Here is a 576,716-nt window from a genome sequence, read left to right on the forward strand (position 1 = left end):
GGAAGAAAAGACCGGACTTTATGATGCAGAGGTGACGAATAAAGGGAAAAGAATAAATAAGGCCCAGAATCAGGGTGCATGTATGGATGTGGAAGAAAAGACCAGACTTTATGATGCAGAGGTGACGAATAAAGGGAAAAGAATAAATAAGGCCCAGAATCAGGGTGCATGTATGGATGTGGAAGAAAAGACCAGAATTTATGAGAATGAAAAGGTTCAAGGTGAGCAGAGAAAAGGATCAATACTTAGTTCTAGTTTGGTGAAAGAAAAAAATATGGTTTTGTTTGCCTACACTTGTTTCTGCATAATTACAAAAGCACAGTATCGGTCGCAAATATCCATGAAGAGAAAGAATGGACAGAATCACAGCATGTGTAGGGCAGGGAAGACTGGGTGGTGTAAATCAATGAGATAACTGCATCCGTGGGAGAAGAGCTAACTGTGTGAGCATAGATCTGGAAGAGGTTAGAGAAGGTATGGAAGAATACCAATGAACTCTTGTGTCAAATGTGCAGTGCTGTGTATTTGATATTAGAACAAAGTAGATGGTGAGTCAGAATCCAAGAAATGGAACAAAACTGAAGGTAATTAGTAGACAAAGAAATGTAGGGGGAATAGTACAGAAATAGGATAAAGATAAAATAAATCATGGAGAGAAGTGTAGAAAGGGGAAAATATATGAAAAATGATATAAGGAGGACTTTTTATTGGTTTCCTCACAGGAGTGAGCTACTTAGGTAGGAGTGATCATTCCAGCCTTCAGTATCTTTTTTCTAGCAATTACTTGTTAATTGCATTCTTACTCATAATTTTACTGGAGGCTTTCAGTCTCCTAATCATTCTCAGATGAAGCATTGAATTTGTGATCTTTAAGAGCGTCTTTTAGTTTTTAAAAAGAAAATGTTTACATATTAGTCCAATATCCTATCCAATCAATACCTCCTAAACTAACAACCACCAATTACCCACCTTCTCTAGATTTTGCCCCTAACAGTCTCTTAACTATCACAAGTCTTCCTGTTCATTGCCCACCCAGTGGTCATCATCTTTTTCCTCCCTGTTGAGAGAAACATGATTCTGCAATGGGCAGAGATCTCATTTCAGGCAATGTAGGATCCTGATTTAGCCCCAGGGAATGAGTCATGATTGGTCTAGGTCATTTTCAATAATTTCATTTTCTTCCATTAGTGGTAATGTCCAGAAGTGGGATATGACCCAGTTTTGGTCAATGAAACATCAAGTGAACCTGGCATTTCCCTTTTAATTTCAAAAGGAGCATACAGGAGCTTTTCCCTTCCTGTTTGTAGAACTGATGAAAAGACATAACACCTGGAGATGTGGCAGCTATTTTGCAACCACGAGGCAACAAGTACAGCAGGATGGAAAGATAGAAAGAGTCAGTCTCCAGATGATCCCATGTGATAGCTGTAGGCCACTTCAGCAACTGCCAGCTACCAGATGTGTTAGATGGCTACTATTTAGCTAGATTTTCTGTTATTTGAACCCAAAAGTATTAGTCTGCCAATCACATCTAGACTGGACCATCAACTTATAAACTTCGCCATGCTTTTCAGGCCTTAAAAGAATACATTTGTTCGCTAGTTAAAGAAACTATTTAAATGAATCATCTCAAAACTAACATTTAAAGAAATAAAATAGCACGTTCGCTTGTTGCCATAGATCCAGACAGCTTAAACATAACAAATTGTCCTACCTATTTTCATGTGTTATCATTCTCTACTGGGAATATTAAAAAAGGATCTACAAGAAAATTAAAATGAGTAAATTGAAGTAAAAACCTACGTACATGAATAAATACAGATATTTAAAAATAACATTCCCACGTTGACTCCTAATGAATCATTTTATAATAATACATAAAGTCATGTCTTCTTCGAGAGCCAAAAGGTGATAAATATCTCTTGTTTTACCCAGGGAATAAATGGAGAGGTTAAGCGACCTGTTAGTGATTATTCAACTAGGCAATAATAAGCAGGACTAGAATATAATCCTTTCAGATCAAAGTGTTTCCGAAATTCTATCATACTGACTTCGAAAGGATACATAGAAGCACCATCATATTATTGAAATCTGTTCACCAGAAAGCAGGGACCAGACGTGGCCTTTTCTGAAATGCACCTGTTATCTTCAATTCTTCCCTCCTCTCGTTCTTTTCTTATGCATTATACCAATATTTCTTCTGCCATTTTTCTTTCTTACTTTCTATTTTATTTGTTTCCTCTGTTCTGATCACCTAAACTTTCCCTTCCCTCTCCTTCTGACTCCCCATTCTTACTCCACTTACTTCCATTTACTTGTATCTCCACTCTGCCACCGAATCCTGTTTCAAGTCACCTAGCCACTCACCCACTTTCTCCTCTGAACATAATAAACTCATAGGACTTTAGCAACTTGCATTACTTTCTTTGGTTGTTTCTATTATTTTTTGCCTGTTTTTCTAATATAGTCTATTTTCATTCCTAATCCTTTTTCTTATACATGCTTTTTAAAATACACACTCTAGGGGCGCCTGGGTGGCTCAGTGGGTTAAACGTCTGACTTCAGCTCAGGTCATGATCTCACAGTCTGTGAGTTCGAGCCCCATGTCGAGCTCTGTGCTGACAGCTAGGAGCCTGGAGCCTACTTCAGATTCTGTCTCTTTCTCTCTCTGACCCTCCCCACTTGTGCTCTCTCTCAAAAGTAAATAAATGAAAAAAAATTAAAAAAAATACACACTCTAAGTTTGTAATTATTATTTTATTCAGTATACCCTGCCATTTTCCAACTTTAGCAGAGCAGTAATACTCTTAACCACCTGTATCCAATGCCAAGGCTGACCCACAGATCTTTGCCAGACTTTGAAAATGCTGAGAAGTAGAGTGAAAATAAGCAAACAGAGTCAAAAGAGGTAAGAGCAATGAAGGAGAGAAATAAAAGAGAGGCGCAAATAAACAGCATCATATTCGACTATTTCAGAGATACATTGTTTGACACACAGAGAAGAAAACGGGCAAGCCTCCAGGTTGTTGGGATGGACTGCTGGAGGAAGGCACAGAGAACCCCAAAATTAAGCATCTGGCTTAATTTCAGAACCACATCTGAAAGAACTGGAGTCAAAGGTTAAAGATAAAAGAGATGTTTGTCAAGGTCTCTTCATTGTTGATCAATCTGTGTTGCCAAATAAGAGGGTTCTTTGTAGTGTCATTCATCCACTGTGTTTGACAGGGGGGAGGACATTGGACATGCCACAGGGAGAAGGAGAATATTATTTTGGTGGGAGTAACAGCTGACCTGAGCATATAACTTACATCCTTTACGAGGGAAGTCCAATGTTCCTAACTTTGTTGCAATTACAGGTTTTATTGGTTGTGATTCTGCGGTACAAACCTATCTTTTGGAAATGGAAGTAATGTCTTTGGCTGCCACCTTTCCATCTTCACCCCAGCACAGAATTTGTATACTTTATTGAAATGAACTCTACCTAGGGGTGCCTGGGTGGCTCAGTTAGTTGAGCGTCTGACTATTTTTTTTTTTTAGGCTTATTTTATTTATTTTTGAGAGACAGAGAGAGAAAGAGAGAACACAGGAAGGACAGAGAGAGAGGGAGAGAGAGAGAGACAATCCCACTAAGGCTCCATGCTGTCAGCGTGGAGCCCAATGTGGGGCTTGAACCCACAAACCGTGAGATCATGACCTGAGCTGAAATCAAGAGTCACATGCTTAACTGACTGATCCACCCAGGCATCCCGAGCGTCTGACTCTTGGTCTCAGCTAAGGTCTTGATCTGAGGGTTGTGAGTTTAAGCCCGTCATTGGGCTCCACACTGGGCATGGAGCCTACTTAAAAAAAACAAAACAGGGGCGCCTGGGTGGCTCAGTCGGTTAAGCGTCCGACTTCAGCTCAGGTCACGATCTCGCGGTCCTTGAGTTCGAGCCCCGCGTCGGGCTCTGGGCTGATGGCTCAGAGCCTGGAGCCTGCTTCCGATTCTGTGTCTCCCTCTCTCTCTGTCCCTCCCCCGTTCATGCTCTGTCTCTCTCTGTCTCAAAAATAAATAAACGTTAAAAAAAATTTTTTTTTAAATAATAAACAAAACAAAACAAAACACCTCTACCTAATAGTCAAAGTATTTTCTTATAAAAGAACTTGCTAAAATGATAGAAATAAAAACATATTGGTTTAAAATACAGTAAATTAAATATCCCATCTCTAGATTAATCAGGGAATGAAAAGAACTACTCTGAATATTTCTCATGACTGCCCCTGACCTTTGAGTCTTTATCGCTGAATACTTTTTGGTGTGTGGTTTGCTCACACACATGGAGTGTTTGGGAGTGGGGAGGGAAGAGGTGGGGAGGAATAAAAATTAATCTCTATAACTAAACATACAACCCATATTTCCATGGGCCACCCTTGGCTGGATCTAAAATTAAATTACTCTAAAATATGAGTAATCTGCTAATCTCGTAGGGATGCTATAACAAATTGCTACAAACGTGGTGTCTTAAAACAATAGAAATGTATTCTCTCACAGTCTGGATGCCAGCGGTCTGAAATCAAAGTGTTGGCAGGGCTGGTTCCTTCTGGAGTCTCTGGGGGAGAACCCATTCTGTGCCTCTCCTCCAGCTTCCGGTGGCTTCTGGCAACCTTTGACATTCCTTGGCCTATAGCTACATCACTCCAATCTCCTTCATCTTCACATGGCCTTCTTCCCCTGTGTCTTTTTGTGTGTCTGAATCTTCCTCTCCCTTCTCTTACAAAGACACCAGTTATTGGACTTAGGGCCCACCCTAAATCCGGGATGATTTCATTTTAGAGCCTTAGCTAAATTACATCTGCAAAGACACTCTTTCCAAATAAGGTCACATTCTGAGGTTCCGGATGTACATGAATTTGGGGGGATGCTATGCAACCCACTATAGGGTATAGCAACAATTTTTTAAACATGGCTCACCACAGATGAACAAACTTGCAAAATCTCTAATCCAGCCACCATTCCCAAGTCCTACTAGTCCAGTTTAATGGCGCCCCACCAGCTTATATCCAAAACATTCCGTGAAGGTTTCAAACGGACACCCAGGCTTCATACTACAGACATTTCCCACATGAACAGCATGGCCTCAATTATGATCATAATTGTCCCCCATGGTTCCATCATGGCTGCTCCTCTGCTCTAGTGAACGCCCGATGAAGAGGGCAAGAAGGAACCGTTCCTTCCTCGTGCCTATCAGAACCTTTCGAATGTCTCGAAACAGCAAGCCTATGTGCTTGTACTTTTTTTTTTTAATTTTTTTTTAACGTTTTTTTATTTATTTTTGAGACAGAGAGACACGGAGCATGAACGGGGGAGGGGCAGAGAGAGAGGGAGACACAGAATCAGAAGCAGGCTCCAGGCTCTGAGCCATCCCCCAGAGCCCGACGTGGGGCTGGAACTCACAGACCACGAGATCGTGACCTGAGCCGAAGTCGGACGCCCAACCGACTGAGCCACCCAGGCGCCCCTGTGCTTGTACTTTAAGTCAGTTAGAGCAGACCAACACCAGACTCAAATTCAAGCATTCTGGGTAAAAAGTTCTCTTGAGTTAACTACTGATAATTACTCCTCCCCACTCTCCTCTTCCCCACCTTTTACCTCCCCCTATCTCTGTAAACTCCTTCCCTTTCCAGTACATATACTTCTTTTTTTTTTTTTTAAAGAATATCTTTTTTTTTTTTTTTTCCCAACCTTTACTTATTTTTGAGAGACAGAGCATGACCAGGGGAGGGGCAGAGATAGAGGGAGACACAGAATCTGAAGCAGGCTCCAGGCTCTGAGCTGTCAGCACAGAGCCTGATGTGGAGCTCAAACCCAGGAACCACGAGCTTATGACCTGAGCTGAAGTCGACGCTTAACCTACTGAGCCACTCAGGCACCCCACGAGTGAACTATGTATTCTGATTTCTGAAGGTGGGGCTGCAGGGAAGGAGCCAAAACCTTAAGTGTCCCCTCATCATTTTTTATCTCCCTCAGCTCATTTGACACTTACAAAGACACTTTATTTATTCTATGCTCTCTGTTCTCTGGAAATGCCTAGATATGTACATGGATCAGGCCGAGTACTTCCATAAAAACATAGAAGCTTCACGGTAGATAAGTTTCTTAGTTCCCTTATCTTAGATAAGTTTCTTAGTTCTCTTCTCTTCCCAACAAAGAATATACAAGAATGTATCCCACTTGTTTATATTCAGGGAATATCTAGTTCCAAGATGACATAAATAAGATGGGTATGAGAGATCTACTAGCTGACTATTTTAAACTGAGTTCCATTACGTGTTAGCGTGTCCATGAGGTCTCCATGGGTCTGGAATATCCTCTTCAGGATACAGAAGAGACACATTACACATACAAAGAGCATGGGAATGCATACTATCATGCCATAGTCCTACACAAAAGAAGATACATTCTTTACATGTTTGAGTTGGATGTCCAGTTCTCTCTGGGGAGCTAATTCACATCGACCAAACAGCAAAGCATTGAGAAGCCAAAATGCCAATATACTAATTTAATCTGAAACATGTTAACTGCCAGGTAGACTGTAATGCTCACGTTGACTAGAATAACACCTTCTCAATAGAAATGCCACCCTGAGAAATAAAGGCAAAATTAGAGGATATCTAGTGAGTACTGAATGAAGATAAAAGACACTGAATGACATTCAGGCACACAGCAACTCCTCTACCTTGGGGTTATACATGCCTCTCAGATTTCTCAGTTGCTCCAGAGTGAGCTAAAGAAATCATGGAACATGTGTTTTGTCCAGCTCTCAATTTTCAATGTTCTTTATTATTATTTTTAACATTTGTTAATGTTTATTTATTCCTGAGAGAGAGAGAAGGAGACAGAATGCGAGCAGGGGAGGGACAGAGCAAGAGAGGGACACAGTATCTGAAACAAGCTCCAGGCTCTGAGCTGTCAGCACAGAGCCCAATGCAGGGCTCAAACTCATGAGCCATGAAATCATGACCTGAGCTCAAGTTGGACGCCCAACCGGCTGAGCCACCCAGGTGCCCCTCAATGTTCTTTATTATTATACAAAAGTTCCTGTGACTCAAATGGCACTTAGCATCAGAATTTCTGGCATTATTACATAACTCTATTTTTTTTTTTAATTTTTAGTAGACTTTTAAGATTCAGATTTCCCTGATGAGAATTTAGGAAGGTATTGTTATCTTACCTCTAGCATACTCTTATAACCCATCTTAGTGCGATGTCACATTTTTTTGGGGGGGGGGGATACCCTTTGCAAAAGGCTAAACTCATTCAATATTTGTGTAATTTAGTTCAGTCAGACTGAAAGGTAAGCACCTTCTTGGAATCTGCAGGCCTGTGTATTTACCACGTAAGGTCTCAGGTCTCAAGGACACCACGTGGTCTCCAGTAAACTCAAACCCTAGAAGGAACATGGTCATTTGGGACATGCAAAGGACTAATATTCAGGATATCTGGGTTCTGGTCTCAGCTCTGCCTCCAGGTACTTAAAATGTAGGAACCTCATGCCTGTTTCCTCATACTTAGGCATAGATAATTGGGACAGCTCATTTTCTAATCCCTCTGACTAGCATGCGTAGGTACTCATGCTCGTTGAATCAATGAATCATCTCAAATAGTTCTTTCAAGTCTAAAACTTCCGATAAAAACTTGGTGAATTAAAATCTAGATTGGTGAATGACTTTTTTACAAATTCGGGTTTTTTTGCTAACAGTAGTTTTCCATTTATTCCTTGTGTGAACATTCATTGCAAACTACGCATGTGTCAGGCAAAGTCCCTGACCATGAAGAATTGACTGCCGTTGATAATTTCAAGTTTTCCCCTCATTTTCCATATACTTCATACTGAACACTCTATCTCTACATATAACCTTCTATTTATTCTAATAATCTAACAGTCTCTCTTTATGACCAGCTCCTTTTCTACACGTCTCCCTTTCGTGATTGTCCCAAGATTGATTTCTCTATGGGACTCACTTGTTCGGAACTCTTTTTTTTTCTCAAGAAGCCTGCCTACTGCTTTGTAATCCCAGTTCAGAAGTCCAGGAAGAGCAGATTCTAACAGGAAAGCAGGAGCCTGAGTGAAGGATCCCAGTAGCTTTCCACTTACCTAATCCTGGACCGTGAATCGTGCGTATCTGCAATACCGGAAGGTCACCCTGACTTCTCCATCCTGGCGTTAGGTTGCTCCAAGAACTCAGAGTGACTCCCAGCTCTCCATCTTACACTGTCTGCAAATCCCCTACAGGGTGGTTGGGAAGGAATCCAGCCAAACATCCTGCAGCCACACATGTGTCTTAACTCATACTCCGGCCCCCGCAGCCTTTACAGGTCGCTGCCCTCACGCGGACCTCCCCGGACCACCCACAGGGCCCTCCCCTGAAGCCCTGAACATACCTCCCCGGCTCTCCCTCACCTCTCAGTCATGCCCGAACATGCGCAAACTGTGCTCCGCTTCTTTCCACCAATATCACGAAGGAGATTTTAAAGAGAAACATGATTTTAAATGTCATAACATTTTAAAACCGAGCGAGAACGAACCAACAAAGTGCGGCAGAAGCAGCAGCAACACACAGTAATGAGCACAAGAATGAAGAGGAGAGGCACAGGAGACTGAAGGGGCCGGCCGGATCTATCACAGGGAGAGGCGTGGGTTCTGAGTCGGCCTGATGACTACCATCTGAGACAGCAGAAGGTCTACACGCTCAGTGCCTTCCCTGGTCACAGTTAACCAAGACCCGAGAAGCCCCAAATCCCACATCACTTACTTCCTGTGCTTAGCAGTTTTCTCTGATCCAAACAATTGGCCTATCTGAGCATGCTGACCTTCTCTGTTCTGTATCTCAGGGTCAGGAGAAGGATTAATAACAGGTCTGGGGTGCAGTTTGGGAGTGGATCCACAGGGAGCCTAAGGGATCAGGCAAATTATGGCGGTGAGTTGACTGTCTCCAGTGGCCACTTTGGGCTCCCCTTCTTCCGCCCTGTTCGAGTACCTGTGTCCACCACGTACATCTGCTCTAGCTCAGGTGGGTGTGCACAACCAGCTCCTTCCCCAACCCAAAAAGGTAAATCATGGCTATAAGAAAACATGTGTTTGTTTTTTTTAAATATAACAATTGTTTCTTTATGTAATAATCTCTTGATCATTAGAATACTTTAATTTTATAGATGCCTTCACCCTAATATAGGTCTGCAGGATCACGTGAACTAGCGTTGGACCCTCTGAGCCCTGCCAGTTCTGTTTTAGAAACGTGTCACAAAGAGGCAATTGGGAAAACAAAGGTACAAATACAAGAGTTTTTATTACAGCATTTTATATATTTGCAAAATTTGATGAATAGACCAAATATCAATTGATTGATAAAATATTAAACATATATACAAGACACCGTGCAGTCATTAAAAGTACCTATATTCATGGATAAAGTCCCCTGTGATTCATTGTTAAATGCAAAAAGAAAGTCAAAAAGCAACATGCACGACCCCATTTATGATAAATATATACTGGTAGATGGTGGCACAGAGAAAGGTGCTAACCCAAATATTGAACACTCCTTGTCAGATTTCCAAAGTGAAATTTCAGGTGATTGCAAATTTTTCATTTCTATCTTGCTGTATTGTTTGAATTTTCTAGTGTAAGATAAATAGTTTTTTAGGACTAGGGGAAAACCTTAATGAGCTATTTTTATTTTGCAAACAGGAAAAGGAAGAGCCTATGGGCTTCCCAATCGGATAGAAGTAGGTTCACACCCTCACTCTCACTAGCTATGTGACCCTGGGCGTGTCATTTAACTATGACATGAGCCTCCTGCACTCCACCTGTGTAATTACACCTTCCTTACCACAGTGTTGCTTCAGGACAATATGACATAGTAGTGGTAAAATGCTTTGAAATGTTGTTCAATGTATCTTTCTCTTCTTTAACTCCTTTTTTATGCTGGAGCCCTCCTGCCACTAAAACTAGAGAGGAAAGCTGAGGCATGTCGCCTCAGGAAAGAGGAGACATAGGAGAAAATAGTGAGAAAAATACAGTGAAATCAGCGGTCACATTTTTGTGTTTGAATTCTAAAATAAATTATTGAAGTTTTTAGGAGACAACAGACTTGAAAAGCAAAGGACTATTTTAAAAATTTCATTGCATGCTTTTTTTTGTGCTTTGTGTTATGAGTATTACTTTTGAAATAAAATGCCTTTAATTTTAAAAGAGAATAGGTGATCTCAAACTTCCAAACAAATCTCCAAATAAGCCAAGTTCAATTATTTGTTATAGAGTGTAACACTTCATTCCTTTATTCAACAAATACTTTTTCCAGGCACACTTTTCTAGGCACTGAGAATGTAGGAGTGAGAAAAACAAACAAAAATTCATACTTAGTAAAATATGCAATACATTCTCTCTCTCTGTCTCTCTCCCTCTCTCTCTCTCTTTTTTTTTTTTTTTGCTTTGATTTCAACAAGAATTTATTGAAAACTTAGCACATAACCACCAGTGTTAGATTATACTAACAAAGTTTGTTAGGCAAGCCTTTTACAGTTGGTGACCTCTAAAATGTGATGAATCATTGGAAGCTCTTTTTTTAGTATTATTAATGTAGAACATTTTCTTTTTTGTTGAGATATAAATGACATACAACATTATATTAGTTTCCGGTGTACAATATAATGATTCAGTATATGCATATATTGCAAAATTATCACCACAATATGTCTAGGTAACATCCATCACCAAACATAGTGATGTTTCTTTTCTTATACTGATGACTTTTAAGATCTACTCTCTTAGCATACTTTCTTCTGATGCATACATTTGCAGAGGGGGAGGTGTAGAGTGGAGAGGATGTGAAGTAGGTGGAACTAATGTATTTCTGGTGGGTGACTCTAAATTGATTCAACTCCTGTGGAAGATAATTTGCTATTATACTGCACAGTGGAATATCTGGGTACTCTGTGACACAGAAATTCACTCCTAGGCATATTCCTAAGAGACATGCACACATGTATCATGCACACATATATCACGAGACTTATGCAAGGATACCTGTAGCAAAGATGTTCATAAGGGCAAAAAACTAGAAAACAACCCAAATGTTCATGAGCAGAAGAATGGATTAATAAACTCAAGCATTTTCAGACAATGATGCGAATAAATAACTACAGCAACATTCAATGTTATGGCTAAATCTCTGAAAGATAATTGTGGCAGATGGTATTTTTCAAAAGCTGGCCACAATGTATTCCAGTCTCAAATGTTCTTCCAGAAACTCATCACTCCCCTCTCCACAGTCGCCCAGGTCAACAGGTAGAGTTTCTGTTCCCTCCCTTTGGATTTGGGTGGGTCTTTATGACTGCTTCAACTCATACAAGACAGATGCTTGGTGACTCCTGAGGGAAGGTCATAAAAGCCAATATAATTTCTGGCTGGCCCTTGGATTGTTGAGCTGCCTTGTATGGGATCTGACAACCCTCATGCGACCAGACCCCATAGAAAGAAACGGAGAGAGGAGCCCAGAGAAGCTCCACTTGCTCTAGTCCCCAACATCTCTAGTCTTCCCAGCTCAGACACCAGAACTGTCTGGTGTCTCGGAGATGACCCCAGCTCTAGAAATTACATGGCTCCTAGCACATGGAACCAGAGCCTCCCAACCATGATTTTCTTGGACTCTTAATTCCAGACACGCTGGGAGATGTCCATTTGTGTCCATCAACTATAAATGATGGTTGTTTTACACCAAGTTTTGGAGTGATGCATAATACAGGGATAGATAACCAGGACAAGGACATTAGGTAAAAACAAAGAACAAATCCCAGGAAAGTTATTACAGTCTGATGTCATTTTCTTAGTGCTCAGAAATGAGTAAAACAAAACAATAAAAATTTATTTTAAAAATCATTGGAAAGAAATACAGTGTGTTCTAGATTTTTTACAAATGTTTTTATTTATTTTTGAGACAGGGACAGAGCATGAGCAGGGGAGGGGCAGAGAGAGAGGGAAACACAGAATCTGAATCAGGCTCCGAGCCGTCAGCACAGAGCCCGACACGGGGCTCGAACTCATGGACTGTGAGATCATGAACTGACCTGAAGTTGGACGCCCAACCAACTGAGCCACCCAGGTGCCCCAGTATGTTCTAGATTTTGATGTTAGTTTCTGATTTTATTGTGCTAGGATTAGAGAGTTACTTGTATTATGCCTACTTTTCAAATTCATGAAGGCTTTCTGTGTAGCATAATATGTGACCAGTTTTTATGAATACAACTTGAGCACTTGAATGTATATTTGTTATTTTCAAGATACAATATTTGACATTTACATCTGTATGTATATATTGGATCTACCCTACTTATTATAATACTCAAGTCTTATAGACACTTAATTTTGATTTGTGAGAAAGGAGAAATAAGGACTTATACTGCTACTATGTATCTGTCTATTTCTCATCAGATCTTTGGAAATTTCTGCCTTGCTTTGGGGGGGGGGGGAACACAAATATTCTAACTGTACCTCCACTGTGAATTATAAAAACCTTCTTGGGTGGCTGAGTCAGTTAAGTGAGTCGACTTCAGTTCAGGTCATGATCTCACGGTCTGTGGGTTTGAGCCCCGCGCCCGGCTCTGTGCTCTGTGCTGACCGATCAGAGCCTGGAGCCTGCTTCGGATTCTATGTCTCCGTCTCTCTCTGCCCCTCTCCCACTCACATTCTGTATGTCTGTCTCTCTCTCAAAAATAAATAAACAAGAAGTTAAAAAAAAGAAATTTTGTATCCCTAGACTACTGGAGCTTGTATAATTATAATCACATAATATCCCTAGTTTTCCATTTTTTAGGTAATATCTACTAACTTTCTATTATGAGCAATGATAAAATTAGCATGCTTGCTCTTTCTCTCCCCTCCTTCCTCTTTATCTCTACTGCCTTTTCCAATGTTTAATATTATGGCTACAAATGCTAATATTTCTATTACTTGATCTGTCAACTTTAAATGCTATCTCTTGATTCTCAACTGTTACAGATGAAGTAATCAGTAAACTTACACTAACTCCCATTCTACCACCCCCCTTTCCTCTCCAAAGTTTCATTACTTAGATAATTACTAACTGGTCATGGCATATAACGTATATCTGGTCAGTCACCAGGTTCCCTCACATTTGATTTCGTCTTTGCCTATAGTTAAACAGATTCTGTGCCCCCTGCTTACAGATCTGCCAGTCTCCAAAGGTATCCCCAGGGATTTCATTGGGACAATAGTCCCTGTGCTCCTGCATATTCAAACAGCCTGGACAGACTTTGGTCTTTATATCTGAAGGATAGTTTGGCTGGATATTTAAGCTTTGGCTGACATTTCCCACTAGGAGTACTGTATATGTGTTTAAAATACTAACAGTTCAATGCATGCTATTTTTCTGCTGGGAAAATTGGCTGTTCTTTTATATATTTTTCTTTCTTAGAATATCTTTTCATGATGCTATAGCACTTGGGCCTTTTGCTGGAGGTCATGAAGACTGGAAGGCTACACTGGGGGACCCTCCCAGCAGAAACTCTTCTCCTCCTGAACTAAGCACAGAGGTAGACTATGTTCTGCAGTTATGGCTCATCTGTGTGACTCCTTGTTTAGCCCTATGTCTTTTGCTTATCTGAACCAAGCGGATCAAGAGGGCCTCCACTATAGCCCTGCTCACCCCAGTTCCTGACCCATTCTTGTAAACCAGAGCCATAGTGTTTGTGCTTCAGTGAGAACCCCTAATCTTTGGGAGGTGGTCCAATCTGAGCTCTGGTATGCTCTGGGCTTCCTCTTTCTACTTCCTCCTATGGCTTTTGACCATTCTTACATAATTTTAAAGATAGTAGATTATATATATGTATTAGACAGTAGATTATATATACATGTGTATGTGTGTGTGCGCATGTGTGCGTGCACGTGACTGCATGTGTGTGTGTGTATAATTCATGAAAAAGTAAGCTTGCAAGGTTCATTTTTTCTTCCTTAGACTTTTGCCTATTTCCTAGGAGAAGAGGCAAAAAGCTGAATTATGCAACCTTTTTGTGTCAATATTGTGTCAGGTGTCAAAAGCACTTTTGGTTTGCAAGAACGGGACTTAACAAGAAAGAAAAGGATTTTTGGGTTCTAAAGATCCAGAGCTTATTTCACTCAGGGCATATATTTTTTTGATATTACACATTATACTGTAGAAAACTCAGAGAAGAATCAGATGGCTGGAATGAATTGATTTGGAGGAAACATGACTAGCTCACACAGAGGCCTCTGAGAAGTGCCCAGAAATCTGTCCTAGTTTGGAAACTAAATTCTGAGTAGAAATAGCAGCAGAAACCTTCTATTTGAGGGAGACTCTCAGAGAAGACAGGACTACAGTTTAAGTTCCCAAGCTCTGACTTGAGAAGATCTGTTCTGGAGCAGGGGTCTCCAACATACCACCTGCCAAATGGGAAAGAAACACTGAGGAAGTTATCTATGCAAATTGTTCCCATATGCAAAGACGTGGCACAAACAAGAGAGAAGCAAGAATGTGCAGACTCTGAGACTAGAGGCCACAGACATCAGTAACTGATGCCAGGGCACTACAGCAGAGATGACTCAGGTGAGCTACATGTCACTGGAGGCCAGCAAGTTCAGAAGGCATCGAACACCCCTCCCCAATGACAGGATAATGCAAAAGCAACAGCTTTCCTCCCAACACAGATTATCCCAAAAGAGAAGGAAGGAGAGAACATGAATTTAAAACTGACTGAATATTTAACTTGATTTGGCCAGACCTAAGTTGTAAGTGACTGACTCATCTTGAATTACTCAGATTCTGTTTTTGCCATCTCCAAAATGGGAGGTACAGACTGAGTTAATTTCACTTGTAGAGAAATAAACACTATTAGAATTTTATACACATAGGTTAGTGACTGCAAAATTTTAAATCTGCTGCATGTGGGGCCTTGCCTGAAATTCCAAGGAACACTCATGCAAGGCATACTTGCACCATGAACTAATTCAAACCTTAGATAAGAATGGGAGCAAGTCAGAACCATGATGCTATGAGAGAACTGTTTGCAGAAAGCCAAAGTGTGGAACCCCAAACTGTGATATTAATTTCACTGAGATGATATTGATAGTCAGCAGAGAAAAACAAGGGGAACGGCATAGGAAGTTATATTTAGGGCCATCAGCTCTGACTCTGAGATGCCAAAGAAATAAATCTCCTATTCTTGGAGGCCAATTCTAGGGGTACCAACTTCGGCCATAAAAGTGGCAGCGGCAGTGTATTTAAAGAGTTTGACTTTGGAAGATGAAACGAGATCCCATATTCATGCTGTGAGGAGAACCCACACCTTCCATTGGAGAAGGTAAATAGATCAGGGAGGACCTTGAGACTCTGCAGAGTAAAGAGCACCATGATGTTGTAAGAGCCAAGGACGGATCAATACCTATCATCTCTTTAGCCAGGCTGCCAGGACACAGTTTAATGGACAGTTACTATTCTTGGGATCCAGTGGACATCCCAGAAGATTTAGACTGGAATTCCATACATCATCTCCTCCAATCGTAAGCAAAGACATTTGCCTACCCTTAGTTATCCCAATTTCAAGCTGGCTCCTTCTGTAGTATAGTCTACCTAGGAGGGGAAAGTGAGCACAGAGAAATCTTTGGGAGAGCAGTGATGATCCTATAATAGAAACAAGTGACAACTTCACTCATGATCCACATGTAACTCCATAATCTCAGAAACTCTGGGAAGTAAGTTATGGGTAAACAAAATTTGAACAGGGACATAGCTATGATACTCTTGGACAAATATTTTTCCCCCTAGGGACGCAAATATTTATTAGGGGGATAAAAGAAAGAAGATAATGTTTTTGAAAATTAACCAATTCAGTTTATTTTTGCAGTCATTCTTAAGTTCTTAATGTTTTCAAGAGTCTATTTACTGAATAAATAATATTTATTGCTTCAGGAGGGGTTCAGATCCAATTTAGAACAACAACAAAGTCACCATTTCATTTTAGTTTGAAAGGAGAAGTTTAAAAATCCAGGGTAGGCAAGCAGGAAAGTAAATTGAAGGGTCATGTCTGCAAACCCAGGACAGTGGGCAAAGGTTCAGGGGGATTCTAGAACAAAAGGGCAATAGCTTGGCTTCCCCAGGTAAAGCCCATAACACTTTGAAAGTTTTAAACCCAACATTGACCCAAATGCTGTTAACTAACAAAGCTGAATACAGGTCTCTGAGCTCTTGAGTTTTTGACCTGAGTGTGGCGTTGAGTGTGAGGGTGGGGGCTTGCGCTGAGAGGACAAGTGTATTAAAGGAGACCACGTGTTTAGAACAAAGAAGATGAAGAAAGCATGGTCTGACAACCCGAGGCCATTGGAAGGGTATGAACTCAACAGTGTATGGGCCAGTAATTCAAGTTCAGGCATGACCAGCTATAAATTGCTGGACCGCGGGAGCACAGAGGATAACACCTGGATCAGATGACCTATACCCAGGCAGAAACGATATTTTTACCAGCCCCTCCTTGAAACCCTTTCTCACCAGGGTCTTAGTTCAACTCCTGGCTTCAAATAAAAATTGAGGGAGAATCACAAATTGATTTGAAACCTTAAATTGACCACAGTGAGTTCAGGAATTTACTAAGTAGACTGGAATTGACAATACAAAAATTTCCACCATCAAAGAGACTGGAAATTCTTAAGTAGTTTCAGTTATCATGGGGGGAAAAAGCATTTTCATCTTTAATACCCAGATTTTGTGACTCTGTGAAATTAAGCCCAATATATACATTAAGAGTAACAGGTATAGAGCAAACATGTAATAAATGACAGCTACTAATTACTCTTGTATTATTACATCTTTCCCATTTTTATCTGCACTTTATGCCTTGGTTTTATCAACTTGTATTCTTAAGAACCCTCCATAGGGGCGCCTGGGTGGCTCAGTCGGTTAAGCGTCCGACTTCGGCTCAGGTCACGATCTCGCGGTCGGTGAGTTCGAGCCCCGCGTTGGGCTCTGTGCTGACTGCTCAGAGCCTGGAGCCTGTTTCAGATTCTGTGTCTCCCTCTCTCTCTGACCCTCCCCCGTTCATGCTCTGTCTCTCTCTGTCTCAAAAATAAATAAACGTTAGAAAAAAAAAATTAAAAAAAAAAAAAAAGAACCCTCCATAAAAGCAAACATCTTTAAAATGTCCCGTTAGTTTATCAGGTGGCACAAAAGTACTGACAAATAAAATCTTTGGTTCTTAGGGAGGTAATACAAGTATGGGAATGTGGTGGAGTAAAAGACTGATGTTTGAGAAAGGAGCATTCTAGAAAAATTTATTTAGTTAATCATTTTGCCTGGAAAGGAAAACAAGCTTATCTGGCCCCAAGTCACACCTGAATTATTTGTAGTAGGATGGCATTTAAATAATTAATAATGAGAAACTTAGCTTAATATTCCTGCTAACCAGCCTGTATTGAGGAACCAAATTTTTAAAAATGGCTTGGGAAGTCCAGGATTAGAGTAAATGTGTTGGGTGGTCTTGCAAGCTATTTTCATCACATTGTAGGAGTCCAGTGGACTGCTTTTCTCTCCATTAAAGGACTGTACCAGAGCATCTATTTATATTCCAAAGTCAGGCCACCCTCTTTCTTGGAAAATACTGTCAAAAATGAAACACTCATCTATTATGAACTGCCTGTTTTTATTTCCTGGGGGTGTCACCACTCTTTACTTTGTATTTATTACCTTATCCTTTTCCTTTCAGCGTGCATTTTTATAGCATTGCAAATTAATTACAGATAATTTTTTATTCTTAATATTTTTGGTTGGTTCATTTTCTTAGCGTGTAAAGAGCTATCTTTGTTTTTCACGCCATTGCCATAATGAATCTAAGACTCGCCAGAGGTAGGTTACTTCTGTCAAATCTACTTCCCGAATCGTGTGTTTATAAGCTTCAATCATTTCCTGGTCAGGATTTCTCACTGTTTCCTTTGACTTTTTCCAACATTTGAGGATCCTTCTTAGTTTGGGGGAGCTTTGTCTATTGACCGTAAATGCCTAATCACATTTTATTTTTACCCAGTTGGAATTATAATTTTAAATGTAAATGGTGGTATGAAAATGCCCCAGAGTACCACTTTTTTCATGCTCTCAAGATCTAGTTTTTAGAGCTACTAATCTTCGGTCTTTGGTCTTCCCTCAGACCCTAAACTAAAGTCCCTATCTACACTTGTAAAATGCCTAAATGACTTTATATTCATATAACTGTGAATAGACTCATCACCTGTTATAGATCCTGAAATTAGTAATTGGGGACAAGCAGTACTATTTTATTATAACTGATTAATGATGCTACTAGGAATCTTGTTTTTTGATTCATAGAAACAAAGTTTTCTTGTTAAAAACGCCAATGCTCAATGTATGAGTGTTAGCCTTTTCATGCATGATGATATTTGGGTAGGAAGAATTCTTTCACCATATAGTAGAGAGGTATTCTTTGATTCATTTAATAATGAATTCAGTAGATAGTTCTGGAGTGCCAGCTATATTCCAGGCACTCTTCTAGGCATTGTGTGTACATTAGCAAATAAAACAGACAAAAAGATCTGTCCTTACTGAGATGACAACCTAGCTGGGGGGAGATGGAATGTAAAAAAATAAAAAATAAATAAATTATGTTAACTGTTGATGCTGATATATGAAGAAAAATAAACCAGGGAACAGATTTAGGACAATGTAGGGAAGAAGTTGCTATTTTTGAAAAGGTTTCAAAAGGGAAGTTCTGACTGACTGGGTGAGCAGACAACCAGGGGCGAGGACATGCACAGGTGTTGATCTAAGCGCCAACCCCTTAAAACAGAGGGAGTAGCAAGTGTATAGCTGTGGGGCAGGATGGCCTCGTGTGTTCAGGAGCAGCAAGGAGGCCAGAGTGGGTGAAAACTGGGAGGGAGAAGAGTGAGAGATGGGATGTGGAGAGGTAGCAGGTAACCTTGACACACTCTGGCAGTCTTTGCAAAGACTTTGCTTATAAAGAGTGAGTGGGACACCATTGTGGGAGCATTGAGCTGAGGAGGAAGGAGGTCAGATCTGACTTAGGTTTTAAGACATTCCTTCTGGACAGTATCCTGAGAAACGTCTGTAAGGAGGGGAAGATGGAAGTGGGGAGTCGATGCCGGAAGATTCTGCAATAATCCGGGTAAAAGAGGAAGAGTCGTACCAGGGGAGGTGGTGAGAGAATAGCAGACTCTGCATCTAATTTGAAAGTAGAGTTGATTGCACTTGCTGACTGACCACATGCCAACTCTGAGAAATGATACTAAGATTTTTACCCTAACAGTGAGGGGAAGGAAGTGATTGCTATTGACTGACATGGAGAAGATGAAAAGGAATAGATTTAGGGCTAGGGTCTGGGGTTCAGTTTTATGCAGTGTAATTTTAATTGTCCATATGCATATGAGTTTAGCTATAGAGTAGAATGTGGACTATATCAATCTAAAGTTAGGGGCCCCTTAATATACACATTTGAGAGCTATCAGGATATTAATAGCATCATTGATGGCATTTAAGCCAGAAGACCAGATGAGATCTCTAAGGGAGTAGGAGAGATAATTAGGAGATCCAACAGCGAACATAAGCACTCCAATACTGGAAAAAGGAGAGGGGAAAGAAAAGAATGAGAGAATATGGCGTTCTGGAAGGCAAGGGAAGAAAATGTTTCAAGGAGAAGACGGTGCTAAACTATCTCTTTATCAGTTAATATTAGTGTTAAACTTCACCTTCTTGACGTATCTGGACCAAGTTCTGCTGATAGGTCAAGATGATGAAGACTGAGCATTTGCCACTAGGTTTGTTTACACGCTCGATTTAATTTTTGTTGACCTTCACATACGTAGTTCGAGTAGAGTGGTAGGGATGAAACTGAATTGGACCCAAGAAAGTACAGGAGAAGTCAGAGTACAAAAAAACTAGAGAACTTCTTGGCAGACTTTCGTTATCATGAAGAATAGAGAAATGGGGCAGGAGCTGAAGGAGACTGTGTGGTCAGGAGAAAGATTTTTGAATTTTTCCTAAGACTTGGCAAATGTCAGGATGTTGTGTGCTGAACAATTGAGCAGAAAAGGAAAATCTGGTGATGCAGAATTGAGGAGACAATTATTGGAGCAGTCTATATGATGGGGTGAAAGATAAGGGGTGGAATGCTGGATGGAGGAGTTGCCTTTACATGGGAGAATCGACAGTCTATTCATGGCATCACGAAGGAAGGTGGAGCTGTAAGAAATGGGTAACTGGGGTGTGAAAACATACGTGGAAAATCCACTCTTGAGGGCTTCTTTTCTCTCATGAAAATAAAAAGCAAGGCTATCACTGGACAGTGAGGATGGAAGATGAGGTTTGGAAGTTTGAGGTGAGACAGGTATAAAAAAGTCACTGGGGGGCGTCTGGGTGGCTCAGTCAGTTAAGCGTCTGATTTCATCTCAGGTCATGATCTCAGGGTTCATGGGTTCAAGGTTCTGGATGGGCTCTGTGCTGACAGCTCAGAGCCTGGATCCTGCTTTGGATTCTGTGTCTCCCTCTTCTCTCTGCCCTTCCCTGCTCTTGCTCTGTGTCTCTCTCTCTCTCTCTCTCTCTCTCTCTCTCTCAAATAAATAAATAAATAAATAAGTAAACATTAAAAAAAAAAAAGGTCAATGGGGTCAGGATATGTCCCAAGATTGTTGGGCAGTACTTACACCCCAAAATAGCATTTGGGGACTCACATTCCTTGAGAAAAATATTCCCAGATTATCAAAAGATGTGTTTGAAAACTGGGTAATTAAATATTTGGGGGACCCATTCTATACTATGTTGACTCTGTCTTTTACAATCATAGTGTCAATTAACAGCTAAACAGCTGTTGAAAAAACAGCTGCTATAGCATCCTCTTCAAAGAAATGTCTACTGTTGTATAACCAAGTTTTTTCCAAATGTTTGAGAGCACAGAACTCTTAGGGCAGCAATACCTATTAGCCTCTTCCAGAACACTGTTCCATGGACTCCAGCTGGAAAATCACTGCCACAACTACAGCATCATCAAAGGCCATCACCAGTGCCCTGGAGAAGCTCTTGAAATCATCACTATTGCATTGACAAGGAGCAACAACCGAAACTACATGCACAACTTAAGACTCTAGGTAAATAGGAAAGAGCTCACTAATCTTTTTTTGAAGTTCCTCCTTCATGGGCCAGAATGGGGGTATAAAACACCTTCCATAATAATTCAGTCTAACGGGAAGAACAGTGTGCTAAGATCCAGGAACTCAAATCTGCCATGCACAGACTGGGAGATCCTGGCAAGTATCTACATTTCCACAAACAGGTTTCCTTCACCCATTGTGGGTACAGAATGCACAGTGATTAAGAGTACTTACCCGAAGGACATCTATGTAAAAGCAAATCTCAGCTTCATTTCCTACTAGCCTTGTCACCTTGGAAACAAGTTAACGTCTACGGATCTCAGTTTTCTTCTTTGTAAAATAGAGAAGATATCCCCTCCCTCACAGGCTATTGGGAGGAATAAATGAGATAAAACACATCAAGCACTTAGCACATTGATTTTTTACATGCGTACTGTAACACGAGAAGGCAGTAACTGATAGGGAGCACTTCTCTAAATTAAAAGTCCTCTGAAATTGTAAAGCAGCAGCATTGGTTCTCTATTAACGATGTGGCAAAAGAAATTAAGTTAAGAATGTTTTTAAAAGAGAATGCATAATACAGATAGATTTGGTTCTTAAAAGTACGAAGCTAACTCATTTCTCGTCACCAATATTCTTAATCTGTGTTCTCCCCGGGATTCTGACAACAGGCTACATCAGACCTGTATTCAACTCTTGCAGCATTATTGCAGAAAGAAATGACTTTTCTGTTGGGGATAATAATAGTAATAAAATAATATTATTTTAGATTTGTGGTTCAGCATTTCCTTTACAAGCAGGGATTGCTCCTAATGGGAAAATAAAGGTTACTAAAGGGTTAACTGACTTAGTAAAGGTCAACAACATGGCACAATCATTCCACTCACAGAGCAGGCAGGAAAGCCTGTTTCTGACATATTTATAACTATGGTTAAGATGTGCGTTTAATGTTCTTTTTTTATTCAAAGGTCTCTGACCATTTAAACCTTTCCTCCCTTTAACTTAGATGTGCTTTGCTAGCCATTAATGTCCTTTAAGCACCTGCTTTATGCTCACTCTAAGATAGGGCCCTACCAATTTTGAAAGAATTCTACCTTGACAAAATTCCAAAATAATGACACCATTTTTTAAAAAAACGAAACAAACATGTTTGAGTTACATAAAACTTTCCTTTAGATTTGAAATGTCAAAGAATTAACTTGCTTGCATATTGTAATAAGATAATGCTTAGACTTTGTGATGCTAAGAATAAGAAATACTTTTGCCTGTAGGTTTAAAATGTGCTTGAATATGTCTGCTCTTAACCTTGGAACCTGATCCAAGATGAGGTTCAGAAATAAGAACTAAAAACCTCAAGTCTAGGGTTTATTGCCAAATCCGTAGAGAGTTGTCTATCTCCTTTCTAACTTTGATGCTTCTAGATAAAATGGCAAAATATTTCTTTGCTGCTTGATTACATGTTAGTAAATAAAAGTGATATTTGTAAGTATTTTGGGGGTTAAATTATATAAATATTTTTATTAGTAAGAAGTGCGGGTCCCAGATGTAGATATGCACGAATGGACACAAGTCAATACACGTGCACAAAAAGAGATAGAATTACGTGTGGTGTGCGTCTAGATTTTCTCAGCAGACCCCACCATATGTTTCTTGTCTAGGGGGCTGCCCAGTGAACTCATGCATGTGGATAACAGTTCTAGCAGGCAAAAAGCCATATAAACAATGAGCATAACTCATAATGAAACAAAGAAGCATGCTAATAGCAAATTGTCAACCAAACTTTTTAATGAGTACTTTTGATAAATGAATAAATGATGTGTTAATATAATCATCCCGTTGAAAAATAATCAAATGTTTGATGGTGAAGGACCACATAGCATTTTGCCCTGTAAGAGGTGATAGTCACTTCCCCTCCTTGACTTTTGCCTGTATTGTAACCTCTCTGGAGTCGGCCAAGACAGTACCAAGCACAATGCCTGAGAAGCAGTGGTTAAGTTCTACGAAATATTTTATTTTGCCATTGCAATAGGAAAGAACTGCTTCTGGTTTCAGAACAATGAAAAAAAAATTAAACCCTTTAAAATTCAGGATTTGAATTCTTTGTCATTTTCTGTAATAACTAAAATGTGTACTTTCTGCGGAGGGTGGGGGAGGGAGGGGTAGTGTAACAAAGCTATAGAGTTTCATTCATGCAGGAACATTTTTATATGTTAAAAGTAAGCCTTATGCTTCACCTGATGTTTTCTCCTGAGAAAATACAGTCGCCCTGCTTAATTCAATGAGGAAAATATTTAATAATTGATGAGGATTTGTGGAGTTGAAAATTGTAAACAAGGCAGTATTTCAATACAACAGCTCTAAAATAACTAAATGGACTTCCTCTGTTGTATTTATTTACCCTTTCTATAGCACCTATCATCTTAATACTTAGGCATAAAAGTACCAGGCGTAATGTGAGGATGAAAATATTATGATTCCATCTAATTTTTCTCTCTCGGTAGTTAAAATATAGACAGTGTTCAGCCATACATTTATTTCCCCACGTTACGCTGCTTAGCTTCTGAGACTAAAGAATTCCTTATGTACGACAAATATGTAGTGATTGGTGTGAAAGAAATATGAGGGTGAGACACTGTATTTTAGTTCAAGAATCAGTAATTTGTGTAAATACAAATAATCTATGAATGTGTAGATATAGTAGCAATAGCCACTGGCCGTCAATTCAATTTTCTTTGCCTTGGTTTCATGCTCACTTTCAAAGACGCTCTCTCTCTCTCTCTCTCTTCTCATGAACTTCACAACAACCAGTTGAGTTCCTGAGACCCATTCGCCTGCTGGGTCTGCCGAGGTTATTCAGCCCTTTCACGCTAATGAGATACATGGAAATGATTTATAGCATAACAATTAATAACAGATTGTAAAAAATCCTTTTAAGTGTTGGTTTGAAGATAAAATGATCTTAAAGCATCAGATGCCTCAGAATCCTCGTCTTTGCTATGAGAAGCGTATTCCTTTTCAATGTTTAGTGAGTGCATACTCCATGACAGGGCTGCGGCAGCGAACACAAGATAAAACTCCTGTGCCCTTTGGAGCTCCCACTCTAGTGGAGGGAGGCTGCAGAGGGAGAGACAGAAGTAGGCAACAACAGTAAAGCAAAATATACAATATTAGGTGGTGGTAAGTGCTGTACAGAGAAAGTTGAAGCAGAAGGAGGATCAAGAGTACTGTGGGGCTTGCAGCTTGTAGCAGTTTGGTAAGGCCCACGCTGAGGAGGTAGAAACAATAGTTCAAAGGATTCTTGTGGAGAAAAAAAAAAAAAAGGAAACTGCAGTGTGATTTGAGCAGTGTGTAGCCCACAGTAAAGGGTTAATAAATGCCAGTTGGAACCAGAGGTAGTGATGTTGAGTACTGTTTTGAGGAAGGCTTTTGTTTGCTGTGTTCCTTCGTTTGCCATGGCCATTTGTATCTGAAATTAAGAATGGAAGTGTTATTTGGACATCACCTTAAAGATTCAAAAAGCTAATTTGTAAACTAGCTAAAAATACAGAACTGAAAGATCTAAGTCTTCCTGGGTAAGTTATGCACAGTTTGTCCCTGTCTTAAAGAGAGAGAGAGAGAGAGAGGAAAAGGAGGAGGAAGGGAGGAAGGAAAGAAGGAAAGTTCTTTAGTTAAGAGTCTTTTTTTTTTAAGAATAAAATTGTTTTAAGTCACACGGTTTAAGTTATTTGAACTTTATATTTATTCTAACTTGCAAGATAGGTCAATTAAAACAGATGTATGTCAAATCTAGGAAGTTACTAATCTTTGCTAATTGGGTTGACTAGATTCATTTTATTGAGCTAATGTATAAAAATTTTATACATTCCTCCAGATTATTTTCCTTTACAAACAGCCCTGTTATTCTAGTAGGTGTATTTTGATAGTAAACAATAAGTTATTTGCATTAAAGCAGCCAAGAAACTAACAAAGCTAATATAAAAGGAAAATGAGTAATTATAGGGTACCCACTATGTGTGGGTGTGGACTAAGCAATTTGGAAGTTGCTTTCATTTTTCCTTCAAAAATTTTTGAGGGAGGGCGCCTGGGAGGCTGGGTTGGTTGAACTTCCAGCTCTTGGTTTCAGCTCAGGTCAGGTCATGATCTCAGGGGTTGGTGAGATCCAGCCCCTGAGTTGGGCTGAGTGTTGACAGTGGGGAGCCTGCTTGGGATTCTCTCTCTCTTCCTTTCTCTCGGCTCCTCCCCCACTCATTCTCTCTAAATAAATAAATAAGTAAATAAATAAATATTAAAAAAAATTTTTTTGAGGACTTGGGTGTTGGGTGCTGACTGAAGCCCTGGGGAGACAACTGAAGAGTGGTCAGACACATTCTTGCCAAATCTAGAGCTTACAGCCTTCTAGGTGAAGGTATGTAACGACCTCATTTGTTCTTCACGTCCTTGTAAAAAAGGTGCCCTCCCAGTTGCACAGGGAGGAAAACTGCAAGCAAGAAAATGAGGCAAACCGTCAAGAGTCACTCAAGGGTCAGTGATGAGACCCAGAATCAGTTGAGGACTTCCGGTTCACAGGTGGAAACCCTTACACCGATGACTCAGTAATATTTGAGTGTGAAATACAAACGCAGTTGGTGTTTACCTTTCTAATTATGGCTTGTTTATTCAACTTTTAAAAATTAATGTTCATTTCTCGATGCACATCGATGGAGTAGAAAGATGAGCCATAACCAGACTATGCAACTGGGCGAAGCTAAGCTGGGATTCACGTTTTGCCTTAGGTAAATCACACATGGATTAATCTGAAATAACTACATTATGGTTTGTGCACTTCGATGACCTTTTAAAATCACATTGTGTGGAAAAGTTCATGTAAAGGAACATCGTCAAATCTTTTTTTTTCTAAGTTTATGAATTGATGTGTTTCCAATGATGGTGTCAATAACTCATAAGCTTAATGGCATGTTTTTCTTTTAGCTGTCTGCCACCAAGAAGTCCATAGAGAGCCTCAGCAACATAATGGTTTTCATCTTAGGACTAGAACATTCTAAACAGTTACATAGCAAAAAGGCACACACTGTCAGTTGACTGGCCCAAATTCCATCTGAGGTGCCCTAATCCACGTCTACTTTCCTGTGATTGATTTTCATGAGACCATGTGACCCAATAATGGCCAATGAAATATAAGCACATGGTAATGGTAGGTGAGGCTTCTGGAAAACTTTCTAAAAGGAACAGACTTGGCCTTAACTTTGAGATTTTTTTCCTTCTTCCTGCTGTGGTGAGAAAAAGAAATTATGCTTTAAGAAGGGGAGCAGGAAAACAAAATGAGCTTGGGGAGCAGGAAAACAAAATGAACTTGGAGTCTTGGGGCACCAAAGATCACCTGCACGGCCTCCAACTGTGGCTGCCTCCCTTTGGGCTTTTTGTTTTGTTGAAGGAGGGGTTGGGGAGGAGACAGGGCAAAAAATATATATCTTAAGCAGCCATTAGTTGGGTTTTCTGTTGTTTGCCAATTAAAGTAAAGCAATACTAATCAGTGCTGATCTTTAACTTCCTTTCCTATCTCCTTTCCCTGTATTTTCATTTCTTGTTCTTTTATTCCCAAGTTTCTGACTAGGTTTTAATTTTTTCTCTGTATTCTTTTTTATCAGTTCTCTAATATACCATTTTACTTTCAAATTTGATAGAATGGATTTTCTATTTCCGTGACTTCCAAATTTATCAAAACTGTAAACACGCTAATATTCCTGAATTCCATCCTTTTAAGACCCTTTTCTTTTTCCTTCTTATCAAGGCTTGAAATATGAGACAGAGCTTCCCATTTTCCTTCCCGTGCACCCCTTTCCCAAAATAACAAGTTGTTGCATTTTAGTTTGAATTTGTAATGTCTTTTGCAGCTGTTGTAACGTTCATTTCCTATTGTAGTCAGACTCATCTCAGCCAAGCTGTGGCAAGAGAAATTGATTCAGCCCCAGACTTCTACCCACTGTTGTCAAGTTCAATTTCTACGAATCAGGGAACTAAAATTCAAGCCATTCTTGTTTTCAATTTAAAGTTTTTTATTTCAGAGTACCACCCAGCTAACCAGAACACCACCCAGTTAGCCAGAATGCAGGGAAGATGGCACTCTCATATATTATGGTGTCCTGGTAAGTTGGTAGAATAATTTTGAAAAATAATCTGGTGAAATGTTTCTAGAACAGTAAAAACAAATTCATCATCTTTGCTTTGGTAACACAACATAGAGGACACTTCCGAAAAAAAAATTTTTTTAAAGAAGCTAAGACGTTCACTATAATGTAAGTGTGATTGCAAAAATTTGGAGAAAATCCTAATGTGGTGATAAGTTAAATAATAGCAATTCACTACTAGGAAAAATGATTATGAATACTTTGTCAAAATAAAAAATATGTCTAAAAAATTGCAATAAAATAAATCCCAGGTCAGAAAGACATAGTTATTCCTGTAAGAATAGGAGAGGGATATGACTGGGTTGACCAGAATGGGGGGCTTAGAGTATTGGAAATATTCTATAGTTAAGCCAAGAAAAGGCCACAGGAGCATACCTTAACCTACGTATGTTGTATATTACTTTACACACATGACATAGTTCATATTAAAAATAAAATTATCTTTTGAAGAAATTTTTAACCTCCACAAGGTCTTTCCCCACAGTCTTCTTAATGTTTCCTAACAGATATAACTTCATCCAGAGTATTATAATTGTACTTCATATTATAATTATTCATTGCTTTTATCTAAGCTCATCTTCATATACTTATAATAATACTGAGGCTAGTGTCTTGTATATAGTATGAAATTAAAGTATTCTGTAAACTATGTACACTGTAGATGAATTGAATTATTTCCATGGTGGTGTAATTTTTACTTATAAAAAATAAAAAGGCAAGGATAGCTATAGTTCAAATCTGATATGCCTCGATTTGCTATATTTAAAAAATGCAAACTATCTCTATTTACCACATTATATCTCCAACATTTGCAGTCTAAAAACTTGCAAAGTGCTATTTTTAAAAACAAATTTGCTATGAATTTTCCCTCTGGTTATGAAAAATTAAAATTTTATTTAATACAATTCCACTCAAAGGAGAGTGAAAAGTAGTATAATTGAATAAATATGAGAGGGACAATGCAATTAGGTAAATATGTTCCAAATTTGGTACATTTCTGTATGTAAAAACTTCTAATTTAAGGGAAAATTACTTGAGGAATGTTGCCTGGATCCATGTTCAAAAGGTGTTTGTCAACACATTTCAGAGTTTTGCTTATTATTTTTAATATGTGCACCCAAATGGAAACTCAGGTTTTCAGGTCTATGTTTTAATGTAGGTCATTCTAATTCTACTTATTTTTTAATTAGTTCAACAAACATTTCACTAATCACCCACTATGTGCAAAATAGTGTGAGGGGTAAAAGGAAGGCTAAATAAATGGCTAACTTACAGCCCTTTTCTCAGATGGTTACCTGTCTAGGGGAGCCAACAATATTTAATGAAAGCAGAAAAGTGTAAGTACCTAAAAAGTGAGGGAATTAACATTTGCTGGATGCCTACTTGGGCCAATATATTTCACACTGGCCCAAGTAAGGATCCAGTAAGTGTTAATCCTTCAAAGTATGGGAAATATTATTTACATGGGCAGAAAAAATGGAGAATCAGAAAGGCACTCTTTCCATTACGTTAACAGAAGCTTCAAGAACGGAAAGATAATTTTTTGATGAAGAGGTGGGATATGTAAAATGTGTGCAGGGCGTCATGGAATCATTTTGGGAAGATTCCAGAGCAGACAATGGGGGTGGGGGCACTGAGCCAACTAGTAAAGGCAGCCAGGATGGATGGCACATGGCAAGGTGTTCACCTGGGTAGAAGGTTACAAGTCTGAGATATATGAGAACCGAAGTGGGGCCCTTAAATGTCATGGTGTTGTATTGACACTAATTTGTGTCACTTTGGGTTTTTAACTATAGATGTGCCATAATTAAGGATTTGCTGGAGGCGAGGTGGAATGGAGCTGAGGGAAGGAGGCCAGAGGTTCAGAAGTGCAAGATGGGGAGGCGCGTGGTGGTAGCCCTGAAGGAGACTTGACTGCGCAGGACATTGGAAAAGAGGCAACATCCGAGGGAGTGATGATCAAGCTAGAAGGACCAAAAACCGTATTGACTGCAACAAAACAAAGTTATAAAATGTCATTTTCCTCTAATTGCCAGACGGCTCCTCACACAAATCAAAACATGCTGTTTACCATGTAATCACATAATATCACCAGCTGTTTGCATTCATAGTAAGTCCTCTTACATGCCTTTCTCAGACTTAAACAGGAAAATTCCCCTTTGCTGAACATTATTGCCAAAATAGAACACATGAAGAAAAAAAAGGGCATTGAAACCTAGCAATACATATTCACTTCTGGCCCTAGGACTGTATTTTAAAATATATGAAAGCTTTGGAAATCACTTTTATTTTCACTTTGAATCAGCTCTAATCTTTCAACACAGCTTTTACTTCTGAAAATGGACTCCCATTTTCCCCCATCCCTGCCTGGAATTACATTCGTGTTAAATCATCCATGCAATCTTTGGCATCACTAATCCTAAGGCTTAAGAACTTTAAATATACATAGATACTGAAGAGAGTCTTTACCTTAGAGAAATCAGGGTGTGGTGCAAGTAATACTCTTAATATTGTAAAAGAGTTTTCTACCACTGACACTAATTTTTCAAAATGTATCACCACTGGTGAAGTGGAAGTAAGATCTGACAAAAAGTTGCAGGTAGGTAACGTTTATTTTGACATTAGCAACTTAAAATCTCTAGTTGCAAGTTGTGCCTTATCACGTACATTGAACGAGATAGATGATCTGCTTTGGGGGGTGCTTGTGTGTGTTCTTCTCTTTTCTAGGATAAGATGTTAGGTAGAAGAATACCACGGTTAAGAAACTCCGAATACCGACCTCCATCCTCCTCGTTAATTCATTCTTCTTTTAGCATTTGCGACAGTGAACACTAAGTAAAATAGAAGTATATGAATTTGGGGAAATGAGTCATCTTTGACCCAAATTATCCTGGGTTTAAACAGAACTGAAATACGGTAAAAGATGGGATTTGAAAGATACTTTCAACACTTTTTTTTTTTTTTTTTAGAGTTTGTGTGTGTGTGTGTATGTATGTATGTATTTAAAGAGAGAGCAGAGATGGGCAGAGAGAGAGAGAATCGTAAGCAGGTTCCACACTGAGCCATCCAGGAGCCCCTCAACATTGACATTTTACGATTTTGTGATTTCAAATTTTTTTTTGTGTGGCCAGAATTATACATTCCTGGGGGGCCCCTGGGTGGCGCAGTCGCTTAAGCGTCCGACTTCAGCCAGGTCATGATCTCGCGGTCTGTGAGTTCGAGCCCCGCGTCAGGCTCTGGGCTGATGGCTCGGAGCCTGGAGCCTGTTTCCGATTCTGTGTCTCCCTCTCTCTCTGCCCCTCCCCTGTTCATGCTCTGTCTCTCTCTGTCCCAAAAATAAATAAAAAACGTTGAAAAAAAATTAAAAAAAAAAGAATTATACATTCCTGGTAAATTAATTTTGCCATGTTTACATTTCCTGATTTTTCATATTCTTGCACACACATGGAAGTGGAGGGTAAGGGACTACATGTAAAGATATGCACATATTTTTGCTAAGCTATGTATGCTATTTTCCTAACTTCTCTCCTTCTGTTCACACCTTAGTTTGTTTTACCCTAAGTTCTATACAGGGAATGAATTACATGAACTGAATTGGAAATGTATGCCTGTACACAAACACACACATTTACTCCAGTATCCTAACTCCCAGTGATGACCACCTTCTTCATTCTTTGGTTTTGATCTTCTGCTATCTCCTCCCTTGCCTCTTTATATCTGGAGAATTGCCTTAATCAAACATTTCTATCCTTTATCTGTCAACAATTATAAAAAAAAATCTGCAAATATTTTTTCCCAACTTGATGTAGTTCATTTTTTCAGCCACATTACCCAGAGTCTGGATATTAACCTTGACTTTCCCCTAATTTCCTTATCTCTCTGGAATGGAGTCTTGTACTTTTTCTATCTTTTGTCATTCTATTAACATGCCTGTGGCTGTTGCCAAAAGGAGGGAGTGCAGCTTGGAATGCTTCTACACGTGCAGAAAAGCGCTGGCTACAGAACATATTTATGGTCAGTCCGCTACTCAGCTCTGAGAAAGAGCTGTTAGTACAAGAAGTGCCACGATGACATAATTTCTTACAGCATCCTTCACTCTTACAGTTAAACTCACTTCCTTCACTCTCTGCCCCACCTACAGGGAAACTTCACAGTGTTTCTAGTAGAGGCAAGTTTTTCATTTAAACATTGTACATTTGTCAATGTTCTACCATTTTTCAAACTTGTCTTTTCATGTTTCATCCAGATGTAGTGCAGTGTAAAGGGCTGTTTAACCTGATTAGCCCAGGGGATGGGGTCCGGAGCCCCTTCCCCCCCACCCCCCAAAAGAGACTCCACCCTGCTACCGCCCTTCTGCGTGCCCGCCCCATTTTGCTCCAGGGTTCCTGATTCCTGCCCCACCCACGTCTTCAGCCGTGGGCATCCCTCGCCTTCCTGCTCTCCCCACAGCTTTCCTCTTCTCAGATGACTTCACTTAAGGAGTGGTCCACGATTTTAAGACACTGTTACACTTATCTCATTTGTTCTTCTCCGGAACCCTAAGAGCCGGGCAGATCCCTCCTCGCAGTCCTGTTGTATGTCTAAGAGTCTGGCCCACTGACTCATCCCGTGTGGACTGGAAGTGGGCTGCTGTCGACTCAGCGTCCAGGCGGGACCACCTTTCCCATCATTCCTCACGTAGAGTGTGGCAGGTGGCAGAGGCCACACCAGGCGGTACCCTGCCTTTGTTTCCATTAATAACGCACACCCGGCCTTTAGAAGTGTTTGGAAAATGCCACACAAAATGTAGAGCACGGCTTTTCCTGGCTAGAAGTCGTTCCTTTGCTCTCATTTCCTGTTTCTCGGCCTCTCCCTTGTTTCTCTTCCCACCCCACTTCATGCCACATTACTGCAAATCTTGCTCTCCCTAACATAAACTTCCCCTTCGCAGCCTTCCCACCGCCGGGGCGGTTTCCCGCGCGGGGCGGGCTCAGGGGCACCGCGCAGGGGTGCCTGCGGGCTCGGGAGCTCCAGCGCGCTCACCTAGGTTTGCAAGAAAAGTGGCGCACGCATCTCCACCGCTGACCGCAGCGCCCAACCAGCCCACCCTCGCACCCCGCCCGTCCGCTTCCGCCCCGTCTCCTCCCCGCCCCCGCCGACCCTCCGGCGCGGCGCTGACCCCGCGCCCTCCGAGCCGCGGCGGGAACGGCCGCCCCGCCGCTGCCTCCACTCTCCCGCCCCAGAATCCCGCGGATCCGCTCCCCCAGGCGCGAGGGCGGGGAGGGAGGGGCCGCAGGGGAGAGCAGCTAGGGCTCCGCTCCCGGTCGCCCGCTTCTCGTGCCTCCCTCCTGGGGCGCAGGGCCGGGGGCTGGACTCCCCTACGCCGCGGCTAGGAGCCCTCGGGGCCTCGGCGGGGGTCTGGAGCTCCAGCTTCCTACCCCTCCTGCAAGTTCGCCTGCTTTCCCGAATAACTAGCGCGGGCTGGCAACCCTTCTCCCGGGTTTCCCGAGCGAGGCATGCGTCTCCCCTGCCCCCATCCATCCCAAGGTGAAGCACTGGGAGGGAGGACGCCCCCGCTTCGCCCACAACGTGCGCTGCTCCTGAACCCAAACAATGATCCCTCTCCCTTCCTCGCCCAGCCCCCGGCCCGCCCCACCCCCGCGCGTACCCCGGCTCCGAGGGCACCGCCCGCCCGGCTGCCCCTGCTTTGGACCCCATTGTTGCCCGACCCGGGCGATGCCCGGCGCCCGGGGGCGGTCCCCGGGAGCCGCCGCGCCGCCGTGCCCGCAGCCTCGGCCGGCCGCTCGAGCCGGCTCCGCCCACACCTTTCCAAGTTAGCTGGCGGGCGAGCCGCGGGGACGGCTCGGGCGCCCGGCCCCCTCCCTGCACGCCCCCACCCGGGCCGGAGCGGGGAGGGGGCGGGGGGCCGGGCGGGCTGCGCGCTCGATTTGCCTCCGAATTCTCTCCCGAAGGCTGCCTTGCGCGCTCTGACACAAAAGAGGGGACTTTCTCGCGGCTCAGCGCGAGTCCTCGCCTGGCGAGTTGCAATCCGGGGGTTCCTCCCGCCGCGAGGCCCCGCGGGCCCCCCTCGGCCGGCGGCTCCCAAAGCTCCGTTGGCCATGTGTAGGTTATTTTGGGTGCCGCAGCAAGGTGGTGCAGGTGAAAGGGAAGCGCGGCCGAGGCCGGGGGGCGGGGGCAGGGGTGGGGCGGGGTGGGGCGGGGTGGAGGCTCCGCGGACCCACCCCCCAGCCCGGCGGCCCGGGCGGCGAGGCGAGGGCCGGGCAGTGGGTGTTGCCTTCTACCTCTGCGAGCGGGGAGGGGTTAGTTTCCCACAGGGGATTTCAACCATCACACTCAGAGCCCGCCTCCTAATCCTCGGGCGGAGCGGCTCGGGGGCCCCATTTTATGGCAATAAAGCGACTTAGCGCCTGCTGAGCGAGCCCCTCCCCGCCGCCGCCCCCGCCCTCGGCCCCACCCCGGGGCTCGCCCGCAGCGGCGGGGCTTTGTTTCTGGGGAGGAGGACCCGGAGCTCTTTTGTTTGGGGGTTTGGTGTTTTCACCCCCCCCACCTCACCTCACCCCACCCCACCCCACCCCCCACGCCTCTCCGGTTTCCTGAGCTGCGGGCTGCAAGGGAGGAGAAGCGGCGTCTTGCAACCCCCTCGGCTGGGCCCCGGGGTAATTCGATGCGGGCCTGGCGAGGCTCCCCACGCTAGACCGGGGCTCGCGTCTCGGCAGCCTCCACCCACCGGCCCACCCTACATTTAGCGCATCATGTGATCCGGGTAAGTCATTTGCAAGTACAACAGTTCCCTGGGTTGCCCCCCATTCATTTCCTGAGAACTGCAGAGAGCAGCTGAGAGGCTCTGCCTGTGCGTGTGCGAGTGTGCGTGTGAGTGTGCGCGGGTGACGCCGTGTGTGTGCGAGAGTGAGTGTGTGCGCGCGCGTGTGTGTGCGAGAGAGAGAGAGAGAGAGAAAGGGAGAGAGAGAGGGGGACTCTGTGTGAGGGAAAGAAAACAATTTCTCCTGCTCTGCAGCTTCTGTTCAGGTCTGTGCCGATTCCGTTTCTTATCAAAATAAACAACCCCCTCCTTTTTTTTTTTTTTTTTTTTGCCATCCCAAATCAGACCGTGTTCTCTTAACATGTTTTATTTTCCTTCTGTCATCTGCTCAAGTTAAATCATTTTGGTTGGTCTGTGTTCTTAAAGGGGGAAAGTGTTGGGAAGAGGGAGGGGGCCGAGGGAGGGCGATGCTATTGCAAAGCAAGTAGCGTCGGTCGGATATGTGAAGAAGAAAGAAGGAGGTTTCTCTCTCCACCCCCCCCCCCCCGCACCAATTTTTTTTTTTTTTTTTAAAGAACTTATCAAGTACCGTGAATTAAGCAAATGTTTTTCTACCCCTGGTGGAATTGTTGGTTGCAATGTTTGCCTGACGGTTGCCAAGGATGGGACATAAAACACCCGGGCTGAATCGGGGAGGCGGGGGTGGGGGGTTGTGGAAGTAGTTTGCCCCCAGGAAGAGAGCGAGTTCGGTGAATAGCTGCCGCACCGGGGCTGTGTGGGCTGTGGGTGTGCGCTGGAGAGAGTGGAGGGGAAGGGGTTAAGGCGGAGATGACACTGCTGGCATGAATAGTGGTCCTGGTGCTACATTCATTATTGTCTCTGGTCGTAATGATGTGTAACTGTCACTTGCTACAGTGCCTGGTCCGCGGAAGTAGCCAGGGGCTGGCCCGTGGCTGTTATTTTCAATTACGGGGGAGCCGGCCGGAGTTGACAAGGGGCAACTTTGCACGTCCACCCGAGCCGGGCAGCCCGCGGAGCTGGCCTGGGAGCCCTTTCTAGCCTCAGAAGCTCGCTCCCAGGACTCGGACTTGACCTCCGCGACATTAGTTGGTGTTCGTGTTAGATGCTCCCCTATGGGGAGAATCAATCCTGCTTTTGTTGGGTAGAGAGCTGCGTATTAGAACTTTGAAAAACTTTTATCTTTGGGGAAAAGGGTGGGGTGCACTCAACAGTTCTGTTTCGAAGTGCATTTGAGGCAAACCCTTGGAAAAAGTACCAATTCCTTTGTTATATGCCCTGCGGCTTCCCAGCCCCCCTTCACCCTGCGCTTCGAGTTTTGCATACTTTAATAGTAATACCCTTAATTCAGCTGATAAAAACTGTGTTGAGTTAAAGAGTGTTAGTACAACGGAATGTGTAATCTGGATAAACAGTTTGTATGGTTAATATCGTCAGCTCTCTAATTTAACAGTACAGATGGTTTAAGTATCGTTCTGTATGGATTGTTTTAAGCAATCCCACTGGCTAATAGAATTCTCGGCCGAGCACTGGGATATTTTATTGTAAATCAGCTTTAATATTCTCTGTTTCCCGGTCACACCAGGGAGGTGAGCAGGTCTATTTACATTTGGTGCCTGTGCATCCAGTGGCCTCAGTAGACATCTGTCAATCAAATAACGTCATTGTGCAAATCCACCTAGACGCCTCCAGGCCCTTTTCTTACTGGAGGAGAGAGTTGTTTAGATAAGTAAATGCTTTGAAATAAATTTGGTGTCTTTTAAAAGGGAGCCTCTTGTGATGGGAATAGGAGTGGTCACTCTGGAAGAGTGGGTGTATTCCATCATGTAACAAATGCTCTTTGGAATTGGCATTTAATAAAAACAGTGACTCCCCCCCCCCAAAAAAAAAAAAAAAAGCCTGGTTGTGCTGTTTGTAGACCTCATTCGCATTTTGTTTACATTCTTTAAAACCACGCAGAAATTGGTTGCGATAAAGGGGTATACTTTTAGGCTAGAGGATGTTTAACTGTGGAAGCCTAGTAGACATGGGATGGTGAAGGGCAAACATTTCAGTTGCATAAGTTGTATCTTTATCGCTGCAGCCTGGTCAATCGATTGGAGACTAGCTTGAGTATGGTAAGCTTCTTTGAGTTGGGGAGGGAGCAATTAGAGCATAGAAGTATTGGCAGAAATTTGTAATGCATTTAGGAGAGAAGTTTATTATTCTTGTCTTGTAATTCATAACTATTATGAAGTATACCGAAGCTGGTGAAATTTGGAAGTTTCAAATTTATGAACCAAAACCATGTAACTAATATAGTTGTGTCAGATACACAGAACATTCTTGAGGAATTTCTGTTTATTTTTGAGTTGCTTCAGTTATTTATCTATTACTTAGCGATGCATATTTAAAAGAAGCTTCGGTCAGCTAAACTTTATTTTGGAATGCTTTGTATTACTATTTATTGAATGAAAATTGTTGTGCCAGTGGGCCCTTAACATATATTTTTTTTTTTTCTCCAGAAAGTTCTTTTTCAGTAACTGAATGTCATTTGGGAGAAAACTGGTCCTGGTGTAGCATTTGAGACCTTGACCTTAGCAACTTTTGGCTGGTGGTTGTTTACTACAGCTGCAGCCTCTGTGTGTACAGAAAGGGAAGGGACTGCAAACACCAGTGTGCTCACTCTCCCCAGGCCAAGGGAAAAACAAATCAGGATGCGTGATGTTCATTCATTCCGAAGAGGGTGCATCAGGCATAGAATAGCAGTAGTGTTCTGGTCATTTAAAAATATATATGTTCCTCAGGGATTACTTCCCTGCCTCCTGTGAAAGGTAAACAAGCACTTGAACAGACTGAGTGAGTTTTAAATGTTCTATCATGAAGCAGGCTGTTATCAAGTGAATGAAATAATTTGGTCTTAACCATAGGTGTGGTTTTTTTTGTGTGTTTTGTTTTTTTCTTTTTCCTCTGCAAAGAGGACGTAAGTGCTTAGGCCTCTAGGCCTACACTGAGGGCATTTTGAACTCAAGCCAGTGTTGGTTAATCTAGAGTACTGAATCGTCTTACCAGTGAGGTGATATTGTTAAGCAGTTGCACATATGAAGGTCCTCGGTGTTTTCGCCATTGTACAAAATGGAAAGTGTGAAATTTCATATTTATGTGTGAATTTCATTAAGATAATCAATTAAATTGGGGGTGTCAAATGGTTTTCTTTACATTGTGAGAGAAACAGTCTTCTTAGTAACTGTAGATGATTTGTGTATTGATACAAACTAGTTGTATTCTACAAAACTAGAGGTGCAGACTTACTTGAAAAGTTATTTGTTTTGGATAAGGAAGTCTTCCCGCTTGTGCTTTCACGCTGATTAATGAGCAAGAACTAAAAATCTCAAAACTGCTTTATTTAACAGTTTTATTTAACACCCATGGTTATCTTTTTCCTTGTAGAAAACAGCTTTCATTTTTATAAATAATTTCTAAAATAGGTTGCGGTTGCTTGCCTTTATCATTTATGTTTTGAAAATGCTGTATGATAGTAGGGTGGTAATATCTGTATTTTTGCCCCCTGTTCACTTATTTTCTTTTATGTTTATTTTTCAGCTGACAAATTATGCACAGCTTTCAGTCTTTAGTATGTACAAGATGTAAGGGTAAAAATATTAAAATTAAATCACTGGCGACACCCTATAAACCACAGCCTTAACTCATCCACCACAACCACAGCTCCCAAAATCAAAACGCAAGTAAACAGATGGGCCTTGCCCTATGCCCAGGAGGTCAACAGCCCTGGGCTCTGTGAGATCTGCTGTATTTCCAGATCCCAAACCCGTTCAGGGAAATGTCTGACTTCAACAGGCCAGAATTCATTTTCAGGGCCTGGACCAGCCACACCCCATCTGATGTCAGCTTTTGAGTTCTTGTGGCTGAGAACACATGCTGTGGATTAAATGGTTACTTTCTCTATATATTCTCAGTAATTATGTTACAAAAGGATTTTTCGGTTTTGGGTGTTTATTGTCATAAAAGTGGCTACTTGAGTAGTCCTGTTGCTCCATAAAAATTTGTTTGGGTCTGGCAGTAGGCTACAGGATATTCACCCAGAGAATTCTGCTCTTGGCGTGGTCTTTCTTCCTGTCTTTTTCTCCAGTGAAAGTCATATACTTCTGTTGCTGTTTCGTGGTATATTTTTTTGATTATTAGCATAATTGGACTGGTCTGAAGAGTATTGCTTTTTAGGTACAGATGGGGTAGCAGGAAGCCTTTGCTGCTGTACTGCTGCATGGAAGGTGAGAGAAACCATTGGAGAGCTTTGGGATAGTTTTCTCCATCCCATCAGAGGTAATAGAAGCCCAGCTATTACAGTTTACTGGCCTAGACAGCCAGGAGTTGTGTTCCCAGTGCTACAGTCACAACACCTGTGGGTTTTTAGAATTATTCTGGGCGTGATGTATATGTGTATATCACATGTATGTGTGTTTGCTATTTTACGTATATTTTATGTATATATATGCATGTATATAGTATTTATGAACGTGAGTTTTTATATTCTGTATGTTGGTATATATCCCCCGGCACCCCTGACGCTACATATATTACGAGCAAGAATTACGGTAAAAAGTCCCCCTCCTCCCACTTGTATACAAAAGAAGGAAAACACACAGTTTGTTTTTTCCAAATCCTATGTTTAGTAATAATGTTCTCACTTGGTTTTGAGTTTAGGAAGCAAACTTAGAACGTGAAAACAGCCTTGCCCCAAAGAAAACAAACCAACATAACTAAATGAGAACCAAGATAAATGATTGTGAAAAAATGAAACAGCTAACTGTAAAGAAAATATTTATTCATTTCACAATCCGGTATCTGCTAAGATTATATATCCTGGAATCTGGACTGATTGAGGTGGCAGAGATATCACAATCTGAAGCCGGGTCTCTTGGTTACTAAAACTGGACGACCTTGGTTAAATTTCTTAACCTGAGTCTGTAAAATGGGAAAAATAATAGACATTTTACAGGGTTGTGGTGAGGGTAAAAGAAGATAGTGTGGGTACGAATCACTTTGTAAAACTAGAAAGTACTCGTGTGGCAACTGATTTGACAGGAAAACCACTCCCTCTCCATCCCCCACATCCCTACAAGGGATGAACTTTCCAGCCTCTCTAAGTGAGCATATAAATTACACTTATGGAGAAGGAATTTCCGAGTGTGGGTAGAAAACTTCTGGCAGTCAAAGGTCATGAATTCCATTCCTGTCTCACCAGAGATTTGCTCTGTGACCTTGAGAAAGTCATTCTTAAAAAGTTTCTCTGTAGCTGGTATGAAACTTTACCATTAACATTTGTATAATGCAGGTGAAGTATCTGAGCTTTTCAAAAGAATGTACATGAAAATACAGTTCCCATTTGATTTTACAGAGAACAGAAAGTGAAGATCAAGAGTGATTTCTTAGAGATTGTAAACCTCCTTCAGTGAGTCCACTAGTCATTAAAAATACCCTTATTTTTTTATAGAATCATTAATTTTGTGCTGTTATTCTATAATTTAGAACAGTCTTATTGAACTGCAAATCCCTAATTAAGCGAAGATTCTGTTGATTAAGCTATGTCTGATTTATGGCTTAAGCCAGAAATAAAGCGTCTTGGTTAGACTCAAACATTGTTGTAACACAATAAATGCACAGCCAAGAGAGGTAAATGATGGAGATATTACATGGATATCTGAAAATTTATTGAACATATTTTATTTATGCACACATTTTTTCTGCTGTGTACATTTCTTTACACACATACATTTGAGAAAATTAACAATATTAATTTACATAATTTCTCCCCAGCCACATTTTCTTCAGTTAAGAAACAAAAAAAAATATTTTTTCACGCTCTGTGTAAACACTATTCTTGGAAGAGCAAAGAAATTGACTCACACTAGCTCATCAATACAATTCATTTTAGACTCTTTCTGTGTCACACATACACCTTGCCTAACTCCTGTTCCTGTCACAACTATCACTGTAAACATCACTTCCTCTGGGATTCTTGCCATCCCTTACTTTGCAAAGTACTTGAATAAGAATACTGAATAAGAATAAGAATTCTGAATAAGAATATTCAGGGTTCCAGGCTGTGTTCTATGGCCCTATAGTACATGCTGTTTTTCTGGTGCAACTGCTTGTTGATTTGCGGGTCCCCTCCCAATAGTAAGCCCCTTGAGAGCAGGAAATGATTCTTCTTCATAGTTACTGTACTGGCTTCTCACCCGGTGCCTACCATAGTGACAGATCGCACAGTGCTAAAATACTTGTACAAGGAACGAATTAAGGAGTGCAATCTCTGTGACTAACCCTCCAGTAGCCCAGTGCCAGTATCATGGATTTTTCCTTCCTAAGTCTTTTGATCTCTCTCTAGCTAAGCATATTCAACTCTATTAGCCATTCTACAATTCACTACCTTTTCCTACCTTTTTTTTTTTTTTTTTTCTTTTTCTCTTTGCGAAATAAAGCTTTGTAGTGGAGTCAAAGGGTGCTGGATTGAAACCTCAGGCTACTCGGGTTTGGCTGTCTGACTGGACAAGTTAATTCTCCAAGTCTCCGTTTACGTATAAGTAAAAACAAAAACAAGAACAAATAATGTCAACATTGCAGAATAGTTTTGAACACTAAAATTGTGGTAATGTCCATGAAGTGTCAGGTGTATAGAACCTTGTACATATTTAGTGCTCAATAAATATTAGTCTGCTCTAGGATATTGGTGCCTCTCTCTTTCTCTGTCTCTTTTTTTTGTATTATAATTTTTAATTCCAGTTACTTAACATACAGTGTTGCATTAGTTTCAAGTGTATGATATAGTGATTCAACACTTCCATACATCACCCAGTGCTCATCAGGACAAGTGCCCTCCTTAATCCCTGTCACCTACTTAAACCATCCCCCCTCCACCCTCCCCTCTGGTAACTATCAATTTGTTCTCTACAATTAAAAGTTTGTTTCTTGACTTGTCTCGCTTTCTCTCATTTTTCCCCCATTGCTCATGTGTTTTGTTTCTTAAATTCTGCATATGAGTGAGATCATATGGTATTTGTCTTTCTCTGACGTATTTCGCTTATTTTACTCTTTAGCTGTATCCGTGTTGTGGCAAATGGCAAGATTTCATTCTTTTTTATGGCTGAGTAATATTCCATTATATATATATATATATACACACACACACACACACACACACACACACCACTTCTTTATCCATTCATCAGTCGATGGACACTTGGGCTGCTTCCATATCTTGGCTTTTGTAAATAATGCTGCTATTAGTATTCTTGTATTCTTTGGGTAAATACAAGTAGTGTGATTGCTGGATCACAAGGTAGTGCTCTTAAAAGCAGCCATTCAGAATGACTAGTAGCAGCAAAATAAAACAACTACTCTTTATTGTTCAGAAGTTAGGTACTGTGTTTTTCACATGTTAGTTTATTTGATATGTACTCTTTACTACACAGGTATGTATGGTTGACTTTCAAATAATTTACACTTTGAATACTATATGTGGAAACCCCTGAAGTACCTTCTATACACTGGATTTTGACTTAAGGATGGATTGCTTTATAGCAGTTGTGTGATGGTGCTCACTGCCCAGTAAGAGTTCCCCTCCCCCAATGACTTTGCTATTTTTGACAGTATTTTAAAAAATAATTTGAAAATTTGGGGCACATGGGTGGCTTATTCTTATTCTTATAAGCATCTGACTCTTGGTTTCGCCTCAGGTCATGATCTCACGGTTCATGAGTTCGAGCCCCACATGGGGCTCTGTGCTACTGGTGCAGAGTCTGCTTTGGGTTCTTTCTTTTTCCCCCTCTGCCCCTCTGCCCCTCTCCCTCTCTCTCTCTCCCTTTCCCTCTTTTGACTCTGAGAGTGGGTCTCCTTTTTTTAATTTTATTACTATTATTTAAAAATTTTTTTTAATGTTTATTTATTTTGAGGGAGAGAGAGACAAAGTGCGAGCAGGGGAGGAGCAGAGAGAGAGGGAGACAAATAATCTGAAGAAGGCTCCAGGCTCCAAGCTGTCAGCACAGAGCCCGACGCGGGGCTTGAACTCACAAACTGTGAGATCATGACTTCAGCCAAAGTTGGACGCTTAACCGACTGAGCCACCCAGGTGCCCCAAGAGTGGGTCTCCTTTAAAACATGAGTCTGGTCCCTTGACATATACAATTTTTTCAAGTTTTCAGAAGTGCATCACATATTAAAATATGGGATTCCTCTTTTTATTCATTAAGTATTTGTTGAGTACATATGTATGATATTACGGTTTCTATTTTATAGATGTAGGGGCTGATTTTAACCCAATTAATGCCAATAACCATGATCAATAGCCAGTTAGCTTTAGAGTAAATTTTTTTTTTTGATGTTTATTTATTTTGAGAGGGAGAGCAGGTGGGGGAGGGTGGCAGAGAGAGAGAGAGAGAGAGAGAGAATGAGAATCTCAAGCAGGCTCCATGCCCAGCGTGGAGCTTAACACGGGTCTCTATCTCACCACCCTGAGATCATGAGATCATGACCTGAGCCAAAATCAAGAGTCAAATGTTTGAGCCACCCAGGTATCTCTAAAGTAAAGATTTGAATGCTGGAAAGCCGTTGTGTTATGCCCTATTCCCTGTATTACTCTTAACTCCCTTCAGCAGTAAGTATGATAGTCCAGATTTAATCTTCTTGTAGAGTAGAGCAAAAAATGGGAGTATTAGATACTGTATTTACAGGCTGTTATTTTGTTTGTAGATACTGACCTACTGCACTTACTAGCATATTTACCTCAATACAGAAGCCAATTTTGTGATGGTTGATACATGTGCTAAAACAAATTGTGAGACCTAATCCAAAAAATTGCTTTAGAAGGCAACTGCTGTAGGGTATATCAAAGTGGCAGCAATAGACCAGTAACTTCTGGCCAGTATGCATTCTGTCATTTGATAAAGCTGTTACAGTCAGAGGCATCATACGAGTAACAAAAAAAACCATTATCTCTATAAAAAATGCCTTACCCATTTGACCTACACTTATTTAGCTCCTATCATGTAATCCGGAATCATGTATGGAAACGGATAGGGCATTATCATTGATTAGCTGAAAATCAAAGAGGGAAGGTGAGACTTATGTGGAAACTTACAATACAAAGTAAGTTGTGATACATGGACCAAGTTGCTTAAAATTCATGGGAAAAAATTCCTTGTATCTGGGAATGAAAGGTTTTAGGTTTTTAGTGGATATGGCAATAATTCTTCATGGAAAATGTTTACTTTTTATGGAAAAGAAAAAGCAAATCTGCAAGAATAAGAAAGCAAATTAAAAACATTATTTTGGCCACTGTGGTGGTTTCACACATCCTTTTCTGTTATCTTTTAGAGCTGATGGCTTTATGGTGTTTTGGCAAACTTTTATCATTTGCCATAACACGAGAATATTGTGATTCCCAAAATTAGATCCTGGGATGTACTTGGCTAGTAGGACGTGCAGTGTTATAATGAGTTTAGAGAAGGTTTATTTGGGCAAAACAAAATAATAATGTTGATCGGTTAATAAAATTTTAAAAATACACTTTATATGGGGGCGTCTGGGTGGCTCACTTGTTTAAGTGTCGGACTCTTGATTTTGGCACAGGTCATGATCTCAGGGTTCATGAGTTCAGGCCCCATGTCTGACTCTGTGCTCATAGGCAGAGGCCACTTGGGGGTTCTCTCTCTCTCTCTCTCTCTCTCTCTCTCTCTCTCTCTCTCTGCTTCTCCCCTGCTTGTTCTCTTTCTCTCAAAATAAAGAAATAAACTTAAAAAAATAAGTTAAAATAATGAAAAAAATATACTTTATGTGAGGCTGTGTAGTCAAATTTTTTTCATATTGCTAAATTTAAGCAATGACCAAAAACTTTGAATATAGGAATAAGAGGTTTTGTTTGTTTGTTTGTTTTTAACATAAGAATAATGGAAGGAAAAACTTGGAAACTGATCAGTTTTCCGATCAAGAAGGTCGGAGTCCATTGTAATTTATCAGAGGTGTTGCTTGAAGGCATATTTAGAAAGAAACTTTACATTAAAGTGGTTGGTTATTTAAAGTGACATCCTCTGGAATGTGCATTAGCTTTCTGCGTTAGGTATAAATACAGAACACTTAAAGAAACACAAAATATTTCATTTTGAGATAATACATAACCAGAAAGAAATTCACTCTTAATGAGTCTATAAAGAGCATTGATGGAATTCTTATTGTACGCTGAGCTCTCTATTGAATATATTGGGATTATACCAAGGCTCTAAGCTGAGGCAGTTGTTTTTATTTATAAATAGCTTGGTTAATAAGACACTTTAGAATACTTGAGAAGTATGGGATAGCAAAAAATATATATATATATATTATATTACATATATTATATATTATATATATATATATATATATATATATATATATATATATATATATATATATATGGTTAGTGCTTTTTGGTTAGTGCTTGGTGGTTTACAGAGTTGTTTTTTGATAATCTTATAAGGTAGATTGGACACATGTTATCATTTTATTCATGAGGATATTAAGGTCATCTGAAGGTAGAGTAACTAGAAGGTGGCCAAGTTGAAACTAGAACCTTGATTTCCAACACCAGTAAAATAATTTTTTCCATTTCATCTGATTGCTGTCTTCCTAAGTTTCATTTAGTTTAAGATAGTCTCCGTTGCTCAAAGGAGGTGCCAATGTCTAGTGTCTAGCTCATGTGAGATTCAGTGAATATTATTGGATGAATTCTTTTTCCTTCCAAAATGTACTTTAAAGGGGCATAACAAAAAACCCATAATGCTCAGAAAGATCAACTTAATTCTAGAAGACACTGTGCAAATAGAGGCATGAGTACTCTGAAGAAAATTAGGGAGGTGGTTCATCACTTACCATGTACCAGTGCTTGTGCTAGGTGCTGAGAATACAACAGTAAATAAAACCTGGGCTTTGTCTCAGGTATAAACAGATCAGGAGGAACCGGCACAACTAAACCCAAAGAGAGGGCCTTGCTCTAGTATATTTCGGTTTATTTTATTTTCATTTAGATCCTTAGTGTGCCTAAAAATAGTACCTAGATATTTTTAGATTTATGTTTTAGTTTCTTTTAAGTACTTTTTATCTTATCAGAAAATCTGTTTCCATTTAAGCATGTGATTGTCTTAGTTTTTTTTCCTTTTGAAAAAAATATTTTGCATTTATTGTACTTAAAATGTGTATGATACACTTAAACGCCATTATCTCATTTAATGCTTGTAACCAACCCAACGTTAGGTATTTATTTAAATTAATTTATTATTACTTTTATGACTTAGGTTTTCAAAGGACAACAGCTTAACATCTGTGTTCCCAGGGATAAGCTTTGTTTTGCAGAAACTCACTCATTGAGCAGTGTTTACAAATATATTCTCTCTCTAATAAAAGTATGTGTTTGAAAACTTCATTTTTTTCTTTCTTTCTTCCTTTCTTTTCCTTCTTATCTTCCTTCCTTTTTACTTAGCTCCCCTTGTAGCTAGCGGTAACATTCCATTCCCCCATAACCCATGTTATCGGGACTATGTGTCTTTTTTACTGTTCTCCATATTCTCAGTGTTATAAACACATTCACACAAGGTTTTTTGATCACTGATTATAAAAATGGGATTATATTTTGGAGACTATTATCTACTTTCAAAGGGAAATACTCCCACTCAACCGCTATAGCTCTACTCCATTTACAAAACAAAAACAACTGTTGCATGATACTCTAAAGTATGGTTATTTTATAGTCTAGTTAACCATTAATTTACTGATGGGCAATACTTTGTTTCTACCTTTTTCCACTAAAAGCAATATTGTAATACATATCTTTATAGCTATACTCTGACAGACCAATGCGATAGATTCCCAGGATGCAGTTATGTTCTGCTTCAAAATGTTGCCACATTGCTTTGAAGAAAAAGGCTGTAACAGTTCATGTTTTTACCAGTAATGTGGGCAAAACCCTTTCCTTGAAAGTCCATCAGCAATGGACTTTTCCAGTCTGATAGTTTTGTAGTAGTATCTCATTGTTACTTTAAATTAGTATTTCCTGACTGTTGGTGACCTTGAAGATCTCTTCCTATTTGTAGCTACATTGGAATTGTTTTCATGGCCCTTTCATACTTTTTGCTCATTTTTCTACTTGGTTGTTGTCCTGTGGGAGTTTATATATTATAGCTATTAACCATTGGTCTGGTACCTGCATTGCAAATATATTTTTTCAAAAACTGATCTTTTGGGGCACTTGGGTGGCTCAGTCGGTTAAATGTTCTGTTCTTGCTCTCAATTCATGTCTTGATCTCAGGTTCCTGAGTTCAAACCCTACATTGTGCTTCATTCTGGGTGTAGAGTCTACTTCAAAACAAAACAAACTGATCTTTTCTGTTTAAGAAGTATCTTTTGATGTGTAACATTTTTAAATTTTGTGTAATCATTCTGTCTGGTTAACTTTTTTTTTTTTTTTTTTTTTTTGAGAAAGAGAGAGAGGAAGAGGGAGAGACAGAGCATGAGCTGGGGAGGGGCAGAGAGAGAGGGAGACACAGAATCCAAAGCAGGCTTTAGCCTTTGAGCTGTCAGCACAGAGCCCCATGCAGGACTGGAAACCAAGAACTGTGAGATCATGACCTAAGCTGAAGTCTGATGCTTAACCGACTGAGCCACCCTGGTGCCCCTGGTTAACTTGTTTTTTTCAGTGTTTTCTCCATTGGTAAAACAGATGTGTAATCTACACTTAGATTGTATTTTTCTTTCCACTTTGATCTTATCTTTGATGAACTTGGAATTTGTAGTTATATGTGCTATAGGAGAGGGATCCACTTTTATTTACTTTCAGATACATAACTGGTATCAGCACCATTTTTAAAGTAATGTGTCCTTTTACAAGTAAATACAAATTTCCTAATTGTATTGTCTTATGTTCTAATATATCCTATAATACTAGATTTTTTTCCTTTTAAAACAGTAGAGTGCAAATCTAAGGAATATTTCATCCATTGTTCCAACTTCCCTGGGCAAAAGATACACAAAAACTCTGTTGTGAATCTAATTAGAATTGCATTAAGTTATATATACTCTGGGAACAATTAACATTTTATTTATTTATTTTTATTTTATTTATTTACTTATTTTTTATTAAGAATACTTTTATTTTTATTTTTATTTTTTTCAATATATGAAATTTATTGTCAAATTGGTTTCCATAACAGTTTAATACTTTTAGTGCAGAGTATCATCCCAATTCAAGAACGTGGATGTCCTTCTGTTTATATCATTTTTCATGTTTCAAAAAGATTTTAGTATTTTACTTGTAATAGTTGTTTCCTGTTTACTTGAATTTAGTTATAAGTAGTTTTATAGGCTTTTGGCTATTTTGTATTTATTGAGATGATATATGATTTTCTGTTTTAGTCTGTTAATTTAGTGAGTTAATTGTGTTTGATTTGTGTGTGTGTTGCTTGATTTTAAATGTTGTGTCAGCCTTTCATTCCTTGTATAAGTCTTACTTGTTCTTGATGTGTCATCTAATTATATATAGTTGTATTTGATTTTCTTATATTTTGTTAAGAAATAAAAAATATATAAGTTCATGGGACATGGTGGTCAGTACTATTTATTCTTTTTAGTTTCTCTATCTGATTTTGCTTTCAGGGTTATTCCTTACCTCCTAAAATAACTTGGGAAGTGTTTTATCATCTTCTGGGTTTTTTTTTTTTTTTTTTTTTTTCTTTTTTGGAATACTTTGTGTGGAATTATTTCTTCCTTAGATGTGTGGAAGAATTCACAAGAGGCTCCATCTGGTTTGGAGGGTTTTTTGTTTTGTTTTGTTTTTTGTTTTTTTCTTTCCTTTGTAGGAAGGTTTTAAACTATAAATTCAATTTATTTAGCACAGAGCTATTCAGATTATATATTCATTTGTGAATGAAACTTCTTAGTTTGTGTTTTGAAGGAATTTGGCTTTTTCATCTGAGTTACAGAATTTATTGGCATAAAGTTGTTTATATTGTCCTATTCTTTTAATGTTTTTAGGATCTACACTGACTACTTGTTATACCTGATGTTGGTGACTTGTGATTTTTCTCTTTTTGTCTTGATCGGTCTGGCCAGAGGTGTATTAATTTTTTTGATGTTCTGAAAGGGCCAGCTTTTGGTTTCATTATTTTTTTCTCCAACTTTTACTTTTTCTAATTCTTTATTATTTCCTTTCTTATGCTTGTCATGGGTTTAATTTGTTCTGTTTTTAGTTTTTTAAGATGGAAGCTTGAGACCTTTCTTCTTATATAAGCATATGATGTTATAAATTTTACTTTGAGCACTGCTCTTTTAAAGTTTAATTCAGTTCAAATACTTTCTGATTTCCATTGTGATTTCTTCTTTGACTTTAGATTGTTTAGAATTGTGTTTTTTAATATTTAGATACTTGGTGATCTCACAGATATCTTTCTGCTATTGGTTTCTAGTTTAATTCCATGGTTTTCAGAGTCTGTATGATTTTGATTCTTTAAAAGTTTTCTGAGATTCGTTTTATCACTCAGTATATGGGCTGTATCGGTAAATATTACATGTACACTTGAAAACAAGGTTTCCTGTCATTATGGGATAGAGCATTCTATGAATGTCAGGTTTATATTTTATAAATATGATTGAGCTAAGTTGGTTAATAATGTCTTCAAGTCTTTGTCAACTGATATTTTTCTCTCTTCTGTCAGTTATTGGGAAAGATGGGCTTAAGTATTTATTTATTTATTTTCCATATATGAAATTTGCCAAATTGGTTTCTGGCTTAAGTATTTAAAATACAATTGTGAATTAATCCAATTCTCTTTTCAGTTTTAGTACTTTTTGCTTTATGCATTTTGAAACCTTTGTTATTAGGTGCGTACATATTTAGTATTGTGTTTTCTTGGTGAATTGACCCCTGTAATATTACTCTTTTTCCTTTATAGACAACATATAATTCTATAAGTTATAATTGTACTATATGTATGTATATACACACACACACAATTATATGATATATCATGTAACATGTAATTGGGTGTGACTTTTTAATCCACTCTGTCTCCAACTTTTGTTTAGAATGATTTGTTAGCTTACATTAAACATTTTTATGTGATTGGTTTTCTATGTACTAACTTGCTGTTCATTTTGTATTTGTCTCACCTGTTTTTTGCTCTTATTTTTCCATTTCTAGCCTTTTTTGGGCTTGATTATTTTTTTAGTAGTCAATTTTATTTCCACTAATGGCTTATTAGTTATATTTCTTTGTTTTATATTTTTAGTGGTTATTTCCGGGTTTGCAATATACATCATGAATTTCTCACAGTCAAATGATATAATAGCACTTTCTGTATGATGTTAGAATATTACAACAGTATACTGCCTTTTTTTCTCTCCTGTTGATGCTATTTTCCTAATATATTTTAACTTGCACATATAATAAATCATATATTTCTTAGGTATTTGCTTTAAAGATTTAATTCCCTTTAATAGTGATTACAAATCAGAAGAGAATTTTTTTATATTTATGGATTTTTTTAAATATTTCAAAGGTTCTTTATTTCTTTGTTGTAAATTTCTATCTAATATCGTATTACTTTTGCCTAAATAAAATATTTCTTGAAATGTAGGTCTGCTGACAGTGACTTTTCACAGTTTTACTTATCTGAAAGAGTCTACTTGCCTTTGTTTCTGAAATATTTTAGCTGGGTTTGAATTTTAGTTTGACAGTTTTCTCCCCATTAGTTTCAAGATGTTGCTATATCATCCTCTAGCTTACATGGTTTCTGAAGAGATGTCCTTTGTCATTCTGGGTTTTGTTCCTCTATATGTAATGAATGTTTCTCTTTTTCTCTGGCCGCCTTCAGGATGGATATATATATATATATATATATATATATATATATATATAAATGTACATATATATATTTCTTAATTTTTTTTAATCTTTATTTATTTTTGAGACAGAGAGAGAGTGTGAGTGGGGGAGGAACAGAGAGAGGGAGACACAGAATCCAAAGCAGGCTTCAGGCTCCGAGCTGTCAGCACAGAGCCCAATGTGGGGCTCAAACTCACAAACCTTGAGATCATGACCTGAGCTGAAGTCGGACGCTTAACCAACTGAGCCACCCGGGTGCCCCAGGATATATATTTTTTAACTCTGGTCTTCATTGAAACCAAATGTGCGTAAGTATGTAGTCATTTGTGATCCTATTTTGGGGTTGTTTTAGCTTTTTTGATTTGTAGTTTATTGTCCCTTCTGATTTTTGATAGGTTTATTTCTGTTATCTTTTTGAGTATTTCTTCTGCCCCCTTTTCTCTCTTCTCTTTCTGGACTATTTTGACAAGTACAGTAGTCTACCTCATGTTGTCCCACAAGTCTTGGATCCTCTGTAGCGGCCACCCCCCATTCAGTTTTCAGTCTGAATAATTTCTATGGTCTAGCTTCACATTTACTAATTCTTCCTGTTGTGGTCAGTTTTTTGTAAACTCAGTGAAAGAATTCTTTGATAAAGCTAATTCTTTGATGAAGCTATTTCTTTAGCATTTTCATATCAGTTTTTAAAAATTTCCACCTATTTACTGAATTTCTTCATGTATGCATGCTGTTTGTCCTTATCTCTAGATTCTTTTACATTTAATCATAGCTATTTTAAAGTCTGTCTCTCCTTGATAGTTTCAACATCTCTGCCATCTTGGCATCTGATTATGTTGATAGCTTTATATCTTAACAATGTGTAACTTGCTTTGTTTTTGTGTCTTGTAACATTTGATTGACTCTATGACATTATGTATAAAAGAACAGCAGAGACTGAAGTAAATCATTATGCTAAGAAGCGGACATATCTCATATTCTGCAAGATACTAGTGTCTGTGCAGGGGGAGGATGAATCAGTTTGGTCAGTAGATGTGCTGAGTTTTTACTTGGTCTTTGCTCTTGAAGTCTCTAGTGATGTGATAGTTCAAGTTCCTTCAGGAATTCATTGCTTTTACCTTGACACTTCTGTGAGTCCTGGAATGTCAGAATTTTTCTTCTCTGTGTTCCTGCTATACCCTCAACTTTCGGTCAGCTCTGAACTCCAGTGTCATAGGAAACCTCCTTTTGTCCTTTTTCTCTATCCCAGCAGGTAGTCTGGGTGGAGGTGCAGATGGGTGGGAGGTGGGGAGGGGGGGGTCTCAGTTCTTTTACACCAACTTCAGCCTTAGGCAAGCCTGGTATACCTCAGTCTGAGTTGAGACTTTGAAAGCATGCCTGTACCTTCTTGTAGTGGCCAAATTGTGTTGTGTCAATGGCAGGCTTATGTTTGTGTGTGTTTTCTGTATACCAGTATGTCTGACTCCATTTTTGAATCATTTTAGAATTCTGGGCCTGAGTGAGTTTTCTGCCTTATCCCAGGAGTAGAGGAGTTTTACCTAGTGTTCAGTTCAGGGGCAAGTGTGTGTGAGTGCTCTTATCCAGCGGCTGCTTTTCTTTGAGCTTAGGGAAGGGGATAGTCAGAGAGTCTAGTCTCTCTTCCAGTGGCTTCACCTCCTTCTCTAGCTGTAGTCCATCTTTGCATGGAAGAAGCAGGAGTATTTACTGTCCTGGCTCCTGTGGCAGATGGCTTTTGCTTCAGTTGATAGTAGAGTCTGGGATGAGGCCAGTTTTTATCCTTGTGTCCCAGTGGTAGCGGATGTCTCCCTTTGTACCCCCTTTCAAGGCAGGGCTTTCTTAGGTCTGTTGTTACATTCTTTTGTCTTAGTACCTGGAGGAGACTTGCAAAAAGAGCAGGGTGATGACTGTGGAGCTTCTGTCCTTGCATCAGGGGCTTTCTGGAATACTAATTGACCGTGCTAGCCCATACTGAGCTTTTAGGAATTTGATAAAATTTTGGTCGCTTATATATATGTTTAAAAATTAGAAGAAAAAAATTTTTATTGCAATAAAAAACAACAAAAATACCATCTTAACTGTTTTTAAACCTACAGTTTAATAATGTCAATTCTATTCACATTGTGCGAAAGATCTCAACTTTTTCATCTTGCCAAACTGAAACTGTATACCCATTAAAAGCAACTCTATTTCTCACTCTCCTGAGTCCCTGACAGCCACCATTCTACTTTCTGTTTCTTACTTGCTTTTAGGACTGTTCATTTTTTTTTTTTTTTTTTTTCATTATTATGGCCAAAGGCAATAGCCTGTTTCTCTGTGAAAGGGGCTTGTTACCCACTGGAACCTATCACCTGGTTGCCTTGTGACTTTAAAAGTCTTTGGCCTCAGAAGCATGATTTTATAGGATATTTATCCTAAGTATTTTCCTTCTTCAGTTTACCTTAAATGTGCTTGATTTATTTCCTTTTTTTTTTTTTTTGGAATGCTTGTTGAATTTTATATAGGTATTTTTAAAACTCATCTGATAAATCATCTTTCTCATTTAGTTGACTGTTATAAAGCATTGTAAAAATTTATCTATTTTTGGGGCGAGTGCAAGTGGGGGAGAGGCAAGAGAGAGGGGGACAGAGAATCTAAAGCTGGCTCTGTGCTGACAGGCTGACAGCAGTGAACCTGATGTGGGGCTTGTAGTCACAAACCATGAGATCATGACCTGAGTCGAAGTCAAACGCCCAACCAACTGAGACACTCAGGTGCCCTTGTTATAAAGCATTTCATTAGAGGATTTATTAACATTGAACTGTCTTTGCATTAGGGGATCAAACCCTGATTTTTCATAATTTATTTTTGTATAAGTTTTCTTGATTCTGTTTGATAAATTAGAATGATACTTAGAATATACACATCTGTATTCACAAGTGGGATTGGTCTATAGTATTTTCTTTGCTATTGAATCATATTTTTATACAAATATTTTGGTGGAGGGTCACCTGGGTGGCTTAGTTGGTTAAGTGTCTGACTCTTGGTTATAGCCCAGGTCATGATCTCATGGTTTGTGGGTTTGAGACCTGCACCGGGCTCTGTGCTGACAGTGCAGAGCCTGCTTGGGATTCTCTCTCTCTACCTCCCTTCCTCCCTCTTTTTACTTAAAAAATAAATAAATATGTTGGTGGATACATAAATTGAGAAAATATTCATGTCTTTCCATGAGCTACATTTAAAACTGTTCCTTATAGGCTAGTATTAAGTGCGAACCATTAGGTCATGGTTTTTACTGGTTTTTTTTCGAGTGGCAGATATATATTATTTTTTCTAATTTCTTCTCTGTACTTGTCCATTACAGTTGTCATCTTCTTTTTTGGATTACGTTTTGGGTAATAAATTGCTCATGTGGTTTTTTTTTTTTTTTTTTTTTTAATTGATTGATTGACATATAACTGACATAACAGTTTAGTAGTTTTAGGTATACAACATATGATTTGCTGTATGCATATATTGCTAAATGATTAGCACAAGTTAACATCTATCACGACACAGCTACAATCGTTTCTCTTTCTTGTGATGACACTTTTAAGATTTACCGTCAGCAACTTTCAAATGCGATACATTATTGATAACTGTAGTCACCATGCTGTACATTGTATGCCCAGAACTTACTTGTCTTATAACTGCAAGTTTGTGCCTTTTGACCATCTTTATCCATGCCATCCACACCCAGCCCCTGGCAACCACCACTTTGTTTTCCATATCCATGATGTTCATGTCCGTCTCTACTCATTTGCTTCATAAGCTTTCAAATTTGTTGCCTTAGGATAGCATTTACTATTCCCTACTATGTAATTACATTTCTATCGTAAAGCTTATGTAACTTTTTAAACTCCTAATATTGTCTCTTTTTTAACTGTTTTTTTAAAAATGTTCTGTAAGTTTCTTTGCTATTTTATTATGCTTAAAAAAAAAAGCTTTTGAATTTTGCTTCATTTCTACTGCTTTTATTTTCTCTCATGACTTTTAGCTCATATTTTCTTAATTATTTGTCCTTTTTTTTTTTTTTTAACTTAGTTCTTTAAAAGGTAAATCTTGGGGCGCCTGGGTGGCTCAGTCGGTTAAGCCTCCGACTTCAGCTCAGGTCACGATCTCGCGGTCCTTGAGTTCGAGCCCCGCGTCGGGCTCTGGGCTGACAGCTCAGAGCCTGAAGCCTGCTTCCGATTCTGTGTCTCCCTCTCTCTCTGCCCCTCCCCCGTTCATGCTCTGTCTCTGTCTGTCTCAAAAATAAATAAACGTTAATTAAAAAAAAATAAAAAATTAAAAAAAATAAAAGGTAAATCTCCTTTTAACTATGAAGGCATTCAAGTTAGAAATACTGTTCTGACTAAACATCCTTTGCTATATTCTATGCTTTTTTTTTTTTTTTGGAAGAATTATTCTTTTCATTGTTTCTAATTTTTGTGATTTTTGTTGTAATTTTATTATAATTTAACTTATAATTTATAATTGATTTCTTCTTTGAATCAAGGATTTCTAGGACTATGTTTTAAAATTTCTGACTATTAACTATTTTTAGGTCTTCATCTTGTATTTATATTTAAATTTTGATTTATATTCAAAGACTTTGTTAAATAGTCTCATTTTAAAATAACTATATTTTTCTTTGTATCTATATGATTTGTTTTTAGAAATGTTTCATAGAGATTTGAATAAAAGTATTTTCTCAACTGAGGAATGTGATAACCCATTTTTCACCTGTTAAATTGAGTTTAACAGGTTGAAGTGAGTTGATTTGTTTTAGGTTATTTTAAGTTATAACATTTTTTTCAGTTAAATTGGATTAATTCGAAAGGTGGTGTATTAAGTTCTACATTCTGATCATGTTTTTGTATCTTCATTGGATTTTTAAAATTTATTTTTTATTATTTTAAATTATAAAATATAAGCAACATAAAATTTACCATCTCACCCATTCTTAGCGTACAATTAAGTAGTGTTAAGTATATTCACATTGTTGTGCTGTGCATCTCCAGAACTTACTCATCTGGCAAAACTGAAACTATATACTAATTACACTACTCCCACTACCTGCGCCCCCCCGCCTCCCCGGCAACCACCATGCTACTTTCTGTTTCTAGGAGTTTGACTATTTTAGATACCTCTTATAAGTAGAATCCTATGTTGTCTTTTTGTGACTGGCTTATTTTAGTTAGCATAATGTCTTCACAGTTTATTTATGTGCGAGCGTTTGTCCAGGTGTCCTTTTTTAAGGCTGTATAATGTTAAGTTGTATTTATACCACATGAACATGTGTGTACAAATGTCTTTTGAGTCTCTGCTTTAAATTCTTTTGGACACGTAACCAGAAGGGGAATTGCTGTATATTGTAATTCTGTGTTTAATTTTTTAGGAATTGCTATACTGTTTGCCGCAGCACCTGTACCATTTTGCATTTCCATCAGCAGGGCACAGGGGTTCCGATTTCTCTACATTCCTGCTAATACTTGCTATTTTCTGGAATTATTTTTTTTTCTTTTGATAATAGCCATTCTGATGGGTGTGAAGTGACGTCTCCTTGTGATTTTGGTTTGCATTTCCCTGATAATTAGTGATGGTGAGCATCCTTTCATTTGCTTATTGACCATTTGTATATTTTCTTTAGAGACATGTCTATTCATTTACTTTGCCCATTTTTAGTTTTGATTTTATTGTTGACTTTTAGAAGTTCTTTGTATATTCTGGATATTAACCCCTTATCAGATACGTGATTTGTAAATAGTTTTCTCCCATTCTGTGGGTTGCCTCTTCACTCTGTTGAGAGTGTCCTTTGAGGCACAAAAGCTGTTAATTTTGTTTTCGTCCTGTTTATCTGTTTTTTCTTTTGTTGCCCATACTGTTGGTATCATGTCCAAGATCTCATTGCCAAATCCATCGTCATGAAGCTTTTTACTTGTGTTTTGTTTTGAAAGTTTTGTTGTTTTATGTCTTCATTAAATTTTTTATAGCTTTGCTTGTATGTTTATTTGTGTATTGTTTGGTACATATACCTCCATGACATTTCTTAAAATTATTATTCTTTTTATTGAATGCCTTTAAAATGAAACTTATCCTATACTGATGTTCATATTGCCATCCCTGTTTTCTTTTTGAGGAAGAGTTTAACTATATTGGATTTTACTCTACCAATCTATTTATTCTGTCATTAGCTTTTCCTTTTTAATTTGTTTTGTCTTATAAAGTAGTGTTGTTGTTGTTTTTTTTCAGTATCTAGGGTTTTTTTAAACTCATTTTCCCTGCTTTTTAACAGTTACATGTAACATAACAACCATATACTTTTTCTCAGTTATGATTTTTTAGCTATTTTTCCTTCATAATTCCTTTTGTGAATTTAATCAAAGTGGATATTTATTTTCTTTTATTTCCTACATGACTCCTATCAATTTGGAGGATGCTCTGTGCTTTACCATTTGACTAATCAATAGTCCTTCCCCAGCTTCATGTTTATAGCCACTGTTAGCTCATACAGTGCTTTGTGTGAGAAGGAAAATGCACCATTTCCTTAAGACTACTCTGATTGACAAAAAATTGTTGTAGTATACTGCCATCCAGAACATTTTGCTAACAGATACACAAATCTCTGAGGTCTACAATGTGAAGGACTCCCTCTAAGATGTGATGCCCTTGGCTGGATATAACTTGCTGTGATAAGAGTAGGGAAAATAGATTTTTTACTACGTTTTATAGCAAGGTGACTGCCAATTTTCTTACTTTTTCTCTTTTGTGAGTTTTCATTATTTTGGTCCCCTGGTATGGTGAGGTATACTAGGGATGCTTTATTCTAAGAATATGAGCCTATGGATATTGTACTGCTGGCATTATTTCATAATTCTCTAGAGATTTCTGTGTTAATAGAAGTTCATTGGTTTCTTCAGTTAATAATATAAGCCTTGGGGTGCCTGGGTGGCTCAGTCGGTTGAACGTTCGACTCTAGATTTTGGCTCGGGTCACGAGTCCAGGACTGTAGGATCGAGCCCCATGTTGGGCTTGGCAGTGAGCATGGAGCCTGTTTAAAATTTTCTCTCTCTCCCTCTACCCCTCTCCCCTGCTTATACTCTCTCTCTCTCTCTCTTCAAAACAAAACAAACCTTGGGCAGAAAAATTATTTCAGTCCTAATTACAGCTTATAGATGTTTTGAACTTGTTATCTTAGTTTTTTTTAAATACATATGCTTTAGATAGCACACTTTTTTGATGTTTATTTTTAATTTTTGAGAGAGTGCACGTGAGTGTGAGTGGGGGAGGGGAGGAGAGAGAGGGAGACACAGAATCTGAAGCAGGCTCCAGGCTCTGCTGTCAGCAGAGAGCTCAATGCCAGGCTCGAACCCACAAACCACGAGATCATAACCAGAGCCGAAGTCAGACGCTTAACCGACTGAGCCATCCAGGCACCCCTTGTTGTCTTAGTTTTTAACCCTAATTTGAAAAGCACAGCAATCTTTGATCTCCATATTGTTAAAATATTTTCTGAAAAGTCTTACTATAAAATCATAAACTGTGTGCTCGGAACACTCACAGTCATGGAAATCAACTAATTTTCATTGAGTGTTTATAATGTGCCTAAGATTGTGTTTAGATCTTGCCTTAGTTTGCTTGGACTCTGGGTAGTTTAAACAACATAAATTTATTTTCTTACAGTTCTGAAGAGATCCAAGATCAGGATCAGTTCCTGGTGAGGACTTTCTTCTTGGCTTGCAGGTGGCTACCTTCTCACTGTGTTCCTATATGAAGGGGGGGGGGGGGGGGCGGAGAGAAAGGGAGGGGAGGGAGCTTTGGTATCTCTTCTTGTAATTAAAGCCCTATCTATGACCTCACAGGCCATATTTACAAATACAGTTGTTGCCTTGGAGGTTATACTTTCAACATAAACATTTTGGGCAGACAGACGTTCAGTCTATAGCAGATTCAGAGCCTAAGTTCTTGAAAAATAAGGCATTAAGTCTTAAGTTTACTGTAAGAGTGGGTTCTTAATAGTTTGACTTTGTGCCACAGTCATAAAATTACACATTCATGGCCATATGTAAAGAATTTAAAGAGATCAAAACCTCATCCAGAGAGCATCTTGAAGAATTACCACGTATTCAAGAGTATTGGTTTGTGGGGAAGGATATATAACCCTGGGCTTTTCTTCCTAGAAGTGAAGAAATGGTCTCCAAACATACGCTGTTGGGTACCATGTACAGTAATACTAAGGACTCAGCAAGAAAATGCTGTTCAAGCTTCTGGCTATGCCTCAGTGGCTGCTTTTCAAACAGAGCATTGGCAAAAATGGGGAGGGAATAAAGATTTTCTTTTCCCATTTTGGGGGGATAGGTTTTGTCTAGTATATGTTTATTTTATTTGGATCTAAAGCAATATGAGCATGTATTTACTGTATGTGCTTGGTAGTGGATTGAACAGTGGTTGTTAAGAAGAGATACCTCCCTGTCAATCTCACCAAGATCTGAATGTTATCTTTTTTGGAAAAAGGGTCTTTGCAGATGCAATTAAGTTAAGAACATTGAGATGAGATCGTCCTGGATTACCTGGGTGAGCCCTAAATCCAATGACAAGTATCCTTGTAGGGTCAGAAGAGAAGTCAGTATGAAGACTGAGGCAGAGTTTGGAGTAGTGTGGTCACAAGCCTAGGAACACCAAGGAATGCCAGCAGCCACCAGAAAAGCTGGAAGAGGCATGGATTCTCCCTTAGGGTCTTCTGAGAAAGTGATTTTTGGGATTCTCGCCTCCAGAGCTATGAGAGAGTGATTTCTGATTTTAGCTACCAAGTTTGTGGTAATTTGTTAGGGCAGCCACAGGGGACTAATCCCTACCCACTGTGAGGAATTCTTTCTGCCAAATGTGAGGGGTCCAGAATTGAGCAAGACAAGTCCTTGCTACCAGGAATGCAAACTTTTTTGAAAAGGAAACAAAAACATAATTTCATATTACAATAAATTGAATACTCTAATTTTGTATAGGATGTTCTGAAAGCATTGAAGGGTACAGCTACCTTGGTTTAGAAAGTTTGGAGGATTTTTGAGGAAGAGACTTTTGATCTGGGTTTGAATGAGGAGTAAGAGTGTACCTGGACAGAGGGGCTGGAGGGAGAAATGCGTATCAAAGGGTGTGCCCTGTTCCTTTAACCCCCCTGTGACGTGAGCTCCCCATCTCAAATCTTATTATCTTCAATTAGAGTAAAGCACATTGTCAATTTGAGGCTGCCTTATCTCATACTCTAGTAGTATGCCTCGGTGGTAAATAGAAAAGATAAAAAAAAAAAAAAATCACCCTCCATCCAGGCCCCATCACTTATTCTTCTGGCTCAGTATGAAATCAGTGGCCTACACATGAGGCCACGGGTATAAAGAGCTGCTTACTCTGTGATGGGGCAGGGGAAAGGGTTGGTAAGCTTCTGTATAAAGGGCCAGAAACTAAATATTTTATTTATTTATTTTTTGAAGTAAATATTTTAGACTGCTGTCTACATAGGGTGTCCAGGGCTGTGCATGTATATGTATATGTGTGTATATATATAAATTTTCAAAACACACATATATAAATTACAACTTTTTTAAATTTTTTTTTTTTCAACGTTTTTTTAAATTTATTTTTGGGACAGAGAGAGACAGAGCATGAACAGGGGAGGGGCAGAGAGAGAGGGAGACACAGAATCGGAAACAGGCTCCAGGCTCCGAGCCATCAGCCCAGAGCCTGACGCGGGGCTCGAACTCACGGACCACGAGATCGTGACCTGGCTGAAGTCGGACGCTTAACTGACTGCGCCACCCAGGCGCCCCTAAATTACAACTTTTTAAAAATATGTTCTACAACATACATATTTGTTGAATATGTATGTTGAAAAACTTTTCTTGGAGAGCAGGCCTTACAGAAACAGGTCCTGTGCTCTATGTGGCCTATAGGCCGCAGTCTGCTGACCCTTGTTCTGTGATATATTAAACTAGGGCTTTCTTTTTCTTTGTAAAGGAGAGTGAAATATTTCTGCTGTAAAGAAGAGATATAAATATGAACAACTTAAAATCTGAGCCAAGGTATTAGCGATTTAAATTTACGACTTTCTAACCTTAAACAAATATTGAACAAGCTTACAAATGGCCAGGAAATTTTCTTTAACATCTTAAGTTTTCTTTAACATCTTTGCCCCTTTAATAAATGGAACTTAAAAAGCATATTTCAAAGATTCAGAAGAAGAGGAAGCATGACATGTTAATGTTTCTCTAATAACACCACTTTCAAAGGCTACATTTCTAGTTTAGTAACTAATAACATTTTAAAAAGCCCATTTCTTTTTCATTAGCACAGATGTTTTCCTATGCGAGAGGTATTGTGTTTTGAAAGATGCTTTAACGACATTATGTTCTTTAGGATGTAATTGGACATTTTCGCTCGTCTTGTGAGGGAACTTTCTTTTTTAGGCTTTTTTTTCCTTCTTTTTTTCATTCATAGCTCCTGAAACTTCCCAAAGTGCTGTAGCTTCAGAAATTGCCAACAAATTATTTTAGGATTATTTTCAGTTCTCTTAAGGTAAGCTACTATAGGTATCTCAAAGATGACTTATTTTTAGTTCCTACAAAGCAGTTACAAATTAGGTGTTATAAAAAACTTTACTTTGAGCTTAAAATGAAAAGAATATTAAGGATATTTTCAAAAGATGTCTTACGGGTCAGACTTTCTTTCAGGCTATAGTACAGTTCTCATCTGTTCTTTTTTTTCCCCCACTGGGTACATACAGTTCAAGTGGATCAATAAAATTTGCTGAGGCAAAAGGTAATTCTGAATACAAATTGTATTCTGGAAGTCAATCTGAGATACAAAATTAGGATGCTTAGCAGTCGGTCTCTTGTGTTCCACGTGGTACTTGTATCTTATTTCTAGGTTACGAGCCACCGATTCCTTACCCTCCAACTGCTTGCTTTAGCTGCATCTCTCATCCCACTGACCTCCTTTCAGAGAAAGATCTCAAGTCATTTCAGTTTCATTCAGACCAACTGTGATATCGTTGGTGAAGTCTGGCAAAACAATTAGAATTTTTGCATTTGTTGAGTGGATTACAGAAACTGCAGTCCATCTCCTTGGCGTAGACTAGGCCATTAGGTTGTAACACGAGTTATTATTTGTTCCCATTCCCCAGTCTAGAGGAAGAGACCAAGCACATTGGATGACCTCTAGAGTTACGCTGTGATAAGAACTGTAGTCCTGGCCATAGAAGGAAAGTCATGGTAACTCCTAAGAATGCTCTGTGGAGGGATGGCCTATGAGCCACACCTTGATGGGTGGGTTGCTTTTGAATGGGTGGAGGGAGAGGAAAGGGCTGTCCAGGAACAGGAAGCAGCTTGAGCTCAGGGTGAGGCAGGAAGTGCTGGGTGTGTATAGGGCTGAGGTCCACTGTGGCTGATTGAACCCACAGAAATGCTTTCTTTGGAAATATACAATGCTTTCATAGATTTAAGCCAACAGAGAAACTTGAGAGACTTCACTTTAAAAATTTAGATTTCCAATTTCTTTTGAAAACTTTGAATATTTTATAACCATTGGTTGAAGCTTATTGTTATTCCTTGGTCCCACATTATTTTAATTACTATATTTTAGACATTTTAATGTGGATTAAAGTCTTCCCTCCCCCCCCTCCCCCCCCCCGCCGCCAAATGTCTTGGCTACTATGGCCACTTTATTCCATATCACTTTTTTTTTTAATGTTTATTTTATTTTAGAGCATGTGAGCAGGGGAGGGGCAGAGAGAAAGAGGGAGACAGAGGATCTGAAGCAGGCTCTGCACTGTTAGAGCAGAGCCCATTGTAGGGCTCAAATCCATGACCTGAGCTGAAGTCACTTAACTGACTGAGTCACCCAGGTGCCCCTGTCTTTTTTTTTTTTTTTTTTTTTAAGTTTATTTATTTTGAGAGAGAGGGAGGGAGAGAGCGAGCGAGCATGAGCTGGGGAGGAGAAGAGAGAGACAGGGACAAGGAGAATCCCAAACAGGCTGCACATTGTCCACGCAGAGCCTGAATCAGGGTTCCGTCTCACAGACCATGAGATTATGACCTGAGCTGAAATCAAGAGCTGGTGTTCAACCCACTGAGCCACCCAGGTACCCTAATTCCATAGGACTTTTATAATTATTATTATTATTATTTTTTTTAATGTTTTTTTTTTTAATTTATTTTTGGGACAGACAGAGACAGAGCATGAACAGGGGAGGGGCAGAGAGAGAGGGAGACACAGAATCGGAAACAGGCTCCAGGCTCCGAGCCATCAGCCCAGAGCCTGATGCGGGGCTCGAACTCACGGACCGCGAGATCGTGACCTGGCTGAAGTCGGACGCTTAACCGACTGCGCCACCCAGGTGCCCCTATAATTATTTTATTTTACTAGAAATATGGTATGTATTTATAGTTTACTTAAACTTTGTTTTATGTTGTTTTTCAGTAAAACATAGATTTGAGTTCTATAGATATTTTATATTTGTAGTTGCTATTGTGAATGTACCCTTCGACCTTTTTTAACTAGTCATTGTTGGCATGTTTTTGTAGGAAATCCCTATTGTTTGGATTGACATTTTTATTATGTTAAGGAAGTACCCTTTTCTGTTTTCACTAAGAATTATAATCAAGAATAGATTTCAAATTTTATCAAATGTTGGGCATCTTATAATATTCCTTTTTGACATGTTAGTGCTTTGGATCATAGTATGTGGCTTTTTAGTAGTAAATTAGTAAGCTTCACATGTTTTTCTGTGTTCTAGAGTAGTCAGAGCATCAGAATGATCTGTTAAAAGTAATTTTGAAATCTATCATCTGTTCTTTGAATATTGGGAAACTTGATGTCTGTATCTTTTTAAAATAAGTAATTATTTAGGTTTATTCCCCCCACTGCATCCCACATAGTCTGTTCTGTAGCATTGATCCATTCAGATTTCCTACTTCTTTTAAATCAATATTGATTGATATTCATGGTTACCTCTAAAATAATGTTGTAGTTGTTTTCAGATTTGTTAGCATAAATGTAAACATGTATTTAAAAAATTTCCATTTGGTGGTTAAAAGCAGTTCTTCATTTCATGATTTGTGTATTTTATATCCTTGAAAATTAGTTTATGTCTTACCATTTAAAAAATATTCAAGTTTAGTACTTCTGTTTTCTGTTGCATTTCCTAATTGGCTGTTTGAGTATGATTAGAGTTTAAATTTAGTTATTCTTTTTCTTTCTTTCTTTCTTTCTTTCTTTCTTTCTTTCTTTCTTTCTTTCTTTCTTTCTTTCTTTCTTTCTTTCGAGAGTGTGTGAGCCTGGAGGGACAGATGGGGGAGAGAGAGAGAGAGAGAGAGAGAGAATATGAATGAATGAATGCATGAATGAATGAATCTCAAGCAGGCTCCATCTCAAGACCCTGCAATCATGACCCGAGCCGAAATCGAGAGTCGGATGCTCAATGACTGAGCCACCCAGGTGCCCCTAGTTACTCATTTTTAGTTAAAACTGATACTTTCTGTGTTTTAGGGTTCACTGAAAATTGTTTGCACACAGTATATGAGTAGTTTAGATAAAATTGCCACATATATTTAAAAACAATGTATGAACTCAATGTAAAATTTGATGTAAAGGTGTTAACCTTAGTCTGTTGTTCTTAAAGAGTTCTCCTTGGCTTCTGGAAGAAAGATCATATGTAAGTGAACATTTAGAGTTTTTCAGTTGTAGAGCAGTCAGTAGGAATTCAGCAGCCATCTGATACCCTAATAGTTTTGAAAAAGTTGATCTACAGAGATTCTCAGGAAACCGGGGTGATGTAGACATAGGTTAAGTTATTGCTACTGTTCCAGGGCACAGTGCATGTACTCAAAGAGATGGGGGGACATACTTCAGAAGAATGTGGAAAGAGCCTTTTGATAGGATCATTACTGGATGAGTATGAAGTGTCTGTGCCATCACAGACATGTGGATGCATTTAGTTTCTGAGATGGCTGATGCTATAAGAAGTAAAGTGTTAAAAAAAGGCGGGGTGGGGAGGAACAAAATAGCACATGGAAGATTGAGCATTTTTATCGAATGGAAAGTAAAGGACTATAATGTAGAGTGGATAAGCCTAAAGTTTGTTTTATCAAGACAAATGATCTAACATATCTCATAACTAAGTATTTTTGTGAGAACAATTGCTTTTTCTCTTGAAACTTGTATAAAATGTATTTGTCTTGACTGTTTGTTGACCGGAATCTCAAGGCCTATATGTGGGCATTTCCACTTTGATGTCTTCTCTTTGCTCCTCAGCAACTCATGTTCTGACCAAGTGGATGCATCATTTTTCAGGTACAGGGCAAGTTTTAATGGCTTTACTGGGCTTTCCTTGATTTCTAGTGTCTGATAAGTGGTTTATTTCTCTAAGCTTTTTTTTTTTTTTTAATTCTTTAAATTGGTATACATACCTAGAGACCTCAGAGTTAAATAGGTAGAACATGAAATGATCTAAAAAGTGATGAATGAACATTCCTTTTTTATTTTTATCTCAATAGGGATTATTATCTTGAAATCCAACATATTTCTTTAACTTAGTGGTACTGTAATTACAAATTTTGATTGGAAAGTGTAGAGAAAAATTGCATAGAGACTCTTACCTGGAATATTTGCTCTTGGAAATGGAATCCTGAATACACATGTGTCCCATGTAGCCATCTTTAGCCTCTTTTCGTTCGAGTTGTTTTGAATTGGAACTAACTCCCTTGGCGAGGGTGTACTGTCCTAATATAGAAAAAGAATAAGAAAGTCTTTCTTGAATTGTTTGGCTTGGCTCTGTTAATATGGTCAGTGGAGAGATAGTTTGAGTTGCTACAACACCGTATTGTCTTTATAGAGAAAAATGCCTAACAATACTTGTGTTAGAGCAGATGTCTAATAATCATTTGCTTAGCATAATAAAATTATCTGTTTTCTAGACAGTTTTATTTTGTCGAATGTGACTTAATTTATGGTCTTCATAAACCAGTGAAAAATTCATAATTTATGTGAGCAGTTTTGTAAGTATGCCTTTATTTTAACTCCAGAAAATGTCATTGCTTATCAATAATGCGAATGTTTTGAAAAAATGTTGAAAAAATTTTTCAAATGTTGAAAGACATTTGAAAATTGAAAAAACAATTTATGTCTTGAAATGTAGTGTTGAGTAAAAGAAATGGGAATTTAATTATAAAGTGCCCTAAATTAGTCTCACTTTTATTATGTTAGAAAACTTTTCATTTCCTCTTCTAGTGAAGTGTATTAATCAAGACATCACCAATATTTAAATTAATAAGTGAACTTTTCAGATAATTAAATGAAAATTTTATGTTAAATATTTAAATGCAATTTTAATGTCTAAGATGTCCAATTAAAGAATTGATATAGTTGTTGAAATACCTGTATTATCAAAACAGTCTCAAATATCAGTTTAGATAGCTACTTGTTTAAGACTCTGCAAGCATTTCCTATATACAGGTAAAGCATAGATGAAGCCTTTAATAGCTAGTAAGCAGCAAATGTGATTATGAAATATAATTGACTATGAGTGCCTTGAGGACAGGGACAATGCTTTATAAATAGCCTTGAATTCTTAGCTACTGTGGTACAAGCTATATAGAGTAGGGGCTCAATCAAGTGTGTGAAATTCAATTATACCATTTCTTTTTAAAGCTGACAAGAAATTGCTATCTCATAACTACCTTAATTTTATTACAATAAGAGGTGATGCTGAGAGCATCAGTGTCTGGACTTGAGTTCCCCTCCCCACACACTGTCCTTACACATGATATGAAAGGCGTTTTCTCCCTCTCACTTTACAAAAGCCTTCTTCCTCCTCTCCTTGGGAGATAATTAGGCACAGTGTGTATTAGTTTTTATCCTTTTATTTTCAGTGCTTGAGTATTGAATTATTTGAACAAGCACTTCATCCTTTTATAGAAAAGGTCCTCCTTCAGAAGCTGTGTTTCTGTTAACATGTTCAGGTTGGAAGCCAAGTAATGCTGTCTCCTGCACTTGTGCCCTTGGTGAGAGAAGCCAAGAAGTCATCCTGTGTTTTCCATAGGAATCTATGAGTTTACTCTTTTGTCAAGGACCTTTTCCCTCTCCTCTCTACTTTTCCTTCCCCTTGCTGGCTTTCTCAGTACTTTTTTACTCTTTGCTTTGTGAATACATTTACAGTAATGTCAAATTATTCTACTCTGTATTGTATGATGCTTCCAATTAGACTATTTCAAATATGGTGGTGATGTGATTTTAGTGTTTTTGCTTCTTCCCATTTTCCCTTCATTAATCAGATTGATATTTTTCAAAAAAATTAACTAGTCTGGTAACGTTGGAGATAATTTGGGACAAAACTAAATTCTGTTTTGGAGATTTAAAATTCATTTAGTTGTAGTATTTCTAGAAAATACTTGAATTTTAAGAAGTCTGAAATGGCTAAGTAAGTTACTATTTTTTTTTTTTTTTTTTGGCAGTATATCTCCTGACCTTATGTTTAGACCATCGGAACTGCATAATTGTTACCAACTTTCTTAAGAGAGTTATGAATACAGTTATCCAGTAAACCTTGTATTTATTTAGTAAAAGAACAGGTGTCTTTGACCATCATTGAAACAGTCATTTCCTTATGCTGCATTTGGCCCTGGTGATGTACCAAATATAATGCTGACCCAGTCCACTGTGAACTATGCAGCTTATGGTCCAGTAGAAAAGACAGACATCCAACAAATAATTTCAGAAATTAATTAAATTAATAATATGGGTAAAGGGCTATTGAGGAAAAGTATACGGTGCCACTATGGAACCTATACAGAGCACAGCAGTGGTTCTAACCTACTTGAGTAATGTTTACTCATCAAGTTTAAAGTACAGGCATCTCTTCACCGTATTTCATCTCACAGTTTCCAATGTCTGTTAGTTTTGGTGATTCTCTTTTAAGTTGCTAGCCTATTGCTTCTTGAAATCTAATGAATTTAGGAGTCAGTAGATTTAATTAGGAAGACTGTGTGTGGTCATGAACTTCTACGCTGAATGAGGAAAATGTTTTCTTTACAGAATATTATTGACTCCAAAATTATATATTAGCTATCTCTAGCTATATTATATTTTCAGTCTGTGTGACGGGGAAAACGGTGATGCCATGAACAGAAATAAGGAAGCTGAGACAAATATAGGTGATCTGGAGACAACAGTAAAAGCCGTATCTGACTTGACCAAGAAAGTCGGGTCCTGATCACTCAAAACCTTAGGTATATAGATTCACTGAAACCACATGGTATTGAATAGCGTGTAATCTTTAGTGATTCAGAGGACATGCAAGTCAAGAAAGGTTGGTACCATATTCAGCTTTATGAATCTCAATTTATGTGAATGTGCAGAAATGTCAGGCTGTAAAGTTACGGTTGGGTAAATGTCGGATAACAGAACGTGAGTTTAATCATTCAGTGAATATCTCTACCTGTCCACAGAGGAATAATGATGTAGTACTCAAAACTCTCTGGAAACAAAATGTACAAATGAGTGAAATAATGTAACAAAAATATGTTCAACTGTGATGATTCACAAGCCCCCCAAAAATACCTCATTTGGGAATTTTCATTATGTGTATATGCTTCTCTATTTTTGAATGGTGTGTGTGTGTGTGTGTGTGTGTGTGTGTGTGTGTGTGTGTGTGTGTGTCTGCCTGCCTGCATGTGCGCACGTGTGTTTTAATAACTGGGTAAAATAATTTTGTGACCCAGTTTTGGAAGGGTAATTACCCCACTGGAAAAAATAGCTCTGGGTTTTAAAAAAAAACTTTCAAAAGTTTATTTTTGAAACAGAGAGAGAGAGAGAGAGAGAGAGAGAGAGAGAATGAAAACATGAGTGGGAGACACAAAATCTGAAGCAGGCTCCAGGCTCTGAACTGACCAGGGGCTCAAACCTATGAACCGTTGGGTCATGACCTGAGCCAAAGTTAGACACTTAACCGACTGAGCCACCCAGGCACCCTGCTCTGACTTTTCTTGTATTAAATTCACTTTTTAGGATCTATTGCAATGTTATGTTTTAGCTAACTCCATCTACTTCTAACAAAAGTTCTATCATTTGTCTTAAACTATTATGTAAACTGTGATGCTGTGATAAAGTAGGTCTCATTTTGTGACGATGAGTTATTTGTGTAATCATACTTTATTTGATAGTATCATAGTAGATCAAGCCTTTTGAAACTTGGCAGAATTGAATTATGGCTCATCAATACATATTCATAGTGGTTTTGAAATTGTCTCTTTCATTTCAAATCCTTTAAAGGAAAATGGAACATTTCCTTAATTTTGATTATTTATGTTTTTTCCTCAAAAAGATCCATAAAGTCAACACAAATAGCACATTATATCTTCACCAAATACCTCTAAATAAAAATGTGGACTTTGGGGGCGCCTGGGTGGCTCAGTCGGTTGGGTGGCTGACTTTGGCTCAGGTCATGATCTCGCGGTCCGTGAGTTCGAGCCCCGCGTTGGGCTCTATGCTGACAGCTCAGAGCCTGGAGCCTGTTTCAGATTCTCTGTCTCCCTCTCTCTGACCCTCCCCCGTTCATGGTCTGTCTCTCTCTGTCTCAAAAATAAATGTTAAAAAAAAAAATTAAAAAAAAAAGTGGACTTTGTTCTTCAGAATTCTCTGTGGGGTGTACTTAGGCTATTTAGGAGATTGTCTGCTTGTTAGTGACCGCTGATAGCCAGCATATCCCTGCTCCTGCTACATTCTGCTATTTTAGATTCAGAGTACCTTCGAATGGGCATTTTTCATGCTGCATTGTTGATATTTCTTAGCAGCTGGGTTAACGTCATTGAAATTGCAAATTTTTCAGATCAAATCGTTGTTTTAATTTGACACCATGAAGAAACCCTCAAACGACCAGCTAAAAGGATCTTCCTAGTTAATAATCTTAGAAAATTTAAAAAAAAAAAAGGAAAAAAAATCTTAAGTGAAATTTTGTTTTCAACATCTGGTGTGAAATTATACAGTGTCCTAGAAGTAGTTTTCCAATAGAATTTTTAGAAATAAAAATTTTTAAAATTATCTATTTAGAAATAATTTCAAATTTATAGTAAGTTGTATTATCAGTACAGTTGTTAGCATTTCACCAAGTTTGCTGCCTCATATGCCTCTGTCTCCCATTATCATTGGTGTCTTAATGAGACATTTGAGAGCAAACTCTGGACATGATGCCCATCATTCCTAAATTCTTTAGCGTATTTTTGCCCAAAAAAAGAACACTCATGCATAACTACCGTACATACGATGAGTTCCAAAGTCAGGAAGTCCACACTGATACAACACAGCCATCCAATCCACAGATTTCGTTCATATTTCACCAACTACCCCATTGCCTTTTCATTCTGGTGAGAAAGCCATCCAAGGACATTCACTGCAGTCAGTGGACATGTGTCTTCAGCTCCTCCAGTTGGGAATATTTCCTCAGTCACTTCGGTTTTTCATGTCTTTGACAGTTGTGTAGGATACAGGCCTTACATTTTATAGGATTATCCTGAGCCATTGATGGTGTTAGTTTTGATCATCTGGTCATGTTAGTGCCTGCGATTTCCCTTCCATAAAGGCACCATTTACCCTGTGTAATTGATTAGTGCTAAAATTATACCAGTATCCCTTTCCTCATCATAGTTCCATCCACCAGGCTTGTTTTCCATGAATGCTTTGCCTAATCAGCCACTGCAGTGATACTTGCCAAGTGGTGATTTTCATTTTGTGTCAGTTCTACTGGTAATGCGCTTTGTGGAAGAGCCTTCCCTTTTCCCTCACTGATTTATTTTTTCATGTATCGCAGATTCCTAGTTCTTTCAATGGGCTACGGTATGTTACTATCCTTACTTATTTTGATGCTCATGTATATTATCCCAGGCTTGGCAAATGGAAGTCTCTTCTAAGTAGCTCATGTGTCTTTTGGCCCATCCTCATCAATTTTTGAGTACTTCTTTATTTTGGGGCACAGTAGGTAGTGACAGTCTCACCTTGTGCTAGCCCCCTCTTTGTAATACATTATCTCTCTTCAGGCACCCCTTGTTCCTGTTAGTAGAGAATGGTACATAGAAAGTAAGACTGGGGTGGGTAGTTGTAAATAAATGGCTTCTGGCTTTTGCCTTCCCCTCTGTAAAACAAAACAAAACAAAACAAAAACAAAACAAAACAAAACAAAACAAAGGCACAAGTAAGTGGACCCACACAGTTGAAACCTGTATTGTTCAAAGGTCAGTTGTGCTTCTGATTTCAATCCAGCATTTCAGAGTTCTTTTTAGTCTTTGCCCTTTCTGTGTTTGTAAATACTGCTCCAGCGGTAAGAAGTCTAGGCTTAGCCTCAGCGTATGTTATTTATTTGCTTGATCATTTTACCAATTTCCCCAACCTCTCTCTCTGTCTTACTGCCTGATATCACCTCACCCTCCATTACTGGTGCCCTGTGTCCTTGGTCTCCAATGGTCAGCTGCCAGCATGCCTCTGTGCTGCTCCGTTCTGTCCCTCCCCTCTCCAGGACGTTGGAGCCACTGCGCATGCTCACCTGCACATGCCCTCCCCCTTCCCCCACAGCACTCCTTGTCCTCTAAAGCTGCCAGGCATAAATCAGTGTTTTGAGGTTGAATTTATACCATTGTATGCCGTTAACACTATTGTTAGAATGTGTGTATGTGTTTTGTTTTCAGTTTACATCCACCCTCAGCCCACCCCACGTACTCTGTCTGAGGCATCAGGCGAGGTATACTACAGAAGTGAAGAAGGTAGACACAGTCTCCATCCATATGGAACCATGACTGGGGGGTGAAACCATTGAATTACGGATGATGATAAATGTTATGGAAGTACATTGGAAGTGCTTCCCTAGTACCCCTGTACTTAATGTTATCTTTGTCCTCCAAGATTTACTGAATGAATTACTTGGTATTTGTGGTGTGAGTATATGTATATAGCTAGGTTCAAGGAGAGGCTGAGAGAGGTACAGAATCTCTGAGTATAAGGCCATTACTCTCATGTGATGGTCTCACATAGTCTTCCTCTTTTGGTCGGAGGGTACTAGCTCATGTTTCTGAATAAGGTGAGGTTCATATTGTATAAGTTTATATGCTTTTGGGGGTTGGTGTAGGGCAAAGAGATTTCTTTAAAACCATTTAGAGAATAAGAATTAGGAATATAAGTCCAACAGCAGAACATGAGTCATCAAAATAGCCTTTTCTGACATTCAGAAAGTAAACATGTTAATGAAACGTCGCTCATTTGTGTTGTATAACATGGCCTATGGCATGCAACATTATCATTTTAAAGATTTGAAAATATTAAGTGTTCTGTGTGAACTTGTTTACTTGTTTGCTTAAATACAAACCTTTTTATGTTTTGAATACAATTGCATAATAATAGTGCAGAACTATATAAACTGCCTAGGAAAGTATTTTCTAAAAAAATGTTAAGCAAGCAATGAAGACTCCTTGCATAAAATTTGAAAAACAAAGGTTACCAGAGTCTAATTTTTATGATGGCTCTTTCCTGTGATGTTAACTAAATAAATATCTGAGAAGTACACATTCCTGTCTTGTGTCAAAACCTACATATGAGGTTTGGTAAAGCCACTCATTATTCAGTCTGAGAACTTGAGGGCAGTAGGTCTGAAAGTCCCGGAAGCTTGAAGGAAGTTCAGAAATTGTCTGTCTTCTGAAGACAAAAGTAAAGTGACTTGTCCTAGGTCTTTGTAGAGTTTGAATGCAATAGTGCCAGGGTCCCAGATAGGAATATAGCTGTTGGGACGCCCAGTCAAAATCTGTATCCCAGGACTCAGTGCTTCTGGAGGTGGTGGTGGTGGTGGTTTAATAATCATGATTATAATGATGATTGTAATTATTATTATTTGATTGGGCTAGCAGTTTGTAACACCAAGCTGCTGCCAGGAGGTAAGCAATACTGACGGTAATTACCTGGATCATTTTTAGCACTTAATTAAAATGGGCCCAGTGTCCTCTCATTATCTGATTTCAAGATTCTGAGCAGTGAGTTCAGCATTAGCTGTGAGTGAGAAACTGAAAATCTGAATTACCTTTAGTGTTATGATTGAAATGGTTACATTCCTGGGACCAAGATTTCTGGGATTCTAGGAGGAGGTGAATGCCACAGAGAGAAATTTAGAGCTGAAGTGTCTAAATATCATTTGATAGTAGAAGCTAACTGAGGCTTATAAAATTTAGTTGAGCTGCTGGTTGCTTCCATTTCTTAGTTTCTTTCTTTATTGGGTTTATATGTGTCATGAAGGGAAGAGAATAGAAAATTGAGTTCTGAAAATCTGTGTGTAGGCCAACAGATGCACCTAGAAGTCAAAAGGAATATTTTTAAAAAGTACTTGGAGGAAGCAATTTGTGGAGTAGGGGCCTCAGTATGGAAAAATAATGAGTTGCTGCGTTAGAAAAAAGTTGCTTTGCAGACATTTAAATCCTAAAACACATGAATATATGTATAACATTTATATTTTAAAGTATGCTGTGTGGTTAAGTGTTTGTGAAAATACTGGAAACTTAAAAATGTGTTAAGAATGTTGGGATGTACTGTCTGAGTCTTGTTAGCTCAGCAGCATATGTAATATTCCGTCTTTGGGCCAAGGTTGTGATGCCTTAAACGTTACTGTGATTTAATAATAGTTTTTAGAAATTTGAAACTGTTTAAGCAGACTCTACACTCCCATTTACAACTCATACATGATGTGATTTTGTGCCCCAGTTTTCCTCCTGTTTTTGGTTGTTAACTAAAGGAAAAAGCCAGAGCGAGCTTTAGTATTACGGATCCAGCAAAGGGTATAGTACACACTAATCACATTCTCACCGTTAAAAGTTCGTCCACAGATGTTTGTAGAAGTGATACTTCATTGTATTTTCTGAAAATGCCAGGTATCCCTGGAACTCTGAGAGCTTGCCAAATTAATTTATACTAGTCATAAAATCCTTGAGAAAACACCTGTTTCACCATCTTTGAACATGGCTCTCGCAGACTCTTTAAGAGCTTTGAATTTGAACTCAGAAATGTCTGACTTGATGTTGCTTATGAATCCAGGTCTTTAACTTTTTTTTGCATCACCTTTCACATAATGAATTAAGCTTAAGGCCACAGACGGTGTCGGGCATTTCCTGAACTTGGTCATAAACCCCTTTCTAGTTTTTTAGAGTTCTCTGGGCAGAATTTTATTCTGTTTGCTCCTCCATCGTACCATTGGAGAAGAAGCAGGCTGAGAAGGTGGTGTTTTGGCTCCCTTCTTGTTTTGATTTTCAGTGATCCTGGAAGGTAATTTTTTCTTCTAATAAGTGGTAACCGCATGTGTGAGCCAAGGATAAAAGGAAAAATGACACTGGTAGAGTTTTCTTGCCGTAGGTATAACCTACTTAGTTTCCTAGGAAACAGAAACATGATTTACAAATACTGATTTGAAAAAGCTTGAAGGAAATCCCAGGCCATTGTTTCTGCCTTTAAAATAGTTTCTCTGAAGAGATCAAGTTAAATCATTGAATCTTGAATGATCACATTTTATTTAGAATGTATCTTGTATATTGAGAAATTCTCTAATTTGGATTGAGGTTCGTTATGGTTGCAATATTTGGTACCCATCTCTCATTTATCTGTGCTGGAGAAATCGGCGGGCAGTAGACTCTCCTCACCCACCTTTTGCTTTTCTGAGCCCTGTACTAAATGCCAATGAAATGATCCAAAGGAAGATAAACTTAATTTAAGATGCACCTAAGAGTTTAGTTAGAATGTTGAACTCTTATAGTCCATTTTGTGGAAAACTTTTGGAGTTGTTTGAATTCTGCTTCTTTCAGTATTACCAAATCAGATGGAGTCTTTAAGTTTTATAACTAAAAGGGGAAGAAGAGAGCCACCAGAAACAGCCTCTGAGCACTTGTCAGCAAATTAACGTAGCTAAGAGGAACTGCTCAGGATCTGTGTAAAAGTTGAGCCTCTTCAGACAAAAAAAGGCTCGCTCGTAACCTGATGAAAGATGGTAGGAATCTGGGTGGGGAAGCCTACCTTCAGGGGATCCCATGAAGGTGTAAGAGGTACAGGGTGCGTTTTTGTGTGTGTGGAACTGGGTGTCCTTGATGGCATCACAATACCATGCTGAAGAGAACTCAGCACACCCAGTGCTATCCTGGAATCTGATATGTGCCCTGGCAGAGGTCATTCTCAAAGTAACCAGTGTTCAAAATGGTAACCTCAAGTCACTAAGAATAGTTAGTTGTTTTCAGCACATTCTTTATAAGGAATTGGAAATATGTAATATAGTTTATAAGCATTTAAAAAATTACAATAAAAATTATAATACTTAAGTGTTCATTGTATCAAAAATTCAGCCATTTTCGAGGACTTATTCCTTGAAGATTCCAAATATTTGAGGTTTTACTAAATACAGTTTTATTGTCAGTAACCCCTGACATTTCTTCTTAAAATTTTTTAATTAAAATTTTTTTTGAATGTTTATCTTGAGAGAGTGAGAGAGTGTGTGCACACCCTAGAGGGGGAGGGACAGAGAGAGCGGGAGATACAGAATCCAAAGCAGGCTTCAGGCTCTGAGCTGTCAGCACAGAGCTGGATGCGGGGCTTGAACCCTTGGACTGCAAGATCATGACCTGAGCCGAAGTTGGAGGCTTAACAGACTGAGCCACCTGGGCACCTCTAACCCCTGACATTTCTAATCTGAAATCCCATGTGGGGTTTTGACTTACATCCCAAGAATCTGGGGGGGGGGGGGCGGGGAAAGGAAATGAATTGATCTTTTGTGCAACCTGGAGATTTGAAAAAATGTAAACTTTTCAGGCTGGAGAATATATGATTAGAGTCTATAAAATGCAGACCTGTTGATCATATCTCAGAAATCTGTATTAGAACTGAGTTCTCCCATGAAATCTGAACAATATTAAGTGTAAAACAAGTGAAAGAAATAATGCTGCATACAATGAGTAGAATAACTATAAAATATATTATGTATGTGAGGTGTTTTATATTGAAAAAATCATCAAAAATGCTTTAAAGATCTAGGCAAATCAATAGGACAATGAATATAAAAGCTTTTTTGGTTGTAGAAAAAAACATTTACTGAGTCCTTCCTATGTGACAGACATGGTGCTTCATCTGGGGGTTCCTGGCCCAATCCTTTTCCCTTAGACACACAATCTGGTGAGGAGATAACTTATGTATGTGATATACATGTGCTATATGAAGGAAGGCACGGAGTCCTTTGGAAGCCCATTGTGCTCAGATCATTTCTTCCCCTCCATGAAAGTTACGTGCATATGCTTTTAAAACCTATAGTTTTCTAAATATCTTCAGATTGTATATATTTAGTCGTAATAAAACTGTCCTTTTGCTTTCTCAAATGGTGAAGGATTAGAGGATAGATCATTTGAATGAACATGATTTTAAACTTTTCATGCTGTGTGTGTGTGCTTGTATGTGTGTATGACAGATATTTAGGAGTATAATGTGTGTGTGTGTATATATATATATATATATATATATATGAGATGTACTTAAAATATATAAAATTATATACATCAGAATCTATACTGATTTAAATTCTGGAACTGCGTACTTGTGTAACTTAAATCTAGAATATCTCTTAGCTGTTTTTTTTTTTCCTCATTGTTTTTCACTTACATACCTAATGAGGTCTGAAATATTTGGGATAGATTGTCCTTCCCCAAGGAGGGAAATAGATATGCACGTGTTTTTAGTGACTAACTTATGTTGAAATCAAAGTGGTTGAAATAGCGGATTGCTATTTAAGTCAGAGTAATGCACCTTACATTAATTTGTATTTTTATTTATTTTACATACCTAGAAAAATTGACCTGAGGAATAGTGTGTTCATTATAGGCCCTCTCACTATATGTAATTTTTAGAATCCATTCTTGACTACATTTTCTTTTTTGCATAGGATATATTCTGAAAAACCTTACAATTAGAACTTTATAGCTAGAATGCTCTTTAAAAACTAATTTCATCTAATTCCTTCAAGCTATTTACAAGCAAAGGACAATGACTATATCATGGTTATTCATAGTTTACAGAGTTAGTTTTTCATTGAATGGAACTCCAGCTTTGCCCAAATCTATGACTTCCATATTTTAATTTCTTTATTCTTTGTTTGATGTTATTTTGGGAACTAATGTCAGCAAAGGAAGCTAAAAAAGTTGCAGTGGAATCTCCATGAGATCTGGGACAGTTTTTAGATTTTTTTTTTTTTTTTTAATTTTTTTTTTCAACGTTTTTTATTTATTTTTGGGACAGAGAGAGACAGAGCACGAACGGGGAAGGGGCAGAGAGAGAGGGAGACACAGAATCGGAAACAGGCTCCAGGCTCCGAGCCATCAGCCCAGAGCCTGACGCGGGGCTCGAACTCACGGACCGCAAGATCGTGACCTGGCTGAAGTCGGACGCTTAACCGACTGCGCCACCCAGGCGCCCCAGTTTTTAGATTTTTGTAGATGTTTATTTCACTTATATAGATAAGTGGGAAGTAATTGTGAGAACTAAGAGACACCGCATATCATTTTTTCATGTAGATGGGAGAGGGAACAGGAGAGACCTGGTTTTGATGAGGAAAGAGCATGCACATAGGCAAAGTAAGTAAAATAACAGAGTATTTTGTGTTAAAGAAAAATGAGACAGAATGTGTTACCCAGAAATCACCTTTCTTTACCATGTTTTGGGTATATGCTTGCAATCTATCCCAAAAAGATGATTTTTGCCTCCTAAAGATGTTCATGGTGATTTTTTTTTTTAACAACTTCATTAGCGTGAATGAAACAACCACTACCTTTGCTACCACTATCCACTTTACTTTTTAGCAGGCGTTTAACTCAGGCTGGTTGGTGGTGGTAGGTTATGGAGCACTATTTTGTACTCCATGAGGGATCTAATGCAACTTTTCAAGTACAGCAGCAATGTGGTGAAAACAGTAATGCAAAAAACTTAACCCGAGGAGCATGCAGATTGGATATAATGGGGGAGAAACTCGAGTCCAAGAAACCAAGTAGAAAGTAAAAATTGTGGTCTGGCCTACAATAAGGGTGTTTGGGAATGCAAGCAGTAGATAGAATTAAGAGCATTTCCTGAAGAGTATTTTGAAGCCAGAGAACTACAAATATAGAGAAAGAGGGAGAGATTGGATGGTGAAGTTTCAGGGCTGGGTGATTTGGAGAATGATGATGCCATTCCCACAGGGTCATTGTGGGAGAGGTGATTTGGGGTTACATTCTGAGTTCAGTATTGCTTAAATATAAGCTGCTAGTGGGGCATCTGAGTGCATGTGTACTCAGTCATTGGGATTAGGGAACTGGAGCTCAGGTAAGATTTTTGATCTGGAAAAAGACTTTTGAGCACAAGAGTTCTGGGCAGAACTTTAAGACATGATTTCAGTACAGGGGTGAGGAAGATAGTTTGCCTTTATTCAGAAATAGCTATTTCAGCACTTGCTTCCAAGATTGTATTTCTGGTCCACTTATCCACTAGCATTTCCTAACTGTATGATTCAGGCAATTAAGATGTGTTTGATTATGAGTAAAGAAAATGAATTCAAATTGGCTTTAGTAATAAAAGGGGCTTTGGTTGCCTGATAAGAGAAAGTCCTGAGTTAGGTAGGTCTTCAGAATTAGTTTGGTTTAACATCTCAACAGTCTTTCTATCTCTCTGTGTCACCTTTAACTTCAGAGTGACTCCTGAAGTATACAGGAGTGAGAAGGAAGGTGTCTGTTGTTTTACTTGGAGAGTGAGAAGAAGTTGGCTTCTGGCAGCTCTCTTCAGAAGGTGAGGAAGCTTCTTTCTCAGGTGCCCCTGTGATAAAGATGCCATAATTCACCACGATTGAGGAATATTTTTCCATTCATACAGATCTTCTTTAATTTCTCTCAACATTGTTTTGTAGTTTTCAGAGTATAGGCTTTGTAATCCATTTGTTAAATGTATTCTCAAGTATTTCATTCTTTTTGATGCTATTGTAAATAGAGTTCCTTTTTAAATTGAGGTATAGTTGACACAACACTGTATTAGTTTCAGATGTACAACCTAACGATTCGATGTTTGTATATTTTCTAAAATGATCACCACAATGGCTAATTAACATTCCTTATCATACATAGTTACAGACTTTTGTTTTCCTTTGAAGGTAACTTTTAAGATTTACTTGGTTCGCAGTGTTAAATATGCAATATGGTATTATTTACTAGAGAGTAGAATTGTTTTCTTAATTTCATTTTTGGATTGTTTATGCAAGTGTATAGAAATGAAATTAATTTCTGTGTATTTATATTATACTCTGCAGTCTTTCTGAACTATTTATTCTAAGTTTTAACATGGGTTCTGTAAGAATTTCTGATACACAGGATCATGTATTTGTGAATAGAGTTAGTTTTACTTTTCCTTTTCCAATCTGAATGGCTTTTATTTTTTTTTCTTGCTTAATTGCCTTGGCTAGAACTTTTAGTATAGTGTTGAAGAAAAGTGAGAGTAGATATTCTTGTCACTTTTTGATCTTGGGGAAAGCTTCTGTTTTTTCACCATTAAGTGTGATATAATCTATGGTTTTTGGTAAATGGCCTTTCTCATATTGAACACATTCCCTTCCACTCCTACTTTGTTGGGTATTTATATCATGAAAGGGGATTGGCTTTTTCGGATGCTTTTACTGCATTTATTGATATGATCATGTGGTTTTTGTTTCTTAGTCTATTGACATGGCGCAATACATTAATTTTCACATATTAAACCAACATTGTATATGTGGGATAAATCTCACTTGGTCATGATATGTAATTCTTTTTATATGTTGCTGGATGTGGTTCCACTGGTGTTTTGTTGTGGATTTTTGTATCCATATTCATAAGTGATAACAGTATGTAGTTTTCTTGTCTTTTTTGCAAATAATTCATTTTTAAATGCCTCTGTTTGGATTAACAGTGGAATTTTCAACAGGTTATTGATATTTTTTATGGACTTATCAAAGTACACACTTATTAAATAACATGGCTATGAATTAACAGTCTACCATCATATTTTGAAGATATATATATATACACACATGTATATGTGTGTATATATATATACGTGTATATATATATATATATATACACACACATGTATATGTGTATACATATATACACACACACACACACACACACACACATATATATATTTAAGGATTGGGACAAGAACACAGTAACATCTGTTTTTACAGGGGAAATATAGAATCTATTTTATTTATGAACCTAGTGTGTTTTCCACTTTTTTTTGCGTGGGTGGAAGTGTTTATTGACTGTGTGAGTATGTGTGTGTGTGTGTGTGTGTGTGTGTGTGAGAGAGTGTGTGTGTTAATAGACTTATTTACCCCATCATATACTTGAAAAGCAATGGATATATTACAATATGAATAAAATAAAAATGAATTTTATGGAAATTAAACTTGGGTTTGTATTTAGAATTTTATTAACTTTTTTTGATAACTAAAGCATGAGAGTTTTACAAATGATAATTGCACAGTTGCACTAGAGGTGGTAGAATAACTTACTGCATATTATTTTTTAAGAACTTTGGACACAATACAGTTGTTTATAGCACAGTCTAAAAAATAAAGCCTATCTTGAAGCATCCTCATATGCATACAATTGAAGTTTGTATCTTTTTTTTTTTTTTAAATGTTTATTTATTTTTGAGAGAGACAGAGACAGGATGTGAGTGGGTTAGGGGCAGAGAGAGAGGGAGACGCAGAGTCTGAAGCAGGCTCCAGGCTCTGAGCTGTCAGCACAGAGCCCGACGCGGGACTCGAACCCATGAGCTGTGAGATCATGACCTGAGCCGAAGTCGGACGCTCAACTGACTGAGCCACCCAGGCGCCCCTGAAGTTTGTATCTTTAATCATAATTACTTGTAAGTGATTGTAACACTTCAAAGAACTTTCACGTTTGTTATCCTATTTGGTCATCATCAAAGCCTTTTAAAAAATAGGAAATACTCTGATTCTAATTTGTCAGACAAATTCCGTTGTTGAAAGACCTTGAGGTTGCAGATCTGTATAGTGATCTAGAATACCGGAAAGGTATTCGGAATCCCAGCCATATACTCTTTCTTATAAATCAAGTTAAGTCCATAAAAGTATCAGCTAAAGAACATATTCTGATTCTGAATGGCCCTCATCTTTTTCTCTTAGTCCTTTGGCATGCTAGAGTAGAAACAGCAGCCACCAGCATTTTCACTAGTGCAGGAGTCTCTGTGGTGGAGTACATTTCCCCAAAGGATGGTATTCTTAGTGGAGTTTCTGAACAGAAGGTTTGCCAGATACTAAGAGTTGTTTGCTCACCATCTTTCGTGGAGTTTTTAGTAGACCCCTTTCTGCTTAGGGTCCCGTGGTGTCGAGGGAGAGCAGGACCGTGCTTTTGTATCTGGTCTGTAGGATATCACTCCCTCCTATAATCATTCATCCTTGTGAAGTTTCTAAGAATACGGGGTATGCTGCTAAAACTACCCTGGATCATGCCCTCATTAGTGTTCTTGTTAAAAATGCACCTGGGTGTAGTAACAGGCAGTGCTTTCTTTTCTGCTCCTTTACTGTTTGTGCATTCAGCGGGGGCTTCCTGTAGAGCCCCCTTCTGTCTTCCTCTTCACGGTGTACTGGGAGCCACCAATTAATTCTGTAGTAGTGCCTTACATTACAGAGGTTTTCATTTGACGCTAACAGCTGAAGACCTTACTGCCTCTAATTTACAGATAAAAAACCCCTGAGGCTCAGGAACAACGTGACTAGAAGCTTAGAATGACGTGACCGGAAGAGGGTGGCATGAGCTGGTCTAGAAGCCTCACTTCTATCAGATAATAAGCTCCTTGAGAACAGGGAGTACATTTTAATCAGCAGTTCAGCTGCAGCACTTAGCATGTTTCTTGGCCTAGACGTGTGTTCAATAAATGTTGAGCCCCTGATCCCGGGCCGAGTGGTTGACCCCAACTCTGCTAGTGTGACATTGCTTATGCAGATGATTCTGAACGCTTACAGAAAGTTGAGGCTCTCCTAGGGCCCAGGGGCCTCAGCTACTTTCAGAAGTGAGAACATCCTCCCAGGACTTTTTTTTTAAACCACGTTGCTGTTCTGTCTCTGACCTGCGCAACTTCTGCAGTGGACCTGCGTCAACATTCACATCATGTGTGCTTGCTGTTTGCCAAGCTTCTGGTCCCGTGTGCTTCCGATGGCCGAATTCATGTGACTCCTGCTTCATGTCCGAACTCCCATCTTGGGCTGTGACCTACTCCTTGTCCAAGAAATCGTGTTGTCGGAAACTAACTCCACGTGACGTTATTGCCAAACAACATCCTAGTTCTTCTCCAGCATCCCCAGTGGCATGTAAGAAAAACGTGCTAGGCAGTTAAGTTTTGGAAGATACAAGGAGAAGTTGACATCTCTAGATTTACATCTTTAAAACAAAAATGCTGCTGATCATCAGTCAGCCTCTCCCTATGCCTAAAACATCAGTGATTTATTTAGCTCGGCATTTTAACAAAAATTGGCTTTTGAAATTTAAACCTCTTTTATATTTACCTCCGTATTAAAAACTGCATATAGCTTTCATAATTTTTAATGCGTAAAAATACAAAGCAGGCTGAAAGTAAGATTAGTTTAAAATCTACTTCAACTTTTCCCCATTGAGGGTAATCGTTTGCTCAGATTATGATTTTAGCAGGCACCAACAGTCTCTGTTTCCATACAGACACTTGGCTTTTGGCTTGGATGCTATATGATGGTGTAGTATTTTTCAGTGTGTGTTCCACTGACAACTTGCACCAGATTTACCAGAAGTATGTGTTAAAATGCAGATTCCTAGGCCTAATCCAAGGGGACTAAATCAGAACATTTGAAGGTGGAGCCCAGGAATTGGCATTTAAACAAGCCCCCTGTTGATTGTGCTGAATCCCAAAGTTAGAAGCCTGTGGGCCAGCTGAGGATCCAAGTCAAAGATCTTGGATTTAGTCCCTCCACCACTGAAGGCTCTTTGATATTTATACTTTGACCTTTGTAGCTGAAAATAGGAATGATGGTAACAGCTACCTCAAGGAGGTGTGAGGATTCGGGGAATTATATGTAATTAGTGCAGTGTCTGGGATATCACAAGCCCTCAAGAAATGCTGCTACTCAGGCTTGTTGTTACCAATACCGTTGCACCCAAATGATACAATAGCTACGAGGATTCGTGCTCCCTTCAAAATGAGGATAAGCTTGTTACCAGAAAGACCACTTCTGAGAGTTAAGAAGTCAGTGCCAGATGTTGGCAAATGATGGCCCACAGCCTGCTTTTATAAATAAAGTTTTATGGGTGCACAGCCACCACGTTTGTTTAAGTATCGTCTGTGACTGCTTTGGACTCTGCCTTACAAAGCCGAAGATACTTACTTTCTGGCGCTCAACAGAAGTTAGCTGACTCTTGCTCTGTTCTAATGTGGACTTTGGCGAAAGCTTCGACCATGTCAGTCTGTTGTGCAGAGGCAGTCAGGCATGGGTAATAAGAGAGAGTGCTGGGAACAGTGGCCAGCACCGGGTTCAGTGCTCCTGCCACGCCTGCTGCCTCAGATCCTTAAGAAAAGCCAGCCCTTCATTGTGCCTTTCTGCCACTGCCTTCTTGCTCCACCTAAAAATCAGTGATGGGGTCCTGTGCCATTTTCGTATCTGGGAAACCAGAAGGGTGAGTACTTTGGAGGCTCTCAGGACTGTGAGTTGTTATGGTCCCTACGAATAATAACACGGAAAGTAAAACAGCATATGGAGAACATCTAGACAAAACACAGTTGCATACCCTGGTGGGCTTCCTTACCATCGAGTTTGAATTCACACCATGCGCTAAAAATGTGTTATTGTTCATCTCCCATCACCTATGAATTAAAAGCCAAAACCAAACCACACCCAACACTCAGAATAGAAAAAAAAGTGACACAGAATTGTAGAAGCATCTTGTAAACAATCACAACCTAATTCTCTAAACCTGAAACTCTAACTGGAGATAAGATTGTTGAAATTTGTGGCTACATTTCACAAAATAAGCTAACCTCCTAGAACTTTTGTGAACAAACTTTGTATCGTGCCCAGGCATACAAGCAATGATTAATTTATGATGTTTTGATATTTCCCAACACTTTTTTTTAATGTTTATTTTTGAGAGAGAGAGGGAGCGAGAGAGAGCGCATGAGTGGGGAGGGACAGAGAGAGAGGGACACACAGAATCTGAAGCAGGCTCCAGGCTCCAAGCTGTCTGTGCAGAGCTGGACATGGGGCTTGAACTTGAGCTGTGAGATCATGACCTGAGCCAAAGTCAGACACTTAACTGACTAAGCCACCCAGGTGCCCCTTTCCAACACTTTTAATAGGAATATTTCACTTTCCCAAAGGTACTAGTTATATTCTTCTTGCATTAGGGTCTAATGTTGTCATGGGCTCTAGCTGAGAAAGAACCTCTGGACTATGGGTTTATATTCAACCATTAACATAATTTTGTATGGTCTTTGAGGCAGTGTATATAAGGTATCCCCATTTTTTCAGTAAAACCTTGGTTTGCAAGCATAATTCGTTTAGAAACATGCTTGTAATCCAAAGCGCTTGTGTATCAAAGTGAATTTCAAGAACCATTGGTTCAGTTGTGATCATGTGACGTTTGGCGTCACGTACTACTCACGCAAGACCTCACTCAGTGCAACACCTCGCTCGTTTATCAAGTTAAAATTTTTTAGAAATGTTTGCTCATCTTGCGGAACACTCGCAGAACGAGTTACTCGTATTCATGAAACTACAGTAGACATCTAATCGTCAGCCAAAATGTTGTGAGAGATCAAACAGAACACTATTCTGTGTTCTTTTGGGTTTGATTATAGGTGTTTTTCTATGTATTCTGCAGTGTTTTCTGTTTTTCTCTGCGTGTGTGTCTCATTCCTTCTTCACTTGGTCCCTTAACTCTATTCTTCCCCTTGTCCTGTTCCTTTAACGGGTACGTAGTGCGTCTCTTGGGTCCAGTATTTATGCAGTGTAACTAGCACAGTATCTGACATTTCTCTTTAAAAAATAAAAAAATTCCTGCCAAACAAAAATTTTTTATGTGCCCTTTGATTAATATTTTTATTAGCTTGCTGACTCTCTAATAAGAAAAAAAGTTCCCATCCCCTGTTTTCTTGGCTTCTTTGTGTTGCTGGCTCAGAGTGTTTTATTGTTTGATGGAGTAGATAAAATTCCCCTGATGTTTCCTACTCACTCTAAATTTGGAATACACCTACAGTATTCTTTTAGGCTTTATTGTTTCCTAAACCGTCTATTTAAATGCAGTCCTAAAGCTTAAACGGAACACTGTTATTGTGGCTAAAAATAATATGTGTAATGGAGCAGTAGATTTGACTTCATTACCGTCTTCATAACCATGCAAAAGCCACCGTTCCCACAAAGCACTCAGTAAGGTCTAGTGATTATTAAATTTTGCCAGTTCCATAGTAAATGTATAATGGGTTACTTGCAGTGATTTGTAAATGGAATGGTGGGAAGAGCTTGACCTTTAAAATTCAGTAGGGCCTTTCTGAAACCCTGATGTTTAGAGCAAAGGCAGAGGCATCCATAAGGACACTAGTCAAGGGGAAAGCTCTTGCCCATTACCGAACAGAATAGTATCTGATATACACTCCGTCTATAGCAGAAGGAGGAGCTTTTAGTGTATTATTTTATATTGAATGTCTGTGAACCTGAGACTGTAGCTCTTTTATAGGGAATGGTTGATTTGATGTTCTTATTTAATTTTCTTTTTATCATTTCTCAGAAAAAATTTTATATTCTAGAATTTAAAAAAAATATTTATTTTTGAGAGACAGAGAGAGAGAGAGAGAGAGACAGAGAGAGAGAAAGAGAGAAATAGAGTGTGAGCAGGGGAGGGGCAGAGAGAGAGGGAGACACAGAATCCAAAGGAGGCTTCAGGCTCTGAGCTGTTAGCACAGAGCCCGATGTGGACAGTGCTTGAACTCATGAACCTTAAGGTCATGACCTGATCTGAAGTCAGAGGCTTAACCAACTGAGCCACCCAGGTGTCCCATCCTAGAATTTTGTTTGCGTTTTTTGTTTTTGTTTTTGTTTTTGTTTTTTTTTTTGATTGTGAGACAAATAAGTTTCTCCAGGTTAACTGAATTTAAATTCTGTTTTTTTTTAATTGAAGTTTTTTTTAACATTTATTCATTTTTGAGAGTGAGAGAGACAGAGCATGAGCAGGGGAGGGGCAGAGAGAGAGGGAGACAGAGAATCTGAAGTGGGTTCCAGGCTCTGAGCTTTCAGCACAGGGCCGGACACGGGGCTTGAACTCACGGACTGCGAGATCATGACCTGAGCTGAAGTCGGACACTTAAGTGACTGAACCACACAGGTGCCCCCAAATTCTGTTTTAATAATGAACCTCACATACTTGCTCAATGACATTAAAGTAGATGATTTTGCCATTTGAATTATTCTGTTACACTTTTATGATCCTGTACTTATGTTCTTGCTTGTCCCCAGTCTAAAATTCCCATCTGCCACTTCTTCCTCACTATATTCCTTCTTCTAACTATTCCAACTCTCAAAACCTGATTCCTCGTTCATATGCCATCTGCTTAAAGAAGCTGTCCTGCTTTGCAAAGTCAAATGAATGAATTTGGGTTTTTTTAAAATCTTAATTTCTGTACTTATAGAGACACTTTGTCTAGACTTGTATTTCATAGTTATTTTGTTGGCTGTCAATGATAGGCGTTATGTATTAAGTTGAACCATATGAAATTACCATTATTCAATTGTTTTTGAGGTACAGACATGTCAAGTTCATATGTCTGAACCTAATACTCATATCAACATTAACTGCACATACCTCTGAAAATAAAGTATGGTCTGAGTTTATTAAAACACATTTTGGACTTGGTTTTATGTCTGTATCCTAGAGTACTTACAGAGTTTTGTACATAACAAATGTATTAAGGAATGTTTTTTGGAATGAAATCAGTTGGATTGTCTACATTACTGTTACTCTTTATGAGCTAACTAATAATTGCTTTAGAAATGATGCCTGTTCTCTGGGGCACACTGTTGTAAAACCAGGATATTAGAGGGGTGCCTGGGTGGCTCAGTCGTTGAGCATCTGGCTGTTGGTTTCAGCTCAGGTCATGATCTCCTGGTTCGTGGGTTCGATCCCCATGTCTGGCTCTGTGTAGGCATTGCAGAGTCTGCTTGGAATTCTCTCTCTCTCCCTCTCACTCTGCCCTTCTCCTGCTTGTGCTCTCTCTCTTTTTCTCAAAATAAATAAATAACACTTAAAATTTTTTCTAAAACCAAGATATTTGAGTCCACTGTGTGATTTCATCTATTACCCACTCATTTCAGTGGTCATATACCTGAAGTTAAACTTCTTGTCTGAAAGTCACTGTTCCTCATGTTTTAGTTGTACACTATATTGCCTTTGTCGAAACTTTTTTCTTTACTTGGTCTATACTTGCCTTATTTTGCTTTACTTATTGCAAAAGTAATACTTCTTTCATTTCTAATTTTCCCCTCTTAAAATTTTTTTATCAACTTACTTCTTGGTTTGAAGGACTGTCAGTGCCCCCCACCTTGGAAAATGTTCCCTGGCTTGCTTTGTTTTATCATGGGAAAAAAACCTTTCTTTTGAAGTTATATTTTGTGCTTGCTAAAGGTCCAGTTAAATCACAGGAGATAAAAGCTGTACTGACAACCTTGGACATTCCCTGTCCTTTGCCAGAAATAGCAAACTAGATACTCATCTTGTACAAAAATATGTGCATGTTCATCCTCACTTAAAAACATCTTGTCTTGGGTCATTCTTGCAGCAAGTGGGAGGAGTCTAAGCCCATAGTGTGGAATCTGGGGGTTACAGGACATGAGGTAGGACTGGAGGGGAGCAAAGTATGGTGCTGAACAAATGGAGAAAATGGTGCTTTTTCTTTATTGACAGACTTTTTAGTTTTCAATACCGTACAATCTTTTTCTTAGCTCCTTACAATACCATACAATTTCCTCAAGATAGGTTTTTTTTTTTTTTTTTTTAATCTCACTTAGGCTTTTTTCCTAACTGGAAGAAATTTTGCATGAGAAAATGAGATTTTGGAATTACAGAGGAAGTTCAATCTGTGAATATGTTGAAATATTTTATAGCATCACATAGAAAGATGTTTTTGTGAATTTCTTTTGTCCTTGAATTGATGACTTTGTAGTACACTACTTTAATTAGGTAGCATTTGTGATCAGCTCTCTTACAAGTTATGAGGCATGTATAGACATTTTTCACTTTTAGACTCCATTACTTGAGGTGTTTGAACATGAGACTATGGTCTATACAGTTAAAATTGGTAGTTTTAATAATTAAGGTGACTTATTTTCTGATAAGAGTGGAGTAGGGGAACAGGTTATTGTAAATCTATGGGAGGAGTCTTTTTATGCCTGTATGTAGTGATACATATATGTGTGTTTCTGCTGTTCCAATGAATAATTCATTAAAATGGACTAGATCTTACTGAGCATGGATTGTAAACTCAGGGGTAGAGATCAATGTATTCCCCATGCCTAGGATGTTGTCTTGCGTGTGACAAATCTGTAATTATTATCTGTTGAGTGAATGGTTGAATTGATAAAATATCTGTTTGTTGCCTAATACCATGTTTTGAGCTCCTAGGAACAGAGAAACAACATAACACTAAACATGGTCTTTAAGGTTGTAAATTAGAAGTAGAGACAAACATCAATGCATATTAATAGAGAGAATGATTAGTACTGAGATCTGTAGTGCTCAAAGTAATTTTTTAATAAAAAAGGAGATAGATGGAAGAGGCAACAATAGGGATAACGTCATTTTCTAAGTACCGGACACCTACTTTGTACCATTTATTGCACTAGGTGTTTTATAGGTATTATCTCAGTGCATCTTCGTGACAGATCTGATTATTATCCGTGTTAGTCCTCCATGTGATAATCGAGGTTCAGTATTATTCTCAAGATCACCTAGCAGTTAAGTGGCGGTGCTGGGTTGTAAGACTTCTGTCTGCCTCTTTAACAGTACTACTGCTTTATTGCTTTGCTAGTTTTCTGGAGCTGCCTGGACCAGGAGTGACCCAGGTTGGTAGTTGGGTACCAGAGGCCCTCTGGACACCTGTAGACCTAACAGAAGCCATTGAGCTCTTCCTAAACCAAAAATGTAACACAAATACTGCTGTCACTGGAGCTGGGCTCCACCCATTGGACTGGGTTCCGTGCTGGGAAGAGGGAATACTACGTAGAGACTTTAAGGGGCTTCCTTTGTCTCTTGCCCTCGTCAATATCAGTGTTAAAATCTACACACTTTTAGTGATATCTTCAAGCTGGCCAATTCCCACTATAGGCAGTATTTTATGTATACATATAAACAGTTGTTAAAAACAAAGTGTGGTATTAATCATGGCTGCCATTGTGTTTGAGTTGCTTATAATTAGAGAACTGGTATAATTGATAGATCTCTGCCAGCTGGTTCTAGATTTCTCACCTGGGGAACTTTTTACAAATACAGTTGACTCTTTTTTTTAATGTTTATTTTTGACAGAGAGAGAGAGAGAGAGCACATGCTCACGTGAGTGTGTGTGAGAGAGTAGGGGAGGGTGGGGGGAGGGTAGAGGATCTGAAGTGGGCTCTGTGCTGACAGCATCGAGACTGATGGGGGTTCGAACTCACAAACTGTGAGATCGGACACTTAACCGACTGAGCCACCAAGGCACCCCAATACTGTTGACCCTTGAACAACATTGGTTTGAACTGCACAGATCAACTTCTGCATGGAGGTTTTTTTTGATAAATACAGTGCAGTTCTGAAATGATTTAACATTTCTTTTTCTGTAGGTTACTCTGTTGTAAGAACAAACTATATAATATACATAACATACAAAGTATGTGTTCATTGACTATCTAAAATATGTTATTGGTAAGGCTTCCAGTCAGTAGTAGGCCATTAGTAGTAAAGTTTTTGTGTAGTCGGAAGATATACTTGGATTTTCAATTGCACGGGGAGTTGGCTCCCCTAACCCCTGGGTTGTTCAAGGGTCCTCAGCTTTAGTACCTTAGCCCAGTCTCCAGAAAATCTAAGTAGGTTTGTATGGGGGCTAAGGAAATCAGTCAACCTATTTATCTATTCAGATGATTCTTGATTTTTTTTTTAAGTTTATTTATTTTGAGAGAGAGAAAGAGAGGGAGAGGGAGAGAATGAATTCCTAAAAGGTTCCGCGCTGTCAGCACATAGCCTGATGCAGGACTTGAACTCACAAACTAGGATATCGTGACCTGAATCAAAATCAAGAGTCAGATGCTTAACTGACTGAGCCACACAGGGGCCCCAGATGATTCTTCTTTCAATTTTTTTTTTTCCATCTAGTGATTTTTAAGCATATAGGTCACATTCTCTCCTGTTTACTCCTCACACACTTTTTAACATCTCTGAAGACAGCTTAGTATTGTGTAATAGTTTAATAGACACAGTTTTTGTTTCTTGCATATAAGATAGTGGTACATATTACAACTGCTGGGAACTTCTAGTCAGTGATGGCTGGGCAGGTGATTTCTATAAGGGAAAATGGTCACCTAGAAAACATTCATTTAGGGATGCCCTTACGATTCCCAGTGTGTAAATGTTTTAATTTAACTAAAGAACAGAGAAGCTATTTCATTTCATTAATCAGTACATTCGAATCATTACACTGAATGATTATGCTTCATTTATTTTGTGTCAGAATGTTTTCCACACAATAATAGAGAATAAAAGTGCATCATTAATTATAGCTGAGCAGCTCACACATGTATGGGTATATATATTTCCATATCATCACACAATGAAGGAAATGTAATATAAGAAATAATTAATCCTTACCAACGAATTGAAGATTCAATTAAATAGTAGTATTAAATTCACGGTCATTTGTAATCATGCCTTGTAACAGTTTTAAGTAATGCTTGACAAAGTTTGTAGAAACATTCCCATTTGCTTGTGTCTTCCCCTTCTAAATGGAAAGCTTTTTTTTTTGTAAGAACATGGTTATCTTTTGGGGGCAACAGTTACTTGTTTTGGAGAAGAGTGTAACTTTTTTTTGGAAACAGAATTGATTCATTTGCAGAGCTTCACTGGGATGGGATTTCTGAAAGAGAAGGACTAATTACTGTAAAAAAGTTGCAATTCTATGCATGGAAATTTGGATTTGCTCCTCTCCTGTGAATAGGGACCCTTCCTGATAAGAACCTCTGTGTCATGTGCCCTTTTAGTTATCAGAACTTCAAAGCTGCTTAATAATGTTTCTTCTAGTTCTTTCCCTTCCCCCTGGCTGGCTGGGACTCTTGTTAAAAACCCACAAAACAAACTAACATACAAAATCTGCTTGCCGTACATAATTACAGTATCCTAAAAACCCTCTGTATCTTCCTAGGTCCAGAAGGGGCAAAAGGACTCCAGGCACCAGTCATTTCATTGGCTGCACTTATTTTCCAGAATAAAGTAGAGGACTTAATTTAGAGTTCAGTAACTTCTTTTTTTTTTTTTTAATTTTTTTTTTAATGTTTATTTATTTTTGAGACAGAGAGACAGAGCATGAACAAGGGAGGGGCAGAGAGAGAGGGAGACACAGAATCTGAAACAGGCTCCAGGCTCTGAGCTGTCCGCGCAGAGCCCGACGCGGGGCTTGAACTCACGGACCGTGAGATCATGACCTGAGCCGAAGTCGGATGCTTAACTGACTGAGCCACCCAGGTGCCCCTAGTTCAGTAACTTCTAAAGAGGCAAATATGTCTCTCCTTTATAGATGAAAATATGGAGACGGGAAAAATTTAAGCAGTTTAAGAGACGCTACAGGGAAAAGTGGGTGGAGAACAAAATTTTAGAGGTTCTTGGAACACGTCATAGACTCTCTGAACTTGGTGATCTCTCTTTTTGCAACAAAGCCAAAATAATTTCAACACTATTTTTTTAAACACCAAACAGTTTTCAAATGGTTTCTTAAACATTGCTTCAGCTTACTATTATAATGAATTTCTGACTTACAGTTTTTATAGCAATTTTATAGTTTGTCTAAGAATACTCACTTCACAAATGGTGGGGTCATATCTAGACCTTGGAGGCTTAAGACATTTAGGCCCAATTCATTTCCATCACATCACACTTAGTGATTCACTGATAATCACATTTTTTTTTTTTTTTTAGTTTATTTATTTTGAGGGAGGGAGGGAGGGACAGAGGGAGGGAGAGAGAGAGAGAGAGAGTGAGAGAGAGTGAGAGACGCACCGCAGGAGGGGCATAGAGAGAGAGAGAAAGAGAGAATCCCATGCAGGTTTTGCACAGTCAGTGCAGAGCTCAATGTGGGGCTTGAACTCACGAACCATGAGATAATGACCTGAGCCAAAATCAAGAGTTGGATGCTTAACAGGCCAAGCCACGCAGGTGTTCCACTTAATCACATCTTATCCCCTGCTCCCCAGTTATGACATCATTAATTGCAGTAATTTAATGTGACTTTTTATAATGTCACATTTTTGCTCCAGGCTGTGATTTTTTAAAAAAAATGTTTAATGTTTATTTTTGAGAGAGAGAGCGAGAACACGAGCATGGGAGGAGCAGAGAGAGAGGGAGACACAGAAACCGAAGCAGGCTCCAGGGTCTGGGCGGTCAGCACAGAGCCTGACACGGGGCTCGAACTCACAAACTATGAGATCATGACCTGAGAGCCAAAGTCACATGCTTAACCGACTGAGCCACCCAGGCGCCCCAGGCTGTGAGTTTTAAAAGCTGTTGAAGCCAAAATTCTTTCAGTATGGCTTGCACCCTTGATTTCAGGAGCATATGAAAAAGAAAATGAAATTTAACATTAAAAATGGATTTATACTAATAAGACAGCCACAGCCCATGTACAATTATGAAAAAACTCATTTCTAATTGAGAAGATAAGTCCACTTAAAAAATTTCTTTTGTATGTAGAACAACTTTATTGACATAGTTGGCATGCCGATTCAACCTATCTAAAGTGTACAATTCAGTAGTTTTTGGGACAGTCACAGAATTGTTCAGTGTCCCACCATCAGTTTTAGAACATAAAACCTACTTTTAAAAGTGGAGGTATTCAGGTATATCCTGGTTCTTTTCAATTTGGGCCTGTTATGAATAGAACTGCTTTTAAAAAGTATAGGTAATTGTAACAAAATAAGTAATCTTCAAATTAATGTCAGAATCATGTGTTTGAAAACTTTTAATTATATTGTAATTATTTCTCAGCTATTTAGAGACATTTTATGTCGGTGTGCTGAGCTGGGTATCTAAAGCTTTTTTGAAATTTTTGGTTGTATCAGTGTCTAGTGTTTCTCCATTCCTGTTTTTGGTCATGTTTGCTTAAACAAATGAGTTTCATATATTACTGTACAAGCTATAAACATACACATGGTTCTTAAATATAGGTTGCATTTTTGTTTTAGCTTGTCAAGTTCATAGTAGACCCTGGGCAGAAAACTTTATCATTATTTACGGAACAGTGGTTCTCATTATTTGTTGCAGATTAGAATCACATGAGTATTTAAAAATAGTAATACCTTTACCTCCTCCTTGACGATTGTAATTTAATTGGTAATTTAATCCCACACAGGACCCAGGTGCCAATAGCTGGCATATTTAAGTTTCCCACATAATTCTCATGTGTGGCCAGGATTAAAAACTTGTTTTAGATTCTTGTTTTCAAAACGTTTGCAGCAGGAGCCTGAAGCTTAATTTTTCTAAACTTGTTTACTTTTCATTTATCTGTCTCATATCTCAAGAAAAAGTTGATTAACTCAAAGCTGGATTAGAAAATGGGGGGAGGCCCTGACTGAGTCTCCAGCTAGCACCCTCTGAAGTTCATTTGCCACTTTGTTCATCTTTGTGTCCTCAGTTCCAGCAAATGCCTACTCTTCCCAAGTTCCTTACTTGCCTGCCTTCCTTTTCTTTCTTTCCTTTTCTTCCTTTCCTTCTTTCTTCGATGTTAAGTGCCTGCTGTCTGTTCCAGCACTGTTTTATATCCCGAGGACATAAACACAATTTGGAATCCTTCTTACATTTGAGTTGGCAAAAGATGCGTCATAAATATTTGTTGAATTGAATAGATTCACACCTGAGCCCTCTTGGCATACTGCTGTGCTGTGCCTCAAATCCTGTGTAGAAATTATGATTTTTTTGGTATTCCAGGAACATTCCAAGCATTGTCTGTCACTTCCTCATTTGTTTGTCTGCTTCCCTGTTACATTCAAGGACATCCCACATCTAGCCAGGCTTAAACCATCAGGATAAAGTTGGTTAGGACGTGTAATTCAGGTCTTCTATCTCCATGTATCCCAGACTCGCATGGAGACTCACAGACTCACCTACCAACAGCTGAGTTTTGGGTAATCTCAGAGTCAAGTTAGGTGATAAAGACCAGATGCTGTGACTTGTGGGTTGTAAGTCAGTGGAGGCTGTCCTGAGGACTTGAACAGCCTGACTACCAGGTCTTAGAACCCTGTCTTCTCTTCATCCCCATGGCATGTTTTATTTTCTGGGAGCAAGGTAGAAGGGGGACATGGTGTGATCCTCTACCAGTTTATAAATTCTCACTGGGTTGATTATCTCTCCTACGCTTGGATATTTCAGAGTTGACTTACCCCAGAAAAAGAATACTTACAGGTAGCAAAGTATCCACGCGAGCGCGCCTGCACTCATGCACCCCCTACCCCCATATTTAAGAATGAGAAAACAGTAGCAGAAGACACAGTATTTTGTTTTAGTTTTTAATCAGTGATTTTGTTTTTACTTATTTGTAGCTTTCGCAGCCTCTCAGCATGTAGAAAATACCTTCTGAATACGATTAAACAGGTATGTGGTGCTGGGTGATGAGTCTTGTGCTGCTGCTAATGGGAATGTAAAATGGGGGGGTGGGGAGAAAGATTGCAAAATTTAACAACACATTACTTCTTGTTGAGCCTTTGGTGCCACTCTTGGCATTATTAAAATATACATGAAGTACTGAATAAATGTTGACTAGAGTCATAGCATGCCCCGTGTTCTTAGGAAAATATTTTAAGAAATACATTCTGCCTTTAAAGCGAAGTAATGAAAGCTTAGGCATTGAGGTTTTTCCTTCACACTGCATTCCCTCCTGAATTCTTGCACTTTTTATTTGGGCTGTTTGACTTGTTTATTTCATTTTGCAAATAACACAGTCTCTGGACATGTGTGTATTTGTGTGTGCCTTTTCAAGGATTCGGTTTGTTTGAGAACTATAAGTATACCAAAGGAGCCTCTGTGGCCACCTTTAGAACAAAGCTTCCTAATTTCAGTGTCATTAAGTTAGCAGCTGGTGCAGCTGAATTCAAAGGCACATGCATGGTTATTGACTGTTTTCTCTGAAAACAGCCTGAACAAAGCATTTCCTTAAGCAATGTTGAGCAGGATTTGGAACTTCCTATGCCTCAGAAAAGTCTTAGAAAGGTTTATGGAATTGCAAAGGTCAACATTACTGCATGTGATTCACCTCTACCCCCAATCCATGGTATTTGACTCCTTTAAAAAAATCTTGTGTTTTAAAATCATATGGTCAGAATCCCTAAGCAAAGGAAAAAAAGAGAGAGAAAAAAATCCGGTTAAATCCAGTTATATCAGTTACTCTTAGATAATCCTTAGTAATGTCATAGGAGTGTGATAACACACATGCTAGTTAGTTTAAGAGCAAGAAAGTTTCAAAAGTTGTAGCTTGCACTATAGCATTGATAGGCTACTCTTACATATTGTTTGGTTTCTTGTATATAGTTAAGGAGTGTAATCTTTTATATAAATGTGTATTCTATGAGTATCTTGGAAATGGTAAAGATCAGGAGTTAGCAAGAATTCATGCATTTTTGGGGCGCCTGGGTGGCGCAGTCGGTTAAGCGTCCGACTTCAGCCAGGTCACGATCTCGCGGTCTGTGAGTTCGAGCCCCGCGTCAGGCTCTGGGCCGATGGCTCGGAGCCTAGAGCCTGCTTCGGATTCTGTGTCTCCCTCTCTCTCTGCCCCTCCCCCGTTCATGCTCTGTCTCTCTCTGTCCCAAAAATAAATAAAAAAAAAAAAAAACGTTGAAAAAAAAAATTTAAAAAAAAAAAAAAAGAATTCATGCATTTTTATCAAAGTGATCATGCTTTTATTTTTTATCATAATGTTTTCATTAATTTTCTTTGAAAATATTGACATATAATTGACATAACATGTTAATTTCAGGTGTACGACGTAATGATTCAGTGTTAGTATATATTGTGAAACGATCATCACAATAAGTATAGTTCACATCCATCACCACGTACAGTTAACACATTTGTTTTTCTTGTAATAAGAACTCGGAAGATATACTCTCTTAGCAACTTTTGAATATACAATACAGTATCTACCTTTCTTTTTTTTTCTTTCTCTCTTTCTTTCTTCTTCTTTCTTTCTTTCTGAAAAAGAGAGCAAGAGCATGAGCAGGGGAAGGGGAGAGAGAGAATCCCAGGTAGGCTCCATGCTGCCAGTGCAGAGCTTGATGGGGGGCTTGAGCTCACAAGTTGTGAGATCATGACCTGAGCTGAAACCACGAGTTGGATGTTCGACCAACTGAGCCATCCAGGTGCCCCTACAATACAGTATTTTATTTTTTTTTTATTAAAAAAAAATTTTTTTTTAATGTTTATTTATTTTTGAGACAGAGAGAGACAGAGCATGAGCAGGGGAGGGGCAGAGAGAAAGGGAGACACAGAATCTGAAACAGGCTCCAGGCTCTGAGCCGTTAGCACAGAGCCTGACGCGGGGCTCGAACTCACCGACTGTGAGATCATGACCTGAGCCGAAGTCGGACGCTTAACCGACTGAGCCACCCAGGCGCCCCAATACAGTATTTTAAACTATATTCACTGGCTGTACGTTACATCCGCAGGACATGTTTGTTTTATAATTGGAAATTTGTACCTTTTGACCACTTTTACCCATTTCTCCCACCGCCACACCCTACGTTGTGTTTTCAATGAACATCTGCCATATACCAGACTCTGTTAAGCGCTAATAGGTATAAAAGAAAGGCATGATAATATGCAAACACTTAAGTAATAGTAAAGATGGAATGTAATTTGGTGAGAAGTTAGGTGGCATGGATCTGCTTTCCTCTTATTTCCAGGTAAATTTGTATCTTCAGATAAAATTTCCTTTATAGAGAGAGAACTCAGGTTGAATTGAGAAGGCTGAACACTATTTCTGCATTTCCATAATGTAGTGTAAGTTTTTGTGGTAGATTGTTCAGTTCTAAGGGGAAGGGAAATTTGGGAGGTGCTATTTATTAGATTGACATTGTATTTTACATTCTTTTGTTTATACGTGAAGAGTTGCTCATATTTTTCCATCAGCACCAATTTAAAATCATTATACAGGGTCAGAGTCCTAGCCAGTCAGGGAGAGTCTTGTCTCTGATGACGCCATGACGTGGTTGCCCTTTTAACATAGCCCACTGACATCTTGATGTCTTAAACTACCACTTGTTTCTGTTGAGTCATTTTAGTTCACCATCCATTAAAAATAATTCTCGCACAGATTAATTTTATGTAGGTTTGCTACCTGCCATGTAAAGTAGTGATTTTTCCTTTTGTATGTGCATTTCTTTTTCTTTCTGGTTTTGATGAAATATACCCGAGTGTATCTCTGCCAGCATTAAATGGTATAAATTGTATTATAAATTCCCTGGAAATTAGGATCCTATAGATTATTTGGCTTATGTTTCTAGACCAAAACACTATATCATTTTCATATAGCTCTCCCACATCGTCATAATCATTAAATTGTTACGTAGGTGTCGTGTGTCTCCCTCTCTCTCTGCCCCTCCCCAGTTCATGCTCTGTCTCTCTCTGTCTCAAAAATAAATAAACATTAAAAAAAAATTTTAAAAAATAAAAAAAAAACATGCATTATTTAGTAAGGTCTGGTGGTTAATACTATGCAGAGCATCACAACTCTGTAAAGGTGTAATGCTGTATGTTTTAGTTTCAGTTCTATTTGGATAGTGTTTATGTTTTATTAATATATTTTTTAAATTTTTTTAATGTTTATATTTGAGAGAGAGAGGGAGGGTAGAGAGAGGGAGACCCAGAATCCGAAGCAGGCTCTGGGCTCCAAACTGTCAGCACAGAGTCCAACATGGGGCTCGAACTCATGAACTGTGAGATCATGACCTGAGCTGAAGTCAGACACTTAACCGACTGAGCCACCCAGGCTCCCCTGTTTTATTAACATTTTATGTGTTTCAAGAGTGTATTAGAAAAATATCTTTTTTGAGTTGTTCATAGTGACTTTTGGGTGCTAAGTTTATTAATAACTTGCCACCCATGATTCTATAAACATGTACACTGATAATTTTTCCATCATGAAATGACCTTGTGTTTTTCCATGAGGGAAATGTTCCAGACCCACTCCCAGAGTCTCAGGAGGTCCCCTGTATTGCCCACAGGGAGAGTTTTGAAACTTCACTGCCTTTCTCATTCCTTCTACCAAACAATGCCATTCTCACTGTCACCCGATTAATGTCTGTGTCCTGGAAACAATAGGTGTCTGTAGGTCAAGAACATCTCAGCTTCTCACTTGACCAGTTTGTAGCCCTGTCACTATCTAGTGCTATGCACCTCCTTCCCTCCTGCTTGCAGGCAGGTAAGTTTCTCTGGGTTAGGGGTGCCCTGACATCAGTGCTCTCAGAATCTGGTTACTTCCTGGCTTTTCTGAGGTCACTGCCATCACCATGTCTCCCATGTCTGTTTTCATCTCCATTGACTAAGCTCAGGCTTCTTTTGCTAGTAATCTCTTAACTGCTAAGTACAATAGTTTCATTGGTGATCTTATTTGACCTTGCTTTTGTTTTTGACATGGTTGGTTACTTCTTTAACTTCCCTTTCTGTATTATTTCCACGTTCCTGCTTGTTCCTTTTGGTTACTTGTTAGTCTCCTGTATTGGTTACTCCTTCTCTTTTTGGCCCCAAAGTTGGTATTTGGAAGTGTGTCATCTTTCTCTCTCCTTTCTTAGTGTGCCCATTTGTTTCTGCATCTTCAAATTTTATCCATATGTTCATGAGTCCTAGAAAGACACCTTCACCTCTGGACTACTAGACCTGGAAGGCCAACACCCTATTAAATATCTCCATCTGGATATATAATAGCATTTCAAAATCATCATATTCACAACTGTGCTCTTTATGTTTCTTCAGAAAGCTTTCATTTCCTATTTTTGTTAATACATTTTTCACTGTCAGCTGCTAAATTCCCAACCCTTGATTCTCAATTTTTTTTTATTAAAAAAAATGTTTTAAAATGTTTGCTTATTTTTGAGAGAGAGATAGAGCATGAGCAAGGGAAGGGTCAGAGAGAGAGGGGGAGACACAGAATCTGATGCAGGCTCCAGGCTCTGAGCTGTCAGCACAGAGCCTGACAAGGGGCTCAAACTCACCAACCATGGGATCATGACCTGGGCCAAAGTTGGCACTTACCCAATTGAGCCACCCAAGTGCCCCTTTAATTCTTCTTTTTTAATGTGTATTTATTGTTGAGAGAGAGAGAGAGAGAGAGAGAGAGGAGTACAAGTGGGGGAGAGGCAGAGAGAGAGGGAGGCACAGAATCCGAAGCAGGCTCCAGGCTCTGAGCTGTCAGCACAGAGCCTGATGTGGGGCTTGAACGCCTGTATTGTGAGATCATGACTTGAGCTGAAATTGGACGCTTAACGACTGAGCCACCCAAGCGCCCCAGATTCTCAATTTTTGACTTGTTTTCACTCACCCTTCTATCTGTCATCTGATTTTACCTCCTTAGTATTGTTCTGCTGTGATTTTATTTTTTTTTAATAGATTATTTTCATAGTCTCATAACTGGTATCTTTACTTCCATTCGTTTTCTAAACTGCTTAGAAAAGATGCTGGGCTGAAATACAAGTATGACTCTGTCATTCTTTTGTTTAAAATATAATGATTCCCTGTCATTTATGTCTGAAACTTAGATAACTTCGTACCTCACAGGACAGCTCCTGCCGTACCTTTCCAGCCTCTTCACAATTTGGGAACTTTGGTGTTAGGGGACCCCCAGCACTTTTTAGTGCTGCCCTGCTTTTGCACATGCGCTCTGTCAGAACGTGTCTTCCCACCTAATACATATCACTTGTACTCTCTCTCCTGGCCTCATCTAAAGTCTGTCTGATCCATTGAACTCACTCCATTGCTCTCTAGACTACGTTAGATTTTTTTTTTTTTTTTGACACTTAACATTTACTTATGATGCTTAGTATAATGGATTGTTATTATTTGTTAGCATTCCTTCTACCCCATTAAATTTTGGCTTTTTGGAGGGCCAAAACCTTTTTCTTTGTATTCACAGCCCCTGTTATAGTGCTTGGCACATAGTAGGCATACTAATAAATACAGTGGAAAGAAATAAATGAAAGAAATAAAGATCAATAGTTGGTCAGTTAGTCAAAAAAGTTGTAAGAGTAGAGGAGCATAAAAGTGATATACACATATCAAATATTTTATTCAGACATAAACTTGCAAATACATACTTTCTGACAAACCTTTGATACAAGGCCTCGACTTTTTCTCCCAGTGTGGATCCACAGATGTTTCTTACCAAAACCAAACCCATAGTGGATTGTCTATTTTTCCTGACTTTGAAGTAAAAACTTGGACACGCTCTTGCAGTTAATTATGATTAATTTTTCCCATTGTTGTACAATTATGAGGCCCATACCTTATTCAGTGCCAGTTTTTAAAAAATTGTATCTTTTATGAACTAATCTTTGGAAGTTTTCCAGGCATTCAAGTTGCTTTTTATAGAAACCCACAGGCATCTTTTCATCCTCCTATTTCATTTATTTAAGTAACGTGTCACTTAAGAAAATCACATTATGATAAGGTGTGACTGCGTACTCAGGTTTAGGATCCGTGCTATTCTTACTAGAAGTGCGGTTCAACTGATTGCGGGAGAGGTTCTCAGCCTGCTCAGGAAGGAGCCTGCTGGTTGGACTGCTCCTGGGGCGTCAGTCAGTGTGACTTAACAACGGGAATGGAGATCGTTGGTTCATCTGAACAGTTGAGTGGAAGTTGGTTAAAAACATTCTACCACATTTGTCAGAGTGATGCTAAAAAGATGCTTATGTCTGTTGGCATTTTTGTGACTAGAAAAGTTTAATGCAAACTTGCCTGCTTTCCTGTGCATTTTCTCATCCACGTCATTTATAAAAATGTTAAGATGAGACCCCTTTGAGCGCCCGTCTGCTTGGTGTCCTGCTTCTGTCTCTTGGTCATTTGTCTACCGCTTTAACCGCGGCAAAATGTGATTTTTAGAACTGGTCCTTGGTTTCTTCCAGTCTGTTGATTGCTCTCAAGTAGAGAGAGCGCTTGACCATCTTCTGTCATTAATTCCTGTTTGTTTTTTGTCCCTCAATACGTTGTTTTCTTCAGTATTTGGAAGGTCTTCGTTTTGACAGCTCTGTGGCTGGGCACCCTGTTAACATCCTTCTGTGGAGTGGCTGGTTGCAATTAAAATTTTATATTTGAGCCAATGGTTTACAAATTCCACCTTGAGTTTTTAATTCTGTGATCATGCCGATCAGATTTGTGTTACATCTAGTTTAATAGTTAGGTTTAGACTGTCCCTTAAGTTAATTACTGTTTGATTTAGTTCCGATTTGTTTTGAAATATACGTTGATATTTTCAGTATTAATACTTCTCCTAATAAAGACCACAGAAACAGTTACTCAGTCTCTCTCTTTTTCTCTCTCATCTAAAATATATGCTTCACAGAAAATCTTACTTTGTTTCCAAAGGTGTTATCTTTTTGAGCAACATTTTTTATTTGCTTTGGAGCGCTTTGAGAGGTTACTCACAAATTCCTTCTTGTCAAGCCTAATTAGCAGTTTGTCCTTGACCTGCTAATTTTTGAGGGTTTCCCTGTATTCCTTGATAGGGCTCATCCCAGATTGTGAAAAGCAGTTGGCTATTTATGTCCCCTCCGACCCTGGGCTTTAAACTTCCACGATGGCTTGGTCATTTTGGTCCATAGCAGATGTTTATCTCTGGCTCTGGCTTAGGGCTTTAAGATGGTCTTCAAAGTACTTATGGTTTATTTTCTTAAATCTGTGTGTTTCCTTTTTTTTTTTGCAATAATGTCCCATTTGTAAGGGTTAACTAGCAACCTGTTACAGCTGTCTTCCAAGACTGGGGTGATGGTTTTATCTGGTTTGGCAGGACTTTTTCCCAATGGGCAGCTGTTTTTGATGTTTTCAGTGATAGGTCAAACTCTCCTGCCTGAGACCCAGAGGTATATATTCAGATTGCATTACCATTTTCTTGGTGGTTTTTTTCCCCCCACTATGTTAACTAAAACTGTGAGACTATTATCTAAAATGATTATAAAAGGAATATCTCATAGTTTGACTCTACCGGCTCGCTCTTTATAATATGTATATGAGTTGGTAATGGCTAGATTTCATAATGAAGGGAAATTATTTATGGATGGAGAAAGCATACTAGACTATTAGAGCATGTAGCTTAAGAAAGCAAGTGTTCAAAATATTCACCATCTGCTTCAGTAGACTTTATTAGAATAACATAGTATGGTCTGAAACCCCCCCCAAAGGTGTCTCCATTTCCCCTTCATAGTCTCCTCTGCTAAGTATTTTCTCTGGGTCCACAGGCCTTACTAGACTGTGGATGTGCAGAGGCCACATCACCCACAATGCGCCTGCCTGCATCTTGCAGGACTTCCAGCCCCTTTTAAAATCTCCTCTGAGGGGCGGGTCCTCAGGGCTGCCTTCTGTGTACTGATGAATCTTTCCATCAGTTAGTTACCAGGAAGAATCTCTTGCATTTCAATCTGTATTTGGGTTACTAGTCTACTCTCAAAAATGAGGCATAATTCCTAAACAGGAAACATGCAGCTTGAAGAAAATAAACCATAGGTACTTTGAACACCATTTTTGAAGACCTTATCCATAGGTATTCAGGGCCATTTAATGTGTACTGATGAATCATTCCATCAGCTAGTTACCATGGAGCGTCTTCTCAATTTCAGTCTCTTGCTCACTTCATAAAACTTCTGAGAGAACTTCTCCATTGCTAATTCTAACTCCAGTAAGAATGCTAATTTTGTATATTTAGAAGGATCATTCAGAGTGCTCTGAATGGTCAACCCTTGAGCAGAAGAGGGAATGCCCCTTGAGGTCACACTCTGTAGCCAGGGTCCTAGGCAGTGTGCCTCAGGCACTTTCTCCACATCACTCCTACCCTGCTTTATGGTCTCAGAAAGTGGATATTTGTGCTGAAGCAAGGACACACAATACCGTTCTGAGTCTGGTGGCTGTGCATATCCACCCCCTTACCCGATAATATGGAGCACAGTACAACACAAACAGTTCTAAAATCCTCACCTTTGAGCCAAGAAACAGAAGTTTTCATGCAAATGGATACCAGAGGGGTCACCAGATTTCCACGTCATCATAAATACCTAGATATGTGTCATTTCCTGTGTAGTCCCTAGACACTGTGATGGAGGTAAATGAGAGTCCAGATAAATTGCTACATAATAGAAATATCAATAACTTTGAAATAGTCACGAGTGTCTTTCACATTTGAATTTCTCACTGAATAGTTTGAATATGAATGTGATTTATTATATATTTTAGTGTATGTGTGTATATACTAGGATGTAAGAATGTGCATATGAATTAGATACATGGTGGTATAGCGTGTGGGTATGTATATATATGCAGTAATACAAAATAGATTGATACGTATACGAATAAGTTGTATATATGAATCAAACAGTGCGGTGTACATATGTGTATATATGCGTGTTGTGTTTGCATGTGAATCAAACACAGGATGGTATAATGTATATGTGTGTATGAACTCAACACAGTGATACAATGTGGACGTGTGAATCAGACACAGTGTATGTGTGCATGTGTTTTTGTGTATGATTCAGATACATGGTAGTATGTGTGTGTGTGTGTGTGTGTGAGAGAGAGAGAGAGAGAGAGAGAGAGAGAGAGAGAGAGAGAGAAAGAGAGAAAGAATCAGACTCAGAGTAGTATAATTGGATAAGATGCAGGATGTGGAAAAAACCATATGGATTCCAAAATAACAACATCTATGTGAGTGCACAAATCGTGCAATCTTTCTAGACATCACTAGTAAAAACTGAGAGTTTTACTAGCTCTAACTAAGGTCCTTTATGGTTTTGAGACTTGATGGTTAGTGTCGTCACTGTCACAGACTACCTAGCCCATTCTATCACTGTGTGAATCATTATATCTGTAATGACATTTAGAGTTGACCTTTCAGCATTCCAAATCTCCATTGTATCTTTGTTTATTAGCCTCTGCAGGAGAAAGACATAATAACTCTAATTTCATGATTATTTCTCTGAACTATGCCCAAAAAGGTCCTGGTTTTTATAATTAAGGGAATCTAATGCTTCCTTGGCTATACTATCAAAATCAAATATTCTAAATCGTTGCATTAACATAAAGAAAAAATGGCAGCGATCGTGTGTCTTCTTGTTAAGGCTACGTGGCTATATAATACCTAACTAAAAAATCTTTGAGTGAGTGAAATCCGTGAGGGCAGTATTTGTCTTTGTTGGCTCTGGATAGTACTTGCCACATGCTGGATACTTAGCAGATATTTATGGAGTAAACAGATCATTGTAAATTGCATTTGAAAAATTCATTCTCATATATGTGCCCGTGTGTTCTCTCAAGATTGCTTTCTGATGTTTAGGTTGGGACTACTGGAGAGAGGTGATTTCCTGCCATCCTGTCTGCAAGAAGACAGTACCATGGAGATGCCGTTTGTGACAGACATAGAGGGATTGAGGGGCAGTGAGAGAAGAATGTTAGTGCCTTTCTCTCTTTTGGGAACAGTGATTGTACCCCTTTTAGAGGAACTATCTTAAACCAGTGAACCAAATTATTTCATTAGTTCTATGTCCATACAATCATATGGGGGCTTTTTCTCCAGGCATAAATCTTATGTCCATTGGGCACTGAAGCAGTTAATCTAAACGCTCTCTTTTGGAATCGAAGTGCAGTGTGGACGTAGCACTGAGTTATGTTGCCAGAACATCAGAAGGTCCTTTTTTTTTTTTTTTTTTTTTTCTATAGAATATTCTCTTACTAGCATGTGGTTACTCTAAAAGGAAGTGAAAAATTCTATAAGGGAAAATTATCAACATTATAAGAATATTTGGTGATCCCATGCAGAGCACCTCTTCTGTTGCATGAATGCCTTACACATTTTTCTTTCAATTTCAGAAACCATTGACACATTAATTATTAGGTGTAGTGGTAATTAATTTTTACTTTGATACTGTATGCCAGCTTTCTTGTGGCAAAGGAGCAAACATGAGAAATAATGCTTTAAAAGTCTGATTATCGGTTATCACAGACATTCTTCAGGAAGATATTTGGCCCTAAAATGAATGAAATGAGAACATGTTACATAAGGTTAGTATACCTAGCAGTTTTGATGTCCTTGAAGTTTAGCACAAAAAATGCTAATACAGACTGGGGTGCCCGATACTGGCTATAGGTTGGCTCTTTTAGTCAGGCCTCTTTGCAGGGTTTTGAAATTTTTGCATGAGGTTTGTACTGCACTTAACCTTACAAAGGAGGCTTCCTCTGGAGTCAAAATGAAACTGAATATTCATATTAGGGGTGGTGGGGAAAGAAAAAATGTCCTCCCGTTAGAAGCAGACTGCATGAGAGTTCTGCCAACTGGCCTGTTTGTGAGAACTAGTGAAGTCATCAGTGCAGAGCTATTTTAATACACTGACACGGTGCTTCAAGGCAGCTGGAGGTGCGGCACAGAGGAAGCTCTGAGAGAGAGGTTTGCAGAAGCAGAAAATTTTCCTGCTGACTGACAGCATCAGCATTTCACACCGGCTGGGACTCTGACATCTCTGGGAAGCGTGAGGGCGAGTGTAATGGCCCAGGCAGAAGGAGGGGAAGAGGAGTTTTAGTTATTACAGGTTATCCGAAGCAGTGTCTCAATATCAAGATGCCAAGACTGTCCCACAGAATGGGTTGCCATGGGTAAGGAGAACGGGATGGCAGAAAGCTGGAGATGAAATCTTTTGTTTATAGAGCGAGGTGGTTTCTTTTTCTTTTTTCGTTTACTTGAAAAGGTTGCAGATGCAAAGCCTGCCCTTTTGCTGATGCAATCCTGTAGGAGATTGAGCAAAGTAAAGGAAGTGGGATATATATATATATATATATATGTATAATTTATCAGTATCTTGAAAACAAATGGATTACTGTGTTGGACAGGCCCAAAGTGGGAGAATATCCTGTTAGGTTGCATTTTCAAACCCTTAAGAAAAAGATCTATCACTTGTGAAGAAAAAAGTTTTTAACCTGAAATGCATTTTAATTTTCGGATTTTGAACTCTGCTGTGTGGACCCTGTCATTCAAGATCCTTCAGAAAAGCATAAATGAGTATTTGATTAGAGAATCATCTACCGGATGCTATTTTAACCACTTCCGAAACCATCTAAAAGTGTACACAGAGCCTCATCCCTTTAGAGACTGAGAAAAAGTCCACATACATCAACCAAATGGAGGTAAATTCAGACATAATGAGATACTGAGTTTGAGGGTGAGAAATGAACTCTTTTTCAGCTTCACTGATGCAGGTATTTTCAACCCCCAAAGTAAGGTGTTCTCTGATTAGTAGCTTCTCCTACAACGGGGAGTGAATCAAAGCAGACACTCTTTAGCGTGAGGGCACTCAGGGGTCACGACTGTGAAAAGCTGCCATGATTCAACCCCAGTTGAGCAATGGGAAGCCAGAGACAGGAAGCTGCCTTGTTTATTAGAAGTAGGGTAACCACAGTCTCAGACAACTCAGGAAGATTCTGCTGGCACTTTCATTCTGAACAGCAGGCCCTGGTGCAAAAGAAAAAGAAACAGCCAAGGTATTTGGCATAGGTGTTTCTATATTGCTGACACATGAAGAGCTCCTGTGTACTTCTTAAAATTCTTAGCTTCACAGGCACAGCCCTTGACGTTTCTTATTCATTGTTAAAAGTTTAACAAAGCTCTCCTATAAAGTCAAGGTTCAAGACACCGCATGGCCTTCATTTATGCAATGTGAAATCCAAGTAACGTAACCTTTATTTAGGTGACTGCTTCCTTCAGACTATTCCAAAAGACTTTTATCCAGAGATTTCCATCATGTTTCAGCAGGAAGATCAAAACTGCCTTGGGATTCCTAGGAAGGTGGGGGAAGGGATTGCAAAGTAATTTTTTATTTGACAAAATTTGGGGCATCACTTGGAACTTTTGCCCTTACAGATGAAAAAACTGAGACCCAAAAGTGTCTTTCTCATCTGAAACCTCACAGCCTAGGAAGTATCTTGGAAATTAGATATATGAATCGAATTGCGGATTACTATATGTCCAATAGTAGACTTGCCATTTTGGGGGCAAATTAAGAAACAGTGCAGTGGGGTTAGATTAAGGCTCTCTGGGATGTAATTTATGCTTTCTCTGATACTTAGAAGGTACTTGAGGATTCATGAGATTTGGTGTCATTTTTAAATGTTGGGCTTGAAATCTATCTCACCCATTATTGCTGTGGGACCTTGGACAAGTGACTTAATGTCTGTGGGCCTCAGTTTCCTCATTTGTAGGGTAAACTTAATAATAGAACCTATCTAAAAGGATTGTTGTGATGTTTTGAAAGAATAGATCTTGCATACCTTAGCTTGGTGCCTGGTTTGTAGAAAGAGCAAAAGAAATGTAGACTTGTGATGACTAATATTGTTACTTTGTTGTTCAGTACTTCAAGGCCCTTGTTTGAAAGATGCATTTTCCTTTGTGTCCTCTACACAAGGGACCAAGGTCTAGATTTGGCCCGCTGCCCTCACCCCTGTGTCCTGGAAAGTTAGTTTCCCTTCTGGTGGACTGAAATAAATGCTCTGTAAGGAATAAAGATCGAGAAATTAAAACCTGTGAATAGAGATCAATGAACATTTCAGAGAGAGTAGATAATAGGACTAATAGCCCCGAGTTCATAGTGGCAGGTTTCATTCATGGTCATTTTGTATGTTCAGATTTCCTCTTTCCTTCTACATCTAACTCTGGGCTGTGTATGGATACACACATACTTTCATATATTTTTATATGTTGCTTTTAAGTGATCAAATTATGAGAAACATTCTTTTGTATCTGTTTTACAGATGAGAAAACTGAGGCTCTAAGAAACTTAAAATAAATTACATACAGTTAGGAGAGGTGGTTCAGTTGGTTAAGTGTCCGACTTGATTTTGGCTCAGATCATGATCTCATGGTTCGTGGGTTTGAGCCCCGCATCGAGCTCTGCGCAGACAGTTTGGAGCCCGCTCGGGACTCTCCCCCTCCTCTGTCTCTGCCCCTCCCCCACTCAGTCTCACTTGTGCTTTTTCTCACTCAAAATAAGTAATTAAACTTAAAAAAATTATGGAGGGTGAATTCATCCACTGTTTCATTTTTTTTTTTTTTTTTTTTTTTTTTAATTTTCTCCCTCCCTGTGTCCCCATATCTCCTCTCATTTCATTTCTTCCTCCTGAGTGTATATTCTTGGCTTTTTTCCTTTTTGCTCTTTGTCTTTCTCTTTTCCCTTTGCATGTTACCATTCCCCTCTTTTATTTTCCTGATTTCTCTGATGTATAGCAAAAATAACTTTGAAGACGTTGCTGTCTCTAATAATATTTGAATTCTTATGCTAGTCTTAAAAGCAGATGATATGTTTTCTCTCAGAGGTGTTGAATTAAGTTGCAGTTTGTAGCAAATGATGTAACTCGTCTCTCTTGTGTGTCCATGACTAGCTGATAGGAAAAGTAATTTGCTACTCCTCTTTAAGAGGTGGAGGCAAGTCATTGACACAGCTGGAAGATTGGCTTTTTCAGTGATAGATAATTCAACTTACACTGAGTGTTCTGGTTCTAAAAGACATCATAGTAGCCACCCTTTTGATTGTTTTGAATCTGTCTTTTTGGTACAAAACCTGCTGTAACCTGCTCTCTGAGAGTCCAGAGAAATTAGCCCATTTTCAGAAGTAATGGGAGGATGTCAGGGTTTTCTCTTGGTCTATGGGGATGGGGCGGAGACTGTGGACAGGAGGCCCCTGAGCTCTGCTTGTGTCTCACCGTCTCAAACTGGCTGTCCCTGTTGCACTTTGTACCTACCCATGCACACACACAGCCCCTTGCCCTGGCTTTTTTTTTTTTTTTTTTTTTTTTTAATTACAAAGACCATGTGGAATTACCTTTATGAAGACAAGGGAAATAGAAAAGTTAGATGTTCAGGAACAAAAAGCTTGAAATTGGGTCCTAGACCATGTTAGTAAAATTCCCTCGTCAGTTTTCAACAGCTTGGGCCTGGCAGCCCAGCATAGTGTGTAACCCTCTTTCTTGCTCTCCTCAATGGCTCCCAGCAACTTGAATAACTCTGAGCTCTTAAGTTATGCAGAGTATTACAACTTTTCTCTGGCTCTGATGACCAGACCCAGCTCTGGACCTCCTTTTGCTCATGTGAAGACCGTATTTTCTGAGTCTTCTGTTTCCTTCTTTACTGGGCCCCACAATGGCAGGGGAAGAATGCAGACTTCTGTTACACGGAGTTGAATTTCACTCCCCTTCCCTCCCAGAGGAGGCAGACATGGCTTCTCAATATTTTCCCACTCCTCTTTTACATGTAGAATTATAGCCAAAACAAATTACGGTCATCTTGGCTTTTTGGTTGACTAGATTTTTGGTGAGTTGGAGTTGACTGTAACTTTGAAAGAACATTTTTTAGTTTGACAATATAGCTGGGTAGCCCAGTTTTCTTTTTTGCAGATTACTTTTCTGATCCTATTTGTAGACCAAAGCATGGCAAATACTTGAACAACTTTCACTTCTGTCTGTGTAGGAAACTCTTCATGTTAAATAGGATTCTTCTACAGTCAAAGGGGTATACTGCATAATTTCACACCTAGTGCCATATAAGTTGGATTTCTTATTCATCACACACCATATGCAGTGTTATTAATCTTTACTGTAAGTAGAATGACAAGTGAGCAATAAAAGCCGGCCTTAAAAAAAAAAACACACACACACTACCAACAAACATACAAGAAAAAAACTCCCTGGCAGATGCTTCCGAAAGAAGTGACAGTCAGTGAAATGTGGGTTACATGTATGTTGCATAACTGATGCACTGATGTGTATGCTCAATATGGTCCTCGGTTTTCACTTCAGATCACAGTGTGGTCTCCGTTCTTTTCTCCTTCTCCCTCTCTGCTCTCCCTTCCTTCCTCCTCCGCACTTCCCACAGCTCTTAAATCCTATTCAAGCATCTTCTCTGGGTGGGAACCCCTGGACTCTTCTTCCTCTGCCCTCTTCCAGGCGGATGTTGCATTTGTCTGTCTGTGATCCCAGGCACACTCATCTTCGCTCAACGGGGTTGAGAATAGCCTTTGAAGGTGGTTGGCACTGCTCGAGCGAGATGGTTCCTGTTTCCTCTGCCTTTCTTGTACAACCCAGGGTGGCTCGTGGGGTTGTTTTGTCTGTTGTTATCCATGCCTGTTCTGCCAGCTGCACCTGGAACTTGTTCCCGGGCCTTACGCATGCAACCGTTTATCCTGGCCCTAGGGTTGGTGCTTTAGAGCTGTTGCCTCCTGGCCGCCTAGTGCCTAGAACAACTGTGTTTAGGGTAAATTGATGCTGTTGTTTTTCTTCCAACTGTCACCATTGCTTATCCATACCCTTCTCTGTTAAACGAAAAATATTCCGTGGACACGTCTTGACTGTTTCATGTGCTGAGGCTTGGCGAGCCCTGCCTACAGAGAAGTTAAGACCAGCCCAGAGGGAGAAGGGCTTTGTTGTATCAACCATGGGGAGTAGGTTAATGGGTGCTGATTATGCCCACAATTTGTTTCCATACTCTGGGGATGAGCATCATATGTTCACGGTGATACAGAAACCGGAGCTGCTGGGGTAAGCCTTGTTGCTTTCTACTGCATCTTGTAAAGAACCAGGAAATTACAATTTACAACTATCTTCAAATACTCTGATGGCAAGGCAAATGCCTTGCACTGATTTGTTATTGTAGCCCATCAGCAGAAGGCATCATTTTTTCTTCTCCTTTTAAATAAATTGTGTTGCAGCCAAGGTTTTGCTTTTTAAAGACATTTAAGTGAATGGAGTAGATTTGAGAAACTGATGTCTAAATTTCCAACTTTTGTGTTGCTAAGACTGCGAGGCATTTTGGTGAGAATGTACAGGGCAGAATTTGACTTACTAAAACTTCAGGTTAGCTTGCCTTTGGTAGTTTTTCTTAACATGATTTTTTCTGTCACTTTTAAAATATTTTTGTAATGTTGTCAATCGCTGGTATCCTGGGACTCGAGATGTTTTGTTCATTGTTGCCTATTCTGCTAAATGCTCTTGAGCAAGAAATTTAACTTTTGTCTTAACTTCCCTGTCCACAAGATGTTAGTTACTATGCTTATTCCCCACTTTTTCATAGGGATGTCAGGACGCTTTGGCACCATTGTCATGTGTAAATACAAAGTATAATATTTTAATGGAATTTTAATTTTCTTTAATGTCAAATCTTTGGTCACTGAATTTTAGTCAGGATAGATGTGCAGTGGAAATGTTTAAGCTCGTGAATCATATTTCTTAGTAAGATCGTAGACCTATTCCTTATGCTTTGAGAAATGGGGCAAAAGCAATTCTATCAAGAATGCTATCCAGTACTTGAATTCTATCAAGTACACTATCCAGTGAGTGAAAGCCCCTGATGTTAACGTATTCAGTAAAATATATGAGCACACTGATGTGTCCAGAATGACACGAATGGGGAGGCCACACAGCTGAGAGAAAATGTCTAGGCAGGGACACCTGGGCTCCGATCTTGACGCAGTCTCTCATTAGCTGTGTGCTCCTGGGTAAGTTAGGGGTTGTTTTCTTCTTTGTAAAATGAGTCGTTTGAGCTTGCTAATTCCAAAGTTCCCTTGTGCCATCTTAAAACCAAGTTTCTATTCCCTGCCCTTCCTTGCCAGCCTCTCCTGTCAGTGTCAGGTCTTGGGGCTGGGCCCACTGCAAAGGAGCTGATGCAGAGACGTCCGTGAGTGCCACACTCTGTGGGACGTATGTTGCCGGTGAAAAAGGAGTCCGGCTCCTGATGATGGTGCCTTTAGTGTTGTTGTTGTTGTTTTGTTTTGTTTTTTGAGAGAGAGAGAGCGAGCGAGCCAGTCGCATGTGCGTGTGCATGCTCGCAAACAGAGGAGAGGCAGAGAGAAAATCTTAAGCAGACTCCATACCCAGCTCGGAGCCTCATGACTGTGAGATCATGACCTGAGCCAAAATCAAGAGTTGGATGCTTAACCAACTGAGCCACCCAGGAACCCCTACCTTTAGTGTTCTTTTTTTTTTTTCAACGTTTATTTTATTTTTTGGGACAGAGAGAGACAGAGCATGAACGGGGGAGGGACAGAGAGAGAGGGAGACACAGAATCGGAAACAGGCTCCAGGCTCTGAGCCATCAGCCCAGAGCCCGACGCGGGGCTCGAACTCACGGACCGTGAGATCGTGACCTGGCTGAAGTCGGACGCTTAACCGACTGCGCCACCCAGGCGCCCCTAGTGTTCTTTAAATAATATTCTGTATCATGTATCCATTACTTTTGGCCAAAGTGTCTGGAAGCTTACATGATGACACTGAGGTAGTTGCTTTGACTTCTTTTTGTGAATTGTCCTAGCTGCTTTGAGTAGCCTAGTGGTTCTTAAATTTTGGAGTTAGGGGTCGACTTTATATGTTTTGTTTTTAACCCACTTTGGTCTAAGAATTTTGATACTGTGAGTAGTCTGAAATACCCCTTGAAGGTCTACTGGAGCAGTTTCAAATTCAGCATACTACCTTAATCATGTTTTATAGGATGGAATACATGGAAAATTTACTGGGATTGGAATTTTATTAAAAAAAATATGACTCACGTTACTTTTCTTACAACTAATAAAGAAACCTTTAAATGTGCATAGCAATATTCTGTACTCTTTAATCCCACAAAGTGAATTTATCTCGTTTCTCAATGAATATGAGTTTTTAGGTCCCATTTTACCCTTTACCCTGAGCAGAATGCAGACGTGCTACAAGAGTTTCTTTTTCCTCCACCTCATTTTCCCTCTCAACAATGTACTAACAGGACTTTAAGCAATATTTTTAGCATTTTTTTTTTGTTCAACGAGATTTATGTGATAATGTTAAGCTTTATAGCCATTCCTTTTACTTATGGAACATCTGTTGTGCTCAAGGTCCAGCATCCAGGTGTTTGACCTCCACTTTTTCTAAAGCATTGTCCTTGCTGTTACTGAAGCCAGTGGAGGCAGTATGTTGAGTGAGTAACAGCACCAACCTCTTACTTGGCTTGCTTGGCTTGTGGCTTTGAGCAGTCTTACCTTCTCTACCCTGGTAGGATTACTGAGAACATTAAATGAAATAGTTGAGAATTCTGTCTATTACAAGGAATATGGGGGCGCACAGGTGGCTCAGTTGGTTGCGCGTCCAGCTCTTGGTTTCAGCTCAGGTCACGATCGCACGCTTCGTGATCTCACGGTTCATGTTGGGCTTTGGCACAGACAGCGCAGAGCCTGCTTGGGATTCTCTTTCCCTTTCTCTCTGTCCCTCCACTGGACAAGCTTGCTCGCTTATTCTCTCTCTCTCTCAAGATAAATAAACCTTAAGAAATGTAAAATATTACAAGGAATATGTATTAAATATATTATCAAGTATGTTTTGACATAGTTTTTCACCACAAATGGCCGATGAAATTTTTTTCGCTATAAATATTTTATTTAATAGCTTATAGAAGATAGTAAGTGTACTTTGATACTTAATCTTTGATGCCTTAATTTAGGTGTTGCGGTTTATTTTAGCAGGTATCTGAACATGCTCATTATGAACATATGGCCAAAAAAACCAAAAAAAAGTCTAGATAATAGAGTTTCCTGATTGATGCAAGGGCTTTCTCCTGTTTAGGTGTAAGTTAATATACGTGAGCTTTCTTACTGATTGCTGGTATGGTGACGGTAGATGTAGAGTATAAGGCAGCCAGGGAAGACTCTGGAGGTTTTAGAGGGAAAGCAAGACTGTGGGTTGGCAGAGGTGATGAGAAAGGCCTAGAGCCAGGGAGTAGAGTATATTGGGTAGTTTATGAGGCAGAAGTGAGCAGAGTACATGCGAAGGAGAGAAAGCTAGTTGCCCTCCAACTTTTCATATGAGCCATAGTAATGGGAGAAATGGACAGGTACCAGGAGGGCTGACTTTATCTAGAGGGGGTGCATTTGATTCTGTTTAATTTATTTCTCATGGCTGTGATGTTCAAATAGCATTCACTTTAACACTTTGGAAACCGGAATAAGAACTTGCTTCAGGGGAAGAATTCTTCCTTTGAAATGTGTGTGATGTGATCTGGCCAAGATGGTGGAGTGTGGTGTTGGGCAGTGTAGATAGTCTGCTTCCTTGGAAGTTAACTTGATTCTCAGCTTTGATGGATGGACCCGTTGTTATTTCCTTTCCATGTATCAAAAAACTTATTTTCAGTACTAGTCTTCTCATGAGTGGGGCCAGTAGAAAAGCTTAAAAAAAAAAACTTAGAATAATTGATTAAAAAATGTAAATTCTTAGAATTACCCGATGGGAAGCAGGTGGGCAAACCATAAAAATGCGTATCTGCGGCACTATTTCCTAGAAAAACTTACACAGTATGTACCATGTTTCTGATATCGTTTAATCCTCACAATTACTCTGAGAAGTTACTGTATCTTCCTTTTTTTTTTTTTTTTTTTTTAAATACATAAGGAAACCGAGGCATTGAATGGTAAAATAATTCGTTTTGGGCCACACACTTAGAAGGTTTGAGAGCCAGACGTGGAATTCTTATCTTCTTATTCTACTTGTCTTTTCTTTTTACTTGACCTCACTTCTACTTCTTTCTACTTGATCCCAATTCTGTCTTTCTCTTTCTTTCTCTCTTTAGAGGTCTGTTTGGTGTGAGTGGTGATGGTGCTTTTGATCTTCTGATGATAGTGGACTCCATCCCACTCCTCAGTCCATGCTCCACCTCCCTTCCTGGTACCCTAAGGCTCTTCCCCTGTTTTGCTGTTTCACTTTCTTTTTCTCCCATCCCTCCCTCTGTTCCTCTCTTTTCTTCCCTGCTCCTCACCAGCAGCCAAGCGCACTCTCCCAGGTCCCTGAAATATGTCCCTTGATATGGAGGAGACCTTGTGGAGTTATCTGTGGTGTTTGTAAGTGTGTGTGTTTACTTTCTACAAGTGGTTTTATGCTATAAAACTCATTTCCTTTTCTTACAGTTCACCCAATTCTGTAAGTTCCATTTATGTTGCTATTAGTTCTCACTTCTGGGTAGTATTCTGTAACATCCACCTACCATAATTTATTTTTCCATTCCCTAGTGGAAACCTTGAATGCCTTTAAGTCCCAGTACTACAGTCTTGCCTGAAACATTTCCCAGAATGTGTCCTTAGGAAGAGTGAAGTTACCTGATCATAGAGGGCATAAACACACTTCATTTCATTAATTACTGCCATATTTTTATTTTTTCCACAATTGCTGTACTAGTTTAAATATCTACCAGCTGTCTGTAAAGTTTTCCCTTTCCCCAAATGACTGCCCAAACTTGTTATTATTCTCTTTTTTAATTGTCTTCATTCTGATCAGCATAAAGTAATATGTGGTATTTTGATGTGTATTTACTTCTAGTGAGTTTTCACTTCTCCCTCAGACTCTCTCCCTCATTAGAATATATCTTGCCTTTATTGAAATTCAGACCCTTATTAATTCTTACTTGAATGGTTGAAATGCCATTCTGACTGGAGTCTCTGCCTCTCACTTGCCAACTTCCCTGCTTGCTAAGATTCATCCTCTTAAAGTTGTCACATGGGTCCTCTGCTCAGAATCTCTAATGGGTTCTCATCCTCTGGTGTCAACTCTTCTTGTGTAAATTGCACGCCCCACCACACCATGTGGTTGGACTCAGTGTGTTCTCGGTCTTGACCCCCGTGGCTCCCTGTGACCCCTGATACGTATTAGGTCTCCTCACTCTTCATTACTCCACGTGGAATACCCTCCTGCTTCTATCAGAAATCTTCTTCGTTTTATCTTTTAGTTTTGATGTTCATCAAGATTTTGTATGCACATAGTTTACAAAGTCAAAATTGACCAACAGAGATTGTGAAGACAAAGCAGCAATTCTTTGCTTGCCCGCCCCCCCCCCCCCCCCCCCGCCACACTGTTTTTCCATCCTCTAAGGAAATTTTCTCAACTTGTACAGGTTCTTTTGATTTTTAAGCATTGTATCTCTAAATAACTTGTTTATATTGCTTTTTCTTTCTTTTATTTCCTTTAGCGTTAGCCTTATCTGTGGACCTCCCAGTGTGTAACATGTGGATTTAGCCCTTTTCATCTCCATTCCCCCAAGCACACAGCTTTCTTGTCTCTCCAATGTAGTTGACTCAGCCTTGATGAAATCAGTGTTAAATGTTTACCTAAGTATACCTCTAGAGGTGCTTCTCACACTTGTGCTATGATGATTACTTTTCCTTTCCTATAGATTTTATCCTCTGATTTTGTTTGCTGAGTTTTCTTTTCTTTCTTTCTTTCTTTTTTTTTTTTTCTTCAAGTTCATTTATTTATTTTGATAGGGAAGGTGCAAGTGGGGGAAGATAGAGAGGAGAGAGCGAGAATCCCTAGCAGTTTCCATGCTTCCAACGTGGAGCTTGACATGGGACTCCAACCCACAGACCTGAACAAGACGTCAGACGCTTAATCCACTGAGCCACCCAGGTGCTCCATGGTTGCTGAATTTTGAGCATTCTCATCCCTGCTTAATCCCCCAGTTGTCTGATACTTTTCTCTGTGCATTCAGAGTCACAGAAAGTTGTGTCAGATCCTTGGGGCGTTCAGCCCTACTCTGCCTTGTGCACAGCTCTTGGCCTGGGGTCCCACGACCATCCTTTCCTTTTTTTTGTGCCCTCTGTCTCCTAGCTTATGGTTCCTCCTTTGTTTGCTCCTTTCTTTACTATGCCTATCCTCCTGGGGAGCAAGATTGTAGGAGAGGTACATTTTTGACATCTAGCATGTTAAGAATATCTTTACCTTTGTACTTAATTGATAGTGTTGTCAGATCTGGGATTCAGGATTGAAAATAATTTTCCTTTGGGGTTCTGAGGGTATTCCATTATTCTGCCTTCTGTTTGGATGCCATTATGACCCCTAGTACCTTTGTTAATGGCCTTTTCTCCTCTGACTCTTGAGTTTTCTGTCTCTGAAAACTTGTAGAACAAGAACAAGGGTTCTTGTTCTAAATGTTCTGAATTTCTCAGTGATGTGCCTCTGCGTAGCCTCTTTTATTCAAGTTTTTCAGGGTACTCAGCTGGTCCTATCATTTTGTAAATGATAAAACATAAATCCTTGTTTTACAGATTTTTCCCCCAAATACAGAAATCTCTTTTTACCCAAATTCACTCATTTCCTGAGTTCAGATAAACAAGCATCTGCATTGGGACATGTCAGAGGATCCAGGGTACTGTTTCCTCCAAAGAGTTCCATCTCAAAATTTATTTTCATCACCTATTCAGTTCTTGAAGTAAGAGAAGGAAAATGGGGAGCAAGGGGGTCTGTGGCTGATGCCGTCCCCATCTCCATTTTCAGTTTTCTTTTTAACTCCCATATTCAGATGTTGGATATTATGGAATGATATTCCAATGTTTTTATTATTTTATTCCTATTTTCTTTTATTCTACTTTGTGATAGATGGTGTCTTCATAGTCTTCCCATCCTTTTATTTATTATCTCCCTTCTTTTACTATCATTTTTAATTTCTAAAACATTTTTTTGTTGTTTTGATTCTTAGAGTAATCTTTTCAAAATGACATCCTCTTCTTGGTTTCTGAATGCATTGATAATTGCTGTCATCTCTGGTTGGAGCACTCAGCAGATTCGTGGACACTCTCAGCAGAGTCACCGGCTGTGCTACCGACTTTTGAGCCCCTGTGGCAGGAAATATCTGTAGGCTTGATTCTAGGGCTAATTAGGTTCTCTATAGAACGACCTTCCAGACTCCTGCCAACAGGAATAGGCCAGGCATGAGGTTTGCAACCTGAACAAGAAGAAAACTGGACATCTCAACACACTGTTCCCTCTTTCACTGTGTTCTCTACAGGATTCCTTCATCCACGTGGTGTCCCTCATATCTCAGTAGAGGCCCCAGGTTTTACTCTATACAGAGAATAAACTGCTGGTCTTCTAGGATTAGGAAAGGTAGACATCTAACTGTGTTCACTAAGGTAGTATATCTGGAGATTAACTAATTTTTAGAGGGATTGCCAACCATTCTCCCTTGTTTTAGCTAAATTTTACCGCCATTTTTAGAGTCATATGGAGCTGACAGCTTCCCAGATTTTGGAAGGTTTTTTTGGATAAGTCATATTGCTTCTCGGTTTTCCTCACAATTGGCCTAACTGTATTCAGCTTTCTAGGGTCTGTTAAATCATTTACCTTTCTTCCATCTGTTTTTTTGCCTTTCCAATTCTTTTTTCCTGTTATTGACTCATCTCACATTCTATGCCTAAAGAAAAATCTATTACTTCTCATTTTATTTGAATTGGGAAGAGAGCGAAAGTCAATGTGTATAATCAGTCTGCTTTTTCTTTACCCAAAAGTCATATTCTTGTTGGCCATTTGAATTTCCCTTTCTGTCAATCATTTATCCATATGTTTTACCACTTTTTTCTATTGAGTTTCTTGTCTTCTTCTTTAGAGAATTTCTCTATATAGTCTAGATTTTAATCCTTACTGAATTTGTAACAACTTTGGGCCACATGATAAAGCTCTACTCCCACAATGTTAATTTTCTCACCTATGAAATCAGATATTAATATTGCTGAACTCTAAATGTGTGTCATTGTCGTGTGGGATTTCCAGAACATAAGTACTACAATGATTTGATGCCTTAACGTTTCTCTTTCTCCCTTTTTAAAAAATACAGTCATTGAAAGAATACCTACTATGTAGCCATAGGATTTATGTGAATTGTCTTGGTTGGAAATTATAGGACCCCAGCTGTGGCATAGACTGATTGTCCACACAATATCTATTCTTTCCTCTTTCTGTGATAAGAGTTTTTTTACTTGTGTGCCTGGCTGCCCAAAGTAAAGCCTTTGTATGTGGCCAGGTGAGTCCCAGCCAGTGAGATGTAAGTGGATGTAAGTAAGCATTCTCTAAGCCTCCGTCTCAAGTCACCCAGTGCACTCCCTTTGCTTCACCTCTTCATCCTTTCTTTATTTCTGTTGTGTGGAATGTCGATACAATGGCTGGAGGTTTAGCTGTCATAAACCACCACTGGGTGAGGTCAGACTCTGGGAATGGTGGTGGTTTCTATAGGACTTAGGGGAGCAGAATTGTGTTCCAGCTGTTGACTGCCTGACTTTGCATTCCGAACGCTAGAGACAGAACTACTCCAGTCATGCCCAAGCCACCGTCCTTTTAAGTATGCTGACACTCGCATCTGTATCCAACCTCAGCTGATACCCCAACTCAAGCTCGCTTAATTCAAAGCCAGTTTATTGTTTGTTGGCTCACGGGATGGGTTCATCCAAGAGGTGAAGGTGTTTTTAAGTACTGCATTAGGGAGCAATTGAAATGATGTCACCGGTACTCTGTTTCTGTATTCATTTTTCAGGTTTGTTGCTTCTGCTTTATTCTCAGATTATTAAAATGTGACAACAGTGTGGCTGCTGATCGAGTCCACTATAGACCTTTTATATTCTTAGAAAAAGAGCAAGCAGTTTTTTTGATGACAGCATTTGGCTTGGTCACCCATTCCCTAAATCAACCAAGGTGACCAGGGGGAGAATACTCGGTTGGGTTAGACCAGGGTCATATGCCCACTCCTGGCTTGGAGGGGAGGAGACATCCTTACCCAAACACGTGGACTCAGCGGAATTTCTCTGGGCTTAAGGAGAGCTGATTCTGAAAAGATACTGGGGAAAGACATATATGTCTGGTTGCATGAGATCCAAGTAAACTTCCTATAACTATGATTTTCAAAACCAATATGTATGTTAATTTCTGGTCCCCCCCCCCCCCCCCCCCGCCCTGTTTTTTAGCAGTTCTTTCCAAAGAAAGCAAAGAATGTTAAAATAACTTACAGGGGAATCAATGACAGTAAAGAGATAAAAAATAAAATTAATAGCTCTAGTGGCATAGCAAGGAAGTAGAAGTATTCTCTGCCTGTATAGAAACACAGTAGTAAGGCGAGGAGATGAAAGTAGCTGCGGTACAACAATCATCGTCATGTTTTCTGCACAGAGATTATTTCTGTTAGTGCTAAACATTCCTTGGTAGAGTGGTTACAGTGTATCTCTGCACGTGGTCTCAACTCTAGGCAAGAAGTGACCATCCTGACGTGATTCATTTCCAATTCGTAATTTCTTTTGGGTAACTTCTTTTTCTCCTGCCATCTGCTTTGAAGGACCCGCCCAGTGTCGTACCAGTCCCTAGTTTCTTTTTTCAGGTGGGAAACAAATCTCTAGTAGCCTTTTAAAATAAAATGCGATCGGTTGTTTCTTTTTGTAGCCTATGAACAAAGTACTTCCATAAACTTCTTTTGTACCTTTATTGAGATAAGGTATAAAAAAGTGTATATACTAATTTGATGACTTTGAATATATGCATCCGCCCATGATACCATCACCTTAATCATTGTAATAAACATATTCATCACCTCCGTGAGTTTGCGTCCCTCTGCTTTTTTACTCGTTTTGTAAGAACACTTAAAATGAAATCTACCCTTTCAACACATTTTTAATTGTATTGCTGACTGTACTGTAATGTTGTGCAGCATACCATATTGTACCACACCTTATTGTTAATTATATGCACTATGTTGTGCAGCAGATCTCTAGAACTTACTAACCTTGTGTATCTGTAACTATATCCATTGAACAACAGCTCCCCTTCCATAACTTATTTAAAAATTTAGCCTTGTTTAGAAGGTGGGGCAGGCGTTTTAAAAAATAAACTTTACTTTTTTTAAGGTTTGGATTTACAGAAAATTGTGAAGAAAGAATTTTCACACTCCCCATACCCAGTTCTTGCTATTACTAGTGTTTTACATTAGTATGGTATATTTATTACAGTTAGTGAACCAACAGTGATACGTTTTTATTAATCTGAAGTCTATACGTGATTCATATCTCTTCAGTTTTTATCCTTTGTCCCTTTTCTATCCCAGGATTCCATCCAGCATCCCATGCTACATATGGTGGTCACGTCTCTTTGGCTTCTTTTGGCTGTGACAGTTTGTCCGACTCTCTGTGTGTTTGATGACCTTGATAGTTTGAGAAGTACAGGCCAAATAGTTTGTAGAATGTTTCCAAGTGGTCTTTGATACCCTTCTAATGATTAGTCTGTGGTTACAGGTTTCAAGAGGAGGACCACAGAGATAAAGTGCCACTTTATCAAGAGGAGGACCACAGAGATAAAGTGCCACAGTGTCATTACATCAAATCAGTAGTACTGACTGTCAAAATGGCATCACTGTCAATGACCTTGATTACCTGCCTGAGATAGAGTCTGTCAGGGTTTTCCACTGTAAAGTTATTCCCTTTCCTTCTTCCTTACTGTTCTTTGAGTTTAAGGAGCCCCTATGCGTTCCTGACACTTAAGGAGTGGGGAATTCTGCTCTACTTTCTTGAGGATGAAGTATATACAAAAATTAGTTGGAATTCTTTATAGCTCATGACGTTTTCTTCTTATTTATCTATCTGTCTACACATTTATGTAAATATGGACTTGTGTATATTTATTTTATACTTTAGGTTATAATCTAATACTACTTTATTTTGTTGTTTAAATTGTTCTAGGTTTGGTCATTGGTAACTCTTAGTTGGCGTTTGTATCTCTTTGACAAACTGCCGTTATACTCCCTCCTTCTTTCCTCCCTCCCTCCCTCCCTCCCTCCCTTCATTCCTTCCTTTTCTTTCTTTTCCTACTTCTCTACACTCTAGCACTACAAAATGCTGCATAGTCATCTTGTATGTTTCCTGTCTCAGTCCTAGATCAGCCATTTCTTCAAGGAGCCCTGGTTCCTGTCATTGGAGAATGGTTTTAAAAATGAAGATCTGGCTGTTAGGTGTGCTTGCAGTTGATGAGATATTGTAAAGCAGGCATTTAGTTGTTCATTTTGTGGATACAGAATTAGAGATCCCAAATAGTACTGCTTGGTAGAGGCAGAGGGTAAAAGCATGTGTAGTCGGACTGTAGAATAAGAGGCCTTATTTCTGGGTGGTTTTCCTTTCATTCCTTTGCAGTTTGGGGACTGATAGGTTTTTCTCTTTCACTGATCTTTTTGTGAGGTAGTTTATTTTCCCCGGGCACTCTGATGAGTCATTTATCTGAGGGCAAAGTATAAGAAGGTTTTTTATTAATGTTTTGACTGGAGAAGTTATTCATTTATTGACCACATGGTTTTGTTTTTTTTTTTTTCATTTTGCCAAAAAGGCATAGAAATGAAATATGATCTGCTGAAAAGTATTGTGTATTGAATAAGAATGGATGCAGAATTCCTTATAAGATTGTCTATAAACATAGAACACTTAAGGAGTGTTTAATGGATATAGTGTTCTCCCACTCTCTTATTTCAGCCTGAACAGCTGTGAGGACTTGCCAAATTTATTATAACTAGATCCATTGCCCAGTTTTTACAATTTTAGTCTTTATTGAAGACATAAATATTGCCTTGAATAGAGAAATACAAACCTTCCTCAAGGAACTCTTCCTAAGAGAAAATCTAAACCCACAATGTCTTTGTACAGTATCTACTGCTTGTGTTTCTTTGCATTAATTAATTACTCAGTGCTCTTTAGATAAGGGAGCTGGGTAGCTTTTGCTAGTTGTCATGGTTGAGGACCAAGAAACTCATATAATTAGAATTTACTATATTTTAGTAAAGTATCAAGAATCACTGAAACCATCACGAAAACCAAGAGTGTACGTATGTACACACACACACACACACACACACACACACAGGTAAATTTACATTTTCCCAGCAGTAACTGCTCTGTGTTTATCGGGAAGTTGGAAGGATTTTTGTAGTTGTCTCTGTTTCATTGCTCCTGTGTCATCACAGAATGGCCCTCGATCAAGCTACTGTAAATTATCATTTCCTTGTCCTCCTTCCCCACACCCGTATTTAGCTATCGCTAAACATATTCTATTCTTTTGAAGCATTTGGGTGCATTAATTTTTGATGTTTGAAATGGTTTAATCTGTCAAAAAATGAGGGTCTTAATTTTATTTTCCTTCTGGCCATTAGTGGGATAATTAGAAAAGCTTGAGCAGCACTAGACCCTTATTTCATCCAATCTTTCAAGTTTATAGACTTAATGAAAAAATAATATTTCATGAAGGAAATCTCAGTTTAACCTTGTGGAGAGGTTTTTCATTCAATTAGTCAGACGTTACTTATCATGCATGGAATGGAATCTTATTTACCTTTCTTCCTTCTTTTGTTTTGTTTTTTTTTTTTAATTTGGATAATCTTGAGAAAGATCTTGACCAATCTTTGCTGCTTTCTTGAATCTCTGATTCGTATTTTACTCTTTTTCTTCTTACTGTGCCGTGTCTCCTGACATATCCATGTACTAGAAAGTCTTCCTGCCAGTGGAGATCATTGTGCTGTCTCAGGTTTAATTTGTGCCTCAGTTAATGCTTTGCTCATATTCATTTAAATGCTTTATGAGTTCCTGTTCTGTGAAGCACAGATCTTATCTGTTTGATTGAATGACACATCGCAAATATTTAATGTTACATATTTATGAGGTCCTTCTGAATTATTTTATTACTCTTTTGGACATACTTATCAGGTCTTCTTTAATTGATGTTAAGACTCAGCAATCCATTAAGTCTTTCAGTCAATTCAAGCTCTGGCTGGTAACTAGGATTCATAGAACCCTACCTCCAACATTGTTCAACATAGCTGAATCGAAACAGAGATCCTGTGCTGGGTTTGCTTCTTTTGAGCAGTCTTTGAGACTTCCTGACCTTTTGGTATCATTGTTACAGTAAAAACATGGAATATTGCCTGGCAGGGAGAGATGCTACCAGGTCAGTTCCATTTTCAGAATTGGGTCCTTAAGCTGCTAATTGCACGTGACAGCTTATCTATTAAGAATTAACCAGTAGATAATCTCATTCTAAATATTTAAGTAAGTTATGAATAAACCATTACGTTACAGAAAATAATAATAGCAAACGCTTACATAGCACTAACTTAGCACATACATGTTTTATATGAGGAAGATACAATGTTACAATCTTTATTTTGCATATAATGAAATTACAGTGCAGAAAATGTATATACCTTTCATATATTCATACAGTAACATGTGTGGAGGCATGATTGGACCAGGGCATTCTGACTCAAGGCTGAAAAACTACTGAACTACTGTTTTGCCCTGGGGACTTCCTACCTCACTTTTGGGATATGTATATACGTGTGTCACTCAGCGATCTGGGGAATTCTGTTACTGTATCATTGAATTTGGATCCTTTTTCATGAGGTTGAGCTTTGGATACTGGTGATTTTGATAATGAAGGTTGGGAAATCACAGTTGCCGTAATCAGCTGAACTACTGAAGTTCCTGTCCTCCTACTTATCAAAACGTTAGCCCCGTTTACATAGTGCTTGCATTTGAGAATAAGTCGGTATCTTAACATGAATATTCAAGGTCAGTTCCATTTGATACATGTTTATTTATTCTTCTGTGTACAGTGCCCCAGCTGAGGCACAGTACTCACAAAAGAGCAATTAAGATACATCCTTGACCTGGGTGTGACAAGGGCAATCTTACCCTTACATAAATAATTCCATAATAAATAGTTAGGCGAGGGAACAACACTGCAAGGCTTATGAATCATACAGAGCATACTGTGGGGGTTCATAGATTAGGTAGAGTTAGGTTTCTTTGAGGAGGTTGCTTTAGAGCTCAGTTGTAAAGATGAGATTTCTTTTAGATACCAGGTGGGAGGAACAGTGTGAGCAAAGGTGCTATAAGAAGGAAAGGTATGCCAGAGTAGTATGAGTATGTTTGTTGGGTAAGATGTGTACGTGGCAGGGAATAACATTCGAGATGCGGTTTGCGTTGTTTTAATTTTTTTAGTGTTTATTTTTGGGAGAGAGAGAGAAAGATTGAGCAAGCAAGCTGGGGAGGGGCAGAGAGAGGGAGACACAGAACTAGAAGCAGGTTCCGGGCTCCAAGCTGTCAGCACAGAGCCCGATGCGGGGCTCGAACCCATGAACCATGAGATCATGACCCAAGCAGAAGTCTTGCTTGGGTTAGATGTTTAACCGACCAAGCCACCCAGGCACCCCAAGATGCAGTTTGTGTCGTATTGCGGATTTTATTTAATGCCATTCTGGACGTGGTGGCAGTGCAAATAGAAAAGAAGGGCTCAATTTGAGAGTCATTTTCAGAACCTACAGGACTTGGCAACTCGCAAATGGGAAAGATCTGGGTGGAAGAGGAGGGGTCAAGGATGATGTCAAGCTTTCAAAAAAATTTTGGAGAGGGTGAAGGGAAATCAAAAGAGCAGGTTTTTGTTCTGGTCTGCTTTGCTGAGGCAAGGATTGTTAGATACTCGGCATGAACCGTTTTTGACTATCTCAGTCAGCTGTTAGAAACCTGGGTTGTATGACTTAATATTGTACGTAGTGTGTGTTTAGGCAGAGAGGGCAGCTCTCAAAGAAATTGTGGAGAAAACGCTTATTAATAACCATAGCTTTGTTATGTAGTGCAGTCAGTGTATCTAAATGAGGTACTCAGAGTGTCTCTTATTCATCGTAAGTGGTTTGAAAACAAGGGAGAGAAGTTGTAGGCATACTGATATTAGCACTGAGTTCATAGTACTGGAAATTGATTTTATTCCCGAAACTGTTCTTGCTTGGTAGGCTCCTGAGGTTCCGGAATCTGACCTGATCCAGGATTGTAGGCGTCCAGTGTATCTACTCAGGCATCAGTTGTTTCCAGGAGTGGTGGGTGGTACAGAGCATGGGGCCTACCTTTCCCTTTTCCTTGTAGGTGTTCTCCATGATGGCAGGAAGCTTGTCGACTCTGGATGACCTGTTGAATTTTTAGCATTTGGCACTATGCCTGGTACATGGTAGACTCAAAAAAAATTAAATAAGTAAATAATAAGTGAAGTGATGATAAGTTGTTCCCATAGTCTGCGACAGATTAAGTTTTCACAGACGTGATATTCTAATGGCTTTTTTTTTTTTTAAGGCAAAGTTTATATGAAGGTACCTATATGTCTGGTTTACCATTTATTTATTTTAATATATGAATTCTTTCGACCACAGTGTCTGTTTAGCACCACACTCAGGTTTTGACATTATTGAGTTTGGGTTTTGAACAAGCCACATACTACATTCTTTATATATCAATAGTGGTAAGGCACAATTTTATATTGAATTTCTGGACGGTAGGTTCTCTGTGAACGTTTTGGGGAATTACAGGGTGGTGCTGTGTGTAAACTGACAGTTTCACGTGTAGTATTTCCATCTTTGCCTCCTTCCTTAAGTCCAGTGATCATCCAAGCTAAGTCCAAAGATATATGTAGAATTTTCATCTTTATCTTAATGGTATTACGTTCTTGAAACCTAACGTTGGTCCTTTATTTTTTCATTTTTGCCTATTTCCAAAAGTAATATTTTTGTAATAAATCTTCAGTAAAGCTAAAGCCTAATAATAGCATTATTTTCTTATTTTTAAATTTTTTACAGAATTATGTTTTCTTATGTCACATTTTTCAGATACAACATTAGAAGTGTGGGGGAACCTCAGGATCTGATTACACCAACTTGGCAGAAAGATTGACAGATTTAAAGTAAAGTATTGAAATACCATTAATTCAGAATTAATCAGAATCAGAGAGAAAGTATCTCTTAAATAAAAGATCATATTAATTTAAAATGGAGTTGTCTGCTTTTACAAAACTTGTCCAGGGACACACATAACATAGAAAGTGAATCCATGGCTGTAGTTTGAAAAATAGTAACCTCTATTCCACGTGAATGTTCTTTCATTAGTTACAGATGTTTAAATTTTAGTATCAAGGGGCACTTGGGTGGCTCAGTCAGTTAAGCGTCCAACTCTTGATTTCAGCTCAGGCCACGAGCTCACGGTTCTGGCCCCAAGTCAGGCTCTGCACTGGGTGTGGAGCCTGCTTGAGATTCTCTCCTTTTCCCTCTGCCCCTCCCCTGCTTGTTCTCTCTCTTCCTCTTAAAAAAATAAAAATAAAAAATATCAAGCATTTTTTCTTCTCCTGGGAGGCTACCCTCCCTCAGTTCCACATGCTTTAAACTAAGCTGTAAATTTTCCTTGAACAATTTTAAAAACATCTCAAAGATGTATCTCAAAAAGGAATTGAAAAGAAACATTGAGGTTTTGAAGTCAAACACCACCCCCCTTCTTATGAAAGTATTTACCTTATTGTAACTGAACGTTCTTTGCTCTTAAGATAGAAATACCTTCAGGAAAAAACTTCTCTTAAGGGTTGAGATTTCTAATGATGTCAACCTTAATTAATATGACCATTTTATACTGATCATACGTAATCATTTATTTCATGAAGGGAACTGTGATTGGCAAATACATTTGCTTTCATGTCAAGCTTGACTATGATCTGGACCAATTACAGACCGTTATGTGTCTTCTTTATATGGAGCACCATTGTAACCTTCGCTTTCCTTTGTACACAACTTTCTTAGTGGATATCTGGGCTGTGAATTCCTAGAGATCAAGGAATATAATCATTTTAGTGTCTGTAGCTCCAGAATGTAGAGCAGTGCCAAGCAATAGTATATGCTTAATAAATGTTGGTTGAATGAATACATGCCTGACTAAATGTATGTATGTATGTATGTATGTATGTATGTATGTATGTATGTATAGCAAACAGTGTTTGCAACTGACAGGCTTTCTTCTCAAAAAATTTTATTTTTAAGTAATTATAAGTTCACAGGAATTCTCCCCCAATCCACCCCTACATACAGGGTGATCTCATATCTTTTCACCCGGTTTCCCCCACTGGTTGCATCTTGTGTGACTGTATTGTATCCGAGCCAAGATATTGGTACAACCTGCAGAGCTTATTAGACTCTGGCAGTTTTACATGCGCTTATTTATGTGTGCGTATGTGTATAGTTCGTGCAGTTTTGTCACAGGTATTCATGTAACCATCGCCACAGTCAAGGTACAGGATGGTTCCGTCTCTGTCAAGCTTGCTTGTGCTACCCTTTCATTGGCTACCCCTGCCCCCAACAGGTTTTTAATAGTGCTGACTTTGTGCCTTACATTTGCTTATGCCTTCACCATGGCCTAGAAGAGAATTATGTTTCCGTTCGGGGAAAAGAGAACAACAGGGATAGCATTCGTGACTATTCTCCAGTCCCTGGGTCATTCCTCACCCATGACTAGTTTACACATTTTCTGTTTTAAAGAAACATTACCTTAAAGTTGGCTTCTCCATAATTGTGAACTGTCAACATTATCATAATGTTGTTCTCCTTAGTTGAGACCTAGAGACCACGGGATCTATTCATTACCCGGAAAATGCAGGAGGTTGCAAAATGTAAATAGAATGCTAAAAATGGGGGTCTGCTGTGTTAACGAGTTAAATATTGGCAAGTGCGTCTTAGGAAATGATTTTAAGAGCAGAAGTTGATGCATTCTCATGTGCAATGAATTGGTGTGTCCCGTGGGTTTTAGCTGTGGCGACTGGATGTCTTGTGCGTAGTTGAGGGTCTAAGGATGAACGCATGCACTTGGCCTAGGGTTTCTGAATGGGACCTTATGTGTTGAGAGGAAATCCATTCCTTCAGGTGAATTAGCAGGTTGGGTCGCAGATATAACCACACATGTTTATGTAAGTATAAGGACACTATTGATATAGAAGAAGAAAAACAGATGCTTGTGGAAGTTTTTCTTTTAGGAAGTAGCTTGGGGTTTTGAAAATGAACATCTTTTACTCTCATGTCACAAAGATAAAAATAGACACCATGGCAAAATTGACATCTGGGCTACAAATTCATCGACGCGAGAGCTGTCTTGTCTTGGGAGAGAAGGCACTGTCTCTCCTCTTCCCTTAACCTCCTTACTCTTTCACATTTCGTTGTGCTGGAAGATCCCATAAGGGAAGTTTTTGGGGATTTCATCTTTGGGAGGGAAAGGGTCTTTCCCAGCTGTCTGCACTTAGCACTTTTCTTCCTTCATCGCCTCTCCTGCCCCACCCCGCAGCTCCTGCTGGGGCAGAAGCTAACACGAAAAACCTGTTTTGTTAAGAAAGGCCTCCAGGCGCCACTCCCCTGGTCTTGGGATAGGAAAAATATTGCCACCTCCTCAGGTTTAAAAACCTCCAGCCTACCTTGGGAACGCTGTGTTCCTGTTGGGCATGTTCTTGTGTTTGTGCCCCATGAGCGGATCTGGGAGCCTGCAGGTGGGTGTGGGGGCACCGGCTCTGGGGTAGTATCTGGCACGGCCTTTAAAAATAGCTTGTTTTCATTTTTTGGAACATAACCTCGTGTTCCAGTTTACTAAAATCAGTTTATTTAACTCTTACATTAGGCACCGTGGGAAGTTAAAAAAGCTTTTATCTTTGAAGAACTAACGGTCTCTTCAAAGGATTTATCTACAAGTGGGAGAAAAAGAGATTTGCCCATAATGCCAAATAATAGACCGTGGAGTATTTAAGTACTGACAGAATACATTGGCAACATGGTCTGAGTGCAATCTGTGAAGATTTAGAGAACGTGCATTTCGAGATGGTTCCTAAGGAGGTGATGCATGCTAGGCATTGAAGAAGGGAGCACTCAGGGAAGCTGGAGGTGGGGTTGGGCTGTGTGCTGGGGCAGCTAATATGTGCCCGCCTGGATGAGTGGCACGTATCCTGGGTTCAAGTTCTTCCACTTAGTAGATTTGTTAGTTCAGGTTGAGTCCCTTCCCTGACTGGAAAATCTCTGCCCTACACTAACTTGTGAATACTCAGTGTAATAATGTTTATAAAACAGCTCAGAAAACTGCAAACCCTGTACAGATTTGTGTCACTGTTCTTCGATTACCAGTTTTCGACATCAAATGTTTATATCTTTTGTATATAATTTGAAGCTGCAGAGCATCCGAAAGGATGCTGATATTTACATATTTTTAAGAGCATGAAATGATACAGAAATAACACCGTTCAGGGGCATCTGGGTGACTCACTTGGTTGAGCATCTGACTTCGGCTCAGGTCCTGATCTCGCAGTCTGTGAGTTCGAGCCCAGCATCAGGCTCTATGCTGGCAGCTCAGAGTCTGGAGCCTGCTTCTGGTTCTGACTCTCTCTCTCTGTCTGCCCCTCCCCTGCTTACACTCTGACTCTCTCTCTCTGTCTGCCCCTCCCCTGCTTACACTCTGTCCCTCTGTCTCTGTCTCTCTCAAAAATAAACATTAAAAAAAAAAAAAAAAAAAGGTAACACAATTCCGATCATTCTAGGATGAAATATATATTCCCTTTTCAGCCTATCCGGAATGAATTTTTAGAATGACCATGAGCCTCTTCAGCTTTTCTGAAACTGTGTAAGGAAGAGTGGTTACTTCCAAAGGAGGACTGTATGCCAGCTTTGTTTGGTTTCAATCTGACTTTCCATTTTTGTTAGAAAAATAAACACATGTACACAAACAAGACAAACTCCCCTTCCTCCCTTGAGCACCTATTCACGTGTCCTGCAGTGAGGATCAAAAATGGTCATCTCTGCTGTGGGTCAGGGAATCAAATTAACAAAATAAATGTATCTTTTCCAACTGAGGTCTGCTACAGAATAAAGGGGAAAATTCTGAGCGCTTTATAATAGGCACCTTGTGAGGCCATTTTCCCTGAGGAAGTAATTTGAGTACAGATGTAAAGTAAGCTGTGGGATAAATAGGCCTGGAAAGCAGAACAGAGGTAGATGGACTGGGATAAAAGTTAATTGCTAAAAATATGAAGCCAGCGTATATGATGTGCCTTTTTATAGTATTCTCCTCTGGAAGCTTAGATAAAGCCGCTTCTATATCATCCTTAATACAGTGGTTTGGCTCGGCATTATGCTTTGTCCAACCTGAGATATTTTCAGAAATAATACTGTAAGATTTCAAATACATCTCCCTAAATACTTTGCCTCATAAAAACTGAATCAGAGTAATATATAAAAGGTACTGAAATAAGATTTAGGTGAATACCTTTATAAATCTTGTATGGAGAAGAAATTTCTAAAAAGTGACACCAAATCCATAAATCGTAAATTAGAAATAGATATATTTGACTAAAACATTAAGCTCATCTGTATAATAAATATTTGGTAAATTTAAATGACAAGCTATTAACTGGGAAAAAAAACTTTGCAATATATGTGACAATGAAAATTGCATATATAAATTTTTTTTAATTTTTTTAAGTTTATTTATTTTGAGAGAGAGAGTGCAAGCGTGAGCAGGGAAGAGACAGAGAGGGAGAGAGAGAATCCCAAGCAGTCTCCACACTGACAGTGTGTATCCTGACATGGGGCTCCAACTTAGGAACAGTGACATCATGACCTGAGTTGGGATCAAGAATTGGACGCTTAACAGACTCAGCCAGCCAGGTACCCTGAAAATTTCAAAATTTTATTTTTTTTAAAGAAAAATCTTTTTTAATGTTTATTTTTGAGAGAGAGAGTAAGAGAGAGAACGAGCGCGTGCATGAGTGGGAGAAGGGCTGAGAGAGAAGGAGACACAGAATCTGAAGCAGGCTCCAGGCTCCGAGCTGGCAGCACAGAACCCGATGCGGGGCTTGAACTCACAAGTGGTGAGATCGTGACCTGAGCCGAAGTCAGACACTTAACCGACTGAGCCACCCAGGCGCCCCTTTGACAATTTCATATTTTTAAGGCAGAAACCTCTTAACGAGAATAAGGCAGCTGCCCCAGTATAAAGATGGGAAAAGACCTAAACAGGGATTTCACAAAAGAAGACATACAAATGGCCAGTAAACCAATGAATTGATGTTGAATCTTACCGGTAGTCCAGGAAGTACAAATTAGAACCATTTTTTTCTGCTGTTCGAATGCGTAAATTTAAGAGATGGCCTTTCCAGATGTTGGGGAGGCTATGGTAAATATGCATGTATGTGCACTTTTTTTTTTTTAATTTTTTTTTTTTAATGTTTATTTATTTTTGAGACAGGGAGAGACAGCATGAACGGGGGAGGGTCAGAGAGAGAGGGAGACACAGAATCCGAAACAGGCTCCAGGCTCTGAGCTGTCAGCACAGAGCCCGACGCGGGGCTCGAACTCACGGACCACGAGATCATGACCTGAGCCGAAGTCAGACGCTTAACCAACTGAGCCACCCAGGCGCCCCATGTATGTGCACTTTTGAAGCATGTTGTAAACTTCTACTTTCCTGTGGAAGTATATATAAACATTTAAAATGTGAGTAACCTTTGGACCAAAAGTTCTATTTCTAGGAATTTATTCCAAAACTATAATTATGAATATGTGCAAAGAATTGGCTACAGTTAACGTCCACAGAGTATTGTTGTCATTAAACATTGTGAAGCAAGCAAAATGTCCAATAAATAAATATGGTACATTGATAGAAGGAACACTGGTCTGCTGTTGAAAACAAAATCTTGGGGTACCTGGCTGGCTCAGTCAGCAAAGCATGTGACTCTTGATCGTGGGGTTGTAAGTTCAAGCCCCAGGTTGAGTGGAGAGTTTACTTAAAAAAAAAAAATACTGAATTTATTGACAGGCAAGCTTGTGAAGTATTTTCAGTTCAAGGAAGCAGATTACCAAATGGCATTAATATCAGGGATATACAGTTGATCCTTGAACAACATAGGTTTAGGGGCAGCAATGCCCTGTGCAATTGAAAATCCACATAATACTTTTGAGTCCCCCAAAACTTAACTGCTAATAGCATATTGTTGACTGGAAACCTTCCTGATAATATAAGCAGTCAATTAATACAAACTTTGTATGTTATACGTATTCTATACCTTATTCTTACACTAAAGTAAGCTAGAGAAAAGAAAATGTTATTAAGAGAATTGTGAGAGGAAACACATGTGTGGTACTGTATTTATTGAAAAGAAGTGTGTGTGTGTGTGTGTGTGTGTGTGTGTGTGTGTGTGTGTGTGTGTGTAAGTGGACCCATGCTGTCCAAACCCATATTGCTCAAGGGTCAACTGTGTAACAGCATTGAAAATCTGTACGTAGGATACTTTGCCAAGTGCTTTACATGGATTATCTCATTTAATAATCACAACATTGCTCTGAGTAAATAGTATTGGCCCCATTTTACAGGTGAGTAAACAGAAGCATCAGGAGGCTAAATACTGCAGGCCACACCAATAGGGAGAGTGGAGCCACGACTTAAGAGTAGCTGCTGGAATTTGTACTTTTGTATATGTGTATACATGTAAGAAAGGGCATATACCAAATATGGTAACGTTGCTTACTCTTTGCTACTACTATTTCAAGTGGTTTTAATTTTCTTATTTATACTTCTAGGCATTCTTTGAGGGTTTTAGAATATGCACATTGTATTTTTCCAATCAGAAAAAGAAGGCAAAACTTTTTTAATGTTTGCATTATACAAGAAATAGTAATTTTTAGAAGGGCTGGCAGTGCTAGTTTTATTTTGTGTCGTGCGTGTCAAGTTTTACTCAACGAAGAAGAGATAAGACAAATATTTGAATGGTTAGCATATATAGTTGGCACTTTTAGTAACAGGGCATTGCAGTCTAGGAAATTAGTAAATGATGTTTTCTGAGGCATTATTTAGGGTTGATACAAAAAGTTGAGTTTTTTTTTTTTTTTTTTTTTTACAATTTTTTTAATGTTTATTTTTGAGAGAGAGAGAGAGAGAGAGAGAGAGTCACAGAATCTGAAGCGGGTTCTAGGCTCTGAGCTGCCAGCACAGAGCCTGATGTGGGGCTCAAACTGACAAACTGTGAGATCGTGACCTGAGCCGAAGTTGGATGCTTAACTGACTGAGCCACCCAGGCGCACCACAAAAAGTTGAGTTTTAAAGAATAAAAACAATGGAACATTAAACACATATATTTAAAATTCAGATATTTTTTTGGAAAACCAAAAAAGAAAAAGCGTCCATATAAACGTAGTTCTATTTTTTATCAATAAGCTATCAAGTATTTACTGAATACCAAGAATTTCCAGGGATAAAGAAGTGTCAGATGCAGAATTAACAGTCTTGTTGTGGAAACAAAACTTCACACCTAGGTAATCCATATTTATGACAGTATAATCAGGAAGTAAATTATAAGCTTTGGTGAACATACTGAAGAAATAGGTCTGAGTTGGAAGGGTGGGGCTGTATATAAGATGGATAAGGTTGAACAATACTCAGGTGAAATATGTTGGGACATGGAGAAAGTAAGCATTGAGTTGACACTGAACACTGGATAGGTGGTAGCCGAGGGTGGCAAATGGCAGGATCCAGAATAGCCCAATGGGAACAGGCAGTTAGTTCAGTCATGGTCGGCTAGGAGTCATGGGCAGTACAGTCAGCTGGTGAAGCATTTCTGTAGAAAATTTGACAGATGAAAAAAGTTTGTTTCAAGACCTTCTCTAAGGCTTAATGATACTGGTTTTCCAAAAGTTTCTCTTCAGTTATATAGATACATTAAGGGAAAGTCCTTCACTCAAGAAGAGTCCATGTTGAACAGGTTTGAAAGTTCCTGTTACACATCACAGGGTTTTGTTTTTAGTTTTCAAACTGTATTTTTAAAATATATTAAAAGTGTTTTGTGGATTTTATGGAAGAAATAAGGAAACTGATCAGTTTGATTGGGGTTCTGCACACTTGTGAACAGAATTCTGATTAAGAAAGTCTGGTCTTGATGGACCCTTGGACATCATTTTGTTTGACTTCCCACCTCAGTAAGGAGATTACTTGGCTCATAATCCTCCCCAAAGGTGATCGATTATTTACAACTATTTGCCTGAAGTAATGACTAGAAAGAGGAAGATGAGGACTTGAGTTTGTTGCTTAGCCCAGCATTTAAAGTAGATTTTTTTAATCTGTGGAAATATGTGTATTTATAACTAAATAAAAAATTTCAAAGCGCACTTTTTTTTAAATAAGATTTGTGCTTATTGGAAAACAATCATGTGGAATACTAAATTACCAGTTAAGTAATTTAATCTTGAAAATGCTTTTTAAAAAATCTTCTGATCTTTTACTGCAACATGGAAGAACATATTTAAATCTCTTAAATTAATCGCCCAAATTGAATATTGCTTTTTTTTGTCAGTGACCTTATATGTATTTTAGTTACTTTTGTTAAGTAACATAAATGTCACCTGATTTTTTGGTATGACTGTAAAAATAGTACATACTAAGTAATATCGCTTATATTCTACTGATACTATTTTGCTATTTTATTGTTGTTTTAATGTTCTCTTTATAGATGAAAGAAAATTACATCCGTGACTCAACAGGTAGCATATTAAAGATCTATACAAAAAGTGATAAATTCTACCTTGGTAGAGGATCACATTTCTTTTACAGCAATGATTTAAATCAAACTGATTATTTTTATTAATGAATGTTTGTGTGCCTCACACAAGTAGATTATTACCAGTAACATATACACATTCTGTAAGTAAACTAAAAGAGACCTATGATTATTGTTTCTCATAAACCTAGAAAAAAGATTAATCCAGTTCTCTGTACTGGAGATCCCCCCTGTCAAACTGAATTTTATACTCTGCTTGATACTCAATATGCCGTGTATCGTAGGCACAACTGGTCATTTAGAACAAAGTAGAACACACCATGTCAATATTTTTTGAATGTTAGTTTAATGAACGAAGCCATTCAAACAAAAGAAATTCCAGGAATGAATTTTAAGTCACATACATTAGGAACTACAACAGCATCGCTAGACTGATTGAGTAAATAAGGAGAATTAGTTATGGAAGGCATTCTGCAGAAAGTGAGCAAGAATTTTGAGAGAGCATAAAGGTGGAGGTTGGTGGACCAGAGAAAGTTTCCCTCTGGAAGGAATGGCGGACTGTGGAGTCTATGAACACATGAAGACTTGAACTCTCCCTAATCCTTTGTAGTTCCAGGAGGTAGCATAGTGCCTTGTACATGTTGGTACTCAGTTCTTCCCTTTTTCTTCCTTTCCTCCTTCTTCTCCTTTTTATTAAATATAGTGCTTTCACATATTGAAAAGGTAGAAAGTAGATTTTAACAACTTAAAGTACAATATAGCAGTTCAAAATTTAATTTGGAATTGCGGAGAGTGAAGTTGAGTCCTGCCTTAATCACGTGCTTCTATCTCTGTGATGTTAGGTAAGATTTTTACCTTCAAATTATCGTTTGCTCATCTGTAAGGTGGTGTAACAAGAATACCTATATGCAAACTTGGGATTTTAATGAGACAAATCTTGCAAAAGCCTTTAGTACTGTGTTAGCTTAAATGTTGCCCCCAAAGAAAAGAGAGGTGGGGACTTGGGGGGGGGTGCTACTTTTGTGGTTTCCATTAACATGTAAATGTATTCTTGATGGTCTGCCCTAAGTTTCTAAGATGTGATGCTAAGTGGCTTGAATGTTATCTGTAGAATATGATTATTTTCTCTTTAGTTTATATGGATTGGAAGTGGGCCAGATAAAGGGAGGGGGTGGGAGGTGAGCAAATGACAGACAGGTTTTGTTCTCGAACAGTGGAGCTGTTTGGACTTTTTATCTCTTCCTCATGCAGGTGTTTTAAAATTTTGGTAAGGGCCATCTTTTTGTTGTTGTTGTTAAGGGCCATCTTAAGGGAGGGTAAGATATCCTTGTGCTAATGAAAGGAATTGGTATTTCACTGGACACAAAGATACAGAGTGGAAGCAGGTAGAGGAAATATGAGGCAATAATATGGCAGGGAAATCCTACAGTGCTGGGCAAGCACTGTCTACTACTCTCAATTCTTCTCCAGTGACTTCTTTTCAGAAGAAGTCACTTGTATGCTTTATCCCAAAGAAGCATCCCTTCGATCTTCAGTGGACTCCTGTTGGTAATCTCCTCTTTTGTTTTTGGTTTTCCAGTAAGCCCTCCAGCATCCTGGATAAAGCAAATGCACCCACTGTTCAGCCCTGCCTGGGGTTCATTCTAGTGCCAGGGTCCAGATCTCCGAGGGCATCAGTTTCTTTGGGTGATTCAAGACGAATAACGACTTAAAGCATTTAATGTAATATAAAAAGGTCTGTGGAGTTTTGCGGAGAAAATTCAGATCGATTTTTGAGAACGTACAGCATTCCAAATCACTTTGACCTCTCTGTGGATGACTCGGGGTCTATCTGCAGCACCTTCTTTCCTTTCCATGCTTTTCCACCCACTGCCTTTCCCGGTTGGCCTTGGTTGTGCATTTAAGTGTGGTCGAGAGCTAAGACTTGGTGAACCGTGCTTTTAGGAAATAGAGTTACAGAACTGAACTCATAGGGAACTGCATGTTTTACTTAGGAAGGGACCTATCTGCCCAGGAGATAGTTGGAAGGTGCTGCTAACATTGGAATGCAAGGCCCTTCCTAGAGGCTCAGACTCAGCTGGTGCATAGGTGAGACATGTGCATAGAAAACTACTTGGGAACAAATAGTAGGAAAGATACTGGGTACCCGAGATGCCCACATCCATGAATAGGTCTTCCTACATACTTATAAATCTCGAGTGGCTTCCACACTAAATAAAAAAATAAAAAGCATATCTGACCCAGTATATTCTGACCCAGAATTATTCATGACGTAGCTATGTCTGACCTAAGGGGAAATATGATCAGGAGACGTGCCTGTATTAATTTTATGATTTTGAAGATAAAGTTTCTATGTAGTTGGAAACACTTAATAGGAAACACATTGAAGATGATATAGATGACCAATCATGGTGAAATTTTCTTGTCCTCTATATAGTTAAGCAATTCTTCCATTGTAAGAGCTGATTAAAAATAAACTGAGGAAAGCAAATCTAGTGGGATTATATAAAGAAATATAAATAAAAGTCTTGGTTTCATGTGGTTTATAAGTTTTTTTTTTTATTATTATTTTTCTTTTCAGCTATGGAGAAAGTAAGCAAGAAAGGATCAGAACTTGGTTCAAGTCCCAGGTTCACCCTGTATTTTTGGTTGGATGTCCTCCATGTAACCTTGGACAAGTTTTATTTCCTATGGGACATTCAGTTTCCTCATCTAAAAAGTGCAGTTACTAAAAGCATCTAGTTAGTAGTCTTGTATGAAGTGGTAACTGGGTAAAACATCTAGCAAGGTGTCTGGAAATCAGTACTCAGGGAATGTTAACTACTACTAATGTTAGTGAAAATTGTGACTACTACTAATGTTAGTGAAAATCTATTATTGCGGGTTATTTCTCTAGAGTTCTGTAATTGGTCATGTAACTTATGTTCCTTTTAAAAAATTTTTGAGGGGTACCGGGGTGGCTTAGTCGATTAAGCATCTAACTCCTGATTGACTCAGGTGACTCAGTCATGATCATGACTCAGGTCATGATCTCACAGTTCATGGGTTCTGGCCCCACATGGGGCTCAGCACTGATAGCATGAAGCCTGCTTGGGATTCTTTCGTTCCCTCTCTCTGTGCCCCTCCCCAGCTCATGCTTGCTCTCTCTCTCAAAATAAATAAATAAAATTAAAAAAAAAATTGAAAATGTTCTCACTTTATTTTATATATATAAAATAAGCTCATATAATGATGTGATTCTCATATACGTTGTAATTTTCTGCAGCACCTAGCACAGTGCTTTCTAAATTCCTGTTAAGGTGAGGACTAATTGAACATTTTAAAATCTTGATGCATTTCTACGTAAGAACCATGTTTGTTGTATTATTTATCATATTAAGACAAATTCTATGAGTGACCTTATTAATCTTTATATTCTTTTCAATAAACGTTGCTATCTGAAATCGATTAATATATTATTTATTTTTTTATTACTTTTTAAAGTTTATTTTGAGAGAGAAAGAGAGAGAGCGTGTGTGCTCGCAAGCAGAGGAGGGGTAGAGAGAGAGAGAGACAGTGAGAGAGAGAGAGAGAAAGAGAATCCCAAGCAGGCACTGAGCTGTCAGTGTGGAGCTCAATGTGAGGCTTGATCTCATAACTGTGAGATAATGACCTGAGCTAAAATCAAGAGTCACATGCTTAACCAACTGAGCCACCAGGCACCCCTATTAATATTTAAAACTAACATTAGGAAATATGCTTACAAAAATTTATATTGTATCTCTAGTTTCTTAGGAAAACATTACAACGTTTTATCAGTAATGCAAATTAAGGTGGGGAAAAACTTTATGCAGAACACCACACTACACTTACTCAACAAATGTTTTCATATATTTTATTCTTCTTCATATGCAGGTCATTTTTACTTAATACTGCTTTTTTCCTATTTTTATTGATTGTAGCTTATAAATGGCACCATAATAGTCTTATTACATTGATTTACCATAATTGGCCATTTCCTTTTCATGAACTGGTTCTAGTTTTTAGGTTACAAATAGTGTTTCAATGAGCTTTTTACGCACAGTTTTTCCTTCCTTTTTTTTTTAAGGGAGGAAAGAGGATTAATTCAGGAATGTTACTAGTGTGTCAAAGACTGTCAACTATTTTGATTCTTGAAACATAAGTGCTTGTAAAAGGGTTCTGGGTAGTTGGTGTTGCCAGAGGCAACCTAGGAATAAGGTTGTTTCTATCACTTCCTATCAATGGATGTAATGGGCATTAGTTTTAAATTGGCTGATTTAATTGATTCCAAGTGATATCTCACTTTTTCTTATTTCTTTACAAGGGACAGATAAATTTTAAAGTCCTTGAAGTTTAAAAACAAAACAAAAACCAGCCTTTAAAAATTCATTTCCGGCTTATAGATCCAATTACTGATTGTTTGACTTAATGTAACGTTTACTTTAAATTCTTATTATCTAAAGCTCCAGTCACCAAATGAAGAATTGGAAACCGCTGTTTTGGTTTTATGGGCATTTAAAAATAGCCTTAGGGGATCTTTATCTTGAGTTTTACTATTAAAACCAAATATACAGAGTTTTTCTCCTTAGCTTGCTTTGCCTTTTACCCAAGATGTAGGAGGACAGATCTTAAGTATTTACCTCTCCTCTCAAGCTTCTCCCCTCCCCAGCCCCAAAGGGTGGACTTGGTAAATGAATGTACATAATGGAGTAAGGGAATTTCCTTGAGATGCATAATTAGATGGAGAAAAAGGGGGGTGAGGGTGGTAAAGAGGAGAGTGTGAGAGCTAAAGAGAGAAAAAAAAAAAAAGCACATTAGGGAGGAAGCCCTGAAAGTATGAAGGGAATAGATTTGCTTTGAGTTTCCATTGCCTTCAAACTTCTTGGCAAATTCCTCTGTTAGCTGCGAGAAAAGCTTTCCTTAGGTTTACTGATACACAGTTGATTTGTATTTTTGGTCAAACTAATTTTCCATCTCTTTGCCATTGCCCATTTCTTTGGTGGTTCTTGATTCCATTTTATTTTCAAGTAAAGCCCTGACTTGCTTGTTCTGTCTGCTCTGCTGTGGATGCAGTCTCAGCCCCCGTAGCTTCCCCTCCGTGTGAATTTGCACTTCGGTGTGGCACTGTTTCCTGTCAGAAACCCAAGGCAGGCCCCTGACATTTCTAGGTGGCGATTCACACAGGAAAGAACCTGACAAGTTTCACAGGGCACCTGACTTCATTGTGGGACAAGCTGATCGACATGGTGCACAAATGGGTCCCTCCTTTCTACACCGTTTGGCCTCCCGTGGGTCCTAATTTAAAAATTGCGTATCCCAGAAAACAAATGACAGAAGATTAGAATTGATGTTTAGATTTACCTGGATAGAAACCAGGGTGAATGATAGTGATATTTGCTTCCAGGTCAAGTGAACATAAAATTTACTGTTTCAGCCATTTTCTTTGTATGTGTTATTTATTTGGCAGGTTCCAGCTTTCCATATTGTGCAAAGCACTTTTCTAAATATTGGAAATTCAAAGATGAATAAGACCTGATACTTGTCCTCCAACAGCAAAAGTAGAGTTAAATCTGCGTATTTTCGTGTCTAACTTGGAAATATGTGCAAGTATATGTAAGTTACAGAGATGTAAACCATTCCTTCCCTATTTTATAAACACATCAACCTTTAAATCTCTCTTTATTTTTATTTTTTAATTGTGGTAAAATATACATGACATAAAATGGACCTTTTAGCCATTTTTAGTGTCTAAGGCGATTCTTATTCACTATGTAATTTAAGCTTCAAGGAGAATTATATGAAGTTTAATTTAAAAAAGCATGAAGCTAAAAAAGAAGTTGATTTGCAAATCTTTCACCTTTTTTTTTTTTTTTTTTTTTGGAATTAAAATAACTGGTTTTCTTTCCTCTTCCGCCTTTCTTTATTTTTTACACATATATTTTGGTAGTTGAACTGTTGCCAAGTTCCTTTAAACCTGTTTTTCCTCTAATGTCAAAATCATTTCTTCTTTTCCCTTAAAGTCTTAAAGATAGTTTTTTAAGCTGCGTTTGCAATCCATGTGTAATCATTTATAATAATTTTATAAAAATACAAATATGAAATTGACATTTGTCAAAATGTTTCATTTGACAGCTATTAATAAAGTCATGTTTTGAATAAGGGTACCCAAACTTCAGCTGTTTTACTGGGACCATTTTAGCAAATCTAAATTATTTAAGGGAGTCACATTTGCATTTTTCCAAATACTATTTTCTTTCCTATCATGGGGACTCTGGAAGACTGATTGTATGTGGCAGTAATCAAATTGGATGCTTGATGTGCATACTTGATGTCTTCATTTAACTGTTTATCTGTAGACATTTGTTTATCTCCTCACATCAGTCCAGTGCATTTCATTGCCTTATTCATTGCTTATTGATTGATGATATAATCTACATTATTTTGTAGTTATGACAATGACTGTTTATGAAAAGGCAGAGCATGAATTTGTGTGATTCTCAATTCCCTGGAGTATCTTTCATGCTCAGTATATGTTAGTAAATTATTAGGGGTTACATAACCACATGGCAATGAAATATCAGAACCTTTGCAGCTACTTAGACTATTCATGGATTTTTTTTTTTTAACCTATGAAGAAACTGAAATGTCCAACGTGTGTAATTTACTAATGTTTATAGCCTGTTAGTTGCGCAATTAAGAACCAACTTTGAAGCTATAGCAGTAGATGGGGCATCGGATGGATTTGGATCCTTCCTCTGGGTAGGTCAGCAGCACAGATTATTCTTCTTGGAAAATAGAAGTAGTTGGGATGGAATGACATTTGCATAAAGGCACTTCCTTTTGCTGTCTTTGAATTTGTTTTTTTAGACATATGGTTTCAGCTTACTCTAGTTATTAAACTGCTTTCAGCTTCTTTCCAAGTACCAGAGCCAAATTGAACGATTTCCTCACCTGTATTTTAAAACACTGCTGTCAAACTTAGCAAAGGCAAGCAATAGAGATGCCTTCTTGTGTTTTCAGTTTATTTGCATTTGCTCATGACTTCTAAGGTATTTTAAATTCCCAAAGGAGTTTACTTGCTTTTTAACTCTATTATATATATAAGTTGTTACCTGAAAGGGTCTGCAAGAGATCAAAGTAAATGTCAGCCTAGTAAACAGAAGAGATTTTTTTCTCTTCGAGCTATGTTATAAAGGGAGATTTCTTTCACCTTATTTATGCTGAGAACTTAATGTAGTTAGACACTGAGTTATTAAAGTTTGGGAAGAGTCAGGGAGGTGGGTGCTGTTTTGTGTAGAGTCTCAAATATTTGAAGTTTATTGAAGCTTAAATAATTTAATCTATAAAAATCTAATTACTTGGGCCTTTTACCAATTTCCTATGTTTTAAACTTTTTATTTTTCTTAATGTATTTTCATTCATAAAAACAAATTTGCCTAAAATAAATAATTTCATCTCTTTAAAGTAGTGTTTAAATGAATAGCACTAACTTGTTTATATTGCCAATTATTTTATAAGATACTTGTAAAGTCAAAGAAGATGAAATACATCTGGAGACCAAAAATTTCATTGGAAACTTTGTACTGCATGTATCGTCTACATGTTCACTCTCTCAAATGCCCATGTACTCTTCCTGCTGTAGACCAGCTGATTGCTGCTTTTATCACTGGGGCTGTTAGCATATCACAAAGAAATTTTTGAGTTTGACAAAATGATACGTGTATTCGTCTATTGCTTTGGTTATTGGGAAAACAAAAACATCTGTTGCATCTATAGCTAGTGAAAGACAATTAAATGTATAAACTATTAAATGGACACAAGGTGCTAAATCAAGGAGAGTTTACTATCTTGCTGGGTATTGGTTAGAATATGAAGTTGGAATTCAGGAAGTATTTTCTCTGAAATATGGTTGGTGATTGGGTATGAGTTTGTTAGAGATTGTTTATTCTACAAAGCACATTGCCTCTATAATGCCCCTTTCCCTTTACAATATAGTACTATGGTTATAATCCTATATATGACAGTGTATCTATTGGAAAATGCTTGGGTTTTTATATGAAAATTTTGGGGCATTGCTATAGCACTGACAGAAATATGAATATAAGAATTTCTAAACCACAGGGAACTTATTATTTTAAAAGCTGGACATTGGAAGAAGGGTTCCATTGCATTGGTGGTGATAAACTGTTAGGGCTTGAAATCTCTTTCTAGATCAGTCTCTTAGGGACACTCTTGACTCTGACTGTATTTTCTATACCCCTTTTATTTTCTTTGAGGTTCCTAGAAACTTGGCTAATCTACCTGCTCACTGTCAACAGCTGATGCTTCTTACCTATAGTTGCTATTTCCCCCCTCTTTTCCACTGTACTGGGTTGAACAGTGTCTCTCCGCCCAAAATTTATGTCCTTCTTGGAACATCAGAATGTGACCTTACTTGGAAATAGCGTTGTTGCAGATGTAATTAGTTAAGCTGATGTCATACTGGAGTAGGTTGAGCCCTTAATCCAATATGATTGGTGTCCTTAAAAGAGACATAGGCACATAGGGAGAACACCATGTAATGGTGGAGGCAAAGATTGAAGTGATGTGTCTTCAAACCAAGGAACGACAAGGATTTCTGGCAACACCATTAACTAAGATAAAAGCATGGAACACATTCTCCACTAGAGCCTTCAGGGAGAGCATGGCTCTAATTACACCTTGATTTTGCACTCAAGCCTCCGGAACTGTGAAAGAATAAGACACTGTGGTTATAAGCCACCTAACTTGTGGTACTTCCTTACAGCAGCCCCAGGAATCTCCTCCATCGGCCAATTAGAGGGAAAGTTCAGTCCTGAGTTTCTCTACTACAGGCTTGTTTTTGAAGCAAGTGTTGAATGAAGTAATTTTAATATGTGTTCCTTAAGGGTTAGTACTAGAAACAGTATAAAAGTTGAATGTAAAATAGGGAAGGTTATAATAGTTAAAGGAATTCCAAAAAAAAAAAAAAAGCTAATGATCAATAGATCAGAGAACATTGGTTTTTCAGTCTCAGCTTTAGTTTAGTATCAGGGAAAGTGTTTCCATTCCCTGGAGATTCTAATTTTGTTGCTTTAGGATGGGGTCTGGGCATTTGTATGTTTAAAAGCCTCTCAAGGGAACCTGGGAGTATACAGCTAAGGTTGAGAATTAGGCCTAGAGTAGTGGTTCTCAGTTCTGGCTCCACATTAGGATCACTTGGGTAGCTTTTAAAATTTTTTTTTTAAGTTTATTTTTGAGAGAGACAGAGATAGTGTGAGTGGGGCAGAGAGAGAGGGAGAGAGAGAGAATCCCAAGCAGGCTCCACGCCACCAGCACAGAGCCTGATGCAGGGCTCGAACTCACAAAACTGTGAGATCATGACCTGAGCTGAACCCAAGAGTTAGATGCCTAACCGACTGAGCCACCCAGGTGTCCTGGGTGGCTTTTAAAACCTGTGGCTACCTGAGTGCCAACCCCACAGATTCTCTTGTTATTATAGGTCAGGCATTCAGATGGCTCAGAAGGAGTTTCAGAAGCTCCTAGTGAATTCTAATGTGTAGTTGAAGTCAAGAAACATGGCTCTACAGGTCTTTATGTTCCACTGAATAGCAGGGATACTTAAGATTTAAGACTTTTTGAGGTTGTGTGTGTGTGTGTGTGTGTGTGTGTGTGTGTGTGTGTGTTTGCGTGCGCGCGTGCAGTGGATAGATTTAGATAAAGTTAGTTTCAACAGAACAGAGACAAATTCATGATCTGATTCTTCCTTCTTCACAATGCATGGCTTCCCTGAACATCTTCGAGAAAGAGGGGGCCAATGAGGTGTGTGGGGTTGGGTGTGTTGGGGGTTAGAGTTGTCACTAGTGGCTGTGTCTGAGTAGGGGTGGGGGTTGGTGTGCTTTTTAGATTTACGTTCTCCCTTTTTTTCTATGTACCATTCATTGTCTTTTCTACGACTGGGAAACCAGTCTTGGACCCAGCACATTAAGGAAACAAGAAAGAAAATGTAGAGTTGAAAAAAGTACAGAAGACGAGTGGATTCTACAAAGGGAGAAAACAATGGGAAAAATGTCATCTGGCAGAGGTGGGGATGCAGAGAGGTAGTGTAGCCAGGGGGTGGCTATTTAATTAGGAATGTGAGGACTACCCACCAATTTTGTAGAGAGGTGACTTAATGTGTGTATGTGGACATATGTATGTACGGATATTTATCTGGCTAGGGAATAATATTCTTTTGTATGTAGAAATGTGTGCGTACAGTAAGTTGTATTCTTTTTTCTGAAATTCTGTCTGCGGTGAATGTCACCATTATATTTTGTGATGGTTTCATGAAGGTGCGTTCCTCTTGGTCTTGCAATTCACTGTTTTTAACTTAGACTTGACATTTGGGTTGTGCTTCTAACGTTGACTGAGAGCTATGTGGTTGTTAATACTTCCAGAGCTTTCTAGCACTATTCCTTTGTGGCCATTTCTTATATAGTGCCCGCGTATTTAAAATATCTGTGAAGACATAAAAACACATCAGATTTAATATAGTTCTATTTCACACGGAAGGTTTGGAATGAATGCCACTGTGTTGACTTTTCATTTAGTGCTGGTTTCCTTGTCAAGTTTGCCTACTTCGCTAGCCTTCCTGTGATCATAACTATGTCCCTTTTTGTTTATTTGTTGGTTTCTAAACTTCACTACTCATCTGGCTGCTGCTGTTCAACTATTTTAGGCCTGTGGTCTGGCTAGTGCTGCCATTAAGGAGACGTCATTACTGGTGAAATTCTTAGAGGTTGGTTTCTATAATTTGCACTTGATGGCTGATTCTTAAACGTAAATAGCATTAGCTATCTAAAGTTCATGTCCTTTATGCACTTTTGCCTTATTGTTTTTAATTTTCATATGAAACCTTTGAGGTAGATGATAGCACTTATGTTTTATTGGTACAAGTCTGTCACTTGACATTGTAATTTGGAGATAAGCAATGGTGTACTGGTAAACAGTATCTGGAATAAAAGGCCCTGATTAGTCGCATGTGCTGATTTCCTTGATATAAATACACTGACCATGATGGATTTCAGGCTATAGAAGTGCACTTATGGGATTGTGTAGAGATGTCTACAGTAAGCTCTCACGTGCCTGTACTCACCAGCTCTAAGCTCTCTCACTGGATCCTTTTTTTTTTTTTTTTTTTTTTTTTAAGTTTATTATTTATTTGGGAGAGAGAGAGCGAGAGCGCATTTGAGTGGGGCAGGGGCAGAGAGAGACAGAGAGACAGAGAGTCCCATTGCGGGGCTCCGGCATGACGTGTTCCAAGATTAAGAGTTGGACACTTGGGGAACCTGGATGGCTCAGTCGGTCGAGCGCCCAACTTCGGCTCAGGTTGTGATCTCACAGTTCGTGGGTTCGAGCCCCACGTTGGGCTCTGTGCTGATAGCTCAGAGCCTGGATCCTGCTTCGGGTTGCCTCTCCTTCTCTCTCTGCCCCTCCCCCGCTCATGCTCAGTCTCTGTCTTTCAAAAATAAATAAACTTAAAAAAAAAAAATGTAAAACAAAGAAGAGTCAGACCCTTAACCGACTGAGCCACTGAGCCACCTAGGTGCACCTCTTTCTGGATCTTACACCAAAGCTAGTGTTGTTTCTATTATCCTTTCTTCTTTCTTCCTTCTTTCCCTCCTTGCCTTTTCTCCTTCCTTTTCCTCTCTTTCTCCCTCCTGACATCCCACCCCCCAACCCTAGTCATTTTACAGAGATCTCCTGTATCACTATCTCAAGAATACCATGTCCTGTTTGTAGCTTCTTCTACTAAAAGTTTCTTAGAGACATGGACTTACCATCAACTGTCAACTTTCAGGACCCTTATTTCCTCAGACTGGAGTAGAATTAATAGACTAGGAGTTATTATATTAAGTCATCTCTTTTTTATTCTTGATAAGAACAATGTGAGTATGCTACCAAGTCAAATACCTGATCATTCCAGATGTGAGTAGCAGTTTTATGAACTTATTAGTAACAAGTCAAAGTGAATTTACTCCTGACACTCAACTGATCTTTCTGAGTTTAATTCAAAACACTTTTTTCTTTTCATGCCTCCCTTTTCTCTGCATAGCCTTTCCCTGAAAGCACTTTTTCTCCGAGATAGGGATTGCTTGACACAGCTATGTAGTAGCAGACTTGGAAGGTGCTGGATCTTGATGGTAATGAAAACCCATGAGAATTGTCAGTCATCTTTCTTCACAATTGCGAAGGAAGTGGCAGGTGTTAAAATCTTTTTCCCATTCCATGTTTTGATGGAAAAGTCTAAACACTTGTCTAATCTCCTTCCCCTTCTCTATCTCTACCTGATTATAAATCTCAGAAACATGTGTCTTAGAAAGTTTTCATTTATCCTGCTTCTGGCTCTAACACTGACTTGCTTAAAAATTGGAGTGCATTCTAAATCATTGCATTCTGTCATGTGTCCTACCCGTGCGGAGACCTCCGGTGTGATGTATTAGGCATCCGTAACGTGCCGCTGCCTTTGTGGGATTTGTCCGGTAGTGATTAGGTACCCATCTTCTTTCGGGACGGGCTGAATGGGAGTAGAGTGCCTGCATCCATCACTGGCAGGGACTGCTTGCCTTTTTGTGTTACTTTGACTATATACAAGTTGCTTGAGCCCACAAGAACTGAGCAGTACAAAAGAAATGCTAAAATTTCTGAAATTTTCTTCTTGAAGTTTATGTATGCATGAAAAGATATTTTAGCCAACATAAATATGAGGTTTGTAAGGTCTTTTTTTACAACCAAATTCCATGTAAGAATGACCTTGTTTTAAAGGCAGGCTGTGTTTTTCTTTTCCATCATGTCAAACCCCAGTAAGACATGGCCACAGGTCATGGGATTTCCCACTCAACAGAATGTCATTTTATGTTTGATCCCCAAAGAGTTTGGAATTGTTGAGATTTTATGACTGCCTGACACTTGTGTTTAACGTGCAGGCCATGACACTGAGCAAGGAGAGCAGTTGGGCTTAGGGATCAGGGTGGAGTTTTTGTTACTTTTCCAGGGGAAGCAGAAAGAAAAGACCAGAGGGTTTCCACGTGGTTTGCAGTCCAGACAGTTTATTCTGATTTTGCTGAGGAAATAGTTAAAGGAATAGATTTTTATCTTCTTAAAATGTTAAAATTGGAAGCATTTTCCCCAAGAAAAAGAAATTTCCCAGAAAAGAGGAAATTTTATTTTGTAGTCTAATTACATGAAGAGATGCAAAGTTATATTGATCTGTTTCCTACTTTGATTTAAACATATAGATCTTTGATTACCGGGGATGTGTAAGTTAAAAAGACCTATTTTCCATAATTTCTTGATGGAGAAGTCTGATTTTCAACACCAAAAACCCAACTGCATTCTGTGATAGTTCTGTAGTAATTGTACTGATTTATGATGAATATATTTGTCATCTGAAGAGAGTTTAAAATGAAATGGAATTACTTCATAGCCAAAAACCTCTTTTCAGTCTGAAGCCTTCATACAGAGAGTTAATAGTATGGGAATAGAAATATATACACATTTCATGATTCTGTTAGATGAATAAAACATGCCTGACATTGGTTGGTTGTTGTCATTAGTAAAGAATAAAAACATGATGTGGCTTTTCACAGCAATAGGTCTTACTGAATGATCCGTTTTAAGACCAGGATGATGCCTAAATAGTGAATGTTAGAGAATTAAACATAATTTCCAATGAAACAGACAAAATACCTGGTAAAATCTACATTTCTGAATGTTTTGAACATTGACCCGTTCCCAAAGGAGGATTTGCCTTGTTGAAATTATATGTATGGATTTATTTTGTGTACCTTTTCAGCAGTGGTGAGCTCCCCCTTAGGGCATTTCTGCATATTAAGTCACTTTTGCAGGAGATAATTAGCCATGTATTATGCATAAGAAAGCAGCATAACCGGAGGAAGGGGGAGGAGAGAGAGGGGGATCCTGAAAAATTTCTAGTTAGTAAGGGTTTGAAAATGAAGAATTCATCCCGTAGCAACATTATTACTAATTTAAAATTGGTAAGAATCCTGTCAAAAGTTTGACTTATTGAGGATGTTGCCTTTATGTTTTTAATTAAAAAAAAAAAATGTAAAAGGCGATTATCCTAAGGACTTTTAAAGGCTTTCTTATGGCCTCAGTTATTCCAACCCTAATTTCTCACATTTTCCTGCCTTGGCATGTACTGCTAAATAATCCAGTGCCCCGTGCACCCGCTCTGGCTGTAGGAGAGCTGGCCACACCTCCTGGTGACAGCTCTGGGATTGTCTGCCTAGATGGTTTCCTACCTCTTCTTTTCTTCTCCTCTTAGGGTGGGCCATCTTCCATATGCTAGGGCTCTGCTTTTCCATGTCTTTCACTGGCTCTTTGGCCAGTTGCTTCCAACTCAGACCATTGGTTTGAGACGTATGTGTTTACGTGTAAATATAAATACATGTATGGGTGTATCAATTTTATCTCTTGTGACAATTACCAACTTATTTTAGGAAAACCTCTTCCCTTCTTTTTTTTTATTTGTAATAAAAAGATAATGACCCATTTCTGCTCTCCTATCACTTTTTATGGCAACGTTAGGCCTGTGTGTATATAGTCTATATTTAGCAAATAGATTAAAATAGAATTTCCCAGTAAAGAGAAGAGTTAGAAAATAAGATCAAGATGAGATTTCAGATAGAATCAAGTGACTAACTAGTCAGGATTTCAGATTTCTTGGAGTTGTGGGAGTCATCTGTGTTGACTTATTTTTTTTTTTAGGTTGAGGACCTTTATTTATTCATTTATTTTTAGTTCACCTTTTCACCGAAGCGCAGTTCACAAGCAGAAAAGTGCACATATCACAGGTGTACAAATGGATGACCTCCCACAAAGTGAATGTATACACCCAACAGCCACCAGAACAAGTCAGAGCCACTCCCACAAGAGTCAGCCACTATCTCTCTTTTGTCACCAAAGACCGTGTCTCTCAACCCCACACGAGTATAACGTGTACTCTTTGGAGTTAAGCCTCTTTCACTCAACATGTTTTCAAGATTTATCCATAGTGTTCTTTTGTTGCATTGCTTTATAATATTCCAGTGTGTGAATTTATCAAAAACTTCCACAGATTGACTTATCCATTTTACTGTTGGTGAACATTTTCTTGTTTCCAGTTTCAGCTGTTAGGGATATTCTTGTGAATGCTTTTTGGCACACATATGTGCATATTTCTGAGTGGCATATTCCTAGAAGTGGAATTGCTGAGTCTTAAGGAATGTATTTTCATTTTAGTAGATACTGCTGAGCGGTTTTCCTCAGTGTACCAATTTATTTTTTTAAAGGTTTTTTAAATTTATTGAGAGAGAGAGAGAGAGAGAGAGAGAGCGAGAGCCCGCGAGAAAGAGCACCAGTGGGGGAGGGGCAGAGAGAAGGAGACAGAGGATCTGAAGCTGGCTCTGCACTGACAGCAGCGAGCCTGATGTAGGACTCAAACTTACAAACGGCGAGATCATGACCCCAGCCAAATTTGGATGCTTAACTGATGGAGCCACCCATGTCCCCCAAGTGTACCAATTTAGATGTTGATCAACGGTATATGTAAGTTCCAGATGCCTGTATTCTTGCTATTACCCATATTTTCTTGCTGTTTTTCCCATTTTGATGGCTGTGTATTGGTGTTTCCTGGTGTCTTTAATTTACAGTTTCCTAACGATTAATGTTGATGCATATCTTTCCTATGTTGACGGCCATTTGGCTATCTTTTGGGACGAGTTTGTCTAAGCTTTTTTTTTTTTTTGTCCATTTGAAAAGAAAAACCCATCTTACGTGTCTCTTTCCTTTTTGTTCATTTCTAAAATTGAACCAGATTCCAAATCCACTATGATGTTTTGGGGAAAGGTGAGAATCATAGAAATGTTACTCAGATAGAAATGTGTGTTTGTTCGTTCATTAAACAAATGTTTTTTGTTTTTTTAAGTTTATTTGAGAAAGAGAGAGCGTGTGAGTGTACCAGAAGGAGCAGAAAGTGGGGAGAGCCCCCGGAGCTGATGTGAAGCTGAAGTCTCAGGGAACCATGAGATCATGACCTGAGCCGAAATCAAGAGTCTGACGTTTAACCGACTGAGCCAACCAGGCACCCTAAACAAATGTTTTTTAAACATCTCTTATGTTCTGTACCTTTACAGTGGTAAACAATGGTGTCTTCTTAAAGAGTTGGCAGTCTATTGGGGTATTAAGGCAAGTAAAAAAACATCAGGAGGACTTGGTGTTAACTGCTTTGATAGTTAGGAACAAGAAGAGAGTCCGGTGAGGAGCATCTGGGTGGCTCAGTCAGTTAAATGTCTGACTTCGGCTCAGGTCATGATCTTGTGGTTCGTGGGTTCAAGCCCCACATTGGACTCTGTGCTGACAGCCTGGAGCCTGCTTTGGATTCTGTATCTCCCTCTTTCTCTCTCTCTCTCTCTCTCTCTCTCTCTCTCTCTCTCTCTCTCTGTCTCTCTCAAAAATAAACAAACATTAAAAAAAAGAGAGAGAGAAGAGAGTCCAGTGAAAAAGCATAAGCAGGTGTGCATAATAGGCTCTCAGTTTAAGAAAAGACTTCCCATAAGAGAAGAAAGGGAGCCAGAACGTAAAGGAAAAGTAGGAGTTAGCCAGTTGAAAATTAGGATGGGGAGTTGTGTTTCGGGTGGAGGAAATAAAATCATGTTTGAGAGATAGCAGTGGCTGTGGAAATAAATATATGGGATAGGGGTGGGGGGCAGGGAGTGTTGTTTAAAAAGTCTTAAAGTGTTCTTTAATTTATTTAATTATTATTTACTGAGGACCTCTCATGTGCCAAGCCCATGCAAGTCACAAGGACAAAGGGTGGGTAAAATTGTTATCAACAATAATAATGATAATAACTAACATTTACTAATTGCTTCCTGTGTGCTGGGCATTGTGCTAAACACTTTACTTACATTTTTGCATTTCATTCCCGGAGCCATTCCAACATAGGCACTGTTATTATTCCTGTTTTATATTTGAGATAACTGGGTTCTAGGGAGGCTAAGCATCTTCAGTAAGCCCTAGAATGCCCCATGCCCCTTGAAAATGTAATCTAGTGGGAGCTTCAAGAAATTGCACAAAAAATTATACATACAAATTGTAATTGCATTGAGGGTTACAGCACCATTAAGTTATCATTAACAGTAAGAGTTGTAAGATATTGAAATAGATTATGAGAAGACTAAACATTTTTTATCATTGTTTAAAATTGTAGTTGGAGTGTCTGGGTGGCTCAGTTGGAGGAGCATGTGACCCTTGATCTTGGGGTTGTGAGTTCAAGCCCCATGTTGAGTGTAGAGATAAATAAAATTAAAAACAAAATTATAGGTATGTAATACTAGATATACTGTATGTGCTGTATTGATGCTATATACAAATTACTATATATAGAAATATTTCCATCAACTTATGATAATGCAAAGGCAATAAACTATAATACTTAGGAGCATAGATTTGGAGTGAAAATCCCTGGGTTTGATTCCTGACTCCACCGTTTATTGTTTAACGAACTATGGCAAACTCTTAGCCTCCCTGCTTCACTTGGAAAAGCATTGTCTTAAATCCCTACTATATTCATTTCAAAATTTAGTGGTCCTGTGAGGAAAAACATTCAAATTTGCTTTTGGTCTTTTCCCTGAAAGTTTCCATTGCTGAACACTACCAAAAAATCATTAGCAAACTGAAGCCTTATAAAGTACATTACTTTCGGGGCTGGAGAAAATTTTTGGTTTGAACTGAAGGCGCTGAAAATGGAAGGTTATAATTGAAATGTCAGCAAATATAACTTTAACAATTCCAGTCGATGCTACTAGAATATTAAATATACCTGTTAAATACATTTTTTCTTTTCAGTATATAAATTTTAATATGCATCCCATATCTCTCCAGCCATATTTCCTATATCAATAGTCTCCTGTGGCAACTTTATCTTTGAATACAAACTATTCTTGTTCAATATTTGAGTAGTGATAATGGGTTTTATTCTATAAATAACAGCCTTAGTACCCTAAACTACAGCCAGCATAACTTCACCATTTGTAAGAACTACAGTATTTTATATTCCAAATAGCAATTTTAATGTTTTATTCATTACTAGTAAACAAACGCAGAAGATATGAAGAAAACTATTTATTGGTGTAGGATGGGTGAATGTGCTGTTGTGTTAGTGGGGTGCCCTCTGTCCACTGGGCTGGCAGGCCTCAACTGCTGAAGTTCAGGCTTCCAGGAGCCTTCTAGAACATTTTGAGAATGCAAATTACATTTGAAGTAGCAATCTAAGCCGCCCAGGGCTGATTAAAAATTTCAAACTCTGGGGGTGCCTGGGTGCCTCATTCGGTTAAGTGTCTGACTTCAGCTGAGGTCATGATCTCGTTTGGGAGTTTGAGCCCCGCCTTGGGCTCTCTCCTGTCAGCCCAGAGCCTACTTCTGATCCTCTGTCTCCCTCTCTGCCTCTCCCCAGCTCATGCACACTCACTCTCTCAAAATAAATAATCTTAAAAGAAAAAAAAAATCCAGTTGAATTCATATAAGTTCTAAACATGTATATAAATATTGATAGTTATAACTACACCGTATGATATAATGTAGAAAAGATTGATATTCTTTTGAAAATAGGCTTTCAGGGGTGCCTGGGTGGCTTAGTCAGTTAAGCATCCGACTTTGGCTCAGGTCATTATCTCGCCGTCCGTGAGTTCAAGTCCCACATCGGGCTATGTGCCGACAGCTTAGACCCTGGAGCCTGCTTCAGATTCTGTGTCTCCCTCTCTCTCTGCCCCTCCCCCACTTGTGCGCGCGCGCGCGCTCTCTCTCTCTCTCTCTCTCTCTCTCTCAAAAAACGAATAAATGTTTAAAAAAAAAACAAAACTTCAAACTATGGAAGAATCCTTGAAAATCTCCTTTTATTCAGAGCCAGTGTAAGAGATTCTCATACCTCTCAGATGCTTGTCCAGTAGGTTACTTCTTAAACTTTACCTCAGAAGAGGAAAATAACCCCAGGTGTGTGGTTGAAAGTAGCCTGGCTCTAGTAGGAGATTTATTCTGATTCTCTTGTTTTACTTTAAATCGTATGGTTTTTGAACTGTATTCATCATACACTGTTTTAATACAAATTTTAAAAAATCTACAAGTAAAAATGATACAAGTAAATCTACAAGTAAAAATTCTGTAAGAAACACCATGTTTTATTATGTGAATTTCTGTTCTTGTTGGTTCACCATGGCAAAGACCCAGATAAATCTAGGGGCCCTCTAATTTGTAATTTCCTTGGCCTCCTAGGTGTTTTGAATCTGAAGGTCAAAACAGTACAACACATATCATAAACTGGCTGATGTGTGGCTGGGGTTGTTGTTTTGTCCGGTTTTTGTCAGTCCAGCAGTGCAGCCATTTTTTTTTTTTTTTAAACTAGGAAATTTCATAAATGGACACAGATTCTACATTTCATTTGAATGTAACTGTAGGGCAGAGGTCAGAAATTGAGTAGCAGTGGCCTTCTCCAGAGAGGACATCCTTCTGCCTCCCATTTCTATGCTTTTTCGAAAGGCCACACTCCTGTTTCAATCTCCTGGCTCTAGTTAGCATTTAGATTTGTAGCTCCCTCGATAAATTAGCCCAGAGCTTCCCACCTGGTATGCGGTGGCTTGGTCACGGGTATGCTGAGACACTGATTTTCTTTTTCCTTTTTTTTTTTATTTAAATTAAAAAAAATTTTTTTTAATGTTTTTATTTATTTTTGAGACCGAGAGAGACCGAGCATGAGCAGGGGAGGGGCAGCGAGAGAGGGAGACACAGAATCTGATGCAGGCTTCAGGCTCCTAGCTGTCAGCACAGAGCCTGACAGGGGGCTCAAACTCACGGACTGTGAGATCATGACCTGAGCTGAAGTCAGACGCTCAACCAACTGAGCCATCTAGGCGCCCCGACACTAATTTTCTCAGACAGTTGAGGATGACGTGAAAAGGTGTGGTAAGCACTGAATTTGCCTTTTTGGTAAACTTCACGCTTGGCCTGGCATCTCCAGGATGCCCTAGGTTGTGGGTTCAAGGAATGCTGTCACATGAGGGCCTCCCTCATGTTTATAGCAAGCTGTAGAGTACAGTCAACTCTTAAAGGCCTTCTGCAGACTTAGAAGAAAGAAGTCCTTGTGCCCTTTACCAGGTAGATCCCCTCCCTGAGGTCAAAGATGTATTCTTCAGTGAGTCAGTTTCTGCTGAGTATAGCCCTGCTTCTGTTGCCTGATGGGGATGGGTCTCAGATGGTGTTATGCTAACTCACAAAGTGCCACCCCCTGGACCCGAGCAGGGGAAGAGTATTTGGTGGAGATCTTGTGACTGAAAACATGGTCTCCATATGCAACTCTATGAAAAAAAGTTACAATATGTGATTGTTTTTTAGGTACTGTTACAGGTCTATAAAAGAGCTGGAAAGTTCATTAAATGTAGAATGAATTCTTCCACCAATTTATACATAATGAAAATCATAAACTCTATGATTCAAACTTGTTTACTCAGAAAAATGCCTGAGAAGAAACATGGAAGGAACAACAGTAAACACAGAACAGATGAAAATGTTATTGTCAGTAAGCTTGACATTTAGAAATTTAGGAGGATTGTTTGCCCTGAGTTTCCAAATGGTGCTGTAACTTAATATACTTGGCTGTGTTCAGTTTAATGATGTATATATTGTCCAATGCATTTCCCATCAGCAGTGAAGTGGATGTGTGATGCAGAATATGTTACATTTTATCTTATCAATTGAAATACAGCTATGTCTCAGGATATAACAGTGGATGCTAGGTTATATTTCTGGTCCTCTGGGAATCTTTTAGTTTTAATAGGCTATGAGGATTATGGAAAGCCCTTGACACTTGAGTGCAGGCATGGCTGTGTGTGAATGACTGTGCATTTGGAAGACACACACAATACTTTTGAGATCACTTTGCAGAGTTTTCAAAGAACTGAAGATTAATAATCTGGTGAGATAAAAATCAGGTACCAGCAAGCATCAAATACATTCTGCACAATTATAGCTCTCCAAGGGGCTCAAGATTGTGCTCAATCAACAGTACATGTTGTGATACATTTATATCCAGATACATTAAACACTAGATTAAACAAGAAAACATACCTTTTGGGAGTATAATGGACAAAGTAGACATGTCATTAAGGTCTATATAAAATATAATTAGAAGCCAGGAAAATTCCTAGTGTGTTGTGCAAGGCTTTGAAATGTGGGAACTTGACCAGTACTGTCCAATAGAATATAACACAAACTGCTTAAGTAAGTTTAGCATTCTTAATTGTGACATTAGAGAGTGAAAAGACACAGGTGAAATTAATTTTATTTTATTTACCCCAGTAGTTCCAGAATATTACCCTTTCAACATGTAATACATGTAAGATGATAAATGAAATATTTTAGTGTTTATTTTGTTTTGTAAAATATTTCCAAAATCTGGTGTGTATTTCATACTTACAGAACAGCTTAATTTGGACCAGCCACATTTCAGATGCTCAGTAGACAGACACACATGACTGGTGTAACCATTAAGCAGTTCTTGTCCTTTTGTTTCTATAGTACCGTGAACAGAGATTTTATACTATTTCCTTTTGTGGCAATTGTTTTTATTATTATGCTGAAATCTGCTTCCTGAAACCTAGAGTCCTTTATTTTTAACTAGACTAGGGATTTAGTTGGAATAAGGTGGAAGGAGGATAAGTCCTTGTTGATTCAGTGAATGAGTGATTAAAGTTCATAGCGAAAGAGATCAAGATGTGGATTTCCTAATAAGGGAATAAGACCAATGATATTAAAGAGGCAATAAAAGAGAGACTGTAGAAGTTATTGAAAATCAAAGTCTGACTAATTCTGGAATAGCTATAATATTAAGTAATTCAGTTTTTAAAAATAGAGCCAAATAATCTCCATAAACAGGAATTCTGGATGATGGATTTTCAGAATGAATTCTACTCGGTGAGTTTTAGTTTATTTGGATCATGTTATTATGAAAAATCGTAAACCCATCTTCTGTCACCTCTCTCTTTGTAGAGGAGAGTATGACATATTATTGTATGTTTTCTGGAAATCTGGTTGACTTTAGTAACTACTTAGAAAAAATTTTTTTTAATGTTTATTTTTGAGAGAGAGAGAGAGAGAGAGAGAGAGGGAGAGAGAGAGAGAGAGAGAGAGAGAGAGCGCGCGCGCGCGCGCGCGCGCGCAAGCGGGGGAGGGGTGGGGGGCGGGGAGAGACAGAATCCGAAGCAGGCTCTAGGCTCTGAGCTGCCAGCACACAACCTGATGTGGGACTTGAACCCATGAACCGCAAGATCATGACCTGAGCCGAAGTTGGACGCTCAACCGAGTCATCCAGGCATCCCATAGTTGTTGTTGTTGTTGTTCTTCTTCTTTTTTTTAATTGGCATGATTTAATAATATAGGATACCCAGAGAGGTTCATATGACTGCTTATGTGATCTCCTTTGGGCTCCAGCAGATTCTGTGGCTTAATAATATTACTTCTGTGTTTTAAAAACCAAAGTAGTATTTCTAAATTAAAAAAAAAAAAGGGTAATAACAACTAGTATTTTTCTCGAGTGCCTTCTATAAATTGCATTTCTTAGAATATCCAGACATGACAGATATCCTGCAAAGTGGGCATTAATATCAGCCCTTTTTGTGGTTGTGGAAAAACTGAGTTTTAGAGAGATGTGATTAGGCCATGGCCGTATAACTTGGAAATAGAAAAGGTAAGTTTTGAATTGAGGGCAGCACGGAGGCTAATTTGAGCATGAGGTGAATAAAGTGATTTAAGGAAGTCTAAGTGCCCCTGACAAACTCTGCAGTTAGTGTTCATGGTCCTACGAAAACAGGAGGGTTAACTTTCCAGTAACTTCTAGGCTTCTGGAACTGCAGGAGGGAGTGTTCCTGCATAAAATCTCAGAAAAATATTAAAGACCTACATTGAAGACCAAATGCATTGGAAAATGAGAACTCTGTTACACTTTAATTTGGATCCTGTAGTCCACAGAGCAGACATGGAGAAATGCTGCCCAAGGAGTAGCAGCCGGCAAGCCTCCCCCCTGTCAGTGGCTCCTGCTCAGACTGGAGAACACAAACAGCAGTCTCTTCAGTGGCTGCTTGATCCACAAAGTAATGCTGCAGTGACGATTTGTGCCCTTTGAGTGCTTGGTGGCATTCCTGAAATCTGGCCACATCTGTAACTGTATCAGTTTGTTCTGGCATAGCACGTCCATCGGGCTCACGGCTCAGAAGCTTCTGGGAAGAGGAGCTGTGTCATGAGGAAAAGAGTGTGGACTTTGGGATAAGACACGTGTGTTCAGATGCCGGATGTGCAGGTTGATAACCATAAAACTTCATTTCTTCACGTGAGAAGTGGAGGTTAATATCTTTTCTTCACAGTGAGGATCACCTAAGATAATGTGTGTAAAGCACCTGCTGCACCTCCTGGCACATACCTGATTTGTGGATTATAGTTTTACTGTGGAGGCACTATTGTAAATAATACACTTCTTTAAATATACAAGACAAAGTGGCAGATTGATTTCTGAGCTTTCATTTCTGGCTGTGGTAAAACTGTAGGGAAAGAAATTGTTTACAGTCCCAGATAGACTGCGTTATACTGCGGTGCTTTATGGAACTGTGCTTAGAAAAGAAATACTCCCTGCCCACCTTCAGGATTCTCCAAGGCCACTTCCAGATCGGTCACTACTGGTGTGTCCATAGGCTCAGCTTTAGCAATAGTGAAAATACTTCACTCTGTTGTCCCCTTTCGATCCCCTAAGAATTTCTCTTCAGAGTGCCATATAGTAAAGCTAAGTGGCTTGCTAAGTTACAGTTGACACATTATCCATTGTATTCCTGTAGCAGGTTTGGAGTGCCCAGGAGGGAGAAATTTGGCTAAATTTCTAAGTTCACCAATTCAAAGTTAGAACCCAAACTCTTTCAACCAGTATTCATTTATTCCAGTTCATAGCTTATGTCTTGTAGACTTGCACATTTATTTATTTATTTATTTATTTATTTATCTATCTATCTATCTATTTATTTATTTATTTATTTATGAGCGAGGGGGTAGACAGAATTTTAAGCAGGCTTCATGCCCAGTGAGGAGCCTGACAAGGGGCTCGATCTCATGACTGTGAGATCATGACCTGAGCCGAAATAATAGTTAATGGTAGTATTGCAGTACTATAAAGTTAAGGAAGAAGGATTGGATTGTTTTCTCCATCTAAGTTTAAAAAAAAAAAATGTTTATTTTTGAGAGCGGGTGATGGGCAGAGAGAGAGAGGGGTACAAAGGATCTGAAGTGGGGTCTGTACTGACAGCATGGAGCCTGATGCAGGGCTGGAACTCACAAACTGTGAGATCATGACCTGAGCCGAAGTCAGACACCCAACAGCTAATCCACCTAGGGACCCCTCCATCTAATTTGACATAAATGTTGAGTGGTCAGTTACAAGAATTCAGCATATTGCTATGAACAGCAGAAACTCCAAACAAAACACATCATATAATTTGCTTGCATTAAAAACTGCTGCTGGGTGTCAAGGTTATTCGAGAGAGTTGGAGTATCAGGTGTGTTTCTAATTGCTTGCCTTCCTGTGGCCAAGAATGCCTCATGTAGCTTCCCACTTGATAATTGGTCCGTGACAGCTCACTTGGGAATGACTATGCATACACTGGACAGCACTCAATAACTTGGATAATCTGACTTAAAATTACACATTGGTATGATCAACTTTTCTCATGTAGGAAAAAAATTTTAAGTTAGCTTTTATGAAATAAAATATGTGCAAAAATTATGTAAGTCATAGGGTTTGCCTCTGTAAATTTTCGTAGTTGGACACACTGATATACCTACTACCAACCATTACCAACCTCGAAGTCTCCCTTGTATCTCTTACTACCCTCCACATGCAACCACCATCAATTAGTTTTGCCTTTTTTGAATCTTATGTGAATGGAATCATACTTGCCCCATTGTAACTGGTTTTTAAGTGGATTAATTTTATTCCATATTGTGTTACGAATTTTATTTTTCATATTCATTACTTCTCCTTGCTATGTAATATATCATTATTTGAATATGCCACAATTTATTCATTCTGTTGTTGATGGACATTTGGGTTTTATATAGTTTTGGCTATTACACATAGGTCAGCTGTGATCTTCTCATAAATGTACTTTGTGAATGTATATACTTAATTATGTTGGGTATGTACCGAGGGATAGGTAGTGGAATTACTGGGTAATTAGATATGTAAATGTTCAGCTTTAGAAAAACTGATGGCTTTCTAATTAGGTATATAGTTTACCCTTAATATCAACAGTATATGAGAGTTTTATTTCTTCCGCATCATCACTAGAACTTGGTGCTGTCAGTTTTGTTAATTTTAGGCTTTCTGACGTGTTTGCAGTGGTATTTCATTGTGATTGAGTTTACATTTGCATGATGACCAAAGAGGTTGAGAATATTTTCATGTGTTTATTGGCCATTTTCATAGAGTCCTGTTTCAAATCGTTTGCTTATCTTTTCTATTGAGTTTTCTGTAATTTTTTATTGATCTGTAGAAATTCTTTATATATTCTGGATATTTTGTCAGATATATGTATTGCAAATATCTTCTCTGTGCCTGTTGCCTTTCCATTCTTTCTATAATGTATTTTGATGAAGAGAAGTTCTCGATTTTAATATTGTCCATTTTATTAGTCTATAATTTATGATTAGTGTTTTGGGTATCCTGTTTGAGGAATATCTGCCCCTCACAAGATTATGATTTTCTTCTCTACTTTTGTTTCTAGAAACTTTATTATTTTACCTTTCGTATTTGTATCTGCATTTACCTGGAATAGATTTTTGTGTATGTTGTGAGGTAGAGGTCAAAATTCACATTTTTTCCCAGCGTGGCATTCTGTTGACTGAGTACCATTTATTGACAAAGGCATCTTTTCCTAGTTGCAGGACAGTACCACCTTTATCTCAATTAAGTTTTCGGTGATGTGTGAGCTTACTGATCAGTTTATCTAGGCCTATATATTTCGAAAATATTTTAATTATTAGAACTTTATTATAAGTCAAGATATGAGAATATAAGTTCCCCAACTTTGTCTTTTTTCTTTAAGATCACCAAGGCTATTCTTATTTCTTTCCATGTTGACTTAAAATTTGGAATCTGGGGGCACCAGTTAAGTGACCGACTCTTGATTTTGGCTCAGGTCATAATCTCACGGTTTGTGGGATTGAGTCCTGCATGGGGCTCTGTGCTGAAAACGTGGAGGCTGCTTGGGATTCTCTCTCTCCCTGTCTCTCTGCTCCTCCCCCGTGCTCGCTCTCTCTCTCTTAATAAATATATAAACATTAAAAAAAGTAAAATTTGGAATCTGTTTCTACTGCGCACACACACACACACACACACACGAATATACACACAAATAGTAGATTCAATTTTTATTGAATCTACAGATCAATTGAAGGAGAATTTGCATTTTAATACTGAGTTTTCCCTCCCATGAACATGTTTATCCCTCCATGTGTTTAGGACTTCTTTAATGTCTCCCAATAATGTTTTGTTTTTTCAAGGTAGATGTTTTCAAGGTCTTTCATATTTTTAGTTGTTCAATTCTTTAATGTGGGAAATTTTGTTGGCTTTTAAATTTATAATTATAGGGTTTTGTTTTCTGGTGTATTGATTTTTGTGTATTGACTTTGCTAATAAATTCATGTGTTAAGATTAATTTTGTGATTGTAGATTCTTTGGATTTTCTGTTAGTACAGTCTTTCTGTGAATAATTATCCTGTGAATAATCACAATTTTACTTTTTCCTTTCATTATCTGTATTAAAAAATTATTTATTCTTTATGATACTGGCTGAAACCTACAACATAAGTTGTATTGACATAGTGGTAACAAATATCCTTTTTCTGATTTCAATGGGGGAAGAAAACTTTAACATTTCACCATTAAAGGTGATGTTTGTGGTAGGTTTTAAAATAGATACCCTTCAAGCACCTGGGTGGCTCCTTCAGTTGGGTGTCCGACTTTGGCTCAGGTCATGATCTCAGGTGAGATCATGGTTCTTGGGTTCAGGCCCTGCATCAAGCTCTCTGCTGTCAGCACAGAGCCTGCTTTAGAACCTCTGGCCCTCCCCTGCTTGTTCTCTCTTCCTCTCTTTCTCTCTCTTCCCCCTCAAAAAATAAATAAACATTAAAAAAAAATAGATACTCTTCAATTTAATGCAGTTTTCTTCTTTTTCTACAGTCTAAGGTTGATTGTTAAACAATGATTACCGTGTGTTCATTTTATCAAATGCTTTTTTGTGTTTATGTAAAGAGATGAGCCTGCTGAAGGAATTTGCCTGGAGGGAGTGATGAAACTCCTCCTAGAGGAAGGAGAAGAAACCTCAGCTTCTCTTGAAGGGTCGTGGTCATCAACAGAAATTTAGACACTGCAATTATAAATAACAAATTCTTGAGACCAGGAGTAACGTGATGAAATATTTTAAATATTCGTCTGTTTTGTAATGATTGGAAAGAGCAGAGGCTAGAGACAACATAGATTGACAATAATCCAGATTTGTTAATTTTTTTTTTTTTTCAACATTTTTTATTTATTTTTGGGACAGAGAGAGACAGAGCATGAACGGGGGAGGGGCAGAGAGAGAGGGAGACACAGAATCGGAAACAGGCTCCAGGCTCCGAGCCATCGGCCCAGAGCCTGACGCGGGGCTCGAACTCACGGGCCGCGAGATCGTGACCTGGCTGAAGTCGGACGCTTAACCGACTGCGCCACCCAGGCGCCCCAATCCAGATTTGTTAAATGAGGGCCTAAGGGAGCTGAGGTGGTGAAGGAAAATTACAGAAGTCAACTGGAAGATTCTGGTTTCGGAAAAAAATAAGCAGGATTGTTATTATATGTTGGTTAGAAAAGAAACTTAAAATTGATTCATAAACAAGGTCCTAGGGTCTGCATGTTAATGGTTTCACAAACTGCAATGGGAAACTGGGAAAAGGATTTGAAGGGGAGAAAGAATAATGACTTCCATATTGGGTGCTAGTAAGTGAGGCTTTCTGCCTGTGGTTAAGATGGTAAACCAATTGTGTGCGTAAGGGAGCTGTTTTGGCTGCAAATCTCTAGTGTCTCTCACCATTCCAGACATGATAAGAATATCTGGATAAAAATCCTAAGAACCTAAGTGTTTGTTAGATTATTCAGTGATACCTATGTGGGAAAAAGAGTCACATTTTGGTGGGAAATTAGGTGTAGAGATATTCATTTGGGAATAATAATTGAGTCTCTGGTCATTGAACTTCCTCAGAGATCAAACAAAGGAAAGTACATCATCTTAAAACCAGGGAGAATTTTGGAAGATAACTATGCTCTGTGTGTCATAAAGCATTTTGTGAACCTGAAAGTTGAAGCATATTGAAACTGGAGAGTTATGAGTGAAAATCAAAGAAATGCTATTATGGAAGTAAGCAATCAGCAAGCTTCAAGTTGAAGGAAATGAGTATGTTTCAGACAAAGATTGGCATCCAGAAAGGTCTCTTGTGTGACCCTTGTGTTCGTTTAGGTGAATGCCGGTTGAGTGCTGTTTGCAAATAGAGTTGAACTGCAGATTTGTGTGTGTACTTCATTTTAACCCTATTCTTGATTACTAGCAAGTTGTCATTTCCTTGGTTCTCACGAACAAAATGTAATTATTTTCATCCTCCATATCATGAGCTTTTGCAGAGATGAAGTAGGTGTCAAACCACAGCACCTGGTATCTCCTGTTCCCCAGATTTACCAGTGCTTTTTTAGCAGGCTCCGTGGTTTCTCAAATAGCAGCAGGCCGCCTCCAGCCTTTTTTTTAGTTTTAACATATATGATATGTGAGGGCTTTTTCATTTCTGAATCGCTAGTGATTGAAAAGAATATTTATTATATAAATGAGGGAATTAATAACAGTACATATGATTATGTAAGGACTTTATATTATATATTAATATAAAATTTATTTGTTATATTAATGGTATTTTAGAAAATGACCTGTTCAAAAACATGATTTATTTCTGCTTAGCTTTATGTATGAGCGTAAGCTTTTTGTTATTTGGTTAATTTATTGAGATTGTTCAGTATTAGGTTATGTTTAGTATCTTCAGAATCAGAAAAGAAACTAATGTATTTCGTTGCATTTAAGGACCTTGAGCTGATGGTAACATATTTAGCCAAGATTAGGATAAATTAATCTTTCAAATTAAGTATTTTAATAGCTGTTTGAGGTAGCAGACTCCGACACAGGTCAGAAATACTCCTTTGAAATGCATTTTCAGAGGGGGCTATTTTACATTGGATACATTTTCAAAAATACAGGTTATTTCTGATGTGAAAAGTTAAGTTTCTTTTGTATCTTTGCATATATTTAGGTATCTCTGGTGAGGAAGAGGAAGAAAGGATTTTCATTCCATTCAATAATCTTCGGTTTTATGTAGAAGAGTGTACAAAAATTCTAAAATCTTAAAATCTCCAAAAACTTAGATGAGTTAATGAAAGTGTTATTTTTTAATTAGGGGAAAAACCTTTGAAAACATTGGCTTTATTGGCGTATTGGGCAAGATTTAAAATGACAATCAGGGGCGCCTGGGTGGCGCAGTCAGTTAAGCATCCGACTTCAGCCAGGTCACGATCTCGCGGTCTGTGAGTTCGAGCCCCGCGTCAGGCTCTGGGCTGATGGCTCAGAGCCTGGAGCCTGTTTCCGATTCTGTGTCTCCCTCTCTCTCTGCCCCTCCCCCGTTCATGCTCTGTCTCTCTCTGTCCCAAAAATAAATAAAAAACGTTGAAAAAAAAAATTTTAAATGACAATCAGATTTGGAATATATTTTCCCTTTCTTTGATTGGAAAAGGCTTTGAGATTGTGCTTTTAATTCAGAAATACTCAATTTAATCTGTTTAAGAGGAAAATAGCAAAACTATCTTGTTTCAGTTGGCTTGCTTATTTATTTTCCACAAACAGAGATGCCATTGCATGCAGGATAATACCAAGTTTATAAGAACCATCATAGCATAATATTTAAAATTATGAAGACTAAATCTTAACTGCTTATTTTAAAATCCTGGATCTGCTGCTTAGTAAGCAGATTACTTAGCTTGTGTGTTACCACATCTGTAAAATGAGGACAATAATACCACATACCTCACAAGGGTGTGAGGAATATACAAATAGAGTAGTTAGAAGTTAGAACAGTTCCTAGCATGTGGAAATCAGTGTGTTTGCTGATGCTATAACCATTCTTTCTCCTCCACCTCCTCCTCTTTCTCTTCCTCTACTGAGAATTAATACCATTGTACTCAGAGAACAATTTGAATTCAGGTCTTTGGCCAGCAGCTTTCCCTCCTTGTATTTCCCAAGATGTAGTTAGCCACCTTTGGGAGTAAAGTTAGAGTATTTAAAGGACTGTCTTTGAAAAAATCAGAGGACTTTTTAAAGTTTTATTTATTTATTTTGAGAGAGAGAGAGAGAGCAAGAGAGGGGGAGAGAGCGTGTGCATATGCAAGTGGGGGAGGGGCAGAGGGAGATAGGGAGAGAATCCTAAGCAGGCTCTACACTGTCAGTGCAGAGCCTGATGTAGGGCTCGAACTCACATAGCATGAGATCATGACCTGAACTGAAGTCAGAAGCTTAACCGACTGAGCCACCTGGGTGCCCCAGATGTTTTTTTGAATGATACTGTATTTAAATTAAATACATTGCCCATGCATATTGGGGAAATACAGGTGAGCAGGGAACCTGCATACTCATGATAATTATTTGATAGTTGTTTCACTTGTGAACATTTCTTAAAAATTAGAATGGAGGTTAATCCATATATTATTTACTTATAGGGCTAATCCTGGTTTTAGTGTTTTAGTTTTATGTATGTCTCCAAATAGGTTTTAAGGCTGCACGTGGCCAACTTTTGTTTCGAGAGTATTTTTCAAAATGCTTTTGATACTCCTTGGCTGCTACACCATTATTTTTCAAAATCATTTAACTTTTCTGGAGTGTTTTTTTTATTTTTATTTATTTATTTATTTATTTATTTATTTATTTATTTTAATTTTTTTTTAAACATTTATTCATTTTTGAGACAGAGAGAGACAGAGCATGAACGGGGGAGGGGCAGAGAGAGAGGGAGACACAGAATCGGAAGCAGGCTCCAGGCTCTGAGCCATCAGCCCAGAGCCTGACGTGGAGCTCGAACTCACGGACCGCGAGATCGTGACCTGAGCTGAAGTCGGACGCTCAACCGACTGAGCCACCCAGGCGCCTCTGGAGTGTTTTTTTAAAAAGATAAACTGGGGCGCCTGGGTGGCTCGGTCGGTTAAGCGTCCGACTTTGGCTCAGGTCACGATCTCATGGTCCGTGAGTTCGAGCCCCACGTCGGGCTCTGTGCTGACAGCTCAGAACCTGGAGCCTGTTTCAGATTCTGTGTCTCCCTCTCTCTCTGCCCCTCCCCTGTTCATGCTCTGTCTCTCTGTCTCAAAAATAAATAAACGTTAAAAAAAAAAATTAAAAAAAATAAATAAAAAGATAAACTATGTAACTTACATCCATTTCAGGAATATTTCTCCAGTCAGAGTTTTTAACTAGTGCTTGGCTCTGTGTGTGTCTGCACACATGCACACACACGTGTGTTTACTCTCTGTGGGCATATTTTCATGGGTTCATAATTGAATAAATATTTTGAAATATTTTATTTATGAGTATTGGAGATGTTTAGAAATACCTTCAATCACAGAACATAACATTTTTCATGAGAAAAATCTTTGAGTCATTTCTTTTGTAGCATTATGTTCTTGAAATTGCTTTAGTGTTCCTGATTTAGCATACATCATATAATTCCCTTTACACTGTAAGACAGCCTCCCTGAGACACAAGAAGTCACACTTGCAGGATTGTTTTTATTATTTACTTGAAGTAAATCTTTCCAAATGACAGGCTTCTTTTCCATATCAGAGCCCCTCTTTAGGTAGCCTGGGCTGGCTCGTGTAAATACGCCAGTTTCTAGGATGTTCCTCCATAGGAGTGTCCCGAAACTCAGACTGAAATGTACTAATTCCCAGTACCTCCCCTTTTCCTGATATGTCTCTGCTTTCCCACTTTTCAAGACTCAACTTTGTTTTATCCTCTGTGAAGTCTCAGTGGGCTCCCTCAACTTCCCAGGATACATCGTTCTTTCCTCAAAGCTGCTGTGGGGTTCCTCAGGAGGTGACTTGATATAGATTAGAGAGTACGGACTTTGATCACAGTTATTTTTATTGTGAAACGTGGGAATTAAACCCTAGGTCCTATGCTTTATACATGAATTTATTAAATAATAAAAGCACCTAGTCAGTGTTAAACATATGGTAAATATTCAGTGGCTGGTAGCTATCATTGTTATAATTATTTTACTTATATTTGTCGCACCTTTGTTTTCTGGGAGCTCCTCTAAATCAGATATTGTGGCATACAGGCAATTTGTGGATGAATTAATAACGGAATTGTATTTATATATATGGTACATGTATGTTGTACATATATATATACAGTATACGTATATATATATATATATATATATATATATATATATATATATAGTAATAGAAATTACTATTAAAAGTCAGTGGACCTTCATCATCTGCTAGCAATTACTTGGATTAGATTTGTGTTGATTTCCAATTTCAGTATTTTTCAGGTTTTAAAGGAGTCTTTGAACCTTGTAAACAGCGATCAACCTAATATATCGTGTCATTCTCAACAAATAGTATTTTGATTTTCTGTTATTATTTAGTCATGAGAGAAGCATATGGTTATGCAGTCCATTTGATGGTTTACTAATTTGCTCATCATTGAGAAATACTAATTGATAATGTATTTATTATGACAGCTAGCTATCTGTGGTGGACCAGATTATGAGCTATATAGGGTAATGATTGTGATGTCTGAATGCACAAACTGGATTGATGAGTTCAGCTGGACAAAACTCTTGTTCAGTAAGGCACACGGCAAGACCTGTAAGACATTCATTAAAAATACCAAATAAATCCTCGTGTTTCTGTATCACTGTATCAAAATGTCAGTAGCACAGATCTATTAAGTTCTTTGATCCGTCTTTCACGTCCTGTTTTAAAATCTGCATATCTTAAATTCCTCTGGGTTCAGATATTTGGAGAGATTACACATAAAAGCACCCTAAAAATATCTCAAGTCTGATATTTTCTAATTATTGTTAAATATTTTGAGATTGCAAATTTCATTTAAATGTCAACTGTAATTAAATGTGTGCCATTTGTTTTTCTACTCAGGTTTTACAGTTTGATGGAATGTTTTCCCCCACAATTTAATAAATATTTGTTTTATTTCACATGAATTAATTCAAAACTGGATAAGAGCAACATATTTTAATCAACTATTGTTGTGATGGACTAGAAAATAAATGTACTCCCTAAGCAAACTGTTTACTATGCATTTGAATGGAATTTATCTTGCTTAGTATTGGCAAGTTAAACATAGAAGGCAATAATTAATAGGAAAACCAAATATGTATACTGCATACTAAATAAGGCAACTTATTTTTCTTGCCTCTGTCAGAGATCCTTAGTATCTAAAATTTGTAATGACCCCATAATATATATGCCTTGTTGTGGTCAGACAACACCCACTGAAGTGAAATAGTAGAGAAATTCTTAGGCTTGTGTGAATTATGCATTTTTAATTGGTACCAAATATGTGTTTATCATGATTTTCTTTTCATTTGTTTTCAAAATTGTCAACTTGCTTTTTTATGTATACATCACACAACCACATTATACTTACATAAAATGTTGGGAAGTGAACTGGCACCCTATTATTTCATTTCTCCCACCAGCCCCTTAAAAACTCCAGGGATTTTAGTATGTTTAGCATGATAGAAAGGATCCTGATAGAAAGGATTAAGAGAAGGTTGTCCGTGTTCTTCATATGGGAATGCAAATGTGTGTGGCCAAGTTCCTTTTGGCAGAGTGGAGTGTTCTCTGCCATGGTTTGATGTGCAAGTACAAATTGCACATGCTCATATTTGAGTTGCAGTCTAAATCACGTAAATTAGACATATGAAGACAAAATTTAATCATCTTGTCAGTCCTTTACAATACAAATCAGATTTTTGACTGTGCAGTCCCGATAAAATGACAATTACGCTTGAATATGAGCATAGCATAAATTACTTTTCAAACCATTCTATTGAGCACAATATATGTAAAAGAAATGCTTAATTCATTTGCTATGGTTACTTTCTTTTAAAGGTTTATTTGTTCTCTGCATAGAATGATGCGGTGTAGTGGAAGTCGAAAACAGATTGAAAGAGTAATTTCCATGTCAGTGTGCTTTTTGCTTTACCTCTTCCTTCTGAAAATGGGCTGTTTATTCAGTGAACTCTGTTCTTAAATGATTGCTCAAGCTTTGAGGCATACCTTCCTCCAAGTGGGACCTTAATTCTTAAAGTTTGCTCTTTCTGTATTGTCTGTTCTTGTTGATAGTGAAACATTCTTGGGCGGGGAGCATAATCAGAGAAACATAAAGCTGGAAGCAGAGAAGAACAATTTTTTTTTTTTTTTTTTTTTTTTGGGACAGAGAGAGACAGAGCATGAACGGGGAAGGGGCAGAGAGAGAGGGAGACACACAGAATTGGAAACAGGCTCCAGGCTCCGAGCCATCAGCCCAGAGCCTGACGCGGGGCTCGAACTCACAGACCGCGAGATCGTGACCTGGCTGAAGTCGGACGCTTAACCGACTGCGCCACCCAGGCGCCCCGAGAAGAACAATTTTAAAAGCGGAGCATTTTCAGTTGATTTCTATGTAACTAATAGAATTCCATAGGGATTATTATTGAATTTAGGTTATTAAGGACCTCAGATGCCCTTTCTCCTATTTCTATTAGCAGTTACATCATTGAACTCTCTTAATTGATGAATTGGAGACACTGTATTTTGAGAGCCTAGTGTGGAGATTCTGTCTCGTGTGTATTCCCGGGACCTTGCTGTAGCAAACGCACAACTGTGGTTGACAGTGGTATCGAGGAAGTGTAACTTGGATTCCAGTAGCTCATTGTTCCTTGACCATTGTTCATTGTTCCTTGACCATTGGGTGCTTGATTGTAAGTATGAGGGATAGGGATGGTATGGACATTTGTTGAGTAACTAGCTTGTGCCAGATTTTCTGGTGTATACATTGTATGCATTCTTGTTTCCAGTGTCCGTAGCCCCTGTCCCCTAAAAAAGGAGATTTTATGATATAACTTGAACAAATGAGGAACAGGGGCATAGGAAAGTTAAACAGCTTGCCCTAAGGCACATTTTTGCCAAGTGCTAGTGCTGGTGTTGGTTCTGTCTGGGTTCGTGTTTGGATCCTTTCCACGGCAGCACACAACCTTTCTCAGATGGAGTAGAGCATGCCGTTTATTCTCGTGAGATCCTGAAATTCTGGGTATAGAAGAGTTCTTGATGTCTGTGTATCGTCACTTGAATTGCCTGATGAGTCAAAGAACAGGGGTGGAACTTTGTGCTCAGGGAAGGGAGGTAACTGTAGAAAGTAGGTGTGTAATTGTAAAATATACCCAGGAAATAATCTACATTGAAGTTTTTTGTATTTTCTTTTTTAATTCATCAGGTCTTTGCTATGCTGCTCTTAATTTTCCATTAATAAACTTAATGGAAATTGGATTACTTATTATAGAAATAATGCTTTCTCTGTGGACTCCACCTATCCTAGTTGAGGTGATTTCTATCAAAAGTTTGAAAATGCATAAAGTGAGGTACAAAAAATAACGATCACTCTTTCATTACAAATCATGAAAATTTTATGTATTTCCTATGTAGATGTTATTTAGAAGGTAAAACCATATACCCCAAATGGAAAATAAAGAACTGTTTTCCTATTTGTGCTGAGAAGCATCTCTAAAATTGGATATTCATATAGACATAAATTGCTGACTCCTTACAGCCTATGTTAAAGAATATCTGAACACGAGTTTGCTTCCATATAGAAAACGATGTTTGTGCCACAGAAATCTGTGTGTCTTTTCTCAGCAGTAAGATGTCTCATGTTGTACAAGTTCAGAAGATACGGTAGATGTCACCTGTCACCTAGCAACAAGCTCCCTGCTTTGTGTCTTCAGCATCTCTTTTCATTTTAAGTCAAAATAGCTATGAAAACGTAGCACTTAGATTTGCATTTATCTCCAGAAATATTTAGATTAACCTTCAAATATTTTTAGTTCCCAAGATAACTCACTGCAGCAGATAAAACAGAAATAACTTTAAATGAAAAAAGGCAACTTATATATCAAAAACCTTGATGCACAGGAAGGCCAGGATGGATCGGTTACGTAATACCTTCAACTTAAATGCACCAAGCCTGCCTGTCGGGTTCCCTAATCGGCTTTCAAAGTTATGTGAATATGTATATAAACCTTATTACTTGACTTTTTTTTTTTTTTTTAATCAGCCCTTGAAAACACAAGATCACAGCTAATGAAGCAGTGATTTGTAAAACTGAATCTAGAAGACAGAATTCCAGATGGGATCGCAGTACCATTACCAGAATTCAATTTGCTTGAAACAGAGCAACTAAATTACCTTGGGGCAGAAAGTGAAATACCCTGACAAGTCAGGCGTCCATAAACACCTTGGAAACTTGTTTCTCTGTCTCTATTTAAAGATACGTAAAGGGATTTTCAGAGGAACTAGCAACAAGTGTACTTATGGGTCCTGAAGTATTTAGAATGTATTAAACACTAACCTTTTAAGATTGAGAACCTAATAGATCATTTAAGATGTGATGAAGAGCTAGCGGCCTGTTACTACTGGGTAATATAATGCCCGTACCCGGAGGTCATTCTGAAGTGTAACTCCTTTTTCATTAAGTTGGGTCGCATCCACTTTCATTCTGGCCGTTTCTGTTGTCCAGGGTCCTTCCTTTGAGTTACAAAGGAAGCTTAGAATTCCTTTTAGGAAATTTTAGGGGAGAAAACAAGAGTTAGAAAGTAACAATTTAGAAAATCATTCTCTTTTGCTACAGTTTGTCCAGACTCACCATTTATAGATGAATATTTACTAATACTATAGGCAGCAGTATTTGTTTTTAAAAGTAAATCTAAACTTTTTTTCCAAAATGTAATATTCTGTGTCTTTTCTTCTTTCTCATGTTTTTTTTTTTTTTTTGTATTGAAATAAGTTACCAGCTCTTTTCTGCTTCTTCACCCGACAATGGAGAATCATTTTTGAAGCTAGGAAAGTAAGGACCGAAACCATGTGTGATGAATTTTTGATGAGGACAGTGGCCTTTAAAACTTCTGTGCTTTGAGAAGACTTACTGGATATATTTACAAACCTATTTGGCAGAGTTAAAGTGATCTTTTAGTTGGGAAATTGATGAGATATTAACTGTTGTTGGAAATGTGCCATTTCCCCATTTTATATCATGGCTTGATTTTGAAAGGGTTTGGAGAACAACCCAAAGGCGCCTGAGCATGAGTAAAAGAGAGAGTCATCTGTCTATTTCGTGGTCTCAATTTTGGGAAATCCTGTTGTTTTCTTGTTTAATATCTGGGCCATTGACTGAAGAGCGGTATTTCTTACATGGATGACAACACAGATGGCTGTACAGACATTGCTTCAGTTGAGGTAGATGGGGTAGATAGAACAGGCTTTATGGTTGGCATTGCTTCTGCAGAGAAGGGAATGGCGGCTCAGAGCGGTTGAATGAATTGTTTCAGGTCAAATGGCCAGTGGATGACAGAGGTGACTATAGGGGTGTGAGGTGGGAGCTACAGTGCAAGAGATGAGCTTGCACACTCTTTGAGGAGCTTGGATTAAACAGAAAACTAAGCTTAGCATTATACCGGGATCTCCTCAGATTTCAAACATAGGTCTACGTGTAAGTTGTAGGGGGTTGCAGAGATAAACCACAAAGAGGCCTGCTGAGATGCGGAAATAAGGAGTTTTGTAAGGACCCTGACATTATCTAGCTAGTTACCTTGGGTGCAAAATTAATCTCTGATCGTCATTGTCGAATGGATCTGAAAATAGTCCATGTACTCAAGTCACAGAACTGCCTTTAGTACAAATTACATCACTGGGCTACTTTGTAAATCCGAAAATGCTGTCAAAATGTGGGATAGTGTGTTAAGTGTAGTTCACATAATTTACTGTTTCTTTGAGTCACCAGATTAATGTTAACTAAAAATACAAATTATATAATGAAGGCCCTGGTTACTTGGCTAAGAAAAATCCACATGATTGATAGAGGGGTTTACTTTATTTTTCTTCCATTAGTCATTATTACCCTCACTTGCTCACTTGACAGGCGTTTACCGATTCCCTGGAACGTGCCAGGGAGCGTGCTGTGTTTCAGGAAATAAAGTTGGGAATGGTGCTTTGTTAGCATGTGCTGCTTCTTCTGTTGGGAATATAAATTGGTATAGTCTACTTTAAAAAAGATAGTTTGAAAATTGGGGGGGGCAGTTTCTATTATTTTGATCCAGTAATTATACTTGTAGAAGTATATTCTAAGGCAGTAACGAAAGGTGCAGACTAGAGCAGCCATGCACAGGAGTGTAGGCTGAGGGTGCCTGGCTGAGGGGTGAGCGCTGGTGACAACCTACCCTGGGCTGTCCTTGCCAGGCCCTCCCTGCTGAAGAAAGCCTGTCCGTGTCCCAGAGTCCTTCTGTGTCTGCCCAGAGAGGGTGTCCTTTCTAGTTGCTTAAAGGCAACATCCAGTCTTGCGGAGGCCCCAGTGTTTGCAAGATACACGCAGGAGGATGTTTAAATGTTATCCGTAGCAGTGCGGAATCATAAATTATTAGACAAAAACTAGGGAGTAAGTTATCCCTACAGTGGAGTATTACGAATTTTGGATTGATCGTTAGTAAGGTGGGTATCCTGTGAAAATAGCCAGAGTATATATCAAAGTATGGGAAAACAAATTACAAAACTGGAATGTAAGATTGCAGCCAGTTTTTGACATACCTGATACCTTCTGCTAAGTTGGGACTGATCGAGTTAGATCTGTTTTGAAGACTAGAAAGAACAAGACGTGTTTGATAAGAATGTGGTGCTATGGATGACTTTTTAATTCTTTCCAGGGATACCATATTATGATTTCAAAATGTAAGATAGAAGAATTAGACACTCTGAATTTCAAGAGAATTTTTCTAGTTTGACACTGTAATGTTAAAGTATTGCATTTTTATTGCTTTTTAGTAGCATTTCTAGTAGTAAAAGCTGTAGTATATATGAGAAGATGCATTTTGAGACATGAGACATACATCTTTTTATATAAATATAAATATAAATATAAGCACACACACAGAAGTGGGGAGGAAGAGAGCGGACGGGGGGAGAGAAATTGATTGATTGATTTAAAACTGGAATAAAATTAAAGGCCAGTCCCCTTACAGACCAAGCCCATAGAGTTGTGCCACATTTCATTTAAGGCCCTATGAGTGAGTGAACCCCTTTTCTGTTCAAATGTATGGAATTACATGCAAAGGAAGCTTGGCCCAGGGCTACACTGATTACACACTGGCACGGAATGGGTGCAGGTAAGAACAGGAAGGCGTGGCCCCTCTTGAGTATAATTCCGAATGAAGAAAAAAAAAAGTCAACTATGCCTACTAAGCTGGCTTAATGGAATGCCAGTGAAAATTTGCCTCATGAAATGGAAATTCTGAAGCACGTTACATAATGCTCAGTGAAAATAAATAGGACTTTCAAGATACATCCAAGTGGCGCAAACGGTTTATTGTAATCAGAACCTTCTAATCCAGCGATACTGAATTATATTTGGTGAGATCCACATGATCCTGGGGGTATGGGGGCTTTTAAGAAGCAGCATGTGTCAGATCAGTTTTTAAAAAGTTACTTGGGTATTAACCAACATGAAAGCACCAGAAAGTATTCATGTTAATTATGCTGCATATTTATACCAACTGTAAAGAGGAAAAAAAAAAAAAAGATCATTTCCTCTGGAAAACAGCATTACTTTAGAAATCTCTTGATTGCTAAGAATAAGGGAGCAAAGTACTCCAGTGGGGAGTATTTGTGACTTCTTTCATATATTAAATTTGCTTTACACCAATTCCTGCCATTTTCTCCTCACCTTTCTGTCTCTGTTACCTCCCTTTCTTTTTCTTCCCTTCCTTTCTTATCTTTATCCAGATCTTCATTATCTTGTGCCCAGGATTTGTCATAGTTGGAGGTCCCGCTCCTATCCCCTCGTCTCTCCACTTTGCCCTTTACATGGCTGGTAAAGAGCAAGCAGAAGACAACTAAAGACAAAAATATTCTTCACTTATGTTTTCATGATGTCATTCACTAATCGAGAGTGTAAAGAATTGCAGAATAAGTGTTTCACCCCCAGTGGAAGGATGTCCTCAACATGTGGAACTTACTCTCATGATTTGTTTCTGTGTTCTTCTTGCAGGATCAATGTGACTCTGGAGACAAATGGATGAATGAATACCCATATGAAGAGGAAAACAATAAAGGTTGGTTGGTCACATTTTCTAACTCTGGTGAAAATCTTCTGTTGCACATTACTTTGGGGCAGTTATTCTCATTAGAGCACTTCTGCGTCTGTGTAGGAGACAGAGGTCAATACTCTGATCCATACATCTGTCTGTAAAGTGTAATTTTTAATTTTTAAACCCTTAAATATTAAGACCTTTGTAAGGAGGCAACCCTCTTTTGTGCAAGTGTGGCTGTCATCAGTTTCTAGGACTTAAGCTGGAATTAGAGAGTCAGTTTGTTGATGAATATTAAGAAATGGAGGACCACTGGATACAACTCCTCACTGGGACAGAGAAAAACCAAAGAAGCCAGAGTCTGTGTAACATACATTGGTTCCTATGAGCGTAATCCTGATACCAGCACCATGTGGCATAGTATTGATTGCTGTCAAATGTTGTCCTCTTGCCAGCCCGTCAGCTTTGCTCAGAGGAGGGGGATGATTAGGAAAGTCTTCTCACTTTGGTTCCTTATAGACAGGTGCCACACTAAACTAGAGGGGAAAGAAAAAAATCTTGTGAATTTCAACAGTAATCAACTGCTGGCCATCACTTTTGTGTGGCATTTATTTGAGCTTTTCTCAGACTTCATGCTAGTTATAATATAAAAATCATAGGTGATACAAAGAAAAGTACAGTATGTTCAACGATCTCCATTTTGTAAGGTTTTTATACTGAACAGGTTTGGTACACAGACATGTGTCTCATAACCCTTGGATAGCTGCACAACACCTGCAGTTTCATATTTTCCTTTCTCCACTGCTCCTGCTCTTGTCAAGTCTGTGTACATCATGCCATGTCTTTTTCTGCCAGCCCACCCTCACAGTTGCTTCCAAATGATTTTCCAGGTTATATGTTTCGTTTAATGTTCTCTTCTTCCCTCGTCCTTGCTAAAATTACTCCTTTCTAGTATTTGTATCTGGAAGATTTGCAGACACCTAGAGGGAGTATTGATTCACGGATGATACAAGGGAGACTTCTGGTTTTATGGTGATGTTCTTTTTCTTGACTCTAGTATTGCCTACATGGGAGAATTTACTTTGTGAGAATTAATCGTACTGTGTATTTATTTCTGTGTGGATCAGTGAGGTTCTGTTAAAGGGGCTCTGGGTGGTGGGGTGTGGAGGTCCAATCTGTAGTGCTTGTCAATTCCCATTGTGGTTGGTTTCAGTGATTTTAATAACCAGCCTGCAAGGATCCTTAAAATTTAACAGTTGGTACTCTTTTTTTAAAAAATGTTTTCTTAACATTTATTTATTTTTGAGAGACAGAGAGAGATAGAGCACAAGCAGGGGAGGAGCAGAGAGAGAGGGAGACACAGAATCCGAAGCAGGCTCCAGGCTCTGAGCTGTCAGCACAGAGCCCGACACGGGGCTCGAACTCACAGACCGTGAGATCATGCCCTGAGCTGAAGTCAGCTGCCTGACCAACTGAGCCACCCAGGCGCCCCTAACAATTGGTACTCTTGAGCTGGGCATCAACTAACACCAGCACCCCATTGATAATTCCATTCGTAAAGTTAATATTATGTGCTCCTTAAGACCAGTGGGGCAGAGGTAGTAAATTTAAATTGTCCTGTCTCATCCCTATGTAAACATGGAAACCTTCTTCACTCATTATCATGCCAGATGTATTTATCCCTTTTATATGATGTTGATATCCTATCACTTTATGTTTTCATTTGATGGTTATTAAATTTTTATGTTTGAATGGATCAGTATTAACTTTGTGAGTTTATACATTTTGACAGTGTCATTGTTCTGTAACTAATTTTATGACAACTAAAGATGATGGCAAAGAGAATCATTGTGTTGCTACTTACCCTGAGGATAAACTCTGAAAATATCATCTTGATTGACTATAACTTATGTGATTCATTCTAAATGATTGTGCCTCTTAGCTTATAAAAGTCTTATTCAAAAGTCTGTATAGGGGAGGGAGCAATGAGTATTTCACTTAATGTGTTTGTCACAAAGAATTCTTTTTTTTTTTTTTTTTTAAGTTTATTTATTTATTTTGAGAGAGACAGAATGCAAGCGAGGGAGGGGCAGGGAAAGAGGGAGAATCTCAAGCATGTTCTGAGCTGTCAGTGCAGAGCCTGTGCGGGGCTCAAACTCACAAAACTGTGAGATCATGACCTGAGATGAAATCAAGAGCCAGACAGACACTTGCCTACTAAGCCACCCAGGTGCCCCAAGGATTATTTTTTTCTTATTACTGTTTTTCATATTTTTGATCTGTATTTTCAGTTATAGATGCCTTAGAACGGAGAATACATTGGTGCTTCTTTTTAAGCCTGCTTAAATCGGATGCTGTTAGTTTTAACAAAGCCTGGGATTTGGGAGATTCTGGGAGAAAATTCTGGGAGAAAATTGCAGAGTTTGAAAATTTTTATATACTTTAGGTGTATTGACAAGGTCACTATTAAGAGGAAGTTTTAAAATGTCCGCTGTGGAAGAAACATCGCCACTGTCTAATAATTGAAAAGAGATTTGAATGTGGCTCTTAAAACTATATAGTACATTTCTGGTTTGCCAGTGGTGATAAAATCTTGCCAAGAGCCACAGAATATCATGTTGTGCCTTTCTGCCTAGGTTCTAATATTTAAATGGCCTAAATAGCATTTGCAGAATTCCTTTTGCGGCCACACCGAGAGTTTTATTTCCAGGAACAGATGAAGATCTTCTCTGTCCTTAGAAAATAGATATATTTGCATGAAGTTTTTTCCTTTACTCAGTTTTTAAGTTCCTTTATTCAGTTTCATTGCACTTGGTTTTGTCCCCTTACCGTCTGTCATTATTAAACTTCAAATAAATTCAGAAAAGATCTCATCCTCCATTATTTCCTGCTCACCAGTATTGGCATAAAATATGGTATATGTGCTCTTGAATGTATTTCAGCAGTTGCTGTCCTTGTGAATGAGGTGGCTTGTTTGTGGACCCATCTCCACAAACCTGGCACTGCTCCATTTGTTTTCCAGCCGCTTCAATATGTTTACCAAGTGCTTCTCAGCTGCTGGCGTAGAGCAGGTGTCCAAAACACTCATGCATATACGTTAGCCCAGCTCATCAGAGTTCACAGTAAAACTTTTGCTCTGTGCCTACCTCTGATGAACAGCTGCTTAAACCATCCAGCATTTGTAGTGGATGACTTTTACTTCTTATATTTGGAAACTGTGAGGACAATAGCAAGCTTTTCTGAGAAAGCTTTAATTTCCTACAAAAAAAAAAAACGTTTATAACGTAGTGATGGGCGTATGTAGCGTGGTTGTTTTAAATTTCTTTTCTGTGACGTTCCGAGGCTCTTTCCTCACACAGGATAGAAGAGATAGCAACAACCTAGTCTTTATTCCCTGTTGAACTAAGTAGGCATAGTTGCTCAGAAAGCTCCAGGTAATGTAAATGCAAACACGTGGTCAGCGCTGGGCTCCTCTACGTGTATGTAGAGTGGCTGCCTGGGCAATAAATGTGGAATAAAATAAACAAACAAAACAAAGAAAAACAAGTCTTGGCTCTGCAGTGATCTGTGTGTATGATCATGGACCAGTGACGTCTTTCTGAATTTTAATTTTCTCAACTGCATACTGGAACTAAGAACACGTGTCCTATGTCAAGAGTTGTTACAGGGGGTACCTAAGTATGACATATTCGTGAAAATGATTTAAAGGATAGAGTTGTAAATGTGAGTGTGATACTGATACTATAATTTCTGTAGCAGAAGACAGAGGTTCACAGCTTTGTTGTATGACATCGCACCACAAAGGCAAACATTTTCAGAACTGAAGTGCCCTCAAAGCTCACTAACTCTTAACGTGTGACTGGTGTGTGATCACCTTCTAGAAGAGTTGGTTGGTTACTTCAACCTCACATTGAGCACACTTTGGAATTTCCTACTGTATGAAGCAGTTAATCTATTTCTAGACATATATAATTATATTACAAGTTCTTCCTCTTATTTGAGCCAAATCAGTAGATTTGATAATGATCAAAACTATTAGGTATATCACATATTTATTAAAATATCATCCTGAATTGGGTCACTGTTTCATCAAATCCTTTCACCTTTGCATGTTTAATTTCTCTTATCTGGGAAATGAGAACAAAATGATATACAAGGATGGGAGAAATATCATGCAATTATTGAAGTAGAATAATGGCTTTATGATTTGAAAAGACCATGCATTGCTCATTTTTAAAACATTAAAGCAGGCAGAGCCCCATCATCTCCTTGCCTCATACCTTTTAACATATGGCGAACATTATTTACTTCTCTGTGTGCATATATACAAGTAAAAGTAAATACAAGAGTTGGTTTTACAAAAAATATAGTATTTATTCTTGGTCTTTCTAATGAGTTATTTTTTCAGTCTGCTTCTGATATAGTAGAAGAAATAGAAACTGAATTTATTTATTGTGTGTGTGTGTGTGTGTGTGTGTATATATATATATATATATATATATATATATATATATATATATAAAATTTATTGTCAAATTGGTTTCCATACAATACCCAGTGCTCATCCCAATAAATGCCCTGGATGGCCATCACCCACTTTCCCCTCTCCCCTCACCCCCCATCAACCCTCAGTTTGTTCTCAGTATTCAAGAGTCTCTTATGGTTTGCCTCCTTCCCTCTCTAACTTTTTTTTTTCCCCTTCCGCTCCCCCCTGGTCCTCTATTAAGTTTCTCAAGATTCACATAAGTGTAAAAACATGATATTTGTCTTTCTCTGCCTGATTTATTTCACTTAGCATAACACTCTACAGTTCCATCTACGTTGCTACAAATGGCCAGATTTCATTGCCAAGTAGTATTCCATTGTATATATAAACCACATCTTCTTTATCCATTTGTCAGTTGATGGACATTTAGGCTCTTTCCACAATTTGGCTATTGTTGAAAGTGGCCACTGTGTTTTGGCTATTGTTGAAATTTGGCTACTATAAACATTGGGGTACAAGTGCCCCTATGCATCAGCACTCCTGTATCCCTTGGGTAAATTCCTAGCAGTGCTATTGCTAGGTCATAGCATAGAACTATTTTTAATTTTTTTGAGGAACTTCCACACTATTTTCCAGAGTGACTGCACCATAGAAACTGAACCTAAACTGAAGGAACTTACTAATTTCAAAATAGTGTCCTTTCACCAATGTGATGCTATTACTTGACGAACTTTTTAAAAAAAATTTTATTGAGAGAGCGCACACACGCTTGCACAAGCAGGGGGAGGATTAGGGGCAGAGGGAGAGAGAATCTTAAGTAGGCTCCGTGCTCATACAGGACTTGATTCCATGCCCTGGGATCATGACCTGAGCCGAAATCAAGAGTCAGAAGCTTAATCAGCTGAGCCACCCAGGCACCTCTAGACTCTTAAATATAGAGAACAAACTGGTGTTTGCTGGAAGAAAGGTGGTTGGGGGGGGATGAGTGAAACAGATGACGGGGATTAAGAGGTACAAACTTCCAGTTATAAGTTAAGTCATGGAGATGAAAAGTACAGTGCAGGGAATATAGACAATAATATTGTAATAACATTATATAGCGACAGGTGTTAACTATGCTTATCACGGTGAGCACTGAGTAATGAATAGAATGGAATTGTCTGATCAATATGTTGTACACCTGAAACTAATATGTATGTCAGCTATGCTTCAATTAACAAAAAAGTTAAGGGGATAAAACCCCTTTCAGTTCTGGGTTTTTGTTTTTTTGTTTTTTTAAATGACTGAATTTAACTTTAAATAGCATCGTTTGACTTTTTGCTAGGAAAAAAATGGGAGAATTGATGACATTACTTTCTACACCCTTTTTCTCTCCTCTTGTTTGACTACCCTTTTAAGATTAAGGTTATTACCATTTATTTCTTTATTATTAGGGATTATGAACCATAATTATCAAAGCTATTTAGTCTTAATTCTTATTTTTCTCAGAAATATGGAAACATTTCTATCTGGCATTTGGTGTCACCGTGAAGACTGGAGCAAACTGACATCTTACTTGTTCTTGTTTTGGTTTTGTTCAGACGTCTATGGACTATTTTTAGTTTGCTAGAAAGTTCAGTAACTTCATCGATTTTGTCTTAGCTTTTATGATTCTGTGTTGGTTTTTCCTGGATCCTAACATTAAACTCTGAGAAACAGTCTCTTTTTATATCTTCAGATTTTTAAATTATATTTAAAATATATTTTCTTTTTGTTTTGTTCTCCTCTTTGGTAATCCTGAAAATACATAAAATGTTTCTCCTTGGTTTTTCATATCTGTAGTTTTCATCTTTAACTTTATATTAAAAAATATATATATGTGTGTGTGTGTGTGTTTATATATAGATAGATAGATAGATATTATAGCTTATTTATTTATTTTGAGAGAGAGAGAGGCAGGGAGGGGCAGAAAGAGAGAGGGAGAGAGAGAACCCCAAGCAGACTCTGCACAGTCAGTGCAGAGCCTGATGTGGGGTGCAATCCCCGAGACCATGACCTTGACCTGAGCCAAAATCAAGAGTGAGATGTTCAATTGACTGAGCCTCCTAGGCACCTCTTCATCTTTAACTTTTTGATTTCACTTACTGTGTTTTCCCAGGATCCTTTCTTTTTATAATGCATTTAAATTCTTCATTAATGTTCAGTTCCCGAGGTGGCTTTTTAAACAGCATCTCTATAGTATCATCTCTTAGCATTTTATAGCTATCAGCTGATTTTCATCTGTTTTAGTTGTATTTTATCATTCTAACCCTTGTACTTCTTCTTGAACATTTTTTTTTTTTTTTTTTTTTATTTCATGGAGTGTTATTTGTCCAAATTCTTCATCTGTTTCCTTGGGTAATTCCTCCTGTTGATGTTTGTCCTTCACTGGCTTTTTACTTATATTTCTCTTTTGCTTTTGACATTTGCTGCTTTTATGCACAGTTCCCTTGTGGCCTGTGGTCATTACCCATCTTTGAATGGGGCCAGTATTTGCTACTGTTGCAGGTAGTGTCATGGGCAAGGTCACCAATAGTTTGGGTATGAGCCAGAGGAGTCCAGATCTTTGACTTGACTTTGTTATTTCATATACTCTTTAAATAAAGCTGTCATTTCCAGAGTCGTCCCTGTTTCCATCATACAGTAAAGGACTCTTGAGATAAAGGCTCCTGACTGCCTTTCCATTTCAAGTGGACTCACTTCATGACCGAGCTGGACTTGGTGGAAAAAAAATAATGCTGTGTCTGTATATTTGCTCTTTTAGTACGACTGTCTCTACTTTCACTGGATAGGCTGTTCATAACTGTGATTTTTACCTTTAGGAAATTCTCTGTTTTGCTCGAGGTCTGAGGAGGTGTCTGTCAGTTCCCAGGAGCCTCCCAGATTTCACAGTCTTTGATAGCTGTGCTTTATTTGTCAGTCTCGGTTTCTGACTGTTTTTGCTCTCACAGAAGGTGGAGTTTCTTTTTTCATTTTTTCTAAATTTGCTTTAAAATTTTTCAGTGAGTGTTAAAGGAAGGGTATAAAAAATCCTTAACATTGCCGTTTCTAGTAAGAAATCATTTATTTTTTATTTTTATTTTTTTAATGTTTATTTATTTTTGAGAGAGAGAGAGAGACACACACACAATGAGTGGGAGAGGGGCAGAGAGAGAGGGAGACACAGAATCCGAAGCAGGCTCCAGGCTCCAAGCTGTCAGCACAGAGCCCAATGCGGGGTTTGAACCCGGGAACCATGAGATCATGACCTGAGCCGAAGCTGGCCGCTTAAATGACTGAGCCACCCAGGCGCCCCATCAGTAAGTAATAGTTAGATGCCGTAGAGTTTAAGAGCTTGGCTGTGTCCTCAAGCCTCCTGGTTTTTCACTGTGGCTGTGTCAGGGATTCACCTGGCTTCTATTCTTGATTGTCCTGTCTGTGATGTGGAAATGATGATGGTCATGCCTTCTCTGCAAACTGGTTGTGAAGGCTAAAGGAGAAAATTCTTGTGAGGGTTAAATGAGAAGGTTAAATGTGTTTGCATATTGCTTGGCAATTACTAAGTGCCCATTAAAATGGCTATTTTTATTATTTTAAGCCATGTTAATTGTATTTCGGAAAATTTGCTACTCAGGCCAGTATTTGTATATATTTTTTCCTTTGACTGAAGATCTGTTGGGATGTAGCAGCACACCTGGGGGGTACTGGGTGTCCTACTTAATATTGTCAGCTTCTGGTTTTGGGGTTTGACTGAGGACTTCCAAATTATTCCTCTCTGTTGATAAGGAATAGATACATTGGGCTTTTTCTTGGAGGAAATAAAATTCCTGAAGACATTGGATATGCTGTGGTGGTTGGTTCATGCATAGAATGCCAACACCTCCTCTCCTATTAATCAGGGTTCTCCAGAGAAACAGAACCAACAGGATGTGTATATATCCTGGATGATAGATATGATTTATTATAAGGAATTGATTCATGTGATTATGGAGACGGAGAAGTCCCATGATCTGCCATCCATAAGCTGGAGACCCTGGAAACCCAGTGTACAATTCCAGTCTGAGTCCAAGGACCTGAGAAGCAGGGGAGCCAACGGTATAAAAATCCAGGTCCAAAGACTGAAGGCTGATGTCCTTGCTTAAGTGTGCAAGGACTGGCTCGTCTCTTCCTTCACTTTTTGATCTCTCTGGGTCCTCAACCGATTGGGTGATACCCACCCACATTGGGGAGGGCAGGCTACTTACTAAGTTCACCGATTCAAACGCTGATCTCCTCCAGAAACACCCTTACAGACACACTAGAAATCATGTTTAACGTGGGCACCCTGTGGCCCAGTCAGGTTGAACAAAATTAATCATCACACCTATCCTGCAGTGTGATTAATCCAGCAGACCTATATTTAGCATTTATTATTTGCTAGACACGGGGCTGCACATTCAAATTAAATTTAGACTCTGACCTCAAGTCTTCGTCATCTCAGGGACAGGCAGAATAAGTTACTACAATTTGATGTGATTAATACTATAATATATCTCATGAAACAGAGTTGATGTGGGCCATGGATGGGTTTGCATATGAAGCGACGTTTGGCCTTGAATGACGGTGTCATGTTGACTGGAGGAAATAGGCGCAACCAAGAAGAAGTTACAATCTTATATTTAAAAAAAATTCACAGTAAATACGAAGTATATTTTCTTTTTTTTGGCTGAGCATAGAAGTGCCCTGTACAATTTCCTCTTGCAGTTCATGGTAAATGTGATATTCAGTGATGTCATTAAATATTTCGGCTAGAATCTGTTGGAGCTCATTTTTGTGTCCAAATAATTTTCTCTTTCCTTCTCCTCTGTCTCTCTCTTGCCTCATCTGCTTTCATGCTTTCACTTGCTCACACATTTTCATTCTCTGGACACTCGATTATAGTCATTCTTCTCAGCTTTATGTCATCCTATTTAGAGTACATTATCAAAGTCATTATATGATATATTTTACCAGAAAATTTCAAGAGTGATCATAAAAATGATATGAGCATCTTTTAAACATGACCATTTTAGTTAAGCAGTGTTGATTTAATGAGAACGTTATAGTATTAAAGCAACATAGCAATTGATTATTAAAAGCATTTATGGAAGTGTAATATCTATGTGGTTAATTTATATTATCAACATATGTACATTAAAAAAAAAAAAAGTAACCTCTTTTCCCTGCCCTAAGCTGATGTTAGCTAAGAATTAATTTCTCACTCTTCTCTAAAGGGACTTTTGTTTAATAAAATCATGAATAATTATTGACTCTACAATGAGTGCAGTTCTTTGTCTTATACATAATTTAGTCCGTCAGGATACCTTACAGCCTAATGGAAGTAGAACTCACAGAGATTCCAATTTGCAAGTCCATTGATTGTTAACATTCAACATGCTTTGTTTTCCTGAATTAGTTCTGGTACCAAATTCGGTATCAGTCATGGTTTGATCAGGGAAATGGGGGCATGGGAATGGTACAGAATATGGGATTTAGCATCTGGATTTGACCTCATCCAGTTGTAGCAACTAGTTAAGCATGATATATATGGTTGCTGTTGCTTCTGTATATTTGGTGATAGACCTGGAGTCTGCAGGGCAGGAAGGAAGGATGAGCAGGAGAGTGAGGGCACACTGGAGGATGAGCAGACCCCATGTAGATTCTTCACTGTGGACAAGCTTCCAACCTTGGGGATGCTGCAGACTGGAGGAGAAGCTGGCACCCCGCCCCGAGTTACACACATCATGGCCTGGTAATCAGATGAGCTGATGGAGAGATCTTGCGGGAGCTGCGGCAATATGGGCAGACTTGCCCTGGACCCGCAAGGTGCGGCAGCACACCAGCGACCGTGTGTGTGAGTTGTGCCTGCATCTGGAGCTCGGTATTGACCTTCTGCGTGTGAACTGGATGTGACTGCCGCTGCACTTCTCCCTTCTGTGTCTCAGCAGGCCGTCCTGATAACCCAGGGGCTGAGACATCGTGGGGGGAAGGCAGTGCTGGGAAGTGCCCTTCAAGCTCAGCTAAGTTGTGGCCATTCAGATCCGCTGTCTCCCATTGCTTCTCTCCCTTCTCACGTGCTGGTCTCCTTCCTCACCTGCCCTCCACCTGGAGATCATAGATCATACACCTTTTGAGTTCTGTACTCGTTGTGATCCTGCTGGTTCCGTCTGAGGACCTGAAGCCCTGTCCCTGGGATGCAGCCTTGTCATGGAGATGAAGGCCCACACAGAGAAGGCTCATCTGCTCTGGAAAACCATCTGCCCGGGCTCACTGTTCTCCAGATTCGCTCATCTGGTGAAAGAGTGCAGGATCAATTGTGGCCTTGTGTGGTCCTTGACACAGTTGTTAGTGTCACTAGGGGCTGAGACTCTGCTAGATTTTGGCCGTCCGTCTATAATGCGATAGACTGATTGGGCTCGGGCCAGGGCCCTGAGGCTGCAGGGAGCTGCAGTGGAGAGCGCAGGAAAGATAAAACATAGCACAAGAAAAAAGGGGCGGGGGGCTGGTTTATTTGTCTGCCTGGTAGAAACATGTGAGTTGTCTTGACATCGAGGGCTTACCCAGGTACCGAAGGTTGCGAGTGTGAGTGATATGAAAAGTTGGTATTCAGTGTATGAATGAAAAATACCAGGTACAGCGGTAGGTTAGAGGCTAGGTGGGGGGGCAGTAGCTGGCGGTCACCATGTCTGGGGACGGTTAATAAGGAGGCGGGCGTTAATTCAGACCAGGAGGCACTAATAATACAGGAGGGAGGGGCGCCTGGGTGACGCAGTCGGTTAAGCGTCCGACTTCAGCCAGGTCACGATCTCGCGGTCCGTGAGTTCGAGCCCCGCGTCAGGCTCTGGGCCGATGGCTCGGAGCCTGGAGCCTGTTTCCGATTCTGTGTCTCCCTCTCTCTCTGCCCCTCCCCCGTTCATGCTCTGTCTCTCTCTGTCCCAAAAATAAATAAAAAATGTTGAAAAAAAAAAATTAAAAAAAAAAAATACAGGAGGGAGATACAGTGTGGGTTGTTGGAGGGCAAAGGGCTGCAGCCTGTCATTTCCGAAGTACAGGCAAGCTGGTGGTGCCCCAGGCAGCTTCTCCGCCACAGAGCTGGCCTGGCAAGTGGTTTCCATCCCACCTGTCACCTCTCATATCCTGGTGAGATTTCCTGGAGGTCTGTGTTGAGCCCCAGCACAGGACTAGCAAATCCTGTACAATAAAGGAGCAGTTGATGAAGTGAGTGAAAGTAGAGAACTAGCCTCTGATTGGATTCAGAGAGAAAAAGAAAAGCTTTTGAAAACGACCTGCCTTAAATTCCTAGAACTTCATCTATAACCCTAGAAAGGCTCTGACTCTATTTTGCGACTTTGAGCGAATTCAGAAGTAGAATTCTAAACAGAGAATAAGAACGATTAGATTGCTGAAAAAAGTTCAGTTACTTGTGGGGATAGACCAGTTGATATATTTACACATGTATGCCGTGTGTGTGTGTGTGTGTGTGTGTGTGTGTGTGAGAGAGAGAGAGAGAGAGAGAGAGAGAGAGAGAGAGAGAAGGAGGGAGAGATTGATTCTAGTTTATGGGTAGACGCTTGCTAGATTTTTCTGAGTTTTAACTTAAAAATTTTAATTTAATCATTTGATTACTTTTACACTGAATTGCAAATGTAATTCCTATTTCTTAAACATCAGGATCCTATGAATGAAGATATTTTACCTGGTTATTTCCATTGTAGCCTCTGTTTTTTCCAGTGGCGACCACTTCTGGGGATTAATGTTGCCAAACTATAGATAGGAAGGACAGAAAATGTTACCTGTAGAATGTATCATATTTGTGCTTGGAAATTCCTTTCTTCCCCATCATACCCTCATCCTAAGATGGAGAAAGTGGTAGAAAGAGGTGGGAGTGTGGCTGCTGGCCAGATTTGTTATCGGTGACTGTGACAGCGTTTATCTTTCTCTGAAATGCTAAGGGACTTACGGACGGTTGCGCAGCAGTTAGTAGGAAGGCTGCATCAGTCTAAACTCTGTATTGTAACATTTATTTGTACATCATTTCTAAAAGTGCTGCTTAAAGTGAACGGCCCCAGTAGGGAGATGATTGTAGAGATGGTCCTTGTGAAGCTGTCTGCTTGGGAAGAAAAGAGACTGATTGCAGGTACAGGAAGGGAAGCAACACTTTTTTTTTTTTTTTCTTTTAGGCAATTAAATGACAGATTTACATTTCTAAGTTCTGGTTCCACACCAGGACTTGAATGCATCTTAAATGCTCACTTGTCTAACTGGATAATTACCACAGCCCCACCTTACCTCTCCTCTCTCCACACAGAGTTTGAAGAAAACTGGGATATCAGTCAGATATTTGCGGGTGGAGCTGGCATGCACTTTGGCAGTTGTGCAGCCCACTGCTGGCCAGTTGGGCGCACGTAATCCAGGGGAGGCAAAGAGGCAGAAAAGGCTATGAGATTTCTGTTGCGGCTAAGAGGGAGACAAACTCCTTTTCCCCGGTTCTAATCAATTATACAAAAGCTGTTTGTTTTTTGTTCTGCCGGAAACCATGCATGTGGTTGTAACGCAGGAATTTAATTATAGTGGAAAAGTCTCTAATGCTTTATGAGTGAGAAATTGAATCTCAACCGTACTTTGCCTTTAACTGTCGAATCGAGGTACAGCTAGAGCCCCAGCAGTTGCTCTTTCCACATTGAAATAATGTTGGCCGGGTGAGAGCAAGACCAGGTGGGAGGTGGGACCAGTGGGCTAGCTCATTGTCATTCTTCTGTTTTCTCAGTCTTGTTAAGTAGTCCAGGGTGGCATGGCTGTACTTCAAGGAGATGATAATATTGTGGGCATCAACAGCAGCTTCCTTTTAGCTTTTCTTCTTAAGTAATGCTGAAAATCTCAAACATATATCTTGGAAATGTAGAAATTTGGAGTTGGACAGTACTATAAGAATTATCTCATTCAACTGGATAATGCATAGGAGGAAAAAGATCAGTAAAAATGAAGTTACTTGCTCAAGGTTACCTAGCCCATTATGGACTGGGAGGTTTGGGAGAAAGAAACGCAGAAAGGGAACATGGTTATTTGCAATTCACAGGTTCAAAAATCCAGTTGAAGCAAGTACTTTTGCCCGTTTCTGAATTTAAAGCCAAAGGTACCAGGTACATATCTTTTTAGTGAACGTCTAAATAAACGGATGGGTGGAGTGTGCATGAGAACCGAAGAAAGAATGTGAGAAGGAACATGAGAATGGATTCTCTGATACTTTTTTCCTTCTTTGAAGAAAGTGTTAGAGTTGTGATCATGTGTGATGGAAGAGAAAGACAGAGGGGATCCTGAAAAATTGAGAAATGGGTCACACGAAACCTGAAACATGTCTCTAATTACGGTTGACTTTTCTAGTCAGTGGTGGCTGAGGAAAAGGTCTGGTTTACAGACTGGAAAATGGCAAGAGAAGGATTTTCGTAATCACACTGATGTTACGGTAGAGGTATTCTGAATTCACTGCTTAGGCTATGGTTAAATATAAAAATACAAAAATATTACTCCTCTGTACTAAATATATTTATGATTATTAATCTCTGCATTTGTGATAGCTCAATACTTTTATCTTGAGGCAGCTAGCAACATAGCCCATTTGTTGGATAATGCACCTTTTTTTCTTTTAGTTTGGTTAGTTGAGTGTTCTGAGGATTTCTCTTCTACCCTCTACTTCTTATGCTTTCAGTAAGTTTCAATTCTTGTGTTAAAACCATTGCTTGTGTTATAGGATGACTATATAGTCTTAATAAAGCAAATTCTAGCCAACTGTGTCAATTTTTTTCATAATCAGTGATTTTGAAAATTCTTATTTAATCACTTAGAATTTTTTCTAGTTGAAAAAGTAAGGATAGATACTTTCTTGAAGTTATTAAGTATTTGATAGATATAAAAGAATATACGTAATCGATATATTTTATAAGACATGTAACAAAGAGAAACCCAACTTGAGAAATAGAATGTTCCCTATGTTTAAAGACTCGTTTTAGTCTTAGACATGAACAATGATCCTGAATTTTGTACTATAATTTCTTTGCTTTTTATCAATTATTAAGTATATGTCGATGAGCTATATAGTATTTACTTTTGTTTGTTTTGGAACAGCGTGTAAGTAGTGACGTACTATTTATGTTGTTTTGTGATTTGCTTATGCTATGCAAAATTTTTGGTTTTGACAGTCATGCATGCATACTGGTGAGATTACTGATTTCCACAGCTGAAAAGAATTTTATCTTAAGCTTGCAAACCGAAGACATCAGTCTTTTCCTTAGTCAACCACACCTTCCAAACCTGGCTTATATGAAGCTAAAAGGCAAAAGTCTGGGAATTATCTTCATCCCTGGCTCTATTTCTAATATGAATGATACAGAAGCATTGTCAGTTGAAGAGTTTTGCACATTTCTAGGTCATGCCTATACCAGGGGCTTTACATGTATTTTGATAGGCCCACATCCTGGGTTTGGAAGGCAACTGTAAAAAGTGTAGCAAGTAGAGATGGCTGATTGCCCACCAAGGAAGGGAAAAGGAAGACTAGCTGGTGCCTTTCTTCCCTCCTTTCCTGGGTCTACCTTCAGTATTCCTGGATTGAGGAGAAATAATAACAGTGATGGAAACTTCGGCAGCAGCCTTGTTACACAGTTTTCCAAGGGTCCAAAATAATTTCGCTTTATACCTTGAGAAAATTTTAATTTCTTCTTCCTCCAGGATTTATAAATCCCTACAAAAATGTGTATATGCTGTATATTACATATATATGCGGTAAGTATATATATATATATATACATATATATATATATGTATGTATATACATACATACATACGTATATGTATATGTGTATATATATATATATTCTTACATGTACACCCAAAACACTAGGTTTTATTAGTTTCACCACATTTTAAGAAAAAATTATGAAAGCTTCAAATTTGAGTAAAGTGATTCTTTTTACTTCAAAAAAAAAAAAATAGGGGCGCCTGGGTGGCGCAGTCGGTTAAGCGTCCGACTTCAGCCAGGTCACGATCTCGCGGTCCGTGAGTTCGAGCCCCGCGTCAGGCTCTGGGCTGATGGCTCGGAGCCTGGAGCCTGTTTCCGATTCTGTGTCTCCCTCTCTCTCTGCCCCTCCCCCATTCATGCTCTGTCTCTCTCTGTCCCAAAAATAAATAAAAAACGTTGAAAAAAAAAAAAAAATATGTACCATACTTTATCCCTTCTCTAGCAGTAGGAATTTCTATTCTTTCCACCTTTTTGATACTCATTTTGTTACTTTTTTTTTTTTTTTTTTTAGAAAAAGTGTAGTTGACACACAAAGTGACATTAGGTTGAGGTGTACAACATAGTGATTCAATAACTCAGTATGTTATTGTTATGCTCACGACAAGTGCAGGCCCTGTATATTACTGTTGCAGTATCATGGACTGTATTCCTTGTGCTGTGTCTTTTATTCCTGTGACTTATTCCATAACTGGAAGCCAGTATCTCCCTCTCCCCTTCACCCATTTTGCCCATCCTGTCACCTCCCTGCTTCTGGCAACCATCAGTTTGTTCTCTACATCTATAGGTCTAATTCTGCTTTTTGTTTATTCTTTTTATCCCCGCATGTGAGTGAAGTCATAGGGTCTTTCTCAGTCTGAATTATTTCACTTAGTGTAGTACCCTCTAGGTCCATTCATGTTGTCTCAAATGGCAGGATCTCCTCCTTTTTATGGCAGCACAATTTTCCATTGTGTACGTATACCACATCTTATCCATTCATCTATCAATGGACACTTAGGTTGCTTGTGTATCTTTATTGTAAATAATGCTGCAGTAAACACAGGGGTTAGCCTACATCTTTTCGAATTAATGTTTTCATTTTCATTGGGTACATACTCAGTAGTGGAATTAATGCATCATATTGTATTTCTATTTTTAATTTTTTGAGGAACCTCCATACTGTTTTCCATGGTGGCAGTACCCACTCAAAGTCCCACTGACAGTACATGAAAGTTCTCTTTTCTCCAATTTATTGGTGTAAAGATCCTGTTAAATTTCCACAGCTGCCATAACAAAATAGCACAGACTGAGTGGCCTTAACAGAAATGTGTTTTCTTCTCTGGGGGCTAGAAGTCCCATATAAGGTGTGATGGAGTTGATTTCTCCTGAGGCCTTTTTTCTAGACTCATACTTGGCCGCCTTCTCCCTGGACTATTCATTGGATCTTTCCTTTATATACCTCTGTGTCGTAATGTCTCCTAAGGACATCAGTCGTGTTGCCTTAGGACTCACCCATTTTACCTCATTTTACATTAATTACCTCTTTAAAGGTTCTGTCTCCAAATACAGTCACATTGTGAGGTACTGTGACTTCACCATGAGAATTTTGGGGGGACACAACTAAGCCCCTAACAAGGATGTTCACAGTTGTCCATTAATTATACACACACACACACACACAAATTTTTTTTTAATGTTTACTTATTTTGAGAGTATGAGCAAGGGAGGAGCAGAGAGAAAGGAAGTCGTAGAATCCAAAGCAGGCTCCAGGCTCTGAGCTGTCAGCACAGAGCCGGATGCAGGGCTTGAACTCAAGAACTGTGAGATTATAACCTGAGCCGAAGTCAGATGCTTAACCAACTGAGCCACCCAGGTGCCCCATATATATATTACTAATAATACTAAAGTTTTATTTATTTTTGAGAGAGCATGAACAGGGTAGGGGCAGGGGGCGGGGAACAGAGATTCCAAAGGGGGCCCTGTGTTGACAGCAACAAGCCCCGTTTGGGGCTTAAACTCACAAACTGCAAGATCATGACCTGAGCTGAGATCGGATGCTCAATCTACTGAACCACCCAGGCACTCCCTATTATATTTTTAATCTTGTTTCTGTACTTTTATCTCCCTTTTCATTTTATTTATTTCACAATGATTATTTTTACTTTCTTCTTTTTTTATTTCCTTTGATAAGTCTTGCCAGGAATTTATCAGCTTTTGAAAGAGCTCCTTTTTATTTGTTGTTTCTTTCTATTGTGTTTTTGTTCTACAGTTTGTTAATTTTTTATTTGTTTTTATTTTTCTTAAAATTTCTCTGTGTTTATTCTCACATTCTTGTCTTACAGATTTAGTTGCTGAGCTAATTAATTTTCAACATTTTTATACTTGAGACATTTCAGTGTATAATTTCATTATATCATTTGGTCCTATTTATTTTCTGTATTCCATTCTAATTTCTTCTAGAATCATGAATTATTTAGAAGTTTGAATTTCTAAATGTACTCATAGTTATTTTTTAGTTACCAGTTACATAGTTATTTTTTTAGTGTTACTTCATTGTGTTGTATTTATAGCATGTTGTTTACTTGATCATAATTCTGTACGGTCTTGCTATATGGCCTCACTCAAGAATAGTTTTTTGTAAATGCTTTGTATGTGTTTGAAAAGAATGTATGTTTTCTTATTGTTGGGTACATCATTTTGTTTGTCCAGTAGATAAAGCTTTTTAATTATTTTGCTCAAAATCTCTCTGACCTTACTGATTTTTGCTTGGCTAATCTACCCATGAGTGAAAGATTCAGTTGAAATCTCTAATGAAAATCATGGCTCTGTCAGTTTCTTGTTATTTCTGTTTATTTTGGCTTTATGTATTTTGAACTATGTTAAGTAGGTGTGAATACTCATTTAGAATTGTAATATTCCTAGAAAACTGACCCTATGTCTCATTACGTAGTGATCTTTCTTTTTTTTTTTTTATAACCCATTTTGCCCGAATGCCTCTTTTGTTGGAATTTAATATACATACTCCAACCACTTAGTTACTTTTAGCGTTATAAGGACGTGATTCAGTTTTACTTTAAATGCCCACAGATTCTTTGAAAGATTGCAAGCAGGAAATTCACATGGTCAAGAGTTGTGAAAAAATAACATGGGCTTCTGTATGGGAAATGAATTCGAAAGTTGCAAAAAACGAGTCAGTGAGGCTGTTGTAGGGCAGCATGAGATGGTGGTGGCTTGGCTTGGAGTGGTCACACCTGAGATGGAGATAGAGCAAAGTTCTGTTTCATTGGAAGTCTTGAGGGCTATTGGTGAATGGGTGTGAAAGGCGATAGAATGTGTGAAGCTCCATTTTCTACCTTGAGCCACTGTTTCCTTGAAATGATCATTTACCAGTCTTGAAGTGATAGGCATGCTTCTAAGTTCGTACCTGTGGAATTTATTTATTTTTCTAAAGTATATTGATACTCTGAAACAGTTTTCATCCTTGCTGCTTTAGGGGGGATAAGCTTAACACCGTATGGGTATGCTGTGAAAGAGCTTTTCTAAACAGTCCTATCTGTAAACTTTCTTTCTTTTTTTTTTTTTAATGATTCACTGTGTGCCATGCACAGTGCCAGTTTTTCTGGTCTTCCAGCAGCGAATATGGTGAGAGTAGGATGTGATGGCACCGAGTTTAGTAGTAAATGCGGACCAACACAAAGGCATTTATCAATACAGAGTGAGAAGAGCTTTGTTGGTCAGAGAAGTATGTGGTTCTGTGACAGCACAGAGCAGGGGCACTTGACCTAGATTTACTCGGGTAATTATTGTGAAGACTTCCCAGTGAAAATAAAGCATGTGGTTCAACTCATTTACTGTGAAAACAGAAAAGAACTTTTGAAGAGGTTTACCGAAGAAATTGGCATGATCAGATTTGCATTTTAGTGAACTCCTGAGGGTATGATCAATGGGTTGAAGTGAGAAATAAGGGAAAACCACCAGATAAGGGCTGATGATGATGCCATCTTGAAGTTGGTCTAGGCTTGTCTGTGGGGATGGAGAAACTGGATGGACTTGAAGGAAATTTAGGAGATAAAGTCATGAAGATTTAGTTATTCAGTATATATGGTGTTGAAGAAAATAAGGCCATAAGAAATGATATAAAGGTGCAGCATGAGCCACTGGGGGCGGCGGGATGGTGCTACTAGGAAGACCCAGTTTGCAAAGTACAATGAGATCTTTTTAACCCATGAGATTGGAATTTCCTAGGAGATACCCAAGGGGATTTTCCAGCAGATGTATTTGAGCCTCTTGCTCAGGAGAGAGTTCCAGGATGGAAACTTAGGAAGTCGGGGCTATATTGATAGGCTCGAAGCTGTCAGAATAAGATTTCATTCTTTTTTATGACTGAGTAATATTCCATTGTATATTTATGCTACATCTTCTTTATCCATTTATCAATTGATAGACACTTGGGCTGTTTCTGTATCTTGGCTATTGTAACTAATGGCTGCTATAAACATCGGGTGCATGTATCCCTTTGAATTTGTGTTTTGGTATTCTTTCAGTAAATACCAAGTGCTATGATTGCTGTATCACAGCGTAGTTCCAATTTTAATTTCTTGAGGAACCTACAAACTGTTTTATACAGTGGCTGCACCAGTTTGCATTCCCACCAACAGTGCACAAGTGTTCCTTTTTCTCCACATCCTTGCCAAAACCTGTTGTTTCTTGTGTTGTTGATTTTAGCCATTCTGACAGATGTAGTTTTGATTTGCATTTCCCTGATGATAAGTGATGGTAAACATCTTTTCATGTGTGTGTTGGCCATCTGGATGTCTTCTTCAGAGAAATGTCTGTTTATGTTTTATACCCATTTTTTAATTGGATTATTTGGTTTTTTGGGGGGGCATAGAGTTTTTTATTTTCTTTATGTATTTTGGATACTAACCTTTTTTTTTCTTTTCTAATTTTTATTTAAATTCTAGTTAGTTAACATACAGTGCAATATTGGTTTCAGGAGTAGAATTCAGTGATTCATCACTTACGTATAACACCCAGTGCTCAACATAACAAGCATCCTCTTTATTTATTTTTTTTTTTAATTTTTTTTTACGTTTATTTATTTTTGAGACAGAGAGAGACAAAGCATGAACGGGGGAGGGTCAGAGAGAGAGAGAGAGACACAGAATCTGAAACAGGCTCCAGGCTCTGAGCTGTCAGCACAGAGCCCGACGCGGGGCTCGAACTCACGGACCGTGAGATCATGACCTGAGCCGAAGTCGGCCGCTTAACCGACTGAGCCACCCAGGCGCCCCACAAGCATCCTCTTTAATACCCATCACCCATTTAGCCCATCCACCATTCACCTCCCTCCATCAGTCCTCAGTTTGTTCTCTATCTTTAAGAGTCTCTTATGGTTTTTTCCCTCTCTCTTTTTTTCCCCCTCCCAAACATTAATCTGTTTTCTTAAATTCTACATGAGTGAAATCATATGGTATTTGTCTTTCTCTGACTGATTTCACTTAGCATAATACATTCTTTTAGCTCCATCCATGCCATTGCAAATGGCAAGATTTCATTTTGTTTGATGACTGAGTAATATTCTATTGTGTGTGTATGTGTGTGTATGTTTGTGTATTAGTTGCCGTGGCCAAGGTCAAAGAGGGTGCAGCTTATGTTCTCCCCTAGGATTTTGATGGTTTCCTGTCTCACATTTAGGTCTTTCATCCATTTTGAATTTATTTTTGTGTATAGTGCAAGAAAGTGATTCACTTTAATTCTTCTGTGTGTTGCTGCCCAGTTTTCCCAACACCAGTTGTTGAAGAGACTGTTTTCCATTGGATATTCTTTTCTGCTTTGTCAAAGATTAGTTGGCCATAGATTTGTGTGTCCATTTCTGAGTTTTCTGTTCTGTTCTATTGATCTATGTGTCTGTTGTTGCACCAGTACCATACTGTCTTGATGACTATAGCATTGTAATACAGCTCAGTGTCCAGAACTGTGATGCTTCCAGGTTTTGGTGTTTTTTGTTTTTTGTTTTGTTTTTTTTTTTTTCCTTTTTCAGGATTGCTTTGGCTTTTTGGGGTCTTTTTTGGTTCCATACAAATTTTACGATTGCTTGTTCTAGCTGTGTAAAAATGCTGGTGGTATTTTAATGTGGATTTTATTAAATATGTAGCTTGTTTTGGGTAGTATAGTCATTTTAACAATGTTTGTTCTTCCAATCCACGAGCATGGAATGCTTTTCCATTTCTTTGTGTGTGTGCTCTTCAGTTTCTTTCATAAGTATTCTATTGTTTTCAGCGTATAGATCTTTTACCTCTTTGGTTAAGTTTATTTCTAGTTGTCTGATTGTTTTTGGTGCAGTTGGAGATGGGATTGATTCCTTGATTTCTTTTTTCTGCTGCTTTGTTATTGGTGTATAGAAATGCGGCAGATTTCTGTGCATTGATTTTATATTCTGTGACTTTGCTAAATTTATATGGATACTAACCATTTGTCGGATATGTCATTTGCAAGTATGTTCTCCCATTCCGTAGTTGCCTTTTAGTTTTGTTGTTTCCTTCACTGTGCAGAAGCTTTTTATTTTGATATAGTCCCAATGATTTATTTTTGCTTTTGTTTCCCTTGCCTCCCACATCTAGAAAAAAGTTGCTACGGTCTGTGTCAAAGAGGTTACTGCCTATGTTCTCTAGGATTTTTACAGTTTCAGGTCTCACATTTAAGTCTTTAACCCATCTGAATTTATTTTTGTGTAGGGTGTGAGAAAGTGGTCCAGTTTCTTTCTTTTGCATATTGCTCTCCAGTTTAATGAAAATAAATTTTAGATATATTGTATTTATACTTGCCAGATTTCAAATATTAACCAAAAATTAAGGGTGAAAAATAGATAAACTTTTATCTTTTTAAATTTTCTGTATACATTTTTATTAGGATAAAGGAACTTCTGGAGTTACAAGGTTAGTATTATATACTGAATAGGTTAGTTGATTCAAATTTTAGATTTTTAGATGAAAATACTTGTTTCACTAATGGAAGAACTAATTTTTTTTAATGGGCATACAGTGAATTTCCAATAGAAAATTCAGTTCTTGAGTTTCAAGGTTTTCTTTTACTGAATGACAGAACAGTTAGCAAATTTATTGGTTATGTAGAACTCTCTACCTGGTCCTCTGGAGGAGAAGACCTGCACTGTGTTCTTAAAGTTCATTGAGTAATAAAGTAGCTAAAGATTTAAATTGGTTTGATGTACATCCTGGTTCTTTTCCATGAATTTTCATTGAGCTATTTCTTATAATTTATCTCCTGGTCAACTAGATTTCATTGTCAAGTGATTTTCAGAAAATATCATATCCTGCATTCCCTAAGATATTTTATACTTGAGCATATTAATTGACTACTTTTATACTCTAAGATCAGATTGATTTAATAAAACAATTGGATCGTACTTTTCTTCAGAAGTTTCTGGTAACTTAGTACCAAAGTAGTCTTTTTGCCACAACTTCTATATTAATGATTGTTTGGCTAGATTCCATTGAATATTTTGTCAAGGACTCATGGATGCTGTATTTCTTGACCTGTTGCTTGTCTAAATATGTTTCTTTTATATTTTAAAGATATTTTGCGTTCTTGTAAAATTCTCAGGTTCTCCTCAGATATCTATAGATTACTTCTTTGTCTTCTGGCATTGAGTATTCCTCACAGAACAAGGAGACTGGTCTGATTTCCCCCTTGTTAGTAAACTGCTCGTTTCTGCCTGAACACCTGTAGAGTTTTTTTTTTTTTTCTTTAGCTTGAAGTTCAGTGACCTAAGGACGTAACTTCTTTTGGATCGTTCTGTATCAATTTTTCCTGGAACACTGTCTGTTATTTCAATCTGTTCTTCCTTCATGTTAGGGAAAATTCATACTACTATTATTTGAAATATTTTTTCTAGCCAGTTTTTGGGTCCTTTTTACAGGATCAGCATTTTTCAGTTTGTTCTTTATGCCTCTTCTGTTTTCTCCATTAAGAAAAATGTATTTGTCTTCCTTTGTGTTCACTGGATTAATTAAACCTTTTTTTTCTACATCAGTATTTAAATTTTTTTAGCTATATCTCCTCATTTTTAAACATGTTTCCTTATTCCATTGCTGTTTTTCTTCTATTTATTAGTACTAAATTGATAATTTTTTGGTCTTCAGTACATTTGGATCACTCTGCAACACCTTTAAAATTTTTTTCTATTGTTTTGTCATTTCATCTTTGAGTCCTTTCCCACTAGTAATCATTTTTTGAAGTTCTCCCACCATGTGAAGCTTTTTGTTTTTAGGTTGTGTGTTCTTTAGGAATGAGAGCTTTTTTTTCTCCTTTGCATGCTTGTTTCCTTTCCTTCCTCTCTTTTCATTTTCTCCTTCTTTACTTCCATTTATCCTGTGATAGGTTTATACGTTTTATTTCCTCGTCCTGTTAGTAGATATTCTATTTGCTAGGATACAGTATTGGTTAATCTTTCTTCCCTTCTTTCTTATAGTTGAGACCTATCTGTTTTCACTTGGATTTTACTTTTTGCTTATTTTTGTTTTTTCGAGATGGGGAGAGTGAGAGCTAGAGCAAGTGAGAGAGTGAGAGAGTGAGCAGGGGAGAGGGGCAGAGGAAGAGAGAATCTTAAGCAGACTCCACACTCAGTGCAGAGCCCGATGAAGGGCTTAATCCCACAACCCTGGGATCGTGATCTCAGCCGAAATCAAGAGTCGGACCCTCAACGGGCTGAAACACCCAGGTGCCCCCTGGTTTTTACATTTTGAGAATTAGTTATTGTCGGTTCCATTTTGCTATCATTCAAGGTTAGCAGTGGCATGGGGCTTATTCTGGGGAAGTGGAGGAGGAAAGGGCTTGGCTGAATTGTCAAGGTGTATCAAAGTGTCCTCCCCCTTTTCGGCCATGTGTGGACAATGATGCCCTTTCAAAGGAGCACTCAGGGATAAAACCACCTTACAAAGGCATGCAAACTATTTCTGCACCTTTCAGCTGAGTGCCATGAAGCTACTCCTCAGGGAGCTTCGTGATATTTTGTTTCCTACTGTGGCTTCCCTCTTTAGACACATGAGCCCTGTTGTATAGATTCTAACATAATAAAGAACTGAAATTTTCTCCATAGGATCATTATTTTAAATATTTAAGGTTGTACTTCAGGGCCAGTAGGAACATCTTCTATGTTAAATAACAAGGCCATTTGACATATTTTCTGGAGCAAACCATATATGGAAATAGTAAACAGACTTTCCATTTCTCTTTTTTGTATATCTTTCCATCTCTCTTCCCGTTGCCAGCACAGAAGCACCTTCCTATAAAGTGTATATCATTTTAAGTGATCTCTCACTGGGCATCCAGATTTTCTGTTGTTCTTGATGTTTTTGTTTGAAAAGATGTAGTATTTGTGGGGCGCCTGGGTGGCTCGGTCGGTTAAGCGTCCGACTTCGGCTCAGGTCATGATCTCACGGTCCGTGGGTTCGAGCCCCGCGTCGGGCTCTGTGCTGACAGCTCAGAGCCTGGAGCCTGCTTCAGATCCTGTGTCTCCCTCTCTCTGTGACCCTCCCCCGTTCATGCTCTGTCTCTCTCTGCCTCAAAAATAAATAAACGTTAAAAAAAAAAAATTAAAAAAAAAAAAGATGTAGTATTTGTAAAATCCATGCATGAATTCATTGTGTCCAGTGCCTTGTAGAAACATACTCTTTACTTCTCTGTGTTTATCTCACACAAGGGGAATAATTCTTTTTTGTTACTGATATAAATCCACTTCTCACATGGGCAAAACATACACACTCGTCAGTGTCCTCCTGGTGATTCATTAAGTCTTTAGGGTGCAGAAGGGCAGTGGTGAGTCACACTAGGGCAGGATTTTAGCCAGGAGTGTGTCACCTTGGATCGATCTACCAGTTACTGGTTTCATTTATGTTTGAAGTTGCTCTACTGTAGCTGTGATTACTGTGGATTCCATCTGAGACATACAAGATGATAAAAGTAAACTGAAATTTATAAAGTTTACAAGTATCTCCAAATTAACCTTGATGTCCAGTGTATTATGTTATGTTTAAATGTTATTGGTGTTATACTTACTTCTTTTGAGACGGCAGTAGAATCTTAAGGAAATTGTCAGTTACAGGTGTCACAGACTGATTGTGTCTGAGGAACTACGTGTTCTAAATGATTATTATTAATCAATTGCACTGCTAATTTTATTGATTGGATTAATTATAGGGAGTCAGACTTTGAAGACTATTTTAAAGACATTCCATGATTCTTTAGTGGAACATTCACAGTGAAAATGTGTCAGGATAATGGGCAAAGTTTCATTTATTGTCAGCATTCCTTATCCTGATATGCTGAAAACTCACAATGTTTGAACAGGCTTAAAATTCTCATGCAATAATTATGTTATCTTTAACAGGTGGCTGTGATTTTATATACTCATGCATATTAACTTTTCTTTCCTTCTTTTTTCCAAAAGGTTTTTAAACCTTTTGGAAAGGTTTTTCCAAAACCTTTTTTTCAAAAGCATTTTAAGGTTTTCTTTGCCATTATAACTTAGCATTTATTTTCCTGAGAGTCTTTTTGTACCATTCTCTTTGATTTGGTAAACCTTCATTGATTGTGTAATATGAGAAATGGGATTGTTTAGCCAGTGTAATTGTGCAACCAGTTAATTTGTGAGTGGAAAACAAACTGGCAAACAAACAAAAACTTTTAAAATCTCTGTCAATTCAGGTAAAAAAAAATCTTTTAGCTTTGTTTTTTCATAGTTCCTCTTACTATCATGAATGCAGTATTTTCATTAGCATCAGTAGTTATACACAAGATCTGCTGGAAAAATGGTGGTGATGAAACCTGTCTAGCCACAGTTAATTAAGGAGTTTTCTTCTTTGAGCCTCAGGAGAAATATTCACCATGCATTTCTTAAAACATGGCCTTAAAGAAACCAGCTTCCTCCTTACAATTCAGTAACTTTTCTTGTCTTGAGGGATATCTTCACGGAGGTGGAACTAAACTTGAAAAGGGTGATGTAGCCCAGATAAATTATATATGCATTACATCGTTGCCTAAGAACAGGGGTCAATAGTTCTCTTGTCTGTTAGAGTATATAATTGTGCCTGCATTAGATGCTGGCAGCTTATCAGAGGCTCGGGCTGGCGTTTGGTCTCAGTTTATTTTATTAAGGAAGTGCATGTATTTGGATTTCATTATGTCTCTCCCCCAAATTATTAACTTCAGTATAAAACTCTTAAATGTGTTTGCAGTTGATTACTTATTAAAAGATTCCGGCAAGTGAAGGGTTTAATTTATAATGTTTAACTTCTTGACTCCTTGCTTGGCTGCATCTTTTTTTTTTTTTTTTGGCATCTATTTTTATTGATATATTAACATATTTCTTAAAATAGCCCAGTTTTTTTTATCCCTTGCCAAGTTCTGATAACTTTCTCATTTTGTGGTATTTATGCTTATAATATTTTACCATTTGCAGTCGGTATAAATTTAACTTTGAAAACCCTTAACAATTCTTTTGTTTTTTTAAGGGTACCCTCCCAGTTGATACTAACAATTTTTTTTTTTTTTGCAGCGTATATAATATTGTTTAAAAAACATTCTCTGCCCTTCTGCTACTTCCAGCCCTTGATGTAACCCACTGAAAATGGGTACTTTTGACAGCATCTGTACTGGGAAATGCTTTCCAAATTAAACATTTGTTAGAACACACAGTTTATTTGGATACATCTAAGATCCTAAATATTTGATTCAGCTGCCAGTATGTGTTTTATTGGCTAATGTTTCTAGAGTGTTTCCACATTTTTATAGGCTAGCGGCCAAGTTGTCCCAACAGTCTGGTGCCTCTTGGGGAGTTGAAGTGGTTGTGGACATGGGGAGGTGCTGGCACTAGGATGCTCCTGTGTGTAGTCCGTTGGCATGTTAGAACTCACAGAAGTTGACCCCTTCAACCTGGAAATGTATAGATGCTAATGAGCTTCCTTAGTCTGTCCAGAGTGACTTGAGGAAGCCCACTCAGATCCCCGGTGACATTGATTCAAGGAAATCAGAACTGTTAGAGCAACTTAGTCATGTTGGACCTAAGGTCATCGAGAAGTTTAGTACGACTGAGATCTAAAATATCATTATTGTACAAAGATATATTATGGTTAAAAAAATACTGTGTAGTGCTTATGGTTTATAAAGCACATTCTTCAGTGTCTTCTCATTTAATCAGTTAAAAAAATACTTGGGAGGTAGATGTGTTATATCTGTTTTACAGATAAGAAATCACACAAGCTGGAAATGCTGGTCTGTGGGTTTAAAGCCTCATCATTGAACTCTACCTTCTGTGTTCTCTCACGGTCCTACATGGGAAATAAGGCATGGCCGATGGAAGATGGACCGACCTCATGTGACACAAAATTGCACCAAATGTATATCAGATTAATGACCTAGGAACTCTGCTTGTGGTACCAGCATCAGAAGGTCAATCAGCAACAAGGATTTGCTGATCCTAACTAAGCACTATGGAATTATAAAGTTTTGATTAAATGAGATCTGAAACTACAAGTAGGTGTCTATACAATGAGAACAAAAAGTGGATAAGTGTAGATGCACATTTGCACATTGTCTACCAACAGGTAGACATAAGTATGTTTTCTGTGTGTGTGTGTATATGTGGCATTAAAAGGAAAAAGATTGGACGGTCGCCCTTTGAGGAAGATTTTGAGAATGGTGTATGTTAATTAACTGAGACCAGTTGCAAAGGCTTCTGTTCCTCAAATGCAGAGTGCTTTTTATAGATGTGCTTGGTGGCAAGCAATATGCTGGGGTCTGGGGGATACAAAGGTAACTAATACATAGGGTTCAGCCCTGAGGAAGAATTTATAATCTAGCAAACACAGTAGAGGAAATGACTCCTTCAGTTTGGCAAGGGGAGTGAGTTGTCTCTCCTTAGAATTCATGTGTTGAAACCCTAACCCCCCAGTGTGACAGTATTTGCAGGTGGGGCCATTAGGAGGTAATTAGATCATGAGGCTGGAACCCTGATGTTGAGATTAGTGCCCTTAGAAGAGACGTGAGAGATTTCTCTCCTCAAGTGACAACACAGCAAGAAGATGCCATCTGCAAGTAGAGAAGAGAGGCATCACCAGGAACTAAATAGACCAGCACCTTGATCTTGGACTTCTCAGCCTGCAAAATTGTGAGAAACCAATTTCTGTTGTTTATCCCACCCAGTGTATGGTATGTGGTATAGTAGCACGAGCTGATTAATATAGTAGAGACAGAGGAGTCTTCACAGACCCATGTTTGGATGAGGATTTGAAGGATGAGTAGGAGTTCTGCCACCAAATAAGGAGGAAAGGGGTATTCCTCCCCAGATAAACCAAGTGTGGGTATGCCCTAATGTGTACAAGGGAATGTGAAAGATTCTAGTGGTTGTATGTTGTTGAAGGGATTTGAGAGAGGTTAGAACCCAGTCTGCTGGCTTTTGACTTTTTTTTCTACTTTTCTATTTTCATATATTCAACTTAGTTTGGTCAGGATAAATTTTCATTATTTACAGCTGTTATCTAGGATATGCTTTAGAATCTCTGAGAAGATTGTATTCTGATCCTTTGTCAGTTTTGATCCATATTTCTTGGCCACTGCTATCCTTCCCTATCTCCCCCCGCGCCCCCAACACACACACACACACACACACACACACACACACACACACACACACACACACTGGGAATCCTAACTCAGCAGCAGCCCAGTATTTCCCTTGGATAAATATCCTCCAGCTCCGATATAACAGAAAAAAATTGAGAACAGCTGCCGTAAGCAATAGGAACACTTTTAAAAATTATATATATAAATGTAAATATGTATTGATGTATATATATATTAATTGTATGTTATAGTTGTATATAGAATTTATGTACAATACACATATTTTAATGTTTTATTATTTCTCCCATATATATATATGTATATATATATATATAATATAAACATAAATATGTATAGTAGGGAATATATATATAAAATGGGGAAAAAACATCAACCTTATGTGTTTTATAGCAATATAATTCATTGCTGATGTATATATAAGTTGGAAAGGAAATTGCTGGCAGCCGGGAAGCAGAGGGTATTCAATAGTCAGGAAGAGGTGATTACCCGATATAAGGCTGCAGCAGTGGAGATAACATGAGTGTAGAGAGAGATTTCAGAGGTGGCATCAATACTACGTTGCCACTGATCAAGAAGTAAAAAGGGTCAAAGGTGCTCCTAAATTTGTCATTTGGTGCAGGTTGATATCATTAACACGAGTAGAGAATAATGGAGAAGGAAAAGAAAGGAGGTTTTTGGAAGTATGAAGTGGGAAGAGAAATGAGGAAGTGAGGAGACTTCATAAACTTTCTTGGACACTTCTTAACTCCTAGAGATGCACGTAGAGGTTAGGATAGGGAGTAGGGACCTAGAACTCAGGAGGGAGATGTGAGCCAGAGGTAGATTATCTGTAGAGAGATGGAGTTACAGCAGTGGGTGTGACTTGGGTTTCTCCAGGAGGAAGGTGTACCTGGGAGAAGTGATGCAGCCTGAGGTGTCGCGCTCAGGTCCTAATGGTGATCCTGAACATGTGATGGATGCTCTAGGGGCTCCAGGAAAAATACAAGAAGAACAAGTCACCTCTTAGAGTTTACACCCAGAAATAGTCTTCCCATCTGTACTTGTTTTATGTTTTATTAAGTATTTTCACAAAACCATCTTTTAGAAAACTTCTGTCATCTAAACAAACAATAAAGCAAAGAACGTCTCAAATTAGAGTATTCATTTTGCAGTTAGGTTACTGACCGGCATAAGTGATGACATACACAGATTGTGTTCTTGGGGGCGGGGTTTGTGTGCAGAAATAGAGGCATGTCAGATAATTGTCTCCATTGAGAATATTTGGTAAAGTAGAGACATATAGGAGCATAGTAACATACCACCATTGAGGTCGTAGTTGTTCAGAAACCATGGCTATTTGGGATTCCACCAACGATTCGGAATTACACAGGTAAGACTTCTGAGAAAACAACTAGACGACACAAGGTATATTTACCTCACTTCTACAAGACTATGTTGCGTGCTCAAGTTTCTTACTACTTTCCATGCAAGTTTAGCTGGCTATTTTTTTAAATTAAATATATACAAAAATGAGAAACAGCACATTTGTAATCAGCATTTTACAAAGGACCTTAGACTTATCTGGTTGAATTTCCTCATCGTACTTAGGCCCAGAGATGCCAAGTGACATGTTCAAGGTAATTTAGCCAGAATAATAAGCTAAATCAACTTGACTGTTGGTCCAGCGTTCCTTCTATTCCACCATAGGGCAGAAGGAGCATCTATAAAAAGAACATGATGGCATGAAGAAGTAAAAGGCTGACAGACTATAAAATGCAGATACAAGGAGCACAACAGTGTATGCAGTATAGACACTTCAATGGGCCCTGAAGTTATCTCTGTATGCAGCATTGCATAGCCTTTGAGGTTCATAATTATTGGTCTGAGTCATCAAGAAAACGTTAACTTATGTCCGTTTCCGTGTATATGTATATATATTAGGAATATTTCCATCCCAAGTGGTTAGTACTTTTTCTTTTAAATTTGGAGTTAAAAGAGATAACCCCTTACCCATCCAGAAAACTAAACTCTCCAGAATACAACATTCCAAGAAGGCTGTATATGTGAGGCTTATTGATAAAGAAACAAACCTTTCTTGTGACCTGCTCACTCTTTCATTACGATGACGAGACTTAGATGTTTGTTGCACGGAATAATATGCCTTAATCGCTTCTCGGCCTTTTGGCTAAGATGAAGTGCAGAATAATATGCCTTAAAAGTTGCATGACCTTATTTAGAACCGAAGTCCTCGTGATGCTTACAGGAAGGAGTTGTCTGTGTCTTCTGCTGTGCTTGTAAAGCTGATGGCTTACGGCTCATTCTTGGGGGAAGGCATGAGAGCCTCAGGAGAATTTCTTTTTTCACTTTTGTCTTAGAACCAGGTCCCTTAAACTCTTATTCATATATTGTCCACCTCATTCTTCTGTCTTTGAACACCACCCTATTTGAGTTCTGTTATGTAACCGTGTATTCCAGTCTTGGCTGATTTCTTCATCTTGGCATTCCGTGGCTCTCTGCACTCATTCAAACCTTATTTTCTCAGTTTGGGTGGCTGGCACGACACTATTTAACCAGTGTTCTTGGTTCAGCCCACTTGGCTGTCAATCTCTGCACCTTCTATCCTTTTCATTAGGCCAGGAAACAAATTCTCAAGTCAAAAAGCATTTAACTATGGGCTAGGAAAATGTTACATTTGTATTCATAGGAAGTTATCAGAAAACAAAATTGGTAGGGTTTTTAAAGCAAAGGAACTTGTTAGAATTCAGCATTTTTACTTGTCTATAACCATATTGCCACATTATTTATAAAATCTCATCTATAAAACTTGCAGGTAAACACACACATAAAATTTAAATGGACACGCTCATTTTCTTTATCTCAGTTTGGGGTATTTAAGTGGCTGAAATTAGTTAGAATTTTTTATCAAGGTGGAAAAGACAGAAGTTGTTTGTATACTGTGGAATATTTACTAACATTTCACTGTGTTTCCCAAGTAAAGTTCTGGAAAATTGCTGGGCGTATAAATTGAGGGCTGTTGAGTTTCGGGGCTGCCGTGAGACCTTAGGGGTTACTTCCTCTTAAATAGGGTGAGAGATTGTGGAGGATTGGGGCAGTGTACGGAATTGACTCCCTTGTGTGTCACTGGGTGAAAATTGTATTTTGGCTCAATCCTTTTGCACGTGGCACTGCAAGAGGCCACAGAGGTTAGGACTGCATTCAAGCTATTCTCAGAGGAGACCTGGCTGCCCTTTGCTTACAAATCCCCAAGGAGAAGAGAGTCCATGACCTCCACTGGCTGCACATTTCAGGGCCTCACAATCGCAGTTGTAAGGAGTTCTTCCTCAAGCCCATCCCTAATCCTTCCTCTTTCAGTTTCTTTTCTCTGGCATTTTTTTTTTTTTTAACTTTTACAGATTTCCCCCCTATTCAATTTCTTTATCAAAACAGTACATACTTATTATGTGTTCATTAGACAAGTAACAGAAAACTTAATAAAAAGTCAGAGACAAGATAAGTAAAGCTACTATCGTCTTCATTACATCCAAAATAATGAGATAATTTGCGATATGCCATTTGTGTTTTGGTTTTTATACTGAAGGATGTATAGGGCCAACCTGTATGTGTCAGTGGATACACTTCTCTGTGTTTTGAAATGACCCTTCGTAGGATTTTATTTTATGGCTTGATAATTTATTTAACCACCCTCCGACTTTTGGATATTTAGGTTGCTTCCAAGCTTTAGTAATTACAAACAGCAGAGAAATAAATATTCTTTTGCACATCCTTAATTATTACCTTAGGATAAATTCCAAGAGTTAGAATTGCTGGAGCTAAAGGCCATGCGCATTTTATGGCTTTTAATATTTTTGGCCAAGTTGCTCTGTGGTTTATAGTCCCACCCACTAGAAGATGAGAGTGGCCTGCTCTTAATTAGTTTACATTGCAGCTGCATTGCAAGAACTTGGAAAAGAGAACTCAGTGGTATGAGATGCTCAGGTCCTAGCTTGAAGAGCATGCTATAATGGGGCTAAATAACCACCATCCTTTTCCTCTACGGGTGCCCCTTCCTGTCACCTCGTTGCTTACGGTTATAGTGGGAAGTTTTTGTGTATTTGGTCTTTTTTTAGAGAGGAGAAATGAATGGCGAAAAAAGGAAGGGGAATGTTGGATCATGTGTGTGAGTGTTCTCTGCATTCCCGGCCCAAGTGTGCAGCGGGATCATGAACAGCCATGTAGATTGAAGGCAGGGTCTCTGCATGGGTGATAACCGGCATTCCTATCTATCATCCCGGTCTGCAAACCTGATCAGTCTTTGTCTGTATGGGACTGTACAGAGGTAATCAGAGGCTGGAAGCCTTGCATCTGTTAGTTAGGAAAATCAAATTAGCACAATTTATAAATTTTGTGAAAGAATGGACAAGTGGGCTATCAAAAATAATTTGTGCTTATAAATATAGTATTTCCTGTGGCGACTTGATATAAACATATTCCCCTGAAGATTCTTCCATCTGAAGCAAATACATGAGAAATTTATTGTCTTAGAAAAATGTACTTATAATGGTGGTAGCACTTACCATTAGAGTATAAAGATACTGACAGTAACTTAGTTCACAGCACTGCTTTTCGTGGTTGTTTTGTTTGTAACCTAGTCATGTTGAGAGTATTAGATCCTAAGGCAAAGTCTTTGGACTGGCAAGTCACAGTGGTGTCCTGAGATGGGTTACAGGTGTGCCTGAGGTGTCCCATCACTTGAGCCTCCGGGATTGTCTGCAAGGCCAGCCTTGTCTGATGACCCCACTGTGTAGTAGAATCATTACCTGTTCTATAGATCCACAATGGAAAAACAGTTGGGAAACACTGCATATAGATCTGTTTTGGCCTTTGGCTTCCCTGAAATATTAAACTTCAGGTTCAGGTCAACGGTAATGTGTCTGAGCATCCTTTTGCTCCACCTCATATAGATTACTCTGATACTATTTTGGGAGAACTGAGACATCTAAAAAGTTTGGGGTATCTAGTAGAACTAGACCTACCTAAGGTTCTCATAGAGTGATTCTGAAATTCTAATACAGACTCCAGTGCTCTTTTGCCCTTGAAAAATACACCGAGGTAGGCTTGGTTTTGCACCTATGAACTGTACCATGAACAGAGATGCGCAGATAGCCGTCGCTAATAGCCATTGAGGAGCTTACTGTTGCGTGGACCTGCTTATTAATATTTGCGTTTCCTTGTAGACCGTGTTGCTCTGCATCCTTGGCTGCAGTTCACGTAGGTGTGAAAAAGTACCGAATACCTAGGCTTCCTCTTTAAAGTTACACCGTAGCACAGACCGTTTTCTCATTGTCTCAGCTTTGGGTGGAGGATTCTGAATGATACAAAATTAGACCTCAGATATTTGTCCTGGTAGTTTAGGAGGTGCTATCAGCGCTTTCGAGTTAGTTTCTCTATTTGTTGGCTTCCCTGGTAATAAATCGTAAAAGCAGGCCCATGAGTCGAGCCTCAGGCGCTGTTAACTGCTTACGTTCCTCTTTGTAATTGCACAGTGCTGGGTTTTTCCTCCCATATATCATGAAGTAGGGTGCTCCTTTTTGCCAACCCTCTTGGATCTTTGCACTTGTCAACCAGGGAACCAGATCTTAGCACTCAAGCTGTACGTGGTTTCTTACTTAAAAACTAATAGCCCGAAGAAGTGTAAATGTAGAATGCTGTAGCAGGTGATTACATTTAGACAGCTGTATTAGCATTGTATATTGCTTCTCTTTAACGTTTTCTGTCGAAATGTTAAAGGTGGCCCTATCCAGTATTTTGCATGAAAAAATTATCTATTGATGTTATTGCATCATATCAAGTACTAAATCATCAAAAGACTTTTCCATATAGAGAAATGGGATTATTTTGTTGAATACTTTTTAACTTAACGGATGGCTGGTAGAAGGAAAGTTTCCAAAAACATTGTTGAATGACTTCTGCTATTGTTTGGAAGTAGGAAGACTCACTACCTAAAACTGTTTTTTTGGTGTTCACATAATGCATTATAAAATTGGAAACAGATTGAAAAGTTAAGGTTAGTCAAGGCAGAGTGCTGTGACTCAAAACCTGCAATTGTTTTTCCCTTCAGACATTTTTCAGAGACATGCAAATCAAAGTCAGATAGGTACTTATAACAGATACAACTTATATATGAACATACACACACACACACACACACACATCCATATCCTTCTGATATCTTCTGGCATAAAAATAACTTTTATTGGGGCGCCTGGGTGGCGCAGTCGGTTAAGCGTCCGACTTCAGCCAGGTCACGATCTCGCGGTCCGTGAGTTCGAGCCCCGCGTCAGGCTCTGGGCTGATGGCTCGGAGCCTGGAGCCTGTTTCCGATTCTGTGTCTCCCTCTCTCTCTGCCCCTCCCCCGTTCATGCTCTGTCTCTCTCTGTCCCAAAAAATGAATAAAAAACGTTGAAAAAAAAAAAATAACTAACGAAAAATAACTTTTATTGCCTTATTTAGTTGTATTTTAATCTTAAATATAACAAGTACACTGGGTGACACTTTTCTTTATTGCCAGGAGAAAAATGATTAAATGCAGAATGATCTATTTGCCTGTATTTTAGATTATTAAACAATCCCTTCTACTGGTCTTGGCAAAATGTTCATAGTTAATGTTGGATAATAGAGTAACATTTGAGTCACTGTTTTAAGCATGTTTAAACAATATAATATAGTGTGGGAGACTCGTCTGTTTCTTCAAAACTCTCGGGCTAGCATCTTACTACTTTGGTGGTTTTATAGACTTGGCAATAATGGTTGTTTTCAGGAATCACCATTCTTGCATGTATCTAGATATTATTTCTGATGTCCTCTGAATAAAGTAAGCATGCATTCTTGAATTATCCATTTATTTTTTAACTGCTTTTTTGAGGCTACTCTAAAGAATATATTCTTGGGGCGCCTGGGTGGCGCAGTCGGTTAAGCGTCCGACTTCAGCCAGGTCACGATCTCGCGGTCCGTGAGTTCGAGCCCCGCGTCAGGCTCTGGGCTGATGGCTCGGAGCCTGGAGCCTGTTTCCGATTCTGTGTCTCCCTCTCTCTCTGCCCCTCCCCCGTTCATGCTCTGTCTCTCTCTGTCCCAAAAATAAATAAAAAACGTTGAAAAAAAAAAATTTAAAAAAAATAAAAAAAAAAAAAAAAAAAAAAAAAAAAAAAAAAAAAAAAAAAAAAAAAGAATATATTCTTGTTTTCAAATTTAAAACATGCAATTTGAGATTAAACTTAAACCAGAGAATTTTTTAAATTAGCTTTATTTTTAGAGCAGTTTCAGGCTTACAGCAAAACTGAGCAGAAAGTATGGAGAGTTCCTATGTCCCCCCTGTCTCCTCCACCCGTGCACAACCTCCCCTACTATTGACATCCTGCCCCACAGTGGGATATTTGTTAGGGTCAGTGAACCTATATTGATACATAAGTATCATTCAAAGTCCACAGTTTACAGTGCGGTTTACTTTTGGTGTTGTGTATTCTCTGGGTTTGGACAGATGTATAATGACATGTACCCACAATGTACTTTCATATAGAATAGTTCCACTGCCCTAGAATTCCTCTTTGCTCTTCAAGTTTATCCTGCAGTCTTCCTTCACCCCTAGAAACCATTCTTTTTTTTTTTTTTCTTTTTTTACTGTCTCCATAATTTTACCTTTTCTGGAATATTATGTAGTGGGGATCATGCCATATGTAGCCTTTTCAGATAGGCCTCTTCCACTTAGTGATATACGTTTATGTTGCATCCATGTCATTTCATGGCTTTATGGCTTATTTCTTTTTAACGTTGATTAATATTAAATTATTGAGATGTACTACAATTTATTCATTCACCTACTGAGTGACATCTTGGTTGCTCTCACATTTTGGCAGTTATGAATGAACACTATTATCAACATCCCTTTGTAGGTTTTTGTATGGACATCCATTTTCAGTTCATTTGGATAAATTTCAAGGAGTGTGATTACTGGGTCCTATAAGTAGTATGTTTACTTCTGTAAGAAAGTAGCTATACCATTTTGCATTCTGACCAGTAATGTATGAGAGTTCATGTCACTGTACATTGTTGTCAGTATCTGGTATTGTCAGTGTTTTAGATGTTGGCCATTCGAATAGATGTAGTGATCTTGTTCCAATTTGCAATTCTTTAAAAAAAATTTTTTTTTTAATGTTTACTTTTCAAGGAGAGAGAGACAGAGTGTGAGCGGTGGAGGGGCAGAGATAGAGGGAGACACAGAATCTGAAGCAGGCTCCAGGCTCTGGGCTGTGAGTACAGAGCCTGACGCGGGGCTCGAACTTACAAACTGTGAGATCATGGCCTGAGCCGAAGTTGGATGCCCAACCTACTGAGCCTCCTAGGCGCCCCAATTTGCAATTCTTTAATGACCATATGATACTGAACATCTTTTTATATGCTTTCTTGCCATCTGTTTATCTTCTTTGATGAAGTGTCTTTTAAGGTCTTTGGTCGATTTTTTAATCAGATTGCTTGTGTTCTTATTTTTGAATTTTAAAAGTTCCTTACATGTTTTGGTGCTTGATGCCCATACAAGTGGGGGTGGATCTTTTTTACTCTACTGATTCAAATGCAATCTCTTCTGGAAACACTCTCACAGACACATTTATGAATAATGTTTTACCTGCTATCTGGGCATGCTTTAGCTAAATCAAGATGATGTATAAAATTAGCCATCATAAATATTCTTTGTCAAGTTGAGAAACTTCCTCTCTAATCCTAGTTTATAGATGTGAATTGTATCCAGTTGGTTGATGGTGCTGTTGAATTCAATTCTGTCCTTGCTGATTTTCTGTCCACTGGATCTTTCTTTCTTTCTTTCTTTCTTTCTTTCTTTCTTTCTTTCTTTCTTTCTTTCTTTCTTTCTTTCTTTCTTTCTTTCTTTCTTTCTCTCTCTCTCTCTCTCTCTCTCTCTCTCTCTCTCTCTCTCTCTTTCTTTCTTTCTTTCTTTCTTTCTTTCTTTCTTTCTTTCTTTCTTTCTTTCTTTCTTTCCCTTTTCCCCCTTCCTTCCTTCCTTCCTTCCTTCCTTCCTTCCTTCCTTCCTTCCTTCCTTCCTTCCTTCCTTCCTAGAGTTTATTTATTTATTTTGAGAGAGACTGAGTGTGAGTTGGGGGCAGACAGAGAGAGAGAGAATCCCAAGCAGGCTCCACCCTGCCAGCATAGAGCCTGACTTGGGGCTTGAACTCATGAACTGAAAGATCATGACCCCAGCTGAAACCAAGAGTCGGATGCTCAACCCACTGCGCCACCCAGGTGCCCCTGTTCATTTCTGATAGAGGGGCCTTAAAGTCTACACCTGTAATAGTGGATTCACTTATTTCTCCTTGAAGTTTTACTTATGATTTTGCCTTATATATTGGGATGTTCTGTTGGTAGACACATACAGATTAAGGATTGTTTTGTCTTGGGGAGTAGTGACCCTTTTATCATTATGTAATATCTCTTTTTATCCCTAGTAGCTCTCCTTGCTTTAAAGTCTGATCTATTTGAAATAATAGATACCACTGCTTTCTTTAATTAGTGTATGATATATCTTTCTCCACCCCTTTACTTTTAACATATATGTGTCTTTATGTTTAAACTGGGTTTTCTGTAGGCAACATACAGCTTGGTCTTTTTTTTTTTTTTGATCCTCTCTGACAATTTCTGTCCTTTAGTTGGTATATTTAGATCATTAATATGTAAAGTGATTATGTACGTAGTTGGATTAAATCCACCATGTTGGTTACTACTTTGTATTGCCATTGTCGTGTTCTTTGTTCCCATTTTTTTCTTCCACATTTTTTCTAGTTTTTGTGGTCTTAATTGAACATTATATATAATTCTATTTTCTCTTCTTTCTTAGCATATTAGATTTCTTTTGAAGTTATTATAGTGGTTGCCCTAGAGTTTGCAATATACATTTACAACTAATCCAAGTCTACTTTTAAATAATATTATTCTGTTTCATGGGTAGCGTGAATGCCTTATAATATCAAAGGATGCCTAATTCCTACCTTCTGTTCCTTGTATTAGCCTATCCAAGGGATTGTTCATTTCTGTTACAGTGTTTTCTATGATCACTAGCATTTGTTTTTGAGTCTTTTTTTGTTTTTTAGAAGTTCCATTTCTCTGCTTATATTATCCATCCGTTCTTCATGTTGTCTGCCTTTTTTTTTTTATTTTTTTATTTTTATTTTTAACGTTTATTTATTTTTGAGACAGAGAGACAGACCATGAACAGGGGAGGAGCAGAGAGAGAGGGAGACACAGAATCGGAAGCAGGCTCCAGGCTCTGAGCCATCAGCCCAGAGCCCGACGCAGGGCTCGAACTCATGGACCATGAGATCCGAGATCGTGACCTGAGCTGAAGTCGGAGGCTTAACTGACTGAGCCACCCAGGCGCCCCTGTCTGCCTTTTTTATTAAAGCATATTAAACATAGTTTTGGGGCACCTGGGTGGCTTAGTCAGTTAACTGTTCAACTCTTGCTTTCTGCTCAGGTCATGATCTCACAGTCAGTGAGATCAAACCCTGCATTGGGCTCTGCACTGAGTGTGGAGCCTGCTTGGAATTCTCTCTCTCCTCCCTTCCCCCACCCACCCCTCCCCTGCCTCCCATCATCCCTCTCCTGCTTATGCATACACATGTTCTCTCTCCCTCAAAATAAATAAATAAACATTAAAAAAAATAAATCATAGTTTAAAATTTTCTGGTCTCATTACTTCAAACTTCCTGCGTATTTGACTCTGGTTCTGATGTCTGTTCACTCTCTTCAAATTGCCTTTTAGTATGCCTTGTAATTTGTTGTTGAAAGATAGACATGATATAAATGAACTGTAGTAAATAGGCTTTTAGTAATGGTGAGGTATAGGGAGAAAAGAAGTGTTCTGTAGTCCTATGGTTAGGTCTCAGTGTTTGGGTGAAACTGTGCCTCTTGACTATGAACTTCACCAGTGCTTCTCAGCTTCCACCCCCCACCCCTCTTCTATGAACAGAATGGTTGGAGGGGGCCGCAGTTGTGTATTTCCCTTCCTGCAGGTAGGTTAGGTGCTGATAAGACCCTAACAGGGGAGGCTCTGGTAAGGACTTATCCTAAGGGCAGGCCTTGTTAAGAAGAATTTGGTGCTCTGACATTTTTCAATTGAAACGAAGGGATAGTATGAAGGGACTTTTCTCACATTCACTGTAAGGACATGGTACAGCTCCTGGAGATAAGGCTCTCATAACTGCATTCCCTGGGAGTTTTTAACTCAGGCTGTCCACCCTGAGCCTCCAGTAACTCTTCCATTACAGTTCAGCTTTTCTTCCACATTCTTCCACTGTCCATCACTGGGTCCCGCAGATTTTGTTCAAGGGCTTTTTGCCCTGGTAAGGCGTGATTCTCTACATCCTTTTGTCTTTACAGTTTTTAGGGCAGCAATTGGCCTTATGACCTCACTTCTCCGATGGATCTAACAAAGTTGCAATTTTTGTTTATTTGGCTTTTTACTTGTTGTTACCACTGCTTGGTGACGTTAAACTGGTTATGTGGTGGCCTGGAAACCGAAAGTCCCTGAGGATACTTTTAGTTCTTCCAAAAATGCAACATTGAGAATCCAGTTCTTTTCCTCTTAACTCTCTAGGAATTTCCTCAAATAACAATTCCAGGATCGTTATGTAATCAGAGATCTGTACAACAAGCAGAGAGTGTAGTTGTTGGTGGTTATTATAAGATACTACACTTTGTTTCAAAATCTGATGAGTGGAAAGCTTTCTGTTCCTATACTTTTTCACACAAGAGCAGAAAAGATTGATATTTCAAAAGACTAAAATCTTTTAAAATTTACTCACTGCTGCTCTATGTAGTGAAAATAAATAAATAGAAGTATTTGGCCCATAACTGCTTTTTTCAGGATGCTAAATTCTTGGCACAAGATAATAGTATCATGTGTCCATTTTTCTATTGTGGAATTGCCTAGACCATAATTTGCAGACTGAATAGCAGTATAGCACAGATCTCTCTGCATAATGAAAATATTTGCAAACAATTGATAGCCCACGTGAAGCAATATAACAGGATTCAATGCCTCAATTACACATATAACTTAGACACTAACTTACTTTCAATTTCACTTACAAGTTTTTAGATTTGCAGTAGTTAAATGTTAGCTGTAGCACGAACGTACACATGAGTGACTATGCATATGTGTGTGTGCGTGCGCTTTCCTGGCTAGAGAAATGATGTGACACTTATATACTTTATGAGAGAATCTGAAGAAAAACATTGATTTCTCTCCTTTGGTTTCTCTCATCTGTTCTTCTTTTAATCTGTTTCTTTTTTATCTCAAAATTTGAACACTCATATATTTCTTTTAATTTTACAGAAATGTGAAATTCATAAAAAGTGAGAAAATTTGTCAAAGCAAAGATGAAAACTAACTCTCCATGCCCTTTCACCTGTAATGTTGAATGTGTATCCTTTTAGTTCTGTCAGTCTCCCTCCTCTTTTCTTTATCTCTCTTGCACTCTCTCTCTTGGTATGAGCTTTAGTTTTTTTTTCCAACGTTTTTTTTTTAATTTTTTTTTATTTATTTTTGGGACAGAGAGAGACAGAGCATGAACGGGGGAGGGGCAGAGAGAGAGGGAGACACAGAATCGGAAACAGGCTCCAGGCTCCGAGCCATCAGCCCAGAGCCTGGCGCGGGGCTCGAACTCACGGACCGCGAGATCGTGACCTGGCTGAAGTCGGACGCTTAACCGACTGCGCCACCCAGGCGCCCCGGTATGAGCTTTAGTTTTTTGTTTTTTTTAATTTTTTTTTTTCAACGTTTTTTATTTATTTTTGGACAGAGAGAGACACAGCATGAACGGGGGAGGGGCAGAGAGAGAGGGAGACACAGAATCGGAAACAGGCTCCAGGCTCCGAGCCATCAGCCCAGAGCCTGACGCGGGGCTCGAACTCACGGACCGCGAGATCGTGACCTGGCTGAAGTCGGACGCTTAACCGACTGCGCCACCCAGGCGCCCCGAGCTTTAGTTTTAAACATGGCAACATAGTCTTCCGTCATCCCTTTTTTCACTTACGATCGTCCACCAACTTCAAGACAAAAACCTACATATCATAAATTTAATGCATAAATATTCTTCAGTGGTTTGTGTATCCCATCATCCATTCAGCTAGTTTTACATTGTTTGGCATTTAGATGGATTCTTTTTGCTTTTTTGTTTAAATACCGTAAGCAGTTTGGTGTTATACACACTTACATATGTGCTTGTTTGGTGATTTTCTTAAAGAATATCATTTGCTTTCATTGTTTTTACAGAGATGCTCATAGGCCTTGATGTTTCTCATCTACTTGTGTGTTTTCAGCTTTTTACAGAGTTTAGTAAGCTTTTAGGTTAATGTTGAAATAGAAAATAGCTTTTTGTGGTATTTGAGGCTGTTGTTCCTATAATTTTTTAACATTCAAAAGGTGGTGATAGTTTACAGTGATCTGATCGTTAGGAATAAACCATGTACTTGTGAGCACGATAAACTTTACCTTGCTTTGCCCTTTTAAATCTAGCAGCAATATCTTTAATTTTAAAGATAGCGTTTATCTGACATTATGTTGAAAAATAATGCTTCTAAAATAAATCTTTGTATTTAAGTAATCATACTTGTTAATTATATATTTAAATATATTACATGATAAATATAGTACATAACCTCATACATATATATAACCACATATATGTAACTTATATATAGTACTTTACCTCTTTTATAAGTCACTTTTAATTCTTATGTACTAATAGCCTTATTTTATGACTTTTCCATTATTTAACTCTCTTCATGATGCAGTTGAATTTTCTAAGGGTTCCTTGTGGCCTTAGAATCCTGATATCTATGAAGAAAAGTAAAGTGTAAAACATGATCCAGTAAACCAGATATAGAGCTAAGAATTAAAGCTCTGTCTTCTAGATTCTTGTTGCAGGTTGCATTGCCATATTTGGGTAGTTACAGTTTCTTTGGGGATTTTTGAGGCTACTTGGGTTGGTTCTTACTGGCCATGTCTAAGAATGGGTCAGGAGAGCTTCCTAGAATTGCTATATTAATACTGAAATTCTCCAGGTTTCTTTCAGGCCCTTGTAGCTTGAACTAAAGAGCAGATTCATAGCTCCTTCCTGGGATCTTTGCATTTGTTTAGTGGGAAAATTAGAAAGGGTTTTGGAAGGAATTTAAACAAAATAATAAAACCATCTTAGAAAACGTTGCTAATTTCCCAGCAGGTGTGTTTTAAAGTAAACTATAGATATTCTTTATATCGGATATTACTTTCTTTTAATATTGCGGTAGTGTTTATATTATTGGGCAATAAAATTCAACATAAAATTAAGATTCTTTCCTAATGAGTTCATAATATCAGTAATTACAAAATAGTGCTTCTTAAGTAGGGGCACCTTCCTCCTCTCACCATCCCCCTCCCTTTGACATTTCCCCTCCCTTTGACATTTGGCAATTTCTGAGGACATTTTTGGTTGGTACAACCGTGAGAGAGTGAGAGAGTGCTACCAGGGTCCGGCGGTAGGAGGGAGGGAGGCTGCCGAACATTTTACAGTGCACAGGAGAGCCCCAACAACAAAGAAGTCTAAATGTCCATCTGGTCTGAATGTCCATCTCGCAGATGTTGAAAAGCCCTGGTCTAGAAGAATATTTGAGTGATGGCATTAGACTTCCTAAGCAGGGCATATTTACTCTCTTATATGCAACATTTATGTTAGCCATATTCAGTAGCAAGTAGCAGAAAAAGGTAATAGAAACTTCCTGGGTACAGTCAGTTATACAGGTTCAAAATTATACTGTTTCTATTTTTATGGGTCCAATTTATTAAGAGGCTGGCAGGATGTTCGAGGCCTGAGTAAATGCCATGCACTTCTGTAATTCCTTAATAAAAAACGTGTACTTCAGATTTCTGTTGAGTGTATTTTGTTTCTTTTTTGACTTCCATTGTGTTACATTTTAGAATTTGGAAAGTACCCATAAAAGGGGAAGAAAAATAGCCCTGGATTTAATTTATATACACATGCACACATACACATACCTTAGAGAAATTCTAAGATGGGATAAGGATGGTTGATAAAATGAGGAGGTACAGGGATGGGGGGAAGGACGTTGATGATGACGGCAGCATAGATAATGACATGAAGGTGTTAATATCACCGACTTCATACATTTTAAACTTTCAGCCATTTGCATTTATTGTATCTTCTCTGTAGTTCTTTTGTTTTCCCCCATATAATTTTGAAAGTTTTACACATTTCAAATTACAGGCCCCTCTGTAGGTATCTTCTCTAGTAACATACATGTGAGATATGTTGTGGTAGTAAATATTTTTCTTTAAAACAGTGTACTTCTGGGCAATCATGTGAAGGGGAACCAGAAAGAAAGGTTACTGTAGCACTGCATCAAATAACATTTGGTTGCTGGGAAGGGCTATCTGATGCTTTGTGGTTGTGTTTAGTAGTTAGAGATGTTAAATGCCCTCATTGGGGCGCCCAGGGAGAGGCAAGTTGTGACCTTATCTAATTGGTGCACGTCGTCAGTTTTAAACAGACAAAATAGTTCATTCTTGCCATTCTTCTGAGCAAATATATTTTAATTGTGTAGCTCAGTTGTCCTTCAGTTTCCATCATCAGTATTTTTAAATAAATTTACCATTTCCATTCTACTTTTATAATAACTATAGAGAGCATATACAGAAAACTGAACGGGTTCTGCAGAATCAAGCAAAAATCAGATTAGAACATCCATACTTAAAAGTAAGTTTGGAAAGTATGGGTAAGATAGTATTCCTATTACTACTACTAACTAAAATTAATTAATATAGCTATTACCATAAAAGACTTGTGCTGAAGCATTTTCTGTGATTATCTCACTGAATGAATCCTTAAAACAGTTCTGTGAAGCAGAAAGTTATCTGCATTTTACATATAAGAAAACTGAAACCATAAGAAGGTTAAACACCAAACAAGTGTGTTGAGTCTAACCCAGGAAGCGTATTCATTGAGCCCGTGTTCTAGGCAATATTCTGTTCTTATTCACACTTGTGTGCAATTATGAAAGCATCCAGAAAAAAAGCGTAGAAAGGAAGAGAGAGTGCTTTTCAAAGGTAAACGATCAGGTGGTGTGAATTCTTGGAGACGGTATTGGGATAAAATGAAAGTAGGTGTGTAATAGTATTGCCAATAACAATGTTGACTTAGGACAGGATTTGGATTAGACATCAATTTTAATTATTACACCTGAAGACATCATTTGGGAAATGTGGAAGAATCACAGTTAGAGGTGAATATACTTGGAAACTGACAGATTACGTTTTGAGTTGAGCCTATGCATTTGGCAGTCAGCCAGTAATGTCTTCACTGCATTCCCAGGATCCAGAGTATTGGGGCGGGGGTGCGGAAAATGGAGGAAATGCATGGCCACTTTGTGATATATGTGACATGACTGGCCAGACAATGCAAACTATTGTTGATACAATCTTTTAATAGCAATTACTTTTGCTGCATTTTTTTGACAACATGGCTAACACTGCATAGTGCTTTTACATGCTTTGACAATCTTTCTTGGATGAAATAACCTGTAAAATTCATTGTTTTCTACCGTTACTTTTTTGAAATGTGTTATGAACCAATATTGTGCCTAGAGTTTTCAAGTAATATTATATTTGGTACAAAATCTTAATAAATGTTTACAGTATAAAATAAAGGAGTGAATAGTAGATTCTTTGAGAAAAAGACAAAAGCTAGTTTACACATCTTTCTGGCCATGGAGGAGACTGCTAAGGTCAAGCTTTCTCTTTTTGTTTTCATTAGAATAGTCATAATAAAAAAAAAATTAACTTGGATTTTTAATCTCCCCAAAATTCTTTTACTTATTCCTAACTTCAGTACTGTTTCTTCAGGCTGTGCGGGAGACAAACACTCAACAAGCCCATGTTTTAATAAGATAGTCCATTTGAATTTGATAAGGAGCCTTTTGACATCATCGTAGACCAGGAAAGGTGGAAGTATAGGTCAATAGTCATTTCCCTTGTTTCCTGCAGAAAATAAATGACTCAATACTCGATAGTAATCTTACTTTTCTCTAGACACAGAAGACCAGTGTTGTTATTTCATTACATAATCCAGTCAGTGTTCTGGATGTGTTTTCATTATTATCCATGTGATTTTCATAAAGGGTAATGGCTGATGAATATATTAATGTACCGTCCTTTTAAACTTTCTTTGGCAAATATCTGGTTTTGTTTTTTGTTTTTGTTTTTTTAAGTTTCAGGAATCACAGAAGTCTGTAAAACTTTACAAATCCTGGAGACAGTGTTAGTAAAAGCGGAGTTAGTTCTTGTCTTGAATATATAGCTAATAAAATGATATATGTTTGCTTTATTTCAACCAAACCTGTGTTTCTAAGTTTGGATAAATCTGACTTTCTGTATCTCTTACAAGATCTGAACATAATCTGTTTAAGAGAAATCTTCCTCTGTGTGTAACAGATCTTGAGTATGCAAAAATGTTGAAATTAAATGATATACCCAAATATTCGTGTTTCCCAGAGTACAGTAGGTCCTTTAAGGGATATTGGAGGAATATATGATATGGTTGGCTTTTCCTATTGAATTTCCTGCCTTCACCTTCGTGAACAGTCTACAAAAATCAGCGCCATTCTTGACACTCCCTCTCCCTCTATTTTATCACCACACTCTCTCCTCCTCGTCAGTCATCAAAGGTGGTTCATTCTACCAATGAACTATTTCTCAAACATTTTTCCTCCTCTCTCTTCCCATTGCCATGGCCATCAGTCAAACCCTGACCACCTCTCCCCTGGGCTGCTGGGGTAGCCTGTGAACTGGCTCTTCTTTCTGCATCAAGTCCTGTATGTTTAAAAGGCATCTTCCAAATGAATTCTAGTGCTGTCTTTCTAAACACAAAGCTTAAACATATCGTGTTTTGCGTAATAAGACTTCACAACTCTCAGTCACATATTGCCCAAACACATTTCTTCGGGAGCTTTTCTGTCTTGTTCACTTAGGCCCCTAGTAGCTAGCATATGGTGGCATTAACGAAACACGTTGTAATGAATAAATGAAGATCCCATAACGTATAAGACCCCTTACCACCTGACCCAAAGTTACCTATCTGATCTCCTCTTGAGTTTCTCTTCCAATAAGCAGTATGTTCCAGCCACACCAAATGTTTACCATTCTTCCTACATGTGGGGCATTTTATAGCCCTAACATTGTGCTTGTCCTTTTCTTCTCATCTGTCAGGAATCAATGATCACCCAGGCAGTTAGACCCAGGGAATGAATTGACCTTATGTCTGCCTATAGTTATTGCTTCATTAGCCCAACAAATATTTACTGAGCACATACTATCTCTTAGACACAGTTATAAGTCTGGGGGTAGGGATACTGTTAATGAACAAAAAGATAAAGTCATGCTCTTTCTGGAACTTACATTCTAGTGTAATAGCAAATCAAGAATTTGTCAGGTGATGATGGATATAAAGATGGAATAGAAGACACAGGCCCAGACGAGAGAGCATTTTTTTTTAATGATTATTTTTGAGAGAGAGTGTGCTTGTGCATGTGAGTGGGGGGAGGGGCAGAGAGAGTGTGGGATAGAAGGCCCAAAGTGGGCTACATGCTGACAATAGAGAACCCAACATTTGACATGGTTAAAATGTAGTTGAGGGGAATTAGTACCAAATGGGATTGGGTAGTGGGTTTGAAGTACATTGGACAAATAATCAGAGGGACCTCCTGTAGGACAGGGTAAGGGCTTTGGACTGGTCTCAATACTCTGCCTTCAGTGTACCCCTAATCAGCCTGACTCTGCCTTGATGCTCCAGCCCTGATTCCAGCTTTTTGTTAGATCGGGAGCCTGAAGCGCACTAGCCAGAGTGGCTTTGGTGGCTCTGGGCTCATGCAGCTTTGCAGCTAATGTCTGACTACTCAGCAGTTGATGCGCTCTATCCCTGGTAGCAGTGGGAGGTAGACTTAGCCCCACCTTTAGACCACCTACCATCTCCGGCAGGTTCCCTCATCTCTCTGAACTTGTATTTTCTTGTCTAAAATGGACATAGTTTTTTTTTTTTTTTTAAAAAAAAGGCTGTTAGAGGAATAAATGGCTAGAATGTAACCCTGTAAAACTTTCTCTCTTGTGTTCACTGATAGACCCTAAATGCCAAAACCATGCCTTGTACTCAGTAAGTGTTTTCTGAGTGAATCCGGAAGTGTATGGTTGAACCGTGTGTAAAGCACATGAAACAGCACCCAGTACATAAATGCTCAGTGCACGGCAGCTGTTGTTATTATAGTTGTTCGTGTTTTTATTTTTAAAATTATGTTCCCTGTGATCATACTGTAGTTGTGTTGCAACTGTTTTTCCCATGTGTGGGGCTTGTCTACTGCAATGGCCATTCTGCCTGGGCTCATGGTACCTGCTTTCTGTGTCTATACATATGCCCAGGGAAGCAGGCTTGGGCTGGGCACATGCTTTCTAATTCCTGTTCGCTCTGTTCCCTAGCTCTGACCTCACAATTAGTTTCTGCTAGCCCTGGAGAGACTCTTGTTTCTGGCTTCCTTTTCCAGAACTGAACTCACTTCTCTCTCAGGTTTGTTTGTTTGTTTGTTTATTTATTTATTGAGATATCATTGACAAACAACATTCTATTAGTTCCAGGTATATAACATTAAGTGATTTGATGTTTGTATATATTGTGAAAAGATCACACAGTAGGTCTAGTTAGCATCGGTCATCTTACATAGCAAAAATTTTTTTTTCTTGTGATGAGAACTTTTAGCATCCATTGTCATAGCAGTCTTCAAATATGCAATGTTTATTAAATATAGTCACTCTGCTGTGTATTACATCTCTATGACTTACTTGTTTTATAACTGGAAGTTTGCACCTTTCGACCACCTTCCCCCACTACACACACATACATACTCTGCCTCTGGCAGCCACCAGTCTGTTCTTTGTATCTATGAGCTCATTTTTTTTTTTTTTTTTTAAGATTCTATGCATAAGCAAGATCGTTTGATATTTGCCTTTCTCTGACTTACTTCATTTGGCATAACATCCTCAAGGTTTATCTGTGTTGTTGCAAGTGGCAAGATTTCCTTCCTTTTTATGGCTGAGTAATTCTTTTATCTTTACATGACATCAAGACTACTTGTGCGCTCATCCTGATAGCCAAATACCTGCTCCTGCGCTTTAGATCTCCCTGCAATGTTAACACCTGTGTGGCTACACTGAAGTTTTGTCCCCCCCCCCCCCCCCGCCACACACACACACACACACACACACTCCTGGGGAGTTGCTGGTGGGTTGGCACTTCTCTTGCCATGATATTGTCCTGGATTTTTACCTGGTTTCTGTGCTTCCATCTTTGGCTTGCCCCTGTTATTTGCCACAGTGCCTCATGATTCACAGATGTGGCGTGGATGGAATGAAGTGACTTTGGCATAGCAGAGACCCTCACTGCATGTTTATGGAGAGATTTGGCTAACTCACAACCCCCAAGTGTGTGCAGTTCTTCAGAATTCGAATGACAAAAATAACATTCGACTACACTTTGTATTAATGCTGGGGTGGAGTGTTGTTTGGAATCTCAGTTGACATTTTTAAAATATCAGTGTGAACTGCATCATCGTGGTAATTTAACACTTTGCCAACAAAGGAAACCGCGTGATCCTTACTATCAGGAAAATATAAGTTGCTGCATGGCAAATACTGTTTTACCAGTCCTTATGAGAGACATAATGTGAGGTATTTATGGAAGGGTTTTGTTTATAAGAGTAAAGACAGATATTTTGGAGTAAGGTGTGTATGGATCATTGAAATCACTGAAGGGGATTTCAGCTGAGATTCCACTGGGTCTCTAGTTTAGCTCTTAGTTCTGCCAGTACGGTCATCAATGTGATGTCCTCTGCCCCATGCTACAAAGCAGTGGAAGATGAAAGGCTGGGACAGAATGGCAAAGTAGGTTTGAACTGATGTTTATTTTGTACCATTTGAGGTACTTTGATTGATTATGCATATGCCTGTACCAAATTGATTAGTCATTGTGAGGATATGTGAGCTTAGAAAAGTATACTTTTACACTTAACCTAAGTGATTATAAATTAAATGTGATGCCCAGCTCTCTCTTGAGTATCTGTCCAATGTAGGAGATGAAGTTCCTGTACCATGCAGGTACATGAAGCTCTTGCGAAAATATTGAATGAGCCACCAAGGGCATATGAATATTTTCAAAACACTGGGTAGCAGATGAGATTACCATAGATTTTTCTGGATGTTGAAATCAGGATGGGATTGACTCGCTAAATTAATTATGAGATATTTCTAGGATAGGATGTATAATCTCATAAAGCCAAGAAAATATGTTGAAAGTTTAAAGAAAGAAAAAAAAGGAAATAGCTTTGAAACCATGGTTTTATTTAACCTGTTACTGGTATTTCCCCAAATGTTGATTCTCATCAGTGACCAGAAGGTGTACATTCAGTTCACCTACTAAATCAACTCAATTCTGAGAGGAGCTGTGCACTGAGGTCCCAGAGCTCCTGAGGGAGAGATGGCGGGGGAGGGGGAGGAGGGGGCAAGGAGTAAGTATGGGGGAGGGCAGAAGAATTGGTTTGGAACAGAGGTATAATGCTCAATAATCTTGAGACCTTGGACAGTTTAACCTCCTTGTGTCTCAGATGCCTCATCTTCAGATAATACAGCCTTGACCTCTGCGGTTGCTGTAAGGACTAAATGAGTATCTCTTAGTACAAGGCGTCATCCTTAATAAATATGCAAATATTACGTTTTATTGTTATGTTTGGTACCAAGATAATAATAAAATGACTGTTTTTGTATGCTATGATGTGTTTTGTTGCATAGCGTTAGATATCTGAAACTGTTGGCTGAGTGTAATTCTAATTTCTTAGGTTTGTTGATCCTCACCTATAAAAAGCAAGAGGAATTCACTGATTCTCTAGTGTTTCAGCACAAGTTTGGGGTTGTGATAAAATAATTGCGTTTTCTCCAAAGAACCAGATGGCCCACAGTCAAGAGGAGGGAGAAGAAAAGACTTGCATTTTGGGAGGACGAGGGCAGATAGATTGTAGTAGTTGCCCTGGGAAAGCTACTTCCCCATTCTGTGATTGATTGATTGATTGATTGATTTAAATTTTTTTTTTTTAACGTTTATTTATTTTTGAGACAGAGAGAGAGCATGAACAGGGGAGGGGCAGAGAGAGAGGGAGACACAGAATCTGAAACAGGCTCCAGGCTCCGAGCCGTCAGCACAGAGCCCGACGTGGGGCTCGAACTCACGGGCCGTGAGATCATGACCTGAACCGAAGTCAGATGCTTAACCGACCAAGCCACCCAGGCGCCCCCCCATTCTGTGTTTTTATGAGATAATCATTGAGTATCGGTCCCAATTCCTGCACATTCCATTCAAAATATTTTGCGATGTTAGGATCACTGAAGTTTGTGCTTGTACTGGTTGAATTAGGAGAGCTGCCGTCAGCTGGACTTCTGTGTTGCAGATCTTACCTGGCAAACAGGAAGGTCCAGACACAGTTCTCATTCAGTGCACATGTAATTGGTCAACAACCAGCTAATAAATCTGATGGTAACTTTTGCTTTAATTAATAAAATGTACTCCTGCAAAACAAGTAATTTAAGTGTATACGCATACGTGTGTACCTGATAATATGCATATATACACACGTATATAAATTATATAGGGTTTTATAATATTAAAATGCTTATTACAACATAAATATAGGAAGAGTACCATGTTACTAAAATTGATGACTGTGTAATTTTATTTACCTCTTGGGAATCAGTTGAGCTATTGATTCCACAGCAAATGTGTTTTGATTAAGATCATGGCAAGATATGTTTGACAGCAATTTCAAATTATTAGAGTTTATTACATATTCAAAGTCTACAGTCAACTGAGATGGTATGTATCTGATTTTAGCTTAGATAAATCTATGATTTTGTTTCAGGTACTATATCCTCCATACTGTACAATTACCATGTGCCTTATAAAAACCCTACCCTTACTGGGCTGGTCTGGAATATGGTATGATGCTCAGTGTCTATGTTTATATTAAATAGGGTTAGAATCATGAATGTAGAGATTAATGTGCTTTATAAATATTTACAGTATTGCTTTCAGGCATATATACAGATTGAATCTGCACTAGTTGAGTTTAGTAGTTAATGATTGGTTTTTTAGTTGTGAACATTGTTTTTTAAGGTGTTTATTATGACTGTGGCAGTGGATGATCCTGGAAAATCACAGAAAGGGAATTATTTCCAGAGAAAGCTTAATTCCTTGAAAAACTTTCAGTAGGTTTTATTTTTCCACTTTTGAATGAAACTCAAATGTACATCCTGTCTTTAACACATGTAGAATTATTCAAGAATAACAATTAAAAAATCATGAAAATACAGTGATATTTAAATGTGCTAAATGGAACATGGGCCCAATCAGGTTTTCATGATTTATCAGTTTTTAACTTCAAAGACTCTGGTTAGCTTGCATTTTTTACACTAATGAGTTTATCACAGCCCGTGAGGAGCGTGGTGAAAGTATATCAGCTGTAAATTGGTACAAAGCACTAAAAGGGACATTAGCCTCTAATCAGATTCCAACAGTTCATTAAACCTGTCTTTCCAGAATCGCTCTTTGTCTTTTCCCTGCCTTTGCAAGGCATCTTCTTCCCTTTTCGTCTGGGCAAGACCTCCTCTGGGGTAGGAAGCAATATCAACTCATTCTTCATTTTCTACCAAGCAAACAGCCTAGGGGATGCTTTGTTAGGGTAGGTGTCTGGCCGCTGTGAAGGGCAGGGGTGTTGAGGGCTGGCCGGCTGCGGGAAGGCTCTCTTGAAACTGGGTGGTTGCAAGCCAAGCTGGCTGCTTCCAATCACGGAAGCAAGTGGCACATTAGGATTTGAGATCCATGCCTGATGTGTAAACAACTCACCAGCCTCCATGAAAGGATTTCAAGCTTGGAACAAATTAACTGAGCTTGCCAGGGATACCACAGTTCTCTCTGCTCTGAGCTATTAGGATGCAAAATGCCTACAAAATATGGATGAGTCAAAAGCACAAATTTAAAAAAATGTATCCTGCCAGTTTTAATAATACTGCACATTTCTAAGAAAAGAACCTGACAGTAATTTTTCTTCTTTTTATTACCTGATAGGCTAGGTAGCATGGAATTTTTAAATGCTCATTAGTTAGCTCAAGAGTAAATTTGCTTTTTCTTCCTGTTGATGTCTCAGAGCAAATATTTGTGATAAGAGGCCCTATAAATTTTATTTCTCCTTTTTTCTTAAACAAAAAGGAGTGGCAAGAAATAGAGATAATTAGAGCTTTACTATACTGCACTCTGTCGGTATTATTTGGTAATAAAAACATTTATGATTTGTCGAAGTGGGAGTTGTTTTTACTTAACTGTCTATTTGATAGAAAAGCAGCTATGTGAAGGGCAAAAACCTGCAGGTTTAGAAATGCTATTAACCTTTGTCATCATGTAGGCAAAATATTTGGAAACAGATCTCTTTTTCTTGTCATGAGACCACGTTAGTATCATGTGCTTATGTTCTGTGACTGAGTAAAGAAGCCATTCTAAAAACTCAAGTCTAGTCATTTTTGTTTCTTAGTTTGGACAGGATATGAAGGTAAAATTGACATTCTAACCATGTTTTAAAACATGATTTTGGCCTGAAGCAAGCACTGGTAAGTGTCTTTCTGACTCCCTTCATAGATTATTGACTTTAGAAAATCCCCAAAGCGGTGAAAATTAGTAGAAAATAACCTTGATTTAATCTGTTTGTAAATATTGTTTGAAATTCTGTTGAGTCACAATAGAAATAGGTTCTCCTTTAAAGAAGTGGCAAATTCAGCCAAACATACACCAAAACAGAAAACAAATTTATTTTCTGGTCACGACTTCAGCTTAAAAATTCATTCTGAATCCAAAATTTATATTAGTTGTTCTTGAAATAGATGTTTGGGGGTGGATATATAGAAATTTTCATTTGATCTGAATTGTCATATCACAATTTAGTGTCCAGAATTATATTATCTTGGTTTTTAAATTATGAAGACTTTGATAATAATATGAGAGCATCGTCATTATTTTTATTTATTTTCTCCTTTGTGGATTTATGCACAATATAACCTCCAGAACTCAGGAAGAAGGAAACTTGTCTTCTGTGTCCCTCCACTACTGCGAAAGTGTCATGAATTGTTCCAGCCCTATATATATTAATGTTAAGGTTTCTTTACTCCAGTTTATTATAGTCTGACCTCCAACCCAGAGGTCAGCGAATCAGACTGATTAATTCAACTTCTTGGTCATTATTTCAAATGATAGTTCAGAAAGGGGGCATAATTGGTTATACTGCTATTCTCATTTAATTATACTTCATTGTTAAAAAATTAGGTTAGCAGTACTAAACGTACTACAGTGAAGGAAGACTCTACCAGATGTCCTGTTTTGAATGCTGTATAACGGACTTTCCCTCTTTCTCTCTTTTTTATTCTCAGAATATCAACACCTTTGAGAACAGAATGTTAATGCTTGATGGGATGCCGTCAGTCAGAGTCAAAACAGAGCTTTTGGAATCTGAACAAGGGGTAAGTTTCAATGACGCCCCACCCTCTTCTCTTTATGATAGTGGCAGTCATTTACAGGGCATATCGAAGTTTGCAGAACGGTTCCGATTTGCACTTGCCTGGCTTTTCTCTCTTGAGTAAAAATCACCAGAGACTGATTCTCATCCATTTGCGACTCAAATATTCCTAACCTGGAGAAGATAACTTCCTAAAATCAGGAAAGCACAGTGACCTTGTAACAACCATATGGTTTTATTTAAATTAGTGCATGTTTTGAAAAGCTATTAAAAAATTCAGAGCAAAGAGGGAAGTATTAAAAAATAAGATGGGACTATAAACTCCATGTCAAAATGGCTTCTTTCTTTCTTGGGAAATTACAGAGTACAGGTATGAGAATGTTACTGTTTGTTGGATTGATTTCCCTTTTGACATTTGTATTTACCCTTTTAAACTTCATGAGGGTTAGAGGATAGTTGAGGAAATACAGGTCAGTGAGTTTGAAATGTGCACAACAGCAAAAAAAGGCTTACTTAAGAATACATAGCGAAATTGACAAATTAACTCATGGCTACTGAAAATATGAAGACTTAAGAACATATCTGTAAAAGGATGTGTGGGTGATTTTATCATTAACATTTGTAGCTTCACAAGTTAAAATTATAAGGGCAGTACGACTGCAGCATTGGCTGACCATGTTTTGTATTGAAGTGAGAAAGCATTGCTCCTGTGCCTGGGTACACACTGCCTACCTATGCTGCTAACCTACCACCGCTGAGACGGTACAGATGACCGCAAAAAGTACATAAATTAGATACTTGATCTTATTCGTATAGCTCTTATTCAAAAAAAGCAGAACATTGGCAATATTTTGTAAGTGAGCCATCAGAAGAAATTTCAAATATGAATAAAATTTCACTTATAAGAATCTGTGTGCATGTGGGACCCCATTCAAGGGGTTAGGATACTATTAAATGTTAAAAGGACTTGATAATGAGGAACTGAGGTCATGGATCCAGCTGGTAGCATGTAGAGGGTTTCTCCAATAACTTCCACATTCCTGAGCAATATAGGGCAGGGTGTATGGCATCCCAATGTATATTTCTCTTCCTCGCTGTAAGCCTGTGTCTGAAACAGACCCCCATCATGGGAGGGGATATCATTTCACCTTTATGTCCCATGTTCGTTGTAGTAGCTCCGCAATGAACTTGGTGGGGTATGTCAACCAATAACGCGCCTTCCCAGTTCTGTGTATGACATGACGACTCACCTGGGCTCATCCTAAAACTTAGGCAGTGGAGCATCGTGAAAGAAAGACTGTGTGGCAGCTGTTAACATCATTTGTTCATTGTAGACAAAGCTTCGGAAGAAGTCTTATGTTCACCTGGATTTTCTAGCCTGATTCATCAAGTTAAACTCTCTGTCCTCCCAGCCAAGTAGTTTTTACCTTTGCTGTTTACCCTAACACAGGAAGGATTTGTTTTATTTCTTTGGAATTTCTGTTTTCTTAATCTAGGTGCATGAACCAGTTTCATAAAATTTCCAAAACCCCCTCATGTAACACACCGCATAGACTGTAGCATCTCATTCACAGAGGATAACTTTTTTTCATTGTCGATGACAAAATGAAAAAGTGGCATATTGCACATTGTTGCTTTTTATTCCACAGTATATTCTTCAACTTGAATAGCGGTAAAGGTACTCAAGTCATGTGTGTTGGAGGAGGGCAGAAAAGTACAGAAGGCAGTCAGAGACCGCTAGTCAGAGCCACGAGGGTGCATTGTGGTCACTGGTTCTGGGAATGTTTGGTGACATCAGGATGTTTCTCTCTCCTTTATTATCAATTTATAGTTTTATGGTAAGTTTGAAAGATTGAGATGCACAAAAAACAAAAGCCAATAGTTCCAGAGGTTTTACAGTGTGAATAAGAACCTCAGGCCACATCATTTATGGAAAGTATTTCCTGCCCTTAAATAGAGACAGGAAAAATGGTAGGTTCATAGGTTTTACTTAATGCCTACTCATTAAAATCAATTTTTCCTTCTTGTGAATAGAGCTGATGTTAGTATTTTAACCCTAATTTAGATTATGTACATGGAAGGAAGGGAAAGAAAACCCTGATTTTAGTCTTTTCTTTAGTTTTGTATGTATTTCTTAAATATGTGGCAGATATAATTTCATTCTCTTTCACAGTAAAGCTTCAAGAGAAGCAGCCCACAGTGTTTAATGACCTAATTATTTATGGAAAACAATAATTTGTATTTACTCATTTGCAATACTGTACACCAGTTCTTCTGTAAAGTTAGAGTTAAATCTAGATTTTAGTGAACTTCACTCTTGGTCATTTTACTGGAGTTTTTAATTGGGGATAATGGGATGGGTAATATGCTGTATAATTTCAGAATCAGAACTCTTTTTAGATAAGGAATGTTAGTAGTCTAAAGATTTCTTTATTTCAATCTTACAGGATTCTTTATTTTTTTAACTTTTAAAAGTGTTTCATTTATTTTTGAGACAGAGAGAGACAGAGCATGAGTGGGGGAGGGGCAGAGAGAGAAAGAGGGAGACACAGAGTCAGAAGCAGGCTCTAGGCTCTGAGCTGTCAGCACAGAGCCAGACGCGGGCTTGAACCCGCAAACTGTGAGATCATAACCTGAGCTAAAGTTGGACGCTTAACTGACAGAGCCACCCAGGCGCCCCTCAGTCTTATAGGATTCTTTTCTCATTTACTGATAAAAGCTGGTTGAAGTTTGATTCTTTATAAGAAAATGTAAAACTTGGTGAAATTAAAATAATCACACGTGTGATTATCGGCTTCTGAAAAAAGATGAGCTGTTAGTTACAATGGACACAAAGTTAGAGGAAACAATCCCCGAATCACAACGATGAATAGAAAGCCTGAGCCGGATGCCAAGGATCGGATCCCATAATCACTCTGGAAAACCTACTTTTGAGGCTGTTTTTTAAGACATGACATTTAACATCTATCTCTTGGGGAAGAAAAGTTTAGTCTGCCATTCAGGCTCTAGGAGGCATCGCAAAGATACGCTACTTCACATGACATCCTGTTTCAGCGATTCACCACGAAGGCACGTATGCCCTTCTCCCCTTCTGGCTAAAAATAGTTCCTTAGGTCTTCCACTGTCAGCTGCTCTATACATCTCCCCCCACCCCTCCAAGGAATTCAGGACCCAATGACCACATTTCAGAGTGGGAAGACAGACTATGGACTGGGCCTAGGTCAGCCACTCTGCTTTCTCTCTTCTCTGAAAAGTTCTGGCTACCTTGCCTCATTCTCTTTAAGTGTGTGTGTTTTATAGTGTGCGGATGTGGTCAGATCTCTTCAGTCAGATTGTGAGCTCTTAGAGGACAAGAACTATTTCGCGTATTTTTCGGGTAGGCCCTGGCACATGGTGAGTGCCAAGGAAATCCATGCTTTACTTATCCGGGCATTATAACTGGCATGGGGAAGAACTACGAGACCAGTCAAGAGCTTGTTATAAACCTGCTCTGCCTACTTCATCCAGTTGTTGTGAACAACAACAACAAAATTGGAAATACTGGCAACATACATGCTCACTGGTGACATAGTCTTCACCTTGCAGCCACGTGCACTTGGATAGATAGAGGAGCATATTGACACCGACTGTCTGTGCCTTCCTTCTGTTTGGGATTCTAGGACTCCTGCATCCTTAGTTTTGTGACATCTGAGTAGATTATTATTGCAGGCTCTTGAAACGTGACTGCCGTGTTCTCCAGGCTTGTCGGTAATACAGCACACGCTGCTAAGCAGTCCATGGGAAGGGCATGTGCTCTTGTGATACACTTCAGGGGCACAGCAAGGAGTGTTGGAATGACTTTGACTGTGACCTTTGGTGCTTGTGTCCTGCTGTTACAAGAGCTTCCCGAATGCTGTCAGCCTTTGGATGTTCTAACATGTTACTAAGCAAAGGACTAAAGCAGGAAGAGGAGGACTGGAACGATTCCACCCAGAGATAAGGCAGTGGCAGAGAAAGGGTACTGCCTCAAAGACATAAAATGTGGTTTTGTTCCTGGCCTTGCAGCTTACTGGCTCGAATGGCATTGGGAAGTTACTTCTGATCTCTAGGCCTCTATGTCCTCATCTGTACAGTGGGGGCATTAGAAGCCTGCCCAGGATCCATCTGACATTGTCTGAGTCTGGTAACGGGCTAGGAGGGAGAGAGAGCATTTCCCATTATGAGTTGAACAGTTCTACTACAGTATACTGCCATTATAGGAAGCTACCCGTTTGTGGAAGTAGAAATACATAGACTTTAAAGACGGACAGACTGGAGTTCAGACGCTCAGTCAGCCGGGGGCCGGTGGTGTGGGTCCCGATTGGTCTCCATCCACCTGTTTCTCCTCTTCTGGGAAGTGAAGTGAATCACCCAGCCTCATGAGAGCCTGCCTGCATGTAGTGGGTGTTGAATAAATATTCTCCCTTTGAAGAAAAGCAGGAATAAAAAGGGCACCATTTCCTCAAATTTCAATAGTTGCCAATTCTCCTATCGTATTTAGTAGGGATTAAACATCTGAGTTAATTTATAATTTTAAAAGAACATTTAAGGGAAATCTCAAACTGGAACCCTTATTTTTTTATTTGAATTTTTATTTAAGCATATCTGGAGAAAAATTTCAAGATCTGATTAGATCATGTAAAAAAAAAAATGGAATAATGATGCCAGAAATCCATTAGTTTGCTAAGACAAAAAGATACCAAATTTTGGTGTGGCAGTGGTATTTGGCCACATTTTTTTAAAAAAGGAATTCTGAGTTTGTATACTTCAGAGATAACTTATTGATATATATACAGGTGAGATGATTGGTTGTCTGGGATTTGCTGCAAACGAAATGGGAGAGCAGAATGGATGGGGAGAAAGATAAGACTGGCCAAGATTCAGTCATTATTGAAGCCGCACAACAGGGGGCTCGTGTAACCATTCTGCCTGATTTTGTGTATGTTTGAAATTCTTGAAAGTAAATGTTTAAAAAGGAAAAGAAGCTCTCTAAATACAAATATAAAAATACATGGGAGCACAGGTGTCAGAGGGAGACATGAGGGAAACATGCCTCACTCAGTTAGCCTCACTGTTTTCTGAGTCTGAGGGGAAGGAGCTGACCTGAGTCCCTCACCAGCCACAGCAGTGCTAAAGCCTGTGGTTCCCCTCCCTTTTCCTTCCCTTGTAGAGGCCGGTGCAATTCTGACCTGCGCGCATGTAGGCAGAGTAGTGGCAAGAGTGGAGCAAAGAGAGAGAGAAAGACGTTCGGTGTTTTGCCAGTTTGAAGTACTCTAAGGGAGTCAGTGACTGGGCTGTAAAAAGACCCTGTGTGTTCCACTGGGGGACGAAGCCTAACACCTCTTTACGACGGGTGTGGAGTGGGGAAGGGTGCAGGTATGGCAGCAGACAGATTTAATTGTATTCTCCCTGGCTTCCTAACAAAAAAATGCCAGGCCAAAGATCCCTCTGAGCTCCCTAATTTTAGAGGCAGGACAGAAGGGAATAATGGCCCTTTTCCTAGCTTGCAGTAACTTTTGCAAACCATTCTGCAGGACATTCATAATGAGGTGGTGAAGGCATTTCTGTAACACAAAGAACTGACTAGTACCATGAAGTCAGCTATATTGAGTTTTTGCTTGATGTTTCTCATTATTCCTCATCATCCCAGTACAAGGAGCTTAGAGCTAGTCAGGGCTCAATAAATAGTGATTCAGATGCTATTTATTGTAAGTGAGAGCCAGTGCCAGACTGAAGAATATTGAGAATTTTGAGACAGGTGCTATTTTGGAAAAAACCTCAATCTTTAGGCTTAATAAAGAAATAGAGACAGGTGCAGGTATTGTAGCCAGACGTACCCATGGGCTAGGGAATGTTTAAGACAGGCAGTTACATGAACATTTAGTAGCTTTAGAGAAAAGGAAAAAAAAACAACAACCCAACAACAAAGCTTTTCTTTACCTCAGTAAAGTATTATGTTTAATTTAACATAAAAGGTTTAATATGTATCTGTGTGTAAAAGCTTAGTAAGACAGTGTTACTTTAATGACTTTATCAGAAGGAAAGAAAAGACATCATAAAAATGCCACTTGCGTTACCCTTTAACAGAGCCTCATTATTACCTCCCCTACTGGGGAACAGGAGCCACCATAGCTAGTAAATTGGTGGACTTATCTTAGACATATGAATTTGCTTATCATTTAATATTTTCTGATGACCCACTGCTTGAGATCTTTTGATCTGTAGTGAAATCTTTGCATGTCGCTACCTGGCTTCAAAGAAAAACATGCAGGAGCTGTCTTCTTGCTAATACAAGAAGACCATTAAAAAAAAAAAAAAACAGGAAAGAATCTCTGTGCTTGCAAAACCCATTTTAAGGAAAAGCTATCCTCCACTAAAGAAGCAGTGTTGGACTGATTTTAATAATGTCAGAATGGCCAATAAATGTATTAATAGAAAGAATTGAAAATCAATGAGCTGTGATGGTAATTACAGATAGTACCCAAGGGAAATATAGCAGGCAGACAAATCCTTTCCCTTGGGTCCTGCCCTGGGCAAAGCTATGAAGTTGATAATTCTGCCCTCCTTCTTTCCCATTAGCAATGTACTTTCTCCTTCAACTTAATTCTCCTCCACTCACAACCCAGACCCTCCCAACTCCCTCTGCTGTGATGGCTCATGCTACCCACAGATGACCCATTCTAACTGTAGTCTTCTTAATTGAGGAAAATGTAAAGTGCTATTCTCTCCAGGAGTTATTTGCATTTTTATAGGGTCAGTGCTTTGTAAAAAGGAACACTTCTTGAAGAGATTTCATGCTCTGAGTAATTTGGAAATTTTGATTTGGGGAAAATTAACCTCTCCAGAATATTTCAGTTTATGTTCTCCCTTGTGAACTAGTCTTTGTGGTAGAGTTGTTTGTTTGTTTGTTTGTTTGTTTGTTTGTTTGTTTTTTAAACAAAAAAAGGAAAATCTGGATCCTGAGGTAAGTGTTTCTCTTTACCTAGGTGTGTTTTCATGTGCTAACATTTGCATACTGATTCACTGTTTATAACTGTCAATATAGCTTATTTAACCCTTGGAGGACTTTTGCTTCTGACCATGAGGGATTAATTGCCATGGGAATTGACCTCTTACCATAAACAACTAGAAAACCAGACAAAAGGTATAAAATGTTTTTACATACTGAACAACAGGCAGATAAGGACTATGATCCTGGAGAGTAAGGCGGGAAAGGAGGGGAACTCTACTGGTGCATTAGCCTACAACCTAAGGGCAAAGCCGGAAGGAAGAGTCCAAATAGGGCCTAGCTGTCACTGTGTTAGGCAGGCAGTGATTGGGATTTGGGAGAGGTCAAGGCAAACTGGTTTTTGAGGGGAACAGTAATAGCGAGGGAGAAGTTGTACAGAGAGCTCTGGAGATCTTCAGAGTGGTCACCTTGAAAGGGTTTGCCTAAGTAATGATCTACCTATGTGTGCAGGAGGACAAGGAAAGAATAAGGAAGGCAACAAAGTGGAACAGTTCTTAGAGCTCACATACAGTTCACACATACCCAGAATGGAGAGACCCCTTCATACATGAGGCATTTGGTAGAGGTCTCAGAAGGGTCACAGGTTAGTCATGGGGCTCAGTTAGTCCCATGGTAGTCTGGTCAGGGGCTTGCCATGATGGACACGAGAAGCAAATCCTGAAAGGGTCCAACTGATCTGCAAGTTACACAGTTGTGCCGGAACAAAATCCAGCACTGTAGAGAAAGACACAATAAGCTATAGTCTTTGATAATGTAAAAGTTGCATCATCTGGCATTTGATGATAATTGATTGGATTGAACAGTTAGAGAAAAAGACTAAGAAAATGAACAAAGCCTTAGTGACCTATGGAGCAATCTTAAGTAGTCTAACGTATGTACAATTGAACCGTCAGGATGGGGAAGGTCAGAAAAATTATTTGAAGAAATAATGGCCAGGCTGTGATTGTATAGTGGTTAGTACTCGGTGTTGTGAAGAAATAATGGCTGGACATTATCCAAATGTGATGAAAACACATAGATCTAAGAAGTTCAGTTAGCCCCAAGCCGAAAAAACCACCCCAAAGCACAAAATAATCAAATTGCTGAGAACAGGTCTTGAAGAACAGTCTTAAAAGCAGCCAGTGGAGAAAAGGAGAATGTATCTGATTCTGATACAAAGGAGCAAAAGTCAGACTTCTTATCAGATACCATGCAAGACAGATGAAAGAATTTACTTAGGTAAAGGAAAAGGACACTAGATAAAAATCTGTATCTACACAAGGACATGAAGAGAACTCAAAATGGGAAGTATCTATGCAAATATAAAAGATAGAAAAAAAATAAGAAAATTATGCTAAGCGAACATAATAATACATTATGGAATTTATAACATAGGATGAAAATGAGTGATGACAGTAGCACAGAGACAGAGGGGCATGGAAGGAAGTAGACCATGGAATATGTGAAGAGGTGTATTATTAATTGAAGGTAGATGATGTTAATGTAAAGGTGTATGTTGTAAATCCTAGAGCAACCACACACATGCACGTACACACACACACACAATAAAACAACCAAATATAGTTAATAAACCAATGGTGAAAATGAACTGGAAACATTTTTAAAACTACTCAGTTTTATCTGAATGAAGGCAGCAAAGAGGAAGGATGAAAAAGGAACAGATAGGAGAAATAGAAAAAAAAAAAAAGAGCAGGTTGGTACCTTTATTTAATTTTTAACGTTTATTTATTTTTGAGAGAGAGAGACAGAGACAGAGACAGAGAGCGAGAATGGAAGGGGCAGAGTGAGAATCCCAAGCAGGCTCCGGGATCTGAGCTGTCAGCACAGCGCCCTATGTGGGACTTGAACTCACGAGCCGTGAGATCATGCATGAGCCGAGCCAAAGTTGGATGCTCAACCGATTGAGCCACCCAGGTGCCCCAGCAAGTTGGTACATTTAAACACAGTATGTTGATAATTCTGTGAAATGGAAAGAGTTTAAGCACTCCCTTTAAAAGATAGATTGTCAGCTGGGAAATAAAAGCAAGTCCTAACTACATGCTCTCTGTAAGATGTTCTCCTTAAATATAAAGATACAGGTACACTGGGCGTAAAATGATGCAGTCAAGAATAGTCAAAATCGTGAAATAGAAAAGAAAATGGTGGTTGTCAGGGGTTTGGTGGTCGGGGCTATGGGCTGCTGTCTAATGGTGTAGTGTTTCAGTTTTGCAAGATGAAAAAAAGATCTGTGACAGAGTAATGTGAATGTGGTTAACACTACTGAGCTGCACATATAAAAATGGTTGAGAGTGAATTTTATATTATGTGTTCATTACCTCACTTAAAAATAAGTTTAAAAACCTGCAGAACTGAAAAAAAAAAACAAAACCAAAAACCTGCAGCACAGATGATTCATAACTATACCAGAGAGCTTATATGGATCACTGAACTGAGTGGCTGAAAGAAGATGTTGGCAGCAATGTTTCAAATGGCCTCACATGGGATGTGACTCTTTTAAAAACATATTTGTTATAGCAGCAGCCGCTAGTGAGTAAATGGGCCTATTTTTACCTACAATGGCATACTTCTTAAATAAATGTTGGGTTTAATAACACCCTTCTTCTGACGCTGGAGGAAAAAGTTTTGTGTGAAACGTGAGGTCATTTGTGTGTAATTTGCCCTGCCTTAGTGATTGTGGGCCAGGCTTATCCTTCTGCAGATCAGACACTGGAATTCTTCTGTCTGATAACATTTTTATTATTAAAAAATTGAAATATGTGAAAAAAACCCTTTCAAGAAGAAAATGAAAGGCATGATCACGTTACCTTGAAATAACAGCCATTAATAGTTTAAAATATTTTCTTCCAGGAACGTGTAAGTCTCTACCAAACATTATCTTAAACAAAGTAAAAGCATAGAAAAAGATACGTATGTATAGACTAAGTCACAACAAAAACAAAACTGTGGTCCTGTATTAATATTAGACAAAATAGACTTCAGAAAAGGAATATAAATAACCAGGATAAAGTGGACCATTTCATAATGATATAGGAATCAATTTATTAAGAGGACATAACAGTTCTAAATGCTTTTGTGCCTTAGTAAGCCCTTGGGTATATGTAATATCATCCCCATTCCTAAGGAAAATTGCACAGATGCTGTGTGTCAGGATCATACCACCAGTAGTAACAGGGATGGAACTGGAGTCTTGTAAATCAGAATCTTGTCACTATTGCAAGCTGTCTCTGTGGCTCAGTTTTGATAGCTATTGTAACTAGGACATTGGAAATGATCTGATCTAAAATAACTCCCACCATAATATTAATGTTTAAGAAGGATTTAAGCAGATCTTACAGAAAATTTTAGTTCACGCCAATAAATGCAAATTTACCAAGAGAAATTCAGTGGCCATTCTAGTAGTCTACAGTAAGTATGAGCTCTCGGATGTCTCTTTTATCTTAATTTCACAGGATTAAAAAAATTTACTCCGTAACATGTTTTTATTTTAATATACAATAATGTTTGCGGGGCTCCTGGGTGGCTCAGTCGGTTGAGTGTCCGACTTCGGCTCAGGTCATGATCTCTTGGTCTGTGAGTTCGAGCCCCGCGTCGGGCTCTGTGCTGACAGCTCGGAGCCTGGAGCTTGCTTCGGATTCTGTGTCTCCCTCTCTCTCTGCCCCTCCCCCGCTCACACTCTGTCTCTCTCTCTCTCTCTGTCAAAAATAAATAAACATTAAAAAAAATTTATTGTACAGTAATGTTCGCAAGCACATAACAATAGGTTAAAATGTACAAAAATATTCCCTGGTTATCAGATGGGCAAAGTTTTATTTCACTGTGTTCCTGTCAGTTTCAGAAATCTGATTGAGCAGAGCTGACACCACATATCAGATTCACTTTCTAGAAAACTTCTCTGTCTCTGTCATAGTTTCTTAAGAACCCAGAATTTTATAAATATGTAACAACAGAAAGATGTCAAAGTCGCCTTTTTTTTTTTTTTTTTTTTTTTTTTTTAATTGCTTTACAAATTATGTCTTGCTACCAAGGTACATTCCAGCTGGTGGCAACTTTGATCAATTTAATATCTTCCTCCCTGGTCATGTCTCTGGCCTGTGGAAAAATGAATCTGTCTCTGATCCACTGGTCAGTCCTTTTTCTTGTCTGGAGGGAATATTATCAGATGATTTTCTTAGTAAAAATAACCTATGTCTCATCAGTCGTAAATGAACTCTGACGTTAAGATGACTGACTCCTGGTTCTTATGACCAATTCTGTTTCTGACTCTCAAACTTCAGTTTCATTGCTGTGGTTTTGTCCTAAATAATTATATATTTTTCAATAAAGCCAATAAGATGATGATTCATTCTTAAAGCCTATATTTGCTAAATAAGATAATCTTACTATTGTTTAAAATTAAGAGAAAGAATGTACTTATGTTCTTTTTTTTCGAAAACCTTAGTTGTATACTTTTTTCGTTTTCAGCTTGAAAGGAATTAGTACAATTGTAGGTTTAAAACCTCTGACCCTTTGTCTAAGTCAGCTGTAAGAAGGTAGAACAAGTCTCTTGGATCACTTCAGGTTTTATTATAAATGTCACATAAAGATGAATATTCAGAGGTGCCTGGGTGGCTCAGTCAGTGGAGCATCCAACTCTTGATTTTGACTCAGGTCATGATCCCAGGGTCGTGGGACTGAGCCCTGCATCAAGCTCCATGCTAAGTGTGGAGCCTGCTTGAGGTTCTTTCTCTCCCTCTCTTTTTCTCTCTTTCTCATTCTTGCTCCCCCTCAGTTTCTCTCCCCCACTCATGCACTCTCTCTGTCTCTCTCTCAAAAAATAAAAAATTTAAAAAGGATGAATATTCAGACATAGATCATCAATATATTAAATGTAGATCATCAGTATATTACTGTATTTACTAAAAAAACAAAGAAGCGAAGCATCTGAGGTGAAGTATTTTCTATGAACAGTGCAGTGGCTTCTGGCACATTTTAGGGACCTGACAGTTTGGACATTGTTTTTAGGCCCATACACTTGATCTTATCATGTACAAGATACATTTTCCCCATTAAATATTATACTCAATAAATTTTTTATTTTTTTTAATTTATTTTTGAGACAGAGACAGACCATGAATGGGGGAGGGTCAGAGAGAGAGGGAGACACAGAATTTGAAACAGGCTCCAGGCTCTGAGCTGTCAGCACAGAGCCCGACGCGGGACTCGAACTCACGCACCGCGAGATCGTGACCTGAGCCGAAGTCGGATGCTTAACCGACTGAGCCACCCAGGCGCCCCTAAATTTTTTTTTTTAAAGTAAGCTCTTGAAATTTTTTTTATGTAAGCTCTACCCCCATCCTGGGGCTTAAATTCATGACCCTGAGAGCCAGAGTCACATGCCAATTGAGCCAGCCAGGCGCCCAAGTAAAACCTTACTATTTTGTTGGAAATTTTAGTTTTTTACCTTAACTATTTTGCATGGGAAAATGATTTTCATATACATCATTATTAATATGATAAATGTCAATAATATGTCAAAACTCTTAACATCTATTGTTTTATCAAATCATAAGTTAGATATAAAGGCAGTTTTCTCTCTCTGTTCTCATTGCATGGCTGTCTGCTGTCATTTGTTCTCATATCCCTCCCACCAAATTATATTTGCCATAGTGGCTTCTGATTTCCACATTGACATTCCATATACACATATCAGTGGAGATTTTACCTTCATCTGTCCTCCTTGGATTATTCTGGGGGTATATGTTCACATTTATGTGCAAGATTTTGAACTACAAAAATATTTCTGAGAAGGATGTGAAACATCCTATATTTAGTCACAGGAAGGGATATAGAATTCAGCTAGAATAAACGAAATTGTATACATAATGTCTAACATAGTGCTCTATGTTAAGTAAGCAGTAAAAAGCAACTGCTCTAGGGGCACCTGGGTAGCTCAATGAAGCATTCAACTCTTGATTTTGGCTCAGTTCATGATCCCATGGCTGTGAGATCGAGCCCTGCTTTGGGCTCTAGGCTGGCTGTGGAGGCTGCTTGAGAGTCTCTCTCTCCTTCTCTCTCTGCCCCTCCTGTTCTTCCCTGCTCACTCTCTCTAAAAAAAACCAAAAAACAAAAAAACCCATGACTCCTCTTGCAATTGTTATTGTAGTCTGAATTTCTTCTTAATTTAATGATAAAAGATAATATTTTATATATGTAAATTAAGATGCATGCCTAGTAAATTTGCATAGATCTTGAAAAAAAGACAATATTAGTTATGCTCCAAAGCTACACTGTTTCATAAGACTCTATTATCAATTAAAAATCATACTGTCAATCCATATGTTTACACAATAAAAATAATATATGTTGATATTGTTCTTATATACCTGCCTTTATCAAATTCGCATTTAAAAGTAAGCACCTGGGTGATCAGTTGGTTAAGCATCCGACTTGATTTTGGCTCAGGTCATGATCTCACTGAGTTCTAGTCCTGCATTGGGCTCTGCTCCTCACTGTCAGATTCTCATTCATTCTCTCTCTCTCTCTCTCTCTCTCTCTCTCTCTCTCTCTCTCTCTCTCTCCTCTCTCTCCCTGTGTCTCTGACCCTCCCCTGCTTGCTCTCTCTCTCAAAAATAAATAAATAAACTTAAATAAGTGTCTTTAGTTATTTATTCTTGGTCTTAACTCAGTGATACTGTATCCCATTGTATATAGCTAACTGCCTAAACATAAAGAGCTAAAAACACTTGTTACTGTAGAAAAACACTTGAAATATTATTCAGAAACATACCTGGCCATGATAGTTAAAGGAATAATGGTTTAAAAATTGCTATTTTATAAAACAAAATGAAACTCTTTTCTAGTGAGTATTTATAAAGGATTTTATTTTAAATTTCTGTTTCCACAAAGATAGTTATATTGCCAGCATTCGAAAGTCTCCATTGTCTTGGAAAATGATCCTTACAAAAATAATAAGAGAACTAGGAGAGGCAAAAAGAGTATACGATATATAATGTGGCTAGTTTCTTAAATTAGTATCTTTTGCTTTTTTTATATAGGAAAAATGACGCATATTGTTATGCTATAACATTGTGAAATAGTGGGGGGGGGGGGAAGTCACCAAGTAATTGATATCCCTAGTTTTTGAATTACATAAATTATCGTCTTTATGCCCTGAAAAATGACTTGCTGTTTTAAGAGACCTGTGGCCTTTGTTAAAGGAGTAAATTGTTCCCAAATGAAGTGACGTTGTGCCTACATGATCTGACCCTGTTTTATGAAGCTGAAATTACTCACCAAGACTCAGCCCATTATCAGAATATGTATATTCTTTTGTGGTTGCTTGACATCTTTTGTTTATCATCTTGAATTTTTGCTAGCTTCCCCGTATTGTGATTCTAATCCCCCCGAAATAGTATCTTTAAAAACTAATAAAAACACCCCCTCCAGTGCTAGACTTTCTTAGAGCTAGGATATGGACCGGTGGCCGGTCAGTTGCCCCACCCACTGGAGGGATGCAGAAAGTAGTGCAGGGCCGCCTGATTATGGCAGGACTGCTCTTTGGTAAGTGCAGGGGCAGGGATGCCTGGCTGTTTGGAGGAGGCTGTGACAGACGTTCTGGCGTCAAACACTGGAAGACGGCAATAGTGGTATTTTCACTGGATGTGGCTTATGTGGTTTGGCTTTCCTCCGCCTGTATTGTTCCTTGCTACTGTAGGATTTAAGTATGGTTCTCTGACCTACCAAGAAGCTTTCTGGACTGATATTTAAAAATATACATATCTCCACTTAAACTAGTCAGAGTGTATTCTGTGGTTTACAACTGCTACAGTGAGGTATATACTCACTTTCCTGCTTTAAATATGCTGGGACTTAGCTCGGTAAGTCTCTGGTTAAGTGTGTGGACTCTGGAGCTACACTGGCTATATTTATGTTCTGGCTCTACCATTTTGTCTGTGACCTGGGCAAGCTACTTAATCTCTCTCTGTCTCAGTTTCCTTATCTATAAAATGGGGATGATAATAGTCCCTGCCTCATGGAGTTTCTGGGAAGATAAAAGAGTGAACATATGTAACAGTTTATTACCTGCTAGCTGTTGCTTCATCCTGATACCCTCTGTGTTCCTGTAGCTTATTTTGGTCGTGGTGCTGCCACACAACTCAGGACAGCATCTCCCTTCCATAAAGCATATTCCCATTGATCTCTCTCCTCTGCACTTGTATGTAATTAACCTGTAGTCACTACCCATCTCATGTAGCACTCAATTGAGTTCAAATTGCATTCTGCTTTCTTTTTTTTTAAGTTTATGTATTAATTTTGAGAGAGAGAGAGAGAGAGAGAGAGAGAGAGAGAGAGAGAACATGCAGGGAAGGGGCAGGGAGAGGGGGAGAGAGAGAGAATCCAAGAAGACTTTGTGCTGTCAGGGCAGAGCCCGAAGCAGGGCTCCATTTCCCAAACCATGAGATCATGACCTGAGCCGAAATTAAGAGTTGGACACTTACCAACTCTGCCACCCAGGTGCCCCTAACTATCTGATTTCAAGCACATTCATTTGTGAATTGCGTCTCAAACCCCTGGATGGGGATGTAGGTCGGCAATAGCCTAACTGAAGGAGCCCCACAGTTTATTTGGAAGATGATTCTAATATTAAATATCCCAATAGGACTAGCTGTGGGGGGTAGCATTTAAGGACACTTCTATATGTATGTGTCTGGTCATTAATATCCTCTCATCTAATGCCTTTGGTAATCCTACAGTACTCATCTCTACCAGTGAGGGCAGTTGTAATTAACAGTGGTTGAGTCACTTTTCCAAGATCACACTGCTTCTTATTGTCAGAACCAGCTGTGTTTGAACTAAAAAGAAAAAAAAAAAAGAAAGAAAAAAATAGATTTTTTTCTCGGATAGTAAGCTGCCAGTTAACAAATGCTAGAAATAGCCTAGGTGAAGGAATCATGGGAAATCACTGCTTTTTGCAAGTCTTGAAGAATCATTTAATTCTCATGTTTCATGAAAAATTTCTTGAAATAATACCATCCATTGATTAGTTGACTGAGTCTGATTTGGTTAATGTAGCCTTACGTTTATTGGCGTTGGAAATGTATTTTCTTCTGCCTTCTTCAGAGTTCATAGTCTGAAGAAAAGTGGTGGCAAAGTACTATTTTGCATCTGTAACTATCCCCTGCATAATTCAGAGTACTTTATTGTGTGGTATCATTTGAGGTGTGCAGAAATTTGGTGAGAAGATAGTAGTGACTACTGTGATCACCATTTTCTCATGTGAAAAATTGGCAACATGATAATGCAATCACTTGCCTGGAGTCCAGAGATAAACAGTGGCAGGCAGGCCTGGCTCTCACAACTGTTAGCATTGAGCTAAAGGGTTTAACTGTATGCATATTTCAAGTGCTTTTATATGTCCTATATACACTTTAGGATGTTCAGTAGAGCTATGGACAGGCAAGATCCCCAGAAATCGTCACGGACCTAAGTGATATATGTTACTGGGACCAGGAAGTGCTGACCTGATGATACAGATGGAAATAGAACTGAGTCTTGATGTAAGAGTTTGGAGAGCAGTTATAGAGAAGGCGCAAAAAGACAGTCTTGGTTAGGTAGAGATAGTGTGTAAGGACATTGATCGGTCTGGGGCTTATCCTTGTTTAAACGGCCATCCGAGAGCAGATTTTTCAGAGTAAAAGAGAGTATGATTCATCCTTTTGTTGGGACAGCAGAGCTCCATTACTTGTAATATAAAGGAATAATGTTGGCCTATCCTTTTTTTGGGGGGGTGGTGATCCATTGTCTCTGGGGCTGTCCTCACTCTGAGCTGACATATTGGTGTGTCTCCTTTTTTCTCCCGCCTTCTCATTTGTGCTCTTCCCCACTTCTTGCTGTGGCACTGAATTTTCAAGGCTGCTCAGCTGTTCCACAGTTCATTTAGATACATTTGGGACTATTGATATTTGTTCACATAAAAGCTGTGTTATAGTTAAGTGGTTAGACATTTGAGTTTCATGCTTCACACCCTTTCAGATTCTTTATGTCATTTCATTTATCTAATATGATTTCATTGTAATTCTGTGTAACGCTTTGGGAATAATCCGTGGGATTACTTTGGGCCCATTATTTTTATGGACCCGGAGAGTTATTTGAGTGCCGTTCTGTCATGTTCTCAGTTACAGTCTTAAAATGGTGCGTGAGTCTAGAGACACTCTTATTTTACTGAAATCATTCAGTACTGTAGATATGCAGTGAATTTAACCCGATTCTGCATAGCTACCACTACTTGGGTAATTCGAGCAGAGAAACAACATGTTCTTAAAAGTGAATCAATTGTTCTGTGTCTTCAATAAGTTAAAAGTGATTTCGTCTGATTAGTTTTGCAAAATAAGTTATCTTTGTATAACATCTTTTGTTCCTAGTTATTTGTTCACTCATTAAAATAAAAACTGAGCAAGGAGGGATATGGAACAGATATATACAAGACAGAACCCTGAAAGTATGAAGTTCTATGTATAATTCAAGTTTTAGGTTTTTACACTTTGTTATGCCCTCATGTGGCTTATCATTTAAAGCATTGGTCATGTGATACCTAAGTACCGTTTTAGGTCTTGTGAATATCCTTTGTGTGCTTCTGAGCATTTTCATGTGCATTATTATTTGATGTTTGTAATAAGTCAGTGAGGAGCTGGAATAGAACAAGTATTGTGAACGTCATTTTTCACACTGGAAAACTGAAAAATTAAGTTTTTACTCAGATGTAGTCTGGTTGGATAATTGTTTCTAAGGAATGGCCAGAGAATGCAGATGTTCTTGTTTGACCTTGATGATCAGATGGTGAACTAGGGGGAAGGTATTAATCACAGGACTTAGAAACCTGAGGTATGGAAAGCAGCACTTTTCCGAGTGTGATCTGCTGACCATGGCTGCAAAATCTCCTGGGCTCCTGCCTCAGACCTACCTAGTCAGAATCACTGGGAACATAGGGCACCTTGGTGGCTCAGTCGGTTAAGCATCCAACTTTAGCTCAGGTCATGATCTCGTGGTCAGTGAGTTCCAGTCCCGTGTGGGGCTCTGTGCTGACAGCTCAGAGCCTGGAGCCTGCTTCAGATTCCTTGCCTTCCTCTCTCTCTCTCTCTGCCCCTCCCCTGCTCACACTCTGTCTCTCTATCTCTCAGAAATAAGTAAACATTGAAAAGAATTAAAACAAAACAAAACAAAAATGGGATGGGATGTTCCCATCTCTGGGAACAGGAAAAAGCAACCGGGGTGCAAAGCAGATCCCCTAGGCAATCCCCATGCTTCCCGCATTTTTAGAACTGGTACAGAGTGAGGTAATATGGGCTGTGGTTCGGTAGGTTCCTTTTAACTATGATTTCCAAGGTGCCACCATCTAACCTGCAGAACCTCCCTTCTGTCAGGGAGTGATGGAAGTCCTCATGTGGTGGCTGTGACCCTGTGGGACAGTCAGCCCTGGCTGATGAGCTGGGCTCTTCAGGGGAGTGCGTGGCGATGCAGTCTGAAGACATCCTAGCAGTTGTTAGTACCGAAAGTTGATTAGTAGATGCATGTGAATTCTGAGTGACACATAATTCCTTTAAAACTCAGTGAGAGTTGTGAGGAAATTACACAAGAAGTAGGGTCAGTGTAATACGGATAGTACATGGGCCCACTTTCTGCAGCAGCCTTCGGATTCCTGTGGAGCCCAGTGAATTCCCATTGTCAGGTGCGGTATTGTATTTTCAAGTTCTAAGCCAATTACCATTGAATCGCGAGAAATGTACTTAACTCCACCTTTGAAGAAGTAGTTCACATTTTAGTCATTGACATTTTATTTTACCTCTTCTCTGCTAAGAGAGTGAATGACTCATTTAGAAGTTAAAAAATACTTGAACTGTTTAAAATATTGATGGTATAAGTGCCATAACTTAGAAGAGGAAGCATGAAAATTGGCATTTAAATGATGTCTCTAAAGATTCCACATCTTTTGTGCAGAATGAGAGTCGCTATAGGAGTAAAACGGTGGTGTCGTGTCGGGTTCCAAGTTCACCTCGGAAAGCATGGCAGCGGGGGCCGTGGGGTGGGGGGTGCATAGAAAGCCGCCCTGCAGAGGTGGGGGTCTGGAGGGTCATAGTCACTCTGCACTGTCCTGGCTAGTCAGGAGCCCTAGCATGTGATTCCTCTAGGGGAGTCTTTCCTAATTACCAAAGAGGTGCCTATTCTAATTTTTTTTTTTTTTTTTTCCCCAAGTTTGAACTGAAGGGTCTTTTGGGTTAGCTGAAGACTTCCACAACACCTGGGACGGTACATAAAGTAGGTTCTCAACAAATGCTGATTTCGTTTTAATTTACTCAGCCTGACTCGAAATCTGCGATTCTGTGTTTGTGTCTCTGTGACACAGTGTCATGGGCCTGCTCCATAACATCCTAATCGTGTCACCTCTGGCGTGGAGTGTGCCTCTCTCCTGACTGCATCCCACCCCCTTCCCTCCAACAAAACAGACGAACACATTTTAATATCTTTTTTTTTTTTTTTTTACATTATTTATTTTTGAGAGACAGAAAGAGACAGAGTACAAGTGGAGGAGGGGCAGAGAGAGAAGGAGACACAGAATCGAAAGCAGGCTGCAGGGCTCGGAGCTGTCAGCACAGAGCCCGACGCGGGGCTCGAACTCACAAATTGTGAGATCATGACCTGAGCCAAAGTCAGACGCTTAACTGACTGAGCCACCCAGGCGCCCCTAGACAAACACATTTTATAAGATCGGACAAGACTCCTGTCACCCCCTTCCTCTCTCTCACTACCCCCTTGTTTTCCAAAACCCAGTCTCTGATTTCTCGTGGTTTATCTGCCTTGGTCCTTCCTTGGCGATCAGAGATGTGCATATGTGAAAGTTGAATTATTGATTTAAAAATCAACTTAATTATCAACTTATTATTTCTGTTACTTCTAAATAATAGCCTAATTTGCTGTTTTACTTTGAATCTCTGGCAAGTGACTTTCTGTGTAGCCAGCATAAAACAGCCCTAACCCATGAACACCCTTTGGAGATAGGGGATAACTGATGGGCTGTCTCCCTTAGTATTATCAAGCCATGCTGAAGTTTTCTTGAGGCGAGAGTGATGCTGCTGCTGTCCGGATTTTTAGGAAAATTAAAATCATTGAGGAAAACCCTGGCAAGGCCCTTGCTCATCAAATGCCTTAGAGCTTTTTACACAGTAGTCTAGCTTCTTGATTTTACTGGTCTTTTCTATGGATACAGAGATGGTAACCTCATCTTCAGTCCTGTGGTATACTTGAAATACACAAGTAGTGATCGATTTTTACAACAGGAGGATATCTGTAGGGTTTCCAACACAGAACGTTAAAGAAAAAAAAAATGCAAACGCAACTTTGAACTTTACTTCATAGGTAAAAGCTTTCAGGCAAGGAAGGTCTGGTAAGAAACCATGAATTTGTGGCATATATAGAATATGAAGGTTTTATTCCTTGAAGGTGTTACCAGTTTAAATGGAAAGCAATGCAGTTGAAACTGGATAATAAATTCATTCAGTTACATGGACACTAGGTACCAAAAAGCAGCTCCATGCAATAGTCCAAATCTCTCAGATTCTTTGCACTCCTCAAAGCACAGGTCTTCCCTCTGGAAAAAAAAAACAAAACTTCATGCAGTTAAAAACATAATGCTATTTATTGGTCCTCCAGGCACATAATAGGAAGCCCACAGATTCTGAAGGTCCTCTTGTCTTTATAACTTGTGGGTGTGATAATAGAGGTTTTATATATATATAAGATATTATAATATAAATAATGTATAATATAATAATATACTTTATATATTATGTATATGTATATACATATACATAAATAAAAAAAAATATATATATATATATATTTTTTTTTTTGATCCTTCCTCTGTCCTGAGGGTATGATATAGAGGACAGCTGATACACTGAGAGACATGGTATCCAGAAAGTTTACCTGATGGGTTTGTAATATGTGTGTTATTTAGTCTCTAGGGGAGATACTTCTAAAGTCCTTGAGTTACTTTAAAACTTTTCGAACTAGGAGGCACCTGGGTGGCTCAGTTGGTTAAGCATCTGACTTTAGCTCAGGTCATGATCTCAAGGTTCATGAGTTCAGGCCCCACATCCACCTCTCTGCTATCAGCAGAGACCCCACTTCAGATCCCCTGTCTCCCCATCTCTCTCTGCCCTTCCCCCACTGTCTCTCTGCCCTTCCCCCACTCACTCTCTCTCTCTCTCTCTCTCTCTCCCAAAAATAAATAAAACATTAAAAAAAAAGAACATATCCAAAAAGAAGGTATATTTAAAAAAATAAAACTTTTCAAGCTAAAAACGTGAATTTGTTAGGCGATACTATTGAATTGACAGACCAGGTCAGAACAGTATTCATTAACAGATACTTGCAGTCTTTTAGCATATACGGTTATGTTTGAGTCTTGCAACATTTGTAGTTGAGGAAATTAAGTTCCAGAATGTGTGTAAGTGTCCATCTGACATTAAAAGTTAGGAACGTTCCTTCTAGTAGGTAATGAAAAAATGGCTATCTTAAGCATATTTTTCATAGGAATGATACGTATGAGTTAGGCAAACGTACTAATGTGGAAGTATTCTGAGCCTCTCTCCTTCTCTTGCCAGCGTCTTTCTTGTCGTGGGCTGCTGTCCCACTGAATCTAGACTCTGGGAGAGAGATGACTTTTTGAGGATGGTGGCAGGGGTGGAAGTGAAGATGCAGGAAATCTAGCATGTTCTAATTTGTTCTGGAGACGGTAGGGAACTGTTGCTCAATGAGAGAATAATTGATTTTGAAAGAGTGTGTGGGGATGGCAGTAGGGAGATGGAACCCAGGAACCGAAATAAGCTTTGGCAAGTTTGGGTGGGGAGGTAAAAAGTTTGGTGGGCGGGGAGGGATAGATCTGCCATGTTTCAGAGGTTGAAAATGGGGAAAAGGGCATTTTAGAATGTAGATTGTGCATTACAGTCACATTTTAATTTTTTGTTGAGAGACTTGACTAAGTACCTGAGTTATTCATTGAATGCTGGTCTGGAATTTTCCTTGAATAACACATTGCTATGCCTGGTCCGTAAGGCAGCTCACTTCCACGTGGGTGTCAGTGTATTTAAAAAAATAAATGTGTACATGTGTGCCTCACACACTACATATACACATATGTATATAGTTACACATATGTAATATAGGTTATATATACATGTAAATGTATACATATAAATATACGTGCCTATATTTGCATATATGTATATTCATAAAATGTATACATACATATTGTTATCTTATGCATAAATAAACTTGTAGTCACAAACACCAAGTACTTCTCACAGCATTTGCAGTGCCGTGTCGTTTAGAACAGGCTTTTTAAACTACTTTTCATTTTGCTGAATTTGAAAGGGAGAAGATGCCAGCAGTGTAGCCCCTGAAGGGAGATGAGGTGTATCTTGGCAGTGAAATTCCTCAGTGGAATCGGGAGTTTCTGGTGCTGCCGGCTGGATTTCCCTTCTGGCCACATCGTGAGGAAGCTTGGGGGGGAAAGATCTGTACGACATAAAAACTGATAGTAGCAATCAGCTCGGTGGTCTCTCAGATCAGGGTTTAGAATCCAAGGACATATCAAAGCCTGTTGGAGCGCATCCCTGATGAAGACAAGAACAGGTCTTCGGTGAGGAATGAAAGCGTTTGATTTTCAACATTGCAAATCCTTGGGGATTTATGGGAGTTAAATTGGGGAGTTATGTTGCTTTTCATGGCCTATGGATGACAATCCCCAGAATTATGGTTGCATTCAAATGGGATGTTAAGGATTAATTCATGACAGTATGGTGTATAGTGTTAATGACGTAGCTAGAAATTGAAGATGAGTAAAGCGCAACAGTAAAACAAACAGAATCATTTGGCCCATTAAGGCAAACTGCAGAATCATGCAGCCGATTTTAATTTTAGGGAATTTGAAATGTTGAAGGAATGTAGGCTTCTTAAAAAATAGGTTCATTTAGTTTATAACTACCTTGTTGTAGATTTAGGACGTAGAGAAAGGCAGCTTTCTTACCTATCTCAAGATCAGCAGGGTCAACCGAGAAAATCCAGGAAATCTGTGCAGCCTGGACACATCAGACCCATGAGTCACCATGGGGTAGTCAGTGTTAGGGCATCCTGAAACAGCCAGACAGAACTCTGTCATGGGATCAGCAGATATTCTGGAGTATTGATCCAGTTTGTGGATAATCATTCTAGAAATTTTCACGGTACTTCGTGAGTGGCTCTTTCTGCATTAGAATTCTTGATTCCTAATCTGTGGTTCCTCTTTCAACTTTGGGTTTTGATAACAGTGACCCTTTGGCCTCTGGGGGCCTCCTTCAACTTGGGCCGCTCTCCTGGGGCAGTTGCCGGGACTTCCCTTGGCTCTCCAAAGATCAGGGCGAGACCTGCTCCATGACTGACTACCAGTAGTTTGCTTAGAGGGCAGCCATTTAGCTTGGGGCATTTTGTGGGTGTTCTCCAGAAATCTGCTCGGTTCTTGAGAATAGTCCAATCGACCATCTATTCAGAGGCAATGGCGTGTTTCAGATCTTTAGGAGTTTGGCAGCACAACTCAAAATAGAGGAATTAAGAGTAAATCAAGCAGCATTAAAGAGTCTAATAGGAAGGAGTAGGGTTTAGAGCACATCAGTGGAAAACCTCAATAGCAATTAGGGTTCCCTTAACAATTGTGAGGTTCTGGCAGGAGAAACCCTGTGTCTAGCCAAACTCAGGATCAGGTGGTAGGAAATGAGTCCTTGTTGGATAATTCTTTAACTGGCAGTCTTTCTTTTTTTGGTTTTGATTGTTAAGTAGCTCTCTAAATGTTCTCTTTGTATTGGGTAAAGTGCTTGAATCTGAACAAGCTTGAGTCAAATGTAGTTCACATCACAGAGTCTGTGTTTATTTCTTTTGTTATCAAGTATTAAAATGCACCTAAAATTGTCCCACAGGAAGACTCGTGTCCAGTACAGAAGGCTGAGGTTAGACATGTGCCTTAGGTTGGTAGACATTTATGTAGTTCATATACATCACAGAGGGGAGAATGGAATTTTTCTAGAAGCAATTTAAGAGAGAGAGCAGCAGAAATAGTTGTAGACTGAATGTAGACATTCCAGTGATGGAATTTCAAGGTGGAAACATATTACCATGGAAACAAAAATTTGAGTAGGAGTAAGAAATAGGAAGAATTGCAGAGGGAAGTCTATTTGGAAAAATTGAAGGAAGGAAAAATAAGTTTTTAAGTTTAACTCATTTATAATTGTGTTTGCCAAGTGAGCATTCACATTTTACCCTTTTTGCTCTGTTTCGTGAGGGAAGTATATGTGCATATGTCTATTTTAACTGGTAACGAAACACTTAAAGATTAACTGCCCTTTAACTAGACAAGTTTTTTTTTAACCAGACTACACCCTTTAAGACTTAAATGGAGGTCAGGAATGCCTCTTCTTCATCTCCTGTTGTGCCTTCAGAGTGGAAGAGCTCAACAGATGTTCTTTGATTAGTATTTTTCATTCAATTTCATTTACAAAATGCTTTCTGAATACCTATGATGTGCCACGCATTGGCCTAGAAGCTTCAGGAACGCAAACCACAAAATACGTAATCTCTGATATGAAGAGAGTTTCACTCAGAAAACTGAATGAGATTGCAGCAGGGAGAGTAAGTAATATTAGCTAATGTGTATCGATGATTTATTCACTGGATTTAGCATTTTAGATACATTACTTTATTTATTTCTTCTGGCAAACCTAGAGGGTCCGATGTTGTCCTTTTCTTCCTAAAAGGAATTGAGCGTCAAAGATATGCCAACCATTGTGGTAACTACATGTTAATGGCGGAGTCTACCTGGTGCCCAGTATATACCAAAAGCCAGGCTCTTAAATACACCTCTGGGTTGGGGCGCCTGGGTGGCTCAGTCGGTTAAGCGTCCGACTTCGGCTCAGGTCATGATCTCGCGGTCCGTGAGTTCGAGCCCCGCGTTGGGCTCTGGGCTGATGGCTCAGAGCCTGGAGCATGCTTCCGATTCTGTGTCTCCCTCTCTCTCTGCCCCTCCCCCGTTCATGCTCTGTCTCTCTCTGTCTCAAAAATAAATAAAAAACATTAAAAAAAAATTAAAAAAAAATACACCTCTGGGTTGTCATCACATATGTGTGTGATGAGCAGTATTGGCTAGTACAAAAATATGGGTATTTAAAAATAAAAAGAGATTTCTTATTTTTAAAGTTTATTTTTTAGAGAGAGAAAGAGAGAGAGCATGAGCAGGGAGGTGCAGAGAGAGAGGGAGAGAGAGAATCCCAAGCAGGTTCCACACTTTCAGCAGCACAGAGCCTGACACAAGGCTTGATCTCACGAAGTGTGAGATCGTGACCCGAGCTGAAATTCAGAGTCGATGCTTAACAAACTGAGCCATCCAGGCGCCCCTCCAATGATAAGAGATTTCTGACTATGCAGTGATTATATCTGTTTTAGAATGATCTGGAAAAGCTTCAGAGTGGTGACGACTGATACAGACCTTGAAAGGGTGGGTGTAGGCATGAGAGGGAACATTGTAAGCTGAGGGAATAGCACCGGGGAGGTGTTGAGATGTAGTACTGTATTAAGTGTCTGTCTGTCTCCGAGTAAGAATGCTATATATTGAATATTTTAATAGCACTTATAAAATAATCATATTTCTAGCATATAAAGTGGATGCTAAGGAAACGGAGTTTTTTTTTTTTTTTTTTTTTTTTTTTTTTTTTTTTAAGGCATGACCAGTCAGACACGTGGTATGCATCCCATGCCGGACTTGCGTGGCATATTTTTGGTGATGCTTATTCAAATTTGGGCAGTAGTTAGTTACAGAGTTTTATTTAAAGACATGACTATTGTTTGACTTAGTTGGGTGCAGTAATAGCCCAGGGAATATCAGTGTACTTGTTCCTGCCTTCAGAATAATTCCTGACAACATTTTATTGCTTTGAAAATGTGTTTTATACCTGTTAACTGGGGACAGATGAAGTTAACAATTAAAACAGTTATATCATCGCAAGATCTCAAAGCCAGTCCTTATACCGCAGCCTAGAATGCTAATAGCAAGATACAGGTATCCTGATCCCTTTACCTTCCATTTCTTTGTTAAATATTAATACGTTAATTTAGCTTGTCACTAAAGCTTCTACTTCCTCACTCCTTACATCAAAGTTAAATGATAGTGACAGTGGTTAGGCTCCATTTACAAAGTAACTTGCACATTCGACCTAATTCATCATAATACTTCATAAATCATTCTTATTTAAATATTATGATTACTAGTTCATAAACAGAGAATAGGAGGCAAAGACATTGAGAGTGTTTATTTACATTGACCTTGTAAAGCATTATACCTAGAGTGCTATGTTCAACAGAAGGACATAAATTTCATTCACGATTTTTTTTTTTTTTTTTTTTTTTTTTACTTTTTTGGGTTTGGGGATCGTGAATGGTAAATACTTACAGAAGAGATGATCTCTTGTGGCTCTTTGCTATAGCCAGGTAGAGGTATTTACTAGATATTTGACAGCTCTGGTCCTTGTGGTCTGTGCCAGTTCTGGAATTCGATAGCTCTGTAGTTTAATTGGTTGTTATTTCTATGGTAATTCTAGCCATTAGGTTAAATTATTAACTTTTTAAAGCTCTTTTTGTGTAGGTAACAGATCTGCCCCAAATTGGAATACTGTTTATTTGCCTGTTTCACAGAGGATTTATGCTTCTTAATTATGGCAGCCAAATTGCTCCACAAACATCATCTAAATATCAATGTAGATCAACAAGAACAGATAAAACCGTAAAACTGTGTGCTTCAGGCGTAGCAGGAAGAAAGAATCCAACAAACTTCAAATTTTCTGTAAGCAGAAAGTTAAATGCCAGTTTCTAGAGAAGATATTTCTTAAGTTCCCCTCAAGCCTTTGTGGAGAACTGAGCTTTGGGAAAAATTATACGGAAGACAGAAGATGTAATTGAACTAAAACTCACCCCTCAACAGAGAAAATCAATCCTAAATTCAAATGTACTGAGTAGATCAGAGACTGACAGCAGGGAAAGGATTTGAAATGTGTGTGTGACCCTTCCAAGCAATCTTGGAAAGGCAACACGTCTGGGGAAGAGTGGGAGGCTGAGTATTTGTCCCTGAAGATGTCCGTGCGGAAGTCCCTGTGACGTGGGCGTGATAACTTGTTACCTGCAAAAGGGACCCTGCAGATGTGATTACTTCAAGGATCTTGAGATGGGGAGATGATGCTGGATTATCTGGGTGAGCCCTAGGTGAAATTACAAATGCTTTTCTGAGAGGGAGGCAGGATGAGATTTGACCACAGAGAAGGCAGTGTGAGGACACAGAACAGAGATTTCAATGATGTGGCCACGAGCCACGGAGACCAGTAGCCCCCAGGAGCTGGAAGAGAGTGAGAATAGATTCTCACCAGTAGCCTCCCCAGAAGGAGCCAGGCCTGCTGACACCTTGATTTTAATTACGTATGACTTATTTTGGACTTGGGGCTTCCAGAAGTATAAGAGAATACAAATTTCTATTGTTTCAATCCATTACATTTCTGGTGAGTTGTTCAATAGCATCAAAAGGAAACTAATACGGAGGGTAAAATTGGAAAATTACTGTTGGGAACTCTCTGGTGAAAGCATAAAGAAGCAAGAGAGGAATTTATGAGTCTGAAAGACATAAAAAGAATAAAAAGTAAATGGAAAACACACATCCCTGCTGCCCATCGTACCCCACGAATCGTGTACTAACGAGACTACATTTTGTTTTCTACACTAACCAAAGAGGGCACTATTAATCTCACAATGGAATCAACCAGTCCAAACTGTTACCCTTGCTCATGAAATGCAGTGATAAACTGTCTTTAGAACTATTCTAAGAAAATAAACTGAGAGTTCAAAATCTGTGGCCGATGAAAATTCCCCTCACGGTGCCAACCATAAAGCTGGAGAAAACTATAGCAACACTACAAACAATTATTTGGGACTGAGAATGGAGAAGAATACCCTTAGGCCACAATTTTAAATTTAAGAACAGAAATGGACTAAAAACAAGAAGAAGGGAAATACAATTTTATTTAACTTAGGAAAGAAAGGAAAAGTAGGTAAGCAATAAAGACTAAATTCCAAGATGTTCAAGGAGGGAGTGGATTTGAAGGGAAACTTAATAAGGGTCATTGAAGAAATGTAGGTAAGAGAAATGAAGTAAGACGAGGGTAAAACTGATTTTGCAGAAAGTTGTTGAAATAAAAGACAGGCAGGCAAAGAAGGTCTAGTTTATAGCTCTGTGGGGTCCTTGGAGAAGAAAAAAATGAATCCAAAAACACTTCCTTGAATTAAAAGAAGATCTGCAGGTACATGTTGGAAGAAGTTTCCACCTGAGAGAGGGATGAGAATTCTGTCCTGGTAACGATAGAAGGAACGGATTCTTCCATTCGTAGGTAGACTCAGAATGCTTCTTCCATTGGCCTGCCTGCTCATCAACAGCACAGACAGTCAAAAGCTGAATGAAATACAGACCAGGATTTGTAGATGATGATTAAAATCATGGCAAACCCAAGGAACAGCCTGGGTTCCTACATGTGGGCTCTGGATCTCAAGTGCTGCAGCAGTGGGGTTTTCCTAGAATTATACCCAAGGATGTTCTCGAAGGAAACCCTAAAATTATTGGCTAAATTCTAAGTTGATGGTTAAGTGATACATAGGAAGGAGGCAATGTGAAGAAAGGAAAGCACTTGAAAATGCAAGATAGAAGTTCAACGGGGCATCAAACCCCGTGAGCTGAATATTGTTTCGTCCTGGGCCTACCATGATGAGAAACGGTCACTGTGATTTAAGGGCTTGCAGCCTAGTGGAGAAGAGGGACGTGTGTCACAGAAGTGTGTGTTATGCTTGAGGAAAACGGGAGCTCAGCACAAAACCCAGCCTGGAAGGAGACGAAGGAAGGTTACATGAAGAAGATAACTCATGAGGTGAGTATTGAAAGATCAGTCAAAGAAGTAAGGAAGTAGGGGAAGGATATTCATGTGACAGAAGAGAGAAGGCACAGGGCCGCATACACCTTGGCATTGGAGGAGGAAGGTAAGACAATGAGGAAGAGCTAAAAGATTGAGTGAAGATAGAAATGTGTTGTATGAGTTAGTATATGGACTAGTTTTCTCCCGGGCTGCCTTAACAGATTACCACAAACTTTGTGTCTTGAAACAACAGTTGTTCTCTCACAACTCTGGAGTTTAGAAGTCCAAAATTAGAAGTGTTGGCAGGGCCATGCTCCCCCCAAAGCCTATATGAGAAAATCCTTCCTTACCTCTTTTAGCTTCTGCTGTTTGCCAGCATCCTTAGTGTTCCTTGGCAGAGGTATTACTTCAATCCGGGTCTCTGTCTTCTCCTTTTGTATGTCTGTCTGCGTCTCATTTTCTCTTTTAATGACACCAATCATACTGGGTTAAGGACCTGCCCTCCTCTAGTATGGACTTCGTTTCAACTAACTACATCTGAAAAGACCCTGTTTCCAAATAAAATCACAATCTGAGGTATCAGAGGTTAGGATTTCAACGTATCATTTTGAGGGACACAATTCAAGCCAAAACAGGATGTTTAAGTTTGTATTTTTCTCTTGGGATTTGCTTAAAGGATGACCACTCACTGGGAATCACCCTTGTGGCCTGATAAACCATGGTGAATTTTTAATGGCATATGGAAGAAAAATGAGCAAACTTCAACATAATGAACTGAGAAAAAGAACACTAGACATTAATAGCTTTAATAGCCCTTGTTAATTAAACAGTTAGTAGCATTTTTTTTGAGAGGCTATTTTAGAAACTACCTTTAGGGAGTTATTGTGAAGGAACAGTAAGCAGTTGGGCCTTCAGCCCAACTGAGGGCTGAAAACAAAACAGAACAAAAAAACAACACCCATCCCAGACACACCCTACCCTAAATCATTGTACCTCATAGAACTACAAAAGAAATCAAGTTTGGAGCAAACTGTAGGACTTCTGACATACAAACCAGAGTTTTATTTAAAAGGTTTTGTTTGCTTTGAAATAGGAGAGTTATAAGAACGAAAGCATGAACACAGTATACATTTCTGTGGTTCAAAGCATAGGGAATGCAAGTTTTGGTAGAGTGTTTGTACTGTGTCTCATTATCTGAATTTTTTTGTTGTTGTTTCTGTAATCCCTGAGATATTATATATATATATATATATATATATATATATATATATATATATATTTAACATTCTAGGTACACTTAAAAAACTAATTTTTCAATTAGAATAAATGAATGAACACCTTCCACTTTATATAGAAATTCATTACATATGCACTTTTTCAAGAACATTTCTATGAACTAAAAAAAACATTCTTTTGTAAGTGTTTCTCTGTTGCTGACTGTAGGAATGTGTTTGGCTGTTAATCTGCTGGGTGCCTGGGCAGTGTTGAGGCCTCGAATAGCATTTAATTGCATCTTCAAAGATTAGCTTGCAAGTTCACCAAATTTATATTATTAGACTGGGACCATTACTTCCTTCTTAACATCTTAAATTGGCCTTGGGAACAAAAGTTGAAATAGCTTCCTAATGTAACTTTTTCATTTTAATAAGCCAAGAGATTTGTGAAAAATTCTCATTCATTTATGTACCACCATTATCTTATCCTCTTCTTTCTTATTAACTATTATAAGGTTATTTTTTAAGAGTGAAGAGTTTTAATTCATTGCCATAAAGTTCAGTATTCCCATTAGCTAAAAATTTTGTGGCCAAGATTCAAATCGCCTTACTACAAGTAGCAGAAAAATCTGTAGCTATAGCTTATTAAATAATGTAACATTTGCGTTTTGATTACAGAATTTTGCCCAGTATATTTAGACATTTGTTTATTAGAGGACCTGAGGACCAAAAGGCAGGACTAGATCTACTTTTAGTTCTATTGAATGTTCTACCCTGCCATCAGAGGCAAATACATGGATTCCAAAAACTATAGAACGTCTTCATTGCTGTCAGTTCCTGCCAGTTGTGTTTGAAGAATAATAATAAATAGATTGTGTTGATGTGGGGCATGCTCAGTAGCTGGGTTGGCTGGAAGAGATCTGGAACAAATGAGGAATCAAATGCTTTGGGATTTAATACTAGCCACACACCTCACTAACATGACCTGTGTGAGCTCCTGATCCCCCTTTTATAACTGGAGTTGGTGGTTTCTGTTTTCATCACATTGCCAAGTCTTTGGATGCACCCAAAGAAATAAACTTTGAAATCTTTCAACTTAAAAATGTGCAAATTACAAAGAACTATACAAGTATAGGATGATGATATATAGAATATTGTGATGGAAAAGATTCTTGGAACAGTAGGTCAAGAAAATACCAAAAGGCTTTTGGAGCAAGCCATTTAAGAAAATCGTAAAAGAAACTTCCTTTAACTCATTTTTTAAAATTTATTTTATTTTATTGAGAGAGAGAGAGAACACAAGCGCATGAGTGGGGGAGGGGGCAGAGGGAGAGAGAGAGAATCTCAAGCAGGCTCCATGCTCAGCACAGAACCAGACATGGGGCTAGATCCAACGACCTTGGGATCATGACCTGAGCTGAATTGAAGAGTTGGGTGCCCAACTGACTAAGCCACTCAAGTGCCCCTAACTCATTTTAAGATAGGAAAATGGAGTCTGAGTGAGAGTAACCTCAAGTAGATGTATAGATAAACATCAGTATTCAAGTTTTTCTTTTTTTGTTGGGTTGTTTTTTTTTTTTTTTTTTTTGGACAGAAGTCAGTTCTGTGTGAGACATAACGGATGCTCACTGCATGCAGATTGATGATGAATGCCGGGCTGGATATCACAACTCAAAATTTCTTTCCCTTGTGCTGGAAATGCTGCATCTGTCCTGTTAGAGCAGCACACTTTACTTTGAGAAAATGGAATCTCTTCAGATACTACAAGTGGCCAGGATGGTAAGGGATTTGAAAATCATCCCATATAAACATAATTGAGGTAACAGAATATTTAGCTCACAGAGAAACAGACATACGAGAAGGTTCAACAGATTTTCATATTTTTGAAAGATTATTGTACATCTATTTTCTGCATATTTCATTATATGTAGTTCGGAAGGTAGTATAAGTGTGAACTTTGGAAGTTATAGGAAGTTGAGTTTGGCAACTATGAGGAAGCAAAAACCTGGTAACAAGTAGAATTGCTTGAACAACAAGATCCCCTTTCTGACAGGTGCTTTATGCTCTTTCATTGTGTTCAGAACAGAGTCTAGATGAACACTTTGTACAACTTTTACTTGAGATTCTTTGGTCTGGAAAGTTTGAAGGTGATCTTTTAAGTTTATCTCTGAATACTTTGTAATTCCATGAAAGATCTCACATGTAAGTCCTGGGTCTGCTGATCAAGGGCTTACTATTGGTCCATTTTCCCTTGCGCCGTGAGCTGTGTAGAAGTAAGCTTTGTGTGATCTCACTCTGTGGTCATGGCCACAGTGCTAGCACAGACTACTGCACCTGTGTTGCCATTCATTCATTTGTTCCTCCAGTGAATATTTTATTATGCTTCTACTATGTCCCAGACATTGTTTTAGGGAGTGAGGATAAAACAATGAAGTAAACAGTCCGTCATGAATTCAATTCTTGGGGAGTGAGGCAGACAGTGTAGATGTCAACAGCTAAATGTGTATCAGGTGGTGAGTGCTATAGAGAAAAATGAAAACACTGAAGGTAACTGAAGACTGATCAGGAGGGATGATTTGTAATAAGATGCATAGGCCTTTCTAGCAGGGAGATAGTGGCTCTAAGACCTGAAAGATGTGGAAAGAGGTGGTGGAGTCAGCCAAGCAGGTGTCTAGATGACATCAGTCCAGGCACGTGGGTAGCTAGTACAAAGGTCTGAAGGAGTGTGTTTTTATGTTGAAGTAAACACAGAACAGTAGAGAGGTACAGTGAAGAGGTCATTGTGTCTGAGGTAGAAAAGCCATAGTGAGAGAGGTATGGGAAGGGATGTGACCAGAGAGGTTGATGGTTGCTAGGAGAAAGGGAGGGGCCAGATACCATGGGTCGTTGTCATCATTTTGGCTTGCTTTCTTTGGGGAAGCCTTTGCAGAACTCCTGTTCACAGGGGAGAAAGAGGCATTGAATGGCCAGCCAAGTGTAAATGAAGAAGAGCCTTGGATTTGTGATGGGGAACCAGGTCTTTGCCATCCAGCACCCGGATGTCCTTCAGCACGTTCTTCTGGGTCTTGATGGTTTTTAATTTTAGGATTGAAATAGGTGACCTATAAAGATCTTTATGCTTTAAAAATTCCTTGAAGATCTGGGAAATAACCAAATAAAATATCTAAGAATGGAAAACACTGTTGAAATAAAATACGGAATAGAGAGGTTAAGAAGCAGATAAGTTGTAGCTAAAGAGGGAATTGGTGAATGGAAGAATATTTATAAAAATTACCTAGAAGGCAATACAGAGAGGAAAAGAAATGGGAATAGAAAACATTGGGTGATTGAATGTACGTGTTTTCAGACTTTGCAAAAGGGAGAGAACAGAGGTAATAAGGGAGAATCATGTTGGCTGAGAATTTGTAGAGCTGGCTAACCACCTGAACTTAAAGATTCAGGTTATACAAAGTATCCCAGGTAGGATAAAGAAAAATATGAAAATGGCAGTATTTGTCAAGAAAATCTGTGTGTGTGTGTGTGTGTGTGTGTGTGTGTGTGTGTGTGTGGCATTTTGGGACTAAAAACTGGAGTTGGTGACAGCAGCTAAGAGTTGGGTTGTCATAGTGTAGTAGGGTCACTTGAATTAATGGTATAATGATGAAAATGCAGTTAGTACACATTTTAAATCAAATTCCAATGTGATAAATAAATGATCTGATATGATGGTAAAAGAAAAAAACTGAAACAGTGACTTTCATTCTGGATCTTATGACTAGAGCAACTGAATTAAGAGAACCTGGGAAGTTGAGACGAAATAATTGTGGGGAAAAGAGATGCTTCATTTTGGATAAATCAAGTTCAGGGGGGTAGTGGCAGCATATGGAAATGAAAATTTCATGAAGAGGATGCATCTTTATAAACATTAAAATTTTTTTCTGGTGTTTAATCTGAAGAAAAATATATTACACAACCCCAAAGTTTGTTTCGTTACCTATCCAGAGTTTAAGATACTACTTTCAGTGGAGGGTTTCAGCGTGTTCTCTGTTTTCTGTATGTATTGCAACGATGCAGTGAAAAGGGGACAATACAGTGTAAGTTCAGCAACTGAATTAATTGTGAATTAAATACCTGGAATTAGAAGTTTCTTTTAAACAGAAATTAACAATGGCAAGAGTACAAAAACTAATACTTGTAGAAATTCTTGGACTTGGGCACAGATACTTTGGTTTTACTCCGCACTATGTATTTCTGAAGCTATTGTACTGTTACCTGCCCAGGTTACTAATTTAGCAATGGAACAGTTTACCATGATGGAAAGATATTTCAGCAGAGCCTCATGAAAATTTTAAAAAGCTTAGGACTGCCTCAGATTTCAGCTAGGTGAAAAAACAAAACCAACCAACCAACCAAACAAATAGAAACCCAAAGCCTTTTACTTGGACAGTAAAATAATAATTTGGAATTCAGAAGTGACTGAATAACGGAACGATGGAAAACTCCAGGTTAAATGTGAGTAATGATTATATTCCTTTTGAAGGGAGGGAAAAAAAAAAACCCTTCAGTATCTCTAAAATTGTGATATTTTTGTTCATAATATTGCATTACATAAGTATGTATTAAAAACAGGCGTAAAACCTTTATGTAATAGGTCTTGTATCACCATATAAATAAAACAGATAGGCAAATTAAATAAGATCAACATTTCAGAAATCTGTGAAATTCAAATTAATGTCACTTCTGTGATGGATGATGATTTTTTGCTGAATGTAAATCGCTGTCAACAAGAATGGCTCCTGACTGCTAAAGCACAGTTTGTTTTGAGTCTGACAATCCCGGGCTACTGAATTCTGTGTATTCCTGTTAATGCTCCTCAATTTGAACTAGTGGAAACCAGCATTATCACAACCATTATGGCTGTCATTTGGCCTGTGCTTGGTTCATAGACATCACTCTTCAGTTTGCCTCCATTCCTTTCCCACTGAATTAGGCCCTGGACGTGAAAATTGTATCTTAACGTGTTGCTAGTATAATGGTAAACACCAGGTACAACTCTAAATCACAGGACAACCCTGTAATAAAGTAATCCAGATTATAGTTAAAGTAATATTTAAGATCATCACTGAAATGAAGTGACAGAATTTTCTTAGAGATAGTTAGAATTTCTGACCTTATGCCATTTGTCCTCTTTGGACCCAGAATTCACAGGGAGGTCATAGAATGAAAATTAAACTGAGTGAATGATTAAAAAATACAAATGAGAAACTATCTTTCCTTTAGTTAGTGAGGTTGATAAAGTTAAATAGTGCCTTATTCTGTTCTCTCCAAAAAAATCCCTGCATTTCCTATACTGTATATCGAAAAATCCAAAGAAACAGGGTGCTTTAGAGATTTGGAGGAAATGATGGTTACGTTAATTAACTTGTACATCCCAGAAAACAAATTTGTGGCATTTGTGCTAGGAGGAAGTGTAAGGTAGTGGGTTTTAGTAATGATCCTTAATAGCTATAATTAATGTGTAGAACCTTTATGACTAGCAATTTTTCCCCCAAAGTCCATGGTTGAGCTTATTTTGTTTATTTCTGATCTATTGAGTCTGCTTTTATAGCTTTGTCTTTGTCCATAACTGCTGTCCAGAGGTTTGCTTGAAGGTTATTGATTGCATGTATTGTAATTGTCATTAGAAAATTCCTGGTTGTGGTCTTCCTTAATGTAGACCACTCCCTTATATTCTCTAGTATATCTTTAACTTGACTTTGTTATATACTGAGTCCAAGAGCAGTGGGACATTTTGAAACTTCTGGGGCATTAGCTTTTTCACATACCCAATTGTTGAAATCCAGTTGACCTACGTATTGGAGAATTGTAAGACTTGAAATGTGGATAGGAACTTGAAACTTAAATAATTACACAGTCCTATTCTTGAATTTCACTTTAGACACAAACCCTATTATTCTTCATAATAACATGAATATGCTAGAAAGATGGCCAGATTTTTATCCTTTCAGTGTACTTTCAAATATCATGTCAAATTTATCATTCCCTTTTATTTTCTTTGTACTGCTCTACTTAGAGACTTATCATGTATTTGTGGAATGCCATAATTAATACGACTCTAGACTCTGTGGTTAATTTTAGTGTTTATTGCCCATCTCTTGATGTGAAGATCACTTCATCACTCTCTCAGCATGTTCTGGCACACTCAAATGCCACACACAGCATCTCTTTTTAAAAAATGGTATTGCTTTAAAAATTAATGTAGCAATTAGACATTGGCCAAGTGAGAGACTATCTTCTTTTAGATCATGTTACATAAAAACTCTTGTCAGTACAGATAAAAAGTATAAGGTCTTGATTTGTGGGCCAACTTTTTTGTTGAAGAAATTATTAAGATCGTTTTACAGTGGCACATGCAGAAGAGCTGATCTGAAGAAAGCAGCTGTATCCTACTAGGGATAAACTAATGGAAACTGTACAGATGGATGCCTTTGTGGTTTTCCAAAAGAAATGACATTAAAAAACAAAAACCTAAACCAAAGTCAGGGTCATATTGCTGCAGTGCACTTATTTTTAGGTTTCTTTTTGTGTAAGACTTTCGCCAATCCTAGTAATATCATCATCTCCCTGAAAGTAACTTAGGGCTGTATTGATGGGTTGGATCTTTAGTACTTACACAGGAATTATCTGTGAGAATAACATTAAGAGGATAGAAAGAATCTTTAATATTTTTGATTGAACAGTGAATCATTACGGTGTGCTGAGAAAGTTTCCTCACTGTGTGAAGAACATTTTAGAATGACATGTGTGGGTATTATGCTAAATAAAGTAACACCTAAAGTAATACCATAATGAAGTCCTGGAGAGAGCACAGACTAGAGAGTTAGAATTATTTTGCTTCTTGGCAGCCCTGTGTTCATGTCTGTGAACTTGGGCAAGTCACTTAATCTTCCTGAGCTTTCGTATCTGCTTCTGTAAAAATGGAAAGATACTTCACTTCCACCTCCTCCCATGGTAGTATTTTAGAAATGATTGAGAGAACGTATGTCAATGGGCCTGTTGTAATGCCTGAGAATCTTGAATTAAACTGCTTAGCTGTGTAAACTAAGAAACACAATGCCTATCTCCAAGTAGTTCCGGCATTAAAACTTTACACGCCCCCACCCCCCCACTGTTTTTGAATCTCTTACCCTTCTAATGCTCTTTTCCATTCCTTCCCTCCTTACCTTCTCCCTGACCTACTGTCTGCATTTGGGGATCATAAAACTCCCAAGTAATTATATTTTTGTTATTTTGCTTTTTAAATTATCCTTTATATTTCATTAGAATTTTGTGTTCAAGTGGCCTTAAAAATATACACATTAAAATAAGCATTGTAGATCACTCAGTTCTATTTTGTATTCGTGGTTCCAAAAGGTATCCCATACATTTCCACTGAAAGTATTTACAGATACATAAAATGAAATTGTATCTTTTAGCCATTAGCATGCCTCGGGGAGGTTCATTTGATTCTTTTAAAAACAACCTTTAAAATAATTATAAAACAATATTCCAGTCTCCCCACCCCCAATTAATGATTCTTAAAAGGTTTTTCACGTTTGGCTTTACAGGATGAGATTTAGTTCCCTGTTTTACAGGTGTAGCCGGTACCTTTACTTGAGGAAGCCCCTCACCCTTGAGCTTAGAATGAAGAAGGGGGTATGGAGAATTCTTTGCTGATCCTTATTGCTTTGCTACATTATGGAAGTTTTCAATTGAACCAAGGGAACAAGAACCCATTAGTCAGGGGCTGCTGTCACTGAGAAGATTTGTGTTCTCCATTTTGGGGAATGTTTTAGAACTGAGCACCACATATCATTTATAACCATCAGGACAGGGTGAGTTATCCTATAATTTGGGCTAATACATACCCCAGCGCCACACACACACACACACACCCCTAATAGCAGGTTAATGTGAAGGTAATGTTTCATACTGAGGACAAGGTGGCCTGAAGATATTTCTATGGCAACAGAAAAGCCCCTACAGATATCTGTCTTCTAAAGTTGCTGTCCTTTATTAGAGGCTGCCTGTTCTATAGACTGTAATTATCATTAGGTAGAGAAAAAGTTGTTGAACGTGGGTGGACCGCTTGACTGAAGCTTTCTGACTGATTTGTTTAGCATAGCTTTGAAAAAAATTCCAAAGGAATATTAAGAACCTGAGATCACTGTGCTACTTGTCTCTGTAGGTGAAGCCATAGCTAATTATAGGATGTTTGCCGAATGTGGATGAAGTTTGCGGGCAGACAACATAAACAGCAACACAAAAACACAATTAAGAGTGATCAGTCTATGTTAAACGATTTTTGTGTGTATGTAGTTCTACTGTTCAGAGAAATCCATTATTCCCTGTAGAGGAAAAGAGACTTCAATCACAACAGGCTTTGAATTAATCAAGTTGTCATTGGAGTGTTTTTCCAGGGCTAACAGTCTATGATTCAAAATTTATCTTCTGTTTTTACAACCAGGACTTAGAACTTCCAAGATTTTTCTTGGTTCTTGGCATAAAATTTAAGGCAGATGGGCCAACAAAAATCTTACTCTGATTAGGACGTGTGTGGAGTGTTTTGTATGCCTGAGTTTATAGTCATGAGCGGTACATCTAGTAAGCCAATATAGTGTCCTTGCTAAAGGAAGAAAGTGTAGAAATTAGACTAATTTGGCCTCACAATTGAATTGTCTTTACTTTTTTTTTTTTCAAGAATGAGATTTCAGTTATATTGTTGCAAAACTCAGTTTCTTGCTTATGTATGATTACTTTTTCTTAGAAGTCAGAAACTGTGGTAGTTTCAGCATCATTAATCTGTGTACTTCCTGAGATTTTTTTCATGAGTAATAATATAGTTGCAGAAGACCTTTTTTGCATACAATGTAATTGCCTTATTAAGATATAAAACCCTGAATGATTTTCCCTGAAGTTTAAAATTATTCTATAATGTAATATTTTGGAAAAAATCTGTTAAAAGATTTAGGAGGTGTTCTCATGTTTTGTAGGCATCTGTTTTGATTGTTGTGACCAGCAGTTAATAAAACTTACTGGAAAGAGAGGTGATTAGAAACAAAAGGATTTGTCTGAGGATTAAGGAATAGCTTAAATAAATTTTGTCTTTGATATGTGGAGGTCTAGCAAATCGTTGTCTCTGTTGGGTGGTTTACTTTCACGTGTGTGCTCAACCCCTTACAATGACAGATCTCTAACCATTACTGAACAATCTGAATTTGGTAAAGTATTAACACGAAATTTACATGTTTCCTGAGTCTCCTGGGCTCTCACTCCTATCCCCTAATTGATATCTCATTTTGAATGTTTTCTGTAACTTATTAGTGAATTTTAGTCATTTTATGAGAAAAAATCTGGAGTTCAGTGTCATGCTGCTGCCTCCTCTCCAACTTTAAGCTCTTTTCTTTTGCAAATGGCTCAGAGGAGGGAAGTAAATTCTGTGTTTTTACTTCCTTCTCATTTGTCACCTTGGAATATATCTCAGGGTGGGGGAAGGAGGCAGTGTGGGCCTCTAGAGCATTTTCATTTCCTTCTTCTAATAGGTGGGAATAGGGGGTAGGAGGAAAGAGGCAATAATGAGAGGTGCTCCAGTTTGACCTGGCTTGGTCTTGTTCTTTACTGCTGGTGGCCTCATTTGACGTGGAGTTCTCGATAAAGACGATGATCACTTTTATGGCACCTTCTCAGAGAACCTTCCAAAGCAGGGCAGCCATGTTTCCTTTCAGTCTGCCAATGGCGCATCGCTCCAGCACCCTCTCTGGGCAGGGTGCCGCTGGCTGTCGACTTCCTGAGCAACTCCATAAAGTGGGACATCTGGTGCTAGCATGACGTTTTCTACCCCACCTCCCTTGACAGCTGCCATCAGAAGCATACCTCATGGCTGCTTCCTGCCGCAGTTGTCCTGCATGGCTGGATAGCTATTTTGAGGTGCTAGTCTGACTTCCTTCTGCAGTGTCCCTTAATTCACAGGACTGTCACATATTGTAATGCCCAAAAGTAGGAGGGTAGACTGTGTGCTCATGCTTCCCCCTTCTCTACCTGTTGGTTTCTCATTTCTATTTTTCCCATTTTTTGGATAGGTAGGAGAATAATCAGTAAGTGGATCACCTAAGTATATGTCTGGCCAAGGTTTGAGATATAAAATTTCCCTTTCTTGAAAGGGTTGTCATACTTACAATAGATTCTGTTTCTGTCCATCCCTTTTACCTCTGGTTAAATTGGTCCTTCTCCTTTCCCTACCCTGACAGCCTAGGCAGAGGACAAATGACTCCGTGATTCTCTCCTTTTTCTCCTCTAGTTTTTTTCTTAAGAACTTAAGAAGTGGGCCAGACCCAGATTATGGTTACGAGTAGCAGCACTTTTTCAGCCACATTTAAAAAAGCCCAGAGGGAATTGTCTGGCACTAGGTATTTATGACTCTGTTTAAATAGGAAGTGGTTTATCTTTCTTTGTCTTCAGCTTGGGGTTAGTGGAGAAATCAAGTACAATAGAAAACATCCTACAGATATCCTAGAATAAAGTTCTTTTAAAAAGGGGGGGAGGGAGGGAGAGAAAAATATGTATTGCTGTTATTTGTATCTAAAAACTATTAATCTGATGACCACTTTTTAACATAGGTTAATTTACTCTTTGGACATCTTTTAAGAATTTATTGCATGCCAAGCGTGGATCATATAAAAGAGGAATGAGATTTTTAGTAAGATGAAGGAAAGCACTTCAATAGGAAATATACATTAGGGAGAGCTGCTTAACCCAGATTTCGGAGGTGAAGTTCTTTCTCTTGGTGGAAGTGAAATTTAAGTAGATGACTAGAGGAGGAACAGGAGTTAGGCAGGTGGCAGGAACAGAGGAGAACAGTGTTCCCTGGCAGGGACCACCACCTTTACAAGGGCCCAGAATGAAGAGGGAACATGGAATCTTGAAGGGCCAGAATATTCAGAGTTTATAGGGCAAGTAGGAGCTGATAGGAGTGGTGTAATATAATTCTAGAGAAATAAAAGAAACCAGATCATGAGAACAGGTTGAAAATTATCCTAAGAGATTTGGAGACCAAATGAAACACTTGAAGAAGAGGCATGGCATCGTGAGATTTGTACTGTGCCATGACTGGTGGTATGTTGTGAGATTCGAGACTGAAGAGGGCAAACGTCATGCTACCACCAGATGTCCCGCTTTATGGAGTTGCTCAGGAAGTCGCCAGCCAGAGGCACCCTGCCCAGCTGTTAGGTGAACAGCTTGTGCATGATCCATGTGGGATATGATGGTGGCTTGGGATAGGCTATTTTAGCTGGGTGAATTGAAGTAGACGAAGTAGAGAGCAATTTGGGGTGTGACGTAGTCAGCATTTGAAAACCAACAGCATGGGGGGGGGGGGGTTGTTGAAGGAGAGGGAGGAGTCAAGAATGAGGCACAAATTTCTGCCCTGAGATGCCAGGTAGTTTGATGTTAGTCTATGCTGGGATAGAAGACTCTGGAGTGAGGAAGACCTGATTAGGGTGAAGAAGTTGATGGTTTTAGTTTTATACCTGAGTGGGATTGGAAGTACCCAAGAGTACTAAATATGGAGATGTCACATAGGCATTTGAGATACCAGCAGACCTCTGGCCTTCAAAGATAGCTTTTGCTTGGAAAGCTGAGTTCATTCCCAAAAGTGTTTGCTCCCGTAAAATAAGAATAAGGGGCCACTGCTCTTATTGGAATGTGCTTGGGTTAGCAAAGTCAACTTTCATTTGAGGCAGTTCCCCCCCCCCCATAAAAATGGGGGGAAAACATTATTAAATGTTTTCAGTATCCTGCAAGTTTGATATTCTCTCCTTTCACCACGGCTTAGAAATTTTAAGATGATTTTGCCCTGGGAAACACATCGGGAGCCTAAGTATGAGTATACATAAACTTTTCTACCCCATGTCACCGACAGACATGCCAGATCTAAAAGTATCTATTAGTCTCACAGGGCTGGTGCATTTTGAGATTAGATATGAAATAGGTAGGCCACAAGCCTGTGCCCAGGAGAAGTACTTTTTGTATTATCAGCTTAGAAATTTTAACCTGATAAACCATAGATATAATAAAGTAGAAGTCTTCACTTTTACAAATATTCCAGTCAGTGTCATTCCCTTGGGGAGAACCAACCGTTAGCCATTGTATTACAGCAGGAGAAAATGTGAGTCCATCATTCAGGGTCCATATTTATGGACTTCATGAATCTCCATGAACAAAAAGAGTTTTAGAGTTTTAGGGTAAAGAACAAAATGTGACAAGAATTGCTAATTCTGAAAACGAGAGCCTAGATTTAGAGAAATTCTTTTTTTATTGGTAATATAATTTATTGTCAAATTGGTTTCCATACAACACCCAGTGCTCATCCCAACAAGTGCCTTCCTCAGTGCCCATCACCCATTCCCCACCCCCATCCACCCTCAGTTTGTTCTTTGTATTTAAGAGTCTCTTGTGGTTTGCCTTCCTCCCTCTCTGTTTGTAACTATTTTTAACCCTTACCTTCCCCTGTGGACTTCGTTAAGTTTCTCAAGATCCATATATGAGTGAAAACATGATATCTGTCCTTCTCTGACTGACTTATTTCACTTAGCATGGTACCCTCCAGTTCCATCCACATTGCTGCAAATGGCATGATTTCATTTTTTCTCATTGCCAAGTAGTATTCCATTGTATATATAAACCCCATCTTCCTTATCCATTCATCAGTTGGTGGACATTTAGGCTCTTTCCATAATTTGGCTATTGTTGAAAGCACTACTGTAAACTTTGGGGTACATGTGCCCCTATGCATCTACACTCCTATATCCCTTGGGTAAATTCCTAGTAGTGCTATTGCTGGGTTGTAGGGTAATCCTTTCTTTAATTTTTTGAGGAACGTCCATACTGTTTTCCAGAGCAGCTACACCAGCTTACATTCCCACCAACAGTGCAAGAAGGTTCCCATTTCTCTACTTCCTCACCAGCATCTGTAGTTTCCTTATTTGTTCATTTTAGTCACTCTGACCAGTGTGAGGTGGTATCTCAGTGTGGCTTTGATTTGTATTTCCCTGATGATGAGTGACATTGAACATCTTTTCATGTGTCTGTTGGCCCTCTGGATGTCTTTTTTGGAAAAGTGTCTATTCATGTCTTCTGCCCATTTTTTCTGTGGATTCTTTGTTTTTTGGGTGTGGAGTTTGGTGAGTTCTTTATAGATTTTGGATACTAGCCCTTTATCTGGTATGTCATTTACAAATATCTTTTCCCATTCCATCAGTTGCCTTTTAGTTTTGTTGATTGTTTCCTTTGCAGTGCAGAAGTTTTTATCTTGAGGTCCCAATAGTTCATTTTTGCTTTTAACTCCCTTGCCTTTGGAGATGTGTTGAGTAAGAAATTACTGTGGCTGAGGTCAGAGAGGTTGTTGCCTGCTTTCTCCTCTAGGGTTTTGATGGTTTCATCTCACATTTAGGTCTTTCATCCAAAATGGATGGTGTATGGTGTAGTAAAGTGGTCTGGTTTCATTCTTCTGTATGTTGCTGTCCAGTTCTCCCAGCACCATTTCCTAAAGACACTGTCTTTTTTCCATTGGATACTCTTTCCTGCTTTGTCAAAGATTAGTTGGCCATACATTTGTGGGTCCAATTCTGGGTTCTCTATTCTATTCCATTGGTCTATGTGTCTTTTTTTGTGCCAAGTGCCATGCTGTCTTGATGATTACAGCTTTGTAGTAGAGGCTAAAGTCTGGAATTGTGATGCTTCCCGCTTTGGTTTTCTTCTTCAATATTACTTTGGCTATTTGGGATCTTTTGTGGTTCCATACAAATTTTAGGATTGTTTGTTCTAACTTTGAGAAGAATGCTGGTGCAGTTCTGATTGGGATTGCATTGAATGTGTAGATACTTTTGGGTAGTATTGACATTTTGACAATATTTATTCTTCCAATCCATCAGCATGGAATGTTTTTCCATTTCTTTGTGTCTTCTTCAGTTTCCTTCATAAGCTTTCTGTAGTTTTCAGCATACATGTCTTTTACCTCTTTGGTTAGGTTTATTCCTAGGTATTTTATGGTTGTTGGTACAACTGTAAATGAGATCAGATTCTTTATTTCTCTTTCTGTTGCTTCATTATTGGTGTGTAAAAATGCAACCGATTTCTGTACATTGATTTTGTATCCTGCGACTTTGCTGAATTCATGTATCAGTTCTAGGAGTCTTTTGGTGGAGACATTCTTACTAGACATTGAAATGCTTCAAGAAAGATGTGGATTAGATGGGGGTGAAAACTATAAGATCTACTTTATGCTGTTGTAATGATTTTTATGTCAACTAGTTTTTCATAGATTAAGCTGAATATGCCACACTTCTACTATCAGCTTTTTGTTATATGTTAGTCACAGTCTTGGAGGTTCTTGCTTCTGTAGAAGGTTCAACAGTCATCCTCAGCATATTGTATTCAGAAACTATTAATTCCCTTCCGTCACATCTGCTTTGCTTTTGTTCTCCGTGTGACAGTTTGATTTTATCAGAAATTGTATCTCATCCAAAGATTTAAAATCAGCTAATTGGGGACTATTTGTCCACTATAACCTACTCTCTGAGTTACAAGGAACGTAAAAGAGGCAACGCGTCTTGCCTTCTAGCAAATAATTTTGATTCTACTTCTTTTGAATGTGAAGTACGCTTGGAACATGATTCCTCAGAAACCCATCTTCTGTTGTAGCCACTTTGTATTCTTCCCTTTTATAGAATCCTGTGGTAATTTCTCACTGACCTATTTCATTATGAAAAAACTTGGGATCTAGGGCTGAAAACCTTGCTACATCAGTGTGCCTTATTCTCCATTCCAATAAGATAGTCCTTTACTGCTTTCTGTCCTTCATTCTTCTCTGGCGTATCCCTTACACTCCTCCTGTGCCCTGGGTACCGCCAGCCGGTCTTTGACACATGGCTCTTAATTCCCTCTGTAACCTTTCTCTTCAGTGTCAGCATTACCAACTGCCTACTGTGAAGATAGTAGGATGGTTGGTATAGATCAAGGAAGTAATTTCCTTTTCTGATATTTCAGGTCTTAATTATACTTTCGTATGGGAAGAGTTCCATTGCCCAGACCAAAGAGGCAGTAGAATAATTATGGCATGTGAAAAATATTACCTGGTTGGCAGGATGAGGTCTTGGCCTAAGACTACTAGAGACTCTGCATACTGTTAGAAAAAATGACTTGACTCTGGGTTTCGGGTGATTTTTTTGTTTTTTGTTTTTTTTGTTTTCACTGTATAATGAGAGCAAAAGAATTCTAAGTTCTTTTGCAGTTCTAGGATATATAAAAATAAATTCCTTTATGACACAGAAGTTAGGCTTTAAGTAACCTCAGCCGTTTAGAATAGCTCTGAATCTGGAAACTGAATAAAAGCAAGGACTTGGCAGCAAAGAAGAAGCTTCTCATTATCCAACGGTGATGGAACTAGTGAAGAAATGTTGAAGAACCACAGATACAACTCAGGCTGTGACTGCGTGGTTCGTAAACAGGGGAATAACCACAGAGAAAGAAAGAAATACTTTTGTTGGCTGACTTTACCATAATGCCAAGACATCTTGGATATAGGCCAAGAAATATAGGAGGATTAAGAGGAAAGGAGCCAGAAGTATGAATAAAAAGGAAATCCATTGTTAAATAAAAAGAACTATTACTCTATAATCCTCTCAATAAATTCTGACATTTGATAGAATTCAATAGCCATTCCTTATAAAAATACTGAAAAATGGAACTTATTTAATTTTAAAACAGGAACTTCTTCTAACCAATAGTCATCATTATGTTTAATGGACGAAACCAAGAGAGTTTACATCAAAATCAGAAAACAACCTATTAGCATAATAATAGTAGTAATTTTTCTTCTTCTTCTTCTTCTTCTTCTTCTTCTTCTTCTTCTTCTTCTTCTTCTTCACCAAATTATTATTATTATTATTATTATTCTATTTTGTTTTAGAAAACCTACTCAGTGTATACATGGAACACAAAGAGTAAGCAGTTGATATACTTAGATAAATAATTTAATATTTTAAGAGAAAGTGAGTATCTCAAATTGAAGAAAAACAGTGGTTAGAATTAAATGAATTTAGTAAAGTAAGGGTGCTTAAGGGAATAGCACGTCTAAGCTTCATTGATAACTAAATTAAAAATATAATGGCATTTATGGTAGCAACCTGTTATGAACTACCTAGCGATAAATTTTAAAAGAATAAAAAATGCAATGAAATTGGGGGTGGGGGGGTCAAGAGAGTCTTTTAGACCCCTCATAAGCTCTAAAGACTATACTCGGTATGCTCCTTATAGGGCAGTATTTCATTGCCAGTGTGGTTAGGCATATGTATACATAAGTTGTGCCCTGGTACACACTTGTGTCTGTGGTTTGTATACATCTGGAAAGTGAAGGCAGTTTTACAGATTTTTGAGACTTGAAGTGCTAATTAGCCATTACTGAAGTCTGAATGTTTCTTAGCATTATCCATTCTGTTGCAAATTATCTTTTCCCAGAAGTTTAGCCAATGGGAGGCATTGGCAGACAAGTAGAAAGACTAAAGGAATGGGGAAACCAGGGGTTCTCTCTCTCTCTTTTACTTGGGCAGCATTTTTTAGCAGTGGCTGGCTCTTGTCTCCCAGCTCCTGGGGCAGTCTCTACTGTTGTTCCAGTTCCATTCAGATGAAGCCAGCCTTGGATACTTAAACATCATCTCTTCCTTTGTCTTTCCAGTTCTTGGGGTGAGACTGGCTTTGGGGGCTTTTGTTTTTGTTCACATGGGTTGCTTTACTGTTCTCCTTTTGGTTTCTCAGCTCTCTTGTCACCTGTATTACATTTACTCTGTTTAAATACCCAGCATGGCACCTGTTTCTTTTTTTTTTTTTTTATCGAGTTCTTATTTAAATTCCAGTTAGTTAACATATAGTGTAATATTGGTTTCAGGAGTAGAATTCAGTGATTCACTTACATATAACACCCAGTGCTCATCACAACAAGATGGCACCTGATTTACAGAAGTGCATTAGTGTATTCATTTCTTTTTTGTAAAAAAAAAAAAAAATCTATATAAAACACTGTCTGGCACATAGTAAACACTCAATATTATTAATTGGTTGAATTCTGAAACAGTGAGGCTTAGGAAAAATGAACTGAGCAAATTATTTTCAGATATTCAGTCAACTAAAGCTAATGAAAAGATCTGTGCACCATACCCATAATTAAATTAGATCACATGGATTGTGTTTGTTTAGTCATTAGAAAAGAGATTGGAAGGTGCCCCTCTCTCTGACCCAGTGCTAATTGGAAGAGTAATGCAGAGGTGTGGGTCATGGTTTTTTTGAAGTGTGCTGCTTCAAAATAAGATGTTAGGACGTCAGTTTTTGGGCTGAAGAGCAGTCAGCAAAATAGGAACAACTAGAGTTTTTTGTGTGGTTTATTTTATTTTATTTTCAAAGTTCTTTCCCAAACACTGTATTGTCTGAACACATTTACATTGGCAGCAAAAGTGGTTGATTTCAATTTTCCCTCTATTTTTTATTTTAACAAAAGCAATGTATTCTTATGATAAGAAAAATTCAAAGAAGGTTGTGGCCAAAAATAGTAACTTCACCCTCCTCACTACCAAGGTAGATAGTGCCTTATACTGTCTTTTTATTTTGCAACTTTTTTTTTTTGTCCTGAACATTACTTGGACATCTCTCTAGCAATTCACAACCCTAAGCCATTTTCTTTTCTTTTTTTTCTTTTCTTTTCTTTAAGTTTATTTATTTTGAGAGAGAGCGATACAAGAGCATAGCAGGAAAGGAATAGAGAGAGAATTAGAATCCCAAGCAGGCTGCACAGTGCCAGCATGGTGCCTGATGCAGGGCTTGAACTCAGGATCTGTGAGATCATGACCTGAGTTGAAAGCAAGAGTTGGTTACTTAACTGGCTGAGCCACCCAGGTGCCCCATAAGCCATTTATTTCAATAGCTGCATAGTACTCTATTGTATGAATGTAGCCTAGTTTCTTTGTCAGATTCCTAGTTGATGGGCATTGAATTTTTGGCAATGGCTTCTGCCCTAGCAGATGGCAACCTAGACAAAATAAAGAGTTTGATTGTTGTTGTATGTATGTGTGAGCTGCCATATTTCCCAACGCTCCTATTTTACATAAACATCTTATCTGCTAGAGCAGATAAAAACCTTCGTGGCTGTGAATTTATATACTTCCCTTTTTTTCTTTCTTTCTTTCTCTTTTTTTTTTCTTTTAAGTTTATTTATTTATTTAGAGAGTGAGTGGGAGAAGGGCAGAGAGAGGGTCAAAGAGAGAGTCCTAAGCAGGCTCCACACTGTCAGTGCCAAGCCTGACAGGGGTCTCAAACTCATGAACTGGGAGGTCATGACCTGAGCCAAAACCAAGAGTCAGAGGCTTAACCAACTGAACTACCCAGGCACCCCTCCTATAGTTTTCAAACACACCTAAATATATATATAGACATAATGTCGATTCTGGCATTTTTAAAAATCTTCACTAAAAGTTCTTTTTGCTGTTCTATTGGTGTAAGGAGTTAGAGCTCATCCTGAAGAAGTTAGATCACTATTTTTTAAAATTATACTCTCTTTGTCTTACATTGTTGCCCCGTTATTTTCATAGGTTATTCCAGAGTAATGTTTAGATTACGAAACCATTTAGAAGAGACTTCTGATGATGGAGAATAATTTGTAGATTTTAAAACAAGGCCTTCATAAAATATCCAAGTCCCAAGTCTTTGAATTCTTATATTAATGCCATTAAAACAACAAACTGGGCCATAAGATAAATTCTTGCCACTGAGTTGCTTTTTGTACTAACACAGAAACAAGATATTGTGCTATTGACCAGTCGACCACACATGGTAATAGTAGGATGCTGTATTCTAGAAGGTTAGTGACTACGTGGGAAATTGGTACTTTGGTTTTTGATTCAGTATTTTAACTCAGTAGTTCAGTACTTTAACTTTTTGTTGGAAGATAATTATATTGCATTGTGTAGGAGTTTGTACATGGTTACTCTGCTTTACTAATAAGAAAGATAAATGAGGGATGCCTGGGTGGCTCAGTTGGTTAGGCGTCAAACTTTGCTCAGGTCACACTCTCACGGTTCGTGAGTTCGAGCCCCACATTGGGCTCTGTGCTGACAGCTCAGAGCCTGGAGCCTGCTTCAGATTCTTTGTTAAAACGTTAAAAAAAAAAAAAAAAAAGAAACAAAAATTTAAAAAAAGAAAGATAAATGATCCAAAAATGGAGGCTATCCACAGAAACTTCTTGAGAAATGAAACTTAGAGGAAAACTCTAGAGTTTACCAATTTCTGCCTGTCTAGTGATCTCCATGTGCGACAGCAGCTACATCTCCAGAAGATAAAAATTGATGTATACAAATGGGTGCTACCCAGGAAAAGATGATAATATCCCCATTTTGGTTAAGTAGGTGGAGAGATGCAGAAGTATCTTAGAAATGTTTTCTTCTAAAGCTAACTTTGAGTATGATTATTTTGAATGTGTATTTGTCCAGAACTCCTCATTCCCCATGGTTCTTGAAAATGTATTTCTGGACCTTCATTTCATTTTTAAATTTCATTTTTTAGGCCAGAAGCAATTCAGTTACTACATGTATTCATATAAGAAATTATTGAAGAAGTGACCTTTATTTGTCCCCGCTTTAATGTATTCAGCTGTTAGAGGAGAGGAGAGGTTCTTACTCTAGGTCATTCTAGACAAGTGGGATTTTTATCCTTATATAGCAACATTGTAAGAGGCAGTCTACATTTTCTGAAATATATGAAAATATATTTTCAAAAACATACGATTTTTAATATAAAAATGTATATCTTTTGACCATAGTTTATTTTTGTAATCCTTCCTGACTTACCCATCCATACTCATGAAAATGTATTTGTATATATGTGCATATCTCTTAAACAAGCAGAGTGCCCCAGCACAGTATTTTTTGCTTTCAGCTTTCTATTGGAAATATTTCTGTTTCTGTCCTTCCGTTTTTAGTTTTTATTCATGTGTGAAGAAGTCCTGGAATAGTTTAAGACAATGCATTCCGTATTTTGATGTTTCTGCTAAAAAGTTGTAATTCAGATTCTTTGAGATCTTTACAAGTGTCTTGAGCACTTTCAAAAAAATGTATTATTTCCATTTTCAATATTTTGTCTTTAAAAGTATAAAATTGCTAGTTTGTTTTGAATTATTTTAAGACAGTCCATTGTATTACACATAAAGTCTGTTAAAGGAAGTGTTAAATTTTTTGAAACTTCCATTAAAAAATTAAAATCGGTCTAGGGCACCTGGGTGGCTCAGTCGGTTAAGCAGCCGACTTCAGCTCAGGTCATGATCTTGTGGTTTTTGAGTTCGAGCCCTGCGTCCGAGCTCTGTGCTGACAGCTCAGAGCCTGGAGCCTGCTTTGGATTCTGTGTCTCCTCCTCTGTCTGCCCCAACCCCACTGTGCTCTGTCTCTCACTGTCTATCAAAAATAAATGTAAAAAAAAAAAATTAAAATTAGTCTCCCTTCAGTCCTCATTGCTTACAATTATACAAAAACAAATCCACTTCAAAGTATGTAACATGATTTTTTAAAAAATACAACTTGATAGGGGCGCCTGGGTGCCTCAGTCGGTTAAGCCTCCAACTTCAGCTCAGGTCATGATCTCGTGGTTTGTGAGTTCAAGCCCTACGTCGGGCTCTGTGCTGATAGCTCAGAGCCTGGAGCCTGCTTCAGATTATGTATCTCCCTCTCTCTCTGCCCCTCCCCTGCTCATCCTGTCTGTGTCTCAAAAATAAATAAAACATTAAAAAATAAATAAAACTTTGAGGGGATTAAGCAAATTATTTTTCTTCAGGAGAAAATCTTGACGTCAGGTAAGTTTTTCCCCCTTCTTTTTCTGGAAAGAGTTTGAGGGGTTACTAGTCAGAAAGTTTTAGCAAACACATAGAAACTTTATAAGGTTAACTGCTTAGTGTGTGGTAGATAGAAATGTTTTGGGTGATAATTTTTCTGATTATTCTTTTTTTTAATGTTTATTTTATTTTTGAGAGAGAGCACACATGAGGGAGGGCAGAGGGAGGGAGACGGAGGGTCTGAAGCAGGCTCCACACTTTTAGTGCAGAGCCTGATGTGGGACTCGAACTCATGAACCATGAGATCATGATCTGAGCTGAAGTTGGAGGCTTAACGGACATAAGCCACGCAAGTGCCCTGATAATTTTCTGAATTACAGCCCACAGTGAGGCTAAAATCCCTGACTCCTGATGCTTACATGAGGCAGAAGATAAAGGATGCTGCTAGTGAGTGGGGATGAGTCAAAGGAAATTTATCATTATTTATTCGATAATAAACTACAAATAAGACATCCTCCTATGGCATGTTCACAGACAGTGTTTCCGTATGTTCTCTGCCTTGAATACATTCATGGTGAATATATGTCTAATATGTCAGATGATCATATTTTAATGTTACTTTCAATTGAATTCCATAAACCATTACTTAGAGCAAATCTTGTGAAAAGTAACGCTAGAAATTCACTGTTTTAATGAATTATTTTTTATTTTTGAAAAAATGTAAAACCTATTTTGAATTAGAAAGATTCCCTCACAACCAACAGTTTGAAAAAGTGTGATTATATTTAGTTCCTTTTTTCTTGCAGGTTTTTTTTTTTTTTTAAGAGGGAGAGATAGACAGAGAGAGGGAAGCAGGGATTGAACTCATAAACCGAGAGATCATGACCTGAGCCAAAGTCAGAGCCTTAATATCTGAGCCCTCCAGGCACCCTCCTTGCAATTTTCCAAAGAAAAGTAGAAGCATAGTGACATTTTGTGTAAATAATTTTTTTTAATTATTTCGTTCTTGACCTAACTTTTCCACATTTTTTTTTTACTGTATTAATCCTTTATTTTACATTCATCCTTGCTGATAATTTTAAAATATAAAATGTCTCAGAAAGTTAATTATACTGTTGGGTCTCTTGGATGAAAACTAATCTTTCAAAACTTGATTTCAAATTTTTTTTTTAAATGTTCATCGATTTTTGAGAGAGAGAGAGAGAGAGAGAGACAGACAGACAGACAGAGTGTGAGCAGGGGAGGAGCAGAGAGAGAGGGAGACACACAGAATCCGAAGCAGGCTCCAGCCTCTGAGCTGTCAGCACAGAGCCCGACACGGGTGCAAACCCATGAACCACGAGATCGTGATCTGAGCTGAAGTTGGACACTTAACAGACTGAGCCACCCAGGTGCCCCTCAAAACTTGATTTTTAAATGTATGTTTATTTTTTAACAAGAGAAAACAAACAAGTTCATTAACATGTATACCTTATGTATACATGGGAGTTACATAGGAACAATGAGTTAACTCCTTGTTTTTTAAACTTAAACCACAAATCTGTCTTTAGATTTTCTAAAGATAAGTTTTAGCAATCAGGCATATAATCGTGGCACTTGGTCATTGAGAAAAACAGAATAATTGCTTAGATTCTAAATTTGTACATTGGGAATGAAAAGAAAGTTAACCTCTCAGATTGCTAGTTCCTGGATATGTTTAGCGAACAATTCTCACATGGTAGATGTTAAGAGGTTCTGTACAGCCTGTGTATTCAGGTGTTCAAGAACACTGCTGTCACCGATCCTTAGTGTAATTTGAACTTTTGACTCCTAATGTCATAAGTCACTTTAAAGGAAGTATGCAGATAAAATGGAAACTTGCCTCTGTAGATGTATGTGTGTACATACACATATATACACACTTAAACACATATATCCATACACTGATATGTGTATATATTTACACATGCAGCTTCTGCCTATCTTGTGGCATTCTGTGCCTCTACTCAACCCTCCATCTCCCTTCTAAAACTAGGGCAGAGGTACATCCTTTGATTCGGATCCCATTAGAAACCGTAATGAAAGAAGACTTGTGATACAGAAAGATTCTGACAAGTCTAAATAGATCAGTCTGGATCTAAAATAATCTGTAAAGCCCATTAGCTTACAGGATCAATGTGGCTACTATCCTGCAGATTTATAGAAACACGGTTCTAGAGTGTTTAGTGTTGAGTGCAGTTTTTCACTTGTTGACCAGATTTTCTAAGTGACTTTTCCAAATGCAGTGGAGCCTTCATAGTTAAGCTTTTCGAAAATAAAGGAAGAGTTCAAAGCATGACAGACAGCGGCAGAGAAGCAGATTTTGAGTCCTCTGAAGTCCCCTAAAACCTGATGAGATTTCTTACTTTTCAAAAGGCATTTTATTCTTGTAAGAAAGGTTCATAAAGCATAAAAACATTTATTTTCTGTAGATTGGTTGTTTTCTTTCTTGGCAGTTCCAGTAAGATATGTGCATATCTCTTTTACACTTTTCTTTTTTTGGATAATTACTTTCCATATTTTTAAGAAATTGAAGCACAATAACCTTCTTTTTAACTAATACAGATGAAAGACAAAGAAAATCTATTCTTCTACTGATCAAGTTTTCATGAAACAATAAATGATAGAATTATGCATGCCAAAAGTTGTCTTTAGTGCTTTGAATAGCAGCAAGATCTAATTTCCCCAGCAAAAGCCTTCATAATTAAAGGCAGTCTTAATGATTTAACAAAACTATTAGAATAAAAATATTAAAAGAGATAACCTAAAGTCATTTTAGTCTAAATTACTTTTATCAAAAAATTATAACATTTTTCAACAGACATTTAAATTTAATGATCAGTATCAGTGTTTGTTTTATGATAAACAAATTTACAAAAGGCCATCATATTATTATATATGCAGTTACTTGTCATACAATCTCTTATTTTGGTTTGCCTGAGACAGCTGTTTCAGAATTCATGTTTCTATTCATGGAAATAAAATTTGACCAACTGTAGATAAATGTTTATTTGGAGTTCACAAAGGTTTTAAAGGTCAATTAGATGGATCGGTGGATAAGAATAGTATTTAAAAAAAATTTTTTTTTGTTAACATTTATTTATTCAGAGACATAGTGCAAGCATTGGGGTGGGGGTGGGGAGTGGGCAGCAGAGAGAGAGGGGGACACAGAATCTGAAGCAGGCTCCAGGCTCTGAGCTGTCAGCACAGAGCCCGACGCGGGGCTCGAACTCATAGACCATGAGATCATGACCTGAGCCGAAGTCGGACGCTTAACCGACTGAGCCACCCAGGTGCCTGTATAGTATAGTATTTTTTAAAATCAATTTGAACAAAATGAATCTTTCTGAAAAATGAAGATCCCTTTTTTATTAGCTTTGCTATCTTCATTTTTTTTTTTTACATTATTTATAGTGTTGATGGATGGCTTCAGACTATATATCTAGATTAAAATTGGACAGTTACACTTTCTCGGTGGCACATATGTCACCACTTTCCATTTTTGAAGATATTTAGTGTCTTGATGATTAACTGTGTGAGTGTGTGATCAGACCTAGTGATTTTGATCTTGACACTAACAAAGAGTACACTTTGATTTTCTTTTCTTTTTTTTTTTTTTTTAACATTTTGGCATTTTGAAGGCTCTAATAGAATTGTCTCTCTGTCTTGTGATATGGCTAATGCCCTTATACAAAAAGAGCCCTTGCTGTGTGCCGTGTTGCTACAAGTTAATTTTGTCATTTGGGTACGATTAAGCACAGATTTTCCAGCACTCGGCACAGATTTAACGCAGAATTAAAGGATGTCCTGGAAGGTAATTGGAGAAAATCAGAGAGATTCTGTGTGCTCTCTGCTCACGTATAAGACTGTTAGGCCTCTCTACTTAACCATCTAGCCGGAATGGCAGACCTCCCAGATCCAGAATGTCCGTGGCATATTGTAGGTACATGGCATCTGGAAGCTAGAATTTCAAAGACTTTCATCTTTGCGGCACTTCCATAGTTTGGTGCCCGGTGACCTTTGTCCCTCTTTGGAACCTACCCAGGTGATGTTCCTGTAAACCTTCTACCACCAGCATCCATCTAAATGATTGGCTCCTTAGTGTGCCTTCCTCATCTCTGTAGGTAGTGCCAGCCGTCGTTGAGTTCCTTAAGCCAAAATCACAGGAGTTATCCTTGATACCCTTCGTTCCTTCATGACTTCTGTGAATTCATGACTTCTAAATATGTCCTATATCTAAAATCCTCTCGACCTCCCCAGTTGCTTACCCTAACTGCACTGACATTCTCCTAATGGGTATCTAACTTCCATTCTTTCCCTTTCAACCCACTTTCCATATAGCAGGTTTTTCTTCTTCTTTAAGACTTTCCATCATCTTTCCCTTTCTCTTAGAATAAAAGCAATTTTCCATTCATAGCTTTAAGGCCCTTGCTTGTCCCTTTCCCTGGACTTCTCTTTTCCTAGGTATTTGCACAGCTTTTCCCTCCATCTCTTACTTCAAGTCTTCATTCAAATGACCATTGTCACTAAATCCTTCACCTCCTGTTTGAAAGTACATTTCACTTCATGGGCTGTGAGGCTTGGGGGGCTGGCTGGTGACAAGAGCAGCGTGGAAGCAGAAAGACGAGTCTGGAGACTTCTGTAAGACTTAAGACTAGCGACGGTGCTGACTTGGAGTAGGCTTGTGACACTAGAGATAAAGTCATGTAAACCAACTGGCGATGTGTTTTGGAAGTTTGGTTAAAAGTTCTCACTCATAGACTGGGTTTTGGAGCTGATGAAGGAGAGAAGGGTATTTTGTCTTGATCTTCTCAGTAGATATTGATGGTATAGTGACATAGAGAAGACTATAAGAGGAGATGGCCTTTTGCAGGGGAGAGAAATTAAGAGTGTTGTTCTGGATTTGTTAGATTTAGATGCTAAGTGAAGATTTCAAATATACTAGTGGCCATGGGGTCCTTGCTTGGAAATGGAGGTTTCATATTGACATATGAGGTTGCATAAAAGTGGAAACAGAATAGAGGGTAGAGGCCTAGGCCCTGAGGAATTTCAGTACTGAAAGCTGGAGCACAGTAAGTAGAGCCAGTGCAGAAGACTGCCAGGCACATAGGCAGAAAACCAGGGAAGTATGGTTCTAGAGCTCATAAGAAGCAAGTACTCAAGTGGTTGCTCAGTGGTGTTGAATGGTATGAAACATCAAAGAAGATGAAAATAGGCAAGTAAATAATGGTTGGCGGCAAGGGGATCATCTATTGGTAGTATTGGTAGTCTTTTTTTTTTTTTTTTTAATCCATTGCTGGTCTTGAAAACAGTATTCTCAGTGACCAATATTGTGGTCACTGGCTCCATGTGGCTGTTTAAGTTTAAATGTACATAAAATAAAATGATTAGTCATACTGGTCATATTTCCCATGTGTACCAGTGGCTAGTGGGGCTAGTGGCTACCACATGGGACAGTGAAGATAACTAGCATCTTCACCACTGCAGAAAGTTCTACTGGGTAGTCCTGCTCCAGAGGGCAAGTACAGCTCTCTACTCATCCTCTTTTGGCCTCACAGACTCCCCTCCCCTTGAGGAGGGTTGTGGCCAGAGGAAGACCAGACCCAGAGCCCTTGAAACCCTGGTCCGGATCTAAAGGGGATGCTGCCCTGTAGAGCAGTGAAGTTGAAAGCGTGATTGGTTTAGAGGACAATGAAAGTGATTACACAGGTCTTTTCTTTTATTAAGTATAACTGTTAAATTGTTTTGTGCACCTATGGGAGGAGGTCAAGGACACTGGAGCGAGTGGTTGTGGGGGCTTGTTTTGTCTGAGAAAATTTGAGTAGGCAGTACTTAAGGCTAGTCCGAAGATGAATAAAATTCAGATCCACAAAAGGATATTGACGTGTTCTTTAGCTGAGGGAAGAGAAAAATACAGGTACAGTTGTGTTCTACACATAGCAACGCATGAACAAGTTTAGGAGGTAATGCTGTTACTATCCTCATTCTCCAGATAAGAAAGGAGTTGCATGTTATTCTGAGAAATGAGATGGATAGGTAAACTGTAATGTCATTCTGTAGACCTTTGAAAACCAAGTAGGGACTTAAACTTTTAACATAGTGTTCAAAGAAGACTTTGGTTTTTTTTCAACTGTATTAAATTTGGAGAAGGTGCCTTAGAAAGGCCAGTGCTTTCTCCAGTAACTTGTATCTATAATGAAGTTGGTTGTCCCCCCATTTTCTCAGTTTATCCTTTAGAGTAGAATAGCCACTCAATGGGGAATAGGAATGTGGTCTATCTCACACATTGTCGTATAACACAAGCTCAAATTTTAGTTTTTCTGACAGAATTTAACTTCGTTAAAATATGAGTGAATTTATCAATTTTCTCTTGGAGGTAACTATCCTACCTTTTGTCAAATTGTGCCTTGCAGGTGAGTTTGCTATATACATACCTTTTCTTCACACTGGGTTATAAGCTCCTTGTTGTAAAGATGGTTATGGGTTTCTCTCACCCTTCAGTGCCCTGCCCAAAGCTTTGCAAATAATTGGATGTTGAGTAGATATGGGTTAGACTGAACGGACTCCTGCGTTAACTGCTGCTGAATCACTTTTGGGCCCTCAGTACCCCCCTGTGCTTTCCTTTGTGCTTAACATTATGGTGTCCTTCCCTGTCACCTCTCTCCAGTTTACAAAAAAAGAAAACTCCCTAACTATTCCACCTTGTATTGTAGCCTTCGACTGAATGTCATCCTGTTTATGTAAGGGAGTTACCAATTTGGCAAGGACATTTAAATTTATCTGTGTTCTGGAGCACTAAGCCACACACTCCTAAGGCTGGTGTGATAAGAATTGGTGCTTTGTCTTCTTCAACAAAGAGAAACTTTTGAGACTTTGATAGAATCAGTCATTTTTTCTCATGCAAATAACTGTTTTAATTTTCATGAATGTACTGCTGTTCTCATTAATGTTGCTTATTCATAAAAAGTTGGGTAATAAGCCATAATCTTTTATTTAAGAGCTAACAACAAACTTCAGAATGTGTTAAAAACAGGAGGCAAAGTAATGTTGATGTTAGCCATGGTAATAATTATTTAGAGAAGGTAGTCTTGATTTGGCGTTCATCCTCACAGTTACCGGATTAATAATAAATTTTGTATTCAAGGTGGATATTTTCTTTTCACAGAAGACAGTTTACAGAGGCACTAATGTAACAATAGAATGAAAAGGAACATGAAGGATGAGTTATGACTCCTGCCAAAGAGACTGTTTGCCTGAGCTTAAGATAGTTCCTTAAGGCAGTCTACACACAATCCTTCCATAATTGTCTCCTTCCATAATTTGCTTTATAGTATACAAATGAACTCTGTTAATGTCCATTAATTTGTACCACTACTGGTTCAAGATATTTGCATGTCTTTTAAAATGATTATAAGACAACATATCAACACATTAGAAGCATTGATTTGGGGTTTTATCATTGGCTTTCATGGTTCAAGTACCATAATTTTTATTTAAATCACCTCTGGGCAATAAGACATGGGCTGATGCTGTATGATTACTTACATATTTTTTTGTCAGGAAAACAAAAACTCAAAGTCCATAAAATTGAGGTCTGCACTTGACATTTCTCATATAGACGATTTTCCAAACACAAGTATTATTAATGATTGAAAAAATATTTCCATGTTTAGTCACTAAATTCATTTGCTTGTATTGTTTTTGTTTTGTTTTCATTTGCTTGTTTTGACATTCAGACTTCGTTCTTTAAGTCACATACATTTGATAGAATAACTAAGTACACATTTATTTTAGTGTATTACTTTTCTGTGCATTCTGTGTGACCATAATTTGGATGAAATATCAGTGCATTCTGTGTGACCATAATTTGGATGAAATTATATCTATATCTATATCAGTGCATTCCGTGTGACCATAATTTGGATGAAAATCAAAAATGGACTAAATGCAAATTATTTAGGAAGATAAACTTCTGAGAAAATGTATTCTCTTTCTCTCTGTCTCTCACATGTGCGCGCGCGCGCACACACACACACTCACAAAGAGGAATAGTATTTAGTTAGAAAAAAAAAAAAAAGGAAATCCTGCCATTTGCAACAATGTGTATGTACCTTGAGGGCATTTTATACTAAGCGGAATAGGTCAGAGAAGACAAATACTGTATGATCTCACTTACCTGTGGAATATAAAAAAAAAAATTGAACCCATAGAAACAGAGCAATTTGGTGGTTGTCAGAGATAGGGGGTGGACAGTGGGGGAAATGGGTCAAAGTGGCCAAGAGGTAAAAACTTCAGCTGTAAGTTCTGGGGGTATAATGTACACATGGTGACTATCATGAATAATATTGTGTATTTGAAAATAACTAGGAGAGTAGATAACTTAAAAGTTACCAGAGTTAACTGTGTGAGGTGATGGATGCTAACATTACTATGGTGATTATTCTGTATGTATTATGGTGATATTCTGTATGAATATCAATTCATTATGTTGCACACCTAAAACAAATATGGTGTTATATCTCAATAAAACTGGAAAAAATACCGTTCTGAAAATTCTGAAAGTTTGGGCCCTTCAAATATTAAAGAATAGCAATTTTTAGGGTTTCCTGGGTGGTCCAGTTGGTTGAGTGTCTGACTTTGGCTCCGGTCATGATCTCATGGTTTGTGAGATCAAGCCCTACATCAGGCTCTTTGCTGACAGCGTGGATCCTGCTTGGGATTCTCTCTCTTCTCTCTCTGCCTCTTCCCCACTCATGCACACGTGCTCTCTTTCTCTTTCTTTTTTTTTTTTTTTTAAATTTTTTTTTTCAACGTTTATTTATTTATTTTTGGGACAGAGAGAGACAGAGCATGAACGGGGGAGGGACAGAGAGAGAGGGAGACACAGAATCGGAAACAGGCTCCAGGCTCCGAGCCATCAGCCCAGAGCCTGACGCGGGGCTCGAACTCACGGACCGCGAGATCGTGACCTGGCTGAAGTCGGACGCTTAACCGACTGCGCCACCCAGGCGCCCCGTCTCTTTCTCTTTCTAAAAATAAATAAATAATTTTTTTTTTAAAGCCACTATAAGTAAAAAAAAATTAAGAAGAAAATTTGTGACCTTGTGCTAGGACCATGATCAAATTTCCAAAGTTATTAGTGAAATGGAATGGGAAAGCTAATGCAGAGAATTGTTTTAACTTTTAGCATAAATGAGGTCTTATATATAGTGAGTACTTTTAGTTCTGTCTTAAACATTTTAGATGAACAACACTACTTGCTTTTTCAAGAAATCATAAGGAAAAGCACCAGGGTGTGCAAAAAACAATGCCAATATCTAATGTATACAGAGGAGGCAACGTTTATATGACAGAAACACTCTTTGCAAATCTTTCTATATAGGACAATAATTTTACACAAAAAATTAGTGAAATTCTCTCTACCTTGCTAAACTATAATTCAGCCTGTATTGTCTAATTTTTTTGTATTAAATTTTTCCTTAGATTCATAAATCAGGAGAGCTTTGAGTATGTTTCGTTTTGTGTGTGAATACATTGGTTGAAATATTTTTTACCTCATCTTAAATTAAGAAATGTACCTTGCTAAGTAGATGAAAGCAATCATTTTACTTCTTTAAACACTTAAGAAATTTTAAATTTTTTTTTTTTTTTAACGTTTATTTATTTTTGAGACAGAGAGAGACAGAGCATGAACGGGGGAGGGGCAGAGAGAGAGGGAGACACAGAATCGGAAGCAGGCTCCAGGCTCTGAGCCATCAGCCCAGAGCCCGACGCGGGGCTCGAACTCACGGACCGCGAGATCGTGACCTGAGCCGAAGTCGGACACTCAACCGACTGAGCCACCCAGGCGCCCCAACACTTAAGAAATTTTAATGAGAAAATGTTAATTTAAATATTTTTCCTGTTCCTGTAGAAAGTAGCATTTAATGATTCTATGTGAATCCCAAAATACAGACATAAAAATGAAATCTATGGCTTTGTAAACAATAACTTCTAAATCTTCAGTTGTCAAAATAGAATGGTTTCCCCTAATACACCTTCCATTTCCAAAGCTGCATTTTCCTAATTTCTGTTTAATTTTCACTTGGCAATGGCTCCTGAAATTTTACTTTTGTTATCTCTAGAAAGTATGTTCAGGAATTAATGATTATAAATAGGTACATAAAAGAGGTCTAATCTGTTTTAGACCTTAACATTTTTTAGGTATCAGCCTTGCTTAAAATTGGGTTCATATTTTATTTTCTAGCATAATGATAGAACATCTGTTTGCTAATCAAGTCTACTCCTTTTAAAGGCAGAAGGTCTTTATAGATTTTTTTTTTTTCTCTGAATGGGTCAAGGTGCAGTTTTCCATTCCGTAATAGTTTAGTTAATTGTACTAGGTTTCTGATTCAAGACAAACACCATTTAGAACACAGCCAAGAATCTGGAATTCAGAAAAAATTATCTTTGGAAGAGCAGCCCTGTTCATACACCTGTGAAAGAAAATCCCACAGGTCCTTAAAAGCCTATTTATTCTAATTTTAGACACTAGTTTTACCACATGTTTGTTTTCTTTTCCAGCTCTAAAAGTAGTTTTGAAGCAGCAAATTAGGAAGGGAATGGGTGAGTCATGGCTAGAGGCATATGGAAGCAGCTGGAAGTGACAGAGCAACCTCCATCACAGGTTGGAGGCAATTCCTCATAAGGACCAAAGACCCTACTTCTATGTTTTATTGGAATAATTCATTATAAGTGTTTTTTCTTAAACTTATGGCATGCAATCAGTTTACCGTGCTGATTATAGTAAGAGGCAATGAGCTAAATTTGAATTTCCTTCCGACTCCTTTAACTCTCAGAGTTTGTCTCGGTCTAATACCAACTATGTAAGTGGCAAAGTTTAATATTTGTTCATTTGGAGTAGACATGCTAAGTCCATAAAACATTTCCTCTTCTCAGCAATCTAATATTTAATTGGGATGGCAAGAAAATAAACAGTCAAGAGAGCTGTGTGTGAAGTCCCAGGCATGTGTGAGTTGCTATGGACCCAAGAAGGGTGTCTTTGTGTGCACCAGACAGAGAGGAGCATTTTGTTAGACGGATGTCCTGAGCTGAGTTTTAAAGGAGGAAAGAGCTTAGCTGGGCAGAGTAGGTAGGGAATCCTGCTCCGGGCAGAAGGAATAGCACCCCTAGTCACTGAGAACCTAAGGAACAGGATTTAAGAATCTCCAGTAGTTAAGGAGCTTCTGGTAAAGTGGGGTAGAGCAGGGGTCAGCAAACCTTTTCTGTAAAGGGCCCAATAGTAAATATTTTAGATTCTTCAAGCCTTACGGGACCATATGGTCTGAAGCAATGGCTTCACTCTTCTGTTGTCCTGCAAATGCAACCATAGGCAATATGTAAATGAGTAGGCAAGACTGTGTTCTACACTTAGAATTTACAAAAATTGTCATCTTGGATTTAGCCCAAAGGCTCCAGCTTGCCAGACCCCAGGTGTAGAGCTTGTGTAAGCCCCATGACCCTCTGCGTCTTTAAATAATTTTCTTGTTGTTTTTGTTAAGAACTTCGTAGATAGACTTATTAAACTGGATGGCATGGTGTTCATGGAATTTTTATGAAAAACTTCAATATACCTCCTCTTAACACCATTTTTTCCCCTGTGTTTTAAGTATTGTGATTTTACTGTGTGTTTTCGTATCTGACATTTGCTTTTATGGAGTTCCAATATTTATTTGTGTAGAGTTATGTATGGTAATTGTCTACAGTGCCTCATTATCTTCATATCTGTCTATTTTCTTTTTGTTCCCAAGTTTTTGTCATATTCAAAGTGTCACGATAGAAGAGTAGCAGAAAAAACATTGAATATCCCAGGATCATGGAGGTAGGCTTTATGAGCCAATAATACTTGAACTCACCCTTGAGGGATAAGTAGAATTTTGCCAAGCAACGAAAAAAGGAAACGATATTTTGGGCATAAGAAATAACATCAGCAAAAATAAAGAGGTGTGAATGACAATGCAATACTCAATGAGCAACAGGTAGTCCAGAATATCAGAAAACCTGGAGGATTTAAGTCTATCCTTTGTTTGAGTGTCTTGATTGACATTCTCAGTAGTTTGGATATTTCCTGCAGTCTGTGAAAAGTTCTCACTCCTCTGCAGAGTCTGTTATTCTCATCACAGCCAAAACGGTCCTTTTCCTACCCACCCCCACCTCCATGGGCCTCCACTGAGTTTCTCAAGTAGACCCAGCCCATTGCCCTCTCCTGGCACTCACAGATCCTCTGGAGCACTCTTCACCAGTATTTCCCTTATTTTTTCCAGGTTTCATGTCCCAATTCACTTAACCAGGCAAGCCTTTTATGAACACCCCATCTAAACAGAGGCTTCTTCCATGCCGCTCTCTGGCCTCTTCCCCTGTTTAGTTTTTCTGGCTGGAAAATCTCTCTTGTAGAAAGTTAAATCTGATGTCACTGTAGAAGTTGGACTGCAAAACAGCAGAGGACTGTAAGTCAAATGAGATAACAAGAACTGTGGCTGAGGAATTCTGTGAAGTACATAGCACAGAGTATTTCAGGCCAGAAATTTTTTTTTTTTAATTTTTTTTTTTTAATGTTTATTTTTGACAGAGACAGAATGCGAGTGGGTTAGGGGCAGAGAGAGAGGGAGACACAGAATCCGATACAGGCTCCAGGCTCTGAGCTGTCAGCACAGAGCCCGACGCGGGGCTCGAACTCACGAGCTGTGAGATCATGACCTGAGCCGAAGTCGGACGCTCAACCGACTGAGCCACCCAGGTGCCCCCAGAAATATTTTTAAATAATTAATAGAAGCTTTGCACCCTCTTTACGTTTTTATTGTTCTTTGTTCTTCTTTTAGTTTTGCCTGCTTAGAATAGCTCCCACAGCATGTCCAAATGAGAAAGTCTGCTTTTTATGGAAGAAACATCAAATTTCTAAGGTTAAATTTTATGTCTATTTAACCCTTATAGGAAAATGAAAAAAAGATTTTTTCCCTTTTTTATTAGCATCTGTATAATTTTATGTGATTATCTGTCTAGAATGTAATTTTCCCTTGTGAATAGAGGTTGTGGAGTAGGTAACTTAATTAAATTTGCTTCGAGTTTATGTTTTTCCAAAACCAGGTAGAAGGTCAGTGCAACTCGAATGATCCATGAAGAGCCTAAGATTCATAAGAGATCTCTATTAACACCTTTTCAGGTTTGAAGGTCAAGAGAAAATACCAGTAGAGTTATTACGATTTTATCATTAAGTCCTTTATGACAGCTGAATTACGAAGAAAAGTAACAACTAGATTATATAATAAGGATTTATTAACTAGATAAGCATCTGTTTGCAGGGAAAGTACTCCAGATCCAGGAAAGGATATACCAAACAACTATTTTGTATCAAGTAAGCAGTTCTAACACTTGGGCACAGTATGAGATGTGAGAGTACCAAATGAAGTTTAGAAAGAAGTGAATTTGTAGTAATTTCTGATTGAGAGCTTAGCAAACTTTTTTTAAATTTATTTTTTATTCTGTACATCTATCCATAAAGCAAACAATGAACCATGGTAGAGAAACATTTGGGGGAGAATACTACAGCAGCACATTACTAACTATAAAGTAGTGATTTTTTCCCCCTGCCTTTGTTGCCTGAATTACATAGTTTTGCCTAAAGGAAATTTTGCCTAGGATCACTTTAATGTTGCAAAGGTTGCTTTCATGACCTATCTAGCTCTATCAGGCAGGTGAGATTCAGTGTGCCGGGTCAGCTGGATTTTGTAATTGGCATGCACTTTATTTGAAATTGGGAAATAACTTAGTATTGTGAGAAATTGTATTACTATGGTACAAACTGCAGTAATAAAAAAATCTCCGAGAGCAATGAAGGAAATAACTTTCAGAAACACCCATGGTTAATGAAAACGAGTTGATGAGTTGTTGTTTGTGGACAGTGCTACTTCTAGCAGTATGGAGGACTGGATACTCTGAAAGGTCATCCTGCCACAAAACAATTAGAGAACAGGGAAGGGGGATCTTGAGTTCCGTCCACCATTCCCAGTTGTTCGCTTCCCAGTCAATACCATGACAAACGCACGTGTGCATGTGTGCACATACACGCACGTGTTAAAACATCATGGGGCCATAAACTGGAATTAACCTGAGAACAGTGTCAGTATTAGAGCTAGGGCTAACCAAGAGCATGAACCAAATAGAATTTTTGAAAATAAAAAAATATAAGTGATTCAGCTTATAAGTGATAAGCTACACTTTTGTTAAAATGGAAAAATGAACAAAAAGAAAACCTGAAAGATGACAAAGACAAAGAAGTTCCTAAGAATAGCAGGATAGAAATATGACTGTACAAAGAAAACATCAATAGACTGACATCTAACTTCTTGATATTAACAGTGGCAGCTAGGAGAAAATGGGATAATATTTTCAAAATGCTGAGAGAACATGTCATCATAAAGTTGTGTGGCCGTCACACACCATAATTCTGTGAAACATCATTCAAATATATGAGTAGAAATAAGGGTATATTTGAGTGAACAAAAGCCAAGGACTTAAGTGAAGGAAATTCTAAGTATTCAACTGAAAGATTCTGACGTATTAATACTTGAGGAAGAAATGAATACCAAATGGATTACCTGAAATGCCAAAAAGAATGGTGATCAAAGAAATTGGTAAACATTTCATAAATGTACACATTAAAAAAATAACACTAATATTTGATCTGTAGGATTGTTACTAAGTGACAGAACTGAAATATTGCATTACAGTAACATTTAAGTTTGGAGAGAAAATTGGGAGTTAGTTTCTGATGTTGTTCGTCCATGACATTGTTAATTATGCTTGGTAAGAATTCAGGAGTAACTACGCAAAGAATAGAGGTACAGTACATAATTTTCAAAACTACTAGAATGGGGGGGGGGACATATAGAAGACATAGCAAACAAAAAAAGTGTAAGCATCTCTTTTTCTTTTACTATATATTTTTTTCACATTGGTACTGAGAACAAATAAACAGAAAAGACAAATAAAAAGCAAAAAGTAAGATGATAACAAAAAAGATGATTTTTTAGAAGTCAAATATCACTAATAATAAATGTAAATAAATGTGGTAGGCTGAATTCTGTCTGCCTTCATGGTTTTCTGCCTGGCTCCACCCTAAGGTACATGCTAGTTGAACCTATAAATGAGAGCTTAATCAACTGAAACCTTGATTTTAGCCTGTGAGCCCCTGTGCAGAGCACCCAGCTAAATATGCTGGATTCTTGGCCCACAAAAACTGCAAGATAATAAATTTGCATTGTTTTAAGTCACTGAGTTTGTGATAAATTGTTAGGCAGCAATAGAAGACTAATACTATAGACTAAACACAAAAGCCAAAAGATGGAGATTGTTAGTTTGGATTTAAAAGCCCAGTTATATGTGGTTTATCAGAAACCCATCTAAACATAAAAACAAATATTGAAAGTAAAGGAATCATGACAGGTTTACAATGGAGATTTATCCATTTTATTTAAGACCATTTAGACTTCAGTACACAAAATATAATTAGGGAATTTCCCTGCATATTTTATTAGGATGATATAACAATTCTAAACTTGTAAACAACTAAAAAATGAAAATATGTAAAGGAGAATTGATTGAACACAAAAAATTGAAAAACCTTCTCCGATATGCAGGGAGATTTCAGTATCCTTTGTCACTTGTTTTTATGTCAAAGAAAGAGCTAGTAAAGATAATGATGATTTATGTAACATAACTAATAAAGTAAATGTAATAAACATATGGATCTTTTGATCAGCAATTTAGAAAATAAGTATTTATTCAAAATTTTCAAAACTGCAAAAATGTGCCAAAAATATGCAATAAAAACAAGTCTCATCAAGTTCCTACAAGTTCCTATCACACCAAATGCATTTTCTGACTACTGTATTTAATTTGAAGTCCTAATGTAAAAATACAGATTTTTTAATTTAACATATTTATAAGTAATTCATAAATCAGACAAGAAATAATGGAAACTAAAAACACTGTATGATAAAGGAAATTCTTTATATCAAAATTTGTAGAATGCTGTAAAACTGTTATTTATAACTCCTAAGGGAATAGATGCATATATTAGGAAAGGGAAGCTAATTATGGGTATCTATTTTTATTATGCTTTATATAAATTTATTTACTAAAGTATTTAAATTATTGCTTACATATCAAGCTTACCTATATTAATTGTATTTTTTGCATAGCTTAAATATTACAAAAGTAAATCTGATCACAAAATTTTTTTAAATATTTAATATTGAGTAGTTAGTGGTCATTTGTCAATAATTACTATATTCTCTTCAAGTAAGTATTCTTTTACAAATGATAAAGATTTTACAAAAGATTAAGATGAACAAGTGTTGAAATAGAGATGGTCAGTTTTGAGACAGCAGTAAACAACACTCAAATTGTTATTAATAATGTTTTTATTTTATCTATCATTGAAATTCCTAACTCAAATGTGGTATTTATCGATAGCTTTAGATGTTTCCAGCTTGATAAGGAAAAAGAAGCCATGTTGTTAAAATTTTTTTTTAGTTAATATTTAATCCAAGACATTTTTATGAGGTCTTAAAGCTTTCACTAGAAACTCAGAACTAACACTTGATACTAAAGGAAATAATATAATGATGAAATTGTGATGTCAGTTGTCCCACTTTTCTTAGTTCCAGTGACTTGAACTAGTGTCAGTTAATGGTTTCACTGAAAGTAGCCATTTGCCAGCTTGGTGGGTGGTATAATAGGGAGTGTCTGTCTGCTTCCCAAGTATTTCACTTGTGTGTCAAGTCAGTGCTCTGTGCTAAAGAAAGCAAAAGTCCATTATTGAGCAGATTATAATTCAGAATAGACTGATATTGCTGCAGTTACGTTGTCCTAAATAACTAAATTTATCAGTACTAAATTTTATTGTAAAAAGGGCATCATGTCATTTATTTGACATGACTATACTGCTTCTAGGAAGATTGATTAATTGATTTATAATCTGTTCTAATTTACTATAGTGCATAATTGCTTAAACTTATTGAACAGACATGAAATGTTTCACAGGGGATATCCCCCCCCCCTTTTCTTTTTTGTTAATCTGAATGATTTACCTTTATAGAACTGCCTATTTTCCCCCATAAAAAGCAATATATCTAGTATCCATAAAATAGCCCCAAGGTCAAATACTCAGGCAATTCATAAATACCTTACCTGATATCATCACAGTGTGAGCAAAGCTCAGTAATAAAAATTCAGAACTGCTGCTTCCTTAATAAGTAGTGCATGACTCTGGAGGCTGCACTTGACCTCATCAGAATTCTCCCCTGTGAACAGTCTTCAACCTTGCCTTTTCCTCTGCTGTAGTAGCCTTTGGTTCCCTGACATGACTTCTCTAACCAAGTTCACTTGTGTTCATTTGCATTGTTAATGAATTATTTGCTTCAATGCCTTTTTTTTGAGGGGTGCCATATGTTTATTATTCATATTATAAATTCTGAATATCTTCTTGATTTAAACACTATAGTAGGAGTTTGAATACATCCTCACTGTGAATTATTTCTAGATATTTTGAAATACATTACTGATACTCCATAACCCTACATTTTCTTTCCTCTGAGAATAGTGTATTAAATCTTTTCATTTCATTTATTTTTACTTGGAACAGAAATAGAACACATTCAAGTTCGTGTAATATTATTATTATTATTATTATTATTATTATTATTATTTTAATAAAATAGTACACTAAGGAGTTCAGGCTGAACAAAGGTTTGTACGGTTTTCAGGAAAATCTTCAAAACAAATGTGGACATAGGGAAAGAATTATCAAGTAGGGTTTTAGTAACTCATATCCTAGTGCTTTGATTACATGATATAATTTTGATCAGAGCCTTACACTGATTATAAGCTGTGTTAGACGCAGGTTGTTTCTAAATAGTAAGAGCACAACAACCACATCAAAACAAAAGCAAAAGAAAATATGACAAAGAGTATTTGAGAATTGCCATCTATTTTAAAATTAGGCTAATAATACAATGATAGAAATCTCAGACTGTATTTAATAAAGCTTTATTAGGAAGTCGTTCCTCACTATGTGATGGATGATTCTCTTGGCTCATTTCATGTTTAGGCTTTTTCTCTCTTGTGCTTATTTTTAGAGGTTGAATCTACTAAAGCGATTTCTCTCTTTATTGAAGTTCTCACTTAACAAGGAAGCAGAGATGAGAGCAATACAGGTCAAACTGATCATTGATTAGATTGTTTTAGCGGGCTATTATCAAATGGCCAAAGCTAATAAAATCACTCATTTAGATCACTTGCTGAATCCATTAGAATGTTCTTTGGTAAAATTATGTGATTAGTTTTTCACCTTTCATTTTAATATGATTCAACTTATATTTGTTATTAGACATGTGTGTGCACACAGACGCACAAACACAAAGATTTGACATAATGAAAATTCTTGCTTTAGGTTTAAAACCCTGAAAATGTGATTGGTGCAGTGGTCGTTTCAGTGAGTGAAGGAGATAATCAAGAGAGAAATAAGCAAATAGGATGAAGAAACATACAACAGCACCAGCCTCATTTCATTCGTTTATTCAGCAAATTTTCTGGGTACTGGGGATATAGCAGTGAAGGAAATAAAAGTATCTACTCTTAGGAAGTTTCGTTTCTTCTGCCTCTGACTGTTTTGGTTCCCACAGGTGAACGTTTCCAGAACGTTTCAAAAATTTATCAGACAGTGATTTAAAAATTTTTTTTTTTTTTTTAAGTACAGTTGACCTACAATGTTACATTAGTTTCAGGCGTACAAGCGATTCAGCAACTCAATGCATTATGCTGTGCTCACCACAATTGCAGCTACCATCTGTCACCGTACAAGGGTGTTCTAATATCATTGACTGTATTCCCTGTGCTGTACATTTTATCCCCATGACTTACTCATTCCATAATTGGGGGCCTGTGTACCCCACTTTCCTTCACCCATTTTGCCCATTCCCCTACCTCCCCTTTCTTCTGGCAACCATCAGTTTGTTCCCTGTGTTTATAGGTCTCATTCTGTTTTTTGTTTGTTTATTCATTTTTTTTTTTAGATGCCACATACGAGTGAAATTGTATGGTATTTGTCTTTCTCAGTCTGACTTATTTCACTTAGCGTAATCCCTTCTGGGGCTATCCGTATTGTCGTTAATGGCAAGATCTCATCCTTTTTATGGCTGTATATTATTTTAGTGTGTGTGTGTGTCCACACCACATTTTATTTATCCATTCATCTATTGATGGACACATGGGTTGCTTCCATATCTTGGCTGTTGTAAATAATGCCAATAAATAGGAGTACATATATCTTTTGAAATTAGTGTTTTTGTTTTCTTTGGCTAAGCACCCAGTAGTAGAATTACTAGATCATGTGGTATTTCTATTTTTAATTTTTGGAGGAACCTCCATTCTGTTTTCCGCAGTAGCTGTATCAATTTACATTCCCACCAAAAGTGCTCAAGAGTTTCTTTTTCTCCAAATCCTTTCCAACACCTGGTATTTCTTGTCCTTTTGATTTTAGCCATTCTTTCAGAAAAATGTAACTTCCCTCTTTTCCTCACTCCACGTACCTCTCTCATACCCACTTACAAGGATATCTTGGCCAAGCGGGATATCCAGTAATGGCCAGTGGCTTCCTAGCTACTCCCAGATTTGTATCTCTCCCCCTTTTTTTCATCAGTGGAGTCTGACCCACATTCCCTATTCTATCTTGGACCATGGTCCAAGTTCCTGGGTCTAATCTCATTATCTCCCCATTGCCAGTTGTGTCAACAGTAATTGCCCGCCTGCCTTATTATACCCTGTCTTCAGGTAAGGCACTGAGGAGTCTTGGCAATCTGTAAACTGTCTGCAAAAACTTGAGCATTCAGAATACTGAATAGATAACAACTTTATTCTTCAGACAATGTACACATCATTTTGTTTAAAGGATTAATGTTGACCTGCAAAAGGATCTAAACTAAGGGGTTGGCTCATTCATTTGAGTTATTTCTTAATCACTCCATAATAATATGTTTGAAATAACTAATTCATGAAGCCAATCCAGGCCTGGAGTTTCTTTAGTCAGAATGTTAAATCAGTTTCTGAAATAGACACAGGACCCTTCAGATTTTCCATTTTTTTCTTGTATCCGTTTTGGTAAATTATACTTATTAAACAATTTCACGATTTTATCAGAATATTAAAATTTGTTAGCATTAATCTGTTTATAACATTCTCTTATTATGTTGTGTCTGTGGGCTTAAATCCCTCTTTTTCAATCCTGATATTGGTAGTGACTGCCTTCTCTCTCTTTTTTTTTTTTTTTTATCAGTTTTGCTACAAGTTTATGAGTTTATTAGTCTATCAAGTAAGTTTTGGGTTTTGTTGAGGTTCTCTGTTGTATATTTGCTTTCTGTTTAATTAGTTTTGCTGTTATGTTTACTATTTACGGCCTATTTTGGAATTTGCTTTTTTTGTCTGACTTCTTTCAATACTTAGATCATTGATTGTCAGCCTTTCTTCTTTTCTGATAGTATGTTGTAAGGGCAAACATTTTGGGGATGTTTTGGCTGGCTCGGTTGGTGGAACATGTGACACTTGATCTCAGGGTGATGAGTTCAAGCCTCACATTGGGCATGAACTTACTTTAAAAAAAACAACTAAAAGTCTCTCATCAAAAATCTTATTAAAAACTACAACTGATTTTTTTCCAAAAAGTTGGCAAAATTTTAATCTAATCATGCCTTTAACTATATCCCACAATTTCACATACCATATTTTTGTTCTTATTTGATTCAAAATAAGCACAGAGACCAACATGGGGCTCAATCGCATGACCCTGGGATCATAACCTGACCCCAAATCAAGAGTTGTATGCTTGACTGACTGAGCCACCCAGATACCCCATGATTCAAAATATTTTCTAATTTTTGTTGTAATTTCAGCCCATAGACTGACTTCAAGGTGAACTGCCTGATTTTTCCTTTCTTTTCCTTCCTTCCTTCCTTCCTTCCTTCCTTCCTTCCTTCCTTCCTTCCTTCCTTCCTTCCTTCCTTTCTGTACCACCTGATTTCTAAGTATTGAGGAATTTTCTAGTTATTTTTTTGTAACTAGTATTTAGCCTAATTCCATTGTAGTCAGACAACATATGCTGAGTAATGTTAACTCTTTGGATTTAAGACTTACTTTATAACTCACGTTATGTCCAAATTCTGATAAATAGCTCGTATTTGGAAAACACTGTTTATTGGGAGATATTAGGCAATTTTTTTTTCTAAAAAGGTCAAGTGAAGTACGTTTATTAATTATATTTTCTTTTTTAATCTTCTATATTACTACCCATTTTTTGTTTTCTTGTCATACTAGTTATTGAGAGAAATTTGTTAAAACCCCACACTTTTTTATGGATTTGTTTATTTCTCATTTTAGTCCTTTATATTTTAAGTATTCTTTTTCTATATATATATTTTTTTAAGTTTGTTTATTTTGAGAGAGAAAGAGAGCAAGAGCATGGGAGGGGTAGACAGAGAGGGAGAGAGAGAGAGAGAGAATCCCAAGCAAGCTCCACACTATTAGTGTATGACCTGAGGCAGGTCTCAAACTCATGAACTGGGAGATCATGACCTGAGCCGAAATCAGGAATCAGATACTGAACCAACTAAGCCACACAAGCGCCCCAGTCCTTTATATGTTTGCTTTTTGAGGCTTTTTTAGGTGTACAAATTGAAAATTATTATATATTTTCATGTTGGAAAAGTCTTTTCATCATTATGAAATGTCCATCTTAGTTCATAGTAATTATTCTATCAATTTTTTTCTAGTATTCGTATAGCTATACCAGCCTTTTTGGCTTAGTATTTGCCTAATTCTTTTCATTCTTTTAGTTTCATCTTTTATATTCTTACATTCAAGATTTGCCACGTTTTGGCTGTTAAAAAATCTAAACTATAAAAATATGTAAAAACCTTAAAAAGCTAAACTACTTAATTGCAGAATGTAGGATATTTTACATTTAAATATATGATACTACTTTCTTTGATCTGTCATGTATTTTTATTACCCTTCCCTTTGTTCTCTGTATTAATCAAGAAACTTTTTTTGGTTTATTTTCCACTTTTATTAAGTTTTTAGCTTTTTAGTATAAATACTGTTTTATTGATTTTAATGGCTTTTCCTAGAGATTGTATTGCCCCTTTGACTTGTTAATGCCTACCATAGACCTTTTGCTTGTTTCTAGACAATGCAAAGATGTTGGGACATTTTTTAAAAAGTTTATTTATTTTGAGAGCGTGCATGTGTGCGAGTGTGAGTCGGGGAGAGGCGGAGAGAGAATCCCAAGCAGTGTGGAGCCCAGTGCAGGACTCTATCTCATAAACCGTGAGATGATAACCTGAGCCAAAATCAAGAGTCATACATTTAGTTGACTGAGTCACTCAAGCACCTGGAACATTTTAATTGTCTGTATCCTTCTCTTTCTTTGTCTTACATTTAAAACCCAACAAGGTACAATTATTGATATATGGTCATTATTCAGTTAGATTTACCTACATATTTACCTTTTTCTTACTGTTCCTTATTGTTTTCCTTCCATATTTTTATATCGGAGATTATTTTCCTCAGGCCGGAAGAATTTTTTTAGTATTTCTTTTGGTGTGGTTCTGATGGCTATGAATTCTCAGTTTTTGTCTAAAAAGTCAAGTTTATTTTGCCTTGATGTCAAAGTTGTCAGCTATTTAATTTTTTTCTTTCAACAATTTAAAGATGCCCTTTTGTTGTCTTCTGGCTTTCATCATTTTTGGGTAAAAGTAATTCTCTAGTCAAATAGTAACTTCTTTGCAGGTCATTCTTTCACTGTTTTTGAGTAGTTTCCCTTGAACTTACATGGGTTGTGATCCATAGAGATTCTTGAATTTACAACTCAGTGTCTATCATCAGGTTAGAAAATTCTTGGCCGTTAGGTTTTTCAGTGTTACTTTTTGCCATTCCCTATTCTCTCTCTGCTCCTTCTGGGCCCCCAGCTGCATACACGTAAGATCTAGCCCATATTTCTAGTCCCTTTTAAAGTATCATACTACCTTACACACTTTTCCATTCCAGACTTCATTTTGGCAAACAACTTCTCACTCATGTTTCAGTTCATTAATCCTTTCTTCTGCTGTTATCTTTTCTGCTGTTAAACACAGGTATCAAGTTTTTAGTGTCAGGTATTGTGTGTTTTTTTCCTCGTAGAATTTATATTTGGCTTTTGTGTATATGTGTTAGATTCTGATTCTGGAGTAACATTTCCTAGTATCTAGTATTTCCTTAAGTATGTTGGTAGTTATTTGAAAGTTTGTGTTTGAGAACCATAAAAATTCTAAATCACATGGTGAGTTTGTTTTCATTGTGTATCTCTCTCCTTTTAGTTTTAAGTGATTTAGAATAGTGTCCTACAATATTTTATAATATTTAAGTGAGTACCAAACAGTGTGGCCATACATCAAAAGATAGTGTAGACAACAGCTGCTTTCATTGTATTTCTTTCTTTCTTGGATCTTGGGCCTTCAGATTGCTTGGTTGCTTTATTTACTCTCCAGAGTTTTAAAATTGTGTTTTTTGAAGGTTAATCCAACTTTTTGGGGTTTTGTTTGTTTATTTCTTACTGTTCCTAGTAGGAGAGTTGGCCTTATACAAACTGCTCTGTCTTAGCAGAAATGAAATTTACCCCTTTCTCTTCACACATTTTATCTGCTATAAATTATCTATATTTCTTTAGATTATTTTTTGTCTCATCACTTTGAATCTTCCCCACAATGCTCCTCATGAAACAGTTTTGCAGTTTAATGCATGTTTTGAAATAGCGGTGGAAAATGTATGCCGTCCTCTTTCAAGATCATGTGCTGTGTAGAGCTACTCATATATTACTTTATTATTCTAATAGCAAGCAGAAAGTCATATTTAAAATTCACCTATCAAGTTGACTTTAACTTGCTTTATTTATAGATTCCTCTTTTTTTGCCTTTTAAAAAAATTTTTTTTAATATTTATTCATTTGTGGGAGACAGAGACAGAGTATTAGCAGAGGAAGAGCAGAGAGAGAGGGAGACACAGAATCTGAAGCAGGCTCTAGGCTCTGAGTTGTCAGCACATAGCCTGATGCAGGGCTCGAACTGAAGAATCATGAGATCATGACCTGAGTCGTAGTTGGACGCCCAACCAACTGAGCCACCCAGGCACCCCTGTATTTTTTAATTATTATAATGTAACAGTATATATGTCTGTCATCCTCTGTTTTCTATCATTGTTACCTTATACATGAACTTGGACAATTGAACCTTTTAAACCTGTTAATTCTCATTACTCCTTAATGTTGGATTGAATTGAAACTATCGCTCATAACCAAGCTTATTCAGAGTTGCCAATATTGTCGTCTTCGGAATCCTTACTTTTATTGTCTTTCTTTATATAGCACTTGTGTTACATGCATATTCCATCATTCCTCTGAACATCTCATGTCAGATACTCTAGAAAATTTAGCACAGCCTGAGTGATGGACTTTGGGTTGATTGATGTTCTGTTGGACAGAATTTTTAGCAAGTCTTGCCTTGTCAGTCAGACTAACTTCTGAACTTCTTTGTGATTTAAAACTCTTCTGATTGGATATATCAGATTTATAGTCAATAATGTTTTCCTTTACTCATAATAAAAATCAGGGAACAGTATAAAAACCCTTTCCTTTAATCTTTTGCAAATATAAATCAAAATGTCATCTTCCTACTTAATCCCGGGGTATATTTATATCCTGGTATTTGCGTGTTTTTGTGGGAAGATACAATGTTGGTTATGTTTTTTCCCTAAGAATCCGCTCCCTTTCCTATCATTGCTTATATTCTACCTCATCTATTGCCTGGTGAAAGCATCAAAAAAAAAAATTAATAGCTTTTTAAAACTTGAACTTAATAATTCACTCATCAGTGATGTATGGTTTTTAAAGAAATGAATTCCTAATTGAACTACAAGGGGAAAGGGACAATGCCATCTATATGTCACCTTTCTACCAATCAGCTTGTCTGCTATATTATAATTAAGGAACAATTATTTGAGCTTGAATTACTGTTCAGAGTTGCATTGACGAAATTACCCAGGACCATTTTATGCAAACCAAGAGGATTTTTGTTTTTATTCTTCAATTATCTTACCCCTTATAATTTTGTGATAGGTAGCATAGTATTAATGAAACACTATAGAATTAATATTATTGGTATTTTACTCTGGTCTCACAATCTCTTGTCAGTAATTCTAAAATCCTTAAAAGTTCTGAAAAAATTAACTTTTATAAAACTCATTTAAAATTGAAACCAGGGGGCACTTAGGTGGCTCAGTCAGTTGGACATCCGACTTCAACTCAGGTCATGATCTCACAGTCTGTGAGTTCGAGCCCCGCATCAGGTTCTGTGCTGACGGCTTAGAGCCTGGAGCCTGCTTCAGATTCTGTGTCTCCGTCTCTCTCTGCCCCTCCCCCACCCATGTTCTGTCTTTCTATGTCTCAAAAATAAATAAACATTTAAAAAAATTAAAAAAAAGAATAAAATAAAATTGAAACCTGAACTAAACTGATATGTGGATATTTACAGTTTTTATGTAAGCACCGTGTAAATGCTTGTTTTACTGCACAAATACTCATGTGTCTGTGAACGCAGCTTCACCTCCAACCTTATTGGCAGTGTGCTTTTTACCTTCCCAAAATCCTCAAGGTTTGAAGTCTGAAACATGTGGCCTCAGAGGGTTTATAACAAGAAATTGTGCATCTCTAATTTTTTTCCAGTTAGTTTTGTTAGTTATAATATAAATATATCCCCAAATGTTTTCTGCTGTAGCAGATGATGAACAGATTTTAACATTTGACCTGACAGTGTGTACTATAATTTATTGAATAATAAAGGCCGTGTCATTTTATGGAAGGTAGATGGATATAAACTATCCGATGTAAGTAATCTCTAGTTTTAGCACTAGAATAAAATAGGTAATAGCTAGAACAAAAAAAATACAACCCCAACTAACTTTAATTGAATGCTTTGTGTCCGAAAGTGGGCATTCAGCAATTATTCTGCAGAACTCCCTTCAAATGGTACAAGTAGATACAAATATTAGTACCATTTATAAGTGATGTTCTGACATTTAGAAAGGTAAGCAATTTGCTTGTGGTTACGGAACTAAGACAGAGCCAGCGCACAAACCTAAACCTAAGTCTCTTGACATCTATAACCTATACCCTCACCCTCTGCTATTGTGTTGTAATATATCTTTTAAAATTAATCAGATAAGACATTTAATAAATGTGGAATACAATTTCATGATCAACTCTTGATTATCTTTGTGTTGATTACAGGGAAAAAATGCTAATAGCAAATCAACTTCCTTTTGTCATTCACCATGTATCTGGGATCCTTTCTTCTGCTGTCACTTGGCTTATGCTCAAGAAATACAAATGAATTTTAATATGAGCCTGAGAAAAAGAATATAATGATGGCGGTAAATCTGCTGGAATCATATAATGAATTTAAAACCCAACATAAATGCTTTTGGGATTATCTGCCAGTTGGGATTACTTACTCTGTGATCCCTTGTAAGACTGCAGATAATTGAACGTTGGCTCTTTTACTGCAACTGAAAGTACTGATGCTGAGAAGAAAATGAACCATCTGAATGTGAGCTCACTTATTTATTTAATAATTAATTAATATTTAATATTAATATGTAATTATTATTTTAATATTTATTTATATATAAATAAATATTATAAATATAAATATTTATTTTAATATTAATTAATATTTAATATTAATATTTAATAAATATTAAATAATTAATTAATTATTTAATAATTAATTTCATCACGGGAATCATTTAAAGCCAAAAAACACAGAATAGCTTTATGTCATGGGAATCAAGGTTCTATTATTAGAATCAAAGAAGTAATCAATGTGCCTGTTTTTTTTCTTTTTCTTATTTATTCAATAAATAATCAAGTAATGTATAGTTAATGCTTTCTTAGAGATATTATAAGGAAACCTAATAAAGGAGAAGCAATTCTGCTAATATATGTTTGTGAAGTCCACGAAAGCTTTTACTTCACCTTTTTGACTCTACTTCATGAAACAAGATGGTCTTCAAGTTGCACAAAATAAAAGAAAAATGTTTTAAGAGGGGGTGATTACTGTGATTTTAGTCTTTCCTGGTCTACTGTAGGCATACATTATAAAATCAGTCATGGGAATCAGTATTGTATTATAGTTGAGACCAGGGGTTATGTTGTCAGAGATTTGCTAAGAATTATCTTGACATTGCCATTTGCCACCTGTGGAGCCATTAGCACATTTCTTAACCCCTCTCGGTTTCAAATTCCTATCTGTAAAATTAATTAATAATAATTTCCTCCATTGGGATGTTGTGAGGTTTAAATGAATATACCATAATGCACATACCCATGTCTGTTAGATATACATGACTTTACACCTTTTTATGTGGTGAAGGTGATTCAGGTCCAAGGCTTATTAGACTTAGCCAGCGGTAGCCACCCTTTAGCTGATATCGAGAAGCCTTACTGGAAAGGCAGATCCTTATTATATTTGGGACCATCAGTTGACTTAAGCTCTCCGAGTCAACCTGAGCTCCCCGTTGACTTTTACAAATATAAACATATCTGTATTCTTCTGTTCACTTAAGCACAGGTATGAAAGCTAACCAATATTAAATACAAAAAGAAGGCATATGAACTCACACATATACACACATCTAATATATAGGTCATAAACTCCTCAAGTAATTTTTGTATGCTCACTACACCCACACCCACACACACACACACACACCCCTGTAATTTTTAAGTGTGCTACATGCTAGGAAGTCACAAGAATATATACATGCTAACTAAGATTTATACCAGTACATAAGCCACACCCACAGGGATGCACATACTAATGTTTGGATGTTACAGATACATTTACATGATTAACACATATGGAAGAATTTGTGGAGGAGAAAATGAAAACAAAAGAATCCAAAGGAAAAAGGGGAAAACAGGGAGGTAGAAGAATAGAAAAGGTAAGAAAGAGATGATAGCTTAGTGTAGAGTTTCTCAACCTCGGCACTACTGATCTTTTGTCTTTGTTGTAGTCTTTTCCTGTTACCCTTGCCCTCATTTGTGATTATCAAAAATGTCTTCAGACATTCATTTCTTGGTGTCCCCTGGGAGACACAGTTATCCTGGCTGAGAACTCTGTTAGTGTAAGAGAAAACGTCAGATATGTAGATGGAATTGGGAACCGTGGAATGGAGGTAGGCAAAAGTTCTAGTCTTTTAAGTTTAAAAGAAAGTTGAGGGGGGGGGCGGTGCCTGGGTGGGTTAGGCAGGTAACTGTCTGACTTCGGCTCAGGTCACGATCTCACTGTTCTTGAGTTCAAGTCCCACATTGGGCTCTGTGCTGACAGCTCAGAGCCTGGATCCTGCTTCAAATTCTGTGTCTCCCTCTCTCTCTGCCCCTCCCCTGTTCGCACTCTGTCTCTCTCTCAAAAATAAATAAAACATTAAAAAAATGAACGTTTAACAGAAATGAACTGAGCATAAGAAACAAATAGGAGGAGAAAGGGAAGTAGAATGAAATACATGGAAAATGTACCGTGGAGTTTGGAAGGAAGGAGTACTGAAAGTGTGCGTCTTTAATCTCGTCTTAAAAATTATTTTGTGATATCTGGAAACTGCTCCCCTAAAGTTCTGTAGTGAGAGAAATTACTAAAATGGCAATTAATGAATTAAATTCTTTTTAAATGAAGGATTGAGCCAATATAAATGTTCAACTCTAATGTTTGTATATATGTTATAATTAAGTTAATGTATTTACTGTTTGTTAAGTTTTAGACATGGGGTAATTTCATAGATTTATTCAATTTCAGAGTTAATAAGGGCTTTAGAGAGCAACTGGAGCTTTACTAATGAGCTTTAATTAAGAGCTTACTGTGGACCAGGGACTGTGATAGGTGCAGGGCTGCAAAAGAACTCGAAGAAATGGTGTCTTCACGGGCACACAGCCTCATTAGACAAGGACCCGGGAAGCTCAGAGTGCTTGGAAGACTGAGGGTGGGATCTCATTCAGGACAGGTGGAATCTGATAGGGCTGGAGGAGGTAAAAGACCCAGGAAGTATGCAAAAGCATCATCAGAGTCATTTCATTAGACATTAAAGGGAGAGAGACAATAAGTGAACTGGTTGCATAAAATAGAACCCAAGCTAGAACCTAGGTAAGGTGGCCTTTTATAAAACCCCCCTGCCTCTCCTTTATTACTGTAACTTTTACAAAAGTTACACTTTATAACACTGCTTTTATCAAGAGACATGCATCCTTGGTCAAAAATAAAATGTTTATTTCTTTATTTCTGAGTTGTCTTTTTTTTTTTTTTTTTTTTTTTTTTGCTTTTTAAAGAAAAGAAACAAGAAAGTCAGTAAATGGTGAACTGATTTTTTTTTTTATTTTTTTTATTTTTGGGACAGAGAGAGACAGAGCATGAACGGGGGAGGGACAGAGAGAGAGGGAGACACAGAATCGGAAACAGGCTCCAGGCTCTGAGCCATCAGCCCAGAGCCTGATGCAGGGCTCGAACTCACGGACCGTGAGATCGTGACCTGGCTGAAGTCGGACGCTTAACCGACTGCGCCACCCAGGCGCCCCAATGGTGAACTGATTTATCCACTTACATTTCTAATGGAACTACTTACAAATGTATTTAGGCTTTTGGTTTTCCATTTTATTTATTTTTTTTAATGCTTATTTATTTTTGAGAGAGAGAGAACACAGGCAGGAGAGGGACAAAGAGAGAGAATCCAAGCAAGCTCTGCACTGTCAGCCCAGAGCCTGACCACGAGATCGTGACCTGAGCTGAAATCAAGAGTCAGACGCTTAACCGAGTGAGCCACTCAGGCGCCCCTTGGTTATTCCATTTTATTCTCCCATCTTTTCTCATTTCTTTCAAACTTCTGTAACATACAGTGTGGCCAAGGCACAAAATTTGGGATGCTATTTTTGTTAAGAATGATTGTTCTAGTTGCTGTTATCCTAAGGCTTAATGTGAGAACAAACAAGAGCTAAAGAAGAAATAAACATCGTGATGCGGGTTACTGATGCCTGCCTCATGCCATTAAATTTGTTATGTGCCAGGCGTATAGGGAAAGTGGGTAAGTACTTACTGACAGGTATCCAAGTAGTGCTCATTTTACCCTTTCTTCAGTTGGATATTGCCATGTACTGATTTCACATGAGCTGCATAAAAACATTTCTCAAATAAAGACACGAGCTTGCTCTCTCCCTGTTCTAGGGCTCCCATAGGAAAGCACTGGGGAGGAAATTTAGTCTTAGGAATTACTCTTGGGCTTAGATCACAGATCCATATAATATCCTGGCCTCAGATGACTCAAGTTCTTTGAGAGTGAATTTCTTCATTTAATGTACTGCAGGAGAAAATTCTGCCAATTATTGTTGTACGAAATATTATATAAATGTTTATTCTTCTTCATTCTTAGAAATTATTTTAATTAAGTATTTGATTTGTGGTCGTAAGGTCTCTATACTTATTGGGATGTGTGCTTGTTTTCTATGTACACTCTGAAGAAGTTGATTTAAAGAGCACAATTTTGTTTCCTCAGATTCACTTTTAATGCCCTCTCGTTGACAAGGCACAATGCTTGAAACATTCCCCACTCCATATGCATTTCGTGTTTTCTGAGTGCAGTTCGCTAAAAAGTGATGACACTTTGATTACACCTCTGGGGTGGGGGTGCGAGAGTGGCTTCTTTCAGGGTAGGCATTAAAATCCTTTGTAGCCTCCTCACATTTGTCCGAGTGCAGTGCTGAGTATATAGTAATGTGCATAAATACTTATTGATTGAGTGAAAGCTTTTCATCAGAAACATAAAAAGCTTTTTTTCTTCCCACATACTGGCATATAAGTGTTTTCAATAATTTCTCAAGTATGAAAATGTTTTTCCAGTAAACTGTAATGCAGCAGCTTGGGATTTCCAGAGGAATCCATAGTTTCAACTTACCAGGGTTACTGCAGTTACATACCTTTAAATATAATTGTTACCAATTGTATTTAGCCCTTGTCTTTAGTTTCATTCCGGCTATACAGACCAAGACACAGTTACATAGGTAGAAACACGGTTATACAGGTGGAGAAATTAATGTCTCCATTATTCTGTATTCTGTAATGCTATTCTGTAGAGTAGCCATGTGGCCTATCTAAAACTGATACCAGGAACACCATTGGCAGATCAGGCTTTTAACAGAATTTGCTATTTTCTTCTAACAACATTATGGTTCACTAGAATCTAGGGAGAGCCAGATTAAAAATTAGAAATGCTTCTGTTCCTTTTTCAGATTTTTTTCTTAAAATATATATTCTACACTCCTCATATGTGTATCTTCCCGAAATATAACACATTTCTTTTTATTTTAAAAGTAGCACAGGTTCACTGTAGAAAATAAGGAAAACTTAGGGGAAAAGGAAATCTAGATCGCCCACAAATTTTCCAGATGGAGAAACCATTATTAACATTCTGGAGTATTTTCTACCTTTTTCTTATTTTCATATGTAAATAAAAACGGGATGGGGGGAGACAAAATGAAACGTATTCTTTATATGCAGTTTTGTATCCTAACATTTTTTTTAGCTCAACATCATATAGATAGTATTCTTTCATGTCATTGAATATTGTTTCTCAAACCTGCCTGGTCATTGGAGTCACATGATGCTTTTTAAACTCCTGGCATCTGTACCATTTCCCAGACTTACTGTGTCTCTTGCCTGTGTACTTTTGAAATGTTCCAGGGTGGGGCTGGCGGGGCAGGGGGAAGGATTCAGTTTATCGTCAGGGCTAAGGCCTTTGTTGCAAGCTTTCTTCTGTTTTTATGGCCGCCTTGTTGTGTCTAATGTTCACTCTTATAAATAAGACAAAAATGAGGATTCATGTATATTCCTTTGTCAAAATCCCAAATTGCTATCTTTGTCTACATACAAGTCCCTGCATTAACATATCCCGTTTTCTCAGGAGGAGATTTTTATAACCAACTTGAATATATAAACTCATAAATAGCTTAATGATAGCAGTATAATATTTTAATATGTTAAACTACTTATAAAAAATCATACTTTATGTTAAATAGTGTATACATTTTAAAATATTAAATTTTTCCAGACTCCCAAATTTTATATTTCATTCGTTGTCTTCACATGCAAGTTCAACATCAACGGCATTGTCCTCACTAGAGCTACTTTTTAAGTCATCGTTTTCTCAAATATGTCATCTTGACTCATGTCTAATTTGCTTGATATACAACATAGTTTAAATCAGTGATGATGATGTTGCCACTGGGATTTTTCTCCAAAGCCACCTAAAGTACTTACGTGAAATTGAGATGGTTGGTATATATGTAATCTTCCTAATAGAAAACCATCTTTTGGAAGCTTCTTTACAGTGTCAGCACTTTGAAATCGTGAGGTCATGCCACATCCACATCCATATTCCAAAGGAATCATGACTCAATGTGTTAAGTTTCCTTGACTCCCTCCCCTTTTATGAAGCACATTCTGTCTGGTAATTGCTGAAAGCCAACACTGGTATTGATTGAAGATTTTAATTCCAAATGTTATTCTGTTTTTACAATTAGAGTACTTAGGGGTAAACTGATCCTGAATATAAAGGGTAAATAGATCCTGAATATATGGTCCCTCTTCAGCATCAAGAGAGAGAGAGAGAGAGAGAGAGAGAGAGAGAGAGAGAGTGTGTATGTGTGTGTGTGTGTGTGTATACACATGCATACATATGGGAGTGGAGGGAGGAAAAAAGAGGGGGGATAGCAATGCCCTAGAGGCTTAAAAATGTTACTAGTTGGGGCGCCTGGGTGGCTCAGTCGGTTGAGCGTCCGCCTTCGGCTCAGGTTGTGATCTCACAGTTTGTGGGTTCAAGCCCCACGTCGGGCTCTGTGCTGATAGCTCAGAGCCTGGAGCCTGCTTCGGATTCTGTGTCTCCCTGTCTCTCTGCTCTTCCCCCACTCATGCTCTGTCTCTTTCCCCTTCAAAAGTAAATTTAAAAAAAATTTTTTAAATGTTATTACTTGTTTTAAAGTGTTTTTAAGACTCAAGACAAAGTCCAACAGTATTCCTGAAAGTATGTAGCCATTCACCCTGTTAGCCTGCAGCATAATACAGTGTCCATTTTACTGCATTCTTGACAGCATTACTATTAACATTTTTAAAAAATCCTTATGTCTTATAAATAAGTATCCCAGCCAATAGGAGTAGTGAGCTGAGATGTCCCCTGTCATTGTAAGTCTCCTCTGATTTGCAGGGGTCTTGGCTGGCCGGCAGCTTATCTTTTTCAGTCACATGAATTGTCCTTTCTGCTTTTCCTGTCCCTGCCTTTGTGGTCTCTGGGGCTCCAACCTGCCCCTTCTCCCCTTTTCCTCGTATGCACTTCCTGTTTGGTAGAATCAACAGGGGGCATGATTGTACAGTCCATACTCCATGTAATCGTGTTAATTATGTACACCTGAGCGTGCCTTGTAGCAATTGCGGTTGAATGGGGGACCACTTCCAAAACCTAGCCACGCTTTCATCCTTTCAGATCCTTAGACCTGCGTGCATCTATACTTGATTTAATAGGAAGCCAGAGGATGAGGCTAAAAGTGTTGCACAAGAGCATTTTAGTGACTTCATAGTGAGCTGAGCTAGAATTAAATCCTGATTAAGTTCTGGGGCATTTAAACTCTGTTGCCTTTCTACTTGTGCCATTTTCCCATTGCAGCTGCCTTCGATGCCAGGGCTAGGTGGGAAAAGGTAGATTTCTGTCTTTGCCATTAGTCTTGTTTTGTCTGGTTGTTGATCTCTCTTTAAAGGCATTTTCTCTGAGAAGAGAAGCATATAGAGGCAATTCTTGACTACTTGCTTGCTTAAAGATCCCACAACGACCTGCATTTTGCATACACACCTCCTTATACAAAAAAAAAAAAAAAAAAAAAAGATTGCATTATTGCTTTGTATGTTGTAAGGCGTAAGGGTTTCCAAATGTATCGTTTGGCTCTCTCATCCTCTTTGGGTCAAGTTTTCTTGTCTCTGCAATTTGGTGTATTCCACCACTGTGAGCCGTCACTGTAAAAATAACTGGGGTGAACATTTTGTGAAATCAAAAGCAAGATCCATCTGGTAGCAGAGAAGATTAATCTGTTTGAGAATGGTAAACATTAGTGCATATTTTAAAATCTGTAATGAGCACAGGGAGAACATTCTTAGGCTGAAGATTCAAGTGAACGTTTTTTTCCATAAGAGCCTATAACACATGCTTTCCTTTAATATATTGCGAATGTGAAATTTTATCATTAAAAAAATTTTTTTTAATGTTTATTTAGTTTTGAAGGAGAGAGAGACAGAGCATGAGCGGAGGACAGGCAGAGAGAGAGAGGGAGACACAGAATCTGAAGCAGGCTCCAGGCTCTGAGCTGTCAGCACAGAGCCTGACGCGGGGCTTGAACTCACAAGCCGTGAGATCGTGACCTGAGCTGAAGTTGGCCGCTTAACCGACTGAGCCATCCAGGTGCCCCTAAACTTTATCATTTTAAATCAGTCACTGAGGGGCACCTGGGTGGCTCAGTTGGTCAAGTGTCCAACTTTGGCTCAGGTCACGATCTCACAGTTCATGGGTTCGAGCCCCCGTTCGGCTCTGTGCTGACAGCTTGGAGCCTGGAGCCTGCTTCGGATTCCGTGTCTCCCTCTCTCTCTTTGTCCCTCCCCTGCTCATGCTCTGTCTCTCTCTGTCTCAAAAATAAATAAAACATTAAAAAAAAAAAACATTCGCTGAATAATAAAAAATAATTTAAAACTAAAAGATTAAAAAATTCTAATGATGAGATAGAAAAACATAAGCCCAAAACAGTTACCCCCGTTTTTTTATTCACAAGTTTTGTGATAATAGTTTTGGATTATTAACTTTTGTGCAGAATGGTAAACAAAATAATAGACAAAATTGGATCTCACTAACATCATTAATACTGAATTCCATTTCCTAAAAATAATTAGCGGGATTTATTTTTTAGTACAAATTTAGGTTTACAGAATAATTTAGCAGATTGGACTCAAACATTCCATATTCCCACCTCGGCCTCCCTCCCCCCTGCACGGGTTCCCCTAGTAGTGAAGTCTTGCATTACTGTAGCACATGGGTCACACTTCATTTAATGAACCTATATCAATATGTTGGTATTGTCTTCGCATTAAGGTTTCCGGTCTTTGTGTGGTACAGTTCTGTGGGTTTTGGCAAGTGCATAGTGACATGTGTCTACCACTGCAGTAACATACAGAAGAGTTTGCCTCAAACATCCTCTGTGCTTTCTCATTCTTCCCTCCCCTCCCTTTCCCAAGCCCCTGGCAACTACTGATCTTTTTACTATCTCCGTAGTTTGGTCTTTTCCAAGATGACATATAGTTGGAATCATAAAATTTATGTTTAAGACATCTTTGTATGCTTTGTAAGGTTCACTGTGACAGCAGTTGTAAAAAAAAAAAAAAAGTAACAATAAGGAGAAAAACTAACTTCCTAGACTTCTTTTCGACATTAGTTTTAGTGACACTGCTTCTTTACATAATTTGGTCAGGTGAATGGGATTTAAGTGGCTTCATATCTTCAGCACAGTATTCACATCTCGCAAATGTGATGAGTATTCACTGATTATGTTATATGATAAAGTATTACTTATTTGCTAAATATCTGTATGTTTATATAACATATAACACATTGTGTTTGTGTCCACACATTTCTGTCAGTCTTTTCATTGCTTAGGAATGTCTGTTATTAAAAAAAAAAAAAAAAAAAGCATAATCCCCTCTATCCTTCACCAGCCTATACAAGAGGAATCCTTGCCATTTCATACCACCCCAACTTTGCCACACACACGTGCCAAACCAGGGTTTTGAGTTTGCAGCCAACTGATAACATAGATCCCGAGTGCTTTGGATAAATGATACGATTCGTGAAAGTCCTAGGAAATAAATAGGTCATAGAAAAACATGACCACTAGGAAATAAGGAAAATTTGGGATAAATGTAAATGTGTATTGAACCCCTTTTGAAAGGCTACCATTTTCAATTCAAGTGTGAAAGCATAAAAATATAAATGTAAAAGCACACAGTCCATTACGTTATGCATATGTTGTGAATTTTCTTAAGGAATCAGTCGTTTCCTAAACTAACTCTTGAGATACTGACATAACACAGTTGAACTAAATATTCATTCAGATATCTTCCCCTTGAAGGCAGGAGATAGTTCATTTAATGCTTTTCAAGTCAAAGTCATTGTAGCATATTTCTACTTATTTGCTTTTATTCTCTCATCTGTACTTTTCTCTCTCTCTCTCTCTCTCTCTCTCTCTCTCTCTCTCTCTCTCTCTTTTTTAAGTATACTTTGCTTTAATTTTTTTTGGCGAGTTTATAAATACACACTCTTACAGTATTTGTATTTAAGAGTTTGCCCTTGAACATGTAGAGTAAAATCAGAAAATCACTGGGCTGAAAGTAAGACAAATGATGACCAACCGGGCCTATGTAAGACAAATCTTGAAAAATGGGTTTTCCTTTTTAGTAAAACAAAACAACAGAGAAGAAAGTACAGTGCATGCTTTGCTCACAAGTACTTGTTTGGTGACTTTTACACTTAGAGCAAAAATGGCCAGAGTTGTAGATGGCTTGCTTTTGGGATGGTGCTCATAGCTCTAAAATTCCATTTACTTAGGAGGGAAGCCAAGGCACAAAAACTAAGCATGTATCTACTGTGCACTTCGTGTAAAAAAAAAAAAAAAAAAGGAATTTTGCTCTTTAAATGTACTTACATCTAAAATAATGCTGTGTAACTTAAAAGCTTCTGTTATCACAGGATATGGGTTCATAGATATAGTTTATTTCCTTGTTTTACATGACGTGCACAGTAAGTTTCCTTAACACTTCCCATAAAAAATAAATGTCAATTAATCACCAATTCAGACAGTGAGACTTCTACAAACTGATCTCTGCTGAGGCATAAGAAACAAATAATGATCTGCTTTTTCATCCCCTGGTAAGACTGGCGAAGAATGGTCAACATCCCAAAATAATTATTTTAACACAATACATATTGTGATAATGGGTACAAACTGAACTATGGATTGATGTAGGTTACTTACATTGTGGAATTAAGAAATCAAACCAATCAATTAAAATGTTTTCCATTGTACACATCATCCTATGGGTCAATCTAATTAAGCAAGAAAAAAACCACAGAATCAAATTTAACAGTGTCACATGACTGTCTTTTGTATTTTAAGAGAAGATGTGTTTGTTTAAAATCACATGAACCCTAAAAAATATGCATAATGTTTTGACTTGTAGCTACTTTTGTAGTGTATGTATCCGTTTGATTGGTTAGCAAACACAGTACCTCTACAGTAGCTATATTTACGCAATCCTTCATCAGAATATTTTATGCTCAGTGCATGGAATCAAGTCTCTTCTGAGAGTTATAGTCATAGATGAGGTTGTATTGGAATTTTTAGTTCTGAGAGGGGGAGCTCATTTGCTTCTATCCCACACCAACCAGTATTATTTAAAAGCTGTTAATACCCTTAATACAATCTATAAAATAATTGTATGAGTTTGGAATCGTATTACTCTTTTGTAGGTAAATAAATTCACTCCTAGAAAATTTTAATGATGATACCAAGACGGCACAGCTAGTAAGTGACAGGGTAAGTCATGAATTCTTTGCGTCCAAATCAAATTTTCTTTCTATAATGACCAGACTACAGAGGCTATAAAGCAAAGATTATTGTAAAAGTTAAACCACAAGCTATGTCATGTTAGGTCACTTTATAATCTTTCCTAAAAACAACCTTGAGACTATTTCTCAACAAGTTTATTTAAATGCTGGCTGGCTGGGTCACGATCTCGCAGTCCGTGAGTTCGAGCCCCGCGTCGGGCTCTGGGCTGATGGCTCAGAGCCTGGAGCCTGTTTCCGATTCTGTGTCTCCCTCTCTCTGCCCCTCCCCCGTTCATGCTCTGTCTGTCTCTCTCTGTCCCAAAAATAAATAAAAAACGTTAAAAAAAAAAATAAAAAAAAAAATGCTGGCTGGCTGGATGAATAGATGAATGGATAGATAAATGGATAGTTGGGGACATCCCGTGTGTGTGTGTGTGCAGGGGTGTGTAAATGCTCTACTTCTCTGAAGATCCTTGGTGCCATTAAAGACAAAACAGACGACATGTAAATCTTGGATAACATGTAGCAAAATATTGTCTAAGCAGTCCTTAACCATGATTACACATAATCTCTGGAGGGCTTTCCAAAGATGTGATTGCGTCCAGACATTTTTTGTCACTTTTTGAGATTACGAAGTGATTAAAAGATACGACCAATATTAAAAGCACTTTTTATTCATTATCAGACCATAATAAGGTTCAACTGATGATAATGGCTGCCTATAGGAAACACGTCTAATACTCTGGATACTAACATGTAGGAGGTTTTAGATTAATTTTTACATTCATTCAACAAAATGCCTAAAGCTAAAGCTACATTTTTAAAATGTTTATTCGGGAAGAAGATTATCTTATTAGGAAAGTTCATACGTGATCCCCCAGATCGCCGAAAGGAACATATTCACTAGGATATTATGTATAATATTTTATCAAGTGGATTATTATGATTAAAACTGGCTTTCAGACTTTTTAAGAAAATAGTAGACAATATAATCTTGTCTGTATTTATCTTTAGATTTTCAGATATACATTTTATTAAATATATTGTTATATTTACCTTGCTGCATTTGGCCTGTATTCAGTAATTTGTTAAGAGATTTTTAAAATTATTTTATTATTACCCTTCAAGCAATATTGTATAATCCTCTGGGAAGATTGTGTATAATCATTTACATTATAAAATGTTTCTGCAGTGATGAATTATACCTCGGCCCTTGGTTTTGTCTAAGTGAGAATCTTGTGTCTAACTTCATATGTAGGAGGAGAAAGATTTGTGGTGGAAATAGTCGTGATTTCCCAAATTAGAATTCTGGATTGTCTAATACAAAAAAGAAAAAGAAATTAATTAAACCATTTTTAATGATAGCATATGCTTAAAGACATATTTTATAGTTTCACTGATAAATCAGTTGAGATATTTTATGGCATTCATTACTCTCATTCTCTTTGACAGAAATCCAGTATTCCCTTAAAATCTTACACATCCTTAGAAGGACATCAGCAGCAAAATTTAGCTAAAGTCACCACTCCCAGACAAAAATCTTGGTGGACTTTTATTTAAACAAGCAGCAACAGCAGCACTCAGTTGACAGTGCAGTGAATATTAGTGCTGTATCAAGAATTGAGTGGTTAGTAATCAAAGGTAAAATTTTAGCACGGAATCCTTTGTTTTTGTTTTTGTTTTTGTTTTAAATATTTATTTATTTTGAGACAGAGAGTGTGTGCATGCACATGTGCATGGGAGTGGGGGAAGGACAGAGATAGAGGGGGAGAGAGAATCCCTAGCAGGCTCTGTTCTGTAGAGCCTACATGTCGACCTGCATGTCAGGTCATGAGATCAGGACCTGAGCCGAAAACAAGAGTACGGCGTTTGAACCAACAGTCAAACAGGTGTCCCTGTTTGTTTCTTTAACAGAAGTTTCTCTTCCACGTGGTGCTTAAAATTTCCAACTTTTGTTCATTTCTAATCTTTTCAGCATTCTTACCCCTTATATGTTTCCTGGTGAAATACCCCTGTCTTCTTTCACTTTTTCACTGTCTCAAATACTTGTACAAGCACACCTCATGTTATTGTGCTTCACTTTTTTGCACTTCACAGATACTGCTTTTTTTTTTTTTTTTTTTAACCAATTGAGGTTTGTGGCAACTACATCTAAGCAAGTCTGTCGGCACCACTCCTCCAATAGCATTTGCTCATTTTGTGTCTCTGTGTCACGTTTTGGTAATTTTCATGATTATTAAAACTTTGCATTATTATTACATTTGTTATCGTGATCTGTGGTCAGTGATCTTTGATGTTACTATTGTAATTGTTTAGAGCACCACGAACAGCATCCACATGGGACAGCAGACTTAATCAGCACAAGTTGATTGTGCTGTTGATTGTTCCGCCGACCAGACATTCATGGTCTCTCTGCCTCCTTGGGTCTTCCTATTCCATGAGGCACAACAATATTGGAATTAGGCCAGTTAGTAACCCTACTGTGGTCCCCTTTATGTTCAAGAGAAAGGGAGAGTCACCCACTGTAAACCAAAAGCTAGAAAGAAGTAAGCTTAAGTGACGAGGGCATGTCAGAAGCCAAGATGGGTTGAAAGCTAGGCTTCTTGCACCACACGGTGAGCCAAGCTGTAAATGCAGAGGAAAAGTTCTTGAAGGGAATTCAGAGTGCTATTCCAGTGGATACATGAATGATAAGAAAGTGAAACAGCCTTATTGCTGATATGGAGAAAGTTTTAGGGGTCTTGATAGAAAATCAAACCAACCACAACATTTTCTTAAACCAAAGCTTAATCTAGAGAAAGGCCCTAACACTTGACTTTTGCAAAAACTGACAGAGGTGAGGAAGCTACAAAAGCAAATTTGAAGCTAGATTGGTTCTTGAGCTTCAAGGAAGGAAGACGTCTCCATAACATACAAGTGCAAAGTGAAGCAGCACGTGCTGATGTAGACGCTGCGGCAAGTTGTCCGGAAGATCTGACTGAGATCACTAATGAAGGTGGTTACACGAAATAACAGATTTCCGATGTAGACAGAACAACCTTGTATTGGAAGAAGATGCCATCTAGGGCTTTCATAGCTAGAGGCGAGGAGTCAATGCTTGGCTTCAAAGCTTCAAAGGACAGGCTCACTATCTTTTTAGAGGCCAATGCAGCTGGTGACTAAGTTGAAACCCTGTACTCATTGACCATTCCAAAAATCCTAAGGCCCTTAAGAATTATGCTAAATCTACTCTGCCTGTGCTCCATAAATGGAACAACAAAGCCTAGATGACCGTCCATCTGTTTACAACATGGTTTACAGAATTTTTTAAGCCCACTGTTGACACCCGCTGGACAGAAAAAATAGATTCTTTTCACAATATTGCTGCTCACTCACAGTGTACCTGGTCAGCCAAGAGCTCTGATGGACATGTACAATGAGATTAATGTTGTTTTTGTCCCTAACACAACATTTATTCTGCAGCCCATGGATCATGGAGTAATTTCAGCTTTCAACTCTTATTAAAAACTACATTTGCAACGTTGTACCTGCCATAATGATTCCTCTGATGAATCCGGGAAAAATAAACTGAAAAACTTCTAGAAAGGATTCACTGTTCTAGTTGCCATTAACAGCATTTGTGATTCATGGGAAGAGGCCAAAATATCAACATTCGCAAGAGTTTGGAGGAAGTTGGTTACAACCCTCCTGGTTGACTTTGAGAGATTCAAGACTTGAGTGGAGGAAGTAATTGCATATGTGGTAGAAATAACAAGAGAACTAGAATTAGAAGTGAAGGTTAGCAATTTTTTAGCAATAAAGTATTTTTAAATTAAGGTATGTATGTTGTTTTTTTAGGCGTAACGCTTTTGTACACTTAAGACTGCAGTTCTAATGTAGACATAACTTTTATATGCACTGGGAAGCCAAACAATTCACTTAGCGTGCTTTCTTGCAACATTCACTTTATTGCCATGGTCTGGAGCTGAACCCACAAGATGTCTGTAGTCCTTTCGATTTCTAGCTGCTCCAAACACTTCTCATTCAGCGTTTGCCTTGGTTTCTCAGAGCTTTTGTTGTCGCTCTTGGCTATCTCCTGTGTTCCCGTCACCTCACTACAGCTATACATTTATGGATTCTCACCTGAGAACCCATGCATTTCAATTTTCCCCTTTCTGAAAACAAGGAAATAAATTCCATATGATGATTTCAGGATCAAGTCTTCAGGTGTTTTTTCTTTCCAAAAAGGAGGAGCAAAAGTATGCCACAGATGTTTTGAAACCATATTTAGGCAATATTGCTAGCTTTCCATATATGTACGTGCAGCCTGAAGCAACAATCATGGATGGCTTTACCTGCCTCATTATCCCAGTAGAAGAGGTAAGTATGGCTGTAAGGATATAATATTATGTCAATATTGTAAACAGGTGAATGGTAAAGTAAGGATTTTGTCCTCTTTATACTGATGAGGCATTGCCTGGAGACATGTTGGCTACATTTTTACCTGCTACATATGAAGAAGGAACCAACATGTGTCTCTGTGATGGTGATGCTTATAAATTCATGCATAATGTGTCCAAGGTTCCAAAGTTGATGTGTGCGGTTCAAAGATTTGGTTTGTCTTTGTGATCTTTGTGATCATTTTCTGTATTTTGGTTTAAGCTCATGTAAAAGCTATGTAGTTCTCACATATTTGAATATACCTAGCGACTCCTAATATTTGGTCCTTCATAGCTTTCCTGGTATATGCAACAGAATTATAAGAGGAACACTGTTTATTTGTTGTTATAAAACAGCATTTAAGGAGTAAATATTTTTCTTAGTGGCGGATTAAGCAGATACCTACAAAAGATGGACTCCTGTTCATAATCCAAAGAAGTCGAAGTCATTTGCAAAGCTTAGTAACACTTGAAGTCTCAAAAGCCATCTCTACAAATAAGCTCCATATTGACTACCTCCCGTATTGCTGTAATTTGCTAAAGTAGTCTTTTGTTTACGGTATGAAATGTCTCTACGGTGATGACTTACACCTCAGTCTTTGGTTTGTAAACCTATGTAGAAACCTTATATCTGACTAGATAGGTAGGAGGAGAAAAATTTGTGGTGGAAATAGCCTCTACTTCCAAAATTAGAATTCTGGATGTATCTAATACAGTTCTAAGAAGAGAGAAATTAAGACTATATTTGAGGCCCAAACAGTGTTTCATAACATGTACTTAGTGACATATTTTATAATGTTAATGACAAACCAGTTGGGATATTTTGCGAAAGCAGCCTCAACAAAGAATTTCTATATGGGTCTAACATACTAATAAGAAACATCTTCTATTGTTCTAAAAAGAAATTAAATGATAATGCTGAGAACCAATTAAAACACTGTTCTAGTTATAATAATAGATAATGCTAATAGCTTTTTTAAAAGTAGCTCAGTGTGGGGTTTTTTTTTGTTTGTTTGTTTCTTACTGTCTGAGAAGATTAAAAACGTTACTTCTCAGTTTCAACACATAGAGTGAAATCTTGGCACTGAGAATTTCATGCAGTAGATATTTTGTATGGTTTATTTTTATGCTTTCTAATTCTTAACTTTTTTGTGGGTAAGTAACCATCTTAGCTTAGAAACAAATTTAAAAAAAACGAATAAAACATTAACCCATTTCCCTTTTAAGATGATCTGGTACCATTGTTGACTTATTATCTTTCTTTTTTCATTGCTGTTGAACGGAAATCCCTTGCACTACTGCTTATTGTATGTTTTGAATGGAGCTCTAATTTCTTTTCTGTAAAGAAAGGTTTTAAAAAGCGTGTTTTGTTCCTTTAAGTGTATGCTCAAATTTTAGGGGGAATAGCAAAGAAAAATCTTTTGTTAAACAAAGAATGAAATGAAACAATTTAAGATAATTTCAGACATTGTTGTTTCGATACCATAATGAAGCTGAAAAACAGTTTTTCGTCTTCATATAATATTATAACAGTGCCCATGTTAGCCTGGTCAAATTAGATGAAATCAAAATAATCTGTCACCGTCTAATTCTCTCTCATAAGGCTAGCCTGACATATAGTAATAGAATTCTTAGGCCATTTTAGGCCTTGGAAGTGGGTATTCAGTGACTACTTGTTGAATTTATGAGTGAATAAGTCTAAGAGTAAATTATATTCATGCCCAGTAATAAAATGTTAAGTCCATTAGTTTGGGTAGAATCTTGGATTTTTTATTATTTAAAATTTGCTCATTAAAACTGAAAAGAATGAAAATGAACTTGTACAAAGTAATCTTTATCTTACATTTTTAAAAATTCATAAGCAATTTAATATTTCCAGAATAAGTTTTTCCTAAAATTATTATTTCCTAAAATGTATGCTTGTAGTAGTTATGTACATTATTTTGAGAAAAACATGTCGTAACTAAGAGTTAAGATATAACCCAACTGTTAAAAAAAATTTATATTTAATAATTTAACAATTGTGCCCTTTTTCTCTGCTGGTAATGAGAATGGTATGGGAGCTCTTGCACCAAATATGAAGTTGAAATGTGGTGATTTTTCCTGACTTTGTTGCTAGGTATTTTCACTCCTCCAGATTACGATCATGTTGAGTAAAGGTTGGAATCATGAAATTGTAGAATTGTGGGGCTGGAAAGGATAATTTATTCAAAATCTCTTTGCTTTATAACTGAGGAAGATGAGACCCATAAATGTAGGATGGGTCAAGCCAACAAAATGAATAGTTTTTTTTTTTTTTTAATTAAAAAAATTGTGATTTTAGATGAATAAGCTATTGTATTTACTCAGTTTTAAGTAGGTAACGCATTGCATACTATGCTTGTCTTTTAGAGATTTTATGTAAAATTGCCATTCATTTTTGGGTTCTTATGGCCTCTTTTCTGCTCCATAAAGCACTTGTTTCACTGGATTTTAACAACTGTGTCTGTCTCTCCCAATAGGATGAAAATGTCTTTCTAGCAGAGGCTTTGTCTTACACTGTTGTGTACTTTTGTACTCTCAACTCTAATCACAATGACTGTCACAGAGCACTCCTTCAACTACTTGGGGAATGAGTAGTATCTCATAGCAATAAGAGAAAAATTAATAAGCACTCCAGTAATAAATCTTGCGCCTATTAAATGTATGATTAACAAAGATCAATATGTGTTCCATTTTTCTCCCCACAGTCTCCAAACGTCCACAACTACCCCGATATGGAAGCTGTTCCCCTGTTGCTAAATAATGTGAAAGGGGAGCCGCCGGAGGACTCGTTATCTGTAGATCACTTCCAAACACAAACTGAGCCAGTGGACTTGTCGATCAACAAAGCCAGGACATCCCCCACAGCCGTTTCATCCTCCCCAGTTTCCATGACAGCATCTGCCTCCTCGCCTTCTTCAACTTCAACCTCTTCATCGTCTTCTAGTCGTCCAGCCTCATCCCCAACTGTTATAACATCCGTATCTTCAGCATCATCTTCGTCAACAGTATTAACTCCAGGGCCCCTTGTCGCCTCTGCGTCTGGTGTGGGAGGCCAGCAGTTTTTGCACATTATCCATCCTGTACCGCCTTCGAGTCCCATGAATTTACAGTCTAACAAACTGAGTCACGTTCACCGCATCCCTGTGGTGGTACAGTCGGTGCCTGTTGTCTACACAGCTGTGCGGTCACCTGGAAATGTGAACAACACTATCGTAGTGCCGCTTTTGGAAGATGGGAGAAGCCATGGCAAAGGTAAGGGACACAAGCAAAGCCTTGATTTATTTCAGCGCTAGAGGTAACTATTCTTTTATTCAATGAGCAGATCCTAAATCGTATACAACTACACCATATCCAGAGAAGTTCTGTGCACAACACCACAGAGACCCAGCTGATCAGCCATTCAGTAGAGCAGTTTAAAAGAACTAACTGCATGTTTGCATAAGTTTTTGCTTCAGTATTATTGAGTCTGTATTTTTATGTACCCGGTCATTTAACGTTAGAATTCAAATATCTTAATTTGCAAAATAATGTTTACCTTCAGGTACTCAGATGGAGAGGACAGTCTATACTTAGCGAAAGTGCTTGTAAATTGAGTTGCCATTAAAAGAATTCTGAAGTTAGGCGTTTGACTCCAAAAGCTCCATGTAGCTTGAGTTCTTACCTTAGTGTAAGTTATTGTCATTTCAAGTAACAGGATGATTCGGTATGATGGAATATTTCAAAATGCAGTATTAAAATTCCCTTCTAGGATTTAGAAGGCAGGACGATGCTTTGTGTCTATTTAATACTCTAATAATACCGACTTACCTAATTCTATATGGCTGTTAGGCAGTTGATCATTAAATTACTTTCCTATTGCTGAGCTCTTATTTTTTCCAATTTTTACTAGAAGGAATTATAGTAACATCATGCTGCTGAGTTTATCTTCCTTTGTCATGAATCTGAAAACTAAGTCACCCTTCTGTAGAAATGTAAAATACTGATCACCATTGACTCATTCCCTCTTAAACTAAGTATCTATGTATGTATTTTGTCTGTAGGACCAAGAAACGATGATGAGTTAAGACTTAATGTTGTATTACTTTTTGCTTTGATACCATATTACTACTAAATATACGTTGATACCATATTTTAGCGCATAATTAAAAAATGACCGATGACTACATAAACACCGCCTTCTCATAAAATGCTAGTAAACATGGATTGTTATAGTTCTTATAGAAGGTAGGATTCAGTGCATAGAAATAGCAGTTGATTGCGAAGTTAGAGAAGTTTTTACAAACATTCACTACGAAACTGTGCATTCATCTTTGGCAAGTTATTGTTTTATCTGCATCGAGTTTCTTCATAGCCACAAAATCAACTTTCCCTTCTCAGTATTACCAAGTGAGAAAATCACATGATTCATAGCACTCAGAGATTTTAGATTGCACACTTGAGATGCAGACATTCTGATCTTATCTGGCAACCTCTGTCTTTTGTGCTGTTATGGGGAAAGGCCAGGAACTAGTCCCACCACTATCATAGTGAATAGGTAGATGAGGGAGTCTTTTCTTGGATTTTACTTTAGTTTGACCCCCCCTCTGGTGTTACTAATACTCCTGATCTAAAGGAGCTAACCAATTTGAATAATAACATAACTGAAGGCCACATTAGGTATTTGTTTTCTTTTGTAATTTAAAGATGTGTTTATAAATTATTTAAAAATCAGGAATTTTTAAATAGAACCTTGCACATTATATTACTTTATATGTGTGTATGTGTATACCATAGAATCCAATCCTTGTGCCATACCCATTAAGGGAAATATTTCTTTAATTATGAAGTTGATTGATGAGGATTTTAATTTTGTTCATGACTTTTTTTTTTTAATAATTTTCATGTACTAATGAAGGAAACAAAAGAGAGATCTCTTTTATTTGATATTATCCTTTTATGGGAGAGGTTATTTTTATTTTTATTTAGGGTGATTAGTATAGAAAGTATATTGCCAAAATTATTTTCTGGCAACTGTGTCTCTGCAGAAGAATTTGGTTAAGACTCACGGTATAATTTGTTTTCAAGTGTATTTGTTAGTTTCGTGCAGTGTTTTTTACTCAGTAGTTTTCTCATGTCAAGGAGAAAAATTGATACAATCATAAATCCCCTGGACTGTGATATGGACATTAGGAGCATGAGATTCCAGATCAGGAATCTAAAATCTTAGCACCGTCACTTACTGCTTTAGATGGGAAGTTTTCTTCAGTGATTAAATGGGGATAATAACATGATCTATCCGTGAAGATTACTAGGGAGATTCAGTAAGAGCTTAATGTCTAGATTAATCAATTATCAATAAAATGTTTGTAATTATATATCATTATTACCTCCTCTCCAAAATACTTGAAGTAGTAATATTGAGAAATTTTTTTTTTCTGTCTTATAAACATGAAGTTGGAAGGAAAAAAAAAATGACTGAATTTACACATGAAAAACTGCTCCCAAGAACTTAGTATAGAAATGCTTTTCAAAGTCATTACTACAGCAGGTTATAAGGGATGAGAGTTTACTATGAAAAATTATCTGGAAACATCCCCTATTTTCTATTTTTATTAGTTTGTATTAAGTTTTTATAATCACCATATTACACAAATATGGCTGTGGCATTTTCTAAGGTTTTTTTTTTTTTTTTAATTGTTTACCTGATTAATTAGATGATGGTAAAACTGTCTAGTGGAGGAGGCCTGCCTACCTCACAGAATGAATAAAAGAAAGGGCATTTCAGTAATTCTTCAGGTCTTTATTTTGCACATTTGCAGTTGCAGCCAGGCACTGGGCCAGCATTGAAATGGCTGAGTGATAAAGGGAGCCCTTTTCCATTCCCACATAGGACTTGTATATCTGGTAGGGATAAGCAAAAGAAAATACGGTAGGGGAGTTGGGTATGCAAAATGCTAATAATACAATTACAAAACTAACTCATATAAATGCAGATGATTGTACTGGCTAATTATTTTTAAAGTTGTTACAACACATCTGGTCTCTGATAGAGAAATAGTTTACCTTATCCTATGTTACATTACACAAAGAACTGTGAATGTACCTATCCATGTTATAAGTTGACATATTATAAACCGAGTCATTTGTCCATTCAAGTATTTATAGAGCATCTATCATGTAACAGGCGTTTTTTGGTACCATGAATGCAGTGTTGAACAAAACAGTTGCTGTTTCTATCTCAGAGTGCTTATAGTCTACTGGGAGGTATCGACATTAAACAAAAAATCATATAATTGATAATTACGGACATTCTGTGCTTAAGTTGGATTAAAACATAAACCACTCATGGATTTGCCCAGGGGAGAGAGTTTAATTATAATTTCAGGTAGAGAAAGGTGTATTTGATGAAAGTATTTTCACAGTGGGTGTTATATATGATTAGAAATGTTTCTACCAGGATGCTCAGAGGGGGTGGTTAGGGTTTAGGGATATGGTAGGGTGAAACCTCCACCCGACCTTGCTTGACTAACAACAGAAGGATGTGAGAAAGCTTTCCAGTGAGGATAAAAACCCAGCCCATGCAAATATTTAAGGAATATTGGTCTAAAAGAATGGCAAGTTGTTAGCTAGCCGTAGGCACTGACATATCTCAGTTGGGCCTTGAATGTGATGTATGATCTGAAGAAATATGGCATGCTCTCTGGAAGGTATAGCAAACAAACGCAGGTTAGGCTAGAGAAGCCAGATGTCGGAGCAGGTGTGAGGAATGTCTCGGGAAGACATTTTTTCTCTTAATACCAAAAGGACAAAGAAGTTAGCCCCCAAAGCGATTGTACGGAGAAGGGGGAGCTCTCTATGTAGAGGGAATAGCCAATAGACTGATCTCACCCAAGTTTTGTTACTATGTAATTTGAGACACATTATTTATAAACAAGACCCTAAAGGGATTATTTGACCTCATAAAGGAATTTCAGTCCAGCCTGGAGAAGTTTTTGGTAGATTTCCCAGGAGATTTTCATTAGTTTTTACAGATACTTAGTAGCAGAGAAACATAAGGGTCATAACAAATCACAAGCAAAGTTGTTCTTAGTTTGTTATTGCCTGGATGAAGGCAAGTTTAGGATTGTTTCCTTCCCTCCCTCCCTCCCTTCCTTCCTTCTGAAAAAACTATATGCCAAGTAAAATTCTGAGAATTGGGGTTCCAAGATGAGCAAGTGCCTACTGTCATGGACCTTACTTTCTAGTGCAAGAAACAAACAATGTATGTCAGATGGTGTAAGAGCTATGAAGAAAAATAAACCATGATAAGGGGATGGGAAGTCCAAAGAGAGAAGTGCAGTTTTAGGTATAACCACAGAAGGCCTATCTGAAATATAAACCATGATAATAGTACCTGAGGAAGACCTCTACAGAAAGAACTCCTAAGTGTAAAGACCTGAAGCATGAGTGAGCATGACTGGTTTGGGGAGGAAGTACAAGGCAGCTGGTGGAACAGGAGGGAATGGGCAGTAGGAGAGCAGGCCATGAGCAATTGGAATAGCAATAGGCCAGGTCATGTATGGCATCAAAGAACATGGTAAGGTCCTTGTCTATCTTCCTAAATATGATAGGAAGCCATTGGAACGGGAGCTTTGAGCAGGAAAGTGACATGACTACTTTTTACATTCTTCCTTTTATAAGAATCACTAAGACACTGCTTGAAGAGGACTGCGAATTGCACATTTGGCAAGGATGGGGTTGTTGACACAGACGATGTGTCATTGGGAGTGGTGGGGACAAAGGACTGAATGAAGTGAGTTCGCTTTCAGATGGGAGGTGAGGGGGTGAAGGAAGACTGAAATTCTAGGCAGCTCTTTGCAGTAGCTCTGCAGGAAAGAGTTGTAGAGAAATGGATTGATGGCTGGAAAGGCTTTTAGGCTCTCGAGGGAGGGATTTAAAAAAGGAGATATTATAACCTATTTGTATACTATCAAGAATAATCCAATAGAGAGTCGAAAACGGGTAATTCTAGAGAGGGAAGATTTGTAGAAGCAAAGTCTTAATTGCATGTTAGTTTCTTATATTATACTGTAGAAGTAACCTACATCTTGCAGTAATTAATATGAATTCTAAAGTCAACTTACTGGATTGGCAGAATATTTAGAAAAAAAAAAAGATACATGATGGAAAATGAAAGGAAATGCAAAAACAGCAGATAATGATCTAGGGTTGACAATGAAAAGCAGACGAATGAAAGTTCAGTGCAATCTGGGTTCATTGAAAATTATAAAAATGATACCAGAATTAAGATCAGACATTTCTCATTCATCACCTAGTGGAAAGTAAAGAATAATTCAAGACAAAATATAAACTCCAAATAATTTGCATTTGTCACTTAAAAACTACTTTTTATATTTGAGTATTAATAGATGTTACACTTTAGAAATTCACAATACTTAAAGAGCAATACCATAACCAGTCTGTGAAAACCCAGCTAACAAGCCAGAAAAAAGTGGACGTATCTCCTCCCTCCCTTGTCCCAGATGGTCCTTTTCTCCGTGTAGCTGAAGAAACAGGTAATAGCACCGTGATGCCCAGGAATGAGGGTCAAGCGAGGGCGTGATTGATCCGGGGCTTTGGAATAATCAGAACTGAAAAAGCCTCATGCAGCAAGGTGGGTACTTCACCGTTGCCCAGTTTTTCTCCTTGACCACTATCCCATTCTTCTGTCCATGTGACCATCATAAATAGATTGCCTAAGGACCAGAGTTTGGCTCCAGTTTCCTGTGCAGCCACATTTTCTCCCATACAAATGCAATCCCAACAGTGCAGTCTGCCAGAATTTTACACAACATATTTATTGCATTAAGACTATTTTTAATGGTGTCATACTTGAAAAACAACTTATTATGGGTGATGAGCACATTATTCCTGACAAAGCAGTTATGCTATCAGATCCTTGAGTAGAAAGTACTTTTTTTCCCTAGAATATCTGAGTAGATTGTGTTGATACTGCTGTAAAGAAACCAACCCCATTTCGGCATGTACTTCCTTTGGTCATCTTTTTTAAGAGTGGGTTGTTTTTTTTTTTTTGGATGCAGTGAAGAATCCTCCAAAAATATACTGTATTTTCATAGCACTCATTCAGGAGTTTCAAAGGGATGTGGTCGTGGGCAAATTTGAAATACTCACACCCCATTTTCTTCCCTACAAGCTGTTGCTTTTCTCAGCAGCCAACAGGAAGAAGCCACAAGTGTATTTTTAGTCCTGTGCCATTTCTATTTGTGAAAGGAAATATGGTCATTGCAGTGATTGCTGCGAAGCTAGTTGGAGAGGATGACTCTACTTCCCCTGACCATTGAGTGTGGCTATAGTTTTGCTCCCATGAAACTCCCCATTTTCAGATCTCCACATCTTCCATTGTCTGCTGCTGTCACCTCTCTCACTTGGTGGTGTTAAAGATGTCTTATTTCAGGTGATGATCCGTCTGTCACGGACTCGCTTCCTCTGTCTCCCGTACACATGCATGTCCTCTTTTCGTTCACTATTCAGTGGAATCCGGTGTCATCTGTCCATATGACCAGAATAGTGCCAGGCAGCTGACCTATGCCTGTGTGTATGGTTGTCTTCTTGAGTGATCGAACTACCACAGCGTCCTTTGGCAAATGTATTCTTCTACTTATGCTTAATTACGAGCACTTCTAGATAGAGATTCATAGTTGAGGTCTGCGTTTGGTTTTTGTTGACAAGCCATTTAGTTACTTATGTTCTTTCATTAATATATATTTTTTAATGCTGCCTTTTGGGAAGTGGGACTGGCATGTCACTGACTTTGGTTTATTATTCTTAAATATAGACTTTGATAGGACTTGAGTGTTTCACTACTGTTATTAAAAGTAAAAGCAGGAACTTGTTAAAGAGTGAGAAAAGCAGGCAGCTAATACTAATGAAAGACTGAGTTGTAAATAGGAGTTCAGAATATTTTATACAGATGCATACGTCATTGTGTTTATGTGATTTTCAACAAGGAGTAGAAATTTATCTTTATCTTCACTTCTGGGCATATGCAAGAGCTTGAATAGCTTCCTTCAAAAAAAAAAAAAACTGGCTTCTTCTGTTCTTGATGATCTGAAATACTGCAGTCTTCTAATTCCTCTGCTTCTTCTGGCATAGACTGGTTTGGTTCTAAGAGTTGACAGTAATAACTAGGTCACAGAGAAGGCAGAAATTGTCTAAACTATTGTAAGAGAATTAGCAGAAAAGAGAAAACTCTAAGTAAGCTCCTTGTAAACTGTAAAATGTTGAAGAGTGAGTTTGGTTTCTCCGCGCCCCCCCCCCCCCGCCCCCAACCTGCCCCCACCACCTCAGTTAAATAAAAGAACAAAGGGGAAACAAGAGAAAAAGGAGAAAGTAAGGAAACTGGGTGGAATCCACATTGAGAGAGAGATGAGACTTCACTCAGAGGTCGATATTACCTAGGGAGGGGAAGATCTAAATCAGAAAAATCATCTATTAAAGTAGTTAAAGCAAGAGGTTAACAAAATGGTCTTTGTATTCATTCTATTACAAACTGTTAGCTACCACAGCATTTTTAACCTGTTGGATAAGTTCGTTTTTTAATACAAAGATTGAATTTATGTTGAAATGAATACATGCTTAAATATGATATTTTACTAATAAATATTCTCATGCAGTTGCTACATTCATTTTTCACCACACCTGAGAAACTTCTCAGCTGATATTTAATACGTTGAACATTAGGTATTGGGTTTTGAAATATAATAGGTTTCATTTCCTTTGCGGTTTCATTTTTTAGAAACAAATTTTTTCTCTTCTGAAACATATGAAGTTATCATATATAATAAATAAAAAAGTATAGTTCTCACTTAAATATAAAGCTTTTGATTTCAAATAGTACAGGTGCTAGCATGCCAGAAGGAAGTTCTTACTTTGCGTATTAGATTGCAGGTATTTATAGAATTATTTTGATGGTTTTTGAATGTATATACTCATTGCAAGAGACCTTTGGAAACCTATCCAGCCATCTAAATATATCTGCATATCAAATGACTCTTAAGACCTATAGCAACAAATGAAGAAGGAAGACTGTAAGATCTAAGAGGGAAACTTGGCCTTAAAATTATAGCTGGCACTATTTTAAATTGGCCTTTTAATTATTTACAACACTCTGGCTGTAGTTTCTCTTCCTTATTTTTTCTTATTCCCTTAATAATACTTTTTCTGTTCCAAGCTCTGTAACTGTTTTCTCAGTTCTTTCTCTTTGCCTGTTCTCCATTGTTAATTGAGAATTTGATTAACTGATATTCTTTGTGTTCTTTAGAAACGAACAAGATGATATTTGCCTATCTAATAAATAAAAGAACTACCAATTTACAGAGTAATAATCACATACTCGATTTTTCTCCAGCTACCTTTAAATTTTTTTTTTAATGTTTTTATTTATATTTGAGACAGAGAGAGAGAGAGAGCATGAGTGGGTTAGGGGGGTGAGAGAGAGGAAGACACAGAATCCAAAGCAGGCTCCAGGCTCTGAGCTGTCAGCACAGAGCCTGACACAGGGGTCGAACTCACGGACTGTGAGATCATGACCTGAGCTGAAGTCAGACGCTCAACCGACTGAGCCACCCAGGCGCCCCTCCAGTTATCTTTATATAGAGGGAGATATGCTACCCTGATTGACCAGTTGTATGTGCTCTTCATGACCAGTGGCTTCACCATCTTTTTTCTTCTACCTGTTAATTCATTTATTCAACAGATTTTTATCGAACTGATTATATGGCCAAGAATATCCCCTGCTCCCAGATATGGAGATTTTTCAAATAACTCCTCTTAAAAGTCAGCTCTACTTTACAGCACACTGAAGCACTATTGTTCATACTGTGGGTGTTTTTCCTGTTGATGAATCTTGAAATCAATTTGGTAGTTCATAATCAGCAGTTTTAAAGAAATAAAATGGAGATTTCTTAAAAATCTGAGCATATCACCCAAGTAAGTATTATATCATGAAACTTTGTTGAGCAATCTGTTAATTTACATACATGTGAATGTGGTACTGTAAGAGTGTATGTGTGTGCACTGAGTCATGTTGAGATATGTATTTCTTGCTGTGGTTCCTGTCCAGAAAGCTTGAAAAACACTGCAGTGGATTTCTCACCTTTGCCTCAGCCCCTTTCTTCTTCCTTTCTCCTTCCTGCACCTCCTGCATACTCTCAAAGTATCTGCCATGGCTCCAAATTTTTTCTCTTCACTTCCTTCTCTTCTCACTCTTCACTTCCTTCCATTTACTTATCTTCCTTCTCCCTGTTGGTCTTTTCTGTCTCTCCCCACTACTCACCATTCTACCTATTTCTGAATCTCTGTTCCTTTTTTTCATCTGTATCTCACCAAATCACCAATCCTAGAACTGTAAATTATGGAACTAAGCCACTTATGTTGAAGATGACAGTCTTTGTACTGCCATCTAGTGGTAGAACTTAAAAGAAAAGCAAGAGTCTATAGCCTAATTATTTTGATTGCTCCCAGATTTTCCCGTCTAGCTTAGGGTTGTGAGGGAGTACAGTGACCATGCCCTTTTCAATTAAAACTTGAACCTAAATTTGAAACATAATTTACCTACTTCATTTTTAGAGCTCTAGTATATGAAATACATACTTTTTAGAAGAGACTATATTTAATTTGGACAAGGAAAAAAAAAAGTGTGGCTCCTGCCCACTTGTCCCACTTTCCGTCTTGTAGATTTGTATGTGACTTCTGTTTAGTAGAAATAAAATGTTAAACTCTCTGTGTATCTATGCTTGTTTTTTTTTTAAACTATGGTTCATGTTTGTTGGATAAATGGAAACATACATATGCCAACTTGTGTGCTACTAACAAGTTTTGCTGAATGTCATAGAAGAAAAATAAAAGATAAGTGGAGAGTTATTTCTGAGACAGCAAGAACTCAAGAAGACAAAAAATAGAATTTGGTGAAACTGGAATAACTTGGAGAATTCATCAGAGGAACTTCCTCCTCAGTAACTAGGGGCTTAGAGGAAGTTCAGTAGAAACAGGGTAGAATTAGAAAGATAATCTCATGGTATATGGGTTTCTCAGTTTCCTGGGGGAAAGATAGACTTATTGGGACATAATGGGGGTGAACCACACTAAGAATAAGCCCCTCAGTTGACAAAAACAAGTTGTTTGTATGTGTATGTATGTTTACATAAACATAAGTTTATATGTGGTATATACTGCTAGATTAAAATAGGTTGGGGTCTCCCAAAATCCATGTAAGCTTCATTAGCTACTGTTTTCCCAACACATTTCATTGTGCCTAACACTAGTTAGTGCTCAGTAAATATTTATTGAAGATATGAATGAACAAATGAATAAATTAATGTAGTCTGGCATTTGTACAGTGTTTTATTCGAGATGCTAAGGAGTGCTGTGGCAGTGTTGGTCTATAGTCCTAAACTCTAACCATAAAAGGATGTCTCATGTCCAAGAATGGCTCATGTCCCACCTACCGTTTCCATGGCTTTCCGTGATGACAAATCTACCTTTGTCCATACACTTTCCTTTCCCTGGAAGGCCCTTTCTTTCTCTGGCAAAAGACCTGGCATGCAGAAAGAAAGAAAGAAAGAAAGAAAGGAAGGAAGGAAGGAAGGAAGGAAGGAAGGAAGGAAAGAAAGAAAGAAAGAAAGAAAGAAAGAAAGAAAGAAAGAAAGAAAGAAAGAAAGAAAGAAAGAAAGAAAGGGTGGGGAGAGGAAGGGAGGGAGGGAGGGAGGAAGGAAGGAAGGAAGGAAGCAAGCAAGCAAGCAAGCAAGCCAGCCTTTTTTTCTGGAAAGGTATATACTAAATTATAAGGCAAGTATATATATATGTATAATATATATAATTATATGTATATATTATACATATATACATATATATACATTATATATGTACATATATACATATGTACATATATACATTATACATATATATATGAAATTTTATTTATATGTGTGTGTATATATATATATATATATATATAGGCTCAATATATTTGACTCAATATATAACATAACGTATAACTATATTATAATGATATCTGTATCATTGTGTTACTGCCTTATCCAGTGTCTGGCGTTCAATAAACAGTTAAGTGTTTGCAGACTGAATGAAAACCATTCCCAAAGCTGTTACTATTTTATGTCATTGGGCCATCTGCAATTCCCTGGCATTCTTGAGCATATTGCTGTTTCCAAATTTGTTTTATTTCATAGTACTTAATGTTAAAGAATGATATTTGGTGTACATTATAGATGCTTGCTGTGATTTTGATTTTAATAGTTTCTAGAATTGAGCCCCCGTGGGTGAGAAGTATTCGTATGACTTCAACATGTTCTTAATGAAAAGATACTGCCGTGTGAAAATTATAGTCAGTTCTTATTTATCCTTTTACCCTCAGGTAAAATATTTTACCTGTGAAACTAGGATAAATAGTGTCTTTGATTGGAGCCAGGCAATTAATAGAGTCTGCTATCGGTTTCTTATATAACAGTAACACCAATTTCATTTCCTAGTCAGGAAGAAACAATTATACCTCCTACCCCACTGCAGTTAACCATGTCAGCATCGTAGTACTATAAAATCTCAATAAAATCTGAAAACTGTGGAGTATGGATAATCCCACTATAAATTGTAATAAAAATTACCCCTCCAGACTCTATATTCTCTCCATTAAGTTCATAGACACTGTCTCTTTGTACATAAAGTTTTATGAAATAAATCGACCAGTTCCCCCGTCCTTACCAGATAGCATGCTGTTTTGATTTAAAAGCTGATAATGGTACAATCAGATTTTGGTGTTCGCAGTGCATTTTAAAAACATAAATTTCATCTAACGAACCTTAAGTAGAAGGAAAATGCTACTTTTATTTGCACTACGCAGTGAATATCTCTTGGTGAGAAAGAATAAATGACATATTTACCGTGGTGGGCCTATTTGTTGCAGCCATAAAACAAAGATTTGGTTTCCTGCCACAGATCTGTAATCTTAAAGGTATATTAAGCAAACCCGAGCACAAACCTGAAACAGCTTTGTCTGAATTGTTTCAAATCTGTGTTGAGAAGGAATTGTCAATTTTGTGATTGCATTTTTGTCCCCCCCCCCCCCCCGTGCTAAATCCAAGGGCTCCCTAATCATTTCTGGTGTGGCCTTTGTCAGGAGTGGATGCTTTAAATCAGTCCTCTATAAACACAGAGGCCTTTAAGACAGAGGAACCATTCGAGAGACCTAGGTTGTAAATCCCCAGAGAACATGAATTAGACTCTAGACAAAGTCATCTGTTATAATGAAGGTAGAGTAGGTCGCATTTGAGGTCGAAAGTTAAAGAAGCATAAGGTTTTGCTACTCAGAGTAGGTGGAAGTGTTCCAGACCAGGAAAAGTGAACAATGAGGGCAGAGAATGGAGGGGACATAAAGAATAAAGAATCGTGTGGTTTTACTGAATTGTAGGCTGTAATGCACTCATACACACATACGTCGCCTGGAATATAAAACACGTACCGCTTGCATGATATATGCTACGAATTACTTAACAGAAGAGGATCTGAGATCCTTTCTCTGAAAAGTAAAACCTGTTAGCTCTTAGTTTAGATATACTTCTTACATCCTTTGTGAATGTGATTTTCCAGCTGGGCATAGAGAGAAAGTAGCGAATAAACTGCAAAGGAAAAATAGCTGAGAGGAATATTTCTCAATTTTTATTTTTATGACTTGGATCCCCTGAAATGTTGTCTCAGTAGATGTTTTCATGTTTTCCCAGTGGCCACAAGAATGCTGTAGCTTTTCACTTTCTGTAGTTTCCCTTAATAAAGGAAAATAGACCGACTGGTTTTACATTACCAATCTACCAATGCTCCATACCCTCGGAGATTCTCATATGCCAGCCCCCTGCCCAAATTAGGAAACTCCCTTTAGTAGGTGAGCTGAGAGCAAAAAGTGGCACCTAACAAAGAAGGTGTGAAAATTATTATTAAAATAAGAACTTGAAAAATCCCAGCAAGGTCTTTTGGGATTAGAGTAAATAGGCTCACACAGCTCTTTAGTCCTTGGAGATAATACTTTATTACAGCACAATAATTGCTTTTGAAATAATGACCATTAGTAATGAAAGAAAGGTTAAATTATGGTCAGTCTATTTGAACTAGGCAACAAAGAAAGTAGGTAATAAATCTTATACAGATATTTATTAAAAATCATTTAAATAATTAACCTTTATTGAATGCCTATATGTTCTTTGTGCTTTACATACATCATCTTTAAGTCTTACAGTAACCGATGTATGGGTATTAGGGCCTGTCTTTTACAGATAAGAAAACTGAGACTCATGTCCCTTCCTCTGCTCCTTATAAGGAGCACAGCTTCTTAGTGATAGAGCCTTCAATAAAATCAAAATATCTTAATGCCCTCAAGCTACTGGCCATGGTTGGACTTGATGCTTAAAGAGGTATGCCTGGGTTATGTAGAAAATTCATCAGTATAAATCCAATTCTATCTTTTTTCAAGTTAGATATGTTGTATTTTTAAGGAATGTTAATTTTTGTCAAGGCTTAAAATTTGTTATGTATTAAATCTATAGCTCTATATCTGCCTATCTATAAGTTGCATGAAGTAATTCCATGTAGCTAAATATTGGCATTACCGTATTCTGTATTTTCATTTGTCCAGCATCTCGCAGCATTGAAAACAGCCTCGAGCTGTAGGTTAACATTTCTAGGTGTGGGGGAATTTTGTCAAAGTGTGGTTCACTGAGTTTCAGAGATCGACATCTCTGTCACTTTTAGACATATCTGGTCCCTGCCTGGAGCTCTCTTGAGCAGAGAATTGGTTCGACAGACATATACAACACAGACATGCCTGTTCTGTCTTGCCTCATTTGGGGTCATGGTTATTTTCTGAAAAACACAAATGGAAGCCACAGAATAAAAATGCAGCCAGCATTTATTATTACTGTTATAATTATATTTATTTTTCTTAGATTAATGAGTTCAATAAAATTCCAAGCGCTAGCCAATAGCTAATAATCATTATAGCATTACAGTTTTAGAATTATCCTAGCTTATACAGCAGATGTTCCAGAATGCCTTTTTTAAAATTGGAAAATAAATTCCATAAAATGTGTGTTTGGTTACAGAGAATAGCTTCATAGTAAGATCTGACGTTTTCCCATTTTCGTTTCTCTTCAGAGTCTCAAATAGTATCTTTTCTATGTTTTTTGTAGATCTCATTTTATTAGGTGTATCAAAGAGTAAAGTACCTTATATGCTGTCCAGAATTGATTGGTATCGTGATATGGGATAGCAGGTATTTTCCAACACATTCTCAAAGTGACGGTTATAATGGAACAGAATCCATTTATCATCCAACAAATGAGCACTAACTGGTGAGGCACTGCTTGCTTAATGGCGTTGTTGTACCCATTGGTATAATCTACAGTAATCAAGGTGGTATAACCTCCAATTACATGTTTTATCGTCTCATTATCCGCCTTGCAAGTAAAATAACGACTAACAGGCCCATTTCTCTCCTTCCTTGGCCACTTGTGATCATTTTTTATAGTAATCATCATCATAAGCCCCTCATACTAAAAAATAACCCCCTTTCAACTGTAACTTAAATCAGCTTTAACTGTGTAATTTTCTATATCTGATATAAATGGAAGATTACAGCTTTTTCAGTTTACAAGCCTAAATAAGCCACTGAATGGTTTATAGCTATTTTTCAGGGTTGTGCTCTGTATTTCTAACTACGATAAACATTGGGAGTAGAATTATCCTTCCTAACAGCAGAGTAAGCCATCACAGACTCCTGTACTACTTGATAAGATTATACCATTGCTTTTTCACAGAAGATGTAAGGAGCATCAGCCATATTGTTACCATCTAGCCAGTGGGTGATTTGTGTAGAGGTCTTGAATATTTGTAGGCTACAAGATGCAGTGGCCATCTCCTATCCGGGCATGCTAGAGTAGGCTCAAAGAACACCTTGGTGTACTATACCTTATTTACGCATGTATATATAAATGCACACACGTGAACATGCACAGACACGTGTATTTGTGTATACATGTTCACACATTAAAACTGATACCACCTAGAAACTATTGTACTTTATAAACTAAATGAAATTGGTTGGCTTATCATAAACTTATTTATTGCCTATGGTATGCCATGTATATGGAGGAAAAGTCTTCATATTTATTATTTAAATTATTTATTATTTAAATGGGATGATTATAGCACCGATCTGTTTTCTTTCTTGCTTTCTTTTTATCAAAACAAAAACAAACCAAACCCTGAACTTCCAGTAGTGTTACTGAACGGTAATAAAAACATTTGAGCTGCTTTTATTAAAAAACAAAAACTTAATCCCCATTTTTTTTAACCTTTTGCCTTATACAGGAATTGTTCCATGTTTTCCTTTTTGTTTACTTAGCCATTTGATTCAGTGCACGTATATGATTCAGCCACATTTACGATGCACAGATCATGCCCACAAGAACCTTATAGCTGAGTGAATGGAGGAGGCAAAGCAGCTATAATGGGAAGTTCTGTCACACAGATAAGTGTAGACACACAGAGGCCGGTCACAAAGGAAGGGGCACAAAGCTCAGTGGTTGGGAGGGGTGGTGATCATTTCAGAAGGATTTTTCTTAGAGGACAGTGTGTACTTGCATTATCCACATAGGTAAAAGGAAGAAGGAAAGGCATTAAAAAAAAAAAAAAAAAGATGCAGAATCCTGGAAATATGAAAGAAGGAGTTATTGTGTGCCAAGCTGGGGCATCTATATGAACGGGATGCTACAGAGGCGAGCGCTTGTAAATCGGTGGGTTAGCATATGGGGGCAGGTGAGAATTTGCAAAGGCCCACCCAGAGGCAGTGCCAATGCAAATCCAGTGGACAGAACTTGTTGCCCAAATGGATGTTGAGGACAAGGGAGAAGATAAATGTAGAGAATTCCCAAGTTCTTGTTTTGGCAACTGCCACATGTTGAGAAAGGTTAGTGGAAAAATGTATGAATTGAAAGACGGTACTGAGAATTTTACCCAGGAAACAACATAAAGTGGAAAAATCAACAAAAACAACAACAGAAAAAGATGCGAGATACTGACGTGTTCCTACTGACGTGTTCCAATTGACGTGTTCCAAAGTTGATCTAAAAGGATGTGTATAAAATAGGAGTAGGTAGAACCTGTTACTCAGAAAGCAATATTCAGAGAAATATGGGGATTTGGAAAATTAGGGAAGCCATGAATCTTAGAATATAGTTGAATCAGTAAAGATAAATCCGCATCTGGACACACAGCCCTGAAATTGGCAGGCATGAGTCCTAAAGAAAATCTCAAAAGTTTGTCAACAAAGGAATTAAAGAAAAACAAAGACTGTCAACAGCAACAACTGCCAGAGAGCAAGTCAGTAGTCTCTTCAGAGGACTGAGTGAGGGATCCTGGAATTCTCTTCTCAGCTAGATTCACTTGCCAGCAAAAATAAAATTTATTTCAGGCATATATTGGCTAAGAGTTTACCACGCACACAAATTTGCTGAGAGAATTTAAGGGTATGCTTTTGAAGAAAGAAAACCCAGAAGAAGAGGTGAGCCTAGAACTGGTTTTAAAAGTATAAGTCAATACCTACAAAAAAGAGAAGAAACAAATTTCAATTAACTCTTGGAAATGGAACATGAATCAAAATTCCAAATTGTAATGAAGAAGAACATGGGGGAAGGTGGGAGTGTTCACTGGGTAGTGCTAGCATGCTAAGTCCTGCTTGTGTTTGGGAGGAGAAGAGATGCACAGACTGACTTGAGACTTTAGAAAAATTTTAAATGGAAAAAGGTAAAGAAATCTCAAAAGCAATTTTAAGTGAACATAAATTGTAGAATATGATCTCCCTATACACAGTTTTTCAAAGAACAAAACTGTATTCATTTATTGATATATATACAGTTAAAAGATAAAAACTTAAATACACCAGGATACTATGGAAGAAGGAAACGAATTAGTAAACAACAACAAAGAACCAACTTTTTCTGTAGTATTTTACTTTTTTTAATGACCTGAAATACTGAAAATGTCAGGATTTTTTTCTTAATCCGTTGGGAGAATAAATAGGTGTGGAATTCCATATTTGTGGGGAAATTTCTTAAATAAAAATGATGTGAAAGAAAGCTATAAATAATTTATAAGCAAGTTTATGAGAAAGAAAATAATGGATCGTATGGTAAATGGTTCTTAATGTTTTATCTTTCACACCAAATGTTGTTGGCTGTGAGAGACAATGGAAAGAAGAAGTTTTCAGGATTCGGAGTAGCTGAAAGAGAAAAAAGAATATAAATGCTGAAGAGTTGATTTGGCCCCTGACATCTTTTTTAATTGATCGTATAAATGTGGTAGACACCAAGGAAGATCTCCGTCATTAGCATGCGAACTTGCATGGATTATAACGAACCATCCTGGCCTCTCAGATCTCTGCTTGGCCTCAGGGACAGCTCATGCTTAGTGCTAAGGAGGTGACTTGGCAGCTTTGATTAAGGAAATCAGGGTAAATGATGTTTGGAATGCATATTATTAGAACATTATAAATTTTAGAAGTAATCCAAACATAAGTGTCACTGGCTTTTACCAATTAAAAAAAATCTACATTTCTTTATTACCATGTTCAAAGAAAACACACTATCACACTTTGTGTTTAACACCTAAATATACCATCCTCAAGCATAACCCAGTCTACCAGACATTTGCCTTGGAAAACCCAAGACCTCACCCTCCATGATATCCTGTGTCTTCTTCAGAAACTCTCTTTTCACAGAACCTAGATGGACTTATATAGAGAAGTTAGTTGTAAACCCAGCTTAAAGTTAAGAAAGCAAAAAAGACTAATGTGTATTTTCCATGTCCTCTCTCAATATAGCGTATATTAATAGTGTTCTCAAAATATTTATGTCGCCTGGCCCATCTCTAGGCAGAATTACAGTTTTGACCTTGTTCTTCCAGGGTCATTTCTGGAGTCCACATCCCTTGCCTGTATGGGCTTCTTCCCTACCCCATGTCTGAGGGTTGCATCTCTGGACTCAGAAAGAGCTCTGAGCAAATGAGCCCCAATGTAATGGATGTACCTGAGGCCAGAGGAAGTATGATCCGTTTCTTGGTGTAGAGATCTCACCAAAATCCTCAGAGACTTGCTAATTTATTATCTCAAGGGGAGGGGAATGGTTAGTAAAGCGTCAAAATAACGTCTCTAAAATCAAACAAAACAAAACAAAAAAGCTTGTTAGGGATCGGTGGAAACTAACAGACTTATCCTTTCTTACAAAAGCATGCCAAACATAGACATGACATGGAAAGCACCTTTAATCCAGTTTTACAAGGCAAATTCCTCTCTTTGGAGTTGGCATAAAATGAGGACATGAACAAGCACACTCTTCAACCTAGATGGAAACAGAGGAAAATATGTAGCGATACTTCCTTTTTGGTGCAAAGATATATACAGGTCATTTTCGAATACAAATTCACCCCAGGTTAGGACAACGCAAAGCCATAAATTAGAAAAAGAAGAGTCAGCACCTGCGTTTGCCCTCATAAAGCAAATTTACCTTCCATGATTTTAACACAGTAGGCATCACAGTAGCATTCACAGATAAAACGTCTAAGACTTCTATATTTCTCAAGTGTCCCCCAGAAGTCTGGTATGCAGTATAGATATTTTGCTAAATTACAAGTTTGAGTCATGGGAACATGGGGGTCTGTTCATGAGTGAGCCTCCCAGCTACGGGACTCGTCTTAGTGGTGCTTTGTGCCCTCTGCTTGTGCCCCACAAAGCAACTCTTGTGAGTTGTTTGTGGAGAAGAATATATGCATGGGTATGTGTAAATTACCAATCAAATGAGAAAGAAAACGCTCATATATATTTTTTAATGATGTGAGGATGAGCACAAGAAGTCTAAAACTAGATGGAAATGTGTTACAGGGTGCGAGGACAAGTGTGACCATTCCTGAAGCCAAGGAGAGAGAATGTCCTTTTTTGTTGTTGAGGGAAAGAAAGCATGTGTGGTCTGGAGTGAGAGCATAGGTGAAGGGCAGAGAGAGAGGGGGAGGGCAGAGAGAGAGGGGGAGAGAGAATCTTAAGCAGGCTCCATGCCGAGCGTGGATCTCATGACCATCACTCTCACGACCATGAGATCATGACCTGAGCCAAAACCAAGAGTTGGAGGTTTAACCGACTGAGCCATCCAGGCGCCCCAGGAAAGAGAAAGTCTTAAGAAGAGGCCAGAAGTGACAGTGAAAAGGGATAACGGGCAGCCTTGGAAGCCATAGAAAGGTTCCGTGGCATGTGCAAATAATTCACAAATTTGAGAATTTTTGATGGTCTTAGAACATATCTTCAAGAATTTTAAGGGTCTCCCACATGTCTAAGAGGACAGGTGAAATCACTATTATAGATTATGACTTACTTGTAATCTAGCTGGCTTAAATATATCCTAAAATGAGGCATGGAGAGCAAAGTATTTGAAAGGTAGGATGGCAACAGCAACACTGATTCTAAATGTGCCATAGTAGTTGTGCATGCCAACTTTGTTGGTGTTCTGCAGGCCACAGCACCTAAGACAGGGACCATGACTCAGTGGTACTTAAAATTATTATAGCAGATCTCAGTCTGTTTCATGAAAGATTTAATTGTATCCAGTCTACGAACCAATAGAGCAAAAAGACCAAGTGAAATAAGAAGAGTGAATTAAAAGGCCATGGTATAATGCCTAAAATCTCTCCGCATTCCACATGAACATGAGTTTGGTGATTTCATTATCTACCATACGCACTCACCACAAAATCACTTTTTTAGTAAGCGTTTAAAATCATCCCTGCTTAAAGTGGATTCACTTGAATAAATTGATGGAAGCTGGTTAGCTTGGGTTTTGAGCAGTAATGAATTGACAAAATGGAAAGAAACAGGAAATGGTGGTGTCGTGATTATCTCAGAGGGCTCCTAGAGTTCAAGGCTCTTAGCCGACTCTGGAGAGTTGTATAAGGTTAAAGTTACCAAGCATAGTGTAAAAGCCCACTTATTAATGGAAAATTTTATGAACTCTTTAATCACAAAAGCCTTTTGTGCTCTAAGACATATATTTCCAGTGAACACAAGAAAGACAGTTGTAAATCTGTGTTCATTTTCTTTTTACAAATATGAAAAGTAGTTTTAGTCATGATTCTTTAGAAAAATGAAACCTAGTCACTGTTGTAATAATCTCAACGTTAATTTTTAAGCTGTATTTCAAATGATTAAATTCCTTCATTGAAGTTTCCAAGCAGTAGCTCATATTATAGAAATGATAGGTATGTTTAACTATTTAAAATATTTTCCTGAAGGAAAAGAAAAGCCTGTTAAATGTAATTTAGGTAAAAAGTGATGAAAAGTTACGAACATTTCCATTTCTATGTCATTCATTGGCCTAGTCAAGCCCAAAATATAATTATTTGAGACTTTACCGAGTAATAGAAATTTAATGACGGTGACTTTTCCCCCAACAATGTTAATATTAGAATATAAGCCGGAATGTGATTTTTAAAATAAAATGTGAACTAGACACTTTCATCGTTACATTGCAAAATCTTTGCCAACTGAGAACCACTGTGACCATTTCAAATAGGGACCTGCATTTATTACCATCATCATCATCAGTCAATGTTATATTTCACTGTGTACAAGAGAGTATAATTGATATGGCTCTCTCTCAAGGCGTAGACAGAATAATAAGGGATGTAAAATAACTATACTATGCTTCGGTATAATTCAAAATGGAAAGTGCAAGGGTTCCATAAAAATGTGTAACTACAAAGTATGCATGTTTTTTTTTTGAAAAGGAGAGATTATGTACCGTTAGAAAATGAAATCAAGTCTCATGAAGAAGACATCGTTCTATAGGAAGGGTAGATTTTTGTTGCCTGAATGTGGATGGAAGGGAATAGCCAGATACAGCTGATTAAGGAAAGAGCCTTGAGGATAAGATTGATCAGAGTTCCAAATGAAAAATGAATTGTGGAATAATTGGGGAGGGCTCTTGAACTGTATTTGTTAGATCGTGGGAAAATTCAAGGTTTTTAAATAAGGAATCTTTTGAGGAAAGCCCTGCATCCATTCAGTTACTGGAAAAATGCTCTATGAGACTTATGTATATAGCGGTACCTTGAGAAAGTTCATTGGGAAGGAGTACGAAAGGGAAGGAAGCAGTTCCAGAAAACTTTAGGGGTAAAAGCAGTAGCAATTAGTTGCCTTAAAGGAGTACAAATGAATGAGAGTTTTGAACCTGGGTGACCAAGGGAATGATGGGTAAAATCAAGACTCTAAAGAAGAATAGCACTTAGTCTGAAATGACTGGAATAATCAGGTGGAAGTAGGATGCCAAAAATAGAAGACTGGAATTTAGGGGAAGGATCAGAGGTGGGAACGCGAATTTAGTATTCATTTCCTCGGAGATAGTCACTGAGATTGTAGGAAGTGTGGAATTGTGTGGAATTAATAAGAAGCTCGCCCATAAAGAGAAGCAGAAGAGGGTAGGTAGTGGAAACTCCGGAGGAAAATGAACATTTGGATGTATGCAGAAAGAGGAGATGAAGAGGAAGGTAAAAGAAAGAGGGGGATGTGGGGAGGGGGGGAGGGAGGAACTGACTGACTCAAGAAAATCAGTGTACAATAGAGTCAATAAATACTTTCTCTGAAAAGCCAGATGGTATTTTATGGTGTACCATGTGAGTGTCTGTGACAGTTACTCAACTCGGCCATCAAGTCACTAAAGCAGGCAGAGATCAAATAAATGAGCATGATTTAATAAAACTTTATTTACAAACACAGTGACAAGACCTACAGGACTTAAATGTGCCCATCATGAAACCAAGGGAGGAAAGAATTTTAAGAGGCTGAGAGTGAAAATGAGCAATAATCGACAGTCTTGAAAGCTGTAGAGAGGTCCAGTGGCATCATAACTGAGAAGTGGTACTTGCAACTAGAGAATTACAACAACATTATGAGGTTATTTTTTTTAATATAATGGGAGCAGAAGCCGTTACTCTGTCAAGTGCACAGATAGGAATTGAGAAAAAAAAATGAATAAATTGCATACTGTATCTACACAGTACCAACATTCTAGAATTTACATAATTGATTACGTTTTTAAATCTTCATTTGGGGTGATGTAGACAATCACAGTTGCCACTGTGTAGAGGCATACCAGTTCGTTAGCAATAGCAAAAGTAAAGAAAACAAGAAAGTGATTTTAATCAAAACTTCGGTAAGTAACGTGGGACCCTGGAGAGCTGGTTCTGGTCTTGGAGTTCACCATACTTGAAGTTAAGCTTTATATACTAATGAATTCTTCTCTCATCGTATATCTTGACCTGCTAGAAAGATCAGGCATCTATTTGAACAGTGGGTATTCTGAAAGCAAATGAGGTCAGGATAGCAGTCGGACACACATATTAGGAAAAGCATACCTCGTAGGCCTTCAGGTAATGAAGTCCTGAGTTTTCGTTGAGTGCTCTATGTGCAGCCAGCATGAAGTGGCCAAAGAGAAAAAAAGCTGGCGAGGTTTTCAGAGAACGTTAATGTCACTGGATGACTCTTAGGCGTGTACCCCTGGTTGGATGTCCCCCTGTGCTCCAGGCGCAATAGCCAGGGTGATTCTTACCAAATGGCTTCCCTTCCCAGTCAGAGCAAAACCCAGAATCTTGACATGGGCTGAGCATTTCTTCATCTGTCTGTCCTCACCCCTTTTTCAGCTTGAGCAATGGAATAAACCTCCTTGTGGGTCCTTTGGCACATAACACACTTTCCCACCTTCGAGTTCTTGCACCTGTTGCTTGCTCTGCCTGGAACGCGCTGCGTTCCCTCTCCGGTCTCTATCTGCTAGCCTCCCCTCAACTCCTGCAGGTCCTTGCTCAGCTGCCATTCTCTCCATGAGGCCTTCCGGGCCACCCTCTCTAAAACTGTTCACCTACCTCTCAGCAGCCTCTAGCCCCCTCACCCCCTCTTGCCTACTTTATTTTTCCTCCATGGCACTTATCATTATCTGACTGAGTATATGTTTTTCTTGTTTATTTTTTATTGTCTGTCTCCCCCCAGGGTGAAAGCATGAATTTTTATCTGCCTTGTTCGCTGCTCTCTCCACAGCACCCAAAAGACTGCTTGATTTCTCATAGGTGTCCAATAAATATCCGTTGGCTGAATATATAAATGAATGTTCGGATCAAGAGAAGTAGTGGTTTTATATATTATCCAATATGTACTCTGCCTCTGTGACGGTACTTTCAGTTTAGGTGCATTTCAAAAGAAAACTGCTTACTTCGAACAGCCCAGGAGTATGGGAAGGGATTTAGCAGTAGTGTCATATAAGGGGTGGTTGGAGAAGCGCTACATTGACGGCCAGGGTAAAACAGAATGATGCTGGGGCACCTGGGTGGCTCAGTCAGTTGAGTGTTCACCCAGCTCTTGGTTTCTGCTCAGGTCACGATCTTGTGGTTCGTGAGTTTGAGCCCCACATAGAGCTTTACGCTGTTGGCCCCAAGCCTCCTCCCAAGGAGGAGGTGTTGGATTCTCTGTCTCCCTCTCTCTCTGCCCCTCCCCTGCTTGCTTTTTCTCAAAAATAAAAAAAAACATAAAATTTTTTAAAAAACAGCAGAATGGTAATGTGCTACCAAATTCCAGGCAGGGTAACAAGTGCTTTGCATACATCATCTCATTTACTGGCACATCAGCACTGGCAAGGAGGAAACTGAGTTTAAGAGGGTGGGAAATCTATCGCCCAACATCAGAAGGCTGCCAGTGATGGGGCCAGAAGTCTCACCCATGTTCTCTGAAGCCAGAGCTCTGTTTTTATCTAAAGAAACACTGCAGCTGTCCTTCTTAGAGCAATTCCTGCATAGAATGTGGTGCAAGAGGGCTCTTTTAGCCTATAATGCTCTGAGTGTTCCCTCTGCACATTCCCCCCCGACCACCATGTGTTCATTTTCCTCCCCTCAATACTCCCCATTCTCCCACTCCCTTCTTTCGAGCAGAAAGCAGCAGCGCTTGTGGAAGCCAGTGTTTCTCTAACTGGGACATGCTTCAGCCTTGGTAGGATGAACAGCGAGGGCTTCTGCAGGCACCAGGCAGCCTAGCAGTGGCTGAGAGGGGGGAAGGAAAGGCTGGCAGCGCCACAGCCTCTGCTCACCAGCTGCCTCCTGCCCTTCCCTCTGTGGGTGTCCCCTGTCCTTCAGCCTGGGCAGGCCAAGCTGAAAGGGATTGAATAAATCCTTCTGTGAGTCACTTTTAGGACATGTTAGTCTTAAAGTTTCAATGTATGTTCATAGATTGTTGCATTGTTTGCATTTAATAGGGTGACATATGGAAGAACTTCCTTTCCTTGAAGAATAGCTGAATGGGCCAATTTATTTCTGCGTAAGATAGAGCATTCAATCTTTTGTCCACACCTAAGCTGAGGTGGGGGAGGTGAGAATGGACATTGGTGTCTCTGTGTCTATGTCAGTTTACTGTTACTGGGAGGGGAAATAAAGTTCAAGTGCCCCATGTGAGTTGAAGAGAGGCAAACGTATGAAACTAGCTTTGGCTAGCCACTTACTTGGGACGATCTACCCATATGACCCTCCTATCACTAGGAGTTTGAGAAAAGGGATAGAAAAGCTTTGTTCACCCGAATGGTAATACCAACTGATAGACCCTTCCAGTAGAATCCTGCCTGAGGCAGGTCAAGGATCAAAGATTCCTCTAAAGCCAAAGTAACTGTAAATACATTTTGAATATTTTGGATTGAGAAGTAAATAATACAGAATATGTGACTTTTATTTTCCATACTTCTATTAATAGCCGACTTAAATTTATGCTGCTTAAGTCTGGGTTGCCTCCTGGGAGGAGATTAAAGAGGAGTGTGATGGGCTCACTGTAATCGTAGTTACGCATCATTCCACATCATTGCCTGGAAACCTCTGGAATAATCTGGGAGAGTGCATTGATTTTGTATTGCCATATAACAGAGCACCCCCAAATCTGCTAAACTGATACAGCCACTATTTATTTGCTTACCATCCTGTGAGTCAAAATTGGGGATGGGTTTAGCCAGGCGGTTCTCATGCTAGTTTTACCGGGGTCACTCATGGCTACAATCATCTGGTGGCTGGAAAGTCACCAGTCATTCTAAAATGAGTCACTTACCTCAGGTGGTGTTGGCTTCCAGCTGAACAGCGTGTATTTTAGGCTTTCTTGGGTTCCTTCACATGGTGGCTAGGTTCTAAAAACAGTAACAGATCCAGGGGAAACCCAATATGCAAGTGCTTTACAAGCTTTTGCTTTGTGTCGTGTTTGCTAATATTCCTTTGGCCACGTCAAGTCATATAGCCAAGTCTGGAGTCATTATGGGAAGCAGCCACACAAGGGCATGGATATATGGAGACATGATTTATTGGGAGGATCTTTACAGGAATAGTTTATTGTACATGCATATTAGAAAATGAGAGTGAATATGTTCAACTACAGATGTTAGGGTTCTGAGGTTCCCTTCTTAGGGATTTGTCACATGGTGTGAAACTCACACCCTATTCCACAGCACCTCCAACTCAGCAATGACGCCACCATCAACAATGAGCTGGGATACCCAAAGCTATATGATCCCTTTATCACTGAAAAGGAACAAAATCTCAAATGTAAATCATTTTCAGATGTTTATAGTTGATTTGCTGCTCTCTTACTTAGAGGAGTAGATGGGTTTTTAGTTCTGGTGCCCAGGTAACTTTTCCGTTTTCTCTGAATGGGTGTCTCAGAGAATCTGTGCTTCTGAAATGAGCTGAGGAACTGGAAGACTAATAGAGGTGAACTAGGGTAGATGTTCCTATCCCACGTTTAATAAAAATAGAGTAGAATTATGCAAGTATGTAGATAAGCTAATCATCTGACCTAATCAGCAATGCAGATTTTAAAAAGCCTTTCTAATTACTTCCTCAGCTTGGCTGAAGGTATGGGTAAAAAGAGTTTCCCAGCATGATGGTAACAGATGTATTTCATAATATTTATTGAAAATATTGGAAAGAAATCCTCAATTATGATGTTCCTGAAAAGTACATCAAAAGAGATACCATGTTTAACATATTTTAAACTTTCATTAAGTTATAAACATAACGTAATTGAGATGATCAACTCTCACACCAGTTGTCTGGAATCATTACAGTTAGGCTGTCAGAGCCAGAGAGCTTATTGGTGAACTGCCCGTGTCTTCCCTGAGTTGTATTACTTCTCCACCGAGGCTCTAGTTCTCTTGGGCAAAATGGGACCACCAGGATATTCTCTGTTCTTTAGCTGTTTGTTAATTTGGTATCTTGGCACAGGCAAGATGATGTTTCAACAACTTTAAAGGTTAAGTTGCTGACATTTACAGGCATATGTAACACCACACAATATGTGATTTGGAAGCCTAGATAGATCTGATACTCATTTTCTTGGCTCAATTTGAGTAGTCATGAATGACTGTCAAATGAATCATTCTACTCTAGGGCTGCCCAAAAAGACGCTGTCTATGAATTCCTGTTGAAATGCCTATATCATTCCTGTGTGCTGTGCTGCTTGAATGATAGCTGTTCATGTTTACCTCCTTACCTTCCATTCTGTGAGCTGCTCAATGGCTTTCCAGTGCATTCTGTTTAATATAGGTTGGCCTGAGTCAGTTTCTGCTGCCTTCAGTCAAAATAAATCTTAAATGATTCGGTGCTTTCAGTGCCTTCGGAGTGACTGAATGCTTAGGTGGTTCTCTGTTGTCAGATGCTTGTGGAACTGGTTACTTTCCTTCCTGAAGAGTTTCCCCAACATCCTTCATTTAGGGAATCTTCTTTAGAGATCAGATGGAAAATAAACAGTGTTTTTGTCCCACTGTGTATCATACAAAGAAAACAATAACTCTTGATGAGTGTCACTGCATGACTCCTGGCATTTGAGAAACTGAATACTGCATTTGGAGAAGTTGTGAGTGCTGAGTCACATGACTGTGACTTGATTAATTTGAGGACAGGACTAGAAAATATGAATAATCCAACATATAGTGTACGGCATTGGATAGTGGCTTTGAAATTACAATGTAGTTATACAACCAGAAGTCATAAGATGTGACACTTTTATACATCCAAAGTTTTTTTGTAAATGTTTGTTTATTTATTTTGACTTAGGAGGGGGGACTGGGAGGGACAGAAAGAGAGGGAGAGAGAATCCCAGGCAGTCTCCACACTGTCAGCACAGAGCCCAACACAGGGCTCGGGGCTCGATCCCAGCAACCGTGATGACCTGAGCCGAAACCAAGAGTCGGACGCATAACGGACTGAGTCACCCAGGCACCCAAACTCTTAAATCTCTGGATCAGAGTTTCTCAATTTGCATGCTCTTGGCGTTTTCAACTGGATAATTCTCTGTCATGGGGGACTGACTGACTGTCCTGTGTATTGTAGCGTATCTAGCACTGTCCTTGACTTTTGCCCACGAGATCCCCTTCCCCTTAAGTCGTGACAAATCAGAATGTGACAAGCCAGACATTGCCAAATGTCTCTTAGGGGGAGTGGGGGGCAGTTTTGTCCTTGGTTGAGGACCACTGCTTTAGATTGTTTGAATTGATTATTTTCTCTTTTAACAAACATTTACCAAGCCCTTCCTTTGTTCAGAATATATTCTGGTATGTTTATATTTACAGGCAGAATGTATGTCACATATACTAGGGTAATGGATTTAACAGATGTAAGTTCCTTCCTAGCCAAGTTTAGTTAGAATTATGTTGAAACTCTCTAGGTTTTTCTATTCATATTGTAAGTATTAAGTAGACTCACAAGAAATGGTCTTTTTGTGGGTAAAAAATGGTGAAATATCAACATTTCCCAGTGGTTCTACCTAACGTACAATTTACAATACAAAAAAAATGATTTAAGAAAAAAAGAAATTGTAAAAAGATGTCATTGTAACCATGATGTGAAGTTCATTTTGTTTTTCTTTGTGAGCAGTGGTGGTTTTAGAAATCTCTTGCAGGCGGGTTTGGAGGGCAGAAGTCTGGCTGCAGCTGGCTGGGGCTGAAGTCATGTATTTTAATAATGCAGTTGTGTAGCTAGTCCAATACTTTTAATTTAGAAGGTGTGCTTATTCTGTGCTTGAGGTGAGGGCTGATGGAAATCCTAGACAGTGGTGGATGCTAAGGCTGTTGATAGAGAGGAGGAAGTGGAAATGAAATCTAACTTTTAAAAATATGCATTCACATACTAAATGCTGATGGTAATCCTCTCATTTGAAAGGATCTGATGGTCCTGGTCAGCAGGGGTCACAGAACATAGGGCTATTTCTTGCTTTGCTGGCAAGTTCACGGTGGGAGGAGAATCCTAGCTGGAAATGCCTTTCTGAAAAATGAAGTCAGTGTGGAGACGAACACTTTCTGGCACATAAAACATACACTTAAAATGCTGCTACTTCTGTCATTTTGGGGCACTCAGATCTCCACTTAGAGCAGTAATGAACTGTGAGACAGTATTCACTGAACTATGAGAAATACCTACAACTTTTAGTCTTGTAAACCTTGCTCTTCTTTAGGCTTATTAAGAGAGCTATATAGGCAGGTAAAATCTGTGCTCCCCACCTTCCAGGGAACGTGCTAACGAGCAGTGAAATGGCCTGAACTCTGGCAGCAGAAGCAAGAAGGAAGAGCCAGGAGGTTATACAGTAACTGATGAGCTACCTAATCAGCTTCTGACCACTCAGGAGTTAATAGTATTGTGGATTTTATAGTTTCTGTTTCTGTAGTCATCCCCTGAAACTGTTGAGAGCTGATTGAGGTTTTGTAAATCAAGTGAACAAGGGAAAAGTCAGTGAGCGCTCAGTCCATTAAATGCGCCACTTTCACGAATTCCTGGGATTTCTAGAGAGTTCCATGTGCGCGATAGGCACAGACGAGACATGCCGTGCTTGATGTTGGTCCAGGACAAGGTTGTCTTTCTGCACGCTAATTTTAATTCATTATATATGCCTTTTTTTCCCAGCACAAATGGACCCCCGAGGCCTATCTCCCAGACAAAGTAAAAGTGACAGTGACGATGATGACCTGCCAAATGTGACCTTAGATAGCGTTAATGAGACTGGATCTACGGCCCTTTCCATAGCCAGAGCAGTACAAGAGTAAGTACCACATTCTCAGGATGAACTAAGAATTGCCACGGTATTCAGTGGGTAATGGAAGCAGCAGCATCTCTGGTCCCAGGGCTTGTCATTCTAGCTCTGAATGGGCACACGTGTCAGCACCCTTGCATCCGGCCTGATGTTCTTCGGGAGCAGATTAGGGGAAAGCATGGAGTATTTTACATAGCTGAAAATGTGTGCTTGTATTAGAAATGAGACTTCTGTGCATCTTTCCTAATATCTCTAACCTCTTCTCCTTAACTCTGGAAAAAAATATATTGTTCTTTTTGAATGTCAGTTATCATCATCATTGTTACTATTCACACACAACAGTCAAGAGAAATAAAATATGGCAAGTGTTATGTATCTTGTTTTGATAGGAAAGTACAGAATAGCTTTTTTGAAATTTTAAATATGGAAGATGATGTTTCATCGCTTTGAAAATTCAGAATCATACGTAATTTTTAAAGAGATCTTGTCTCCATTTTTTTAAAAAATTGTATTTATTTATTTTGAGAGAGAGAGAGAGAGAGCGCACAGGCGTGCACACGCTTGAGTTGGGGAGGAGCCGGGGTGGGGCGGGGCAGAGAGAAAATTCCAAGCAGGCTCCGTGCTGTCAGCACAGAGCCCGATGGGGGAGCTCGATCCCATGAACTGTGAGATCATGACCGGAGCCAAAATCAAGAGTTGGATGCTTAACCGACTGAGCCACCCAGGCGCCCCTAAAGAGATCTTGTCTCTCTTCGTTTATCTAGACCATAAAGTTAGGTTTCATCCCTTGCTTATGGAAGATAGTTGCTTTTCCATCATTGGTAATTCTGTATCTAGAATTGAACCTATGACCAGTCTTTGTATATTTTTTTCTATAGAATAATTTTAAAAACATAATCTTACATAAGAATGGGATTTAAATAGCCTCTGTTATTGCTGATACATGAATTAACAGTTCACTCAAAATGATCTTAGTCGCTTCCCATATTTTAATTCCTTTTCCCAAATATTGACTAAGTACTGACCCTGCTCCATGCCTTAGTCTTTAACACACACACACACACACACACACACACACACTAGTATGGCATTTTAGAATTGAAAACATGTGTATATATAAAATGAATAATATGTTTCTGTGTTCTATAGGTAATACATATTATATGTTTATATTATATATATGTTTGCATACACACAAATATATATGGTATATTAGGGGAAACAGGATATAGTGGATCTAAAATGAAATTTGGAGTCAAAGATCTGAATTCAAATTTATATTTAAGCTCTTAATAGTTGTGTGGCTTTTGGCAAGTTATTTAACCACTCCGAGATGTTTCTTCGTCTGTATAAAAAATCAGAGCACTTACCTTATAGGACCATTGTGAGGATGTAATATAAAAATATATATAAAGTTATATAAAAGTTATATAAGTTATAAAAATCGAGCCATAAAGTTTTGGCACATAGAAGGCTGTTCAGTTAATTATGGAATTAGGAATATAATTATTGATGGTAAGAGTAATAGTGTGTAGTATAAGACAACTAGGAAATTAAAATGTTGCAAATACTGTTATTCTAATTGTACAAATGAAGGCACTCAGGATCAGAGAAGTTAAATGACCCCTACAGAGTCATCTGATAAATAGTAACAAGGCAAAGTTTTGGACTTCTGACTCCAAAAATGGATCTTTTTCTAAGAGTACTTGTAATGTTTGTTTCCAATGATATTCTTGCATTTCAACCCCTATAAAAAAACTTTTTTTCACTCATGTGTTCAAATAACTGGTTGTAGTCACTTAGTTTCTCCAAAGCAAATGTTCATTTGAGCCAAGATTGGTATTGAATCAAAGGGGTTGATGAAATCCTGTTTAAAATGGTGGCATGCTTAGTCACCACTAAATCAGTGATCAGGCCTGGTTTGTGTAATCTAAGTCTTAAGATCCATGTCTAAAATTAGACTAAATAATGACAAGTTTCAATTCTAAGGTGAATAGTAGGTTTCATAGACATTTTAATCATATCGTTTTCCTGCGTCATTATGAGACATTGTATAGTTTGTGTGTACGTGTGTTTATAGATGTGGGTATGTTGCTTTTAATTCAAACTTTGAAGTTCGGAACTATGATTATGAAGATCTCAATTGTGCTTACTTTATTAAGGACTTAACAAATAACGGTATTAACTTGTCAAGTATAACTGTTTCTTTTAATATTATGAGCTTATAACATATAGCATATTTTAATGTGAAATTTTACCAGCAGCTTCAAAACCTGGAGCTTCATTTTCAGCATAACCTCTCTGACTTGATTTGTGAAAACATTTTCAAGCCACAGTATCTTGTTTAACTGCATATGCCTGCCTTTATTACTGTTACAAAAGTTGCATGTGTATCTAGGGAAATGCCAGATTCATTATTCATGTAAGTGTTTTCATTAAACGATTAGTAAAGAATATGGAGCCATCACCTGGGAAGCCCTAGAATGCCAGGACCCATCAATAGTTAATTAACCATCGTTCAAGACGGAGTATGTGTGTGTAAACACCAGGAAGTACAAGAAAGTGTTAGAGGAAGCACAAAGTGTGCTCTGTAGAGACCTCTTAAATACGGGTGTATTTCAAAACTTACAGTAATATACTGAGAACAATTTTATTCTGGGACAAATAAATATATAATCCTTGTTAGACACTTTTAAGAAATCTGTACTTAGGTTTACCTAAAGTTCACTTTCAATGTGTACAGTCATAAGCACGTCTTTCTGCTCCTCTCAGTTTCTCCTTGATTCTTTAATGCATGTTGCTGTCGTTTATTTTCTGTTTTCTCTCTTTCTGTTTTGCCTTTGGATCTTGATGCCTTCTCAGAAGCTATCAGTTATTAACTCAAAAGCTGTCAAACAAGCAAAGATTTCAGTATACTATGATCAATAAAATAACATGTTGAATAATAAAAGTCTAAAACATCAGTTTGGCATATGTGAGATGAGAGGATTCCAGAAGACACCAGTTGACCTATTTCCTGTGCTTGCAAAACTTTGTTGGGAGAGTCATATTGAGAAGCATGTCTACAGGTAGACAACAAAATGAAAGATTTATGTTTATTAGAGATCGCATATTATAAATTCTTGGTTAACCAGTACACATTTGACGTTCCAATCAAAGGCAAAAGGAGTCATGATTTAAGAGGATTCAAAGGCTGGCCTCTTAATTCATTGGCCACCAATGCAGTGGTGCCAATGAATTTCTTGTCAATCAAGAAAGAGAAGGCAAAGGATGAGAAAGGAGGATATTAGGGAAGATTGACACTAGAAATGGATGAAACTGCCTTGTCTTTGAGCAGTCCTTACAAGATGGTAACCCACAGGGTAAATACCTCCAACAGATGCTCCTCTTTCTCTCCCTTCCCATTCAGGTTCATAGTCTTGCCTCATGCCATAATCATCATAGTTTGAGTTTTCAATATGGTGCCTTACTTTATTGACGTTGTATATCTACAACAGCATAAACCTTAATATACTAATAAATGTTTTCCTAATGTCTGGTATTCTGCATTTTACTGGCTTGTAAAATGAACTTTTAAATCTTCAGTTTAAGAAAGGTTTCCTTTGCTTTGAAATGCAGTTGTTAGCCAGAATTGCATCCTCCTCTCTAAATATTCAGATATTCCTGTCTGTAGATAAAAAAGCATTGCTTGGGATTAGAGCGGAAAGTGAGGTTACTTCAGTGTGTATAGTTCGAGAACTGCGCTTGAACTTATCATTTCTACCACCTTCATTGGTTCATTTGATTGCCATTTATCAGCTTAGGCTCAGCAAATTCAGATACATTGGTAAAAGCCACAGAGAGGCCCACAGGCAGGCTCTGCCCTTTTCTCATTTTAATTGTGGAGATACTGGCCAAGTCAGAAACCATGTGTTCAGTAATTGTGACAAAACTAACTTCCAGCAATTCATAGAACATCTGTTTTGTTTTGGTCTGTTCTTTTCCTCGGATGGTAAAATAGGGTTGTTACCCTTAACAACTTGACAAACGTAATTATGAAATAAGTGTTTGGAAAAAGAGAAGTACAGGCGCATGATTAGAGCAAATTATTGTAATTAACTCTAACCCCAGGCAAAACAATGATATTTTTAAATAGGTACAGTTTGGCTGTGTTACCCAGACCCTCTAATTTCTGTACCCCCTTTTTTCCTTTTTCTCTTAATTCCAAACACTCATACCCCTCATTTGTTACTGGGAGTAGGATAATCAACTTTGTTCAGACTAAAGTGTAAATGAATTAGAACATCTCCTGAGAGAAATTTCAGCATAACCAGGCACAGACCTTAAACTAGAAGAATACGGATCTACATACAGGCATCCCCTGCTTTCAAAAGTTCCCATTATGCCACTTTGCTTTTATGAAAGACCTATGTTAGCACCTGTTTTTGCTAACTGAAAGGAATCCAAAGAGGATTTTCATCTTTACAAAAAACCGGTGAAAAGCAAAAATGGTGTTCAGTATTGTTGTTGGTTTTTTTTTCCCCCAATACTCTTCAGCAGCGAGAGCAGCTCCACCAGGCTCCCTCCCTGGGAACCACACTCAGCATCTCAGCACCAAGCTTTCAGAGCTTTGAGCTGTGTCTGTGAACAGCTGTGCTTTATCTCCATTAATTGTGTGCCTTTGTTAGCAAGACATGCCCTAAGGCATCACAAAGGCCTAAGAGAGGTTATTTTGGGGGTCTGGGAATGCTCAAAAACTTTTCCATAAAATTTACAGGTCATTCTTCGCTCTACACCATTTTGGCTTACCAAAGGTTTCATAGGAGAATGTTCTACTTTCTGGTAGTGGGGGAAACCTGTATAGTAACTCAGTAACAGTGAGTGAGAAAGGGTAGGGTGGGGGATGAGGGAAGCAGATGACGATTTTCAGGAGACGTACCTGTGTTTCTCAGTGTCAGTCCTTTGAGAATTGGTGCATGCACGTGACTGTTGAACTCCTACCATATCTGAGCAGTCTGCCCTCACTGATCTTCATTATGATTCTCAGAGGGAAGAAAAGCAACAAAATTAATAGCATTAGTAACTTTTTGCTTCGGCTAGCATCTCTGATGTTGGCACTTGATGAAAGGATATTCTTTTTAAATGGTTCATTGTCAAGTGCATTTAAGCTTAATTAAAACACTTCACTGTCTTACTCCCCGTTTTTATTGCAGTTGACCCTTGAACAACATGAGCTGGAATTGTACGAGTTCACTTATACACAGATTTTTTTTTGATATATACAATCGAATCCTGTAAATGTATTTTCTCTTCCTTATGATTTTCTTAATATTTTCTTTTCTCTAGCTTACTTCATTGTAAGGATTTAGTATGTAATACATATGCAAAATAGGTGTTAATTGACTGGTTCTGTTATTGATAAAACTTTCAGTCAGCAGTAGACTATTAGTAGTTAAGTTTGGGGAGACTCAAAAGTTACACGTGGATTCTTTCCCACAAAGGGTGTCAGCCTCCCTAACCCTTGTGTTGTTCACATGAGTGTTGTTCACAGGAGTATTGCTCATGTGAAGGTACATTCTTAAAAATTGCTTGAATTTCTGGAAATGAAGAGCGTTATCTTTAGCACATTTTCACCTAAGTGTTCTTTGAAAGAACCGATATGGTAGCAAGTTAGATACCCTATTCTTATTTCAAACTTTGCTGCTAGTTCACACATGGTTCTTCATTTAGAAAAGTGCATTTAATGATAAAGAAGGGTCAGAAATCTTGAGTGGTTTTTGTTTGTGTTTTTGTTTTCATTTTTCTCATCCTGAACCGTTTGAATACCTCCTCTTGTTTCTCTTAATCTCTTCCTGTATGATTTTGTTAATGTCTTTTAAATTATAGTAGAGAACAGTGCAAGAGATGAGGAAGAAAGTGAAAACAAAGGAATTGTAACTGACACCCTACTTTTTGGCAGAACTATGAAAATGCCGTACGCTGGTCCTACCAGCGTAATTTGCTGGTCATTTGCAGAGCTCAAGTTCAAATCCAAATGTGTCTTTCTATAAACCCATATTCCTTTATGAAGGCAGCTTCTGTCTTTATGCTGTGGTTTTAATATCTCTAAACCGCCAACTATCTAAAATTAGCAGTTTTTTGTACTTCGAATCCCACGTATCCAACATTTATGAAATAATTTCAAATTTTTTATTTTTAAACTCATTGTTACTTTAAATATAATCTGATAGAGGGAAATAAGTCTATCAAGTGCCTTCTCAGAGTTTTTTTTTTTAAAGCTATCCCATTTCTATAAATCACATACATTATATTGAAGTGTAAGAAAATAAAATACAAAGATATTAGTGTTTTTCATACAAACTTCACTGATACTATTTTATTTAAAGAATTTATTGTCGGGAGAAACATGGTTTTCAAGTGTGTTTTAATATAAACATACGGGCTGATATTCCCAAACCTCAAAAATGAACATTCCTTGTAGAATTGGCTTTTTGTCAATCTATAAAAGGGAAGTTTGTCCACGGCTTAAAATGGTACTGTGTCATCTTGTTTTGCACCCCTTGACTGAAAGATTTGAGAGTATTTGGATCATGTCTCTCTTCTATCTGCTGATGAGAATGAAACCAACTGAGCTGATTGTGCCCAGAGAAAAAGCCAAAGAGCTCAACATGTCAAAGGACTTCTCAGATCTTTCCTAGATTCTCGTCTCATTAAAAGAAGCTATATTTTTATTTAGTAAGCCTAACACGTTTGGGACACCTTCAGATCCCCACTCGTGTCCTACCAAAGAAACAGCTATGATTCACATCATTAGGTAGAAGTCGAGATCTCTGATAGTGACTGTCATGGCTACCGACTGGTGAATCCGAGAGGCATTCATTCTCTCACCAGGGGAGGTCAACGCTTTCGGGTTGCTCTTCTTTTGAAGGAGCTCAGAAAAAGCTACTGACTTTCAGTAAATGAACACAGATAAACCTAAAGTGTATGCTTAGCCTGAATCAGCCCTTCAGTCTCCCAACCCTAAAGAACAATTAACTCAGTTTCTGGGTGTTTAATACCAAGATGGAGACGGGGTATCCACACATAATCCCTTATATCTGCTTCAGTGGGACACTGTTGCTCCCTCTTTAAATTAAGAAAAATGTGCTCAGTGGGGCGCCTGGGTGGCTCAATAGGTTGAACATCCGACTTTGGCTCAGGTCATGATCTCACGGTCTGTGATTTCCAGCCCCGCGTTGGGCTCTGTGCTGACAGCTCAGACCTGGATCCTGCTTTGGATTCTGTGTCTCCCTCTCGCTCTGCCCCTCCCCCGCTCATGCTCTGTCTCTGTCTCTCTGTCAAAAATAAAATAAACATTAAAAAAAATTAAAAAAAAAGAAAAATGTGCTCAGATTTGGCCAATAATTTGATATTTGAATTGTTTTATGGATTACCAAGTTAAGTGATGTGTTCATTTGTTGAGTAGTTAATTGACTTATTCGACCCCGTATTACATGCTGAGGATACAGGATGAATGATGCAAAGTGCCTCAGCACAGGGAGCTCAGAGTCAGAATAATACGAGGTGAAGTAAAGCACGGTAAGATTAAAGCATAGGAAGGGCTGCAGTGAGAGAGCAGAGGGGTACGCATAACTCAGTCTGGAATACGTAAGAGCACTGATGGGCGGTAGGGGTGCACAAGTTCATAATGACTGCTGCATGGGTGAATGTAGCAGGGAAATGGAGATGAGGTTGCTTGGGAAGGCAGTAGGGACCTGATCAGGAAGGATGAATTTATTCTGTAGATAATCGGGAGAGGTGGATAGGCTTTCAGTGGGAGCAGCATGATCAACTTTGTGTTTTGCAAATACCAGTCTCAAGGAAGCCGCACATGATGGTGCAGGGTGAGCACTATACATCCCAAAGGCTGCCGTTTGCATTCTTGTGGGTGTGTGGATATGACTAGTGCTGCCTAGATGTCCACAGTTTCCGTGGTTAGACACAGACTCTTGTGGTGTGAAGGTATATAGATACATATATAGACAGAGAGATAAATAGAGATACATGTAAAGTAGAGGAAGCAGGATATGGATGTTAGGCTGTGTGGAGGTGGAAGAAATTGGTCACTATTACATTAAGATGTTCTGGGAAGAACTAATGAGACTGTGTTTTAGGAAGAGACCTGAAGAGGTATGAGGTCACATCATCTCAAGGAGATCTAAAGGAAGAGCGTTCGAGAGAATAACAAGTGCAGAAAATCTAAAGACAGGAATGTTCTGGAATGAGTAAATAGGCAAACAAACTAGCTGACCAACTAGAGAACATTGCTTAGAATTCCTTGACTTGCAGAAGAAACTGAGCTCCATAGATACTATTCATTCCAGCATTCCATCCCTACGGGGCAGGGGGCAGAACTGAACCTTTTTATCCACTCATACTTTTCCTCTGGGCTATGACAAAAATTCTCTTTTCCTAAGGGAATCTGCAGTAATTTAACCAAAACAAGAATCAAAAAGCAAACGAAAAGTGCAAAACAAATTTTCCCTTTCAAACATTTGTTTGTTTCTTTTTGGCCTGGGTTCTTGAAATCTAGTTTTGTAGCCCCTGATCATTCAAAAATTTCTATTATCCTAGAAGGTCTTTAAAAATATATTATTACTGTACCTTCTAGTAGCCAGTAAGTACTTTTTCTCTAAAAATGATGTAACTATTTTTCTAAGTACGAGCTTATCGTCAAAACTTTTTGTGCATGAATCTTTTTGATCATTAAAAAAGTAAAATAAGGTATCATATGTGAAAGCCACTACCCTGGTGTTGCTGTTTTGAGAGTGATTTATATCTCTCATTTCTGTGGTAGGCATTTTCTCCTTCATGTCTAATGCTAAATCATCAGTTTGACCTCCCCCCAACTGAATTGAACATCTTCTGTATGCTATAGATATACACTGCTTTGCTTTCCTAACCACTTGGAAATGATTGGGTTAACTGTGTATTGATTTATTTTTTTAAACTGCCATGACTCATTTTAATATGAGTTTACTACTTCTTGGTGATCAATTTAAAATTAGAAATCAGGCCTTTAAAACCAAACTTTTGGTTTTTATTTCTTTTTTTTTTTTTTTTTTTTTTTAATGTTTTTTGTTTATTTTTGGGACAGAGAGAGAGACAGAGCATGAACGGGGGAGGGGCAGAGAGAGAGGGAGACACAGAATCGGAAACAGGCTCCAGGCTCTGAGCTGTCAGCCCAGAGCCTGACGCGGGGCTCGAACTCACGGACCGCGAGATCGTGACCTGGCTGAAGTCGGACGCTTAACCGACTGCGCCACCCAGGCGCCCCGGTTTTTATTTCTTAAGTAGGGGATTCCAAAGTTACATCATGGATAGAATTGATGAGCCACTTTTATTTGAGAGTGGCTACATAGTTTTGCTACTTTTATGTTTAATTTTTTTTTTTTTTTTAGTATTAGTAATTTCTAAGATGATTCATAATTTGAAATATATTGGTATTTTATGTGGTCATTCTGTATACTCCAAACTGATTGCAAGTGTTAATTTGCTTTTAATTGCTTGACATACTTCTCCATGTGAGATCTTTATGTAGCTTTTTTTTTTTTTTTTTGCTATACATCCTACCTATACTCACATTGCAAATTTATGTACACCATTTATATTTCTCATATATATTCCTAATGGGTGTAACTTGTGAGTGTAGGTAGTCATTTCTCATGCATTTTTGATGTGTGTTGACATAGATACTCAGTGATAATGTTGAAATATTAATAAGTTTCGCTACAAGTTCCCAGAACTATTCATCACTCTTTCATTTATTAATGTAGTCCGAGAGAGTACACATGATAGAAAACCATACTGTAATATATTTGAAATTAACTCAATTCACCAGGATATAATCTTTTCTATTTTCAGTCAAATGCTCTAGACACTCTCTCTTCTTATTACTCTTTATGAGTTATAGCCATTGTACCATAATTTTCCTTTACTTTATAGCACTTTCCCACACACTTGAATCTCCTTGAATACATTTACTTACATGCATCAAGTGAAAATAAAAAATTGAAGGCTACATTTTCATGGAGAACCTGCTGCTATATAGGAAAATCTAATACAGATAGAAAAAGATAGCTTGGATAAGAGTGAATCTTATCAGGTTGACGTTTGACTGTGATATTTTGCCATCCACTTACACAATTGCATCGCTGAGGATCACCAGCCAGCTGAAATGTAATATGCATCATAACTTATCTTAAAAATTAAACCTCTGGGGCGCCTGGGTGGCTCAGTCGGTTGAGCATCCTACTTCGGCCCAGGTCATGATCTCGCGGTCTGTGAGTTCGAGCCCCACGTCGGGCTCTGTGCTGACAGCTCAGAGCCTGGAGCCTGCTTCAGATTCTGTGTCTCCCTCTCTCTCTGCCCCTCCCTCGCTTATGCTCTCTCTCTCTGTCAAGAATAAATAAAACATTAAAAAAAAAAATTAAACCTCAAACCATGTGCAGTTAGTATTGTAAAAATGCCAGCAAATTTTGAGAATATTTCTGACTATCTGAAAAATTATTAGTGTGCAGGAAAGAATTCCAAACTTTAAATCATAAACTAAAGTTAATTCCATCAAAGTGTCGTCTAAAAATTACCTGATACATGATTGATGTTATTTTATTTCTACTTACAGAAAGGCAAACCTAAATATATAAAAACGGAAGCTGTGACTTAATTTAAATGTAATCATATATTCTTAGCTAAAACGATCATTTTATCAATGTGATTTTTAATATTAGACTGAGTCAAATACTACTTCTAGATAGAAGTTTGGATCTTTTTAAAATAATTTGAATGAAATTCTTTATGTCAGTCTGTTTACTTACCTGCCTATCTATCCATTTACATATCTTTCCAAATACTGGTTACTTTTGGCTGAAAATAACAGTAAGCCTGACTGGAGAGCTTAAACGTGGAATATGGAATTACTTTCCTGGTAGCAGAGGAAGTTTGAGGTAAACAGGACAGGTTAGTGGATATGCTCAGGATGTTCTGAAGCTGTCTTCTTTCTTTCTGTTTTGTTGTCCTTCAGTTGTGGCTTTCTTTCTAATGGTTGTGTGAAGTAGGCTCCATCTCCAGGCATCTTGCCCTTATTCGAGTCAGAAGGGGAGTAAAAGTGCAGAACAAACTAACCAGAGGAACATACCAGCCAACTGTGTCACTTTTCAAAAGCTTTCTCGGGAGTCCCCACCCTGTGACTTCTGCCCATACCCCATTGGCCAAGACTGGTTCGCATGGTCCCAATGAGCGGAACATGGCTAAGGGGGAAGAAAAATATGGACATGACCGAGTCAGTAAACTAATAGTCTACCACCAAGCTTAAAAGTGAACACTTAAGAGAAATATGTCTTCTCTTGTCAAGGTACGTTTGTTTTTGTTTTTGTTTTCTTTTTTAAAAAATTCATCCTCTATTACCACTATGATGCTGTGTAGACAGCCATTCCAAAACTCAGTGGCATATTACCATAAAACATTTACTTTTCTTCCATGCATCAGCTGGTCAGCTGGGGCAGGTCCAAAGGTTGTTGGAGTGGCACTATTCATGTCTCTCCTTTGTCTAGACCCAACAGACAACCCCTGGCATGCATGTATTTCTCACAGCAATGGCTGCAGCGTAAGAGGGCAACCCCAGTTGTACAAACACATTGTAAGCCATTGCTCGTGGCACTCATCTGCCAGCATCCCATGGCCAGAGCAAAGTCATATGACCTAGCCCAGCATCAGTGTGTGTGGAAGCATATTCCTCTCTGGGGCGATGGGGGCTCTAGGAGAGTGATGACTAACATACTAACATTTTAGAAAAGAAAGGCTGTTAATTTATAGAAGCAATTGAATTTAACTAACATACCTATTTTAAAAATCGAATTTTCTAAGTCTTGGTAAATTTTAGTCATGTTTTCTTAGGTGGTTCTGGTAGATCTCGTAAAATTTTCCCCCTAGATTCCTTAATGATGTATTTTTTTTTAATCTGTAATAACAGGTACATTTACTATGTCTTAATACCTGAATTTCACAGTGTAAATTCTGATCTCCAGGGTTTATACTCTCAGAAGTGTTTCATTTTGCTAAATGTAATAAAGGGTATTACTAAAACATATTGATTAAGCAGTTGATTCCAGCTGAATAAGCAAAATCTGCGAAGTGTAGTTATGGTCAGTCTTTAAACTCAAATTAACATTGATTAATCTTTTATAGCGTACAAAATAGCTAAAAATAACATCAGCTATTTGCCATTTCCCTCTGAATTCTGGAATTATATAGCTATGGGCTACCATAGTGACAAAACCCAGATAAAATTTTACAGATAATTGAAAACAAAATCTTTGAGCTAGAGTTTTATAACCTTTTAGCAAAATGTGTATTGCTGTCCGATTCTGTATCTATTTTCCATTTTGTTCTGTATGTGTAATCACTGTTGCAACTGAAAGACAACATGGAATTGGTTCTGATACTTTCCACTTTCTAATGCCAATATAAAACTAATTTTAAATTGTACATTTAGAGGAACTTTTCTAATCCATGACAGGAAAATGCAAGCGAGAAAATTGATTAGAAAACATAAATAACTGGGGCGCCTGGGTGGCTTGGTTAAGTGTTGGACTTCAGCTCAAGTTATGATCTCATAGTTCGTGAGTTCGAGCGTCACATCAGGCTCTGTGCAGATGGGTCAGAACCTGAAGTCTGCTTAGGATTCTCTGTCTCCCTCTCTCTGTCTCTCCCCAGCTTGTGGTCTCTCGCTCTCTCTCAAAAGTAAATAAACATTTTTTAAAAATTTTAAAGAAAAAATAAATGACTTTTTTTAAATCAAGGGATTAAGATATCTTCTTGTCAGCTTTTTTTTAACATTAAAATTTTTTTTTTTTAATGTTTATTTTTGAGAGAGAGAGAGAGAGAGACACACACACACACAGAGTGTAAGTGGAGGAGAGGGGCAGAGAGAGGGAGACACAGAATCCAAAGCAGGCTCCAGGCTCTGAGCTGTCAGCACAGAGCCGGATGCAGGGCTCGAACCCACAAACCGTGAGATCATGACCTGAGCTGAAGTCGATCACGTAACCAACTGAGCCACGCAGGTGCCCCTCTTCTTGTCAGCCTTTATTGGGAAGGTTGATTACATTGTGCGGTTAAAATACTAATTTTTTACTATAGCTTTATTTATTTATTTATTTATTTATTTATTTATTTATTTATTTATATATTTATAACGTTTATTTAGTTTTGAGACAGAGAGAGACAGAGCATGAATGGGGAAGGGTCAGAGAGAGAGAGGGAGACACAGAATCTGAAATAGGCTCCAGGCTCTGAGCTGTCAGCACAGAGCCCGACGCGGGGCTTGAACCCACGAACTGCAAGATCATGACCTGAGCTGAAGTCTGCCGCTTAACCGACTGAGCCACCCAGGCGCCCCTACTATAGCTTTTAATGAGGCTTATTATCCAAGTCAAGTCACAAGACCAGTATTTTACAACGTAAGAATATTGAGCAAAATTGGAAATTATCCAAGAAAAAGAAACAAAATAATTACTAAATTAAAACCACATTATCTCTTTACATGCTAAAATCAACCAGGTTTTTATTTTTATTTATTTTAATTTTTGTTTATTTCTGAGAGAGAGTGTGCGCACAAGTCAGGAAGGGGCAGAGAGAGAGGGAGACAAAGAATCTGAAGCAGGCTCCAGGCTCTGAGCTGTCAGCACAGAGCCCGACATGGGGCTCAAACTCACGGACAGTGAGTTCATGACCTAAGCCAGTCACACACTTAACTGACTGAGCCACCCAGGCGCCCATCAACCAGGTTTTGAAAAGTATGTTTTATATCTCTGGCTTTTTTACTCCTACATTTTTACCCAAACTTACAAATTGATACCACTTTGAAACACATGTGTAGTTCCATACATCTTGCCTCATGCGTATATTTAAAAGTTCAAGATGATGCTAGTTTTTTAAAAAGGGATTGCATTAAATTGCTAGTCATAAATATAAGATTGGCCGCCTGCCCCCAAATCAGGAAGAACAGATTGGAAGTTATGGAAGTACTACAGACATGAGCGACTCTGGGGCCAGGCATCAGTGGCGGTTTTTGAATAAGTGTCAGTAACAATGACCTCTAGTGTTATATTAAAAACGTAGTGAATCACAGTTTTCAGTGTATGCTGATGCATCTATCTCACAATGTTCCTTAATACGGCAATGTCTGAATTATCTCCTGTTTTGCAGACGAGGGAAATAGGACTCAGGAAAGTTAAGTGTGACTTCGCTGGTGTCCTACAACTGATAAGGAGTGTGGTTGCTGCTGCCCAATCAGATGTAATTTTCCACTACACGTTAAAAGTACTCTTTTCCTCATTCTGTCTTGAAGGGAAAGGATTTATGATACGTGTTTTAAGGAAATAATGAATAGTTTTAGAGATAACTAACTAGACCAAAGGATAAGATGGAGGCAAAAGGAATGACCGTGCTTTTGAGCTGAAGAACATCATTGAGAGGAGTGGGTGTAGGGGTTTGCTAGAACAGAACTCCCGAACGGAGCAGTCCTGCTGGTCTGTGGAGGTCGAGAACTGGAGCTGATGAAGGAGGACTGGAAATATAGAAAGGGAGTCATTGGCAGAGGGACAATTATTGAGGTTTATTTTTATTTTTTGAGGTCTGATTTGCATACAATAAAATGCTTGTTTAATTTTCCTTGAAATGGTTATTTATTTTTGAAGGCGAGAGAGACAGAGCATGAGTAGGGGATGGGCAGAGAGAGGGAGACACAGAATCCAAAGCAGGCTCCCGGCTCCGAGCTGTCAGCACAGAGCATGACAAGGGGCTTGAACCCACAAACTATGAGATCGTGACCTGAGCCGAAGTCAGATGCTTAACCGACTGAGCCACCCAGGTGCCCCTAAAACACTTAATTTTAAGAGTACAGTTCAAAGGGTTTAACAGTTGTATAGACTCATGTAACTGCTACCCACATCAAGATCCAGAGCATTTCCATCAGGTGGAAAGTTGCTTGCATCCCCTCACCCCCACGCCCCCAACCTCACTCCTGCCGTCAATTCACTGCTTCCTCCCACCCTGGAAACAACCACTTTCTGGTGTCTGTCCTCTCAACCTTTATTTATGAATTGTGTTCTGTGTATTCTTTTGTTCAGTCTTCTCTCGCTTGCTCCGTGTACTTGAGATTCTTGCACATTGTTGCCTTGTTAAGTAGTATTCCATTGAGTGGTTGTAACATTTGTTTATGTGTTCACTTACAACTGATGGATATTTACGCTGCTTCCAGTTTGGGGTTATTATATGCAGGCTGTATGAACATTTATGTGCGACTCTTCTGTGGACATAATGCTTTCATTTCTCTCAGGTAAACACGTAGGACAGGAATTGCTGGGTCAAAGGAAGATGTGTATTTATCTTTACCAGAAACAAGCCAGGAGCTTTCCAAAGTAATGTGTCCTTTTATATTCTCACCCGTGGTGCACAGGAGCTCCGGTCACCCCAAAGCTTCAACTACCTTTGGTATCCATAGTCTTTCTTTTTCAAGGCATCTATTGATTCATATTTAAAATAGGATCTATTCCATTCTTCACAGTCAAGAATAGGATGCCAAGGACCCAGTTTTGTGGGAAGATCTGCAGCGAGGCGGCAGATAAAGGAAGAAGAGTTCATCAAAGGGACAGAGGGGCTAAGAGAAGCATCAAGAGAATAGGGGACAGGCTGATTTTCAGGAGGGTGAAAAATGAGAAGTCTAATCAATTTAGCAAAAAATGAACTAGAGACCGCACAGATCTGCTTGAATTGTGAAGAGGACATACAAGTCTGGATGAGACAGGTTAATAGGAAGGAATCATGAGCGCTTAGGGAGTAGGTACCTAGGATTTGGGGGACGCAAATGTAGAAATGGAGCTGTGAGGGAGATGAGAAAAATAAGATGATAATCAAAATAGTGACAGTCATTTGTATAGACTAGAGATCTGCCCAGAGTGAAAATAAAGTTTGAGACAGTTATTCAAATGATTGTGTTGAAAAAAATCACTTTAATTACAACATATTTTTTTCTACATATGTAAAATAAACTTGCTTATCTAATAATCACCCAGATAAATCAATGTAGGTAACGATTATGAATTTTTATCCATTCAAAATGTGCTTACTAAAGGCCCAATATATGCCAGAATCATTTATCTTCTTCCCGTTTTCATTGTAGGTATACCTTTGTCTTCTTATCCCCATGAGCTCTGAAACTTTTTCCTTTCATCTTTCAACTTTAGACATGAATAAATATTTGTAAACTGTAAACCCAAAATGTATTTTGGGTCTTGGTTCATTCCAATGAAAAAATGAGCTTTTCATTTAGTAATAGCCCTTTTTTTGGGGCTAACGCCATAACATCTGATAACTCTCTAACCTTGTACCTCTTATGGATTAGAGATATGAAAATCTTTTAAGTACTTTCCAGATTTCTGTGCTTATAAAGTGCCTAGCAACCACAGAGTTACTTCTTTATTTTTTTAATTAAAAACAATTTTTTTAATATTTTTTTATTTTGAAGGGAGAGAGAGTGTGTGTGAGTGGGGGAGGGGCAGAGAGAGGGAGACACAAAATCCCAAATAGGCTCCAGACTCTGAGCTGTCAGCGTAGAGCCCGACGTGGGGCTCAGACTCACAAACCATGAGATCATGACCTGAGCCAAAGTCGGATGCTTAACCAGCTGAGCCACCCAGGTGCTCCTAGAGTTACTTCTTTATATTGCGTAGAACTAAGGTCATAAAATCAAAATTGCAGATAAACATTACTGGTTCATCATGGTACGCCTCACAGATGACTTTGAGTGACTGCATTGTTCTACATAGTGACATGACCAACATCAAAGGGGGATTACTTCATTCCTATCCTCCACTCATTCAATACTTATTAAACATTTGCCATGTGTAAGACACCATGCTAGACTTTGTGGAGGAAGCAAGTAGAGAATATTCCAAGAAATCACTCTTTAACATGCCAAGAGTGACTTCATTTTCTGTCTGCTACAATATCTAGGATATTTGTATTCAGGGAAGATTTCGAGTGAATTAATGTTTTTCCATGCATTGCAGTAATTTCTGTTATCTTTCATGGAAGCTCACATTTATGGAACATTGACTCTCTGCCACAAGATCAGCAGTCATTCTGGAGGGTCTCTGTGGGTCAGGTAAAACCATCCTTATCATGAGAAAAAGTGATTCAAGATGGTCTCAAATGTCTTCCCAACTTAAGGGGAATAAAAGCATCAGTACTTTCTTTTTAGCACATCTGATGCTTGTGAAACCCAGACTTTGTTCATTTTGAAACCAGTTTTAAAGAAGCAGAGCAAAGCAGAACAACGTGGCTCTGACCGGAGACAGAGTGTACGAAGATGTTTACCGCGCAGGACAGAGTGTAGAGCAGGGAAGCAGTCTAGCAAGTTGGTTAACTTAATTGTTTCTTTTTTCTTTTTTTTTTTAATTTTATTTTTTAATGTTTATTTATTTTTGAGACAGAGAGAGACAGAGCATGAATGGGGGAGGGGCAGAGAGAGAGGGAGACACAGAATCGGAAGCAGGCTCCAGGCTCTGAGCCATCAGCCCAGAGCCCTACGCGGGGCTCTAACTCACGGACCGCGAGATCGTGACCTGAGCCGAAGTCGGACGCTCAACCGACTGAGCCACCCAGGCACCCCGTAACTTAATTGTTTCTTAATTTTGTGGGATAGTTAAAAAGAAGGTAAACTCTGCATAGGACAGGTCAATCTAAACATTCCTGCGTGATCCTTATAATACGCTTTAAGGAATATGGGGGATTAGAGATGGTGTAAAGGTCATAATGACCCACTGACAGCATCAGAAAGTTAAAGTTTTTGAAACTGCTTCATCAGAAAAAGGAGAGCCTAAGGATGTTTTCAAAGTTATATTTAAATACAGTGAACATTATCAGACAACAGGCATGGTTGAACTGTTTCTATTTATAAATACATAGAGAAAGGGGGAGAGAGAGAGGACTCCCAACTGAATGCTTGAATCCTCTTTACTAAATATATTCATAGGTGTGTATAACTATGCACTTGGAGTTTTTTTAAGGGTATTCCAATATAGGGCCAAAATAGGTTCGGAGGTGTCTTGAGGAGCTGACTGAGTTCCGCTGCTATTAAGCGGCAGACCTACAACATGTCACCTGATCTCTGTAGATCTTTTCTCTAGCCAGAAAACAAGGGGTTTAGACTAAATTCTCTCTCAGGTCCTGTTGAGGTCTATTATGTACTGAGTGAGTGATGTATTAACATGCTTGAAAGACCTGAGCCCTCCTCGGTAAATGCAACTTCTGGTAACCATCCAATATCTTTTGCCATTTAATTGTGTGGCTTTACTGTTAAGTTTGCATTTCTATAATGATGCATGATAACTATGCCTCGAAGGATAGCTTCACCCTAAGTTGGAGAGCATGTTGATTGTGGTGTAGCACAGTTTGATTCACATGTATATATATTTGTTCTTCAATAATCCATCACCTGAATTTAATCAATTTAGAGTTTTAGGTCTAAAAATGTCAAGGGAGATTTAATTTAATGATAATAGGTGATTTATAGGACATACAATAAAAAGTGTCAAGAACCTTACATGTGAAAAATATTAATCATGAAGACAGTAGTTGATTTAAAAAAAAAAAAACAGAAAAAAACGCAAGCCTGATTCGGGAAATTCATTTACATCACAGCTGCAAGCCTATTCACTATTACCGCCAGCTAACAAAAGGAGTTTGTGAACTACCAGCCCAGGATGAAAAGATACGCATCCACTGTCAGAAAAGTTGCTTGGGTGGTGCTTTTCGAGATGGTACTGGCAGAGTCTTCCGTTTTAAGTGTTTAGGGTTTGTTTTAATGAATTTTAATTTCTTAAAACTGCAGTTACAACAGAATCACACAGAGGTGAACTGCCCACCAGTATTGTTACAAACTTGGAGCCGAGAAGTGTGCTAACTTGTACGACCAGATCGTCTCATTTGAGGGCAGGTCGCAAAGCAGATCTCCTGCCGTCTCTGCTCGTACGTGTACAATCCCCATGCATGCAGCTCTTGAGACGGTGAACGCCAGACCCCGGCACGCGGCCTGTAACGTAGGAAAACCTCAACACGTGTCCGTTGTCGCTGCTTCCTGTTACCACTCTCTTTATTATAGATCATTGGTTATAAAGGTTGTCACTTTGCACTAGCTCTTTTCAAATTCCTGTCTACAGATGTCTGCTCACATAAAATTGCACAGCTGAGTACGTTACTAAAGCTCACATGTGCCACACTCAATTAAACGTCAGGCAGAGTCAGGCACATGTGTCCAGCATGTGCCCTCCCCATAGCCTAACAGTCACTTGTATGATGACACGTGAATGTTTGGCATATGTGGCCAAGGTAAGATATTGGAAATCATTTGGGCTCTTATTTCCTAACTTTAATAATAATGATAAACAATACACACATTCACTAGAAATTTGTGTTAATTCACTTTGAAACAAAAATCTCCATTACTCTTTATTAGGCTTCTGGACCATTGTTTCAGTACGAAGGTGTGACACAGATGTTGTTACACATACAGATCTTAAGTGTACAGCCTAATATTCGCATATGACCTTCGCACAGATCAAGATACAGAGTACTTCCCTTGGAAGATACTTTATTCCCTTCTGCCCAATAAGAATATAGATTATTTAATACTTCTCCACCCAGGGATAATCCCAATGATTCTACTAGAAGCAATTCTGAGATTGCAAGAAGCCCTGTGAAGCACTCTGACATCTATCACCAAATTTCAGTGGGTACAGATTCATTCATACTCTAATTGAAACAGAATGCGAGATAATTCGGGTGCTGCCATTGTCATTACAAAAACCGTAAGATTTTAATATTTATCAAAACACATCATTGTTCTTTTTATATTCGCTTAATAATTAAGGATTTTCCTTTATTCTAACTAGATAATTGCTTTTATCACTTTTATACTTTGGAATTCTATGTACAATTTGATTGTAAAAAGACCTCTAGAATTAGCAGTTTTCATCTAAGTAGCAGGTACACTCGGCGGGGAGGGGTGGGTTAGGACTCACTGGTATGTTGGAATCGGTGGAGAGAAGAGTGGAATTATAGCTAAATGGCTGGAAATGTATAACCTGCTGTCTGTCCCAGAGCCACAATGAGTGACCTAAAGCTGGGTTTATTTATGCTTATTTGGCTGTGTCTGCATAACTGTGTATATGAACGTGGAAATTACGTGGGGAGTAAAGCAACTGAAAACAGCTGATTTTGGTCAGTGGCTTGCCATGTTAGTGCATTCTACTAACTAAGGTAGCAAATTGTGGGGAATAATTTTTGAGACACTACTCCAGCATGATGCCAGGAAACTGGAATCCTGCTTTGATGATTATATTCCTTAGTCCACAAGGATTATAATGCCAGAGCAATAGCCATAACATTTGATCTGACAACAGAATTAAATATCTTATTTCTTTACTTATTCCTTTTCCCATTTCAAAAGAAACTTGGGGATAATTTACATAAATGTGTTAGTGTAGTATAATTGGAAGATTAACAACTAGGCAAACCCAGGTATAGGAAAAGTAATGCAAGAACAATTAGTTAAGGTGAAGGAACTGGGTACCTGCATACGCAGGGCACAGGTCTCTGCATAATAAATAGAGGCAGGAGGCTAATAGGATCCATATATACCTAAAGGTCACTTCTGTAAGGCTTTACTCTAGGAGAATAGCCACAAAATTGCCCTAAAGAAGACAATGAATTTTTGTGACCTGACAGCTTATTTGGAATGACAGACATTTAATGTGGCAGAAAAAAAATGTCAATCCAATGAGGGAAGATGAAAAATTGCATTGAAATTCTGGTACAGTATCACTTATTTATGTAAAAATACTCTAATTTTAACTGCATCATTAGACACTAGTGTAATAAATCGTAGCTTTTGCTCCATGAGTAGACATGTGAATATACAGTTGCATTAATTAAATCCAGAAAAAATGTCTATTCGGGCTTTATAAAATGTGAAATACACATACCTCCTCTGTCTGTCATAATTTGTTTCTATTTAAGTTTCAGATTACTTGAAGAAAACAAAAAAAGTGAAAGTGGGGCTATTTTAGGAATCTTAAGGGGAATGAAAATGAATTCTTTTAAAATTTATTTCCAGTAAATTTGAAACGCAGAACACATTTTCCCAGGGGCAGCTCCCCCTTTTCAACAAAAATTTCAAGATCAGAATACAAAATGTTTCTATCCATGCAGTGTGTTTTTTGTTTGCTGGAAGAATAGCAAGGACTTCCATTGAAGAGAGAATGTGATTTCGTGGAAACCCAGGGACCGGGTGTCCTTACTCCTGAATTTCAGTTCTACCTCTGTGCTCTGCCCGTTCTGTACACAAATTGCCCAGCCTCAATGCTCATGTCTGCAAAATGGAGATAAGGACTCCCCCTTCCTCTCCCATTAAGACTGTGAGGTGGAGAGTTCTGCTTCTTTGTCAAATTGGTCTGCAGTGCCCTGTCGCATTCCATGAACATTCCCTAAGGATGCTTTTGGTGCAGTATTTGACTCTGGGACCATGCCGGCACTGCACGCAGTAGACGGAACGCACTCTACAATGACATGTATCTGCGTTACTTGGTTGTGAGCACCACCGCCCTGGAGAGCATTGGCTTTTTTTGCTGCAAAGTAGTGTCAGCACGGGTCACTTCACAAAATACTTAATAATTGGAAGGATTAACTTCCATTCTAATCACTAAACAGTGCAATTAAACGACAGTCACAAAAATAAAGTTGTAACAAATGTATTGGCTGGAAAAGACTGATGAGAGTTTTCATGTACGTTTTGAAAGCGTAAATTAAAACAATAGTACATTTTACTGTTTGATCTAGTACTTTGATGAAAAGGACTATATATAATGAAAATTTTGAGCAATTAATTTTTTTAAATGTGAGGATTACCTGTAGAAGTCAAACGAAGACACTTAAAACCTGTTTTTGTAAGCGACTGTGGATCGCGGAAGTGTTTTTAGTTTATGAAATGAAATTTGAAATGTAAGTACCTTCATGTAAACAATGAGTTGGAAAGAAGCAAGGAAGGAGAATAATATGTGCCGAGCAGTGATTATGAGCCAGGTCTGCCACAGCTCTTACCCTCCTCGTAACTATGTAAGGGAGGTATTAATATTCCCACTTCGAGGATAAAATCCTAAAGTTGAATGAGGTCAGGCAACTTACACCAAATCACAGGTAGTGTGTTTTGGAACTAGGGTCCACACCTGACTGAAATCTCTTTTCCTTTACATTCTGGATGAACACAGGAGTTCGTAGTCCCTGTGTGGGCAGAATCTCACTCAGTGACTCTGCACAAGTCATGCCTCAGTCTGGTTGGGGGTGAGGTGGGCATGGACCACACGACCTCCGAAATGCTTTTGGCTCCAAACTCTATTTAGGTGGTAGAAGAAGAAACTCGTTTAGGATGGGTGCTCATTTCTGACCAGCACTGGTGACACCCAACAAGCTCCCACACCCCTGAGAGTGCTCATTTACAGGGTATAATATAATCGTGCCTCTGTTCTTGCTGCAGACATCTATGAGGGTAGGATGGGATAGCACATCTGAAGAGGTTCCGTGGACCCTAACGTGCTTCCCAAATGTAAAGTATCACATGACCAGCAGTCCTGGTCCCACTTAAAGACCAACAATAGAGACTTTGTAGAAAAACAAAGACGTGCAAACCTTCCCTTTTTACGGTGCAATTTGTGAAATCTCTGTGTATTATCAGGAGCATTTTTTATACTCTTATATCACCATATACTCTTAACTCACCATGTGAAACGAAATGTCATGCTCAGTAGTTTTGAGTTTTTTTAATGACTTGAATTGTTGCAGTTTCATGAAAATGGAGTCTTAATGGCTTTCAAAAATAGCGAATTATTTTGAAATGTACACAAAGTATGAAAGGAACTCAAGAGTTTGGTGAGACTACAGTATAATATTGACTATGAAGGCATGAACACTAGTCAGTTTTCACTGAACTATGACTTTTATTCATATTATAATTAGCAGAATATGTAGGTGTAGGGGTGCCTGGGTGGCTCAGTCGGTTAAGCATCCAACTCTCGGTTTCAGCTCATGTCATGATCTCACAGTTGGTGAGATCGAGCCCTACATGTGGCTCTGCACTGGTAGCATGGGGCCTGCTTGGGATTCTCTCTCCCTCTTTTTCTTCCCCTCCTCTGCTTGTGCTCTCTCTCTCCCTGTCTCTCCCTCTCTCTCTCTAAATAAATAAACTTGAAAAATATGTAGGTACAAATTCCACATTTTATAAGAAAATTAATTGCAGAGAATTTCCATTTTTCTAGCTGGTTACTTAATTTTTAATTTAATATATAAAGTTGAAATGTTCTGAAACAAATGCAAAAAGAGATCCAACCAATTTTATGGAAGGAACAGAATATTTTTTAAAAGAACTGGAAAGCAGATGTGTACACAAAGAGAACATGATGTTTGTTTGATACATGAGCACAAAGGTGGTTTCTCCATGCTCATGCAGAACCGTCCTTGACAGAATTGTTCTTAGCAGCCACTGAGGACCTCCCTGTGTTATAGCACTCAATGTTTGCTCCTAAAACACCTCCGCCTTCACCTGCATTTGAGATGTAGGTATATGTGGGGTTTTTTTCTATGTAGGTCATCATTTTGTGTCTTCATTGATTTCCTGAATGACAAAACTTGTATAGAGAAAGAAGGAAAAAGACCCTCATAAAGGGATGACAAATATGGATTGAACTAGAGCTAACTTCTCAAATTCCCTGCTGTAACTTCTAAATCAGTTGCTTTGAAACCCAAGATTTAAAATAAGTTTAATTACGTGAGTTCCCCAGAGAAATAGAACCACCTGTATTTGCCAATTACATGTAGCGATAATTTTACAAAGGAAAAGCTACTACAATAACAAACAGACTGAAAATGTGCATATTAAGACTAAGTTAAATAGGGGAAAACGTGGTAATTATTTTTAGTAAATAAAATGTATGTGGGCTAGTAGGGGGAAGGCTAACATGTCAGTTGACATCCTATCATCTTTTGAGATTATTTAACCCCAGCTTCCTCTCGTTCTTCCCACCGCTCTCTCTTCCATGACTTCTTATTAAATTTTCAGTCGTTGGCTATTCCTACCTCTTGCAAATGAGAAATTTTAAATTGTCACAGTAATCATGAGCGGTCCTATATAAAGAAAACATACTGTGATATACCTAATTTTTACTATTTTTTGCTTAAAAATACATTTTCTATGAACCATATTATTGAATGGCCTCCCGGTAAAATCACCATTTCCTTGAGAATGGAGGTGTTAGCTTTGTTACACAGGGCATGTGTAGTGGAGCCAAACTCTTGGGTTCTAGTCCCAGAAATGCCATGTATTGGCATGAAGATCTTGACGAGTTACTTAATTTTTCTATGTGGCAGTGTATTTGTTTTCTTCACCTTTTTTTAAAAATTTTTTTTCATGTTTATTTATTCTTGAGAGAGAGACAGAGACCGAGTGTGAGTGAGGGAGAGTCAGAGAGGGAGACACAGAATCTGAAGCAGGCTCCAGGCTCTGAGCTGTCAGCACAGAGCCTGATGCGGGGCTCGAACTCACAAACTGTGAGATCATGACCTGAGCTGAAGTCAGATGCTTAACCAACTGAGCCACTCAGGTGCCCCTGTTTTCTTCATCTTTAAAACATGTGAAGTATTGGGGCATCTGGGTGGTTCAGTTGGTTAAGCACCTGACTTAGGCTCAGGTCATGATCTCACAGTCCATGAGTTCAAGCCCCACATCGGGCTCTGTGCTGACAGCTCAGAGCCTGGAGCCTATTTCAGATTCTGTGTCTCCCTCTCTCTCTGCCCCTCCCCTGCTCATGCTCTGTGTCTCTGTCTCAAAAATTAATAAACATTAGGAAAAAAGAGAAACATGTAAAGTATCCAAATCACATGCTGGCCTAGTGGATTAAATAAAACAACACTTATACTTAGCAGAGAGCCTGGCAAATAGAAAGTACTCAAGAAACGTTTCCTTGAAAAACTGGTTATTCAGTCAGTAGTTGGGTAAAGTATCTATGAGTGCCATCTTTGTGAAAGGGACCATATTTTGCCCCAGAGAGATGACAGCTTGGGCATCCACCTAAGATTAGAAACCGGATCCTGCCTCTTCACTAACTATGTGACCCTGGACAAGCTATATAACTTCTTGGAACTTGTTTTGCCATCCACAAAATGAAGCAAGGTTGTCCCATGGTTGTTTTAAGGATGGGATATGAAAAGTGCCTAGAACAACACCTGCCAAGTGGTAGGTGCTCAATAAATTAGCTGTATCGTTGTTAAGTGTGGATGATATAACTTAAGGTTCCTCAAGAATGAAGACTAGAGAGATAAATCTTCTGAATATAAACAAGAAATGATCAAGAACACAAAACATTAAGTGAGAAAAATAAATTCTAATAATAAATATATCCTGTCTGTTAAAAAATTTTTTTTTTAACGTTTATTTATTTTTGAGACAGAGAGAGACAGAGCATGAACGGGGGAGGGTCAGAGAGAGGGAGACACAGAATCCGAAACAGGCTCCAGGCTCTGAGCTGTCAGCACAGAGCCCGACTCGGGGCTCGAACTCACAGACCTCGAGATCATGACCTGAGCCGAAGTCGGCCGCTTAACCGACTGAGCCACCCAGGCGCCCCATCCTGTCTGTTTAGAGGAGGTGAGACAAAAATCCCGCCTGCCTAAGTGGTCATGGAGGGCTTCGTGGCAGAGGTAGGGTTTGTTTAGTGCTTTGAAAGATAGGAGTTTTATGTGAGAGGCAGAGAAAAAGCATTTGTAACAAGTGAAACGGGGTTAGCTAGAGCGTTGTAGGAGAAAATTAGAAGCCTAGAGGGAAGGGTTCTGTTAGAAAGTGGTGTGAAATAGTACAAGTGGGTTAGGGCCAGAACGTTGATCAGGGTCATTCATGTGATATCAAGGAGTTAGAATTTTATTATTCAGACATCAGAGACCCCCTTGATGGTTATCGAAATGAGGGTTGATATAATGAAGAGAGTGGTTTAGGAAGGTGTTTTAGGCTTCTTAATTGCTGATAATGGAATCCACCCTAACAGTTTATGGTGAAAAGGAGCTATGATATTATGTCAACAGAACAATCAGAGGGTACTTCTAGCAAAAGATTTCTGTTACCCTTCCACTCACCAGTTGCACCTCTAAATTGGAACTCGTTGCCAGAATCTCCCAGCTGCCCCAGAAGAACGAAGTCATCTGCAGTCATGATTGCCAGAAGACTCCACCTCCTCATATTGGCCTTGCTTTGCATTGGTGGAAGTTGGCTCACACAGAGATCCATAGTTAGAAGGGTCTGTGGGAAATGTAGTTTTTAACTTTCCAAACTATTTTAGGAAGTTAAAAAACAAGGAGCTGGAATGGATCCTGAGTGAGCCAGCTTCCTTATCTGGCCAGGTGGCTCTGTCTCAACAGTATGTCAAGTGCATTAGTAGGGACGGGGATTGATGTATGGCATCTGTCGGATACAGGCGTACTAAATGTATGACAATGACTGCGCCATTTAGAGGGATTGCAAGAGCAGTAGAAAATAAAGATGAATTGAGACATTTCAAAGTCGAACAACAAGTGTTATTGGCTATACGGGTAAGAGAAAACCCCTTATCAAGAGTACTGATGCAACTCTGAACTCTGGTAACTTGAAAAGCATTCATCTTACTAACAGAAGTATAGGTGGAGAATTGGTAATAGGAGATAAGTTTGCTTTTAAGTATTTGAGTTTGTTAATAGTGAGATATCTTGGTGAACATATCTAGTAAGGAACTGGAAATACAAGATTAGAATTTGGGAAAGATTAGAAGATGTAACTTGGAAAGACATCAGCATGATGGACCTTGAGAAAACCCATGGAATCTTTTTTTTTAATGTTTATTTATATTTGAGGGAGAGAGGGAGAGCACGAGCAAGGGAGGGGCAGAGAGAGACAGAGAGAGAATCTGAAGTAGGCTCCAGGCTCTGAGCTGTCAGCACAGAGCCCAAGGGAGGGCTGGAACTCATGAGCCATGGGATGATGACCTGAGCCGAAGTTGGACACTTAACCGACTGAGCCACCCAGGCACCCCCAGAAAGCCTGTAGAGTCTTAAGGGGAGAGGAAGAGTGAAAGGAAGTAGCGCAGAGACCAGGGCACCAAGAGAAGTTCAGATTTCAGGCCTGGTGTAAGGGAAGTGGGGGGGTGGGGTGAGTGTCAACCAGGCTAGCTACTGAAGCACCCTCGTACTGAACAGAACCAGTACTGAAATGGTAAAGGTAGAAGCCAGATCATAAGAGGTAAGAAAAGAGTTACATAAGAATTCAGGTCGGATAGAGATCACCCATTGCAGAGATGAAGCTGTCAAAGCAGCAACAGAATTGTGATTTCCCCCCTCTTTTTATTGAAGTCAGGCATTTCTTACCAGGAATAAAAATGTTGTCTGTTTTAAAAAATGCAGTTGGTATTCCAAGTAAATTGAGCAGGATTCTGTGAGCTTGTTACATTGAAGGTGGTTTGGAATTAGCATACATACACATGTGGAGATTTAACACATGATGGCCAATATTAAGGATATGTCTGTGTTAGACTTATGTAGGGTTTACAAAACAAAGTACGTTAAAGTTCATGAAGATGTTAAGGTTTTATAAAAGATAATAGGAAGAACAAGATGGCATAATTTGAATTTAATACTGTGCAAATGTATTTCCAGATTGCATACTTGTGGATTAATTCATGGTCAAGATAAGAAGGTAGGGCATATACAAATCCTAATGAGACTACGCTGGCTTTCCATAGTAATTCACATTGGCAAAATAGAAATATTCTGTTTTTGAAACCCTTGAACCCTTACGTTGGTCATGCTGTCACCTAAAAAAGCCATGATTTAATCCCCATCCATGATTTGCTTTGCACGGTATGAATGATTCAAACACGGGAGCAGATATGTTTAGCATAATGATACATATGTGACAGGAAGAGAATTTTAAGGCCTCTGCTCTTTAGCACTGCTCAGTGTACAGAATATAGTAAATCAGTCCAATTGACTGTCCTGTTTTGCCCTGCCCTAACTGATGACACTTTTATAAACACAGCCACATTTAGGAGATGGCTTGGCAAATGAGAGTCCCTGACACCAGTAAACTGCCTTGCTTCCCGTGCCAGCCGCTCATCTGAAATGAAGTCAACACCAAACTTGAAAATGAATACACTCAAAAGTAAAAAAAAAAAGAAGCTGAAGTCACCTCGCCACCACTGGGTCATACTTCCTATTCAGCAGATAATTTGTGTCGTTGGTTTAACATTGCATTTCTAAAATTCTGGTTCTTCTGGGATTCATGTAGAATGCAGTCTACTACAGATACAATGATTTGCATTTTTCTTGCTATTTAAAAGGATGTTGCAATACCCTCATTACTTTTTATTCAAAAATTAAGCTTTTACATTTCTTCATGATGAATTTCCTTTAGTTATGCACAAAGTGAGAGCTGGCTGTTTTGAGATAGTCTTTATTGTAGTCTCTTAGCATTTGGCCCATACTGAATACCCAGAGACCTAGAATCCTCTCACTAGTTACTGCCCTTGCTGAAGAGGAAAATGAGACACCAAGTCACAGGGCCCCTGAGCAGACATCACCACTCCAACGTGGGGACTCTAGGAAGCAAGGATGAGATCATCATGGCAGCCAAGGCTTGTCTAGCACATGCTGTGCTCAGGCATTGCTCTGAACGAGAGGATGTAAGTACCCCCACTGTAAAGATGGCAAAACTGAGGCACGGCCACTGACCATGCAACGAGTAAGTGATAGAACCGGTAGTGGTTGAAGCCAGGTAGCCAGCTCCAGAGTCTGACCTTAGCCATGCACTATGAAGCCCTTCGATACGGTCTCTGAAATGTTTGAACTCTTTAGCCTGGGAAGTTCCTCAGGGTAGAGGCAATATTTTACGCGTTTTTACCTTCCTATCAATGCCTAGCACTGGACATGGAAAACAATAGAAAGTAATAAATTATTTAATTATTATTTTTCAAATATTGGACTATAATTTTATCTTTTGCATAATTAACTGAATCATAATGCTTTTTTTTCTTAAATCTCCAAGGCAGGAATGCAAGAGTGAAAACCTCACTTGGTTCTATTTTCATTTTATCATTTGTTTGTTTTTTCAGTCATGGTATTTCTACTTTACTGTTTGGTCATATGCAGTTTTTAGGCCTGTACTTTGTGTGTTGTTTAGTGCAAGCATGTAATTTTTATCCTACTTTTTTTTCTAGCTTGATTGTTTTTATTTCTGCAGGGATCTCAGGGACTCTGGGAAGATGCTTTCCTTCTTTCTTTCTTTCTTTTTTTTTATAAAGCAAAAAAGAATGCTAAATAATAAGGATGTACTTGTGGGCAGTTTCCAGACCCAGCCTGTTTTGTATAACATTTGTATTTAATCAGGGATTACAAATTTAAGCAAACTGCTCTAATCGTATTTTGTAAATTCAGTTTCTCTTGATTATTTAAAAGAGAGTATCATGATCGGTAGATTAAATGTGGGGTAATTCTATTTTATGGCCATTCATCCTTCCACATTTGCTAATAATAATGATTGAGGGAAAATCGTTGAAACAAAAATTTTGTGGAATTTTTCAAAGACACTTTAATATACAGACTTCAAAAAATCTTAATCTCACTTGTTGACCGTAGTGCTATATGCATTATTCTCATATCTGGCCAGCACACACGGGAAATATGAGGATTAAAGCCCAACATAAAATTGGATAGTATATTGTGTGCTTTTTTCAAACACAATCCCCTGATGCCAGTGAGGCGTCTAGCACTTTAGTTCAATCCGATGCTAAGTATCCCAAGTTAGCACAGACCCTACAGGTCAGGGACTCCGTCCGTTAGGACTGCCCCACTGCAGGCTCCAGTCGCATAAGGGGTCCCCAGACTACCCACTCTTTTTCGTAGCCATCTACAAATTTGATGGTTCCCATAACCCCTTCTCAAGTTCAGTAATTTGCGAGAATGACTCAAAGAATTTAGGAAAATGCTTTACTTACTATTACCAGTTTATTGTAAAGGATGCAACTCAGGGACAACCAAACGAAAGAGATGCATAGGGCAGGACATGCGAAGTGCAAAACGTCCTTGCCCTGTCCCAGTGCACCATCCTCCCAGCATGTGTGGCTGTTCACCGTCCATCCAGCGAGCCGGCTCTCCAGATCTTGTCCTTTAGGGGATTTTAAGAAAGTTTCCCCACGCATATGTGGTTGATGACATCATTGGCCATTGGTTTGAACTCCATTTCCAGCCCCTCAACCTTACACAGGGTGAGGCTAAAAGTTCTAACCTTCACATGCTTGGTCTTTCTGGTGACCAGCCCTCCTGCGGAAGCTGTCTGCCCCCCGCCCCCAGCCATGAGTCACCCCATTAGCATAAACTCACATGTAGTCAAAGGGGCTCATAACAAAAGATACTGCTATCACTTAGGAAATTCCAAGGGTTTTAGGAGCTCAATGCCAGGCACTTTGGGCAAAGAACAAATGCATATATTTTTAACACATCATATATATGAAGATATACAAATTAAATTGCCATTTAAAGAACTCAGACTACTTCATGACTACTTACAAATGTAATTCTCAATTACAAGTAACATCATATGGTAAAAATGGAAGTATAACTTTTTTTTTTAATTTTTTTTCCCTTAAGTTTACAGCCAAATTAGTTAGCATATAGTGCAACAATGATTTCAGGAGTAGATTCCTTAGTGCCCCTTACCCATTTAGCCCTTCTGCCTCCCACAATCCCCTCCAGTAATCCTCAGTTTGTTCTCCATATGTAAGAGTCTCTTATGTTTTGTCCCCTTCCCTGTTTTTACATTATTTCTGTTTCCCTTCCCTTATGTTCATCTGTTTTGTCTCTTAAAGTCCTCATATGAGTGAACTCATATGATAGTTATCTTTCTCTGACTGACTAATTTTAATTAGCATAATATCCTCCAGTTCCATCCACGTAGTTGCAAATGGCAAGATTTCACTCTTTTTGATTGCCGAGTAATACTCCATTGTATATATATACCACATCTTCTTTATCCATTCAACCATCAGTGGACTTTTGGGCCCTTTCCAATAGTGCTGCTATAAACATTGAGGTGCATGTGTCCCTTCGAAACAGCACACCCGTATCCTTGGGTGAATACCTACTATTGCAATTGCTGGGTCGTAGGGTAGTTCTATTTTTAGTTTTTATATTTTTAGTTTTATATCCTGCAACTTTGCTGAATCTCCATACTGTTTTCCAGAGTGGCTGCACCAGCTTGCATTCCCACCAACAATGCAAAAAGGATCCTCTTTCTCCACATCCTCACCAACATCTGTCGTTGCCTGGGTTGTGAATGTTAGCCATTCTGACAGGTGTAAGGTGGTATCTCATTGTGGTTTTGACTTGTGTTTCCCTGATGATGAGTGAACTTGAGCATTTTTTCATGTGTCCATTGGCCATCTGAATGTCTTCTTTGGAGAGTGTCTATTCATGTCTCTTGTCCATTTCTTCACTGGATTATTTGTTTTTTGGGTGTTCAGTTTGATAAGTTCTTTATAGACTTTGGATTCTAACCCTTTATCTGATATGCCATTTGCAAATATCTTCTTCCATCCTGTCGGTTGCCTTTAGTTTTGCTGATTGTTTCCTTTGCTGTGCAGAAGCTTTTTATTTTGATGAGGTCCCAGTAGTTCATTTTTGCTTTCATTTCCCTTGCCTCCGGAGACATGTGGAGTAAGAAGTTGCTGCAGCCAAGATCAAAGAGGTTTTTGCCTGCTTTCTCCTCAAGGATTTTGATGGCATCCTGTGTTACATTTAGGTCTTTCATCCATTTTGAGTATATTTTTGTGTATGGTGTAAGAAAGTGGTCCAGGTTCATTCTTCTGCATGTCACTGTCCATTCTTCCCAGCATCACTTGCTGAAGAGACTGTCTTTATTCCATTGGATATTCTTTCCTGCTTTGTCAAAGATGAGTTGGCCATACGCTTGTGGGTCCATTTCTGGGTTCTCTATTCTGTTCCATTGATCTGAGTGTCTGTTCTTGTGCTACTACCATACTGTCTTGATGATTGCAGCTTTGTAGTATAGCTTGAAGTCCGGGATTATGATGCCTCCTGCTTTGGTTTTCTTTTTCAAGATGGCTTTGGCTATTTGGGGTCTTTTCTGGTTCCATACAAATTTTAGGATGTTTGTTCTAGCTCTGTGAAGAATGCTCGTGTTATTTTGATACGGATTGCATTGAATATGTAGATTGCTTCAGGTAGTAAGGACATTTTAACAATATTTGTTCTTCCTATCCAGGAGCATGGAATCTTTTTCCATTTTTTTGTGTGTCTTCTTCAGTTTCTTTCATAAGCTTTCTATAGTTTTCAGTGTATAGATTTTTCACCTCTTTGGTTAGATTTATTCCTAGGTATTTTATGGTTTTTGGTGCAATTGTAAATGGGGTCGATTCCTTGATTTCTCTTTCTGTTGCTTCATTGTTGGTATATAGGAATGCAACTGATTTCTGTGCGTTGATTTTATATCCTGCAACTTTGCTGAATTCATGAATCAGTTCTAGCAGTTTTTTGGTGGAATCTTTAGGGTCTTCCATATAGAGTGTCATGTCACCTGCGAAGAGTGAAAGTTTGACCTCCTCCTGGCCGATTTAGATGCCTTTTATTTCTTTGTGTTATCTGATTGCAGAGGCTAATATGAGCAATACTATGTTGAATAACAGTGGCGAGAGTGGACATCCCTGTCTTGTTCCTGACCTTAGGGGGAAAGCTCTCAGTTTTTCCCCATTGAGGATGATATTAGCGTTGGGTCATTCATATATGGCTTTTATGATCTTGAGGTAATGATCCTTCTGTCCCTACTTTCTTGAGGGTTTTTATCAAAAAAGGATGCTGTATTTTGTCAAATGCTTTTTCTGCATCTATTGAGAGGATCATATGGTTCTTGTCCTTTCTTTTATTGATGTGATGAATCACATTAATTGTTTGCAGATGTTGAAGCAGCCCTGCATCCCAGGTATAAATCCCACTTGGTTGTGGTGAATAATTTTTTTAATGTATTGTTGGATCCGGTTGGCTAATATCTTGTTGACGATTTTTGCATTCATGTTCATCACGGAAATTGGTCTATAGTTCTCCTTTTTAGTGTGGTCTCTGTCTGGTTTTGGAATCAAGGTAATGCTGGCTTCATAGAAAGAGTTTGGAAGTTTTCCTTCCATTTCTATTTTTTGGAACAGCTTCAAGAGAACAGGTGTTAACTCTTCCTTAAATGTTTGGTAGAATTCCCCTGGAAAGCCATTTGGCCCTGGACTTTTGTTTTTTAGGAAATTTTTGATTATTAATTCTATTTCCTTACTGGTTATGGGTCTGTTCAAATTTTCTACTTCTTCCTGTTTCAATTTTAGTAGTATATATGTTTATAGAAATTTGTCCATTTCTTCCAGACTGCCCATTTTATTGGCATATAATTGCTCATAATATTCTCTTATTATTGTTTGTATTTCTGCTGTGTTGGTTGTGATCTCTCCCCTTTCATTCTTGATTTTATTTATTTGGGTCCTTTCCTTTTTCTTTTTGATCAAACTAGCTAGTAGTTTATCAATTTTGTTAATTCTTTCAAATAACCAGCTTCTGGTTTCATCGATCTGTTCTACTGTTTTTTTTCCCCCCCTTTGGTTTCGACAGCATTAATTTCTGCTCTAATCTTTATTATTTCCTGTCTTCTGCTGTTTTGGGGTTTTATTTGCTGTTCTTTTTCCAGCTCTTTAAGGTGCAGGGTTAGGCTGTGTATCTGAGATCTTTCTTCCTTCTTTAGGAAGGCCTGGAGTGCTATATACTTTCCTCTTATGACCGCCTTTGCTGCATCCAAGAGGTTTTAGGTTGTGGTGTTATCATTTTCATTGGCTTCTATACACTTTTTAATTTTCTCTTTAACTGCTTGGTTAGCCCATTCATTCCTTAGTAGGATGTTCTTCAGTCTCCAAGTATTTGTTACCTTTCCAAATTTTTTCTTGTGGTGGATTTCGAGTTTCATAGCGTTGTGGTCTGAAAATATGCACGGTATGATCTCGATCTTTTTGTACTTACTTAGGGCTGATTTGTGTCCCAGTATATGGTCTATTCTGGAGAATGTTCCATGTGCACTGGAGAAGAATGTATATTCTGCTGTTTTAGGATGAAATGTTCTGAATATATCTGTTAAGTGCATCTGGTCCATTGTGTCATTCAAAGCCATTTTTCCTTGTTGGATTTTTATTAGATTATCTGTCCATTGCTGTGAGTGGGGTGTGGAAGTCTCCTACTATTATGGTATTACTATTGATGAGTTTACTTATGTTTGTGATTCATTGATTTATATATTTTGTGCTCTCACATTTGGCGCATAAATGTTTACAATTGTTAGGTCTTCTTGGTGGATAGACCCCTTGATTATGATATAATGCCCTTCTGCATCTCTTGATACAGTCTTTATTTTAAAGTCTAGATTGTCTAATATAAGTATGGCTACTCCGGCTTCTTTTGTTGATCATTAGCATGACAGATGGTTCTCCATCCCCTTATTTTCAATCTGAAAGTGTCTTTAGGTCTAAAGTGGGTCTCTTGTAAACAGCATATAGATGGATCTTGTTTTCTTATCCATTCTGTTACCCTATGTCTTTTAATTGGAGCATTGAGTCCATTGACGTTTAGAATGAGTACTGAAAGATACGAATTTATTGCCGTTATGTTGCTTGTAGAATTGGAGTTTCTGGTGGTGTTCTCTGGTCCTTTCTAATCTTTGTTGCTTTTGGTATGTATGTATGTATGTATGTATGTATGTATGTATGTATGTATTTAATATTTTCATCTTTTCTCCCCTCACAGAGTCCCCCTTAAAATTTCTTGCAGGGCTGGTTTAGTGGTCACAAACTCCTTTAATTTTTGTCTGGGAATCTTTTTATCTCTCCTTCTATTTTGAATGACAGCCTTCCTGGATAAAGAATTCTTGGCTGCATATTTTTCTGATTCACACACTGAATATATCCCGCCACTACTTTCTGGCCTGCCAAGTTTCTGTGGATACGTCTGATCTGTCTTCCCTTGTAGGTTAGGGACTTTTTTCCCTTACTGCTTTCATGATTCTCTCCTTGCCTGAGTATTTTGTGAATTTGACTATGATATGCCTTGTTGATGGTCGGTTTTTGTTGAATCTAATGGGGGTGCTCTGTGCTTCCTGGATTTTGATGTCTGTGTCTTTGCCCAGGTTAGGAAAGTTTTCTGCTATGATTTGCTCACATAACCCTTCTACCCCTATTTCTCTCTCCTCCTCTTCTGGGACCCCTATGATTCTGATATTGTTCCTTTTTCATGAGTCACTGATTTCTCTAGTTCTTAAATTGAGCTCTTTGGCCTTAATCTCCCTCTTTTTTTCTGCTTCGTTATTCTCCATAGGTTTGTCCTCTATATCGCTGATTCTCTTTCTGCCTCATACATCCTTGCTGCTGCCGCATCCATCCGTGATTGCAGCTCAGTTATAGCATTTTTTATTTCATCCTGACTAGTTTTTACTTCTTTTAATCCCGCAGAAAGGGATTCTAGTCTATTTTCGACTCCAACTAGTATTCTTATTATCTTGATTCTAAATTCTGGTTCAGACATCTTGCTTGTTATCACTGTTGGTTAAATCCCTGGCTGTCGTTTCTTCATGCCCTTTCTTTTGGGGTAAATTCTTCGTTTCGTCATTTTGAAGGGAGAAAAGGAATTAATGAGGTAGAAAAATTGAAATTAAAAAAATTAAAATTAGAAAAATACTAAAATTAAAAAATTAAAAACACACACACAAAATTGAATAAATGATGCTAGATCCTAGGTGTGTATTGGTCTGGATGTTGAAAGTGGTTTGATAGTTGAGAGAGAAAAGGGGGGGGAAAGAAATCACTTGAGAATTTGAAAAAATGAATACACTGGAGTGTACAAAATGAAATAATAGAAGTAAATAGAATTTGAAAATAATTACACAAAAGTAAAGAATATAGTAGAAAAAAGTTAAAAATATTTTTAATAAAAATTAAAAATAAAAATGAATTTTTCTCTATTCAAGAAATAAAAGAAACAAAAAAAAGAGAAAAAAGAAATCGTTTGAAAATTTGAAAAATTGAATACACTGTAGTAGACTAAAATAAAATGATAGAAATAAAATAGACTTTGAAAAAATTTACATAAGTAAAAAATATAGTAAAAAAATTAAAGAAAAATATTTTTAATGAAAATAAAATGAATTTTTTTCTCTTTCTGTATTCAAGAAAAAGAAAATAAACTAATAAGAGAAAAAAAAGAAAAAATAAATTGTTTGAAAATTTGAAAAAGTGAATGCACTGAAGTAGACTAAAATAAAATTGAAGATAGAATTTGAAAAAGTTTACACAAAAGTAAAAAGTATAATAAAAAAATTAAAGAAAACTTTTTAATAAAAATTGAAAATAATGAATTTTTTCTCTTTCTGTACTCAAGAAATGGAATTGAAAAAGAAAAAAAAGAGAAATTTGAATAGATGGACTTGTTAACAGATTGAAATATGTCAGAAATTGCTTCGTTTTCTCCTAGAAGTCAGACAAGAAGTGCTTTATAGTCCATAAACTAAGCAGGCGGTGAGACTTGTGTTCTTGAAGAGCAAAGTTGGACCAGTTGGGCGGGACTCAGTGTAACGTCTCTGCTCTCCACTAGATGGCGCTGCTAGCCTACTGGGGTGGAGTGTTTCAGTGCTAGTAGGTGCGTATGTGCATGCGTGGGAGTGGTGAAAATGGCATCACCCATCTTACCCAGTCTCTAGTATCCGAACTCTGTTCTCCCCTATCGGCAATTGCGCACCCATCTTCTGTCTTCAGCTTTCATCCACTCCCTGCTTTTTCACTGTCCATGACCAAGCCCCCGGCAGTACCTCTCTCCTGAGTTTTGTCTCAGATGCTGCTATTTTCCCCGGCCCCTTACTTCTGAAGGACTGTGGCTTGGACCCGTTCCGCCCCTCCGCGGAGGGTCTCACCGAGCAATGGCCGAATGAGCAATGGCAGAATGAGCAATGGCAGAATGTCGGCTGCACCCAGGAACGCTTGCTGGACCCTGATGCTGCCCGTGCCCCGACACTGTGGCCAGGTGCCAGCCCGCCCCAGAAAAAGTTCGTGAGACAGTGTAGCAGCAGCTTTTCAGGGATTATGGAAAATCACAACACACATCTGGCACCAGACTTCACCCTCAACAACCTTGTTCCAGCACCAGCAAATGTGGCCGTTCTCTAGGGTCTGCTGGGACCAGGTGGCCTCAACAGCTTCTGTTAAATGTCCTTCCAGCAGTGGAACCGCTTCTCCCCGTGTGGCCCGAGAACCTCCCGGACCCCACTCTGCTCCTGGGGATTCGCCTTTCCCACCAGAGCACCGCCAGGTATCGAGCTGGGGAGTTGCAGCCTTTGCGCTCCCCTTGTTTACAGTCTTAATGGAATTTAAACTCTTTCCTTTTTCCCTTTATAGCTAAGTCCCTGTGGCTGTTTCCAGTTATCCACTTTCTCTCCAGCTGCTTTTGGGGAGGGGTGCTTTTCCCGTATTCTCCCCACCATCTCCGTCCTGTCTCCTCCCGCAAAAGTACCTGTCAGCCCTCCGCAGCTTCTCTCCACAAGTTCAGCTCTCCGCGCCACGTACCTGCTGAATTCTGTGATTCAGGGTGTGCAGATTGTTGTGTTAATCCTCAGGTCAGTTTTCTAGGCGTGCAGGATGGTTTAGTGTTGTTCTGGCTGTATTTCATGGACTGGAGACACAGAAAAAACTTCCAAGCTGTTCTGCCATCTTGGCTCCCCTCATAACTACTTTTTGATATATATTCTATTCTAGCTAGCTCATCTATACTTAACATTTTTTGAAAAACAGAGTTACTTCCTTGGTCGTGAATAAACAGCAGAACATTGTTTAAGAGTGTGATGTGGGGGCGCCTGGGTGGCTTAGTCAGTTGGGCTTCCGACTTCGGCTCAGGTCATGATCTCATGATTTGTGGGTTTGAGCCCCACGTCGAGCTCTGTGCTGACAGCCCAGAGCCTGGAGCCTGCTTTGGATTCTGTGTCTCCCTCTCTCTCCCTGCCCCTCCCTGGCTCTCACTCTGTCTCTGTCTGTCAAAAATGAATACATGCCAAAAAAAAAAAAAAGAAAAAGTGTGATGTGGGAGTCTGTTAGGCCTGGACTTGAGTTTCAACTGTGCTGTGTGATCTTGGGCTGGATAGACCAACCTCTCTGAGCTTGCTGTTCTCATTTCCAAGGCGAGAGTGATGATATCTTCCCCTCGGTTGCTGTGTGGACACGTGAGACTGTCTCGTAAAGCTCTTAGCACAGCACAGAGTTCACAGCAAGCTCGAACTTTGAAGCCAATACTTGCATACGTGTGACTGCTAAGTGTCCAGGAACGCCTTCTAGGACATGTCACTCAGTTCTTCCTTCTTGAGCATTCCAGGGCCTTCTTTTCAGTTGCATCTTACACCTAACATACAGAATTAGTTTCCATTTTCTTAAGAAAAAAAGAAAAGGAAAAATCAAGTTACTATTTTGTCCCAGCTGGTTCTTGCAGCGATTTCTCTTTTTTCATGGGGAAAAGCTTCTCAAACACGTTTTCCAACACTGTCTCCTTTAGCCTCAGTTTCAGGCATTAACAATCAAGGGCCTGGCTCCCACCACTTCTATAGCAAAATCTGTTACCAAGAATCTGTTGTTATGTTGGTCCCTACCTGATCCGTGTAATGGTCTTTTCTCCATGCTTGTTTTCATTCTTTTTACAAAATTTGACAGTGACTCTGTTTACTTCTGATAGGATCTTTTTCCTACTAGTTTTCCTCTTAGCTCACCAGCTTTCCTCGATTCTTCCTTTCCCACTCGCCCCCCACCCCTAAGGCACGGCAGACTGAGTACCCCCACTCCTCCACCTCTAGCCTTTCTTCAGACACCTCAGCTGCTTTTTTCAGCAGCAGCTTTCAGTGCCACGTTTATGAAAATCAGATCCATTCCCGACATCTGCCCTCCTGAATTGCAGTCATTCATTTGCAGCTGCCTAAAATTAAAACCACATTTCCCTCTGTTCCTGTAGGCTCTCAAAGTGTTAGTATTCCCTTCACTTTCTTCTATCGAGCATCGCTAGGCTGTGCCCATTCCTATTATCTCATCTCTTCTTTTCACTCCACTCCCTAAGGACCGCTTTGGCCCAGACTTTTGTCCCTTTACAGGCGAGCCATTGCAGTATCCCCAAGATTATCTTGACAGGAGTCTTCCTCATTTTTAGTCATTCTGCACACCACTTGCAGATGAGTTCTTACGTGATAACGTTACTCCTCTCACGTGAAATCTTCCAGCAGCTCCGCAACTTTCTAGAGAGGAAAAACCCCAAAACATCTGTCACCAGTCATCAGACATTCCCCTTTCTGGGTTGCACCCTTTTGCATGAACTCAGGCCACACGCTCTGCTCTTCTTCCCACCTCATCCTGTTTGCTCATAGTGTTTTCCTCACCTGCACACCTGGCCGCTTCTCCATGCCTCCTCCAAAGTCATATCCTGTGAGACCTGGGCCAAATCTTATATCATCACCTTGAAGCACTATTTCTTTTCTCTGCTCTCTTGAAATTTTCAGTGTTTCTGTTATTCCATTATCTACTATTTTGCAGTAACTCTTCCATTTGGAGAACTAGTGTTCTTAATCTTCTGCTGTTATTAACCTTTCCCATTCTCGTAGATACTCAGCCAATTGGGCAGTAGTCTGTCCTTAAAGGTCATAGGCCATGTCTTAGATTACTTGACTATTGCCCGATTTGGTTGGCATAGTAATGCTACTTTTCAATCAGTTCTTTTCTGTTTATCTTTTTTTTCGATCACAATAGGGTGCTTCATAAGCAATCAGAACAGTAATGTTGGGATCTGTATCAAATTCAGAAATAACCAAGATAAGTAAACCAGCTCTGCGTTGATTTGCCCCTTTTGTTAATAAAATAATAGCCAACACATGTCTTTGCAGGACGAACCCTGTAGCCTCTTGGGCCAGCACTACATGAAACAGAGAAAGGAGAATACTGGTGGCTGAGAGTGGGGCTGAGGGAGGGAATAGTGAATTTGAACTCACTAGTGTAAATGATGCTGATCAGCTGTAGAGGGCCTGGTGCAATTTGGAAGTGCCTGCATGGTGGGCACATCGCTGTTTGTCCAGTTCTGTAAGTGAGCTGACGAGCTGATACTTCATGTACTCTTTCCCAAATCTGCACAGGCGTCTGTAGCCCGTGGGCACTGATTGATGTATTTGGCAGCCCTTGGCCTCAGATGCCAAATTCTAAAATGAACGGTCTCTGCATAAGCTAGTAGGTCAGTTCCTGGCTCCTTTGCCTTAAGTCCTCCTAGCTTCTTGACCATCAGTTCTGGCAGTAAGGGGACATCCTCTACAACTGTCTACAGATCAGACTGTTCTGTGATTAGTATTGAATCCATCTTTTGAATACCATTCCCTTTGATTTATTTGATGTTCACTTAAAAGCATATCAGGATTTACACATACACGAATGCACAAACCCATTTCTTTTAAACACATTATTTAAAATAAAGATAATGGTTACATAGAAGTACCAGATTGGAGTCTTTCTAGCATTTAAAATTTTACTGTAAATGAAATGTAAGCTACATTTTCTCCTTAGAGATGACTTATCATCTTTAGATTCTAGTTTATGCCGTTTTCATTGTGCTTATGAACGAACTCATGTAAAATTGTGTCCTACTCAAAAAATGGTATAGCCCGGTGAGCTATAACACCTTCTTGAGACAATGCTAAATTGTAATAGATCTAATTAGGGGTGGAAAAAGATCCTAGTACATATTTTAACTTTGCCTCTTTTTTTTTTTTTTTTTTAGCCTAAATGAGGTATTTCAAAACTAATGCAGCTGGAGGCAGTAAAAGCATTTGAAGCCATTCTTTGGCTGTTTACTATACTTTCTTGAGCACACTAAATAAAAGACATTACCAGTGTGACAAATAGAATAACTACCAATCAGAATGTCTTTCAGTTCATGAAATTCCTTCAACTCAATCCACTCTAACGACGAAGTCAAAGGATTTCAGTTCACATGCAAACGAAGTGGAAAATTGAAGCAATTATCGGGGTATCTCAGGTGAAGGCATGAATTTGGGGTCTGTATCACCTCAATAAATGTCAGCTCCATAATGTAAGTCATTGCTCTCTAGACATAATCTAAATTTCACCCCCAGAATCTCATCATGGCATAAATTCTGTTAACCTTTTAATGTGTCTTCATCTTTTTTTCTTTTACTCTTTCCTCTCTACCACTTTCCACCTTTCCTGTTATTAGCAATTCTTTACCCAATACATACAAAAACCATGATGGTAAAGTGGAATCGGTTGATGAGTTTATTTGCTTAAAAAAAAAAAAAAGTGTGCAAGAATATGTACACACACACATACTCCGTTTGTAAATGTATATAGAATGCATATTATCAATAGTAACTAACTGTTGAAAAGAATGAAAAAAATACATCACTAAATAAAACAGAAAAAAAGGAGTTTTTAGACGATCTGAATCGTTTGTATTCTTATCCCAGCAAAGGAATAACACTCCAAAATGTTTTATTTTGAAATGATTTTTGGAATTAAAAGTTGCAGCAATACTGTAGAGAGTTCACAGATACTCTTTACTTGGCTCCCCTGTTGTGTCTATCTTCTATCATCATGGTACCACTGTTCAAACTGAGAAATTCTCACTGGTTCAACACTAAACTACATACCTCAGGTGAATCTCTCCAGTCTCTTCACAGTGTCAGCTGCATTTCCACAGATTTCTCCAGAGGAGAAGCTATGGCCGCATCTCCTTTGGCCTCCTGGCCTGGGGCGGGCCCTGTGTGCAGACAGTGGTGGACATGGGCTGATATGGATCTAAAGAACCCATCTCCTGTGGGGCCAAAGCTTTTTTTGGGTGACACTCAGGCCACATCACCTTTCACTCAGCTTCCCTTCCACTTTATACTTTATCTGTAATATATATTAAAGATAAGTATAATAAAAATTAAATGCTAAAATATATACATTTACCTATTTATTTTTCTCTATAGTGCCAGAACAAACCTTAGGAAAAATTAGAAGGCCACTACTATGAGTTTCCTTTATCTCCTTTTATTTATAGAGCAACATTTATAATATATTCCTGCTTTGTACCAGGTGTAGGGCCTACTTCTGGGCATATAGTAGAGAGCTAAGGAGAAAAAGTTCCTGCTTTTCATCAAATTATCATTTCTTTTTAATTTTTTTAATGGTTTATTTTTAAGAGAGAGAGAGACAGAGTGTGAGTGGGAGAGGGACAGGGAGACACTGAATCCAAAGCAGGCTCCAGGCTCTGAGCTGTCAACACAGAGCCCAACATGGGGCTTGAACTCACAGACCATGAGCCGAAGTCGGACACTTAACCTACTGAGCCACCCAGGCACCCCAAATTATCACTTCCGTATTTAACTGTATATAACCCTGATAGGTGCTGTGAAGAACAAATGGGGAGAATAACACAAGTCTGTAACATAGAGACATGGTCCAGTTTGGTCAGGGAGATGAGACTGAGGAAGAGTTACGTAGGTGAAGGGGTGGTGTTGGAGGTTCTGTGCAAAAGGAAGAACACACAGAGGCAGTGAGCTAAGAGAGGGAAAGTGAAAGAAGACCAGGCCGACTGGATCACAGAGCAGGATGTGAGGAAGAGTGATACTGTGGGAGAACAAAGCTGGAGAGGTCAGCGGGCGCCAGATCATTGGCATGTAGGCCAACTTGAGATTTAGGTCTATTTCAAGAGCAATGGAAAGCCACTAACGGAAGAGCGGAGTGAGAAGAACAGATCTGCTCTTTTAAATGTATCATTGTGGCTCTAGTGCAGAAAATGGACTGAAGGAGAAGATTTGGGGAATGGTCCTGTGAAGAGACAGGTAGGAGTTAAAATAGGTCGATGACCGTGGAAATGTAAAGCAGATAGAATGGAGGTGGTGTAGTGGACAGGCCTGAGAATGGGCTGCAGGTGGAGAGCGAAGTTCAGTCAAGGGCGACTCCTTATTTTGAGTTGCTTGAGAGAATTGATGTTGGGGCCATTTACTGCCAAGACAATAGTGAAGGAAAAACAGATTAATTTCAGCTTTTCTGACATGAAGGGAAGGGTAGAAGAGATCATGTCTTCCCTCTCTTAATATTGGTTATGAGAGGTTAAATTGAATCACGAAGCTCCAACTTCCCATCAATAAGTGGGGATTTCTGGCGTTCTCTGAATGAGTAGGAAGAGAGGTTTGAAGTCATGCAAGAAGATGTACAGTTTCCTGGTGTCTTGACCTTCGTCTGCTGGTTTTCTCACTTAAATTCCGCCTCTGGGAAATTCAGGGCTCACTGACCATTTATCTAGTAAGGGTGCTCACATCTCCATCTCTCATCTTAAAATTGTCTGCTGAACCCCAGATGTGTATATGCAATGGACAGAAACTTACTGTATTTTTTTAATCCCAAAACATAACCTTAATTCCTTCTATTGATTCCTCTGATCAACCAATTCACAGCCCTCGTTGTTAGCCATAAATTGTTCCCTTTTTCTGCCTTGCCACTTGACATCTTGCATATACCTCATTTCGTGTGCATCTGTCTTCCTCTTCCTCATTCTCCATTCCCACTCCACTGTGTCTACTGCTGCCATCTTAGATCCTGCTCGGCCAAAATTTTACAGTCGGCCTCCAATGGCTCTTCCTGTGTAATGATGCATTCTCTTCAGGCCACTCTCAATACTGCTGCCAACATGACTTTTCTAGTACACAAATCTGATTGTGTCAATTCTAACCTTAAAAGCCTTTGGTCATTGTCCTTTAAGTCTTTTTGCGTTTACTACTTAGCACACTACACAAGACCGTCCCTGGTCAAGGCCCTGTTATTACATAATCTCTTGCCCCTGTAGACCTGCCAAATCCTTTACTCTAATTACCCAAAACAATTTGTAGTATTTTTGCTGCCCATTTCCATCCTTCATTGCCTGTCCATATTATCTTAGGGAAACTTCTGGGTCTACTCCAAAGCTTACTTAGTGCAGACACCCTTTTATTTGCTCCCATAGCCACTTATCACATTGCACGTGATGGCCAGTTGAACAATTACTGAACAAACTCATGGTTGTACTGTAGGCTCCTTGAAGTCGAAACATTTCTTTATAGGTGTAATATTCCGTCATCCAACACAGTTCACAGGATTGAAGAATCTAGAACAGTATCTGACACGATAGATGTTCAATTAAGATGTGAATGAATGAATAAATAATAGGTATACAATAAATAAATTAAAAATGTGAGTGATGCATATATGGTTCTGACCGATAGAGGAAAGATTGATATTATTGTTCCCCAGCTGACTGCCCCAGTGACTAACTCCTTAGTCCCGCATTTATTTGCTAATAATAATGACATGCTAAGCTCTGAGGATGCAGGTGTGACTTAGCCATGGCTGTTGCCATCCATCCTAGAAGTTACAGTCTAGTAGGGAAAGAAGGCTCATCCGGCAATAATTATTTATTGAGTGCCCACTTTGTGGCAGGTAAGAGAGATACGACAGCAAAAAGAGAAAAGCTCCCTTGTCCCCCTTGGAGCATACTGTCTATTTGGAGAGACAGACAAAATAAACATAAAAACAAAACTATCTTCAGTTATCATGTGCTGAGTACCCGTGCTGTGAGAACTTACAGTGAGTTAACCTAGACCTGGAGATTGGGGTGGCTTCTTAGAGTTGAACGTCTGCTAACTAGGTAATGAGAGAAGGAGGAGGATCTTCGGTGTCACTGACACAGAGAGAGTAGTTGGAGATGTTGGGAGATGAGACTGGGATGAATTAATATGATGTAATTGTGCAGACCAAATGGTTTCTTACTAGAATCGCTCATTCTGTTGATGTATGGCAGAAATGCATGTTGTTCCCTGCAAAACACTGTATTTTTAACAAATTTTATACTGTTAGAGTAAACAGTGAAAACAGTTATCACATTCACTCAGTATGTTTAAGGTTAGACCACTCTTCTAACAATAGTATCAATGGCTGCAGGAGAGAGAAAGACTACAGTGTAATGAGAAGGAAAAAAAAAAACTTTTAAAAAATATATGTCATTCCAGGGGCAGTTGGGTGGCTCAGTGGGTTAAGCATCCGACTCCTGATTTTAGCTCAGGTCATGATCTCACGGTTTGTGGGATCAAGCCACACATCAGGCTCTATGCTGACAACGTGGAGCCTGCTTGGGATTCTGTCTCCCTCTCTCTGTCCCTCCCTCACTCACTTGTTCTCTCTGTCTTTTTCAAATAAATAAATAAACTTTATGTGTGTGTGTGTGTATATATATATATATATATATATATATATATATATGACATTTCTAATGTTCATCTAATCACTAGCTTGATAAAAGCTGACAATAAATAGGGCTCACTTAATGTAAATGCTGGAGTCACACACATATCTTTATTTGGTCAAGCGTAGTATATATATTTTACAATAAAAGCATCCAAACTAACCTGAGTAATCTTGAGAACTTGTATTCAGTACAATTATATGTAAGAAGGAAGCAATACCAAGAATTACTTTAAAAGTACTTTAAAATTATCTTTCATGTGATTGTGTATAAGAAAATTCTGAGATTTACAAATAGTTGTGGAATTATTTTTAGACTAATCTTTTCTTTCACAAATCTAGGAAGCTGAGGTGTTACAGTGTGTATTATGTTGAATAATTAGAACAGTTTATGGATGAAAATATGGGACTAATAATTTTATTATATAATAGGACAAAGTGGACTGAAGAGTAGAAAATGTACATTATAATTTCTCATGATCTTGATAATGAAAATCTATAATCCTGCTAGATGAGTAATTACCTACAATAAATATTTTATTGGTCTGTGAAATAATAGTTTATTCTGATTGTCCTCAGTATTAAGCAGGCTGCCTAACATATGAGGCATGAGAGCATGAAGGAACTCAAGTATTATTTCAACGTTGCAACTGTGTGAATGATGCTGGCATTTTTATGTCTGGGAAGATATGGAAAGAAATACGTTTAAAAAAAATTTTTTTTGAAAGGGGTAGATTAATATTGAAAAACCCAAGTCTAGTATTTAGAGAAGATATAGAGATTGGGCTGGAGATAGAAATTTGAGAGTTATTATAATATGGATGGCATCTAAGGCCCATAGAGGGGATGATGTCATCAAGGAGGTGAGGGTAGCCACATTGGAGACTCTTTCAAGTAGGGAGTGAGTTGAAAAAAGAAAGAGGAAGGTCATAGGAAGATTATCCCCAGGCCACACCAACAGTTGTGATTCAAAAGAATGAGAAAAGGAGGTTCAAGCAAAGGCAAAAGGAAGAGGGAGAAAGGCAGAAGAATGTCCCTGATGCTGAGCAAAAAAAGCTTTGCAAAGAAAGTGATCAGTTACAGCAGTTGCTACTGAGAGTTTGAGAAGATGAGGACTGAGAATTAACCATTAGATTTGAAAACATGGAAGCCGCTGATGACCAAGAAAAAGATGGTTTCATCTTTGAAGTTAGATTGAATTGGGTTCTAGAAAAAATGGGAAGGAAGTGGATGTAGCTGGAATTAATTATACCTATTTATAATTAATTTATATTTAGATGTACATGTGTATCTAAAACCTACACGTGGGGGTGCCTGGGTGGTTCAGTTGGTTAAGCATCCAACTCTTGATTTTGACTCAGGACATGATCTCATGGTTCGTGAGTTTGAGCCCTGCGTTGGGCTCTGTGCTGATGGCATGGAGGCTGCTTGGGATTCTGTCTCCTCTCTCTGCCCCTCCCTTGCTTGCTCTTTGTATCTTTCTCAAAAATAAAGTAAAAAAAATAAAAAATAAAACTTACACTTGTCATATATAATGTATTTAAATAGCAACACTGATAAGAAATTTTCATAAGCAGCTGAAGGATGATCAGTGGGTAAACCAATATGACTTTCTTGTGAGTACCTGAATGATTAATATTTCATTCAGTGCCAATTTTAGTCCAGGATAACTAGTATTTTCCCTTTGCATTTACTTACACTATAAAATATTCAGTTGGCCCTAATTAAATGCACAATCTCTCATAAAAGCCCCTAGTACTAATTCACTTTATTAGCATCCTTTAGGGTAGTGTGGAGGGAATATATATGAATTCATAGGATTGGTTCACACGGAATAGCATAAGTCAAACATAACTGTGTTCAAGTTCCGATTTTGCTGTTGACTAGCTGTGTCACCCTGGCAAGTAACTTAACTCTTCTAAGTCAGTTTTCTCAACGATAAAATGTAGATAATAAGGATATGAGGATAAAATAAATGTGTCTGATGAAATTAGCATGGTGTTTGGCACATAGTTAGGGTTTAGTTAATGGAGTGATTTCGTCTTGGTGTGATTACTGACTTGTTCTTGGATGGGAAATAACTGAAATATTACGAAATTTTAGTGAACAGAAGATAGATCTTCTAATAAAGAACAGAAAAATTAGATGCCAGAAAGTAAGCCATACCTTAGAAACCACAGTCGTTGGTTCTTATTACTCTATATGTATTCATTTCTCTTTGTTACTTTCTTGCCTTTAGTGAAGTCAGATAAGCATAGTAGTTAAGACCACAGGTCCTTACAACACATTTGTTATCTCAGTCCCCTGGAATCAGATATTCTAGGTTCATCTTCCAGTCTTTTCCAATCCAATCAATACTGCTAGTGATAATAGGCAATGTGTATTCACTGCTTCCTGGACACCACGCGGTGTCCTAAATGCTTTACAACTATTAACTCATTTTAGTCTCACAGTCTTCGGAGGTGGCCATCTTTTCTGCCTCCATTTGTACAGATGAGGGACGTGAAGCTCAGAGAGGTTAGGTCGCTTGCCCTAAGAGGACATGACTCTCTTGATAGGTACTGGAGCTAGAATTCCATCCCAGGCAGGCTGGTTCCACAGTTTGCACTTTTTGTTTGTTTGTTTATTTTTTTTGAAAGAGACAGAGCTCAAACAGGGGAGGGGCAGAGAGAGCAGAGGAATCCCAAACAAGCTCCATGTGCTCGCACAGAGCCAGATGCAGGGCTGGAACCCACAAAACCGCGAGATCATGACCTGAGTCAAAATCAAGACTTAACTGACTGAGCCACCCAGGTGCCTCCCACAGTTTGTTTTCACATCATCCTAATTTCATTTGGGACTGTAAGATTGGATTTAAGCTGCATAGCTTTTTCCTGGTGGGGAGAGTAAAAAAGTAGATGGTATCTTTCCCCAGCAGTTCATTAGTAATCAGTAATTCATGTTGAGTATTGGATTTCCTATCCTACCTCCAGCCACTAACTAGCCATTCAGGAATGTTCATAAAAACATTGAAAAGCAGAGTGATCATATTCTCTTGATTTACAATAAATATTAGTCATTAAAATACAAGACTTGAGGGTCAGGTTCTTTGCAGCTTATACCCAAAGAAGAAAGAACCATTTTTGTATTAAGATATTTAAAAAGTTCCCACATGCGTAGCAAGGAGGCTAAATTAAGCCCTGAGTTGGGCACAATTATAGACATGCTGTCTGCCTTAGATGAGTAAGTGTATGTAAATAGAACAGTTGCTATACACGGCCTTAATGGTATGGCTTCCCTTTTTTCTATGTAATGTAAATCACCAAATGTGAGCATTTCCATCTGACAGTAACTGTCAGTCTCAGAAGAGCACGTTGTAGGATTCAATACATGTTGCACAACAACCAAAATTGTTCTTTTCTTCAGCATGGTGATTTTTTTCTTCTTTCCATATCCAGCGGTTAGTACTAAGGCCTGAAACCCTTAGTTACAGAACAAAGTGGCTTAGCAGTAATCGAGCCTGTGTGAGGCTAAAAGAAGAATAATGAACATTCCCTGCAAGCTTCCTGCCTAGATGCAGGTGCAGGAATCAGGAGGTCATGAATAATGCATGACATGCAGATGAGGTGGTGGTTTCTCCTACCGGGGTTTTGACTTTGCTACCTTGCCTGGCTGCTATTTGTGGAAAGAAGGGAGGTGGTGGCCAGAAGTGCCACAGTGTAGACTGAGCTCACAAAAACACTGCGTATCCTTTTAAAGAAATAAAATTTGGGGAGTAGCTGAAATGCAAACCTTTTATGGTCTACTTCATCAAATGAAGCAAGCTCCAGGTTATCAATTTACTCCCTTTCAGAAAGGAAAAAAAGCTTCCTTGTTTTACTATTTTCATTTAAGAAACTTTGTAATTATTTGTCCATACACACACTGTCATGAAATTCTTTGTAGACCGCTAAACCATGATAGAAATTATCTACTTACAGTATTTGAACTATGGATCAGTGGGATTTTGTTAAAAGATCTAAATACCTAGGGAATATTTTAATTATAAGTTAAACAAGCCCATTTTTTTCCCACTGATATATGAATAAGAAGCTTCAAGAAGAATATACTTCTGTCATGAAAATTCATCTGGTCAGAGGATGTGGAGTGAATTAAAGAATTGTGAGTGTTTGGGCTGTTACTCCTTAGAACTTTATTTAGGCAATAGGACTCTGGCACCCTAGTGGGGATGTGGAGAAGGTTAAGAGGACTTAGGTCAGGGGGATTTAACTGAGGAGACGTTTTTTGGCTCACAATTCCATTATGATGTTTGTATTTCAAACAGATAGAATGAAAGAAAGAAGAAAGAAGAAAAGAAAAAAAAAATGAGTCTTGCTACCTTTTGTATAATTCTTATGCATTTCTGTGGCGTGTTTTTTTCTCTCTCCCCAATTTGGGGTGCCGGAATATGAGCTGGCTTTCATTTCTAGCTGAGTCTGTCATTTCCGCCAGGCCCCAGTTTGGCCAGATGCCAAGACCAACAGGTGATCCTTGTAGCTGCAAAAACAGCAGGAAGTGGGCCGTGCTTGAATGAGACAGTTCACCAGAGGGGCTGTCTGGCCTCTCTCCATCTTTCTGCATAATTAACATCCCCTCCCCCATGCAGAGCAGAAAATCTGTGCTGAGCCGCCCAGCTGCAGCAGCCATTGAGAAGCGCTGTGAGGAAAAGAATGTTAATAAGGGATGTTGGAAGAAATAAGCCTTCCGAGTGCAAAGTGCAGTCTGCCTCTGGATTTACAGGAAGTTTGCATCTGGCCCTTCTCAGGGGCTGGAACAGTACTGTTTGGAAATAATTTTCACGTGCTAAACAGCTATAGAGAACTGGGGTTCTAATGAATCTTGGAGCCGCTGGTTCTGACTTAAAGACCAGCTTAAAATTTCTGTTTGCTCTCTTGCAAATAAGAGAAATGTGTGGGATGTAGTGATAACACAAGCCGAAAGACTGCCTAGATCTCACAAATCCTAGTAAAGGTAGAACAAAGCAGGAAGTTGGCCAGAGGGAAGCAGGAAGTAGGGCATACTGTGTTGCCAGTGAGTGACCCACAAAGAGGTGGAGCTTCAGCAACTAGCTCCTGATTGGAAGATATCAGCCGTTCTTGGAAATAACAAACTTCCAGCAGATGACTCTAACCCTGAAAGCTTGTACAACAATAGTTTTTGCTTCGCCATTATTTAGCTAAAGTTTCGGATTGACTGCCTTCCTCAAAGCCCAGCTGCAGGGCATGACACCTAGAAAGCTTTTCTCCTGGAAGTAACTGCTCACCCTTCCTTCCTCCCCCATTCTCAGATTCTGTTCCTGGACATTTGGATGAAGTTACTTTGGTGGAAGGAAAAATAAAAAAAAAAACCCTTTTCTTTTATCTTCTCAGGTTCTAGGTCTGCGGACCTGGAGATTAAACTGACAAAAGACCAACTGACTAAATACACACACATACAAACTGACAAAAGACAGATTGGTGAGAAGGGGGAAAAAACCTGTATATACATATAACATGCATGCATTCAGGAATACTCTGTGAGGAGTAACTCAAAGGGGTTAAAATTTGGATCTTATATACCATTTAGCAAAGAGTGAAAAACTGAAGTGATGAGTCAAAAGAAAAGGTGGGGTGTAAAAGTTCTAGTCGGGTAGATGGTAGGAAGGTAACTAGGAAACAGATGGGGGAAACTCATGGCAAATAAGGATTGTTGACTCAGCCACATCTCAGTACCATCACAGGTGAAGAGTTGTGTGTTGCACTTCACGGTATTAGAGATGGGGCGGGACCCCTTTACAAATGAAAATTTCTTTACTAAAGGGAAATTTATGTCCTTATTTTTAGGCATATAAAGGGAGAGTATAGACCTCCTCCTGTGTCTGCTGTTTCTTGTCTCCAACTCAAAATAATCCTTCTGCCAAAGTAGCGTATTGGGGGTAGCATATTCCGACCTCCTTCATTATCTTGCTTCTTAGGGTTTGAATTCTACTAGTTGACTCAGGGAATGTGCACTTAGAGTCCCCCTGATACCTGATACCCCTTGTGGGAGGACGTAGCAGACTGGACTCACTGAAGGCAAACATCAGACCTTGCATTACTTTTACCCACTTCTGAACCTGGCAAAGATTAGCTAGTCAGTAACTTTTTTGTTGGACCGAATGAATCTGTCATTCATCTAAAACTGGTGGTTCTGCATTTGGGGGGTCTTCTTAGTGAACCTTGTGGCAAGTCGTTATTATGTCAAAAGCGCTACAAGAGGAAAGAGAGACTGCAGGTGTGAATGCCTAGGAATGAACTGCATTCGTTTCCTAAGAGGAGATTATGGGGCATTTTGCAATAAGCATACCTACAAGAGATCATTTATAAATAAGATCTTTTTTTCTTTTGTTCATTTGTAATCAGGGATGTGCTTTTTTAATGACTGGATTATTCTCATCTGCCTACAGAGTACATCCGTCCCCAGTATCAAGGGTCCGGGGAAATCGAATGAATAATCAGAAGTTTGCTTGGTGAGTATATATCTAAGTTATGAAAATTGGCGAGTCTTATAGGAAGTTTCAATAGGGCTCTGTTAAAACGGAAGAGAAAATTTTCCGCTTCTCTGTAAAGAATACATTTCTGCCAACTGAACCAGAGTCTCCTTTTCCTTTGGAAAGTTCTAAATAAAAGCGATAAAGTTCCTTCTCAGCCAAAACTCACCAAAACCGGAGTGCAACATTTTTCTCCTAACAGATATGGTATATTTTCTAGGATTATTAACTGTTACATTTTTAAAGAATGTTTCCCTTTTTTGGAAGATATTGTAAGCTTTTTAGTGATGTATAGGCAACAACTCAGATTTTTCTCAGCTACCAACTTTCAGTTCTTATAAAGATTTTCATAGTAAGTTCATTTATTATATTAATTTTGATGATTGCTATTTAGATTATTTTTTCCCTGATCTTAGACATAAATATCTAGGGATTTTTTTTTTAATTTAGGGCATATGAAGACCTTTTTGTCTTCTTTGTCTTTCTTTTCTCTTTCTCTCTCTCCCTCTCTTTTTTTTTTTTTTTTTTTGGCTTAAAAGAATATACTCTTAAAAGAATTTATATTCTTAAAAGAATTTATTCTCTCAAAGTTCCAGAGGTCAGAAATCCAAAAGGAGTCTAATGGGGCTAAGTCAAGGTGTCAGGTGGGTTGATTCCTTTTGGAGGCTTTAGGGGACAATCCATTCCTGGTGTTTTCTGTCATCCAGAGACCATTCTCATTCCTTGACTTATGGCCCCACATCACATGGCTTTCTCCACCTGCTTCCCATGCCACCACATTGTCTCCTTCCTTTCTGTAGTCAAATCTCTTTGTGCCTTCCTTTTACAAAGACACTTGTGATTGCTTTTCACGCCCACCTAGATAGCCTAGAATAATCTTCCTATCTCAAGATCCTTAATCACTTGTACAGAATTCACTCTTCCGTGGACGGTAACATTCATGAGGTCCAGGGATTAAGACATGGATCGAAGATCTTCTTTCACTGAATAGTTCTTGAAAAAAATAAAAATAAATGGAACTTAGAGGAAATGACCTAAAAAGTTATTTCAGTCACAAAACTTCAACTACTAATTCTTCAAAGAAGTAATTTAAAGTGTTTCACAAACGTTTCATGTGAAACAAAAAATTAATGTACTTTGTTTACATGACTCCATTCCACAAAATTAACCTTTCTACACATCGTGTAGCTTCAAAAAAGGAAAGAAAAGGAAAATAAAAAATTGATCCGTGTACTGTATTCCTTCAAAAGTCTGTGGAAATTCACAGATCTCCACTTTTACTTCATTGGATTGTGCTTAGAATGGGATTGTGATTAAAAACTTTTTTCTAAGTATGGGAAGATGATTACCAAAGATTGAGCTTCCAAATTAATTTTGTTCCTAAGTCAGGATTATTTTTAGACACAAAATAATGATTCTTTGAATTTGAATAGTGCGTAATCAGCTCACCTCCCTTCCCCCATTAAATCTAATTAACGCTCACAATAGCCTGGTGATGTTGTTAAATATTGTGCTTTTCTTTTTCATGGAGGGGGACATAAGAGCACAGGGAACACGCTGTCTAAAAGCTGGGGCATCCTCATGGTCTCTCTCAGTCACTAAAGCATACTGTCCCCTGCCAAACCTGGAAAGCTGAGAGAATAATGATGCCGATGCCCATTACATAAAAGGAGAGGAGAGAGCACGTTCTTTCTTGACCGCACAGAACTGATACTCCTTCTCAGTACAAGGCATACTGTACTAAAGGAACTTTACAACATACAGAGAGTACGAGATGCTCCAGTGAGCAATGTGAGCTAATGGGTAGAGTACAACATGGATAGTTACCACATCGACGTTCTAACAACTGATTTCTCAGTGGCTAAGTGGCGATCGCTGAGTAAATAGCAAATAGTCTTTCCTTCACTCGTCCTTTCTGAACTATTGGAGTAATGGTAATTCGTTCCTACATAATTCATAGCACGTTATTTGGTGAGTAAATTTAAACCACTTTTATCTCCAGAGAAGTAATCCATGAAAAACAAAAAGGATTTTTACTACTAGCCTTGAGAAAATTCAACTTTTATTTATTCAGCAGCATTTATTTACAGTCCCTGGCACTATGAAAAGCACTAGATTAGAAAGATAAATAAAACCTGGTTTCTGTCCTCAAGGAGCTGACTCTCTTGCAGGTGAGGGGTGTGTGTGTGTGTGTGTGTGTGTGTGTGACATATATATGATAGATCGAGAATTAGTAGGAAAAGCAGAGGGTTGAGTTACTGCTTTCATATATATTGAAATTCATAACAAGGACCTGGAGATGTTTCTAAATTAACTATAGTAGGAGCATACGTGGATTTAAAATATGTGCTTTATTTGGTCACGAGTTAGTTAAAATCCCCATTATATATAGTGCCTTGAATTTTCCTTAAGTAAATGCTGTGAGGCTGGTAGATGGAAATAAATCACCTAGTTAGGAAGAAGCCCAGTGAATCACCCAGTGTCTACATCTAGTTGAGTGATAAACACTTCCTATTTCTTTGTGAAAGATTGGCTCTGGAAATTCAGAAAGTTAAAATACTCACGCTAGCAATGGAGATAAAGGGAACGTGACTGTTGATCTTCCCCAAATAGAAGTTTGGGACACTTAATAGAATTATGAGGTATATGCAACACTAGCTTGGCTCTGGCTTGAGTTAGATCTGCAAACACCGTATGTGAGTGATGTTGGGTGATGTTGTGAAGTTGGATTAGCAAATGCTCCAATCAGTTAAAAAATATTGTTCATTAGAAAAGCAATTAAGCCTCACTAAAACATGAAAAGGCTTGAACTTATAAGCTATGCACAGGAAATGCATGACAATTGGTACGTTGTAAATGCCAGGGGCTGTGGTTGAGTTATGAAACCAGTGTTTATTATTGAGTGAAGATGGTTTAAAATTTTAAGTAGTGTTTTCCTTTGCATAATGTTAGTATGTGAGGACGCATCCACTGACCTCATTCCTGTGGCAGCATTTTCTTCTCTCTGGAACTGAAGAAATGTGTGGAAAGAAAAGAACGTCTGTTCAAGGCAAACAAACCTGCTGGAATGGAAAGAGGATGTGGTAACAAATGTAGGTATCCAGGGAGGAGATGAAAGCACCAGGATGTAAGGGGTGCAATGACAGATGTTAGGATGGAGCCAGGTTTGCTGTAGCTGTCTGCTGACCTCCAGGGATTAAAGAGTGATGGCAGTAAGAACTTCATGACAGGTATGTTCGCACCCCAGTGAAGAACATGAGATCAGTGTACAACTCATTTAATATTCACTTAATCAAAGGTAGCAGTCCAACCAGACATAAACTCTGTCCATCAGAACGGCTCTCCCCTCGCTGCAACTCCACTATAGGAATATTTGTGGATTTGAGGATTGATGAAGCATTTGAGGTTCAGCATGTGAATTTCATTCTGTATTTCATGTGCATATCCCTTCTCTTTCCCTCTTTCCTTCCTCATTGACACTAAGTAGAGGTAATCATACCTTCCTTTGTCCAGTAACTATGAAAACCTTTTTTAGGGCGTTTGCTACTCTCTTGGATGTAATAATGCCAGGAAAAAAAATATTTTGCTCCACTGCGGGGAAAGGAGGCAAGCTTTGTTAAGAGAATTCAATGTGCAGAGAGACTTGTTCTTTACAGATTTTTGGGGGGTAAAGGTGGTATATTCTGATATCAAATGCACAGCGTGGCTGTTTCCATGTCATCTTCCAGTTGTTTTATACTCAGAGATATGATAGAGATCTGGAATCTGTGTTTGGTGTGTATGTGTAGGTTGGAACAGGACAGGGAGGGGTTTGGTGGGGAATATCTCTGAGCTGAACACCAGAGTTGATATACAGCTCCAGAAATTCCCAGGATCAGCTTGAGTAGCCCAAAGGCATATGTATGGATACATGCTCATTTTTATCTTTTTACCCTTTCTTCCCTCCTCTTCACTTCACCCTCTATCCTGCTGCATTCCTGAAATTATAGGGGACTTGGGTATATATCGTTCTTTGGTGATTGTTGTAATGGTAGTTATGCTTGGTACCCAAACATGCATCCAGGGCTCTTAATGTAAGAGTAGCTGTGAGCATTACATAATAGAGATTTTATGGGCTATTTATATAATGACAGAAAATAAAGTATTAACAGGAATTATCATCAGTATAATAGAAGTAATTTGCTCTAACCAGTTGGATGCTGTCACCACCCGTCTCAATTATGGTTTATTTCTTACCAACGTGTCTGAGATGTTATGTAGCTGTATACACAAAGAAGTCCCAGTTTTAATAGTGTATGCAAATTATGACACATTCTGAGTGTGAATCACATTTCACATTTGGATATGAGAAAGTTCTGTGTCACAAATTCTTGTGGAGAGCAGAAAGAACCTTTTCACACTGTGTTGCTTTATTATTGGCTGTATAGTGCTACAATGAGCTCAAATATTTAAATGCCTACAGTTGCAAATGTTAGATGTGATTCCACAGAATCTTCCTGAAGGCTATAACTAGTATGTATCTTTTTCATAAAAGTAAGAGCACTTCTTGTTTAAACCTTTTGCCTTAATCGTTAGTGGAAGACACTGAAGTTGTTGATACTGGAAACCTCTCAGAAAGCTGACGCAGAAACCTCTCAGAAAGCTCCCCTTTAGGGAGGGACAGAGCATTTCCAAATATAGTAGTTATCAGTTTCAGAGCTGAAGGAAACGTAAGCAAGTTTATTTCAACTTCTCACTTTCCACATGTAGAAATGGAGGCCCAAAGACAGCAAGGTAACATGTCAGACGTGGGCATAAACCCAGGTCTCTTCAAACCTGTCCAGTCGTCTTTCTGCTACATAGCAGTTGCTACCTATGGGTACAGCAAGAGAAATGCTAATGATTAAGATAGATAGCTAATTCATCACTAATTAATAAGCAGGAAGCTTTCGGGAAGTTCCCATGATGTTGGTATGATGCCTGGAGAGAAGGGGGACATTGGAGAGGCCCTCATGAAGACAGTGCTGCCCACTCTATGTGGCAGTTACTTTGCCAAAGTGTTTACGCAGCATCTCGTGGGTCCTTGCATGCTAATTATTTATAGATAATATTGATTATGTTACATTAATTACTAGAGCATTCCACTGTTTTGCTTCTTGACTGACAGAGCAAAGATTGTGGTAATATGTATGGACATGAATATGTGTAAATTTTAGTTCCCAGAATGCCTTCCTGGCCTCGTGGGTTTTTTAATCCATACATGTTGGCAAATAACTGACAGCAGGTTGCCTGTAGATTTAATTTGGAAGCATACTCTCTCCAGTGTTTGATAACAGATTCGGAAAATGGGCCATAGTTCATGTAATTGTGAACCAGTTTGCAAGTTCTCTGTATTCATACTGAATTGCCATGAAAAGAGTGCCTCCAGGGTGTTGCTACGTTTTAATTCCCTCCAAATTCACATCTTTTTGTATTTCATAATCCAGTCTCAGCTATTAAGTTCTTTAATTACTTCTACCCCCTCGTCATAGCTTGGTGACGATTATGTATACTTCAAACCTGTGTACCATCTTTCAGATTGACCTTATTAAAGACCTTTGTCTAATTTTCCTGAATTCTCCATTACCCAGAATTTCAACAAAAAACCTCACGATAAAAGTGTTTCACATTCCTGTCAGTATCAGCTGAGTTTTGTCTCTCATATTGCTTCAGTCACAATAAAGATGGTTTGGGAAAAAAAATTAAAGAAGGTTATTTTCTGCAATTATTTCCTTAATTATAGAAGAGTTTGGCTAGAAGATCATGCTGGGCCACAAAGGTCACCACTTCGGAGACATTTTTCTATTTAAAGTCCATGGGCATTTTGTTTTTACCAACGTGCTGCTCAGAAGCACATGAGTGTCTTACTGAAAACCTGATAGAAGACCCTGTAGGGCCTGTCATTATACTCTTTGTTGATTCTAGCATCTTCTCAGCTAGGTGTGACCCTATCATGTAATAAAACGTCTCCATTCTATTAACTAATTTTTTTAAATTTTTTTTAAAGATTTCTTTTAAGTCATCTCTACTCCAACATGGGGCTTGAACTCATGACTCTGAGATCAAGAATCACATGCTCTTCCAACTTAGCCAGCCAGGTGCTCTTACTAATTAATTTTAGCATGGCCAAGAGATATTACTTCAGTATTCAAATGGACTTGTTTGGAAAATGCAAAATTTGTGGAGTCTGAACAACTACTTCTAAATAGCACATGGGTCACAGAAGAAAGCTCAAGGGAAATTTAAAAATATTAAGTCAATGAAAGTAAGAGCACAACTTACCAAAATTTGTGAAATGCATCAAAAGCAATGTTTAAAAGGGAATTTATAGCATCAAGGTATCTATTAGAAAAGAAGAAAGATCTGAAATCGATAATCTAGGCTTCCATATTCGGAAACCAGAGGAAACTAAATCCAAAGTAAACAAAAAAAAACCAAAAAAACGAAAATAAAAAAAAAAGGTTGTAATTCTGGGATTGATAACATTTTCCATGTAATTACTTTTTTAGGTTGGTTTTATTTACTTAAGGATATTTAAAATTATGCAATCTGAAATCATGAGTTACTTTGGGAAAGCTACTTAAACCATAGCTTTTAAAGAGTTTTAAATTGCACAGTGTGCATTATTCTCTATCGCATTCTCCTCCCTGTTAAACTTGTTCTTGCGTAGAACTTTAAAATAATGGTTGCGGGGCACCTGGGTGGCTCAGTCGGTTAAGCATCCGACTTCAGCTCAGGTCACGATCTCACGGTCTGTGAGTTCGAGCCCCACGTCAGGCTCTGGGCTGATGGCTCAGAGCCTGGAGCCTGCTTCCAATTCTGTGTCTCCCTCTCTCTCTGCCCCTCCCCCGTTCATGCTCTGTCTCTCTCTGTCTCAAAAATAAACGTTAAAAAAAAAAAAAAAATTTAAAATAATGGTTGCATGGTAAGGACACATGAGGAATAGGGAACGTAGGGAGTCGTTAATGAATAATGCAGAATAAAGCCATCCCAGTATGAAAAAACTATGCATCTCTGAAAGTACCAGCACAAGGCATGTTATAATTAATACATAAAATTAAAATGAACACTTTTTTTTTAAGGTTTATTTAATTTATTTTGAGAGACAATGAACAAGCAGGGGAGGAACAGAGAGAGAGAATCCCAAACAGGCTCCGTGCTATCAGTGCAGAGCCCCACACAGGGCTTGGTCCCACAAACGGGTAAGATCACAGCCTGAGTGGAAATCAAGAGTTGGACTCAACCGACTGAGCCACCCAGGTGCCCCAAAAGGTCTTTTCTTCGTTTTAACTTTAAAATTGCTAATTCACTGCCCGTGTATATACAGAGAAATCACCGTATCTTAGAGATGCATTTGTTTTTAGTCCCTCCATAGTATTTTCCAGTGAATATATTTGGAATGAAAAATTGATTAATCATAGTTGTCTTCTAAATATATATTTGAAAGATAAAATGACTAATATTGGGTCCCAATCAAAAATCCTAATGTGTTTCCTTGAGTATGCTGGAAATACTACTGAGGCTAATATATCTTAAGGGGATTTCTTTGTGAGAATGCAGGATGTGTCCGTAGTTTTATTCTGATTTTCATTTATCATGCAAATTTGCAAAGTCATCTTTCTAGCCATGGAGATTTCTTCGTCTACATGTGGACAGTGAACTAGCAATTTTGTTTAATTAAGTATATTCTCACCTTACTTTAATTTTTCTGAACGACCACTAGATTTTCATAAAGTTTCCTGGTAATTTCCTTAAAACTAGCTATTTATTACATTTCTTTCTTAGTACAGCACTAGGTTTTCTAAGGTAGGATCAGTATCTTAATTAATATATTTCTTTTAATCAGTTTCAAGAGAGCAGTAGATGGTATGTGACGTATTTATCCCAAAATTAAAACCTACCAGTATCACAAAGGCTTTTAGTCACAGCTGCTCCATATAAGCCCACAGCTGAGAAGTAGCTGGAGGGCCCCAGACGCTGCTGGAACCAGCTGTCTGCTTGTAACCATTTGCCTCTGCTGCACCTTCATTCGGTTGAATCTCCTTTATCAGGTGAGGTTCTTTTGTCAGAAGCAGTGGAAGCTGACGGAGTCTGGCCAACTTGAGCAAAAGGTAATTTTGTAGACAAGGACATGAGGTGGGTTACGAAGTCAAAGGAGAAACAGCAGAGCTGGGCCTCGGGAAACACAGGAAGCAGGACAGCACCTGGGGTCTCGGAGCAGGATGTAATAAGCAGGTGCAGGCTTAGAGTGACTTAGCTCCAGCTCCTTGATGTCACCTCCTCAAAACCACAACAGAGCGAGACAGAGTCTGATCGGCCTCAGGCTGGCTCAGGTGCCCAGGCCTTGGCCGGGGGAAGAAGAGGGCCTTGGTTACCAATTCCATCATGATTCGGTGAACTAGAAGCTGCCGTTAAAGGCACTTAATGAGCGTTAAATGTTATGACTTGGCACCCAGCTCTTCTTAGGTTTTGGACCATGAAGATGATCCACAATTAGTCACTAAAAGCAGTGGCTTGTTTTAGGTCTTATTGGCGATTATTGAACTGGGCGAATCATAACAGTGTTCAGTCAAACTAGACTCCATTTACCTTAAAACTTTTAATTTTTTTTTTTTTAATTTTTTTTTTTTCAACATTTTTTATTTATTTTTGGGACAGAGAGAGACAGAGCATGAACGGGGGAGGGGCAGAGAGAGAGGGAGACACAGAATCGGAAACAGGCTCCAGGCTCCGAGCCATCAGCCCAGAGCCTGACGCGAGGCTCGAACTCACGGACCGCGAGATCGTGACCTGGCTGAAGTCGGACGCTTAACCGACTGCGCCACCCAGGCTTAATTTTTTATTCTAATCCCCCCAAACCATCTATTTCCTCAGAAAGCCTACTTTGAATCCCGTATATAAAAAGGTAGTGTTTAAAACCAAACACACATAGTCACTGTGTTAAGATACAGAGAATAGAGGAACCCCCTGTGAAAGGAGGAAAGCTTACATCTACAGCTTGGGTTCTGGTATAAATTTGTCACTCAGCCTAAATTAGTCTTTATACTTTTCCACTTAAGCATTTCTTTTTTGTTTCTTTCTTAATTTTTAAAGTTTATTTACGTGTTTTGAGAGACACAGAGACAGCATGAGTGGGGGTGGGGCAGAGAGAAAGGGAGAGCGAGAGAGAGGGAATGAGAATGAATCCCAGTCAGGCTCCTCACTGTCAGCGCAGAGCTCCATGTGGGGCCCGAACTCACGAAGCCGTGAGGTCATGACCTGAGCTGAAACTGAGAGTCGGACGCTTAACCGACTGAGCCACCGAGGCACCCCTGCACTCAGTATTTCTAATTAAGTGAATGAATGAATGGTATCTGACCCAAACTTTTCAGATTAGGTCTTGGGAAGAGTGCAAAAGAAGTAATACTCGTTAGTATCACCTTGGATGAAAGTGTTTCGTAAACCCTAGGTATTAGCGTACAGTCCGCTGTCAACTTTACATAAAAGGAATCTTTCCTACCACCTGGGTGATTCTCTGACACACCCAGCATTTGTTCTACCCTCAAAGAAAGCTGTAGTTGAACTCAGCTCTCTTTAGTCCCTCTTAAACTGTAACCATTGAAAATCCTAGGGTGTCTGAGTTGCCCAGTCAGTTATGCATCCAGCTCTTGATTTTGGCTCAGGCCGTGATCCCAAGGTTGTGGGATTGAGTCCCACGTTGGCTCTGTACTGAGCATGGAGCCTGCTTAAGATTCTCTATCTCCCTCTGCCCCTCTCCTGCTTGCACATGTGCACACACACGTGTGCTCTCTCTCTCTCAAAAAAAAAAAAAAAAAAAAAAAAAGATTTTACAACCCTGAGCAGGTAAATACATGTGGGTAGGACTGTGGTTCAATGCATTAGGTAAATATGTACTCCAGAAAGCCCACATACTACATCTAAGCAGAAATGGTAGCTTTTTAGGATAAAGATGGAGCTTCGGTTTCTGGGAAGGCCAAATAAACAGAAAGGTAATTCTCTGTATGTTACCAATTTTGTGTGATCATTGAATCTTCTCCTCATCCTGTGATATATTTGGAATGCCCTCATAAATGGACGACTCAGGTTACATCCTTCAGAAAAGCAGTTATTTAAAAATCACCCATAAAATTAAATTAGCATTATTGTAAAATTGAAATCTCTCCAGTTCCATCAATTTTCTCATTCCTCTACTCATTGCCTTTTTTCCTCAGAGGACCGTAAAGAAAAACATTGCTTTCCTTAGAGTTTGCGGTTGATAGATATGGAGAAAGAAAATCGCTTTCTATTATTTTTTCACTTTAGACCTGAATTATTTTGTACTCTTTGAAGAACCCTGTAGCTTAACGGCAAGAATGGACTGATTTCTTGCAGGGAAAGTAGCTTACAGTAATCTTCCCCAAAGTTTACAGGCTGTGAAGTATTTATTTGGGAAAGGGAAGGAAGTGTGGAATTACAGTGGAGGTAGGAAACAAAGGCCAAAGGCGACCACGTTGAGAACAGCAGGAGGTTGCTGCCACCTAGAGGTAGGAGTTGATAAATTCTGAGCCTGCTGTAAACACTCAAAAGGACCTGAGGTAGGCGTTGATGTAATAGTATCATAAAACTGAAATGCAGCCAGTGTGTTCAGTCTCTACATCTAAATGGGACTGGGCTCATTCTGTCTCCTTCCCTGTTGGTAGTGTGCCAATATTTCCTATGAAATACTGCGGACCCTTGTGGGTTTTTCTACTTTTGTGGACAGTAACCTTGTTTTCGATCATAAAAACTTACGTTAAATCATCAGAAGTCCTCCTCCCATACATTAAAAGCTCAATTATTTGAAGGTCACGATTACCCTGGCTAATAGATAATATGTTTCCCATAACCCACACCCCATCTCTTTCATATACTACACCAGGAGTATACATTCCCTCTGAATTGTGTGGCTGATGCTCTCCTGTCTCTCAGGGAAGCGCGGGTAGGTGAGACACTTTTGAGAGGACAGCGGAGAGTCCCTGGGATACCATTCAGAGGAAGGGACCCTGAGACTTAACCCTAAGTTAAGCTAAAACCTAAAACTGTCACAGCACCAGCCTCAAGAATAATACGCCATTTGGTTCCATTTCATCTTGGTTATATTAGGAACTGACTGTACATAGCAATGCCATTTTTTTTTCATTGTATTGTGAAGACATTTTTACCAGAAAAGCACCCCTCATAAAGAAGCCTCCACAGCCACAAATGTTGTGCTGCCGCATTTGGCTTGTGATTCTCTCTTTTGAGGACTGTCATAGTGCACAGCCCCAGGGGGCACTACTCACATGGTCATCTGTGTGAAGGGTGCCTTCTATAGGACTAAAGAAACACAAAACCAGGAGCGCCTGGGTGGCTCAGTTGGTTAAGCATCCGACTTCGGCTCAGGTCATGATCTCGCGGTCCGTGAGTCCGAGCCCCACGTCGGGCTCTGTGCTGACAGCTCAGAGCCTGGAGCCTGTTTCAGATTCTGTGTCCCCCTCTCTCTGCCCCTCCCCCGTTCATGCTCTGTCTCTCTCTGTCTCAAAAATAAATAAACGTTAAATAAAAAAAGAAAAAAAGAAAAAAAAAAAAAGAAACACAAAACTGGCTTGGAAAGGTGAGAAAATATGAAGAGAACGTGTGTGAGTTTACGTGTCTGCCCCTCTCTCCGCTCCTGAATAGGAGACTTGATTGAATGTGGTTGATGATTGTGATGATGGTTTTCAGGGGGGAAAGGGCTTCAAAAAATACCAGAACATATTGGCAATACCTTCTAGAAAATGAGGATGGCAATCAGTGCTCCTTGTTTATTTTAAATCCTACTGCTGCCTTAGAACACATTAACTGAATCTGTTCTTTCTCTTAGCCTGTATTTGATTTTCAGTTGCAATTTAAATATTTACATTCTCTGTCACTTTTACAAACCTGAACACTTTGGAAATTGCCAGAAAAATTTTTTTAACTCAACAGCATCATCACTTTTCCAGAATATGTGTGCTCATTCATCGGTTCCCTCATTCCATAAAATTACGGCACCCACAATGATCTGGCCACTTGTCGGCACTCTGGGGGTGGTGTATTTAAAAAGACAAACAGGTCCTCTGCTTTCCCAGAGCTCAGCGTCTGGTACGGTGAGGCAGACAACTAACAAACGTTTGGTAGCAATGAGTACACCGATGAAAAGTGTAACCAGGATATGAGTGGAGATGACTGGAATGCCATCCGACAGGCTTGGGCACAAAGAAGCCTCTTGAAAGGAGTTGACACAGAAGCTGGGAGCTGGATGGGAAGGAGCCAGCTGCGTGAGGATCTGGGGGAAATTATTCCAGGTGCTAGAAACAAGGGCCCAGGGATGGGAACAAAACTGGAACATTCGAGGAACATTAAAAAGTGAGTAGGGGGTGGGTGTAACAAGATAAGGTCAGAGAGCTTGGCTGGACAGAAGCACACAGTCTACAGTCTGTGGGTGTCACAGGAGCCGTGGAAGGAGAATGAAATGATCAGGTACATATTTTTAAGGCTCACTCTGGCCGCTCTGTTGGAGAAAGGATTAGAAGAGCAGAAGCAGGGGAATGAGGAAAGGGGCTGGACCAGTGGTTGAGGAGAAAGAGGATGATGGTTTAGGGTGGTGTCGGTGGAGAGAAGTGGTGTCAGTGGCACCTGGCTTTTGTCTGAACAAGTTGTGGTTATTGCCAAGAGCATAGAGGAGAAGGCAAGTCTATAGATACAGATTGGGCAGCACTGGCATATAAATGGTATCGACCGACGGTGTGTGTGCATCTGTCTTTGATGGCGAGAGACAGAAAAGGTTTTGAGATGAAGAAAATGTGGAGGTAAAAATTTTTGGCAAAATACAGGCCAGTGGCTCTAAAGTACAGTGCTTGAGCCACAGATACCCACAGGTAAGTCAGACAGAAGCTGTAGTAGCACCCGTAAGACGTGTGTCCTCGTGGTGCAAACAGTTCACTTTTAGTCCATTTTTTTGCCCCACCTCTGCATGTGTCAACTGCCCATCATAAAATGACACCTGCACCATTATTTTTCCAGCCCAGGGTGGCTTGTAGACATCCAGCCCCAGCTAAACAAATAGGTCTTAAATACAGGAAGGCATCTTTTTGCCAAACACCAAGTCCCCTGACTTCTGAAGACCAGCACTGGAGAAGAGTCTATTTGTTCATATTTTCCAAGCCCAGTCTTCTTCCTACTTCCCATCCAAACCGGAAGCCTGAGATTAACCCTTACTCTGTCAAAACCAGCATCCATTTGATTACCCAATCCAGCATCCTTCCACCTAAATATCTCTTGGCAGTGTTGGCTCTTCATTCCACATGCCCTCATCATCTCTTGCCTGAAATACTAACCTACACTCCTGACTGGTCTCTTTGGATTCAGACTCCTTCAGCTCCCACCCATATCCGATCTTTGCCATGCCTGCAGAGATGCCTGTAAAATGCAAAGGGCATTGCTCCTCACCTGGCCATTGTTTACAAGTCCAAAGCCCTTAGCACAGCTCATGAGAGCCTTTGCAAGACGACTCTGTTACTGCTTTCCCACCTCCACGGACCCCGCATTCCAGCCACGCCAAATGTATGTTTTCCAAAGTACACTGTTCACTAAGAAAACCATTCCGAAAGACTCAGCTTAAGAATGCTCTCCAGTGCAAAATCTTCCCTACAATCCCCATTCTATCAGCCTCTTCTTCCTCTCTGATCATACACCACCGTATGAACCAAATTTTCACCTTCATCATGATTTATGGTCATCATTCTTTTTCGCCTGTGTCTGAATCAGCACAGCACACGTCACATTGGGCTAGGGCACATATACTGATCGATGAAATGAATCCTCTTTCGACATCCCCATCTTGTTGTGGTGGGAAAACTGAGGCCCGGTTTTCGGCTTCATTTGCACAGCGAATTTAACCTATAGGATCAGAACTTTGATCTCTGGACTTTGGTGGTTTCCCCTTTTTCATGGCTGTTTCCCACCCCTTATTCAGTATTTTAAGACGAGTAGAAATATTCAGATTCCGAGGACAACAAGAATTTTTTTCATGTTAGCAACATCTTTAAACATTGGCTACATCATTTCTACCCTTTCTCTGCTTCTAACTATTATATTTGACAAAATGTTTAAAGGATAATGGTAGAACACTGACCTGAATTTCTGAGATTTGGGACCTGTTCTGTCACTCTCTAATTATGTGATCTGGGGCAAGATTGAGTCCCTCATGCCTGTTCTTGTCTATATATTTCACAAGAATGATATGAAAATAAATGGAGGAGATTATGTAGGAAAGTTCTTTATGCTCTACAAGGCAAGATGTTACAAAATGTCTCAGTGGTATTATTTTCACTCTTCACTTTCTTCTTAAATGTAGCCTCCTTTACTGATGCTTTAAAAATGTATATTTGATGGCTTTCCTTTTCTCTTATTTCCACAAACCATATAGTATTCTATGGGATTAGGGTTCCAATTCTTACCTCCACCTGACTTTTCCATGTATGCCCTTCCCTCTGATCCACTTGATTCTGAATTTAATTATCAGGCTACATTAACACCCTGTCTCTTTGCTTTCTTGCTGCCTAGCAGTTCTTCATGGCTGAGTGAAAAGAGCTTGATTAATAAAAGCTTGCCCTTTTATATTTCCTTGTAATTAGTCCTATAAAAAAGGGTCACCTCCTGGATGGGCTTTGTGTGGGCAATTTTGTTTTAATTCTTTGTCCTTTGGATGTGCTAATTCGATGGCTTTTTTTGTTTCTTGTGTGTGTATTGATGGATTTGAAAACCAGTCTTCTAGCTTTTATCACCATGCTTTCCAAGACACAAGTACCCACAAACATCACAACTCTGGAAATAAGATTTGGAACAAAATTTAAATGCGGGTCTGTGGTTTGACAGCATTAAGGCATATGACATTCTCAGATGAACAGAGAATAAATATCTTTTTCTCTTTAATCTGTTGGTTGACTCAACGGGTACGGAATTTTAAGTGGCACTGTGCAAAGTGTCAATCCATGTTGGTGTAAAAAGTTAAATCATTTACTTTCTAAGCACTAAGGAGCTGGACCTCACCACGAGCATAGCAGCCATGGGCCCATGGGCCCAAAGCACACATCGGAAAGCACCTCCTGATGAAAATAAGGGAAGATCATTTACTTTATAGGAAATGTCCATCAAAGCAGATCTAGTGGTGTAATTGGCCACAGAGGGAGATGTGGCCTCTGAAGTACTCAATGTAGATTTCTGTTCTCCAGTAATTTTTTAAGGCCTTTAAAACTGACCCGGGGTGAATAAGTATTAAAAAACAGAAGTCTGAGGAACTCCGTGGAAAAGCAGAAGCTTTGGGATCAGGGGATGCTAGTTCAAATTCTGTCTGCTACATTTATTGGCTGTTTGGCTTAAGGGAATCATCAAACTCCTCATCACCATTTTCCTCTGAGGTACAATACAACAAAAATATCTCTTTCTCAAAACTCAGCAGATTGAAATTTAAATGTGTTAATTCAGGTTAAAGGTCTGGACGGGGAAGGATCATGTATGTCAGCCATTATTTTTATTAAAATGCCAACTCTCTAATTAGCCGTGTCCTCAAGGACAATCATCCAAGTGTCATTTGTGTCTGGCTTTGCCTCGTGTGGGCTCTGTGCCACCTGATGACAGAGGGAACCAGATATGGAATTAGAAAGGGGCGCTGAAATCAATAATTTGCTCCTAGGCATGCCTGGTTATATTGCTGGTAAATAATTCATCCTCTGGTGGGAGAGGGAGGTCTCCAAAGTGATTCTCCACAAACTCCTCATTTTTAGTACTTCTCTCCAAAGGGGAAACACTGAAGTCTGATTTCCTCAGGAAATGGACAGTGTACTTTGGTAGAGTCACCTTTCAAGATATTTTACATTTTGAAGCTTTTTATAGTTCCATGCAGTGGCATGCATATTGTTTCGTCTGTTCCTCATAACCATCCTTGGAGAAGTCCTGAAACATACTATTATCTTAATCTTTAAAATGAAGGGAGGCAGAATAGAGATTAAAGAATCTGCCTGCTTATTTTCATATGTCAGTTACCCCATAGTAACTCTGTAACCTTAAGCAAATTATTTAATATCTCTGTGCCTTGATTTCCTAATCTATAAAATAAGGCTTGCTATTAATACCTGTCCCCTGGCTACTGGCGGGATTAAATGTGGTAATACATATAAAGCTCTAAGGACAGTGTTTAGCAGACTCAAGAAATGTTGACTATTATTATTTGAAGGAGATGGCAAAACTAGTTTATGTAAGGACTGAGCTTATATATAGCTAACGTCTCATTAACATCTAGAAAATATTTTACAGATAACGAAATTGTGACTTAGATTAACAAAATTCCCCAGTATGATATGTTCAGCTGACCTTGATACCTCTACCGCATCCCTTCTGCTCACGCCTCTTCCTTTACCTACCTTTTCCAGGTTCATGTTCTTCAAAGTTCCATTTCATCTTACATAATCTCCTTTAACGAAAACATCCTTCTCCACAATGTAAGCCTCCCCGCCCCGGTTTTTGCATTGATCACTTCCTCTTCTGGGTCCCCGTCAGGCAATTCTGTCACAACCCTTGAGAGTGTGTGTGTGTGTGTGTGTGTGTGTGTGTGCGCGTGCGCAGTAGGTTCTAAATCCTCAGTACCTTGCAAAAGGCCTGGCCCATACATAGTAGGCACTCAAGAAATGTGTGAAGAAGGAAGACTAAAAGGGATGGGACATAGTTTTAAACTGAAGTGCTCAAATTCTTGTGGAATATTTTCTGGAATGTTCTGGAATATTTTAAGAGTTTTTCCAAATTTGCTCGATTAAAATAATCTGTATTTGGAAGTCTGACATATTTTGAGCACCTACTCTGGGCCAAGCACTATACTGAGACTGGGAGTATAAAGGTACCCCAGAGGGGCTTCTGTCTTTAGATGAAGAGTTCAAACTCGGGAATGAATTAACAGTGAAGTTGCTGCTGTGTGTTGTTGGTCTTTTTTAGAGACTGTCACCTCTTTGTCACAGGTAGGGCTCTCTGTGCCTCACCAGTTTAACATTTAGATATTGCGTCATGTGTTGGCCTTCAGAGTTAACATCACTGGCGATAATGGAATTCATGAGTAGAAGTTATTTACATTTTCACTTTTCATTTATAAGTCTTAAAAAATTGTGTCTGTCTCTATTACTTTTACCCCTTCAGTCCTGGTGTGGTTTACCATGTATATAAGTTGAAAAATAACTGAACTAATGGAATCCCTTCATCATTTGCCCATGTGCATATACACACTTTTAATTGTGGTCATGCAGTGTTTTTGTTTGTTGTTTTCATCTGTGGATCGTTACCAACCTGATGCTACTCCACTGTGAAGTGTCACTAGGGTGCATATTTCTCTTTGGGTTTAGAGACCCATTTTGAAGGTGTCAGACATTCAACAACAACCTTTTACGCGGTATAGGCAGCATGTACTATGTGCTTAGTAGGATATTGCTTTCCTTGAAATGTAGAAATGATGCATCATTTATCACAGGACCACTCGTGTTTTCCCCTGTTGTTGATTCAGTTGTGTAGTGATATGCCCTTGACTTGTGTGCTTTCAAACTGTTGGGTATCTTGAAAATAGCATTAAGTGAAATCAGAATCACGGTGTTGTTCCTGCTCGTCATTGTCTGAAGCAGTGCCTTGCGCTTGCAAGTTGGTGCTTATCGATGCACCTGGACCCTGTGATTCTAGAAATTCTAGATGTGCAGCACAATAGCAAGTGTTGGCAAAGAAGCATTTTCTTTTTGTCTTTGCACTTGGGAATTTGACTTAGTATATGAAATATAGTAATTTTCACACATGCTTTCACAAACTATGAAACCAGTCATTGTCACAATCTGGGTTTAATATAATAATTGCATTTAATCATTTAATATTGATAAATGTGAGTGATTGTAGTTATATTGGTTAGAGTATATCCTTCAGCCTTCATTCCATTTGGCCTAAATATCACATGATGTAGTACACTGGAGGAGGAAAGCCAGAACCTACTGCATGGCTGTTGGCAGAGCCCCATTCATGGTGAGCTCTTTTATAACTGCTTGATTCCTTACTCACAACTGGGTAGGAGTAGGGTCACCTGTTTCCTACAAGAAACATATCATTTAAATGAAGGTACATTTGCAATATGCATTCTCTATTCCCTTATGTCCCCAGGGGTCAAAGAGCACATGTACAAAAATAATTCCATATTGTAGTTGATTTATGATAATGAGCGATGTTTTTAAAATGAATACAAATGCATTAACCCCAACATCTCTTAAGGAATAAATGAATAAGTTGTTTCTTCTAATCCATAAATAATTGCTATAATTGTAGGTACTCATAAAAATGACTGATTATATTAGCAGGCCTTGGTCCAGAGGATGTAGCTGACTAAAGCTAGCATTCTGTACCTCTGGGGTGCAAATGTCATGTCAGGATTTAACACCAGGATGCATACATATCAGCATTCTTCATTTCTGAAGAATTAGCCTTCCTTGAAGGTAAACTCTCAACCGGTGCCACTCAGAAATAACAAGCTCAAATATGGAAGTGGAGGACGCACAAACATTCACCTATGTGTGTAGATCTATATCTGTATTTGTATCTGTATCTCACACTGTAGTTTTATTTCATAATATCCTGATATAAATTTTGCAAGTGATGACCACCCGGTGTCATGCTAGCCATAGGCAGCACGTGCTGCTCTCCTTTCCTTTCTTACATGGTTCTTCCATGCTCGCGCACCTGCTCCTGTAGCAGATCCCCCTCTGTCCCCCGTCTGGAGTGGCTCACCAGTGCAGCCACCACCCCTCCCCATACCAGACAAGCTCCTGAGTAGCTGAGCCAGCCTCCAGGATGTCTACTACCCAGACCCCTGCCACCTGTTCTCCACTCCTACCACGCATTTGCCAAGAAGGGTTTTATAAACACCTGTCTTGAAAGGACCCCTACTAGAAGGGGCGTACATCTATCCTTTTAAAATCCTATTTCAGGCATTCTTTTGTGGGAAATTCACAACCAACCTTTGGGACATTAACATCAGGTATTATTGACCCCGTTTTGTCAGTGATGTAATTAAGGGTCCAAAATAGAGATTTGGTGATTTCATGCTATGTCACGAAGCCACTGTGCAACAGAGCTGGCACATGTAGATCTTCTCATTCCAAATTTAGCCCTGGATCGCCTAACCTATGCTGCCCAAAGTCGGAACTGAATTACTATTTCTGTAAGGAAAATTTAAAAGCAGACAAACTGCTCTATTTTATTTCAGTACAAAGATGCCTTAGATCTTGGCATTTGGGTTTTTTTGTTTTGTTTCATTTTTTGTTTTTTGTTTTGTTTTGTTTTTTTGAAGTAAGGAAGCATATTTGTAGATGGAGGAAAGAGGAGTTTCCAGATAAACATGAGAGGTCACAAAGGTTCTTGATACTGCTTTTCAAAACCTTTTAAAAGTATAGATTGATTTTTCCCTCTGGAATGCTTGAAATACAATTCTGCCTCAAGTAACTAACGACTTAGAAGAACTCTCAGTGCACTTTCTAGTCATGAATTCTCTCCTTTTCTTGAACATCACAACCTTCTTAGAAACCACCTTGGTTTTTCTCATTAGCGCAGCAGGACCTTAGGGGAAAAAAAGTGATTATTATGAACTTAACAGTGGTTCTAAAGCAAGCTGTTACCAAAATGATTTTTTAAATGTGCTTCTAGGGGCTCCTAGGTGGCTCAGTTGGTTGAGTGTTCGACTCTTGATTTCATCTCAGGTCGTGATCCCAGGGTCATGGAACTGAGCCCAGCATCAGGCTCTGCATTGAATGCGGAGCCTGCTTGAGATTCATTCTCTCTCTCTCTCTCTCTCTCTCTCTCTCTCTCTCTCTCTCTCTCTCTCTGCCCCTCTGCCCCTCTGCCCCTCTGCCCCTCTGCCCCTCCCCTCGACTTGTGCATGTGTACATTCTCTCTTACAAAATAAATAAAATGTACTTCTAAGATAAGCTTTTTCCAAACACACATGAGTGCACATAAATTATGCATACAACATAATATCACGCCATATCTTTTGGTAGGTTTTTTAGAAGCCATTTCAAAAGAAGTTTCCATGTAACTTTAATCAAATGAGAAAATGTTTCTCCTGGTACTTTTTTCCCCTCTTAATTTCTAAATACAATATTTAAATTGTTAAAGAATTATGTAGTAAGTCCTTAGGCAAAGCTAAATTCTCTGGTGCTTTCAGGATCTGAAAACAGTAATCTATTTTATAGAAGATAGCACTGATCAGACAACAGAATTTAAGACTCTACCTAAAAAAGAGCCGATCCTGAGGGAAGTCCTGGTAAACCCTTTCTGCCAGTATTCTGCAAGAGTAATAGTAACACGTGGCACAGGCAATTTGTAATTCAGAGATGAATAGGCCTCTTCGAAGTAGCTCATCTTCTAAGCTCAGACTTTGGAAATAAAGTGCAGCCGGAGCCGAAGAAAGAGGAATCTGCTGTCATATAAGGGTAATGTCCTCAGTCCATTGGAAATGTAACCTGCTACTTCCCGCCTTCTGTCTGGGGATTTTTCTCATTCGTAAGTGGAGAAACTAATAGAACAATATGGGCTTTTCTCATATAAGAGAACAAAAGAGCAGAGAAAGGATGAGATTGAAGGCTGACTCTTTTTCTCCGTGGTCAGGAGAATGCGACTAAACTGTGGCTCTCCCTGACTTAATAAGAGGGTGATGTGAAAGAACTAAGAAACAATCACTCCTTTGAGCAGTTGGGGAGCTGAGCCACATCAGGTCCCTTACAGAAATAGGTGACTATTGTCTTTTCTGGCTGAAATGTCTCCTTAAAGGAAATATTAGATTATAATACTGAGCTCTCATTCAGAAGTAAATGCTCTGCCATTTCATATCCTCAATGCTAAGAGAATTGATGTTAATTACTAACATTCTGTTTGACTTTATTCATTTTAAGGTCATGCCTAAGCTTTATTTTACTCATCTGTAAAATGGGAATGATAATGTTCTCATCTTAGAGTATTGGAAGAACTAAATAAGATGACACATATCAAAGATTTAGCAAAGTATCTGGCAAACGTTAAGTTGCTCCATAAATGTTAGCTGCTGTTAGCTATTATGATTTAAATATCAAAAAGTTCAGAGAATGGAAAATTACTGTTTGTCATGCTCTAAGTAGAGAATGAAATCTGTATATGCTCTATCTTTTGAACTCAGATTTGACTGGAGTAAAGTTAGCAAGTAATTTCAGAGATTTGGTTCAGTTCTTAAAATGTTCTGCTTTTCCAAGTGAAAAATTGTGCATGTTCCACAGAATGCCTTAAATGTTCAGGAATCTTCCCCAAGTCTAATGCTGATAGTAAGACAAGGAAATAATAAGCACTGTCCTTTGCCTCTATTGCTTTTTTTTTTTTTTTTTTTTTTTTTGCTTTATCTTTAAATACTCAGCATTTTATTAAATTGACTCTTTTGGTTCTGCTCAACACCAGAAAGCAAAAGAATTGTGGGTGGGTTGAGCTTGAAACCCACTATATCAATAGGCTTTGCAACCTCTTTTAGAAGGTCAGTGTAGGGGCGCCTGGGTGGCTCAGTCGGTTAAGCGTCCGACTTCAGCTCAGGTCACGATCTCGCGGTCCGTGAGTTCGAGCCCCACGTCGGTCTCTGGGCTGATGGCTCAGAGCCTGGAGCCTGCTTCCGATTCTGTGTCTCCCTCTCTCTCTGCCCCTCCCCCGTTCATGCTCTGTCTCTCTCTGTCTCAAAAATAAATAAAACGTTAAAAAAAAAATTAAAAAAAATAAAATAAAAGGTCAGTGTAAGTGGCTATAGGAACATGAAGTTTCTTATCACTGGTTTATGTTTATTACATGTGTAACAGTGCGTTTCTCATGGCTGAATCGCTAGAGTTTAGTGCTGTGCTCAGCCATAGTAGGTGTTCAGTAAATGCTTGTGAAATACTAAATAAGTAACAAATCTCATGATGACCTCTTCTTCCAGAAATCTGTAAAAACTAAACCTTACAGGGGTGCCTGGGTGGCTCAGTGGGTTAGTGTCCAACTTTGGCTCAGGTCATGATCTTGCAGTTTGTGGGTTCGAGTCCCACGCCAGGCTCTGTGCTGACAGCTCAGAGCCTGGAGCCTGCTTCAGATTCTGTGTCTCCCTCTCTCTCTGCCCTTCCCCTGCTCCCACTCTGTCTCTCTCTCTCAAAAATAAATAAACATTAAAAATTTTTTTCTTTAAATCTAAACCTTACTTAGGAATACTTAAAGAGATCAGAGTGGTGCTTTGTTAGTATAAATTTACTTTCCAAAAAATAAATTTAGATTTCTAGTTTATTGTTTTAAAGTCAGCCACTGAGAGTAATGAAGCTATTGATAAATGAATGAAATTTATAATTGGAGGTCAAAGATGAGAGTTATAGTCTTGTTTTATTAGCCTTATGTACTTGAAATTGAAATAATCCAAAATAATAACCCTGAGGCTCTGAAAGTTCCACGGTATACGGCTTAAGAGAGCTGCCGTGGAGTTAAGAGGGAATGTGTTGTCGACCTAAGAATCATAAGAATAACTGTGATCCAGTGGGCTGCTGTGAGAACTCTTTACTGTTATTCTTTGTAAATCTGAAAGCAAGGTTCTTGTCCTGCAGGGAAACCAGGTCTTAAGGCTGTGAAACCACAGTTCTATCTGACCAACCCAGAGCTTTTGTGGGTCTTCGGAGCATTGATGGTACAACGCATCTGAGGGCCAGCCTTGCAGGCTGCTAATTGCACTTTGGGTTTTCTCTCCTATAAGCTTCTCTCTGTTCCGAGGAAGCATTGTCAGGATGAATTGGAACATTACAAACAAGTAAAACATCTTCAGAGGAAGTTTAACTTCTCAGAGGAAAGATGCTGTGGCAATGGAAAGAGTTATTATAAACTTGAAAACAAATGAGATATGTAAAAATGTTGTTAACACTTGAGACTGTGTCCCATTTTACGCCTTATGTTTTGCCTTTGCTCCTGGAATTTTTAGGCCTGTCTCACGGATGTGTAAATCGCATTAGCACTGGGGAGGATTTCGTACATAAGTTGTACTGTCTGTCAGAGCAGATTGCTCTGCTGTTTTTCCTGCATTTTCCTAAAAGTCTGCCCACACACGGATATGCTACAGAGGCTCTCACACTCAGACATATGCTAGAGCACAAAATGCTTTCCCCTCAGGACTCATAGAGGGTGTTTCAAGAATGCTTTCCTTAACTCCTGCTCCTTGAGACAAAAGAACACTTGGCAAAGAAAGTCCAACTGGTTGCTTTGAAACAGTAAATCAGGAATTGAACTCACTTAATAGAACTAGAGGGCGCATGACACGATGAGTTCGAAATCATCTTCCGTGCTAAGGCTGAAACAGGTGTGCTTTGCAACTCTCAAAGGTAGGAAAGTTTTGTTACTTTGAGAGCATGCACACAGGTCACAGGTTCATGGTCACGCAGCCTACCAAATTGCATAATTCTAGAAGTGCTGGGCCCCTGTAGCTCACCAGACCAGCTCCGGACTGTCCATTCCTGTGCATCGTAGCAATTTTTACCCGCCTCAGAAGGTAATGGGTTTCTGCTAAAAGGAAAAAAGTATTATTTGACCCTGAAATCTAGCTTGTTTAAAAAACAAAATGATCCAAGAAGGTGCCAACCCCAGATAAATTTACAAATGTTTTTATCATTGGCAAAGCTACTTTAAAATGTTTTCTGATTATGTATCATCATCTCTATGTAAATGTAATAATGATTCAGAAATTAACAGTCTACAGTGGTGCCAAAGAGTCTCTGGAGAATATCAGATAACAATAATGAGAAAAGAGGCATAGACGGCGTGTTTATTCTCCCAACCGTTGCTCCCAAGCACGTGCAACCTTTTTAGAAATATAAAGCTCCTGAAATTTTTCCTGACTTTGTGCTTTCACTTTTATATCCTCTATGGGCTATCTGACATACATTTCATTATTTTTTATTGAGATTTAATTGATGTATACAGTGTGCTGGTGTGATACATTTATGTATTGCAATATGATTGCCATCTTCGCATTAGCTAATACCTCTATCATGTCATATAATTACCATTTCTTTTTTTGTGTGGTGGAAACAATTAAGGTCTAGTCTCTTAGCACCTTTGAAGTTTACAATACAGTATTGTTGACTATATTGACCTACATCCTTTTAACGGAATTGTATTTGAGCACTTGCACAATTTCCCTTGAGGTAAATAATAATATTTAGTATATTCCCAGCCAAAAATTGAGAGTGAGGGAAGATTTACTGGGGCCAGCCAACTAGCGAAGACTAGGCAAGTAGCAGGAACTATCTTAAATGCTTTACATGTATTAGCTCATTTAATGCTTCCAACAGTCCTATAAGGCAAGTACATTATTTGTCCCGTTTTATAGAAAGGAAAGTGAGGTATTGAGGCCTTCAGGTACTTGTCCAGCTGCACAGTTAGATGTGTGGGGCCAGGTGATGTGACTACAGCCCCAAGCATTTAACTACAAACCTCCTTCTCTTGTAACAGATGAGCAGCCTCCAGAGTTAAAAGTGGTAAGCATCATAAGTGGTAGCTGCATGAAAACTGTCGTGACTGAGTTCATCATGGTCTGGGTCCTCCATGGCTTGTCAACTGTGCATCCTTTCAGGGTGATCTGACATTCTTCTATCCCTCGGCACTCATAGATTTTGTCTGAATCGCCCCGTAATTGCTCACACTTGGTCTTTGGATTACTTTTGTTATCGCTGTTGTTTCCCAATCAGAAACAACACCCAGATTTTAAGTTCTAAAAATCAGAGACAGTATCTTTTTCTATTTGCCCATTTTACACACACACACACACACACACACACACACGGAAAAACATATAGAGTGAGCATTTAAAAATGTGTGCTGAGTGAAGTGGACTTAAGAAAGTTAAATAATCTTAGGGTGCCTGGGTGGCTCAGATGATCAAGTGTCTGACTCTTGATCTCAGCCCAGGGTCGTGAATTCAAGCCCCGCTTTGGGCTCCACACCCAGTGTGGAAAAAAAAAAAAAAAGTTAAATAGTCTTGATTGATTGTAACAATTAAGTTATTCCCCACATCCACCAAAGTGTAATTTTCAGATATTTTGGTATCCTTGGTTTACACTCATATATTAATGCCAAGGTGCATTTGGCCAATTCAGTCATCTTCAAATTCATACAGGAATTTTTCCAAAGAAGATGCTTAATTAGTTCCCACTGATACATATTCTTTAACTAATCTTCTTGCTGTGAAAAAGAAAAATGGGTTTCAGATAAAGCTAACTGAGACAGTTTCATTTATTTTCACAAATGCATAATATTCATAGACAAAATTAGAAAAAGTCAAAGTCTTGCTGTTCTACATTAAAGTATGTTTTAATTACCCAATAAACAAGAAAAATTAAAGTGGTAATTAGTATGAACTTTATATCTGATTCACAGATGTTTTCTGATAACTCATACTTAATCCTTCATTGCCAGTAATAGATACACTGAATACATTGAATACATTAAGAGTGATTTATTAGGTTTATGAACACATCAGCTTCTTGAAGGGTCTCAGAAGTTGCTTTCAGGTAGTCTAGATAGAAGACAAAAGAAAGAGAAATATATTGTATTGATTGGAAGGAAAACTGGGGAAGAAATCTCAGAAATCAGTGGTACATAACCTTTGTATTAAAGCATCAATTTATTTTTAGAATTTAGTATTTAATAAAGAGAATTACTAATCAAACAAAATGTTTCATTTATTACTCTAAGTTTTTTTTGTAATGAAAGCTAGAAACTGTGATATATACTAGAGTATATCTATTAGTCTATAATTTTCTACCGGGAAGCACTTCTGTTTGGGTCACTCTTTTTTCATAACAAGCATTAATACCTCATTTTTCTGCCTTAACTGCTTTGTGAATGAACCTGAAACCTGCACTGATGATTATTATCAGGCACGTTTGAACAGTTGATGACAGCAGACTCCATTAATCGTTCGTGCCATCGACCCATCTAACAGTCATCCTCAGTGTTATTCTACAGAAGCCATGCTATCTATAACAGAAGCACCACAAATGCTTGGTAATACAAGTGCCTGCTTGACAATATGATCTTCAACATGTAGACGCATCACCTGATATAAACATGTGGAAATTATGAGATAATGGAGAAGATCATAAAACACTGATTTTTTAAATTTTGTAAATCATTTTATTTTCTCTTAGAGCCAGATAGTCGTAAAGTACTACAGTTTATTTTGGCAGCTGGTAGAATCAAATATTTATTATATTGATAATAAACTCTCTAAGTTAGGAGGAATAGATTATAATTCACAGAAACTCGGGGCTTTCTGGAAACAATATCCTTAATTAATGTCACTAGTCCATGAAACAGTTCTCAAACTGCACACCCATTTTCCCTATAAATGAGTTACATTATATAGGTTTTAATGACTGGAAGATAGGTCTTTGAATGAAGGAACCAGGGAGAATGTTAGGGGCAACTAAGGAATTTCAGTTAATAATAGGGCTATAGGGTGACAATCTAGAATGAATGGAGGCCAGCAGACTTAATGAATGCATGCTTAGGGTGACATTCAGGATGGCTTTGGGAAGGAGGGAGGAGATCATGCTTAAGGCCACACCTGGGTAACACTGTGGGTGATGACTGACGTTAATCACTTCCTTCGCAATGAATTCTACCTTCACAAGCCAAAATTCTCCTCCTAAAACAAAACAACACAACAGAAATCCTGATATTCTAGGACCTACAAAATGCAGTTCTATAGAAGAGAACCCTCACAGTTGGTATCTGGGCCTGGTCATTCTGTTCTCTTCTCTTCTGCTTTCTCTTCGCCTCTCACGTGGCTGCTTGTCTGTATTCTCCAACACCCACTTGTTGGTATCCTCCATTAAGCTTCCCTGATCTCAACCAGAATGAAATACTCCCTCCCATTACTCCCCTAGTACTTTAACTCCTCTCGTTTTCTGGCTTGTGTAATGTGAATATACTGAATGCCACTGAAATGCACACTTAAAAATTATTAAAGGGGTAAATTCTATGCTACATATATTTACCATAAAAAAAAAAAAAGTGTGGGGAAAGGGGAAAGGGTATGGAAGGACAAAGGATTCTGATTAGATGCTACGGCAGGAAGCCAGATAAGAGAGGAGTGTGGTGGTGAAGCTAGTGAGAAGTATCGAAGTCTGCATACGTTTGGAAAGTTGAGCCGTTCGGTCCTATTGGCAGATTGCAGATGGGAGATAATGAGCCACCAGGAGAATAGTGGTCATTTCCTCTGATAGAGAAAACTGGGAGAGGAGGGAGTTAGGGGGAGAATGTCATGTGTTCAGCTTTCACCATGTTCGAGATGTCTGATGGACACACAAGTGGAAGGTCAAAAAGATACATGAGTCTGGAGCTCAGGGAAGAGGGGCTATAGAAATAAAAATGGGTAGCATGCAAAAAGATGGTATGTAAAGCACACTGTACAAGACATAGAAATGAACACGATCAGCCGGAGTAAGAGTTGAAACAGAAAAGAGAAGTGGCCAGAAGACTGAGCTCAGCGACCCTCCAGGATTCAGAGATCAAGAGAAAGGGAGAAACATAGATACAAGATACTTTTCATTAATATTCAGCAAATTTCTGTTGAACATCCCCTCTGCCAGGAAGTGTTTTTAGATGACTGGAATAACAATTACTAAAAAAAAAAAAAAAAAAAAGTCAGCACCCACCTCTTAACCCTTGTGCTTTCTGGTGAGTTACTTAACTTGACTGAATCCCAGAGTCCTCATCTGTAAAATGGGGCTAATAATCGAGGTTAGCACAAAGTGAAACAACAGTAACTTCTGTTGTCCTGAATATCCCCCTGTATGTATACAGGATTTTATTTTCATAACCCTAATCTTTCTTATAACCCTGCAAGGTAGATATTACTGTCTTCTTAAAAAAAAAAAAAAAAATGAAAAAAAAAAAGGCAAAGTTTAGGGAAGCTACTAAGTTTTTCTAAGACAAAGCTAAATTTCAACAGCAAGATTCTTACCCTGGTAGTTCTGAACTCTTGTCTTTCAGTCCATCCACTATTTCAAGCTATTCTTCTATGCAAAACACCCAGCAAGCTGCCTAAGGCAATAGCAAGAACTTCCAAATGTGTTTCTTTCATCCTTGTGCCCCCTTCCACTTAAGTGGATCTCTTTGAGGTCCAGGAAAACAAACTCCTATAATTAAAACCAATCAGAAAAGCAATCACCTAGGTCATCAAGTATATAAACTGCCAACTATAAACTTAGTAATATCCCCAAACAAATTTAATGAATGTTAATTGACTGAATAAACAAAAACTATGCATTTTTCGTCTAATTTTCTCTGCAAAGTACCTGGCCTTTACAATTACAGATTGGACAGCACTTAATGAAATTCCATTACCATTAAATTTGTTTTATGAGCTTTCTTTTATGAAATCCATTCAAGTTATCCTTGAAAATACTTCTTTATTACCTAGTTTCTACTCCCCTTTTAATTTATTACTTGCCTAGCAAGTGAAAAGAAAGTGCCATTCTATTGTCTTTGAAACATGTATCTATTGTTTATATGTGCATTAATTTGAATCATTAGCTTTTCCTATCTTGCCACTCTCCTGTGGACTCTAGGTTAGCTAATGACATTGCTCTTATCCTGGTCACCCAGGCTCAGCCATTGGGCTCACCTATCATTCCTCTTTCCTTTATCCACCATTTTCTAACTAGTCACCAAGAACTGACAGATCTACTCCTGAAATGCCTTGGAATTGGTCCTCTTGTGTTCAGATTTAAAGACACTAGTTTGGCTCAGGGAGAATCTACTTCTTAGGTCATAGCAGTTAATGGCTCTCTAATTGATAAGGGCCTTGACTTTAATCACTTCCTCACCAACAAATTTTACTTTCATAAGCCAAGATTTTCCTCAAAAAAAAAAAAATCCTGATTTTTTTCTAGGACCTACAAAATGTAGTTCTCCATAGGGAACAAAGTCGATGGTACCTGGACCGTTGTCCTCATCTTTTCTGTTCTCATCTCTTCTGCTTTCTCTTCACCACGCACATGGCAGCTTGTCAGTATTCTTCAAGACCTACTTGTTGGTATCCTCCATGAAGTTTGTCCTGATCTCAACCAGAATGAAACCCTCTCTCCCTTTAATCCCATAGTACTTTATTATTCTTTTCTTTATCACAAGTCATGTTTATGCCTTGTGTAATTATGATTTGCATATATAATAAGTTGAAGAAATTTTTATTACCTTAACAGCTGGCACCAAGTTCCTCCAGAACAAAACTCTCTCGGTATGGAAAATGTGTCCTTAGGAATGCTTGGAGGTGGACTCTAAGCTATAAACCCTGTTCTCACCTCCCAGCCAAAGACTTGTATGTAACTGGAGCCACAAGGCTTTAAGTAGGGGCAAGCCACTCTGCATGCACAAAGGGAAGGAATTTATTGTTTTTCTTCTGAATAAAGATGAGCTAGGGATGGGAGCAGAAACCAGAGAAGAGAGGAAGGAGAGAGAAACTGCCAGTAAAATGAAGGATTGCCTGAAGCCGGATGGGACCAGTGAGCACCACAGAGGTAGCCCAAGGCATTTTACCAATGCTGAGAACACTAGAAAAAGAGCGCCAAACTCTAGGAGCCTATAGTAAAAAGGGCTACTAAACCCTCAGATGAGTTTATGTGGTTGTTCTTGATGTGAGAATTGAAAGTGGTGCTGGTTTTAGCATCAGGATTGATGCTAGAGATCTAGGAGACCCTGAGAACATACACCTCCCAGAAATCCACATACATCTTGACTCGGTTGGGGGCTATATTTCCACACGTCATGGAATTGGCAAAGGTTTGAGTCTTTTTTCACCTTCCTGAGGGAGATAAATCTTCAAATCCTATACCTCACCAGATTATAAACTTTTTGGGGATGCCCACTTGCTTTGCTATGGTGAACTCACAGAAAATATTTGTTGTTTTATTTTTTGTAATTTTTTAAAAGTTTTATTTATTTGAGTAATCTTTGCACCAACGTGGGGCTTGAACTTGCAGCCCTGAGATCAAGAGCCACATGCTCTTCCAACTGAGCCAGCCAGGTGCCCCTGCTGTTTTATTTTATTGAATCAATAGAGTTAAGATGAAAAATATGTATACGACAGACTGCTACTAATTTAAACTCTCTTATCTTACTGATTTTCTCAGCATGGAAAACCTGGTTAAAAAATATCAACAGTACAAATGACATTTAATCATCAGTAAATAGATGCAAGAGATTTAGTATTTCCATCATGATATATTAAAGGTTCTTCATCTTTCTGTAGGAAAGATGTGATGTAGAAAGAGGCATAGACTACTACTCTTATTATTTCCCAGGCATTTAACTGTCCTGAGCTGCTTTTCTCTCCTATTTGTCAGCTGTCAGACTGCCCATGTTGATCCTGCCTACCTTTCTGTGATGATCTTCTAAGGTTACATATGACAATATATAAGCCATTATTATGCCACCTGTAGTATTTTACAACACACAGCAAGTTTACTAAAACAATACCATACACATTAAGAGACTACCAGTAATAACGAACAATACTTTGATCCTGGGAACCATAGACAACCATAGTGCTATACCAATAATGGAGAAAAGTGAAATTGGGAAAGTAATATTTGCATGATGCTCTAAAGCTTGCAAAGCTTTTTGTTTTGTTTTGTTTTTTTAATCTAATCCTTCTTCTTACAGGAATAGGGATAGGCCAGGATTGTGCATTTGGTGACCCCAAGACTTTAGTAGCATATGAGAACTTCTAGGTGAGAGTAGGGCCAATAGCTTAGAAATGTCAGAAACATCAGCTCCATAGAAGCAGGCTAACAGCAAAACTGAGGCTGAAGAGAAAGGGTATTAGCAAATAGGAATAGTCAACATAGTAAGGAATGGTTCTTGGTGTAAATATGGTATCATGAAGCCCAAGGTCAAGAAGGGGCACAGAACATTCTCTTCCCAACTTCTTCAATGAGGACAACATTACCCTGATACCAAAACCAGATAAAGACATCACAAGAAAACTACACAACAAAATCCCTTGTGAATATCAACTCAAGAGCCCATAACAAAATACAAGCAAACTGAATCTAGCAACCTATAAAAATAATTATATACCATGACCAAGTGAGATTTAACCCAGGAATGAGGCTGGTTTGACACAGGACTGTCAATCAGTATAATACGTTATATTAATAGACTAAGAGGCAAGACCACGTGATTATCTCAAGAGGTACAGAAAAGGCATTTGACAATTCAGCATCTTTTCAATGATAAAAACACTCAGCAAACTAAGAATAGAAGGGAATGTCTTTAACACTGAACATCTTGGAACACGGAAACTATGAAGCATCATTTAAAAAAATTAAATCTTAAATGGAAAGATGTCCCTGGGGCGCCTGGGTGGCTCAGTCGGTTAAGTGGCCGACTTCGGCTCAGGTCATGATCTCGCGGTCCGTGAGTTCAAGCCCCGCGTCGGGCTCTGTGCTGACAGCTCAGAGCCTGGAGCCTGTTTCAGATTGTGTGTCTCCCTCTCTCTGACCCTCCCCCGTTCATGCTCTGTCTCTCTCTGTCTCAAAAATAAATAAACATTAAAAAAAAAAATTAAAAAAAAAAAAAAAGAAAGAAAGATGTCCCATGTTCATGGATTGAAAGACTTAATGTTGGTAAGATAGCAGCATTCCACAAAATGGTAAATAAATTCAATGAAACCCCTACTTAAATTCTAACTGCATTTTATTTTGCAGAAATTGACAAACTGACCTTGCAATTCATTTGAAAATAATCTTGGAAAAAGTCTTGAAAAAAAAAACAAATTTAGAAGACTAACAATGTCCAATTTCAAAATTTACCTCAAAGCTATAAAACCTAGACAGTGTGGTACTAGGGTTAAAGTGTACACATAGAAATGAATGGGGCAGAAGCAAGAGTTGAGAAATAAACCTTTCATTTATGGTCGGTTGATTTTCACAAGGGTGCCAAGACAATCCAATGAAGAAAAATCTTTTCAGCAAATAATGCTGGGGCTGCTGTATATCCATACATGGAGAGAATGAAATATCCATTAATGGAGAGAATGAAATTGGACTCCATACACAAAAATTAGCCCAAAATGATCATAGATCTAACTGTAAGAGCTAAATCTATAATGCTTTTAGATCAAAACAGAAGAGTAAATCTTCAAGACCTTAATAAGTTAGTTAAAGCCTTCTTAGATATAACAGCAAACACACATAATGGCTAAGGAAGTATTAAATTGGACTTAATCAAAATTTAAAACTATTATGCTTTAAGGACACAAGAAAGTGAAAAGGCAGGCCACGGATTTGGGAGAAAATTTTTGCAAAGCATGTATCTGAGAAGAGTCTTGTATCCTAGAATAAATAGAAATCCCACAACTCAACAATACAAAGGCAGCCCAGATTTAAAATAGGCAACATATTTGAATAGACATCTCTCCAAAGAAGATCTACAAACGGCCTATGAGCACATGAAAAGATGCTCCACTTCGTTAGCCATTAGGGAAATTGCAAAGCAAAACCATGATGAGATACACACACTGGGATGGCTAAAATGAAGACAACAGACACAATGTTTGATGAGGATGATGAGGGATTATAACGTCCATTGCTGGTCAAATTACAAAATGGTGTAGCCACTTTGAAAAAACAGTTTGAAAAATCCTCAGTATTAAACATAGACTTACCATATAATCTAGCACTGTTAATTCTGCTCCCAGATATATACCTAAGAGAATGTAAAACATGTCCACCAAAAACGTGTACAAATGTTCATAGCAGCATTTGTCATAATAGCTGAAAAGTTCATCAGCTAATGAACAGGTAAGAGAGTGTGCCATATCTCTATGATGGAATATGATTCAGTTGTAAAAAGGAATGAAGTGTTGATGTATGCTACAATATGGGTGAACCTTGAAAACTTGATGCTAAATTTAGGAAAGAAGCCAGGCACAAAAAGACACATTTTGTATGATTCTGTTCCTCCTAAATGTGCAGAATAGGCAAATCTATGGAGATGAAAGCAGATGAGTTGTCCCCGGAGACTCGGTGGGGGAGGTGGATTATATGGAATTTCCTTTCCGGGTGATGAGAATATTCTGGAACTAGACAGAGGTTGTGGTTCCATAACATTGTGAATATAATGAATGCTGCTGAATCGTACATTTTATAGGTTGAATTTTATCATATGTGAATTATGTCTTTTTTCTTTTTAATTCATGTTAGTTAACACATAGTGTAGTATGGGTTTCAGGAGTAGAATTTAGTGATTCATCACTTACATATAACAGCCAGTGCTCATCCCAACAAGTGCCCTCCTTCATGCCCACCACCCATTTAGCTCATCCCCCCATCCTCCTCCCCATGTGTGAATTACATCTTAAAGTTATTAACCAGAAAAGGAAGAATAAGGAAGAGCCCAAAGTTAAGAACTGTTAAAGATATATTGACATTGAGTCAGGTTTACATTACTCTTGGCAAATCGTTCTGATGGCTCCACATTTGAATTTTGGGAATCTGAAAATCAAAGAGATTAAATGTCTAAAATACCATCACTAATAAATTATAATTTATGATTCATATTTAGATTATCAGGTTAGAGTCTATGCTTTTTCTGAAGGAACAGCAACAAAAAATTGTCTTGTTTTCTCTTTTTTTCTTAAAGATAAAAATATGAGCTTAGAATACAAAACTTTAATTTAGAGGTCTGCGTGTTAAAACTCAGATTCAGATTTCACATGTTTTTCTCCATTTTTAAGTAAATGCTCTTTTGTTTTGTTTTCCTTGTTTAACATAAATATTCCACATAGTGCTGAAAGTAATTCATGAGACATACATTTAAAATTATAGGATAAAAACTGTATAGTTTTAGTTTGGGAGTTGTGTAATTTGAGTAGAAAACAAGCACCAAATCCTAGGCTATCGTGGCTGAGTTTCCTGGCAGCCAAAGCAAAAAAGTAAATAGGGTGGGGAGTTCTTTATTTGATGAAAGAAAAAAATGACTGTCAGTGTTGCCAAGCAGATTTGCCTTCATACTAAGTAAAAATTATGACACAGCTCTTTCTACAATCTTATTGGAGAATGGAAGAGTCCTAGCTTGAGGGGCCAGGAACTGGGCATCTGGTTCCAACTCTGCCAATATTTAGCTAGGTGGCTGTAGCATAGTAATTCATTAACTTTCTGAACCTGTTTCCTCACCTTCTACATGTCTTTCAAATATGAATGTGGGTCACATTAATATATTTTCTTATTTTTTTTTCAACATTAATTTGGTGGGGTATTCAAAAACTAAGTGAAATTTTCAGGAAAGGAAGTACAAAACAGGTAAAATATTCCCTCCGTAATCGGGAAGATTTTATTTTTTTCCTCAAATACATGCTGATTTGATGGTAGGAGAAACGCCTGTCTGTGGCACCAGACAGCCCTTTTGGCCAACAAAATTCAAGTGGAATACCAATGAAATCTACTTGGTTTTGTTATTTATATATCCCCATACGCGCAATAAAAACTGCTTCAATAATTTATGTAAGCTTAAGTACCAGATAGTTAACTGATATAATTTCAGTGTTAATAAAAGAAATCTCTAGTGTAACATAGACCTGGTTAATGATCAGCATAAAATAGATGGAGGCCTGTTTTGGTGGTCATTTCAAAAGTTTATTTATGATTTACATTATACTATCTCATTAGAACTGTATGTTTGAAACATTTTATACAGGTTTTATTTTTTAAAGTTTATTTATTTAAGAGAGAGAGAGAGAGAGAGAGAGAGAGAGAGAGAGAGAGAGAGAATCCCAAGCAAGCTCTGTACTATCGGCACATAGTGGAGCCCAACATGGAGCAAGAAATCTCATGAACCGTGAGATTGTGACCTGAGCCAAAATCAGGAGTCAGACCTTTAACCGACTGAGCCACCCAGGCACCCCAAAACATTTTATATATGTCTTGATATTTAAAATACAGAGTTTTATATCCTGCCGTTGCCTGGAGTACATCCATAGGGCTATCTTGTTAGTGAATCTGCCTTACAATAAGACCTTCTGATAGAGAAAAACTAACTTCTTTATATAAAATTCTGCCCTCGAGCAGTGTTAGGATGAGACTCCAGTGTCCACATTTAATAAAGTCCTCACAGGCCTGACTGTGTTACCCAACCCCCTATCCCTTCCTTGTTTGTTTCCTTCCTCCCTCCTCTCGTTCTGTCCTCCCTCCCTCCCTTCCTCCCTGTCTCCCTTCCTTCCTCCCTTCCTTCCTTCCTCCTTCCCTCTCTCCCTCCCTTCCTTCCTGCCTCCCTCCCTCCCTCTCTGCTCCCTCTCCCCTCCCTCCCTCCCTCTCTCTCCCCTCCTGTCCTCCCTCCATTCCTCCCTCCCTCCCTCCCTCTCTCTCTCCCTCCCTCCCTCCCTCCCTCCCTCTCTCCCTCCCTCCCTCCCTCTCTCTCTCCCTCCCTCCCTCTCTCTCTCCCTCCCTCCCTCCCTTCTTCCCTCCCTTCCTCCCTTCTTTCCCTCCTCCCTCCCCCCTTCACACTTCCAGGCACCTGTTGATAGGCCAACTTCACGAGAGGCATGCATCAGACCATATCTGCATTCTTGACAAGTTTAAAGTTTATCTTTAAGGAAGTAAGTAGAACTTTTTTTTTTTTTTTAACCTAGCAGGATTCTAGAGGATCTCCAAATCAGATGGGTTCATTGACAATACCCTGAAGATTAATGTAAAGCGTTGCCTTGTAAGGCAATAGGTAACAGTAGGACTTACAGCAACTGGAGAGAACAGGGCCTGCCTTAAAGGCTTTCAGGTTTAAATAATTGCTCCTTTTTACACCTAGTAAGTGTAAGATTCAGATGATCCATTAAGCTACAACTCCTGGCATAAAACAGAGTTTCAACCCTGATGTTTTCTGAAGAAATTCTGCGGAAAGTTCATTGGAATATTTCAGTACAATGTGTCTTCTATTCAGTGTCCAGTGTAATTCAGAAATCCACACTTGTTTCAGCCGATATTATGAATTGATTTGATGGGATAAAGTCTTTGCAATGCATACAGCATTTCCCCAAACTAACTTTTTACATTTTTTTTAACGTTTATTTATTTTTGAGAGAGACAGATAGTGGGGGAGGGAAAGAGAGAGAAGCAGACAAAGAATCTGAAGCAGGCTCCAGGCTCTGAGCTGTCAGCACAGAGCCCAAAGTTCGGCTGGAACTCTAGGAACTGTGAGATCGTGACCTGATCTGAGGTCAGATGCTTAACCGACTGAGCCACCCAGGTGCCCCACCCCACCCCACAATAGCTATTTTGAATAGATACTGCCCTGTGAAATGGATCTCTTTTGTTAATGAACAATCCCCTCTCAGCTTGTAATCTAAATTCATCCTAAATTTGATAATAAAACCAATCACAGCTAATGCCGTTAACTGGTTCCTTTTTTTTCTGTTTTATCTTTAAGCCTTTTGTTACTGCAACTTATGATCTTAACTTGCTAAAATGTGATGAATCAAAAAAAGAGCAGAAATATAAGCCCATAACAGTTTTGAGTATTTTAATGGTCTAGCAAGTGATGAAAAAGACTTAGTAACAGCTGTTATACTTAGGTAAAAATCATGATATACTGAGTCTATCCACAAACCCACCTCCCAAAAAACCTCATTCATAAACTTATTATCTGTAATTAGTAGGAGACTTTATTTATTAACATAAAACAATAATTAGAACTACATTTTGGGCATATTCTGTTCATATGAAAAAAAGTGCCAAGTTCTAGTTGAGTATATGCTAAGATTAAGCTTGTTGACATATTTTAGCAAATGTATTACTCTTTATACATTTTGTGAAAATGGATTTATTTTTATTGAATCCAGATTTGAACATGAAGCGGTATAATGCCTTAGTCACAGCTTCTGGAAAGGTCGACAACTACTAATCTTACAATTTCAATCTGTTATCAAAAGTAGTTTTCCGTAGGAATCTGCAGGCAGCAATGAAAGAGGAACTTCATGCTGGTGAATCTGCACTGCCTTGGGATGTAGCTTCTAGGGAATAGATAGTGAGTGTATCTAAATAGCACCTTTTCCCCAATTAATATCCTAGAAAAACACTGATTTGGTTTGATAGCAGCTAGACAGAATCTGTTACAGTATGGAAGGACAGATACAAAGATTCCTGCTCCTGAGAGCCATCTAGTGGCTGAGAGAAAGCCTGCAAAAAAAAAAATGCAAATATCTGGCTTGTCCAAGTGAACAGAAGCTCTATTACTAAGATTTATGTAATGTCTGGTTAACTGAAAGTCTCATCAACTTCTTTTTTGGCTTATGGCCTCGATATTTCATTCCCAGTGTAGTGTTTGATTTACTAACAAGGGAGTGGTTCGTTCTTACTTGTATTCTGTGGCAGAAGCTAATTCACAATCCCAGTAAGTAATATTTAACGCCCCATTCAAAATAGTTTTAAAATAAACTTCCAAAAATGGCATAAAATGTATTTTTAAAACTGAATGTTCTCCCTTCCCTTAAGGTAACTCTATCAGTGCAGCCAACTCAAAATCATTTTTGGTACAATTGTAAATAAACTGGAATGTCAAGGAAAACACTAGTTCTCTGGCCTTGGTGGTCAAGGGAGACATAATCACATACCACTGCCAGGCTCAGCCTTTGAAAAACATCTCCCTGGAAATAAATATTTTTTCCACAACAACTTAGGAAACTATTTTCTTAGGTAGATTAACAGTAAGTAATTATAGTGAATACCTCTACTGGCAGTATTTATAAAGCTGTTTACCTTAAAATTCTCAAGAGAAAAGTATATGTCTTATTATAGCAGAGTACATTTAAGAATGCTTTTATGTGCTGTTGTTTTCTATAATTGGGCTAGAGGGAAAATTTAATTGATACAGATTATTTTGTCGCATTTTCACATTTTATCCTAGGCTGGTTTATGTTACCTGTATCTGTCCGAGTCCGAAGAAGGTAATCATTAAGATTGGGTTCTAGAGTCACCCACTTGGGTTCAATTCCTAGTGTGGCCACCTACTTTGTTTTGGCCTTGGCCTTCTCTATGCCTCCGTTTCCTTACCTTTAAACGAGGGATAGTAATATCGACCTCACAAAGTTGCTTTGAAGCTTAAAGCCTTTAGAGCAGCTCCTGGAGCATGGTAAGCCTTCTGTAAATGTCAGCTGTCGCTGTTATCCACAGCCATGCTCCTTGGAGGTCTGTTGAGACTGAACCTGTGAACTTGCTGAAGCACCTTCTACGCCACTGTTTTCTGTTCTTGTTTTAAAATTTGGGGTGCATGTGCCCTCTTTCTTTTTTCAGCCTTAAAAGAATGTCCTGGCTTTCTTTTCTTTTCTTTTTTCTTTTTTCTTTTTTTTTCCAAACACCTATAGAAACTTCAATTTCAGTGAAGGGCACCTCATCACACTAAGGTCACACGTGACAAATGGTCTTTTATTACCTGCTGATTACAGTTAACCTTAATTTCTTTCATGGCAGGCACGCGGTGCCTTCTATTTAAATAGAGCTGTTCCTGGATGTGACTTTTCGAGCCTCTCTGGGTTTAATTCTAATTTAACTTGCCATTCCAAGTGGGACTGTTGTGCAACCGAAGTCATGATTCACTCATTTGTTCTCTGTAGATCTAATTATTACAACGCAGTGCCTGTGAGGCCCCCTCAGGCGCTCATTCACTACTCCAAATGGTCTAACCTTCTGGGGAAGGGAGTGGGCCTTTAGTTATTGTTCTTTTGAACTGTGCAGATGCCTTTCGTACAGTCTCTGGGAACACACTGGCAACCGTTTTACCTCCACCATTTTCATCATACCAAGCTTATTACTAAGGATTATTGGAAGAATCCTGTGCTGGCGTAGGCTGCAGTGTATTTGCGCATTTCCATTCTTCAGAACAAGACCAACTTTCGAAGCACAGGACCAATTTGCATGTGTTTGGGGATACCTTAAGGGCCTTCTCAACAAAGGGCACATCGCTCAGAAAGCGTGGAAAGGGCAGAATAGAAACACCCAAAGCATAAGTACAGCTGTTCTGTTACCAGATGCCCCTGCTGGTGAGCCTCAGAGTAGGACAGGACAGGACGCTAGTGCTGAGGAGGAAGGTCACTGTTCACCCTCCCGTGTTCAATACATGCTCACCAGCATCAAAAGGAAGGTTTTTATTTCATTCACCAGCATCCTAGACATGTTCCGGGCGGTCTCAGTGTGCTTCCACTGAGAATTTTAATTGCAAGGAATGCTTTAGAATGCTGCCATTCTCTTGACTTAGAGCAAAGAACTGAGACACCTACGTATGTGCGGTTTTAATGGTCACCCAGACTGTTCTGATATTCAGTAGCCATTCATAATCGTGTTAAAAATATGAAGTTTAGGGAAATGAGAATAAGAGTAAAGAATTGAATGACCATTAACCAAAGACTTGAAATAAAAGAATCCTAGTTAGGATTAATTAGCCAAGTAAGGATTAATTGAATGATTATTTTAATTTAAAAATTAGGAATACCTGACTTAATACACTCATTCATTCATTCATTCATTCATTCAATTTAGGAAACATTTCTTGAATGCTCATAGTGTCCTAAGCTCTAGAGATGCTTGGCACCAGTGCCTTGACTGTCCCATTTCCTGCCACGAACTTGGCTTCGCCCAACCCCCAATCTCTGGTTGTCTTCCCCCTCCAGTGCCTGCCATCTGGGTTTGTGCATGAGCCCCAGCAGAGCAGCGGTCCTGCATGGAGTGGGACTGTCCTCACATCTTCCTGCGTTTTTGAAGTCATTTTGCTCTTTTGATCCCTGTCTACTCCAGCCCCACTTCTTACTTTTCCACAAAGAGATACAGCAAGTGGTTCTGAAAGGCACAGCCTAGCCAAAGGTTCTTCAGCATCTTCGGAGGATGCCTCTGCCATTTGAAAAGGGGAGCCAGGAGAAATTTTCCCCACTGGATATTGTTTCCAAGCCAGCTCAGCCTGGTGCAGCTCTTCATTCTACATACTTTTTAGAAAATTCTTTCTTTTTTTTTTTTTATTTAAAAAACATTTTTTTAAATGTTTATTTATTTCTGAGACAGAGATCATGAGTGGGGGAGGAGCAGAGAGAGAGGGAGACACGGAATCTGAAGCAGGCTCCAGGCTCTGAGCTGTCAGCACAGAGCCCCACGCGACACGGGGCTCGAATTAGAAAACTGTGAGATCATGACCTGAGCCGAAGTCGGTCACTCAACCGACTGAGCCACCCAGGCGCCCTGAAAATTATTTCTTATTTTCATGGCATAGATACCTTTAGGGGATGGTTCTTCATAATGGACTACAACAGGCCATTTCCTAAATGAGGAAAAACCAGGGGGTGAAGTTTTTAGCATTAGGGCCATCCGCCTAACATGTCTTCATTTTGGTGTAAATTCAGGACTCTTGGTGTAGTAATATCATGCCATTCTGTGGCCTCTGCTTTCCTTACCCACCTGCCACATAGTTCATGATTGACAGGATTGGAAAGCAGCATTACACCACTGGTCCCTTAAAGACATGCTTGGTAGTTACCTGGTTTTAATTTCAGATTTATTTTTTTACTTCTCTCTGCATACATGAATACATCACAAGATAAATAGCTAAAATAAACTGCGGGCATAACGATATATGTGTGTGGTTATGCATAGGTACATTTAAACTGGTGCTTATGACTGTGTAGCAAGTATAACTTTAAGTTATAATTTGAAGGAAACAGATACCATATCATTTTCTCTTGATTTAAAAGACGTCAAAATGTATCACAACACAGAAGTTTCTGTTTTTGAGGTCCCCGGTGCCAAGATCCATATTTATTTTCATGACCTGATATCCAAGAAATGAATTACTGTTGCCCTGTCGTCACACATACCATTTTGTTCATCAGAATCGCACCTTATGCCAGAGCGTACCTTGGCAGGAGTGACCGAAGCTGTTCTTTCATGGACAGGCCAGTCACACTGTTTTGACTCTTTTCACAATAGGCTCCAGTCACCACAACTGAGTCGGTTGTGTGGAAAACCACAAATCCACATTGATTCATGGGAAAGCTGGAAAAAGTGGCTAAGCCACCCCATATTTTCTTTCTTCTAATAAAGATCTTGCATAAAACTTTTTAAGACACAAGTAGATAAACACCACTTATATTTTGTCTTAGCTACTAATAGAAAGCTTTGGCTGCTGCCCTGTTATTTGTCAAAGGGAGAAGACACATCGAAAACTTAAAAGGCAATTACCATAGAAGGAAACATTGGGGAGCAATGTTACAGTGAAATACTAGAAACAATTTAGGGGCGCTTGGGTGACTCAGTTGGTTAAGCAACCAATTCTTGATTTCAGCTCAGGTCGTGATCTCATGGTTCATGAGTTTGAGCCCTGCATCAGGCTCTGCGTTGACAGTGGGGAGACTGCTTAGGATTCTCTCTCTCCCTCTCTCTCTCTGCCCCTCCCCCCTCATCTCTCTCTCTCTCTCTCTCTCTCTCTCTCTCTCTCTCTCTCTCTGTTAAATAAATAAACTTCAAAAAATAATCTAAATGTCCATCCCTTAGGAAATAGATTTTAAGATTCTGGGATAAATATTCACTGGACCATATTTCATCTAAGTCATGTGTCAACCACTGGACCCAAGTGCAACCCACTGTTTTGTAAATAAAGTTTTATTGGAACATTAGCCATGCTCTCTTGTTTATGTATTGTCTATAGCTCCTTTCATGCTACAAGTGCAGAGTTGATTTGTTAAATGTATGCCGTATGGCTCTCAAAGTCAAGACAAAATATTTACCGTCTAACCACTTACTGAAAAATCTTACCAACCCCTGAAATAAGTTTAAAATACCACATATTGTAAAATGCACCATTACTTACGTACTGCTAACAAAGAAAAAAATTATGCCATTAAACTATGACAAGCTATCAAATTGTAAGAAGCTACTGATTTTAGAGACATTAAACTATAAAAAGAAGGGGTGCCTGGGTGGCTCAGTCAGTTGAGCGTCCAACTTCGGCTCAGGTCATGATCTCGCGGTTTGTGAGTTTGAGCCCCGCATGGAGCTCTGTGCTGACAGCTCGGAGCCTGGAGCCTGCTTCAGATTCTGTGTCTCCTTCTATCTCTGCCCCTCCCCCAACTTGTGCTCTGTCTCTCTCTGTCTCTCAAAAATAAATAAATGTAAAAAAAAAATTTTTTTTAATTAAAAAGTTTTTTTTAAATATAAAAGGAAGATATCTTAGACTAGAGGCGTGGTGGTACATAGCACTACAAGTATAAACTCCAGTGTTGGCATCAGCGTGGATAATCTCAAATGCTTCATGTTGAGTGAAGAAAAGGCAAGTGTAGAGCACTTTGCAAAATGATGTGAACAACATGATATTTACACGGCTCTTAAAAAACCAAGCAACATTATGAATTTCTATGACTGTAGATATGTATAGGTAAGGATCATTTGGAAGAATTGGAAGAATTCCGAGAAAACTGGTAGCAGAAGTTTACGCAGAGAGGAAGCGGATGGAAGACAAAGGCGGGGTCAGTCTTCATCTGTGATCTTCTTAGGTAAAGCTTCAACTTCACTTCAAAGAACTCTTGCTCAGAGTCATTCAGCTTTTTAAAAAGAGGTGATTTACTAATAAAAATGAATTTTAAAAAGCGTCAAGACACGAAAAAGCTGGAAGAAAATATTAACAGTGGTAAATTTTGTGTGGTAGAAATACGGATGATTGCTTTTGTGTTGTATTTCATAATAATAGTAAAGAACTCCATGGATAACTAAAGACGATTAGTCATATTCTTCGTTTCTACCTCAAGCAAAAGAGATTAAGGTTTGAAGAAGTACATGTTAATCAATTACCTGACGTTACAAACTAATCCTGTTTTTCTACTGTGGCATGAAGATTAAACAACGTGCAAGTCAGGGCCAAATTTCATAGTTAAAACTTTCTCATAATGGTGGTACAGCTAATCTTTAAATACAATGTACTTTATTCCTCACCATGAAAAACCACCAACTGGAAAAGTTAAATGTCAGGTGCATGTTAGTGAACAGAAATAGCTCGTCGTGAGTCATGTTATTGACGTACTGATGTCATTTCTTTCAGCCTGACCTCACTTGTTTTGAGATGTACCTTGTGATTTTACACAATTTTATATGTTTTCACGTGCAATTCAGACCCTTGTGTTCCTTATTAAATGCATTCATTTTGTCTGTCTATAGCAGGGCTTCCAAAAATATTGTCTGTAAGTGTCATTCGGAAGTTCCAGATTGTTTCTTTTGATAACAAGGATCCCTACCACTGCTTTCACTCAGTTTTTGTTTTGGTCTTGTTGTTTTAGCATAGCTTTCTCTCTAGAGGAGCGTTTCATCAGAAATAGGTCAAGCTGACTGTCTTCGAGATTAAGAAAATATGTCCAAGAGAGTGACAGTGGGAAGTGGGGACCTGGGGCCTCGAGTTTATATGAGGCTATAGACCATGAGACGGAGGTCTCATGCCACTAGAACAAAGCAGAGTGCTGTGTGTTTCTCACCACTTAACTCCGGTTTTTCTTTTTCCAGTTCAATTTCACCATTTAGTATTGAGAGCACAAGACGCCAGAGACGGTCTGAATCCCCAGACTCCAGAAAACGGCGCATCCACAGATGTGACTTTGAGGGATGCAACAAAGTATACACAAAAAGTTCTCACCTGAAGGCTCACCGAAGGACACATACAGGTACCGTGTTACAGGGGTTCTCACTGGGGTGGGGGGGGGGGGGTGTCAGTGAAAATCCCGAGGGGGCCACTGATTGCTTCCGGGGTCGTGAGCGTGCTGGACTGCTGTGTTGCTTCTTACCCAGCCACCTCAAATTGGCTTCCTTTCTGAGTGGAATGATCCCCTCTCTCAGCTGAAAAAGGTTTAAGTCTTAGTGAACTTTAGCAACCAATGAAGGAAGTCTTCTGTGTCTTAAGGAGGTTTACGATGGTATGACACAGGGATCTAGCCTTCTTCTATGATCAGTGTTGCCACTTAATCACTGTCTAGTTTAGCGGGTTTAAAATATCCACAAAGCACATTGAAGAACAAGCTGAACAAAATTGTTCTGTTTTCTTAAAGTTAGCATTTTAACCACCACTTAGATCACGCTTTTCTCCCCCCGGTCTCGTCCCCCAGATAACCCAATAAGTAAACCAAAAAAATAAAATAAATCGACATACACATCGCACTGTAAAGAGTTTAAAAAATATTTCCACATGATTCCATTTCATCTCACTGGCATTGTGGATATAGAGAGAGGAATTTTAGGAAATTGAGACCACATATGATTTACTGACTTTGTCACCATCCACTCATCCACACACCCACCCATCCCCCAGCCGTCGCCCTCTCCACCCGTCCATGTATTGATCCACCCACCCCTTCCATCCTCTGCCTTGTGTGTCCCTTAGCTGGCATCCCCTGGCTTCCTTGGCTCCTGAATCCTGTTGGGAGCCACGAGTGGAAGGCGGAAAGCTCTGGGAAGAGACTGGAGGTATAAGGAGGGCCCCACAGTTACACTACCATTTCTAGGAAAAGTGGTGACTAGAATGTGTGAAGCTCAAAGAAGCAGGTAGAAGAGGGAAACCCATTCACACACATTCCTGGAAATTCCTGGTAGCAACATGTTACATGTGGAGTAAGGGGAGTCCAGTGACTCTCCTCAACAGGAATCAGACACCAGCACCTGCCTCTAACTGGAAACTTCAAGTGTAACAGACTCCCATTGGGCTGTGTGAATAGTATTGCCATCTCAAATATATTAAAATAACCACACTATGAAAACCATTTCCCAGCTGAGGTAGCAAAATCATTTAAGCCAGCATTCTTTGCCATTTATTTACTCATGGTATTAGATGGTTTCCAAAGGTACTTTACAGAATCTGCTCCATGACTCTGCAAACACTGAGACCGGGCATCGTGTGTGTGTGTCTGTGTGTGTGTGATGAAGTTATGGCATAGGAGGCTTGCTGAGGTCAAAAAAGCATTGTAGAATCTGAAGCTTACTTTTGCTCATCTAACATATAACATATACTTTTAATACTTCCAATAATTCAGCATATTTTACATACTTCTCCTCATCTTTCATCCCTGTTCCCAATCCTTTTCCTTTTTGTACTTAATTCCAGATTCTTGCCTCTCCATTGATTCCGAGCTTCCCCAGGAGAGGTTTTTATTTCATTTCTTAGACATTATTTTTGAATCCGTTTCTTTACCATTTAGGCAAAGAATGAATATAAAAACATGAAAATCAAATAAGCATGTTCCATCCTGTCCGTGGATAATGAACATAAATCATAGTCGTTAAGTATGATCAGGTCATAATACTGAGTTTTAAAGGGAGCATTTCTACTATTAAAAAAAAAAAGAAGGGTCTGTCTACAGTAAACCACCATATATTTCAAGTTATTTCTATTTTCCTCAAGCATACTGAAATACATATTAACGTCATTTGTACACAGACGTCTCTATTCCATTTATCCGAATGATGAACAGTGAACAAGAGGAAGTGGTTTAATTAGGTACTATTAAAGGATCTAACTTCATGGCATTAAGGGATTTGACATAGACTATGAAGGTAGGGGAGACATGATGTATAATTCAAAGCATTATAAACTTTGAATGTTGAAGCAGAATTAATTAGCTTGGGTTATTAATAAGATGAAATCATAGACTCCTAGGGTCCAAATGGACCTTGTACGCCACAGAGTCTACTTTGTTCCCTAACTAGGGGAATCCCTTGGGTGTCATCTCTTACAAAGAACAAGTCATTCCGATGCAGTTTTCTGCACACGCACACATCTTTTCTTTTATTGGATCGTCACAACTCCAGGTGGTTGCAGCTGTCGTTACCTCCTTTGTATAATGGTGTCTCCTGGTCAAGTATTGTTCCCGTAGCAGTGATTTTTAGTAACTTCCAAGTGGCAGACGGTTGATTCTTCTGCAAGACAAGTTGGGTGACATTTCTGAGGACCAAGTCCTCCCCTCATACGGTATTGAATTGCCTGTTATGACACTGTTCGGCTCTCAGTACTTCCTGGGTAAATGGAATAGCTCCAATTATCATGTTCTCATTTCCACTTCCTGGCCCTGGTGCCCCTCGAAACCCCACCATCAACCACTTGCATCTTCATTTCTCCAAACCAGGTGTCCTCAGTCATCTCAGCCACGTCTTTCTAGCTGTATTCCAACGCGTCACTGTGTCTTTTAAAATTTTCACACCACAAATGGAGGAAAGAGGTTTTAAAATGCAAAAAGTGTATTAAGTCTTCTGGCAGTTGACTCTCTTTCTTAAGTCAGCTAAATCAAAATGTGCTGAACACTACATCTTGCCCATCCCTTGTACCTATAACTGGTTTCTTTTAAAACCTAAACATTCAGGGGCTCAGTCAGTCAAGCATCCAACTTTGGTTCAGGTCATGATCTCACAATTCATGAGTTTGAGCCCCACATTGGACTCTGTGCTGACAGCTCAGAGCCTGGAGCCTGCTTCGGATTCTGTGTTTCCCTCTCTCTCTGCTCCTCCCCCACTCACACTCTGTCTCTCTTGCTCACAAAAATAAATAAAAAATTTAAGAATTTTTTTTTTAAACCTGAACATTCAATGTTGTGTTTGTAGTTAGACCTGTCCCTCAAGGGATGGCTCCCTTGGGAGTAGTGCGTTTCTTCTCCCTGGACACTTTTCACTGCAGGCTGGCTGATCTCTTGTAGGAGATACAGGACAGAATTGGTATTCTGAGGGCTGCACCTGCCCTTTCAAGTCTGGAAAATAATTATTCTATATCCATTTGATATTGGGGCCCATTCTCCCAATAAGTTGAAATGACATTGAACTCTCTCCCTGCCCGCCTTGCATTTAGTATTTTAGTTCTGTCCTTCAGCTTCTCCATATTTGCCAGGTATTAAGTAGGACAGGTTCAAGGACAAAGCCCTGAGATCTGATCTTAGAGACTTCCGTCCAAGTGGGTCTTAATTCATTAACGAATAGCTAAACATCCAGCTAATCGTCCTACCTCCAACCCGTCTTTCTTGGTCTCACAGCTACATCAGGATGTCCTTGTGAAATCCCTGCTCCAAACCAAGGCATCCCAAATCCATTCATCGACTTCACAAGGAGATTCTTACTCTGCGAGACATAGCCTCCTACATTAGCAAATAATAGTACTTCTAAAAAGAAAGAATGGGATTTGGTTGATTTACTGCCACTTGGTTCAGAGGGAGCCCATACTTGTTTCTGATTTATAATTCTATGCGAGATTTCTCAACTTTGCGTTCAAGATGAAATCAACACTAGCTGTATAGGGATTGAGGTTGGCTTGCTTTGCTTTTAACAAATATCTTAGCCTTACCTTTGCTCCAGGCACATTGAGTAAGTTATTTGTGTGTGACCAATCACAATGAATGTGGCGTGTGGGATTATAACATGACTTATAAGATCTACGCACGCTATAGGAGGTGAGCGAGTAGCCCTGAGAAATTTTCTTTGATAAAGTCACATTAATTTTACCTTTAACACTTGATCTTTTGTGCATTATTAGCACATGACCAGTCATCTATTTAGGACTCACGCAGTAAATTGAACACATTGGTAGAAAAGAGGAACATTTTCTAGATAATAGCGATTTAGAGTAAAAAGAGAAATTCTGCAGAATGCCTTTTTAAACTTAAAAATGATGTAAGTATATTGTCATGACTGTGCAGTTTAGATAATAACATAAATACTTGCCCAACCATTTTTAAATGCCTTTACTAACACTTGCCTGTGGTAAATTGTTTAAGGCACAGTAAAAAAGAGGAAAAAACTGTATCTCAGCAATCCTATACAGCAATCCTGTCAGCAGGTACATTGTTCCCCTTCACTGGTATAGATTGTGTCTCCTCTACGTGAAGCAGTGGACAGTGTATTTAAAATGAATGTGCAGTATAATTAAATTAATGGCCATCTAAGCCTTTGTTATACATAACTAGCATGTTACTATGATTTTCCCTCATGTCAAGAATTTTATTACTTATTAAATGATCTAAATATAAGTTTTAGAGGGAAATAGTCTTACAAATCTGGAATTGCTATTTACAATTCTCTTATTTTCTAAATATATCATAGTGTTTCGAAAATGCAGTACAAGAAACATTCAGGCATCTGTGATTCCTTCAGCCACTAGATGGTGCACTACAACCAGCTGTTCGGTCTACTCTAAAAGGGTCTGAGGGTCCCCTGGAACCCTCTGGTGGTGTGTGGAACATGACGTCATTATCACTGTTCTGCAGAATATTGCAATTTACTTATGAACAAAGGAAAGAAAATGTAAAGATACTTTTTAAGCCAGACTTTTTAAAAAGTAATTTTAGCATATAAAAATGCTCAGTTTCAAATGAATCTGGGAATACTTTATACTCCAACTCGATATCCTACTCTCCAGTAAGTCTGTGAGCCTCATTTAGCCGTGTTGTCCAATATTCATTTTAATGCATATGAAAACTATCTGCCTGAATTTTAATCATCAGTAAATGTAAAGCAATCACATTTCTTATCTATCTGGCTTTATCAGAAGTAACTCATGTCTGAATTTTACACATCAAAGAAATTAACTTATATGGATGCTTTAAAATTATTAACCAATTGCGATTTAAGTCTATAAAATGTGTCCTTCCCTACCTCCACAGATGAAGGCAATGATACATTATTTACCTCTTCCCTTGAGGGATGATGCTTTTGTAATTAATATCATTCTATAATTAACATCAGATAATGATTGTGCATTTGGAGAACACACATGTGTGCATGCACACACATTCAGACACAACATCTATGCTAAATGCTTGCGGATTCCATGCTTTTTCACCTTTCTTACTTGCCTCATCACTTTTCACTGCTATTCCTACATTTCTTGCTTCTAATTTGACATCGGGTTTAACTGCGTGAGATTTCGAAATGGGTTCATGATATTCCTACAAAGACATTCGTGAGTTTTGTGACAGCTGTGCACTTTAGTGGCCTTTTGTTCAGAGGTCTTGTAGTTGCCAGATCAGGTAGTGGGATGCTGCTTAGATTTTCACATCTATCTTCATTAATTAAATAACTCATTCGTATAAAGCTCTGTGTCAGGTCCGCTGTCTAGATTTGTTGTTAGATAAAGCATAGGGTTTAGTGATGCCAAGATCATTAATCACTGAAGAGCTAACCAACATTTTTCAGGCACAAATCCTTTCCCAACAAGTTGTTGGTAAGTCTCAGGCAAACAGCTCACAAGTATGAGCACATTGGTACTTGCTGAGAAATAGGAAACTATAATAGAAATAGAACTAAATTGAAGTCAGGAGACAACAGTCTGAATCTGTCCTTGGCCCCTAACTGAGAGATTCACTTCACTCTGTGAGTCTCAGGTTTTCTGTTTCATTTTTGTCTCTGACCATAAACGTAGCCCATTGTTGCATAATTACCATAGGGGGCATTATTTTTATATCCCCAGTAAATACAGTGACTAACACATCTCAAGGGCTCAAGAATTATTTGTTGAATTGAAATTGTGTACGTATGAATATTGACGTGGGTATATGTTGTTATTGTAATCATAGGTTCAAGGCAAAAAAGTGTGCATCATTTAGTATACAGTCATCATAAGCAGCTATAATAATGTCATCTCTGTACTTCAGACTCTCCTAATTTTAAAATTTTGTGATTCAGAAAAAGTTGAGTGAAAGCTGTTACTTAATAAGTCCTCTTTATCATCATTTTGATAAAATGATAATGTAAATAATCCTATAAGGAATATATATATAATACTTAGTAAAACATAGTTTTCATTTGTAACTATGTCAAGAAGCATATGTACAAAAAGCATATGTACAAAACAGATTCAACATGACCCATGTTTATTGAGCATTTTCCACGTCTAAGGCAGTATAGATTTTTATCTTGAAAAAGGCAGAAGGAGGCATAAGCCCCCATCTTCAATGAACTTGCCCTTAAGTGTACTAGATAAGAGTTGCATGGATAGTCATAACAGAGGTCAAGTGTGCAAAGCCCTATAATAAAGGTCCAAGCAAAAGGACAATAGAACGCAATAGGAGCTGTCTATGATGGCCAGGGAGTTTGGGGACACCTTTTTACTCCGACATAAGGCCCTTCTCCTCTGACTCCTGTTAAACCTCGTTTGCTTGACCCTAATCCCAATCTCCCCCTTTCCTCAGGCAAACAAAGGAATAGCTCTCCAACTGTGCTCAGTGTGTGGAGCTCATTCACACATTTCCTCCTACCTGAAATGGCCTGCCTGAGGGGCCTCCTTTCTTCCTGCTTTGGTAGAAATGCTATTAATTTTTCAACACTTATCTCAGTGTCCCCTTGTCTGTTAAGCCATCTGACTACCCTCCTTCCCTAGGCAGGTAGAACCTTCCATGACCCTAGAGCGCTGGGGCATCTCTGTGTCACACAGAAAGGAGGGTATGTGGGAAACACTGTGGCAGTAGAAACAACAGGGCCTGGCATCTGATTGGACAGGAGGGGAAGGAGAGGGAGGCTTTGAAGACCGCCAGTGTGTGTGGTTAGGAGGGGGAAATGCTATGAACAGACATGGAGACCACAGATGGGAGAGAGGTGGCATTTCCTGAGGACCTGCCAGATCCCAGGCACTGTGCTCAGCCCTAGGAGTAGTGCCTTCCCTATTCCCTATTCTAATTGTATCTCTAAATTCCCTGAAAGGTGAGAGTACTTACCCACTATCAGCAGTGGCTGAGCAGTGGAGCTGGGATTCAAACACCAGTTTCTCTAGAACCTGTGCTGTTGTCACGACACCCACTCTCAGGCAGGTTTGCTGATAACCTGCCAGCCTCACCACTCAAGCCACATTCTCATGCATGTCTGGCCAGCACTACCTAGGTACCTGTTTAGCGACTGTCATTCAGGTGCTTTGAAGTAATAAGATAACAAGTGACTTCATATTTTTAAAGCTTTTCATTAATGTGAACTGATCATTCTTCGGAGTCTATTAAAATGTTACTTTGTTAGAAAGCCAGTGAGAAGGCAGGACCAGAAGCATTAATAAATAGGCAGCTTCTGAGTACTTGTGCAGTGCGCAGCACTGTGCACTGTGCACATGGGTATGCTGTGAAGATGTGGACGGCAAGGAGTTTTAAGTGTGGTGGGGGAGACAGCCATGTCTGCAAATATCTGCTGGTGTGAAACAGGATAGGAAAGCCTTGAGTGAGCTTGATACAAGTTTCCACAGCAGCACAGCCAGGGTGATGGGTCCTGATGGCACGGGTGTGGTGAAAACCACCTACCCCAGCGAGCAGGCATTCAAGTGCCGTCTGTAAAAAGGAACTGGAATAATCTGGATGGATGACAAAGTGCTGTGAAAGTTGTACTTGTTTTCATTTATGGAGGAGTTACTCTAACCTGTCCTGGAGAGTTACCATGTGGAAGCATGCTGAACCTGATAAGGTTCTGATCTGAATCTGAATCTGAATCAGATTAATGATCTGAATGCGGGTACCAGTGCTGTACTTACTGTATTTAGGCATCTTATGACCACGCTCTGCATTTTCCTTCTTTTACTTTTGGGTTTATTTTTATTTTTTTTTTTAATGTTTATTTATTTTTGAGACAGAGAGAGACAGAGCATGAACGAGGGAGGGTCAGAGAGAGAGGGAGACACAGAATCTGAAGCAGGCTCTAGGCTCTGAGCTGTCGGCACAGAGCCCGATGTGGGGCTCGAACTCACGGACTGTGAGATCATGACCTGAGCCGAAGTCGGATGCTTAACCGACTGAGCCACCCAGGTGCCCCTACTTTTGGGTTTATTTTATCCAGATACCAATGAAAATTGTGTTGTAGGCAGGAGTGGGATAATAATTTTCCCAGCCCTTGTACTTTCTTGTGTTCTATGGAAGAATGGCTAGATTGTGAGTTTGGGTCATCTTATCCTGAATGGCAAAATTAACTATTACTGATACAAAATTGGTGGGTTTAATGGAACGATTAAAGGTAATGAGGAGCTGTATTTTTACAGAAAATATACCCACCACTAAAGAATATATAAAAAATAATGTTTATTCTACTTATGATAATTCAATAAAAAATCTTCATAACTAAGAATAGAAAGAATTATAAAGTACATACATTGTTTTAAAGATTACAATAATTAATGCTCATTTGAGTAGCAAAATAGAAGGCTCACTCACAGGTCATGTTAGTAATTTCACAGGTTTAAAATGAGATATTTGTAGACCAACCCTTTAAATAGCACTAGTTTTATTTATTTATTTTTTTTTTAATTTATTTTTTTTTTTTCAACGTTTATTTATTTTTGGGACAGAGAGAGACGGAGCATGAACGGGGGAGGGGCAGAGAGAGAGGGAGACACAGAATCGGAAACAGGCTCCAGGCTCCGAGCCATCAGCCCAGAGCCCGACGCGGGGCTCGAACTCACGGACCGTGAGATCGTGACCTGGCTGAAGTCGGACGCTTAACCGACTGCGCCACCCAGGCGCCCCATAAATAGCACTAGTTTTAGATAAAATCTCCCAAACTTATTTTCCTTCTCAAAAATATATACTCTAACTCATTAGAATAGAAAAGATGGTAGAATGAGTAGAATGCTAGCAGTGGCTCTCCGCCTTGCAACATAGATTGCTCATTTTTTTTTTTTATTTAAAATTTTTTTTTTTTAATGTTTTTTATTTATTTTTGGGACAGAGAGAGACAGAGCATGAACGGGGGAGGGGCAGAGAGAGAGGGAGACACAGAATCGGAAACAGGCTCCAGGCTCCGAGCCATCAGCCCAGAGCCTGACGCGGGGCTCGAACTCACGGACCGTGAGATCGTGACCTGGCTGAAGTCGGACGCTTAACCGACTGCGCCACCCAGGCGCCCCATTTTGCTCATTTTTTTAAGTAAGCTCTACACCTGCCATGAGACTCGAACTCTTGAGATCAAGAGTTGCACACTCCACCAACTGAGCCAGCCAGGCACCTCCCTTAACCCTCTCTTAAGTTAACTGTGGCAAGTTATATTTTAAGGGAATGTGAGCTATTTGAATGAAAATAGTGTCATTCATTTAAGCAACAATTACCAGCAAGGAGCTGCTGCCCTAGGCCCTGGGGATACGGTAGTGAAGAAAGCTTGAAGCCACCCTCAGTGGCTCAACCGCTGAGGGGCGGACAGACAGTAAAACCAGCAGTCACAGTGGGGTGTGAGGAGAGTTTAACATGGGCGTGTCCAGGGTACCGGGCAGCCAGTGATCAGATTGTCTTTGAGAACATTTTCTTTCAATGTATTGCAGATGTTATTGGAGAGGGTAGGACATGAGACAGGGACACAGAACCATTAAAAGTTGGTGTCAGTGGAAGGTGGCAAGAACCTAAAGAAAGGCCGCTCACAACTGGGGGGTAAACTGGAGAGGACAGCTGGACAGGTATTTGGAAGGCAGAGCTGGCAGGTGTAATGATCAGGTCGAAGCAGGCAGAAAAATCCAAGAAATCCCTCCAACTAGAGAACTTTATGACTTGACACCCGAGTAGGTAGGATTGCCTTTTTCTCCAGAGAGCAAAGCAGAAGGAGAAACTGGTCTTTTTTAGGGGGTAGCTGCTGAGTAAAGTTTTGGTCATGTTGAAATAACCTTTGGACTACCACCTCTGTGGTCGATCTCTCTGTAGTGCTTAGGAGAGAGACTGAGATGTAGAGACTTAGGAATCTTTTCCGTACGAGTCGTGGTGGAAGCCATAGGAGCCAAGGAGAACTGATGCAGGCAAGAAGAAGTCAGAGTCAAAATCTTGGTAAATATTTCAGGGACGGGTAAAGGAAGAACTCTCTGCAAAAGAAACTAAAAGGAAAATGTAACCAGAAACATAGGAAAATAAATATTGTCACTACATGGAAAAATAAACTCAGAATAGCCAAATAAAGTATTACCCTTAGACCCTGAACATTTTACTTTCAGTAAAGTATGTTTTTATTATAGGATATTTTAGGTCATTTATATTTGATTTCTGGATGAGAAGGGCTAGCTAGTCCCTGTGTTAACACATTGTCCTACAAGTACTAATTCACATTTTCAATCTGCACATCCGGCTCTGACCAGATATCCTGGTTTATTAAAGCAGTGACTTAAAGCGTTGAGAGGCAATATAGAGGAGAGGTTAAAACTGTGAGCTCGGGGCGCCTGGGTGGTTCAGTCGGTTAAGCGGCCGACTTCGGCTCAGGTCATGCTCTCGTGGTCTGTGAGTTCGAGCCCCGCGTCAGGCTCTGTGCTGACAGCGCAGAACCTGGAGCCTGTTTCGGATTCTGTGTCTCCCTCTCTCTGACCCTCCCCTGTTCATGCTCTGTCTCTCCCTGTCTCAAAAATAAATAAAACGTTAAAAAATTAAAAAACAAAAAAAAACAAAAAAACTGTGAGCTCTGGAGCACCTGGGTGGCTTCGTCGGTTGAGCGTCCAACTTTGGCTTGGGTCGTGATCTTGCGGTCCGTGAGGTTCGCTGCTGTCAGCGTAGAGACTGCTTCAGATCCTCTGTCCCCCTCTAGCTGCCCCTGCCCCACATGTGCTGCCTCTCAAAAATAGATGAACATTAAACAACAACAAAAAAACCCCTGTGAGCTCTAGTATCCGATTCCCAGAATTCAAATCCTACCTCTATCACATACCAACTCGGGGTGAAATGGAGTTGGTTACTGCAAAGCGTATGTCCGTAAAGCTCTTAGAACAAAGTGCTGTGTGTGGAAAGTGCTATATGCTTTGGCAAATATTGTTTTCATCAAAGATATGCGTTATGGAATTGCATGGGGAAGAAAGAACAAATCCACTTTGTCTCATTTACACATAATGAAAAAAGACACTTAATTTAGTCCAGACAATTCAGTGGGGCAGAGACTAACATTGATTACGTGTTTAATTGAGTTGGTAAGATCAAATGGATCAAACAAATTATAAAATACTAAATTAGAAGATACTACATTGTTCTGTTCGTAGTTTTATAATTAAAATGTTAGGAAAATCAAGATCAAGATTGGCATCCAATTACCAGAAAACTCTTCTTTTTTTTTTTTTTTTTTTGAAACACAGCAAACAGGATCTATTTTTAACTTTATAATTTATATTTCCTAGCAAAAACAGAAAAACCTTGAATTTCATAACTATAAAATTAAATATTTTATTGAGCACCTGTCATTTCTCAGGCACATGCCATGTGTACTTTTAGTTTCCCGAGTGTAGGAACAGTGTTTCCATTTTACAGATGGGGAGGCGATGTTTCAGAAAGCCCAACGCTCTAGCCTGAGATCTGATTGCAGATCGATGACTGAGCCAGCATCTGAGCAGGCTTTCTGCCCGATTTCAAAGCCTATGCTATTTCAGGCCACCTTAACACCACCAATAAGGAAGGCAGCCTGGTCCACCCTGAGGACAAGTCAAGAGCCTTGTAATCTCAGCTCCAGGTTTCTGTTTCCTCATTTTAAGAGCACCTAATTTCCTCCCAGATCTAAAATTGTGTGAACTTTTATGAACTAAGGTAATAGAAACCAGAAGACAAGATAGGAATCTTGATTCTGCTCCCCCCCCCCCTCCCCGTCATATGCAAATACCATTCCTCAAGTGAAACAGATTGTCACAGCAAATATGTTGAGCCTTGAGTGTAATGAAGCTCATTTGTCAGCGTCTGGGGCCCCATAACTTCATAAAAGTTAAACAGGGACACATTTCAGAAATGCACTTCTGAACTGAAAAAAAAAAAAAAAAAAAAAAATGCCTGTGCTTCCTGCTGCAAAAGGTGTTCCTTTTCAGTTGCTTGAGAAAATAGCAGAGAGTAGCTGATGTGAGAACATGGGTGTTTTGTTTGACCCAGACTTTTCAAACTGCACATTCCTCTTATGTGTATTGCTTACACGTCATTTTAATATGAAAGGGCACCTGTCTTTTGTCTCAGTACACATTTACCTTTCAGCATTTCAGATGGGAAGATGGGAGGTACCTGAAAAAGTTATTTTTGTTTCGTGGGTTTTGGGAATCCATTCAAGACCTGGTGTTTTCTTTAGACTTTATTATGCTTCTGCTGGGTAAATGTCATGGAAGTGCATTTAGTGACTCTTAATCCTTTTCTTTAACCAAAATTGAAAGAGACAGGGGTTCTCATAATAAATCAGTTTTGTTGACTGTTTCAAGAAGAAAACCCTGACGTGAGTTTTCATTTTCTCAGGACACTTAATTAGACTTCTGTTTAAATAACGCCTGTGAATACACACACACACGCACACACACGCATATAAAATTGTATTTAGCTTGAACTCTGAAAGCGGAGTTAAAAAGAGTGTTTCATAACAAAACTTAACAAACCCCCTTCCTGGTTCTTTTTTTTTTTTTTTTTTTCTCTCTGTTTACTCTTTATAGGACTGTTCCACTTTAAAAAATAGAAGCTTTTTTGCTATTCGTTTTGGTTAACATTTTCCTTTTTCAGAGGTTTTCATAGTTTAGTCCAGGTTTTTTAAACAACAGAGGAGGACTGATTGTGCTCAGAAATAGCCGCATTCTTTTTTTTTTCAAATACAAAGTGTGGAAATGGCTTGGATTTGTCATGGGACATGGAGAACTTCACGCTTCAGAACTGAAGACCTGAAAGTTAGTAAACTCCCCAAGGTATGGCATGGGATTAAGCTACCAATTAATTACCTAGTTCATGTCCTTCAGTTTTTCTTAAACTAGCTTAATGTCTCAACTTAGCAAAGAAAAATCATCTAAACTATGACTTATTGGTAATGACATGTACCATGTCATTTTCTGTCATTTCATTATTTCATGGGATGAGGAGAAGAAACAAAAATCACAGGTGATCTGATGGTGGAATCAAAACTTACAGGTTTTTTTTTTTTTTTGAAAAATATTAACTATTCTTTCAAAGATTTTGCCACTAGGGATTCAAAGTGTACTTGTGAGTTAGACAAAAGAAGGAAGAAGGTGGGCATGCTGTTTTTCTTTTTAGCTTATTTCTAGAGAAAACAGTTCTGAATAACACATTTGCAGAAATCTAATTCAAATGAGTGTAAGGACAGTTCACGATTCCTGAAGAAATTACTGGAAATCGTGTTTACTCTCCCCATCATCCTCCTGATGCACAGCAGCTGTGTACAATAGAAGCATAGACCCAGGGAGATGCCTGACTCCTTTCATTGTCCAAGCCAACGCTTTCCATAGGAAAATTGTCATGGGACATACACTCCCTATTCTGTGCCTACCACTAACTTCTTAGTAAATTTAGTTTTCTACTTTGCAGCAAGATTTTGGAGGAAAGAAGACAGGATGGAAGAAAGATTCTGTCTGTTCATTATATCCTTTCAGGGCTCATGTCTGCATGCTACAATATTTCTTACAAACGTATTTATCATTTTAATAAGCTTTTCCTCATATCATGAAGTTTCTGTTACCCTAATTTGCTTACAAGACTGTATCCTTTAAATTGCTTTAAAGCACAAGCATAAAATAAAATACAGAGTTTAATACAATGCAGTGGCCACTAAAATTGTTCTTCTATCTACTTCTGGAACTGACTAGTCCAAAAAGAACATTTATTGATTTTGTTTTTAATAAAATGCTAGGCCCTGGGCAGGTATAATCAAAACCTAGGTCTCTCTCTCTCCCTCTCTCCCTCCCTCTCTCTTTTGCTAATATATATGAGTTTTGTTCTTACGGGTTTAAATATAATTTTTTGTCAAGTTAGCTAACATACAGTGTATACAATGTGCTCTTGGTTTTGGGGGTAGATTCCCGTGATTCATCGCTTGCATACAACACCCAGTGCTTATCCCAACAAATGCCCTCCTCAGTGCCCATCACCCATTTTCCCCTCCCCCCACCCCCACACCAACCCTCAGTTTGTTCTCTGTACTTAAGAGTCTCTTATGAAAACCTAGGTCTCTCTGGAGTGAAGGGCAGAAGCCAGCTCTCTGCCTGATCAGAATAGCCATCTCCTCTTCTCACCCCCTATAGCTTGCCTCTAATTTTTTTTTCCTTTTTATTGTTTTCTTTTTCCCTTCTGTTTTTTTTTAAGCATGGAGAGAAAATACTCAAACTCTAATTTTATTAATGAGGCAATAGGGGCAAAGAATATTATGCTTAAGTTTTCATGGATATTAAAAAGAAAGTATACCTTTTATAAGAAATTTTCAAGAAAAAACTCACTTATTGCTCAATTAAGTTTACTATTTTCTGATACACTTTCTCCCTCCCCACTGCCGAGCAGAGAAGGTTTGCATTCTTCATTATATGCCTTCATTCATCACCTAGCCCTTAATAACTTAAAAACTTTTATCATTTTCATTGGTTTTATTCAAGAGTAGGGACATGTCTGCCTCTTGTATTTTTGAGACCTTTTCCTTGACTTCCTTTTTCTTTTTGAGATATAATTGGCATACAATATTAAACCAGTTTCAGGTATGCAACATGATTCGATATTTGTATATGTTGTGAAGGTATCACTACGGTAAGTGTAGTTAACATCTATCAACACAGAGATACAGATGGCTTTTTTGCATGACAAGAACTTTTCATTAAGATCTACTCTCTTAGCAACTTTGAAATATATAATACAGTATTCTCTAATACAGTCACCTGCTGTTCCATTACATCCCCATGACGTATTTTTTAACTGGACATTTGTGCCTTTTGACTCACTGCACCCATTTCACCCAGCCTTGTCTTTCATGATCACTGATTGTGCTTTGATTCCACCTCACAGAATACTTCTCAGATTTTGCACAAAGTTTTCCTGCTCCAAGTCTGTGGGCTCACAGAAATCCTTGCTACCAGTTACTGCCTTCCCCGTGCCCCACCCCCTAAAATAGCCATGTCAGGAACGATGCCAAACAGCTAAGCTACTTTCTGATCCTTCCCTATCAGTGTTCTCTCCCCCAGACTCAGTAGCTAGTCATAGAAACTCATCATGGTTCACAATGGCCTTGTAAGATGACTGTAGTGAAAGGGATTGGAGAGGAGCCTCCATCATCATGTAGAATCACTGTTCTACACTGTGGAATCTCTGTAAAGTTTACAGACACATGCCTGACCCTACCCCATCCTGACTCTCATAGGAAGACCCTCCTCATTTTTTAATGAGCAGAAAAGACCCTAAAGATATTTTTAAAACTCAGATTGGATTGGGTGAGCCTTTTCAGAGAGTCACTCAATCCAGAACTCTCAGAGTATGTGGTGTGAAATATCATGTGTTTATTACTGAGTGTGCTGTTAGAATTTTAGTTGGGGTCCTTAATGGAGAGTAAGTGATTATTCTATAGCCAAAATAGTCCCTCACCCACCCATCCCAAATTAACAGTGTGCATTATATACCCCAAGTCAGTAAGTTAATGTAATCAGGAAGCCTACGCAAAGTTCAGGTGCCTTCCTAACATCAAGGATCAGTAAACTTTGTGTAAAGGGCCAGATAGTAAATATTCTAAGCATTTCAGGCCTAGATGCTTTATTACATTATTCTCTCTTGCAGTGCTCAATTCTGCAGTCACTGGAAGACAGCCATAACCAATATGTAGACAAATGAACATGATTTGTGTTCCAATAAAAACTTATTTATGGACATTAAAATTTGAATTGCATGTAATTTTCATGTGCCATGAAATAGTGCTCTTGATTTTTTTCAACCACGTACAAGTGTAAAAGCCATTGTAAGCTCAAAGTTTGCACAAAATACAGGCCAAAGACCGGATTTAGCCGGGGAACCACAGTTTACCACCCTCTGCTATAGATTTTCAAGTGTAAAGGACATAAATGCCATAATTCAACAGCCAAAATGAAAGTAAGACTATTATAACTGTGAGGAAGAAATTAGAGAATATGAAGTGCCTACTTTGGAGGTGCAAGGAAGTCCAGAGAGCACCTGAGACAAGAAAGTGTCCCCAAGGCAGGCCATCCAAACCTCTAACATCCCTCCTGAGATGAAATAGAAGCCCCTGTGTCCTCCTTGCCTCTGCTTATTTTCCAGGCTCATCCCAGCTGTGGGCCCTCTTCCCCTCACTCCATCTGGAACGGCAAGGGGATTCGGACACACATGACCCTTCTCCATCCATCCTTCAATTTAGAAAACGCTGTCTTCTTTCCTTCATAACTTTACACTCTCTGTGGCTGGTTCCTGGTGACACAGGAGAGAGCTAAGAAATGCCCGTTGGTGACTGAGTCCGCTAGCTGAGCTCAGTGCCCCAAAGATGGATGTGTTTTTGAAGACATGATTTTATATCAAGCTCAGCTCCTTATCACCCATGCTCGTGATATAAACGTCACAAACGTCTAGGGATGGCATGTAAATAAAAGCATGTTAACAGTTGCCAGTGATATACTATGGAGGAGACAATCTTTTCCAGTTAGGGGTTTTGCTGATTTTTATTATTATTTTAATTTCTGTTCAACTTTGGTCAATAGACACCTGCAAATGAAGATTTTTCTGTCTGTAGGACATCCAGAATGTGTCAGAGGGTAAGGTTTTAGGTTAATCCACTCAGTAGGCTTCTACTTGAAAGGAGTTCTTTCAGAACAACCTGGAGCTTTCTGTGGCCCACAATTAGAGCATCAGCATTTCTAGATTTAATGGGTCTGTGCCATTCACTCTGAAAGGATCTCCTGATCCTGAAAGGGCCCATATGGATAGCATTTATTTCAGGGTTGAGTGAAAAATGTTGGGTCCAGTTCAGGCTAGTTCTCCCATGTAGGTGTCCCTTGTACTCTCATGTACAGAGCCTCATAGTTCTGTGTGTGTGTGTCTGTGTGTCTGTGTGTGTGTGTGTGTGTGTGTGTGTGTGTGTGGCAGTTTTGTTGATTCATTCAAGAACTTGTCTGATATTTATTCTATCCTTTACCCCAAGGATACTGAAATGGTAGCGGCCTGGTCCTTGACCTCCACGTATTCAGAAACTGGTTGAGGAAAAGGCACCTAAATAAAATCTTTATGATACCTTGTGATAGATGATATAATAGAAGAAATGAATAATTTGGGAGTTCCTGAGAAAGTAGAACCAACTTTGAGGATGTGACAAAGTTTACATGGGAAAAGAATTCTACATTCCACTGTAACATGGTGAAAAGGGCTGGATTTGGAACCAAACGCTTCTTTTTTTCCGACATTGGGCAAGTTACTTTACTGCATTGAGCCTCAGTTTTCTCATCTGTAAGGTGGGGTTAGTAATACTCACTTTGCATAGGAATCAGCCAAAAACTCCCTTCCCTGTCGTAGGTCCTTTTCACCAAAGACTGTGTGTGGCCAGGAATTCTGTTGACTATTGGATGGAAGGAACAGAAGGAGAGATCACTTTTTGTGGGGTTGCATGGGGACAGGGCATCCATTCTGAGTGAGAGCCAGGAAAAAACACACCTGGGTCAACCATTGTCTCTCTCCCCCTGGGAGTTCATTTGGACAATGGGTAGTGTATCTTTTCCCAGCAAAGCCTTTGCATATTTTACTGTTCTTACAAGTTGACTGAAGGACCTGGTCAAATTACATACTTCTTCAGACTGCTTTTCACCATGAGTTTCAACACTAAAACCAACTTGATGATTCCTCAGGGCTCGCTGTAATTAAATCACTGAAAAGGGTATTTAAACTTTACACTCTTAGCTATCTAGGATTCCTTTCCAGTAGACAAGCAAAAAGTAGGTGGTTTATGAACGATAGGTACTTCATACCTAATTTCTGGGGAGTGGTGGAGTGCTTTACCTTTTAATGAGACTCTGCGCATATTCTCAGTGACTGATAAATGGACATTGTGTCCTGAAATAGCTTTAAACCATCCAAGTGGTATACATTTTGGGAGGAGTACTGAAACAAAACCTAACTAATTACCCTTTATAATTCTTTGTGAGTCCCAGCATTAGAGCCCAATCAACCCTAAGTAGAGACCTAAAACGCCTTTTTAGTCACCCAATCGTGATGATATCCAGTAGTGATCAGTTTACGACTTTCCGTATTTTGACCGGAAAGTAACTCCCTGGTGTTGGAGGGTGCAAGCGTTAACTAAGTCTGCCAGATGTCCCAACAGGAGAGACAGGATTGAAACCCCCACCTGGCTGACCCCAGACCCGCTGGCAGGATGGTAAGGTTTCCGGACAGAAAGGTTACCAGATGGAAAATCCCCTGAGAGCCGCAGTTGTCCCACCCCTAGTGCTGGCTTGCTTGTTCTGGAAAAGTGATGGAGCACCAAAGCGTGTGTCCCTTTTTCTTCCAGGAGAGAAACCCTACAAGTGCACCTGGGAAGGCTGCACCTGGAAGTTCGCGCGCTCGGACGAACTGACAAGGCATTACCGCAAACACACAGGAGTGAAGCCATTCAAGTGCGCGGACTGTGATCGCAGCTTTTCCCGGTCAGATCATTTGGCACTGCACCGCCGGAGGCACATGCTGGTGTGAGGAATGCTACCCGTCCAGCTGAGCGTAAGAGCTGGATCTCTTAGCGGCACCCAATTCAGCAGGGCTGAATCCCCTTCACAGTGTTAACACAAAAGGGCATCACCATCCCACGATGTCTGAAACCAGAGCAGGAAAAAGAAGTAACACTTCTCCTTTCGGTCTGAAGGTAACCCCCATCACGACTACACCAGAAACGTCTTCTCGCTGGCCTGGGAGATCCGTGACACAAATGCTGAAGAGACAGGCATTGTTTCCCGTGCTGTGTACTCTGCCATTTCAAGATGTTTGTAGCTTGTACGTTTTCTGAGCTGTCAGACGTTTTGTTATCGATACCGTAAAGGTCGTCTACCACAAATTGATGGCTAGCGCAAGACCTTTTAAATTTGGATTCTTCTCCCGTCATCCCACCCCTTACCCTCTTTTTACTGAAATTTTAGTTACTGTCTCAGTAAGATAGAACACACATCCAATCTGTTACCAGCAAGCAGCATGAAAGTAGAGAAGAAGAAGCCTGTTGGAGAGGTTCCATTACCTGAAAATAAAGGGGCGCTCAGGCAGCCCTTTGCAATAGTGATGACGGCAACTAGATATCACCCGCAACTTGTCATTCTGCCATGCCCTGAAGAAAACCAACATTGAATCTCTCATTTGTTTGTCGTTGATTGTTTTTGTTTTGTTTTGATTCTGTTTTGTTCATCTGTTCGAGCAGAGGGGCAGCGACATTTCAGTTGGAGCCTAGTCTCGGTGTCTGCCCTGGCATGGACTGGCACAGAGGTGTTCTGTAGTTGAATAGGAAGAGCCTGTCTAAAAAACTACTGCCCCACTTCAAATTGCAGTGTTCTGTCACCTAGGCATCATCTCTTCCTGCCCCTAGTATTTGATTACAAGGAATCAGGGGGAAAAAAAAAACAACAAACTTTCTTAGACACACTGGCACCAAGGTAAGAGGTGGGGCTGCTCAGGCAAAGTCAGTGAACATGAAAAATCAGACAAAGCAGAGATGGAATAATGCGCCTCTTGAGGAGAAAAGCAATAATGAATAAAAGGACTTTCCTACAATAACTTCACTGAGGACTCACGTTACCAATTTTCATACTTACTAAAGGGATTGTAAAAAACACCCTAGCATTTTAGATGTCTTGGTTACATTTAGAGCCCTGAGGTAATCTTTCTGCTGTTTGTTGTCCTGCTTGGTTAAGTACCACAATTAAAGATTATGCTCCCCTTTTCTTGTTTGAAAACAGTTATTTGGTGACGAGAAAGGCCAAGGAGGCATAGCAGGGAGTTAACCCTTGGGTTAATGGGTCAGTTCTCCTTGGAACCGAGTCAGTGGAAAGGGAGCGCTCCCCGAGGAAAGCCTGACATGGTGCTAGTTTCCTCACTTGGAGAGCCAAGGCCAAGTGACTCTCCAATAGGTTCTTCTATATAGACTTCATTTTCTAAACTGTATCAGAACCCAGGGGTTCTGCGCTGGCATCTACAGGGATGTTGAACCCACTCATCCTGTGCTGAGGGTGAGAGGAAGGAGATGATCATCCCGTCAGCCCCCTAAACTCACGAGCCTTTCTTGCAGCTAGCGAAGTACACAGGAAACAAAGCAATACATCACCAACAAGCATTCTTTCAGAAAAATTATCGTATTTTGTTTCTCCACTAAAAGCTGGGTTGGATTTTTTTTTTTTTTTTTCAGCTTTATGTGGCTAAGGGGCTTGGTGAAGTTTTTTTGTTATTGTTGTTGTTGTTGTTGTTAAGATTTTTTATAGCTTAGATATAAAAGGTTGCCAGCATAGGCCTTTGCAATATATTTTAATCACCAACACTTGATTTGGGGAATTGCACAAATTAACCTCACAATATTCCTAGCTCATGTTTAAATGTTTGAACATTCTGAAATAATTTCCGGTTGTAGAACTATCCTTTTTGGGATCATCTTCTTACTCAGAGAAACTTTAATGATGAAGCAAGAACTATAAACATTGAAACAAGGACAATTCGTGTTGGATGGTATTAAAAGGAATTTGTTTTAAATGTTCAAGCAACAGCATAATGATTTTCAGGTCAAATTCTGTCTTCAAAAATACGTGCTCTGCATTTTCTGCCAGGTCTGAAAAATTCATCAGGCAATTTCCTTCGAACAAGGGCTGCGATTCTGTTGATAAACAGCTCCTTTTGCTACACAATCTTACTACCCACCAAGCATTGGGTTTTTTGGTTGTTTTTTGGGTTTTTTTTTTTTTTCCTCCTCTTTCGTTCTTTTTTTTCTTTTCTTTTCTTTTTTTTTTTTTTTTACCAACTGGAAAGTTTTTTTTTTTGTTTTTTTTTTCTTATCTGTACTTTATACAATTCCTACTTCTCATTGCTTGTGACCATTTTGGATAGAAAAAGGTTTCTTGCTACACACCGGCGTTGGTTACTGGTCAGTGGCAAAGAACACAGAGAGTGGCCAGCATGGCCTGTGATGTCCTCACTGCCAGTCCTAGAACCTGGTTGGCTGTTAGTAGGTGAATCGCCCGGGCGCAGTGTAGACTTGATTTCACTCTGCCCACTCTCATAAGAGGGGCAATCTTTTCTCTGCGGAGAGATATCTTGAGAGTGTTACAAGTAGAAATGGTTTTTAGAATTTGTAGAACTGACAGGCAGTGGGAGCTTCCTGAGTGACAGCTTGACTTAAATTTAGCACAGAACTAAATGAGCTGCTCCTCTCTGATCACATCGGAAAGGTTCAGGGAAGTGAGCTTTTTCTCCACCCTCTGAAAGTAGAAACCAGACTGAGATGGAGATGGTAAGTTAACTGATAAAACCTGTCAGCATTATGACATTTCCCCCTTTCGACATAATCGATACTTCTAAAGAGAGATCCGAGCACAAGCAGTGAGTGAGTTGCTGATCTCCCCCTCAGGACGGAAACTTACTTGGGGCTCATCCCGGGACACAGCAAATTCTTCCTGGTGAGTTTCCTACCAGTGTTTCCCCATGGAAAGGAAAGTGATTTGGGAGAGAAGGAATTGGATTTTTAAGTAGGAATATCTTCAGGCATGGAAAAGCCTCCTCCATTTCATCTATATCCATTCTAGCCTCTTTTAAAAAGCACAGTAGTAGACGATGAGCAACAGACAAGGGGCAGAATCCAAAGGATTTGTCAGTTGCCTAACTAGAAGCATTCTTTGGTTTTAAATTTGGAGCTGTTCAGTTTGCAGTTGGACACATGTGCGTGTTTGAGAACTACACAGACAGCTGGAGTGGCTTGAGGAGCTGTAGTAGACTTGACTATCTCTTTGTGGTGTCGAGATGGGAGCTCAAGAGACTTAACATTATTTGAAAGAGTTACAAGTTCCTCAGAGGTTTTAATAGATGCCCTCCCCATATTCTGATCATAAGTTGTTAGGAAAAAGATTCACGCTTCCCTATCCACCTCCAGCCCCATCCTGTCAATTATGTGTAGACTCTGAGAAGCCTGCTTGATAACTTTTCTTAAGTTGTATTAAGACATGTAGATGAAAATCCCTAATGGCTTTCCCATAAAGAATGTACTACTGCCTGGCATTACTTCGACAAAACACTATAGGACATTGATTTGCAAAAGCAGTTGACAATAACGCAAACTGCATTTTTAAAAAGAGCACTTTTTATTCACTTTAAGTGGAAAATAGGAGGGGAAATTGTGAGGTGGGGAGAAAACCTTACAAAATGCTACAGTGTTTACAAATGCCAGTACTAGGGGATGAGAAAGGCCATTCTCACTCTGGTTGAAATTTGGAACAGCTTATACAAAGATGGTGTTCATTTTTATACAACTTTTTTTAAAACTTCAAACTTTGCCATTTCTGTTTTAAACGTAAATCTAATTCTGCACTTTGAAATCAGTTCATTAGAATAACATGTATATGGATAAAGATGCAGTATTCCTTATTCTGTACTTTATTTATTTATACTTACCAAAGCTGCAAATGAATAAATCTGGTGAGGTGAGGCCTTCAAATGTATTCCTACGCCTTTGTTATGTTGTTATGACTGCTAAGAAATGTAGCCATGATATTGTTAGAAAGGTGTCTTAACATTTATAGCGAGGATTGACAGAATTTAAGCAGTGTTAAGAACACCAGCACCCATAATACACTGAGCTATAGTCTTCATGTAAGGGACTGAATGAGAGAGAACTCTCATGCGTCCTTTTGGGCCCAGGAAGCCTTAATACTCATACTGCATAGTCCCGTCTCAGATTTTGCTCTGTACTCACGCCTGTAAATCTAGGAGGTTCTATGTATTCTGTAACTTCGTTGACCAAATCTCTTCCTTCAGTTTTTCTGAGGTAGTGCATCTCATTCAAAAATCTTTCCATTCAATATGCTTTTGTTCTGAAAAGGGGTTCGGTAAGTCACGTCTTCCATATTACATTTCTACTTACCCCCACACTGCCTTCCACTTACCTGTACAGGCACCCCCACCACATACACACCTGTATATGCAGCAGCCAGTGGGCTCGTAAATATCAACAAAGAACTTTTTTAAAAGAATGAATTTGTAATAATCCATGCTGTCTAGAAATGTAAGTTATTTACCTTATTAGGGAATCAGCTTATAATGCTATGTATGACTTTGCCTGCATTTTATAGTCAAGAAGTGTACATAAAAATTAAAAATGCTATATTTTCACAGTTTCATTATAGAGTAATGTCTGTTTAGCGACCCATGTCCATTGGTACTTTAAATATGCTGAATACTGTGCAGTTGCAATAGAAATTCAGATTTTCGTAAGAAAATGACATAGGAGGATACTGCATCTTTAAAAAAAAATAGAGTGAAAATATTTTGCTGTATTCGTAAACGTATGTGATAGTGGAAAAGTATTTTCAAACTCACAAATTTTACAGAGGTTGTAAATAGTTTGATGAAGTATGTTGGGAAAAAAGAGCTTCTAGTTTTCATCACAATAAAAAAAAAGAAACTTGTTCAGATATGCCTTGTATATCGTACAATTAGCAATATTGCCATGGGAACTGTGTTCCACTGTGTCAGAGCACATTCTTTGTGCTCTGACCAAATGGAGTGGTCACTTGTCTCAATTTAGCCAGGACGGTTTAAGACACAGTGAAGTCATTTTAAGTTGCAGACAACTGATTCCAAATTCAAAATGTCTTTGCCTGAAGAGGAGAAAATAGCCGCATAGGATTTTACTTGTGCTAAAGAGAAGCATCTAGCAATTATTCTCTTTTCTCAATTATCTTCCTCCTCAGTGAACTAGTTTTTGATACCAAACAAAAAGCAAAAAAGCAAAACAACTATAAGGTGTTGGTTGATTCTTGTTTAATTCCAGAGGGAACGAATACTTTTAAGAGTAGCTACATGTTGACAAGATGAAGTGCTATGGATATGGCCACATGTTCAACGAATCTGTACTGGCAACAGGAATAAGCTAATGCCCATTTTCAGAAATGAATTAAAAGCTGAAAGTGCCTGTCAATAGACATTATGACCAATGAGATATTCCTATGCTTTTACACAGCAATAATTCTTCATTAGACCGGGTCTTTCCTCCACATTTGGGAAACACACACACACACACACACACACACACACACACACACACACAGAATGAATATATGCACATCGTAAATTGAACAGGTTCTAACACCCACGAAAATTCTTTTGTGATTTTTAAATATACCCAGTCTTGTTTTACGCTAGTGTTTCTTAATTTAATCTTACAGAATGTAAGAATGCAAATCTGAACATTAAGGTTATCTTCAACATACACTCTGGAATATGGCAATTATAATCTTAAGGTAAAAACTTCACTGATTTGCCCCAAACTTGCAAAGCAGTGTGTGTAGCTCAAAAGGTTTTGCTCAGTTAACAAAAGTCAAGTTATGTAGAGCAAAACACTGGAGATACTTGTTTGTTTTACTTTATTTTGTCGACTAATATCAAATGCACAAATTCATCTTTACATTTCTTCATTTTCTTTTTCCCTAGTATTTTCTGTTATCCTACAAGAACCATTTTGGAACGAATATCGACACAATCATTTCTAAAATAGTCTACTGAAGACTGCTGACAGTAAGCCTAGCTTTGACCAAGGTTTGCAGTTCGTCCTGGAAATTACCAGATTTACATTCAGAACTTGCCTACTTTTTCCTGTAATTATTTTACTGCTAGAAGTGGAGTCATGAATAGAAATATACAATGAGATTATACGAATAGACAAGAGCCCTGGAAATTCTCCAGCCTTACCATCTCAGAGCACAAATCCACCCAAACAAGCTATTGAGGGCTATCAGCAAAATTATACTCTTTCAGAGCCAAACATTTGGTAAGAGCAATTTTTAAAAATATAACTGTGATTAAACACTCAGGCTTTAGACAGTAAAGGCTACCACGATGGACAACGGTCTACATATTTCTCCAGAACCAGACCACAGGCCTAGAAAACCATTCACTGTTTCCTTCTCTAAGTTACAGAAAGAACAAAAAGGAGAAGGAAATGTGCCAGGATAGGGTGTAAAAGAGCCAATTAAGTGTCCAAGGAAAGCTGCTGGGTTCTGAAATCTCGCTGAAGTCAAATCTTCTAACTGGGCTGTTTCCTACAAGTTGTCTCAAAGTACTGAATGAAGTTGAAAGGTCAAAAATTCAGCAAACCGTGGAAACAATAACTGTCCTTTACTAAACCCTTACTATCCACCAAGCATTCTACTAGGCAATTTTTGGACACGTTGCCTCTATTCCGTAAACAGGTCTACATTTTATAGTTGGGCAGATGGGACACAGAGAGTGGCTGAGTCATTTGCAAACACAGAAATAGTGAACAGCAGAGTGGGAATGTGAAGCTACCTATCTCTAGTCTGAAGGCCAAGTTCTTCCGACTGCACCACACTGCATGTGGCTTCCCTGCAGCCAAGTTTCCATATTTCTAACTCTGAAGTAGTTTTATGGCTGGGTAGTCCTATTTTCCAAGTAAGATATAGCACATGATATGACAGTGGTACCTAATATCTGAAATCAGGCTTCTCCTGGGAAGTCCTGCATTAAGGATCATTATAAACAAACAGCAATGATTAGCTGTCTCCCTGAATTTGTCACTTTCCTCTGAAATGTTTGGCCTAGAGATCCCAAATCCTGAAAACTCTCCCCTACTTGGTAGCATTCCTTTCCGCCTGTAGACCTTCTAGAATCTGCTTAAATTGCTTTTGAAATGTACACCTCCATAGAACTCGTGAATATCAGCCCACTCTTGGCAGTTGTTAACGGGGCGGCAATCACAAACATTCAGATGACAAGCAAGGAGAGAGAACGAATAGTTCCTTTTCAGATTTCTCACCTGAAAGTACCACCTTGGAATGTTTTAAATAACCTTATGAATAATTTGCTTATAGTATTGTTAGTTTAATTGAATTTTATGTGAGAAGCTGTCCAACATCAGAGAAATCAACCGCCCCCCCTTTTCTGTGTAGAACAAGGTCTTTGACAGTATTGATCCATGGAAGCACTAATGGGCTTAGAAAACATTAAGAGAATGTCATTTCTCATGGTGTTTCTTTTTTCTGAAAATGAATCCCCTGAATTATGATCTTTCTCCCTGTTACTTGGCTGAGGGAAGAGATAAAACCTGTATAAACAAATTCCCTTCCGTGCTGAAAGCAAGTGTTCTGTGTGCACAAGCCACTGCGGGAAGGGGCTCTCTTCTCCGTTAATTGGGTTTCACAAGCAACAATTTCTCAACAACAAAACCACAACTTTAAGTGAGTTGAAAAGAGATGAATAGTGGTAATAGTCACATCAGTACTTTTTTTTTTCTTTCTTTCTGGGTTTCATCTCTAGAAATTTTAGATGTTTGGGACAATAGAGTCTGCCCTTTGTGCAAAGCAAGAACCAGACTCTGTGAATTATATCTTGCTTTTACCAAAGCAGGCCTACCAAGACGTTCACAGAGATTCATTTTTGGTGAAAAATGAGGGTGCATAGGAGGGTAGAATTTGGGTCACATTCTAGTAAAAGTGCTCAGGTAATCAAAAAGTAAGACATTTTAGGGACACACCAACATCTTCCCCTTGCTAATTTCGTGCTCCAAAGATACAGTGTAAAACCTTATAGAAAATGCTTTCTCCCTACTTGTGTTTCTAGTTTTCCTATGGCAGAGTTTTTTAATTACACCCAGACTGCAATATATATTTTGTTCCTCAGGCTTCATCATGTTGGATGGGTATTGTTGAACTGGGGCACTGGTGCCTATATTCAAGGCTCTTTCCTATCAACTTGTCTGTCCACAATTTGTTGTGTTTAAAAATTCATTTAAAAAAAATCACCATCCCCCCCCCCACCGACCCCTCGCAGAACGGTAGTTGTATTGTTTTGTCCATGTCTATGTGGGACACGTTGCATCCCATGGCAAACCAACTCTCTGTGGATGTGAGATAACTACTTACAAAACCAGCTTGAAAACATCGTCTTACGTATTATGTCATCCTGCATCATAATGCAATTATGTGTACCATAACATGCTCATTTTAAAAAAGAGAAACCAGCAAATTCATGTTTGTCCATTGAAGAATGTACTCAGAACTTTCTGTGTTGTGAAACGATGAGAACAGACCACCTTTAAGATACCCACCTGCCACTTAAAATGACTTAGTTATAATTAGTAGTAGTCTAGACATTGCTCTTGGTGTGTGGGGGTCAGTTCAAACATCATATTCTTTTAAATAAATCTCTCACTCATATTTGAAAAATATATGGGAATAAAGAAAAATATCATCTTTGGCCAAATCAAGCAGGCATCTTTTTCCTTTTCCTTGACACTTAGCTCATTATACATGATGACTGGATCACAAGATCCATCTGTGTAAAAATACAAAAACATCCTTTGGTTTACAAAACAGTTATTCTAGGCTTGAAGCCTCTGAACAGCAAATTGAATAGATGTGCTGCGTCTGACTCACTTTACAGATGTAATTTTACAAAAGACTCTCGGGTCCCTGACCCCAGAGAGTTACAATGCCCAGAGGAGGTCCTACGCATTAAAGGATAAAACCCCCCAATGATGCTGGCAAGCAAATGTGTTAATTTCTTAAATCTTCATTTGGTTTTCTGTTCAGAGTTTTAATTGCAAATGAATTTATTTCTCCAGCTTATCTAAAGATCTAATTTCCCAATAGTTTCCTCTGCATTTATATACTCTGTAGTGTTTAGGCAACCCCTGTTATAAGTTTATTAATATTATGTAAGTGTTGTTCTTGTATTTATGTATAGTGTATGTATTGTAAATATACTCAGAGCTTTTTTCCTTTTACTGTAAAATGGTGATTTTTTTTTTTTTTGCCCTATGATAATGTAAAGGGAGACCCTCCTAATGAGCCTCTCTCAGAGGATGATTATTCCAGTCTATTCTCAGAGATTTAAATGAACAAGTGTTATCGTTTTTAATGGTGTCTCAGACATATTCTGTTGGTGCATTGCTTTTCTGTATTCAACTTTCCTATGAATTGAGCTGTGAACCGAAATAGAGTTTAAACCTTTAACTGTATGCATTTGTATAATTATCTGAATGAAGGCATGAAGGTTAAATAAAGCATTTTGTATGGAACAAAACTCCCTAATTATTACTAAGGGTGACTCAGACACTTTGGAAATCATGGTTATTAACCATTCTAATTAAACCTTTGTTATGAAAAGTTTTACCACTTGTGTACAGTGATTTGAAACACAGAACGAGATATACTTGATACTAAAAAATGAACAGGGTTTTTATCTCATAACAACCGGCACCCAAAGAAGGATTCCTAACAATATTTTACTGAATATAAAAAGTGGTCCAGGAATATAAAGTGATATGGAAAAAAAAATGCATCTTTCCGAGCCTAGAATGGACTCTATAATTGAATTCTTTTTTTCAGGTTTTGTGTATCATTTAAGTATAGAAGGATCCACCTGGCACGTGCCAGCAAGTTTATTTCTGTACGGTTTTAAGAAAACTGGATTATGAGGTTTTTGAAAATAAGACCATTAATGAGGAGAATGTCTTTTGAATAATTGCTAAATTAAGCACCTGAAAAACCTATTTATCCTCCAGCGTAATGTCCTTCAGTTGAAGATCTACTAGGTAAATCCACTCTATGACGAGAATGGTAGTGAATGCTACTGATAATTATATAGAATGGTGATAGATGATAGGTGGTAATTCAAATAATAATTGAGTACTTCATAGATGCCAGGCAGTATTCTAAGCATTATATCTGTTCCTTTTAATTCATTACAAAAATTCTGAGTTAGGTCCTGTTATTATCCTAATTTTTATAGATAAAAAAGAGTGGCGCTGAGTTTAGGCAATTTTCCCAGTCAGTCTGGTTCCAGAGCTGGTGTCCTCAGCCACTAGGGGGTTGTGGGTTAAGAGAATGGAGAAAGGATGGAAGGTGGGGATCAGGGGCTAAGGTGGGAGAGAGAGTTAAGAGCAGTGAATATCAAAAACATTCAACAAATACTTTGATTATGTATGTTCGCACCGATATAAACCCAACGATACTGCCCTTCGTCTCATACTCAGCAAATCATAGTGTAGTTGAATCACTCATAAAAATGAGAGACTAAAATCGTTTGAGGCTTGCTTTATTACAGACAGAAATCCATTTCCAAATGAACGTGGTGTTCTGCAGAATCACTCTGTTCCACTCAAAGACACTGTGGAGAGAGCCACGGGGGTGCACATTCCAGCCATCCCCATCCAAACACGCTTCTTCCTCTTCAGCTGGGAGGCTCAGTGCACTGTGGCTCTGACTTTCCCAAACCTGGCTGTTTCGAGCTCTATGAAGGGGGTCCCTCCCAGGGGGGAGTGATTTTCTCTCCCAGTCAGAGCTTTCTTGGTATTGGTGTGGTGATCACAACCCCCAATTTATGAAGGAAATCACTCACTAAAAGATAGCAAGGTATTTTTTTGAAAACTGAGGCAATAAACCATAAGTACATTTTTACTAAATTATTTGTGAAGATTTTCGTTATGCCATCTTAGAAATACTCGGTTAAGGCAGAGGCCAATAAATTAAGGAAGTCCGTCTTGTTCTACTCTGGGTGAAGCATGGTAGCAAATTGTAAGGCTGAACTTAATTCATTCAATTACTTCATTTTGGATATGACTTTGTAACAAAATGGTAAGTTGGAAATTAATTTTATATGTCTCTGGCCTGATTTTCTGAGAGTGCTCGTTAGGCCACGCAAACAGCCAAACCAGCCCTTTAGCGATGTTTTTTGTTTGTTTTTCAGTTCATCCCAGGAGGCTTTATCATAAAGATAGACCAATGGGACAAACCTCAAGGAATAGATCACATGCTATTGTTTTACTCTCAAGGTAATTTATTAATATTTTTTTTGCTGAGTGATTCCTGGATACTTCAACAACAGGAGGAATTATATGGGGGCTAGATAATCCTGTAACTTTCTCAATCCTCTCCTTGACTCTGGGTGTTTCATCACAGCTAAGATTTCTAATCTAAATACCGTTGGTTTAGCTGTTTCTTACTCTGTCCAATATAATGACTAGAAAACAACAGCACGAAATGGTTAAAAGTACAAAAATGGCAATGTGCTTAGGATTAGAATACCCTGGGGCTTTATCAAAGAAGAAAACATATTTCAGTGCTAGAACAAAATCATGCTCCCTAAACAATTATTTTAGTCCCAGATGGCCATTGATGGTTTTCATACCATATAGTACAGTGTCTTCCCACCAAAGTTGCCTGGTTTCCTTCAACACAATGAGTTCCTTGTACTTTGTTTGAGTGCTGTCTGGATTTAATATATTTCTCTCCCAGCAGTGTAATAAGTATAATTTACATCACTTCCTGTTTAGTCTGAATTCACCAATGAACGCCCACACAGCTCATACACTTGAGTGATTATCTATCTCTGAAATAAATTATATTTTCCTTATACAGGAACAACTTTTACACAATCGAAATTCGTGTGTGTGTGTGTGTGTGAGTGTGTGTGTGTGTGTGTGTGTGTGTTGCAGAGAGAGAAACTCAGCTTTATGAGGCAATGATGACATCAGCAACATTAGACTTAGCTACCCTTTACGTGAATATATTGTAATCCGTTACGCTGGAGAGGTTTGCAAGGCACTGCAAGTTTGTGTCATGAACTACTGTGATATCCAGTCCATAAGAGCTGTCAGACTGTACCAAAGACTCAGGTCAGTTCCATCGTCTAAAGAGTAGCCTTGCTGCAGCTCCAGACTCCTCTGAACTCTTAAAGCTTGATCAGAGACCAAGTTGTGAGGTAGATGCGGTCATGAGGATTAACATTATTGATCATCTTCAGGGCCCTTTAAGCTGGCATTAGTGTGGCCAGTACATTCTGTTGCTGAACTCGGTAGGGTCTACGGACCCTGCTTCACCTTTCATTGCTGATTTAGAGCCAATGATTTGTAATACGTTTAGCAGGAATGCGCATAGTCACTTAGGCATTGATGTTGATTCTTTTGTAATCTATCTAATGTTATTATGTGTCTTAAGTAAACCTGTAAGTTATATTTGATATGTCTAAAATATGGGCGAATGTTTAGGAAATATCATCAAGTTTTTTATTCAGCCACTCATGCATGACAAGTCAGTGTTATTATGTTTACTAGTAATAATTTTTATATGCATAAAATAAGGAAAAACACATAATTGAGTTACTAGTCTGTGTAGGTATTGCTAATTGATACAGGACATAAAAATTGTACCTAAGATATAATCTCTAACCAAAAGTCCTACTAGGGTAGGTAAATACAGTTTCTATGGTAGAAAACATAAATGGCTTAGCACCACTGGAACTGGCTAAGGTGTCATGGAGGCCTACAGGTAGAGAGAATAGCCTCTGTAACACAGGTAATGAGCTGGGCCTCCATGTCCCCTGGAACAGATCCCCAGAATGTATTTAAGGTTTTTTTTTTTTAAGGCATAGCTCTGTTCACCTTGCATACAGATAGATGCTCAGATTCCTAATTCCACACCAAAGCCCTCCCCAAGATTTCTGTGAACTTTGGGGATGTAAGCAGCACTGGGGGAAAAGGAGGCAGGGCTGCTTATATAATCACTATCAACTCTCTCTCTTAGTTTAGGGATCATTTTAAGGTCTGATGTATTTTCTGACCTGTTAGCCTCTTCCTTGATTTACTACACAAATGCACATGTACACACACACACACACACACACACACACACACACACACACAAGTATGTGTAAACTGTATGTTTATTGTTTGCAAACTGAAGCTTTGTGCCAATTAAATTCATTTAGTGGGTCAAGATGAACATTTTCAAAAATGAGGTATAGGATGGAATGGATTAGAATGGGATGGCATAGGGTGGAATGGGATGGGATGGGATGGGATGGGATGGGATGGGATGGAAGAGAAGAGAAGAGAGAAGAGGAGAGGAGAGGAGAGGAGAGGAGAGGAGAGGAGAGGAGAAGAGAAGAGAAGAGAAGAGAAGAGAAGAGAAGAGAAGAGAAGAGAAGAGAAGAGAAGAGAGAAGAGAAGAGAAGAGAAGAGAAGAGAGAGAAGAGAAGAGAAGAGAAGAGAAGAGAAGAGAAGAGAAGAGAAGAGAAGAGAAGAGAAGAGAAGAGAAGAGAAGAGAAGAGAAGAAACAGCAGAGAAGATGAAGAGTAGCTTTCTTTTCAGTTTTGTACACATGGGCATGCACGTAAGGGGGCACAATGTAAAAAGTTAAAGTTGGAAAAGCCTCTGGTTGGCTAGTCTATCTCTCTCCTTTTCTCCTGCCCAACATCTCTCCCAAGGCAAATCCCAGTGTGTTCATTTCTCATGCTGAGCAGTTTATCCATTGTAATGATTAATTTTATATGTCAAATTGGCTGGGCCATGGTGCTCAGATATTTAGTCAAGCATTATTCAGGATGTTTCTGTGAAGGTAGTTTTTTGGATAAATGTAACATTTAAATAGTGGACTTTGAGTAAAGCAAATTACCCTCCATAATGTAGATGGTCCTCTTTCAATTGATTGAAGGCCTTAATAAAACAAAGAGTGACTGCCCCTAAGAAAGAAGGAATTCTGCCAGTAGATACCTTTGGATTTGAACTGCAACCTTTCTCTGAGTCACTAAGTCTGTAGCCTGCCAGCCCACCCTATGTTAGACTTACCACACCTCTACAATCGTGTGAGTCAAGTCCTTAAATAAATCTCTGTCTACAGATAGAGATATAGAGGATAGAGATAGAGATATAGACACACACACACACACACACACACACACACACACACACCCTGTTGGTTTTGTTTCTCAGGAGAACCCTGACTAATGCCTCCTTCTATTTGACTACTCAGGCTAGGTTTTATCTCCCTGACCTCAGAGTCTCACCTTTCTCCCTACAGGGCCAATCAATCAAAATATTTTTCTAAATAAAGGTAGTTCCTTCCTCATGAAAACTCTGCTGTCAGTTGCAGTTTGGAATGGAGATAGTACAGTCACATCATGAGTGATGTGGCTCGTATCAGGTAATATGTTTTGCTGCAGTATTTCAACTGGCTTAAATCAATTGATTCCCAAAATTGGAAGACCAAAGGAACCATAATCTTGCCAACGTTGATTTATCCCTGAGACTTTTGTCATCCCTGTTCCTTTCGGTATCTTCTACATCAGACTGGCAGTGAGATGGTTGCAAAAGTCCCAGGCCTCATACACATGTACAGGTGTAATAGAAGGAAACAGAAACTTGCTCCTGGAAGCAGAGAAAGGAAGGAAACCTGTGGCAAACCACTCTTCTTGTTTCATTGATCCAAATTCAGAAAGAAGCACATTCCTGAGCCAATTCTTGGCAAGAAAACTCAGACAAGGCCAGTTCCCTTGTGCTGCACCTTCCCTTCCCTTCCCAGCACCTCCCTTGTGCTGTAGGTGGGGGTCTACTTATCCTGAGAATCATGAGCACCATAAGGGACTAAAGCAGGTTCAATGTGAGTTGACACTTTTATTCAACTGGGTTTTTTTTTGACAATTTACAAACCTACAGAAAAACTCAAAAATAGGACACTAAACATCTATATACCCTTCAGCCAGATTCCCAGGACCCTGTGTATACACATTTTTTAACTGTTTAAGTGAAAATTGTGGACATCTTTTAGACTTCTCCTCTGAACATTTTACCACCTATTCCTTAAGAACAAGGATATTTTCCCATGGAGGTTGTAAAAATGTCTCAATAGTTCCCTTTACATATTTTTAGTTTGGGGATCCAGATCCAATGAAGGTCCACACAATCATTAGCCTTCCCCACTATCCCACCCCTTTTTTTCCCTATTCATTTTGTTTTTCTTTGTTGGTGTTTATGTTTGTTTAGTTTTTTGTTTGTTTTGATGGTGGTCTTTCATGACTTTGACAGTTTCAAAGCATCTAGGCCAGTTGTTTTGAATGTGTCCTTCAATTTAGATGTGTTTGTTTACTTATGATTAGATTTAGATTAAACATTGTTTACCGGGGACACTACCCAGATAACATAAACTCAGTGCATTGCACAGGAGGGATATGGGGTGCAGGTTTCTCCCATAATTGGTAATGTGAAGTTTTTTCACCATTATAAGATTATTTTATTCTTCTATGTGGATTTAAAAAAATTTTTTTTTAATTTACATCCAAATTAGCATATGGTGCAACAGTGATTTCAGGAGTAGATTCCTTAGTACCCCTTACCTTTAGCCCTCACCTCTGCCCACAACCCCTCCAGTAACCCTCAGTTTGTTCTCCATATTTAAGAGTCTCTTATGTTTTGTCCCCCTCCCTGTTTTTATATTATTTTTGCTTCCCTTCCCTTATGTTCATCTGTTCTGTATCTTAAAGTCCTCATATGAGTGAAGTCATATGATATTTGTCTTTCTCTGACTAATTTCACTTAGCATAATACCCGTTCCATCCACGTAGTTGCAAATGGCAAGATTTCATTCTTTTTGATTGCCAAGTAATACTCCATTGTATATATATCCCACATCTTCTTTATCCATTCATCCATTGATGGAATTTTGGGCTCTTTCCATACTTTGGCTATTGTTGATAGTGCTGCTATAAACATGGGGGTGCATGTGTCCCTTCGAAACAGCACACCTGTATCCCTTGGATAAATGCCTAGTAGTGCAATTGCTGGGTCATAGGGTAGTTCTATTTTTTGTTTTTATATTTTTAGTTTTCTATCCTGCAACTTTGCTGAATCTCCATACTGTTTTCCAGAATGGCTGCACCAGCTTGCATTCCCACCACCAATGCAAAAGAGATCCTCTTTATCTGCATCCTCGCCAAGATCTGCCGTTGCCTGAGTTGTGAATGTTAGCCATTCTGACAGGTGTAAAGTGGTATCTCATTGTGGTTTTGATTTGTATTTCCCTAATGATGAGTGAAGTTGGGCATTTTTTCATGTGTTGGTTGGCCATCTGGATGTCTTCTTTGGAGAAGTGTCTATTCATGTCTCTTGCCCATTTCTTCACTGGATTATTTGTTTTTTGGGTGTTGAGTTTGATAAGTTCTTTATAGATTTTGGATACTAACCCTTTGTCTGATATGCCATTTGCAAATATCTTCTCCCATTCTGTTGGTTGCCTTTTAGTTTTGCTGATTGTTTCCTTCGCTGTGCAGAAGCTTTTTATTTTGATGAGGTTCCAGTAGTTCATTTTTGCTTTCGTTTCCCTTGCCTCCAGAGACATGTGGAGTAAGAAGTTGCTGCAGCCAAGATCAAAGAGGTTTTTGCCTGCTTTCTCCTCAAGGATTTTGATGGCATCCTGTGTTACATTTAGGTCTTTCATCTATTTTGTGTATATTTTTGTGTATGGTGTAAGAAAGTGGTCCAGGTTCATTCTTCTGCATGTCGCTGTCCAGTCTTCTCAGCATCACTTGCTGAAGAGACTGTCTTTATTCATTGGATATTCTTTCCTGCTTTGTCAAAGATTAGTTGTCTATACGTTTGTGGGTCCATTTCTGGGTTCTCTATTCTGTTCCATTGATCTGAGTGTCTGTTCTTGTGCCACAGACTTTGATGATTACAGTTTGTCTTGATGATTACAGCTTTGTAGTATAGCTTGAAGTCTGGGATTGTGATGCCTCCTGCTTTGGTTTTCTTTTTCAAGATGGCTTTGGCTATTTGGGGTCTTTTCTGGTTCCATACAAATTATGTTTGTTCTAGCTCTGTGAAGAATGCTCGTGTTATTTTGATACGGATTGCATTGAATATATAGATTGCTTTGGATAGTAAGGACATTTTAACAATATTTGTTCTTCCTATCCAGGAGCATGGAATCTTTTTCCATTTTTTTGTGACTTCTTCAATTTCTTTCATAAGCTTTCTATAGTTTTCAGTGTATAGATTTTTCACCTCTTTGGTTAGATTTATTCCTAGGTATTTTATGGTTTTTGGTGCAATTGTAAATGGGATCGATTCCTTGATTTCTCTTTCTGTTGCTTCGTTGTTGGTGTATAGGAATGCAACTGATTTCTGTGCATTGATTTTATATCCTGCAACTTTGCTGAATTCATGAATCAGTTCTAGCAGTTTTTTGGTGGAATCTTTAGGGTCTTCCATATAGAGTGTCATGTCACCTGCAAAGAGTGAAAGTTTGACCTCCTCCTGGCCGATTTAGATGCCTTTTATTTCTTTGTGTTGTCTGATTGCAGAGGCTAAGATGTGCAATACTATGTTGAATAACAGTGGCGAGAGTGGACATCCCTGTCTTGTTCCTGACCTTGGGGGAAAGCTCTCAGTTTTTCCCCATTGAGGATGATATTAGCGTTGGGTCGTTCATATATGGCTTTTATGATCTTGAGGTAATGATCCTTCTGTCCCTACTTTCTTGAGGGTTTTTATCAAAAAAGGATGCTGTATTTTGTCAAATGCTATCTCTACATTTATTGAGATGATCATATGGTTCTTGTCCTTTCTTTTATTGATGTGATGAATCACGTTAATTGTTTTGCAGATATTGAAGCAGCCCTGCATCCCAGGTATAAATCCCACTTGGTTGTGGTGAATAATTTTTTAATGTATTGTTGGATCCGGTTGGCTAATATCTTGTTGAAGATTTTTGCATCCATGTTGATCAGGGAAATTGGTCTATAGTTCTCCTTTTTAGTGTGGTCTCTGTCTGGTTTTGGAATCAAGGTAATGCTGGCTTCATAGAAAGAGTTTGGGAGTTTTCCTTCCATTTCTATTTTTTGGAACAGCTTTAAGAGAACAGGTGTTAACTCTTCCTTAAATGTTTGGTAGAATTCCCCTGGAAAGCCATTTGGCCCTGGACTTTTGTTTTTTGGGAGATTTTTGATTATTAATTCGATTTCCTTACTGGTTATGGATCTGTTCAAATTTTCTACTTCTTCCTATTTCAGTTTTGGTAGTGTATATGTTTCTAGGAATTTGTCCATTTCTTCCAGATTGCCCATTTATTGGCGTATAATTGCTCATAATATTCTCTTATTATTGTTTGTATTTCTGCTGTGTTGGTTGTGATCTCTCCTCTTTCATTCTTGATTTTATTTATTTGGGTCCTTTCCTTTTTCTTTTTGATCACACTAGCTAGTGGTTTATCAATTTTGTTCATTCTTTCAAAGAACAAACTTCTGGTTTCATCGATCTGTTCTACTGGTTTTTTGTTTTTTGTTTATTTTTGGTTTCAATAGCATTAATTTCTGCTCTAATCTTTATTATTTCCTGTCTTCTGCTGTTTTGGGGTTTTATTTGCTGTTCCTTTTCTAGCTCTTTAAGGTGTAGGGTTAGGCTGTGTATCTGAGATCTTTCTTCCTTCTTTAGGAAGGCCTGGAGTGCTATATACTTTCCTCTTATGACCACCTTTGCTGTGTCCCAGAAGTTTTAGGTTGTGGTGTTATCATTTTCATTGGCTTCCATATACTTTTTAATTTCCTCTTTAACTGCTTGGTTAGCCCATTCATTCCTTAGTAGGATGTTCTTCAGTCTCCAAGTATTTGTTAGCTTTCCAAATTTTTTCTTGTGGTGGATTTCAAGTTTCATAGTGTTGTGGTCTGAAAATATGCACGGTATGATCTCGATCTTTTTGTACTTACTTAGGGCTGATTTGTGTCCCAGTATATGGTCTATTCTCAAGAATGTTCCATGTGTACTGGAAAAGAATGTATATTCTGCTGCTTTCAGATGAACTGATCTGAATATATCTGTTAAGTCCATGTGGTCCAGTGTGTCATTCAAAGACATTTTTCCTTGTTGATTTTTTGATCAGATGATCTGTCCATTGCTGTGAGTGGGGTGTGGAAGTCTCCTACTATTATGGTATTAGTATTGATGAGTTTCTTTATGTTGGTGATTAACTGATTTATATATTTGGGTGCTCTCACATTTGGCACATAAATGTTTACAATTGTTAGGTCTTCTTGGTGGATAGACCCCTTGATTATGATATAATGCCCTTCTGCATCTCTTGATACTGTCTTTTATTTTAAAGTCTAGATTTTCTGATATAAGCTACTCCGGCTTCTTTGTTGACTATTAGCATGACAGATGGTTCTCCATCCCCTAATTTTCAATCTGAAGGTGTCAGTAGGTCTAGAGTGGGTGTCTTGTAAACAACATGTAGACAGATCTTGTTTTCTTATCCATTCTGTTGTTACCCTATGTCTTTTGATTGGAGTATTGAGTCCATTGACGTTTAGAGTGAGTACTGAAAGATATGAATTATTGCTATTATGTTGCTTGTAGAGTTGCAGTTTCTGGTAGTGTTCTCTGGTCCTTTCTAATCTTTGTTGCTTTTGGTATGTATGTATGTATGTATGTATGTATGTATTTAATATTTTCATCTTTTCTCCCCTCACAGAGTCCCCCTTAAAATTTCTTGCAGGACTGGTTTAGTGTCACAAACTCCTTTAATTTTTGTCTGGGAAACTTTTTATCTCTCCTTCTATTTTGAATGACAGCCTTCTTGGATAAAGAATTCTTGGCTGCATATTTTTCTGATTCACACACTGAATATATCCCACCACTACTTTCTGGCCTGCCAAGTTTCTGTGGATAGGTCTGATCTGTCTTCCCTTGTAGGTTAGGGACTTTTTTCCCTTACTGCTTTCATGATTCTCTCCTTGCCTGAGTATTTTGTGAATTTGACTACGATATGCCTTGTTGATGGTCGGTTTTTGTTGAATCTAATGGGGGTGCTCTGTGCTTCCTGGATTTTGATGTCTGTGTCTTTGCCCAGGTTAGGAAAGTTTTCTGCTATGATTTGCTCACATAACCCTTCTACCCCTATTTCTCTCTCCTCCTCTTCTGGGACCCCTATGATTCTGATATTGTTCCTTTTTCATGAGTCACTGATTTCTCTAGTTCTTAAATTGAGCTCTTTGGCCTTAATCTCCCTCTTTTTTTCTGCTTCGTTATTCTCCATAGGTTTGTCCTCTATATCGCTGATTCTCTGTTCTGCCTCATACATCCTTGCCGCTGCTGCATCCATCCGTGATTGCAGCTCAGTTATAGCATTTTTTTATTTCATCCTGACTAGTTTTTACTTCTTTTATCTCCATAGAAAGGAATTCTAGTCTATTTTCAACTCCAGCTAGTATTCTTATTATCGTGATTCTAAATTCTGGTTCAGATATCTTGTTGTAACTCTGTTGCTTAAATCACTGGCTGTCATTTCTTCGTGCTCTTTCTTTTGGGGTGAATTCCTTCGCTTCATCATTTTGAAGGGAGAAAAGGAGTTAATGAGGTAGAAAAATTAAAATTAAAAAAATATTAAAATTAAAAAATTAAAAACACACACACAAACAAAATTGAATAAATGATGCTAGATCCTAGGTGTGTGTTTTGGTCCGGGTGTTGAAAGTGGTTTGATCGATTAGAGAAAAAAGGGGGAAAATAAGGAAATCATTTGAGAATTTGAAAAAATGAATACAGTGGAGTAGACTGAAATGAAATACTGGAAGTAAATAGAATTTGAAAAATTTACACAAAAGTAAAGAATATAGTAGAAAAATTAAAGAAAAATATTTGTAATAAAAATTAAAAATAAAAATGATTTTTTTCTCTTTATTTCAGAAAAAGAAAAGAAAAAAAGAAATCGTTTGAAAATTTGAAAAATTGAATACACTGTAGTAGACTAAAATAAAATGATGGAAGTAAAATAGAATTTGAAAAAATTTACATAAAAGTAAAAATATAGTAAAAAAATTAAAGAAAAAATATATTTTTTTAAATCTTGATTTTTTTTTAATGTTTATTTATTTTTGAGAGAGACAGAGAAGAATGCAAGTGGGTTGGGGCAGAGAGAAAGGGAGGCACAGAATCGAAGCAGGCTCCAGCCTCCAAGCTGTCAGCAGAGAGCCTGATGCGGGGCTGGAACTCACGAGCTGTGAGATCATGACCTGAGCTGAAGTCGGACCTTCAGCCGACTGAGCCACCCAGGCGCCCCTAAAGAAAAATATTTTTAATAAAAATTGAAAATAGAATGAAATTTTTCTCTTTCTGTATTCAAGAAAAAGAAAAGAAACTATAAAGAGAAAAAAGAAAAAGAAAAAAAGGAAATCGTTTGAAAACTTGAAAAAGTGAATACACTGAAGTAGACTGAAATAAAATGGAAATAAGATAGAATTGGAAAAAATTTACACAAAAGTAAAAAATACAGTAAAAAAATTAAAAATATTTTAATAAAAATTGAAAATAAAAATGAATTTTCTCTTTCTGTATTCAAGAAAAAGGAAAGTGAAAAAGAAAAAAAAGTAAGAAATTTGAATAGATGGACTTGTTAACAGATTGAAATACATCAGAAATTGCTTCGTTTTCCCCTAGAAGTCAGACAAGAAGCGCCTTATAGTCCATAAACTAAGCAGGCGGTGAGACTTCTGTTCTTATTTTTTTTTTTTTTTATTTATTTATTTATTTATTTATTTATTTTTTAATATATGAAATTTACTGTCAAATTGGTTTCCATACAACACCCAGTGCTCATCCCAAAAGGTGCCCTCCTCAATACCCATCACCCACCCTGCCCTCCCTCCCACCCCCCATCAACCCTCAGTTTGTTCTCAGTTTTTAACAGTCTCTTATGCTTTGGCTCTCTCCCACTCTAACCTCTTTTTTTTTTTTTTTTCCCTTCCCCTCCCCCATGGGTTTCTGTTACGTTTCTCAGGATCCACATAAGAGTGAAACCATATGATATCTGTCTTTCTCTGTATGGCTTATTTCACTTAGCATCACACTCTCCAGTTCCATCCACGTTGCTACAAAAGGCCATATTTCATTCTTTCTCATTGCCACGTAGTATTCCATTGTGTATATAAACCACAATTTCTTTATCCATTCATCAGTTGATGGACATTTAGGCTCTTTCCATAATTTGGCGATTGTTGAGAGTGCTGCTATAAACATTGGGGTACAAGTGCCCCTATGCATCAGTACTCCTGTATCCCTTGGATAAATTCCTAGCAGTGCTATTGCTGGGTCATAGGGTAGGTCTATTTTTAATTTTCTGAGGAACCTCCACACTGCTTTCCAGAGCGGCTGCACCAATTTGCATTCCCACCAACAGTGCAAGAGGGTTCCCGTCTCTCCACATCCTCTCCAGCATCTATAGTCTCCTGATTTCTTCATTTTGGCCACTCTGACTGGCGTGAGGTGGTATCTGAGTGTGGTTTTGATTTGTATTTCCCTGATGAGGAGCGACGTTGAACATCTTTTCATGTGCCTGTTGGCCATCCGGATGTCTTCTTTAGAGAAGTGTCTATTCATGTTTTCTGCCCATTTCTTCACTGGGTTATTTGTTTTTCGGGTGTGGAGTTTGATGAGCTCTTTATAGATTTTGGATACTAGCCCTTTGTCCGATGTGTCATTTGCAAATATCTTTTCCCATTCCGTTGGTTGCCTTTTAGTTTTGTTGGTTGTTTCCTTTGCTGTGCAGAAGCTTTTTATCTTCATAAGGTCCCAGTAATTCACTTTTGCTTTTAATTCCCTTGCCTTTGGGGATGTGCCGAGTAAGAGATTGCTACGGCTGAGGTCAGAGAGGTCTTTTCCTGCTTTCTCCTCTAAGGTTTTGATGGTTTCCTGTCTCACATTCAGGTCCTTTATCCATTTTGAGTTTATTTTTGTGAATGGTGTGAGAAAGTGGTCTAGTTTCAACCTTCTGCATGTTGCTGTCCAGTTCTCCCAGCACCATTTGTTAAAGAGACTGTCTTTTTTCCATTGGATGTTCTTTCCTGCTTTGTCAAAAATGAGTTGGCCATACGTTTGTGGGTCTAGTTCTGGGGTTTCTATTCGATTCCATTGGTCTATGTGTCTGTTTTTATGCCAATACCATGCTGTCTTGATGATGACAGCTTTGTAGTAGAGGCTAAAGTCTGGGATTGTGATGCCTCCTGCTTTGGTCTTCTTCTTCAAAATTACTTTGGCTATTCGGGGCCTTTTGTGGTTCCATATGAATTTTAGGATTGCTTGTTCTAGTTTCGAGAAGAATGCTGGTGCAATTTTGATTGGGATTGCATTGAATGTGTAGATAGCTTTGGGTAGTATTGACATTTTGACAATATTTATTCTTCCAATCCATGAGCAGGGAATGTCTTTCCATTTCTTTATATCTTCTTCAATTACCTGCATAAGCTTTCTATAGTTTTCAGCATACAGATCTTTTACATCTTTGGTTAGATTTATTCCTAGGTATTTTATGCTTCTTGGTGCAATTGTGAATGGGATCAGTTTCTTTATTTGTCTTTCTGTTGCTTCATTGTTAGTGTATAAGAATGCAACTGATTTCTGTACATTGATTTTGTATCCTGCAACTTTGCTGAATTCATGTATCAGTTCTAGCAGACTTTTGGTGGAGTCTATCGGATTTTCCATGTATAATATCATGTCATCTGCAAAAAGCGAAAGCTTGACTTCATCTTTGCCAATTTGGATGCCTTTGATTTCCTTTTGTTGTCTGATTGCTGATGCTAGAACTTCCAGCACTATATTAAACAGCAGCGGTGAGAGTGGGCATCCCTGTCGTGTTCCTGATCTCAGGGAAAAAGCTCTCAGTTTTTCCCCATTGAGGATGATGTTAGCTGTGGGCTTTTCATAAATGGCTTTTATGATCTTTAAGTATGTTCCTTCTATCCCGACTTTCTCAAGGGTTTTTATTAAGAAAGGGTGCTGGATTTTGTCAAAGGCCTTTTCTGCATCGATTGACAGGATCATATGGTTCTTCTCTTTTTTTTTGTTAATGTGATGTATCACGTTGATCGATTTGCGAATGTTGAACCAGCCCTGCATCCCAGGAATGAATCCCACTTGATCATGGTGAATAATTCTTTTTATATGCTGTTGAATTCGATTTGCTAGTATCTTATTGAGAATTTTTGCATCCATATTCATCAGGGATATTGGCCTGTAGTTCTCTTTTTTTACTGGGTCTCTGTCTGGTTTAGGAATCAAAGTAATACTGGCTTCAGAGAATGAGTCTGGAAGTTTTCCTTCCCTTTCTATTTCTTGGAATAGCTTGAGAAGGATAGGTATTATCTCTGCTTTAAACGTCTGGTAGAACTCCCCTGGGAAGCCATCTGGTCCTGGACTCTTATTTGTTGGGAGATTTTTGATAACCGATTCAATTTCTTCGCTGGTTATGGGTCTGTTCAAGCTTTCTATTTCCTCCTGATTGAGTTTTGGAAGAGTGTGGGTGTTTAGGAATTTGTCCATTTCTTCCAGGTTGTCCAATTTGTTGGCATATAATTTTTCATAGTATTCCCTGATAATTGTTTGTATCTCTGAGGGATTGGTTGTAATAATTCCATTTTCATTCATGATTTTATCTATTTGGGTCATCTCCCTTTTCTTTTTGAGAAGCCTGGCTAGAGGTTTGTCAATTTTGTTTATTTTTTCAAAAAACTAACTCTTGGTTTCGTTGATCTGCTCTACAGTTTTTTTAGATTCTATATTGTTTATTTCTGCTCTGATCTTTATGATTTCTCTTCTTCTGCTGGGTTTAGGCTGCCTTTGCTGTTCTGCTTCTATTTCCTTTAGGTGTGCTGTTAGATTTTGTATTTGGGATTTTTCTTGTTTCTTGAGATAGGCCTGGATTGCAATGTATTTTCCTCTCAGGACTGCCTTCGCTGCGTCCCAAAGCGTTTGGATTGTTGTATTTTCATTTTCGTTTGTTTCCATATATTTTTTAATTTCTTCTCTAATTGCCTGGTTGACCCACTCATTCGTGAGTAGGGTGTTCTTTAACCTCCATGCTTTTGGAGGTTTTCCAGACTTTTTCCTGTGGTTGATTTCAAGCTTCATAGCATTGTGGTCTGAAAGTATGCATGGTATAATTTCAATTCTTGTAAACTTATGAAGGGCTGTTTTGTGACCCAGTATATGATCTATCTTGGAGAATGTTCCATGTGCACTCGAGAAGAAAGTATATTCTGTTGCTTTGGGATGCAGAGTTCTAAATATATCTGTCAAGTCCATCTGATCCAATGTATCATTCAGGGCCCTTGTTTCTTTATTGACTGTGTGTCTAGATGATCTATCCATTTCTGTAAGTGGTGTGTTAAAGTCCCCTGCAATGACCACATTCTTATCAATAAGGTTGCTTATGTTTATGAGTAACTGTTTTATATATCTGGGGGCTCCGGTATTTGGCGCATAGACATTTATAATTGTTAGCTCTTCCTGATGGATAGACCCTGTAATTATTATATAATGCCCTTCTTCATCTCTTGTTACAGCCTTTAATTTAAAGTCTAGTTTGTCTGATATAAGTATGGCTACTCCAGCTTTCTTTTGGCTTCCAGTAGCATGATAAATAGTTCTCCATCCCCTCACTCTCAATCTAAAGGTGTCCTCAGATCTAAAATGAGTCTCTTGTAGACAGCAAATAGATGGGTCTTGTTTTTTTATCCATTCTGATACCCTATGTCTTTTGGTTGGCGCATTTAATCCATTTACATTCAGTGTTATTATAGAAAGATACGGGTTTAGAGTCATTGTGATGTCTGTATGTTTTATGCTTGTAGTGATGTCTCTGGTACTTTGTCTCACAGGATCCCCCTTAGGATCTCTTGTAGGGCTGGTTTCGTGGTGACAAATTCCTTCAGTTTTTGTTTGTTTGGGAAGACCTTTATCTCTCCTTCTATTCTAAATGACAGACTTGCTGGATAAAGGATTCTCGGCTGCATATTTTTTCTGTTTAGCAAACTGAAGATATCGTGCCAAGCCTTTCTGGCCTGCCAAGTTTCAAAGGAGAGATCAGTCACGAGTCTTATAGGTCTCCCTTTATATGTGAGGGCACGTTTATCCCTTGCTGCTTTCAGAATTTTCTCTTTATCCTTGTATTTTGCCAGTTTCACTATGATATGTCGTGCAGAAGATCGATTCAAGTTACGTCTGAAGGGAGTTCTCTGTGCCTCTTGGATTTCAATGCCTTTTTCCTTCCCCAGTTCAGGGAAGTTCTCAGCTATAATTTCTTCAAGTACCCCTTCAGCACCTTTCCCTCTCTCTTCCTCCTCTGGGATACCAATTATGCGTATATTATTTCTTTTTAGTGTATCACTTAGTTCTCTAATTTTCCCCTCATACTCCTGGATTTTTTTATCTCTCTTTCTTTCAGCTTCCTCTTTCTCCATAACTTTATCTTCTAGTTCACCTATTCTCTCCTCTGCCTCTTCAATCCGAGCCGTCGTGGTTTCCATTTTGTTTTGCATTTCGTTTAAAGCGTTTTTCAGCTCCTCGTGACTGTGCCTTAGTCCCTTGATCTCTGTAGCAAGAGATTCTCTGCTGTCCTGTATACTGTTTTCAAGCCCAGCGATTAATTTTATGACTATTATTCTAAATTCACTTTCTGTTATATTATTTAAATCCTTTTTGATCAGTTCATTAGCTGTTGTTATTTCCTGGAGATTCTTCTGAGGGGAATTCTTCCGTTTGGTCATTTTGGACAGTCCCTGGAGTGGTGAGGACCCGCAGGGCACTTCCCCTGTGCTGTGGTGTATAACTGGAGTTGGTGGGCGGGGCCGCAGTCCGACCTGATGTCTGCCCCCAGCCCACCGCTGGGGCCACAGTCAGACTGGTGTGTGCCTTCTCTTCCCCTCTCCTAGGGGCGGGATTCACTGTGGGGTGGTGTGGCCCGTCTGGTCTACTTGCACACTGCCAGGCTTGTGGTGCTGGGGAGCTGGCGTATTAGCTGGGGTGGGTAGGCAAGTTGCACGGGGGCGGGAGGGGCAGGCTTAGCTCGCTTCTCCTTAGGTGATCCACTTCAGGAGGGGCCCTGTGGCAGCGGGAGGGAGTCAGATCCGCTGCCGGAGGTTTGGCTCCGCAGAAGCACAGAGTTGGGTGTTTGCGCGGAGCGAGCAAGTTCCCTGGCAGGAACTGGTTCTCTTTGGGATTTTGGCTGGGGGATGGGCGGGGGAGATGGCGCTGGCGAGCGCCTTTGTTCCCCGCCAAGCTGAGCTCTGCCGTCCGGGGGCTCAGCAGCTCTCCCTCCCTTTGTCCTCCAGCCTTCCCGCTTTCTGAGCAGAGCTGTTAACTTCTGACCTCCCAGACGCTAAGTCGCGCTTGCTGTCGGAACACAGTCCGTCCGGCCCCTCCGCTTTTGCCAGCCCGACTCGGGGGCTCTGCTTGGCCGGCGAGCCGCCCCTCCGCCCCGGCTCCCTCCCGCCAGTCCGTGGAGTGCGCACCGCCTCGCCGCCCTTCCTACCCTCTTCCGTGGGCCTCTCGTCTGCGCTTGGCTCCGGAGACTCCGTTCTGCTAATCCTCTGGCGGTTTTCTGGGTTCTTTAGGCAGGTGTAGGTGGAATCTAAGTGATCAGCAGGACGCGCGGTGAGCCCAGCGTCCTCCTACGCCGCCATCTTCCGGAACTCCGACGAGACTTCTGTTCTTAAAGAGGGAGTTGGCCCAGTTGGGCGGGGCTTAGTGTAACGGCTCTGTTCTCCACTAGATGGCGCTGCTAGCCTACTGGGGTGGAGGGTTGTGGCGCTCGTAGGTGCGTATGCGCATGCGCGGGAGCAGTGAAACTGGTGTCATCCAGCTTACCCAGTCTCTAGTATCCAAATTCTCTTCTCCTTGATCAGCAATTGCGCACCCATCTTCTGTCTTCAGCTTTCATCCACTCCCCGCTTTTTCACTGTCCGTGACCAAGCCCCAGGCAGTATGTCTCTCCTGAGTTTTGTCTCAGATGCGGCTGTTTTCCCCGGCTCCTTACTTGGAAGGACTGCGGCTTTGACCCGTACCGCCCCTCTGCAGGAGGGTCTCACTGAGCAATGGCCAAATGAGCAATGGCCGAATGTCGGCTGCACCCAGGAATGCTTGCTGGACCCTGCTGCTGCCCGTGCCCCGACACTATGGCCAGGTGCCAGCCCACCCCAGAAAACGTTCGCGAGATAGTGTAGCTGCAGCGCCTCAGGGTAATGGAAAATCACAACACACATCTGGCACCAGGCTTCACCCTTAATGACCTTGCCCCAGCACCAGCGAATGTGGCCGCCTTCTGGGGTCTGCTGGGACCAGGTGGCTTCAACAGTCTCTACCAAATGTCCTTCCAGCAGTGGAACCGCTTTTCCCTGTGTGGCCCGAGAACCTCCTGGACCCCAGTCTGTTCCTGGGGATTCGCCCTTCCCACCAGAGCACCGCCAGGTATGGAGCTGTGGAGTTGCAGCCTTTGCGCTCCCTTTGTTTACGGTCTTAATGGAATTTAAACCCTCTCCTTTCTCCTTTCTCCCTTTTTAGTTTAGTCCCTGCGGCTGTTTCCAATTTTCCACTTTCTCTCCAGCTGCTTTTGGGGAGGGGTGCTTTTCCCGTATTCTCCCCACCATCTCCGTCCTGTCTCCTCCCGCAAAAGTACCTCTCTGCCCTCCACAGCTTCTCTCCCCAAGTTCAGCTCTCCACACTACGTACCTGCTGAATTCTGTGGTTCGGGGTATGCAGATTGTTGTGTTAATCCTCAGATCAGTTTTCTAGGTGGGCAGGATGGGTTAGTGTTGTTCTGGCTGTATTTCATGGATGAGAGACACACACAAAAAACTTCATGCTGTTCTGCCATCTTGGCTCCCCCCCCACATGCATTTTGTTATATCCTTGAGGTTTTTTTGGTCCTTGAGAGTGAGTTTATATCCTTAGAATAGATTCTGCAGAAGTTATTTCACTTTTAAAATATATATGTAATTTTTAAAGAATCCGAAGCTTAGTTCTTCCTTAACTTTTTGCTTCAACATCTAAATAATATTATATTTATAAATCTAGCAAATGTAACATTTGTTTGTAAGGGGCTCAAAACATTTAAATTCCTTTAAACATTAAAAACTGATTTTGTAAATTTAATATATATGCTTTCTCTTTTAAGAACTTTAATGGATTAACAACGAGCCATCCCAAGAACTAAATATTTTCATAAACCTATTAAATTTTAGATATGATGATTCTTAAATTCTCTATATGTCCTGATTTTGCATATAAGTTTTATAAGATTTCAACTTAAAATTTAAAAAAATTTAAATCATTGCTTAAATCACATATTTCCAATTAGATTCAGCTTCTAGTAGGACATATTCTATTAGTTATTCTCTTAATTATAACACGTGTATAAACTACCAAATAAGCACAAATCTCTTACACAAAAATATTAACACCATGATTATGATTCTCATATATTTCCACATTTAATTATAAATTGTCTTGGAGTTAAAAGGAAACAATTAGAACATTTCTAATAGTTTGGGGGTTATCTTCTCAGGTGATTGAATTTGCATTTAGACTAGAGATCTCATTTGAGACACTGATACCGAATTCTCAGCATGGATGGGAAACCTATAGGGTTATTAACACGGACCTCTATTTATAACGTAGAATAAGAAAACTATAATTTAGCAAGAGTGTTTAACTGGATAGTTGTGTACTCCACGTCCCTAGGCTAAATTTTTTTATTACCTAATTTTTCCACATTCTCAGGAAGTCTGTACATAGTCCTCTATACACATGCACACTCCCAATGCAGTTCTCCTTGACTTGATTTGCATTTAGTTGGTTCTTTATACATTTAACTACATCCAAAGTTAACTACCTCCAAAGTCTTAAAGACTTTGGAACATGATGGGTTTTTTCTTATAATCATTCTTATCAAGTAGGGCTATACCCCTTTCCAATATTAAAGTGACCATATGAACACATAGATCCAAGACAGTGGTTCTCAACAGGGGAGGGATTTGCACACCCAAGTGACATTTGTCAATGACTGGAAACATTTCTTATTGTCATGACTGGGACAAGGGGTTCTACTGGCAACCAGTGGGTAAAATCTCAACACTACTAAACATCCTACAGTGTTCAGCACAGTCCCCCCCCCCCATGACAAAGAATTCTTCTGTCTAAACTGTCAGTAGTGCTGAGCTTGACAAACTATGGTCTAAAGTCATAGGTGAATGTCATTAGGTTCCCATGAGCAACTGACGTTCTCCACTATAACCTGCAGAAATGGCAAAATGAGTCATAAATAAAGAACTTAATAGGTGGATGATATTGGGGAGATGGTGAACTCCTGCACTCTGTGTTCTACAATAGTCAAACATCTATAGTGGAACAGACCTTCATTCCTATCTCCAACTTTCATGCCTGCCTACATGCTCCCCTAGCCTAGAACATTATTTTCTGTGGGTATATTTAGTGAATTCTAATTTATTTATTACTTCCCCTATATAATCTTCTGTGAATCTCTTATCTGTCTGGCTAGGAAGTGACTATTTCCTCTTGTGCCTTAAACATACATCAAATATTGCACTTACAATACTATAGATAGCTGGTTATATATCTTCTCCTTTGCTAGACTGTGAGCTGTTTGAGAGCAGAAATTGTGCCTTATTCTTACTCATCTTTGAAGCTATAGAACCTGGCACGTGGTAAGCACTCAATATATATTTGATGACTACATAAATGATCCAATTCATAGATAGGATTTTCATGAGGGGAATAGAAACAATAAAATTGGAAGGGTACTTTTGAACTAGATGACAAAGGGCCATAAAGGCTAAATTGTGAAATTTGGGCTTTATTATGTAGGTAATAGAGACCAAGTAATATTTTTATTTCTAAAAATGAATGTTCTGGTAATTTTTTTGAAAATCAAGTCATATGTTAAGTACACTATACATACACGCACACACACACATACACACACACACACGTATTTGATTTTATTAAAGGAAGAGCATAATAAAATAACTAATAATTAAAAATTTGGGGGGTTGCCTGGGAAGCTTAGTTGGTTAAGTGTCTGACTCTTGATCTCAGCTCAGTTCTTGATCTCAGCGTTGTGAGTTCAAGCCCCACTTGAACCTATGGTAAAATATTCATTTTTTTAAATTAGAAAATACAATTTTATCAACATATCAAAGCACTTTATGGGTAGTGAATATTATAAAAAGTTCAAAAATTATTGAAATTCTAGGGTGCAAATTTACCTGAAAGTTTCTGCTCACACTCCCTGCTAGTGCCTATCCTCTTTTAGCATCCGAATTTCTTTTCATGATTTCAGTCCACACAGCTTTATGACAATTAAAAAAAAAAAGTCTTTTTATTTCTGTTACTTTAGTACTTTTGCATCTTTCCAAAAAAACCTTCTAGACAATTCACATCTGGAAAGCCCTACCTTGGTACTATACCTTAAATATGAGTCTTTATTTAGAAATAGATTTCAGGGTGCCTGGCTGGCTCAGTCAGTTGAGCATGCGATTCTTGATCTCAGGGTTGTGAGTTTGAGCCCCACATGGGGTGTAGAGATTACTTAAAAATAAAATCTTTAAAAAATAGTTTTCATTTGATTATTTGCTTATGATTGGGTTTGAAAGACATATTATATGGTAAAGAATTCAGAATGACAGCTGGTATACAAAATTCACTGCAATCAGAAAATAGATTGTTTTCTTCAAGTAGAAAAAAAATGTGTTGACTGTCGCTCTTGCTGAGTAGGTAGAACTGTAGACGGGAAGCTTAATTTTCTAGTCAGAAGTGTTGATTTCCCTCAAGTCATAACATTCACGTGGCTCGGTAGCTTGCCCCTGTGACAGTAGGCACCTCAGGAACAAGAAGCCACCAGCTTACAACCAAGGCAAGTGTGAACAGGCCACCTCCTCACCCTGTTAATTGATGTTTCTTTCTTCTTCCGATATTACCGTATTTTATTCTAACATTGTCATTTCCTGTCTTATGTGAAGGATTCTGTGATAGTGGAATCATTCAGCCCAGATGGGGCCTAAAACCTTTTGCATTTTCTTTTTAAAAATTCGTCTTCTGGGGCACCTGGGTGGCTCAGTTGGTTAAGTGCCTGACTTGATTTCAACTCAGGTCATGGGCTCACAGTTTGTGGGTTCAAACCCTGCATCGGGCTCTGTGCTAACAGTGCAGCGCCTGCTAGGGATTCTCTCTCTACTCTCTCTGCCCCTACCCCCCTTAAAAATAAACATTAAAAAAAATCATCTCCTGTGTTGATGTGGCTGCCTTTATTCACATCTAACCAAGCAATAGTCCCTTTTGTACAATAAGTAACTGTGATGTATTTATTTACCAATATGTTGATTGCATCACATGAGGTATTTATTTAGATTTTGTGCATGTGCAATGGGCTGCTAATCCTAATCACGGGTTAGTTATTTTCCACCATAACCCTGGAGAGCTACTACTTTGACATTTTCTTTGCCTTTATCTGGAGACTGTGACTTGTGAAATGGTCATCACCCTTGTAGGGGATGGCATTTTCTGTGGATCTCTAACTGGTGGAAGGTGTGGCTCTCTCTTAAAACCTTTAAGACATTAAAGATGACAAAGGAAACCTTTTGGCTCCTTTTTCATTGTTTAATCTCTTGGCATTCTGTGTATATAAAGACTATCACGAGACAGAAAGCAGTAATAAAGTCCAGAAGTAGATAAAAGCACAAATAGTGAAACCAAGGTATTTGTAAAGCTCTATAAATCTGTTAACCAGGAGCTGCAGTTTAATCTTTACATACAGCCACATCTCAAGGTTAACTGCTCCATAAAGCTGTGAGGCACTGGTATTTGATGTCTCTTTGCTTCCTTATCAGCTAAAGGACTCTCCCATCCTATTTCTTATAGTCCTACTTCTTTTGAATGTACTACAGATGAGAGATTCCTCTACCTTAGATTTAAGATAATGCATCATTCACAAATAGGACACATTGGACATAAACCTAAAGAAGATTGAGAGTGGCCTCAGCCGGTTATTGATAAATGGTGTGATTATGGCATTTTTGGCTTTATGATGAGAGCAACAAAAGACTTTCTACCAAAACTGGAAGTGGATTCTTCGTCATTTGTGCCAAAGGATCTAGGCAGAATGTTGTAACTGTGAATGTTTTCAGGACAGAGGTTAAAAAAGACACTTCCGATAAAATACATTGGTAGAGCTACAGTCTTAGTCTTTGTTATAGAAAGTTGAAGATATTTAAAGTGTTGGCACCATGAAAGAGCATTTGCTTTAAGGCCAGAACAAGCTGGTTTTAGATGGTTGTTATTCATTTTACCAGCAAAATGATGCCTACAAGTTGCTTGCCTGAGGAGACACCTCTTTATACAGAGGGTAGTCACACCACCTTCCCAGACCTTGTGAGCTATACAGAGGAGAGCATATGCAAAGTGCACAGTACAGAGCCCGTCCTAAAGTTGGCTTTCTTTTTTTAAAAAAAAATTTTTTTTAATGTTTATTTATTTTTGAGACAGAGAGAGACAGAGCATGAATGGGGGGAGGGTCAGAGAGAGAGGGAGACACAGAATCGGAAGCAGGCTTCAGGCTCTGGGCTGTCAGCACAGAGCCCGATATGGGGCTCGAACTCGTGAACCATGAGATCATGACCTGAGCCGAAGTCGGACACTTAACCAACTGAGCCACTCAGGCGCCCCTAAAGTTGGCTTTCAGGAAGGGATTTGTTGTATTCCTGGCTCCCCAAGTCCATAGAGGGAAGGGATTTCCACTTTACCCCATAGGAGGGAAATTTCAGGAGGATCGGCTCCTGCTATTCTACCCTGCTACGCATCTTCCCCAAAGGAGCAGGAATAACTTGTGTGTTTTGTGAACTTGAGTGAGCACACAGTGAGTGGCTTAGTCCCTCTATCTGTCTCAGAACACCCTGCCCTCAGGGCCCCCAGGTTCTTGATTGGATTGAAAGCAGGGATCCTTCTACAATCATCATTGCCTTACGAGGAGTGTGGGGCCATCTCCCTGTAATTTCCAGGAACGTAAAGGTGATAGTTTCTTTGTGAGTGTGGGATTGAAAAGTTGGAACAAAGATCATAATTACTTAAGTATGAGACAGCACCTGCCTCAAGCATACACAGATTAGTAGCTACTTTACTGTGGCTCAGCTACAAATGCCTCTTCTAGCCCACCTCCCCCGTAAATATATTCCATATCTGTGCACTTAGTGTTTGAAATTACACATTAGTCTTCATTTATTTGCCTAAGGCTTCTTATCACTGACGATATACACCTGGAAGGGCAAAAGTGGTAGCCTTATCAACAGTAACACCCGAGTGTGAAGGAGTCTACCAGTGTATTTAGAAGAGCAGGTTTGGGTTAAGAGGAAGAATGAAAATAGTACCAAACGCTGCCCTCATGTGATTGTGTTCTTTCTATGATGGTGGTTGTGGTTGCCGGCAGTACTTGGGAGTTATAGAAGTGGCAAGGGGTAAAGCGAAAGGTGTACAAAGGTTTGTGAAGGAGAGATAAGAGCCCTGGAAAATAAGCTTTACCTAGTTTATGGTTTTGCTCAAGGAAATTCTGCCTAAGAAGTAAAGGACATGTCACTCAACGGCATACTTCCTGTTGAGTAGGAAGAATTGTCAAAACACGTGTACATGCACAAGAGTCCACACTGTAATACCCAAGTAGATTATTCCGTACAATGCCTAGATGGAAAATGTTTAGAAAAGAAGTTTCCGACAAATTGCTTTGTTCAAGGTTTACCTCTTATTTGAAGGCTGTGAGCAAATCAAACCTATTTTGATACTAGTTTTCACTACTCAATCTGCTATTCAATTGCAAACTGCTAACAAGTGAGGGTTTTTTGTTTTGTTTTGTTTTTTGTTTTTTTTAAGAGCAATGGGAAGGAGACTAAAAATGCAAAAGCATAAGTTTGGAGAAGTGTAGAGTACTATTATTATTTTTTTTTTCTGTAGACTTCTGTTCTTTCCTCTAGGAGAATTGAATGTATCTCAGGTAGGGTGTGGTTGAGAACAGGTCAAGGCAGCAAAAGGATTAATAGAAACTTTTTTAAAAATTTGCTAATGTCTTGCCAGGAATATTGGCATTAAAATGTTGCATCATGAAACAGATTTTAGATTATATATTTTATCTATCGATCTACCTATCTATCCCATATATTTATTCTTATATATGAAGAATAAATTCATATTTCTGAATTTATAAATAAATTCACTCAGCGTCCTTCTTTGCTTCCTCAACCATTCTGTCTGTCATTTGGGAGACACAATTTGTTTTTCCTCATCCTTAAACAGAATATCTGTGTGATAATATTAGTGAGCTGAAATTCAATGGGATGAATTTTAATGCTGTAAACATTCCATTTTCTATGGAATGATGATTTTTTCAGGTATGTAAAATACACATTTACTCAGCATACAAAATCCAATCCTTCCAAATGTCTCTTCTCTGTATTAACAAAACCCCTAAGCTATATCTAAAGGCATGTTCTCTCTATCTTCTGGCCAATTTCCCCAAGGACAATAGTCTAGTTCAACTTTTATCCTCTATAAGCACCTTACCCAAAACCTTGAGCACAGAATGCACTGATAAGCAATAGTTAACATTTATTAGGCATTTATCATTTGCCAAGCATTCTGCTTAGGGCTTTGCATAACGGTTATTTTTCTCTGTTCAACAATCTTTCTCCTAATATTATCCCATTTTACAGACAAATTTTGCGATTTGCAAAATTTAACAAATCTGCCAAAGGTCACATGACTAGTAGACAGACCTAGAACTCAAACTCTTGTCTAGACCCTAGATGCTAGTGAACTCTTCTACAGGTGCTGAGTGGTACAATGAATAAAGAAAACACATAGATGCCCACAACATGTTTTTTTCTGAAGAAACAAACGAAAAATATCATATTATGGAGGACAGCTCAGGGTTTGACCAGACTGATAGACCCAAGCTTGGTGATAAACCAGAGGCTTACTACCTGGGTGCGTCTTAAGCAAATAAGTCAGGCTTGCTGATCTTCAGTTTCTTTATCCATAAAGCGGGGATAATGCATAACAACAGCTTCATAGGGTGATAGTTTAATAAAATATGATACCCAAAGTTTGGGGTTCTGCCCTTTTTCTTCTCACTTTACTCCCTTTTACACCCTCTACATGCATGCAAAAGTCCATCTCTGTGGCTCTAATAAAAGCAGAGGGCACCACTTGACGGTCCTGCTTTTTTGTCGTCGTTGCTTACATAATTGAAATATCTGCTCTTTTATTTGCAAGGTGAGAAGCCATTTCTTGTTTCAAGACAATGGATTTTTTTTTTTTTTTAACAGTGAAATACGTTGGTCGACACTTGCCAAAACTTGCCATCCTTGTTTTAGGTTAGTTCCTGATTTTTACCAGTGACCTTTTATTCAACATAGGAGTGAATAAGCCCTGGACTTTCCCAGATTAAAAATACACATAAACCTGGAAGCAGCCGTCACAAAATATCACTGTGTAAACATGATAAAATGCAGAAGTAGATCATTTACATTCAATGAGTAACAAGGTATTTGCAGGAATTAGCTGGCCTTGACCAGCTCAGTTCTGTTCATGCAACTTATGCTTTCACTTTATTGATGCCTATAAATGAACAGTTCTTGTCTTAATGTGCCCTGGATCAGCATTCAGCACACAAAGGGCTGTATTTTATAGCTGAGGGCTGTAACTCAGCCTCTAGGGAAACTGTATGACTCCTTTCCTCTTGATAGCTTGGTATCTGCTGTGGAGGCCGACATCCTGGGACTTTCTATTCAAATCAATAATTTGTTGCTTGTGAGTCAGTATTCCACAAATGAGCCCTCCCATCCTTCTTTTCCTTCGGCCGTCTTTTGGGAGTTTTCATTACTTTGCAATGCACCTGTTGTTTTGGAGCAAGAAGTGGAACTAATATCTCTAAGAGCATAGATAGGTTTGTGAGAATGGCAGTGAAGGAGTAGGTGTGAGACAGAGTCAGTTTTTGCTCATGGATAATCAGGAGTTCAATGGAAAATGCAAAGAGCCTGAGGAGACCAAGCTTATATTTTAAGAATAATTTGGGGGCGCCTGGGTGGTTCAGTTAGTTAAGCGTCCTACTTCATTCAGCTCAGGTCATGATCTCAAAGTTCATGAGTTAGAGCCCCACATCGGGCTCTCTGCTGTCAGCACAGAGACCACTTCAGATGCCCTGTCTCCCTCTCTGTCTGTCTGTCTGTCTCTCCCTCCCTCCCTCCCTCCTGAAAATAAACATTAAAAAATTTGAAAAACAAACAATTTGCTCAACAAAGATGGCACCAAACTCCACCCACAAGTCTAAATGGAATTTAGAAATATTCTATTAGCTTTTAGCTTCCACAGGTGGAGCACTTATTAGGTATCAGGCATTGTGCTACATGCCTGAAAAATATTGTGTCATTTAAGCCTTACATGTCCCTGTGAGGCAGACATTACTATGCCCTCTTTAGAGGTAAGGCCCCTGAGGCTGAAGGAAGTCAAGGAGCTAAGGAGAGACACACAATGGGTAAATGGCACAGCTGAAATTGTCTGCCCCCAACTCAGGCTCTTAACCACATCGGTGCTATATATAGTCATCAGGCAATCCAGTCTTAGTCAGAACCCACATCCTGGCCCCGGTGAAAAATAACCCAATTTACACAATGCGCAGCGCTCATTCAGCAGGATGGCGTTATCCAAGTTTCCTTAGTTTTATTTTCCCCTAATTTTCCTATATCTATAACATTTTCTGGCTTTATTTGGGGGCTTTTAAATGAAAAGAGTTCCTTTAAGAAGCAATTATAGAAAACTCAGTTAAGCATTTTTTGAGGAACTATGACAATCACCAAGAAAGTAGAAGACACACTCTCTACCCTCGTTATGTATTCAACAAATGCTTGCTGAGCCCCCCTCTTTTTGGTGCCAGGTCTTGTCAAGACACAAGGAATGAAACAGTGCATATGGCCGGCTTACCACACTCAGAAAGACTATAATTCCACGAGGAAGACAGGTCAGGAGAAATAAAGTGGATGCATGTGAGAACCGCTCTGGTTCCCACATAGGTACATGGCAGAGGCATTATTCCAACTTTGGCCGTCAGAGAAAACCTCCAGCAGGAGGTGATGCCTGTGCAAGTTGTAAAAGGCAAATACCAGTCAGTCGGTGAAGAAAGGAAAGGTGAGAGAGGGGAAAACAAGGGGTTTGGTTCAGAAAAGGAGATATCTTTGTAGGTTTGGGTATGGTTTGGGTGTAGATCAGCGGTCTCAAACGTGCTGAAAATTAGAATCACCTGGGGAGTTTGCAACCTCCCCAGTGCCCCGGTCCTACTCCATATCGATTAAGTCAGAATTCTCTGGGAGTGGCATGCAGACATCAGTCATTTCTAAAACTCTCTGAGCTATTTCAATGTATAGTAAGTTTAGGAAACTGATATAGACCAGTAGTTCTCAAAGAGTGTTCTAGAGGTAGATAGTATCTGCAACACCTAAAATGGAAATGCTGTTCATTGTGTTGGAGGAGAAATGACAGAGCCATTAAAACACAGATTGCTGGGAACACCACCCCCAGAGTTTCTGATTCAATAGGTCTGGGATCCTGAGCACGTGTATTTCTGATGAGTTCTCAGGTGATCAGCGATGCTGATGCTGCTGGTCTGGGAGCCATCTTTGAGAACCACTGTCAAGACCAGCATTTCTCTTGGGGCACCTGGGTGGCTCAGTCAGTTAAGTGTCCAACTCCTGGTTTCAGGTCAGGTCATGATCCCACAGGTCATGAGATCGAGCCCCATGATAGGCTCTGTGATGACTGTGGGGAGCCTGCTTGGGATTCTTTTTCTCTCCTCTCTCTGCCTCTCTTCCCATCCCAGGCTCACACATTCTCTCTCTCTCTCTCTCTCTCTCTCTTCCTCTCAATAAATAAATAATTTTTTTTTTTTTAAAAAGGCCAACACTTCTCAAACTCTAATGTGTATATGGTCATTTAGGAATCTTTTTTTTTTTTTTTTTAATTTTTTAATGTTTATTTATTTTTGAGACAGAGAGAGACAGAGCATGAACGGGGGAGGGTCAGAGAGAGGGAGACACAGAATCTGAAACAGGCTCCAGGCTCTGAGCTGTCAGCACAGAGCCCGACGCGGGGCTCGAACTCACGGACCATGAGATCATGACCTGAGCCGAAGTCGGCCGCTTAACCGACTGAGCCACCCAGGCGCCCCGGTCATTTACGAATCTTATTGAATGCAATTCGATTCAGTAGGTCTGGGTGAGACCCGAGGTTCTATATTTCTAACCAGTTCTCTGGTGATACCAATCCTGCAGGTCCTCAGATGACACCTGAATGTAAACAGACAAATAAGGAAAAGTGCTACTGGAAAGGTAATTAGGGACTAGATCATATAGGGAAGAGCCTTATAACGTTTAGGATGATTTCAAATCAGCTTTAAAAAAAATAAGTCCCAGCATGTTCAGAGGTGGTTGGTTCCTTCCATCATTTTGCTTTGTTTTCCACAGTATAAACTTTAGCCTACTAAGGTAGCAGCCAAGAGTAATCAAGAGTAAGGTAGCAGCAGCCTATTAAGAGAGCAGCCAAGACTACATTCTTTTTTTGTTTACTGCAACATGGGAAGAGAAACAACTCTCCTAATTGTGGAATGAAACTTTTCGTTTCAGTCTTAGATTGAATCAGCTTAGTCACCATATCCACTGCTCCAACAATAAATGTTACCAGCAGGATGCCCAGCATCAATTGTCTCAGCCCCGGGTTCCCAAATCAGTCATTGACAAGGGAGGTGGGATCATCATTTTGGGGTAGACTAAGTAGGATCTACCTCTGAAGTAAGTGTCAATTCCTAAAATCACTTTGTTGTGTAAGAGAAGGTGTCAAAAAGAAAACCACAGGTGCAAAATGGAGTCACTCATGCTAGGCCGTGTCCCAAACCAGGACTTGGTACCTAACCTAGTTGCAGTTTCAACCTTCTCCAGAAATATAGTCTTAACCAGTCAGTCAGAAATTTTCTGGGCAGTACCAGTGAGGTAATCTGTCACAGGGGCCCTCTCTATCTCCCCAAAAGAAGATGAGGTAATCTTCATAATAACCCCTGCTTGCTCTTCCTCCTTAGGGAGTTGTCTGGAAAAAAAAAACCCTTTCTTTTCTTTAGCCAGTAACTCCCTTGCCCACCCTTCTTCCTATAAAAACCTTCCATGTTGTGCAACTCCTCAGAGAACCTTTGTATTTGCTGGATGAGATGCTGCCCGATTCACATACTGCTTAATAAAGCCAGTTTGATCTCCACATTTACTCAGTTGAATTTTTGTTCTTTAACAGAGGATAGGATTGGAAATGGATGTTGAGGGGTCACAATTAGCAATACAAACCATGGATGTCTTGCTAAGGTATATTTTTTTCTGAGCACTTTTGGAAATCATTGAAGGATTTTAAGTAGAAAGGTGGAGATATCAGATGTGCCTTTGCATAAAGAACATTAGGTTTGGGGGCAAATAACTTATAGTGGGGCAAGAAAGCCAATGAAGAAGATACTGCATTCACCAAGAGTTAATGGTGGCTTCATCTTAAGCCTTGGGATTGCGAATGGAAGAATCTGTGAGAGTCGGTGATAATTTGATGTGAGTTAGGGAAAAAAAGGGCTTGAAGACCATTTACATGGTTCTGGTTTTAATAAGGAACATACAAGGAAAAGAAGGTTTTGGCTTGGGAAGACAGAAGAGGGGAGGGGCGGAGCAAGGAGTAAGATGAGTGGAAGGTGCGAGGTTCAGTTTTAAGCATGTTAAGTGTGAAGTGCCAAGGAGACTTCCAGGTAAAATTACCCACCCACCTCCCCCCCGCCCCTGTCCCCCTCAAGAAAAAACAGGTTAAGTTACTTGTGTAGCTCTGGACCTCAATGGAAAGAACAAGGCTGAAGATATAGATTCTAGATAGTTGTGTAGAGTGCCAAGAGAGACCAAGATGGAGCCATGGGGAATCCTGGCATTCAAGGGGAGGAGAGGAAAAGGGAGGTTTTATAAAGGAGACTGAGAAAGACCAGTTGAAAAACAGACCACTGAAGAATGTGGCATTGCAGACACTAATGGAAGACTTTTGTGGCACAGAAGTTCGTGGTAGAAAATGCTACCATAGGTATGGAAAGTGTTCCGGGCATGCAGCCACCACAACCTAATTAGATAATATATATTGGAGTGGATGGACTTAGGGTCAAGGTGAGGAATGAATGACTTGAGGAAGTGGAGTTAGCAGGTGTAGACAGTCTTTCCATTATAAACAACTGTAACTAAAGGGGAACAGGGGTTTTTTTTTGTTGAAAAGGAAAAATCAAGCTTCTAACGATCATACTTCTTGCAGTGGTGTTCAGGAGCCGGCACGTACCAACTCATGAGAGAGGATCGAGTTCATCTTTTCCCAACTCTGTTAGAAACATCACACTGGTAGCTTGAAATTCAACATAGTGGGATACTTTCACCTAGAAATTGGCAAATGCTACAAATCAATGCCTTTTCCCTCTGGAGTGCCAATTGTTAAACATTTACTAGCATGCTACTACCTTTTAGTAAAATTTTAGAAGCTACAATGTTTTGTTTTGTTTTTTCATGTTTTTGGCTGCCCAGCATCTGAACTCCCATTGATGTTTGGGGAGTTCCTGATTTCAAAAGTCCTGGTGAGGACAAGAGCCCATCTCCCACTTCCAAAGCTAAAAAGATCCATGCTTGTGACAACCAGGATTATATGTGATACTCCTTTCTGGACTTTAATTTTGAAATATAATTCTGAAAATATAACTTTATTCTATGCTATGAATAAAAAATAACAGTGGAGGATTTCTTTCAGCAGGGAAGACAGCAACATGTGGAAACTATAAATTCAGAGGCATTAGTGCAAATGAAGTTGCCCATTGCTATGGCAATGTCCTCACCATATGTTTGAGTTTGGCCATGGCCCTGGCTTCCAAATCTCCTTTCATTTTTTTCTGCTCTTCCAAGCCTATGTCTTTGGTTCTCCCTATCATTTCTTTAAAAAAATTTTTTTTTTAATTAATCTCTTTTTTTAAGTTTATTTACTTATTTTGACAGAGAGAGAGAGAAAGAGAGAGAGAGAGAGAGAGAGAGAGAGAGAGAGAGAGTGTGTGTGTGTGTGTGTGTGTGTGTGCAAGCAGGGGAGAGGGAGAAAGAAAGGCGGAGAGAGAGAATCCCACCAACGCAGGGCCTGAACCCACAAACTGTGAGATCACTACCTGAACCAAAACCAAAAGTAGGGCACTTAACTGGCTGAGCCACCCAGGCTCCCCTTCCCTATCATTTCTGAGCTAACCTATATCCCCTCCACACATTTTTTTTTCCTTTGTACATGAATACAGTACATTGGCAAGTAAAAGAGATGAATATCCCCATGTTCATGGAGCTTACTTTCTGGCCAGACAACCCAGAGGCATACTCTGTTGCTGGTAACCCAAATTCTGATTGATGGTGAGGTACTCCCTGCAAAGCTCAAGGATACCCACAGTCACTGTATCATAGTTGGTGTTCTGGGAATCAGATTCTGAGATGGATTTTGACATGCCAGATCTTTATTAAGAAGTGCCTTTGGAATCAATGCCAATGAAATAGTGGTGAAGGAAGCAGGATTGGGTGAGGGAAACATTGAACTGTGAAGTAGACCCAACAGCCACAGCAATCCCCAGAAAGCTATGGAGCTAGAATGACTCTGAGCTGTCCCAAACAGGACAGATCTCATCACCATTGGATGTGGGCCACCTAGGAAGAGGTTTGACCTTGGACAAGGTGGCTCGGCAGCTGAAGCAATTCTGGAAGGAAGGGGCTTACCAACTGAAGGCTGCCTGTTGACAGTGCTCTCAACAGGTGGTAAATAAAACTCAAGTTGTCATTTGCAGTCAGTAGGATCGTGTGTCAGTACACACATGCACACAGACAAAATATTCTAGAGGCAGCAAGACTTTACAAAACTACGTGATAAGTATCAACATATAAAAATTGATAGCCTTCCTCAGCGTCAGTAATAACCAAGTAAAAATCACAATAGGAGGATCCAATCTGCAACAGCAATAAAAGCTATAGATGCATACCAAGGAATAAATCTTAAAGTATTAAAATGATGTGAAGGATCATTGTGAACGAAGACCGAAATAAATGCAGAAATACCCCATTTTCAAGAAAGAGAAGATTCAATATCATAATGATGTCAATTAGTCGGAAAATTCAATGCAATTACAGAGTCTCAACAGAATATTTTCATCAGACTTCACTAATTGATGGTGACATCCATAGGAAATAGAAAAAGTCTAAGAATAGTCAGTTCCAGTTCTAGAAAAGAAAAACAACATAAGGAGTAGAGCTATAAACTGAACCCAGGTAGTGTTGCCCAAGAACTTACAAATTCAAAAGACTAGCAACAGACTATATTTACTTTGTAAATATAGAAAAAGATTGCTATAAAGAATATAATTTGAATAGCATCTATAAATCAATAAGAAAAATACAAATACACAAGCAGAAACATAGACAAGAGATGTGTACAAGCAACTTACAGAAGCAAAAACCAGAAGGGGAAAATAGGTGAAAAAATGCTCCACCTCACTACTAATTGGGGTAAAAACAAAAGTCATTTGAAATACAATTTCACACCAGATTGGGGAAAATTGAAATGTCTGACAATACCACATGGTAACAAAAAAGCAGAAAAAAAATATCTTACCATACTGATAGGATAGAAGACAGGTACAGCTACACGGGAGAGCAGTTGTGCAATGTGCAGTAAAGTGTGAGATGTGCATTCCCTCTTACGCAGATTTTCTCCTCCTCTCCTTGAGCCACGGTTCTCAACTGAAGCTGCTCATTAGACTTGTCTGCAACGCTTTTAAGAAACAGCCTTGGAGGTTTTATCTTAATAGGTCTGGGATAGGACCCTTGAGGACCATTGCCCTAGAGAAACTGTCATACTTGTGTGCAAGGAGACAGGAACATGTTTATAAGAGCAAAAATTTGTTAACGAACCAAATGGCTATTGACAAGGGAATATCTAAATAAGTTGCAACATACATGGGTTTGTGTATATAATCATATGTATATATGTGTCCACACACACACACATGCTCCCATCAGAGGAAAGAGCTGAAGCATGTTTGTTAATGGGAAAAATGGAAATTGCCAAGAGAGATGAAAGTTATAGGAGGGAATGATTTACTGGTGGAACCAAGTCCCTGATGAGGGAGGGTCCAAGAACTGCCTTGGAGGATGGAGCCAAAGCACAGGTGGAAGACTTGGTCTCCAGAAGGCTTAGTTAAGCAAGAGGAGAGGCTTTTTTCTACTTGACGGAAATAAAGGAGTCAAGAATGGAGCTCGGCATTCACCCATCCATTCCTCTTCCAGCAGCCATTCACGGAGCACCTTCAGGTAAGGTTTGGGAAGTGAGTTTGAAGGGATTTTGCCTGGGGTGGTCTATTTTCTCAGTGAAGTAAGGTAAACTACCTACTGAGGGCTGGGGAGGAGAAGGGAGGTAGTTAGCAATTCTATTTCTAGAACTCAAAAGTGTTTTAAATTAATTTTTATATCGAGGTGCCATGGGTGGTTCAGAAGGTTAAGCGACTGACCCTTGGTTTCGGCTTAGGTCATGGTCTCATGGTGGTGGGATTGAGCCCCACTACGGGCTCTGTGCTGACAGTGGGGAGCCTGCTCAGGAGCCTCTCTCTCTCTCTCTCTCTCTCTCTCTGCCCTTCCCCCACTGGCGCTTGCTCTCTCTCTCAAAATAAACAAACTTTAAATAAATAAACAAACAAATAAATAAATAAATTCTTATTGTTTTCGATTTACTTGTTTGTTAATCCAATAAAAGTGCTTTCATTTTTAAAATTAACCTTCTGTTTTTAATTTTTTTCACATACAGAGCCAAGTTTTATTTTGTTTTGTTTTGTTTTGTTTTGTTTCACTGGAGCAGCTGGCATTTTGTAAACTGTCCATGGGACAATCATTTACAAAAGAATCCGTTTCTGCATGTGGCTCGTAACATCAGACACATATGCATTTTTAAATAACGCTACCCAACTAAACTTCATAGTTCCTAATATAAGGATTTCACAATTAATCTTAGGCAAAAATAAATTTATTTTTGGAACGCTATTTATTGATATTTTCAGTTTTATTGGCATTTAAAAACTGAACCAAAGCAATTGAACACAGTCGGAGGCAGAGTCATGTTGAGAAACTACACTTCCTGATTCAAAACTGAGGCCACACATCTTTTCCCAAGGGCATCTACAAAGGTTTGAGATCTCTGAATAGGCCAGCCAACAGCATATGGATAGAATGTATTAAAAGAAAGAACCAATAACATGACTGCAGTTTTGGAAGGCTCCAAAAAGAGCAGTTACACTAATTTTGGCATCAGCTACTTTACAAGAAAACAAACTATGAGAAAAGGGAGATCTAAAAATGTTCTTTCACTGGAGACCTATTATCAATTGCACATACAGTTATTGAAGTTGCTCTTACATTGTACACCTGCAGCATTGTGTGAGATAATTATTTTATTCTTTGCTCGTTAGTACAAGCAGACCTCCCAGACAGTAATGTGCATTCTTATTTTTTTAATGGATTTATGGACTCAAAGTATTGAATACCAAATTTTCTGTGGGTTACTGAAAAGGCACAGAGGGATTCTAGAACAGACTGGTTGTCAGAGTCCAGGCGCCTTGTATCCAAGGAAATGGACTTAATTTAATCCAGGTGACTGGCTATTCAACACAATCTTTTCTTAATTAGTGATACCTTGACCTCTTCTTGTGGAGTCTCTTTCATGATCTACATTTCTTGCAGTGAACTAGTCTTATTTTCCCACATGACTTCCCACAGTTTAATTGTCACACAAAGTCTATTTAAAAAAAAACAAAACAAAACAAAAACCAAGATCCTGAATTTGAAGAATATCCAAGTGGCTACAAAGAGGCAACTTTTCTCTGCACTGGTTTTGTAAAGATAATTTTTCCCCAAAATGGAAATAGTGAAAAGCAATTCTTGGATCTTCAAAGAATCTCAGCAGCAACACTAGTAGGAACAAATATTTAAATATGGAAATGTTGGGCGCCTGGGTGGCTCAGTCAGTTGAGCCTCTGACTTTGGCTCAGGTCATGATCTCATAGTCGGTGGGTTCCAGCCCTGCATCGGGCTCTGTGCTGACAGCTCGGAGCCTGAACCTCTTCAGATTCTGTCTCCCTCTCTCTGCCCCTCCCCCACTAGCTCTCTCTCTCAAAAATAAATACATATTAAAATAAATAAGTAAATAGGGAAATTCTTTCTATTTCAAGTGTGGGGGGTGGAATTCTAAGATAGCCCCCAAGATTCCTGACTGCTAGTATTTACACATTATCCCAGTTATTCAAACAATAGTCTAGGTACGGCTGTGAAGAAATTTTATAGATATAATTCAAGTCCCTAGGAGTTGACTTTAAATTGGGGTTATGCTGAGCCTGATCTTACCAGGTGAATCCTTAAAAGAAATCAGAGAGAGTCTCCTGTTGGTCTTGAAGAAACAAACTGCCATGACATGGAGAGGGTCACATAGCAGGGGTCTGTGGGGGCTCTAGCTGCTGAATGCTTCAGTTCCAGAGGCACAAGGAATTGAACTCTGCCAATAACCAGCGAATTTGGAAAAGGACCCCGAGCCTCAGATAAGATCAGAGCCCTGGCCGACACCTTGATTTCAGCCTGGGAAGACTCCAAGCAAGGACCTAGCTAAGCCATTCCCAACCTCTTGACCTGCCAACATTGTGAGATTAACAATTTTGTTTTGTTTTAAGCCACTGAGTTTGTATGAATTTGTTATGTAGCAACAGAAAACTAATATGCTAAATAAAGAAGTGTCAGTCTAGCTTCTTGACTTAAAGATAGAATATTCACTCTTTACTGGCCTTCTAGTTTCCAGAGCACATGGATCCAGTCGCTGTACGAAATATGCTTCTTAGTGTAACTTCCAATTGTCATCTTCATGGTCCTGTCCAATGCCTGAGTGAGAGAAACAATAGAGATGATCATCTAAGCCAGAATTCTCAACTCTCTTCTCCCATCATGCACACAATGGATGCAACTCACCATACAGATACTCTCCCATGACTGTATTCAGTTCAATTCCCACTCACGGCTATAACTACACCACTTCCTCTGCTTAAAGAAGCAAATGATTGAAAACAACATCATAATAGTGATAATCATGAATTCATTCTGATTTAATTTTTTGTTTTCATTGTTTGTGACAGACCTCTCAACTAGTGTTTCTTCATCAGAACTGAAAGCTTCTTTTTTTAACATTCAGTGAAGAATGAGAATTTATGGTGAAAGGATTGTAGTATAGAAGTGGCTTCCTATGTTTGCTACCCAAAAATATCCTTATTAATAGAGTCAGGGAGATCTGTGATTACCAAATTCTTTTCCACCTATCAACACCTTCTTTAACTTTTTTAACTTTCTAGCCATTTCTTGTCTTATCAAAACCCAAGATGAGGCAACTACAGTCTGCAAGCTCCTTTAGGCTTCTCTTATTTGTTACTGGAACATACACAGCATTTGATAAATATGGTTCTGAATGAATGAGTGACTGGTGGCTAGTGGAAAGTGCTTTTTCCCCAGGAGCATCTGTTCTGACATTTTTGTTTGATTATTTTAGTTTTTATTAATATTTAAATAAATATATACATATATTACACTATGTACACTCTTTTGTTTACAGATTCATGTGCAAGAGCAGAAAAGAAAAAATATATAGTCACTAAAATGCAGTAGAGGAGTGGCTTCTGAAACCCAAAGAAGGCATAAGAGTATTGTGTTTTGAAATTAAAGGCACTCTTTAATATCAGGGAGTGAAGTTGTAATGCCATTAAAAGCTTGGATTGTATACAGGTATTAGGTAATTGAACTGAGTTAAATTAATGTTTAGCCTTTGGCATGTTTCATTAACTATTTAATAATATTCTTCTAAAAAGCAAACCATTCCAGGAGAACAATATAAAACAGAATAATATTTCCATTCATCACATCCAAAGTAGCAGTTCTCTCCTTCTACTCATTTTTGTGTTCCATTTCTGTTTTTTGTGAAACCAAAGGGAAAAGATGAAGAAAGAAGTTTGGGGCAAACATCAAATTTATTTTTATTGCAGAAATTTGAGAAAATACCCTTCTCAATGACAAATATTTTGGATTCTTGGTGGAGTACTTAAGAAAAAAACAACCCCTTTTTTTGAGGTATAATTCACCTACACAAAGCTGTACACACTTTGAAGTATACAGTTTGATGAGTTTGGAGATAAGTATGCACTCATGAAACACCATCAACATAAACATATCCATCACCTTCAAAGTCTCTTATGTATGTGTGTATCCCCTGTGTGTATGTATGTAACAGAAAACTTATCAGAAGATTTGCTTTCGTAGAAAAAACTTTAAGTGTGCAGGATTGCTAACTGCAGGCACTGTGCTGTAGGGTACATCTCTAGGGCTTGTGCCTCTCCCATTACTGAAATGTTGAACCCTTTGATCAATACCTCCTTGCTTCCCTCTCCCCCTCACACCACCCTGGACCTAGTAATAACCATTCTACTCTCTGCTTCTATAAGGTTATTTTAGATTCCTCATGTAAGTGGGATCATGTAGTGTTTGTTCTTCTGCGTCTTGCTTATTTTACCATAATGTCCTCCAGGTTTATCCATGTTGACACAAATGGCAGAATTTCCTTCTTTTTAAAGGCTGAATAATATTCCATGTCTGTAAATACCATATTTTTAAATCCATTCTTCCATACATGGACATTTAGGTTTCTTCCATATCTTGGTTATTGTGAATAATGCTGTAATGAACATGGGAATGTAAATATCTCTTTAAGATCTGGATTTCAATTCCTTTGGATAAGCATCCAGAAGTGGGATTGCTGAATGAAATGGTAGTTCTATTTTTACTTTTTTGAGGAGCTTCCATACTGTTTTCTATAGTGGTTGCCCTGATGTACATTACCGCTAACAGCATACAAGGGTTCCCTTTTCTCCACATCCTCATCAACCCCTAATGGATGTAAAGGACCTGTGTCTATTCAGGTCCTTTGCCCATTTTTAAATTGGGTTATCTATTTATTTATGTCGCTATTTCATAATAGGAGTTTCCTATATATTTTGGATATGAATTCTTTATCAGATATATGATTTGTAAACACTTTCTCCCATTCTGCAGGTTATCTTTGCACTTTGTCAATTGTTTCCTTTGCTGTGCAGAAGCATTTTAATTTAATGTAATTCCATTTGTCTATTTTTTACTTTTGTTGCTTGTGCCTCTGGTGTTATATCCAAATCTTGTCAAGGCCATTATCAAGATTTTCCCCTATGTTTTCTTCTAGGAGTTTTATAGTTAACTCTTACATTTGAGTCTTTAACTCATTTTGAATTAGTTTTTGTGCATGCTGTAAGATAAGGGTCCAGTTTCATTCTTTTGTATGTGAATATCTAGTTTTCCCAATACCTATTGTAGAAGAAACTATTCTTTCTGTATTGTATATTCACAGCACCTTTGTCAAAGATCAGTTGACCATACATGAGTGAATTAGTTCCTGGACTCTCTATTCTGTTCCATTAACCTATGTGTCTGTCTCTATGTCAGCACCATGCTATTGCTAACTGTAGTTTGGTAATATAGTTTGAAATCTGGAAGTTTGATGCTTTCAGCCTTGTTTTTCTTGCTCAAAATTGCTTTGGCTATTCAGGGTCTTTTGTGGTTCCACATGAATTTTGGATTGTCTTTTTCTATTTCTGTAAAACATACTACTGAGATTTTGATAGGGATTGCACTAAATCTATAGATCGCTTTGGGTAGTATGAACATTTTAACCATATTAATTACTTTGACCCATGAGGACAGGATATCTTTCCATTTATCTGTATCTTTTAAAATTTCTTTCATCAGTGCTTTGTAGCTTTTTTAAATGTTTATTTATTTATTTTTTGAGGGAGATAGAGAGCAAGCTGGGGAGGGGCAGAGAGAAAGAAATCCCAAGCAGGCTCTGTACTGTTTGTGCAGAGTCTGATGCAAGACTCGAACTAATGAACCGTGAGATCATGACGTGAGCTGAAACCAAGAGTTGGATACTTAACCAACTGAGCTACTGAGGTGCCCCCATAGTTTTCACCTATCAAGTTCAACTATACAGTTTTTACCTTGTGATAAACAACAAGGTCTCCCACCTCCCTAGCTAAATGTATTCCTAAAAATTGTTCAGGGAAGAGAGCTGGTAATAATATTTTCATGGTTTTCTTGTGGAACTAGAGTTGTAAATGGAAGGCATAAGGATAACTGAGTGATTTTAGGGCTCAGAGCTACAACCAGGGGATCAGTCTAAGTGTGGTTTTGTCCTGACAGACCCTAGACAGCAACAGGGCATGAGATACCTAGGAAAGGTCATCTGGATGAGACTCAGGAAGTAGCAGAGTATTCTTACCACACACATCTGCCTAGCATTGAAGGTCTGATAAAGGGCTAGAAAGAAACAGTCCACAGGTTGGGTTAGAAGGCATGAAACCTTGCTGGAAGGAACACAGATTTAGTGCCTTTGAAAATTTGTTGGAGGGAACACAGCCCACAACCTATCTGCTAGTTTTGTTTCTCCAATGAACAAAGGGGTTTCTACTTACCAAGTTGTGGTGTTTGAAGCTGAGAGAAACCTGAAGAAAGTAATTTTTTAAGGCAAGGATCAGGGTTCCACAAGACTCACACTGTACATCTCACACTGTACAGATGCCACTTGAGCTAAGCTCTGGGCCCAAGTGGATTTTTCAGGAGACTTGGGAGCCCTGCCCCTCCAGGGTTTCAAAAAAAAAGGAGGCATGGCCTTTCACAGTAGTAGGGGCTGAGCTGAGACAGAGCACACCTAAGTTTTGTGTAGATTGCAGGGATGTGGCATTGGTGGAGTGCAGAGTCATGGCTGAAGCGAAGAGAAGGGCTGAAGGAGTGTGGCAGTTATGAGGGAGCAGGAGCATGGCTAGATGAGAGAAGCAAGACCAAAAGGAAGGAATGGGGTATGGTTATGGTGGAAAGGGAGTGACCATGGACAACACAGGAACTAACCAGGAAAGTGGTCTTAGAGGGAAAAGAATGGTGGGTGAAGGAGGGGACATGGTTACGAAAGAGAGCATTTGCCAAAGCCCAGTAGGTAGGGGCATGGCTTTATGATGTAATGGGTTGGAGAAGGCATGTTTATGATGGAGCATGAGGAATGAAGCCCAAGGAGCATGGATGTGTCCACAGCTGAGTTCAAGAGACCCAGCCTGGCCACAATAAAAGGACAGTAGGAGGTAGGAAGCATCTCTGAAAGAATTAAAAAACCTTGCCTGGGAGACTGTGATAGGACCAAGGCAGAGTATGGAGAATTGGTCTGGAAAAGAGAAGTATAATGGATGGGGGAAAGGGGAGTATCCCACTAGGAAAAGCGTAGGCCTGTGGAGCCAAGGGGTATGACCTCAGAAGGTTGGACATAGCCATGAAGAAGCACCAGGGTAAATGGCTGGGCAGTGCCAAAGCTCAGAGAGGAGTGGGATAGGGGCCATGAGGGAGCATGGCCCAGTTTAGTGCAGGGGTATAGCTATAATGGAGGGGATATGGTTCCCACAGGAGGGACCAGAAAGTCCCAGAAGGCCATTTATCCATATCTACAATTCCTTCTCTTCCCAAAGCCTGTGCTTCTTCCATAATTCTTCTTACCCACAGTTCTCTATTGTCTTCCACAATTCTCTCCCCAAACAAAATTCTCTGTGCTCTCCCCCAAGTCCATGTCTTTCCTACAATTCTCAGTAGCTGTGCCAGAGGGCTAGGTCTGGCCGTGGAAAACTATTGTATGTAGTCCCAGCAGAAGGAGTTGTGGGGCTGGAAAGTAGGTGGTGTGCTTAGGAGAGAGGTACATGACTCACAGACTGTGAGGGTATGTGTGTGAAGGGGTGTGGAAAAGAGGGCAGAAGACCAGCAGGTAAATTTTTTAATCTCACCCACAATATCTTCTTTTCTGTAATTCCTTCTCCCACAGTTCTCTGTGATCTCCCACAATCCTCCATGTTCTCCCACATTTCTCTTTTCTCTCCGAAAATGCTCCATTCTCTCCCTAAATTCCCTACTTCTCCCAGGATTGTCTATTCTCTCTTACAGTTCTCAGTGGCATCTCAGTAGAAGGTGTGGCTTTGATGCTGCACCACTGGACCTAAATGGAACATGTGGCTATCAAAACACCTGGTGGAGTGGCCCTAGCCGGGGAGGTAGGTTTTCAGAAATTTTGGTCCTGATGGTCATGAAGGACCCAAGATGGCATGGCAATGCAGGAGAAGTAGGTCAAAATACCCAAAGCTGAAAACTTCTAATTTAGGATTCATCTCTTCTTTTCTCTCTTCCTTAAAGTATATATTTTTGTATTTGATCTTAAAAGTGTACACAGTTAAAGTAAGAGGGTCCCTTCCATATTTAATGTAATTGGGTCCACAGTTGACAGAGAAGTTGAGGTGGTTCTTTAACTCAGCTATCTGGGGTCAGGTCCTGCATTTTTGGGGACTACTGCTGTTGAAGACAATTTTTCTTTCTCTCAACAAGCACTTATTGAATGATTCTCTGTGACAAACACTGGACTAAGTGCTAGGGACAAAGTGCTGAATAAGACACACTCTCTAACTCAAGAAAGTATGACATGGTATATGGTATAAGTTTTCCAAGAGGCACATCCAGGGTGCCATTGGTGGCCTCATTCAGCCTGGGCATCTCAGAGATGTTTGAGCTGTATTAAAGAAGCAGTATCGGGGCGCCTGGGTGGCTCAGTCGGTTGAGCGTCCGACTTTGGCTCAGGTCATGATCTCGCCGTCTGTGAGTTCGAGCCCCGTGTCGGGCTCTGTGCTGACCACTCAGAGCCTGAAGACTGTTTCAGATTCTGTGTCTCCCTCTCTCTCTGACCCTCCCCCGTTCATGCTCTCTCTCTCTCTCTGTCTCAAAAATAAATAAACGTTAAAAAAAAAATTAAAAAAAAAAGAAGCATTATCAAGTGAGAAAACTTGAGTGGGGTGTGGGAAGTGAGAATGGACAAAGGGAATTGGAAACACAGAGCACAGAGGAATAAAGATGGCGTCTGCTCAGGCACTGGCAAATGAGTCAGTATGGCTGGAGAATAGGAGAAGCCTACTGGCAAATGGTGGGAAATGAGACTCAAGGCATGGATAGAAGACTGTGATCTTTGAGATAATGAGGAGCCATTAAAGATTGTTTACTCAGGAGCTGACGCAATCATATTTGAATTTTAGAAAAGTCAGTCCTACAGAAGTGTAGAAGCAAGGAAGCAAGGGGTAAGATTGGATTGAGAGAAACTGGTTATAGGTGGGCCCTACAGTGTATCTAGACGACGACCAGGTCTTAAACTGAGGCAATAATGTATGTTATGAAGAAAAGAGATATTTAAGAGATTTAGAGTATCCTTCATTGTCCCCTATGTCACATTTTAGAAAAAAGTTTGTCTGCTTTGAGTCGGAATTGGCATGGATTTTAGAATCAGACAGTCCTTAGTTTAAATTTCATCTCATCACATATTATCCAAGTAGGGAAATATCTCAAGTCTTCAATTTCCTTATGCATAAGATTGGAATAGTAATATCCAGCTCACAAAGCTGTAAACATTAGTAACAAGTATAAAATGCTTAGCATGTAACTGGAACTTTGTGGTTGACCTGTCTTAGTTACTCACATATTTTAATTTTTTTTTTTTTTGGTTTAGATTTCAGGAAATTCAGAGTTAAATGTACAGGCATACCTCAGAGATATTGCAGGTTTTGTTCCAGACCACTACAATAGAGCAAATATTGCAATAAAGCAAGTCAAATGAATTTTTTGGTTTCCCAGTGCATATAAAAGTTATATTTACACAATACCGTAGTCTGTTAAGTGTGCAATAGCATTATGTCATGAAAAAATGTATATACCTTAATTTAAAAAATACTTTATTGCTGGGGTGCCTGAGTGGCTCAGTCAGCTGAGCATCCAACTCTCAATTTTGGCTCAGGTTGTGATCTCAGGGTCATGGGATTGAGCCACCTGCATCAGACTCTGTGCTGAGTGTGGAGTCTGCTTAAGATTTTCTCTCTCTCTCTCCCTCTCCCCCATTCACAGTCTCTCTCTAAAATGATTTTTTTAAATATGAAATTTATTGTCAAATTGGTTTCCATACAACACCCAGTGCTCATCCCAAAAGGTGCCCTCCTCAATACCCATCACCCACCCTCCTCTCCCTCCCTCCCCCCATCAACCCTCAGTTTCTAAAATGATTTTAAAAAGTACTCTATTGCTAAAAAATGCCAACCATCATCTGAGTTTTCAACATGTCATAACTTTCCTGCCCCAAAGTTGATGGCTGCAGACTGACCAGAGTGGTGGTTGCTGAGGTTGGGGTCGCTGTGGCAATTTCTTAAAATGAGACAACACTGAAGTTGCCAGATTGATAGACTTTTCCTTTCATGAGCTATATCTCTGTAGCACGTGATCCTGTGTGACAGCATTTTATCCACAGTAGTACTTTTTTCAAAATTGGGGTCAATTCTCCCTGCCACTGTTTAATATTCTAAATTCTTTGTGGTCATTTCAACAATTTTCACAGCATCTTCACCAGGAGTAAGTTGCTCATCCACAATAAGGGAATCCTTATCTGTTAAAGTTTATCATCAGATTGCAACAATTCAAATACAATAATAATGAAAACGTTTGAAATACCATGAGAATTACCAAAATGTGACACAGAGACATGAAGTGAGCAAATGTTGTCAGAAAAAAAATGGTGCTGATAGACTTGCTTCACATAGGGTTGCCACGAACCTTCAATTTGTAAAAAAATGCAATTATCTGCACGGCGCAATAAAACAAGGTATACCTGTAATGCTAATCAACAGAATTCATGTTAGGCCTCATGACCAGGATATATGCTTTCTCTATCTTTTAATATTTCTATTATATTAACTTTATTGGATAGCCAATCCTTTGTTGTAAACAATCTCATGTTCCATTTGGAAAGGTGAATAAGAAATAGGGGGATAGATAGATAAATGGATGGATAGCCAATCTGTGGATGTCATTCAGTATAACCTTGATTATAGACCAACCCCAGATTTAGTGGTTTTAAAACAGCAACTCTTTTTTTAGCTCATAACTCAGTGGGTCATCAATTTGTGCTGGAATAGCTTCAACTAGGACAGCTCATCTCTGTCCATTTGGTATTAGCTGGAGCCGATCATCATTTGTGGCCAGGTAGAAGCCAATGTCCTCACTCACATTTCTAGTTGACTGTTGGCTGTTGGCAGGGACAAAGAAAGTAACTGGGCTAGCCTAGCATCTTGCATATGGTGGTTGCAGTAGGGTTCCCAAGAGTAGCATAGGAGAACTACTCCCGCTGAAAGCCCTTTTTAGATCCTTTCGTCATGTTTGCTGCTGTGGCACTGGCCAAAGCAAGAAATATGGCCAATTCCAAACTCAAGGAGTAAAGAAAACCTTTCTTTGATGGGAGGAGACACGAAGTCCTACTGTAAGTAAATGGGAACAATTTTTGGCCATTCTCTGTAATCTACCAGCATCTGGGCTAGCTTCAACTCTTTCACATGGTGGTTGTTGAAGAGTTTCTTAGGCTAAATTTCCCTGGCTATTATTCAGTTACTTTTGCCACTTGTATCTCTGCCACGTGAACATATCCAACTTTTTGTAAAGTCCTGAGGTTCCTTCCTGGAGTCCCCAAAGGGTATCTCATTGTTCTCAGTTGCCTCCTACCCAAGGATATTTTCCCCTTTGCACCAGCACTTTGTCTCATTGGGCGTCCCGGATTTACCAGACGCTGTTCTCCTCAAGTGCATCTCATCTTGCTAATAGCAGGTCCTCTACCACTGATGCAGCAATCTTTCAGGCATAAAGCTTCCCAGTGTCTGTGGCACTGCTGGAGGTACTATACTTCCCTTTCCACAATGCCACTCTTGGCTAGTGGGGTACTAGTACTCCTTGTGCCTCAGCATCTCATAGTGTTTTGGAAACACATTTATGGAGTTTCCATGTAGCCTACCTCTCACACCAATCACAGATCCATTGGCTGTAGATGAGGAGCTATAAGGAACACTGAATCAGAAGATGCATCCAAGTTTATGACCAATTGATCTTCAGGTCACCCCAACTAAGTCTTGTCCACTTGACTCCTTGCCTTATTGTGAAGTTTTGTTCATTGCCTATAGATTCCTTGAGATAATGTTATCAATTCACCAAACACAGTCAGACATGTCTCACACTGTCTCCTCAACTTGTAGATGAGGAAACTGAGGCTTAGCAAGAAATTCAGAAAATCGCCCTGGGTGTCGTAGCAGGTCCAATGCACAGCTGAGATTTGATCCCAGACACTACGACTCCTAAGTTCATTCAGTTAATGGCCTCGTGATATTCTGTTCCCTAAATGTAAATCATTTCATGAGGTAAACATTTCAGAATTTTTGCTTTAAAATTTATGTCCAGGGGTGCCTGGGTGGCTCAGTCGGTTAAGCAGCTGACTTTGGCTCAGGTCATGATCTCGCGGTCCGTGAGTTCGAGCCCCGCGTCAGGCTCTGTGCTGACAGCTCAGAGCCTGGAGCCTGTTTCAGATTCTGTGTCTCCCTCTCTCTGACCCTCCCCTGTTCATGCTCTGTCTCTCCCTGTCTCAAAAAAAAAAAAAAAAAGTTAAAAAAAAATTTATGTCTGAATATAATGCAGACAACCTATTATTTCTTTCTGCTAAAAGAGGATACAACTGAAACCCACCTGAGTAGACACAGGAAAGTTTAAAAGGAGAAATTCAAATATAGCTATTGTAACAAAATAGTACCTGTCTGGCTTTGTCTCTGTACTTTGTAATATAGTAGAGTATAGCAATTTTGAATATGCTGCTCTGCCTAGCCATGGATGAGACAGCCTTGCCAGAAAAGAGAAGGAAGAAAAGGAAATACTCAGGACATGCCTCCAATTTTTAAAAAATATCTATTTATTTTTGAGAGAGCAAAAGCAGGGGAGGGGCGGCAGGGGGACAGAAGATCCAAAGTGGGCTCTGTGCTTACAGGCTGACAGCAGCAAGCCTGGTGCAGGGCTTGAACTCATGAACCGTGAGATCATGACCTGAGCCACAGTTGGACGCTCAAATGACTGAGCCACCCAGGTGTCCCCACACCTCCAAATTTTAAAGGCCTTATGTGGTGTGATTAAAAGAGCATGGGACATGGATTCAGATTCTCATGGGTCCAAAACCAGATTTGCTCATTACTAGCTGTGATGTTAAGCAAAGCACTTAAACCTCGTTTTTTTTTTAACTGAAAAATGGGGTTACATCACCTTCTGTATAGGGTTGTGAATATTAAGTAAGTTAAAGTATAGAAAACATTTTAGCCCAGTATCTGGTCCAGGATATGTTCTACTCAAAACCCACAACTATTATAATACTTAAACTTTTTGAAACAAGGTGGAAGAAAATAAGTAATTATTATAATACCAAATAAAACTAAAGAGTTTCCAGCCAACAAACACAGCTTTCTTTCTGCTTTAGTGCTCATATAATCAATGTGTTCTTAGCCTGTTTCCAATTTCTTTTCCATATTTTTTTTCTGTCTTTGCTCCATTCATCCATGGGTTAGTTCTTATTTACCCTAAGATCAGTAGAATTATTCTTTTACTTTCCCTTCTCTTTTTCTTTTTTCTCTCCTTTTCTTTCTCCCCTTTTTTTCTGAGTACTATCCCATAAAGTCCTTCTCTTGATGGTGACATTTACACTGGTTCTTGAAGAATTTCAATGGGTAGAGAGCACAACAAATCTGATCATCTATGATATTTGCAGAGACTAGTGATCAGTTTCGTGTGTCTGGAACACAGGATATTACTGGAGAAATTTTTTGTAAAGGTAATTAGAGGGAAAGTGATAAAGGACTATGAATCCCAAAGTAAGAAATGCAGATTTAATGTAGTCAGTGAAGGCTTTTGAAGGTCTCTGAAGAGGCAGATGACATGACAGATGTGCATATTGGGAAGGTAACTTTGGCACCTGTGTAAAAGTTAGATACAAGTGAATAATGGATTCTAGTGAAGAGAGGCTGGAAGTAGGGAGATCATACAAGATCATTTGGGGTCGTGGCAGTGGTCCTGACAAGCTATGAAGATGACCCCAGGCAAGGCAGAAACAGTGGGAATGGAGAAGGCACCTTGGATCCAGGGGGCACTTGCCAGATTGAATTCACATTCGTCAAATACTTACAAGTATCCACTCCATTGCAGTAAATGTTCTAGGTACCAAAGTGAACACAGTTGCCAAAGGTCCTGCCCCTTGGGGGCATGGTAATGAACAGTGCTGAAGGGTAAGATAGCTGGGAAGGGGGACTGTGCACTGTGCGAGGGCACCCAGAGTGGGGATCTCTAACACAGTGACACAAAGAGTCCATAAAGGAGCAGGCTTATAGACTCCCAGCAGGGAGGTGCTTCCAGAAGAGCAGCCGGCAGGTGCCAAGCCAGGAAATTCAGGGTGAACTCTTGGATCAGCAAAATGGTCAGACTCTGGGACAGAAAATAGGATGGTGAGAGCACTAGGACATAAGTAAGGAGGGATGTCTAGAGGCTAGTTCTTGGAGGTCAGTTAAAGGCTGTTTTGGTTTTTACTCTTGGTGTGATGGAAGTCGTTTTGTATGTCTTATAATTTCATTTATTATGTGAATTAGTTTAGCCATACTTAGGTATGTATCTTGAGCTTTCTGAACCTTAATTTTCTCATCATTAAAATGGGTATAAAACTAGGGGTGCCTGGGTGGCTCAGTCGGTTAAGCATCCCACTTGGGTTCAGGTATGTGAGTTCGAGCCCCGCATCAGGCTCTGTGCTGACAGCTCAGAGCCTGGAGCCTGCTTCAGATTCTGTGTCTTCCCCTCTCTGTCCTCCTCTGCTGCTCTGTCTGTCTGTCTGTCTCTCTCTCTCTCAAAAATAAATAAACATTAAAGAGTCTATTTCTAAAAAAAAAAAAAAACAAAAAAACATGGGTATAAAACTATAAACCTCGTATGGTTTCTGTGAGCATTAAGTGACTGTTGAGAGGCACCTGAGTGTTGCCTGGATGTGTGACTTGAACGGGTGGGAGAGTGACAGTTTCTCCATTTCTGGCGGACACAACTAGATTATGGTGATAGTTTCCGGGAGGAGACATAGGAAGGAGCTAGCTCAGTGAACAGGAGAAGGAAATAATGAGACCGTTTTGTATGCCAAGGTGCTGTGTGACATCCAGGTGGTTCTGTGGGTGCGGATTCAGGAAAGAGGTATTGCCTAGCGCTGTGGATTTCAGAAAACAAAGGCAGAGAAATAGAACATTTTTTACATAACCTCTTTCTAACTGTTTGCCTTATGCTCAGAGGCCATAAAACAGATGTCCCCGTGGTGACCTGGTAGTAGACAAGGCTTGATGGACTTTGCCCTCTTTTCTATAGCAACTTCCAAGTCCCCCCACCACGAGGTTCTTTTCTAGTTTGTTTGTTTCTAGTTTCCCAGTTCTCTGCGTCTTCCACCCCTTTCAAGTGTATGGTAAGGAACTATATATACTTTCTCCATTCTTCCACTTGCGACACTACTGTCCCTCATTTTGATGGACTTGCCTTACGTTTAATTGATTCCTGGTCTCACAAGTCACTGTCATTCAAATACACATCCAGATGTATTTAAACATTGCGGCAGGACAACACCGGCCAAAGAGACAAGGGAGTGGTGTCTGGGAGAGAGTCCCTTACTTTATCTTTCTCAGGCAGTGCCCTTAGAAGGGCTCTTGGGGAGGATCCACAGAGCACAGAGTTGGGAGCTGGGAGGGCTGAGTCCTGCACTCCCTCCTCCAAGAGCAGATGCACACCCACTGTGTGATTGACATCCCCTGTACTCCTGCAGTTTAAGTCCTCTACCTGGAAAGCCTTAGTTTGCCCAACAGGCATTTTTTTGATTGAGCCATAATAAATATCCATCCCACCTTTCTTATTTAAGTAGACCACGTGATTTTCCCTAAACCTCCATCTCTTGAAGTGACATGTCATGTCATGATTTTCTAACCAAAGTCTATCTGTTTCTCTTATCTGCCTTCTGTCCTTGTCTAACCCTCACCCCCAGCCAGAACTCCACTCCTTATACAAGGAGGCTGGTCGTTTTCATTTTTCTCCCTTTGCCTTTAAAAAGGTGGATGAAGCTGTGGACAGGTAGGCAATGCTTCCAGGGGAATTGAACACTAGTGTCAGCCAATCCAGGAGTCTGCTCCTTTGCTGGGATTTCTGCTCCTGAATCATTTGCTTTCTCTTGTCTATGTGCCTTTGTTACAAGATTGAATACTGAAACACTTTCCTCCCCCAACCTGCCTCAATCACTCTTTTCTTTGTTGGGCTATCTCTTCCTTGCTCTCAGGTTTTGTAACCTCAAAGGAAGCTTTTGCTGGTAAGTTCAACATCCACTTCCTCCCAAGGCTGGGATAGGTGCTTCTGCCTGTGTGTGAAGAACACTGTGTGTGTGTGTGTGTGTGTGTGTGTGTACACATATCCTCCCCAGTTGCCCAATATTATATTGTCATTGTCCTTGGGCTTGTCTGATTTCCCAGGCTCCTCAGCACTGACCCACTGTTGAAACTGAGTGGATGCTGAATAAACTCTTATGGAATGAATATGTACATTTCTTGATCCTTTCATCCTAATATTAAATAAAATGTTGTATATTAAATATTCCACGCACACAAGACTTTTTTTTTTTTTTTTGAGAGAGAGAGAGGGCATACACTCGAGCATGCATGAGCAGGGGAGGGACAGAGGGAGAAGAAGAGATTATCTTAAGCAGGCTTCATGCCCAGTGTGGAGCCCAACGCAGGGCTCTTGATCTCCCAATCTGGAGATCATGAACTGAGCTGAAATCGAGAGTCAGATACTTAACAGACTGAGCCAACCAGATGCCCTGAGAATTTTCTTTATTCTTACCTTTACCTTCTGAATGTCATTCTCCTTCCCCAAAATCATTTCTTATAGGAATTTTCTATTATATGAAATTTCCCTCTCAATGACACCATAATTTGTCTATCTTTTTACATGTCAACATGAACATCACTTTTTTCTCTTTTGTTCTTGCATACTTTGAAGTGTTTTGAGGTGTGCCTTCATCCTCTTGCCACGAGGAAACCAGTGTCCTCAAGCAGTATAGCAAGTTGTCTCAAAATCATTATGCTTTTTTCAAACCACATATCCTCCTCAAGAAACCTGAAAGTCTCCAGGACTCCCCCACCATTCACTCCACCCAAGTCATATGTTAGAGCCAGTCACCAATTTCAGATCGAATTTTGTTATATCTATGAAGTGTGCTGGTACTAGAAAAATAAAAAAGTTGACAGCTACTCAGGAATGTATAAATGTCTCCAAACTGGACTTTTATTTTGTGAGTGATTATGAAACTCAAATCACAAGTTCAGTTTGCAAAGAGGGAAAACTTTCTTTGTTTAATCTAATACTTCTCACCAGGGATGGTGGGAAATCAACTGTAATCTCTCTCATCCTCTTTTTTCCAGAATTTGAAGTAGAAGGGCTCTGGGTCCTCTGACATTATCCCTACATTTATTCATTCAAAAAATATTTATTCAGCACTTACTGTGTGGCAGGCAGTGTCTCGGGCTCTGGGATATAACAGTGAATGCAACAGTTTCTGTGTTCATAGAAACAAATACATGCACATACATACATACATAAGTTAATATTGTTAAAAAAAACAAAATTCAACTGAGGAAACCTAAAGAATTAATTGGCTTCGTTCAGTGACTCATGGATCAGGCAGCATCTCATCCAGCAAAGAGAAGAGAGCTCGGAGGGTTGTAAAAAATAGAAGGTTTTGAAAGGCAGAAAGAGGGTAGGTCAAGGAAGTCATAAATAAAAGGATTATTTCAGGCAAAGTACCTTCCTTTGGGAGACCGATGGGGGTCTATCACACACATTCCTTCACTAGTGCTGATCAAGTCATTCCAAGTTGACTGCTTAAAGGTTACATTCCTAGGAGTGGCTGAAAGTGCAGTTTAGTCTTGCTTTGCTGGCTTTCATAGGGGCAAGGAACTCCATTTGGGGCTTGTTGTTCTGTTTTTAAACAATGTGTGTATATATATGTGTGTATCATCTATCTATCTATCTATCTATCTATCTATCTATCTAGATATGTGTGTATAGATATAGAAATAGATGTAGATAGATATAGAGATAGAGAGATAGAGAGATAGATACTGTTAGATGGTGATAAATGCAAGGAAGAAAATAGCTCAGGGTATATGGGTCCAGGAAATCCCAGGCGGGGACTATGGTCCCACATAGGTTGTCAATTCTATCCCTAGAGAAGAAATTCTGATGTGGGTCTGTCTGATCCCAAGACATTGAGTGGAACATGTTTTTTAAGGGATAAGTATCACGGCCCACATCCATAGAGCTACCTTCTCTCTCAGTTTCTTCCAGCCAAGGGCCAGGGCTGCTCACTTACAGGAAGATACAGGATCTTCTGATCTCGCTCTGGTTCTGGGGCTCCCTCCTTTGATGTCTTCTCTTCCTCCAGTTTGGTAGCCAATCTAAGACGTCTTCTCATTCCCAGCTTAAGCCAACTTGGTCCTGGACACTAGGTAAACATACTGCTTGTAAATTCAGCTTTCTTTTTGTCATACTGTTTTTTGTTTGTTTGTTTGTTTGTTTGTTTGTTTTCTGATTTCATTTTTCCCTGTTGCTAGCTGAAAGATAATGACTCTAGTGTCTCCTTCCATTATAGCGGTAGAGCTGAGCTGAGTTTTGGCTTTGGAATGGGGGACAGAGAAGAAAATGAAATAGCTTCTGAGATCTGCTGTAAACCAAATCTTTTACTTTTTTAAAAATTTTATTGAGATATAATTCACATAAGAAAGCTCACTGTTTTAAAGTGTGCAGTTCAGTGGTTTTGACTATATTTACTATGTTGTGCTACCATTGTCACTAAGTCCAGAACATTCCCATCACCCCAAGAAGAAACCTCTTATTCACTGAAAGTTGCTTCACAATTTCCCAACCCTCCACCCTTGGAAATCCCTAATCTAATTTATATTTCTGTGGGTTTGTCTGTTCTGGACATTTCATATGCACAGAAGTATACATAAGTGGCTATTTGTGTCTGGCTTCTTTTAGTTAGCATCATGTTTATGTCTTATTAGTTTAGGGCAAAGGAGTCCTCTCTGCTTCACCCCGTCCAGCTCATTGGAGGTTGGTGTTGGACTTCAGAACCCAAGACTCAGCGTGTCAGGGTGCAGTACTCTAGCTTCTGTGGGGTTTTTGCCTTTACTCTATCAATATCAGGGAACCTGCAGTGAAGGCTGACTGGGCCTTTGGGTATTTGGGTATTTGAGGGCATCTTGGTCATAACAAGAGATACCCCATCCTGACAGAAATGAAATGCTTCATGCCTCCTGTGGAAATCACTTATCAGACGAGCATAAGTACATATCTTTTGAACATTTTCTTGTTATGTATTTTATGTGTCCTATTCTAATAGGATTTTCTCATCTTCCTAAATCTTGGCCAAGGTACTCAGGGTTAAAAATAAATTAGCATAATTACATATTTGGAAAGTGCAGTCTTTACTACCTTACATTTTATACAACCTTGATTTTTCCTTGCAGCTTTTCAACAATCCTGGACCACTTATATATGTAATGTTCCTGGTGTATATGTGTGCAGGTGTGTCCTCGTTTGCATCTACGCAGTGTACATTATTGATTTCAGACACGTCTGGGCACATGTGACACACTGGTGGGAAAATCCACGCCACAGAAATGTCTCCTTACATGGAAGCATGAGGTACATCATGAGACCAATGTTAGCCATGGATTCAGTCTACGAAGCATGCCTCTGGTGGACAAAAGCCGGCATGTTCCTGCTTCCTGGTAACGGTCAATCTGGTCCATGACACGGGAGTCATGCCAGAAGCTCTGGCAGCTCTGAGGGCACCGGAGAGCCATCTGTGCCCTCCAGGTAGGCCCGGGTGCCTGTGAGAGAATGAACCCAATTCAAGCAACTCTGCGTGTAGCATAGAGGACCCAACCGCTAACATCACCAGAGCAGGAAAGAAGAAAATAGCGGATATCACACAGTAGATGAGAAGAATTACTTCCTAGTGAGCCCACATGAGATACCCTTGGAGACTCCATAAGAACTGAAGGAGGTCGTGAGGGGGCCTATTATAGTACATGAGTATGAAAGCCAAAAGCCAAAGAAGAAATTGTCATTATGATCTCATTTTTACCTCCAGACAGATACTTTTGGGAAACACAGAAGGATTCATATGTATATTATGAATAATATATAATAATATGCTCTATATTTTATTAATATAGTGATTATCTAAATTCATAGGCTACTTTTTTATTATTTCCAACCAGAGATGTAATCAGACTCCAAAAAGATCACTTAAAAAAGCAATAATTCAAGCAACTGAAGAAGTCTAATCTCACTCAAAAGTTTCCTATTTAGTCTGTGGAAATAGCCCTATTCCCTAAAACTCCCTATTCTCCTCTCTCCCTCCCATCATTTTAAGAGATGGCATCTCATATTAAAAACAAACAAAACAAAACAAAACAAAACAAAACAAAACAGAATCAGAGACATCTGAGTGGCTGTACTTCCTACCAGCTGATGATCCTAAACAAGTTAATTAACATCTCTAAATCTCAGGGTAAAATAGATATTTGGGGAAGTTCTACCAGATTAGATCTGTAAAGTGAGGAGCAAAATGCCTTTCACTGTAAACACTCAGTCAATGTAGCTCTTTGGTCTTTCCAACTGCCATGGGGGCTAGGTCCCCGGAAGAGACCCCCTGGGATGGTGTGGAATAGGCAAGTCCCCAGGAGAGCTCTCAGAGGAAGCCACCTCTGTTAGGACAAGTTCTCCTTGGGAGCTCCATCAGCTGTTGCCTCCTGAGCATGAGCCATCTGCTTGCCCTTGCCTTTTTTTCCAGTAGCAATCATGCTGCCACAGGTGCCATTTAGCCTCAGACTTCTTCCACCTAGTGGAGTAGATAAGCTTCCCCAAGGGCACACATCCAGTTCCAGAGCCACCACTGGCACTTCGACTGCATGCTCTCTGCTGAGACTCTGACCAGGTGGATCTCAGTGTGCCTTCCCACTCCTACACCTGCAGGGAGAAGACTGAGGACCAAGCACCAACATCTGAGGACCAAGCACCAACATCTGACACCTTTCCTCCGCCTCCCTTCCCAGATCCTGCCTTAACATATTCCTCTCTTGCATTTTCTAAGCTCTCTTTTGAGATTGATGAGGGAGAAAATAAATCTCAAGAAACAACGGATACCATTGTCTAAGTATTTCCAGAAATGACTGATTAGTAGCAACTCTGCCAAACCGAAAATGATCATAGTTTTTGGCACTCGCCAAAGTTTATGTGGACAACACTAAACAATTTCACCCTTGCATGAGAAAAGATCCAAAGATAATTCTTAAGGAAAAATCTGACCTCAACATCAGGCATCCCATGACCCTTCTCCTGGGAAGGTGCTTCACTCTCTATGTGAATGTGGAGTTGGGTCAGCTGCATAGACTTGCTCACACGTGCCCCTCATTGTATGGCTGGGATTCAAAACATAAGGGGTTTACCTTCAGGCAGGGGCTTGCCATTGAATCTGTCTCACACAGCAGTTAAAAGCCCAGCTCTGGCATCGGGCTACTGAGATTTGAAACACTGGCTTATTGACCGTAGGAAAATATAATAAAATCCTGGTTTTCTGACATATGAAATAGATAAGATAATATTTTTTGCTAATAAGTTTGTAAGAGGCTTCCGGGCTACAATCAAGGCCTAGGACATAGTAAGTACTCAAGAGCATTTACTCTTATTGTTGTTGTTGTTGATTTGATTATTATTTTCTAAGATGAAACTGGAGAACCTTGGGCTGACTATATTAAGCTAAGCTGAGAGACATAGAAGACATGATACATAAAGAAGAAATGTGAAGACAATTGTTTGAGACAGTGGTTCTCAAACTTCAGTGTATATTAGAATTACCAGAAGGCCTGTTAAGATACAGATTGCTGGCCTCCACTCCCCAAGTTTCTGTCAGTAAGTCTGGGGTGAGGAAAGAGAATTTGCATCGCAAACTTGTTCTCAGTTGATGCTGTTGTGACTGGTCTGTGCGCACAATGCTTCGGGCAGCACAAATTTAGAGTATTTCTCTTTTAGAAAAGTTTGATTTTTTTTTTTTTTTTTTTTGCCAACGGTTCATTCAAAACATGGCCACATATTTCTATATTTTTCTTCTGAGAAAGCAGGGTTGAGGTGTTGCCCATGTGTAAATTACCCATGTTAGGTTGAGGCTTCTCACTTAATAGATTTATGAATTGAGAGTCTGTAATGTTCCAGACACTGCACTAGGTCCTGGAAAATATCAGTGGGTAAGACAGACACCCTCCCTGCCCTCATGCACCTAATGGCCTCCTGAGGTGATAAGCGTTAAGCAAATAATTACATGAATGCAAAATTACATTTGCTTTTGAGTAAAAAACAAACAAAACAAAACTTTAATTCCCATATCAACTCTGAAATAGATAGTACAGATATTATGGTTCCTATTTATGGCTAAGGAAAAAGTACAGAATCAAACAATTTTCATTTAAGGCTAGCATTTGAATTCATTTAAATTATTTAAAAAAATTTTTTAATGTTTATTTATTTTTGAGAGAGAGACAGAGCATGAGTGGGGGAAGGGCAGAGAGAGAGGGAGACACAGAATCCCAAGCAGGCTCCAGGCTCCAAGTTGAGCTGTCAGCACAGAGCCTGACACGCGGCTCAAACCCATGAACTGTGAGATCATGACCTGAGTGGAAGCCGAAGTAGGTAGCTCAACCAACTGAGCCACCCACGAGCCCCTGAATTCATTTCAATTCTCAATGCAAATAGAGTTAAAAGACTTTCTTAAAGTCACAGGAGTAATTGGTGTCAAGGCTGAAATTAGACTTTTATTTGGATTTTCTTTTCATACTGTCTGAAAACTAAAAGCATGGCCTTGGTGTTTTATAGCACGTATACTATATATAACATCCCAGCTATGTTAGTAGGAACAAAATAATAACAAGGGAGCTAGCAGGCAACATAAATAGACTTTCTGCCACACTGATGTAGAGCATTGTGTGGTATTTATAATATAACTTCATTTCTCCTTCTCTTGGTGGCCTAGAAGCCAGTCATTATTCTTTTATTATATTACTTGGTCGCTGTTTTTCTTGCCGGATTTTAGAATGTATTGTCAGAAGTACACTTGACCGTGTCTGATGGATTAGTGCAAGTCATTTATTTTTAAAATTGGAGACTTTGTTTAAAATAGTTCACAATTTCTGAAAGCAAGTCACTTTTCAAAATGTTCGTAATATAATTGTAATTCTTCTGCAAAACACCTCTCAGTCAGGTACTCACTGACCTTGTCAATTTTTTTTCTCAGTTCTAAAAACAAGGAAACTAAAAAGTTCATAGAAGTAAATAAGGAATATTGCTAATAATACACATTAAAAGAGCATGATGAGTAAGCTATATTTAAAGTCAAATTTTAGGGAATTAAAATTTAAGTTACATAAGACATATCCATTATATGAATATTTTAGCTCTGGAAATTAGATACTAGCCTCAATTAAATAATTCTGAACCTGGGTGCCAGGAATCCTACTTCTAGATGGGTGGGAGTAAGGTGCAAATCATGGTGCCCTTCATTACTTGAATATATGATCACAGAGTTTTAAAGGCACAGAACCAGATTAAAAACTCAAGTTAAAGTAGCATTTCTAGAGTCCAAAGAAAACATGGAAAATCATCTCCTCTTACTTCTCATTACATCAACGAAGAAACCAAGTCCCAGAGAAGAAATGATCACATGGGCAAACTCCCAATCTCCTGACTCCCTGTCTGATGTTTGTCTCCGAACTATGGCAGTGATGTAATGTTGTGTAAATTTTAAGGCATCCCTACCTCTTCTTCACTCCTATGGCTGTTCCTTTAGCCCAGGCAGATTGGAAACTTCTTGTACACAGTGCCAAAAGAGACAAGAAATTATCAAGTTGAGAAAGTCTATTCTTGGCTTTGGTATCTTATAAACCTAGACCCTAGAATGAGACAAAAGATTTGGAACAACGCATAATGATGTAAGAGCAAGACTTCTTGCCCTAAGCTAGATAAAGATTATCTGGGATGTGGAAGGAGAAATTCAGAAAGTAGATGCAGAGAACTTACATATTGTTGGTTTCTGAGAAGGGGGCCAGTGATCTGCTTTTCCTTAGTCAAGCGTCTAGCAAATGCCATAGAAACCAGGGATGCAGTTGGAACGTCCAAGAGCAAAGTGGATCTGAGTCCTCTGCCATTGGAGAGGGAGAAAGTTTCCAGCATCTCTAGCTTTCATGACTGGATACAGAAGCAGTTTTGGGCAGACAGGCCCCAAACAACCTCACCAAGTTCTTCATCGTCCTGTGGAACAACAATGCACAAGTTCAATTGTAACAAATAGAAATAAACATTAAGTTCACTTACAGAGAAATTTCTTGTACAAAAGAGTCTCTGGGTGACTTTTTGCCCACTCTAAATATTACTGCTTATTTGGCATAAAATGTAGTTTTCCCAAATGGCAAAATAGTTGCTTTTCTGAATTCCACTAAAAAATAACGATTTGATCCAATAAGTTGACATGTAAAATGGCCTTAAATATCATTTTAGGAAACGTGGCAACTCCTCTTTTAAATGAAAAACTGTTGTGAAGAACAATTTATGTCTTGAAACATTTTAATGTAAAACTCGTGTTGGTATTACATTTTGGATTTGAAGACCAACTCAGCCCCCATACATTCCCATCTTACATCCTGTGTTATGAAGCTTCCAGAAATTCTACTGTAGTGAGGGCCTCTAGACAGGACCTCCCAGCTTCCTTAGGGACACACCCCCAGCTCACTTGCAGCAGAGTACATTATCATTTCCTATTTTAATCCAAGTTTTTCTTCTTACTTTGCAGTGCTATTATTATTTACACATTTCAGATGTTCCTATATTTATTCCTGAAGTGCATGCAATTAATTTCCAGCTAACATTTACACATGCCCTTGAAGGCTACCTTTGGTATCCTCTTTTTTTTTAAAAAAGGCACTGTGGGTCTACTCTCTATATGTGTAGGAGGCATCAGTAAGCAGCATGTCCTGATAGTTTATCAGGCTTTGGAGTCCCTCCAGGCTCTATCACCGACTGGCTTTGGGTCTGTAGGCAAGTCATTTAACCTCTCTATACCTCTGTTTCCTCATTTATAAAATGAAGATCATGATAGTTCCTACCTCATAGACTTGCAAGAGTTAACTGTAACTGTAAAATACTTAGTGCAGTTTCTGGCAAATGGTTAGTGTTCAAGAAATGTCAACTATTACTATTGTGTTACCTAGGAAGATGCGTTTGCCACATCTGTTCCCCTACCTACCTACACACACACAGACACACACACACAGACACACACACACACACACACACACACATATTTTCTTCCCCACTTTGTGCTATTTTATTCCTTAATAAATACTTGTTGAATGTGTTATGAATGGACCATTTGCTTTCAGTTTTCAGTTCAATAAACCTTAATTAAACCCACACCATGTACCAGACACTATGGTAATGAGACAACAAAATGAATAAAATGTAGCCTCTGTTCTTCATCTTACAGTGTAGGAGAGACTTAATTAATAACTTCACATTTGCACACGTTGACAGAGAAGGGGCACTTGAGAATCACTGGAGACTTCCTGGAGGTGGCAATCACTGACTTGAATCTTGAACCATGTGTAAGAGTTGGGCAGGTGAAGAATGGTGAGTAGGTCCTCCACAGGAGGAAACAACATGAAGACATGGTATGGGGGGGGGGGGGACATTTGCAGGGATCAAAGCAAGGGTGAAAATGGAGGCTACATACCTTATGTCTAAATATATAGAAGTAATCATGGTAACACCCTGCTACATATGTTTTATCCTCCTACCTTGACAAATGTTCCTTCATAACATCCTAGAAAGCCAAGCTATATGTGGGAATACTGGAGCTTATTGGAATTCCAGGCTAGAAATGTGACTGTGAAGAGGGAGTCAGCCCTTAGCCTGTAGCCTACCTTTCTCTTTTCTCACCCCTGGCTCCATCTTCCACGTCCCTTTCTTCAGAAACAGTGGTAAGATTTGCCCCCGGCCCGCCTACCTCAGACCTGCCCAGGGTCATAGTCTATTGTTTGGAGCACAAACCTTGGGTAATTTGTCCAGGGAATTCAAGAGAGCAGACATCAGTAGTCTGGTTCACAAGGAGGAAGGATAGACTGTGAGTGAGTTCTTCCTTAGTCACCTGGACAACTCATCCGTGAGGAAGACCAGAGAGCATCAGAACCAGGCCCCTGGAAAGCAGAGATCGTAAAACAGATACCCTGTGTGCCTGAGACTAAGGGTTATACTTAAGGAAAATCACACTTCTCCATCATGAAAGCATAAAGGATAAGGCAGAGAGTGGGATAGGACACTGGAGGGGTTACATAAGAGCCATGCAAAAGACATTCTTTATATTCCATGAAGACTGAACTTGAATCTGTTGGTTTAGTAGAGTTATGGAAAGATTTGGCAAAAAAGAAATGTTATGATTACATTTTTAAAGTAAACTTTAAAGTAAAAATTTGGAGGTCAGATTGGGGATCAAGAGTCAAAATAAGACAGAGGTAGAGAGTCCAGTTCTGAGACACTCCAGTTGAGAGATGAAGTTAAATTTGTGGAGATGAGAAGATGGGTCAATACACATTTTGGAGGTAAAATTGATATGAATTACCAATTGTCTGGAGTTGAGGGTAGAAGAGAGTGAGAGACAGAAGATGAGAGAGGGTAGGGGTTGACGCCATGTCGTGTATGTTGGTTTTCTATTGCTGTCACAACAAATTATCACAAATTTAGCAGTTTGAAACCATACCCATTTATTATCTCCCAGTGCATCTCACCTAGGTCCCTGCTTAGATACTCATAAGGCTGGGTTCCGTTTCCTTCTGGGAGATTCCGTGATGAATCTGCTTCAGGTTATGTGTTCAATTCAATTCCTTGAGTTATAGCACTTAGGCCCTCATTTGCTTGCTGGCTGTTAGCTGAGGATTGGTCTTTGCTCCTAGAGGATGCAGGGATTCTTTCTCATGCTTTCCCTATGGGACTCTTCCAGCAACAGCGGATAAAGTCCCTCAGCTCCAAAATAATTTTTCTACTTTTAAAACTAATGGATTAGACTGTGCCCATTCAGATAATCTAGGATAATCTCCCCATCTCAAGGTCCTTAACCTTAATCACATCTGCAAAACCCTTTGCACCCTGTAACACAATGTATTCACAGGTTCCAGGGATTAGGGGAGCCTAAAGATTAGGGGGTAATATTTAGGGGGGCCATTCTGCCTATCATAGACTGTTAAAAAGCTCCTGGATTTAGTCTAAACAAGCTGCTCATTTGACAGATGTTTCTTGTCTGAGGCCAACCAGCTGGTTGGTGGCAGAAGTTGGGTAAAAATCCAGCCTTCCTGATTTCTGGGCCAGGTCATCCATGACCATGCAATTAGTAGCCCCTGACTCTACCTTCTTCAACCCCACCCAATTGCTCTCTATCAAATCACCTTGTTTATTTCCTTCATTGAGTCCATGAGACCCTCAGATTACATTATTAAGTTTATTCATTTATTGACTGTCTTCTTTTACAAGTATTTAAACTCCCCATTAAGCTAGAAATCTAAAGTAAGGATTTTTGTCTGATTTGCTCACCACTGAATCTTCAGTGCTGCAAATAGTTTTGGTACACAGTTGAATCAATAAGTGAATGATGATGATAAGATTTGGCCTGAGTTTGTGAGTCTAGAAAAACAAACAAAATTATAGTTCAGAATATTTTCAGTCGTCATGTTGTTATTCCAAAACATGTCCAGTTATCCTCTAATTCATTTGGCAAACGCTCTTGATTTGAAATATGCATTTGCAGTATAGCCACTCAAATAATAATGTCAACATCCAAGTCAGTTGAGATGGACTGTGGTTGGATTTTCCTTGACTGTTGTATTGAATTGTGCATCCAAAGAGGCCGTTTAACCTTCTACAGTAATGCATCTTCCATGAGTGGTCTTATGAAAATAAATCAGCAATATTAAGGCATCATTTTGCTTTATATTTAACATATTAATGAGTGTTACTGGGGCCAGTTGGACATTTGCATATGTTTGTATTTCCTATGGTGTTTTTTAATAAATTTCACCTCTATTTAAACCTTGCTTGTCACTGGGGCTTGGAAATAACTCAAGAGGTCATGTTGCCCACCATAACCCTTAAATCTTAAGTATATGAAAACCATAAAGTCAGCTGAGTTGCTATTTCTTAAATTGCCTCCAAAAAATAAACTTCCTTACTAAAAGTTACAAGTTGCACAACTAGTAAAGCAGTATATTCTTTATAAGGCTTACCCTTGTTTTGCACTGCTTTTTAAATTGCATTGACTTAATTATCCTCTTGTATTTATTTCAGTGAACAGAGTAACATCAAAATAATTTATATCCTTTATTCTTCTTCAGGCTTCCAGCATAGATGACAGCAATAAAGTTAGGTTTTATTCACTGAGAGTTTTTTTTTTAAAGGAATGACTACATAGTCTTCCAAGTTACATCTCATTTATGAGACTTCAAAGTGAACACAGTATTTAAAATTTTTTTGAATGTTTATTTATTTTGAGAGAGAGGGAATGTGTGGGAGAGGGGCAGAGAGAGAGGGAGAGAGAGAATCCCAAGCAGGCTCCACACTGTCAGTGCAGAGTCCCACGTGGGGCTCAAACTCACGAACCAGGAGATCGCGACTGGAGTGAAATCAAGAGTTGGACGCTTAATCAACTGAGCCACCCAGGCACCCTGTGAACATAGTATTTTAATGAAGCCCGAATTAATGATGTGTGTAGCAAGTGAGTGCCTTCTCCTACCCGCATGCGTGTTCCTCAAGAAACACAAGCATTTCCTTTCTGATCTCTGACTCTTCTTTGGATCTACTGTGGATTAGAAAGTAATAGTGCCACCTGACGCGAGTTCTAAGTGCACTTAGGTAGGAATTAATTTAAAATACATTCCAAAAACATGAAAACAGGCAACACAGTCAGCTCATCCATATTTCCTTGAATATCTGATCTCTGCAGTCAGTTCTTTGCTTGCTTATAGGCCAATTTTTAAATCTCATTACATACGCGTTTTGTGCCGTTGGCATTTCACACATTTCTGATTCCCTTTTAGTGGGTGTGTGCTCAGGCATGGAAACTCATTTTATTCAAGAAATGTACACAGCTTCATGTAGGGTGAGACCTCACTACTGAGGGGCTGCTAGGGGACAGCAAACATGCGGCTCTGATGCTGGGCATTGCTGGTGGTGTTCCTTGGATCCTGCATGGTCTTAATGGACAATTGCAAGAAGGGTTGTACAAGCCGAATTTAGGTTCAAGGTTTTTTTGTTTGTTTGTTTTATGGGGTATTTATTTATTTATTTAGAGAAAGAGAAAATGCAAGTGGCGAGGGGCAGAGAGAGAGAGAGAGAGAGAGAACCCCCAGCAGGCTGCAGGTTCTGCATTGTCAGTGCAGAACCCGATGCGGGGCTCGAACTTAGGAACCAGGAGATAATGACCTGAGCAGAAGTTGGAAGCTTAACTGACTGAGCCACCCAGGCACCCCTGTTTGTTTGTTTTTAATGAGCTATTTTAGAAACAATTTCAAGCTTGTCTAGAACTATAATTCCTGGATACTTCCCACCCACCCTCCACCCCCATCTGGCTCTAATTTTCTTCTTGTAGCTTTACATTCTGCAGAGGTAACTTTCTACTCTGTACTATTAAAGATAGAACTAGAAAGCAAGCAATGCTAGGTGTGGAAACAGCTCCACAGTTCGCTAGTCAATATTATTGTAACCTGATTTAGGAATAATGCACAGAGGAAAAGGGAGCCGGGTATCACAGCACATATCTGCAACCTTAAGGTTCTATCACTGTTGCTTCTTACTGCTAACTTTCAGATGTCCCCTTAATGGGATTGTGACCACAATATAATCAGAGGCACATTTCGACTTATTCTCACTTTTCACGTGTAATTAATTCAGATTTTATTAGATTTCACAATTTTTTAAATATGAAATTATGACTTCTTTAACCCTGTGTCAATCCTTTCAGTGACAGTTTGCATGGCTACCATTATGGACTAGGTAAAACATTGTTTGACCCAAAATATAAGGAAATCTGTGCCTTTATTGCATAAATATTCTAGATTCTCCTTACTCCACTTTGATGAACATTTCTAATTCAAAGACCTAAAAAAGAGTGTATTAATTCTATTCCTAAATCCTTACATTTTTCCCTCTGGGAAGTCAGTGAAGTTTTTCCTGCATTTTGCATATTGTTGAACAATTGCTACTTGGAAGTTTTGCTTTTGTTCCATATGTACAGCTTTTCACAACTAATGCCAAGACTCACTTTCTTTTTATATCTACAGGGCTGTGTGCCCAGAAGTGGAGTGGTTACTTGTTATCAAAAATGCCCCTTAGGGAAATATATGATTTCTTTGAAAATAATATCATCACCTTCAAAACCAGGTTCTTTCCTATATGACTAAATAAAATATACATGTGCATTCTTTTTACACCCACAATTGGCTAGTTTCTTTAATGGATAATAAACCGGTCCCAACCTTCCCAGATCAAAGGAGACACAATGGATAAAGATATTACAGACACAGAAACATATCATAACCCCACCCCACCCCCACAATTTGGCATATTACTAGTTACATATCACTTATTGCTATACTTTTTTCTCTATTTCACAGGTTTCTCATACCCTCATGCCTTATCAGAGAGTCTGGTGTAAATTAAATCAGATAGAAAAAACTACAAAAATCTAGACAATTGGATACATAGGGCAAAATATTTTCACCCTGTTGACTGAAACATTGGGAAAATGTACCTCTTTCTGAACGAACTCATATTCTAGTAGTGTTTTTAAACATTTTAAAACATAAAATAATTAAATTATTAGAAAGCCAAAAAAAAAAAAAAAGCTCACCTTGATTAAGGAGCACAGTTATAGGAATCACTTTCCAAAGAAGACAAATATGTGTGGATAAGTACTGCATAAAAAAGAGAAATAGTTACTTTAATAGCACTCAGGCAAATGACTGAAAGAGTAAAATCTACATCTTGCTCTCTCTTGTGTAATTCTTAATTAACACATGAAAATGAGCTGCGTTAAGAGTGCAAAAGTCTGGAGAGAGAAGAGTGGGGCTGGATCTTGGGAAATAGGATTAACTGGGCTAATATCTTCTAGTCACTGATGATACCTGTGGACGGTCAGGAGCTGGGAGAAGGAGAGCGATATGGATACTAACACCTGGTTGACTGAGTCCTGGGTCTTTAGCACTTGGTTTGTGAGTCCCTCCCAAATCAGTCCCTCCTAAAAGTAGTAAGTAGACATCATATCCTAAGCTTCATAAGGCCAAAAACCTAATGGTCACAATCCACACTGGCAACAATATTATGGGTGAGTAAAAAAGAACACTGAGACCGTGAAGTGTCAACACACCCACAACTATTAGCGTGCATCTCTCATGTAAATGTGGAGGTCATTGGATTGTGTTCTGACGTGGTTTTTCATCTGAGACATACAAGGGTCCAGAAGCCTCACCAGTCAGAGTTGGGAGTGGATCTCACATTTGAAAGAATAATAATAAGGTTATTCTTTCTGTCCAGCATTAGGGGGAGTTGGATCTGCAGATAAGACATTAGGTAAATGAAAGAAGTCAGACTTTAGGGGGATTTGGAATCTCTGACTATGTTTCCAGCTACTAGGAAATCCTCTACCTTTAGGAATTATGGCTTTTTGGGTCCTGGGGTAAAAACAAACAAACAAACAAACAAACACAGAGATTTTCCTGAATTGAAGATTCTCAGGAGATTTTGTTGACTTAATTACATCTTCATACATTCTAGGAGCAGATCATGAATGTGTCAAAAATACTTCTACAAGTTTTCCCTTCCCTTCCCTTCCCTTCCCTTCCCTTCCCTTCCCTTCCCTTCTCTCTCTCATGCATATGTGGGCACACACATATGCAAAACAATAACCCTTCCCTCATTTTAGCATATTCCAGTTTCTCTCAGTTCCTCACTCAGCCATCACCATTATAGAGCACATCCCATAATAAGTAGCAAATTATCACCAGAGATAACAATGTGATATTTACCAGCAATTTGGCCCTAGAGATCTTTCTTATCATTTTTCTTGTGAGCTTTCAATCTTATTACAGAGAACACATGTCCTTGACCACTGAAGTTATTTCCAGATAAATCTACACCTGAATGAATATCTGTGTACTAAAAGTATCTCCTGGATTCTGCCTTGTGTCCCATGTCAGTAGGTCAAGTGAATATCCAAATTACACTGATCTTTCATGCCACCTAGGCAGAATGGGAAGGCAACCGTTCTCGGAAGGAATGTACCTTATCACTGTTTGATAGATTAGCACAAGTAGTGTGGAAACCAGCTGTTACAGTGCTGGATCTGAAGAGCATAAGGAAGAGAAACCAATTCAGATCTTCCTGCTTAAGTAGCAGACCAACAGAGCTCCTCCAGTTATAATAGAAGCCTACCCTCAGCACTGCTCCAGCATGGGAAGGGGTGTCAACCACTGTGTCAATGGGATTAGAAGCTCGGGGGAAGGGGAGACAAGCAAGATGTCCTTTTGCTTCCTGGGGTCTCATGAATAGGACAGATGCAGCATACCTCTCAACCAGGAGAATTTTTTTTTCAATAAATCACTTTATTAACATTCTTTCTGTTTTGTAATATTGATATTTCTGATAACTAATGAGACTCTTTTTAAATGTATTTTTTATTTATATTGAAGTTAGTCACCATACAGTGTAGTCTTGGCTGCAGGAGTAGAACCCAGTGATTCATCTCTTACATATGACACCCAGTGCTCATCCTGAAAAGTGTCCTCCTCAATGCTCATCACCCATTTAACCCATCCCTCCACCCCACCTCCAGCAACCCTTAGTTTGTTCTCTGTATTTAAGAGTGTCTTATGGATTGCCTTCCTCTCTGTTTTTATCTTATTTTTCCTTCCCTTCCTCTGTGTTCTTCTGTTGAGTTTCTCAAATTCCACTTATGAGTGAAATCATGTGATACCTGTCTTCCTCTGTCTTTGATTATTTCACTTAGCATAATACCCTCCAGTTCCATCCATATTGTTGCAAATGGCAAGATTTCATTCTTTTTGATCACCAAGTAGTATTCCATTGTGTGCATGTGTGTGTGTGGTGTGTGTGTATATGTATATGTATACACGCATATATACATACTCTCTCTGTATATATCACTTTTTTAATGCTTATTTATTTTTGAGAAAGAGAGAGTTCATGCACAAGCAGGGGAGGGGCAGACAGAGAGGGACACAGAGAATGCCAAGCAAGCTCAGCGCTGACAGCAGAGAGTCTGATATGGGGTCTGATCTCATGAACCATGAGATCATGACCGAGCCGAAGTTGGTCACTTAACCAACTGAACCACCCAGGTGCCCCATACCACTTCTTCTTTATCCATTCATCAGTTGATGGACATTTGGGTTCTTTCTATAATTTAACTATTGTTGATAGTGCTGGTATAAATATTGGGGTGCATGTGTCCCTTTGAATCAGCATTTTTGTAACCTTTGGGTAAATTCTCAGTAGTGTAATTGTTGGGTGGTGGGGTAGTTCTATTTTTAGCTTTTTGAGGAACCTCCATACTGTTTTCCAGAGTGGCTGCACCAGTTTGCTTTCCTACCAATAGTGAAAAAGGGTTCCCCTTTCTCTGCATCCTCGCCAGCATCTGTCAGTTCTTGAGTTGTTCCTTTTAGCCATTTGGAGTGGTGTGAGGTGGTATCTCATTGTGGTTTTGATTTGCATTTCCCTGATGATGAGTGAGGTCAAGCATCTTTTTATGTGTCTGTTTGCCATCTGGATGTCCTGTGTGCAATTTCACCTGACTTCTACAAAAGTAGACTGCACTTACAATCATAAATTTCTCCTCCATTTGCAACCAAGTTGACTCCAGAGATAAAGCTTAAATGAGACTTGCATTGGTTTCCCAGGGTTGCTGTAACAACCTATCACAAATTGAGTGGCTTAAAAAACAAAAGTTTGTTATCTCACAATTCTGGAGGCGAGAATTCTAAAATCAAGGCATAAGCAGAACTAGTCCTCTCTGAGGGCTGTGAGGGAAAGATCTCTTCAAGGTCTCTTTTCGTGGCTTGTCAATGACTGAGCTTCCAGAGTTGTTCATTTTAATCATTCTGACCAGTGTGAGGTGGTATCTCAGTGTGGTTTTGATTTGTATTTCCCTGATGCTGAGTGAGGTTGAGCATCTTTTCATGTGTCTGTTTGTCATCTGGATGTTTTCTTTGGAAGAGTGTCTTTCATGTTTTCTGCCCATTTCTTCACTGGGTAATTTTTTTTTTTTGGTGGGGGGTGTTGAGTTTGGTAAGTTCTTTATAGATTTTGGATACTAGCCCTTTATCCGATATGTCATTTGCAAATGTCTTTCCCTATTCTGTCAGTTGCCTTTTAGTTTTGTTGATTGTTTCCTTTGCTGTGCAGAAACTTTTTATCTTGATGAGGTCCCAATAGTTCATTTTTGCTTTTATTTCCCTTGCCTCCAGAGACATGTCAAGTAAGAAGCTGCTGCGGTTTAGGTCAAAGAAGTTGCTGTCTGTTTTCTCCTGTAGGATTTTGATGGTTTCTTGTCTCACATTTAGCTCTTTCATCCATTTTGAGTTTATTTTTGTGTATAGTGTAAGAAAGTGTCCAGTTTCAACCTTCTGCATGTTGCTGTCCAGTTTTCCTAGCACCATTTGCTAAAGAGACTGTCTTTTTTCCATTGGATACTCTTTCCTGCTTTGTCAAAAGATTAGTTGGCCATACGTTTGTGTGTCCACTTCTGGGTTCTCTGTTCTGTTCCATTGATCTAAGTGTCTGTTTTTGTTCTAGTACCATACTGTCTTGATAATTACAGATTTGTAATACAGCTTGAAGTCCGGGATTGTGATGCCTCCAGCTTTGGTTTTCTTTTTCAACATTACTTTGGCTGTTCATGGTCTTTTGTGGTTCCATACAAATTTTAGGACTGTTTGTTCTAGCTCTGTGAAGAATGCTGGTGTTAGTTTGATAGGGATTGGAAGAAAATGTTAATAGTACCTGTTCTAACGTCTAGAGTCAGGCACTGTCTGTGTTTATTTCTCTTATTTTCATCCCTTTGCCAATGGTCAGTTCTCAGTGAAGCCTGAGTATCAGGATCAAATGCCAACTGAGATGCTTCCTAAGCATCCAAGAGTTCTGGGCCCCACCACAGGCTTACAATATATCTCAGTTTCTGTAAAGTGTGAGGTTAAATTCTGTTATGGATTGAGTTGTGTTTCTTTTCCAAAAACGGATATGTTGGTAACTCCTAGTACCTCAGAATGTGACCTTATTTAGAGATAGAGTCTTTACATAGATAATCAAGTTAAAATGCAGTTATTAGTGTGGGTCCTAATCCAAAATGACTTGTGTCCTTATAAAAAGGGGAAATTTGGACAGAAACAGATGTGCATAGAGGAAAAACAATGCAGAAAACACAGGGAGCCTGCTAATTGGATCCATCGTGTATTTTCTAGCTAAGTATATTCAAGAAATGACTTTATTTCTCAGAACATTAGTCTTCCTGCCTAAAAGAGGGTTAAAATACCTTCCTCTAGGTACTTGTTTGGTTTCAACTGAACACCAAGTGTAATATGCCTCAGTGTGCTAAGCACTCAATGCATGTCGGTTCCTTTTTCCTTCTGTTCCACTTTTCCCATCAGTCAAATTTAGTAAACACTCAAATGTCTCTGTGACACAAATTCCTCATCTAAAAATGAGGAAATTAATAGAACTGATTTTAACTTTGTAGCATGGTTGTGTGGATGCATGAGTAACTAAAAGCAGGGAGCGCCAACTGGGTGCATTAGAGCAGCCAAGAACCGTTAGTACGATTTCTAGTGTACCCTCAGAATGACTAGCTCCCAGTGGGAACAATAGCCACCATTTAATGGCACCGCCATTCATCTGAGAATAAAAATGTCAATAGGCAAAATCTAACCAGTTAGACAAATTAATTTTTTTTCTCTAGATGCTTATATCGGCAAAATCTAACCAGTTAAACAAATTAATTTTTTTTTTTTCTCTAGACGCTTATATCCTTTACCTATTCATTCAGCTAAACTTTATTTTCCTGTGTCAGGGACTGAACCCGCACATGATGCCAACCCAAGATATACAAGGTATCCAATATTCCACTTTGGCAACTCTCCCAAGTCCTTTTTACACAATTTCACCTTATACATAAAGAGAAGGGAAAAGTCCCTGATGTAAAGGACATGGGGATCTCCTGACTTCTATGGAAGTAGAGTGCGTTTATGATCAAAATTTCTCCTTGATTTGGAACCAAGTAGGCTCCAAAGATAAAGATTAAATGGAACTTAATATATCCAATGAGTCTAAGCACTAGTAACTGAAGCAAGACCGTCAAAATTAGGTCTCACCTTAGATTTCAGGTAATTCTTTTAGAAAACAGATAAATGTAAACATCATCTGTCAGGTGTGAAAAACTTCCACGTAAAAGATTTTTCTTCTTTCTTCTTGATTTAATTCTATGAAGTAGTGTGGTTCAGAAATGCCCACATAATTGTACTAATTTCCATAATAAAATTAAAATGGGAAAGAGGAAAAATAGACAGTCTTGAATGAAGAAGAAATGGAAGGGAAATGCTTCCACAGTTTTAATCTCAGGTCTATCTACTTTTGCAAAGTTACATGGCTTTGAGGAAATACTCTAGAAAAAAAATGAAAAGTCTACTGGCTTTTGTTTCAAATAAGCTAAATACTAGCCAGAATGATTGGGTAGTTAACTCGATTCTCCATTTTTTGGTTTATATTTAGTTTGTATTTAGGCAGGCATCAATACAGTAGGAAATCTTTTTCCTAAGTAAAGCAAAGAATGTTGCCCACAATCATGAATGAGCATCATTGCCAAGGGATGAAAATCCCTCATGGGCAGTGTTATTTAAGTAGTTCTATCACCATGGGGACGTCAGAGTGGAGAACAGTGGGCATCTTGTGAGATCCTCACCTGAGGGAATGAAACTTGCCAGCACCTCTGCAAAGGAAAACATTTAGCATTCTACTTGCACAGGTCAATCGTGGACACAACAGAGTTTTATTCTTTTTTCAAGTCTAAAGGCAGCTTCTGTGTTTGAGATCTTCCATACATCACTCAGTAACTTCAACATAGACTCTGCTTCCTCATGGAAACTTCTCCTCAAGTTACAAAGTACACGAAAACAAGAGGGAGGGCGCCAGGGGGGAAATTGCACTCTATAGTTGGTTCACTTGTAGAATTTCAACAACAGTGACATTGATCGGATTTACTCCTATGGGAAAATTACAGGAGATGGAATTATTGCCCAGTGGTATAAGCTGACTTCCACTTCTCTATTTTGGGAATAAGAACTCTTTAAGAAATCCTTGAGGTGAATGATTAACACATGCAGATTGCCAAACAACAAGACAGAAGATTTGCAGACCTGGGCAGTGGAACTTGCCATCTGCTGGCTCAGGTTAAAGGGGGCAGAGTCCCCTCCAACTCGCACAAAACATAATTTCCCCCATGGAGCTCCAGAAGCACTTCTGTTGACCTGAGTTTTCTACTAGCGGTCTAAAGAGACATAATGCTTTACTGTTTGTTGGAATTTGTCTCTAACTTTTAAAAGAGCAATTTCATTCCCGCTAAGAGAGCATTTTCCAGCGCACTTAACCAAACTGGGGGCAAGTTGGACATAAAAAACTCCAGAAAGATCACATTTTATAGAATATTACTGTGTGAACTTCCTTATGAGATATTTTCTTTAACAAAATTCTGTTCTGCAAAAAATGTAAGATGAGCAACAATGTGAGAATAACTAAGCTGAGCCTAGAAAAAATGCAATTAGACACAATGATGCCTATTTAAAAATGATGTTTAAGGTAAAATTAAATCAATCTAGAGGATCCCTGTATAGACTGGGTGTGTAGCCATGGTATGTGCTCTTGGTGTGGTCTTGGGTAGATGTTTAACCTGTCAGGGTACCCATTTCTTCAACTGTCTATTGGGGACAACAAAAGCACCTCTCACCTGGGGTTGAGAGGATTGAATGAAGTGATGCCTGTAAAGGACTCAGGACAGTGCCTGCTGTATGGAAGGTGCTAAATCAAGATTTGCCCATATTATTATTTAAAAATATGGGAATCAAGTCTATTGAGAATGCTATCGACTGCCTGATAGAAATATGAAACGTGGGGCGCCTGGGTGGCGCAGTCGGTTAAGCGTCCGACTTCAGCCAGGTCACGATCTCACGGTCCGTGAGTTCGAGCCCCGCGTCAGGCTCTGGGCTCAGAGCCTGGAGCCTGTTTCCGATTCTGTGTCTCCCTCTCTCTCTGTCCCTCCCCCGTTCATGCTCTGTCTCTCTCTGTCCCAAAAATAAATAAACGTTGAAAAAAAAAAAAAAAGAAATATGAAACGTGACTAATCTTGAGGGAATACAAAAATCTAGCCAGTGATGCCGTGTGCACGTAGGATTGGGCAAACCTAGACATGTCTATGGGATAACAGAGGTGAGCCCTTTAAAGTTGATTGAAGGCCCAAGGGGAACCCTATGAAAAGACTCATTCTAAGTAATAGAGAATGACTCAACAACACAGGGCTGGTGTTTGGGAGGGAGGATTGTGAGAGCCACACCATGCCTTCCATACAGTATTTGGCCTAGTTCCTAAAGAATCCTTGACCAAAAGGCATGGCGTCTCAACAAAAAGGTCAAAAAATCAAAACAAAACAAAATAATTGGGGAAGGATTTCCTAAAAGATGCTTGAAATGTTAGGAGCACACAGTGGCAGCCTCAGTGTAGCAGCATTGGCCATGATGAAAGACATTGCCAGGAGCTCTGGAAGATTGAGACAGTCTTACAGAGAAATCAATGTCCTGGACATTCACAGCTTCAGGACAGACACCGCAGACGGCTGCAGTGTGGGCACAAGCTGTGGCCCCTGGTGAGGGATCATTCTAAGATCATTGGCAGCATAACTGATGTGGTTGGTGACAGTAGCATTAAAGGTTCTCTCTACAGGGACCCAGAGCAGGGGAGGAGGATATACTAGGCGAGTGCTGGGTTTCACTGCAACAATCAGTACAGAGAGCTGTGAATCGCCAGGGGGCTTCGCCTGTGCTCAGTCAGTTGGCCCTCTTTTTTTGCCACATACATCTATCCAGGTGTTAACACTCATACAACTGTGCGTGAAACACTGAATTCCACTGTCTATTATTTTTTTAAATGACATTTAAAATTTTTCGGTGAAATGCTCATCAGTGTTCTTGTAGCCACTGCTTCATAAGTTTCTAAACGATGTGTAACTTTTTCAGAAAATAATTAACATAGTAAAACACACAAATCTTAATTGTTGTCGGTCAACAAGCTTTTACAAACAAAACAGATGCGCAACTTTTGGCATACAGTTCTAGATCTGTTTCTTTTGAGAAACATACACGTTTTGTGTCATTTTTTTAAGTCATGAATGCTATTACAGCACATCTCAGTGTTGCGAGGACATCTTATTTTCTTATGATTTTACGTTTATTTGTCCTATGTACTCTATCATTTATTTATTTATTTTTTAATGTTTATGTATTTTGAAAGAAAGAGAGAGAATCCTGGGCACTTTCCATACTCAGTGTGGAGCCCCCATGAACCGTGAGATCATGACCTGAGCCAAAATCAAGAGTCAGACACTTAATGGACTGAGCCACCCAGGCGTTCCTGTCCTATGTACACTATCATTTAACCAAGAGTAAAAGGCAATAACTTAGTCTCAGTTAATCCATCTCACCTGAATGAATTCTTTAAGGTAGTATTTTACTTATTCTTGTTTCATCCACAATAAGACCCTACATTTTCATTTTATTTTTAATACAGTAAATACATTCACATTATATTAATTTATAGAAGTTTGGAAGTTTGCATTAAAACTCTATAAGATCAGTGTTCACCATAGATCTGAGATGGTCAAGCCAGCTGTATAAGTAAATTGGAACATAGTAAAAAGCCTTTCTTATATAAATATATGTCAAAAAAGAAACTTCTCAATCATATTGCATTTATATGTCTATAATGCTTTCAAATATATTGGTAGAACATTAAGTTTTTTACTCAAGATAGTTATAAAAATATACAAAAGTTTTATAACCAATAACTTTCAGCATCTAAAGCATGACCCCCCAAAATCTAACTCGATGGCCAAGAAAACCGTAAATAAACGTTGGAGCCTATTTTAGCCAGACTCAAATGGATTTGTAGTCAGAAAGCAGATAATTAACTTGCTTAAAAAAGAACATAAATGGAAAAAAATAAATTTTATTCAGAGATAGTGAGAACTAAACAGGAGCCCATTCAGATAAACCTAACTCTTATATACATTTTTTCACATTTTTAACCCTGAAGAAATCCAGGGACAGGACCAAACCTGTTCTTTAACCAGTCAAGCAAGTAAAAAATATGATCGATACTGTAAAGAGAGTTTCTAACCCCAGCAATTCTTGGCGAACAGGCAGGACTTCTCTTTGATCGATAGTTTAACACTTCCCAGCATCTGATTTAGCACTTTCTGAGATCTAGTGTTAACCTGACCAGTTAACCTGTTTGCCTATTCACCCCTTCTTTCCAGATTCAGAATGGGCTGAAAATGAAGGGGGCATTTCTAAACATGCAGCCTCTTCTTAGTTTCCTGGGAGCATAATATAATTGGGTCCCTCCTCTGGCTTCCTTCTTTTACTTTATCCTCCAAATAAGACATTGTACATACACGATGAAGTATTCCTGAATGAGCTTGGTTCAATCAGATTCTGTAAGAGGGGCCCATTTCCCACCCCTGGTGAATCCTGGTGGCTGTCGTTACATGAGGTGCCCCTGGCCTGTTCACGCTACTGCTTTAAAAACACCGAAAGATGTTCCTTTATTTTGGCACTTTATAAACAGAACAAAAGTAATTAGTTGATTGAGTGAATCTCTTCTTTGAGATCAATATATGGTACATTAATCAGTTTACCTGAGTGTTAGTATATTTAAAATAAAATAAGAATCACATATAGGGCTGTTATTATTTTAACCCCTGTCCCTCTCTACAAAGGAGTTAATGTCCTAAGTCCTCAGGCAGGATGGCACAGGGAAAGGTCTGTGTTCTGTTCTTGTCTTGACCCTCTTTGTTTTCAGCCATCCTGCTTTTATGACATGTGTTAATCGTCTTCTGGGGACTATATTGTTTAATTTACCATACTGACCCTTTATCAGGGCCTTCCTCCTAATGGCAGAGCAGTATCAGGCTCTTTGCAAATAATCAAGGTTCAAACGTCAGGTTCTCTATTCCTTGTGTGAGACCGAAAACAAAACAAAACCCTTTTTGTGCCTCAGTTTCCTTGTCTGTAAAATGGTGATAATAGGATCTGCCATATAGATTTATTGTGGAGATTTATATATAAAAGGTTACAACAGAAACCAGCAGAACATGGGTACCACATACATTTTAACTACTTTTTTTTTTCTTTTTGGCAAATTGTGATCCCCATAAAGCCTATTTATAACTAGAGTTCTGGGTAGCATGGGCCCAGGGAGGAAAAATGTGGGGGGAAAAAAAAGGAAACAGGATATGGAATAGAACTCTGTGGTTCAAATTTTAACTCCTGTGGGATTTCTCTTCTATGAGGAAATTTGTCTGCTGCTGGGAAGATGTTTCTGAACTCTCACCTTATGTGTTACTTCAACACATAGGAGTGACAGCAGAAGAGGATCTTACGAAGCTTTGTGTCCTTCGTCCCTAAAACAGGGCTGAATATATAACAAACACTCACTGGCTGTTCCTTGAATGAAAGCTGCTGACAGTATGGGTGGGACACTGGCCATGGAAACAATGATCCTATTCTTAGGCCCAGCTCTGCTTTCTTTCTATAATTGGGGGAATGTTAAACTCCATAGACAGGATCAAACTGAGCAGTTGTCGGAGGGGTAGGAGCCTGCCCACAGAGGTGTAATTCCAACAAGTTGACCAAATGAAAATGTCACAAGATGCAATCAACACAGGATCCAGCTTGAGAGGCTGTTGACATTCTGTGTAATTATTGCAAGTGCACCCTAGGTAGTCCGCATTATTATAAACTGCATTTCCAACACTGTATGGCATTAAATTAAAAAAAAAAAGAAAAAGAAAAGGCAATGAAGTTACAGCCATTAGCAAAGCTGAATTGGAACTCCTAGAAAATGTCAAGGAGATCTTAATTGTACTTTATATAATGGTCTCCTAGGCTAATAAGATATGATCTAAAACCATTAGGTATGAGAAGGTAAACATTTTAAGAGCCCTTTTTTTGCCAAAAGGCTCTTCATCTCTATTTGACAACTCTGGCTTGGCCTTGAGGTAAAGCATTACAGCGTTCCAAAATAACAGATATTGTTCGTGACAGAGGCAATGAGGCCCTGTGGTGTGGGAGAGTATTCAAAGATACGTATATAGAGCAAGGGTGTCTTTAAATCTGATTCTGAAGTCGCACATCAGTGTTCCCCACCTCCCACCCCTGGCAGCGGGGGGAGGCAGGTATGCTCTAAAAGTTACTCCTCTGTCACGTACATGCAATTCCAAAATGCTGGGAAACACCTATTATGCTGACAAGCTCCAGAGCACATAAATCTATTTAAGCTTACAGGTGACTGAGACTCATTCTCTCAAGGTCGGAATCTCGCACACAGAAAGCTGTATATTAATGTCTTGTTTTATCAATGAGCTTCTGAGCTAAGGCTGTGGTAGATTCATGAATCCCTGTAGCTGCTGGAAATTTTATAGAGTCCCGGCTCTCAATTATTGATGAAAGTCACCAGCCATCAAATCTAGAGGTCAACGTTATTCTGCCCTGGGAGCGCCACAGTTTGGTCTTCTTACATCTGGTTCAAGGAGTACACTGTTTAGCATCATTCTTACTTTTAATTAATTTAATGTTAAAGTCACATGAAGAAATACTATCTACTCCTCAATAAGACGTGTGCCTGAGTGAGAGACAGTCTCTTCCACCTTCTTCACCGTGCCGTGCAGTTAACAAAAGGGACTGTTGGTTACCCCTAGAGAGGTAAATACGTGAAAATCACCAAAAATTAGTGTGTTTTCATTTTACGAATGTGTTCAATTAAAATTCAATAAATGAAAACACAATCACCAAGGCAGAACTTCACTTAAATAGATACTTCAGTTAGAAACAAGTGGCTACAATTTGCAATTCGGTTCTGTTTGTAAACACAGCATAGAAATCATTGTTCAGACATGTGGGCTATGGTTCCAGTTTGTCTCAATCTTGTGTGTATTCTGGCAAGCAACCTAATGCTTCTATATACCTTTCCTTCTCTATTTGTACAGGGAGAACATTACCATTAAATGAAATTTGTATAGTGCTTTGGGACACCTGCACAAATTGTGCTGTTTCAAACTGATACTAAGATGACATTTGTTTAATCTACTGCAAAATCAGATTAATACTTTTTTTTTAGATTAATACTTTCTTTAATGCTAGTTGGTAGTGTTCACTAAAGTGTGTTTGTTTCATTAAACATTAGGTCTTCAGGATTAGATGTTACCTGAAACGGCCTACTTTTGTTAAATTTATGGAACCCTAAGGTAAACAAATTAAACAAAGGCCTTTGCTACAGGACTTCTCAGAGCCTTTAATATGCTGATGAGCATTATGAATCTCCTGGATGGGTATGGTATGTGGTATTTCCCAAACTTATCTAACAATAGCATTTTTTGAACTTTTCTTTTGAGGCCAAAGGAAAGCTTTTATGAAATGCTCAGTAGAAGGATAAACACCCTTAACAAGTGTAGTCCAAAAATCTTAAAGAGGAAGCACAGTGTTGAAAAGAAGCTCTGTTCTTTTTTTTTATTTATTTTTTATTTAAAAAAATTTTTTTTTAGCATTTATTTATTTTTGAGACAGAGAGAGACAGAGCATGAACAGGGGAGGGTCAGAGAGAGAGGGGGACGCAGAATCCAAAACAGGCTCCAGGCTCTGACCTGTCAGCACAGAAGAAGCTCTGTTCTTTTATCATATATTTATTTATTTCTTGTATTTATTTATTTATTTATTTATTTATTTGTTTGTTTATTTATTATTATTTTTTAATTTATTTGCTTTTGTAACATAATTGAAGCTGCCTTAGTTGACCTGCATCACTCTGTAAAATATACTAGTTAGAACACTAGTTAAACTGCTGGCTTTGTAGGTCAGAAAATGATGGCATGCCCAAATTTTCATGTATTTTCACCTAACATCCATGTCCCTGGTCAGTTGAATCCTTGAACCCAGCAGGCTAAATTCTAGCGTGCCTGCAGACTCTTCCATTTCCGCTAGTTGAATTCTATGTTGACCAGGATCAGTTGCCTTTGTTCCCATTTTGTGACCATTGTGCTTGTGCTTGTTGTTACACAGCTTAACTAGATATTATGTAAACCCATAGAATGTGAATATGAGTATGAAAAGAAAGTTTTTGATTCTGTGAAAGCTAGGTTGAATGCTTCATCAAGACTCATCATGGTGAGATTCAAGACTTGCTGTTAAATGAGATCAGGGTGAGATGTTCTAAAAGTGGGGGGGGGGGGAGGGAGTCTTAAAATTGTGGATGTCTAAGCTGCATTTTAACTGACTTTTTATTCTCAATGTACACCAAAAAAACTAAAATTGGAAATTCAGGACGGTATGTCATGGGTGTGGTTTATGGGAAGAAAGAGACAGAATTCCTCTCAGAAGACCGATACTCAAAGAAATGGTTTTGATCCTATGTCAAAAGGTTGATGAATATAGAGGGGTTGTATCCAAATAGTTTAATAAGCAGTATTGTTTTGGCCCTGACCAATTAGTACAGATTCCTGTCCCACCAGAAAGGATACTCAAATGATTACACAGCCATGGGTTCATGCTGGCTGAATGTCAGCTATGTCTGCAAATGTTTCAGATTAAAATGTAACATTTTGATACTTTACATCATTTTTAAAACAATTCCTTGTTTTAGACAAATGTTCTGATTGTCTGGCCAAATGCCACTCCTGATCACTTCAGAAGAAGACTTCTCTGGAATTACTACTACCGACAACAATAAGGGTTACTGACTAGTAACCTAATACGGTTACAAGGTACTTTCCACAGGTATTATCCCCTTTAGCAGTCAGGAACTGAAGAAAAGAAGGTTGGCTCCTTCCTCTAAGCAAATGTCCTGGAAGAAACCCCATTGAAGCCACCACACAAGCAGGCGGGCGTTGTAGAAAGCAGAATTTAATTATATAAATAATTTTCTTGTTTTTAAAAAAAATTTTTTTTTTTAACGTTTATTTATTTTTGAGACAGAGAGAGACAGAGCATGAACAGGAGAGGGGCAGAGAGAGAGGGAGACACAGAATCTGAAATGGGGTCCAGGCTGTGAGCTGTCAGCACAGAGCCCGACGCGGGGCTCGAACTCACGGACCATGAGATCATGACCTGAGCTGAAGTCGGATGCTTAACCGACTGAGCCACCCAGGTGCCCCAATAATTTTCTTGTTAATCAATCATTTTCTGAAAGGAAGACACAAAGAGAAAGGGGAAAAAAAAGTTTGGGAATCTGAAATCCAGGTTTGGGCAAAATAATCAAATATCTGCTGCCAGAAGACAGTTCCTGACCAAGATGAGAAATTAAATGGTGAAAACAGAGAAATCGAGGGATAATTGCACTGATTAGGAGACCGCCCTGATGTCTTTTACATTCTAATTATTGTGAACCCACAGTGGTATGTGGAGGGCTGTCTAGCTGTGTCTCAGAAGCACTACCTGCAGCTTAACCAGCACCCTGGGAGGCTCAGAAACCAGGAATAAATACAAAGACGAAAGATATCACACTAAATTCTGACTCTCAAATGACAAAAACATAAGAAAGTCTGTCTACAACTGTCACTTTTTTTTTAATTGATTTTTTTATTTGAGTATGGTTGGCCCACAACGTTACATTAGTTTCAGGTATACAACAGTGATTAGACAAGTTTAAACATCATGCTGTGCTCACCCCAAGTGTAGCTCCCGTGGGTCCCCACACAATGCTATTACAATACTACTGACTATATTCCTTATGCTGTACTTTTTCTCCTGTGACTTAGTAGCCCGTTTTGTGCGTCTCTGCATCCTCCTCCCCTCTGGCAACCGTCAGTTTGTTCTCTGTGTTTACAGATCTGATTCTGTTTTGGGTTTGTTTATTCATTCGTTTTTTATCTTCAGATTCCACATATGAGTGAAATCTTATCATATTTGTTTTTCTCAGTCTGATTTTTTTACTTAACATAATACCCTGGAAGTCCATCCACCTTGTTGTAAATGGCACAGTCTCATCTTTTTCATGGTTGTGTAATATTCCATGGGGGTGTGTATGTGTGTGCACGTGCATGCAAGCATGCGCACACGTGTGTGTGTGTGTGTGTTTACCACATCTTCCCTATGTATTCATCTTGAATATATCCTTTGAAATCAGTGTTTTTATTTTCTTTGGGTAAATACCCAGTAGTGAAATTATTGGATCATATGATATTTCTATTTTTAACTTTTTGAGCAAACTTCACACTGTTTTCCACAGTGGCTGCACTGATTTACATTCCCACCAGCAGGTGTACAGGGGTTCCTTTTCCCCCACGTCCTCACCAGCACACAACCGTTAGTTTTGAATGAGCTGAAAATAATGGAGTGGGGAGTAATTCCAGTGCTCTTTGAGGCAATAAAATCATTGTAATTTTTTTTTTGATTTCACACCTTTGAAATTAGTCATCTCTTCTTTTGAAATATCACTTACCATTAATCTGTGCCTGGAGAAAGTCTGTGAGTTAGAAGCCACTATTTCCACTGGCAATGGCTACTGGCTTTGTAGCCTCGCACCTAGCTGTGTACTGGAATCACCTGAGAGCTTTAGAAAAATACTGGTGCTAGAAAAATACCTGCTCTGTGATGCTCCTGAAGCACTAGATTTTAAAAGCTTTCCACCTCAAGTGTTGCCAGTGGGCCATATGTGTTTACGTTACTTGGAACCTGTTAGAAGAGCTAAAAATCAAGTCCTGTCCTGAACCAATAGGGAATCAGAATCTGCATTCTAATAAGACTCCATGTGAATCATAGGCACGTTAACGTTCGAAAGTCTAGAAAACTACCTCTCAAAATAGTGCCAGAGAACTTACATTAAAATTACCTTAAGAGCACCTGAGTGGCTCAGTCAGTTAAGCGTCCGACTCTTGATTTCAGCTCAGGTTGTGATCTTATGAACCGTGGGATCATGATAGGAGCCAAAATCAAGAGTCAGGTGCTTAACCAACTCAGCCACCCAGGTGCCCCATAAGCATCCAAGTCTTGATCTCGGCTCAAGACATGATCTCACGGTTCCTGAGATTGAGCCCCATGTCAGACCCTGCACTGTGAGCACTGAGATTCTCTCTCCCTCTCTCTCTCTCTCTCTCTCTCTGCCTCTCCCCTTGGCTCGTGCTCTCTCTCTCTGTCTCTCAAAATAAATAAACATGTAAAAAAATGCTCAGATTTCAATCTGTGTCCCCCCATTTTTAGGAACAAGTCAGATTTCAGGGTATAATCAGGTACTTTCCTCAAGTGCTAATAGTTAAGTTTGGGACAAGTTCCAATGTTTTCATTTTTCATCTAAATTTAAAATAGCCATTCATATAAATAAAGTTTATTGATAGGGACCTAAGAACTTCTTATAGAATATATTGCCACAAACTTGTCTAAACAACTTTTTCTACTCCTACCCTGATGAAGCAAGTTGGGGCTATGTTTCCAAATACAGAAGGAGTACCCTTCTATGGTAGCTTTTCTTAGCTACAAAAGCAGCATAAATCAGACCACAGCCCTGGCAAAGAGCAATTCTATGCAGTACAAGTCTTAGACAGCACAGTATTGCCTTCTCATATGGGTGTTAATATTGTTCCCCAAATCCAGAATAAAAAAATTCCACTGTAGCCTCAATTTTAGTAATATTAGCTCATGGTCATTTTTGTGGGTCTGGGCGGGACTTTTTTTTTTTGTATTAGTTTGCTAGAGTTGCCTTAAGAAAGTACTACAAATTGGGTGGCTTAAAACAACAGAAATTTATTGTCTCACAATTCTGGAAGGTTAGACATCTGTAATCAAGCTGTCAGCAGTGCCATACCTTCTCTGAAGGTTCTAGGTGAAGATCCTCTTTTGTCTCTTCCTAGCTTCTGGTGGTTGTTGGTAATCCTTGGCACTCTATGTGTAGGTACATCACTCCAGTCAGCCTCCATTGGCAAATGACATTCTCCCTGTGTATCTTTGCATTGCCTTCCCTCTCTGCATGTCTGTCTCTTTGTCTCTACTCTTTTTTTTTATGGTTTTAGTTCATTGATAGTTTAGTTCATTTTTAAAAAAGTTTTAATTTACATCTAAAAATTAGCAGATAGTGCAATAATGATTTCAGGAGTAGAATCCAGTGATTCATCCCCTACATATCATACCCAGTGCTCATTCCAACAAGTGTCCTCCTTAATGCACCTTGCCCATTTAGCCCATCTCTAACCCAAAACCCCTCCAGCAACCCTCAGTTTGTTCTCTATATTTAAGGGTCTCTTCTGTTTTGTCCCTCTCCCTGTTTTTATATTATTTTTGATTCCCTTCCCTTATGTTCATCTATTTTGTATCTTAAATTCCACATATGAATGAAGTCATATGCTGTCTTCCTCTAATTTCGCCTAACATAATACCCTCTAGTTCTATCCATGTTGTTGCAAATGGCAAGATTTCATTATTTTTGATTGCCGAGTAATACTCCATTGTGTATATACACCACATCTTCTTTATCCATTCATCTGTCGATGGACAATTGTGTCCCTTCTCTTCTTAAGAGAACATCACTCACATTGGGTTAAGGGCCCACCATAGTTCAGTATGATCTCATCTTAATTAATTACATTTGTAACAATCCTATTTCCAAATAAAGTCACATATTGAGGTTCTGGGAAGGACATGAATTTAGAGAGGGTACTATTCAACAAAGTACAATTTTGATGTTATTTCATTATTTCATTGTTTATTATTGATTTTCTCTTTTTATTTTCCTTTCCATTCTTTTCCATCCCTATTGATAGCAATTTCTAATTATATTTAACATATGTCCTTTCGTTCCATTTTCCTTCTTTATTTAGATAAATATGCATCCTTGAAAATGTAGTGTTACTGAATGTACAAAATGTTGTTTTTAAAATGGAAAATAAATGGATTTTTGCTACAAACTTCATTCTGTTCCATTCTTATATTATGTTGTATTTTATTTTTGTGATCTCCTATGTTGACAAGTATCCATTTAGTAAATTTCTTCTCACTGCTACATACTCCATCAGGAACTATGACTTTTCCATGCAGAATCACTTATAAAATCAGTAATATCATATATTCAGTAATTATTTCTAGTTGCACAGTACACTGAATAGAACTTTTTTTTCTAAACAATTATTCAGTATATTAGGAATTTAAATTTTCCTTGAGAAAAAAGGTGAAAGAAGAGTATGAGGTATTTGTAGTGTGTGATTTGTAGTGTGTGTATCCATGTGTGTGTGTGTGTGTGTGTGTGTGTGTGTGTGTCAGTGTAGGTACAGGCTGTGGTGTTAACTAGGGTAGAGTAGGCTTCATTGAGATGAGTTTAAAGCAAAAAGTTAAAGGAGACAAGGGAGTTAGCCATATACATATATATATATAAATCTCTGTCTCTCTGTCTTTCTGTCTCTGTCTCTCTCTCTCTCTCTCTCTCTCTACACACACACACACACACACACACACATACACCCACACACAGTCATTTAACATGGCCTAATCCACAAATAATTGTGATTTATTGGATTTAGTGTTAGGGATAATACTGTAGACAGATATACAGGACATGTAGAATGACAACATGGAAAAACAAAACTTCCTATTGTCTCAGTAATAATAAGAGTTTTTAAATTTTGTTTTAATTCCAGTGTAATTAACATCAGTATAATATTAGTATCAGATGTACAATATAATGATTTAATAATTTAATATATTACTCAGTGCCCATCATATTTATCAGTGCTAGCAGATTTTTGGTGGAGTTTTTCAGGTTTTCTATGCATAGTATCATGTCATCTGTGAATAGTGAAAGTTTTACTTCTTCCTTATCAATTTGGATGCCTTTTATTTCTTTTTCTTGTCTGATTGCTGTGGCTAGGACTTCCAATACTATGTTGGATAAAAGTGGTGAGAGTTTAGGGGAAAATTTGTTCCTGGTCGTAGGGGAAAAGCTCAGGTTTTCACCACCGAGTATGATGTTTGCTGTGGGTTATTCATATATGGCCTTTATTATGTTGAGTTATATCCCCTTTAAACCTATTTTGTTGAGAGTTTTTGACATGAATGATGTACTTTGTCAGATGCTTTTTCTGCATCTATTGAAATGATCATATGGTTTTATCCTCTCTCTTATATAATGTTCATTGATTTATAAATTTTGAACCATCCTTGTATCCCAGGAATAAATGTCACTTATGATTTATGATTATGGTGAATGGCTTTTTTAACATATTATTAGATTCCATTTGCTAATATTCTGTTAAGGATTTTTGCATCTATTTTCATCAGAGATATTGGCCTATAGGTCTCATTTTCCCTAGTGACTTTATTTGGTTTTGATATCAGGGAAATGCTGGTATCATAGAATGAATTTGGAAGTTTTCCTTCCTGTTCTGTTTTTTTGGAATAGTTTGAGAATAATAAGTCTTACCTCTTCTTTAAAAAAATTTTTTTTAACGTTTATTTATTTTTGAGACAGAGCATGAACAGGGGAGGGTCAGAGAGAGGGAGACACAGAATCTGAAGCAGGCTTCAGGCTCTGAGCTGTCAGCACAGAGCCTGACCGGGACTCAAACCCACGGACTGCGAGATCATGACCTGAGCTGAAGTCAGATGCTTAACTGACTGAGCCACCCAGGTGCCCCAAGTCTTACCTCTTCTTTAAATATTTGGTAGGATTCACTTGTGAATCCATCTGGTCATAGAGTCATGTTTCTTGGGAGTCTTTTGATTATTGATTCAATTTAATTACTGGTAATTGGTATGTTCAAATTTTCTATTTCTTCCTGACTCGTTTCTGGGAGGTTATATGTTTCCAGGAATTTATCCATTTCTTATAGATTGTCCAATTTGTTGGCATATAATTTCTCATAATATTCTCTTATAATCCTTTGTATTTCTGTGGGGTTGGTTGTTAGTTCTCTTTCATTTCTGATTTTGTTTGAATCCTCTCTTTCTCTCTCTCTTGTTTTGGTTAGTCTGGCTAAAGGTTTATCAATTTTGTTGATCTTTTCAAAGAACCAGCTCTTGGTTTCATTGATCTGTTCTATTTTTATATTTTATATTTCATCTATTTTTTCTCTTATCTTTATTGTTTCCTTCCTTCTACTTATTTTGGGTTTTGTTCTTCTTTTTCTAGCTCCTTCAGGTATAAGGTTGGGTTGTTTATTTGAGATTTTTCTTGCTTTTTGAGGTAGACCTGTGTTGCTATAGTCTTCCTTCTTAGAACAGCTTTTGATGCATCCCAAAGATTTTGGACTATTGTGTTTTTGTTTTCATTTGTCCCCATGTATATTTTATTTCCTCTTTGACTTCTTGGTTGACCCATTCATTATTTAATAACATGTTGCTTAACCTCCATGTATTTGTGTTCTTTCCAGATTTTTTCTTGGGATTGATTTCTAGTTTCATAGCATTGCAGTCAGAAAAGATGCATGGTATGACTTTGATCTTTTTGAATTTGTTGAGACTTGTTTTGTGGCCTAACATGTGATCAATTCTGGAGAACATTCCATGTGTGCTTGAAAAGACTGTGTATTCTGCTGTTTTATGATGAAATGTTCTGAATACATCTGTTAGATCCATCTGGTCCAGTGTGTCGTTGAAAGCCACTGTTTCCTTATTGATTTTCTGTTTGGATGACCTATCCATTGATGTAAGTGGGGTGTTAAAGTCTTCTACTATTATTGTATTTTTATCAATTATTTTTTTATGTTTGTTATTGGTTGCTTTATATATTCAGGTGTTTCCATGTTGGGTACATAAATATTTACAATTGCTATATATCTTGTTGTTGGATTGTTCATCTTATGATTAAGTAGTGTCCTTCTTTGTCTCTTGTTTCAGTCTTTGTTTTAAAGTCATTTTGTCTGATATAAAAGTATTCCTACCCCAGCTTTGCTTTCACTTTCATTTGCATGATAAATGCTTTTCATCCCTCACTTTCAATCAGCATGTGTCTTTATGTATGTATGCATTTATTTATTTATTTTGAGAGAAAGAGAGCATGTGTGCACATGGGAGGGACAGAGAGAGAGAAAAAGAGAGGGAGAAAGAGAATCCCCAGCAGGCTCTGCACCACCAGCACAGAGTCCTGCATGGGGCTTGAACTCACAAATAGTGAGATCATGATGCAAGCCAAAGTCTGACACCCAACCTACTGAGCCACCAAGTTACCCCTACCACGTGTCTTTAGGTCTGAAATGAGTCTTTTTTGGATAGCATATAGATGAGTCTTGCTTTTTTATTCATTCCATCACCCTATGACTTTTGATTGGAGAGTTTAGTTCATTTACATGCAAAGAATGTACTTACTGCCATTTTGTTACTTGTTTTATGGTTGGTTTTGTAGTTCTTTTCTTCCCTTACTCTCTACTCTCATGGTTTGCTGGCTTTCTTTAGTGATATACTTAGATTCCTTTGTTTTTATTTTTTGCATATCTATTACTGTTTTTTGACTTGTGGTTACCATTGGGTTTATATGTAACATCTTATGCATATAGCAGTGTATATTAAGTTGATGGTCGCTTAAGTTTAAACCTATTCTAAAAGCGCTAAATCTTTATGTCCCTCCCCATTTTAGGTATATGGTGTTATATTTTACATCCTTTAATTTAGTGAATCACTTGACTGGTTTTTATAGATATATAATTGTACTGCTTTCGTGCTTCCTACTTTTCTTACTCCTGCTTATGATCTTTTCTTTTTACTCACAGAGTCCCCTTTAATATTTCCTGTAATTTAGTGAAGAATTCCTTTAAATTTTGTTTTCCTGGGAAATTCTTTATCTCTCCCTCTATTCTGAATGATAGCCCTGCTGCATAGAGTATTCTTGGTTGCAGGTTTTTGTTTTTTGTTTTTTTTTTTTTCTTTTAGCATTTTGAATATATCCTGCCTCTCCCTTCTGGCCTGCAGTTTCTGCTGAAAGATCAGCTGATAGCCTTATGGGGTTTCCCTGTATATAACTGTTTCTTTTCTCTTGCTACTTTTAAAATTCTCTCTTAAACATTACTTTTTTTTTTTTTTTTTTTTTTTTTTTGCCATTTTAACTATTATGTGTCTTGATGTAGACCTCCTTGGATTGATTTTGTTTGGGGCTTTTTGTGCCTCCTGGATCTGGATTTCTGTTTTGTTCCCCAGATTTGGGAAGTTTTCAGCTATTATCTCTTCAAATAAATTTTCTGCTCCCCTTTTTCTCTCTTCATCTGGGATCCCTATAATGCAAATGTTATCATGCTTGATGGTATCACTGAGTTACCTTAATCTATTTTCTTTTTTATTATTCTTTTTTTCTCTCTCCTGTCCAGCTTGATTGCTTTCAATTACTCTGTCCTCCAGGTCACTGATCCATTCTTCTGCTTCCTCAAGTATTCAACTATTTATTCCCTCTAGTGTATTTTTTATTTCAGATATTGAGTTCTTCATCTCTGATTGGTTCTTTTTTATGTTTTCTATTTATTTATTGAGGATCTCACTGAGGTTCTCCACTCTTACCTCAAGTCCAGTGAGTATGTTTAGGATGATTACTCTAAATTCCCTATCAATCTGATTACTTATCTATATTGCATTTAGCTCTCTTGCTATAATGTTGTCCTGTTCATTCATTTAGGAAATTTTCCTCTGTCTCATTACTTTGTCTAACTCTCTGTCTCTTTTTCTATGTGTTAGGAAAGTCAGCTCTGTCTCCTCTTTTTGAGAGTAGTGGCCTTATGAAAAAGAGGTCCTATAGTGCCCTGCAGTGCAATATCCCCTGTCCACCAAAACCAAGCACTTCAGGAGTGTCTCCTATGTGTGGTGCGTGTGCCCTACTATTGTAGCTGAACTGCATTTGTTTTCAGTCCAGTCATCTGCAATGGCTCTTGTGGGCAGGATTTGGTCCCTGTGTTGTTAGTGGGCTAGTCAGGGGCCTCCTTGGGCTTCAGTTGGGTCAGATAAGGCATTTGTCAGAGATGTGGTAGCACTAAACTTCAGGGCACTCTCCCTGTATTGTCCCCTGAGAAGCTTTCACTGGTGGGCAGGGCCCAGTTGTCTGCTCCCAGCCCACTGCTGGGGCAACAATCAAACTGGTGTATGTGGTTGCCTTCCCCTCTCCCTGGGGCAGGAGTCACTTTGGAGTGGTGCTGGCCTCTTGTGGGGCTGCTTGCCCGGTACCAAGTTTGTGGCATCACTTTGGCAGGTTTCCTGCCACAGGCATGTTGGAGGGTGGGGATCCACAGGAGAAGGTGGGAATGGGGTATGAGGTACTGAGCATGTAATATACAATCAATACACTAATTTATTGAACTAAGGAATAAAACTTTAAACTCTATAAGCCTTGACACTTGTTAGTTTTGTTAAAGATTTAATGAGAAAGAGATAAAAGAATAAAGAGTAGAATTTCCACTAATAACTAACAACTTAATTTATCTCTTTCATCTTCCCCCAAATGGCTGTAATTAAGGGTTGATGATGTCACATCTATAATAATACCTCTATTTGTATCTCTCTTTCAAGTTTGCAAAGCCTGCTACATCTATTATTTCACTGTATCCTCATACCATACAAGGTATGGTAAGACAAGCATTATCCTCATTTTGCAGATTAGGAAATTAGGATGCTGTGATGTAAAATGAGCCACCTAAGGTCTGCAACCAGTCCTGATGTTGTCACTGGAACCGGATCTCCTAACTTCCTGTCCTATATTTTTTCCCCAACTAGAACATAGAGGTTCTACAAATGGAAATCATCCATAGAAGCAATAATAAAGTCTACTTTTTAACCTTTAACATAAAAAAAATCCAAGTTGGTTATAATAATGTAGTGAAAGCATAACTTTCAAAAATTTCATCCCAATGACTGCAGTTTTATAAACCATTCTGGGAGCAAATGGAGACTTAGCTGTACAGAGCCATCTATACAAGGATCAGAAAAGTTTTTCTGTGAAGGGTCAGAGAGTGAATGTTTTAGTCTTTGAGTCATATGGTCTCTGTTACATACTCTTCTCTGTTATTCTTTTATATTTTTATTATTTAAAAAAATTTTTTTAATCTTTATTTATTTTTGAGAGAGAGAGACAGAGTGAGAGCAGGGGAGGAACAGAGAAAGAGGGAGACACAGAATCCGAAGCAGGCTCCAGGCTCCAAGCTGTCAGAACAGAGCCCGACATGGGGCTCAAACCCACAAACTGTGAGATCATGACCTGAGCCAAGGTTGGACGCTTAACCGACTGAGCCACCCAGGCGCGCCATTCTTTTATAGTTTTAAAATGTAAAAACCATTTTAGTTCACAGGCTTTTCAAAATAGGCTGTGGGTTGAATTTGTCCCAAAGGCCCTGAATTTTTAGGTTATTTGTCCATTAAAGGTAAGCTGACAGTGACCATGAAACTGACTACTTGTTGGTCCTGCAGGCATTCAGCCTGCCTTGCATTACCTGCTTGCCAATTTTCTTTAAGGTCACAAATTACCCACTTTCAGTAATGTGAGATATGTAACATTTTGCCTCTGAATTTCTTGCCCTGCCAGCTGACATACAGAGTGTCCCTTCTGGTACATTGCTGGATCTGTGGCTTGGCCTCATGGACTATCTTTTGAGTTCCACTTGCCATTGGGAACCATGGAACATGATGCCCCCTTTCTTCTTTAAAGAGCTAAACTCCTGCTGCCTGTTTGCTCAGGTTGGGCCTCTCCAAAGTGCCCCCCCCACCTCATTTTCTAAACGTGTCCCTCTTTTTACCCTCTTTATTTTCTCTTGGTAAGGCCTATGAAGGTGGAGCTTGGGGTATCTAGGGGGTCCATCAAGGCCACTAAATATAATACAGGTGATCAGAGAGCCTCCCAAAGTCTCATCCTCTCTTTCCCTCTGGAGTCCTGCAGTAGCAGAAGGCAAGAGCAGTGCTAGAAGAGGAGGTCACTAATCTTGGGCAAACTAGGTATGCCTATCAGAGACGCACGAACTGCATTAATGTTCAGATGCTCTGTGATGAACACCAATCACTTCTTTACAAGTTTATCCTATGACTCTTTCCATTTTGGCTATTTTTCCCCCTCTGTGCTACAAGTCAGGCACTGCTATACTAGCTGCCAGGGCACAAAGAGAATCGGTATGTAGCATCTGCTTAAGGAGCTTACATCCTTGAAGGACACAGATGCATACATGAGCTGTGAAAATACATAGTAAGTACAAATAGAGAACTTCGTACAGGGTGCCACAGGAGCATGGAAGAGATTCTTAACTCTTTAGGGGAAAAGGACAACTAAGAAGGAGTCAGAAAGGAAGCAATGTCTGAGCTGAGTAAAAGACAGAATGGGAAAAAATGGCCAATATGGAGCGAATAACATAACACAAAAGTGTGGTAGAGGATGATGTGATTGGGAACTAGTTGATGAATAATGTGACTTTCACATGCGGTATCTGAGGTACAAATATAGAAATGTTCCAGAATGTACTCCGTGCCAAACTGTAAAGTTTGTTTGTTAACCTGAAGGCAGGGGTGAGCAAGTGTGGCAGAGCAGTCGCTTCATAAGGTTTGTGTTTTTGAAAGAACTCTTGGGCTGGGAGGTGTAAGATGGACTGATGAAATCTAGGACTGGAGCAGGAGGTTATTCCATTTGTCCAGCAAGAGATGGTAAGTATTGGAGTTATAGCAAAAGGGAACGAGTTTGAGATGATTAGGGAACAACCACACTTGGTGACTGATTATGAGTACAAAATAAGGAAAGTCCAGAACGATCTCCAGGTTAATGGCTTGGAAGTTGGGAAATGATGTTGTAATCCAACAACATTGGCGACATTGAGAGAGAAGAGGAAATTAGAAGACCAGATGATTCATTCCATTTTAGGCACGTGAGATCTGAAAATCCTCTGGGATGACCAAATGAAGATGTTCGGTATACAGTCAGAACAACTGGTTTGGAGGTCAGCGACAGTGACTCAACTGTAGATATTTGGGGAACATTGGTAACTAGTCTTCAGGTTTAGATATGATTATCTAAGGAGAAATTGGGGCTTGAGAAGTAAACAGGACCAAGGACAAAACCCCAAAGGGCCCCAACTTTTTCAGATGCAGAAGAGCCTGCAATGGAAATAGAAGATCAAGAAGGAATGGACAGGGCGCGGAGGGAAATTATTGGAACTGTGTGATGTTATGGAAGGCAGCGTGGGAAAGAGTTTGAGTTTAATGAGATAGGATGAAAAAGCATTGATTTTATGTAGAAAGTAGGAGGTCACTTATTAAAAACAATTTAGTAGAGTAGTGGAAGTAGAAGCTGGATGGGAGTGACTTTACGAGGGAATAATTAAAGGAGATAATGTAAACATTAGATGTACAGTCTGAAAAAAACACTTTGTATACTGTAAATATACAAATATACAGAATTTTATTAATGTACAATCTTAGGCATAACCTCTAGTTTGAACCATCTTTTGTAGAATCGGTAGATTCATAATAGAATCTGCAACAACCCTTATCCTCAACACAAACCCCTCTACAACTTTATTCATCCTATGCAGGGAACACGTTACCTTAAAAATACTCCTGTCCATTTATTAAATAATTCCAGTTACAAGAGGCCCTGTCAGGATTTTCTGTTTTCATACCCTGGGTGCCCCCTTCCCAACTCTGGACAGTCTGTGGACCTTTCTTTCTTGCCTGCAAGCAGACTTCAGACCTCAGACACTTGGCTTCAGTCACCAGTCACTCTGTTTCTTAGGATCTTTCCATTACCCCTGCCCCAGAATTTGAGGAACAAGAAGCTGTATCCTCAGCACATCTTTACTTGCTCTTTTCATAGGCTATCACATAGATCCTTTGTGATCTCAAGGGTTTGGGACTTTTCCTGCTGATGGCTACAAAGAAATAAACAAGATTTTTTAAAAACAAGAAAATTTCAAAGATTCTAAAGTCTTCGAGTTAAGATTTTTGGTTCACAAGGGAGGTGTTAACTTGGCCTTATCCCTCTATGTCTATATTGGAGTTTACTAAGTCACTTCTTTCATATCTCTTCCTTCTGATTCCATGTCCTCATGTTCTTCATGACCTTTCAACCAAGAGGACTGGAAGGTGACATCAAGACAGACCAGGAGACCTCCCTTTGTAATGCCCCTGAGAACCCACAGGCTAAGTGATCCCCATTCCACTGGCAGCATTGTGTATTACCTCACAGTTGTTTCCCACATAGAGTTGAAATACAAATTCTAATTCTAAGATACAAATATTTTCCATCTTTCCCAGTTCAATCTCATTTGTTCATTTGATAATCTTGCTTGTTTATGTTCTTATGTAAATCACTGATTTAAATATAGACTAGAGTGGGACCAGGGAAAGAGGCCCGTGACATGAAAAGTGGAAACCATGTTTCCATGTTGTAATCAATCCACTAGCTAATGTTCTTTAGGAAGAGCCATTCAAAATTTATAGACCTACTTAATTGTTTTATAATTCAGTTTCTATTATATCATTGTGTTCGTGAGGCATTCTGAGAAGTGCTTTGCTGAACTTCAGATATACTGTGTTGAGACAGAATGGTGCAGTGGTTAAGAACATTGAATCTAGAGCCAGATATGCTGGTTTTGAATCCTGGCTCTTCAATTTACTAGCTTTGAGACCTTGTGCAAATTACTTAACCTCTCTGGGCCTCAGGCTTCTTATCTATAAAGTGAGGATAATATCTTATAGAATTGTCTCATTAGATTTTCATGAGGATTAGACAGAATAATCCACATAAAGCACTTAACAGTACTTGACAGATAGAAAGTGTCCAATAAATGTTAGGTTTTAAAAATGTCTAATGGTAGCTCTCTGCTGAAGCAGGGGGAGAATATTGAATAATCAGAATCTCCATGTGGGTGGTGGGGACAGAGACTATACTTTGGAAAAATATTCCAGTTGATTCTAACACACCTCTCCTACATTTTGGTTAAAAACCAGTGGTATTTAGTTTTCCTCTTTTTAGCTGTATTGTTATTAAGAATGAAAAGAAAAGTCTGACTTAATCTGTTAGGGGCTGAATTGTATCCCCTAGAATTCATTTGTTGAAGTCCCTACCCCCAGTGCCTTAGAATGTGACTGCATTTGAAGATAGGACCTTTAAAGAGGTAATTTAATTAAAATGAGGTCATTAAGCTGGACCCTAGCCCAATATGACTGCTATCATTACAAGAAGAGGAAGTTTAAACACAGGCAGTCTCAGAGAAAGGACCATATGAAGACATAGGGAGAAGATGGGCCATCTATAAGCCAAGGAGAGAGCTCTCAGGAAAAACCAACCATGCCAACACCTTGATCTCAGATTTCTTGTCTCCAGAATTGTGAGAAATTCATATAGCAGTCCCAGCAAACTAGTACATAATGCAATTGATTCCACTCTGTGACTAGGGTATTCATAAGGATTTCTAAGCTATTCATTATTAACCCTTTCTAGAATTGTGTCTAGAATCAATAGCTTAGTTTATGGCACATGGTTTGCAAGATCTGTTCTCTTCATCCCTTTAAAGATCAGGTATGTACACATACACAGCCTCTCAGCACCTCTGTTGTCTACCATCCATCACTAGCACAAGCTCTTTTTGTATCTTGGATGTAATCTGCATGGGTAATGAGATCCAAGCTCATTGAGAGTAATTACATACACTCTTTTTATCCCTTAACCAGTCTCAGGCTTCAGTTAACCCTTCTGAAGTGTGTTCCCTCTTTTCAGCCAATCATGTTATCATGTTGATGATAAAAGCAAATTAGAATGTGGGCAAGCCCATCTTCTCTCTGTCATCTTTCACAAGCAATGAGCTTATGAAATTCTTGTTCTTCTTATAAATATATTTAATTTTGCAGTCTTCTGAATTTTTGTTAGCTTTATCTTAATCAGGACTTTATTCTGTCTACCTTATTATAACAAGTTAGAGACACTCTTCTGTACTTTTCTGGACTGTCTCTCCTGCTATCTTTTGTAAGATAGAAGCATTGAACTCAGAGTCAAAACGTTAGGGGCCATCTATTGCTTGTGACCTGGGCCAAGTTGCTTAATCTGTTTCTTTATCTATAAAAATATAGTTAAAAAATACTACATCTTATAAGGGAAGCCATTATAGAACTATGGTTAAATTATAAAATATAAGCAAAAGCATTTTGAAGTTGTGTATTTCAGATATATACAAAACCTTCTTATTATTGTTATAACAATTATTAAATATACCCTCTCATGTCTGAATTCAAGAGATATTTATGAAGCCACATCAGCCTCTTAATTTAGTTACTTTTTATTTTTATTTTTTAAAGCAAACTTTCATTTTATAAAACCCAAAACGTAAAGAAAGAATATATGGTGAAAAGTCTCCTTCCTTCTCTCTCCCAGCACTCAGTGATCCTCTTTGGGAGCAATGACTATGACATATAGATGCTTCCAGAAATATTCCGTGCATATTCATATATATCCTTTCTCCTCTCTTCTTCTTCTGTACCCAAATAGTAGCATCATATCGGTCCCTATAATACCATATTTTCTTCCTCATACTGCCACAGTTTCTTTGCCAGGAGTTTCCTCTCTTGCTGAGTTATCTTCCCATCTAAATTCTCTAATTTGAGATCAGACTTAGTTTTTTAAACAATCCTTTCATAATCTAGAGTGCACACTTAATTTTACATAGTATGCTGACAAGTTGCTTTCCCCTCTAACCTTCAATGGAAGAAGGTTACTTGCTACTTTGGCAGCAAGAAATATCAGTCACTTCTTGCACAACAAATGAAAGATATAATTTTATAGAGAGGCTTGTGTTTTAATGTTTTCATAAAAGGAAGCATGGCACAGTGGAAAGGGGTTATGCTTTGGAATCAGACCTAAAACCTGGCTCTGCAGCAGTTAAGTCCAAGCTTCTGAACTTTGCCTCACTGAGTCTCCATTTCCACACTGAAAAGTGGGAACTAATAAATAACTACCTCAAGGGTTCCATTACATGCTGTATATCTAGTGTCTAGTATATCATGCCTGTTTCGTAAATACTGATCTTCTTTGCTCTAATACAGTGTTGCATGAATTACATTAATTATTTTCTCATTCTGATTTTGTATAATCTTCATTGAGCAAGCTCCAAACCATAATCGATAAATGTTTCTTGCTTATCCACTGCTCTAAGGGACTGGGCTGTGCGGTAACAATACAAAGAGGGTAAAACATGCTCCCCTTTCTGCCAGGGGATTACAATCTGGTTGGAGAAGCAAAACACATCCAAAAATTAGTAAGGGGCAGAACATGACTATGCTTAGGCGAGGAATGAAATAATTTAATGAGAAAAATAGAAAGAAAAGATTTTCACACAAAGGAATGAAAGATAAAACCATGCTAAATACAAAATGCTGTATTATAATATCTAGTGCTATTATTCCAAAATTATGAGTAGCTCAATATTTAGAGGAGAAGGCAATAAATAGAAAATCGATGCAATGAAAACAACAATTTGAACATGTTTTTATTCTACTTTTCTCATGAGAAATATCCTCTGAAATCTTATTATACTGGAACACAATTAATTTCCTTTCAACATGAATTTAAACTATTTTACTTTATTGTACTATATAGAATGTTTGAAAGTTATTAAAGATACAGCCTAAATTTAAAGACTTTGTTCCCTCCCAAGTCTTTAAATATGAGACATAATTACACTAACAGTCAATGGAAACTCATTTCTTGTTGACACAACTACATTTCTGTAAACTCTTTCTCATTATTGAAATTATTTATCCAAGGTCTTAAAAAAAATAAAAAGCCAGCTGATGAGTAAGACAGTACTTACTAAAACAAGAACCAAATAAACCTGCCTTGATCACATTCATGAGGTCATTCCATTGA

At 38.8% G+C, this 576,716-nt stretch overlaps 1 protein-coding gene and 3 long non-coding RNA genes across 12 annotated transcripts; 3 read left to right on the plus strand and 1 right to left on the minus strand.

Moving 5' to 3' along the window:
* The first annotated feature begins 26,142 nt into the window (after positions 1-26,142).
* LOC131484555 (uncharacterized) lies at positions 26,143-29,721 on the plus strand. The gene is made up of 2 exons (XR_009248299.1): positions 26,143-26,371; positions 29,158-29,721. It is a non-coding gene; the product is annotated as an uncharacterized LOC131484555 (long non-coding RNA).
* A 4,007-nt stretch (positions 29,722-33,728) lies between these two features.
* KLF12 (KLF transcription factor 12) lies at positions 33,729-481,447 on the plus strand. 9 transcript variants are annotated; one of them, XM_058682936.1, is made up of 10 exons: positions 34,148-34,387; positions 57,718-57,777; positions 93,938-93,989; positions 175,304-175,367; positions 229,875-229,964; positions 326,094-326,640; positions 355,432-355,567; positions 407,519-407,581; positions 451,252-451,409; positions 469,915-474,757. In XM_058682936.1, the coding sequence occupies exons 4-10, from the start codon at positions 175,335-175,337 to the stop codon at positions 470,094-470,096; spliced, it is 1,209 nt and encodes a 402-aa protein (XP_058538919.1). In that variant the 5' UTR covers positions 34,148-34,387; positions 57,718-57,777; positions 93,938-93,989; positions 175,304-175,334; the 3' UTR covers positions 470,097-474,757. The 9 variants fall into 9 exon arrangements, with proteins under 9 accessions (XP_058538927.1, XP_058538912.1, XP_058538957.1 ...); XM_058682944.1 differs by lacking the exons at positions 34,148-34,387; positions 93,938-93,989 and adding an exon at positions 33,729-34,124; XM_058682929.1 differs by lacking the exons at positions 34,148-34,387; positions 57,718-57,777 and adding an exon at positions 33,729-34,124.
* On the plus strand, positions 229,971-238,529 carry LOC131484598 (uncharacterized). The gene is made up of 2 exons (XR_009248327.1): positions 229,971-238,125; positions 238,476-238,529. It is a non-coding gene; the product is annotated as an uncharacterized LOC131484598 (long non-coding RNA).
* On the minus strand, positions 358,197-362,388 carry LOC131484601 (uncharacterized). The gene is made up of 2 exons (XR_009248331.1): positions 360,477-362,388; positions 358,197-358,445 (listed from the first exon to the last, which is right to left on the minus strand). It is a non-coding gene; the product is annotated as an uncharacterized LOC131484601 (long non-coding RNA).
* Positions 481,448-576,716: the final 95,269 nt, after the last annotated feature.

The sequence above is a fragment of the Neofelis nebulosa genome, chromosome 1 (genome assembly GCF_028018385.1).
Source record: "Neofelis nebulosa isolate mNeoNeb1 chromosome 1, mNeoNeb1.pri, whole genome shotgun sequence".
In the NCBI taxonomy this organism is placed as follows: domain Eukaryota; kingdom Metazoa; phylum Chordata; class Mammalia; order Carnivora; family Felidae; genus Neofelis; species Neofelis nebulosa.

What these genes read in the sequence shown, in the direction of transcription:
- KLF12 (XM_058682944.1), top strand. Translation starts at nt 175,335, where the DNA reads ATGAATACCCATATGAAGAGGAAAACAATAAAG. An exon ending in TGAAGAGGAAAACAATAAAG is followed by an intron (nt 175,368 to 229,874) that starts GTTGGTTGGTCA and finishes TTTTATTCTCAG; the next exon opens with AATATCAACACCTTTGAGAA. An exon ending in AATAATCAGAAGTTTGCTTG is followed by an intron (nt 407,582 to 451,251) that starts GTGAGTATATAT and finishes TTCTTTTTCCAG; the next exon opens with TTCAATTTCACCATTTAGTA.